General features: G+C 43.3%; 1 protein-coding gene and 1 non-coding gene across 2 annotated transcripts; both read right to left on the bottom strand.

Annotated features, from left to right (window-relative positions):
* Positions 1-31273: 31273 nt before the first annotated feature.
* CALN1 (calneuron 1) lies at positions 31274-449665 on the bottom strand. The gene is made up of 6 exons (XM_069570960.1): positions 449160-449665; positions 405636-405760; positions 271457-271600; positions 211676-211788; positions 49515-49671; positions 31274-32705 (listed from the first exon to the last, which is right to left on the bottom strand). Exons 2-6 carry the CDS (start codon positions 405751-405753, stop codon positions 32578-32580), a joined length of 660 nt encoding a protein of 219 aa, XP_069427061.1. The 5' UTR covers positions 405754-405760; positions 449160-449665; the 3' UTR covers positions 31274-32577.
* TRNAR-CCG (transfer RNA arginine (anticodon CCG)) lies at positions 56435-56506 on the bottom strand. The gene has a single exon. It is a non-coding gene; the product is annotated as a tRNA-Arg (tRNA).
* Positions 449666-515640: the final 65975 nt, after the last annotated feature.

Below are 515640 nucleotides of genomic sequence, written 5' to 3'. Positions count from 1 at the left end.
TATGAGCTGCAGGGTTGGCCCCCAGCCCCCGAAAGCTGCCTGCAGCCTTAGGGGGGAATCATGAGGGTGTGTGTGTGTGAGAGAGAGAGAGAGAGAGAGAAGAAGGAAGGGAGAAGAAAGGAGAGAGGCAGAAAGAGATACATAAAGAGAAAAAAACAGAGAAAGAACCAGGCACAGAATGACAGGGAGAAATAAGCAGAGCATTAGAAATGGCGACGAGAGAGACATTCCTACGGTAAGGTGACAAAGAGAAGAAAAAACAAAAAGATGAAAGAGAAATAGTGAGATAAGCAGAGAGTGTGATGGACAGGCAGATATTTAAAAAAAAAATATAGGAGAGAGCAGGCTGGTCACCTCCGATCTTTCAAGGCACATCTTTTCAGGGAGGGAGAGACGCAGGCGACTCTCCTCGCACCTGCACACCCAGCGCCCCCTGGTGGAAATTTGAGTTCCTTTCCTCCGCGGCAGGGACCCCGCGTCCCCAACACCTGTTGAAAGGACAGAAAATGGTGGGGTCAGAAGGGACCGAGGAACGTAAGCTGGTCCCGGTTGCCCGTGGCTCGGTCTGGTGTGGAGTGGTTGCCATGGTTGCCAAGGACGGTGGCGAGTTGTGCAGCGTGGGAGGCGGGGAGTCGGTGGGTGGATGTGTGAAAAGATGCGGTCGGGCTCGGAGGCTGTCCTGCCTCCCTGTAGGCGCTCAGGGCGATGCGGCTACACCCCCTGCCGGCGCCTGGCATTGATTTCCAGGGCTCCTTTCCTCTGAAATGAGTTAAAGGAAACCAGGGGAAGTTGTGTCCCTTGAGAGATTCCCCGGGGGGTGGGAAGGAGGAGCGAGTCAAGGAGACCAGCACCCTCTGGGACCTTTGTGTGTGTTGGCCTCTGGTCTGATAGGTGGCACCAGGCTTGGTTGACCTTGTCCCTTCTGGCATTGTAGGGCTTGCCAGGGGCGTTTAACCTTTTCCTTGCCATAGACCCTTTCGGCCGTCTGTGAAAGTTTACAGATCCCTTGTTAGAATAACATTTTAGAAATGTGTAAATAACATACATAGGATTACCAAGAAATCCACTTACATAAAAATATACAAATGTCATGATATAAAAATGTATGCCATTTTATTAATACATTAAATAAGGTACATGACATCACTATAACTTATATACTTGTAAAGTTGTATGGATATACGTATTATAAGATTTCTGCAACAACTAATTTGGCATGAAACTATCTGTGATTTCTGTTGGTGACTGAGGTACAGGTACTTTTCACTGCTGTGGTTTGTTATCTCCTTTCCTGTGGTTTGTTATCTCCTTTCGCAGTTGATTAGCAGTGTTAATTGCTCAGCAGTGTCTGACTCTTTGTGACCCCATGGTCTGTAGCCCACCAGGCTCCTCTGTCCGTGGAATTCTCCAGGCAAGAATACTGGAGTGGGTTGCCATTCCCTTCTCCAGGGGATCTTCCTGACCCAGGGATAGAACCCACGTCTCCTGCATTGCAGGTAGATTCACAATTGAAGGAAATGCTAAATTTCATTTAGAGGTTAAAAAGAAAAAAAAACAACCAAGAGCATCATTCTCTCCTCATCCGAGTTGACAGGCTCCTGAATCCTACACATGGAGCCCTTAGGAGTCCATGAACCTGAACTTAGGAAACTGCATAGACAGGGTTCCTGTCCATCTCTCATCTCACGAAGGCGTCACGTGGTATAAGACAGGTTTTTTTGGAGCCAAAACTCCCAAGTAAGTTAAAGGCATGCAGTGTTTCAGTGAATGGACTCCCTGGTCACTGATAATAAAGTAGCAGTGTACACTTGAGGGAAAAAATGACCACCAGAATGACTTATGTGCCGATACCATGCAGAAGCCTTTATCTCATTCAGTCCGCCCACCCCAAGCCCTGTCACCAGTCCAGATCCCAGCTGATTTCCGGGGTCACCATGGCCAGCCCCCAGCCCCAGGTCCCTAGAGGCCAGAAGGGGGGTCTCTCAGCCACTGCAAGAGGGTCTCAGCCTAGAGTTTGTTCTGGTAACTGACCCTCCCCTGTTATTCTCTGCTCCCAGGCTCCTGAGTCAGAAATTCCACTTTGCCACACACTGGACCAAAGAGGCTTGCACATGTCACCTGCTTCGCTGACAATTCTCAGCATGCTTCTCCGGTTCAGTCTCAGACTGAGTCTTTGTCCCCTGTGTGCCCACTTGCTCAGTCGTGTCCCACTCTGCGACCTTGTGGACTGTAGCCTGCCAGGCTCCTTTGTCCGTGGAATTCCCCAGACAAGAATACTGAAGGGAGTTGCCACTTCCTCTTCCAGGGGACCTCCCTGACCCAAGGATCGAACCGGGTCCCCTGCACTGCAGACAGATTCTTTCCCACTGAGCCCCATCGGAAGGCCCTGGATATGAGAGCCCACCTCCCAAAGATGGTGAAGCAAACACTGCAGCATTGCCATCTAGTGGACAAGAGAGGAAGTGTCACAGCTCTCGGATGAGACTCGAGTTCGTCCCTGAACTTCAGTTCAGTTCAGTTCAGTCGCTCAGTCGAGTCCAAGTCTTTGCGATCCCATGAATCGCAGCACGCCAGGCCTCCCTGTCCATCACCAACTCCTGGAGTTTACTCAAACTCATGTCCATCGAGTCGGTGATGCCATCCAGCCATCTCATCCTCTGTCGTCCCCTTCTCCTGCTCCAAATCCCTCCCAGCATCAGGGTCTTTTCCAATGAGTCAGCTCTTCGCATGAGGTGGCCAAAGTATTGGAGCATCAGTCTTTCCAGTGAACACCCAGGACTGATCTCCTTTAGAATGGACTGGTTGGATCTCCTTGCAGTCCAAGGGACTCTCAAGAGTCTCCTCCAACACCACAGTTCAAAAGCATCAATTCTTCACCACTCAGCTTTCTTCACAGTCCAATTCTCACATCCATATACGACCACTGGAAAAACCATAGCCTTGACTAGATGGACTTTTGTTGGTAAAGTAGTGTCTCTGCTTTTTAATATGCTATCTAGGTCGGTCATAACTTTCCTTCCAAGGAGTAAGCGTCTTTTAATTTCATGGCTGCAATCACCATCTGCAGTGATTTTGGAGCCCCTAGAAATAAAGTCGGCCACTGTTCCTACTGTTTCCCCATCTATTTTCCATGAAGTGATGGGACCAGATGCCGTGATCTTCATTTTCTGAATGTTGAGCTTTAAGCCAACTTTTTCACTCTCCTCTTTCACTTTCATCAAGAGGCTTTTAGTTCCTTTTCACTTTCTGCCATAGGGTGGTGTCATCTGCATATCTGAGACATATCTGCATATCTGAAATATCTTATTGATATTTCTCCCGGTTGATTCCAGCTTGTGCTTCTTCCAGCCCAGCATTTCTCATGATGTACTCTGCATATAAGTTAAATAAGCAGGGTAACAATATACAGCCTTGACGTACTCTTTTTCCTATTTGGAACTAGTCTGTTGTTCCATGTCCAGTTCTAACTGTTGCTTCCTGACCTGCATATAGGTTTCTCAAGAGGCAGGTCAGGTGGTCTGGTATTCCCATCTCTTAGAATTTTCCACACTTGATTGTGATCCACACAGTCAAAGGCTTTGGCATAGTCAATAAAGCAGAAATAGATGTTTTTCTGGAACTCTCTTGCTTTTTCCATGATCCAGCAAATGTTGGCAATTTGATCTCTGGTTCCTCTGCCTTTTCTAAAACCAGCTTGAACATCTGGAAGTTCATGGTTCATGTATTGCTGAAGCCTGGTTTCTGGTTCCAAATAGGAAAAAGAGTACATCAAGGCTGTATATTGTCACCCTGCTTATTTAACTTCTGTGCAGAGTACATCATGAGAAATGCTGGACTGGAAGAAACACAAGCTGGAATCAAGATTTCTGGGAGAAATATCAATAACCTCAGATATGCAGATGACACCACCCTTATAGCAGAAAGTGAAAAGGAACTAAAAAGCCTCTTGATGAAAGTGAAAGAGGAGAATGAAAAAGTACATTCGGAAAACTAAGATCATGGCATCTGGTCCCATCACTTCATGGAAAATAGATGGGGAAACAGTGGAAACAGTGTCAGACTTTATTTTGGGGGGCTCCAAAATCACTGCATATGGTGACTGCAGCCATGAAATTAAAAGACGCTTATTCCTTGGAAGGAAAGTTATGACCAACCTAGATAGCATATTCAAAAGCAGAGATATTATTTTGCCGACTAAGGTCCGTCTAGTCAAGGCTATGGTTTTTCCAGTAGTCATGTATGGATGTGAGAGTTGGACTGTGAAGAAGGCTGAGCGCCGAAGAATTGATGCTTTTGAACTGTGGTGTTGGAGAAGACTCTTGAGAGTCCCTTGGACTGCAAGGAGATCCAACCAGTCCATTCTGAAGGAGATCAGCCCTGGGATCTCTTTGGAAGGAATGATGCTGAAGCTGAAACTCCAGTACTTTGGCCACCTCATGGGAAGAGCTGACTCATTGGAAAAGACTGATGCTGGGAGGGACTGGGGGCAGGAGGAGAAGGGGATGACCCAGGACGAGATGGCTGGATGGCATCACTGACTCAATGGACATGAGTCTGAGTGAACTCCGGGAGTTGGTGATGGACAGAGAGGCCTGGCGTGCTGCGATTCATGGGGTCTCAAAGAGTCGGACACGACTGAGCGACTGAACTGACTGAACTAACTTACTAGCATGTGAGATGAGTGCAATTGTTCGGTAGTTTGAACATTTTTGGCATTGCCTTTCTTTGGGATTGGAATGAAAGCTAACCTTTTCCAGTCCTGTAGCCACTGCTGAGTTTTCCAAATTTGCTGGCATATTGAGTGCAGCACTTTCACAGCATCATCTTTCAGGATTTGAAATAGCTCAACTGGCATTCCATCACCTCCACTAGCTTTGTTTGTAGTGATGCTTTCTAAGGCCCACTTGATTTCACATTCCAGAATGTCTGGCTCTAGGTGAGTGATCACACCATCGTGATTATCTGGGTCATGAAGATCTTTTTTGTATAGTTCTTCTGTGTATTCTTCCCCCCTCTTCTTAATATCTTCTGCTTCTGTTAGGTCCAGACCATTTCCGTCCTTTATCGAGCCCATCTTTGCGTGAAATGTTCCCTTGGTATCTCTACTTTTCTTGAAGAGCTCTCTAGTCGTTCCCATTCTGTTCTTTTCCTCTATTTCTTTGCATTGATCCCTGAGGAAGGCTTTCTTATCTCTCCTTGCTATTCTTTGGAATTCTGCATTCAGATGTTATATCTTTCCTTTTCTCCTTTGCCTTTTACCTCTCTTCTTTTCACAGCTATTTGTAAGGCCTCCCCAGACAGCCATTTTGCTTTTTTGCATTTCTTTTCCATGGGGATGGTCTTGATCCCTGTCTCCTGTACAATGTCACGAACCTCATTCCATAGTTCATCACGCACTCTGTCTATCAGATCTAGTCCCTTAAAGCTATTTTTCACTCCCACTGTATAATCATAAGGGATTTGACTTAGGTGATACTTGGAAGGCCTAGTGGTTTTCCCTACTTTCTTCAATTTAAGTCTGAATTTGGCAATAAGGAGTTCATGATCTGAGCCACAGTCAGCTCCCAGTCTTGTTTTTGCTGACTGTATAGAGCTTCTCCATCTTTGGCTGCAAAGAATATAATCAATCTGATTTTGGTGTTGACCATCTGGTGATGTCCACGTGTAGAGTCTGCTATTGTGTTGTTGGAAGAGGGTGTTTGCTATGACCAGTGCGTTCTCTTGGCAAAACTCTATTAGCCTTTGCCCTGCTTCATTCCGTACTCGAAGGCCAAATTTGTCTGTTACACCAAGTGTTTCTTGGCTTCCTAATTTTGCATTCCAGTCCCCTATAATGAAAAGGGCATCTTTTGGGGGTGTTGGTTCTAAGAGGTCTTGTAGGTCTTCATAGAACTGTTCAACTTCCGCGTCTTCAGCGTTACTGGTTGGGGCATAGACTTGGATTACCGTGATATTGAATGGTTTGCCTTGGAAACGAACAGAGATCATGCTGTCGTTTTTGAGATTGCATCCAAGTACTGCATTTCAGACTCTTTTGTTGACCATGATGGCTGCTCCATTTCTTCTGAGAGATTCCTGCCTGCAGTAGTAGATATAATGGTCATCTGAGTTAAATTCACCCATTCCAGTCCATTTTAGTTCGCTGATTCCTAGAATGTCGACGTTCACTCTTGCCATCTCCTATTTGACCAGTGGCCAGAAAATGCTGACCGAGTCCACTTTCCCAGTCCCCTCAACTTCGCTAAATTTCAGAAGAAGTCCTTCCTGACTCTAAGCCCATGACCTCCCTTTTCTTTTTCAGCCTCAGGATCACTGCTGACCTCATGGGTGGTTTCAGCTCTGATAATCAGAGGCACCTTCTGGGCACAAAGGGGCCATCTCTGTGGCTAACTTATCCTGCCCCCAGGCTTCTTCTGTACCATTGGTCCCTTCACTGATCCAGGGTCCCCACAAAGGTGCCTGCAGAGGCTTCTGGGCTTCCTCCGGACCTCACTGAGGCCACGGGGACGAAGCCTTATCTCCCTGCCTGGCCTGGACCTGTTTCCACAGTGCTCTGGCCACACGTTGGGCTTCCCCGGTGGCTCAGGAGTAAAAAGAATTCACTTGCCAATGCAGGAGACCAAGGTTTGATCCCTGGGTGGGAAGATCCCCTAGAGAAGGGGATGGTTACCCAGTATTCTTGCCAGGACGATCCCATGGACAGAGGAGCCAGGTGGGCTACAGTTCATGAGGCCGCATAGTCAGATACAACAGAGCACATTGTCATTGGCCACGTGCTGATCCAGGGCGCCCTGTGGGTGGTCTGTTCCCCATGAAATTCCCCGCGAAATGCCAAAGCCCTGTCTTCTTGGCTTCTTCCTATTCTTCCTCCATCGCCAAATCTCCCCGGCACAACTCCATACTTGAAAGAGAAAGGGGCCTGCTGTCCCTCCTGGGAAAGAGGAGCGGACAGGACCTCCCTGTACCGGAAACCAAATGAAAGTCTAAGTTCAGACCACCCAGCTTTGCCCTTGCTCTGTAAAGGGAGGCTGTGCGATCCTAGGAATCCTCTTCTCTGTCAACAAAGCCTACAACTGTGAGCTTCCTATCGACCCAGAAAAGTGTAATTTGAAATACAGAACTAAACGAGGATGTGTCTGTCCTGGGCTGCACTAACCTTGCTTTGAAGCAATGACCCCTCTTATTTAATATGTGAGGGAGAGACCAGCACAAGCAAGAATTAGGGGTTACTGGGAATGAAAACACGGTGGTTTATTATCTGAGAAAATGCAAGCCCCGGTTAAGCACAGCTTGCATGTGCGTCCATTTGGGGGCGGTTAGGGGGACGGGGAAAGGAGTTCAAAGTGTTTATTAAATTCTCAAAATATCAAATTGCCAAAAAGTTAAGAGCTGCCGTTTTAAGGCATCTATCTGGCTGGTCTTGAAGATGTACTTTGCCCCATACATTTGTAAAGGCTGTTACAGTTTCGATTTATAAAAATTAATTATAATTACCTTCTTGCACATTGGAGCCCCCTAGCATCTCTTCGTGGTGCTCAAGGCAGTATTATCCCCTCCCTGCAGCTTTACAGGTGAGAGAGCCAAAGCGCAAATTTCCTCATTCTGGGCCAGCAAGTAGGGCCTCTGGGTGACTTCAGAAAAGGCATCAGAACCTAGAACATCAGACCGAGAAGGCCCTTGAGGGCTATCTCGGCCAATCATTTTCGTTTTCAGAGGAGGAAATGAAGCTCCATAAGAGAAAGGGATCTGTCTCCCCACCCTGTCACGATCAGTGACCAGACAGACTGGCAGCCTCGTAAATGGAAATGGGGCGCAGAGAAACAGAAACTCTAGCATCCTGGAAACAGAAGACCTTCTTGACAGTTTCTGTACCTGGAAACATTGTTGCCAGCCGTAACTGGCAAGATCAAGGTTGGAAGGGGATTAAAAATAGCATTAAATACATTAAAAAAAACACACACACAGCTAATAAAAGTTTTGTAAGAAATCTCTTCTCCAAACAAGTCAGAGTCCTTGGCATTAAAGACAGTCTTGCCGATAATCCTTTTCCTGAATCACTATCTTTAATGGCTCGGTAAATGCCAACAGCATCATAATCTGTTAAGGCAAATTTTCCTACAAGTGTTGTATAAGGCGGAGCAAACTCTTTCCTCCACCCACCCCCCCTTAAAAAAGTTTTTTTGGTAACAGTCCCTGGGGCTTCCCAGGTGGTGCTAGCGGTAAAGAATCCACCTGCCAATGCAGGAGATACAAGAGACGCGGGTTCGATTCCTGGGTTGGGAAGATCCCTTGGAGTAGAAAGTGGCAACCCGCTCTAGCATTCTTGCCTGGGAAATCCCATGGACAGAGGAGTCGTGGGGCCGAAAAGAGTGGGCACAACAGTCTGCTGGCCTGAAAGTTAGCGTTTCTTCTATGGCACTCCTCTTTCCTCTCTCTTCCTTCCTCCCTTCCTTCCTTCTCCCATCTCCTCCTTCTTATCCTTCCGGTTACTTTTTCCCTACAGACCACTGCTCAAGTAGTGATCCCCTAGGTGGCTTTTCATGACGGCAGTGTGTAGGTTCCCGTCTCTGACTTGGTCTTGTCCGGGAGCTTACAGCCTTCTTGTCGCCGATGCCTAGTCCTTCCAACGAGGTCCACAAGGTGGCGCACTGCCTTGATCTTGAATGCTTTTTTCCCATGGGACTAAACGGAGTTGTCTACAATCCTATAGGTTAAAAAAAGATTTAAAATATTTGGGGTAGGCATGAAACCGAGTTATTTCAAAATTTCCTTTGGAGAAGGCTTGTGCCTCCGGCTTGGCCTAACAGGGCCATTAGTAGATCCCATTGCTGCCCCTGGGGTGCTATTATTAATAACAATTCCTATTCCTGGGCCCTACCCCAGCCCTGCAGACGGTGATTGCAGCCATGAAATTAAAAGACGCTTACTCCTTGGAAGGAAAGTTATGACCAACCTAGACAGCATATTAAAAAGCAGAGACATTACTTTGCCAACAAAGGTCCGTCTAGTGAAGGCTATGGTTTTTCCAGTGGTCATGTATGGATGTGAGAGTTGGACCATAAAGAAAGCTGAGCGCTGAAGAATTGATGCTTTTGAACTGTGGTGTTGGAGAAGACTCTTGAGAGTCCCTTGGACTGCAAGGAGATCCAACCAGTCCATCCTAAAGGAGATCAGTCCTGGGTGTTATTGGAAGGACTGATACTGAAGCTGAAACTCCAATACTTTGGCCACCAGATGCGAAGACCCTGATGCTGGGAAAGATTGAGGGCAGGAGGAGAAGGGGACGACCGAGGATGAGATGGTTGGATAGCATCACTGACTCGATGGACTTGGGTTTGGGTAGACTCCGGGAGTTGGTGATGGATAGGGAGGCCTGGTGTGCTGCGGTTCATGGGGTCATGGGGTCGCAAAGAGTCGGACACGACGGAGCGACTGATCTGAACTACCCCAGCCCTACTGGTGAGAACCCCCTGGACAGAAGCCTGAGAAACTGCTTTTATCAAGTTCCCCAATGATTCCTAGGGACTTCCCAGGTGGTGACAGAAGTAAAGAACTCACCTGCCCACACAGGAGACGTAAGAGAGCAGTTTCTATCCCTTCGTCGGGAAGATCCCCTGGAGGGGAGCACGGCAATCCACTCCAGTATTCTTGCCTGATTCCTATACAAGGAGTCTCGAGAGCAAGCTGGTGAGAGTCGATTGGAGACACCATTGTGGGTTGCCACAGTTCTGGTGGGGCCTGAATGTGTGTGTACGGTTGGGCAGAGGGGAGGGAGGTGGGAGTGGAGACAGTGGGTGGGGTGGGGGAGACAATAGGGTGTGTGGGGGGGGTGCCAGAGCAGGCATTTCCTCCAGGCTCCATTTCAGCCCCTCTGGCAGTCGGCCTGGATACCAGGATTTGAGCCCTGTTCTCTAAATGCACCACTTGGTCCGGCCACCCAGGTGGCTTCAGAGGACATGTCCCGGACACACTTGGGGCTCCGGCTCCCATCAGTTTGATGAATGGAGTTCTGGCAGCAGGTCAGAGAGCTTATTGGAGGCCAAGTGCCCCCGTGGTTTTCCTCTTAGCTGGCTGTCTACTTACTGGGTGACCACAAGACAGCTCTTCTCTCTTCAAGTGCTTTTTATAAACCTGATTGGCCTCACCCTCACCCCATAAGGCAGTGTGTCGGGGTCCCCCAGATCACCCTTGAGTTCGATTACTCACAAGATAGGCTCTCAGAATCCAGAAGGTCGGTCCCCTCCCCCCACCTGAAAAGACACAGATGGAAATGAGCAACAGAAAGAACGCCCAGAGGGCAGAGACCCAGAGACATCTGGCCAGGGTCTGGGCTCACCTTAGCCGGGAGGCTGGCCTAAAGCAGACCTAGGCAGGTAGTGGGTCCAGGGTGGGCCCAGCCTAGGAGCAGCGGCAGAGAACACGTCCCAGGGCAGAAGCGTGCCCCAGTCTGGTGCCAGGCAGTGCGTGTGGCTGTGTACACATACAGGCATGAGGGCTCAGGGTCGCACTCTGCGAGGCTGGCGGCAGCAGAGGTGGGCCAAAGGTCCTCTTTCTTCCCTTTTGCCTGCGGGATTGTTAATTCCTGCTGTGATACCGGCTGCCTCAGTCCATCTTGTTCCTTTATTAAAATTTTCAGATTTTTTGTAAAGGATATGTGTTATTATTTAATAAAGACAAAAATGCTTCACAGCGCAGGGTCCCAGGGAGTGCAACCCCGCAACAGCAGCCAATAGGAGCAGGGCCTGCAGCAGCTCAGTGATCAGCTGGGGGTCAGGGGTGCGTGCGGGCTAAAACGCAGAGCTGCCGGCTGCGGGGCGGCAGGGAGCACCGCTGGCCGCTAGAGGGCGCCGGCGGCCTCCGCGGGAAGCTACTCGGAGTTGCCGAATCCCAGCGGGCTGCGATAAAGCCCGGCTCCCTGCAGTGTGGTCCTCACCGCCCACTGCCCCGCCCTGGCTTCCCACCAGCCCTCGCGCTATGGGCCATTCTGGCCGACCCGGCTCCGCCCGGCCTGTGGCCGCAGTAGGTGGGTGGTGGGCCCCGACTCGCTCAGGCTGGAGCATCTCCCCGGTGCAGGACCTCTCTTTTGATGTTGATCCCAGGGGCTCCTTGCCTTCCCTGGTGGCTCAGACGGTAAAGCGTCTGTCTACAATGTGAGAGACTTGGGTTCGATCCCTGGGTTGGGAAGATTCCCTGGAGAAGGAAATGGCAACCCACTGCAGTACTCTTGCCTTGAAAATCCCATGGACAGAGGAGCTTGGTGCAGGCTACTATCCATGGGGTCGCAAAGAGTAGGGCACGACTGAGCAACTTCACTTCACTTCCAGGGGCTCCTTACTAGGGCTGTCTGGCCATCTGCCTGATTCTGTGCCCAGCCATGGGTTCACACCTTTAGGGATGCCACCTGGCAGAATTGGGCACCCATGTCTCACAGGATGGCTCAGATAATTAATTGCATCCCTCGGGGACCCCCCCCCAATGCGCCCATGCTGCTGGTGTCGGCAGAAATCTGTGCCAGTAGACACGGAGGGCCCCTTCGAACCCCAGTCTGCCTTCCATCCTCCAGCTACTCAATGTCATACAAGGTGGAGCAGCCCCCTTGGGCCCATGTCCTTAACTCCCAGCTAAAAAGCCAAAGAGAGGATGGTAGCTAAGAACGCTTTCTGCCACAGAAACACCTGCAAGTCCAGCCACCAGCCCTGAGAGAGGCCTGCTGTGTCCCCATGGGCTGGTACCCCCCCTTCCCCCTCCCCACATCCCACCCCTGCAGTCATTGTCTTTGTGTATCTCAGACCCCATCTGTAAAGTCTTAATTTTAGTATATGATTTTCTAGGGCACTAGGGGAAAAAAAATCTCTGTGAGGGCAAGCTTTGAATAAAGGCTATATAGGAAGAAAGGGAAGGAAGAAAGAAGGAAACAAGGGAGAGAGAGAGGAAGCCTTGTGCCAGAGGTCCCGGCCTTGGGGACTTCATGCCAGGACCTTGGGGACAGAACGGTGAATCTGGCAGTTCACCTTGGTGCCAACAAGTGCCTCATCCACCCAGTGCCTCCCCACTGCCTTCTCGGAACTTCTAGAGGGAGTCTTGGTGGAGGAGCAAGCAGAGTGACCCCTCCCAGCCTGGTCTCTGCCACAGATTCCCCAACCGGCCCTTCTCTGGGTCTCAGTTTCCCCCACCTGCCAAAAAGGTTCTGCTGATTTCTAGAATCCCTTTCTGCTGACATTTCAGGCAGCCAAACGGTCCATGTTCTCAGCCTTCCCCGGTTCAGATGAAAACTCCCTGGGGAGCTTTAAAATCTTATGGCCTGGGTACTTCCCCCTCTTTCCACCCTCCCACCCCCCCCCCATCCCTCCCCACCGCCTTTCTGATGTAACTGGTCTGAGGTGGAGTGCAGCATCCATACATTTTCAGAGGTCCTTGGATGCTTTGAATGTGCAGCCAGGGCCGGGAAACCTCTGGCATCTAATTCCTGCTAAGAAACATCTGCATTCTCATAGGAGACTCCTCTAAAATCACTGTGGATGGTAACTGTAGTCATGAAATTAGAAGATGCTTGCTTCTTGGAAGGAAAGCTATGACAAACCTAGACAATGTATTAGAAAGCAAAGACATCACTTTGCCCACAAAGTATAGTCAAAGCTATGGTCTTTTCAGTAATCATGTACGGTTGCGAGAGTTTGACCATGAAGAAGGCAGAACGCTGAAGAATTGCTGCTTTTGAAACATGGTGCTGGAGGAGACTGTTGAAGAGTCCCTTAGACTGCAAGGAGATCAAACCAGTCAGTCCTAAAGGAAATCAAGTGCGAACACTCATTGGAAGGACTAAGGCTGAAGCCAAAGCTCCAGTATTTTGGTCACCTGATGTGAAGAGCCGACTCATTGGAAAAGATCCTGATCTGGGAAAGATTAAGGGCAGAAGGAGAAGGGGACAACGGAGGATGAGATGGTTGGATGGCATCACCAATTCGATGGACATGAACTTGGGCAAACTCCGGAGACGGAGAAGGCCTGATGCAGTCCATGGGGTTGGACATGACTCAGTGACTCAACAACAACACGGAGACTCCTGGAAACAGAAAAGTCTCCACTCCACTCAGCCATAGTGATGGGGTAACAGGCATCGTCACGGCAGGGAGTGGTATTTGGGAGCAGCCCCCTGTAAGGCTCAAGCCTGTTGACCCTCCAAAAGCTTTGGGTGGACAGCGGGCAGGATAGCAGTTTGAATATGTCATCCTATTGGCTTTGAGTTTTCAGGATCTCTGATAATAAATCAGCCATTAGGTCCTAGTTTCTGCTTCCCCTGATGGGTTCAAGGAGAGAACAGTCAGTGCCTCTAGGGTGCAGCGTTTCTGGCTCCCTGAAAAGTTGTAGGAAGTAGTGGCTGGTAGGGGACCCTTATTATGTCAGAGAGGTGCCTCTGTGCTGTAAGCTGGCTGAGGAGTCTCTACCAGTTGTAGCGTGGCAGCGTCGTCATGGCCCAGAAGGTAGAAAGTGAATTGATCTCATCCGTTGTATTTCTTCATTCAGTCTCATTGGTTCTGTGATTATTAGAAACCTCCCTTTAAACTCTTTGGTTTTCAGTGCTGTGTTTTTTCCACTTTTCCAACTTCATGATTATTTGAATGGAAATGGGGAGAAGGAAAATACAGCGTTATCTTTTAACCACGCTTATAACTTCTTGAGTGGCTTTGACACATGGGGTTGCAAAGAGTCAGACACGACTGAGCGACTAACACACTTGAGAAGTGACTCACCAGTGAAGTAAAGAAAAACAAGGAGAAAAGAACCATGATAAGGAACTGGAAGATGGTTCCCTGTGAATACCTGCCTTTCTTTGTTTGCTTCCTGGAATGGTGAACGGGAGGCTTGTCAGGCAGGGCCAGGTCCAATCTCTATGGGCGTCTATATCTCATAATTGAGCTAAAATATATTTGAAAGCTAAGGAGCAGCCACATAAAGCCAGAAGACGTTCCAGTTATCAAGTTGTGCTGTGAGGTCTCATATTTTTATATCAGCTCTTCCTAAAGGTTTCTGTCCTGATAGGTGAGGGTAGGGACTTCCCTGGTGGTCTAAGTGGTTAAGAGTCCCCCTGTTCAATGCAGGGGACATGGGTTCAATCTCTGGTCTGGGAACTAGCATCCCACGTGCCACAGGGCAATTGAGGCCATGGGCCATGACTGCTGAGCCCGTGCACCCGAGAGCCCGTGCACCCGAGAGCCCGTGCTCCGCAATGAGAATAGCCACAGCAGTGAGAAACCCATGCATCGGAACTAGAGAAAGCGTGTGAGCCACAGTGAAGACCAAGAGCAACCAAAAATAACTTGATTAGTTAATGACAGCCAGAAACGCCTTTAAAAAAAGCAGGTGCAAAATGATCTTAGGGTCTTTAATACGCAGTCGTAGTGACAATGCTTGGGAAATGGCTCAGCGCTTACACTCTCGTAAAAATTCTGAAGTCTCCCAACTGGCGGAGAGACTAAGACAGGGACAGCGGTCTTGCCAAAATGACTCAAACAAAGAACTTTCACTCTTTCATTTTTACCTCTGGGAAGGGAGTCCAAAGCATGTTTTCTTGTGAAAGCCAAGCAAGGGAAATTCACTCCCATGCGATGGAGATTCGATTTTCTACTTCTCGGGCAAGATAAACTCTTCTTCTGTGTGGGCTGATGCTCAGACTTTTTTTTTACTTGCCAACATTCTATTTGAGTTTAATAGGATAGATTACCTCGGAGCTTCCTGGAGTCAAAACAAGCAACCTGCAGTGGTTATGGAAGGCAGAGCTGCGAGACCATCCAGGAATCACAGAGGAAGCTCAAGTTAAAGAGCAAAACCGCACGAGTTCAACTTGATTTCAACCTTCCCATTTCCTGGAAATCATTTATGAAAACCCCAGGTTGGCAAGGAATCCGTTCAATAATAGAGCAAAGGTCAAGATGAGTCACGTGTGTGGCAGGACAGTGGGGTGGGGGCTCTGGGTGTGATTGACCAACCGCTTAGGTGTCTACGTTGTGAAAGGGCTTCCAGCTGTCTGTGCCCCCTGCCTGAACGGAGCAGAGCAAAGCTCTGGTCTGGACCATCTGACCCCACAACTCCACCTCTGCCTATTTGGACCCTAGGAAATCCCTGCAGAGTTTCTCCCCCATTTTTTTTTTTTTTTTTTTGCAAAGCCATCACTGATTGCAAAGGGACAATGATGAAGTCAGCAGTGGGGTTGCTTACCATGTGGGCAATTGAGACGCCAGGCTCTGTCCCCATGGCACCAGCCTGCTTACCACAGTTCAAAGATGACTGATTTTATTCCCACCTTCTAGCCGGCCACTCACATGAAGCTGTCTCATCTCCACAATCCCTGAAGAGCCAGTGTGTGCCATGTCTACATGATACCAAAGAACTGAAAGGGAAGTGGCCAATTGCTTGACGCGAGGCACGGATACAACTCAAGGTTTGGACCGTGGAAACCACCCAAGACAGGCTGCAGTTTTCTCTCTGGCCACAAGGTGGAGAAGGAAGGAAGAAATGAATGGGAAAGGTTTGAAAACAAACTTTTCTAGTTGGGTGCCTGTCTCCTCTAGAGGGACAGACAGATCAAACGGTCGCTTGTGTTTTGTTTTGTTTTGAGAGTTTCAAGTTAAATTTTATTTGGGGCAAAATGAGGACTGCAGCCCAGGAGACAGCATCTCAGATAGCTCTGAGAAACTGCTCTCTGCTTTGTTTTTGCAGCAAAAGTGATACATCCCAGGTAGATCATCTGATCATCAGTAGGATACCCTAAAGGCACCCCCCAGTGAATCATCATGGGTTAATTCGTGTCCCCCCACCCTTTTTTCAAACCAGAAAGTCGTGTCATCTTTGAGCTATTCTTCTCCATCACACCACGCACCAAATCAGTCACCGAGTCCTACGGCCTCTCTTGCCTCAATCTTCCCAGCTCCTGCCCTCTTTCTCCACTCCCACTCTCCCCTTCCGAGCTCAGGTCACCACCGTTTCTCCTCTGGATTAGCACAAAGGCTTCACAACTGGCTTCTCAGCCAAGTGTGCCAGGCCTCTGGGTCTTTGCACATGCCAACTCTCTAGCTGCAAGGTGCTGTCCCCCTCTGCTCCGCGGACTTCTTTGCCCTTCAGCTCAGTCGCACAGTTGTGTCCCACTCTTGCGACCCCATGGACTGCAGCACATCAGGCTTCCCTGTCGAGCATGAACTCCCAGAGCTTCCTCAGACTCATGCCCATCGAGTCGGTGATGCCATCCAACCATCTCATCCTTTGTCATCCCCTTCTCCCACCTTCAATCTTTCCCAGAATCAGGGTCTTTTCAGATGAGTCAGTTCTTTGCGTCAGGTGGCCAAAGTATTGGAGCTTTAGCTTCAGCATCAGTCCTTCCAATGAATATTCAGTACTGATCTCCTTTAGGATGGACTGGTTTGATCTCCTTGCAGTCCAAGGGACTCTCAAGAATCTTCTCCAACACCACAGTTCAAAAGCATCAATTCTTCATGCTCAGCTTTCTTTATGGTCCAACTCTCACATCCATACATGCCTGCTTGAAAAACCATAGCTTTGATTAGATGGACCTTTGTTGGCAAAGTAATGTCTCTGCTTTTTAATAAGCTGACCAAATTGGTCATAGCTTTTCTTACAAGGAGCAAGAGTCTTTTAATTTCATGGCTGCAATCACCATCTGCAGTGATTTTGGAGCCCCCCAAAATAAATTCTCTCACTATTTCCACTGTTCTCTATTTGCCATGAAGTGATGGGACCAGATGCCATGATCTTAGTTTTCCGAATGTTGAGTTTTAAGCCAACTTTTTCACTCTCTTCTTTCACTTTCATCAAGAGGCTCTTTAGTTCTTCTTCCCTTTCTGCCATAAGGGTGGTGTCATCTGCATATCTGAGGTTATTGATATTTCTCCCAGCAATCTTGATTTCAGCTTGTGCTTCATCCAGTCCAGCATTTTGCATAATGTACTCTGCATATAAGTTAAATACGCAGGGTGACAATATACAGCCTTGACATACTCCTTTCCTGATTTGGAACCAGTCTGTTGTTCCATGTCCAGTTCTAACTGTTGCTTCTTGACCTGCATACAGATTTCTCAGGAGGCAGGTCAGATGGTCTAGTATTCCCATCGCTTGAAGAATTTTCCAGAGTTTGTTGTGATCCACACAGTCAAAGGCTTTGGCATAGTCAATAAAGCAGAAGTAGATGTTTTTCTGAAACTCTCTTCCTTTTCAATGATCCAACAGATGTTGGCAATTTGATCTCTGGTTCCTTTGCCTTTTCTAAATCCAGCTTGAACATCTGGAAGTACATGGTTCATGTACTGTTGAAGCCTGGCTTGGAGAATTTTGAGCATTATTTTGCTAGCGTGTGAGATAAGTGCAATTGTGCAGTAGTTTGAACATTCTTTGGCATTGCCTCTCTTTGGAATTGGAATGAAAACTGCCATTTTCCAGTCCTGTGGCCACTGCTGAGTTTTCCAGATTTGCTACATATTGAGTGTAGCACTTTTCACAGCATCATCTTTCAGGATTTGAAATAGCTCAAGTGGAATTCCATCACCTCCACTAGTTTTGTTCGTAGTGATGCTTCCTAAGGCCCACTTGACTTCGCATTCCAGAGTGTCTGGCTCTAGCTGAGTGATCACCTGGGTGATTATCTTGGATGTGAAGATCTTGTTTGTATAGTTCTTCTGTGTATTCTTGCCACCTCTTCTTAATATCTTCTTCTGTTAGGTCCATACCATTTCTGTCCTTTATTGTGACCATCTTTGCATGAAAAATTCCTTTGGTATCTGTAATTTTCTTGAACAGATCTCTAGTCTTTCCCATTCTATTGTTTTCCTCTTTCTTTTCACTGATCACCGAGGAATGTTTTCTTATCTCTCCTTGCTATTCTGTGGAACTCTGCATTCAAATGGGTATATCTTTCCTTTTCTCCTTTGCCTTTAGCTTCTCTTCTTTTCATAACTGTTTGTAAGGCTTCCTCAGAGAATCGTTTTGCCTTTTTGCATTTCTTTTTCTTGAGGATGGTCTTGATCACTGCCTCCTGTACAATGTCAGGAACCTCCATCCATAGTTCTTCAGGCACTCTGTCTATCAGATTTAATCCCTTGAATCTATTTGTCACTTCCATTGTATAGTCATAAGGGATTTGATTTAGGTCATACGTGAATGGTCTAGTGGTTTTCCCTACTTTCTTCAATTTAAGTCTGAATTTGGCAATAAGGAGTTCATGATCTGAGCCTCAGTCAGCTCCCAGTCTTGTTTTTGCTGACTGTATAGAGCTTCTCCATCTTTGGCTGCAAAGAATATAATCAATCTGATTTCGGTATTGACCATCTGATGATGTCCATGTAGAGTCTTCCCTTGTGTTGTTGGAAGAGGCTGTTTGCTATGACCAGTGCTTTCTCTTGACAAAACACTGTTGCCTTTGCCTTGCTTAATTCTGTACTCCAAGGCCAAATTTGCCTGTTACTCCAGGTATTTCTTGACTTACTACTTTTGTAATTCCAGTCCCCTATAATGAAGAGGACATCTTTTGGGTGTTAGTTCTAGAAGGTCTTGTAGGTCTTCATAGAACTTTCAACTTTAGCATTACTGGTCGGGGCATAGACTTGGATTACTGTGATATTGAATGGTTTGCCTGAGATTGCATCCAAGTACTGCATTTCAGACTCTTTTGTTGACTATTATGACTACTCCATTTCTTCTAAGGGATTCTTGCCCACAGTAGTAGATATAATGGTCATCTGAGTTAAATTCACCCATTCCAGTCCATTTTAGTTTGCTGATTCCTAAAATGTCAACGTTCACTCTTGCCATCTGTTTGACCACTTCCAATTTGCCTTGATTCATAGACCCAGCATTCCAGGTTCCTTTGTCCTACCCCTCCAAAAATCCCTCTACAGGAAAATACAGATCGGAATGATCAATTTCAGGAAGGTGGTCACATCAAATGAAGGAGGAGAAGGAGAAATGATAGAACTGGGCCACAACATTAGTCTTATCTCTAAGGTTTTAGTTCTTCAAAGAGAAACAATGTCTCAGTGAAAACATTCACGGCTGATACATGTGGGTGATGAATGTACTGTTGTCTGTTATTTTGTGTGTTTGAGATATTTCATCATTAGATTTTTTTAAGTTTTAAAATGAGCAATGCTCCCTCGTTTGTATCACTATGATCTTCTGCAGTGAATTCTTCCCTAGGCCTTCTGACCCTGGGCTATCATTGCAGTCTGTCTTTTCTGCTAGACTAGAAACTTCTGGTGCTTTGTGTATGTTTCTCTTTGAATCCTATCTACCTGGTAGACATTTGCTAGTTTCTTAAAGGAGCATCAGGCAGATAGTGAAAGCTGGTGCCCCACAGTACGACTGGCAGCTGAAGGTGTGATTCTGACCCCAGAGATGAGAGAGGGTTGTATAGAGCAGTCGGCAGGACCACATTCATCCCAGCCCAGGAGGGTGGTGTGTTTGAGGCTTGAAGACCTTAAGGTCCCAGCATCAAACCAAACCAAGGGGACTGAGGCTTTGGCTTTCAGGAAAGGTGATGGGCTTGTCTTCCTGCCAGAGGAGAGTCCAGCTCTGTGGCGCCAAAGGCCAGTTGGGAGCGCTCTTAAGAAGGAACTGAAGGGGCTGAACTTGGTTCCTTTTGTAAAATATTTGTTTCTTTATTTGGTGGCATGGAGTCTCAGGTGTGGCGCGCAGGATCTGCGCTGCACTGTGTGGGTTTCTTTAGTTGCAGCCTGCAGGCTTCTCTCCAGCTGGGCGCACAGGCTGCAGGGCTTGCAGGCTTAGTGGCTGCAGCACCCAGGCTTCGTTGCCCTGAGGGATGTGGGATCTTAATTCCTCTACCAGAGACTGAACCTGGGTCCCCTGCATTGCAAGGTGGATTCCTAACCACTGGACCACCAGGAAAGTCCCTGATCTTGGTTCTTCAAAGAGGGTAAAGAATTCCTGGATTGACTGCAGAAACTAAAAGCAAATCAACCCTGTAAAGACAGGGCATACCTGATTTTGACAGAGGCATGGGAACCAGGGGCACGAGAGAACAGGAGACGGGGGAACGTGGCCGAGAGAAAGAGGGTCCGGGATCACTGAGCCACTGGCGAGTCTGAGGATCTGAACACGGTGAGCTAATCTGCTGTGTCTATTCCTCTAGCAAAGATTTGTTGAGCACCCACTATGTGATCAGTGCAATGCCAGGTGCTGGGAATGCAAAGATGAGCAAAACAAACTGTCCTGTGGCTCAATAACCTTATGTTAGTGACATGACTGAAGTCATTGTCCTTCCAGGGTCACAGATAAACTGGAGTCTCCGCATAGCCTATCCCTGCCCTGTACACACAACCCCATCTCCTCCCTTTGGGTGGCACTGCAGACACCTCCAGGCCCTCCTAAACCCCACACTCTCTTTCCAGACTGTACTCGTCATTCTTAGAGGAAATGGCTGGCAGAGGAACGGAGGGCTAGCACTGGAGTGACACAGACCAAGGAAAAAGCAGTCCACGTGGTTCCTGGACCAGAGAGACTCAAACACACGAGCCTCAGGCTGGGTCCTCTTCCTTCTGATGGGCCAGGGGAGGGCCGAGGCCGAAAGATGGGGTGTTCGTGCCTGGCTGCATTGCTTTTGAGATGCAGGACTTTCTGCCTGAGGCAATCGGGAGGCCCATGCCAGCTGTCCCAGGTGGTGACCCGAGGCTGAGGCTCCACGCCATCCCCAGCCTTTCATCTCTGGCTTCTCTTCCTCTTTCAGAGCTGCACGTGTGCTCGCTCACTTTTTATAACAGCTTTAGAGGGATGTAATTCACACCCCAGACAATTCACTCCTTCTTTGTGCTTAGTTCTATTCTGCTCTCATCCTGGTGAACCTTAAGGGAAAGTGGAAGGGTGTCACTCATCCTGCACGCTCCACCCCCACTCCTGGCCTCTTAGCGACAAGCCTGGCGGCCGTGGCTTTGTCATCAGAAAGGTGCTAAGAGCCTCGGTTTACAAGCCAACAGAGCAGAGGTCTCTGCAGTCCATCCACATGGGTCTCTGCTGCTGTCCTGAGGGGATGTGGGCTACACTGCAGGTGATGACCTGGGGACCATGCCCAGGGAGTTCCTCCTGAGACCCAGTGCTGGGAGCATTACTGTGGGGCCACCGAAGAACATGAGGGGGTTGGACGGCATCACCGATTCAATGGACATGAGTTTGAGCAAACTCCAGGAGATTGTGAAGGACAGGAAAGCCTGGCGTGCCGCAGCCTATGGGGTTGCAAAGAGTCAGACACGACTGAGTGACTGAACATCAACCCCCACCAAAGAACTGGCTCCTGACCCCAGCTTGCTGTGTCTAGTTGCTGAGAGACTCAAGCTTAAACCTCCCTTCCAGATATACCCGGAGGGTTCCTGAATGACCCCAACACACAACCCTTTCTCCTGAGGTTCTGATCCCATAGATGTGCAGTGAGAGGCCCCAGCATTTCCACATTTATAAAGCACCCAGTGAATCTGATCGTAATCATAATTATATATCGATTCTGCTGTCCATCACTGTGAAAACCAGTGTCAGTAAGAAGGAGGTGGCACTGTGGAGGGAGCATCACCCTCCAAATCACCTGTAGGGCTTGCTGTCTGTTTCACCCCCAGAATCTCAGATTCCATAGTCTGGGGTGTGTAGACCTGGAAAAATATTCACAACCTAAAACTGAGTTGTTGTTTAGTCGCTAAGTCATGCCCGACTCTATTGCAGCCCCATGGACCGTAGCCCACCAGGCTCCTCTCTCCATAGGATTTCCCAGGCAAGCATACTGGTGTCAGTCACCATTTTCTTCTCCAGGGGATCTTCCCAACCCAAGGATCGAACATGCGTCTCCTGCATTGGCAGGCAGATTCTTTACCACTGAGCAACCAGGGAAGCCGTAGTTGTGTTTACTCAGTGGGAATTTTTAGGACTTCAAGCATGGGAAACAGCATCTCAAGTAACCCTGAGAGATCTGCTTGGAGGGGGCTAGGGGAGGAGCCAGGTTATATAGACTTTTTGTGACAAAGGGCAGATAGTCTGAACATCAAAAGATGACTGTTAATTAAAGAAACTCAGATATTCCAAATTAAGGCATTTAGGACTTTTATATGTATGGGAAGATACAAGAGTTTGGGCTCATTGAAATCATTCCTTTGATAAGCTGTCTGGGGCTAGTATCCTGAGTTCCCTTAGGGCTCACCGTAGGGAGTGGCTGCAGTCTGATGGCTGTTGATGGCAGGTGTTTTTTCCTTCCCAAGTGTCTAAAGGCTCACCGGCTCACACTGGAGGGTCACAATTGCTGATGACTGTGACATCCTTGTTTACTGATAAAAAAAGTAAAAGTGAAAGTCTCTAAGTCGTGTCCAACTCTTTGCGAACCCACGGACTATTCAGCCCATGGAATTCTCCAGGCCAGAACACTGGAGTGAGTAGCCGTTCCCTTTTCCAGGGGATTTTCCCAACTCAGGGATCAAACCCAGGTCTCCCGCATTGCAGGGGGATTCTTTACCAGCTGAGCCACAGGGGAAGTCCAAGAATACTGGAGTGGGTATTCTCCAGCAGCTCTTCCCGATCCAGGAATTGAACTGGTGTCTCCTGCATTGCAGGCAGATTCTTTACCAGCTGAGCTACCAGGAAAGCCCCTTGTTCACTGACAGGGCAGGAAATGTTCCACGTAGCCTGAGAATTTGCCTTTCTAACAAGTTCCCAGGTTCTAGTGGAGGGACCACACCTTGAAGGCCATTGTGCCGACAGGTGGCCCTAGTAGCACAGAATCTGCCTCCCAGTGCAGGAGACACAAGATAGGTGGTTCCATCCCTGGCTCGGGAGATCCCCTGGAGGAGAAAATGGCAGCTCGCTCCAATTTGCTTGGGAAATCTCACACACAGAGGAGCTACAGTCCACGGGGTCGCAGAGAGTTGGACATGACTGAGTGACTGAGCATAGCACAGTGCTAAGAGGACTGACCTGTTTCTCTGGACATGACCCAAATCAGAAAGAGTAGGAACCTACTGCCCTGGTGCTTCACCCTGAAGACAATCACCTGGAGAGTGAGCATCCCTGAGCCCAGGCTGCATCCCAGAGCGATGGGATCATGGCATCTGGGGCTGGTGCCAAGACTTTGGATTTTCTCCCCAGGCAATTCCTATGTGCAACCAGGGCTGGGAATCACTGCCGTGTTTAAAGCTCAGTTAACTTCAAATTATCTTGACAGCATAGGAAAAAAAAATGGGGACAAAGGTTATGAGAGCCAGAGTGGGGCGCCAAGCCCCAAAGCGTCTACCAGCCTGTCGCCTTGGCACAGCCCTGTAGCATCAATGGTACCTTTACTTCCTCATTCTAGGAAATTCAGAAGTTGAGAGTGGGGCCTTGCCGCCTCTGAGCACTGCTATAGGGCTGGAGAGATCCCAAGTCAGAGGAGTCTTCCGGCTACACACTGGCCTGTACTTGGGGGGCTGCAGCGTGGCCCCGCATACAGCGGATGCCCCAGGACCTGGGGACGATTAGCCAGTGGGCTGGAGAATAGCTGTGTCCTCTCTTGGACCATCACCAGTGAGTGAAGCATAGGTGTACTGGGGTGAAGTCAAAGCAGGGGGGTGAGTGACAGCACCCTGGAGACAGAGCCTCGGTTCCTCCATCCTTTGTCGTTTAAGGCCAGGCAACCTGCCACAGGTAGACCTTCCAGAACTGGCAGGAGAAGTGATGGGCACGGCTTTCTAATTTTTTTTTTTTTTAAGACTTTCGACATGGACCGTTTTTAAAGTCTTTATTGACTTTGTTACAACATTGTTTCTGCTTTTTTATGTCTTGGGTTTTTTGGCCACAAGGCATGCAGGATCCTAGCTCCCTGACTGTGGATTGAACCTGCACCCCCTGCATTGGAAGATGAAGTCCCAGCTACTGAACCACCAGGGAAGTCCAGGGGCGTGGCTTTCTAATTGTGCACAGGGCTGCAGACAGAACCTTGTTTGAAAGAAAAGCCTTTGAAATTCACTTACCTTAAAAAAAAGAAAAAGACAAAGGCATTCACTTATCACCAGAAGTATGGAAAAATCCCAATGAATTCAAAGATACTTTACCTTCTAAGGGATAGCTTTGTTTTGCCCTGGATATTATCTCTGAGCCTTCAGGCTTCATGATCTCCATGGTCATGGGTCAGACTGGAGTTCTGTTCTCAGCCCTCTGGTGGATCTTTTGTCCTGCATGACACCCCCTGGTGGGGTAAGTACCCAGGAGAATGAATATTCATCACTAACTATTCCCTTATAATAAAAAATAATTCTTAAAACCCAGATCAGAGACGATAAAAACCAAGTTATTATTTCACTGGAATTTGCCAGAGGCCCCCTTTAACAGAAGCCGGGGGTGGGAGGAGGGGGGGGAAGGGGGGGGGGGAAACATGTGCTTTTTGTAGAACACTCTATATTTAGAATTTTTAAACAAAAAGCAAAGCTTAGTGATTTTACCTCGTTAAGTTTCCCCTGAGAAGGTATATAAGATGCAGGACTCAGAACAGAGGACCCTGAGACACTGGGAGATTCTACTCATAGGAAACTCAAAATTTTTGACTTAAGACATTTAGGAAGATCTCCTGGAGTAGGAAATGGCAACCCACTCCAATATTCTTGCCTGGAAGATCCTATGGACAGAGGAGCCTGGGGGGCTACAGTCCCCGGGGTTGCAAAACGTGGGACATGACTGGCCGACTAAGCATAGCACAGCACATTTCCTTACATATATTACAAGGGGGTGTGTGGTTTCTTTTTCCTATGCCCAAGAAACTTAACTAACATTAAAAATTCCACATGTTTAAGCAAAAGCTAAGCAGTGCCTGAATACTAATATTGGGAAGGGTTTGGCAAATGGAATCCCAGAGGCTGACACCATTAGCTTGGGTGTCTGCAAAGTTTTATTAATTAGACTGTCTGCTCCCCAGCCGGAAGCTGGTTCCTATTTCTCACTATATGCTCCATAGTCGGCTATTGCCCCTGCAGTCAATCATTTCCCCTCCGAAGCCCCGCCAAAGACCAGATCCCCGGCAGCTTTCTCGCAGGCTTCTTGCTTCTTGGAAGGGGGTGATGTTGCTGGCTGGTCATCAGACAGAACTGGTTGCCCTTCAGGGTCATGGGAATGAAATTTCACGACCCTTTTGCAAATCACACCCCCAGATAACAAGCTGAAGCTCTCATCAAAAGAAAAAAAAACTTTATTTTTTCTATTGCATAAATAATGGTAAATTAGACTCTTTTTTATACAGATTATATATTTACAGACAAGTTTGGTTAGAGAAAACATCTGGTAAATATGGCAGTCAGGTTTCCTTTATACACTAAGATAACATAATAATAATATGTACTTCATGAGATCAGTAAGTTGCATGCCAAGTTAATTTATATTAATATTTACATTTTATATAAAGATTTTCTTCTGACTAATCTGCTGACTCTCTCATTATTTAATAGCAGAAATCATCAATGAATACTGAATGGAAAAATAAAAGTGACAGAATATGAATGAGATAAATGGGAAGATTGTGACCCAGGATTGCAGTCTTAGTGGCGCATTCTGGATAGGAGATCTGCCAAGCTCTGGTCATTCTGCTTGAAATAATCCTAATCTGTGCTCTGATTTGCATCCCGCCATTTACCACTGTGCTTTGGCAAAAAACTCATGTCTCAATTCTAAGGACCCCTAAGATCACAACAACCCCCACCCCCAGCAGATGACAGCTTGCCAACCCATTCCCCAGCCAGATTTTGGGTCTGATTTTCCTTCAAGGGCATCGTTTTTGGTGAGTCCTTGGACAAATAGCTTCTTCCTAGACTTACAATTGGGAAAGAAAATCAAACCCCACTAAGAAGCCATTCAAAGACCCCCAAAGCCTGACTCCTAGATTAGAAAGAGCATTCTTTGATTTTCCTTGGAGAGAGCTGACAGGGACTTGTGTCAATTTCCCCCAGGAGCTGAGAGGACCCTTCCCTGGCCAACCTAGGCCTTTGCAGGAAAGAGCAGTTGGGGCTCACTAGAAAAACAATGACTGGGACCTCCATTTACTTCAGGAAAATAAAAAGAAAAAAACAGGAGAGAGACATAGGATTTTAGGTTGTCATGGGCCGAGGGCTGGAGACTTGTGTGGACCCTGCAGCTACCCTCCCTCTGCCCTTTATCCTTCATCATGGGTGGATCGCTTCTAAAGCAGGCCCCTGTGCTCAGCATCACTCATCAGCCATCTAAGGACTGTTGATGGTGCCTGTCTCCCCAGACAGTTAATCGAATTCCTAACAATCCCCAGAGATCGTGACTCTCTTCCTTCTGCAGTGGTACGAATAATTACCAGCCACTATCACACGTACGGGAACTGCTGTTCCAAGGGTCAGATAAATGAGTAAAGAAAGAAAGTAATGATCACAAGTTGTGCTCTTTATACTCAGTAACTTCTAGTCAGGCTTTTTCAGATGGGGAAACGGCATCTTTTCCCGGAATCTGGCTTTGTTTTACCTTCCTTAGTCAAGAATTCTGATCCACGTGATCTGTGGTAAGGTGACCCCATGCCTTTCATTTTGACACTGGCTCAGACAGGAAACAAAGCCCTTCTTGGATGCTCCCTAAATCAGCAAGTCCTCAGGGAACAAACAAAACCTCCTGCCTACAAGACACTGGACAGAAGTCTATTTGCATTGTTTCATCTATAGACAAAGGACACCAAAAGAGATACCTTATTACAACAGCTTCCGGGGATTTGTATTTAAAAAAAAAAAAGTTCTTAATACAATTCATTGGGGACTTAAGGACCCTATCAAGTGTGGGCATTCACTTTGTTTCAGAGAGTCACAAGAGGAGGGCTCTTCTGAGTCATCAGGTTGACCTCTCCTCTTGTTTTAGAGATGAGAAGACTGAGGCTGGGAGGGGAAATAGCTCAGACTTATCTGACCGGTGGGTGGCAGAGGCACCTAGGGGCCCTGCCTCCTGTGATATTTCTGGCTGACAGAGTTGCTTACACATCCAGAGCTAATGTCTTCTCTCCTAGCCTCAGTTCAACAGGTCTGAGCCCAGACAGAGCACTCTGGGAAAGGCATTTTGGGGGTGCAGCAAATCAGCATCCCCCAAGGAAAGGTGAGCTACCAGCCCCCTCTTGAAGTTCCCAGTGCATGTGGTTGGGTTCAGGTTGGTGGGCAGCAGCCCTATGGCACTCAAGCCCATCTAGGCTCCCAGGGTAGACCAGATGAATATGGGAAATGTTCAGAGATCAGCCACAGCCACCTTTTAAAAACTCTTTCTCTCCCAGGTACAGGGATGAAGCAACATCATGCTTGAAGTTTGCATTCCCTGGAATATTCCTTCTTAATTATCCTGCTGCTCTACTCCCCTGGAAAATTCCAGCCTCTACCTCCATTTCACTTGGACAATAATGTGTAACAATGCGAGAAGCATGGGTTTGAAAGCCAAGCCAGCTTTCTCAAGGAAAAGAGGCAGATGAGAGCTATGCCCAGTATGGGGGGCACAAAGTGGGGGTGGGAGGATGTGCTCAATGGATAAGCTGCCCGAGGCAGGGGCAGGAAGGCAGGATACTTGGCAAGTTTTTCCCAACTTCAGAGGACTATCTTTGGAGGACTGGCAGAACCTGATTCTTTGTGACTGTATTTCAACCCAACTGAATCAAATTAATTTTGCTTCCAAGGCTTTTTGAGTATTGTTATCTGGTCTCTTGAGACCTTATAAAGAGGGTCCTAAACCAATATTCACTAGAAACCATGGCTATTTCAATGCCCATGGACTTAGCATAGCGCACAGGACACTAAGAGAAGTGCCTGGCTGGGCTGCATGCCTGACCTTTTCCCTCCAAACCAAGTGTCTATGACAAGGCCACATAACGGAGGACCGTCCCCTGAGTGACTTAGTCAAAGGAAGGAAGAAGTGAAGCTGAACAGTTCTGACATTTAAATTGTCATGGAGACAGTGTCCATAAGAGGCAGCCTGAACCCTGCTCTATTTCTCCATTGCTTTAAATAATTCAAATTGAAAACCTTAGCTGTGGAATAATGTTTCTTTTCTGTTCCTGATGGATATTTTTCCCCTTCTGGGGGAGTTGAGGTGGTGGTGGAGGATGGCTAGAGCCAGATCTTTAGGTTATGAACTCTTTGCCCTGGTGTGACTGCAGAAGAGGCTAAGGAGAAATCTGAGCTCATTTCAGATAAGTGATCTCCAGGGAAGATGGCTCCACAGTCCTCCTGGCAACACAACCAGTATATTGCCCAAGTTTAGAAGCCCAAGTCCATCTCTGTCATCATGGTATTATAGAAAAAGGGGCCCCTTATTTTGCAGTTGGGTTCCAGACCTTCTGTGTATCGTAGTGGAATGGAATGAATAACACGATCACTACAGGCTTTTGGACAAATAGTCAAGTGCAGTAAAATGACCCAGTATGGTTTGAGAAGCAGAACTCAGTAGCTTCCATGGGGACAGAGCACAAAAGCACAGCAGCACAGGGCTCCAGGGCGTGCGGCCACGCAGGCCGCGCCAGCCACGCCGAGGAGCTTGGTGATCACACCCTACTTTCCTGGCCATGCCCTCATACTGTCCCAGGGAGGCTGCTAGCTATTGGTTAAGAGCAAAGGTCTCTTTGATTTAAGACCTGAGTCTGGATTTAAGCTGAGAGGAGGCATTTGGGATAAAGGATAAATTTCTCTCTCCCAGCTCTTCGATACATCACTTTGTGATTCTGTGGATGTGAGGTTGGGATGGGGGCATGATTATCAAAATAAGCGTGTGATCTTTCATTAGGTTCTTCTGGCTTAACAGCAGACAGGAGACAATTTGTCAGGTGCAAACTGAGACAGGAAGCAGGTTTCAAGACAGAAGACATGTTGTATAAATCTTTTTCTTGGCAAATCAAACACCTAGAAACTTCTGACACCACTGGACTGGCCGAGGACCACATGTAAACCTCAGTTCACTTTAGTTCACGTTTCTGGCTTGTGGGAAAGCTTCTCAACCGGCAAACAGATGCTTTTAAAGACGGGTTTAAACTATTTTTTGTTTTCCAGATGGCATTCTTGCCTTTTTGCCCAGATTCAGGGGGTCTTTGCTCTGGGCTCTGGGAGGTGGGGAGGGTACCACCTGGCTCCTGTTCTCCTGAGCAAATAGAAGGACAGGTCCAAAAAGAAGAGAAAAAGGCAGAGCTTCTTTCAGGCTAATTTCTCCCACCAGCAGGCTATGGATTCAGGGCGTCAGGATGCAAGCAGGCTGAGCCCAAGTGTTTGTTCTTTAAGGAAATGTTCCCTATTTTTGTGTGCCTTGGCACACTCAGGGTGGAATGCAAGGGTTGCTATAGCAACACCTTTTTTTTTTTTTACAGATTGGTGGTCATGTGGGACCCACGCATATGCCGGAAGCCATGGTTAATAGTTCCCGGGCTGGGTCCTGTCTGGGGGCTCTGGGAGTGATGGGAGACAGCTTCTTTGGGGATGAGGGTCTGCACCCCTTGTCTCTCAAGCAAATGACTCCTGAATCATCACTCGTGTGGTCGGAAGAGGTGGTATAGAGGGCAAGAATGAGCCAAGCTTGGTTTACCAGTCACTCAGCCACCCCATAGGAGACTCCTACGTCTACTCCCTGGCTGGACAGAGTAAGAGTTGTGTTACCCCCTCTCAGTTTCTGCAGAGGTCCCCCCCCCCCCCCCAGCCAGGGGCCACATGGCACACTGGAGGGCCGGGATTCCTAGAGTCTTCGTCCAGGCACCCAGGAACTCCCACAGTGCGGAAGGTGTTGACTGGCTCGAAGTAGCACTGTGGACAGGACTTGGGAGTGGGTCAGTGGGAAGCCAACATCTTATACCCAGTACTGTCGACAGACCAGCCACGCAAAGCTGCCAGGGTGCAAGCTCTTAGCACCCGGAGCCTGCGGGTTGCCACTGCCTCTGGGCTGTTCCCACGCACTCAGGTCCTGGCACAGTGTGTGAGGTTACCACGGTAGGAGGCTAACTTCAAGCCCATCAGAGAGAAGACTGCAGCTTCTTTCTTGCCCTCTCTCCTTAGCAATGTCCTTAGAAGTCATCCTCTCTAGGACACCTTCTCCGAGATTTTCTCCTGGGTAGGATGAACTTACTTCCTGGTCACTAGGAGAGATGAAAAGGGTCCTCTTTAGGGAGAGGATGCTGAGGACTTGTCAGTGTCTTTCTAGATTTCCTTGCTTACACAGTGGCTAATTTCTCTTCTAATTTCTCTAAGGTTTAACCCTCATATCCTTCAAGGTGCCTTCCCCTCAGGAGGAGGCAGAAGAACTTGTACTTTATAGAAGTACTCTTTTTTTTATCCTGAAGTCCAGCATCACCTGCAGCACCGCCCTCTCATAGGGCAGGGTCCTTTAAGAATCATCCCTGGGGTGATCCAATCTACCTGGTGTCTCTCATACCCCTCTCCCCAGGAGGACATGGCTGAGTCATTCATGGAGTCCCTTTTACTTAAGTCCAGTTAAAAGAGAGAGAGAAGGAGCAAACTGCTTAGGGTGGAAACTAATGGTGAACTTGTCCTGTGCATTCATATTCGGCATTTGCACCTGTTCTTGTTCTGAAGTCTGGTCCTGAGGGACGGAGGTGAGTCAGGCAAGAGGGGAGAGAGGAGAGGCAGGCAGACACGCAGTGTCTGGCAGGGCTGGGCGGGCAAGAGGGATGGGCAGGCCGCTGCCTTACTTGGCCTGGGTGTGGGGGACCCCAGGCATTTTTCACAGAGGGACTCACTCACAACCTCCCAGGCTCCAGGGAGCTGACTCCTGCTCCTCCCTCCATGCTATGGCTCAAACCCTATTTCTACTTGTGCTCATCATGGATAGTTGCAGTGGGGAAATTTTGAGAGCTGCTCCCAGGCTGTTGTCCAAAGTGCTTGCAGGGGTAATTTGGAAGAAGACCCCAAGCTGACAGCTTGGATGCTCCAAGTCTGAGAAGGCTGGAGGGAGAGGGCAGAAAGGGACGGGTGGCTTGAGGAGGGATTCCAAAACACACACCACACCCCCAAAACCACTTGGTGCAGCAAAAGAGGAGTCTGGCACCTCCATACTGAATGAAAAGGGAAAAGGGAGGGAGGAAAAGCTTGTAGCTCTAGGATGCAACGGAAAGAGGAGCAAGACAATTCCACCACAGAAATCAAGACCTGAGCTTGGAAACATACGAAGGGAAGTACTGCTATGAAAGATTACTGGCTAATCAGACTACTCGAGCTTGAGTGAGTGACCGTGGTGGATATGGCAACTAGGAAAAGTCCAGAAATCAGAGACTTGAGATGGGGTTGGCTTCGCTTCCCTTCCCCAACAGAAGCGTTTTACTTGTGGAGTCGGCTGAGCTTATTAACATCTTTTCGTTTTCTCATGAAAATGAGTCAGTTGCAGAATCCAACTGTGGGACCATGTTACATAAAATACAATGGTTGGATCCTTCCATCTTTCCCGTTGGGATGGTGTTTCTCTCTCTATCTGGGAAAGACAGACTAACAAAGCAAATCTGAAGGTGAGAGAAAGGTGAGCGGCATAAGGACCTTGACTTACAGAGGTGTCTTACACATGGTGACGTGTTCAGACTCCATCACTCTGGACAGCTGGGGCATGACTTGCAACAAACACCGCCTTCACCACCAGCCGCGGCCCCTCCCCGTCCCCAAACGACCCACCCCAAGAGGCAGGGATGTGTGTCGGAGGACAGGCTTCTATCAGCAGTAAAGCGATGAGGGACGATGGATGGATGTCACACCTGAAGAAGCCCGATAGATACGTCTGTCTGTGTGTCTAGGTTATAGAGATGCCCACGGCTACGCTTCTCTGTTGTCTAAATGGCAGCACAGGCGGCAAAGCTGGGAGAAAGGCTCTCTGCAGATTTCAAAATGCTGGTGCGCGATGTGCTCTAGGAACAGAAAGCCAAGTGCCGACGGAAACCGAGAGCTCCCCAACTCTGCCAACAAGAGTCCCGTAGAAAAGGCAGTAGACCGGAGGCGGAGGGGTGCAGCCTGCAGACCGCCGGGCGCTGCACCCCCTTCAATGGCTTTCCCCTCACGTCCGGGCGGGGAGGGGGCTCCACTGGGTGGAGGAAGGAAGCCAGGGTGGGACGGGGACGCCCACTTCTGCGGCAACCCAGAAGTCAGCCTCTTGGGACTTGAGGGTCGCCCTGGGGTGGGGGTGGAGGTGGGGGGAGTCTCCAGTTGACCCCTGGGGAGAACGAAGGGGGCGCGGTGGTGACTGCGTGGTCAGCCTCTCTCTTGCTCCCTCACACCGCCAACCTGGATGGCCGTGGGAATCCCGAGATGAACGTGAAGTTTCTCTTTTCGAGGTCCTACCGGCGCTTGAAGCGGTCGTCCGAAACTCCTGGCTATTTATTGCATTTGGAAACAAGACCATTAAAGCATTGAAGACAGCCCTTTTGTGTGCCTGCCAAGGGGATGGAGTGGGTTTGCCACGACACGGGGTTGCACTGCAACCTTGGGTTCTGCGCCGGACGGTGCCGCGTCTGCACCGTCCGCATCCGCTTGTGTGGAGGACGAGTCTGCCCGCGGGGCAAGCACATGCGCGGAGCCGGGAGCGCAGCTGCTGGGGAGGCGGCTACTCCATGCCGCTCCGGAGGATCTGGTTGGCCGCGATCAGCATGACGCTTATGATGAAGGCCATGGCGAAGGCGCAGATGAGGCTCTTCCGGACACAGGTCTGTCTGTTCTGCTTCTGGGAATGCACTGCGGGGAGGAGAGGAGGCAGGAGAGCAGAGGGTCAGGAGGCGGGGAGAGAGGGTCGGGAGGGGAGAGAGAAATGACACAGTGAGAAGGGGGTGGGGACCGGGCACCTCGTCCTCAACAAGCCCGGGGACCAGCCCCCAGCATGAAGACTGGTCACTTCCAACAAAGCATCTCCAGGTCAGCTCTGGGAGGACACTGGGCATCTCGTGTCCTGGCAGGGGGTAGGAGGTGGCAAAACTTCTAGAACAAAAATCATGACAGATGTGATGTTCAGAGGGAGCTACAGGCTTCTGGATGTGGTAATGGAGCTACAGCGATTTCAGAGCGAGGAAATAGGCAACCTTTTAGAGTGAGTCTCACTGAAAGCATCATTCAGGCCCGCCGTGCCGTCTTTTCATGGGAGTGCCAGCCTCCCATGTCTGAGGCAGGTGGTACAGACAGAACCAGGTTCCAGCGCTTCGCTGCAGACTCCTGCAGGCCTAGAAGCCACTTACCTTCCCTAGGATTGCTCCTAGGGTGGCTGCTGCTGCTGCTGCTGCTGCTAAGTCGCTTCAGTCGTGTCCAACTCTGTGCGACCCCAGAAACGGCAGCCCACCAGGCTCCCCCGTCCCTGGGATTCTCCAGGCAAGAGTACTGGAGTGGGGGGCCATCGCCTTCTCCCCTAGGGTGGCTGGTGGTTGAAATGACTCTGACTTAGGCATTATGGCGAATATGCGTGTCAGTGTCCGAGAGCAGGGTTCCTGGGTGAGCAGCGTGGCATCATCAGGAGCTTATTCAAATGCAGATTCTCAGGTCACCCCTGCGTCCCGCAGATCTCCTGAATGGGCAACTCTGGGAGTGGGCTCTTGCCACGTGGTACTAGTAGTAAAAGAACCCATCTGCCAGTGCAGGAGACATAAGGGACTTGGTTGGATCCCTGGGTCGGGAAGATCCCCTGGAGGAGGAAACGGCAGCCCACTCCAGTACTCTTGCCTGAAGAATCTCATGGACCAAGGAGCCTGGCAGGCTACAGCCTATAGGGTCGCAAAGAGTCGGATACGACTGAAGCGACTTAGCATGCATGCATGAGAGCTGGGCCAACGATCTTCCATGTTTACCCAGGTGACCCTGGTGCCTGATCTGAGACATGGGGACCAGGAGCACTGTGGACAGCACGCAGCAGGGAGGCACAAACTCTTCAGACTTTTCGGAGGCAGGGTGTCCCTGCCCCCAGATTCTGCAGCCCCAAGGGTCTAACCTTGGATCCTGGGGTGGCACTCTCTTAATCTTTTGTTGGGCGAGGTCTTGAGTCACCATTTTTATAAGACCCACAAGAAACCATTAGTTGGTCTCGATCAGGAAGCATTAACAAATACGGGTTACAAATACGGGCCAGAAATAGGGAAATGGAAATAACAAGAAAGGAAAAGCTTTCTTTTTTCTTGGCTGCTCAGCACATGGGATCCTAGTTCCCCGACTAGGGATAGAACTCATACCCCCTGCATTGGAAACATAGAGTCGCAACCACTGGACTGCCAGGGAAGTCCCAAGAAAGGAAGAGCTTTGAAAAAAAGAGGGACAGGTCTCTCCTCCAGGCATTGTTTCCCATGACAGAATTTCTTCTCCTCCTTTTTCCTCTTTTCATCTCCACCTCCTTCCCTGTCCATTCCTGGTCCTGCAGTGATGTTTATACAGTTTCCCACCTACCTTGAGGCAGAAATTCCTTCCTGGGAGGCTGGTGGAAAGGCTACCTGCCTCAGGGCTACTCACTGGATTAGCAGCATCAGCACCATCTGGGAATTTGATATCAATGCCTGTTCTCCAGCCCCTCCATAGGATGACTGGATCCAGTCTCTGCGGCTGGAGACCAGGAATGTGTGTTTTTAATAAGCTCTCCAGGCTCTAGTGGTAAAGAACCCACCTGCCAACGCAGGAGACATGAGACTGGGGTTCCATCCCTGGGTTGAACATGGGAGGGCATGGCTACCCACTCCGGTATTCTCGCCTGGAGAATCCCACGGACAGAGGAGCCTGGCAGGTGACAGTCCGTGGGGTCACAAAGAGCTGGACACACTGAAGCGATTTAGTAAACGTGCACCAGGTGACTAGGGAATCTCTGGGCCCTCCCCCACTCAGAGTTTTTGACTCAGGAGGTCTCGGTGGGGCCCCCAAACCTGATAGAGTCTGAGTGGCTGGGGACAGGAGGACTGCACATGTTTGTGTGTGTGCGTGTGAGTGTGTGTGCGCGCATGCACGCACATACGAGCGTTAGGGATATGGGGATGGGGGGTATTGTGGAAACCCAAGACCAGGACAGAAGAACATTTTCAGATTATCTTTCATTTTGCAAAGGGGTCCTTCTGCTAGACATTCTACTGTACCTTGGTTTTTCTTTAGGCCAAATTAAGCGGAGAAAAGAAATATAATTTCCCTTACAATTACTCTCTGCTAAAAAGAAGCAAAAAGAAAATGGTCAAAGTAGGATCCACATACCTTTTAAAAAGAAAAAACCTACAGAAAAGTTCAAGTTCCTCTCCTCCTTGACACTCAATGGCTCATCTAAAGCCCTAGAAATAGCAGAGAAGAAGCAGGTAGCATGTGATGTTTTTAGCTTCCCGAGACAAGGCGTCGAGGGGCCTCTAAAAATGACATCCACCAGAAAGTTCCTCTAACAAGCCGCACTCCACAGAGACCCAGCGCCCCCAGCACAGCTTCTGTCACCCAAGACCTGTTGGTTATTTCTGCCGTATCAGGCCTCCTCTTGTTACAATCTTTAATCCTTCTGGGCCCACTGGGCCTCTGCTTCCCTCGGGTGATTGAAAGTATTTTTGGCTCTCTTCTCTACCACTTGCTCATCATGCCTGGGTCTTAGAACCTCATAAGTTTTTACCTGGAGGAAGAAAATTTCCTTGGTGCGGAGATGTGCCTGCCTCCAGGAAAAGACAGCAGCCGTCAGGAAGGAAAAGGGAGGTAGCGTTCGGGAAGAAGGGACCCAAGCAGAAAATAAGATGAGGATGTGGAAGTGGCGCGTCTCACACTTTCTGAGGACTAGCTAATTTATTCTGAGCTGCTCCTCAGCACAGAAATGCTGCTGAAGGCAGACTTCTACCTTCCTGTCCTGAGGGCTGGCGAAGGCTTAAGGGAAAGAAAAACTGTGACTGGGCTGAGGGAGGGATTTTTTGCGGAAGCCCTTCTTTGTGAAGGACATCCAGAAAACAAGGTTACAGGCAATAGGATTATCCCCCAGGAGAGCAGCTGCACCTTTGATCTAAAAATCCTTCAAGGCATGGGAGGGGAGAGATAAGAAAGAGGGAAGGCCTGGGGACCTAATAGTTGGTTCGTTAGGCCATGAGTCTGGATCCAGACCTGAGCCCTGTAAGCAGAGGGAAGCCTCCAGCTCACGCCTGGGTCGCTCCGAAACCCCTCATCATTGGAGTCTGATTTTCAGACTCTGGTCAAGAAAAAGACACCTTTCACATCCAGTATTTTTTTTAATATATTTTAAAAATATATTAAATATATTATTTAAATATATTATTTAAATTATATATTAATATATATTAATATTAAAATATATATTAATATATATTATTAAATATATTATAAATTAAATATATATTTAATATATTTTCTTATATATTATAAGAGTATAATATATACTCTTTTTAAAAACATGCATTTATTTAGCTGGGTCAGGTCAGTTGCAATACGGAGGATCTTCATTGCGTCCCATAGAATCTTTCCTTGAGGCACATGGAGTCTCCAGTTGTGGCGTCCGGGCTCAGCAGTTGTGGCATGCGGGCTTCATGGCTCCACCACTTCTGAGATCTTAGTTCCCTGACCAGGGAACAAACCTGTGTCCCCTGCACTGCAAGGCAGATTCTTAAGCACTGGACCATCAGGGAAGTCACTCGCAGGGAAGTGGTGAGGCAGAGTGAAAAAGTCATGACTTCTGGAGCCAGACTCAAATCTGAATCACGATTGTATTATCCCACACAGTAGCTGTGTGACCTTGGGCAAGCCAAATTCCCTGGGCCTCGGTTTCCTCATCTGAAAAATGGGGGTTAATAAGACCTACCTTGTGGTGAGGATTAACAACATAGGAAGGTACTGGGATGTTGTCTGTGCCCAGTGAGTTTTAATTCCCCTTTGTAAACCTTGAAAAAACTCTTTAGTTAGTGAACACCCACATCAGTGGGCAAGGTACACATTAGGTGCTTTATAGACGTCCTGGAAGAATTGATAGCGATAGTCCTTAATGAGTTGAGTATGTCATCCTCATTCAGTAGGTGAGGGCTCTGAAGTTTGGAGAAGTAGAGTCCAAGATCATTTGACAAATGAAAACGGTGGGATTTGGACCCAGGTCTGATTCTAACATGCAGGTTCCAAAGTTCTGTACAAACTCTTGATCAGTTGTTTAGCAATAGAAAAGTACAGCCATAGAAAGGTACCAAGAAAATGCTTTAGTCTTCCCAAAAAGAGAATGTTAACTACATGTTGCTTTCATTTGTCTCCATTTTTAAACTTTAATTAAAAGGAAATACACTTCAAACACTTGGTGTGGTCAACAGTTTAACCCGGCACTAATTACTATGCTTGTTGATAACTGAATGCCTGTCTTTGGCTATCGCATATTTGCCTTGCACTATACTTTGGTGTATTTATTTATTCTCGATGCCTATGCTTGGATTCCCCAACAAGATGACAGGTCAGCCCAGGATGCACTGGAAGCTGGAGACTTGACTTCTCCTCACTGCACTGAGGAAGAACCCTGAGCAAGATGCTGAACTCCTTTGAGCCTCAGTTTCTCTCTCTGTAAAAGGAGCCAATGATAACTGTTGTGCTAATGTCAAGAATTAGTTCCGAGATGAACCAGCTCATAAAACAGTAAAAGCTAGGTGCAACTGTAACTTGCCAGAGAAATGCACCGTTTCCTCCCTGTATCCTCTGAGGATCAGAGAAAAGAGGTGCGGGTTTTCCTCCTGTTTCCTGCAGGAGTCCTGGGCTGAGCCTACACCAGATGCTCCCAGAACTTTGCCTTGGTCTCTTCCCTCAGTGATTCATCCTGCACTGCAGCCAGACTCACCCTCTTGGAGCCATGCTGGCTATGCATCACCACACCCTGCAATCTCCCTGCAAAGCTCCCCCACCCCCTGCCTAGCTGGGGGAAGCAGTTCTGTCCAGCTCTTGAGCTCGGCAGGTGGAACCACAGATCACCTCCTATCTCCTTCTGTTCTGACACCATGGCTCCGTCCCTCCCCCAGTCACCTCTGTCTCAGCCCAGCAGGTTTCTTCTCTACCTAAGACTCTGCAGCACTGTTCATACTTTTGTCTCTGCTAATGGTGCTTACCTACCTTCCCTCTCATTTCTTCCAGGCCTAACCCCAACTTAACTTTTCCATGAGGCTTCTACTGAACATCTATCCTGCTCTCAAAGTGCCTCATATGTAAATATTTTTAAATAATGGAGCTCTTTGTCTCTGAGTTAAGACACTACCAATGCAAGAGACACAGGAGATGCAGGTTTGATCCTTGGGTCAGGAAGATCCTCTGGAGAAGGAAATGGGACCCGCTCCAGTATCCTTGCCTGGAAAATTCCATGGACAGAGGAGGCTGGCGGGCTACAGTCCACGGGGTTGCAAAGAGTTGGACACGGTAGGCAGGAGTGTTCTTCTTTGTACCAGCTCTTACTATTTACTTACTTTTAATTGAGGTAGAATCCATGGCATAAAATTCGCCCTTTTAGAGGGTACAATCCAGTGGTATTTAGTACATTCCCACGGGTTGTGAAACCATCACCACCACCTAGTTCTAGAATGTTCTCATCACTTTAAAAAGAAACACCAAACACATTAGAAGTCACTCCTCATCGCCTAGCCTCCCCAGCCCCTGGCAATCGCTGATCCACTTTCTGTTTCTATGGATTTGCCTCTTCTGGGCACTTCATATACACCGAACCATACACTATGTGACCTTTTGTGTCTGGCTTCTGCCACTTAATATCCTTTCCAGGTACATCCACACTAGAGCACTGATGAGTACGTCATTCCTCTTTGTGGCTGAATAATACTCCATTGAATGGGTGTGCCCCATTCTGCTTACCCATTCACCGACATTTGGGTTGTTTCTATTTTCTTGGCTATTTTAAATAATGCTGCTATGAACGTTCACGTACTGATACAAGTGTTTGTGCGGACGTGTTTTCAGTTCTCTTGGGTACAGATTTAGGAGCCAAATTGCTGGGTCATATGGTAACTCTGTGTTTAACTTCTCAAGGAACCTATTCCTTCTTGGATCTTTTTGAACACTGAAAATGGCAAGAATACATCACGCTATTGGTGTATACATCTTTTCTATGTCTTTCTCCTGAGTGTGTGTGTGTAATTTTTTGGCTGTGTTGGGTCTTAATTGCAGCCTGTAGGCTTAATTGCAGCATGTAGGGGCTTCTCTTGCTGCAGAGCATGGGCTCTAGACACGTGGGCTTCAGCAGTTGTGGCCTGTGGGCTTAGTCGGCCTGCGGCATGTGGGATCGTAGCCCCTGGACTTAGTGTGGGATTGAATCTCGGCCCCTGGCACTGGAGAGTAGGTTCTTAACCACTGGATCACCAGCGAAGTCTCCCAGGTAGATTTTGATCTCTTTCTACATAGTACATAGATGTCACAGTAGGAGTCCAGAAAATACAGGGGGATGAGATGTGCACTGGAGGAGGTTGACACAGGAGGATAGAGAAGCTAGGTTTCCTGTTTTCTTGAAAGGTCATTAGTGAATCTGTGCACTTCAGCAGACTCCTGGCTGCTGTGACAGGACCTGGGTGTGTAAAGGTCTAGTGATAGACTGTTCCTTCCCCTTCTTATTTTAACAGAGATTCACACAGCTCCACTGAGCAAATGCCAGGCAGTAGCTCTTGAATTTTTTCCCAGAGACAGGAGTCTACACCAATTTTGCCACTGATCAGCTGGGTAATCCTGGATAGAATGGGTTCAAAATCTTTCTGGCTTCAATTTTCAGAGACACAGGCTCCCGAGTAAGGCAAATCAGGATCATAACAATTCTGACTAATTGCCTCAACATAGACCTATGTAAGTGATAGTCCTGGCAGGGAGTTTGGGGCCCAAGGAAACGGTAAAACAATATAAAACCCAGCTCAGGTGATTCTCACTCATAAACCAGACCCAGCAGGTCTGGGAGCTATTAGAGGTCTGTGATCCTTCCAAGTCTGACACTTTATGATTGTATGAAATTGGATAGTTCCATAGCCTAGAGTGAAACTAATTAAGAGCTCGTGAAAGAGATTTTTCTATACGTCAGTGATAACAGAAATGGCCAGGCACCCACATTTAAGACCTGAAGTTAGACGTGGAGGATGTGGCCTCTATGGAAACAGGATTGTGCATTTTATAATGCTTTCATAGGAGGACAGGCCACCTGTAATTGTGTGGGTATGAGCTGGTCTCTTCTCTACAAAATCTTCTTGGGTTTCTAGAGGTCAGACAGCTGTGTCTGGCTTTGCGGGTCCTCCAAGGATCCTTGGCGTGGTGTGGCCAGGTGTTATTGTGGCCTTTCCAGTCGTCCTTCCCCCTCATGTAGCAAAATCCATCTTTTGGTTTAGGGATCTGTGCCTTTGCACCTGGTGGAATTCTCAATCCAGGGCCTCACCTTTCCCCCATAACAAACCACACTGGCTAGTAGAGTACCCTGAGCTCTTGGCTTAGTCCAGAGGTAGGCACACAGGCCACGCAGATTTGATTGGAGTCCCTTTTCGGAATGGAACTGAATCTTAACAGAGAGAATCTTGTTGACCTTGGGGAGAGAGAGCCTGCCCAAGAATGATGCCAAGAGAGAAGATAGAACAAAGAGAGACAGAGAGAGAGCAAGACGAGGGGAGGGAGAGAATGTTGCTTGAGCTCTTTGGGTCCAAGTCAACCAAAGCTCATCCCTTTGACTTCCCCTATTATTTGAGCCAGTGTCTTTTAGTTTGACGGGGTCTGGGTTGAGTTTTTGTTACTTACAGACAAAAGAGTCTTGACCAGTATTCATGGGAACTCCAATGCTGGCAAGGACTTGACTTTACATATGAAGAGGATATGGTTCAAACCCTGTAAATTTGGTCCCTGGGCCATTTTTCAAGATGTGGCATTCCAGCATTGCATACTCTGCAATGTCTCCAGGTTGAAAAATACAAACAAAGAAGAAGAGAACTGGGGCCAGGGATTGGCCAGGTTTTTTTTTGTTGTTTGTTTTGAGTGCCTTTTTTTTGTTTGTGTTTTAAAATTGTGCTCATATTCAGTCGTGTCTGCCTGTGACTCTTTGGACTGTAGCCTGCCAGGCTCTTCTGTCCATGGGATTTTTCAGGCAAGAATACCAGAGTGGGTTGTCATTTCCTTCTCGAGGGGATCTTCCTGACCCAGTGACTGAACTCTCATCTCCTGTGTCTCCTACACTGCAGGTGGATTCTTTATTGGCTGAGCCATGTGTTAGGCATTGTACTAAATATTTTCATGTGGCAGATAGCATTGAAACATATACATTACCATATGTAAAACAGATGACCAGTGTGAGTTCGATGCGTGAAGCAGGGCACCCAAAGCCGGTGCTCTGGGACAACCTTGAGTGGTAGGGTGGGGAGGAAGGTGGGAGGGGGTTTCAGGATGGGGAGGACACACGTTTACCTATGCTGATTCATGCTGGTGTATGGCAAAAACCATCACAATATTGTAAAGGAATTGTTCTCCAATTAAAATAAATTAATTAAAAAGTTCTCACATGTTATATGCTCATAACAACCATGTGAGGTAGGACATGATATGATTCCCATTTCATAGATGAAAAAAATTCAGCTCTTAGTATTTATTTAAGTGCTTTGCTCATATAACTTGTATGTGGTGAGGCAAGATTTTAAGAAAGCCCTGTCCAGAGCTCAGAGCTGGAGTTCTTAACCATCATACTAATTTATCAAAAATAAATAGAGCATGGGGAGGGTAGAGACCTCCCCAGGTCTCTATCATGTATCTCAGAATCTCCTCACTCTTCACTCATGGCTCCAGAAAAACCTCCCTACAGGTTTGCTTTGATAGGTCCTCAAATAGTAGAAGAAAAATCCTTTTTTTAAAAAATTTTGTCCAAAGCCCTAACTTTCTTTCAAACTGTCTCCTGTCTCACTGCCTGCCAGGGACCTCACCTACCCCTTAACCTCCGATACCTACCCCAGGAGAACAGGTTTTATTTTGGTAAAGTTATCACCCCCGCTGAGCTGGGAGCAGATGGTGTGGATGACATGTCATGCCCTTTTCAGCTGGATGGGCATGTGGTACCCAAGGTGCACGGCCAGGTCTCCAAATCCAGATGTCCGTCTGACATCCAACAGAGACGCTCTGACTTCAGCAGGGACGACCTGAGGAGACACAGCTGCAAAATTCCTTCTGACCTTTCAAGGAGCCCAGACGTATTTGAATCTAGTTGTGACCATCATTGTCCAATCTTTCCATGGGGTGGATGAAAAAAAAAAAAAGACTCAGAGAGTTTTATTTTTTTCAGTCATTCAGCAAACATTTACTGAGTACCTGCTATGTGCATCATTGTGCTAAATGCAGGGCATTTAAAAAAATTTTTATTTTTAATTGGAGGATAATTACTTTACAATATTGTGTTGGTTTCTGCCATACATTAAAATGAATCAGCCATAGGTATATATATGTCCCCTTCCTCTTGAACCTCCTTCCCATCTCCCACCCCATCAACACTCTTCTAGGTTGCCACCAAGCACCAGATTTGGGTTCCCTGCATCATACAGCAAATTCCCACCAGCTTATGTTGGGCTTCCCTTGTGGCTCAGCTGGTAAAGAATCTGCCTGCAATGCAGGAGACCTGGGTTCGATCCCTGGGTTAGGAAGATCCCCTGGAGAAGGGAAAGGCTGCCCACTCCAGTATTCTGGCCTGGAGAATCCCATGGACTGTATAGTCCATGGGGTCACAAAGAGTCAGACACGACTGAGCGGCTTTCACTTTCAATGTATGTTTAATGCTACTCTCTCAAATTGTCCCACCCTTTCCTTCCCCCACTGTGTCCAAAACTCTGTTCTTTATGTCTGCACAACTCAGAGAGTTTTAAAATAAGTTCTCCGGATCACATGGCTAGTCTACACAGGGCAGAGAAGAGAACCTGAATGGCTGCATAGGAATCCTCTGGAGCTGCCTGGCCTGGGTCACCCCTCTGACAGGTGTGTCTCTTGTCCATCATACTGAATGGTATGGAAGAGCTCTGCTGTGGCTTTCAGAGAAACTATTTATTCCCTACTTGATGACTTTTGCTTGATTTCTCTTTCCCGTGCATGTTGTCAGAATGTCTACAAAACCCCAGCAGCTGGTATTCCATTTAGGGACAACACTTGGGGGATGTGTCTTGAAAGGGCTCACACACAGATCCTGCTACGTGCACTACTACTCAACTTCCAGATATGCTAATAATATGATTTCACTTGAAGCAATGGAAAAGGAGTAAGGACAGCGAAGAGCCATTCTGTAAACTGTCTTTGAAATGCCCAAGCTTGGGGAAATGACCCAGGACCCTGAATGGAGAGCCAGGGCATGGTTTGGTCAGGTGGGCCCAGATTCAAATCCTTACTCGCTGTTTGACTTTGGATAAATGACCACCTTGCTGAGTCTCGGTTTCCTCATCTGTTGCCTGGGGGCCACAGAACTGACCCCTCAGTACCTGCCTACAGGTCAGTCCAGTGTGTTAACAAATGAACAGCTCTTGGCAGGCATGCCAGACAGCTATCCCTTATCCCAATCCTCCTGGCCTGGCCAATGTGAATGAAGCAGTAAACATTCCGGAAGCAAACACTACTGGAGTAAACTTTCGGGAAGCAAACACTACTGAACTTAACATTCAACACGATCTATTGTGAGAACTCTGAAAAAGGCGTTGGTGATGGGAGAATAGATGATTCAAACACAAGGCCACTTAATTCCATATATGTCAAGTGACTGGAACCAAATAATAAAATGTGAAATTTGTCTCTTAGTGTCACCAAGCTTACGTTCTCCAGAGTCAAAATAGCCAGTGATTTTACAGGTGGTCCAACCAAAGCAAACCATCTTAAACCTCCCTTATTAGCATGAATGGGTTTCCCAGGTGGCTCAGCGGATAAAGAATCTGCCTCCAATGCAGGAGATGCAGGAGACGAGAGTTTGATCCCTGAGTCGGGAAGATCCCCTGGAGGAGGGCAGGGCGACCCACTCCAATATTCTTGCCTGGAGAATCCCGTGGACAGAGGACCCTGGCAGGCTGCAGTCTATAGGGTCACAAAGATTTGGGCACGACTGAGTGACGGAGTACGCACAATTGGGATGGATGGTGAGTGGGCGTTGTGAGTGTGAGTGGTCACAAAGTCTTATATCTGACCTGTGCTGGCAGATGCTGACCTACTTATTTCACCAAATTGGGACACAAATACTGACAAAACATTAGTACATCAGTTTATTCTATCTTAGTGCAGGAATTTTTAAAATGAGGGGCTGAGAGGGCCTGGAAGTTCAACTTTTAGTGAAATAGTCTCATTGGATTGGGGACACAGAGACTGCTAACTCTGGGTAACACCAGGGAGCCCCTGAACTTAGTGGGGTTAACGACCTGTTACCCAAAGCACCCAGGATGTGGATTGACACCTGGTCAAGTGTCTGACTCAAGTTGATGATTTTCTCCCTATTAAACCAGGTGTGAATGGTGGGAAGTCCACATCAGAATCTTTGTGCTATATTCTTCTAGAGTGTTCTAGGCTCTTCTCAGCCTTCCTGGGGTTTTCTGTAAATGACTTCTTCTGGGGCTCTAGGAAAATCTACCCATGCTGTGAGGCCCTAATTCAGGACTTCCTGAAGATGTCAGGAAAACTCTCCTTATATGTAACTCAGAATTTCATCCTATTTCCTCTTGTCCTTTCTGTGGGAAAAGATGAGAAAAGTAATGCTTACCTAATGATTGCAGAGCCCTACCTACCATGAAGATAAGGCAGATCGGATTATGCGAAGGGCTGTATGTGCATGAGGTGGGGTGGAGTGGGTGTGTGGTCTATGCTGACCTAAAAGTCCAACAAATAAAATGAAACTAAAGCAAAATGAAACCTAAAAAGTAGACACCTGCCCCCTGACATTTCTCCCATCAGAGGCACCTCGCCCTTTGGACTCCTGACCTGTTTCTTCAAATTTTTCCATTTGTGTGGAATAATCAACACTTCCTAATTTAATGATCAGAATCTGAACACATTTGTGAAAGTATCAGACCCAAGATTCATAAAAGTGAGAAAGATAGCCATTGCGGGACTTCTCTGGTGGTTCAGTGGCTAAGACCCCGGGCTCCCGATGTAGGGAGCCTGGGTTTGATCCCTGGTCAGGGAACTAGATGCCACATGCCACAACTAAAGATCCTGCATGCCTCAACTAAGACCTGGCACAGCTAAGTAAACACACAAATATATATTTTAAAAGCCTTCAGTGTTAAATGGGCTTCCCTGGTGGCTCAGATGGTAAAGAGTCTGCCTGCAATGCATGAGACCTGGGTTTGATCCCTGGGTCAGGAAAACTCTCTGGAGAAGGGAGTGGCTACCTACTCCAGTATTCTTGCCTGGAGAATCCCATGGACAGAGGAGCCTGGTGGGCTATAGTCCATGTGGCTACAAAGAGTCAGACACGACTGAGTGACTAACACATTTTCCCTGTTAAATAAATAAATAGAAGGCTAGTGACCTTTAAAAAAATACAGTCACTGACATAAAATGATGCTGACGGCCTTTGAAAACCCTCCTGTTAATTTCTAAGGGACTCACACTACAGCATTTTTCAAACTTCCTTCACACCCCAGAAGCTCCAGCATTGCTGAGCTCCAAGACATCTGATGTGGGCTTCTTCAGATTCTGACTCTGCTGCAAAATGCCTGTTTCCTTGGCTATCTCCTCCTTCTTTACTCTGAAACAGATGTGCCCTTTCACCTTTTTGAGGCAAAGACTTCCTGCATCTTTAGGTTTTTATTCCTCCTTGATTCCTTCCTCTGATACCAAATAGAGCAGAATTTCCAAGCACCATGGATCACCCAGCTTTACAGGCAAGCTCATCAGCATGGGAATATGTTGGCTTCAGCAAAGCTCTAAAAAGAGGAGGAGGAAGAGAGAGCGTCCTGGATGGGGAGCAGCAAGAGGGGAGGTGGTCTGGGAGCAGGGCTCTGGGGTCTGGGGGAATGTCCCAGCTCCCTTTCTCCTTCGGTCACTTGGGGTTGCTGGGAAGATAAAATTTGGAGAGAGAAGAGTTCCATCACAGAACTTCCCTGGTGGTCCAGTGGTTAAGAATCCACCTGCCAATGCAGGGGACAAGGGTTTGATCCCTGGTCCAGGAAGATTCCACATGCCGCGGAGCAACTAGGCCCATGTGCCTCAACTACTGCGCCTGTGCTCTAGCGATCAGGAGCTGCAACTACTGAAGCCTGTGCCACCCAGAGCCCATGCTCTGTAACGAGAGAGGCCATCGGAATGAGAAGCCCATGCACCGCAACTAGAGAGGAGCCCCACTCGCTGCAACTAGAGAGAGCCCTCGAGCAGCAACGAAGACCCAGTGCAGTCAAAAATAAATAAAGAGGTCCATCACTGAAAGAAAGAAAGGAAACCACCATGTCCCTTCAGAGTTAGATTCTGCATTTACCAACCAAGATGTGTGATGGTGGATGCTGCCAGGTTGGAGGGGGACTCTGAGATGTCAGCGAGGCTACAGGTGAAGTGACTGGACAGGCGAGCGTGCAGCCTGGATCAAGGGTGAGAGCAGACAGGAAGAGGTTGACCGCTGGCAGGATGTGTCAGCCCAAACAGCCGAAGGCCAAGAGGATTCAGGAAGCACAGGCCATGCAATTAGGCCATCAGACGGCGGTAGAAGCAGGGAGAGGCTCCAACTGCCAACAGGTCCCTGTTTGTGGGCAGCAGGTGTAGGGGAAAGATGGAAGGGAGAAGGCCAAGGTCACCGCAAGGTCTCAAACGGACTCTCTCAGTCCTAGGGCACCAGGGTGAATTCTGTGTCTGTGTGTCCGTCTCTTTCCAGACATCTTCGCCCAGAGTAAAACTGGGGAGGCTCCTTCCTGAATCTGGGGAGAGCTGCAGGCATTAAATAAATGCACTGGTGACATGGATCATACCCCAGGTTGGAAAAATCTTACCATTAAACACATGAGGTTGTGTGTGGGGCCAAAAAGCGCTGACATACTTTAAAAACCCTCTCTGCTGTGAAAATACATAAAAGGGATTGTGTAATCAAGGTCACATAGGTCACTCTAGAAAGCAAGGTGCTAATTACAAATAATATTTCTTTTATTAAATAAGACCATGAATTTTAAAGCACAGTTTCCTGGTCCTTATCAATCACCCCTAAATGGGAACTGTGGCTAATCCTATATGTAGTAATCATTAAAGCAGACCCAGGAAACCCCTAAGTCAGCCATTTATTTTATTAATAGATGAGCTTTTGGGTAATAAAAAGACAGTGCTTAGAGTTCAGATGATTTCCCAGGGCAGTCTGACCTTTCTCAAATTACTAAGACTTGTGACATTTCTCTGAATAAAACACCGATCCATAAACAAAGTCTCTTGTGGAAAAAAGCAGTGCCCAGAAATATTCTTCCTACCCGTCTCAAGAGTGTGTCTGACAGCTGGGGCCCACCCCCCAATGCTTCTACTGTGTGAGCAGCAAGTCTATCAGCTAAGAACCAGATGGAACGGAGAAGCCAGGCCTGCTGCTACGCGAAATTTTAATCCAATCCCTACCCTCCTCACCCTTGCTCATCCTCCACTTCCCCTGCCTGCCCAGCTGTAAAGGCATTGGCTGTGACCTTCCTGCCCTAGTGTGGTCCTTGTGGCTCCAACTCCAAACACAGTCATGGATGCTATGGCCCAGGTCCCAAGCAGGGTGACCATGGCCCCTTCTGAACCACAAGTGGGTTTTGTTTGCCGTGTACACTGCATGCCAAGTCCCTTCAGTCGTGTCCGACTCACAGCAACCCTCTGCGCGGGAGCCCGCCAGGCTCCTCTGTCCATGGGATTCTCCAGGCAAGAATACTGGTGTAGGTTGCCATGCCCTCCTCCAAGGGGATCTTCCTGACCCAGGGATTGAACCTGCATCTCCTGCATTGGCAGATGGGTTCTTTACCTCTGGCACCACCTGGGAAGCCAGCACTTTTGAAATCTTTAAATGTGAACACCTTTAACAAGGATGCATTGCTCTTAAGTTTACCCCAATCTCCTGCCTAGTTCCCAGACTTCGGTTAATTTTGCCATGGCAAAATGGAGTATAAGCCATTTCCCGCAGCAGTTCAGCCCAGACAGGGCCCACAGGTGCCCAGGACTAACTCAGCCCCATGCTGTCTGCCTGTTGTAGGGTTCAGCTGGTTCTAATGCAGCAACTCCAAGACCAGGGAACCAAATTGCATTCTGGTCTTTCTGTGACAGCTTACCATCTGCACATATAGGCTTGTTGCAATATGTTCAGAAAAAAAAACAAAACAAAAACAGAAGAAAGTAGTAGACCTTTTAAAAAAGTCTCAACCTTAAGTTAAAAATTGCTGGTAGCCTGCTATGCTGTTTTAAGGTAATTTTAAAAAATATCTGTACATCAGAGTTTTAACAGCTCTGACTTTCAAAGTTGGAAAGAGGGATTCAATTATTTAACTTCCCTGGAACTCTCTACTGATTAGGGAATAAGGTAGGCTTTATTTTTCTTTCATGAACCTAAGAGAAATGACCTCTCATGAGCTCATTTTTGGCCGTAGGAGAACCTATTTCTTTTGTAACTACTTGGTGGGGTTCATCAAAGTTTTTCTCATGAGCATGGCTTTTATTTTTTTGGCCAGTGTGTTCAGAGACCATAGCATAAAAGTAATCCACTTCTAAGATCTTGTGAAGTAGATGTAACTGTCCTGATGTTTACAGGTGAGGATACACACTCAGAGAAGCTACACCCCTTGCCCAAGATCACACAATTAGCCACTCGACTTGATCCAGTAGCTCAAACAGGCTCTTTGCACCATCCAAGCGGCCCCCACTAACTAAAGGCTCACATCACTGAGCCCCTCAGCAAGTCACAGACATCAGAGTCACCAAAGGAAGGAAGGGTCGACACAAGTCTTGCTAAAATTCAGAGTTTGGGGAACAGAAACCTACTGCATCTTTGCACAAAGGATCTTTCAGCTTTGGTCCTGGATTTGTGGGGTCCATCCATGGCCCCTTCACCCCAGGAGTCTATAAACACATTTTTCATCCAGAGGATATGGAGGCGTTGGCCTCTTCCAAAGCAGGCAGAGAGCAGAAGCAAAGGTACTTACCAGGAACTTCCCCAGTGGTCCAGTGGTTAGGAATCTGCCTTGCAATGTAGGGGATGTGGGTTCAATCCCTGCTCAGGGAACTAAGTTGCTCCCACATGCTGTGGAGCAACCAAGCCCAAGCACCTCAACTACTGAGCCTGTGTACCACAATAGAAGATCCTGCATGATGCAGCTAAGACCCCATGTATGTGCTCAGTCTGACTCTTTGCGACCCCATGGTCTGTAGCCCACCAGGCTTCTCTGTCCATAGGGATTCTCCAGGCAAGAATACTGGAGTGGGTTGTCATGCCCTCCTCCAGGGGATCTTCTCAACCCAGGAATTGAACCCAGGTCTTCCACATTGCGGGCATATTCTTTACCATCTGAGCTACCAGGGAAGCCCAAGACCCCATGCAGTCAAATAAATTAATAAATATTAAAAATAAAATAAACACTTACTTTTTAAACTAAGTACTGATGATTAAAAAAAGGGGGTACTTACCGCCCTCAAACTCTGTCTGGCAATTCCCCGAGGTCTCATTCAGGCTCTCCTCCTCGTTGATGATGATGTTCTCAATGTCCTTCATCGTCAAGTGGTCCCGGAAGGCATGATAGAGGATGTGCTTCAACTCTTCCAGAGTTATCCTCTGCATGTCGAACTGTGGAGATAAAAGGGGCATGAGAAGTCTGGGTGCACGGAGGTGAGAACTCAGCTTGGGACATGACTGTGTATGATGCATAGTTGCTTCAGTCTTGTCCGACTGTGACCCCATGGACTGTAGCCCACCAGGCTCCTCTGTCCATGGGATTTTCCAGGCAAGAATCCTGGAGTGGGTTGCCCTGCCCTCCTCCAGGGGGTCTTCCCCAACCTGTGTCTTACGATTTGATCTTCTACATCTTACATCTCCTGCCTTGGCAGATGGGTTTTTCATCACTAGCGCCACCTGGGACGTGACTAGCAAGTCTCAAACCTCCTCTATGAAAACTTGCCCCAGCTTTTCAAGACATCAGATGAGCAGTTTTCCGCCACACTCAGCTTCAAGCACACTTGTGAACTTGCAGGAACTTCTCAGAATTCAGGGAGTGCGACATTCCTCGCTCCGTCGAGACTCCTGGTGAAAAACACGCCACCTGCTCGTTTGGCTTCTTCCTGCTCATCCAGCCATCTGCTATCACCCCTCCACACCTCACGTACTTTGGAGTTGTGTCACACTTCAGACAATGCATGTCTCTAGAAAGTTTTAAACCTTCCAAGAAACCAGCAACTCTCATCTTGCTCTAAGTGTGTATCTTGTTCTAACAAGATAAAATGAGCGTTTGCATGTTCAAAGTCATGTTTATGAAGAACAGCTGAGAAAAAGGTGTAACGTTTCCACTTATGTTCTTCCCCTGCAAGGGAGATTAACCTTTCCACTCCATTTCTATCAGATTTGGTTCTATCACTTTTTTGGCCAGTGAAATGAGAGTAGAGCTCACATAGGGTATTATCGATTAGACACTTTAAGAGCCATCATGTGGTTCTAGTCTGTGACCTTTTCCTTCTTCGATGAGAACAGCATGCCCTAAAAAGAACAGGTCCCAGAATGAGGATAAAGTGGAGACGACAGCCATACAGGAAAAGTAATGTGAGTGAGAAATGTCCTTTGTCATTATTAGCCACAGAGCTTTGGGGCTTCTTTATTACTATGGTATAACTTGGTTTGAGTCAACAATACAGAAATTGGTACATAGAAATAAGAAGCTACCATAACAAAAATTCTAAAATATGATGTGTAGATTCCCGGGTCAGGCAGGCAGTAGAAAATAAGAAAATGGTATTGGGGGCTTCCCTGGCAGTCCAGTGGTGAAGAATCTGCCTTGCAATGCAGGGGACACCAGTCTGATCCCTGGTCCAGGAAGATCCCACATGCCTCGGGGCAACTAAGCCCATATTCCACACCTGGAGAGTAGCCCCTGCTCTCTGTAACTATAGAAAGCCTGCACACAGTGACAGAGACCCAGTGTAACCAAAATTTAAAAAAAAGAAAATGGTATTGGTGGCTGGGAAGACCCATGTTACGCAGTCGCAAAACATTTGGTAAAATTGTTGCCCGTGATAACTCAGAGGGTAGATACATGTTGAATGAGTCTGTGGCTTTAGGTAAAAAAGTTTGGGAGGCAGCAGGGTCTAGTTGCAAGTTGCAACTGGTTGCTCATCTATAAGAAATAAATGAACTCAGAGTGAAATAAATCAGATGATACCTCATTGTAGTTTTGATTTGCATTTCTCTAATAATTAGTAATGTAGAGCATCTTTTCATGTGTTTATTGGACATCTTTATGTCTTTCCTGGAGAAATGTCTGTTTAGGTCTTCTGCTCATTTTTTGATTAGGCTGTTTGTTTTCCTGATATTGAGCTGTATGAGCTCAATATCAAATGGAGATTAACCGTTTGTCATATTGTTTCATTTGCAATTATTTTCTTCCATTCTGAGGATTGTCTTTTAGTCTTGTTTCCTTTGCTGTGCAAAAGCTTTGTCACCTCACACCAGTCAGAATGGCCATCATCAAAAAATCTACAAACAATAAATGCTGGAGAGGATGTGGAGAAAAGGGAACCCTCCTACACGACTTACACAGTTGTGTCTGAGTCTTCATGACCCCATGGACTGTGGCCTGCCAGGCTCCTCTGTCCATGGAATGTTCCAGGCAAGAATACTGGATTGGGTAGCCATTCCCTTCTCCAGGGATCTTCCCAGCCCAGGGAATGAACCCAGGTCTCCTGCATTGAAGGCAGATTCTTTACCATCTGAGTCACCAGGGAAGCCCTCCAAAAAGTGAAAGTTGCTCAGTTGTGTCCGGCTCTTTGAGACCCCATGGACTGTGGGCCACCAGGCTCCTCTGTCCATGGAATTCTCCAGGGAAGAATATTGGAGTGGGTAGCCATTCCCTTCTCCAGGAGATCTTCTTGACCCAGGGATCAAAGCCGGTTTTCCTGCATTGCAGGCAGACTCTTTACCACCTGAGCCACCAGCAAGCAGAACTCGGGTCTAATCTAATCAAGTAACATTCTTCACTCAAGGTCTGTTCAACAGGATTTCAGAACTGCTGAGGCTTTGACTGTTGTGTATCTTCCATTGTTTGTTCTCTGGATGAGAACGTTCTTGGTGGTTGGCCCAACTCTGCCATTTTATACGTGTGTGTGTATGGTGGCAGGGGAGGGTAATTGGTCTCTGTAAGTTCATATGTCTCCAGATCAAGAGAAGTCATGCACATCTTGAGATTCTAGATCTTGAGTCTTCTGTTGTACTCAGGTAGGACTTCTGAGTGTCTTCCTTGGGGAGGGGATGAATACATTTTGTGGCCTAAGGGAGGGAAGTGAATATTTAGGAGCAAGAGTGTGGGCTGTAACAGGTTATACTATTTCCAATGATTTCTTCCCCTTTCCTGTCAGAGGATGTCTCCTTGCCCATTAGCACCAGGCTTTGGCCAAAAAATGAGAGTGAAATTTGTATACAAAAGTGATGGAATTCCAAGGAAAAGTTTCAAACCCATCAGTGTGTCCTCCCCTTTCTTTTTCTTCTGCCACAAAAGCACATAAATAGGGGGGTGTTCCTTCATCCTGGCTCCCAGAGTGTGTGCAGCATGGAGCTAATCCACAAGGGGCGTACAATTTGAGTAAGAAGTAAACTCGGGTTGTCAGCTACTACGCCTTTGGGATTTCTGCAGTATAACTCACCCAAGACTGAATACAGAGGTCAGTGATTGAAGTTAGACTGGACCATAATGAAAGGAAGTTTGAGACATTTTTTTGAAAATGTCTTTTAAATTGTTTTTTTAAAAAAAGACATTTTTTTTCTCCCTGATTTCTTTGTAAACCGATTGCCACCTTCCTTTCAATAATTTAATTGACAAATTAAATTGGGTTACTGGAACTTGCTGGAAACCTAAACGACTCAAGCTCAAAGTCATTTATATGAGTGAGAATAATTGGAGGAGGAGTGTGTGTGTAAGCGGATTTGTTTTCTGCATCACAGTTTAATTGACTGTGAAAGTGAATTCCGAGATACACTTAGGGTTGACCCATGACATCATCTCCCTTTAGATTTGAGAGGAGAATGTGTGGTTGTTAGCCTGGATGTTGAGAGAAGCCTGGAAAAATGTATGGTGAGGATGATGGACCTCACAGATGGGAAATTTGGGGTCCTTCTGCCACGGTTAGAGACTAAGAGTGACAACATCAAACAGGCTCTGAGAAAATGAGCAGCCAGTTCCTGGAAGACCCGACGAGGGACTGCAGTGTCTGAAAAATTGTCCCCAGCTGAAATTTGCTGAAATTCAGGTATTAGGTGAAAAGAACTTCAAGGGCTGTAAAAAGAGAAGGAAAAATGGAGATTCCAGAAATCTATAGTTTTCCTTTTATTTGGTTCTCTGGGTCAGGTTGAATGCTAGAATACTATGATTTAAGCAAAATCAGTTGAGTAGAATTCCACGTTTTCTATATTGTCATAATAGATCTTTTACACGTTTGAAAGAAGTCACTATAAAACAGTATGGGCACAGTGCCAACAAGTACTTTTTCCATCATGGGCAATCCATTTTTCTTGAGTCAATTTTGAAATTGTGTCCTTTCTCAGAAAACCAGCAGAAAGGTTTTCATTATTGTTAGCATGGAACCATGCACAAGAGCACCACAATTTTACATTTCTCTCAATACTTCTTATATCTCCTTTTGTGCTTTTAGCCCGATTTGTCTTCCTTCTAGGTGTGACTGTTGTTGTTTCTTCTGTTTATAGTGAGTCACGATTAAAGAACGTAATCAGTACATCTGCTGCTTTTAGGACTCTAAGGAGCTTCCCAATATGGTAAAGTCTCTGTAGAGTTAATTACACAAATATAGTGGCCCTTGTTAATTATATTATGTAGCCTTATATTTATAATCTGTATCTCCTGTGACCTTATTTTCTTTGACTTGAATCGTCAAAGACCACGAGTAACGCATTACAGTCCATGGAAAAGAATCGCATCTCCATATATTGTTTTCTTAGTCCTAATATTTTTTAAATGAGGCTCTTCTTTATAGCAAGACGACTGAGTTCCTCATTCAACAAATGATTATGGAGGCCAGCTCCACACCAGACACTGTGATGGAGACAGAGAGATGAGCAAGACATTGATCCCGCTCTCAAAAGGCAAGCAAATGAGCGATTTCAATTCAGTGGGATAACTAGCTGTGACAAGGGCAGCCCAGGATGGCTTGGAAACCCCTGGGAAGTGTCCATCAAACAGCCATATGCTGAGGTCGTCTAAGGACTTGGAGAAGAAGGGTTTTGGGGATGAGGTGAGAGTTGCGGTTGAGGTGCTAGTCAATGCATGCCTGTACGCCATGAGGAGGAGCATGGTTGCTGCTGTTGCTTCCATGCAAGTATAGTTGATTTACAGTGTCATGTTAGTTCCCGGTGTAGGGCAAAGTGATGTAGTTATACACACACACATACATATACATATACATATGTGTGTGAGTGTGTATATATATATATGTTCTTTTTCAGATCCTTTTCATTATAGGTTATTATAAGATATTGAATATAGTTCAATATAGTGCTATACAGGACATCCTTGTTGTTTATTTTATATATAGTAGTATGCATCTGTTAATTCCAAATCCCTAATTTATCCCTCCTTCCCTCTCCCCTTCGGTAAGTCTAAGACTGTTTTCAATGTCTGTGAGTCTGTTTCTATTTTGTAAATAAGTTCGTTTGTATCTTTTTTTGAAGATTCTATGTATAAGTGACATCATAGGATATTTGTCTTTCACTGTCTGACTCACTTCACTTAGTAGGATAATCTCTAGGTCCACCCATAGCTTGGTTGGTTGTTTGTCTTCCTGACAAACAGGGATTGAATTTGCATCTCCCAGATTCTTTACTGATGAGCCATTGGGGAAGCTGCCAGGCCCAAGAAGAAGCCACTTCTACCTGAGGCGTCACATTAGCAAATCAAAACCTACATAACTTTCATGTCCCTGTAAACACTTCTCTTGACCAGAAACCCGGGATGTCCAGTCAGCCAATTCCCAAATGCCAACCCAACTCTGGGCCTTCTCATCCCAAACAAGAGTGACCTTGTGACCCCAGCCAATCAGCTATTTCCTATGTTTCTCTTCCTTGTTCTTTATTCTCATCTTACAAAAGCTTCCTGCTTTCTGCCCCGTGGTGGTGTTCTCAGAATGGAGACTGTCTGCTCCATGAAGCGTTAAATAAAGTTTGCTGATATCACCAGAACTGTCTTCTTTAATCATTTTTTAACCATGGGCTATGGCGACAGAGAGCATTCAAGCGCTGTGTAAGAAAGAGGTGGACAAGGTGAGTCGCTGTGTGTGGAAGTTGAAGCTGAATGAACCGGTTAAGATAACACCAGGTTTTATGTTCAGCTGAATGGGAACAAAGGGAGAACAGTCTTGAAGAGAAAGGTGACATGTGAATTTGTGGATGTGGGCATTGGCAGTTCCAGAGGGACAACCCAACAGAATAGCCCAAGAGGCAGTAGGTCGCACAGATATGGGCTGATGACTTGAAAGTTATTTGCATACAGATGAAAATAAAAGTCATCAGAAAGGATGGTAACACCTGGGAACAGTGTGCTGAATTCGAAAAAGCCCAGGCATTGGGAGGATATCAAGATAAACAGATGGGCAGCCTCCATTACAGAATGGGCAAAGTGTACATGATATTAGGAATTATAATAAGTATATATTTTGGTCTTCTGTCCATTGTTCCTGACTCAGAGCTCCTCAGACCCTTGGAATTTCTTAAGTGAGGAGAGCAATGGAGTCTCTTTGTTATCATATTCTCTTGTCCTCAGTTCCTGAGAACCATAAGCGGGTTTCTGGTTATTCGTAACAAGCCCCTGTCATCCACAACAGAGTTTCAGTTACTGAGGTGACTTTTGGAAACCCTCTTCCCTGGTGCCTCAGATGGTAAAGAATCTGCCTGCAGTGTGGGAGACCCAGGTTCAATCCCTGGTTCAGGAAGATCCCCTGAAGAAGGGAATGGCAACCCACATCCATTCTTCCCTGGAGAATTCCATCGACAGAGGAGCCTGGTGGGCTACAGTCTGTGGGTTGCAGAGTTGGACATGACTGAGCAAATCTCTGACAGACAGACGAAAGATGGAGATGGTCACCAGGAGAATCAGTCATAAATAGCTGGAACTCTCAGTCTTATCTCCTGCTATGCAGGGAGTGGAGAAGGGCTGGATGTTGAATCACTCACTCATGGCCAGAGATTTAATCAATCATGTTTATGTCATGAAAAGTGAAGTTGCTCAGTCGTGTCCGACTCTTTGCGACCCCGTGGACTGTAGCCTGCCAGGCTTCTCTGTCCATGGGATTCTCCAGGCAAGAATACTGGAGTGGGTTACCATTTCCTTCTCCAGGGGATCTTCCCAACCCAGGGATCGAACCTGGGTCTCCCGCATCGGAGGCGGATGCTTTAACTTCTGAGCCACCAGGGAAGCCAAGGTTTTATGTCATGAAACCTCACAATAATTCAAAAGGAGGGGGTTCAGAGAGCTTCTCAGTTAGTAAACCAGAATGCATCCATGCTCTGCCATGCCAGGCCCCCAGCTCCATGAGGTAGATGCCTCTTTGTTCCATATATCACCCTATGAATCAGGCCATCCATTTGTATCCTTTAACACCCTGTAATAAACTGGTAATCTAGCAAGTCATGAGAATCTAGCAATCATGAGAAATGCTGGGCTGGATGAATCACAAGCTGGAATCAAGATTGCCAGGAAAAACATCAACAACCTCAGATATGCAGATGATACCACTCTAATGGCAGAAAGTGAAGGGGAACTAAAAAGCATCTTGATGAGGATGAAAAAGGAAACTGAAAAAGCTGGCTTAAAACTCGACATTCAAAAAACAATGATCATGGCATCCAGTCCCATCACTTCATGGCAAATTGAAGGGGAAAAAGTATAAACAGTGACAAATTTTATTTCCTTGGGCTCCAAAATTATTGGATGGTGGATTAGTGGATGGTGACTGAAACTATGAAATTAAAAGATGCTTGCTCTTTGGAAGGAAAGCTATGACAAACCTAGACAGTATACTAGAAAACAGAGACACCACTTTGCCAACAAAGGTCCATGTAGTCAAAACTTTCCAGTAGTCATGTACTGATGTGAGAGCTGGACCATAAAGAAGGCTGAGCACTGAAGAATTGATGCTTTCTTATTGTGGTGCTGGAGATGACTCTTGAGAGTCCCTTGGACAGCAAGGAGATCAAACCAGTCCATCCTAATGGAAATCAACCCTGAATATTCATTGGAAGGACTAATGCTAAAGCTGAAACTCCAATACTTTGGCCACCTGATACTCATTGGAAAAGCCCCTGATGCTGGTAAAGATTGAGGGCAGGAGGAGACAGAATGAGATGACTGGATGATATCACCGACTCAATGGACATGAGCTTGAGCAAACTCTAGGAGATAGTGAAGGACAGGGAAGCCTGGTGTGCTCCAGTCCACTGGGTCTCAGAGTTGGACACAACTTAGTGACTGAACTACAAGTAAGTAAACTGGTTTCCTGAGTTTTGTGAGCTGCTCTAGCAAATTAATAGAACCAAGGAGTGGGTTGTGGGAACATTTGATTTATAGCCAGTCAGTTAGAAGTACAGGTGACATCCTGGACTTGTGACCAGCATCTAAGGTAGTGGAGTGGGTGAGCAGTCTTCTGAGATTGAGCTCGTAATTTCTGGAATCTGATACTGTCTTTGGATAGATAGTGTCAGAACTGAGTTAAATGGTAGGACACCCAGCTAATGATGAATTGCTTGGTGGTGGGGAAAAAAATCCACACATTGGAAATGGGTATAGATTTGTGGTGTGCCTTGTTCTTAATATACCCAACCCATTATTAAAAAAATATTTCAGTGCTTTCTGTTTGAAAAAAGTCAATTTTTACATCAACATGGCTATGCTTGTTTTCTCTCTGTGTGCATTTTCTATTAAACGTCTCTCTTCAGTTCAGCTGCTCAATTGTGTCTGACTCTTTGCAAACCCCATGGACTGCAACACACTAGGCTTCCCTGTCCTTTACCATCTCCTGAAGCTTGCTCAAAGTCATATCTATTGAGTCAGTGATGCCATCCAACTATCTCATCCTGTTGTCCCCTTCTCCTCCTGCCTTCAATCTTTCCCAGCATTAGGGTCTTTCCCAGTGAGTTGGCTCTTTGTATCAGGAGGCCAAAGAACTGTAGCTTCAGCATCAGTCCTTCAGTGAATATTCAGAGTTGATTTCCTTTAGGATGGACTGGTTGGATCTCCTTATAGTCCAAGGGACTCTCAAGAGTCTTCTCCAACACCACAGTTCAAAAGCATCAATTCTTCAGCATTCAGCCTTCTTTATGGTCCAACTCTCACACCCATACATGACTACTGGAAAAATCATAGCTTTGACTAGGTGGACGTTTGTTGGCAAAGTAATGCCTGCTTTTTAATACACTGTCTAAGTTTGTCATAGCTTTTCTTCCAAGGAGCAAGCATCTTTTAATTTCATGGCTGTAGTAACCATCTGCAGTGATTTTGGAGCCCAAGAAAATAAAGTCTGTCACTGTTTCCATTGTTTCTCCATCTATTTGCCATGAAGTGATGGGACTGGATGCCATGATCTTAGTTTTTTGAATGTTGAGTTTCTTCACTCTCCTCTTTCACTTTCATCAAGAGGCTCTTTAATTCCTCTTTGCTTTCTGCCATAAGGGTGGTGTCATCTGCATACCTGGGGCTATTGAAAGAAATGCCTCTTGTGTTATATTAAACACATTTCTTTATAAAGGTATGATTCTTGGCATAGACAGAACAAATGCATGGATACCAAGGAGGGTGAGATGAATTAGGATATTGGAGTCGACACATGTACACTATTGATACTATGTGTAAAACAGGTAACTAATGAGAACATACTGTGTAGCACAGGGATTTCGACTGGGTGCTCTGGTGACTTAACAGGGAAGGAAATCCAAAAAAGAGGGGATACATGTAAATGCATGGATGATCCATTTTGCTGTACAGCAGAAACTTAACACAATGTTGTAAAACAACTATACGCCAATAAAATTTTTAAAAATTCATGTTCCACATATTAAATAAGAAACATGTTAATAAAAATAAAACATTTTTTATTTTCATAAAAGCCAGGAAACAATTTACAACCAATGAGGACCACATATAAGGAACACCTAACTTACTAGGTAACAGGTATTATCCTAAACATTGAAGGAAATAAAGACTCATGAGAATTAAGCTGAAAAATAAAAGGCATGACTCTTGGGAGGGATAAATTAGGAGTCTAGGATTAAAATATACACACCACTATATATAAAATAGATCACTGATAAAGACCTACTGTAGAGCACAGGGAACTATACTCAATATCTTATAATAACCTATAATGGAACAGAATCTAAAAAGGAATAAATATATAGTATATATACATATATATATAACCGAGTCATTTTCTATACACTTGAAACTGACCCAACATTGCAAATCAACTGTTTCAGGAAAAATGTTTTTAAAACTTCAAAAAAAGGCATGTTTCTTATAAAGACAATACAGTTCGATTTAAAAACAAATCTAACTTGAGATTCTTTGCCTTCAATGGTGGAGTCTAGTTACATTTTCATCTATCGTTTAGACAAGTTTGACTCTCGTTGTTGTATCTCCTGCTTTCTAGCCTTCATGTCTTCCTTATGCTTTCCTCGCCTTTTTGTCTTTAAAAAAAGAAAACCTACAGTGTTCCTCATTTTGATTATAGTGGTGGATATCTTTCCATTTATCAAATGCGTTACTTAACTCATAATTTCTTATATTATCAAATTCAAGAAATTGAATTGCATTTTCTCATCTTTCTTTACGTATGATAAGAAAACTCATAAACCTTCATGTTCCTATCTCTTACCCTAAACTTTAAAGTCTTTGTAAGTTTAATTTGAGATTTATCATGGCATGTTTTCTACTGTTTTCATCTTGTTCTAGAACAGTATTTGGCACCCACATTTAATTTTGTAACAACATTTCTAACAGCCACTGCTGCTTTGTTGTATTTTAATTGACTTCAATGCTCAGTTGCACTTTTCTATGGCTTTCTCAACCCCGAGTACCTGATTTCCATCCAATTATCTGCTACAAAACTTAAAAAAAAAGTTTGACAATGAAACATTTGTGAACATTACCTTTTCTGAGTTCTTATAATCTGAAAATACTTAGCTCCATTCTCCAGTTACCACGACAGATGACTTAGTCTTGTAGAAAATTCTAGAACTGCATAAAATTTCCCCTCAAGCTCCTTTGGAATGTCTCCAGTTCCCGTGTTATTTATTGTGGGGGAGGAGCAAAGAGATTGGCCTAACTGTTCACTTTGAAGATATATATTTTTTTTCTACCTAGATACTAGTAGGAATATTTTATTATCTGTGAAACTAAAAATAAATGTTTTCCATATTCTGCTAAATGATGTCTTTGCATTAATCTTGGCTGGAGTTTCATGAGCAGGCTTTTATTAATAATTTTTACACTCATGTCATTTTCTGCCTCCTGTTTCCTGACAACCACTTTAGATCTTGTCTTTCTCCTGTTCTATCTGATACCTTCCTTTCTCCAGAACACAAAAGCTTCTTAGATTTCTATTCTTTGTTTCCAAAGTTTTCATCTTTTCTCTAATAATTTTCATCACTTTGTTTTGAATTTCATATAACTCTTTTTTTTTTTTTTTTGCACTGTTAATTCTGTTCCTACTATCTCTAGGGGAGATTTTAATTCTGCAGTGTAATTTTGTTTCCTTCCCTAATCTTATTACTTTATATCATTTATTATATTATGTATTATATTATTATTTTATTCATCCATTCCTTTTGTGCCCCCCCCCTCCATGGTTATGGTTGCTGCTGTGAAAAAAAAAAGATCTAAAAGTCTCTTGCATGACTTTTTTTTTTTTTAATTGGGGTACAGTTGCTTTACAATGTTGTGTTAGTTTCTGTTGTACAATGTATTGAATCAGTTATGTATATACATATACCTCCTCCCACTTGAGCCTCCCTCCCACCCCAACCCTATCCCAATAGGGTCCTCTGTGATAACCCAGAGGACCAAGCTGAGATCCCTGTACTATGTACAGCAGCTCCCCACTAGCTGCCTGTTTTACACATGGCCGTGCACGTAAATTAATCCCAGTCTCCCAGTTCATCCCACCCCTCCTTGCATCACTTTTAAAGATTGGAATATTAGGGAACACGCGACAGGCCTCCTCTACAATTCTCACATGGTAACTCCTTCTCTGCGCTCTCTTCCTTAGACTTGCTGAACTGTGATTAATCCAGTGCTATGGTTATTATTGTTTCTAAATACACAAGTGAGAAACTGGTGACCCAAATGCTGGATTTGCCAATGGAGAAAGTGATGAGGATGTTTTGGGGCCCCACTGCCCAGACTGTTGTGGGGATTCTGACTGAGCATCAGGCACTGTGTGTGTGTGTCCGTGAGCTCAGTGCACAAGTTTTACAGCCATTCCTCAGCTGCAGCTTTGTGATACAGATCATCTCTTGCTCAGGAAGCCTGGTTCTCCTAAAGCAGGAAGATGGCTGTTCATCCCTGATTCATCTAGCCCAGCGATTCTCAAGTGTGTTCCCTGGACCAGCAGTCATCTGGAAACCAGGTGGAAATGCAAACTTCCAGCCCTATCCCTATTCCAGGGTTGAATGTGTTAGGTAGTTAGAAAAGGAAACAGGAGTCCAGAATGGCGGTGGCTAAAAGACAAGGAAGGGAAAAGCCCACAAAAATAGAACAAAAGAAGGTCCAAGGACCAGAGTGAGGACCTCAAGTAGAACAAACACTCCTGCCCAATTTACATAGGGCAGGCCCAGGGGGAGGAAAAAAAAAACAGATAAAAAGAGGAGCCAAAAGGCGGGGGCTCTCTCTCTCTCTCTCTCCCGTGCGCTGGTGCGCTCCTCCACTCTTTTCTCTTCACGTCTTTGGGTTGGCATGCCCTCACAATTCGAGGATGGATTCTCCTGCTATCTTCTAAATAAAATAGAGCTGTAACACTGATTTGTCTAAGAGCTATAACACGGTTTGTCCAAGACCTGAGAGCTGTGATGCACCGAGGGCTTTAATGTCCATCACTCCAAATCTTTACTGTAACGAGACAGAACCGAGGAGCATACACTCGCCTGACAAATCCTAAAGGAAATCAGTCCAGAGTATTGATTGGAAAGACTGATGCTGAAGCTCCAATACTTTGGCCACCTGATGCGAAGAGCCAACTCGTTGGAAAAGACCCTGATGCTGGGAAAGATTGAAGGCAGGAGGAGAAGGGGATGACTGAGGATGAGATGGTTGGATGGCATCACTGACTTGATGCACATGGGTTTGAGCAAGCTCCAGGAGATGGTGAAGGACAGGGAAGCCTGGTGCTGCAGTCCATGGGGTCGCGAAGAGTTGGATCCAACTGAGTGACTGAACAACAACAAAGCCCCATCCCAGACCTGCTGAATCACAGGCTCTAGGGGTGGGTCCCAGGAACCTATATCTGACAAGCTCTCCAGAGGATTCCAATGTTCACTCAAGGTATATAGGTAAATATGTTCACTCAAATATACCTATGTTTGTACAAAGGTATATAAAGTTCTAGTTCAAAAAGGAGACCCTTCTCCCAGCATGTGGCTGCCCACCGTGGTGGTGAAATATCCAAGCCTTCTGTGCTTTCCCCCTCATCGTACACTGGGAATCATCATCTCTAAATAGGTGCACTGGGTGATTGCGATGGACATATATACATAATTGATACTATGTATAAAAGAGATAACTAACGAGAACCCACTGTATAAGCACAGGGAACTCAACTCAGTGCTCTGTGGAGTCCTGAATGGGAAAGAAATCCAAAGACAAGGGATATACGTGTATGTATCGCTGATCCACTTTGCAGTAAAACCACAACATTGTACAGCAATTATGTTCCAATAAAATTAATTTAAAAAAATAAATAGATGCATGAACAGAGGAATTGATGGGTTATAGAAGACAGGCAGCTCCGTGGCTCTAACAAACATCCTTCTCTCAGAATCCCTTCTGGGGAATTGATAGAGATGGTGGGGTGAGTCAAAGGAGTCCCCTGGCCTTTTGGGGGGGTCATCTCTCCTAGTTGGACTCAGAGGAAGGAGCATGCAGTATCGGCTGCAAGCTGCACCCTCTGGACGCCCCCCTCCCTCCACCAGTTCAGAGGGTTCGAAGGCGGGCAGCCCTGGAGCCTCGGAACTCTTTATCGCTGCTCTTCACTGGGAGTTACTTTTGTCTGCTTATCAGCCTCTGCCAGTAGCTGGTGAGGCCTCCGAGAGCATGCACGGTGCCCTACACAGCATTTACACCTGGTCCTCTCACAGAGCCTGGTCCCAGCTGGATGCAGGACATGTGCTTGCTGAATGAATAACTGACTCCTCCACTGGCTCCAAAGCAGAGACTTCCCTGCGTGCCTTCACTCCCCCACCCAGTACCGCCCCCACCACATCCGTGAGAAGCCCAGGAAGAGCTCTCAGTACAATGAAAACTCCCATGAACAGATTCTTTACCTTTTCAAGGTGAAAAAGCTCAGAAATTGAATGTGGTTTCCTGCTGCGAGAGGAACCTCAGGGGGGCCCTGCGCCTCTAGGCAAGTCCTGAATCCTTGATCAGATAAAATGCCCCTGCTGAAAGGATGGCACTTCTGCTCTCTGCTGGGTGCTCTGGTCTCCACACCTTTGCCCCCAGGTCCCACCCCTGCCTCAAGCTGGAGACCTGCACAGCTGGAGGCCACATCTTCCTCGACCAGCTTTTGGATGAATCCTAACTCATCTCAAATTTCACAGAAGGTGTGAAATGAATGTGATGACACAGCCCTTTCTCCTCTGGGGAGAAGGCAGTGGGACAGGCCCACATCCATTCTTTCCTCTGCTCATCTTCAGTAGGCACCATGCCCCCGAGACAGAGGGCTGCCAGGAAGATCAGTGGGTCAGCGCTTCTTAACCAGGGGTGGAAATTGTCATGGTAGTGACCCCTGTGGTCTGGGGCATCTGGATACGTTCTGGGGCAGAGTCCCACCCACATGGCTCATCCATTTATTTCAGTGCGGCACAGAAGTATCAGTTCAGTTCAGTCACTCAGTCATGTCCAACTCTTTGCAACCCCATGGACTGCAGCATGCCAGGCTTCCCTGTTCATCACCAACTCCCAGAGTTTACTCAAACTCATGCCCATTGAGTCGATGATGCCATCTAACCATCTCATCCCTTGTTGTCCCCTTCTCCTCCTGCCTTCAATCTTTCCCAGCATCAGGGTCTTTTCAAATGAGTCAGCTCTTCACATCAGGTGGCTGAAGTTTCGGAGGTTCAGCCTTAACATCAGTCCTTCCAATGAATAATTAAGGACTGATTTCCTTTAGGATGGACCGGTTGGATCTCTTTGCAGTCCAAGGGACTCTCAACAGTCTTCTCCAACACCACACTTCAAAAACATCAATTCTTTGGTGCTCAGCCTTCTTTATAGTCCAACTCTCACATCCATACATAAAAATATAGCCATTTACTAAGTGTGCCCTAAACCTCATGTGACAGGTCATGCAAGGTCATTAGAGCTACAGAACTTCCTGCCTGCACCTTTTGTTTTGTGGTTGGCGCTATGTCATGGGCAACACAGGTTTCTCTGTCTAAGAAGGAGACCTTCCTGGGACTTCTTCATTGGTTCAGTGGTTAAGACTCCACCTTCCAATGCAGGGAATACAGGTTTGATGCCTGGCCGGGGAACTAAGATCCCGTATGCGGTAGCATATGGTCAAAAATTAAAATAATAAATATATAAAAATAATATAAATAATATAATATAAAATATAATAAAATATTTATATTTATATAAAATATAAATAATATAAATAATAAAATATAAAACTTGTTTAAAAAAATGTTTAAAATATTTATTTTTTAAAAAAGGAGACACTTCCAGGTGTGTCCCACCATCAGCCTGCCCATGGTACCCAGATGTGCAGTTTAGGCAACACCAGCATAACCAGGGAGACTTCTAAAGTCCTTCCTGCTCCAAGATTTCTTCCATATGAAGAATTAAACAGTGAGACTGAAACACAAGGCTTTAGGAGTCCCTCGCCCCAACCATGAACAAAGAGGCAGGTACACCTGAAGGCTTGAACAAGGCGTGCAGGTTGGGCAAGAAATGGGAGACTGGTAAAAGCACTGGAAACCAACCAACCAACCAACCAACCGTGGGTGTCAGGCTGGGATGGCACCACCTGGACTCAGGCAGGTGTCCCTGCACTTCGGGCAGAGCACATGAGGACACAGAGAGGAGGAGAGCACTGTGCTCTTGAGTTCCGTAAGGTATTGTTCAAATCAGCTCCTGGACTGGGTTGTAACTCACGATTCAGCCTCTGCGAACTCCCCCTGGAATGCAGCGGCGACTCAGAAGAAAGATGAAAACCCAGAGTCACACCCAAACTGAGATGGAGCACCTATTTACCACCACAGTCTGGAAGGAATTTCCCACTTCCTGCCAGCCCTGTGGGACGGACATGTGACTCTGAGTCCGTAGCTGACGCTGACACGCTTTGCCCTCTGGAAATGTCTCCATTCTGAAAGATGGCAAGAAGGGGATGACACACCCACGGCAGGGTCCCCTCCCCTGTCTCTGCTCCTGAAGCAGCTTGGACCCCAGCCCTCCTGGTGAGTGATTCTCCCTCCACTCCTCTTCAAGGGTGATGGACCACAGGGCAGCTGGAGGGGGTGCTAAAGAGGCCCGTTTCTCCCCACCGCCCGTCCAGCACCTCAAGTGGGATTTTGCTGTTCCCTCTGCTCTCATTTCCATGCCAGGTGGCTCTGCCCACTTGAGGTCGCAGTAGTGCCTCCAGCTCCAAATTGCTTATAGAGCATGGTCCTGAACACAAGACAGCCACATCAGTGATGCTCAGATGGAGAAGTGGTCTCCAAGCTCTGGAGGAAACTGTGTGTGTACTGATACGCTCTTGCCAAGAGTCCAGGGTCAGGCTGACTCTCTGTGACTGTTGCCCTGTGACAGAATCAGGCTCCACAGAGGATGTGTTTGACCACAGTGTGGGTGAGGGGAGGCTGCATTTCAACTGGCAAGTGCCCTTCCAGATGAAGATCCATAACACAGGGAACTCGCCTGGGAGCTGAGCTCTTCGATGGGTCCTCTGGCTGCAGATCTGAGAAAGGGAGTCCCCCAAGACTGGTCTGTTTAGATTCCAAGTGCTTAGCATCCAGCTGGCCTGTCTGGTAGCAGGTAGGAGGGAAGGCTGGAAGCAGGGCAAGCTTCCTCTGTGCCAGGTACATTGTTCAGGTCAGTTCAGTCGCTCAGTCGTGTCCGACTCTTTGCGACCCCATGAATCGCAGCACGCCGACCTCATTTAAGCCTCACAGGGGTTAATGTATTCAAGAGGCGGAGCCCACATCCTTTCATGACCCCCCTGGCACCTTCATCCATGGAGTCCAAGGTCTACAATGCAGCTTCCCACGTGCTTCTAGCATCTGGCCTTGCCATCCTCCCTGCCTCATCCAACCCCCTGAATCCTTCACTTGCCAACCATCCTAAGCTCCTCCAAGGCTGCCATATGCATTGGAGACTCTTTCATCTCTGGGCTTTTGTCTATTCCCTCTCTTGAGAACACACTCTCACCCCATGTCCTCCTCCAAACCAATTCCTCCTTAAGACCTCAACTTCTTTGACATTGCTATGGTTCAGCCTTTTGCTGTTGCATGAGGTTGAATGCTCCTCAACACCTGCAACAGTGTATGAAGATCACCAGTTGATGTTTCTGTTTCGACCACTAGACTACAAGATTCTTTGGAATAGACCTGTTGGCAATTTTATCTCCAGAGTACCTAGCAGAAGTTAGCCCTTAATCAGTATTTGTTAAATTAGAGAATGAATGCCTGTTTTCTTGAAAAATGGGTTGAATGCATTAATAACCAATGCATCGAGGAAGACTCCCATGCATGAAGAGAAATACATGGCAAATGAAAATATTCAACAAAAGGGGCCTTGAATGGATAGGAGCATTGAAGCAAAGAGGAATGGAACAAGATCTAGTGACAATGAAGAGAGCTAGAGTATATGGAAAATATGGGATGCAAAGTATATGAAGAAAAGAAAAGATGACCAAATAGAGGCTAAAAATATCAGAAGACCCAAGTAAAATGGGTCTAGGCTAAGCGGAGTGTAATAAACAAAAGAAGTATGTAGGAGTGAGTGAAAGCATGGCAGGGTAGGGCTGTGTGTCCCTTCCATGACATAGAAATATTACTATCAATTGTTGAAAATTAAGAGAACTAAGATACTCTGTTCTGAGATTGAGAAGTGAAACTAAGGTGGTTATTTTTTTCCTTAGACCCCATAATTAGTTAGAATATCCTTGGCCCAATTTTATCTCCCAGAGGAAACCCTGTGCAGTTCAGCGACCTCCTTCTCCCTCCAGGAAAGAGCCAGACTGGAGTTCAAGGTTAGGTCCATGGTCCTCTGTTCATCAACCAAATCACAAAGGTAGACTGCATTAAGCCATGTGTCTCTTTATTTCAGAGAAACAAATATGGAACCCAAATATGGTGTGTGGGTATGTAGGAGGCACTCTGTTTTACTAACCAGACCACAGTCATGGCACTTGGTTAAGCCCCTGGCCTTCTGTTTTAGAACAGATCACAAATGCAACAATGTGGTCAAGCTGCACAGTCATCTCTGTTCAGTAACCAGATCACCAATATGGCCCCTGGGTTAAATCCTGCTTCCTCCTGTTTTCCTCACCAGATCACAAATAAGGCATGTGGTTAGAAGTGACAACTCTGTTTTAGTAACCAGATCACAAACAGAGCATGTAGTTAACTGGTAGGACTTTCCAACTTAAGAACCAAATGACAACTTCAGACCGTGGTTAAGCAGTGGCCTTTCCCTGTTAATAAACAGATCACGCGGCTGGAGGGAAGCCTTAACTCTCAGATCACAAATTGAGTGCCGGGTTAAGCTGCCACAGAGCTGCCTTTATTGGATTCAATTATACATCCCAGTCTCATTTTTAAAAACTTTATTTGTTGCCTGTGAAACTCTAATTAGCTAAAGAAAAACAAACATTTTATAAAATGAAATAACTGAGGTCATAAAATCACTAGCTCCATAAAAGCACTAAAAAGCCAGGTGGAGATCATTCAGAGGAAGTTACGGAGTTGAGGCAAAGGATTCTGGGAGAAACACACCAACTGCACCAGATTGGGTGATGTGAGGATATCAGCAGCAACGAGATAGGCTGTGGGCAGTTCATTTGAAGCTCTTTTGAAATCATGAATCATAGCATTGGAGAAGAGAGTCATATTATAATTTGAATTATTGCAAAGCAAATATTTACCCCCTCCTCCCATTCCTACCATTGACTGGAGATATTCCTGCCCCATTGGTGTTAGACTTGGTCAGCTGATTTGCTTTGGCCAATGAGACAGTTTTAGAAAAAATTTACCACTCCTCCCATTTCTACCATTGACTGGAGAATATTCCTGTCCCATTGGTGTTACATTTGGTCAGGTGATTTGCTTTGGCCAATGAGACAGTTTTAGAAAAGGCAGAGGAACCAGAAATCAAATTGCCAACATCTGCTGGATCATGGAAAAAGCAAGAGAGTTCCAGAAAAACATCTATTTCTGCTTTATTGACTATGCCAAAGCCTTTGACTGTGTGGATCACAACAAACTCTGGAAAATTCTTCAAGAGATGGGAATACCAGACCAGACCACCTGACCTGCCTCTTGAGAAACCTGTATGCAGGTCAGGAAGCAACACTTAGAATGGGACATGGAACAAAAGACTGGTCCCAAATAGGAAAAGGAGTATGTCAAGGCTGTATATTGTCACCCTGCTCATTTAACTTATATGCAGCGTATATCATGAGAAACACTGGGCTGGATGAAGCACAAGCTGGAATCACGATTGCCAGGAGAAATATCAATAACCTCAGATATGCAGATGACACCACCCTTATGGCAGAAAGAGAAGAAGAACTAAAGAGCCTCTTGATGACAGTGAAAGAGGAGAGGGAAAAAGTTGGCTTAAAGCTCAACATTCAGAAAACTAAGATCATGGCATCCAGTCCCATCACTTCATGGGAAATAGATGGGGAAACAGTGGAAACAGTGACAGACTTAATTTTGGGGGGCTCCAAAATCACTGCAGATGGTGATTGCAGCCATGAAATTAAAAGACGTTTGCTCCTTGGAAGGAAAGTTATGAGCAACCTAGACAGCATATTAAAAAGCAGGACATTACTTTGCCACCAAAGGTCCGTCTGGTCAAGGCTATGGTTTTTCCAGTGGTCATGCATGGATGTCAGAGTTGGACTATAAAGAAAGCTGAGCGCCGAAGTATTGATGCTTTTGAACTGTGGTGTTGGAGAAGACTCTTGAGAGTCCCTTGGACTGCAAGGAGATCCAACCAGTCCATCCTAAAGGAGATCAGCCCTGGGATTTCTTTGGAAGGACTGATGCTGAGGCTGAAACTCCAATACTTTGGCCACCTGATGCAAAGAGCTGACTCATTAGAAAAGACCCTGATGCTGGGAAAGATTGAGGGCAGGAGGAGAAGGGGAAGACAGAGGATGAGATGGTTGGATGGCATCACCGACTCGATGGGCATAGGTTTGGGTGGACTCCAGGAGTTGGTGATGGACAGGGAGGCCTGGTGTGCTGCAATTCATGGGGTCGCAAAGAGTCGGACACGACTGAGTGACTGAACTGAACTGAAACAACAAGGTCCTACTGTATAGCATAAGGAACTATTTCAATATCCTGTGATAAAACATAATGGAAAAGAATAAGAAAAAGAAGGTATATATATGTGTAACTGAAAAATGTTTTAAATAGATGGGGAAACAATGGAAACAGTGACATACTTGGCTCTAAAATCACAGCATGGTGAGTGCAGCCATGAAATTGAAAGACGCTTGCTCTTTGGAAGAAAAGCTATGACAAACCTAGACAGTGGATTAAAAATCAGAGACATTACTTTGCTGACAAAGGTCCATATACCCAAAGCTATGGTTTTTCCAGTAGTCATGTATGGATGCGAGAGTTGGACCATAAAGAAGGCTGAGCGCTGAAGAATTGATGCTTTTGAGCTGTGGTGTTGGAGAAGATTCTTCAGAGTCCCTTGGACTGCAAAGAGATCAAACCAGCCAATCAAGGAAATCAATCCTGGATATTCATTAGAAGGACTGATGCTGAAGCTGAAGCTCCCATACTTTGGCCAACTGCTGCGGAGAGCTGACTCATTAGAAAAGACCTTGATGCTGGGAAAGATTGAAGGCAGGAGGAGAAGGGGACGACAGAGGATGAGATGGATGGATGGCATCACTGACTCAATGGATATGAGTTTGAGCAAGTTTTGGGAGATGGTAAAGGACAGGGAAGCCTGGCGAGCTGCAGCCTGTGGGTCACAAAGAGTGAGACATGACTGAGTGACTGAACAACCACAATAACTGAATCACTTTGCTGCACAGCAGAAACTAACACAACACATGCTTGGGGCTGATGCATGGGGATGATCCAGAGAGATGATATGGGGTGGGAGGTGGGAGGGGGATTCAGGATTGGGAGTTTGTATACACCCGTGGTGGATTCATGTCAATGTATGGCAAAACCAATACAGTATTGTAAAGTAAAATGAAGTAAAAATAAAAAAAGATTATACTTCAATAAAGTAAATTTTAAAAAGCAAAAATATATGTTGCTGCCTTAATGAGACTTGTACTATTTTATGGCAAATTCTCTTCTATTACTTATCTTTCTTTATGCCAAGGATATTTGTACTGAAGGAAATGAGAACAGACAAAATTTGCAATCTGTGAAAGGGATTCAAGACATAAAAACTGCTGAACTGAACATTATAGAGACTGAAGAAAACATACTTTTGAAAAATGTTTATAGGAAATAAAAGTAAACTTTATCTAGCAATTGTGTTATGCTTCCTGAGGTAGTCATAGGTTGGCCAAAAGTTTGAGTTTCCCAAATCATCTTCCAGAGACTCCGAATGAACTTTTTGGCCAACCCAATATATACACAAATTTATTGATTAGAAGAAAAGTGGTCACTATAAAAGAGGAAATGTTTTAAGAGGGCTTCCTTGGTAACTCAAATGGTAAAGAATCTCCCTGCAATGCAGGAGACGCGGGTTTGATGCTTGGCTTGAGAAAATCCCCTGGAGTAGGTAATGGCAGCCCACTCCAGTATCCTTGCCTGGAGAATCCCATGGACAGAGGAGGCTGGTGGGCTACAGTCCATGGGGTCACAAAGAGTCAGACATGACTGAGTGACTATCACTTTTCAGTGTTTTAAGAATCTAATAATACCAGAGCAGAAAGGACAGAGAAGCAGTAAAGAGCAAGATTTACAGAAGAGAAAATGGACTCAGTGATTCAGATGGCAAAATAAATATTATTAGCTCTGAACTACAGAGAGAAGGATTCGGGGATGAAAAAAATGTAAGAAATAATAAACATGAAGAACATAAAATAGAGATATACAGAAAATCATTGTTTCTAAAGAAGTGCCAAGAAGCAGCAGAACAAAAGCAAGAACCCAAAAAGAAAGAAAAGAAAAACCCACCCACTTTCTAAAAATTTAGTTATCTGGATCTTTAGGGCTTATTGTTAAGCAGGCAACATCATTTAAAACTGTCAACACAAATAGATGTATCTCAATGATGTGTTTGAAATGCAAGAGTAAAGAATAAAATTCTGCAAACATTTTGGCATAAAAAGTGGGTGAACAGTAGGGTAAAAGAATCATGTCCTATGCAACTCAACTCCAGGAGACAGTGGTCAGATGCAACGGAGATTAAGAGGAAAGAGCTCTTAGAATTTGACACCTGGTGGGGTTATGGTTCATCTACAAAGGCAACAGAGCATAAATCAGCTATGCAAGAGCTCAGAAAACAAAAAATTCAACACCCTTCGTAAATAGATTCCTGAAAATCCTATCAGCCTACTGAGAGATGAATCAAGAAAAGGAATTCAAGAAGGTAGAAATCATGGTATAATGGAAACTTTTCTGAGAACTGAAACCATCCAAATCTAAAATGTAGTGAAATAAATGTATAGACTTGACTACAGAACCAAATGCAAATGAGGTGGCTATCTCTTAAAAGGGAAGATATAATACAAAACCCCAACAATTTAACCATAATCCACTGGGTTTAAATCCCATACGGTGTAAACAGATTTTTTTAAAAGTGGAAACTAGAGAAATAAAGAGGAGGAAAAAAAGTTCTATGTAATTTCTTTAAATAGGGGCAGAGTTCTTACTTAATTGCCCTGGTTACTAGATGAATGTTAAGTGACAATTTTGGTAACGGGCACATTTGTCATGTTTCTGATTTTAACAGAAATACCTTTAAGGTTGTATATAATTGTACTGTTTTTTTCCAGTATTTTTTTTCTGTAGAAAATAGTTCCAGGAAGTGACATGTTCTACAACTGCACTCCACCTCAAATTTTTTTTAAAAAAAATCTTTCATGGTGAATTTGAATGAGAAATGTGGCATATGATTTCCCTTACTGGAAATTAAAACTATGATTAGTATAAATGTTTCTGAGCTGTCTTGTACTGGTAGTTAAAGAGATCGGTTTAACCTTTTTTAGTGTAGTGTTTGCCAGTAGTTAACCAGAGAAATGTTTTCTTGGGTAATATTGTAGGTGACATTGTGTTTGACAGGTAGCTGACATGTCCACTAACAATCATCCTGTTCCAGGTGGGCATGTGACCAATTGAAAAAAGAACAAAACTGTATTTATTTATTTTTGGCTGTACTGAGTCTTGGTTGCCGCGCAGGCTTTACTCTAGCTGTGGTGAGTAGGGGCTACCCTCTAGTTGCAGTGTGCGGGCTTCTCATTCCAGTGGCTTCTCTTGTTGCAGACCACAGGCTCTAGGGCTCCTGGGCTTCAGTAGTTGCAGCTCCCGGACTCTACAGGGCCCAGGCTCAATAGCTGTGGCCCATGGGCTTAGTTGATCCACTGCATGTGGGATCTTCTCGGTCCAGGGATCGAACATGTGTCTCTTGCATTGGCAGGTGGATTCTTTGCTACTGAGCCGTCAGGAAGCCCTCATGTGACCCATTTTTAAAGACACATGCTATGGTGCCTGCTGAAGGTCTTTGGGAAGCATTATGTCCTTGTGGAGAGAGACAGTCACAGGGAGAGATGGCTCCTCTTTAATCTCTGTACTGTCGTGTCTAACTGTGATGTCATCTTGTTACCAGCGTGAAAGTGACCTTGTTCTGGGATCACACTTTGTCTATGTGTTCTGAGACCGCATTTGGAAAGACTCAAAAACTGGAGCCACTTACAGTTGGCGCTAAATTATCTGAAGATTCGTTCATCCACGAGTTTGGTGGCAGGGCTAGGAGGATTCCAGATCAGGCCTGCCAACAACCTCCTCGTGGGGCTTAGCCTCCTCACATCATGGCAGCCACAAGGTGGCTGGGCCTCTTACACAGCAGCTGAGGGCTCCAAGTGCAAGTGTTCCAGGACGCAGACAAGGCAGGCCTTTGCTGACCTAGCATCAGCGGGCCTGGAAACATCACTTCCACTGCATTCTACTGGCTAAAAGAAGCCCATCCAGACACGAAGCGTTGGGAGGCGGACTCCTCTATCAGTGGGAAGTCTGCCAAGGTCACATCACAGAAGAGCAGAGCACGGAGGCCATATTTGGAGAATACAGTCTCCCCGGGTGTCACCATGGAGGAGAAGGAAGAGGAACAAACCCATTAACTCACCCAACTCTGAAGCTCATTCGACTCTCAACTTCTGTTTTCTATGATAATTCCTTACCCTTTAAGCCAATTCGAATTGCTGTTTTTGCTACTTGCAGCAAAAGCATTCTAACAGAAACAAACAGCTATTAACACCCCACAGAGCCGAGAGTGTGGAGAAAATTGCCCAGACAGTGTTTGTGTGCTTGTAAAGAATGCAGACATTTGAGGAAGACAGATGTGGAGATTTAATTGCTGGGTTTTCTTGGGCATTTACAGAACCTCTGAGGGATAAGCCTCAGTGTCCTTATCTGTAAAATGGGAGCAGAGGATTGTTATGAGGATGAAATGAACCAGCATTTGTGACATGTTTATTGCTGTGCTGGGCACAGAGGACACAATAAATGATAGCCTTCACCAGCACTGTTTTGCCATGAAATATATGACATTTGGGGAAAGAACCATGTTTAGGATATATATCCTTTCTATATTTTAGTAGGATATGTCTGTGTGTTTTAGGTATTTATTAGACTAATCTTCTTTCCCCTCTGAAAGGATGTGTTTTTGAACGTAAAAAACTGTCGCTGGATCTGTCATAAAACGATAGCCGAGGGATCTTCAATGTCTTAGTGGAGAAATTTGGCAAAACCCCAGAAATCCATCCAAACTGAGTTAAGTAACAAACAAGGGCTGTTTTGGAAGGATAAGGGGGTGGGGAGATACAGAATTACAAGGGAGGGGCTTCCCTGGTGGCCCAGTGGATAAGAATCCTCTCGCCAATGCAGGGAACACGGGTTCGAGCCTGGTCTGAGAAGATCCCACAAGCTGTGCGGCAACTAAGCCCGTGTGTTGCTGATACTGGAGCCTGTGTGTGCTAGAGCCTGTGCGCCTCGGTGAGAAGCCTGCACGCCTCAGCCAGAGAGTATCCCTGCTCGCCGCAACTGGAGGCAGCCTGCGTGCAGCAATGAAGATCCAGCACAGCCGGAAAAAAAAAAAAAAAGAATTATAAGAGAGAAGGTGAAGGATACAATTCTCAGGACCCAGGGGCAATCAAGACATCCATGATCCACAGAAAATGTGAAATCAGGGCAAGGGGACCCCAGGAAGGCTGCTCCCTGTCCACAATCTGGGATTCTAAGACCCTCAATGCTTTCTACTTCTCTGTGTCCATGGCAGGAAAGGGCCCTGCACCTTTCAGTTCATGCCAACAAAGACTAAGATCACTGAGGGTCAACTCCAAGAAGGAAAGCATCTCCCAGCCCATGTCAGTCAAAGGTCCACCCAGGTTCTGGCTGTGACAGGAGGGAGACATGCGTGGCTTTGACCTCACTTGCAGAGGCAGGGCCAGCAGGGCATATGGAGTCACATGTCTGCCTCAGAAGGACAGGGATCACTGGGAGTGACATTTGGAGAATCACAGCTTGAGCATGGAACTCAGAATGATTCAAGAAGGAAATGCCATGTTGCTTTGCTGGGGCTGTTTGTGGCTCCTCTGGGAGGAGTGGGGGTCCACCCTGAGGGCTTGGCACTGTTCTCCAGCTGACTCCGACTTGCCTGGTGTCCTTTCCAAATATCTCTTTTGATGTTGATAGCTGCTATCTTGTGTGGGTTCCCAGAGACTCAAAATCCATCTTCGGGGGATTCAACTCTTGTTTCAGAAAAATCAAAGATGATTCAGAGCTCTCAGAATTTTGCCCCTGTGGCTCAGCTGATCCTTCCTGGGATGCTGGTGGCATGGTCGGCAGCACAAGAGCAAGACATGCAAGTTTACAATCAATTCTAAGTTCAGCAAACTTGTGTGCAGCTTGGAATCCAGCCAGCGAAATGCACTGGCACATTAGCTTCTGTTTCCATTTGCAGTCTTTACAGATGCCTGGAAGCTGTGCTTTGATAACATGGTAATACATTTAGTTAAGTGAAAAAGAAACAATAGGGCCTCTTGGAGCTTTCCTGGGTTTGAATCCCAATAACTATGAGTACTTCTGTAAGGAATTATCCCAAAGAGCCTATGGGTCTTTCCCTGAATCCTAGCATTGCCCAATTCCTTGGAATTCAGTTAGACTGTATTGTAACTACTTTAGAATGAAATACTGCATTTTATCCAACCATAATCTATTTAGCATTTTTCTGCTCTCAGTGTTTCTTGGAAAATCAGTGAAGGAAAGTCCTGGACACCCAGAATTCTAGAGGGGTAAGAGGTTGTTAATTTGTTCTCTCCTAGACTTTAACAGACAGAGATACGAGGACTGGACATCCTCAGAGCAAGAAATGTGGGTAGTGACTTCGCTGGTGGTCCGGTGGTTAGGACTCTGTGTTTTCACTGCCTAGGGCACGGGTTCAATTCCTTATCAGGGAACTAAGGGCACAAAAAAGAAAGAAATGTGGGTAATAAACATACTTTATAGCCATCTGATACATGTCTTAAGCTTATTCTCCCTCAGCCTTGATTAAAAGGGGATAATCAGGTCTTCCCTGGTGGTCCAGTAGTTAAGATTCTGAGCTTCCAGTGTGGGAGAAATAGGTCTGATCCCTACTTAGGCAAATAAGATCCCTTATCCTGGACAGCATGGTCAAATAAAATAAAAATTAAAAACCAACCAACCAAACAAACAAACAAAACAGGGGGATAGTCATATTCTCCTCTTTGAATATGTCTTTTCTATAGTTCCTGAAGATCTCTTAAAAGTTGAGGCAGCTGTTAGATGCCGTGGGCCACCATCCTAACTCATGGGTATGGAAAACGGTGGCCAACCACACCAACACACCAATCACAGGTAAGAGTAAAACTGAAAAAAAATTGTTGGGTTATTTCTCCATTTTAAAAATGAATGCTTTAGAAACATAGATTGTCTTCATTTTGATCTTTCACAGTTTGAAATACACTGGGCTCTTCGAATCCTAGAATTTTGGTCCAAGCCAGCTGGAGTGTTCAAGCAGCCCATTGTTCGTTCCTACGGCTTTGGTAGTGGGCAGCAGAGACTTGGAGACTGATAATGGAATTGATGATTGCCTAGTCTTGGGCTTCTGTAGCAGGCAGCAGAGGCTTGGAGATTGATGCTGGAGTTGATGATTATCTAATCCTGGGCCAACAGGGCCTTGTTGCAGAGATTATTTGCTGCCTCATTGATCCCTACTCTCGCCTTGGTTCTATATCAGTCACTGCGATGACTAGGTGCCTAGCCTCCCTCATAGTTCAGTTCAGTTCAGGCACTCAGTCATGTCCGACTCTTTGCGACCCCATGAACCGCAGCATGCCAGGCCTCCCTGTCCATCACCAACTCCCGGAGTCCACCCAAACCCATGTCCATCGAGTCAGTGATGCCATCCAACCACCTCATCCTCTGTTGTCCCCTTCTCCTCCTGCCCTCAATCTTTCCCAGCATCAGGGTCTTCTCTAATGAGTCAGCTCTTCGCATCAGGTGGCCAAAGTATTGGAGTTTCAGCTTCAACATCAGTCCTTCCAATGAACACCCAGGACTGATCTCCTTTAGGATGGACTGGTTGGATCTCCTTGCAGTCCAAGGGACTCTCAAGAGTCTTCTCCAACACCACAGTTCAAAAGCATCAATTCTTCAGCACTCTATCATCCAACTCTCACATTCATACATGACTACTGGAAAAACCATAGCTTTGACTAGATGGACCTTTGTTGGCAAAGTAATGTCTCTGCTTTTTAATAAGCTGTCTAGGATAGTCATAACTTTTCTCCCAAGGAGCTAGCGTCTTTTAATTTCATGGCTGCAGTCACCTTCTGCAGTGATTTTGGAGCCCGAAAAATAAAGTCTGTCACTGTTTCCACTGTTTCCCGATCTATTTGCCATGAAGTGATGGGACCAGATGCCATGATCTTAGTTTTCTGAATGTTGAGTTTTTAAATTTTACTTTATTTTACTTTACGATACTGCATTGGTTTTGCCATACATCAACATGAATCCACCACGGGTGTACACGTGTTCCCAATCCTGAACCCCCCCTCCCACCTCCCTCCCCATATCATCTCTCTGGGTGATCCCAGTGCACCAGCCCCAAGCATCCTGTATCCTGCATCGAACCTAGACTGGCGATTTGTTTCTTATATGATATTATACATGTTTCAATGCCATTCTCCCAAATCATCCCACCCTCTCCCTCTCCCACAGAGTCCAAAAGGCTGTTCTATATATCTGTGTCTCTTTTGCTGTCTCGCATACAGGGTTATCGTTATCATCTTTCTAAATTCCATATATACGTGTTAGCATACTGTATTGGGATTTTTCTTTCTGGCTTACTTCACTCTGTATAATCGGAGTTTCATCCACCAGTTTCATCCACCTCATTAGAACTGATTCAAATGTATTCTTTTTAATGGCTGAGTAATACTCCATGTGTATATGTACCACATTGAGGAAACCAGAATTGAAAGAGACACATGTACCCCAATGTTCATTGCAGCACTGTTTATAATAGCCAGGACATGGAAGTAACCTAGATGTCCATCAGCAGACAAATGAATGTTGAGTTTTAAGCCAATTTTTTCACTCTCCTCATATACTTTCATCAAGAGTCTTTCATTAAGAGGCCTCCCGCACAGACAAATTCAAAAGTAGTGAGTAGAGCTTGGAGTAACAGGAGGTTACTGTCAACGGGCAACCCTTTCCCTCCCTCCTTCCACTTCCTTCCTGCCTAGCCTTGATGGCTGGAGCAGCCATCTTAAGACAATGAAGAAGAAAGCAAGCAAATTACGGAGACCTCGACCTTGACTGTAGCCCACAAGGCTCCTCTGTCCATGGGATTTCCCAGGCAAGAATCCTGGAGTGGGTTGCCATTTCCTTCTCCAGGGAATCTTCCCAACCCAGGGATCGAACCTGGGTCTCTGACACTGCAGGCAGATTCTTTACTCTCTGAGCCACCAGGTACCCTCCTGTATGAATGTTATAAGGATTAACTAAACAGTCCCTGACAACAGTATATAATAAGCAGTACAAGTTCCACATTTTTTTTGTTTACAAAGAGAGCTAAGCAAGGTTCTTCATGGTGAAGCTAAGCATTGGTGTCCTCATTTATCAACTGCAGCTGATAGATGAAACTGACCCATTATGCTCACTTCATGGGCCCCTGGGACATGAAACATGTTAAAATGCCTAGTCTTGTAGCAGCAGGCCCTCAATAAATATTCATTTCTTTCCCCTGTGAGTCCCCTTTCCTCTTGTGTGGTGACTGAAGCCACACAGCAGATGCCCTGAGCAGCTCTACACAGTGTACTTTATCTTCTGGATTCACAGATAAGCGGCAAGAAGTGGAGTCAGGGAAGCAGACCAGACACTAAACCGCAGGTGACTTGGGAATTATCTCAGCAGCTCTATAGTCAATGGGATGCCCTGGGCCTTCTGGCTTTGTAGAGATGGACCCTCAAGGTAGAAGAGTCATGTCCCATCCGTACAAGAAGCACATTGTGATGCATCTTCTATTTCTTTGGAGGGCCAGCCATTAAAAGAGGAGGCCTGATTTTCCAGGGGTGGAAAAGCTGTATTTCAGAAGCCTCAGGCTTGGGGTGGAATCCTTTTCACATGGGATCCACTTCCTTCCTGATCAGATGTCACTTTCATCACCACCACTCTTCCCAGGGAAATATGTTCAAGCAAGGCCCATTTTCTTCTAATTCAGTCTTACTTCTTTATATTGGCTTAAAAACGGGTTGCTAGAGACTTCCCTGGTGGTCCAGTGGCCAAGAATCTATGCTACCAATGCAAGGAGCCTGGGTTTGATTCCTGGTTAGGGAACTAGATCCCACATGCCACAACTAAGACCCAGCACAGCCAAATACATAAAAATAAACTTTCAATATAAAAAATTGTATTGCTGCAGGATACAATGCAGATTCTCAGTCTGTGCTCCACTTACCCTGGAAAAAGCTTGCTTACAGAGAACCAGCTTCTCAAGTATATATTTGGTATTGAGCCTTTGAATATCTATAAGCAGACAAATAACAAATGGGGGAATAATTTTGTCACTTAAATTGGAATAAATTCCCCAAATAATTTCTTGTTATCACTTTGATGAATCAGACTCCAGAGTTCCTAGGGAATATATCAAAATAGCTAATTAAAGTTTTTAAGGTGATGGAAAAGGATTAATATTGAATGGGCTGGAGGGAATTAAGGCATTTGTGGGAAGGGCAGAAGAGAAAAGGAAGAAAATCTGGATAAACTAAGAAGTGACTGCAACAGACTCAAGGCTGCTAAATATGTTGGAAGAAGGGAAGAAATAGCATTGTAGAGTAAATTCTGCCTGAACTTGAAGATCTATGACTTATTGAAAATATCACATTTTTAAAATGAATGAATTAATTAGATTGCACTGGGTCTTTAGTTGCGGCATGCAGTGTCTCCCATCTTTCCTGAGGCATTCAGGATCTTTAGTTGCAGCATGTGAACTCTTAGTTGTGGCACGTGGGATTTAGTTCCCTGACCAGGGATCAAAACCAGGCCCCCTGCATTGGGAGCATGGAGTCTTGTCCACTGGACCACCAGGGAAGTTCTGAAAATTTTACATGTTACAAACACGAGAGAACAAACTCCCCCATCTGTGCTCTCTGGTTGTGTCTTATTAGCTAAGCTTCACATGGCTTGCCTCCCATCTCCTAAGTCTGAAAATCGGTGTCAGTTGAGCATTTCATACTGGACATATATATTGACAGGAAGCATTGCTCTTTCCAACTTGACGTACACGCTGCCTGCCATGAGGACTGAGGCAGGAAGGCCTGGGTGGGTTCACACTTGTGTTGTTTAGGTGTGGTCTGCCACTGTGTGTTTCAATAACCCACCCCTTCTCCACTGTTAGAGGCCAGCATCCAATGTAAAAAATCTCTTGGTAACTTGGTGTGGTCCCTGGCCCATGTCCTGGCCTTCCTCTTGCTCACCCTCTGCTGCCTGACTTCTGTGTGAGGCTTCTGACTTCCTGCCCTTTTCCCCAGCCCTGAGCTCTAATGCAGAGGTTCATCAGTATTGCCAGGAAACTTGTTAGAAATGAACATTCTCAGGCCCCAGAGATTCTGGGGGCAGAGTGGGGTCCAGCTGAAGAATCTGGGTGATTCTGACATATCACTTCTGGTGCTGACTTGGGTTTTTCTGCTGGGTTGAGGCACTCTTTTCCCGGGTGCCCCCTGCTTCCAACCACGCATGAGGAGGGCTGGATCTCAGGCACTGAGTGGGGTATTATGGGTATGCCAACAAAGAATCTCCCTGTGAGGTTAGATACACTTCATACTGGGTATATATATATATATATTTAGGTCAAGGGCTATGGAGGTTGAACCCTCTCAGATGATATATCATTTGCAATTCTGATTCTCTTATTTTACAGAGATTAGAGGACCTTTGGCTGGAGGTAAAGGCCAGAACAAGGCCCTGTCCATGGTTACGAAAGTAACATTACTAATCCTTCATGATGAAAGAAGGGCTTTTGGTTGTCTGCTGAACAGGAAAGGCATCAAGCATTGATCTTTGGGAAGCTGTATTAGTGAGGGTTCTGGGTTCTCCAGAGAAACAGAAGAAACAGGAGACAGATATTTTATGCATTTGCCACAACTGTGTTTATCCACTCTTGCTGGTGGACAGGTAGTTGTGTCTAGTGTGTCTAGTGTGCAGCTATGATGATTAGGCTGTTCTGAACAACCTTGGGCACATTATTTCACAGACTTGTATTCTCACTTCTCTTGGGAAAATTCTGGGAGAAGGTGCTTGGGACTTAGGGTAAGTATATATTTTACTTTATTAGAAATGGCCTAGCTGTTTTCCAAAGTGATGGTACCATTTTGCATTATTACCTGTAATATATCAGAATCCCACCTACTCCACCTCCTTGCCTACATTTGGTACTGTCAGTCTTTTCATCTTCAGCTTTCTTTGTGGGCATGAAGTGGGTAATTCATGGCTGTTTTCATTTGCAATTTCTCTGAGATAGCCAGTGTTGTACATATTTCCACTTATTGTGCTTGTCGGCCATTTGTATGTCTCCCTTTGTGAAGTGTCCAAATATTGTGTACATTGTTTATTGGGTTGTTTCTCTCTGCACCTTTTGGTTGTAACTTTATACATACATATGTCTGTATATGCACTTTCTCAGATATACATATTAAAAATATCTTTTCCTAATCTGCAACTTTCCTTTTCATACCCTTTACTGGTTCTTGTTAAGGAACATAAGTTTTAAATTTTAATGAAGTTGAATGATTCAGGTTTTTCATGGTTAGAGATTTTTGTGTTCTGTCCAGAAAACTTTTGCCTATCCCCAGGTTAAAAAGATATTCTCCTATTTCCTTCTTGTCTCTTTATAGTTCTGGCCTTTTGGGTCTATGAATCACCCTAAATTAATTTATGAGTATGTGTGTAGGGTGTGAGGTAGGGGCCAAGCAGATGGTAGAGTTTTAACTTAAATCCGGATCCTAGATTTTTGCTTAAAAAATATCTCCACAAAACATAGGCTAGAAGAAAACACTCCAAACTCATGACAGTGGTTTCTCCTGAAAAGGCATGGAGTAGGGAGAGACACTTCTAGGGTAGGCTAGGGTCTATGGCCTCTGTCCAGCAGGAAGAAGATTCAGAAGAAGAGACCTTTGGCCCCTTATCCTTAAGAATAAGGATGTAGAGTCTCTCAGGGGGAATGAAACAGTCTGGGACCTGGGACCCTTTGGTGCAGTACTGCAAAACTTGTATCTGGACACACCTCTCCTCAAACAAAAAAATACAAAGAAACTCTAGGGGACTAAAAATAACCTTATGCCTATGCAGTTGGGGCAAATTCTGGACAAATGATACAAGAAGACAGAAAAAGCCCAACTGCTGCTTCTGAAGAGCCTGAAGCAAAAACAGGGTGTCCAGAGCAAAAGCAGGGTACTGAGTATGCCCCCTGAACTCAACACCACCTAAGGGGTGGGCAAACCACCTAACCACCCCTCCAGACTGACCCCTGGACATACCCCTATCCTCACCCTGTATGAGGAACAAGCTCACTTCCCTTAGGGAGTGAGCAAGCAAGGGAACCTGTTGTTTGTTCTTGCTCCCCCACTGCTGCGGCAGGGGCCCAAATAAAGCCTTGCCTGAAAGAAAAGGAAGAGCATATAAAAGATATATCAACTAGATCAGTAATGTATCATTTTTTTTTAAAAAGGAAAGAAAAGGTCAGTAGCAACTGTCGGAAGTTGGTGATGTTTTGCACAGTAACTACATTGTGTTTTTTGGAAAAGCATGCTCTTTTCCTTACTTAAAAATTTTTTTCATAATTAAAAGGAGAAAAAGTACATTATGATATAGCAATAAAGAAGTTATTTTGAACAATTAAGATTGGCAGCTTTATGTTAGACATTGCCAGATCTCTCAGGAAGGAGTACAGAAATTTTCAGACTTGGAGAAGCTGTGGTTGACTCATTCTTTATGAATGTCTGTCACTCAGGAGGTGATATCTGTCAAGATACCAAGAGAAACTATTTAATATGAAGCTAAACGTAATTCAATTAAGCAAAGCAAAGAAACTATGGCTCTTCATAAATATGAATAGCAGGAAACCTCAAAATTCTTTGATACATCTCAAACTCAAAACAATACCTAAGTTGTCATGATGAGGGATATATAACGTAAAAAGCTGGCTGGTGTTCTGAGGTTCTGTCTAAAGAAATGTTGATGGCCAAAAGTGATTTAGGATTTAGGACAGAAAGTGATTCTCCATACCAAATATGAATACAGTTAAAACATAAACTTTGTGCTAATAAAAAAGAAAGTATCACATAATGCATGCATCAATGTTGTATGTACCATGGTCAGTCAAAAATTAATATGTGTGATATTTGGTTTTCTCTTTCTGACTTACTTCACTCTGTATGACAGACTCTAGGTTCATCCACATCACTACAAATGACCCAGTTTTGTTCCTTTTTATGGCTGAATAATATTCAACTGTGTATTTATACCAAATCTTCTTTATCCACTCATCTGTTGATGGACATTTAGGTTACTTCCACATCTTAGCTATTGTAAATAGTGCTGAAATGAACATCAGGGTGCATGCGTCTTTTTGAATTATGGCTTTCTCAGGGTAGAAACCTAGCAGTGGAATTGCTGGGTCAGGTGTGTGTGTGTGCGGTCGCATGCGCTTAGTCATTTCAGTCATGTCTGACTCTTTGCAACTCTATGGACTGAAACCCACCAGGCTCTTCTGTCCATGGGATTCTTTAGGCAAGGATACTGGAGTGGGTTGCCATGCCTTCCTCTAGGGGATCTTCCCAACCCAGGGATCGAACCTGCATCTCCTGTGTCTCCTACATTGCACGTGGATTCTTCATCCACTGAACCACCTGGGAAACCCTTGCTGGGTCATATGGTGGTTCTATTTTTAGTATTTTAAGGAACCTCCTAAAATCTAGGAAGATGGTACAGATGAGCCTGTTTGCAGGGCAGGAATAGATGTGGAGACATAGAAAATGAACATGTGAACACAGGGGAGGGGAGGGGAGGGGGAGTTGAATTGGGAAAGTAAGATTAACACATATATACTCCTGATGAAAGTGAGAGAGGAGAGTGAAAAAGTTGGCTTAAAGCTCAACATTCAGAAAACTAAGATCATGGCATCTGGTCCCATCACTTCAAGGGAAATAGGTGGGGAAATAGTGGAAACAGTGTCAGACTTTATTTTGGGGGGCTCCAAAATCACTGCAGATGGTAACTGCAGCCATGAAATTAAAAGACGCTTACTCCTTGGAAGGAAAGTTATGACCAACCTAGAGAGCATATTGAAAAGCAGAGACATTACTTTGCCAACAAAGGTCCATCTAGTCAAGGCTATGGTTTTTCCAGTGGTCATGTATGGATGTGAGAGTTGGACTGTGAAGAAAGCTCAGCGCTGAAGAATTGATGTTTTTGAACTGTGGTGTTGGAGAAGACTCTTGCGAGTCCCTTGGACTGCAAGGAGATCCAACCAGTCCATTCTAAAAAAGATCAGTCCAGAGTGCTCATTGGAAGGACTGATATTGAAGCTGAAACTCCAATATTTTGGCCACCTCATGCGAAGAATTGACTCATTGGAAAATACCCTGATGCTGGGAGGGATTGGGGGCAGGAGGAGAAGGGGACAACAGAGGATGAGATGGATGGATGGCATTACCGACTCGAGTTTGGGTAAACTCCAGGAGTTGCTGATGGACAGGGAGGCCTGGCGTGCTGCAATTCATGGGGTCGCAAAGAGTCGGACACGACTGAGCGAGTGAACTGAGCTGTGTATGTAAACTAGATCGCTAGTGGGAAGCTGCTGTATAGCACTGGGAGCTCAGCTCGGTGCTCTGGGATGACCTAGGGGGTGGGATGGAGGGGAGGGAGGGGCTATATGTATACAGATAGCTGATTTGCTTTGTTGTACAGCAGAAACTAACATTGTAAAGCAATTATACTCCAATAAAAATTTTTAAAATACACCAAAAAAAAAAATAGTGTATGTTCTAGTGAAGTGTTTAAACTGAGGTGTTTGGAAGGGCAGGATAAACATCATCTGAGTGCTCTCTATGGATGCCAATCCACAGGTTTCACACCTGACCCACACAGTCTCAGCTGGTGCTGCCAAGAATCCATGATTTATGAAGCTCTCCTGGGAATTCTTTTCTGCTGGAAAATTACTGCTCTAGTGGAAATCTGACAATTTGTTTCTTGACAGAGGGTCCCTGTGATAGTTCATTTTCTGTATCAGCTTGACTGGGCTAAGGGATGCCCAGATAGCTGGCCAAAGCTTATTTCTGGGTGTGTCTGTGATGGTGTTTCTGAAAGAGATTAGCATTTCAGTTGGTAGACTGAGTAAAGAAGTTCACCCTCACCAACGTGGGCCTCATGCAACCCGCTGAGTGCCTGCATAGATCAAAAAGGTGCAGGAAGAGGGACTTGCTCTCTGCTTGAGCTGGGACATCCATCTCTTCCTCTCATCAGACAGCAGGGCTCCTAGTTGTTGGGCATTTGGATTCAGAATGAATTATATCACTGCTTTCCTGGGTCTCCAGCTTGCAGATAGCAGATCGCAGGACATCTCAGCTTTCATAATCACATGAGCCAATTTCTATAGTATCTCCTCTTATGTATGTGTATGCGTGTACATGCATACGTGTGCGCGCATGCTAACTTGCCTCAGTTGTGTCTGACTCTCTGCGACCTCATGGTCTGTAGCCCACCAGGCTCCTCTGTCCATGGGATTCTCCAGGCAAGAATACTGGAGTGGGTTGCCATGCCTCCTCCAGGGGATCTTCCCGACCCAGGGATCGAAACTGTGTCTCCTGCAACTCCTGCATTGCAGGTGGATTCTTTACCACTGAGCCACCAGGAAAGCCCACGTGTGTGCATATACACACATAAATAAGGGGAGATTTATTATATCATATAAGTCTCTTATTGGTTCTGTTTCTCTGGGGAACCCTGATACAGCACCTAAGCTTCCTTTCTGTGTTTGGAGCATCCTCCACCCTATGAGCTCTGGGAAGTATATCGCCCATCACCTGAGAAACGCCAAAGACCATAAATGTCCCCAGTTTCCCATGCAACTGCAATTCAGGTGTGTGACCCAGGCTTGGATGTACCATCCCAGCCATTGCATCTGGAGCTAGAGCTGCAGAGAAGCCCACTAGAGGTTCTGTCTGACTTTGGGCGGTGCGGCTATGGCCCCGAGTGGGACTGTGAGTCTAGGGCCAGCTGGAGCAGTTCTACAGCGGTGTCTAGACTCTGACGCCAGCTACAGTCTCACTTATTTCATTTACCTTTCCCAAAGCCTGGTCCACCAGCCTTCTTATCAATTCTATCAGATACCCAACATTATTAAAATAAAATTATTTTATTTAAATTAGCTAGAGTTGGACTTCCCTGGTGGTCCAGTGGTTAAGAATCTGCCTGCCAACGCAGAGGACACGGGTTCAATACCTGGTCCAGGAAGATTCCATATGTCATGGGGAAACTAAGCCTGTGGGCCACGACGACTGAGTCCACCCTCTACAGCTCGTGAACCACAACTAACTCCTGGAGCCTGTGCACCCTAGAGCCTGTCGCAACAAGAGAAGCCACTGCAGTGAGAGGCCCACACGCTGCATAGAGAGTAGACCCCACTCACCACAACTAGAGAAAGCCCACACACAGCAGTGTAGGTCCATGCACCCAAAAGTAAATACAGTAAATAATAACAATTGTAAATTGGCCAGGGTGCATTTCTGTAGCTGGCGCACAGCATCCTAACAACATGTGCATTTAATGCAGTGCTTAGTGATTTGTTTTACTTGTTTTTTCCCTCTGAAGGCTCTTTTTACTTTAATGGTGTATTTTGGAGACAAAGGCATTTTAGAATGTTTTCTAAAAGTCATATATAGGAAGATACCTAATCTGTATTTGGAAGCAAAAAATCCGGAAAAAAAGGAAGCATACTGCTCTGCTTTATTTTACATTTTACTGTATTTTATTATTTGTTTCCCCAGGGATATACATTAAGGTCCAAATAAAAAATTAGAAACAGTTCTTATTTTTGGACAGGATCATAATGCTTGTGTGTGTGTGGCATGTGATGTGAACTTTAAACTTATCAAGGCCTAGGTAGTGAAATCATGTTATTTAAATGGACCAGCCTTCTATCTTAAAAATATCAGAAAATCACACAAAGTTTTATGTCAGTAATATCTAGTATAGTTATTTGTAATTAGCACAAAGGAAATGAGCTAAATCACCTCACAAATGGGCAACAGCTACATAAATTTTGCTGTGTCCTTATTTAGAATCTTATATGGCTATGAGATATTAGCATTTTGAAATGGTCATTCCATGTCTTCACGCTTTCTGGCACCATCAAAGCAAATGCCATCTTTCTGAGTTAAGAATTCAATATAAGGGACTCATAAGAAATTTGCGAAATGGGAATTCAGTCTGTGTGAATCAAAGAAAGTTAAAACGCTGGCTGGGACTGCGCCTCATCCATCCTGGCTGAGAGCTGTTGCCTGGGGCATCTCACAGAGCTGATCCCCTTGGAAAGCATCAGAGGAGGTCTGCACCCATCCCTTCCTTCCTTCTGACTCCAGCCAATTGGAGGTCTCACTGACTCGTTTGCCCTCCCCTGTCCTGCTGTCTTGGCTGCCCAGTTGCCCACGCTCATTTCATCAGACCAGCAGCCCAGGCCTCTGATCGCCCCAGGCACAGAATCTGCAGTCCCTCGTGAATTCTAATGTAAAGTAAATTGTTTAATTTACTCGTTCCACTGGAGAAGGATCCAAGGACTCAGGTATCTTTAACCGAGATGATTTTTGAAAATATAAAACAATAAGTAGAAAAGGAACAGGCAGAATAAGTAATAGCTGAGTTTCTCTCGTTCAGAAGCTCCACAGATGTAACAGCGTTCATAGGAACATCGCTCATTCTATTGTCAAGGAAGGAACGGGAAAAAGTTGGACAGTAATAAAAATGTTACAGAAGATTTAAACTGATCAAGCGTCCCGAAACTCAGAGTGCCAGGGTTCCTCTCCTCAGGGGCAGTTTTCCTTTCTCAATTCCTCCCATGACACCCAGTCAGCCAATGATCTGTGTGGCTGTGTTCCTATTACTCCATGCTGTCTTTGAAAGGAAGGTTTGTGGGCTTTTTCAATCAGAGGTGCCTATGAATTTTGATTTCTCCTTCAACTTCTAACTCCCAGTTTACATCGTGACCCTTGGCTCTATGAACTGATGCTGATAACAAGAATTCATTGTGGCTAGAACTTGCTTCAATACGAGATTTATAAAGAAAAAAGAAAAACTAACTTGATGTCGTAGAAAATATACTGCCAAACAAGGGGGTCACTTATGGGAAGACTCCAGGCAAGAGTCTATCTGTGCAACTGATTGTAAGACTATGAATTATAATTTAGGAGATCGTGGCACCTGTAGCCATCTGCATTATCTAAATCTCCCCCTAGTGTTTTCATTAAGTCTCTGGAATTCACATTCCACCCCAGATAATGATTTCTCAATGTACATTTCTAGCTCTAATCTCTCCTTTGGGCTCCGTGTATGTGTATCTAGCTGTGAACTCTGTTGGATGTCTAAACAGAATAGAAATCTAAAATTTAGCATGTCCCAAATTAAGTTCTTCATTTCCACCTCCATGCTCTTTTTGGTCTCAGAAAATGTTACCATCTTGCCTCTAATGACACCCAAATCCAATGACACCCAAATCCTATTCCATTATCCACATAGCACAATCTTGAAAGACTGAGGGCAGGAGGAGAAGAGGGTGGCAGAGAATGAGATGGTTGGATGGCACCACTGACTCATGGACATGAGTTTGATCAAGCTCTGGGAGATAGTGAAGAACAGGGAAAGCTCCATGCTGCAGTCTATGGGGTCACAAAGAGTTGGACATGACTTAGTGACTGAACAATGGACAACTGATATTAGTTTTATTTAAACTTAAATCAGATCTCCAACCCTGTAACTATGATCCTTCAAATAGCTTTTCATTGCAACAGAAAAAAAGTACATTTTTCTCCATTTATGGCAAACAGAATTCTAAGATAATCCCCAATGACCCTCACTCTTCTATAATCCCCTCCTTGTTAGTGCAGGATACCACTCCTATGATTAAGTTATTAGCCAGTACACTTTGAATTCATCAAAGTCAATTACACTGGGAGACCCTGACCAAAATAGAGGATCCTTTAAAAGAAGGTGAAGTTAGAGAGCCATGCTCCAGCTGGCCTGGCAGAAAGCAAACATCCATGCTGTGAAGTGACTATGTGGTCCACACGGCAAAATTGTGGGCAGACTCCAGGAGCTGAGAGTGGTTGCTGGCCCACAGCTGGGAAAAAACAGGAACATCATTTCTGGAGCCACAAGAACAGAATTCTGACAACAAACCACAATAAGCCTGGCTGAGCCTGAATTCAAAATGAGCATCACACTGCAGCTGACACCTTGTGAAGCTCTGAGCAGAGAATCCAGCTGAGCCTTGCTCAGACTCCTGAGCAATGGGAACTGGGAGATAATAAATTTGTATTGTTTTAAGCCACTTAGTTTGGAGCAATCTTTTACGTGGCAATAAAAACTGAATGTAGTACGGTTCTCAAAGTCTTAATTTATTTGGTTCTTCCCTGCCTCTCTGGCTTTGTCTGCTATTACTCACCCTCCTCACTCATCATGCAGCTATTAAAACATAATTTCATCACATGATTAACCTTGGAGGAACACTTAGAGGGCTTCCGGTGTGTTGAAATATTCCATTTCTTGATCAGGATACTGTTTGGTCAGGTGTTTCATTAATGAAAATTCATTCAGAATTTCAGTGTGCATTAAGATTTGTGCACTTTTATTTATGTATGATAGATTCAATATAAAGCTTATTTAAAATTTCTTTTTAGATTAATATCTAATGACATGACAAATGCTGATTTTTAATATTTAAATGAAAAAAGTCCAAATAAAATTACCAATTTTGGAAAGAACAGCAAACAGAACTAAAAATATATTAATAGCAGTTTTATAAGGAATGCAAAGATTGTTTAATACTAGGAAATTTGGGGTATTAATTACATATATATTATGTAATACACACATTACATACATGTATTATATGTATACGCAATACATATATGTATTATATATAATATATGTTACTATAAAGTATATTACATTTACCCCTACTTTTGCTATTTATTTTATATTAATTAACATAAACATGTAATAGGTTGAAAAATGTGAATAACTGATAAATTCTGGAAAGAGATTTGAAAAAAGGCAATGTTCGGTTCTGATTTTTAAACCTCTTACTAAGCTAATAATGGGATGAACAGAGCCCTTAACATGACTGGGATTATCTAACTGAAACCACTGGTTAACATACTATTGGATGTGGAAGCCTAGAAGTGGTGCAATTAAAATCAAGGATAATACAGGATACCTTTCAACTTCAAAATACTCTAGAATTTCATTACTCTAGAATTTCAGACTAATATAGTGTAGGCATAAAGTAGAAAAAAAAAGATTTGTTATCGAAGTAAAGAGGAAGAATCACATTTAATTTTAAAAATAAATACATTTAATTAATATTTGCAGATATTTCATCTACTAGAAAATCTAAGAGCACTTATAGTAACACTGAACTAGCAAAGAATGATCTGAATTGAAAATAAACATACAAAATCAATAGCTATCTTACACATCAGAAGTCTATCAGAAAATATGAGGAAAAGATCCCATTGACAATAACATAAAAACTATAAAACACATCAAAATATCTTTAGAAGTATAAAAGGCACTTAAGCCCACTAGCACTAGACCACATTTGAATCTGTTTGATGGTGGGTTTTGGCAAAGATATCCTCTGGTGTTTTGCCATATGTCATATAAAACATAACAGGCATTCTGTAGGTTTTGAATGTGAATTTGAAGCCAAGAAAGAGCTATTCAAGCTACCTTGCCACCATTTTAACCCGGGAATAATTTCACTCTTGTAACATATTGCATATATTTTAAGGTTTGTATGAGTAGTCTATGCCATTCCCCATTCTTTCAGTTATTATGAAGGTAAAAATGGAATCTTATAATACAGTTGGAAAATGTCATAGAAAGGTGAGTGAGGCTGATGACTGCTCCCATAGTGTACTGAGGATGGGGAGGTGGGGTCAGCATCTCCGTGGGCTGGGCCTCAACCTTGCTGAACAGACCCCTAGGGTTTCTTCCTAGTGCCCAGGTGGCCAAACCCAGATGACCACTGGTTAATGCATTGTAGGCAATAGACAGGGGCAGTAGTTATCTCTGGTGAAGGAGGGTGGGGCAAGCGGTGGGGCATGGGCTTTACCTGGATGTATAATATGATATTTGTTAAAAAGTAAAGAGGGACTTCCCTGGTGGCCTAGTGGTGAAGACTTCCTTCCATTGCAGGGGGTGCAGGTTCCATCCCTGGTCAGGGAGCTGAGATCCCACATGCCTCCCAGCCAAAAAAAAAAAAAAACAAAAAACCAACAAATTCCCAAAACATGAAACAGAAGCAATACTGTAACAAATTCAATCAAGACTTTAAAAATGGCCCACATTAAAAAAAAAAAAAGAAAATCTTTAAAAAAAAGAGTGCTCTAAAGCACATATAGCAAAATGTTAACATCTGCTAATCCGAGTTGCTTGTTATCTTTTCATACTTGTCTGTATGTTTGAAATCATTTATAATTAGAGATTACTTTTTAAGAAAAAAGGCTGAAAAGAAAGACAAAATACTATTAGCAGCTATTTTTGAAAATGGATTTCCCCCCTTTTTAAATTTTCTGTATTTTCCAAAAATTTTATAGAGTCTTTGTTACTTTTATAATTAGGAAAACATAAATTCTGAAACAACTACTTTTATAATTAAGAAAAGCTTAAGTCAAGTAACTCATCAACTGAGATAACTAGGAATATACTGAGGACTAAAATGAATCAAGGATGATGCTGATAAAATGGCAAATGTAAAAGGCAATGACAAAGCACAAAATGTGGCTAAATCTCATGAATCTGTCCTTTACTTGTTCTGAATTAATTAGTGGACAATTGGGTTGGACCCTGCACAACTGGTGAGGAATGACTCTGCTTATCAGGAGCAGGTGGCATTCTCTACTTGATTTGTACTCTCTGTTGTAGTCCAACTACACAGTTCCTCCAGGGAGGGGATGTGTTTCCTACAAGGTTGGTTTCCCTTTCCATTCCAGAGATTTCTGGGCCTAGACTGGCTGATGTGGAGGGGGCTTCCCCGGTGGCTCAGATAGTAAAGAGTCCACCTGCAATGCACGAGACCCGGGTTCGACTCCTGGGTTGAGAAGATGCCCTGGAGAAGAAAATGGCTACCCACTCCAGTATTCTTGCCTGGAGAATCCATGGAATCCATGGACAGAGGAGCCTGGCGGGATACAGTTCATGGGGTCACAAAGAGTCAGACGTGACTGAGCAACTAACACTTAACACTGGACTGGCTGACAATCCATCCCTGGAAAGGAATGATTCAGCACAAAAGAGGAGCAAAATTGAAGGGAGATTCTCAACATACTTATAAGAACAAACTCTTAATAGCTGTTAGCTCATTAAGTGTTGAAATGTAAATATTGTAGCTAATTAAATACAGCTTTATGTATTCATTTTAGCAAGATCCAGCGGAACTTCAATTATAGAATAAATTTTTAATGAATAAAAGAGCTTTTCAAAAAACTATGTTTTTGCCAACACTGACTGACCTCTTTTTTTTTTTAATCACTGGGAATGATTATAAAGCCTCATTTCCCCGGTATGTATGGCCTGTTGGACTCTCTCAGACAAAAATGGGGCACATTCAGATTGCCCCCTACTCCCGGTCTGCACTCACACAGCTGGTTGTGGCTGGAGGAGAACACCCACTTGGGTTGCCTGGACTCACCGGAAATTCACCACCTCCATTCTCAATTCAGTCCTGGCTGATGGGCAGCCACGTTTTCCTGTCCACCCTCTCCTCATTCCCTAGACAAGCGGTCACACCTTCTCTTCCCCTGCCCTCACTCCCATTCCCCGCTCCGTCCTCTCTACTGATGACTTGCACCTTCTACTGTACGAAAAAGCTTCATACAGGCAGATTAGCACTTCCCCCAGATTCTGCCTCACCTCATTTCCCTGCACCAGAGCCAGCACACTGGCCCTCCCTTCTGTGCCCCTGCCAGGGCCCCCTTTCCTCTTGCCGGGTAGCTCAGCCCCACTCGTTTCTCCAGAAGTCTCCCTCCCCTGTGTCCCACATCATCAATTTTCCTCTCTACTGGATCTTTCCCATCAGCATACAAATGAGCTATTATTTTTCTTACAAGAACAAAAACTCAAACCAAAACCTGTTTTGACCCCATTTTCCTTCCAGCTACCTCTTTATTTCTTGTCTCAGCAACTCTTCTAAAGCTGATGCTGCTGAGCGACCTCTCGTCCTCCATTCATTCAACCTTCCATCCCACCAAGCCACTCCAATCCTCTTGTCAAGGTCACCGATGACCTCCACACTGTTAAATCCAATGACTCATTTTTTAAACTTGATCTAATCAGCAAGTTTTCAATATACACCATATCCTGTAACGTGAATGTTGAGAATGAAGAACTGTGACAGGCTAACAGGTGGACTGTAAAATGTGTCTGGTAAATCAGGAAGGAGGTATGATTATCTGACATATCACAGTTTTGGACAGCTCGGAACATTTTCTTTTGTTTTCCAGGATGCCACACTCCTGGACCCATTCCCTCTCTGCCTCCTTTTCTGGTCCCTCCCTATCATTCGGACCTCATCACACTCAAGTTCCCAGGTGGGTTCTTGGAACTTTTCTCAACCTACCATTACTTGCTGGTGACCTCATCCAGGTCTCACGGCCAAGACACAAGTGATTATCAGAGATGTGCCTCTGGCCTGGACCTTCCTTCTAGACTCCAGATCCACGAATCCCATAGTCTCCTCCTCTTCTCCACCTTGATGTCTAACTGGCATTCCCATCTTACGTGCCCTACATTAAACTTGGGATTGTTTTCACCATGTCTTCTGGCTTCACAGTCTTGCATATCTCAGTAAATGGGAAGTCCATTCTGCCAGTTGCTCATATCTCAAGCTTTAACTCCAGTTGGCTCAGTCCTGAGTCTGCTCCCTTATATCCAGAAAACCTTGTCTCTACTTTCGAAGCATATTCAGAATCTAACCATCTTCCCACCTCATTGCTACCAAGCCAGTCACCATTATCCCTCATTTAGACTGGTAATTCTCCTAACTGGTCCTTGCTTCAGCCCTTGCCCTCTTTCTGTCTGTGCATCACACAACAGCCAGATGAACAAGAAGGGACATCTTCCCCGTGGCAGTGAGATGGCACTTCCCACCTTACATCTCTGACTTCGTCCCTACTGCTCCCCACTTGGCACGGGACTCCTCTTGTTCCTGAACCACCCCAGACTTGGCTCCTCCTCTGGGCACTTGGGCTTTCTGTTCTCTCTTCCAGATTGCTCTTCCCCCTGATTTCCCTGCTTTACTCTCCTTTTTTATGTCCTTCCTCCCATGTCACCTTCTTAAGAGATATTCCCCAGATCAATTTAAATGACAACTACCCTATCCCTCACATGGCCTGTCACCCTGTCCCACTTTACTGCCCACCAGAATCTATCCCATCATATATCATAGTATAGATCAGTATCACCCAATAGAACTTTCTGCAGTTGGACAATTTTCACTGATATGTGGGATCTTAGTTCCTCAACCAGGGGTTGAACCCATGCCCCCTTCGATGGAAGCACGGAGTCTTAACCACTGGGGCACCAGAGAAATCCCTAATGGTATTTGACTTTAAATAATTTAAGTTTAGGTAGCCAGGTGTGGCTTGTGGCTACTGTACTGCACAGAGTAAGTATATAATTTATTATACTTTACTGTAGCTTACTTATCTCCCCACTAGTTTGTTCAAAGGTTGGTTACCTATAAATACGACCTTTATGACTATAACATCCATAATCTGCTCCCCTACAATGTAATCTCCACAAGGGCAGCTTTCTTCTATGCCTGCACAGAATGGGTTTTCAATAAATATTTGCCGAAAGAGCAATGGTGACCTCAAGTTTATCATTTTAAGTGCCAAAGTTTGTTTCTACTTTAAATATTTTTTAGCAATCATTCTAAGATCTAGCGAGTATGTCCTTTTCCTAACTTAGTACCAAAATATACGGTTTCCTTGCAATTTCAATGTCACTTTCTGTACAGAAATCATGGTGTTGCAATAAATTGTGTCCTTAGAGACCATTAATGTCATCCTTTCATTAACTGCACTGGAGTGCTGGGTTTTTATAGTCTTTCTACTAACTGACTGTTTATCAGTAAGCAGCCCTGCTGCTGTCTCTAATATGCAGCTTATTTATTTTTCAACGGAAATAACTGGAAAAAAGGCTTGAGGGTGCTTCTCTTATCCTACAGAGTCAAATGCATAAGATTTGTGACTTTTGCTGTGGTTACACTCATCGCCTGTTCAGAGAGGTTGGTTGCCTGCAAAAACAACCTTTGTGAAAATAATATCTATAATAACACAGAGGGTTATGGCTGGTTCCCTTTGATAGACTGGAAAACAAAAATCAAAGGATTGAAACCTAAGGCCACTGAGCTGGAATTAAGACCCAAGTGTTTTCCTCTGAGTCCAAAAATTCTCTCATTGAAGCCAGTTCTTCTCAAAAGTGCAGTTCAAAACCATCTACTAAAAATCACTTGCCCTGGACTCCCCACTAGAGCAAATGGATCCGATCTTGGAGGTGGGACTCGGAAATCAACAGATTTGATGCCTCATACATTCTGAGGTCCTCTGTGCTAAGTTTATGTTCTGATTAGAAGTGTAAGCCACCTTGAGTTTTTATTCTATAGGGGAAAGACTCATACTCTTTTTATGATCTCCCTACTGATAAACTTGTAACAGCAACTCTTTTACAAACCACACAAGCATTGATATATAGGTTCAACTAATTTGCCGGTTGACGTTGTTGTTCATTTGCTAACTCGTGTCCAACTCTTTGCAACCCCACGGACTGCAGCATATCAGGTTTCTCTGTCCTCCACAATCTCCTGGAGTTTGCTGAAGTTCATGTCCACTGAGTCGGTGATGCTATCTAACCATCTTATTCTCTGTTGTACTCTTCTCCTTTTGCTTTCAATCTTTCCCAGCATCAGGGTCTTTTCCAATGAGTCGGCTCTTCGAATCAGGCGGCCCAAATATTGGAGCTTCAGTTTCAGCATCAGTCCTTCCAGTCAATACTCAGAGTTGATTTCCTTTAGGATTGACTGATTTGATCTCCTGGCAGTCCAAAGGACTCTCAAGAGTCTTCTCCAACACCACAATTCAAAAGCATTAATTCTTTGGTGTTCAGCCTTTTAATTTGCCTGTACTGTATAGTAAATAGAGAAGTGATCAATAGAAAATGTGTTTCCATGGCAGAGTATACAGCAGGAAATATTTCTAGATTCTTTCAGCACCTTCTGGGGAATAGAGAGATCCATTTGTCAAGAATGAAGACCTAAGAGGATATCACTGCCATCAATACTAATAACAGGATTCTGAAAGGCGATTGATTCATCCTTGAGATAAACAAGGTCATGTATAGTAGAAGCAAGTGCATGAGAAGTGCAGTTAAGCTTTCATTCTCCAGGTTGGTTTACAGAGCAGGTGATAACTTTGCAATGGAAAGACCGTGGATATATGAAACGGTGGTGACTTGGGAACAGTCACCAGCCACGGTCAGCCACATCTGGAGGACAAGAGAACAATCCTTTTTCTGTGATTCCTCTGGAATATTTTTATTCTTTCATTAAAAAATTTTTTTTCTTTTCTTTTTTTTTGATGTGGACCATTTTTAAAGGCTTTGTGCAATTTATTACAACCTTGCTTCTGTTTTATGTTTTGATTTTTTTGGCCAAGAGACATGTGAGATCTTAGCATGTGGCATCTTCTTGACCAAGGATTGAACCCGCATGCCCTGCATTGGAAGGCAGAGTCTTAACCACTGGACTGCCAGGGATGTCCAACCCCTGGAACATTTCTAGCAAGAAGAGTTTCCTGGCAATGCTTTTGGCTTTTATCATGATTTCTAAGACTCTGAGTGGTGGAAGACAGGTCTGGAGGAGACCAGGCTTCAGTAAGGAGTTCAAATATATAAAGGCCCAGAGTGGGAAGCTAAGTCAAGGCACTAAGACAAACAAGGTGGCATGCATCAGGAGAGCTGTGCGTGTTTGGGGATGGGGTTGGGGGCTGGTGGGGCTTCCCTAGTGGCATTAGTAGTAAAGAACCCATCTGCCAATGCAGGAGACAAAAGAGATGTGGGTTTGATCACTGGGTCAGAAAGATCCCCTGGAGAAGGACATGGCAACCAATACAGTCTTCTTGCCTGGAGAATCCCATGGACAGAGGAGCCTGGTGGGCTACAGTCCTTAGGGTCACAGAGAGTCGGACACGACTGAAGCAACTTAGCACAAACGAGGGGTTGGTAATATGAGACGGTGGCAAGGATGTAGTCAGAGAGGTGAGGTGGGAAGTATCACCTTATCACCATGGGAGGATGACCTTGCTCATTTGGAGAGGGGCGGCAAGGCACAAGTCTTATTCATCTGACTGACTGACTTGTTAGGTATCCAGCTGTTGTGGGGTACACAGACAGAATTAGGGCAAGGGCTGAAACAGGGGCCAGTTAGATTTACCAGTCGTCTAAATAAGCGATGATGGTGACTTGGACCAGCATGGTAGCAATGAGGTGGGAAGATGGTTAAATTTCTGATGTGCTTCAAAAGTAGTGAAAAGAAGATTTTCTGGATGTAAAGGAGCAGAATCAGGGCTGAGCCAGCTGGAGTTAAGGCTTGGGTGTGAGCCACTGGTAGGACGGACCAGCCATTTACTGAGGGCACCAGCTGTGCTACTGAGGTGAAAATACAAGGAGTGATGCAGGAGTCACTCTGTTTCCATAGATACTGAGAAGAGAGGATGCAGAGTGTGCCCCAAGTCCTCTGCTCAGCCCCTGACCAAGCAGCTGCCACCAGGGCACTTGGAGAGTGATCTGGAGAGTAGGTCAGCAAGGAGCTGCCTGTCCTGCCCTGGAAGGAGAGAGAGGGGCGGGCTCACGGAGTCCGTGTAAGTTCTCCCCACACAGAAGAGGCTCAAGTTCCAGGGACCCTATACGTTTCTGTCCCCAGGAGATTCCGCAGGGAGAAAGAGGTCTGTTGGTACTTTTATCACTTCCTACTCAGTCCACTGCAGTGAGGAAAAGGACCAGGGTCAACAGGAAGGGTGTGCTTGACTGTGAGCACAGGCTCAAGGTCAACAGTCCAAAGGAAACTTTCAACCCTCACCCCCATGGGAACCTATTTATCAGAGGAGAGGTTGGGGCTGTTTGGCCAAGAAACCACACAAGTGACTTCCTCTCCTCCATGGTAGGTTAATTTTTGGCAGTTATCAAGGAAAAAGAAAAGCCTTTTAATGAGAAAGTCCACAACTGAGGGCATGAAGCTAACTTTTTGCAGTTCCTTGCAATTCTCATTCCAATAACCCTATAATGAAGTAGATACACCATTCTCTGTTTAGCAAGAGGAAACACGTGATTTAGAGAGAGGAAGCATGTAAGCAAAATGAATCCATATAAAATGGTTAGAAAAACACAGTAAAAATTCCAAAAAGGCTAGCCATTTTTACTATCCAAAGCTGTCCAGGTTGCAAGTGCAGAACTAAGAGCTGGACCCAGATCTGTCAGGCTCTGACCCTCTACACGATTACTGTTTCCAATTATTTTCTTTTTTACTTATGGTTTTTTTTTTTTTTTTAAGTTGAGCTGGTCAAAGAGAAAGAGCTCCAAGAGTCATTTGTATACCTGCATTTGTAGCTCCTGGACAACAGAGGAGCCTAGTGGGCCCCAGCCCATGGGGTTACAAAGAGTCGGACATGACTTACTGACTAAACAACAATTTGTATTTCAGCTTATCAGATTCAGGTTGCTTTCCTCCCAGCCACTTAGCTTCAGATAATTTACCCAAGTAAGTAATTAGAATCCCTTTTTTCAGTGAAACTAATGAGGCAGGAAAATTGATGGAGACAGTAACTTGTTTTATTCTTCCTACAGAAGGAAGCTCAAAAGAATGAGAAGAACACATTAAAGGAAAAAAAAAAATGTTACAACATATAATAGATGCTGAAAAGACATTTGATAGAAATCAACAGCTGCTCCTAATAAAAATCCAGATTAAAACTTGACTAGAAGGAAACCACTTAAATATAAATGTACAGGGTTCCATAAGATGTTACAGAAAAACTGGAATGAACACTTTGGCCAACTCAGTATTAATGACCACCAGAGCCCAACAATAAATATTATTCTAAGTGTTGAAACAGTAAAGCCATTTCAAATTAAATCAGGAACTAGACAGGTACATTCGCTTTTGCTATTACTTTTTCAACATTGTTCTGTAGGTCCTAGTAAACGCAGCAAACAAAATCAAGAAGGGTATACACATGGGAGAAAAAGAAATAAGATCATCATTTTGTTGACAACGTCATTGCTGGAAATGACAAACTACTGGAACTAAAGAGAGATTTTTAATAAAGTGACTATGAATAAGATAAATATTTAGCTATCTTATAGTTTTCTTTCTAGTTTAGAAATGGAATGGGAACAGTTTTTAACCCCATATAATTATCTCAAACTGTAATTATTTATAAATAAATTTGATAAGCCAGGAAACCATTATTAAAAAATTATAAAATCTAATCGATGACAAATGAAAAGACAGTTTTTTTCCTTAAATATAAACACTTAATGTCACAAAAATGCCAATTATCCTAACATTGATACTTTGGGTTGGCCAAAAAGTTCATTTGGGTTTTTCCATAAGATGTTAGGACACATCTCTGGCTGACAAAACTTTGGCCATACAGACTTTTTGACCAACTGAATACAACTGATTGAAATTTCCCATTGGAAACACAAGTGTTGTTTTTTTTTTTTTTAATTGGATGAACTTATCTTAACATTCCTCTCCCAACTTTGAACCATGCTGATGACACACCACCTTATGGCAGAAAGAAAAGAGGAAGTAAAGAGCCTCTTGCTGAAGATGAAAGAAGAGAGTGAAAAAGCTGGCTTAAAACTCAACATGCAAAAAATGAAGATCATGGCATCTGCTCCCATCACTTCACAGCAAATAGATGGGGACACAATGGAAACTGACAGACCTTATTTCCTTGGGCTCCACAATCACTGCAGAGAGTGACTGCAGCCATGAAATTAAAAGATGCTTGCTCCTTGGAAGAAAAGCTATGACCAACCTAGACAGCATATTAAAAAGCAGAGACATTACTTTGCTGACAAAGGTCCATCCAGTCAAAGCTATGGTTTTTTCCAGTAGTCATGTGTGGATGTGAAACTTGGATTATAAAGAAGGCTGAGCACCAAAGAATGGATGCTTTTGAACTGTGGTGTTGGAGAAGACTCTTGAGAGTCCCTTGGACTGCAAGGAAATCCAACCAGTTATTCCTAAAGGAAATCAGTCCTGAATATTCGTTGGAAGGACTGATGCTGAAGCTGAAGCTCCAATACCTTGGCCATCTGATGTGAAGAGTCGACTTATTACAAAAGGCCTTGAGGCTGGGAAAGATTGAAGGCGGGAGGAGAAGGGGATGACAGAGGATGAGATGGTTGGATGGCATTACCAACTCAATGGACATGAGTTTGAGCAAGCTCCAGGAGATGGTGAAGGACAGGGAAGCCTGGCATGCTGCAGTCCATGGGGTCACAAAGAGTCAGACATGCCTGAGCAACTGAACAACAACAATCTTAACATTCATTTGAAAGAACAAACACTCAAGAAGAGCCAAGAAAGTCTGAAAAAAAAGACTACATGGGAGGACTTCCCTCGTGGTTCCGCGGTTAAGAATCCACCTGTCAATGCAGGGCACATGGGTTCCATCCCTGGTAGGGGTGGATTCCACGTGCTGCGGAGCAACTAAGCCAACGAGCCATAGCTACTGAGCCCGTGTGCCTAGAGCCTGTGCTCCACAAGAGAATTCACGGCAATGAGAAGCTGGAGCACTGCAGCTGGAGAGAAGCTCCTGCTCGCAGCAACTAGAGAAAAGGCCTGCGTGCAGCAACGAAGACCCAGTGCAGCCAAAAAAAAAGACTACATGGTGGGGTTTTGCTTTAAAAGATAGTGCGACATAACAAGGTCATCTGAGAAAGCACATTTTAACGTTAGCTTGCATCAGAATCTGCTGGAGGAAAAAAAGAAGAATCTGCTGGAGGGCTTGTTAAAAGTACAGATTCCCAGGCCCTATCCAGAGCTTCTGATCCATTAGGTCTGGGGGTGGAGCCCAATTATTGGTGTTTGTAGCAAGTTCCCAGGTGATGCAGCCTCTGCTGGGGTAGGGAATGTTCTTTGAGAAGTGTTACTATAACAAATCTACATAATAATTAGCAATTAAATGAAATTTTAAAAAGAACAGTAGAATAGACTAGAGAAGCCAGAAACTAGTGCAATGTACATGAAAGTGAAAGTGAAAGTCACTCAGTCGTGTCCAACTCTTTCATGGACTATACAGACCATGGAATTCTCCAGAATACTGGAGTGGGTAGCCTATCCCTTTTCCAGCAGATCTTTCTGACCCAGGGATCAAACCAGGGTCTCCTGCACTGCAGGCAGATTCTTTACCAACTGAGCTATCAGGGAAGCCCCCATACATGAATGTTTATACATGACAAAGGATATCCATGAGGTGTGACTGAATAAAAGTATGATGCATGAAAGTTTGTATAGTGTGGTCTCAAGAAAAAGGCAATACTCTGTGTGTGTAAATGTATGCATCATGTGTATACATGGTTAGCATGGGTTGTGGGAAATGAAGATGGGAGAGAAGAGGAGTAGCAGAGGCCTAGCCGAAAGGAAAAGAAAAAAAGAGCAGTGTCAAAAAGCTACCAACATATATGATATCATCACATTGATATATTTGCATGAAATTATACATGGCCATGATTAATGGTGTGTTTATGACTATGGAGTTTGAACTGTGATCCAAAGACAACAGCAACTATGCTCCAAAGTGAGATGCCAGGCACTCCTATCCATCCTTCACTTCACAAATAAATATTGCATGGCTACGATGTATGAGGCTCTGATCCAGACAGCAAACAAAATAAAGCCCTCTTTAAAGGAGTTCACATTTTAGTGAATCTGTGCCGAAGCTTGTTACTGGGCCCACATCACAGGGGTTGGCACCATTGGGAAGACAATGCTCAGGAAGAGTCCCTCCCATTGGAAGAGGGAGGAACCTGCCCCTCCTCTCAAGCCTTGAGAAGGGTCTCCAGTGGGATTTCTGCAGCTCAGAAGCAGAGTGGACTGTGGGCTGGTTTCCGCCTGGGACTCTAGAGGCTTGCAAAGTGGCAAAGGAGGCTAGAGGGAAGGAAAGAGGGCTGTGTTGGATATCCTTCACTCCCAGAAGTTGCAGAAATAGTAGAGTGGCCACACAATTTTTTCGTCCAAAATGGGACACTTTTAAGTGTGAAAATATTATGCTCAGAAAAGAGGCATAAATAGAATGGTCCTAGGCCAACTGGGTGTACAGTCCCTGTAGACACTGGATGAGTTTCTCATGGACCAGATGGGCCATGTGAGACAGAGTTGGTATGGGGCTGTCCACAGGGCCACGGTAAAAGAATATATATGTACATAATATATTGAATATATATTGATCTCTGATCCTGGTTCCTGGCACTGAGCTCCTGGAACCCTTATAATTTCCCAAGTGATAAGAACACTAAGAGCATCTCTTATTCTAATATTTGGTCTTTGATCCTGGTTCCTGACACAGAGCTCCTAGCACCCTTGGAATGTCCTCTGTGACAGGACTTTTGTTCTGAGGCAACTCTTGGTTGGCTCCTGGTTAGCTTCAGAATTGGGGCCGGTCACCAGAAAGACCGCGCCATCAAAACTCAATGACACATCATCTCACAGTTGTTAGGATGGCTATTCTCAAAAACTTAAGAGATAACAAAGGACGACTTCCCTGGTGGTTAGACTCTGCACTCCTCATGCAGGGGGCCCAGGTTCAATCCCTGGTCAGGAAACTAGATCCTATATGCTGCAACTAAGAGTTTGCATGCTGCAACTAAAGATCCTGCAAATACATTACCACATGTGAAATATATAGCCAGTGGGATTTGCTATATGACGCAGAGAACCCAAATCTGGTGCTCTGTGACGATCTAGGGAGGTGGGGTGGAATGGGAGGCAGGAGGGAGGGTCAAGAGGGAGGGGACATATGTATACCTATGACCAATTCATGTTGAGGTGTGGCAGAAACCATTACAATATTCGAAAGTAATTTTCATCCAATTAAAAATGAAATAAAAAAATACCTCACATTCCTTAATGAAGATTGAAGATACTGCATGCTTCAACTAAGACCTAGCACAGCCAAATAAATACATGAAATAAATAAATATTGATCAAAAAAGGAGAAAACAAGTGTTGGTGAGGATGTGAAGAAAAGAACCCTGCCTGGTGCACTGCTGGTGGGAATGTTGATCAGTGCAGCCACTACAAAAATCAGTATGGAGGTTCCTCAAGAGATTAAAAACAGAACCACCACACGATTCAGCATTCTCACTTCTGGTATTCATCTAAAGAAAATAAAATCACTATCTTGAAGAGGTATCTGTACTTATGAGTTCTTGGTGGCATTATTCTCAGTAACCAAGATATGAAAACAAACTAAGTGTCCATCAGTTGATGAATGGATAAAGAATATGTGGTCTGCGTATATACTGGCATTATTATTCAGCCCATAAGCAGAAGGAAATTCTGCCACATAAGGCGTCGTGAATGAAATTCGGAGGCATTATGCTAAGTGGCCTGCCTGCCAATGCAGGAGACTAAGAAACGAGGTTTCAATAGTTGAGTCGGGAAGATCCCCTGGAGGAGGACATAGCAACCCACTCCAGTATTCTTGTCTGGAGAATCCCAAGGACAGAGAAGTCTGGGGAGCTACAGGCCATTGGGCCGCAGAGCTGGACATGACTGAAGTGACTTCACACGCACGCACATGCTATGTGAGGAGGTTTTATCCAGCTGGCAAACCTGGAGAGCTGAGATGCCAGATCACCACAATGATGCCAGTCAATAGAAACACCCCCTTCCTTCTCTGCATTCTGGCCCTGCCTGGTCCTTGACGGCTCAGAAGCCACAGCTATGGGGCTGAAGGTGCAGCAGGAGAACCAGGTGGGAAGAGAGAGACATGTCACCTGAGCCTCTTCCCTAATAGTCGATTTCCTCCCAGCAACCAGGAGACTGGTGACTTTAAATCAAATTTGCAATTTTAGTCAGACATGTTCATGACTAAATGGAGACTGTGTTATGTGACTTAAAGTGACAACAGCACAGAATGTTTTTATTGTCTGAGAGGGACTGAAAAAAATCTGCCTGAGTTTTCCCCTTATGTCAGGGGATAAAGCGGAAAGGACACTGAGAGATGAAAAGAGAATTGCTTTATTCCAAGAGTGCATTTGTTCAATCTAAGAGTTACATCAACTCACAAAATATGTAAATGAATTTCAATAGATAAAAACTGAGATGTACTTTTCTTTCCCCATTAGAAGAAGGTTACCTCTGCTCTGAGTCAGGGATACCATATCTTGGGGGTCGTGAATAGCTGAAGAGTTTCAACACCAAGAAATGGAAAGGTCTGGTGTACGGAAGATAACCTCATCCACATTCCTATCTGAATGTTCTGTGGTGGACAGGCACTTGCTTTCTAGAGGCTGAGAAATGGCGTTTCTGAGAGTTGTAGAGATCTGACCGTTCTTGAAGAGGTGAGTGCAAGATAACTGTTAGGCTGGTCAATCTTTCCTCAGGCTCAGAGAATGATGTCCGAATATTAAGGATACTCTGAGGGGCCCAAGAGATGGCAGAGAGGAAGTTCCCAAGCATCATTCCACAGCAAAGGGCAGGAGGGTAACCATGGCAAACTTCATAGAAGGGCCAGAGGATCGTCCCAGGGCTTTGGGTACCACATGGATTCTCACAGGCCTCTAGGATGAGGAGGCACTCCTAGAACATGACAGAGATTGAATTTCCTGACACTCTGGTGAAGGAAACTTAGAGCCAGATTAAATTTGATTGTGAGGTGAGTTAATAGACACTCGGGAACACAGTGGATTTTGGCTATATTCGTCTATGCCCCGAACATGCACTGTGAATGAAAGTCACAGAAAGCAGAAGAGTTTCACATTTTCCAACAGTTACTCAAGGATGATTAGTTTGATCCTTAAATTGAGCTCATCAACCTAAGGTGAAGCTGGGAAAGAAATTAACCTGACACAGCGCTAATTCTACATTGGATGGCATTCTCCTAGGGTTGATTCTATTTTCTGGAGCAGCTTGGATGCCACCACAGGAGGATTGCAATTACTTCATCACTGTCGTCGAGTGAACTTGGCTCTGCCTTTCTGTGGTTGCGTGGCTCAGTCTGGCCTCTAAATTCAGGAATGACCCCAAGCTCAGTCCACCTCTACTCAGCTCCTTTCCATCCCCTCCCTTTTCCCATCTGGTTCTCTGTGGATGACTCTTGTATTGATTTCTCTGGTACAATCTCTTCCCTGATGAGGTGGGTAAGGCACACCCTTCTTGTGTTTCTCCTTTACTCTCATGCTATTTCCACACTCGTGATACTCCTGACATTAGATGTGCAGGTCTTTCCCACATCAAACAATTCTCTGTAGGACACCAGTATCTAGGAAAGTGTGTGGCACAAAATAGGGACTCTAAAGCATTTGATGCTGAATGAATAAATGAATGAACCTCCGTTTACCTAACAATGTAGAAAGAAAACAGGAATGAGAGGCTGCCTTTAAGAGCTCTCAGAACTCAGAGGCATCAGGTTCCTAAGTTGTCAATTCCTCTTTTCCCATTCCTTCTTAGGAATATAACGAGCAAGAGGTCACAACCTAAACAGCTTCCACATCTAAAGAGATTCGAGATGCCTCCCTCCCCCTTGTAGCAAGGCGTTAGACAGGGCTGAAGAATTACCCTATCAAGCCACAGAACTCTGTGAAAATCAATGGAATGGGGAATGGGACAAAGGCTACAGGTCCTGGGGAAGGAGGAGGCGGGTAGTGGGCCATGAAGTCATCAAACTCTACTTGGGCCATGTTGGTCCATCAGTGGTAGGAGAATATGTTGGGGACACATTCTTTAAAAAAAAAAAACAACACAGTCTTTCTCTTAGAAAGTGAGTTCTGTCTGGGCAAAGTGAGTAAACTCAGAAAAGTGCTGAGCTTAGCACATTTAACTACAAATGAAACAAATAAACAAGAGTGAGAGGCACTGACCTGGAGCAAAGAGATTTGCCAAATGTTTCTGACTATCACAGATCGCTGGCTCTCCATCCCTACAATTCTATTTTCATCCTTGCCCCTCTTCGGGGAGAAATTCACAGGAGTATTGCAAAGGTTGCCATACAGCCTGAAAATCAGGAAGGAACCACAGAAGTAATAAATTCATTTCCATAGTAACAGGCTCCAAACCATCCCTTCTGCCAGAGGAATGAACCGATCTGATTCATTCCAGCAAATGTATCCACAGGAATGGTGCAAAGAAGTCAGTCTGAGAGTCCAGAGAAATAGCTTGCTCAGAAATTCAGGGTGGGTTCCAAGTCCTAACAAACAATCTGACACAATTTTAACACAAATACGAAAGGAAGTAACAAGTTTTCTCTGCTTTGAAGGGAGTGATTCATCATCTCACTGTAACCCACAAACCCTCACCCCCTGAGGCAAATGTCCCCTTTGAAAGCTTCATTATTAAATCCAGCTGGGTTCACACGACAACTCAAAGTCATGGCACCCCAAGTGGCCCGAAGCGCCCCGGGAGAGATTTCAGAGCCAGCCCTTCCTTTCAGTGTCCACCGTTTTCACCACCTCTGCTTCACTGAGCAGTCAAGTCCTTGTGTGGAAAGGGATGGAGACATAGGTTCACTTGCTCATTCATTCATTCAACAGTCCTTATATGCCTTCTATTCTATGGATGGGGTATTAAGCACTGAGGACGCCAAAGGGCTGAGAAAGGGTACTTGTTCTTAAAGAACTCATATTCTTCTGGGGCACAGGGACATGTCACAAAGCCACAACCATGTGGAAATGTCAAAATAGGATCAGGAACTTAGAGGGGAGAGTCTACCTCAATCTGAGGTGATGGAGTTGCATCTTACAGAATGGATGAGATTCTGCAAAGGGGAAATTCTTTTCTTTAAACATTTTTAATTGGATGATAATTGCTTTACAACGTTGTGTTAGTTTCTGCTGTACAACAACGTGAATAAGCTCTTAATATATGTATACATACATTCAAGGGCTTCCCAGTTGGCGCTAGTGGTAAAGAACTCAGTTGCCAGTGCAGGAGACCTAAGAAATGCAGGTTCAACCCCAGGGTCAGGAAGATCCCCTGGAGGAGGTATGGCAACCCACTCCAGTGTTCTTGCCTGGAGAATCGCACAGATAGAGGAGCCTGGTGGGCTACCGTCCGCAGGGTTGCAAACAGTTAGCCACAGCTAACGTGACTTAGCGCACACGCATGCATGCACACACCCCCTCCCTCCTGAGTTTCCCTCTCCCCTTCCAACCCATCCCTCCAGTTCATCACAGAGCAGTGAGCTGAGCTCCAAAGGGAAAATTCTTAGCAGAGGAAATTCTCAAGTTTCAAACATGAAGACATAACAAGGATGGTGCATACGGGGAGCGTTGGGGATTGTGTGTGGTGGGGTGGGGGTGCTGCAGGAGAGCTGGGTGAAGCTGGCAAGGCAGGTTAGGTTCTTATCAGGCAGGACTTTGCAACTCGACTCAAGTCTGTGGGCTTGATCCATTAGGGCAAGTGCACTGGGCAAATACTGCGGATGGTCTTTGCCCAGCAAGTTTGTGATGATGCCTGTACTTTAGGAAGAGAGCCTGGACAGCAACTGTGGAGGCAGGGAGACTAGATGGCGGGGCTGGGGGTGGGCTCTAATCTGTAGGCGTCAAAGCAAGAGGTGATAAATGTGTGAACTAGGACAGTTGCCACTGTCCAGAAAGAGAGATGGGATGCAGATAAGACATGTTTAGGAATTGAGAATCATCAGAACTAGGTGACAGGATGGAGTTGGGGGATGAGGGAGGAGAAGGAGTACAGGATGACACGGCTTACCTTCGTGACACAGTGAACAATGCTACTGAAAATGTGTGTGTCGAACAAGCTGCATCGGAGGAAGAGCACTTCTGATGGTGGAAGACGTGAGTGGGCTTGAAGGTCGAGCATCCTTCACCGCCCAGGACAGCCTCCCACTACAAAGAATTATCTGGCCTCCAAATGTCATGTTGAAGTTGAACAAACTTGTTTTAACCTGATGGCTACAATCTAGTTAAAATGAGATCAAAATTAAATTGAGATTAAAACTACAATAAGTTAAAATGAGATGTTTCTGGGATGTCTGAGGTTATGTTCACAATTTCTTTCTTTAAACATATTTCATTTCATTTTATTATTCATTGTTTAAGAAAATATTTATTTGACTGTGCTAGGTCTTAGTTGCAGCATGCTGGTGGCATGCGAGATCTTCAGCTGGAGATCTTTTTTAGTTATGGCATATGGGATCTAGTTCCCGGACTGGGGGTTGAACCTGGGCCTCCCTGCATTGAGAGCACGGAGTCTCATCCACTGGACCACAGGGAAGTCCCTATTACTCATTTTATTATTATTATTTTTGACCACACCACATGGCATGTGTGATCTTAATTCTCTGACTAGGGATCCTACTGGCACCCTCTGCAGTGCAAGTGCAGAGTCTACCACTGGACTGCTAGGGAAGTCCCAGCTTAGAATTTCAAAACCACAATACTGTGAGATGGAGCCTTAGGATTCCCTCTGAGCCTTCTTCATTCGTCTCGAGACTTGAATCTTTGTGGGAATGGAAGGAAAGACTTAAGGAGAGGCTAAGGAAATAATACTGGGTCAAAGGTCATCTTGGAGCACTCTGTGGATGTTTCCTTTGCCAGTCAGGGTAGGGTTGCCTCCCATGGTGCTGTCCAGCAAAATCTTATGAAGTTGATAAAACCTCCCAAGATTTATCAAGCTTGGAAAATTTGGTCTCTTCTATTTTGTCAAGTTGCCCAGGATTCAAAAATCCCATCGCTGCTGAAAGTGGGTCCTGGCACCTAATACCCTAACCAGATTTCCAAGTCCTACTCCTTCATCACATCCTCTGGTTGAATTTATATAGGGGTTTATTTCTGGACTAGCCCATCATTCTGTTGATTTCACTGGTTTAAATCCTGTAGCGTTATAAAATGTTTTATTATCCTGTTGAAAACGTTAATTATTCTTTCCAGTATCACTCAACCCAAAATTTCTTTTCCTCTTCATGGTCTCAAGATTTTATCCTTCTAGATAGAATTAGAATACATCTGTCATTTCGCTAAAAGTTCCATTGGTATTTTGATTCAGATTGCATTAACTTATGCATTAACTTGAAAAAATAACCTCATATCTTTACTATATTTATTTTGCTTTCTGAGAGATAGATATGTTTCTTTAATCAGATCTTATTTTAACTCTTGGTAGTTTAATTTATATCATTATTGTATATTTCTTATTAAGGTTATTATTCTGTGCGTTTTTGTTGTTCTTAGTAATGAAGTCATATTCCATATTTCTCACTGGTTTTTTTCTAAATAAGGAAAACTGACTTTGTAATATTTATGTTGTATTGTGCTATATTGATGAATTCTAATTTTATTTCTAGAATTATATCTAGTGATTCTCTTGACAGTTTTATCACATTTTAATTGTTCTGCTTGTTTTTAGTTCATTGGATTGCCTAGAACTTTTAGATGACTGTCAAGTAATTATGATGATCATGATTTTTTATTCAGTCGACTAATGATTTATTTTGTTTCTGGTTTTGGTGGGAATGTTTCCCATGCATCACCTTTGGCTGGGTTGATTTCCCCTCTTCCCTGGTGGGTGAAATTTCTGATTTGGTCTCATGGGGACTGAATTCTGTTACAAATATTGCATTCATGCCATGAGGCCACCAGAGCTGCCTGTAAGAGTTATGATGGAATAACAAACTAATAGGAAGGGGAACAAAATTACCTTGAAAAGAAAGAAACTGAAAGGAAGAATTAGGCCTTCCAGAAATGCACCCACTGGTTACATCCACCCAGACAGAGTTCACGCTTGACTCCAGCTGAGTACAAAGCAACACGTAAATAGTTTCACAACATTGTTATCTTAGATGCTGAACAAGTTGGAGGGCTGTTACAAATTTCAATTGTTAATAAGCTTGGAACCGTGCTGGCCATAAAAATATCTTGATATGCTTATTTCCTGAAAATAATGATCTCAGTAAGCCATCTAAAATAGGAGTCGAAAGCCTATATAATGCCTGCTGTGTCTCAGAAGTCAATTGAATTCTACAAAGGGCACTGGTTATAATGAAAATGACACATATAATGTCTTTCAGTTTCAGTAATATATGCTTAATTTTTTAAAACAGTCTGCTCATTTGGAGGCATCACCCAGACATGAGAAAGGGTGTGACTTGATTGGTAATGTCACATTTCTTTGCAGGACATGAAGCCTCACAGACAACACGAATACTTAAAACTCTGGGACTCATACTTGATAGTTGATGGCTGATCTGTCACAAACGATCATCTCTCTATTAAGTCAGCGTGTCCTGGGAGAATTTGGTTCTCTCTTGCAAGCTCAGCATTTTCTAATATTTAATAAAAGATTAGGTTTCCAAGAAATAGCTGAGCTGGTTAAAATGGGATCCACTTACAAGTTCTGATGCAACAGTTTCCAAACTCTCACTAAAATATGTGTGAAAGAACAAGAAACAATAAACGCTGTAATTAGACCAGAATCTTGAAGGAATCCACAGCGGAAGGCCTGTGGTGATGGATTAACAAATGGACCTCGTGTAGGTCCACGAAATTTCTTCCTCTAGTGGATGAACAGAAGGAGAAAAAGGCTTTGGAAAACCGTCAGCATCTCCTTCAGGCCCTGAGAGCCACAGACTAAATCAACAGCAAAGCTGTTGAGGGTGGAAGAGATATGGGGGTGCTGTTAGCCCCTCCCTATCTTCCCTTCCACCATAATCTCTTTCTCTGCCCATGTGGAGTCTGCAACCCTCAAATAACACTTGGCTCCAAAGTACAGGAGCCAGCTTCATGGAGAGCTTCATGGAAGAAAGGTCCTCACTTGCAAAGCCTGACCTGTGGACCAATTTGGAGACTGGAATGTGCTGAGGTAGAGGTTTTCCTGTACTTTAACTTTTCTCTGTTTCAGGAAACCAGAAAATAAGGCCATGAAAGTGAAAGTCACTCGGTCATGTCCCACTCTTTGTGACCCCATGGACTATACAGTCCACGGAATTCTCCAGGCCAGAATACTGGAGTGGGAAGCCTTTCCCTGGTCCAGGGATCGAACCCAGGTCTCCCGCATTGCAGGCAGATTCTTTACCAGCTGAGCTACCAGGCAAGCCCAAATAAGGTCACAGGAAGACCTCATCTCAGTCCAATACAAACTTGCTAGATGAACACTGGTGAGAAACAAACAAAACATGAGTCCCTGGAAACCTGCAAGCTGCTCTGGACTTAAATGCATCCTCCAGACACAGATACGTCAGGGTTTTGCTACCAGCAACCAAAAGGGCTTCCCTGGTAGCTTGGTGGTAAAGAATCTGCTAGTCAATGTAGGAGACTTGGGTTCGATCTATGGATTGGGAAGATCCCCTGGAGAAGGAAATGGCAATCCACTCCAGTATTCTTGCCTGAGAACTTCCATGAACAGAGGAGCTGGGTGGGCTATGGTCCATGGGATCACAAAGAGTCAGACATGACTTAGTGACTGAGCATGCACACACCAGCACCCAAAGTGTCAGTGAGCAGAGCCAAGGATTTGCTACAGAGGCCATGTGTTGGTAAATACTCTGCATACATTTCTTCTTGTTCAAGATCCAAAAAAATGTTTTAAACTTACAATGGACCTATGGAAAGCTACTCTAACCCAAAGTAAAGGGGCTATAACCATGAGTACTCAGGGTAAGTATGTATCTTTGATATATATTTCCTAAAGATACCGAAGGCAATAAATCGAGTATCTGTTCCATATCAACAGGATACAAGGAGACCTTGCTCTGGGAAATGAAAAGAGGAGCTAGAGAAAGTTAACATTTTTCCAGGCTTCAAAATATTTCAATACATAGTGTTCAAATCCAAGGTTCAGCAAACATTCAAAAATAGCAAATGAAGAGAACACACCATGAGCCAGGACCAATAGAAATAACAGAGAATAGAAACAGACCTGCAGGGACTTCAACACTGAGGTTATAGATACAGACTGTAAAACAATAAGGCTTACAATACTCATGATGAAATAAACCAGGCTTGACAATTTTGACAATGAATTGGAAATTGTCAGAAAGAACACAGACATTGAAAATATTAAAAAGAAACAGAGAAAAGAACTAAAAGTGATAATCACCAAATATTAAAAAGTTAATGGAAAGGGTTCAGGAGCAGATTTTACACAGCTGGTAGAAGGATTTATGAATTGAAATACAGGTCAGACGAATATTCCAGAATGAAACAGATAGAGGTAGAAGAGTATAAGAGACATAAAGGATACAGGGAGAGGATCTGACATAAGATACTTTGAGTGGCAGAAGGAGGGGAAAGAATGTGGCAGAGGTACTATGTGAGGATTTAAAGGCTCATATAGACAATCCATGGTTTGAAGAAGCCCAGTAAAGCTCAAGGAAGACACATAGAAATCTACGGGACTTCCCTGGTGGTCCAGCGGCTAAGACTCTAAGCTCCCAATGCTGGGGGCTCAGGTTCAACCCCTGGTCAGGGAACTAGATTCCACCTGCCACAGCTGAGAGTTTGAATGCTATAATGAAAACCCAACAGCCAAATAAACATTAAAAAAAAAAAAAAGAATCTGCCTTGCAATGCAGGGGACTTGGTTCAATCCCTGGTGAAGGAACTAAGATCCCACATGCTGCAGAGCAACTAAGCCCAAGCACTGCAACTACTGAGCCCAAGCACTGCAATAACTGAGCTCACGGGCCACAGCTAGAGACCATGCACCACAACAAAATATTCCACATGACCCAACGAAAGTTCCATGTGCCTCAGCTAAGACATAAGGTAGCCAGAAAATAGATACATATGTACAAGCATTTTGTTTTAAAAGAAAGAAATCCACAACTAGGGACTTCGCTGGTGGTCCAGGTTAAGACTCAGCACGCCCAATGCAAGGGGCCTCGGTTGAATCCCTGGTCAGGGAACTAGATCCCACAAGCTGCAATTAAGAGTTCACATGCTGCTACTAAAGTTCCTGCATGCCACAAATAAGATGTAAAATCCTGTGTGCTGCAACTAATATCTGGCCCAGTCAAATAAATATTTTAAAAAAATCCACAGCTAGACAAGTCATGGTAAAACTTCAAAATGCAAAGAGAGAGCAGAACCCCCAAAGCAGCCAGAAAAAATAATGACAGACAATCCTTAAAGAAGTGAAAAATAAACAGCTGACAGATTACCCTCACAGAAATAATATTCATTGTCTTTTCAGCAACAACAGAAGCAAGAAGAAGATGGAATAATACAGTCACATCAAGGATGGGGAAGGAGCTATTTATTGCCTAGAAATTTATTTCAGAAATAAGGGGCACAGCTATCAGAAAGTTGAAGGCCAAAGTATAATTGTTGCTGCTGCTGCTAAGTTGCTTTAGTTGTGTCCAACTCTGTGCGACTCCATAGATGGCAGCCTACCAGGCTCCCCTGTCCCTGGGATTCTCCAGGCAAGAACACTGGAGTGGGTTGCCATTTCCTTCTCCAATGCATGAAAATGAAAAGTGAAAGTGAAGTCGCTCAGTCATGTCCGATTCTTTGCGACCCCACGGACTGCAGCCTACCAGGCTCCTCTGTCCATGGGATTTTCCAAGCAAGAGTAGTGGAGTGGGTTGCCATTGCCTTCTCCAATAATTGTTGAACTCTATATAATCATATATCTATGAAACTAAAAAGAATCAGATTCAATAGGATTAATGAAATTCAGTAAAATCCCATAACTTCTCTAGAGCAATATGATAAAGAAAAAAATTCCACTCACCACATACAAACACACACACACACAAAACTTCCCTCTTCTATCGATACTTTCCCTCCCAAACCTCCAACCACACACATACCCTTTATAAAATGTCAAGAAATAAAGCTAACAAGAAATATATGAGACTTTCATGGGAAATAGTGAAAATCTCTACTGAAATTTATAAAGGAAAAATAAACATTTAGAGAGTCATTCCACATTCTTGAATGGCAAAAGCCTATATCTTAAAGGTGCCAGCTCTTGAAGTTATTTAATAAACATGCCAGTGATATTTACTTGGGAGTTAGAAATAGCATCCTAAAGTTGATATGAAAAATAAACATGGAATAATAATGTGAAAGTACTGAACCTCCAGGTATTAAAGCATAAAATATAGTTCAGAATAACTGACAAGCTGTGGTAATGATGGAGTAACCAACATATGTGCCCGTGGCCCAGAATATGCCTTGATGTATATAATGTATTAGGATATTTGGTTCTCTGGGGAAAAACTCAAGTGAAATACTCATCATGTAAATAAAAGTAAATTCTAGAAAGATTTAAGAATTTAATGTTTCTAAACCAAGCTATACAAAAAAGACCCTCATGACCCAAATAACCACAATGGTGTGATCACTTACCTAGAGCCAGACATCCTGGAATGTGAAATCAAGTGGGCCATAGCAAGCATCACTAACGAACAAAGCTAGTGGAAGTGATGGAATTCCAGTTGAGCTATTTCAAATCCTGAAAGATGATGCTGTACTCAATATGCCAGCAAATCTGGAAAACTCAGCAGTGGCCGCAGGACTGGAAAAGGGCAGTTTTCATTCCAAACTCAAAGAGAGGCAATGTCAAAGAATGCCAAACTACCACACAATTGCACTCATCTCACATGCTAGCAAAGTAATGCTCTAAATTCTCCAAGCCACGCTTCAACAGTATGTGAACCGAGAACTTCCAGATGTTTAAGCTGAATTTAGAAAAGGCAGAGGAACCAGAGATCAAATTGCCAACCTCTGTTGGATCATCAAAAAAGGAAGAGAACTCCAGAAAAACATCCACTTCTGCTTTATTGACTATGCCAAAGCCTTTGACTGTGTGTATCACAACAAACTATGGCAGGTTTTTCAAGAGATGGGAATACCAGACCACCTGACCTGCCTCTTCAGAAATCTGTATGCAGGTCAGAAAACAACAGTTAGAACTGGACATGGAACAACAGACTCATTCCAAATCGGGAAAGAGTACATCAAGGCTGTATATTGTTGCCCTGCTTATTTAACTTTTATGCAGAGTACATCATGCAAAATGCAAGGCTGGATGAGGCACAAGCTGGAATCAAGATTGCCGGGGGAAATATCAATAACCTCAGAAATGCAGATGATACCACCCTTACGGCAAAAAAGGAAAGAACTAAAGAGCCTCTTGATGAAAGTGAAAGAGGAGAGTGAAAAAGTTGACTTAAAGCTCAACATTCAGAAAACTAAGATCATGGTATCCAGTCCCATCACTTCATGGCAAATAGATGGGAAAACAATGGAAACAGTGAGAAATTTTATTTTCTTGGGCTCCAAAATCACTGCAGATGGTTACTGCAGCCATGAAATTAAAAGACATTTGCTCCTTGGAAGAAAAGCTCTGACCAAACTAGACAGCGTATTAAAAAGCAGAGACATTACTTTGCCAACAAAGGTCTGTCTAGTCAAAGCTATGGTTTTTCCAGTAGTCATGTATGGATGTGAGAGTTGGACTATAAAGAAAGCTGAGTGCCGAAGAATTGATGCTTTTGAACTGTGAAGACTCTTGAGAGTCCCTTGGACTGCAAGGAGATCCCACCAGTCAATCCTTGAGGAAATCAGTCTTGAATATTCATTGGAAGGACTGATGCTGAAGCTAAAACTCCAATACTTTGGCTACCTGATGCGAAGAACTAACTCATTTGAAAAGACCCTGATGCTGGGAAAGATTGAAAGTGGGAGGAGAAGGAGACGACAGAGGATGAGATGGTTGGATGGCATCACCAACTCGATGGACATGAGGTTGAGCAATCTCCAGGCGTTGGTGATGGACAGGGAAGCCTGGTGTGCTGCAGTCCATGGGGTTGCGAAGAGTCGGACACAACTGAGCAACTAAACTGAACTGAACCGAACTGCAACCAAGCTATGACAGGCTTCCCTGGTAGCTTAGCTGTAAAGAATTCACCTGCAATGTGGGTTTCATCCCTGGGTAAGGAAGATCCCTTGGAGAAGGAATGGCAGCCCACTGCAGTATTCTTGCCTGGGAAACCCCATGGATACAGGAGCCTAGTGAGCTATAATCCATAGGGCCACAAAAGAGTTGGACATGACTCGGTGACTGAAAAACAATAACAACAAACCAAGCTATAAATCATAGAAGTTAGAAGGATAGCCATCTAACTCATGACTGAATGGGCAAAGAATTTTTAGTCATAAACACGACGGAGTAAACAACAAAATTAAAAATTTCTGGTTCTGTCAAGTTCAAATTTTTAAAACTTTACCGTGACAAGAAATGAGAAACTAAACAACACCACAAAGGAAACTTGTAAAATATTCTCCATGATCGTGATAGTCATTTAACATTCTGAATCTTGGAGCTTTTGTACATTAATAAGTAAAACAGTTGCTCTTAGAGATTCATAAGGAAAACAGTTTGGGTCATAGAAATGAAAATGCAAGTAGCTCTGATTATCTTTTGAAATGGCGTATTTAAATGAGAAACTTTAAAAAATATCAAATTGCTAAAACTTAAGATACATACATATGTACACATTTATGTACTATTTTGACATATATTTAATGCTGAGAGTGTTCAGTGTTGTGAAATGGACACCTCTCAATGGCTCTTCTGGGCGCAGTGTACTTAATGTAACCTCTCCAACATGTTCCATCAGTCATTACTATAAACACTTTTTGCTGTGGAGTTTGAAGTGAAGTGAAGTCACTCAGTCGTGTCCGACTCTTTGTGACCCCATGGACTGTAGCCTATCAGGCTCCTCCGTCCATGGGATTTTCCAGGCAAGAGTGCTGGAGTGGGTTGCCATTTCCTTCTCCAGGGGATCTTCCTGACCCAGGAATCGAACCTGGGTCTCCCGTGTTGCTGGCAGACGCTTTACCGTCTGAGCCACCAGGGAAGCCCCAGGGAAGCTGTGGAGTTTGGCATCAGTTAAACATAACCATCCATCCTCCAAACTTTGGAAAGTGCAGTTCAGTTATAGACAACGTATTTCCGGGGCAAGGAGCTAGCAGGCAGTGAGCCAGAGGCTTGGAATGTGTGGGGAACTGTTTACGGGGTTCAGAATTCAGGGAGGAATACAAAGCCCAGGACAGCAGGCACAGGTCCTAATGAGGTTAAGATCAATGGGTATCAAGTTTCAGTTAAGCAAGATGAATAAGCTTTAAAGATATGCTGTCCAACAATGATCTTGCAGTCAACAGTCAAGTATCGTACACTTGAAATCTGTTAACAGGGTAAATCTCATGCTAACTCTTTTTACCACAATAAAATTAAAACCAAGAAACAATAAAATAATTTTAGTCAGGAGGCAAAAAGACAGCAAAGAAGGCAGTTCAGCTGGATGGAAGAGCTCTGACTCAGCAAATAATAGAGAACAGGGGCTTTAGACCAGGCCCTGCATCAATGCTGTGAATCCAATGGTAACAAGATGGATACATTCTAGCACCTGGGAGCTGACAGTGTAGCAAGGGAGACTGGAAACAAGATAAAAGTGCTCCATCTGCTCCTTAAAGCAGGCAGGCAGACAAAATAAGGCAAGTTTCCATCGAGTGTGATGAAGGAAATACATATGGCACTGAGACAGAGTTAGGGTGTGGGCTCTAATTACAGAGTGAACAAGGAGGGAAGGAGGTGAGACTGGCAGCAGCCCAGGTGACAGTTATTCAGGTAGTAAACAGGTGCAGTGTCTCTTTGCGGGAAAGACACGGCTGCATGTATCTTCTTTTTCTTTTCTTTTTTTTTTTAGTATAGTCAATTTACAATGTTGGGCTAGCTTCAGGTGTACAGCAAAGTGACTCAATTATACATATACATATCTTCTTTCTAGATTCTTTTCTCATATAAATTATCACAGAATGTTGAGTTGAGTTCCCTGTGCTATACAAGTAGCTCCTTGTTGGTTATCTATCTTATATACAGGAGTGTGCATGTATTCATCCCCAGCTCGTGATTTATTCCTCCCCCTCCACTCTGATAACCATAAGTTTGTTTTTGATATCTGTAAGTCTGTTTCTGTTTTGTAAATCAGCTCCTTTGCTTCTTTTCCCTCTACTTATTTCAATTAGATTTCACATACGCATGATACCCTATGATATTTGTCTTTCTCTGTCTGGCTGACTTAGTATGATCATCTTTAGGGCCATCTATGTTGCTGCAAATGACATTATTTCATCCTTTCTATGGTTGAGTAATAGACCGTTGTATATACGTGCCACGTCTTCTTTACCCGTCCCTCCATCAATGGACATTTAGGTTGCTCCCATGTGCTAGCTATCGTGAGCAGTGCTGCTGTGAACACTGGGGCGCATGTATCTTTTCAGATTACAGTTTTGTCTGGATATAGGCTGCATGGACTGTTGAGGCCCATGGCTCTGCTCCACTTACTGTCTTCATGCATTTGGATGGGGAGGTGTCCTGCCTGGTTCAGGTGGTGGGGCTGGAGGGCAGGGCCTGAGGCTTCCACCCTGGGCGGGGCCCTGCTGGCTCTGGAGCTGGAGCTGTGCTCTGGATGTGGTTTGTGGGTGTGCTTCCTCTGGCCTTTGCTGTGTAGACTAATTGAACATTTAAGTGATTGTTCCACTTCATAAAGTATGGTCCAGGGAGGCACTGTGCAAAATGCTAAATCAATTTATTTCTAAACAGAAATGAGGTTTAAAAAAACCCAGTTAAATGAAGTCTTGATGTATTTCATCACAAGGGTCCACAGAACAGTGCACTTTCCTCTCTGTAAAGTCATGTTCACACATTCTTGCATGGCCAAGCAAAATGATAAATTGGGGGAGGTGGGGTTTGAATGGTAACATTCTTTTTTCTCGCTTTCAAAGGTCAGTGATTCTCCATGCATAAACTATGAAGAACACCAGGCGGGACTTTGATATCAGCAGAATAATATAGTGGGCAGGAACCTGGTTTGGAGTCAGGAAAAAGAGACCTGAACTCTAATTTCAGTTCTTACATCATGTGATTTTGGGGGCAAAATGGTTAACTTCTGGGCCTCAGTTCCCTCATGTTTGAAAAGCAGTAACACTTACTTTACCAGGTCTTGCTGAGAATTAGACAATTCATAATAACAGTAGTAATCAACCCATATTAAGCCCTTATTATGTGAGAGGTATAAAGGTTAGCACTCTGTGGATTCTCAGATATCTGTGGATTCGCAGGTATCTCTGAAAGGTGAAAACAGTTCAATTCCCATTTTAGAGCTGGTATTTGTAATGCATAGAGTACACAAGGCTAGTTCTCCTACCAGTCTGTAAGATGACTTGTCATACTCATATTTTGTATTCAAAAGTGTTAGGTCTGATGATATCTTGTCCCCAGAGATAAAAGACTAACAAAAAAATGTATGTGCATGAGTATGTGTGTGCGCATGAATCAGAAATGTTCCCACAGCAGATTACTGTGGATTTTAGATATAGACTTCAAACTATTACTCTAATCATCTTTTGACATCTATTTTACTTATTTTGGCCACCCATGCGGCATGTGAAATCTTCAGTTCCCCTACCAGGGATCAAACCAGCACTCACTGCATTGGGAACAAGGAGTCTTAACCGCTGCACCTCCAGGGAAGTCCCTGTCCTAGTCATTTTTACTTGGTTCTGTAACCCTTAGGACACAAGATTTCTCTTGACTTCTCATTTTACATCCGCAATGAACTCATATTTAATCCTCCCTCTCATTCACTGACTCTCATTGCTCTCAACCTCCACCCCAAATTATCCCATTTTAGGCCCTTGCCTCCCACTAATTTAAGCTTCAAATGTTGCAAACTGGGACACTTCTTCTATACTTACACCCTATAATTTTTTTTAAAAAAATCACATTGTTTTATTTTGGAATTATCTTTCTTCCAATTTAGACTCAATCACAGAGTGTAAGAGAACAGCTATTTCCAATGCCAAAGGAAGACAGAACATAAATCAAAAAGTTCATATTGAAAAGATACTGAGGTTCCTGGAGAAAGACCAAACCTAAAGGTGACCTGGGAAGTAGGGAAGCTCCAAGGATGGAAGACAAAAATTACTCTGCTTTAATTTTCAACATTCTCAGATTTAGGGGAAGAGCAGACAACAGTAAAGGACACCATGAAATGCACTGAACGACGCTTAACTAGGCTGCTTTGGTCCAGAACACTACTCTCTCTCCTGTCCCTGTTTGGTGTCTTGACCACATCCTTAAGAAGAAGGGTTAGGCCATTATACCTTAAGAATAAGGTTGTAGAGTCTCTCAGTGGGGAATGAGTCCAACTGGGACTAGAACCCTGTGCTGCAAGGCTGCAGGGTTTGCACCTGGACACCCCTCTCCTCCAGAAACTCTCCTCCAGCAACAAAACACTAAGAAACTATACGGAACTAAAAATAATTGTATGCACACAGTTGGGGCAGATTTTGGACAAAAGATACAAAAAGACCAAAAAAAAGAGCTGAACTGCCACTTCTGAAGAGCCAGGAGCAAAAGCAGGGTTCTGTGCCTGCCCCCTGCACTCAACACCACCTAAGGGGTGGGCAAACCACCTAAGCCACCACTCTTGCCAGACTCCTGAACATACCCCAACCCTCCTCCCCTATAAAGAACAAGCTTGCCGCCCTCGGGGAGCAAGTGAGCAAGGGAACCTGTTGCTTGTCCTCACACCCCTCCTGCTGCAGCAGGGCCCTCATGAAGTCTTGCCTGGATTTCTTAAAAAAAAAAAAAGTGGGGTAAGACAAGCACAGAAATGTCCTCCTTATTCAGTATTCAGAAAGGAAATGGAGCCAGGGGCTCTACAAGTGGTCAACCCGGCCTGCTTGAGCTGACAATGCCAAGTCACAAGTGTTCACCACCAGTCCCTGTACCAGTGAATTAACTGGGCCTTTTGATCCAGGACACATCAGGGAAAATCCTATCTATATCATCTAGGGATGTCCATTAGGGGATCCAGCAACTTCATTTTTTCTAATTTTTATTTTACGTTGGGATATAGTTGATTAACAAAGATGTGTAGAATGGGCATCATTAAAATGTCTATAAACAATAAATGCTGGAGAGAGTTTGGAGAAAAGGGAAAACCCATCTATAGTGTTGGTAGGAATGTAAATTGGTACAGCCACTATGGAAAACAGGATGGAGGTTCCTTAAAAAACTAAGAATAGCGCTACCATATGATCCAGCAATTCTGCTCCTAGGTATGTATCTGCAGAACACCATGGTTCAAAAGGATACATGCACCCCAGTGTTCATCACAGCACTGTTTACACAGTCAAGACACGGAAGCAACCTAAATGTCCATTGACAGAGGAACGGATAACAACTTCTAGTCACACTTTTATGTATCTTCCTGTTTCCTTTCTGGACATAAAACCTTAGGATTATATAATCATAATCTTATTTTTATACAGTATTTAATTTTAAGGTTCCCATTGTGTTAAACTAGCTTTAGCTGTCAGACCTAACTTCCTTGAGATGAAGTCATGTTGTAAGGACAGACGTATGACGTATGCTTCTCATACAAACATACCGTTGATTCTTCCTTTACACAAACACTTGCTGATTAAAAAACAAAGAGCAAAACAAAAACAAACAAAAAAAACCTATGCTGGCTGCTCAAATGGGTATTTTGTGTCTGACATCTTAGGCATATTACCTTTATTGCCCCATAATAATCCTCTCTATCTGTGCATCTCAGACTGATGGGATGAAGTTGGGCAGACACTCATCAGAACAGGATTGGGATGAAATACAGGCCACCTCAACTTTATGTCTACTGATGGTACTTCAAGCTGCAAGTCAGATTTCTCCCCAGGTTACATGGTGGACCTTTGATATCACTGGGTTCCCTTTATATGAACGCTCTTTATAACTCGTAAGTGGATGCATTGTTTAGGAGAATCGGGGTCATGCTGCTGTAACATGCCAAAGACTGTCAATGACTGTCCCTCAGAGACAGAGGTTCCATTAGTTTATGATGCTGCCATGTGGACACAAGGCCCAAGAGTTTGCCGTGGTTGGGGGAACATGTGCAGAGTCATCTAACGGCTCTTAAATGTTGCTTCATCTCAGAAGCAACGCACACTGATTCTGCTAAGTTTCATTTGCTAAATCAAGCCATGTGGCCATGCCTAACTTTCAGGGGATGGAAAAGGTATTCCTCTCGTGTGTTAAAATTCAAGATCAGGAAATCTTGGTGAACACTAGCCATGTCTACATGCAGGACATTTGCTGGTGTGGGCTGTTCAGCATCCTCACCTAACAGGGCAGGTAATCCAAGCTGGACCAACTGTACCCTCCCTCCAGGGTATCCAATCCACCAAATGCTTGAGCTGGCTCATCCCAAACAATGTTTATTTAGCCTGAAATACCACTGAATGAGCTGAATCTGGAGATCAGAGTCTCTCCAGAAAACTTTGAGTGGAGTTCTTGAGTGGAATTCAAAAACAACAGGAACAAAAATGGGCTTGTTCATTCTAGCTGCATCCCTCAGCTAATACTGTCAATTATGCTCTGATATCTAGCCCGCCTTCCCCTGGAAGCTACCGTTACTTTAAGGGTAGTGTTTATTTATAGATTCGACTGTGCCAGGTCTTAGCTGTGGCATGCAGGATCTTTAGTTGAGGCCTGCAAACTTTTAGTTGTGGCATGTGGGATCTAGTTTCCTGATCAGGGATTGAACCAGGCCCCCTCCACTAGATGCATGGAGTCTTAGCCACTGGATCGCCAGGAAAGTCCCATTTTATTCCCCTTTTTGCTCAGCCTGTTTCATTAGCTTTTCTATGAATTTTGAACCCTACCAATAACCCATTCCAGAATTCTTGCCTGGAAAATTCCATGGACAGAGAAGCCTGGAGGGCTATAGTCCATGGGGTTGCAAAGAGTTGGGCACGTGAATGACTAAACAACAAAACTTTCCCAACATATTCCCTTTTTGCTAAGTAATACAGAATTTTTGTTACCTGCATCCAAAATTTTCCAAACAGAAAAAAGCTGAAAACAGAATGCCCAGTTGACGTGATCTGGGCGTGACAGGATATACTGATGGGTATATATTGGCTGGGAGATGCAGGAAAGAAAATCAGACTTGAAGCCAGGAAAATCGGGTCCCAGTCTCAGCTTTGCCATGCGTCTTGCTGAGTGAACCTGAGCAAACCCCAAAACTCATCTATATAATGAGGCTCTGCGACAAGTTGATCTTCAAAGCTCTTCCTGGCTCCAGTGAACCGTGACTGTGTCATTTGGGGACTGCAAGCACAAACTCTATATTTGGTTCCTGATTGAAACTAAAACCAGGCCCCACACTTTGATAAATAACTTGTCAACTCCACACGTTTGCCTGGAATCGCATTAGCCAAGGAATTCGTGGATTGCTTATATTTTACGTTTCAAATGCACAGAGATCCTGACATCACTCTGGGAACAAGCCATCTGCCCTGAGAATTCACCTCAGCGTCAGGGGTGACATTCAAGTGACATTCATGCTCATCACTCACCTGATTCCTACTCATCGTCAGTCACATACTTTAGGTTTTCAAGATGAGTTGGGGGTGTCCTTCATTTCTACATCACCTTAGTAGCCATCCCCAAGAGGCAGAAGAACCTGATATTTCCAGAACACTGAGATGTATTAATATCAATAAAAACAATGATTATAAAACTTTCAGCTCTCTGGCTCTGATTAGAAGAACCCCAGGCACTGGGCAGACAGAAAATCCTAAGTATTTCTCAGCAGGTGGGTGCACAGATGAAAAATGAGATGACTTTTCCTGTGAATAAGGTTCACCTCTCATTAAAATTCTGCCTAGAAGAAAAGGATGATATTACTGAGATATGAATGACTCACTAAATCAGAGGGCCTTTCTGTACACATTATCCTTCTTGCCTTTAGCCAAAGTAGACTCTTCCCTCACTCTTAGATTTATAAAAAGGGATTTTTCAAGATATTCAGCCCTGATGAAGTAAGAATGAAGTCCAGGCACTACTGGGCATTGATGATGTTTGGTCTTGCACACACATGAAGGGGCTTCACCAAATCATAGCAGACAGTGTCAGCGGAACCTCTGAGCTGTCGCTTCCGCATGCTATAGTCAGAGACAACCTCTGGTAGAGATTTTTTTGCCTCTTTGAAAAGTTACCCGAGTTGAAAGGGCTCAATCTAAAGGCTTAAGCAGTTGAGCAGAAGAAGCATTGGTTACCCATAGATTCCAGAAGGTCCTGACAAGCCAGGGCCTCTCGTGTTAAACTTGAGACTTTCCGCTGGGCGCAAAATCCTGATGGAATTTGCCCAGCAAACACTCTCAGTTCATAATTTGAACGTCTGGTTGCTTTAGGAGCTCAGGTTCTCAAGCGTTTCAAAAAAGCTGTTTTTCTTTTTAACGTGGTTACAACTGTTATACCTGCGGCCACTTATGAATAGAGAAACCACCCACGCAAAAGAGGTGCCTGTTTGCGTTTGATGTCAGAAATGTGCCTTGAGGCGTTTCCGTCTGTAATGCAGGGTAGGGGTTTTTTTAAATGATTTGCTTCCCTCTCCACCCCCCAGTTCTGGCTACTTCCCAGCTAGGACTCACCCAGCAGATTAACTGAGTTCCTGCTGACCTTGGCAGGACAGTACGAACCCAAGAATTTGGCAGAACGGAAGCTGTGTTGGTGCAACCCAAGAAGCAAGGAGTCCGGCTGGGGATGCAGTGGCTTGGGTGGGGATTACCCTCTGGGTCTGGGAATCCGGTGTCCAATGATACTGTTATGGCCTTCACTCTGGATCTGGCAGCTCTGAGGTGTGTTTTGCAGTGCTGGGTTCCAGGACACCACCTTGTAAAAACATTCCACACGTGGGATTCTCACAGACTCAGCTCTTTCGGCTCAGATGGGCCTGACGAGCTGAGCCAAGGGTGCAACCGCACCAGAAGTCCTCAGAGCGAAGGCTTGGGGTGCTAAGCTGGTGGCGAGCCAGCACCTATAAAGTGGAGGCTGGGTGCAGCGTCCAGCACAAACATTCGCAGATGAGGCTCGAAAGAGTATTTCCCATTAAAGCCTGATGCTTGGATCAGATGTGCACCCAACCCCCAGGGCTACCTGCTCACCCTGGCTGGTTGCTGCTTCCCACCAGGAGGAAGAGGTGAAGGGATGAAGAAAAAAGAGCAACAGAGGGCTTGCCTGGCTGGGCATGGAGGCTGGCTTCCATTAGCTCCTAATTCCAGCAGTAAGTCACTCGGGGTACTTCTCGCCTTGCTAGGCTAAGTCTTACAGAAACTCTTAAAGATTCTGCCATCTAGCTTCTGAAAGCTCCTCTAGCTGGGGAATTACTAAAAATATCAGAGGGTCAGGAATGACCTAGGGCCAGTGTTTCAGCTGAGGAAATAAACAAAATCCATTCCTTGGGAGCAAATGCTTTTCAGGTTAATGGTATGTGTTGCAAAAGGTTTCTCTTTGGGTCCTCCTTTGGCTCCAGAGTCTTCACTTACAAAATACGGATAATAATCTCTAACTTATCTAGAAAATAGGGTTAGCATAAGAATCAAATTGAATAATGCATAGACGAGTGCTTTGTAAAGTATAAAGACATAGGCGCCTACCATTCATCCTTACCAATAATGAAACACTAAAGATGCCCATGTGTGCTGTCTGGGTGAATCATTTTCATGAAGCTCTGTGAGAAAAAAATGTCTCTTGTCATTTCTGTCCAGCTGAAGACTCCCCAAAGTGTCAGTCTGCTCTTCACGAAATGGCATATCTGGGTGAATCAGGGGTGTGAATCAAGGCTTCTCAATATTAAGCTGATCTAAGACTGAAATTGAACAAAGATATTAACATCTATGAACCCTAAGTTGTTTCATCTGCAAAATGGGAACACGAACTCAGTCTTTTAGAATTTCTGCTGATTAAAGGAAATGGTGTGGGACTTCCATGGTGGTCTAGGGGTTGAGAATCTGCCTGCCAATGCAGGGGACACAGGTTTGATCCCTGGTCTGGGAAGAGCTCACATACCTCAGGCAACTAAGCCCACAACTAAGCCTGTGCACAAGCCTGCATGCCTAGAGCCAGTGCTGCACAACAGGAGAAGCCACCACAATGAGAAGGCCCCTGCTCACTGCAACTAGAGAAAGCCAGCGTGCAATGAAGACCCAGCGCAGCCAAGGAAAGGCAGTGGTGTATGCAGGCTGCTTTCTCACAGTAGAGTGAGGCATGCTGAGGTTTTTGCTCCTTTGTTTGCTTTTGCATACAGGCACCAGAAGGGACAGTTGGCCCTAGGCCTGAAATTCTTGAAGAAGAAGGTGTGGGGGACAAAGACACCCCTCACCTTCCCAGGCAGAACGTGCCGATCCCAGGGAAGGTGAGAACCAGCCTGGACCGTGAACACTGGCTGAGAGTCACCAGGTAGGGGCCCTTCTTGGTGTCCACCAAGTGCTCAATCCAGCCCCAATTCCTTGGAATTCCATCCACCTTTTGAGGCCATTCTCAAGTCCTCCCTTCCTTTGTTAGATATTCCCAGACTTCCTCATTTAGAATTTCCATGGTTTCTCTAATTCTCCCACCTTTCTTGGTCCTACTACCTTGAGAGCATCCTTACAGTTTTCATAGTTTATTATTTGTGTGCATCTTGGGTTATCTCCCCTACGAGACTTCTGAGAGCAAGGAGTATGTATTTTTCATCTCTATGTCCCTTACATTGCTCCATAATGATATCTGCTTTTCGAAATATATTTCAAACTCTCACCTCATCATCTGTCTCACGCCAGTCCTATAAATAAGCAATGAGAGCTATCTTTCCCTCATCACATAATGCCTGGGATATTGCAGCACTTCTTTACAGACCTCTTGTCTTCAGACTGGCCTCCCCGATTCATCTTATTTGAATGCCATTTTAATATCGTATTTAAATTTTCCACTCAAAATATTTTAAAGGCTTCGCACTGCCTACATGAAAAAGTAAAAACTTCAGAGCCTGGAGGGGAAGACTTTCCACCAGCTGGCTCTAATCCAGAGAGTAAAACTCTTCTAATGCATACATTCCCAAAGCAGTGAGGCTGGTCAGCTCGTTCACTTGCTCACGCTCCTGTCCATCCATCCATGCATCCCACATGAGTTAAGCACCTGCTCTACACCATCACTGTGTTAGGTTGCAGAGATTTATATATAAAAAGGCACCGTCCCTGACACCAGTGCAATTACTATCCAGTGGATTGGCAGAAAGTAAAGAAAATATTACAACTCTAAGGGATAAGAGATCCCAGCAGTGTAGAAAAGCCAGTGCCCAAGTTGGCCTAAGGGAGTCAGGGGAAACTCAGCAGAAAAGGGACCAAGTCAAAGTGGTTTTCCAGGAAGACCCGGTAAGGTGGGGTTAAGAGAGGGAATTCGATATAGAGAGAAACGAACATGGAAGAAAACCAAGGACATTAAGAGAACATGGTGTAATTTCATAGGTGGTTCAGGAAGACATATTTGGAGCTGAACTCAAACTAAAAGGGATCCTTGAGGTGTGTGAAGTAGTATTGATTATTTATGTTAGTATTGCTCAACTCATGTTCCTGAACTCAATTCTGAGAAGCAATCAGGAAGACTGTCATCAGGATTAAAAAAAAATTTTTTTTAACTGTCCTATGGTTAAAAATTTTGTGAAGTATTAGGTTGGTCAGAAAGTTCATTTAAATTTGTCTGTAAGAGCTTGTGGCTAAACCTGAACAAACATTTTGGCCAACCCAATAAATACATGCTGTCTTCCACTTTGGGAAGTTACAATGTTCCTAAGCATATTAAAGGTTCTGTTAAGTCTGGCAGGGCAACAAGCTGTTTAAAGTGTCTCAAATTGGTCTGTCCAAAGAAAGTGCCACCACTATGTATTCCCTGCAGAATGGGACCCAAGGATTGCCAACAGTATGGAAACACTGGTCAGTCTAAAAGAATTCCCTGAAATATTTCAATTATAAAATTGTAAAATTATAAACATTATAATAGAAAGAAGAAAAAATAACCTTAATACATGTGTGATCACAAACATACCCATCTTCTTACATAAGGTCCCATAATGTTGGAGTAACCTGATGCTCTATAGTGACTGAAAAATAAGCTATATAAAATGTAGTCATGGAAACAGAAATATTTACCATGCTTAGTTCAGTCACTCAGTCATGTCCGACTCTTTGCAACCCCATGAACTGCAGCATGCCAAGCCTCCCTGTCCATCACCAACTCCTGGAGTCCACCCAAACCCATGTCCATTGTGTTGTGTTAGGATCAAGATTATGGTATGTTAGAGTTGGAAAGAATCTTAAACAGCAGATTTTGAAAAGCAGGTGAGGCAGCACTCTTTTCCATATATGGCCTAGAACACATGCTGTATCATTGACCTTGAAAAAACCCTTTCTCACTTTGCCTCACTGGGAAACTCCCACACATCCTTGAAGATACAGCCCAAGCAGCATTTCTTTTGAACATCATCCTTGACTCCCCAGGTTGACTTATGTAAAACCCTCTGGGCTTTCTGAGCACTTCCATTAGGCAACACTTAATGCTTTCTTACTATGTTGGGTGGTGCTAGTGGTAAAAAGCTGTCTGCCAATGCAGGAGACATAAGAGACACGGGTTCAATCCCTGGGTCAGGAAGATCCCCTGGAGAAGGACATGGCAACCCATTCCTGTATTCTTGCCTGGATAACCCCATGGACACAGAAGTCTGGCAGGCTACAGTCCATAGGGTCACAAAGAGTTGGACATAACTGGAGCAGCTTAATACATATGCATACCATGTTGAAAAATTTTTTTCATAATGTGAAAGTTGCAAGTTAAGTTTTATTTGGGGCAAAATGAGGACTGCAGCCTGGGAGACAGCATTTCAGATATCTCTGAGAAACTGCTCTGAGGAGGCAAGTGGGAAGCTAGGTTATACAGAAGTTTTTTTCTTTTTCAAACTTTAAACTTCTTGTTTTGTATTGGGGTATAGTCAATTAACAATATTGTGGTAGTTTCAGGTGAACAGCTAAGGGACTCAGCCATACATAGGCATGTATCTACTCCCATCCAGGCTGGCACATAACAGTGAGCGGATTTCCATGTGCTATACAGTAGGCCCTTGTAGGTTATCCGTTTTGAATACAGCATTGTGTAGATGACCTTCCCAAACTCCCTAACTATTCCTTCCCCCTCGAGAAGTTTTGCAACAAAGAGCGGGTAGTCTGAACATCAAATGATTATTGTTAATTAAAGAAGACCAGATAACCCAAGTTAAGGAATTTAGCACTTTCCTATGTATAGGAATACGCAAGAGTCGGGTCTCCCTGAGCTCATTCCTATGATTCGCACCTCAGCAATCTGGGGTCAGTATCCTGTTTTGTATTCTGAATTCCTTCAGGGCTCACTGTAGAGAGTGGCTGCAGTCTGATGGCTGCTAAATGGCAGGTATTCTTTCCTTTCTGAGCTCCCTCAGGGCTCACCAACTCACCATGCTTGTTGGCTATAACTGTTTGTGACTATGACATACTTGTTCACTAATAGGGCAGGACGTTTTCCGTTTCTCTCCAAGGGCCTACTATGGCAGGGGATCCAAAGATGCAATTGAAGGCCAAACAGAGGTGGTCCTGCCCTCCTGGAGCTTAGAGCCTGATGGGACAATGGACACCAAACAGGTAAACAGCCAGGTAAAGTACCTTGCACATTGAGAAAGTGCTATGGAGGAATAAAAGAGATGTGAGAATCAAGGGATTTTGTTTTAATGGTTTACCTTGCTGTCTTCTCTGCTGGTTGTGAAGTATTTGAGCATAATATCTGGCTCCCATTTGTATAACCTGGCATAGTATTGTGTGCACATTTATTGAGCATGTATCACTTCTGGACTGAGTAAGTGACTGCTGAATTCAATAAGGGAAAACCATGATATGTAGGTCTTGCCTGAAGTGACAACTAATTAGTGACAATTTAGGGCATTACTCTTGTTTAAAGTGGAAGAACACTTGTAAGTTCACAGCCAACCTCAGAACAATGACTTCTGTGTTCTGTTGGTATTTAGGTTTATTTGATTGTTTGGTTCTCTCAGGCCCTGTAAAAACACAAACATAATCGATGGCTTCAAACTAGAATGGGCTCGAAGGAAGAATGCATTTTGTTTAGGACATGGTGGCTTCCCCCCTGCATTTGTGATTAAAAACAGGAAGAAAATATGTATTGTTCATCTAATTAACCTCAAAGGTGTGCCATTCAAGCGAGGTTCAGACAGTAGACCCACTCCATTATTCCAAAAGCCTTCATTAAACCACTTCTATCTGTAGCCCACACCTTCCTGCCTTCCATGTGATTCTGAGGGCCAGACAGTGTGACCACCTAATTTAAATAAAGAGCTAGCTGGTTGTTTCCTTTGGGTACCAAGAAGATTTAGAGCAACGACCTGGTTTAGGGATAATATCCTCAAATACAATTTTCGGATTCTATGAAAAATTAGAAAGTGTACATAAAGATGTTCTCATCCCTCCAGGAGAGACATAGACAGACATGCACACATTTTTTAAAGCATCACAAGAGACAACACAGCCCTCTCCCTCAAGGCCACTTGGTTTTTAAAAGCTATTGGTGTCAGGATCATCCTTGATGAGTCTGTAACCAGACGCTTGCAGCCTGAGACTCAGATTTCAGGTGTTTTTGCTTCTTGCAGTGGCTGATAGAACTAACTCCATCTTCCTCAGAATCTACTTTTCCAGATACAAATTATATTTTCTTGGTAGGAAATACGAAATTAAATAATTTCCAAAATTTTAATATAATAGTTAATATATATAAAAGAATGCAAGTATATTTCTTGTGACGCTATGAAGCACTATAGACCTAAGAGGCCATTGTCCACCTTAAGGCCCAGAACATAACCAATACTCTTGCCTTTATCTATGCAGTCTTCCTCATTCCATCCTTTTGCATACTAGCTCAGATAAAACAATATTTGAATGCTGGAGGGAGTGTGAGGAAAAGGGAACCCTCCTACACTGTTGATGGTAATGTAAACTGGTGCAGTCGCTATGGAGAACAATATGGAGGTTCCTTAAAACACTAAATAGTAGAGTTACCATATGATCCAGCAATCCTGCTCCTGGGCACATATCCAGAGAAAACTCTGATTGTAGTTTATGCACCATTATGTTCAAAGCAGCACAATTTACAAGAGCCAAGATATGGAAATAACCTAAATGACCATAGACAGATGAAGTGGAATAAGAAGATGTTGCATATTTTACAGTGGAATACTACTCAGTCATAAAAAAAGAATAAAACAATGCCATTTGCAGCAATACAGACCGACTTAGAGATTATCATGCCAAGTGAAGTAAGTTAGACAAAGACAAATACCATATGATATCACTTATATGTGGAATCTAAAATGTGACACGTGTTAATTTGCCTGTGAAACAGAAACAGACTCATAGACTGCATAAACAACAAGGTCCTACTGTAGAGTACAGGGAACTGTATTTAATACCCTGTGATAAAGCAAAATGGAAAAGAATATTAAAAAAGAATGTGTGTGTGTATATATATACATACATACATATAAACTGGGGCTTCCCTGGTGGCTAAGTAGAAAAGAATTTGTCTGCCAATGCAGGAGACTTGGATTCAATCCCTGGGTCAGCAAGATCCCCTGGAGAAGGAAATGGCAACCCACTTCAGTATTCTTGCCTGGGAAATCCCACAGACAGAGGAGCCTGGCCAGCTACAGACCATGGGGTTGCAAGAGAGTGGAACACGCTTAGCGACTAAACAGCAATATATATAACTGAGTCACTTTGCTATACACCAGAAACTAACACAACACTATAAATCAACTATACTTTAATTTTTAAAAAATCACCTGAGGGGTAGGAAACAATATTTGAAGACTGTGTTTCTAACTTTTGTTTTTAAATGGCTGTGGCTTTTTTTTTTTTCTGTATAAGATTTCCTTTTCTTTCTGTCTGTCTTCCTGATTTCTCTTTACCTTGAAATTTCAGCATTTTGACTACGATTTCCCAAATTTCCACGAATTCAGTGCAACATCGCACAGACTATAACCACCTGAAAACAGCCCTCATCCCAATTCTTCCTTCCCATCTTTTATTCTACTGTTGCTATGCATCTAACTTAAACACGCAAAACCTTACAACTATTTTTTCTGTAAAAGGCCAGTAGAGAATTCCCTGGTTGTCCAGGCATTAGGGCTTGACTCTTTCACTGCCCATTCCACAAGCTGCAGTGTGGTCATAAATCGACAAAGGTCAATAAATCAACAAATTTTTGGAGTGATTAAAAATTAAATTTATATTGCCCTACATTTCAACTATTCCTAGAAATCTTCATTTTTACACATAGGTCCACGTTTCCCTCATTATCTTATCTGTTCTGCTTTAAGAACGTCCTTTTCATTTCCTGTCATACAGTTTCGCTGGTAATGAATGTACATTCCTTTAGGCTTAGAGATTTTTTTTCTTTCTTTTTTTTTAATTTTTATTTTTCCTTTATTTTGCTTTACAATACTGTATTGGTTTTGCCATACGTTGACATGAATCCGCCACGGGTGTGCATGAGTTCCCAATCCTGAACCCCCCTCCCACCTCCCACTCCATACCATCTCTCTGGATCATCCCCGTGCACCAGCCCCAAGCATCCTGTATCCTGTATCGAACATAGACTGGTGATTCGTTTCTTACCTGATAGTATACATGTTTCAATGCCATTCTCCCAAATCATCCCACCATCTCCCTCTCCCACAGAGTCTAAAAGTCCTTTCTATACATCTGTGTCTCTTTTGCTGTCTCGCATACAGGGTTATCATTACCATCTTTCTAAATTCCATATATATGTGTTAGTATACTGTATTGGTGTTTTCCTTTCTGGCTTACTTCACTCTGTATAATAGGCTCCAGTTTCATCCACCTCATTAGACCTGATTCAAATATATTCTTTTTAATGGCTGAGTAATACTCCATTGTGTATATGTACCACAGCTTTCTTATCCATTCATCTGCTGATGGACATCTAGGTTGTTTCCATGAGAGACTTTTTAGAGTAAACATTCTAAGTCACACTGCTAGGCTCACAGAGATATTGATCATTATGAGCCTTGGAGGAGTCAATGGGTGTCAGTTCAAGGGCCAGAGTGTATTTCACAAGTGGGTGAAATATAATGGGTGCAGGACAGTCGAGGCAGCAAAAATGCAGGAAACTAGAAATGGATCTCAGTCTAAAGGTAGCAGCTATGCTCAGCTTCATTGAGACTGCTATGTGGGAATGCAGGCCTGCTCTTTCCAAAACAGTTGATCTGAGTTGTTATATGAAATTACCCTATCTTACAAAGCAAACAAATAAAATAACAGAACAGAAGCAGACTCTCAGATACACAAAACAAACTAGCGGTCATCAATGGGAAGAGGGATGGGGGAGGGGCAAGTTGGGGTAGAAGATTAAGATGTACAAAGTCCTCCTTATAAAATAAACAGGAGACAAGGACATATTGTACAGCGCAGGGAATATAGCCAATATTCTGTAATAACTTTAAATGGAGTTTAATCTATGAAAATATTGAATCACTATGCTGTACACCTGCAACTAATATAATATTATACATCAACGATACTTTGAAAACATAAAAAAGAAATCACTCTATCTTAAAATGTTGGCAACCAATGAAAAAATTTTAACTTGCATTTTCCAGACAAAATAAGGCTTCAGGTTAGGCCTGGATCACGGGTCAGCAGTTTACAACCTCTGTCTTCCACAGTTTTCACAACCACCCAAAAGAAATGAATTACCAAAGAGAGATCATATTTGATGAGAACTGTTCTTTTTTCTATCTCATATCTGAAAACATTCTATCAAGAGTGCCAAGTCCTAACCACTAGATCACCAGGAATGGTAAAAACATTCTATTGACTGGACTTGATGGATATCCCAGGGAAAGTTGTTAGTATTCATGGGATATGTAAAGCTGAGGTCACCAGTGTAAATTGAGTCATCTCTGGGTCTGTGCTCGATGCAAATGTGTGGGAGGTCCAAGACAAGGCAGTTGGGGCGGGGTGGGGGGGGGGCTTTCCCAGAGAACAACTAGACAGAGATCCACTAGCATTTATATCCACCCAGCAGAAGAGTTGTCAGCTTTTTGTAGACCAGAGAGGGTTGCAGTGAAGAAAAGAGAGCAGGGGACAGAACAGAAATTACTTACAAGACTGAAAGAAAGACAAGGCAGGGACATCTCTGGTTGTCCAGGAGTTAGGAATCTGCCTGCCAATGCAGGGGACGCAGGTTTGACCCCTGGTCTGGGGACTAATATCCCACATGCCATGGGACAACTAAGCCCATGCACCCCAACTGCTGAAGCCTGCGCCTCTAGCACTCATGTGCTGTGACTCCTGAAGCTGAGGCTTAACTCTAACCCTAACCCTAACTGAGAGGATGATCCAAATTAACAAAGATGATTACGTTGTCAGACTTAGCTGGTGGTTCAGTGGTTAGGAATCCACGAGTTCTGTATCTGGTCTGGGAAGATTCCACATGTCATGGGGCAACAAAGCCCAAGTGTTCCAACTGCTGAAGTCCACACACCCTGGAACCCATGCCCTACAATGAGAAGCCCATGCACCGCAACTTGAGTAGCTCCCACTCACTACAACTAGAGAAAGTCTGTGCACAGCAGTGAAGACCCAGCACAGCCAAAATAAAGAAATAACATTTAGGAAAGAAAGACAAGGCAGTCACGGTCCCAGCAAGGAGTGGAGAGGTCTGTCTGCTAGGAGCTAGGTTGTCTGGTCATCGCACCACCAGCTGGCAAGGAGTGAATGAAAAGGCACCCCTCCTGTCACTATACACAGCACTGCTTTCCCTTCTCCCTCCTTTAGCTATGAGTGGAATGAACAAGCTCATCTGGCCAATGGTAACAGAGGATGCTTGGCCACGAAAGGCAACCTACAGGAGAAAGGAGACTCCGGTTTTTGCTCTTCTCTGAACCCTTGCCTATAACCTCATTTTGACAACACAGGCAGAGGGGGAGTGCTGACTTGTCAGCATAGTATAGACTCCCAGGGATGTGGGGTGAAGTTGTGCAGAGGATTGCGAGATTCTTAAAATAATACCCTGGAAGTTCTTCTCTGCACGACTCGAAACCATGTCAGGCCTCTAATGGCATAGCCTGCTGAGTTAGAAAAAGGCTTCTAGAAACCACAGTTTTAATCTAACAATAAACAGTCTCCCAGGGCCTCTTAGGCATGGCTGCATAAATCTGACTACTTAAAAATAGAGGTGTAGGGAGCTCTGTTTCACTTCACTGGCATTGAACACTGAACCGGAAGAGCCACTGAGACTACCCGAGCACTCTCTGGGTCTGTGGGAACTCCTGGTGGGAGGTAAATGTTTACTCAGGGATCCAGGACACAGAACCCTCCATGTTGGATGCTGGACTGCAACAAAGGCTCCACGTGGACGTCTGGGTCTTGTCTGCAAAGCTGCTCTCATTTCGTTCGTTGACCTTCCTGAAAGTCATGCTGTTTTGTTCCCCAGTCCCAAACTCCACTAGGCAGCTCTTTAAATATTCGAAGGCTGTGTCTAAGTCTCCTTCCTACATGCTATTTTTTTAAGGAAAAAAAAAATCCAGGTCCCATCAACCACTACTCAAGTGAAGCAGAGACGATGGTTCCACCAGTCTGGTTGCCCTTTTTCAGAAGCACACTTATTTTTATCCATGTCCATATTTATTCAACACAGATCCATGCAGCACTCAGAGTGGTCCCTTGAGGGAGTCAGGGAAGGTTTGACATTGTAGGTGACATCAGACTTGAGGCTTGCAGAAGCAGGAGTTCAGCAAACAGAGTGGGCAATGAACCCAAGAGATAAAATCTGGAAGCACCATAGGGATAAGGGTTGCATGCTCTCCCGGTGCCAAGAGTTCCCAGTTACCATCCACCAAGAATGCTGGACCTTCACGCTGTACAGATAATTTTCAGACAGAGATAAGTAGTTTTCCCTACCCTGTCTAGAAAAAGAGGGTTTGTTGCTGTTCACTGTTATATCCTCAGGGCCTAGAAGACAGAAGATACTCAACAAACATTTGGTAAATAAATGAGCAAATGAACGGAGTGAGGTCAGTGATAAGAAAGGCAGGAATCAGGGGAGGGTCATTTATCAACCTTCCAAGAACTTCCTATCAGGGAATACAATAGCCGTAGAGTGTGTGTGGGTGGTGGGGGGCAGGGGAGGGTGGATGAATGAGGATGTGAGGGATGTGAGAATGAAACTGACCAGGGTCCTGTGGGGCTCCTGGCACAGAAGTCTTTCCATGTCCCTCATTCTTTGTTTGCAGGGAACTAACTCCAGCCTCTATGACCTTCCCTGAGTCCCAGTGGGCAGATTCAAACAGTTTCTAATCAGCAAAGGGAGGGGATGCAGAGACAAGGGAGGACAGCCAAGAAACAACAATGAAACCTTGGGGCAGGGTGCTGGTTCCATCTCAAGGGATACACCTAACAATATCTCTGAGCTCTTTATAGAACTACACACTCCTACAAATGGAAGATGTCAGCATTCTTCATTCCAGAGAAGACCACTTAATGCCAGGTTAAAGGAACTAGAGAAGCTCATCAAGAGATTACCTGAGACCAGATTAAAGGAGTGCAGGCCCTGCACACACCCTGAACCCTACCCTTGAACTATTACTATAAAACTCCTCGCCAAATCCTCCTGGGTTGGGACACACAATTTTTCAAGACAGGGACCTACTGTGTCCCCTTTTTCCTGGAAAAGCAATAAAGCTATTCTTTCCTACTTCACCAAAAACTCTGTCTTTGAGATTTGATTCATCACCAGTGCCCAGAGGCCAAATTTTGGCATCAAGAGGAAGAATATAGGGACTTCCTTGGCGGTCCACTGGCTAAGACGCCATGCTTCCAATGTAGGGGGCCTGGGTTTAATCCCTGGTTGGTGAACTAGCTCCCACATGCACAACTAAAGATCTTGCATGCTACCAGGCTCCTCGGTCCATGGGATTTTCCAGGCAAGAGTACTGGAGTGGGGTGCCATTGCCTTCCCAATCTGTGCTTACCACATGCTAAAGATGGTACTAGACATATAGTAGTGACCACAGTATTAATATACTTAGTGCTTGTAGATGATAGTTACAGTAGTGATGATGTGCGTGAGACAGAAGCTTCAGTTGTGTCTGACTATTTGGGACCCCATGGACTGTAGCCCACCAGGCTCCTCTGTCCATGGAATTCTCCAGGCAAGAATACTGGAGTAGATTGCCATTCCTTTCTCCAGGGGATCTTCCTAACCCAGGAATCAAACCTGGGTCTTCTGCATTGCAGGCAGATTCTTTACCATCTGAGCCATAATTCCTCCTCTTCTACAGTTGGGGAAATTGGGGCAGGAGGACGCAGTAAGATGCCCATATTACACTGTGTGGAAGCGATGGAGCTGACTCTGGGACTCACAGACAGTGGTCTGGGTCCACTGTCCACCATATCACCTAGTGGGCTGCACATCTCTAGAAAACTACCTGCTGAGATCCAAGGGTGGGGTTCTGGCTGCTGCTAAGGTGGAAATCCAACACAGGTTGCTGGCTTCCTTCTTGAACCTATCCTGGAGAGTTCCCAGGAGCAAGGATTGTATTGGCATTACACCTCTTAAGAGAAACACTGGATTTAAATTATAAATGGACATATGCTTCGACCTAGCAAATTCACCTCTACAAATGTATCCCTCTATTATGCTATCACTTATATAAATGATAATGTACAAGGTTAATTGTTTTAAAGAACGTGTAGTAGCAAAATCCTGGAAACTTTGGTCCATCAACAGAAGCTGATAATGAGATAAAAAGACTGTTGTCTCTAAAGAAATACCAAATCCACATCTCACACCATATGCTAGCATAAATTCCAAATGAACGTATATCTAAATGTAAAATATGATACTATAAGTACTAGAAAAACATGGAGTGAGGATGGATTTTTAACTATGACACCAAAGCCAAAAGCCACAAAAGAAAAATTCATAAATTTGATTATATAAAAATTTTTAATAAAAACTTTTGCTCTGTCTTTAAAAACTTAAAATCCAACTGACATACCAGAAAAATTGTTATAGCTTAAATAACACAAAAAGCCCTAATTTACTTATTATATTAAAAGCTCCTATAAATTCATAAGACTATTTTCACATAAAAGACAGGTTTATATATTTTCAATACAAAGATCCAAACTAACAGCGAACAGAAAAAGAAAGAACTGGCATTTAAATATATAGATTCCACATATTTAGATATGGCATATTTTCATTTTCAGTCAGTTCAAAATATTTCAAATTCTATTGTGTTTTCTTTTTGACCCATGGCTAATTTAGGAGTGTACTGGGGATTTTAAAATTCTTTTTTATTTATTGTTTTCTAACTTAGAGCCATTATGATCAGGGAACATACTTTATTATTTCACTTTTGAAATTTATTGAAACTTATTTTAAATGCCACCATCTGGTCTATATTGGTAAATGTTCCATATGCACTTGAAAACAATGTATAATCTGCAGTTGTTCGAAAAAATATTTTTATACATCAATTAAGTCATTAATTTGTTATTCATCATGCTGAAACCTCCTGTGTCCTCACTGATTAATTGCTTGCTTCTTTTACCAGTTACTAAAAAGTATGTGGAAGTTTAGAAATATAACTGTGGATTTGTCTATTTCTCTTTTAGTTGAGTCAGATTTTATTTTCTGAATTTTGAAACTCTGCTATTAGGATGCATATAAATTTAGAACTGTAACATCCTCTTGTTGAGTTGACCCTTTTATCTTTAGTAAGGCTTGTCTTAAAGTCTACTTTGATATTGATATAACTACACCACTTTTTTTTTGGTTCATGCTGGCTGAGTACATATGTTTCTGCCTTTATATTTGCAACATTTCTGCATCTTTATATTTAACTGTGTCCCTTGTAAGCTGCATACTGTTGGATTTTGATTATTTTTAATTTTGAAAATCTTTATCTTTTATTAGAATACTTAGTCCACTTAATACTAATGTAATTATTGACATATTTGGGCTTAAGTATACCTTAGTATTTGCATCCTTGAGTTATAAAAGATGATTTTGAATTAGTATACTCAGCACTTCTGAGAAAAATGTGAAGACCTTACAATAGTTTGACCCAATCAACTTCCTTTCCTTTTTGTACTATTGGTGCTATGCTTTTAATTATGCATATTTAAAACCCTCTGTGATAAATGTTTAGTCTTACACAAAGTTTCTCCATTATATTCAGAAGCATACGTCTAGATGAATAACAAGACTCCAAAGTTCAAATAACAAGTCAAAAAAAGCCATGGATGTACTGATATCAATACTGTAAATCTATTCAACAAAGGACACCACCGACAAAGTTAACTGATGGAGGGAAGACTGAGAGGCCATATTTGCAATCTCTAAAAGTAACCAACAGTTAGTACCGAGGACACAACAAGATAGGAGATCCAGCATTAAAAATGGGCAAAAATTATGAACAGACAATTCATGTAAAGGTAAAACAAATCACAAGTTTACAAAGAGACATTCAATTTCATGAGTGAGTAGAGAAATGCAAACAAACAATAGAGGTGTACCACTTTACAATGATCAAATTGGTAAAAATGAAAAAGTCAGATAAATATTATGACAATAAAGAAGAGAGAACCTTCTACACTGATATCACCATTGAGACCAAGTTGGTATCACCATTTCAGAAATCAATCTGACAGGCAGTACGTACTTTATAACCCAGCAATCCTGTTCCAAGGGCTTTCCAGGTGGCTCAGTGGTAAAAAATCTGACTGCAAGGAGGAGAAGGAGATGCTGGTTCAGTCCCCTGGTTGAGCAGATCCCCTGTATAAGGAAAGTGGCAACCCACTCCAGCATTCTTGCCTGAGAAATCCTATGGACAGAGGAGCCTGGAGGGCTAAAGTCCATGGGGTCACAAAAGAGACGGACATGGCTTAGCAACTAAACAACGACAATCCTGTTCCAAATGATGTTCCAGGTCTGTAAGGGGACTTTTATGGGGATATTTATGTCAACAATGTTTGAGGATTAGGGATCAGGAGACATTCTAAGTGTCTATCAATCACTAAAGAAATTAAAGAGTAAACTGGGGGGAAAGAAGAGTAAACTGGGATGGATGTGTATAAGGGAATGCTCTGTGGCAAACAATGAACCAGAGGTACATTAAATTTAGTTAATGACATATATTAACTTAATTAATGAAATTAAAAGACACTTGCTTCTTGGAAGAAAACCTATGACCAACCTAGACAGTATATTAAAAAGCAGAGACATTGCCAACAAAGGTCTGTTTAGTCAAAGCTATGGTTTTTCCAGTAGTCATATATGGATGTGAGAGTTGGACTAGAAAGAAAGCTGTGCACCAAAGAATTGATGCTTTTGAACTGTGGTGTTGGAGATGACTCTTGAGTGCCCCTTGGACTGCAAGGAGATCCAACCAGTCAATCTTAAAGGAGATCAGTCCTGAATATTCATTGGAAGGACTGATGCTGAAGTTAAAGCTCCAATACTTCGGCCACCTGATGCAAAGAACTGACTCACTGGAAAAGACCTTGATGCTGGAAAAGACTGAAGGCAGGAGGAGAAGCAGGTGACAGAGGATGAGATGGTTGGATGGCATCACCGGCTCGATGGACATGAGCTTGAGCATACTCAAGGAGTTGGTGATGGACAGCGAAGCCTGGCATGCTGTAGTCTATGGGGTCACAAAGAGTCGGACACGACTGAGTGACTGAACTGAACTGAAAGATACATTTAGCAATTGTTTAGATCTTAAAAACATAATGTAGAATGAAAAAAAGTAAGATCTAGAAGGAGATCTATAGCAGTATAATATTCAAATACACTTTAAAAACATCAATACACAAAATGACACGCTATTTTAAAATATATAGTAGATACAGTCCTGTAGAGTGCTTAGAGCTCAGGCTCCCTGCATAAACTGCCTGAGTGAATTCTCCCTCTGCGATGCACTACATAGGAAAGTTACTTAATATAGCTGTATCTCAGTTTCCTCATCTGTTAAGGGAGAACAACAAAAGAATTTATCTTGAAAGAATTTATCAAGGCTTTGCCATTGGTCCAGTGATTAAGAATTCACCTTGCAATACAGGGCTATCTGGGTTCCAACCCTGGTCGGGGAATTAAGATCCCACCTGCCTCGGGGCAATTAAACACGAGTGCCACAGCTACTGAGTCTGTGTGCGACAAGTAGAGAATCTGTGTCCTGCAACAAATGACTCCGCATGACACAACAAAGATCCTGTGTGCCCCAGCTAAGACCCAAAGCAGCCAAACAATTTAAAAAAAAAAATTTTTTTTTTCACAGTGCTGTTGAGAGGGTTAAAAGGGATAGAGTACGTAAAAGATGCTTAGAACAGGGCCCTGGTAAATTGCTTAGAGTTACCAATAATTATTGTTTTCAAAGACATTGACTAAAACTTTTAGAGTGGGTATGCAAAGGTAGGATGGAAACAAGGGAGTACAGACAAAGATGAAAAAAGTAATGAAATAAATCAATGGCAGGGGTGATAGTTTTCATGCACTGAAGGAAAAATAGTGTGTCCTGAACCAAATAATAGTAATTAACTCAGCTTTCTGAGCCTGAGATTCTCCCAAACTTGAAAGAGTTAAAACCAAATCCTGTTGCTGAGGACTAAAGTGTTTCTTCTTCAGAGAAGGTCAGTGGTCTACACTAAAATCTGACTTATATGACATGTCTGTGGGGTTGAACAAGACTGCTGAGTAAATTCATGAATAATTTTTCTACCGTGGCTGATTAAGTTATTTACAAAGTTAATTTCTGTTTAATGAGTTAATAAATAATTGTGAATTAGTCAGTTACTTAATAAAAGTCTCACACTGAGGATCTGTTATGTTTACAAACACTTGCTAGCCTCCCTCTGAACTGTGTTCGTGTAGATACTGGGTACCGATTTGGTACCTGTTGCTCAACATCTCTGGGAAAGAAGGGGGAGAAAACATACTAATGGTTTCCCTTAGAGGTGACCACACTGAAATCCAGCAAAGTGAGCCAGAAGCAAATGGCACAGCTCAGCCCTGAGACAAGGCAGAACCCAGGGAGTGCCAGCACCAGTGGCATAGATCACAAGTGCTCCAGGAGTTCAGAGTCATTAGTGGAGTGATGCCCCAGGCAGGTTTCTAAAGGATGTATCCACAAAATCGCCTTCTGCTGACGAGAGGCAGAGGGTCAAGGCCACTCTGGGGATGGCTCCTGGCAGAAGCCTGAATGCCTGCTTTGTAGATCCCTCAGGCATCAGATTCCAAAATCATTTCTGGAAATAGTAGTCTCCAGGGAAATAGTAGACTCTGGGTTCATTTTCTTTTAATTAGCTGAATCACATGACAAGAAAAAAGTTCCTCCAAAGGAGGGAAATCAGGGTGTCTTCATATATTTCTATTTCTGTCTGTTTCCAAAGACCTTGAGTAACAAAATCCAATTCACATAAATAGAGCAGTGATGATAAAGGTAGCCTGAATTTATATATTATCTTACATCCCGAGGGCTCCAAGAACTTTTAATACAAACACATAATTTTCCACACCTGTCTGACTGAGACAAGCCCTGCACAGCCTTTTTTTCCGGAGATGGAAAATAGAGTTTGTGGCCTGCGGGTGATATCTGACACACTAGAACCAGGTATCCTGATTTTGAATCCCTGGTGATGTGTGATGGCAGGGAAAACTCTAGTTTGCAGTAATCTGAAACCCGAAGGGAGTGGCTGCAGTTCCAAGTGATAACTGCCACCTATTATGCGCTAGCTCTTTGCTGGGAGTTTTCTGTTCATCTCAGCTGATGAGACCACACCATGAACCAAGGCAATTTTACTGAGAGGTTAGAATGGAAAAGCATTAAATTACAATTTACAATACAGTTACAATACTTACAATAAGAACAAGACCAGGAATTTAATCCTAAAGACTCTCTTACCACACAACTTCCCTGTGTTTGTTTTGGAATTTCTGAAAATATGATTGGACTTAAAAGTTTTTTTATTGTACTGGAGTTATTTTTTTTTCCCCTAAGAACTTCCGCATAAATCAGGTTGCTTTGTAATCCTCTTGCCACAATGCAGCTACGATTAAGAAAATTATCAATCGTAAATGGCCATTTGTTGTTGTTCGGTTGCTCTTTGCGATGCCGTGGACTGTAACACGCCAGGATTCCCTGTCCTTCACTATCTCCCGAAGCTTGCTCACTCATGTCCATTGAGTTGAAGATGTCGTCCAACCACCTCATCCTCTGTTGCCCCCTTGTCTTGCCCTCAATCTTTCCCAGCATCAGGGTCTTTTCCAATGAGTCAATTCTTTGCATCAGGTGGCCAAAGTATTGGAACTTCAGCTTCAGCATCAGTCCTTCCAATGAATATTTGGGGTTGATTTCCCTTAAGACTGACTGATTTGATCTCCTTGCAGTCCAAGGGACTCTCAAGAGTCTTCTCCAGGACTATATTTCAAAAGCATCAGTTCTTAGGTGCTCAGACTTACCTATTTAAATTCACCTCTTTGGGTGACCTTTGGTACTACCAACCTCTTGCTGTTGAAATACCCTTTGTTCTAAGGACCAATATTTAGAGATATTAAAGCTAGTGTTTCCCAGTGATTCTCAGCAGTTTCTAGAACCCACTGCTGCAGTCATAGGTCAGCCCTCTCTATTCCCTCGATACCTCAGAATCAGATCACCTTTAAGTTTGGGCTTAAGAAATCCTTCCCCCAAGAAAACGCCCATGCCACCCACGGGAGTCTTGCTTCCTCTCTATTTAGGACTGGTTTACAGGAATACAGAAAGGGGTAGATGTATGGATGACTTTAAGGCATCTAGTCCTGGGAATTCCCTGGCAGTCCAGTGGTTAGGGCCCAGGTTCAATCCCTGGCTGGGGAACTGAGATCATACCAGCCATGAAGCAGAGCCAAAACAAAGAAACAGAAGGTAATCTAGTTCCAAAGAGAGACATCTGATCCGATGAGAGGAAGGCCAACAGCATTGTAAATGATAGAGATGGAGACGCTTCCTAAGATAGCCGCCTCTCAGAGAAGCATCTGGTGTGCTTTCTTTTCCTCCTTTCCAGGGAGGAAGCTGCTGCTGCTGCTAAGTCGCTTCAGTCATGTCCAACTCTGTGTGACCCCATAGACGGCAGCCCACCAGGCTCCCCCGTCCCTGGGATTCTGCAGGCAAGAACACTGGAGTGGGCTGCCATTTCCTTCTCCAATGCATGGAAGTGAAAAGCGAAAGTGAAGTCGCTCAGTCGTGTCCGACTCTTGGCGACCTCATGGACTGCATCCTACCAGGCTCCTCCGTCCATTGGATTTTCTAGGCAAGAGTACTGGAGTGGGGTGCCATCGCCTTCTCCCCAGGGAGGAAGGGATGGAGGTAAATCCAGTGATACATTCCCTGGGAGCCTGACTCCCAGCTTTGGTTCAGACTCGCAGAGGATATGCTGGTAGAGCATGATGGGAAGGGGCTCACTGAGCAAGCAGCTGGGGAAGATGAAAGGCAATTAGGTGATTCAGCGTCAGGTCTGGGCACCGTGTGTCTGCAGAGAAGGGGTTGTTCTGCCTAGACTCTGCTCTGAGTCGGGGGAGGGGGTCCTGGTAACCCCTCCCCTGAAAAAGAAAGTGAAGGTGTTAGTCACTTAGTTGAGTCTGACTCTTTGTGACCCCTTGGACTGTTTAGCCCTAGACTGCCTAGCCTAGCCTGCCAGGCTCTTCTGTCCATGGGATATCCCAGGCAAGAATACTGGAGTGGGTTGCCATTTCCCTTCTCCAGGGGATTTTTCTAACCCAGGGTTGAACCCGGGTCTCCTGCATTGCCCACAGATTCTTTACTGTCTGAGCCCGCCAAAGATATTCCTCCCAGGGGCACATGGCCAATGAAAGGTGACTTGATGGGTCTTCAAAATGCTCCAGCTCTATGAAACTTGTATATTACCAGGGTGCTACCTGGGCAGGAGTAGCAAACACACGCTCCTCTGGACGCCATTAGATTTTGTTTTCTCTGCTGCCAGTTCATCATTATTACAGCATGACAATGATGGACATTCAGGACTGGCCATGAAGATGATGGACATTCAGGGGAATGACACTGTTCCCTGACCTCCTGGAGAGGAAGCTCTTAAGGGATACTTGCTCTCCCTGGTTTTCTCCTGCGGCTGAGACCTGGGTGAGCGATGAGAGATCCTGGATATAACCTGCTCCAACTCCATCATTTTACAGATGAGGACACTGTTGGGGGAGGGGGTCTAGTCCAGGGTCACAAATGGACAGGTGGAAGGATTGAGAGAAGGACCCACATCTCTGGCTGTCACTACGATGCCTTTTGAAACTCCAGACTATTTCTTGCTCAAAGAATCTACTCCCTGAGTCCCTCACACCCCAATCCCCTAAACCACCAGAGCCAGCCTTTGGATGGATGGATTGGAAACCATGGATCCAGTCAGGACAAACCTTTGTTTAAAGTCACAATGGCGTCCCACCAGAGGAAGAGTAAAATCCAGGCTCCATGGTGGCCTGGACATTCCCTCTGATTTGCCCTGCCCGTTTGCTGCCTCACTGTGCTCTAGCCAGATAGGATGTCTTGCTGTTCCAGGCACATGCCAAGTTCCCACCTTAGGACTTTATATTTGCTGTTCCTTCTTTGTTTTATTGGAGAAGGCAATGGCACCCCACTCCAGTACTCTTGCCTGGAAAATCCCATGGACGGAGGAACCTGGTAGGCTGCAGTCCATGGGGTCGCTGAGGGTCGGACATGACTGAGCGACTTCACTTTCACTTTTCCTTTCATGCATTGGAGAAGGAAATGGCAACCCACTCCAGTGTTCTTGCCTGGAGAATCCCAGGGACAGGGGAGCCTGGTGGGCTGCAGTCTCTGGGGTCGCACAGAGTCAGACACGATTGGAGCGACTTAGCAGCAGCAGATTTGTTTTATAATTTAATTTTATTATTTGGTCACACCCAGGATCTTTAGTTGGGGCATGTGAACTCTTAGCTGCAGCATTTGAGATCTAGTTCCCTGATCAGGGATCAAACCCAGGCCCCCTGCACGGGGAGCCCACCGTCTTAGCCACTGGACCCCAGGGAAGTCCCAGTACTTGCAGTTCCTTCTGCACAGAATGCCATTCCCACAGTCCTTCTGAAAGCTGGCTCCACCTCCTTGGAGAAGCCTGCCCTGACCAGCTAATCCCAAGGAGCCCTGCTTTATTTTCATCCTAGCACTTCTAAGTAAATTACAAGTTTATTGTTTGTTAACTGTCTCTCCCTCTGTTTCATTCACCACTGGTTCTGAAGCCTGCCTGGCACGCTGTAGGCTCTTAATAACTATGGGTTTAATGACTCTATTAAAGGATGACTACCACGGCCACCCTTAGGACACAACACACATTTTTGGATGGCATCCTGGAATTTGATCTAGTGCCCAGTGGTTTCAGGAAAACACTTCAGTGAAGAAGTAAATAAGAGGAACAAGGCTTTCCCCCTTCCAAGAGAACTCCGAGAGGAGTTTGGCTTGTTACAGTATCTCAAAATATGCTCTTTGGACTTGAAGGTGTCACATTCCATATAAGACCACACAGATAACAACCAGAAAACCAGCAGCTTTGGCTCGATGGCTTGTTCTGCTTGGTTCATCCAGCAGTTGAAATCAAAGCCCTTCACTCTGAAATGCAGTCAAGTGACCTGAACAATTGTGGATCTTCTTTCTTCTTGGGTTTTTTTCTGTGCTCTAGTTTGTCAAAACTGATGCAGCTTTCCCCTCTCCACCCCCGCCCCAGGAGGCAGCCTCAGCCATCAATCACTTGCCCAAACTAACAGACGCAGCTGCTGATTGCAAAGTGAGAACCGGGGCAGGACCACCCCAGAATGGAGTCTGCTTTCTAGGGCATCTCGAAGGGAAACAATTGCTTGATGAAGCATGAAAAATGAACAGCCTCGCCTTTGCAGCAACTTCCTTCTTGTGTCTCAATCAAGTCACTGATCTGGTGAATTAGATACGCTCAGTGCAACTGCTAAATGGAAGAAATCAAGAGGCCACTTGGCAGCGCTTTCCTGAGCCATGAGATCCTCGTGCTCACGCCCTCATATTCCTGGTTCCACCCTGATGCCTCAACTTCCTCCCAGTGGCCTCGTACATATAAATTGAAATCATTTCTTCCTCTACGACATCTGTACCTGTCCTCTGCCCTCCATCTACACGAGACCCTCTCAGTCCTTACCTGGACTTTTACAGGGGTATGAGGCCCTAGGCTCTCTGGACCAGTCTTCCTTGCACCATCTGCTAGGATCATTCTTTCTGAAACTAAGTTCTCAACCTGCTCTTGTCAGCTCAGCACTGTGGACCCCCTGCCTCCTTCTCACCTTCACATTTAAAATCCATCAGGAAGACTTGTCCAGCTCGTACTCACCCCTCAAGTCATCTCTATAAAATCTGCTTTGCTTCCCCTAGTGGTAGGAAGGGTTTCCCCCCTAAATGCTATAAATGCCTCTGCACTTGTGCAGACTCTCAGTCCTCCACACTTTCTACCTTGACTTGCTAGTGCCCAAAGATTATCTCCTCCATTCTGTTCTCTGCATTGTCCACACAGCCGTGCGCCTTGCATTGCAGATGCCATCAGCACACATTTCTGTTAAGAGAATGGGTTTATTATTTAGAGGGGTTAAATGATCACTTTAGGCAAATAAAACGGCTATATCACTGACAGATGACAGGTGCAATTACCTCTTTTTTTCTTTTACACATTATCAAGGCATTTCTGAAAGGTCTATTTCATTTTTATTATATGTGGTTTTCATAGTGCTTTTAGCTTTCTAAGATGTTTCCACATCTGTTATGGCCTTTTATTTGCATACCAATTCTTCCAAGATATGTGGGAAAGTGTTTTGAATAATTGTAAATAAAATTTCCTGAGAAAGAACTATGTACTGAGTGTCATTTAAGTGTTAGGCATTGTACTAGGTATTAGGATTCCAGGGGGTAGGAGGGCCTGCGGCTAATGACAGAGACTGACAAATGCAGGAACAAATCCCATATCATGTGGACCGTGCTCTGGTGGTGCAGATGTATGTTTCTAGGGACACACAGGAAGGATCCCCCTCCCAGTGGAATATAACGAGGGACAACCTTGAAAAAGAGGGAGAAGATGGTCTGGCAAGATGGGATTGGAGTCAACAGTGCAAAAAAAGTCACAACTCAACCACAGAGGAAAGAGAGGGCCTGGCTTTTTGGAACAACTGCAATTATGATTGTTAGAAAAGCCAAGATGAGAGGGGAATAGAGAATGACTGCTATCAATTTTAGGGCGGTTACTATTACTCTCAAATTTACAATGTGGAAACAGATTCACAAAAGGGAAGCAACTTAGAAGAATGCCTATAAAGAGCTAATGATTGTTAGGGACCAAACGACGGGCTCTAGGACCTGAGTCATGTTTACCAGAAAGAGACAGGACATGCGCTCATCCTGCCTGGCCAATCATGTAATGCCAGCTACTCCTGTAACTGAGACAAAGAACTGCCTGTATATAAGCCGCCATACTCCTTTGTTCGGGGCTCTTGTAGGATTCTGCTGTGTCGGATGAGACTTGGGCCCTAGCGCGCTAGAAATAAGCTCCCTTCTTGCCTTTGCATTACTGTGGTGGACTTGCTCTCTCTTGGTCAGTTCGGAGATACGGGCTCGGAGCATAACATTTGGGGGCTCGTCCAGGATCTCCGTCCCGCCGGGGAGGACAACTCTCCTGGTAGAAGGGAGTAACTTCGTTAGGAGATAAGAGCTCTGAGCACCGGTACTAACGTTGCAGAAGCCCAGATTAAGTCCGGGGCCCAGTATCGTACTGGGGAGGCATCTGGGTGTAAAGTGCAAAGGCAAGTCCCAGCGTAAGGCCGGGGCCGGGTATCGTGCTGGGGAGGCGGCTGGCTCTAGTTACTGGATTAAGTCCAGTGTAAGGCCGGGGCCCGGTATTGTGCCGGGGAGACAGCTGGCTCTGTGAACATCCTGCAGGTAAGATTGAGTGCATTGTTGGTGGCCACCTTGCGTTTGTTATCTGTTTGTCTATTTGTGGTGTCTGCTTTGCTCTTTGTGTGCTCTGCTGGCTCCCAGTGTACTTTTCTGTGATCATGGGACAAACAACTTCTACTCCTTTATCTCTTATGATTAACCATTTCTCTGATTTCAAGTCTAGAGCTCAGAATCTTTCATTACTGGTGAAGAAGAGCAAACTGGTGACTTTCTGTTCCGCTGAGTGGCCCACCTTTGACGTCGGATGGCCACAAGAGGAAACCGTCAATCCCCAAATTATCCAGGCAGTTAAAGAGAGGGTGCTTACTCCTAGTCCTGCTGGGCACCCAGATCAGACTCCCTACATTCTGGTCTGGCAGGATCTAGTGAGAAACCTACCAGAATGGCTTAAACCCTTTGTTCTCGCTCCTTCTAAACCTCCTAAACCTCCCCGTCCCTCTTCCCCAACTCCAACCTCGCCAAACCCACAGGTGCTAGTCATGAAGGCTCCTGAGGAAAAAGAAGGAAAAAAGGACGAAAATCGACCAAAGCCAGTCTTCCAGAAATCTTCTCTGTATCCTAATCTGATAGATCTGGAGACTGAATTGTTCCCACCCCCGTATGTGGATCCACATCCGCCCTTGCTTCCACAGGTTTCATCGGGAGAAGCCAGGAGGAGAACCGAGCCTTCAGCTCCTCCCAGAGAAGGGGGCCCCGCCCAGGGGACTCGGGGAAGAACAAGGGAAATGGCCAGCGTAGCGGAAGAAGACCCAGAAGTCCCCTCCTCCACCGTTCACGCGTTTCCGGTCCGGGCGGGGCCAGCCAGAGAGGGTGGAGAGCGGACATATCAGTATTGGCCCTTCTCCACTAGTGATTTGTACAATTGGAAAACCCAGACTCCCTCCTTCTCTGAAAAACCGCAGAGTCTTATTGATCTTTTAGAGTCTATCCTTTTTATTCACAATCCCACTTGGGATGATTGTCAGCAACTGTTACAGGTGCTTTTCACTACAGAGGACACGAGCGGATCCTGTCAGAAGCTCAGAAGAATGTGCCAGGGGTGGATGGGAGGCCCACAATACAGCCTAACCTCATTGAGGAGGGATTCCCCTTGGTGCGACCCAACTGGGACTTCGAACGCACTGAAGGTAGGGAGCATCTCCAAATGTACTGTCAGACTCTTATGGCCAGCCTTAGAGCAGCCACCAGGAAGCCAACTAATTTGGCCAAAATAAATTCAGTGAGGCAGGAACCAAATGAGAGCCCAGCAGCCTTCCTTAAAAGGATAATGGAAGCTTTTAGACAGTATACCCCTATGGACCCACAGGCAGATGAGTCACGAGCGGCAGTTATGTTAGCATTTGTAAATCAAGCAGCCCCCGATATTAGAAAAAAGTTAAAAAAGATAGAGAGGTTAAATGAACAATCCTTGCAAGGTCTAGTGAGGGCAGCCAAGAGAGTTTTTAATCATAGAGAGACCCCAGAAGAGAGAGAGGACCGCATTAGAAGAGAAGAAAGAGAATTTAGAGCTGAAGAAAACTGTAAAAATCAAAAAGAGCTGGCCCAGATATTTTTTGCTGGGGTTGAAAACAAAAACAGGTTCCAAAAAGGGAAACAATTGGACTCAAAAACTGAAGAAAAAACGACAAGGCATAAGCTTGAGAAAAACCAATGTGCATTTTGTAAAGAGTTTGGACCTTGGAAAGATAAATGCCCCAAGAAAAATCTAAAAGTGGGGCCCAAGAACCCCAATAACGAGACTCCCTCTCCAGACAGTCATATCCTCTACTCGGGTGAGGATAGCGACTAGGGGGGTCAGGGCTCGAAGCCCCTCCCCGAGTCCTGGGTAACTATAAATGTGGAGGGGAAACCGGTTGGCTTCATGGTGGACACGGGAGCCCAATACTCAGTCTTAAACCAAAAAGATGGACCCATGTCTAAGAAAAGTAGCTGGGTGCAGGCAGCAACCAGGACTAAACGATATGGATGGACTACAAAACGGCATGTGAACTTGGGGGCCCACCAGGTGACCCATTCTTTTCTGGTGATACCTGAGTGTCCAGCGCCCTTGTTGGGAAGGGATTTACTGTCTAAAGTGAATGCCCAAATTCATTTCGACCACGGACAAGTGTTGGTTTTAGATGGGACCGGGCATCCTCTTCAGGTCTTGTCTCTGGCATTAAAAGATGAATACAGACTCTACTTGCCAGAGGCCCCAGTGACACTAAGCCCCGAAGTACAACCATGGGTTCAAAGATACCCTCAGGCCTGGGCTGAAACAGCAGAAATGGGACTAGCCAAACAGAGGCCCCCTATCATTGTGGAACTGAAAGCCAGTGCTTCCCCAGTGAGGGTGCGACAATATCCCATGAGTCAAGAGGCTCGACAAGGAATTACTCCTCATATACAACGCCTCATAGACGCTGGGGTCCTGAAAAGGTGCCGGTCCCCATGGAACACTCCCCTGTTGCCTGTGAAAAAGCCTGGGGGAACTGATTTTAGACCAGTTCAAGATCTATGAGAAGTCAACAAACGGGTGAGTGATATTCATCCTACGGTTCCTAACCTTTATACATTGCTAAGCAACTTGCCTCCAAACTACATTTGGTATACTGTTTCAGATTTAAAACATGCCTTTTTCAGTTTGCCTCTTGCCCCCGCAAGCCAAGAGATCTTTGCCTTCGAATGGCAGGAAGACGGTGGTCAGACCCCTGTGCAGCTGACATGGACGCTTACCACAGGGTTTCAAAAACTCGCCCACGTTATTTAATGAGGCCCTGGACGAAGACCTCCGTGAGTATCGGGTTGAACACCCTACCATTGTTTTATTACAATATGTTGATGACCTTATGCTGGCAGCGGCTACAGAGAAAGAGTGCCAAGAGGCAACAGGTGACCTTCTCCAAACCTTGGGGACTTTAGGTTACAGGGCCAGTGCCAAAAAGGCCCAGATTGCCAAGCAAGAGGTTACATACCTCGGTTATAAGATAAAACAGGGCCAGAGGTGGCTAACACAGGCTATGAAAGAAACCATCCTCCAGATCCCTGAGCCAGCTAACCCTAGACAAGTGAGAGAATTTCTGGGAACTGTGGGATATTGCCGATTATGGATCTTGGGGTTTGCAGAAAAGGCCAGGCCCCTATACAAAGGGACCAAAGAAAACAAGGACTGGAAATGGACTGAGCCAATGAAAGAGGCCTTCCAAGAGCTCAGGCGAGCCTTGCTAGAAGCTCCTGCCCTTGCCCTCCCTGATCCATCTAAGCCTTTCCAATTATTTGTAGATGAAAAGTGGGGGATAGAAAAAGGGGTACTAACACAGAGATGGAGACCATGGAAGCGACCTGTAGCTTACCTTTCCAAGAGACTGGACCCAGTGGCAGCCGGATGGCCACCTTGCCTCCGTATCATCGCAGCTACCGCACTCTTAGTCCACGATGCTGATAAACTGACTTATGGACAGAGACTCTTGGTCTACACTCCTCATGCCATAGAGAGAGTTTTAAAGCAACCCCCAGGTAAATGGATTTCTAATGCCCGCTTGACGCACTACCAGGCCTTGCTACTTGACACCCCACGGATTCATTTCCAAATGCCCTGCACTCTAAATCCAGCCACTCTTTTGCCCAATCCGGAGGAAAATAGCCCCCTCCATGATTGTGATGAGATACTGGCCGGGGTAACAGCAATACGAAAGGACTTAACCGATACTCCACTGGATAACAGTGAGCTAAAATGGTTCACAGATGGCAGCAGTTATGTGAAAGATGGACAGAGATGGGCGGGAGCTGCAGTAGTAGATGAGTCTGGACAGACGATATGGGCAGAGGCCCTTCCCCTGGATACCTCAGCACAAAAGGCAGAGTTAATTGCCCTGATTCAAGCATTAGAGAGAGCCAAAGGAAAAAGAATAACTATTTTCACTGACAGTCGCTATGCTTTTGGCACGGTACACATCCGGGGCCCGATATATCGGGAATGAGGGTTTTTGACAGCTGAAAGAAAATAAATTAAAAATTTGCCTGAAATCCGTAGACTTTTAGAGTCTGTACAGATGCCTCGGGCTGTGTCAATAGTACATGTACCTGGACATCAGAAGGGTGACAGCCCCACAGCACGAGGGAATCGTGCCGCAGACCTGGCAGCTCGAAAAGTAGCTGATGAAGATTTCATCACCCCTGTGTTGGTGATCGGACTTCCACCTCCAGGTATGGGAACTCTGCCCCCAACCCCTGAGTATTCATCCACAGACTTTGCTTGGATCCAAGAACACACCAACCTTCAAAAAGGTGAAGATGGATGGTACCGAGACTCAGATGGCTATTTGATACTCCCTGCTCAGTTGGGACGGCAACTATGTGAGCATTTACACTTGTCTACTCATCTGGGGGAAAAAAAGACTCTGATGCTCTTTCAAACTGCATGCCTGCGATTTCCCCAGCACCAGACAACTATAAAGAACATAGTGCATGCTTGTAAGGCGTGTCAACAAATGAGGCCAGGAAAAGGACAACATGCAGGACTGCGGTATCGGGGAGAAGGACCAGGGCAACACTGGGAAATAGATTTCACCGAGGTAAGGCCAGGCAAGTATGGTTACCGGTACTTGTTAGTGTTGGTGGATACCTTCTCAGGGTGGGTAGAAGCTTTTCCTACAAAGGGAGAAACCGTGGTGATAGTGGCAAAAAAGATTTTAGAAGAAATAGTTCCCAGGTTTGGCCTGCCGGTGACCATCGGCTCTGATAATGGACTTGCTTTTGTGAGTCAAATAGTTCAGAGCCTTGCCCTAGCCCTGGGGACTAAATGGAAGTTACATTGTGAATACAGTCCACAGAGCTCAAGGCAAGTAGAAAGAATGAATTGGACCCTATAAGAAACTTTAACTAAATTGGCTATAGAGACTGGCGGGGACTGGGTGACCCTCCTTCCCCTCACCCTCTTCTGTGCGTGTAATACTCCTTATCAATTTAATCTGACCCCATTTGAAATTCTGTATGGGAGACCTCCCCCTGTATGTCCAATATTTAAAGGGAAGAAACTACCGCCTCCCATGTTGGGGCAATTCCAAGAGGCCTTGATGGCCTTAAGCAAGGTGCACTCTCATGTCTGGAAACTGCTCCGGGAAATACATGTGGGTCAAAATAAGGGAACTATTCCCTCACATGACGTTGGCCCAGGAGATTGGGTATGGGTCAAAAGGCACCAAACCAAGGCACTAGAACCCAAATGGAAGGGTCCTTATGTTGTTCTTCTTACCACCCCAACTGCCCTAAAGGTCGACGGTATCAGGCCTTGGGTGCATTGCAACCACGTACGCCCAGCTACTTCAGCAGAGCAGGAAGACGCTAAAAAAAAATGGGAAGCGTCTCTGCACCCGTCCAACCCCCTGAGGCTGAAGCTCCGGCGTCGTCGACAGGACCAAGACAACTCGTCTGGACCATCTTATGGATGACCATGTTACTCCGCTCCGAATCTGCCAGCGTGAACCTGCACCAACCCGTCAGGATCACCTGGAAACTGCAAAATGGACTAACACGTGATATGCTTAACTCCACCACCGCAATACATCCACCAAATACTTGGTGGCCAGACTTATACTTTGACCTTAAGTCGGTGGTAAATGTATCCTGGAAGAGGGGCAAGCTCCAGAATCATGCATTCTGGGCATGTCCAGGTGCGCCCAGGCATAACTGGAAGAGCTGTGGGGGGATACAGGACTCTTACTGTAAATCTTGGAACTGCGTAACTTCCAATGATGGGTCGGAGACTCCAGGGTATAGACGGTGGGATGTAGGAAATCGGGATTTGCTTAACTTCTCATTTGTAGGACCCGTATCTCTGTACTCCGATTGGAAAAAAGATCATAACTTTGCCCAGGTAAAAATAAGGTTTAACACTGATAAAGAAAAAAAAAAAAAAAGGCCTGGGTCAACGGGATATCATGGGGGCTTCAGACCAGAACTGACGGGTTCCCATACCGGGAGTATTATAATGGGATCATTGTTGTGAGTCAAGTTTTAAAACCAGTACAAATGTATAGTATCGGTCCAAACCCCGTTGAACAGGTCCATGCAACTCTCTACCCGACAACCTCCCTACCTACATTCCAGGGACCAACAAAAGACCCAGAGGCTGGCCCCCTTGCTAAACTCGGACAAACAGATCCACTATGGAAATTAGTAAAGGCAGCTTATGCTACCTTAAATCAAACCCATCCTGAGGCAACTAAATCCTGTTGGTTATGTTACAACTTAATTCCCCCTTATTACGAGGCAGTAGGCCTCAATGCCTCTTACGACCTGGCCAATGGCACCGATCCTCCTCAGTGTCAATGGGGAGACCGAAAAGTAGGCCTTACAATGAGAGAGATATGGGAAAAAGGGTTATGTATGGGCAAGGTATTATCAGAGAGGTCTCCACTGTGTGCGCATGTCATTGAGCCTACGGACTTGCCCATAGCCAGGTGGCTAATACCACGGATGGGAGGATGGTGGGTCTGTTCACACACGGGGCTGACTCCATGCTTACACAGCTCAATCTTTGATCTCAAAGAAGAATACTGTGTTATGGTAGCAGTTGTGCCAAAAATTCTGTACTGACCAGAGGAAACAATATATGATTACCGAGCCCAAAAATTGACCCTAAATCCTCAAGAAAGAACTTACAAAGTCAAGAGGGAACCTCTTACTGCCATAACCATAGCAACTATGTTTGGTCTTGGAATAGCTGGGGCCGGAACAGGAATAACAGCTTTGTCCCTGCAAAGCCAAGGATTTAACTCCCTGAGAGCGGCCATAGATGAGGACATCACCCGTATAGAGCAATCTATTAGTCATTTAGAATCGTCTTTAACTTCCCTATCTGAAGTAGTTCTGCAAAACAGAAGAGCTTTAGATCTGCTCTTTCTGCAACAGGGGGGATTCTGTGCTGCCCTAGGAAAAGAGTGTTGTTTTTATGCTGATCACACAGGAATAGTTAGAGAATCTATGGCCAAAGTAAGAGAGGGACTAGCCCAACGTAAACGAAAACATGAGGCTCAACAAGGATGGTTTGAGTCTTGGTTTCAACAATCCCCTTGGTTGACCACCCTAATCTCCACCTTGCTGGGACCCCTGCTAATACTTCTACTGATGCTTACCTTTGGCCCATGTATTATCAATAGATTTGTAGCCTTTGTAAAGGAACGCATAAATACAGTGCAGCTGTTTGTGCTTCAGCAACAATATCAAACTGTGTCTCAGAACCGAGAGGAAGATTCCTCTATATGATCTAAGGACAGGGGGGAATGTTAGGGACCAAACGACGGGCTCTAGGACCTGAGTCATGTTTACCAGAAAGAGACAGGATATGTGCTCATCCTGCCTGGCCAATCATGTAACGCCAGCTACTCCTGTAACTGAGACAAAGAACTGCCTGTATATAAGCCACCATACTCCTTTGTTCGGGGCTCTTGTCAGATTCTGCTGTGCCAGATGAGACTTGGGCCCTAGCGCGCTAGAAATAAACTCCCTTCTTGCCTTTGCATTACTGGGGTGGACTTGCTCTCTCTCGGTCAGTTCGGAGATACGGGCTCGGAGCATAACAATGATTACCCCCAAATCCCTTTGGGAAAGACCCCCCATGAAATGCAGTTTTAATCGCAGTCTGGATGCAAACCAAGCTCAGCTCACATACCCTTCCTATTATCTCTCACTTTACACCAGAGACTTCTTGAATTTTCTGATTTCTGTCACTTATTCTTTCCTAAGAGAACTATCAAAAGACATCAGAAGAATTCTCAAAGACTGAGAGTGAGGTCTTTTATATATAAATTTGACTTTGGTTATTAAACATCTCTTTAAAATGCTCTTAGTGGGTAGTTAGGATTCAATAAATGCATAAAGGAAGTCTCCTTAATCCTTTAAATCACTTTTCACTGGCCCCCAGATAAAAAGAATATACAGTAACATAAAAACAATATTTTTTTTTTGGCCTGGCACTTCATACTTTACAAATAGTAATATAATAATTATAAAGATAGGCAACATTTATTGGTATCACCAGATACTGCTGTAAGTGCTAGTGAGTTAACCACACTACAATCCTAGGAGATGGGTTCTGTTAGCATCTTGCTTTACGCTTGAAGAAACAGAGGCACAGAGGAGTAAGATAATGCACCCAAGGTCACAGGTTATATGACCAGCACATGTCCACACTAGCACTCTGTGCCTCGCCACCATCCTAGATCTTTTATATAGAGTAAGCAATTGCATAACTATTATTTTTTGAACTTATCAACTCTGAGATCTTATACGTACCTCATTTTGGAAATAAAGGTTCTGAAGCACAATGTGGCTTGTCCAGGGCCACTCATCCCATTCCTTGGCCTAGATGGCCCCCTCATCGCCAGCTGTACTGTCTGTTACAGGTGAGGAAAGATTTAGGCTGCCTCTCCAATTGCAAAAAGAAGGAAAATCTTCCCAGAAGATAGCTATCCAGGGAGGGTAGAAGCAGGAACAGCCAGGAACCTTCATTAATAATAATGATGGTAGAATTAATGCCTTACACCTAGATAGCAATTTTAATGTTACTAAACACCTCCCACAATGTCCTTGGGAGGTGGCCATGAAAACTGGGCTTTTCCTCCATTTGGTTAGATGAGAAAACTGAGGCACTGGTTTCATAACCAGTGAACGAATTTATCTTTTGGTGAAGGAAGACAGATGATACATTGAGAAAAAGCCTTCACATTTTATGAAAGAATGTGAGGCATGCTTTGGGAAAAACTAAGGCAGGACAAGGGGGATAAGCAAGGCCAAGGAAGGGACAGGAGGAAAGGAGATGCTACTGTAGATAGTGGGGTCAATGAAGACCTCTCAGCCCCTGAAGAGAACAGGGACCCTTAGGTGTCTGGGGGAAGGATTTTCCACCCAGAGGAAACAGCAAGTGCAAAGGTCCTGAGGCAGGCTTGTGTGAGGGGCAGCAAGGAAGCTGGCCCGGCTGTAGTAAGTGAAGGTGAGAACAGAAGGAAAGGCAGCGCAGGCAAACCGGGGAGGGTTTTTCCTTTTATTTTTTTAACACTTAAAACATTTTACCATGTTGTGTTAGTTTCTGCTATACCACAAAGGGAATCTGCTAGAAGCACAGATATATTCCCTCCCTCCCGAGGCTCTTCCCACCCAATCCCATCGCTCCAGGCCATCACAGAGCTCCGAGCTGAGCTCCCTGTGTTATATACTGCAGGTTCCCGCTAGCTAGCTATTCCACACATGGTGGTGTGTCAATCCTAACCTCCCAATTCATCCCACCCTCTTCGTCCCCCACTGTGTCTACATGGCCGTTCTCTACATCTGTAGCTCCGTTCCTGCCCTAGAAATAGGTTCAAACAGAGTGAACGGCGAGCAAAAGAGTGACCGAGTCTGTCTCACATTGTAACAAGGCAGCTCTGGTTGTGTTGGTCAAGTGGGGCAAGTCGGGCCAGAAGCAGGAAGATCAGTGAGGAAACTCTTGCACTAATCCAGGCAAGAGATGATGGTGTTTTGAACCAGGAGGAGAGGGGAGAAGGAACCAGATTCTGCATTTGTCTTGAGAGGATTTGCTGGCAGATTGGATGTGGGGTGTGAAGACACAGTGGCAATAACAAAGTGAGGATGGGACTTCCCTCGTGGTCCAGTGGTTAAGAATCTTCTTGCTAACGCAGGGGACACAGGTTCAATTCCTGGTCAGGGAAGATTTTACATGCCATGGGGCAACTAAGCCCGTGTGCCACTGCTACTGAATCCATGCTCTAGAGGTGCAACTACTGAGCCCCCACGCCACAAATACTGAAGCCTGTGTGCTAGAGCCTGTGTTCCACCATGAGAGAAGCCACCGCAGTGAGAAACCCTTGCATCATGACTAGAGAAAGCCCACTTGTAACAATGAAGACTGAACACAGTCAAAAATAAAAATAAACAAATAACCAAGTGAGGATGTAGAGGAATCTGGAGTTCAGGGCAGACATCTGGATGCATACTTTTGGGAGCCTTTAGTATAGAGAGGTATTTAAATCCAAGGGCATGGGTAATTCCAGCGGCAAGAAGAATCAAGGGTTTAGCAGCAGGGGTGAGGAGGGCTCAGCAAAGGAGATGGAGAAGGAGGAAACACAGAGAATGGGAGCATGTGCCATCCTGGCAGCCGAGTGAAGGGGGCATTTCAAGGACAGCATGGCTGATTGTGTTGGGGCTGCTGGAAGGCCAAGAATATACGGATCAGACTTGACCTTTGGATTTAGCAATGTGGAGGTCATCCGTGACCTTCACTAGAGCCGCTTATGGAACGGCAGGAACGGGACTCTAGTTGATCAGAGGGGATTCAGGAGTCAGTGCAAGAAGGGAACTGGTGGCAGTGAGTGGAGCTAGACTACTCTCTGGAGGGTTTTCCACGGAAAGAAGAGATAAGAGTTATAAGTCAGAGGGAGTGGGGTGTGAACAGAGTTTGTTTTGCTTGGTTTTCCTTTGTTTTTTTTTTTTGCTTTTTTCCTTCTGGAGTTCAGTTGCTTTACAGTGTTAGGCTTCTGCTGTACAGCAAAGCGAATCAGCTACACGTATACATATATCCCCTCTTCGCCATCACAGAGCATCATGTAGAGTTCCTAAGCTATACAGTAGATTCCCACTAATTATCTATTTTTGTACACAGTAGTGTAACTATTTCAATCCCAATCTCCTAATTCATCCCACGCCCCACTTTTCCTCCCCTTGGTGTCCATACATTGTTCTCTACATCTGTGTCTCTATTTCTGCTTTGCAAATAGGTTCGTCTGTATCGTTTTTCTAGATTTCACATATGTGTTAATAAACAGTATTTGTTTTTCGCTTTCTGACTTGCTTCACTCTGTATGAGTCTTGCTTGTTGCTTTTTAGGGTGAGGGTTGTCTTAAGATGTTTCTACCATCAAGCTGATGAACTTATTTGTTCTTTTCTTTAAGCCTCAAGATGCTCAGTGAGATAGGCATGCTTCCCACTTTGTGGGCTCTGAAAAGGAGTGAATTTAAAGATGACATAGTAAATGGCCCAGCTGGAGTTCAAACCCAGGTCTGGTAAGCTCCAACACGAGTGCTTTCCCACTGTTCCATGTAGGACGTGGAACAGACCAAATCGGTTTCGGTTTTCTTCAAGCCAAAAACCAACTAATCATACACTACCATGTGTAGCATAGCTAGCTAGTGGGAACCTGCTGTGTAGCGCAGGGAGCTCAGCTCAGTGCTCTTGGATGACCTAGGGGGCTGGGATGGTGGGGGAGTGGGAAGTCTAAGAGGGAGGGTGTGTATAGATGTAGCTAATTCACTTCATTACATAGCAGAAAGGAACACAAAAATGTAAGGCAATTATATCCCAAACAAAACAAACTAATCAATATCAGGTCAGGATATGGGATAGACCTAAAGGTTCAGGGGATCCAAGCTCAATGGGCCTATGATACCCTGGATCTCAGGGGAGCCACATAGCTGGAGACAGATTCTAGCAGACCTGACTAGGATGTATTTAATGAGTGGATGATTGTCCCTGGGTGGAAGATCAGAAAAATAACATATTTCAGGAGGACCTGGGTGCTTGAGACTGACGTCAGCTTGTACAGTCTGGCAGCCTGGTGGTCCTTCATGATGCTAGAGCTGGCAGTTTCACTGAAAGCCCCCAATCTGGAACGTGTAGAGTGAGCAGTCTGCATCTCTGGCTTTTCAGTAGCAGAAAACAACCCCTTTTGTGATGGCTGGGGTGACTGTGTTATGCTGAGGGGGAGGAGCAGCCAGCAAGGCAAAGCCTGCAGACACGGGTGTCTGGAAATTTTATGATTCTGTGTTATTTCAATTCAAAGTCTTGATTGAACTTAGCAATGCAGACACGGTGAGCCAGGAGCATTTATATTTTTTATTTTTTGATAGCCGGGCCCTTCATCTCCCTTTGCGGGAGCTTTATGAATCGGTGGAGAGTGGGGAAAGTTAAATGAGACACCAAGAGAGACTCTGAAATTAATCATCTTGTTTTTATCTCAGAGGAAGTCATGGTTTAAACACCCAAGCAATCTAACAGTCACTCAGGTTAGACTGACAATCCTCTTCCATTTTCTGTTAAAGGATTCTGATTTACCCTTTGGAGAAGGTTGATAGAAAGTGGGTGGGACTGTGACTCTTTGATTCATGGTTAAACCTAATACTTTTCTTGACTCCAAGACATTTATCATTATTGTTTCTGGAAAGATGAATACATCAAGAAATCTGATATCAGGGCATTAAAAAGTAAAACGAAAAGGTTTGAAGAATAAAACAAAGACAGTCTTCTGCTGTAGGAAACTCAGGAAAGAAATAGTTCAAAAACTCAAACCCCCAAAGACACTGCTCCCCAAAACTGCCTCCCTTCCTATCCCCATGTAAAGCCCTCAGCCTGCTGTCACCCATACTGATCACAGCCAACCTAGGACGCTCTGCTCAGCTTTACAAATTTTAAAGCTGATTGTAAGTTACTGATTAAGTAACTTCAGTTCTCAGCATACAGAGGCAATTTCTAGGAGGTGAGTGAGACAGAAACGAGTGATTGATACTCTGGATTTTGTTGGTGGTGGTTTTATAAACAAAGAGGGGAGAAATCGAGCATTTTTATTTAAGACTGAGAAATTCTTCTTTGAATCTACTATAGTATGTTTGGTGTTTGGGAAATTCACTGAGGTTACACTGACTGCTGTCTGTACCACTGTCCCTTGTACAGCCTGCAGTAGTCTGTCTTCTTTCTTTTAATATTTTATTTATTTATTTGGCTGTGCTGACTCAGTTGGAGCACGTGAGATCTTTGGTCTTTGTTGTGGCGTATGGAATCTTTAATTGCAGCATGTAGGATCTAGTTCTCTGACCAGGAATTAAGCTCAGACCCCTGCACTGAAAGTGCAGTCTTAGCCACTGGACCAAGGGAAGTCCCAAATCTTTTACTTTTGCTGAGACTCAGTTGGTCTTTTTACTTTCTTTCCTTGATGGGTTGTGCTTTTGTTGTCATGTCTAAGAACTCTTTGCCTAACCCAAGGTCAAGGTCATGAAGGTCTTCGCCTAACACCAAGGCCACAAATTCTGATCCACGTGTTGTATTTCCAACATCAGGTTCAGTTGACAAAGCCTCTGCAGTGCTATTTAGATCTGTGCCCTGTGTGTGTGCCATCTGCCAGCCAGTCTGGAACCCAGGTGATGGTCTACACTACGAATTAGTTCTCCAAGACTTTGGTTCAGAGTGAGACCCATGACTGTGTAACCTGGGGGTGAGCCTGGAAGTCCATACAAGTTCATCAAGTTGCTTTTCCAAGATCTCTCCTCTGCCCAGCAGCCCCCACCTTTCCTGCCCTTCTGGCTGAAAGGTAGAGCTTCAGCTTGTACACTCTACTATAATAATTCCTACAACTGGTTCTGGGGGGCATTGGCCAGTGGAGGAGAGTTGGGGTGAGGAGAGTCCATCAGGAGGACACTAGCAGGCTGGGAGTTGGGCACCTTGTCCTGTCCTCATCCTGACCCATCTGAAATGAGCTCATTGTTGGTTGGATCTGCTCCCCTCTCAGAAGAACCTTGATTCTTGGCTTCCTCAGTTCCTGTTCCTCATTATAGAGACACATCAAACTATCTCAGTGTGGCCCCTGTGGATGGTCTTCCCATTTGTTAAGGGCCTCATTGGTTGGCCCAAGACACTTGGATTATCCAGTTCTGGGAAGAAGGGAAGACCCTTTTACTTCTTCTCTAAGGGACTTGACTCTCCCTTCCATCTTAGTAAAGTTCTCTGAATTACACAAAAACAACAGAGTCTGGATTCTCCAATCCTATGTCTGTGATCCCCAAGAAAGGACAGGATAAACAGGACAACTTGCTCACACTTTATAATTGTTCACAGAGCAGCAGCCGCATTATGAAGTTCCCTCCATCAGACGTTGTGTTGCCATGTTGGTAAGACCCAGCAGAAGGGCAGCTCCTTCCCCGCCAAGGGACCTGACCCATCACTGCCCACCTTGACAGGGCTGTATCTCCCGCCCAGCCTCACAATAGACATCGCCCATAGCACTTTCCTGACTGAGAGATTAGACCCTAGGGTCACTTTCATACACATTAACTGACCTCTCCAATTGGCTTTCTCCATAAAGAGAAAGGGCCTGTGTGTCAAGCCCCACAGATGCTTCTACTTTGGGATACTTGTTAGTCACAACAGATAACCACAGACTGTTTGCTGCTAAGTCACTTCAGTTGTGTTTGACTCTGTGCGACCCCATAGACGGCAGCCCACCAGGCTCCCCCGTCCCTGGGATTCTCCAGGCAAGAACACTGGAGTGGGTTGCCATTTCCTTCCCCAATGCATGAAAGTAAAAAGTGAAAGTGAAGTCGCTCAGTCGTGTCCAACCCTCAGCGACCCCATGGACTGCAGCCTTCCAGGCTCCTCCATCCATGGGATTTTCCAGGCAAGAGTACTGGAGTGGGGTGCCACTGCCTTCTCCACATTTCTATAAACTAAGGTAAATTAAAACTGCATTTTTCAACTAAAGATAGTGTATCATATATTTTTACTGGGTCTTATTTGTGAGCTTTGCTTATTATATCAAAAAATGATATCAAAGATCTACAGCAAACCACTCTGCTGGAGGCTGTGGCATTATCAGAGGTTAGGACAAACAGTAAACTCAATGGTTCCCTTCCCTCAACTCCCTTTTAATCATGTTTAGCTGCATCCTCAGAATGTCTACCAAAATGACTAAGAATCTTTCCCCAGAACATGGAGAATTGAGGCATACAAATATTCCCAATGAGTTTGAATATTGTATGTGCAGAAGAAACTTGGAGTTTAGGACACCTCTATATATTTCAGGTATTGGGGGAGGGGATGGATACGTGCAGGGAATATTTGCAGCAAAGGTAAGAGATGATTGCCACCCCAGTCCTATCTCTACTGGCACAGGGGACCACAATCAGACTCCATGGCTTACTTATAATACCGGCATCTATTGCCACTCCTTGGCAAACTGAATATAGCATGTCTTCACAGTTATATCCCTTCACTTTATCATCAAGGTGCAAACACCTATATTTCTATCTGACCAAGATATTAAGATCATTTATTTGAGTTCTACATAATAAGCAAAGTCACTTTAATTATCTCTGTAATGGATGTGAATCCACTGAGTCCATACGAGAACATTTAAGATGCAGAAAAATCACTTCGCATTAATTCACTCACAATGGTAGGCACTGTGCTGGATGCTGGGTATACAACGGCAAAGAAGACAGACAGGGGGTTGGAAATGGAGCCTGCATTCCCTGGGGACCTCTCCTCTAAAGACAGATATTTAAACCGTAATAGAAATTTGCCTTTCAGATGTATTTATAAATAGCACCCAGTTGTGCTCAATGATAGCATATGAGAATTATCTGAGGAAAATGTTACTTATATTTCTACCTTGGGAGTCAGCCTCAGAGCCCAGCAATTCCCAATCTCTTTCCTGACATAAAATGCTTAGTAGATTATGTTCACACTTGTACCACATTCCCATGGGTACTGTTTAAAGAAATTCTCAAACTCCTTTCTCTCCATGTTAAAAAAAGTATGAAATGAAAATGAATGCTGAAAATTCTCTATCTACCATCCCTCTAATCCATTTTCTGCACCTCCCTGTCCTAGGCCCTGGGAAGTTAACCCCTATTGCTGCATCTCCTACACAGCCTTGCTTCTTGGCTTCTGGTTGGGTTAGGCCAATGGGAGACAATGATGGAACTCTCAGGGAGAAGTTGGGGTATTTCTCCTCTGCTTCCTACTAGGGCTGTGTTGGAGGAGACTCTTGAGAGTCCCCTGGACTGCAAGGAGATCAAACCAGTCAAACCTAAAGGAAATCAACCCTGAATTTTCATTGGAAAAACTGATTCTGAAGCTGAAGCTCCAATACTTTGGCCACCTGATGTGAAGAACTGACTCACTGGAAAAGACTCTGATGCTGGGAAAGATAGAAACCAGGAGGAGAAGGGGACGACAGAGGCCAAGATGGTTGGATGGCATCACTGACTCAATTGACGTGAGTTTGAGCAAGCTTCTGGAGACAGTGAAAGCCAGGGAAGCCTGGTGTGCTGCCGTCCACGGGGAAGCAAAACGTCAGACATGACTGAGCAACTGAACCAAGGAAGGAAGGGCTGTGTTACTCTGGCAGAAGCTGCGTCCCTCGATGACCCCAGTTCCCACCGGATGGCGCTCTTCCAACTCTAATGGGGTTCCAGTAACCCTTTCCCTTGGTGGGATGCGAATATCTTCCAGCTATATTAGTCTCTTAATCTCTTATTGGAAAAGACTCTGATGCTGGGAGGGATTGGGGGCAGGAGGAAAAGGGGACAACAGAGGATGAGATGGCTGGATGGCATCACCGACTCGATGGACGTGGGTTTGAGTGAACTCCGGGAGTTGGTGATGGACAGGGAGGCCTGGCGTGCTGCGATTCATGGGGTCGCAAAGAGTCGGACAGGACTGAGCGACTGAACTGAACTGAACTCATTTCTTCCAGTAACCTGCCTACACTATGTAAACAATCTCTTCATTAACACCTCCTCATTTGTATCTGGGTGTATTCTATTTCCTCATGAAATTCTGATACAAAATGCAAATGATGGAGAGGTAAATTATTCCAGGAATAACCTGAATCCACTCACATATGCACACACAAAAAATTGATGTGGTAGGAGTGAATAACTTGTAACAAACCTCACTCACGTTGAGGAATGGCTGGCCATGACCCAGCTGCATTTGGCCCCCCTGTGCTTGCTACCAACGTTTGGATGGACATTCTGCACTGTATAAAGAGTGACTATTTCCCCTCCTTTTAACCCTTTGTATTGGTGAGATCAGGGACTCAAAACGGTGAGATGGACTAGGAAGATTTTAAATTCCGCTAGAAGCCTTTGATTATTCAAAGAACCTTTGAAAATTCCATCTTGGCTGCCTTGAGGAAAAGATTTCTCTTCTAAATCTTATCTACAAATGGCTGAAAATGGAAAACCAATTTTACCTATATGATGTCACAGCAAATGTTGATCACAATGCCTGATTTGTCAGAAAAATGAAAAAACACACACCTTGAGGAGGTTAACAAAGTGACAAGGAAAAGTGAAATCAGAAGCAATTGGCAGAGATTTCATCAGTTCTACATAATGTCTAGGAACCTTGGAAGATTCAGGTACAATAAAGTCTTCCATCAGGATCTAAGTTTGGCTTTCAAGTACTGTAATGAGGGCAGACCCAGACATGGGTATTCAAGATCTGAAACTGTTATTGAAGTTTTAGGATATCTGATACCATGGAAACCTGGAAAGTGTGCTCTTACTGGCATCACAAATTAAAGTCACTTGCCCCTCATAGTAATCTCTAAGGAACTTTCTCCTTCCCTTTCTTATTTTTCCTCCTCCCTTCTTCTCCAAATCCCACTCCCTTCCCTCACCTCTTGATCATACACTCTAACGTGTTTGACACGTCTTTATTCATATTCTTTTGTAATAATAGTTATAACAGATGACACCTGTGGGTCACTTATGTTCTAGATGCTTCAGTTACATTAACTCATCTAACTGGGATGACAACACAGTCAGGTACTGACATAACTGAGGCACAAAGAAACTAAGTAATTCACCTAAGCTGAGATTCAGACCCATGAAGTCTGGCCCCAGAATCCATAATCTTAAACTGTCCCTGCAACACTGCCTCACAATGTGTGTAAAGTGCCCACAGGCTTGACACTACATGAATGTATCATGCTGTGAACCCCGCTGTGTTTTGTATACTTTTGAGATTCATCCACAAGGCTATATAAGCACACCTGAATTGTTGCAAAGTGTTTCATATTATAAACATGAACTAAACCATTCTGCTAGGTATGGACACCTACGCTACCTCCAACTCAGTATCTCAAACAGACCATGATTAGCATCCTTTTATATACCCAGTGTGAGGATGTCTGTAGGACAAATATCCAGCCTGGGATTTCTGGGCATATGCATACTTAATGCCATTAAGCTCCTACAGATTGCTCAGGCAATTTTTTAACTCGGTCCAGGAAGTACTCTTTTAATCATCCTTCTATGCATCCATTCATTGCCTACTGCGTGACAGGCATTAAGCAAGGAATGGAGGACATAAACAAGAAAATGTGGATGCTGATCACACTGAGCTCAGGATCTGCATGCTAAGTCACTTCAGTGGTGCCTGACTCTGTGTGACTCTATGGGCTTCCCAGGTGGCACTAGTGGTAAAGAACCTAGCTGCCAATGCAGGAGATGTGAGAGACGCGGGTTCAATCCCTGGGCCGAGAAGATTCCCTGGAGGAGGGCACAGCTACCCACTCCAGTATTCTTGCCTGGAGAATCCCATGGACAGAGGAGCTCAGGGTCTAGTCCTTGACAAATTAAAAGTGTTTCCATCAAAGGAAAAAAAGACAAACACTGTGTGATCTCCCTGAAATATAGAAGTATTCAACTGATTGAATATTTCATTAGTGCTTGTTTTCTTCTATATGAATCACAAGTCTGGGCTCCTCAGGCAATATTCTAAATGAGGAAGGTGGTCTTTAGGTATGACTTCTCCAGTATTGAACAATACAATATGCTATCACCCTAAGGAGAAATCTCTATAGAATAACGTGGTTTTATTGACTTGGGTTGACCTCTGAATCAGCACCCTAGCAGTGCTGCTAGAGTCTGAGTTGGTAGAAATAGTTTTTGAGAATTGAGGGAAAAAGAGAATGGATTCTGGCTCACATTTTTCTAAAAGTGAGCTGTTAATTGCTTGGATATTACTTTTGGAAAAGCTCGATCCTCTGTGCGTGCCCTTTCCTTCAACCTTCTGAAAGGAAAACTAAAAACCTTTCTGTTTGCAGACAGCATGATTTTACCATCAGGAATTAGGATTAGTTTTAACAGACACTGAATTCATTTTAGAAAGAAGGGCTTCCAAACTGCTATTAAAAAACAGTAACAACAAACAAACGTTAAGTGCTTTTAAACGGCTTATAGCTAACTTCCTATGAAGAAAATCACCTTGCCCATTTCCCAGAGACTCATTTTCAATCACGACCATAGCCAAAAGCCACGCTGCTCAAAGTTCAGAGCTGGGTGTATGGGAATGACCATTTGTAGTATTTCCCAATTTAAAATTATTTCAGCCTCGTTCTGAGACACAAAAGGGAACAACAGGATCACCCCATTGATTTCCAAATAGCTTTGCAAAGATATCTTGATATTGACAAGCCTAGAAGATCTTTTCTCTTTGAGGGAAAGGAGGATAGCTTTCAGGTCAAGATCGTGGGCTTCTTAGAGCTTTCAAATGTTACAGATACAGAGTTCTGCATATAACCATCAACAGTATGTATCTGCTCATACATCAGGGAGTGTAGCGTTGAATTCCAACAAACACAACGGTCAATAGAAACCTAGTGAGACGATGTTTATTTTTTCAGGTTATCCTGAAGGAAATGTAATCCATCCCTTCTGTTGTAAGGGTCAAGTGATAAATATTTTGTTTTGTGAGCCTCATGGGGTCTGTCCTAATGACTTAACTCTACTATTATGATGAGAAAGTATCCTTAGACAATACACACTAGTGTGGCTACATTACCCTTACTAACAAACAGGTGACAGACTGGACTTGGCCTCTGGGCTATACTTTGTGGCCTCTTGCTTTAGGAAAATTGTTCTTAACATTTCAGCAGGCGGGTGGGGCAAACGGTGGTCACTGTCTCCTTTGAGAGTCAGATGAAACTTATAGTTCTTCTCAAAACTATTCAACCGGATTAATTTTATGTGCAACTTTATAAGTTTCAAAACCTCCAAGAACCTTCCTCTAGACACTCTAATCTATCACTGAATTCTGTCAGAACAAGAGAATAGCAGAGGATATGCCCTTGGTTCAGTTTCCCCAATAGAAGTTGTTTCTGGAATATTCTTTGACACAATGTCATTGGCTTTCACTAAGAACTGTTTGGGGAAAAATATCTTTGGAATTCATTTACATGTTTACTCCGATAATATAATGAGCAAGCAATTAAAAATGGATTCAACCCAAATATTAAACCTAAAACAATTAAATGTATAGAAGAAAACATGAGATCCTGAGTTAGGCATAGATTTCTTAGCTAGAACACATATAACATGAATCATAAAATAAATAGCAAATTGGACTTCACAAAAATTGAAGGCTTCTTTTCTAAAAAGACACTGTTAAGACAATGAAAACAGAAGCCATAATCTGGCATAAAATACTTGGAAAATAATACTTTTTTTTTTTTTAAACAAACAAAAAACAGCTGGCAGAATATATAAAGAACTTCCCAAACTCGATCATAAGAAAATAGTACAGTAAAAAATGGGTACAAGATTTGAACATACTTATCACCCCACTCCAGTACTCTTGCCTGGAAAATCCCATGGATAGAGGAGCCTGGTGGACTGCAGTCCATGGGGTTGCTGGGAGTTGGACATGACTGAGCGACTTCCCTTTCACTTTTAACTTTCATGCATTGGAGAAGGAAATGGCAACCCACTCCAGTGTTCTTGCCTGGAGAATCCCAGGGACGGGGGAGCCTGATGGGCTGCTCTCTCTGGGGTCGCACAGAGTCGGACACGACTGAAGCAACTTAGCAGCAGCATCACTAAGAAGATTAAGCAACTGAAAATCATAATGAGGTGACGCTATATACCTACTAGAGTGGCTAAAATGCAAGAAAAAAATCAAAGCTGAGAGATCAAGTGCTAGCAAGGATATCAAGCAACTGAAATGTTCATATACTGCTGATGGGAATTTAAGATGGTACAGCCATTTTGGAAAATATTCTGGTGCATATCTATCAAGTGTATAAAAACAAATGATCTTACTTAATGTGGTCTATGTACTTTTCACAGACTAATTATTTTTTAATCAAGGTATATTGCACATAACAAAATAAACACATACATCCTGGAATATGTAACAAGTCATAGCAATGTCTCCTCCTGGCATAGAAGAATAAAAGTGCAGGCCAAAAAAAAATCATAATTCCATACCATCATGCAGGACCTAACATGTTTTATTCATTTCTGGATGCTCGCCTTTATGAAGATTGAGGAAACATGTTTTATTCATTTCTGGAGGCTTCTTTTCACAAGAAATGAGAATCAAAGATAGCATTATTGGAAAAAAGTAAACACTGGTACACAGGAAACAGAAGAACAGAAAAGTTTATCTTGGAGAAGAAAAAAGACAGGGCAAATAAAAAAGCAGTCTGTAAATATTTTACACATTGTCAGGCAGAAGAGAGGAGAATTAATTCTGACTTGTCCTTTTGAATTAGAAGTGAGACTGAGTATAGGCTGTACCAGGATCAATTGGGGCTTAATGTAAGAAATATGTATATTTTTAAGAAATTTTATTGGAGTATAGTTATTTAAAATATTGTGTTAGATTCTGCTGTAGATCAAAGTGAATCAGTTATATGTATACCAATATCCACTCTTAAAAATTATTTTCCCACATAGGTCATTACAGAGCATTGAGATGAGCTGCCTGCGCTATACAGTAGGTCCTTACTAATTACCTATATTACATCATATATGTGCATTCTGTGTGCTCAGTCGTGTCCAACTCTTTACAACTTCATGGACGGTAGCCCTCCAGATTCCTCTATCCGTGCGATTTTCCCAGCAAGAATACTGGAGTGGGTTGCTATCCCTCCTCCAGGGGATCTTCCCAACCCAGAGACAGAACCCATGTTTCCTGCATGGCAGGCAGATTCTTTACTGCTGAGCCACCTGGGGAATCCCATTTTATATGTAGTAGTGTGTATATTTCAATCCCAACCTCCCAATTTATCCCTTTTCTCCTCTTTTCCCTTCCGGTAAGCTTGTTTTCTACATCTGTGACTCTATTTCATAAATAAGTTTATTTGTATAACTTTTTTAGATTCCACATATAAGTGGTATCATAAGATATTTGTTTTTCTCTGACTTACTTCTCTCAGTATGACAATCTCTAGGTCTATCCGTGTTAAGAAATACATTTCTAGTGTAGAGAAAGAGTTTCTGGCAGTGGATATAACCAAACATAGGCTGGATAATCACTTGGCTAGGATCTCACATAAAGATTCATTTAGTGACGTGTTTGCTCCCTTATAATCCCAAGATTCAATATTTATTTACTTCTATGAGAAAACAATACCCTTCCAATATGAAACAAACTTATTTTGACTCAGCAAAAACCATTATTTTCTTCCTCATCAATTTGTTTTGTTCCATTAAGTTGTATCATAACCCCAATATGTCAGGACAAGTTAAAAGGTTGTAGCAAGCAGATGTTCTTCCAGGCTCTTAAAAAACGAAATACAAAATTGTAACTAGAGTTTTACTACTCATATTTGCAAAATACACCCTTTCCTTGCACGACCAGCTGCCCTTTTGTGCCCTCTGGAATCAGGCAGGCAAGACAGCACTCTCTGAATGGAAGTTAAAGTGATTTCCCACTTTGTCCTCATGCTTTAACACTTAGGCAATAAAGCTCATGACATTTTCAATAAAAACCCAAGAAAAAGAAGCACTACTTATTCATGGAAGAGCCCGAGCCAGCATCATCTGGCATTTTCCCATTTGAGAAAGCCCAGTCTTTGCCAAGCAGTCAGATAGATCTACAATTTAAAACTCATGTCCATCAGCTCAAGGGACTGGGGGTTATGAGTTCTGAAAAACTGAGAGCTAATTTCAGGCTGGCTTGAATGCTTAGGTCCCAAGGCAGCAGACGCCACTCCTCCCCATTCCCAGCAAACACAAGTAACTAGTGAGACACATCCTGAAGGCAATTTAGGTCTGATAACAAAACTAGTAACTGAGCAAAAAACCAGTAACTGAGCAAAAGAAAGAGTAAAAGCAACAGTAGGAGTGGGAATTGCAGGCGCAGCTATGAAAGAAGACACGTACGTGGGAGAATGGTATACTTTCCTAAAAGGCATAGCATAAAGCGGCTTCACAAGTGGTGCAGTGGTCAAGAGTCCTCCTGCCAATGCAGGAGATGCAGGATACACGGGTTCGATTCCTGGGCCAGGAAGATCCCCTGGAGAAGGAAATGGCAACCCACTCCAGTATTCTTGCCTGGGAAATCCCATGGACAGAGAAGTCTGGGGGGCTACAGTCAATGGTGTCGAAGAGTCTGACATGACCGACCCTGCGCGCGCACGCACACACACACACACACACACACACACAGAGTATAAAACAGGCCAAAAACAAATGACCTGGATAGACATTTTTCCAAAGAAGGCACACAGACGTATATGAAAAGGTAATCGACATCATTAATCCTCTGCTGCTGCTGCTGTTGCTAAGTCACTTCAGTCATGTCCGACTCTGTGCGACCCCATAGACGGCAGCCCACGAGGCTCTTCCGTCCCTGGGATTCTCCAGGCAAGAACACTGGAGTGGGTTGTCATGTCCTTCTCCAATGCATGAAAGTGAAAAGTGAAAGTGAAGTCACTCAGTGGTGTCTGACTCTTAGCGACCCCATGGACTGCAGCCTACCAGGCTCCTCTGTCCATGGGATTTTCCAGGCAAGAGTACTGGAGTGGGGTGCCATTGCCTTCTCCACATTAATCCTCACGGAAATGCAAATCAAAACCTCAGTGAGGTATCACCTCACACCTGTTAGTGTGGCCATTATCAAAAAGGCAAGAGATAACAACTGTTGGAGAGGCTGTGGAGAAAAGGGAACCCTGTACCCTGTTGGTGGAAATGCCAATTGGTGCAGCCACTATAGAAGACAGTAGGGAGGTTCCTCCAGAAATTAAAAATAGAATTTTCTCCAAATAAAGAGAATTGCCATTAAAGATATCGATCCCACTTGGGGGTCTATATCTCATTGTTGTTGCTATTGAGTCGCTAAGTCATGTGTGATTCTTGTGACCCCTTGGGAACCTCCAGACTCCTCTGTCCATGGGATTTCCCAGGCAAGAATACTGCAGTAAGGATGCCATTTCCTTCTCCAGGGGATCTTCCCAACCCAGGGAGGAAACTCATGTCTCCTGCATTGGCAGGTAGATTCTTTACCACTGAGCTACCAGGGAAGCCCCCATATCTTATATACATACATAATGGAATATTATTCAGCCATAAAAGAAGCAAATCTTGCCACTGGGGACAATATGGATGGATCTTGAGAGTAGGTCAGATAAAAATGAGTTAGAGAAAGACAAAGATGGTGTGACCTAACTTGTATGTGGAATCTGGAAAAGTTGAACTCTTAGAAAAGGAGAGTGGATTTGTGGCTGCCAAGGAAAGGGGGAAATAGGGAGATGTCAGTCAAAGGGTAAAAACTTCTGGTTATCAGATGACTAAGTTCTGGGGTTCTATAGTATGTTGACTAAGGTTAACAACATAGTATTGTATACTTGAACATTGTTAAGAGGGTAGATCTTAAACGTTATCACAAAAAACAATATTAAAAAAGGTAACTATGGGAGGTGATGATGGAGGTCTTATTGAACCTTACTGTGAGAATCATTTCCCAATATATATGTGCATCAAATCATTGCACTGTACACTTTAGATGTACACAACGTGAGGTGTCAGTTCCATCTCAATAAAGCACGGGGGCGGGCGTGGGGGACAAAGAAGCCAAAAGAGGAGACAATTGATGATGTCAAAATGCACCTAACTCTCCACCCCAGGATTAACATCCTCCCCAGAAACCAAAGCAAATCCTCCATAGCAAAGATTGTCAGTACTTGCACAGATCTTTTTTTTTTTTTTTTTTTTATTTCTTATTTTTAGTTTTTTATTTTTTACATTTTAAAATCTTTGATTCTTACATGCATTCCCAAACATGAACCCCCCTCCCACCTCCCTCCCCATAACAACTTTCTGGGTCATCCCCAATGCACCAGCCCCAAGCATGCTGCATCCTGCGTCAGACATAGACTGGCGATTAAATTCACATGATAGTATACATGTTAGAATGTCATTCTCCCAAATCATCCCACCCTCTCCCTCTCCCTCTGAGTCCAAAAGTCCGTTATACACATCTGTGTCTCTTTCCCTGTCTTGCATACAGGGTCGTCATTGCCATCTTCCTAAATTCCATATATATGTGTTAGTATACTGTATTGGTGTTTTTCTTTCTGGCTTACTTCACTCTGTATAATCGGCTCCAGGTTCATCCATCTCATCAGAACTGATTCAAATGAATTCTTTTTTACAGCTGAGTAATACTCCATTGTGTATATGTACCACAGCTTTCTTATCCATTCATCTGCTGATGGACATCTAGGTTGTTTCCATGTCCTGGCTATTATAAACAGTGCTGCGATGAACATTGGGGTACATGTGTCTCTTTCAATTCTGGTTTCCTCGGTGTGTATGCCCAGAAGTGGGATTGCTGGGTCATAAGGTAGTTCTATTTGCAATTTTTTAAGGAATCTCCACACTGTTCTCCATAGTGGCTGTACTAGTTTGCATTCCCACCAACAGTGTAGGAGGGTTCCCTTTTCTCCACACCCTCTCCAGCATTTATTGCTTGCAGATTTTTGGATCGCAGCCATTCTGACTGGTGTGAAGTGGTACCTCATTGTGGTTTTGATTTGCATTTCTCTAATAATGAGTGATGTTGAGCATCTTTTCATGTGTTTGTTAGCCATCCGTATGTCTTCTTTGGAGAAATGTCTATTTAGTTCTTTGGCCCATTTTTTGATAGGGTCGTTTATTTTTCTGGAGTTGAGCTGCAGAAGTTGCTTGTATATTTTTGAGATTAGTTGTTTGTCAGTTGCTTCATTAGCTATTATTTTCTCCCATTCAGAAGGCTGTCTTTTCACCTTGCTTATATTTTCCTTTGTTGTGCAGAAGCTTTTAATTTTAATTAGATCCCATTTGTTTATTTTTGCTTTTATTTCCAGCATTCTGGGAGGTGGATCATAGAGGATCCTGCTGTGATTTATGTCTGAGAGTGTTTTGCCTATGTTCTCCTCTAGGAGTTTTATAGTTTCTGATCTTACATTTAGATCTTTAATCCATTTTGAGTTTATTTTTGTGTGCGGTGTTAGAAAGTGATCTAGTTTCATTCTTTTACAAGTGGTTGACCAGTTTTCCCAGCACCACTTGTTAAAGAGATTGTCTTTACTCCATTGTATATTCTTGCCTCCTTTGTCAAAGATAAGGTGTCCATATGTGTGTGGATTTATCTCTGGGCTTTCTATTTTGTTCCATTGATCTATATGTCTGTCTTTGTGCCAGTACCATACTGTCTTGATGACTGTGGCTTTGTAGTAGAGCCTGAAGTCAGGCAAGTTGATTCCTCCAGTTCCATTCTTCTTTCTCAAGATTGCTTTGGCTATTCGAGGTTTTTTGTATTTCCATACAAATCTTGAAATTATTTGTTCTAGTTCTGTGAAAAATGTGGCTGGTAGCTTGATAGGGATTGCATTGAATTTGTAAATTGCTTTGGGTAGTATACTCATTTTCACTATATTGATTCTTCCAATCCATGAACATGGTATATTTCTCCATCTATTAGTGTCCTCTTTGATTTCTTTCATCAGTGTTTTATAGTTTTCTATATATAGGTCTTTAGTTTCTTTAGGTAGATATATTCCTAAGTATTTTATTCTTTTTGTTGCAATGGTGAATGGAATTGTTTCCTTAATTTCTTTTTCTACTTTCTCATTATTAGTGTATAGGAATGCAAGGGATTTCTGTGTGTTGATTTTATATCCTGCAACTTTACTATATTCATTGATGAGCTCTAGTAATTTTCTGGTGGAGTCTTTAGGGTTTTCCATGTAGAGGATCATGTCATCTGCAAACAGTGAGAGTTTTACTTCTTCTTTTCCAATGTGGATTCCTTTTATTTCTTTTTCTGCTCTGATTGCTGTTGCACAGATCTTAAGTTAGAAAGTTCCACAGAAGTATTAGTACATTAGAGGGGAAGTGGGAAGGACTCAAAACAAGAAACAAATATTCATTGAGCACCCACTACGCACTAAGAACCAAATTAGATATTTTATGTACCTTATTTATTTGATCTTCACAACGATTGCAAGAAACAGTATCATACTACTCTCCCCATTGTACAAGTGAAGAAACAAGAGGGAGGGAGTATTTAATCTATCTGTCCAAATTCAACTCAAATAAAAAGAGCAGAATATAAGCTCAATACCCACAAATGGATCCAGCAAATGGACACACAAGGGCCTCCAGATATCTGGACCCTAATTATTAGAATTTCTGTCCCCTCTGAAACTTTTAGCCTTCCAGGGCTACATAGGCCCAAAGGTCAACAGTGACATCCAGCTAGTTCTGAATTCCCCGTGGGATGCTTTAACAATGAGTATTTGCTTTCTGTTGCACGTGTGGGGAAAAGAAACACTGTGTATCTGACATCAAAGTTACTTTGCCCAGGGACTCCTCTGGCGGTCCAGTGGTTAAGAATCTGTCTTCCACATAGAGAACAGACTTATGGAATGGGGAGAAGAAGGAAGTGTATGGAGAGAATAACATGGAAACTTAATTACCATATGTAAAATAGATAGCCAACGGGAATTTGCTGTATGACTCAGGGAACTCAAGCAGGGTCTCTGTATCAACTTAGAGGGGTGGGATGGGTGAGAGATGGGAGGGAGGTTCAAGAGGAAGGGGACATATGTATAACTATGGCTGATTCATGTTGAGGTTTGACAGAAAACAACAAAATTCTGTAAAGCAATTACCCTTCGATTAAAAAAAAAAAAAGAAAGAATCTGTCTTCTAATGCAGGGAATGTGGGTTTGACCTCTAGTTGGGGAACTAAGATTCCACAGGCTGCAACCACTGAGCCCTCAAGCCATAATTAGAGTCCGAACGCCACAATGAAAAATCCCACGTGATGCCATGAAGATCCCATGCGCTTCAACTAGGACCTGATGCAGCCAAATTAACTGATTAAGTTTTAAAAATTACTTTGCCCAAAAGATATCAAGTTATGGGGGCCTCGCTGGAGAATCATGATATGGAAGTCCAATCCATTTTTTTTTAAAACTGCTTTAGTTCATATCTGAAAGGAGAATGCTTTAATCTTCTTTTGTTTTTGTTTGCTAGGAGAGAGTTCAGTCACCTCCCCATAAGTAGAAGAAAAAAAAAAAAAAAACAGAACCAAAGTGTGATCATTTGGCCAAAGACGTGTCCACATCTCCATTCATAGTTTGTCCCAAGTGACAAATGGTGTCAGACAAAGCTGTCAGATGAGATTTAGAAGATGTGCCGGGTAGAAGCAATCAATTTCCAGATCAGGGAAGTTAGCCAGTTTTAATGAGCTCTTTGCCGCTGATTACCATACAGCTTTTGACGTCAAGCCTCACTGGCACATGTGCTTGGCCATGATTGATAGGTGTTTTAATGCTTCTAATTTGATTCCTATAAAGCCATCAAGCATCTGCTGTTTCAGCTGCAATCAGGAGAGGCTGGGTGGAGACCTGCAATGCACGTGGTTAGAGTATGATCTCAGATTTTGCAGTTCACAAAAAGGCCAGGTGTCCAGCGCCAAGTACTAGGAGATGCCCAGCAGGTCACAACCATGCTTACCCTTTGAACCCCTCCCATCATCCGCAAACTGGGTGGTGGGTTCCTTGAGGGCAGTCTCATAGCAACCAACACAGGAAGGTACTCAACACAATTCAGAAAAAATTATCCTCTGCTGCTTAACAGACACATTCCCTAAAATCTGAATTCTCCTTCAAGGGTCTGTTTCTGATGTACACACCACAGGAAAAAAATGAATAAACTGGTAGATATGGGCCTGTGAGCCAACAGACAGCACACTCGTGTCGTCAGAACAGAAATGTGTCTTCTCTTTCTTTGCTCATGACATAAGCTTTTAAAAACAAGGACACACTTATACACTGTAAACCTCAGTTAAGAATTTTAGACTTGGCAAATTTAGAATTTATGATAATTTGGTGCAAGTGTGGCTAAGTCTTCCCCTTCATTATCACTGGAAAAAAAAAAAAAGAGCTGCCTGGGCAAACAAATTGGGTAAACAAAATTACAGAGTTATGTTTAAGTAACTTGAGAAAAAAGAAAACTGCTAGAGACTTTGGCAGTTTAATTGAGGGGATAAGATGATGCTAATTACCAATGTCTCTCAGAGCTTCCACTTAAAAACACTTTTTAAAAAGTCACAGTTAATTCCAATTACCTTCAATATTCCAAAATGTGGAGAAATGCCATGATAAAACTCCATTTCTTAAAAATGCCTAAGTAATGAGATATCGCTAATGAGTGCAGGACAACCTTCCCTATACAGTGTGAAATGATGCAGTTCAACCAAATATGTAGTCAACAACATAATCATCTCTTAAAAAAATATTTACTTATTTATTTGGCTGCACTGAGTCTTCATTGCTGCATGCGGGCTTTCTCTAGTTGCGGCAAGCAGGCTTCTCATTGCTGTGGCTTCTCTTATGGAGCATGGGCCCTAGGGCGGGGGCTCAGTAGTTGTGGCACACCAACTTAGTTGCCTTGTGGCATATGGAATCTTCCCAGAGCAGGGATTGAACTCGTATCCCCTATGTTGGCAGGTGGATTCTTAAGCATTGGACCACCAGGGAAGTCCAACAGCATAATCATGTTTATTAATTTGAATCATCCTTGCAGTTGTTGTTGTTCAGTCGCTCAGTTGTGTTCGACTCTGTGACCCCATGGACTGCAGCATGCCAGGCTTCCCTGTCCTTCACTACCTCCCTGAGTTTGCTCAAACTCATGTCCATTGAGTCAGTGATGCCATCCAACCATCTCATCCTCTGTTGCCCCCTTCTCCTCTTGCCCTCAATCTTTCCCAGCATCAGGGTCTTTTCCAGTGAGTTGGCTCTTCACATCAGGTGGCCAAAGTACTGGAGTTTCAGCTTCAGCATCAGTCCTTCCAATGAATATTCAGGGCTGATTTCCTTTAAGACTGACTGGTTTGATCTCCTTGCTGTCCAAGGGTCTCTCAAGAGTCTTCTCCAGCCGGTTAGGGTTAAGGTTAAGGTTAAGGCAGAACTAGAGCTCGACTCCTGGGAAGGAATAAATGATCAGGTTCTGCCTGACTTTCAGGCCCTTGCTCCACTGATCCCTTGGATGTTTTTTCCTGCTACTCTACTGACTGATCATTCCATCCCTAAGGGTTCTTGGACTGAATCTGTGGACAATAGTCACAGCTGTGATCCTCGGTGACCTGGATGAGTTGGCAAGAATAAGTGGGCAGATTCTGGCAAGTTCTAAGAAATGAGCCAGCAGCAGAGACAGCTGTGACTCAGAAAATGTAGGAGCAGATGTTGTATTCTCCAGTTCTGCTGTCAATGAGAAGCAACTTCCCCAGCCCAGGGGGAGAAGAGCTGGTCACAACCTGGTCCTGGCTCTGCTCACAGCCCTGTGGCCCCCACCAGGACCAGGCAGAGATGATCAGATTAGCAATTTGGTTGGAGGCCAGCACAGGGTCCAACTGGGCAGCAGTTGTGGGAGCTGGGACGAAGGCTCCTGATATATTTTGTTCTGTGTTCTCATTAACCTTTGGTCTGGGGGAAGAAGGTCCTGTCCTCCAGCCAGGAGCCACAGTCAGGCTTCACATCTGCAGAGCCTTCCTCTTAACCCAGTCAGTGCCTGGCTCAATGCCTCTCTTCAGGAAGGAGGTGCTGTGCATATATAGACGTGTTTCTCTGTGCAGACGCACCCCAGATAGACAGGCCCAGGAGAGGTGCTGCGGCTGGGATACATGTTTATGAGAGGAACTGAGGATCTTTTAGCTTCTTTCCTGCTTGGGCCCTGACTTTCATACCCTCTTATTCCTTCATCTTCTGATCCTATCAGTTCCAGTATGAAACACAGTATTATCAGCTGTATTAAGGTGTTTCTATTGGAGATCTCAAGTACACTCTATGCCAGACTTAGGGTTCCATGAGAGACAATTTCCAGCTACATACAACTGATTTAGAGGGTTCTTGAGATAAATATCTTTTTTTCCTTTTTGGTACTTGGACTTAAGTCATCTCTCGACTTTGGACAGTGATTTCAGTCAAGAATAAAAAAGTGTCATGGGACAGAGGGATGTGAAACATATGAGGGTAAAGAAAAAGCTGCCCAGCTGGTCATGCCAGTGACTAAAGGGTCATGGACAAATAGTGTCCCCAGGTGGGGTAGATTAAGAAACCAGAGGAAAAGGCAGATTTGGCGGCTGGACTGGACACCCTAGGCAGTCCTTCCTTTACAGAGATGAGTGGTAAGCATGGTCTGGAACCACAAGCTCCCAGTGCTGAGCTCTGCTCATTCTCCCAGAGCAGTCCCCTCCCCAAACAGAAATACCAGGGGACTTTGTCTTCAAGCAACAGTATCCTCTACAGATTTCTTCATGGAACCTAGCCCAGGTTCATATCAGCTGGAAAAAGAGAGCCAGGTGAGGAATGACTGCGATGTCCCCAGAGGTGGGAGGTGAACTGGGAAACTTATCCTATTTGACAGTACTTGTGCTTGGTGTTGAGGGCTTAAAACTGCAAAGAGGTTTATCTGCTTCCTCCCACCAGATTTTACAGTCAGAGGGATGGGTGTATGATACTTAGCTGACAGGCCTGTCCCATGGGTGATGGAACCTTCAGGGGTTTACCTGATACATATTTATACCATGGTGCTTACAGAAAGCAATACAAAGAAAACACCACCCGTCTTCATGTCTACCAGCTCCTGACTCAAAGCCAAGCAGACTAATACACACAGTGGCTGCTACACACACACATGCACTAAAGCAAACAGGCTTAAGATCTGAATTTCCTTCTTTAAGTCTGGAAACTTCCCTACCATGAGTGTCTTGGTGGGAATCTGAACTCACTTCTCAGAATAAACCCTCAAAAACCAGCTTCTGTGGCTAAGCCTCATTCAACCAGATGTGGTCATACATCTCTGACCCATGTTAAATCTTGAGACCTTGCTGCACAACATCAGGGACTCTTGAGAGTTCTTTACAGAGCTGGTGGAGGAGAAGCAGAGGACAATACTGAGGATGGAGGGAGCACCAGCTATGAGACTCCTACTCAGGAGAGGAGGCCACAAGCTTCCAACCACCCCTGGGGCTGAGAGAGCACTAATTCTAGGGAGGACAGAGAATGCAGGCACACCAGAGTATGGGCCAAGGTGCCCTTGGTGATGAGCAGCATCACCTAAATTCTAGACAACAATTGTCAAGGATAGGAAAGAGGTGGCTAGGAAAGAGGATAGGATCCTACAGATGCTAAGTAATTCTGAATTCGTTGAAAATTCTTAAGCATATATTTTATATGTGAAATAACACAAATACAATTTATACAGATGGCTCAGTGATAAAGAATCTGCCTGCAATGCTGGAGACCTGGGCTTGATCCCTGGGTTGGGAAGATCCCCTGGAGGAGGGCATGGCAACCCACTCCAGTATTTTTACCTGGAGAATCCCATGGACAGAGGAGCCTGACAGGCTACAGTCCATGGGGTTGCACAGAGCTGGATATGACTAAGCGCCTAAACAGTAGCATTGCACAATGTATAGCTTTCAAGCAGGAAAGAAAAAAGGGAGTAACCTGTTGAATGGGTGACAATGTCACTGATCCAGTGGTAAACAGGAAACACAAGATAAGGGTTGTACAAGCAAGTCCAAAATCATCTACAGTCCTTAAACATACACAAGGACACATACCACACACACAGAGGAAGTAGGCTAAACTTATCTATTTAAACACAGACAAACTGGCAGGGTTTTTAAAAATCTAGCTATATGCTACTTATAAAAACAAGTCCAAGAAAAAATTCACAGAAATGTTAAAAATACATAGACAGGAACTATGTTAAAAGAGCAGACATTAATACATAAGAATCTAAACATTTGGAGAGATAATAAACCAAATCAAAAGATAACAATAGCTAATCTTCTCCAAAAAAGTCTATAAACTATTAAGCATCAAAAATGAAACAAAAGAAACTCTGTTGTGATGAGGTCAAGAAAAACATTATGTGAAGTCAGTGAAGTTATTAGGCTCAGGGAAAAGAGAAAAAAACAGGTCCTCCAGGCCTTGCAGAAAAGTCATAGCTCATTGGAGGATGCTGGGAAGAGCAAGAAAGAATAGGCAGAAGTGTGAAATGGTGGGATTCTTCTGAGCACATAAATAAGGAGGCTGAGAAAATAGTAGGAGTCCAACCACACAGGTTTAAATGCTCGATTAAGGCTGCAAGGTGTGTAATCCATGCTGGGTTACCACAGCTTTGGGAACACTCACCCCATGAAATAAACAGTAATTTGAAGAGAGATTTAGTGAGTCCCCCTTAAAGAATCACAATAGCAAAAATGGCAAAAGATAGTATTATGAAGGTAAACACTTTGAATTATATATAGAAGGGTTAATTTGTCCCCCCAGATTCAGAAAAGCATCTGGGCAATGCAGACCAGTTCCAACATACAGTGACACTGGCTATACCCGTGTAAGAAATAAACCATGGAGTTATCCATCCAGCAGTTACCAAGCCATGCTATCTTGACTGCTTTACTCATTTCATCTAGATTCTGCTACCGAGGGAAAAATGGAAATTCTCTCTTTGGGGGAAGTGGTGATTTGGTTTGAGTTTTTTATAATACATGCTGAAATTATTCTCTCTACCTTTACTAGTACTCAGGAGAACTGAGTCACCCAGAAGTGGGAGTAGAAGAATGAGTCAAACAAATCAATAAGAAAAAAGACACACCATCAAATTGAAAATTTGGCAAAGAATATGAACAGGCAAAATGAAGGAACAAACTAGAAACACAGAAGTCCAAATAAATGAAGAGGAAATAGGCAAACTAACTGAAAAAGAATTCAGAATAATGATAGTAAAGATGACCAAAAACCTTGAAAACAAAATGGAGAAAATGCAAGAATCAATTAACAAAGACCTAGAAGAATTAAAGAATAAACATGCAGAGACAAACAACACAATTACTGAAATTAAAAATACTCTAGAAGGAATCAATAGCAGAATATCTGAAGCAGAAGAACGAATCAGTTAATCAGTTCAGAAATAACTTCTGAAGAGCAGAATAAAGCAAAAATAATGAAAAGAAATGAGGATAGTCTCAGAGACCTCTGGGACAAACCAGAGGTCAAACACACCAACATTTGAAAAATAGGGGTCCCAGAAGAAGAAGAGAGAAAGAACGGGTATGAGAAAATTTTTGAAGAGATTCTAGTTGAAAATTTCCCCAACATGGAAAAGGAAATAGTCAATCAAGTCCAAGAGGCACAAAGAGTCCCATACAGGATAAACCCAAGGAGAAACACACCAAGATGCATACTAATCAAACTAACAAAGACTAAACACAAAGAATATTAAAAGCAGCAAGGGAGAAGCAACAAGTAACATACCTCATATGCTTAACAGCTGATCTTCCAGCAGAAACTCTGCAGGCCAGAAGGAAATGGCAGAATATATTTAAAGTACTGAAAGGGAAAAATCTACAACCAAGATTACTGTACCTGGCGAGGATCTCATTCAAAATTGATGGAGAAATCAAAAGCTTTTCAGACAAGCAAAAGTTAGGAGAATTCAGTACCACCAAACTAACTTTACATCAAATGTTAAAGGGACTTAAATAGTCAAGAAATACAAGAGAAGAAAAAAGATCTACAAAATCAACCCCAAACAATTAAGAAAACAGCAATAGGAACATATATTACTTTAAATGTAAATGGATTAAGTGCTCCAACCAAAAGACACAGACTGGCTGAATGGATACAAAACCAAGACCCATATATATGCTGGCTACAAGAAACCCACTTTAAACCTCAAGACACATATAGACTGAAAATGAGAGGATGGAAAAATATATTCCATGCAAATGGGAAGCAAAGAAAGCTGGAGTAGCAATCCTCATATCAGACAAAATAGACCTTAAAATAAAGAAGATTACAAGAGATAAGGAAGGCCACTACATAATGATCAAGGGATCAATCCAAGAGGAAGACATAACAATTGTAAATATCTATGCACCCAACACAGGAGCACCTCAATACATAAGACAAACACTAACAGACATAAAAGGAGAAATTGACAGTAACACAATAATAGAAGGAGACTTTAATGCCCCACTCACACCAAAGGACAGATCATCAAAACAGAAAATGAATAAGGAAACACAAGTCTTAAAGGATACATTAGATGAGATGGATCTCATTGATATCTTCAGGACATTTCATCCAAATGCAGAAGAATACACCTTCTTCTCAAGTGTATATGGAACATTCTCCAAGACAGACTACATCTTGGGTCACAAATCAAACCTCAGTAAATTTGAGAAAACTGAAATCATATCAAGCATGTTCTCTGACCGCAATGCTATGAGACTAGATATCAATTAAAGAAAAAAAAACTGTAAGAAACAAAAACACATGCAGATTAAACAACATGTTTCTAAATAACCAGCAGGTTACTAAAGAAATTAAAAGGGAAATAAAAAAATTTCTAGAAACAAATGACAATGAAAACACAATTCAAAACCTCTTGGGATGCAGAAAAAGCAGTTCTAAGAGGTAAGCTTATAACAATACAATCCTACCTCACAAAACAAGGAAAACATCGAATAGACAGCCTAACTTTACACCTAAAACAACTGGAAAAAGAAGAACAAAAACCCTGAAAATTAGTAGAAGGAAATAAATTATAAATATCTGAACAGAAATAAATGAAAAAGAAATGAAAGAAAAAATAGTAAAGATTAATAAAACTAAAACCTGGTTCTTTGAGATGATAAAGAAAATTGACAAACATTTAGCCAGACTCATCAAGAAAAAAAGAGAGAAGAATCAAATCAACAAAATTAGAAATGAAAAAGGAGAGGTTACAACAGACAATGAAGAAATACAAAGGATTATGAGACTATTATGAACAACTCTATCGCAATAAAATGGATAACTTGGAAGAAATGGACAGATTCCTAGAAAAGTTGAATCTTCCAAGACAGAACCAGGAAGAGATAGAAATTATAACAACCCAATTACAAGCACTGAAATTGAAGCTGTGATCAAAAATCTCCCCAAAAACAAAAGCCCAGGACCAGATGGCTTCACAGGAGAATTCTATCAAACAGTTAGAGAAGAGCTGATGCCTATCCTTCTAAAACTCTTTCAAAAAATTGCAGAGGAAGGAACACTTCCAAACTCATTCTACAAGGCCACCATCACCCTGATACCAAAACCAGACAAAGACAACACAAAAAATGAAAACTACAAGCCAATATCACTGATGAACATAGATGTAAAAATCCTCAACAAAATTTTAGCAAACAGAATTCAGCAACACATAAAAAAAAAACTCATTACCATAATCAAGTTGGGTTTATTCCAGGGATGCAAGGATTCCTCAATATATGCAATCAATCAATATTAACAAAGTGAAAGATAAAAACCATATGATTATCTCAATAGAAGCAGAAAAAGCCTTTGACAAAATTCAGCACCCATTTATGATTAAAACTCTTCAAAAGATGGGCATAGAAGGAACCTACCTCAGCATAGTAAAGGCCATATATGATAAGCCTACAGCAAACATTGTTCTCAATGGTAAGAAACTGAAAGCATTCCCCCTAAGATTAGGAACAAGATGAGAGTGTTCACTTTCACCACTATTATTCAACAGAGTTCTGGAAGTCCAAGCTACAGCGATCAGAGGAGAAAAAGAAATAAAAGGAATCCAGATCAGAAAAGAAGTAAAACTCTCACTGCTTGTGGATGACATGATACTGTACATAGAAAACCCTGAAGAGAGTATCAGAAAATTACTGGAGCTAATCAGAAAACTTAGCAAAATTGCAGGATACAAAATCAACACATAGAAATCACTTCCATCTCTATACATTAACAATGAAAAATCATAAAGAGAAATTAAGGAATCAATCCCCTTCACCATTGTAACAAAAAGAATTAAATACCTAGGAGTAAACTTAACTAAGGAGACAAAAGAACTATACACAGAAAATTATAAGGCACTGATGAAAGAAATCAAAGATGACATAAACAGATGGAGAGATATTCCATATTCCTGGGTAGGAAGAGTCAATATTGTGAAAATGGTTATACTACCAAATGTAAGCTACAGATTCAGTGCAATCACCTATCAAATTACCAACGGCATTTTTCACAGAACGAGAACAAAGACTTTCACAATTCAAATGGAAACACAAGAGACCCCGAATAGCCAAAGCAGTCTTGAGAAAGAAGAATGGAGCTGGAGGAATCAACCTTCCTGCCTTCAGATTATACTACAAAGCTACAGTCATCAAGACAGTATGGCACTGACACAAAAACAGAAATATAGACCAATGGAACAAGATAGAAAGCCCAGAAATAAACCCATGCACCTATGGGTACCTTATTTTTGACAAAGGAGGCAAGAATATACAATGGGGCAAAGACAGCCTCTTTAATAAATGCTGCTGGGAAAACTGGATAGCTACATGTAAAAGAATGAAATTAGAATACTTCCTAACACCATACACAAAGATAAACTCAAAATGGATTAAAGACCTAAATGTAAGACCAGAAACTATAAAACTCTTAGACGAAAACATAGGCAGAACACTCGATGACATAAATCAAAGCAAGATCCTCTATGACCCACTTCCTAGAGTAATGGAAATAAAAACAAAAGTAAACAAGTGGGACCCGACTAAACTTAAAAACTTTTGCACAGCAAAGGAAACTATAAGCAAGGTGAAAAGACAACCCCTGGAATGGGAGAAAATAATAGCAAATGAAACAACTGACAAAGGATTAATTTCCAAAATATACAAGCAGATCATACAATTCAATACCAGGAAAACAAACAACCCAATCAAAAAGTGGGGAAAAGACCTAAACAGACATTTCTCCAAAGAAGACATACAGATGGCTAACAAACACATGAAAAGATTCTCAACATCATTCATTATTAGAGAAATGCAAGTTAAAACCACAATGAGATATTACCTCACATCGGTCAGAATGGCCATCATCAAAAAGTCTACAAACAATAAATGCTGGAGAGGATGTGAAGAAAAGGGAATGCTCTTGTACTATTGGTGGGAATGTTAATTGATACAGCTACTATGTAAGATGGTATGGAGATGTCTTTAAAAAACTAGGAATAAAACCACCAAATGACCCAGCAATCCCACTCCTAGGCATATACCCTGAGGAAACCAGGGTTGAAAAAGACACATGTATCCCATTGTTCACTGCAGCACTATTTACAATAGCTAGAACATGGAAGCAACCTAGATGCCCATCGACAGATGAATGGATAAAGAAGTTGTGGTACACAATAAAATATTACTCAGTCATAAAAAGAACACATTTGAGTCAGTTCTGACGAGGTGGATGAACCCAGAACCTATTATACAGAGTGAAGTGAGTCAGAAAGAGAAAGATAAATATCATATTCTAACACACATATACAGAATCTAGAAAATGGTTCTGAAGAATTTATTTACAGGGCAGCAGTGGAGAAACAGATATAGAGAATAGACTTATGGACCTGGGGAGAGAGGAGGAGAGGGTGAGATGTATGGAAAGAACAACATGGAAACTTACATTACCGTATGTAAAATAGATAACCAATGGGAATTTGCTGTATGGCTCAGGAAACTCAAGAATGGGCTCTATATCAACCTAGAGGGGTGGGATGGGGAGGGAGGTGTGATGAAAGTTCAAAAGGAAGGGGATATATGTATATCTATGGCCGATTCATGTTGAGGTTTGACAGAAAACAACAAAATTCTGTAAAGCAATTATCCTTCAATCAAAAAAAAAAAAAAAGAATATGAACGGGAAAATCACAAAAAAAGAAAACCCAAATGACCAATATTCATAGGGGGAAAGTGGTCATTCTTTCCAGTGTTACAGGCAGAACAAACTAAGACAACTATGAAATTACCATCTCACATGCTGCATGTTGGCAAAGATTGTTTCCAAGGACGCAGGTAAGCAGGGCCTAATGAAATATGGATGGAGTTGTGAATTGAAATGAGGTCTTAGAAAACAGTTGGACAATTCTTAACGGAGCTGACAATTTGTACCCCCAGAACACAGCAATTCTAATCCCAGGTATATGTCCTGGAGAAACTCACGCACAGGTACTTAAGGAGATTTTAATAGCAGCACTACCTTATAATAACAAAAACCTGGAAATAATCTAAGTGAGGAGGGTATGAGATGGACGACCTCACTGATGGTAAAATGAACTACTTTGCAGCATTTAAAAGCATCTAGGTCTATACACATCAGCATGGGTAAACACTGAAAAGCATCTTGCATGAAAACAAAATCCTAGCTAGTTACAATACTACACCGTTTAGAGGAAACATTAAGATGAGATCTTGTTCTAGACACACACAGAGTGTGTAGGAAACTGGCTGAACAGAGATGAAAGTCTGTCTTTGTGGGCTTCACCTCCATTTGATACCTTTTATGTAAAGCTGTAAAATAAATGATTGTTTACAGAACATACATACATAGTAAAAACCTAAAAATATGAATAGAAAAGATAAAAACCAACTTTGGCATAATGGGCAAAAGGAAGGAACATGAGCCTGCATCTATATTTAATTTCTTAAGAAATTCTGGAGCAAATATTGTATCAGTTACCATTTCTTCAGTATGGGTAATGTATTATGTAATATCATGCTTGTTCTATTTGCTCTGTGCTATACATATCAGCAAAATATTGAATTCTTAAGACTTAAGAGTCTTGTGAACAAAAAGTCATGCGCTATCAGGGTTTTCATCTAGGGGCGGTGAATGGGACCACTCTGAACGTTGTAAAGGAGCAACAGAGAACAAAAAGCTGTGCTTTGGTGATGTCACAAGTGATGCTTACTCAGCATCCTGTTACCACAAGAAACCACTGATTTAAGCAGATGGCCCACATGGTGCCACATAAGCAGAGGCTGTGGGAACTGGGGAGCAGGTCCCCAGGCTCGGTGGGCCATTTGTTTCCCCAGTGGGGGCTGAAGGACATGCAGGCTATACCCCTGGCTGGGGGGCCCAAGGGATTCCCTAAGCTTAGGGAGGCAGGCGGGAAGGGAGGGGCTGTATGGGCCAAGGGGAGCCCCAGTGGGAAGGCATAGAGGCACAAGGAAGTGGTGTGTGGTCGGGACTCAGTAGTTTTGGAGTCTCACTGGTAGCTTGAACCCAGCCAGGGATACCAGGTTCAAGGGGTGAGCAGGGCAGATCAGAAGAAGCTTTGGAATCTGGACTCTGTCCTGAGGGAGAAGTGGAGCCTTTGGAAGATTTTGAGCACAGGCATGACCTTGAAGGATTGCCTGTTCAGTTTTTTGCCTTTAGGCAGATAAATGTCTAAGTCTTTCCACATGGCGGGCTTGTCTTTTTTGCAACGTCTCCAAAGACAGACATTCTGCAGTCTCCATCCTTCATCTCTCACAGAGTTGGGGCAAATATAGCTGGGAATGGAGAAGGTGACTGCTGGAGGGCAAGGCAGACAGGGAAGGGAATCAGGAGCAATTCCAGGAGCCAACAGGAACAGGGGTGGGGGAGGGGGAGGAGTGATTCAGCCATGAGGACTGCACTGGGCTAGACAGAAAGGGGTGTGCCCAGATGCAGAAGTCTGTGGCAGGAGGGTCTGATGTGGCGACGGTGGCAGCTACCATCAGTATCATCATCATAAACATCATCATTGTCACAGCAGCAAGCACTGATACCTTGCTTGTCCTGTGTCAGGAAGTGATCTAAGAGCATCACACAATTCAGTGAACCCTATGAGGCAGGTATATCACTATCCACATTTTAAATACAAGGAAGATGAAGCAGAGAGGAGGACATGAAATCTGATTTTGGTCCCACAGGTCATCAGAGGCAGATTTAGAATTCACAAGCAGCCTGTGACCCTAACCATTACAATACACTGCCTCTCAAAAAGGAACACTGAGAAAGTCCTGGAGGACAGAGAAAAGTTGGCAGAGGGTGTATCTCAGTAGGATATTCAGTATCTCAAGCCCATTGTCCATGTGGAAAGGGTCTCTCAAGATGAAGAAGAGAATGGGGTCCAGGTACAGGACAGTGTCTGGGCCATGAGAGAAGGGATGACTGCAAGAAGCTTGTATGGATGCTTGCTGTTTCACTGTGGAGTATCAGAAACAGGAGGGAGGGGATTTAACTTACAAGCTCCTCAGAGGTGGTTTCCATTTTATTCTCAATATCCCTGACGAACTGTGGTGCTGGAGAAGACTCTTGAGAGTCCCTTGGACTGCAAAGAGATCAAACCAGTCAATCCTAAAGGAAATCTACCCTGAATATTCATTGGAATGACTGATGCTGAGGTGGAAGCTCTAATACTTTGGCCACTTGATGCGAAGAGCAGACTCATCGGAATAGGCACTGATGCTGGGGAAGACAGAAAGCAGGAGGAGAATGGGACAACAGAGGATGAGATGGTTGGATGACATCACCAACTCAACGGAAATAAGTTTGAGCAAACTCTGGGAGATGGTGAAGGACAGGGAAGCCTGGCATACTGCAGTCCATGGCGTGGCAAAGAGTGGGACAGACTGAGAAACTGAACAACAACATCCCTGTTGTATGGATATTCCTATTATAGTTAAGGAAGCAGAGGTTCTGAGGGGTAGAGTAATGGGCTTACCATCACACAGCAAGTAAGAGGCAGATCTGCAGGAAGACAGATTGTTCAAAAGTCCTGGGCTTTTTTCTATTACTGCCTACTGCCTCCCTGGGAATTTCCCAAGTCTCCACCAACTGAATATAAGTGCTGGCCCAGAGTCAAACTACATTTGCTTGCTAATTTCCCCAAAGAATACACATAGGAGTAAATAAAAAGGAAAGCCAGCCCAGTACCAACTGTGAACTGAAGATAAGAGAAGACCACAGGCCAAAATCTGGGAGGAATTTCCCCTAATTGCCATGGTCCTGGATATGAATGTGGAAAGAAACCACCAGCTATATATTCCACAAGAGGAAAACACAGTCCTAAAGAAGTTGGGAAACCATGCTAAATAGCCCCTGTGCCCTGTGACCAATACCAGGACACTGGGGAAAATGGATTAGAAAAAAAGTTAGCACAGTACTTTTGAAAAGATAATGAAGATCAAGGGAAAATAAACATTATTCTGACTGGGGCGGCAAGGCAGGGGTGTCAATAACTGAAAAAAAAATCATTGTTCAAAAAATGATACCTTAAAATATCCAAGAGGATATGCTCGCTATGAAATAGAAATAGGAAGCTAGAGGAGAAAAAAGTTGAAATAAAGAAACAGAAAAGAAAAAAAATGTTAAGAAACTCAAGAACTAATTGCAAAATTAAAATTACATTGAAGGTCACACAGGATTAATATGCAGAGGACCAACTTTAGATTTTCTCAGAGTTAGGATGGAAAAGGAATGAAATAGGAAGGGAGAAAGTGACAAATAAGAAGAGAACAGAAGTTCATCTTAAGAATTTTATGTTGCACAGGCAGGAAAACAAAACAATAAGAGAAGATGCAATAATTAAAAAGATAATAATAGAAAACAGTACTGGGTGGAAAAAAGGCCCAAGTTCACATATTAGAAGAGCTCCCTGAAAGCCAAGCAAAGTAATAAAAAGACTCATTCTGCACAACATAAGATTTTACATAAATAAGAAAGATTATAAGCACTGGGCAAAACAAAACAGGTTCTCTGCGAGGGATATAATCAAGCCATCCTCCAAATTCTTCCCTACAAAGTACAAAACACAATGGACAGACAGCTAAAAGTATATCCAGTGATGCATTCTGCCCACCATTTTACTTAGAGGAAGATTGTGGTGGGCACCATTTATAGTGTACCCAACAGCCACTTAACCTGCCATCTTCCTTTCTTAAAGAAACCTGATTTAATTCAGGAGAACAATAAGTTGAGCCCTGAGGGTAGATCATTACAGATTTAAGCTATTATATTCATCTCTGCCAGGTAGGTACCCATCTTCTCAGCCTCCTTTGCAGCTAGCAGGGATTTTTGTTTGGTTGATGAAATTTAAAGGGAAAACCTTCCAGAGCCTTCTGAGAAAGTCTTTTCTTTGTAAGAAAGAGAATCATTCTCAGAAAAAAAGAGCTTTTGCTGCCATCTCCACCCCATTCCTCATACAGTTCTGGTGTCCAAAGCTGTAGCAGCCATCTTACAACCAGCAAGCAACATGGATGAAGATGTGCTTTCAACAGCCTGAGGATGACGGAAAGGAAGATTGAGACTCAGAGACCTGGGCTGACATTACTGAGCCTCTGTCCCATTCTGACAGCTCACTCCAGACTTCTTACTTCTTACCATTGTCTACTATTTAATCTAGGGTTAGGTTTCCTACTCCTTATAACTGAAAACATTATGAATATGTGTTAATAGGAAAAGCACAGAATGGAAGTACACCATCATCAGTACATCAATAGGCTAAACAAAATTAAACAAGTTTCTCAAATGAAGGCAATAACAGAGTTTTTACTAAACTAATGGACATTCAGAAAACGAAGATCATGGCATCCAGTCCCATCACTTCATGGGAAATAGATGGGGAAACAGTGGAAACAGTGTCAGACTTCATTTTTGGGGGCTCCAAAATCACTGCAGATGGTGACTGAAGCCGTGAAATTAAAACTGCTTACTCCTTGGAAGAAAAGTTATGACCAGCCTAGACAGCATATTAAAAAGCAGAGACATTACTTTGCCAACAAAGGTGTGCCTAGTCAAGTCTATGGTTTTTCCAGTAGTCATGTATGGATGTGAGAGTTGGACTGTGAAGAAAGCTGTGTGCTGAAGAATTGATGCTTTTGAACAGTGGGGTTGGAGAAGACTCTTGAGAGTCCCTTGGACTGCAAGAAGATCCAACCAGTCCATCCTAAAGGAAATCAGTCCTGAATATTCACCGGAAGGACTGATGTTGAAGCTGAAACTCCAATAATTTGGTCACCTGATGCAAAGAACTGACTCATTTGAAAAGACCCTGATGCTGGGAAAGATTGAAGGCGGGAGAAGGGGATGACAGAGGATGAGATGGTTGGATGGCATCACCGACTCAATGGACATGAGTTTGAGTAAACTTCGAGAGTTGGTGATGGACAGGGAGGCCTCATGTGCTGCAGTCCATGGGGTCAAAAGGAGTCGGATATGACTGAGCGACTGAACTGAACTGAATAGACATTATGAATCTCCTAGAGGTGACCTGCTTGAAATAGGAAGCATTTCTATAATTTATTTGACAAAGGAACTTTCATTTTCCTTGTAGGAAACATCTGGAAAAGTAGAGTTCTATGTAAAATACTATGAAAAACATTAATAGGATATTGAGGTTAACATTTTATCACCCAAGAATTATATATTCAACCATTTTTCTTTCATGGCAAAGTTAACAAAAGGATATCTTTAAGTTTGCGGAGAGCTTGGAAAACATTTTTCTTGAGTAACTCTCTGATCCTTAGTATGAAAAATTACAGTTCTCCAGTCAACTGAGAAATGAATTACAATTAACAATTCAAATATAAGAATTTTAAAGGATAAAGAAATGACAATGTAAATAAAACCATTTAGAAAAATTAACTGTTATAAATGTAGTTACAAAAGTAAACACCAAGACCAAAAAAATATTCTGGGACAAGAAAATTTAATGATTAAAGGATCTATTTAATAATAATGGGATTTTAGCCTAGGCAGCGTTTTGTAGATTTGTTTTTCCCTGCTATTCCCTGCCAGGTACAACTATAACCTGTGGAAATAATGTAAGATATAACCAAAGGAGAATTCCCGAAGGTGCTAAGAGGAAGGTAAACAAGTCTGGGAACCAGCACTGGAGGAACAACATGGGGCAGGACATTTTAACCTTCACCCAATGGAAGAAAGAAACCCATATCTGACATTTCCTGTCCCTAAATCTAGCAATAGAAGGTAGGCTCATTCCTCCCACAGACTGAACAGGAGTCCCTTAGACCACACCAAGAAAGCCCACAAAGGGCCACGGGGATCTACTGGGGGGCCCACTAGATAAACAGCCATGGGAAGTGCTTTCCTTCTCTGTCAGGCTTGAAATTCCCCTCAGTCATGGTGATTAACAAGGGAGCCGAAGCAAGAAGGATCTCCACCCAAATAAAGGCGGGACCCAGAAAACCTCTGTCTTCATGGGTTGGAGACTCTTTACTTCTGCCCAGAGATTGAGGGCAACAGCAAAATGGATCTCATTGTAGATTCACTGGATCAAATGGATCACAACAAGCACCTGGCCTGGGGAACACCGTTTGGTCCCCAGAGGCAGAGGAGAATCCCACCACAAGACATACTTAGCTAATGAAGCCTCTCCTTTCCTGCCTGAACATCTCTTTCCCCAAGAAAAGACACTTGTCAACCTGGCCTAAGGACATTTCCTTTCCACTTCTTGAGCAACACAAGGAGGGCCCAACTGGGGGCTCCTATAGCATCAGATAAACTAAGTTGACCAAAGTATCATCCCAAATGCTCTGAAATGAAGGTGTCATCGGAGCCATGGCCCCCCAAAAATGTAAGACAGGATCTACATGTTAAGCCTAAAGAGGATGTTGTTGTTTTTGTTTAGTTGCTAAATTGTGTCCAATCCTTTTGTGATCCCACGGACTGAAGCGGCCAGGCTCCTCTGTCCGTGGGATTTCCCAGGCCAGAGTGCTGGAGTGGGTTGCATTTCCTTCTCCAGGGGATCTTCCCGACCCAGGGATCAAACGCACATCTCCTGCACTGGCAATTGTATTATCTACCACTGAGCCACCAGGGAAGCCTAGAGAGTATGATTATCTACTAAATAAATCTTTAAAGGCTAAAATATATTAACATATAGGGCAAAAATTCTAGCTTATAAGAGGAAACTCCCTATCATATCAAAAACCAAGAAAATCACAACCTAAATGAGAAAAGACACTCAACAGACACAAACACTGAGATGAATCAGATGTTGGAATTACCTGACAAGGATTTTAAAGGAGACATCATAAAAATCCTTCAACGATCAATATCAAGCTTTCTTAAAACAAACTAAAAATGAGGAAATCTCAACAAGGAAATAGAAGTTATAAAAAAAGAACCCAATGAAAATTATAGAACTGAAAAATATAACTGCAGAAATAAAAAAGTTGCTGAACAGGAGAGTAAAGTAGAGAAGGCAGAGGTTAGAATCAATGAACTTGAGGACAGGTCAATAGAGTTCACACAATATGAACAGTAGGGAAAAATAAGACTAAATGAAAAAAATGAAAGAAACTCGGGGACCTGTGCAACAATAAAAAAGTTACAACACTCATCTGAGTCTCAGAAGAGGGATCACAGAATGATAAGCAAAGAATGATCAAAGAAGTGGCTAAAATTTTCCAAATTTGGTAAATAAATAAATAAATAAATAAACCTACAAATTGAAATCATACCTCAAACTGGATGAGCCCAAATAAATCCATTCTAAGACATTTCAGAAATAAAGTCTAAAAAATTAAAAAACTCAGAAAAATTCTGGAAAGCAGCCAGAGAAAGATGATGCATTACCTACAGTGAGAAAACAATTCAGATGACAACAGATTGCTTCTCTGAAATCACGGCAACCAGAAGGAAGTGGCGTAACATTTTTCAAGTTCTGAGAAAGAAAGAAAAACAACTATCATCTGCAGGACACAACTGGCAAAGTTATCCTCTCTAGGAATGAGGGCAAATCAAGAGAGTCTCAGATGAATAAAAAGTAAAAGAACTTGCTGCTATCAAATTTATCTTTGAAGATTGCCTAAAAGAAGCTCTTCAGACAAGAAAAGAAATGATGAAATAAAGAATCTTGAAGAATCAAAAAGGAAGATGGGATGTTAAAAAGAATAAAAATATCTTAGGTCAATACAATAAACTGTTCTTTTATTCATGAATTTTATAAGCCATATTTAATGATTGGGACAAAATTATAATACCATCTGATATTGATATTTCAAAGTAGAAAGGCAAAAGAAGTTAAATGTAAGTACCATCTTCCCAGTCCACTCAAAGAGGCAAAATGTTGATAGCAGTAGATTGTGAAGACACAAATATGTACTGTAATACCCAAATCAACCACTATGAAAACTATACAAAGAGATACACTCAAAAGTACTACAAATAAATCAAGATGGGATTCTCATAAGTGTTCAGGAAACCTGCAGAAAGATAAGAAAAGCAGAGGAATAAGGACTAGAACAAATAAAAAGAAAACAAATAATAAAATGGCTAACATATACTTCAATAATTAAATAGGAATGGTCAAATTACAGCAATCAAGAAACAGAGATTGACAGAATAGGTAAAAATACAGCCCAATTGTATACTGTTTACTATGCAAATATTAATTTTAAGAAGCAGGAGTGGCTATATTAATATCCAATGGTGTAGATGTGAGAGCAAGAAAGTTACTAGAGGGAAAGAGAACATTACATAATGGTAAAAGGATCAACTCAGCAAGAGGATCAGTAAAAGTACATATGATCTTAAATATGGACACAACAAAACAAAACAAAAAGAGCCTCAAAATACATGAAACAAAATGGACAGAGCCTAAAGGAGAAATAAATCTACAATCATAGCTGGGGACTTCAGTACTACCCCTCTTAGCAAATTACAGAACCGCTAGAGAGAAAACTGGCAAGGATACAGAGACCTAAACAGCACAAACAACCAACTTAGGATCCAATTTACATATATAGGACACTTGACCCAACAACAACAGAAAATAAATTTTTAAAGTGCTCATGGAAATTTCACCAAGACATACCATATCTGAGACTATTCAACAAACCTCCAAAATTTATACAATTGAAATCACAGAGTTTGTTCTCTGATCATAATGGAATAAAACTAAAAACCAGTAACAGAAAGATACTAGGAAAATCTCTAAATACAAGGAAATTTAACAATACATTTCTAAATGATTTATGATTTTAAAAGACTATAAATAAGAATATGGAGAATTGAATGAAAGTGAAAAGATAACATGAATCAACAATCAAAGTTCCTAGAAAAAGAAGAGAAAAACAAAACAAATAAAATAAACAATCCAGAACAGTCAGAAAGAAGGAAACAATAAAAATAAGAGTAAAAGCCAATGAAACTGGAAATGAGAAACTGATACAGAATATCAATGAAACAAAAAGGAAAGCGTTGAAAAAATGCAAAAAAATTTGCAAAACTCTAGCAAGAGTGCCAACAAGTAGAGATTTAAATAAATGGAAACGCATATGTTCATGATGGGGAGACTCAATATAATAAAGATGTCAGATCGCCCCAATTTCATCTATAGGTTTAATGTAATTCTATCAAAATCTTAGCAAAGTTTAGTAGATATATACAAACTTATTCTTGAGTTTATATGGAAAAACTCAGACTCTTAGAATAGCATAAACAATCTTGATAGCAAGACTAAAGTAGAAGGAATCATGTACTTGGTTAAGGCTTATGATATAGTTAACAGTAATCAGAATGGTGTTACATTGGCGGAAGGATAGACACATATACCAGTGGAACAGAATAGATGCCCAGAAACAGAACAAACGGAAGAGGATATATGGATGGCATATTAGTCTTGGCTCAGGGGCTGCTTGCCCCGAGCTGGGGCTGTGGGCGGGAGCCCAGACACGCAGGGGCAGGCCGGAAAAGCTTAGCCATCAGGGAAATGCTTAGCCGGAAAAGCTTAGCCATCAGGGAAATGCTTAGCCGGAAAAGCTTAGCCATCAGGGAAATGCAAACTGAACTATCACTACATTCCTAACAGAATGGCTAAAATGAAAACACTGACACCACCAGAGCTAGTGAACATTCGGAGGAACTGGATCATTTCACATAGTGTTGGTAAGAAGGTAAAACCTCCCTGTCACTCACAATTTGGCAGTTTCTTATAAAACTAAATATGCTATTATTTTATGATGCAGCAACTGCACTCAAGGGCATTTATCGTCAGCTCAGTTCAGTTCAGTCACTCAGTGGGGTCTGATTCTTTGAGACCCCACGGACTGCAGCACGCCAGGTTTCCCTATCCTGGAGGGTACTCAAACTCATGTCCATTGAGTCGGTGATGCCATACAACCATCCCATCCTCTGTCACCCGCTAGCATGTATCCTAGAGAAATGAAAATGTATGTTTACACAAAAACCTGTACACAAATGCTAAGAGCAGATTTATTCATTCATAATAGTCCAAAACTTTAAACAGCACAGATGTCCCTCACAGGTGAATGGTTAAATTAAATGTGGTACATCCACACCATGATATATTCACCAAAAGAAAAGAGCAAACTACTGATACACACAACAACTTGAATGAATCTCAAAGATATTATGCTGAGTTAAAAAAAAGCCAATTCCAAAAGGTTACATGATTCTACTTATAAAAATATCTTAAAGTGACAAAATCTTATGAGCTAAAAACTGAATAGTGGTTAGCTACAGTTAGGGATGGGGGGTAGACGTATGAGAGTATGATAACACTGTTCACTGTCTTGAATGTGGTGTCAGATACACGAAACCTCCACATCTGAAAAAACTGTCGAGTAGCGAACCTACACATACACGAACATGAGTGCACATAAAATAAGGGAAATAGGAGGAATATGGTGAATTTTATGAATGTCAAAATCCCATTTATGATAATGTACTATGACCTTGCAAAACATTGCCACTGGGGGAAATTGGGTGGATCTTTCTGAATTATTTTTTAACACCACATGTGAATCTACAACCATTTCAATAAAAATGTTACAAAATCAGAATATATAATACCAAGCTATATTAACAGAAATTGAGAAGAGAAATGAGAGAATAAATATAAGCCAATTTTTTCTTTAAGGGAATGTCAGAAGTTCTTTATTCCTTTCACTTTACTATTCAGAAAATGTAATTTAAAATACATGTTTCATAAAGGTAAAAAATCAGGAATAGGAATTTAACAAAAAGAGCTATCTTTATGTTTAATTTAGAGGATAAAGCATACAAAACAGTATAGCAAAAGACAGAAAACAAAGGACACAGATAAAAAAGCAAAACTACATGACAACTGAACTGTGAATACACATCAGTTATAAACCGGGGGATTAAACCACTTTATTTAAAGACAAATTCTCTCAGATCAGCTTATAAAGACAAGTCTGACATGATTCTCACAAAGAGAAGGACACCTGAAAAAGTAGAATTTTTTAAAGGAAAGAGGATGGCTAAGGAAATAACCAGTAAAACCAACAACAACAATAACAAAAAAAAAGAAAATGAATTGAGGTTAGTGTTAATATCAGAAAAGGAATATTCAAGATAAAAATAGTGGATGGGCCAAGAAGGTTATTTGTAGATATGAATGGTAATAATAGATACATTATGGAAATAACACTATTCTATTTAGTGACCAGCTCTGCCTCCAGAATAAAGCCTGTGCCTGTGCCCTTCTCACTACCTTAGTTGCTCCCACCCTAGTGCAAGCCATTGACATGGCTCTCCTACTTTTGAATAACTTCCTGAGTCCCCATCTGCATTCTAAGCCCCTATATTCCATCCATAGTGGATGGAATTATCACCACAGCCGTGGTCATGTTATTTGCATGCAAATCAAAATATACCCCTCCATTGCTTAAAATACTCCAAGGAGTACTGCTTCTACATAAAATCATATCCATACTCCTTGTCTTGATGGGACCTGAGACAAAGAGTGCTCCCATAAGTGTCAATTCACTCCCTCTCCTTTTTTAAAATTTTCAAAAAATGTTTTAGCCGCACTGCTCAGTATGCGAGATCCTAGTTCCCCGATCAGGGATCAATCCAGTGCCACCTGCAGTGGAAACGTGGAATCTTAATCACTCCATCACCAGGGAAGTCCCCCATAAACTCTTTCTTAAAGAACAACAAAAAGGAAGTGAAAGTCGCTCAGTAATGTCTGACTCTTTGCAACCCCATGGACTATACAGTCCCTGGAATTCTCCAGGATAGAATACCAGAGCGGGTAGCCTCTCCCTTCTCCAGGGGATCTTTCCAACTCAGGGATCAAACCCAGGTCTCCTGCAGTACAGGTGGATTATTTACCAGCTAAACCATAAGGGAAGCCCAAGCATACTGGAGTGGGTAGCCTATCCCTTCTCCACTAGATTTTTCTGACCTGGGAATCAAACCGGGGTCTTCTGCATTGCAGGCAGATGCTTTACCAACTGAGCTATCAGGGAAGCCCAATGGCAAAAAAAAAAACAAAAAACAAAAAAACACACACACCTTAATTTAAAAATCTGGGACCATGGCTGTCCAAAAGAAAGACTACTATTTCCAGTCATGCCTTGCTGCTGGGTGTGGCAACATGACCAACTTCTGGTCAACCACATGACTAGCTTCTGGCCAACTGGACATAAATAGAAGCCACATATGAAGCTTCTTCAAAGATTTGTGCTCTGTTTCCCTTCATTGGCTTTCTGATAGGTGCATGCAGATGTGGACGTAAGCCACATGGTTAGGGTGATATTGGAGGATTTCAGAGTAATGAATCAGATGGGCAGCAGAGAATTGAGGAAGGGTGATTTCTATTTGCTTCTATTCTGTTTGTACCACTGTTAGATTGGTTTCAATCACATTCTGCTGAATGTGTATCCCAACATAGGACCTACAGTGTCCCACAAAAGCTAATCTTTACACAGACATCCCCAACCTCATCTCCGACCACTTGCCCACCAAGCTCTAATCAAGCTTGTCCCTCCTCAGGGTCCTAGAATTTCCTGTTGCCTCCCCGTGGTGAACGTTTACCCCAGAGGTTGCAGGCTGGTACTTCCTCATGATTTAAGTGTAAGTTCAAACATCATCTCCTCAGAGAAGTCTTTTTTCAACGCTCTATTTAAAGTTGTGTAGTACCTAACCTGGGGATTCCCTGGTGGAAAAAAAAAGTCCCCCTATTAATGCAGGAGATTGGGGTTTGATCCCTGGGTCAGGAAGACCCCCTGGAGAAGGAAATGGCAACTTACTCCAGTATTGCCTTGAGAACCCGATGAAAAGTATGAAAAGGCAGAAAGATAGGACACTGAAAGATGAACTCCCCAGGTCGGTAGGTGCGCAATATGCTACTGGAGATCAGTGGAGAAATAACTCCAGAAAGAATGAAGACACTGAGCCAAAGCAAAAACAACACTCAGCTGTGGATGTGACTCATGATGGACTAAAGTTCGATGCTGTAAAGAGCAAGATTGTATAGGAGCCTGGGATGTTGGGTCCCTGAAACAAGGCAAATTGGAAGTGCTCAAATAGGAGATGGCAAGAGTGAACATCGACATTTAGGAATCAGCAAACTAAAATGGACTGGGTGAATTTAACTGAGATGACCATGATATCTACTACTGTGGGCAAGAAGCCCTTAGAAGAAATGGAGTAGGCACCAATAGTCAACAAAAGAGTCCAAAATGCAGTACTTGGGTGAGGTCTCAAAAATGACAGCATGATCTCTGTTTGTTTCATGGTAAACCATTCAATGTCACAGTAATCTAAGTCTATGCACTGACCAGTAATGCTGAAGAAGCTGAAGTTGAACAGTTCTATGAGGACTTACAAGACCTTCAAGAACTAACACCCCCAAGAAATGTCCTTTTCATTATAGGGGACTGGAATGCAAAAGTATGGAGTCAAGAGATACCTGGAATAACAAGCAAATTTGGCCTTGGAGTACAGAATGAAGCAGGGCAAGGGTTAATAGAGTTTCACCAAGAGAATGCACTGGTCATAGCAAATACCCTCTTCCAATAACACAAGAGAAGACTCTACACATGGACATCACCAGATGGTCAATACCGAAATCAGACTGATCATATTTTTTGCAGCTGAAGATGGAGAAGCTCTATAAGTCAGTAAAAACAAGAGAGGAAGCGGACTGTGGCTCAGATTATGAACTCCTTATTGCCCAATTCAGACTTAAACTGAAGAAAGTAGGGAAAACAACTAGACCATTCAGGTATGACCTAAATCAAATCCCTTACGATTATGGAGTGGAAATGACAAATAGGTTGAAGGGATTAGATCTGATAGACAGAGTGCCTGAAGAACTATGGACAGAGGTTCTTCACATTGTACAGGAGGCAGTGATCAAGACCATCCCCAAGAAAAAGAAATGCAAAAAGGCAAAATGGTTCTCTGAGGAGGCCTTACAAATAGCTGGGGAAAGAAGAGAAGCAAAAGGCAAAGGAGAAAAGGAAAGATAGAACCATTTGAATGCAGAAATCCAAAGAATAGCAAGGGGAGATAAGAAAGCCTTCCTCAGAGATCAATGCAAAGAAATAGGGGAAAACAATAGAATGGGAAAGACTAGAGATCTCTTCAAGAAAACTAGAGATACGAGGGGAATATTTTATGCAAAGATGGGCACTATAAAGGACAGAAATAGTATGGACCTAACAGAAGCAGAAGATATTAAGTAGAGGTGGCAAGAATACCCAGAAGAACTATACAAAGATCTTCATGACCCAGGTAATCATCCAGGTGATCACTCACCTAGAGCCAGACATCCTGGAATGTGAAGTAAAGTGGGCTTTAGGAAGCATCACTATGAAGAGAGCTAGTGGAGGAGATGGAATTCCAGTTGAGCTATTTCAAATCCTAAAAGATGATGCTGTGAAAGTGCTGCACTCAATATGCCAGCAGATTTGGAAAACTGCAGTGGCCACAGGACTGGAAAAGGTCAGTTTTCACTCCAGTCCCAAAGAGAGGCAATGCCAAAGGATGTTCAAACAAAGAATGTTCAAATATACTGCACAACTGCACTCATCTCACACGCTAGCAAAATAATGCTCAAGATTCTCCAAGCCAGGCTTCAACAGTACATGAACCGTGAACCTCCAGATGTTCAAGCTGTTTTTAGAAAAGGCAGAGGAACCAGAGATCAAATTTCCAACATCCGCTGGATCATCGAAAAAGCAAGAGAGTTTCAGAAAAACATCTACTTCTGCTTTATTGACTATGCCAAAGCCTTTGACTGTGTGGATCACAACAAACTGTGGAAAATTATTTAAGAGATGGGAATACCAGACCACCTGACCTGCCTCCTGAGAAATCTGTATGCAGGTCAGGAAGCAACAGTCAGAACTGGACATGGAACAACAGATTGGTTCCAAATAGGAAAAGGAGTACATCAAGGCTGTATATTGTCACCCTGCTTATTTAACTTATATGCAGAGTACATCATGAGAAACACTGGGCTGGAGGAAGCACAAGCTGGAATCAAGATTGCCGGGAGGACTATCAATAATCTCAGATGTGCAGGTGACACCACCCTTATGGCAGAAAGCAAAGAAGAACAAAAGAGCCTCTTGATGAAAGTGAAAGAGGAGAGGGAAAAAGTTGGCTTAAAACTCAACATTCAGAAAACTAAGATCATGGCATCTGGTCCCATCACTTCATGGCAAATAGATGGGGAAACAATGGAAACAGTGACAGACTTTATTTTCTTGGGCTCCAAAATCACTGCAGATGGTGACTGAAGCCATGAAATTAAAGGCTCCTTTGAAGAAAAGTTATGACCAACCTAGACAGCAATATAACAGCATATATTAAAAAGCAGAGACATTACTTTGCTGACAATGGTCCGTCTAGTCAAAGTTTTGGGTTTTCCAGTGGTCATGTATGGATGTGAGAATTGGAATATAAAGAAGGCTGAGCGCCGAAGAATTGATGCTTTTGAACTGTGGTGTTGGAGAAGACTCTTGAGAGTCCCTTGGACAGCAAGGAGATTCAACCAGTCCATCCTAAAGGAAATCAGTCCTGAACATTCATTGGAAGGACTGATGCTGAAGCTGAAACTCCAGTATTTTGATCACCTGATATAAAGAAATGACTCATTTGAAAAGACCCCGATGCTGGGAAACATTGAAGGTGGGAGAAGGGGATGGTAGAGGATGAGATGGTTGGATGGCATCACTGACTCAATGAACATGAGTTTGAGTAAGCTCTGGGAGTTGGTGATGGACAGGGAAGCCTGACATGCTGTAGTTCATGAGGTTGCAGAGAGTCGGACATGACTGAGCAACTGAACTGAACTGAATTGGCATTGTCTTTCTTTGGGATGGGAATGAACACTGACCTTTTCCAGTCCTGTGGGCACTGTGGAGTTTTCCAAATTTGCTGGCATATTGAGTGCAGCACTTTCACAGCATCATCTTTTAGGCTTTGAAATAATTCACCTGGAGTTCTATCACCTCCACTAGCTCTGTTCATAATGATGCTTCCTAAGGCCCACTTGACTTCGCATTCCAGGATGTCTCACTCTAGGTGAGTGATCACACCATCATGGTTATCTAGGTCATGAAGATCTCTTTTGTATAGTTCTTCTGTGTATTTTTGCCATCTCTTCTTAATATCTTCTGCTTCTGTTAGGTAGGTCCATTCTGTCCTTTATTGAACCCATCTTTGCATGAAATGTTCCCTCGGTATCTCTAATTTTCTTGAAGAGATCTCTAGTCTTTCCCATTTTGTTGTTTTCCTCTATTTCTTTGTATTGATAACTGAGGAAGGCTTTCTTATCTCTCCTTGCTGTTCTTTGGAACTCTGCATTCAAATGGGTATTCCTTTCTTTTTCCCCTTTGCCTTTTGCGTCTCTTCTTTTCCCAGCTATTTGTAAGGCCTCCTCAGAGAACCATTTTGCCTTTTTGCATTTCTTTTTCTTGGGGATGGTCTTGATCATTGCCTCCTGTACAATGTCACGAACCTCCATCCATAGTTCTTCAGGCACTCCTTCAGGTCTAATCCCTTGAATCTATTTGTCCCTTCCACTGGATAATCATAAGGGATTTGATTTAGGTCATACCTGAATGGTCTAGTGATTTTCCCTAGATGGTTGGATGGCATCACTGACACGAGGGACATGAGTTTGAGTAGACTCCAGGAGTTGGTGATAGAAAAGGAAGCCTAGGGTGCTGTAGTCCATGGGGTCACAGAGAGTTGGACATGAGTGAGTGACTGAATTGATCTGAATTGTGGATTTTAGAGGATTCATCAGCCAGACCCCAAGAAGTCTCCACTGGCTCCACACCTGCCTTGTTTCTTTCTCTCTTCCCTCTGAACGTGAATGCAAGATATTACCCTTACTAGACCCAGTCCTCTTTTAGATAACTTTGAATGAAAATTCTATGCTTTCCTGAGGTCGACAGTATATTCATATTACATACAGACCCTGTGTGTTAGACTTAAAGAAAACAACTTTACCTGTAACATGGGAAGATTCCACTGGACATAAGTATTAAGTCACTGGTGCCAGGAGTTTCCTGGATATGACCAGTGACTTTTTCCTCTTTTTGCCTGAAGTCACCTATCAGCCCTACCCAGTCACAAAGCTGAGAACCCATCATGAATTTATTTAGAAGGGATATTTAAAATTAGTTTCAACTTATTATTTTTCTTCTGATTATGAAATCAATGCAGACATTCTTGTAAAAGGTGAGTTTTCGATATACTAACTGGATATAAGGTGACTGATACATTGCGGAACTGCAGCTGGCCTCAGGTCTCCTGTGGCTTCTGGAACAAGTAGCCACCCAGCTGCTTGGGGTGACCATTGCTTCTTCAGAGGCTTTGCCTGAATTCTTTTCCTCCAGGCAGATGACAGTCACCATTTTGATTATAAACTTTTAAACGCTCATGTAAATTTTGTGTACTTTATTTACCATAGCAATGAATACCTGTACTAGAAAGTCTAACACTTTTTTTTTTTGGCCACTGAAAACAGCTGTTTTACAGTGTGATTTTGTTAATTTCATTGAATAATAACAGAGTAGATCCTATGGCCTAATTGTAGAAATTTCAGAAACTACATACAAGGATAAAGAAAATTTACATTCACCTCTATTCCAAGTCATAATAATTAGTATTGTCAGAATTACTACATTTTCCCCAGTTTTAGTCTCTGTATGAATATAAATGGATATACAATAGTTGTAGGACAAGGATGTAATTATACTGTAAATTAAAATCTCTAGATCGTAGAGTGAAAATATTATTTTTTTAAAATTGCACAATATTCCATCTTTTTAAGCGCATTTTTCTACACCTCTAACTAATTTCATATGACATAGTCTTAGACGTAGAATTATTTTTAATTATAGCGTTTAACGTTGGAAAAGTTGTAGAAAACCATCACCAAATAGTTTTCAAAAAAGTTTTAAAATTTACATTTCTACTGGTAGTTTATGAGTTTGCCCATTTTCTCTCACTCTTGACAGCACTATTATATGTTTTATTCTTTTCCAACTTGATAGATGAAAACTTACCCAATTACTATTTTAGTAGATATCCCTTAGATTTCTAGTGAGGTGGAGAACTGTTTTAATGTTTTTTTAAAGTAAAGTATCCATCAATTGTTATTTCTTATCCCACTCATCTATTATCATATCTAGAGGTTTCCATATTGTTTTAGAAATGCTCTCCACATATACCTTAGTCTATTGCTGTATTTTTTCCTATTACTTTTTAAACTATTTCTTTCTTTATTTATTTGGCTGTGCTGGGTCTTAGTTGCAGCATGCAGGATCTTTAGTTGTGGCATCTGGGATCTAGTTCCCTGACCAGTGAGAGAACCCAGTGCCCCTGCATTGGCAGCAGGGGGTCTTAACAAACCCTGGACTGCCAGAGAAGTCTCCCAATTACTTTCTGAAACATGCTTTCAATAGTTTAATAGTTTTTATTTATGATTCTTCTGTTGCTTCAATGCTTAGAAAGGCAATTCCTACTTAGAAAATTAGTTACATATTGACATGTAATTCCTCCATCTTTTAAAACAGTTAAAACGTATACTGTTATACGGACTAAAGACCAATGGTACTTATAAATATGGGAAATGAGGGAAAAACCCAAATGACCAAGGTTTGAAACAGACCAGTAAGCCTTACTGGATGCCTGCCCCATGTGCCAGGATCACTGAAATCTCAGTGGCTCTCAATCTTGGGCGAGCATCAGAGCCACCCGGAGGGCGGATTGAACCCAGATACCAGCTCCACCCTGGAGTTTTTGATACAGTGCTTCTGGGGTGGGGTCCAGGTGTCTGCATATCTAACATGTCCCAGGTGATGCTGATGCTGCTGGTTCAGGAAGCAGACTCTGAGAACCTCTGCTGAGTTTTCCATGCTCCATATTTCACAGGCAGTAAAATCGCTTTGGGGATTCAAGCATTCGCTGTCAATCTAACAGGCCTCGTGACAGGCATGGCTGCTGAAAGCTATTTGGTTCCTAAGATGATTAAGAACAGCAGCTTTGGATCCCAAACTCTGATAGAGTGGCACGTTGACAAAATATTGAGGAGAGAACCATTCTGTTGGTGCCAGATTTGATGTAAGAAGCGACTCTGCCTGCTGGAATGCAAGTTATCCATAAAAGAACAAAAGTCAAAATCCTGGTATTTTCTAGGTCTTTGTCACATGCAACAAACACCTCATGTGAATGAACATAATTTCTTCTGTCTCACTTGCTTTCCCTGCAAGTTTTATCCAAGGTCGACCTCACAGGGCAGATAATTTAGTTTCACAGATGAAAAATTGTAGATACTTCATAGTTATTTGACTAGCTGGGGACTATATTTACTTTCCTTTCATCTTCCTTTTCTGATTATACAAGTAATGCATGCCCACTGTCAAGCTTTTGAAAAATACAGAAAGATATGATCACTCATCATGCTATCACATATGGAATGTCACTGTCAATACTCTGACATATTTTCCCCAGTTCTTTTATGCATAAAAGATTTGGCATCATATTGTACCTGGAGCTTTCTGGAGTGTTTCTTTCCTGTGCACACAGCTGTGAGATAAACTAGACCTATTTGTAAACAGGCAAGTAAAAACTCACTCTGGAGCATGCACAAAGAGCAGGAGGCTCTGTGAGTTTCTTTGTTCTTAACCTCCAGCCCCAAACCTGTTCCCACACATCCAATGCCATCCACTGAACAGATCCATTTGCTTAAATATTGATGTATTTCATTTCTTAAATCAGAAACTGTAAATTAGGGACTTCCCTGGTGATCCAGTAGTAAGGGTCCACCTTGCAAATGCAGGGAACTCAGGTCTGATCCCTGATCAGGGGCCCAGGATCCCACATGCCTCAGGGCAATTAAGGCCCATATGCTTGCAACTACTGAGTCCACGTGATTTAGAACTTGTGCTCTTCAACCAATGCGCTGCAATAAGACCCAGCACAGCCCCCCCCCCCCAAAAAAAACCTGTAAATTAGTCAAGTCTTAGTGAAGTTTGATTATATGTAAGATAAAAATGTGAGCCAAGGCGCCAAGGTGTTCTACCTGTACCTTCTACAGGTACAGGTAAGTCCCGATGGTAAGACACCACTGGCTCCTCTCCTAGCTAAGGGTGGGACTCATCTCTCTCTCTTTAAAGGGAGAAGAGTTTAACAGAAGTGGTGGTTGGACCTAGATCGCCAGAGCTGCACGATCTCCCGTGATGCTGGCCATTACCTCTGCCATTTGGTCATTACCACAGTCTGCGAGCTCATGGCAGAACACAGCTGTGCACAGCGCTGGAGGTCATGGAGGAGGAAAGATGAGGGGCTGTTGTGGGGACTCAGGTGAACCCGAGATGCAGATGCTTCACAGCATGGGAGCATCTGTTGCATTAGACACCTTCTTGGGTACAAGTGGCCTCGTGGTGTGTGGTGCGGGTGACTGGCAGAATAAAGTGACTTTGAGGATGCTGCTGCTCTGCAGTTGCAATGGAGTTGAAGTGTTGAGGATGAAAGCCCCCCCCCGCCCCCACCCTGCATCTGGCCCTCTCAGCTCCTCTCTCCCCTCCTCTCCTCTCCACCACTAACATACACCAAGTTCTGCTCAACTACATCACAGCAGTAACAGCCAACGCACACGACTTTGATGAATAAAGGAGAAGACAATAAGAATTCCACAGGTTACTATTTGCTACATAAGAGAGAGGTTCTGAACTGGCAGCCAAGAAATCTGTGAGCCTCACACCCAGACTAAGTACCCAGGGAGGACAGACACTCTGGGGCACGGCCCTCGTGTTAGTAGCCAATCAATTCCATCTTCACTGATACCAGTTTCCCGCAAAGAGCCAGGGGCTCAAAACTTTGGGGATGAGCACTAACTGATAAATAGCCCTTTTTGCAGAATCCCATTTGATTTTCTTCTCCCCTTGGCCCTGTAGGCTAGAATGCCAGGAATGAGTGAGCCCTGGAGAGCGGACTTCATTTGCAAGGTGAGCCTAGGGCCTGGTGGGCTCACTTCTCAGAACACAGAGAACATCATGGTCAGTTTTCCTCTAAGATAGGGAGAAACCAAAACCTGAAGAAAATGAAAGGCCGTGACAGCAGTGTCAGGCCAGGAAGCTGAAGCCAAATTACAGCCCCACTCCCCGTTGTGGTCGCCGGTCTCCAAGGCGGTCCTCAATGACCCCTCCTCTGGGGATTCACTGGGAGGGGTCCTCTCCCTCCACTGAATGCAGACGTGCTTTGTAACCAATAGGATTGAGGTATAGTTGAATTACAGTGTTGTGTCAATTTCTGCTGTAGAGCAAAGTGACTCAGTTATACATATATATACACATTCTTTTTCATATTCTTTTCTATTGTGGTTTATCATAGAGTATTGAATATAGTTCCCTGTGCTACACAGTAGGACCTTGTTGTTTATCCATTCTCCCCTTACCAGTTTGCATCTGCTAATCCCAAACTTCCAATCCAACTCTCTCCCACCCTCCTTCCCCTTAGCAACCACCACTCTATTCTCTGTGAAGGACTGTCTTAAACATCTTTTGTAAAGCCCATAGTGACTGTTAGACTACAGGGTAAGTAACAAGTTCTTACTAAGTACTTGTTGGTTGTATGCAAGATGATAGCAGATTCAGACTAGAGGTACACTGCCAACTGCAATCCTTAACTAGATGAGAGAAGTTTCGTTGGTTAAGGGAAAAAACACATCAAGAAATTAAAGAAACCACCCTGTGTTGGAATGGTATTTTACATGTCTAAACTATAATTCAATTTAACTTGACAAATTATACTCACATTTTAAAAGTAATTATTGATGAGCCATTCCCCAAATTCCATAATCACAAAATAATATTCACATTTTAAAATTAAAGAATATAAAGAAATGACTTATAGCACATCAAAATAGTTCAAAGGTCATTGTTACTTGGAATTTCTAAGACAGCTTGTAGATAGAAACAGAAGCAAATTGAGAAGTATCAAATACAAATTTTGAGATAAAACCATTCTGTCCTCTTGAGAGATAGGATCCAAACACACAAGGCAATCATATCATCCTTTCAGCCAGGACCTCCTGAACCGGGAATGGCAGTGAGCACAGGTAATACCAATATGTCCTTCCTAAGTGTCTCCACGGAGAAGGCACTGGCACCCCACTCCAGTCCTCTTGCCTGGAAAATCCCATGGATGGAGGAGACTGGTAGGCTGCAGTCCATGGGGTCTCTAAGAGTCGGACACGACTGAGCGACTTCCCTTTCACTTTTCACTTTCATGCATCGGAGAAGGAAATGGCAACCCACTCCAGTGTTCTTGCCTGGAGAATCCCAGGGACGGGGGAACCTGGTGGGCTTCTGTCTATGGGGTCCCACGGACGACTTCAGATGACTGAAGTGACTTAGCAGCTTAGCAAGTGTCTCCAGGAAAAAAGCTTTTGTGAACCAGAAGAGGAGGAATCTCATTTCTCCAAAATGTAAAACTATTTTTGAAATAAGGAATAAATAGGGAGATATTTCACTCTTCCAAGACTTAAATGAGTATAGTTTTGATACCTGTTTTCAGGGGACCTAGTATGATCTCAACTTAGTTGTCCAGTTCAAGAAATGTATGTCAGTCGAGCCCAGAAGAGAGCTTCACATGCTGAACAGAAGCTCAAGAATTCACAGTCAAATGTGAGTCCCAAACCCATGTTTACTATCAAATCTAATCTTTAAACAAAATCTTAACTCACCTGCCAGAATATGCTGTCTATTGTGTTTCCAAGAAAACCATCGCGACCTTCTGAAGACACCAGTTTGGGGCCAAGAATGGTCATGAATTCATCAAAATCCACCTGGCCATCCCCTGGAAGGAGAAGATATAAGTATGAGTTGAGAAGTAGCTGAAATTGACCTACCCAATGTTTATTTCATTATTTCACTGGAAATATGAAATAAACATCTCTGTGAAATAAAATCATGGAATAATTTGAAATAATGAAATAAACATCTGGGAGTAGATGAATAAAATAAACATGAAATAAACATCTACATCCTTTTCTCCACAGCATGACCTTGATCAATGAAGAGCTGGAACCATTTCTGAAAACTGTGCAACACTCTTAAAATACCAAAGACAGCCGAGAAACTGGCAACAATTAGTACCTCCAATACCACCTATCCCTAATCGTTTGTTAGTATTTATGTCTAAATCTCAACCAACACCTCCCACAACCTCACAGGTACTGTAATTGCTGGACCCCAAGTTGCCTAGCTGTACAGGAGAGAAATCACACCTTTATCCCAATCTCTTCCTTCATACTGGTCAGTCACACATAAATTTAGTCATCAAGTCTTACTGATTTCACTTGTTAAATATCTGTAGCTGCTCTACCTTCTTCATCAATTCAATTGCTAGTCCAGTTCCAAAAACATTGTGGTAGGAAAATGCTTCCAAGAATGAATGTTCTAATAATAATTACAGTATTACTAGTAAAATGATTTTGTCCTCACATTCTCACCTCCACACTCTCTTCCACACAGTTGAGTTTACTTCTCCCAAAGCCTATCTGATCCTGCTTTTAAAACTTCAATGGCATCTTTGACCAAAAATAAGGAAACCACCTCAGAACCCACCTGCCTCAAGTCCCACTATGCCTTTTGATACCTTTTGCTCCCCACCTCTGCACAAGATGCCATGCTATTTCAGAGCTCCAGACACAGCTCTGTCCACACTGTTCCCTCCATTTGTCTACCGGGTGATCTCTAACTTGTTTCATAAGATGAAGCTGAAATATCATGTTCTCTTTTGATATTTTTCCTGACCCTTTCTCATCTCACTAGACAGAGTTGGGCAAACTTCTGTTTCTCCTACTAACTTAATGTGCATCTGTTTAGAACTGATTACCCTCTATCTCAGCACTAATGTGCATGCCTTTCTCTCACCTAGATTGTAAGCTCTGCAAGGCCAAGGACCCAGCCTGAAATGTCTCTATATTTGACACCATGGTGGGCATTCAAAGTGCCCTTAGAGAATGAATGATATCCCTTGTTTGCACTTTCTTTGCTCAGTTCAACATGTATTGGAACTTCCATGCTAGAGCTGACACTGGCCAAGTGAACTTAGGCCAACTTAGACAAAAGCAGACCTTCAGGGTCTGAGCCCCCAGGATTCATCAGTGTGGCATTCTGCACGGACTGCTTGGGAGGGTGTCTCCACCAAGAGTCACCACACCTTGGCCCCAGGTGAAAAAGACAGCCCGGGTGGCTGCATACAAGCTTGCCAAAGTGCAGACATATCAGTCCACTCCCAGAGTGTAATAGCCTTCCATGAGCCTTTGCTGAAAACCTACTTCCAAAATTCAAGCAGATGTCATCATCAAGATGTCAATAATTTGGAAAGAGACAGTCCAGGAACAGATCCCAGTGTAGATAAAACTTCCAAGAGGATAGGAGAAGCATGACAAGTCAGTGGGAAAGGGAAGACTGAGCCACCAAACGGGGTGGGGCAGTCCAAGGACTACTGAGAAAGGGATGTACTTCTTACCAGTCAACAGGATGAAAGGATCCAAAATTTCGCCCTGGCTGGTCATCATCAGCTGACAACAAGTTGGCATCTTGCCTTTCAAACTAGCAAATACTGCTTAAAAGAATACTGTTCAATGCTGGCAGAGATGTGGAGAAGACAGGAGCTCTCTTATGCATCCCTGTGTGCTCATCCTCAATACTGACTAGCAGGACTCAAGATGCTGTGTCCTGCTGGTTCCTTTTCACTTAATAACTTCACTTTTAAAGAAAAAAACAAAGCGAGGAAACTACCTTACATGCAGTCCAGGATGTTTACCCAAAGATATATCATCCAGTATTTGTGAAAGTAGAAAGCTGGAGGAAGCTGAGACTGGCCCAGCCTTGCTGGTATTCACACTGAGTTAGCACCACATGGCTCCCAGGCTAGGACAGTCACACTTGTTATATTCATGCACTAACCCGCTGCTCACCCCAAGTTGCTCCTGTTAGTCAAACCTGGCACTGGGGACTTCCCTGGCAGTCCAGTGGTTAAGAATCAGCCTGCCAGTGCAGGGGACATGGGATCCTAGCTCTGGGGACTAACATTCTACAAGCCACAGGGCAGCTAAGCCCCTGAGCCAACTACTGAAGCCGGAGTGCCCTAGAATCCATGCTCTGCAACAAGAGAAGCTACCATAATGAGAAGCCTGCATGCTGCAACCAGAGTGTAGCCTCTGCTCACCACAACTAGAGAAAGCCTGCATGCATCAGTGAAGAGCCTGTGTGCTGCAACGAAGGGCTGCTGCTGCTGCTAAGTCGCTTCAGTCATGTCCAACTCTGTGCGACCCCATAGACGGCAGCCCACCAGGCTCCCCCGTCCCTGGGATTCTCCAGGCAAGAACACTGGAGTGGGTTGCCATTTCCTTCTCCAATGCATGAAAGTGAAAAGTGAAAGTGAAGTCGCTCAGTCGTGTCCAACTCTTAGCAACCGCATGGACTGTAGCCCACCAGGCTCTTCCATCCATGGGATTTTCCAGGCAAGAGTACTGGAGTGGGGTGCCACTGCCTTCTCCGAATGAAGACCTAGTGCAGCCATAAATAAATAAACATAAAGCTGGTGCTGGATGGCCAAAAAGTCTCAGACCAGAAGATGCTTTCTCAAGAGAGAAAAAGTGTCACCTTCAGTAAGATGGAAAGTGATTCTTAGGGGACAAAAAATATCTTAGGCCTCACAATCATTAGTGGCCTCCTAAGGTCACAGTCCATAAAGAGACATATGCACACTGTATCTGTGCTATTAAAATGCCATGGGGTCGGGGCAACTAGAGAAACAAGTGTCTTAAAAGGCACCTGAGCAGGTGAGTGGCAGAACAAGAAGGAGGAGCAGGACAAGAGGAAGAAGCAGAGAAGGAAGAGGAAGTAGTTTGAAAAACACTAGACTAGATAATGTCTCAAGTACAGGAAGTCCCCTCCATGCCAATCGTCAAGTCGTGACCTTTCAAAGATGCAAACGTGCATCTAGTTCCAGCAAGGAGCCAGAACCTGTTCCATCAATGTCAGGCATGAGTGAAATTGCAGCTTGCCCTCCGTCTCCTATTGCTGACAATCCTTCAGTTCCACCATCTCCCACCTCCTGTCCCTCCTCCAGTTGGTAACCCTTGATGCCAGCCCCTGGATGCCAGCTGTTGTGCTGTACTAGTATAAGATGAGAAATGTTTTCTTTATTTTTTTGTGTTTGTTTTTTATGTATTAGTTGTGTGGAAAGTATTATAAACCTATTACAGTATAGTAATGATATAGCTGATTGTGTTGGTTGGGTACCCGTGAACAAATTAGACTTAAGAATAAACTGGACTTACTAACGAAACCTGTTCATATGTAGGGGACTTACTGTACTATGGTTCTCCTTCCAGGGACCTCCTTCTGAGGTGCTGGTCTAGTAACAGTGGGCATCATCCCAACCTTCTGTCACCCAGGGCAACGGTTCATAAAGGTTTAGAAGCTCGAGGGTGTAGATCATTCTTTTACAAAGACCTCATAAGACCCTATCTAAAATACATCCACTGGGCTGGGTCATACAAGCTTCTGGCCAGGGTGTAGTAGGCACCACTCTCACTTGGGAGCTGAATGGAATGGGGGTGGGGGTGTCCAGAGTATGTGCAATATATATTTCTCCAGGAGGATGAGGCTGTTTCTAAACAATCTATCTTTCAGGTAAGAGGAGAGTGATCACCCACCTCTCTGAAACCTCCCCCCAACCCAGGTGATGGGAGAGCAGCATGTGGAACTGGAGTCCACACAGAACCCTGGTCAAAGTCATCAGGGAGCACTCACAGATGGTGCCCTTGGCTGAGAACGTCAGCCTCAAAGTTGACAAATGGGAGTGATGCTTCCAACCATATCCTGACCTCGGTGAAGGGAGCAGCTTTTTTGCTACCGAAATCCTTGACCAGAAGGGAAGAGCTTGGGCCATGGTGGGCAACCCCAGGGTGGTGCCAGCTACAGTGCAGGGGCACAGGGGACTTGGCAGAGCCTTTCTGCTAGTTGGAGGAGAGGTCTGGTTCATGGAAGAATTTGTTTCTAGCTACTAAGCAGAAGACATTTGGAACCTCAGATTTTTTTATTGGTCAAAATGTGATTCTCCACGGCCTCCCTCCATTTTTTTTCCCCCATTATCAATGAGCCAAGGGAGATTTCTGTGGGCCCATAGTTGGAGAAATAAGAGGGATGCCTCTTTGACTTTCTCTACGTCTCTCGGGATCTTTTCAGCTCTGGCTCCTGAGCATGCGCATATTGCACGTTTTCTGCAGACGCGCAGTACACAGAGGCTCCTCCCTCACATGCACAGCTCAGCACTGGTCTTGCCAGGAGTATAAGATTCTATTCAGATGCAGACTGAATAAAAGTCCCCTTCAGCAGATCTTAGTTTAAAGGACAGACAGGACTGGGAACACCCCATAAGCTATCAAAGCTGCTCCTAGCAATCCGGCCACACGTCCCCCTCACCCCACCCTACCCTGCATCTATCTCAGGAGTATTGAGAAGAGTACAATTTCAGAGATACCTCCCTAAGTTCCTTATACAAAAACTAGCCACTGGCAGAGGCGAAGTCTGGGAAGTCTGGTGATGATCTTAACATCGAACATACTGAGCATTCACAATGCCATGGCATCACTGGAAGACATTGCACAGCCTACCTCACTGAAGTCTGTCAGTAGCCCATTTTACAGATGAGAAAACTGATGCACAGAGGGGTTCAGTAACTTGCAGAAGCTCACACAGAGGAGCAGAGCAGTGATTCCCAACCCAGCCGCTTGCCTATGCTTTTGCTCCCTCTCAGGAGGCCAGGTGACGTATCACTGTCAGGAACGCTCATTCATCTGACCCCAGCGTTCGCTGGCTGGGGAGTGCTGTGGCTCCTGGCCCAAAGAGGCAAATTGAAATCTAAGTTGTCTTTTTGTCTAGTTATCAAGTCTCAGGTCAGCTGCTGGAGGCCTTTATTAAGCATTTAAAAGAGTCATAATAAGTAATAGGAAATATTGATTTAACATTTGCTATATGCCAGACTCTGAACTCAAGGTCCGACATATATTATTGTGTTTGATTCCATCCCAACACTGTGAATAGGTTCTGCCCTTCCACATTCTACCCTTGAGAAAACTTCAGCAAGAAGAGGTTAAAAGGAGCTAGGTCAAGGCTGGGCAGCTAGTATATGCCTGCCGAGGGATCAGCTTGGAACTCTTGATATTAACCCCCACGTTGCAAAGCCTCACTCTATGTCAGAGGCCCCAGTATAATTTCTGTTTCAGGTTCACACCTCTCTGCAAAGTCTGAGAGTATAATATGTTTTCCTACTGAGCTTTTAGGAAGGAATTTAGTGGGAACTGGGAAAATGGCCTTTAGAGGCTTTAACACAAATGACCACTGTCTGAAAGCTCTTTGTTCCCCAAATTGCCATTCTGCCTGCAATGAGGGTCTCAGTAATTCTCCTTGGAGGGTCAGTTCTCAGAGGATCTAGGTCTCTCCCATACAAACCTATAGGCACCCTCTTCCACCAGGCCTGCCAGGGTGACATCAGGCAGGGGACATTCATGTGTCCCCTAAAGACATCAGGCTGGCATTCACGTGTCCCCTAAAGACAAACTGGGCATCTTCCCAGACAGCCCTCCCCGACCCTTCACAGAATGCAGCGACCTCCAAATGCAAAAACTTCATTTGGTTAAATCATTTTACAAATCTTTAACTGTCAAGTAAGTGCAGAGTGAAACAATGAAACTCACTCCAATAAGGACTCATTCCTAACCTCTCCCATGCTTCCAATATTATGATCCACTTAGCAAGACAGGCAGGAAGCTAACCTGCCCAGGACCGCATCTGATTGCTTCCCACTGCTATGTAAGTCAGAGTAATGAACTTGAACGAGGGCAAGAAGCTGCGGGAGGGCCAGGACTGCACGACATTCGTTAAGACCAACCAGCTGAAACTTTCACCAAGAGGTAAAATAACAATAAAAATCCCTGCGAAATAAAAGGAAGGAAAGGCATATTCAGAAAAAATGATGGGTAAAGAAGGGTAATGAGGAGATAGCTTGGGAGGAAGAAGAAATGTCTGCTTGAGACTCTGTTCCAATCAACTGACTCAGTTTCAAAAGCGGAGATGTGAGGTGTACGGTGGGGCAAGAGAGGGATGAACAGACACAGGCTTACCCTCCAGGAGGCTGCAATCCATCACCCAGGGCAGAATCAAGTAGGGGCTGGGACTGACCTAAAAGCATTGAGCTAGGGCAGCACCACGGTAGGAGCAGAGGCTCTAATTTGGAAATTCTCGATGGCTCAGGAGTGAGCTGAGAAAAAGAATATTTCCTGCCATATCAATAAACAAGGATATCACAGTCAATGGCAATTGCAGCCCTCCAACAGGAGCCAGTGAGCCCTGAGGAAATTCGGAGCTGAAAAGAACACCTGCCATCGAGCAGCCATTAGACTGCAGGCCCTCCCTATGGTGAGCCCTGAGGGAACACAGGATGTGAGAACACAGGATACTGCCCCAGATAGCTCCGGCGCATACCTGAGGAATGAGTTCAGTGGGCTTAGACTCGCATTTTCCCATACTTGGAAAAGTGCTAAATGCCTTAACTCGAGATATCTGGTTTTCTTCAATTAATAATAATCTTTTGATGTTCCTGATAACCTGCCCTTTATTGAAATATTCCTGTTGTTGTTTAGATGCTAAGTCGAGTCAGACTCTTTGTGACCCCATGGATTGTAGCACACCAGGCCCCTCTTTCCATGGGATTTCCCAGGCAAGAATACTGGAGTGGGTTGCCATTTCTTTCTCCAGGGGATCTTCCCGCCCTGGAATCAAACCCATCTCCTGCATTGGCAGGCAGATTCTTTACTGCTGAGCCACCAGGGAAGCCCCTTCTTGCAATATATCCTAGCTATATAGCCTATGTATTTAGTTCTTCCCCTGGTCTCCTCAGAGTGGTTTCTCGGGGCTCTCTTTAATGCTGTCTCCTGAGCTACAGTCCTCATTTTGCCCCAAATAAAACTTGACTTGCAGCTCTCATGGTGTGCACTTTCTTAAAAGTCAACAGAACCCTTAACCCATAAGGGAGGGGAGGTTCTAGCAAGCTGAAAGAGGAGATAAGCACCCTGAATACCTCATGGACCCCAGGAAGGATGTCATGTGACTGGAGCAGTAACCACCCTCCCTTCATGCTGGAACAAGGACTCCTATGGGAAGGGAACAGAACAAGATAAGCCCTGCTTGTTCCTGATGCAGAGTCAGTGGGAAGTGTCCAAGTGGGGAGAGAGAGCATCACCCCATCCACCAACTCCACCCAGTGAAATTTTTATACCTAATGCTTCCAAATCAACCTCTTATAATGTGTTAGGGACTGAATTGTGTCCCTCTAGAATTCACTGGTTGAAGCCCTAACTCCCAGTGTGACTATATTTGGAAACAGAGACTTGAAGGAAGTGATTAAGGTTAAGTGAGGTCATAAGGGTGGGGCCCTAAACCAATAGGACTGGTGTCCTTTTAAGAAGAGAAACAGGGACTTCCCTGGCAGTCCAGCGGTTGGGACTCAGTGTGTCCACTATAGGGATCATGGGTTTGATCCCTGGTTAGGGAGCTAACATAGACTTCAATGCGGCTGGTGACACAAGCAAGGTTCTTCCTTGTGAAGGCTTAACTGTGGGCGGCAGGCCGGCTCAGCCACTGTTCTGAAAGGACTAGCATATTCTCTCTGTTCTCTGCCTCTGCACTCAGAATTTTACATACTTAAGTCCTCCTACTTCCCAAACTGCCCCATCCTCAACCTGCCTGTCAAAGCAGCTCCAAGGCCCAGACAACCCCAAGCAGTGCACCTGCCTCCAGCAACCTAGCATCCCAGGAAGCCTGTTTCTCATGGGAGCTGGACATTAAGCAGAGCTTTTACATCTCTTATGTATCCTAGAATAATAGAAAAGATGCTTTTACTTCCGCTTTATATCCAAATGGGAAATTGCAATTGACCACAGTAGAAAGTGGGCTTCCCAGGTAGCACAAGTGGTAAAGAACCCACCTGCCAATGCAGGAGATGTAAGAGACATGGGTCTGATCCGTGGGTGGGGAAGATCCCCTGGAGGAAGGCATGGCAGCCCACTCCAGTATTCTTGCCTGAAGAATCCCACGGACTGAGAAGCCCTGCAGGTGGGTCCATAGGGTCCAAAGAGTCGGACACAAGTGAAGCAACTTAGCACGCACACATCACAGTAGAAAGCTGAGGACAAAGAAAGGAGTTGGTGGAGGGTGGAGGCATGTCCTAGCCTTGGCACTGCTCACTCTCACTTCCCTTCTAAATAGGACTAGGAAGTAATCAATAAGGCTGGCTCTCAGGAGGTGTGCAAAGTCCGAGTTCACAGCTGGGGCCCACACTCCCCTGGTGTTTCTCATCTATGCTATGGGTCCATCCAAGCCTGATCTGCTTAGAGTTAGACCAGCCATCCTACCTCCTCTCTTATTTGCTACATAGGGATACAGCCCATGGGCAAGGCTGAATATACACAGGCACTTTATTCCTTATTCCTACTGCTCTTATGTGCACATCTTCCTTGGGGATCCATGCGGAAGAGAAACTGTCAAGACAAGACAGACCATGCATCTTACTAGCACCAAACTCGCCTTCTACTCCAATAGCTGCAAGGCCATTTCTAACCTTCAGAGAACAGTGTTGACTAGAAAGTTTCGGATCTGAAATACATTAGGGAGTAAGTTATGAGAAAATGGATGCAGTGACTTCAGAATAATCTTGACTTGAGGATCACAAAGAACAGATATTGAGCACAGTTTTATGGACTTGTTGGTCCTTTGGATAAATGTCTGTTTAGTTCCTCTGCCTATTTAAAAAAAAATATTTTTTCTATTTTATTTTGTACAGATGTTTTGGTGTGGACCATTTTAAACATCTTTATTTAATTTATTACAATAGTGCTTCTACTTTATGTTTTATGCTTTTGGTTGCAAGACACGTAAGGGATTTTAAGCTCCCTGACCAGAGAGATAAGTCAGCCTCTCCCATCAGGAAGCTTCCATAAACCTCTTATCCTTATCCATCAGAGGGTGAACAGAATGAAAACCACAATCACAGAAAACTAATCAAACTGATCACATGGACCACAGTCTTGTCTAACTCAATGAAACTAAGAGCCATGCCATGTAGGATCACCCAAGATGGATGGGTCATGGTGGAGAGTTCTGACAAAAAGTGATCCACAGGAGAATGGAAGGCAAACCACTTCAGTATTCTTGCCTTGAAAACCACATGAACAGTATGAAAAGGCAAAAAGATAGGACACTGAAAGATGAACTCCCCAGGTCAGTAGGTGCCCAATATGCTACTGGAGATCAGTGGAGAAATAACTCCAGAAAGAATGAAGAGGTGGAGACAAAGCGAAAACAACGCCAAATTGTGGATGTGACTGGTGATGGAAGTAAAGTCCTCTGCTATAAAGAACAATATTGCATACGAACCTGGAATGTTAGGTCCATGAATCAAGACAAATTGGAAGTGCTCAAACAGGAGATGGCAAGAGTGAACACTGATATTTTAGGAATCAGTGAACTAAAATGGACTGGAATGGGTGGCTGTAATTGAGATGACCATTATATAGACCGTTGTATATACTACTGTGGGCAAGAACCCCTTAGAAGAAATGGAGTAGCCATCATAGTCAACAAAAGAGTCTGAAATGCAGTACTTGAGTGCAATCTCAAAAATGACAGAATGATCTCTGTTTCAAAGGCAAACTATTCAATATCACAGTAATCCAAGTCTATGCCCTGAACAATAGTACTGAAAAAACTGAAATTGAATGGTTCTATAAAGACCTACAAGACCTTCTAGAACTAACCCCCCAAAAGATGTTCTTTTCATTATAGGGGACTGGAATGCAAAAGTAGGAAGTCAAGAGATACCTGGAGTAACAGGCTTGGCTTTGGAATACAAAATGAAGCAGGGCAAAGGCTAATTAGAGTTTTGCCAAGAGAACGCACTGGTCATAGCATACACCCTCTTCCAACAAACAAGACTCTACACATGGACATCACCAGATGGTCAACACCGAAATCAGACTGATTATATTCTTTGCAGCCAAAGATGGAGAAGCTCTATAAAGTCAGCAAAAACAAGACCAGGAGCAGACTGTGGCTCAGACCATGAACTCCCTATTGCCAAATTCAGACTTAAATTGAAGAAAGTAGGGAAAACAACTAGACCATTCAGGTATGACCTAAATCAAATCCCTTACAATTATACAGTGGAAGGGACAAACAGATTCAAGGGATTAGCTGTGATAGAGTGCCTGAAGAACTGTGGACGGAGGTTCGTGACATTGTACAGGAGGCAGTGATCAAGACCATCCACAAGAAAAAGAAATGCAAAAAGGCAAAATGGTTCCTGAGGAGGCCTTACAAATAGCTCAGAAAAGAAGAGAAGGAAAAGGCAAAGCAGAAAAGGAAAGATATACCCATTTGAATGCAGAATTCCAAAGAATAGCAGGGGGAGATAAGAAAGCCTTCCTCAGTGATCAATGCAAAGAAATAGAGGAAAACAATAGAATGGGAAAGACTAGAGATGTCTTCAAGAAAATTAGAGATACCAAGGAAACATTTCATGCAAAGATGGGTTTGACAAAGGACAGAAATGATATGGACCTAACAGAAGCAGAAGATATTAAGTAGAGGTGGCAAGAATACACAGAACTATACAAAAAAGATCTTCACAACTCAGATAATCACCCAAGTGATAACTCACCTAGAGCCAGACATCCTGGAATGCAAAGTCAAGTGGGCTTTAAGAAGCATCACTATGAACAAAGCTAGTGGAGGTGATGGAACGCCAGTTGAGCTATTTCAAACCCTAAAAGATGATGCTGTGAAAGTGCTGCACTCAATATGCCAGCAGATTTGGAAAACTCTGCAGTGGCCACAGGACTGGAAAACGGCAGTTTTCATTCCAATCCCAAAGAGAGGCAATGCCAAAGAATGTTCAAACTACTGCACAATTGGCACTCATTTCACATGCTAACAAAGTAATGCTCAAAATTCTCTAAACCAGGCTTCAACAGTATGTGATCCATGAACTTCCAGATGTTCAAGCTGGATTTAGAAAAGGCAGAGAAACCAGAGATCAAATTTGCCAACATCTGCTGGATCATTGAAAAAGCAAGAGAGTTCCAGAAAAGCATCTATTTCTGCTTTATTGACTATGCCAAAGCCTTTGACTCTGTGGATCACAATAAACTGTGGAAAATTCTGAAAGAGATGGGAATACCAGACCACCTGACCTGCCTCCTGAGAAATCTGTATGCAGGTCAAGAAGCAACAGTTAGAAATGAACATGGAACAACAGACTGGTTCCAAATTGGGAAAGGACTATGTCAAGGCTATATATTGTCACCCTGCTTATTTAACTTATATGCAGAGTACATCATGCAAAATGCTGGGCTGGATAAAGCACAAGCTTGAATCAAGATTGCTGGGAGAAATATCAATAACCTCAGATATGCAGATGACACCACCCTTATGGCAGAAAGCAAAGAGGAAATAAAGAGCCTCCTGATGAAAGGGAAAGAGGAGAGTGAAAAAGTTGGCTTAAATCTCAACATTCAAAAACTAAGATCATGGCATCTGGTCCCATCACTCCATTGCAAATAGATGGAGAAACAATGGAAACAGTGACAGACTTTATTTTCTTGGGCTCCGAAATCACTGCAGATGGTGACTGCAGCCATGAAATTAAAAGACGCTTGCTCCTTAGAAGAAAAGTTATTACCACTCTAGACAGCATATTAAGAAGCAGAAACATTCCTTTGCCAACAAAAGTCCATCTAGTCAAAGCTATGGTTTTTCCAGTAGTCATGTATGGATGTGAGAGTTGGATCATAAAGAATGCTGAGCACCGAAGAATTGATGCTTTTAAACTGTGGTGTTGGAGAAGATTCTTTAGAGTCTCTTGGACTGCAAGGAAATCAAACCAGTCAGTCCTAAAGGAAATCAGTCCTGAATATTTATTGGAAGGACTGGTGCTGAAGCTGAAACCACTTTGGCCACCTGATGCGAAGAACTGACTCATCTGAAAAGACCCTGATACTGGGAAAGATTGAAGGTGGGAGGAGAAAGGGACAACGGAGGATGGGATGGTTGGATGGCATCACCAACTCAATGGATACGAGTTTGAGCAAGCTCTGGGAGTTGGTGATGGACAGGGAGGCCTGGTGTGCTGCAGTCCACGGAGTGGCAAAGAGTCAGACACAACTGAGCGACTGAACTGAACTGAAGTGACCAGGGATTGAACTTGCATTCCCTTCACTGGAAGGTGATGTCTTTACTTCTCGACTCCCAAGGAAGTCCCCATTTTTCAATCCGATTATTTGGGTGTTTTGGTTAATGTGTTGGGCGATGTTGTTTAAGGATACAGACTTGCAACTAGTGGAGAAATAAGTCCCAGAGGTCTTATACACACTACAGTGATGGTAGCCAACAAAACTGTATTATAAACATTAAACTTGCTAAGAGATTAGATCTTAATTGCTCCCCAAACTGGACAAAAATAATTGCATGGCATGACAGAGGTGTCAGCTAATGCTAGTCTAGCATATTCCATACTCCACTATAAGTGAATGTTGCTCAGTCGTGTCTGACTCTTTGCGACTCCATGAACTACACAGTCCATGGAATTCTCCAGGCCAGAATACTGGAGTGGGTAGCCTTTCCCTTCTCCATGGGATCTTCCCAACCCAGGGGTCAAACCCAGGTCTCCCACATTACCAGTATAAATGTATCAAATAAAAAAGAATGAGGATAATCTCTAATGTGTCTTCATTCAACTTTCTGTAAAAAAGTCCATGAAACTAGAAAAAGACCATTAAAAAAAAAAAATCACAGAAGTTCTAAAAGCTGAGGCTACCCATCAACCACTTGAAAAAAATCTAAGGAAATGTTTGCCAGCCACAGCGCGAGTGAAGCAGATGGAGAAATAAAACGGGTCGTCTGTGCAGGCTGCGCTCTTGGAAAGGGAGCTGCAGCACCTGCCAAGAAGTGACGGGAAGAGGCATGAGCATCATTCTTGGTCCTCGCCAAGCTCAGAGACCTAGACTCTGCAAAACCTAGAGACCCAGGCAACCAGCTCCCAAGTGTGTGTGCCCGGGCTGCTAGGAAGTCTGGCACCTTGTTCATGTTTCTTGTCATCCTTTTCTCTCCTTCTCTGGTACCTCCATTTGTAGGTACAACCCCAGCATATCACACGAGAAGTTCCAGCACTGGCCAGCATCGTGCTACAGGCTGCAGTCTCCACGCCCTAAGCAGGGGAGAGACTGTGGAAACCCAGAGTGTAATAAGTGTTGGGAATTGTTATCATTGTTTAATATGCTGCTCCTTGATCATGATTCTTATCTTTTAACTTTTGGGGGGCTGCATCCCAAAGCATGTGGGATCTTAGTTCCATGCCCCTTGCATTGGAAGAGCAGAGTCTTAACCACTGGATCAAGGGAAGCCCTTTGATCATGATTCTTTTTTTTAAATATAAATTTATTTATTTTAATTGGAGGCTAATTACTTTACAAAATTGTATTGGTTTTGCCATACATCAACACGAATCCGCCATGGGTGTACACGTGTTCCCCATCCCGAACCCCCCTCCCACTGATCATGATTCTTTAACCATAAACGTTTCTCAGACTTAAAGAAGTGGTGAGTGTAAGCACGAAAACAAACTCTGTCCAGTATTCTTTTACTGAATACTTACTAGTCACCAAAAACTACACGAGGTATGGCACACTTCCTCCCCATAAGTGGATATTCTGAAACTCAAGTGGGAAAAGAAGGTGGTCAGTGACACCCACACAAATGATAGTTGGTTAATTCCAGGAACCAGGTCTCCACAGTAAGAACGGAAAATGAAGGGAAAAAATATGGGTGAGTCCAAAAAGAGAGGAGAAACATTATCCTGAATACCCAAAGAAAAATTTACTCCTGAAACTCATTCACCATTAGAGAAGAAGGCTTAAGGAACACCTGCTTGTATTCCCAGTGTGATAGATGAAAACAGCCCTGTGCAGGAGTTCCCTGGTGGTCCAGGGGTTAAGACTCCTCGCTCCCAATGCAGGGGGCCCACGCTTGATCCCTGGTCAAGGAACAAGACCCACATGCTGTGACCAGAGATGAGGCATGCCACAACAAAGATCCTGCATGCAGCAGTGACGATCCCGCGTGCCACAACTCAGCACAGCCAAAGGGGAAAAGGCAAAAAAGAGAAAGCAAACAGTCCTATGCAATTAAGAGATTGTACAAACATATGAAGATGAGGTGAAAGACATGAATGGAAGGAAGAGGGACCCAGCTTCAGTGAGGAGAAAAGGAGAGGACACCATCATTGCTCTAGCAAAGTCAAGGTCTACTGGGATCCATTGGTAGAAAACTATGACTTCTAACTCAAGTAAACAAATAGGTTCCCAGACCCATTACATAGACTCATTGCACTAGACCTGGGGATGCTAAATGAACATAGAGGACGTCAGCACTGTGGTCTAGGAAATTCAAGTTCAGCTGGGAAGAGAGACAAACAAGGCATCACAAGTGTGTGCTGACTATAAAAGAAGTGCTACAGAGGCAAAAACCAGAGAAACTGGATATGATCTAGCACAGTTCTCCAAGGCAGGAGGAAGGGGAAAGGATGCTCAAGAACACTCAGTGTGGTGCCAGAAGAGAATATCACTCCATCCTTATCTTTTTAATTTTTGCTATGTGTTAGAAGGTCCTTGTGGCTCAGCTGGTAGAGAATCTGTCTGCAATGCAGGAGACCTGGGTTCGACCCCTGGGTTGGGAAGATCCCCTGGAGAAGGGAAAGCCTACCCACTCCAGTGGGTATCCACTGGGTTCCCACAGTCTCCCCACTGCTCAGGGCGTGGAGACTGGAGCCTGTAGCACGATGCTGGCCAGTGCTGGAACTTCTCCTCATGTGATATGCTGGGGTTGTACCTACAAATGGAGGTACCAGAGAAGGAGAGAAAAGGGATGACAAGAAACAAGGCTAGCTACTCCAGAATTCATGGACTGTATAATCCATGGGGTTGCAAAGAGTCAGACACGAATGAGCGACTTTCTCTTCACTTCACGTCACTTCAGAAGGTCCAAAATTTATTTGTAGAGTAGTGCCTGGATATAATATGATAAACAGGAAGGGGACAAGGATGCAAGAACTGAAAAGGGCAGAAAAGAGAGGTCATTGTGTCCTGGGAAAGCCAAAACCTGTACATATCAACTTGCTATTTATATGCTTCTTCTTGGTAAGTCTGTTACTTAAAGTAGTGTATTAGTATATTAATTTTTTATAGGCAAACATAAGTGTTACTTGGAAAATATCATATTATGTTGGAGGGGAGAAGAACAATTGCAGTAGCAGTAAGAAAGGTAGGTGCGGCAGCAGCAGCAGAAATATTTGTAGGAATAACCTACAACCCTAAGTTACTCTAAATAAAGACAGAGGAAAATAAGAGAGAAAAGAAATGATGAAAGAGAAGATGATGGGGACTTCCCTGGTGGTCCAGTGCCTAAGACTCCATACTCCTAATGCAGGGGGTCCAGGTTCAATCCCTAGGCAGGCAACTAGATCCTGCATGCTGCAATGAAGATCCCGCACACAGCAACTAAGACCTGATGCAGTCAAGTAAGTAAAGAAATAAATTCTTTTAAGTGGTGATCTCTATGGATATCACAAAGAAGCTGAGTTAAATATAATATATCATCAGGACTTTTTAAAACTGGGAAAAGAAAGTGTGTTAGTTGCTCAGTCGTGTCTGACTCTTTGCAACTCCATGGACTAGAGCCTGCCAGGATCCTCTGTCCATGGAACTCTCCAAGTAAGAATACTGGAGTGGGTTGCCATTTCCTTCTCCATGGAAAAAGTAAGAGTGATCTCCTTAAAAAAGTTAAGAGTGATCAACTTTAAGACCAGAACAGATATCCTTATACAGGGAGGAATCCCCATTCAGATAAGCAAGACCTAGGATACTTGCCATCATTTTCACTCAATATTATTCTCAACGTGCTGGTCAATATTATGATGTGAAATGGAAGGGAGAAATAATCACCTCAGAAATGGAGAAGACAAGATTATCACTATTCAGAGGGCAGTATGATTGTTTAGAAAGAACAACAGTCATTCTGGGAAATTTAGTAACAGTGGCTATGCACCGGACACACATTGAAAAATCAATAGTTTTCTTGTGTGGCAGCAATAACCATTTCGAAAACTTAACGGAAAAGAGCCCAGAGACTTCTGAGCCTGCAGCTATATCCCAGCTGGCTCTCCCTCCCATCCTCCTGGCAAGTCCCCTCTGCTGTGGGCACAGACCCAGGTGGGCAGGGCTCCCAGAGATGATGGAGCACAGGTGGAGGGATGGTACAGAGAAAGGGTGCCCAGGGGCCAGCAGAAAGGGGGCCTGCCTCACCTGGGAGTCTCCTGGAAAAAGGACTTCCCCTGTGTACACGAGCTGGATGGGTGGCATGGGGGGTCCTGATCCACTGACTCCTAAAATTTGGAGAAAAATTTGCTCTGTGGGCTGGAGTCTCCATGCTTCTGAGCAGGGAAGCCCCCAGAGGGAGAGCTTCCCCCTGCATCCTCAGAAAACAGGCATTTCTTCTCTGCTCAGCTACAAGATGGAAACTGAGATTCCTCTCTTCCTGTAGCATTTTTTTAAATTTTATTTTTATTTTATACTGCAGTATAGTTGATCTACAGTGTTGTTAGTTTCAGGTGGACAGCTAGGTGACTCAGTTATACAAATACATGGGTCTATTCTTTTTAGATTCTTTGCCCAAATAGGTTATTACAAAATACTGAGTACCTTTCCGTGTGCTATACAGTAGGTCTTTGTTGGTTATTTATCTTATATATGTGTGTGTGTGTTCATCCCAAGTTCCTGATTAACCCTTCCCCTACCGTGTTTACTCTTTCGTAACCATAAATTTATTTTTAATATCTGTAAGTCTGTTTCTCTTTTGTGAATAAATTCATTTGTTTCTTTTCTTTCTTATTTTTTCTAAATTAGATTCTACATATGAGTGATATCATATGGTATTTATCTTTCTCTGTCTGACTTACTTCACTTAGTATGAAATCTCTAGGTTCATCCATATTGCTGCAAATGGCATTATTTCAATCTTTCGTATGGATGAGTAGGATTTCACTGTAGGGCTTCCCAGGTGCCTCAGTGGTAGAGAATCTGTCTACCAATGCAAGAGTCATGGGTTCGATCCCTAGGTCTGGAAGATCCCCCACAGAAGGAAATGGCAACCCACTCTAGTATTCCTGCCTAGAAAATCCCATGGACAGAGGAGCCCGAAGGGCTACAGTCCAGGGGGTCACTAAGAGTCGGACATGACTGAGCTCGCACACACACACATGTGGTTTCCGAAGTGGTGAGCGGTAAAGAATCTGCTTGCTAACGCAGGAGATATGGGTTTGATCCCTGGGCCAAGAAGACCCTTGGAGTAGGAAATGGCAACCCACTCCAGTATTCGTGGTTGGAAAACTTCATGGACAGTGGAACTTGGTGGGCTACAGTCCATGGGGTCCCAAAGAGTTGGACTACTACACACATATATACATATGAGTAAAATGATTTCCTCACATGGATCCTAAATGCCATTTTCAAGTTTGCATGCACGATCAGTTGTGTCCAACTCTTTGTGACCCCATGGACTGTAGCACTCTGTCCATGGGATTATCCTGGCAAGAATTGTGGAGTGGGTTGTCATTTCCTCCTCCAGGAGATCTTCCTGAGCCAGGAATGAAAATACATATGTCCAGGCTCCTCCATCCATGGGATTTTCTAGGCAAGAGTACTGGAGTGGGGTGCCATTGCCTTCTCTGATATATATATATATATATTTATGTATACACATGTACAATTTTAGTGAAATATTTTAAAAGTCTTTAAAGACAATGGCAAATAATAACATGACTCTTGGTGGAAAGATTATTGTAAGGATATTAATTTTTTCCAAATTAATTTATATGTTTGAAGCAATTCCAATAAAAGTCCCTATGGAATTTTTTTTAAGCTTTCCCAGTGACTCTTAAGGTCATTTGGAAGAATAAGCAGGCAAGAAAATCTTTAAAAGTAATTAAGAGCCGTAATGCGGTATCAAATAATAAAATGTATCACAAGACTACAGTAATGAAAAAAGGACTAATGTAAGAATGAATAGGAGATACAGGGTTACTGAGAAATAAGCTACATGAAATATAGATAATAAACAAAAATAATTTAATAGAAAATAGGTTTATTTGACAAAAGGTGTTGGGAAGATAACTTAAGAATTCAGAAAGAAAAATAAATTTTTGCTCCTCACTTTCTATTTTACTCTAAAACCCTAAAGATATGTAGAGGAAATATATATGTGAAATAGGGAAAAACTTTTCTAAGCTTCAAATCAATACAAGAAAAGCAGAAAAGATTCACAGACTTGATAATATACTTCTTATGTTAAAAAATTCAGAGATGAAATTAATTATTCAGCAATAAACGAGAAAAATTCTATGTTATGAACTTGACAAAAGGGTAATACTGCTCAAATACAAAGAAATTCATTAAAAAGACATAAATGCTAAAGGATGTGAATAGATAATTCACAAAAGAAAATATGATTGTTAAACATGTGGGAATGTTCAACTTCAATAGTATGAAAATAAATGCAAATTAAAGCAATAATAAGATGGCATTTCCCACATCCCCAGTGCGTGAAGATTTTATTTTTAAGCAAGAAGACAGTGTGCAGTCTGCCGAGACTCCTCATCCCCCGTGATGGGAACAGGTCTTGGCAGAGCCTTTCTGGATATTAATTTGGCAATGCCATTTAGATAAAAAGTTCCTCTTTAATGTTTTTCTCTTTCATTCCATAATTTGTTTTCTGGAACCTGTCCTAAGGAATTAATCAGAAATTTGGATAACTATCTCTGCACTATGTCGTTTTTCATGGCATTATTTATACTAATGAAAAATAGAAAAGAATAAAGAATACAAACAGGAAATGAAAATCAACACACCACTCAGAAACAACATATGAGTCTTTTCTTCTAAGCAAATAAATAAAATAATTGAAATAATATTTTCCTATCCTTTCTACTTGACATTCAATTGTGAACATTTATCGTGTTATTAAAAATCTTTGTAATAAACAAATGCGATCTAATTAAAATTAAAAGCTTCTGCACAACAAAGCAAACTATAAGCAAGGTGAAAAGACAGCCTTTGGAATGAGAGAAAATAACAGAAAATGAAGCAACAGACAAACAGCTAATCTCAAAAATATATGAGTAACTTATGCAGCTCAATTCCAGAAAAATAAACGACCCAATCAAAAAATGGGCCAAAGAACTAAATAGACATTTCTCCAAAGAAGACATACAGATGGCTAACAAACACATGAAAAGATGTTCAACATCACTCATTATCAGAGAAATGCAAATCAAAACCACAATGAGGTACCGTTTCACACCAGGCAGAATGGCTGAGATCCCAAAGTCTACAAGCAATAAATGCTGGAGAGGGTGTGGAGAAAAGGGAACCCTCTTACACTGTTGGTGGGAACGCAAACTAGTACAGCCACTATGGAGAACAGTGTGGAGATTCCTTAAAAAACTAGAAATAGAACTGCCGTATGACCCAGCAATCCCACTGCTGGGCATGCACACCGAGGAAACCAGAATTGAAAGAGACACGTGTACCCCAATGTTCATCGAAGCACTGTTTATAATAGCCAGGACATGGAAGCAACCTAGATGTCCATCAGCAGACGAATGGATAAGAAAGCTGTGGTACATATACACAATGGAGTATTACTCAGCCATTAAAAAGAATACATTTGAATCAGTTCTAACGAGGTGGATGAAACTGGAGCCGATTATACAGAGTGTAGTAAGCCAGAAAGAAAAACACCAATACAGTATACTAACACATATATATGGAATTTAGAAAGATGGTAATGATAACCCTGTGTGCGAGACAGCAAAAGAGACACAGATGTATAGAACAGACTTTTGGACTCTGTGGGAGAGGGAGAGAGTGGGATGATTTGGGAGAATGGCATTGAAACATGTATAATATCATGTAAGAAACGAATCGCCAGTCTAGGTTCGATGCAGGATACAGGATGCTTGGGGCTGGTGCCCTGGGATGACCCAGAGAGATGGTATGGGGAGGGAGGTGGGAGAGGGGTTCAGGATTGGGAACATGTGTACACCTGTGGCGGATTCATGTTGATGCAGGGCAAAACCAATACGGTATTGTAAAGTAAAATAAAGTAAAATTTAAAAAAATCTTTGTAATATAATATTGGTCATGTAACACCTTACAGGGATCCATAGTTTTTTCAGTAAGTCTCGCATTTTTGGAAAGTCTGAAAGTTTCTATATGAGCCTGTAATTGGGTTATAATAAAACAGGAAGCTATTTCTCTTGTTTAAAGCTTTTAAAAGGCCCATACAAAATAGTTCTTTTTTAATTTTTACTTTATATTGGGGGTGTAGTTGATTTACAATGTTGTATTAGTTTCAGGTGTATAGCAAAGTGGTTCAGTTAGTTATACATATACATATATCCATTCTTTTTCAGATTCTTTTCCCATAAAGGTTGTTACAGAATATTGAGTAGAGTCTCCTGGGCTATACGGTAGGTCCTTGTTGATTATCTACTTTATATATGTTGTTGTTTACTCACTAAGTTGTGTCCAACTCTTTCAGACCCCATGGTCTGTAGCCCGCCAGGCTCCTCTGTCCATGGGATTTCCTAGGCAAGAATACTGGAGTGGGTTGCCATTTCCTTCTCCAGGGGATCTTCCCATCTCCTGCATGGCAAGTGGATTCTTTACCACTGAGCCACCTGGGAAGCCCATTTTATATACAGTAATGTATATATGTTAATCCTAAACTCCTATGTTAGGAACTATCTTATATATGTAGTGTACATAGGCTAGTTCTAAAGAGTTACTGGTTCTCCTGGAACAAGCACGCAGCTGAATCTTGAGGACTTCCTTTGTGGATCATGCACCACAGCTTTCTAAGTTGTACAGAAGTAAGGTGCCCCTTGGTACCAACCTATCTTATACACAATGTTACACAGCCACCACCCAGATCATTACATGCAAAATTAGAATTGTATAGAAAACTGTTCTTCTGGGGCCCCACTGTTACACGACATATAAAAAAAATCATAGCACATTAAATATCTCTATATGCTGCACATCTCATTGCAGTGAGTCCCTTGATGATAATAAGTTCGATTTTCTACCTCCAGAAGTTATTAGCTTGACTGAGTACAAAGCAGGAGTAAATACTATGGGGTGGCTGCTGGAGCTGATAAAGGCTGCAACCACCTGGACGCTTTAGCCCACAGCCAGGGGTGTCTCCATAGAACGTGTCCACACACTGACCAGAAGGCCAAGCGAGGGTCCAGGACTTTGGAAGATGGTGACTTCTGAACAGAAATAGTTGAGGAAAAGAACTTTACCAAATTCCCTATGAAAACTATGCCTTTGCCCCATGTAGATCGCAGGCATTGGTCACAGTGAGAGACGAGGTAACACCAAAGGAGAGTAATATGCAAAAGAAACTAAGACAGACTGTACTAAACAAAGAGTTAAAAATAATCAATGACTGGAATCGTCTGACTTTAAAATATGGTCACCAACAAGGAGACATATAATCATTTTGACATGTTTCCATTTCATTGAAGATTCAAGGTTTTAAATTCGGACTTAAACCTGGATGTTATGGTTCCTGGATTGGGAACATCCAATTTCACATATATTTTTAAATGGAAACTTCAGAAGTATATGAAACAGTTCAGAAAATTCCAGGATATATAAGAGATATGCAGAACTTATTTCTTTTAAATGAACTCTTAAAAAATATTTATCAAGGAAAATTAACAAACCACTCTTCAGAATGTCACCCAATCTATGGATTTCAGAGTCTTTCTTTGTTCCTGTATTTCCAAGATTTGATCTCCTAACCTAAGTCAGCAGGGATTACTTCCTCCCAACACCAACCCTTTCTCTTCTTTAGCAACACTACTGCAGGAATGCAGTATGAGAGCAACACTCAAGTGAAAATAGTAGAGATGAAGGTTTCTTCAAAAACACATGCCAAGGAAAGATGGACAGACTGAACCAAAAACCCTGACACTCCTCATACTTAGAGTGCTCTCTTAAGCATTCTGCACTGACAGAAGCTTCCTGAAAGAAAAATCCAGTACGTCAGTACGTAAACTAAATTTAATAGAAACTACATATTTGGGAATGAGTTTGCTTTGAAATCTTATTATAAGCACAAAATTTACTCCAGAAAGAAATTGAATTATAATAGATTTCAGACAATGGCTGTCAATCAGACCCAGGTGTTCACAGTATACCAACAGGGAAAGATCCATGAGAGCTGATATTTCTGTTTCTGATGGTCCTGGGGCATCACTCAGCATTTTACAGATCCTTGATATAGTGACTTCATTTGCGGTAGAACACTCAATTCACCATGTAGGCTGAAGAAAACGTTTGTGAAAATTTTCCAAGGGTTTCTGGCTATATGGGTAGATAGAGCCCACCCCGTATCTTGCACTGAATGCAGCTATAAAATCTGGACAGAATGCCTGCAGCAGCAATTTGAAGATTCTGAGAAGTAAGCAGTAGTAGAGGAATTAGGGAAGAAGATCTGAATTTGAACCAAACCAGCAAAGAGTTTACTGTCTTTCTCCTGTGATATGTCCAGGCAAGAGGCACTATGGTGTGAAGCCTGGAAGCGGACCTTGGTGTGGACAGTGAGAGCCCCAGGAGGCTCTCCAATGTTGGCTTTGGGTGTGGAAAGGGGGTCTGTCAGTGCTCAGAAAGGGTGGGGGAAATACTGAATGTTTTTTCACTTCCCCATTTCCTCATGCCCCAATCTGTAGGATCCTAAAATCTCTGAGGGGGAAAGAAAAAAAAAAAACAAAACCTGCTTTGATCAAAGGAGTCATTGTTTCAAGGAGGGAATAATCCCTGATGATTTTCTCTTTCTGTTTTTCCACTGTTTGAATCAAGTTGCATGGAAAGTGTACAATAAAATGGGACAAATAAATATCCCATTTTCTGACTGTAGGAATAAAAAAACAAAAGAATTGAAAAGTGTCAGGAAGGTCTGGGACAGTGAAGAGCTTGGCAAAGCTCCTCCATAGTATTCGTTATGAAATCCCAGGCTTACTCACACATGCTTATGCAGCAGACCCTAAACAGCTTACCACAAACTGAACTGGAAAACTGACCACTACTCAGATCCCAGAAGGGCCAGTGGGGCGTGCACAAGCAGAACAGATCTGAATAGCTATGCAAAGGCTTTGGAAGCTGGACAGTGGAACCATAATCCCAAGAAAATTGGTCAGAATTAGTGGCCTAAACCCAACCAAATCAACTCCCTTCTTAAACAAAAGTATCAACATTCTCCATAGGATGTAAATAAGGCCCAGAGTCTCATAGGTAATATTCTAAATGTCTAGAAAATAATACAAACTTACTCAACATATGAAGAACAAGGAAACTTTCTATCTGCATAAGAAAATACAAATAGCAGATGCCAATGACACATGTATTGGAATCATCTGAAAGAAGCTTGAACCAAACCATTATAGAAATACTGCAACAAGTGAGAGCAAATATCCTAGAGAGAAAAAAAGACATAAAATTTCAACAAATAAACAGATGATATAAATAAGAACCTAAATGATATTTTAGAGCTGAACAAAAAGCGCCAATAACAAAACACCTCTATAGATAAGCTCAATTACAAAATGGAAATGACAGAAGAAAGAGTCAATGAACTTAATTAGTATCAGTAAAAATGATGGATCCTTCTCCTCTCCTGTGATTAATGTCCATTCTATCTGAGTCATACAAGGAGATGAGAAAAGCTACAGAGAAAAAAAAAATTAAGGAAATAATGATTGAGAATTTTCCAAATTGGTTAGCCAAAATAATCCACTAGAGTTAAGAAACTCCATGAATCACAAATAGGGTAAACCTAAAGAAATACAAGCCCAGGGACATCATAATCAAATCGCTGATGAATAAAGACAAAAAAGTCTAAAAATCAGCCAGAGTGAAAGGATGCATTACCAACAGGGAAAAGTGAAAGTTGCTCAGTCCTGTCCAACTCTTCGAGATCCCATGGACTATAGTCCATGATCCAGACAAGAATACTGGAGTGGGTAACGGTTCCCTTCTCCAGGGGATCTTCCCAACCCAGGGATTGAACCCAGGTCTCCCACATTGCAGGCAGATTCTTTACCAGCTGAGCCACAGGGAAGCAACAAGTCAAATTATGGCAAACTTCTCATCATGAAACATGGAGGTCTGCAGAAGAGAAACAATATTTGAAGTGCTAAGAGACAGACTTTCCAGTGATCCAGTGGTTAAGACTTCAAGCTCCCAATCAGGAGGGGCAGGTTCCATCCCTCACTGGGGAACTAAGATCTCACATAGCACATGGCCAAAAATTTAAAAAGAAATCAATGTGCTAAGAGAAAAGAATTGTCAATTCAGAATTCTACATCCAGTGAAAATATCTTTCAGGGATGGAGGCAAAACAAAGACGTTTCATGCGAAGAAAAACAGAGAAATTCATTGTCAGCAGACAAAGAAACTTCCTCAGAGAGAAAGAAAATGATACCAGAGGAGAACTTAGAATATCCAAAGTAAAGGAAAGGTAATATCTGGGTAAAGGTGATAGACTATCCTTATCCTATTCTATTATTTTAAAAAACGCTTGCAGATTGAAAACCAAAAATTACAACATGTCTGGTGGAGTTTTCAATGTCAGTAGATACAATATATAAGCTCCAAGCAAGTTAGGACAAAGAAATGGATTGATGCCTTAGATAATACAGAACTCACCAAAAATGAATATAATGACATAAGCTGAATAGTCCTATTGAGGTAATTGCATTCATAATTTGAAACTTTCTGAAAAAGAAATCTAGAGGCCCAGATGGCTGCATTGGCAAATATTACCAAGCATTTATGGAGAATAGTATCAATTCTACACAATCTCTTCCAGAAAAATAAAAGAGGAAGGAACATTTCTCAGCTTATTTTATGAGGCTAACATTACCCTGAAACCCAAACCAGCCAAAGACATTACAAGGAAAACACACAAAAAACCAACAAACAATCTGCAGTCCAGTATCTCTCAGGAACTTCAATACAAAGGATTTGGGGGGCATGATCAAGCAGTTCTATACTTTGAATGTGTTCATGGTTCGAAGAGCTGACTCATTTGAAAAGACCCTGATGTTGGGAAAGACTGAAGGCAGGAGGACAAGGGGAAGACAGAGGATGAGATGGTTGGGTGCATCACTGACTCAATGGACATGAGTCTGGGTAAACTGCAGGAGTTGGTGATGGACAGGGAGGCCTGGTGTGCTGTGGTTCATGGGGTTGCAAAGAGTCAGACATGACTGAGCGAGTGAACTGAACCGATAGTTATGTGAATCTACACGTTAAAATTCACAGAACTGTACATCCAAAAGAAGTCGGTCATACTGTATGTTAATTTAAAAATCAAAATTAAAAAGACGAAATCTTCTAAGGCTGTAACTCTCAGACTGCATGACTTAGCAGGCTTTAACATTTGCAAAATCATGTAAAATCTTTCAAAATGGTACGAGGTGATGCAATGTAAAAGGGAGTTGGGGGTCTCGTGGGAAAGGCCCCGTCTGGAAAACGTTTGGAGAGAGGAGCCTGGTGGGCTACGGTCCATGCAGTCACAAAGAATCAGACGCAACTGAGCACGCACACATACCAGCCTTGAGTGGCTAAACTAAACCAGCCGAATACTCTTATTATCTCCAGACTTATCGTGAGTGCTAATAAAAAGTTATATTATTCCATGTTCTGGCAGCTGAAAATGTCTAACTTGAAGAGTAAGCCTGGATGTATATTTGAACTACTCTGAACAGCTTTTATCAATAAATTGGATACACACGTTGTTAACAGAAAATCAGGGAAAACCATGTTTTTCTCTATAAAGATTCTATAAACCATCAAGGTGTAATTGAACCTTTAACTGAGAAAACTATTCAAAGCCAATTAAGGTAACATAAAACGAACTACTTTTGGCAGACACTTTTGTTGTCCAGATGGACAATTCTAAACAATCCAATTAGATTGGGAAACTCATTGAATTAGGTGGGGAAGGGTTTGGGAGCCAGCTCATTTGGCTATGCTGGACGGTATAATCCTACTGAAAACTATATTTTGCAATAAATGTATTATTTTAATGTAGGAAAAGGTGTTTGTAAATCCTGGCATCAAATCTTCAGACTCAAGGTCATTTCCTTCATGCTCCTTGATGCAGGACCCCTACATGTCCAGTGAGTGTTTGCTCAGGCATTTAGCTGACTTCAAATTCATCTTAGAAAAAAAATTCTGACCTTGGTTTTAGGTGGTTCTAGGGCTACTATTATATGTGTGGGCATGAACAGACATCAGGCTATTACATCTCAATGACCTTGGTCACTTATACGTCTAGAATCTTAAAAAAAAAAAAATCCACGAGCTACCTTTAAATCAACAACACAACCTATCCTCAAATCTTGGCCAACAATTTCAACTCCTAATTCTAAAAAAAGTGTAGTGTGACTCACTCAGTCATGTCTGACTCTTTGTGATCCCATGGATTGTAGCCTGCCAGGCTTCTCTGTCCATGGAATTCTCCAGGCAAAAACACTAGAGTGGGTAGCCCTTCCATTCTCCAGGGGATCTTCCCAACCCAGGGATAGAACCTCGTCTCCTTCATTGCAGACAGATCCTTTATTGGCTGAGCCATTGAGAGGTGACTCTGAGGCACTGTTCTAAAGTGTGTTCCCACTATAATCCAATTGTCCATGGACTGCTGGAAATGTTAGTATTGAAGAGTTATGGCACTTCTTCCTCTGTGTCAAACTTTGCTTTCCCAGAAGCGGCTTTCATCCATTGACTTTTATTCTGGTCCTGAGGAGTCCCCCAGAAATCATTTAATTCTTCAAGTATGGCAGCCCTTTGACTATCAAATGGCAACCTAAAATATTTGAAGACAACTCTCATGACCTCCTGGAATCTTCTCTACAAAGCAAGCATTCCCAATTCCATCTGATGCATCAGAGAACATGATCTGGAGTCCAGCTAGCATCCTGGCCACATGTGCTGTATGGGATCTGAAAATTTGCAGGCCAGAACTGAAACCCATACTTCATCTGTGGTCCAAACAGTCAGGGGAGAGGCAGATAATGACTTCTCTTGTTGTGACACAATACCTCTAATTACACAGCCTGGAAGTACCATTCCATCGTTCTATGGATCCACGTCTAAGCCAGTGCCAAGCATCTGCACCTGTGCTGAGAGCTGTCCCTCTCTTGTCATGCTTTTCGCTTCCTATTCTTGTATTGCTGGTTGTTAGGAGGCAAGGGCAAGGCCTTACGATTGTTTCTGCTCAGTCTCAGCTTGTTGGGTTCAGCCTAATTATTCCAGCCTGTCAAGACCTTTTTGGATCCTAATCCCATCGTGCACTGGCTTCAGCAAATCACTGCAAAGATTTTTGAACAAAATAAAGTTGGTGGCAAAGCCCCACGGCATGTTGCTCAGAACCTTCCCTTGAGCACAATTATTCATCCAGTTACAAATTTACCTAATTTTAGTTTAGCATTCAGCCTATCCTTTTATAGCTTGTCCATTAGTACTTTTCCATATAAAAATTAACTTGCTGAATTTGGTGAAACTCAAATACACTCTTTCTAAGGCAGTCATTTCTCATACTATTCAGGACATATAATTTTTTCAATAAAAGCAAATGCTTCCGAGATCAAGCATCATTCTCTGTTTATTGATGTTTGACCAAATTCAACCATACGTGAACTGATCTGCCTTTGGAGACAATCACGCTGTGAATATTAAAAAGGTTTCAAACCTTCACCAACAACAATAATAAAATCATGATGGAATTCTGTGTGATGTGACTTCTACAAAGGCCAGTGGAAGTGTCAGAAGTCAGTAAGGACCAACCTTTGAGAACTCCCCACTCTAGGACACCTGTCTGTCCTGGGGTATCTGATGATACATGGAAACTATCTAAGGACTCCTGAGGGTCATTATGGACATTGCACACCAGTAGTGGAAAGAGATGAGCTCCCAGTGTAAGAGGAGCTCAGGTTCAGTATGATCCAGGCACATGTTCCAGAAGAGGGCACCCCGCCAGACCGAAGGAGTTAGGAAGCATTAGATCCATACCTTTACTGGGCACTTTGACAACAGCAATGATAAAATGAGCTTATTATGTGGCAGACACATAAGAAATTGAAACATCCAATTAATTTAATCCTCACAACAACCCTAGGAGGTTATAGACAAGAAAGTGAGGCACAGAGCAGTCAAGAGTCACTGAAGAGGACTTACTCATATGTACTTACTCCTTCAAGTAGGCTGAGCTGAAATAGTGATTTGGCCAAAAGGTTTGTTCAGGTTTTTTTGCAACATCCTAAGGAAAAACCTGAACAGACCTTTTGGCCAACCTAATAGAAAGACAGGCTACTTTGATGTTTTCGTCCAGTGATGGGAAAATGAGAAAATAGAGACAGAAACTCAAGCTGTCTGAGGTCTACAGAGCCAAAATGGGTCCTTCACATCTTCCAAGCTTCCAAAACACTTTAGAGAGCAATATTTTGTAGGGAAAAATTTATCTGTATCAGGTATCTCTCTCAAAAAAAAAAGTATAGAGAATTGGTCAATAAGCCGCTTTGCTAAGGAGGAGTGGGTATGGGCTGCCCAGTGACGTACTGAACAGCCCACCCTGTAACGTATCCATGCATCACATGGTGTGGGCAGTGGTCCATCAAGGGCTGGCCTCAGCCCACCTCTGCCGTCTCTCTCATTTTCATAAAGTGGTAGATACAAATCAGAGGTCAAGGGAGAGGAAACTCAGCCAGTTCCATTCCACCTCCCAAACTTTGTGGAGTGTCTTAATTTTTCAAAATGTAATCCCTCCATCTCTCTTTATGTCTAAGTCTGTTGTCTATTAGTCATGTTTACACGTCTGGCTCCCCTACTAGACGATGAGTTAACTAGACTAATTCAGCCATCTCATGAGCACCTACTAATTTGTGTCCACACGTTCACGCATAAATATCATCCTGAATCAAACCTCAAATCATCTTTTGGAAAAAAAATTCAGTGGAAATTTTAAAAAACAACAACATGTTTTGGCTAAAAAGGACAAGGATGGTGGAGAATAGCAATCTCTCTACTTTTTAAAAAGTATGCACTTCCATCAGTAGAGGATTTGAAAACACATGGGACATTCAGCTATTCATAAATTAGATGCATGGACTGTTGTCAAATATTAACAGAGTTCAACGTTCTTCTTGATTTTAGATTGAAAATACATATGAGGATGTCCTAGTACTTTCTTCCCACAACACAGTAGATTTTTTTCCACACCCCCTGGACTGCCTTCACACCGCCTGGATTCCAGTGGTACAGATCGTGATGAACTTGAAGGGATCCTGGATGATAATCATGGCTTTCCATTAGTTACCTGTTGACCTGGGCCCAGTCATTCCTCCTCTTTTCACATCATTTTCCATATTTTTCTATTGGACTAATGCTCACTTAGCTACCTTACTCAAGATAGTTAAAAAAAAAAAATTCTGAAAAGGTTAAACCATAACAATGATGCAAAATAATGCTATTTTTTAAAAAAAAATTTTAATGTGGACTATTTTTTAAAGTCTTTATTGAATTTGTTACAATATTACTTCTGTTTTATGTTTTGGTTTTTTGGCCTCAATGCATATGGGATCCTAGTTCCCCACCAGGGATGGAACCCACACTTCCTGCACCGGAAATTCAGTCTTAACCACTGGTCCAGGGAAGTTCCAAACAACATTATTTTTATTATCGTAATTTTTATATTGATAATTGCAGGAAAACTGCGGGTAGTGGGGAGAAGGCACATGCAGAACTCTCAGAAGTAGAAGTAGACTTATTCTAAGCTGCAGCAGAGTTCAGAACAATTTTTGAGAACAGTGAAAATCACTTTCCCATTAAGGACAATTTGACTTGTCAACCAGAATATCGGGTGTCAAAGCACATGGGGAGCACAGGTGACACTGAGTGGCTGAGGACCCATGGGGTGAGTTAGACTTCACTGGGACCAGCCTGATCACCCTATCAGAACTCTCTGACAGTGGAACGGGTGGCCGTAGAAGGTACTAGGTTCAAGCAGCTGCTGCTCGGGCAGACATCAATCAAGGACAAGTGGGACGTTTGCCTGTAGTGAGTAGCATCCTGTATAAGCTTCCTGAGGAGGTTATAACAAATCATCACACACTACGGGGCCTACAACAAAAACTTCTCTGACAGTTCTGAAGACCAGACACCCAAAGTCAGCATCATTGAGTCAAAATCAAGATCCCTTCCTCCAGAAACACTTCCAGGTTCTGGTGTCTGCCCGAGTTCCTTGGTTTGTGGCTCCATCACTCTCATCTCTGTCTCTGTCTCCACATGGCTTTCTACTCTGTACGTGCTGAATCTGTCCTCTGCTTCCCTCTTATAACACTGTGCCCTGTGACAACCTAGAGGGGTGGGACAGGGTGGGAGGTGGGAGGGAGGCTCAAGAATAAATTTATTTAAAAAAGAAAACTTCCCCCACACACAAAAATATAAGAATAGATGTGGGACTTCCCTGCCGGCCCAGTGGTTGAGAATCTGCCTGTCAATGCAGGGGACATGGGTTTCATCCCTGGTCCGGGAAGATCCCATATACTGCAGAGCAACTAAACCCATTCCTCACGTGCTCTAGGGCCGGTAATCTCAACAAAAGAAGTCATCGCAATGAGAAGCCTGAGCACCCCAAGGAAGAGTAATGCCTACTTGCCACAACTGGAGAAAGTCTGAATGCAGCAACAAAGAGCCAGCACAGACAAAAATAAATAAATAAAAATTTGAAATAGAAGTTGATCTTTAGAAAAAAGAATAGGTGTGAAAGCACTTAGGGTCCAACCTGATCATATAGGATTATCTCCTCAGCTCAAGATTCTTCACTTAATCACATCTTTGAAGATCCCTTTCCCAAATAAGGTAACATTTTTCAAGTTTCAAGGCTTAGAACCTACTGTCTTTGGAGGACCACTTTTCTGTGTGCATTCTGCTCTCCAGTTCTCCTTACCCTTTGTTGCTGCTGCTGCTGCTGCTAAGCCGCTTCAGTCGTGTCCGATTCTGTGCGACCCCATAGACGGCAGCCCACCAGGCTCCCCCGTCCCTGGGATTCTCCAGGCAAGAACACTGGAGTGGGTTGCCGTTTCCTTCTCCAATGCATGAAAGTGAAAAGTGAAAGTGAAGTCACTCAGTCATGCCCGACTCTTAGCGACCCCATGGACTGCAGCCCACCAGGCTCCTCCATCTATGGGATTTTCCAGGCAAGAGTGCCAGAGTGGGGTGCCATTAAATAAATAGTCTTGTTTAGGCTTCAGAGACAAAGCACAGCAGCCTCTGACCTTGCTTCTAACCTGCCTGGACATTGCCCTGACTGGGAGTGACTGGGAGTGACTGCCTCCTGTGAGTGCAAGACTGGCAGCACCATAGATAAGATGGGGGAGGAATCTTAAGATTGTTGAGACCCTGGAGAGGGCCTAGCCAATCAAGCCCCAGGCTTAGCAACATTCCAAGTTTTACACAACAAAACAAACAGCATTAACATGAAACCAGGCTTGCAGTTGTTTGCTCACAGATTGAGGACGATATGAATTTGCTTCTGTCCTGGGGTTATAAACGGAACCGAACTGCAATCTGAAGTCTCATCCACAAAGCGGATGTGCTGCCTGGGACCCTTTTCCCGAATGAGACTCCAAGTGTGCTGTGACACAGGACTTCTCAGCACTGATTAGGTCTGGATGTTGGTTAAAACCCAATTTGGTGAGGTATTCTCTGCTCTATTTCACTTTTCTTTTAAAGTTAGTGTGAAAAGAAGCTACATAATTCTCTAATAAATATCTGTATTATTTATTTGTATATAATGAGTGGCTTATTTTGTTAACAGTTCCTTTGAACCTGAGACGAAAGTGAAAACTTTCGGCAAAACATCCTGAGATCCTATGATCGTATGGCTAATGCATATGCAACAGCACAAAAGAGCAGGGTGTTACATAAACGGCATAATGAGTTTAAAGCTGTCAGAGATGGAGGCAGAGCCGGACCATGGCCTCCTGGGGGTGTACAGAGGTCCCCATAGAGAACGCCCTTCCCATGAACAGAGCATCTGTCCCTAAACCCCGTGGGGCACAGAGGACAGTTTTGGTACCTGGCCGTCCTCAAGCATCTCCCTCCAGCCCTGAGCTGTCCCAACCTCTTCTCCCTTCCACCTGATCTTTACTAATTGCTTGAGGAAAAACTCTTGTCACTTACAAAGCAAAAGGCCTCTCTGTCAAGACCAGTTTGGTCAGCCGACCACAAGGACACATATGAAGGGAGAGGACAGACGAAGGTGAAATGCTGTCAGAAATGCCAGATACTCATTACATTCTCCATCTCTTTTCTTTCCAGAAAGATAGAAGAAGACTTGCACTAGGTCATCATTTTCACACTGCTTCCTGAGGACTCCAGGCCTCAGGTGAGGTCTGCTCTGGGCCAGAGAATTTGTCCAACTTTTCCAGGCCCCCTAGGAGGCTCACCCTGGTCTGGCCTTCTCTCTGCACGGAGGCCTCTGGGACCCAGATGGATTCCTCTCCATGACAGGGAACCTCAAACATGGACTATATCCCTCCCGCTCTGGATCACTGTTTGTGATTCATGAATCTTCTTCACCACTTTTGAATCCACTTACATCTCTCCCTTCTCTCTTCTTCAAGAGGGAGGAGTTTCCTGAACATATTATGGGTCTATGGAGCAGGACTTTCTTTTTGTATACGAAACTTCTCATTCGAGATCAAAGGGACCCCAAAGCACCAGTTTCAAAATCTGATGTATAATCCTGGGTTATAGATTTTAACTGTGTCCCCTCTTAGCTTTTGCAGCTTCTTTCTGAGGGGACCACACTGTGTCATGTGTTTTTGTAAAAGACACCCCCGCCCCACCCTGATGACTGTTTCTTAAGTCTGACTGGAGGTTTGGTTCAATAAACCTTGTGATATTAAGCAGAAGTGCTTCCAATCCCAAGGCCTGATTGAACTCACCTGGAAAGTCAAAACAGAAGCAGTGGAGAGCCTCCCATCAGTCCTGATTTCTTTCTAGTTCCCCATGGCTCCAAGAACCTATAATTCCAGGCTACAAGTGTGGGTGTTAAACTTTAGCCTGGGGGGGGATGGGTATCATAAGATCATAAGAATGTTTCTCTGAGAACAGAAGAAGTAGGATTAGAGTTTCATTTAGTCCCTCTTCCAAAAGTTTTTGTGGAGCACCTACCATGTATAAAGGGTCAGGTAACCAAGGGAATCAAAGTCAGTATGCCAGGTGCATGCAAGCACACTAAGTCGCTTCACTCGTGTTTCACTCTTTGCGACCCCATGGAGTGCAGGCCACCAGGCTCTTCTGTCCATGGGATTCTCCAGGCAAGAATACTGGAGTGAGTTGCCATGCCCTCCTCCTGGGGTTCTTCCTGACCCAGGGATCGAACCCATGTCTTTTATGTCTCCTGCATTGATAGATAGGTTCTTTACCACTACACCCACCTGTTACTGCTACTGCTACTGCTGCTGCTACGTTGCATCAGTCGTATCCGACTCATAGCGACCCCATGGACTGCAGCCCACCAGGCTCCTCCATCCATGGGATTCTCTAGGCAAGAGTACTGGAGTCGTGTGCCATTGCCTTCTCTGACACCCACCTGGGAAGCCGTAATACACCAGAAGTGAAAGTGAAGTCACTCAGTTGTGTCCAACTCTTTGTGACCCCATGGATTGCAGCCTAAGAGGCTCCTCCATCCGTGGGATTCTCCAGGCAAGAGTACTGGAGTGGGGTGCCATTGCCTTCTCCAGGAGATCTTCCCGACCCGGGGATCAAACCTGGGTCTCCCGCATTGTAGGCAGACATTTTGCCATCTGAGCCACCAGGGAAGTCATAATATGCCAGAACCCTATGCTTAAGATGCTGACCATACCAAATGTATAGAGAAAACACGCATACATATAAATACAGAAGATGATTCAGCCTTAAAAAGGGTGCCACTTGTGACAATATAAATGCTATTATGCTAAGTGAAATAAATCAGACAGTCGAATACTATACAATCTCTTTATAAGCAGAATCTAAAAGAAATCAAATGCATAGATCCAGAGAAAAGATTGGTGGTTACCAGAAGTGTGGGGTGGGGGGAGGTGGGGGGAGGTGGGTAAAATGGGTGAAGGTAATCAAAAGAAAGGTACAAACTTCCTAAAAATAAATAGGTCCTGGGGCTCTAACAGACAGCATGGTGACTCTATAGTTAACAATACTGTATTGTATATTTGAAAGCTGCTAAGAGAGTAAATCTTTAAAGTTCTCATCACAAGAAAAAAATGTAACTCCATATGGCGATGGATGATAACTAAACTTATTGTGATAATCACATCACACTACATATCAAATCAGTACACTGTACACCAGAAACTCAACAATGTTATGTGCCAATTACAGCTTCATAAAAATTAATATATAAGAAAAGAAGCTGACTATCCCACAGTGGGCAATAAACACGAGTCCAACTTCCACATCAGTGTTTCTTAATGAGACAGGTTAAGACCAGTCTTTGGTCAGTTAACTGAGAAGGTAAACCAGAGAGGTCACATCAAGTCATGCTAAGAGTTCAGAGAAAGCAAATATCACATTTGGCTGCTGCTGCTGCTGAGCCGCTTTAGTCGTGTGCGACTCTTCGCGACCCCATAGACGGCAGCCCACCAGGCTCCCCTGTCCCTGGGATTCTCCAGGCAAGAACACTGGAGTGGGTTGCCGTTTCCTTCTCCAATGCAGGAAAGTGAAAAGTGAAAGTGAAGTCGCTCAGTCGTGTCCGACCCTCAGCGACCCCATGGACTGCAGCCCTCCAGGCTCCGCCATCTATGGGATTTTCCAGGCAAGAGGACTGGAGTGGGGTGTCATTGCCTTCTCCGTATCACATTTGGACTCATGACTAAAACCACTTCCAGAGAGAAGATACAGTCCAAGCTGGGCTGCAGAGGTGAGGCAGTGACAGTAATACATGCAGGACACCACAGGGCCCACCTTGATGAGTCTGTGTGGCCAGCTCCCTACCATAAAATGAATTGCACAGCTGCCCATTTTATGGAAACCCGGCATCAGATACGGTTTCTTCACACCCTGCTTGCCAAGTGCACAGACATTCATTTATTCTACTAATCAACAAATATTTACAGAGTATCTATTACATGTCAGGCACCATGCTAGGAGCCAGGGGTGCCAAATGTAAATCTGAGTAGAACATGCTTGGGAGAAGGTTAAAGTTTCATGAGACAAGATCTATTTTAAAAAAGATTTATTGCAGGGAGAAGGGACACAGGTATACGGCTGAGTCTCTTTGCCATCCACCTGAAACTGTCACAACACTTTTAATTGGCTATTGTTTAGTCGCTAAGTTGTGTCCAAATCTTTTAGACTGTAGCCCAGCAGGCTCCTCTGTGGGATTTCCAAGGCAAGAATACTAGAATGGGTTGCCATTCCCTTCCTCAGGGGATCTTCCCAACCCAGGAATCAAACCTGTGTCTCCTGCATTGGCAGGCGGATTCTTCACCACTGAGCCACCAGGGAATCCATAATTGGCTATGCTCTGATATAAAATAAAGAGTTTAAAGAAAGATACAATGGTTACAGTTAGGTGCTATAAAAATTAAAGGAAGCAGACATTACTTCTAGCCAGGCAGGAAGGAATTAAGAGAAGACTCTGTGGAGGAGAAAGCTTCTGAAGATGTGAACTCACAGACATGGGAAAGAAAGATGCTTCAGGCAGAGATAACAGTGATGTATTAGTCAAGGTTCTCCAGACAAGAAGGACACTCCAGGACTGGAGATGTGCTGGAACAGGGAGGCACTGGGCATGGCGTGTGTCCTGATTTGGACAGAGAATAGGGCAAGGGTACCTGAAGGAAGAAAGATGCCCACTCAACTCTAGATGAGTTCTGACCAGTCCTAGGATTAAAGGAGGATTGTGCTCAGCATATCTGCGACATCAGGAAGGCAGCTGTGAGCCACTTGCTATGCTGCAGAAAGGTCCCATTGGCAAAGCTGGAAAACCACTTCCACAATGACTGAAAGAGGCTTCGAGGTCACTGGACTGGACCAGGATCCTGGACCAGCCAGAGGCAGGGAAAAGTTTAGAACCCACCTCAAAAAGTCTCCAGCACTCTCTCTTTTGCACAAACCCTCAATTCCCAAATCCTCTTTCCTCAACAGGGATCTTGACTTCCTTGTAAAAAAGTCAATAGGGATGAATATGTGTGTGTGTGTTTATATCCCAGGATCTCAAATAGACAGGCATGTGTCCAAGGGGACAAATGACACGGGTGAAATAAGAGCTCATTCACTGTGTTTGTATTTGACTGTCTTGCACCCAGTGACTGGCAGGCAGAGAACACCCAGAGCATTGTAGACTGTTTACCAGTAAAATGCTGCTCTTCCTATGTCCCTGGTGGCCCAGATGGTAAAGAATCTGCCTGCAATTTGGGAGACCCAGGTTCAATCCTTGGATCAAGAAGATCCCCTGAGAAGGGAAAGGCTACCCACTCTAGTACTCTTGCCTAGAGAATTTCTTGGATAGGGGTTACAGTCCATGCGGTTACAAAGAGTTGGACACGACTTAGCAACTAACACTTTCACTTTCCTATGTCTACTTACCTGGTAATTATAACCTGCAGAGGACTGGAAACCTCTAGGCCCCTTCTTGCCTAAAACCACCCTCCCCTGTCAAGCTCCAGGAGGATTGTACAGGCTTCCAGACAGTTTCCAAAATGAAGTTGTGCGGGGCCCACAGGTCTGTGTCTGGAAGGCACCGTTACCATGGCAACCCTAGCTAATGAATAGTTATGTAAATGAGAGGAAAATTTATTCATCTTTTGCCAGTTGTGCTAAGTGCCTGCCCTTTTTGAGGCTTGGGGGAGTTAGGGGTGGAATGTTAGAAAAGCATATGTTTCCTAAAATTTTGGTGAAATGTTTGCATTCAGAGCGTCCCATGAGAAATGATTATTTTTGGTGGTGCCCTCATCAAGCAATTTATCTACAGCTACCTACTCTGAGAAGGGAACCAGGATTAAATAAAAAACACATGGAACAGGCCACCTGTTAGGGGCCCCTCAGAAAAAATGGCAGCAAGCATTTAAATCACAAGCAGTGAGCCCAAATTTTGATCCACGCGGGTGACTTGTGTCATAAGTAAGGCTTAAGAGACTTCAAGCTATCCCGGCAGCCAGACTAACAGGGCCTGCCTTCCTTCCCCTGATTCCTAATTAAAATGCCCTGAAAATCCACAAACACACAAAAACTGGCAACAGCAACTTATCCGAGTGAAATCCAGAGGCCAAATCTGCAGACTATCAAGTAAGCACGCTGCCTGGAGGTGGGTCTGCTGGGTAAGAATAGTCCAAGCCTTGCGACAACTGGGAAGGAAACAGCCCCTCCTGCCCTGCCAATAAATTATCTTCCTGCAGGAATCTTTACCCGTATCATTTTGGGAGACCCTGGGGAATTTACTTAGTATCTCTGTGCTTCTACTTTCTCGCCTGGAAAATGACATCAGTGAAAGAACCCACTTCATAAGGTTGTGGGGACTGAAGAAGTACTGGATGGAAGCTCCATACAGGCGGGGATGCGGCTTGTTCAGTATCCCCACAGTTCAATGCCAAGTGCCTAGAATGTTGTGTGACACGTAGAGGAGGTCTGGACAAAGAAGCTCACCTGTTGCATCAGCAAACAAGCCACCACTGTAGCTGCCCTGACTGCGAGACCTGAGGGGATTCAGGATGGAGAAAAACAAGATACTGGCCCTAGATAGGTAAGGTGCATGCCAAAGGAATGATTTCAATGAGCCCAGACTCCTGTATCTTTCCACCCATAGAAAAGCACTAAGTTCATTAACTTGAGATGTCTGGTTTTCTTTAACAGAAATCTTTCAATGTTCTGTTTTTGTTTTTTTAAACTCCTATTAATATATAACCTGGCTCCTCCCTTACCTCTTCAGAAGAGCCCCTCAGAGCTATCTAAGAGGTTGTCTCCTGGCTTAAGTCCTCAGCAAGTCCACTGAATAAAACACAATTCTCAACTTTTAGGTTGTGCTTTTTTTTGGTCAACAGGGGTTTCTTAAGTGTCTAGGGAATGAATGAGTTGACTGTTTACTAACATTGAATGCAACGGGGAAAGGGTGTGAGGCAGGTACCAGGGGGAGTCCCCTGGGGTACTATGCCCTTGGGCCTTTGGCACAGGAGGAGAGATGTCTGCACAGGGGTGAGGAAGTACCCACAGAGCAGGGCACACTGGATGGAGATGTGTCGGAACAGGGAGACACTTGGCAGGGTATTTGCTCTGATTTGACAGAGAACAGAGCAGGGGTACCTGGAGCAGGAATGAGGCCCACTCAATCCAGTGGGACACTCGATGAGCTCTGGCTAGTCTGGGGACAGGGCTGTGCTCAGTAGATCTGAGACACTGTCAGTGTGGGCCACGGGCAATCCATGGAGCCTGTCTTTTGGCAAATGTACAGCTGAGGCCTTCTTAATTTGTTGCTCATTCAAGAACCAGTAAATGGCAACTATAGTGTTCTATCTGTAGGGGTGGCTGAAAGGATTTTGCTTTAGGGTGGAAAAAGCAAATTTTACTGCAGAAACCACAGGAAATGTTTTTTAAAAGTATCTACTTGTTCTCAGAGAATCCTAGAAATCATGGACTCAAAGTAAAAGAAACTAGAAGGATTGCATTTATGGTTGGAATGTGGAAAGTCACAGAGACCACCCTCCTCACTTGTAATAAGAACAAGCAGGATAAATGAGAAAGTCATAGTTTCTTTCTTTTTTTTAATTTCATCAGAGAGCTGAGGGATCAAAGAAACTTAAACAAACTAAATTCCAAGAAGTGATGAGGCCTTCCAAGCAGAGAAGCACCACTGTCTGCTTTCATTCATGGTGCATACTGGGTTGAGGAGGAATCAGCCTGACTTCTAACAAACTTGCAGGGGCTGTGTGTGGGCTGCTGTGACAGATTCAAATCCCAAGGAGCCCAGATGCAGAGCGCTTATTCTCTGCCACTTACCATCTGCATCCTCGGGACCTTCACTGAGTGACTGAAGAAAATGAGGTGAAGGCTGGGGGCAGGGGGCAGGAGAGCTGAGAGAAATCCTTCTGAGGCCCCCCGGCTTCACAGAGTGTCTGCACTTGTTCTCCAAGGACCAGGAACAGGCAGCAGCACGACGACAGAGCTCCTGCACAACTCAGAAAACCAGGCGAGTGAAGATAACTCCCCTTAAGCTGCAGAAAACCTGGCAGCTCAGCTCTGAAGCAAAAAGAGATCCATGGGGTTCCATCAGGGCTGTCAGGACCGGAAAGTCCTGACACTCACCTCAGAACTTTGAGACACCAGACTGGGAGGTTCCAGGGGTGGCAGTAATGGAATAATGGCGAGTGAAAAGTTATGACCAACCTAGATAGCATATTCAAAAGCAGGGACATTACTTTGCCAACTAAGGTCCGTCTAGTCAAGGCTATGGTTTCTCCAGTAGTCATGTATGGATGTGAGAGTTGGACTGTGAAGAAGGCTAAGTGCCGAAGAATTGATGCTTTTGAACTGTGGTGCTGGAGAAGACTCTTGAGAGTCCCTTGGACTGCAAGGAGATCCAACCAGTCCATTCTGAAGGAGATCAGTCCTGGGTGTTCATTGGAAGGACTGATGCTAAAGCTGAAACTCCAATACTTTGGCCACCTCATGCGAAGAGTCGACTCATTGGAAAAGACCCTGATGCTGGGAGGGATTGGGGGCAGGAGGAGAAGGGGACAACAGAGGATGAGATGGCTGGATGGCATCACCAACTTGATGCACATGAGTTTGAGTAGACTCCGGAAGTTGGTGATGGACAGGGAGGCCTGGCATGCTGCGATTCATGGGGTCGCAAAGAGTCAGACACGACTGAGTGACTGAACTGAACTAAACTGACTGATGGCTGTACCACATGGTGGATGTACTTAATGCTGCTGAATTGTACACTTAAAATGTCTAAAAAGGCAAATTGTATATTATATTTAATCACAATTTAAAAATTTAAAAATAAAGGACATTTCCTGTCAGTCAAAACCTAAGATTATTCTTCTCTTGTAGGTGTACAGTCAAAGACATGCTAAAAGACTTTTAGGTTGAAAGGAAATGAAACCAGAAGAAAGCTCAGATACACAAGAAATGGTGATAAATACAATATAAAATATGGAGGCATAACATACATGACGACATTCAATGTTGCAAGATTCTTAGATTGTTCAGGAAGTAGAATAAGATTATTCAAAGAAAGATATGATTAGTTTAAATGCATTTGTAATCTCTAAAGCAACCACTAGAAACATATATACAAAATAATATGGCTAATAAGGGAGTAAGAGGGATGAAATAAAATACTGAAACACTCTCACTTAACCCAAAGATGGCAGAAAAGGAGGAAGAGAAGAAAACAGAATATATGATTCTAACAGAAAATATAAATCCAGTCTTATCAACAAGTACATAAATTGTAAATAGACATGAATTTTTTTTTAATGGCTAGCTGGATAAAAAGGAAACTTAATTATTTGAAGCTCCTAATAAACAGGTTTTAAATATAAAGGTGGTAATAACTGAGAAGTAAAGCAGTTGAAAAAGCCTGCCAGACACACGCTAAAGCAATAGAGCTAGTATGGCAATATTTATATCATACAAAGTTGACTTCAAGACAAAGAGTATTATCAGACACTTCATAACAACAAAAATGTCAGTTTATAAAGAAAACATAATTTTAAATGCATGTGCCTCAAAATATACACACAAAAAAAATTATAGAACTAAAGGGAAAAACAAACAAGCCCACATAGAGAATTTAACACCTCTTGATAGTAAGGATAGAAGAAAAAAAGTTTCAAGGAAATTATAGAAGATCTGAACTACTAAGTGTAAGGCAAGTGCAGAGAGAAAGAGAGCAAGCCAGGCAGTCAGGCAAGAAAAGGGAAATTTATTAGAGGGAAAAGAGAGGGTGAAAGCCTTAGCAAAATAGAGCAAATCAAATCCAGCAATATCTGAAAAGGAAAATATATCATGAATCGTTCTGGTATATTCTAGGAATATAGAGTTGGCTTAATGTGAAAATATATCAGTGTAATTCCATATATTAGCAGAATACAAGAAAAAATATGATTGTTTTGATAGATGCCTAAAAAGAACTGAAAAAATTCAATGCCTGTTCGAGATGAAAACTCAGCAATCTGGATAGAGAAAAGAAAATCTGATAAAAGCATCAACAAAAAGCTTAATGGTGAAAGATTTTCCCTAAGATCAAGAAAGAAATAAAAATGTCTCCTCTTATCACTTTAATCAATCCTAGCTGGTGTGGCAAGGCAAGAAAAGAAATACAGAAGACATAAAACTTAGATGGGAAGAATTAAAACTACTAGTCACAAACAACACCTTTGTGAATGTAAAAAAGCCCATGGAAGCTATTAAAAATTACTAGAACTAGCAAGACAACAGAATACAAATTCAATTTTAAAAGCCACTCTGTATCTACATAGCAGAAGCAAACAAACTGAAAGTGAAATTTTGAAACAATACAATTTACAATGACATCAAAAATCATCAGTAGTGAGAAATAAATCTAGGGGCTTCCCTGATAGCTCAGTCAGTAAAGAAACTGCTTGCAAAGCAAGACCCAGGTTTGACCCCTGGGTCAGGAAGATCCCCTGAAGAAGGGAATGGCAACCAACTCCAGTATTCTTGCCTGGAGAATCCCTGGGACAGAAGAGCCAGGTGAACTACCGTAGTCCATGGGGTGGCAAAGAGTTGGACATGACTGAGCGACTAACAGGAATAAATCTAACGAAAGATATGCAAGTCATTCAAAGCAAAACATATAAAATACCATCGAGAGAAGTTCAATATGATCTAAGGATATGGAGAGACAGCTCCTTCTTACAGACTTACTGTTGTTAGTATATCTATTCTATTAAAATTCATCTACAGATTTAATGCAATCAGCATCAAATCCCAGATAGTTCTGTTGACAAAACTGACAAGCCGATTCTAAAATCTGTGTGAAATGAAAAGGATCTAGAATAACTGCAACAATTTTGGAAAAGATGAACAGTTTTTCAAGACTTGACATAAGGGATGTCCCTGGTGGTCCAGTGCTTAAGACTCCAATCTTCCAATGCAGGGGGTGCAGATCTGATCCCTGATAGGGCAACCAAGATACCACGTACCCTATGGCATGGCAAAAAATAAATAAAGAAGGAAAACTATAGAAATCAGGATAGTATGTTACTGCACGAAACAGAGCAAATAGATAAACAGAGCAGAAGACAGAATCCAGAAATAGGCTGTCGCATTTATTGTCAATCAATACCAAACCAAGGTTCCAAGTCAATTCAATGACTTGGACAGAAAATATATTTTTTAAACAAATTGTGTTTAAAATAACCAAAAATTAGTACAGGGCAAACTGAACCGCAACTTCTACCACACTCCATACACAAAAACAAATTTCACATGGATTGCAGACCTAAATTTAAAAGCTAGAATCATAAATCTTCTAGAAGAACATGTAATAAAAGATTTTATAACATTATTGATGTAAGTAAAATCTTTAGACAGGAATGAAAAAGCACTGGACATGAAAAAAGTGATAAACTGTATTTAATCAAAACAAAGTATCTGCTAAATAAAAGCCTCTATCAAGAAATCAATATATAAGCCACAGAGTAGGAAAATGTATTTCTCAAGAAACTAAAGACATTTTCTATATTTTATATTACAGTATGAGTTATAGAGCTGTCTAAACCCCTTAACCCGAACACTCAAGAAATATGCATTTTAGATTATTTGAATTATGAATCAATTAAAAATTAGAAATCAGTTAGCAAAGGCGAAGTTGAAAAAGAAGCCAGAGAAAATAAGGAAAGAATACAGCAAAAGTAAAAAACTACCAGCAGAAGTAAAATGCAACATATAAAAGCCTCCCTCCAGAAGCTAAACAAATACCACTAAACAGTGATTCAGTTCTCTGAGAAAAATATATATATATTTATAAGGAAAATTATCCAGGTGTCAAATTAAGAAAAAGAAGATACAATAAGGACTTACAAAACCAGAAATCACAAAGATGATGTATTTATAGACTAAAGGACATCAAAATATAAAGAATGACAAGTACACATTTACATTAACATTTCAAAACAAAAAGAAATGTGTGATTTCTGGGAACAAATAATCAAATTCACTGAAGAAAATGATCAATTGAACAATTAGTAAACATAATATAAACTAAATACTGATATAGAATACTCTCAAACTTTTATGTTTATACATTTCACAGGAATATGTGTTAGAATATTGAGAAATAGTTATTTTATAATCACTTCCAGTGCGTAAAAAGATGGAAAAGTCTCCAATACCTTTATAAGTTCAGCAAAACCCTGATACAAAAACCTGCCAAATGGAAAGAAAAGGTAACATTTCAACTACTTTTCATGGGTATACATACAAAATCCTAAATAAAAACCCAAAACAATAGCTAGTCAAACACAACAGAATGTTGTGACAGAAACTCATCCTGAAGAATCATGCCTGAACCATAGGAGATTTTTTAATGTTAGTAAATTCAATTAAATAATACATAGGATCAACAGGTGAAATAATAAAAGCTATATAATTATCTCAATAGATGTAAAAAAGTTACCTAATAGCCACGGTTGCTTTAAAAGAGAAAAAGGTAAACCAAGAATAGGATATATTAGCTTAACATTATAACTAACATTCATATCAAACAGCAAGCAATTCCATTTGCAAGTTTAAGTTCAAACTCTGAGGCTTTTCCATTAAAGTAAAAAACAAGAAAAATGTCTGAAATCATCTTTATTATTTGATCTAAAATTTCTACCCACAGAAATTAGGCAAAAAGGAAAAATGAGATGGACCCACATAGCACAGACTCAGAAACTTCAGCGAGCATTTTTTTTTAAACAGGGATTCTAGGTATACTGGGACAATAAAAGACACCTGTTTGGACTCCTCTTCTATTTTCCTAGGTTGCTGACTAAGTACTGCCTATAATTCCCTTACACTACTCATTCTTCGCATAGGGCTAGAAGTGGATTTGCCTACTAGCCTGCTCATCTCTGCTGAAGCCTAGTCCGACCTGATCCTGAGTCAGAATTAGGCGCTGGGTCTGCCTCTGCTGTGAGGAGATGCTGGGGCTCAAAAGCCACAACCAGTTACTCAGAACTCAACAACTACCTCACTCTCAAATAGACTCGCCAAAGAATGCTTGAAAAGTATTCACTGTATTTCCTCAACAACATTGAGAAGATGTCTTATCAATCAAATCAGAAAATTGACAAGAAAATAATCACAGAGATGAGAAGGCAATGTCATAGGAATAAAATCCAGTATAATTTTCAGCAGAAAACCTGAGTAGAAAAGAAAAAGAAAACAACAACATATGTATATAAGAAATGCAGCAGACTGAAGAGAAAGAAGGAGAAACAAAATTTGTGGGGGGAGAAATGCAGAGATCACAGTCCAGGATCTAAACTACTTAAGGCTAGAAAATTGAAAGTCGCTCAGTCATGTCCAACTCTTTGTGACCCCATGGACTATACAGTCCATGGAATTCTCCAGGCCAGAATATTGGAGTGGGTAGCCATTTCCTTCTCCAAGGGATCTTCCCAACCCAGGGACTGAACCCAGGTCTCCCACATTGCAGGTGGATTCTTTACCAGCTAAGCCACAAGGGAAGTCCAAGAATGCTGGAATGGGTAGCATATCCCTTCTCCAGCGGATCTTCCCAACCCAGGAATCGAACCGGGGACTCCTGCATTGCAGGTGGATTCTTTACCAACTGAGCTATCACGGAAGGCTAGAAAAAGGGACTGAAATCTGCAGAGTGAAAAGGGCGTAAAACAAAAAGGAGGGGGAAAAGTATTGTCTAGGAAAAAACTTGAGGAAATTGAAAGAGTGACTCATACCGCAGGGAACCCTAACAGCAACAAAGCACCCACCTCCGTTAGCAGCTGTAACAGAGGGAGGTAAACAGACGGCCGAGGTGTTCATACTTCACGGATAATAATCACATCCAAAGAAAATTAGATTGTTCACAACAAATAAACAGCAGGTTGGTCACGAGCCTCTTGACAATATGAAAAACCAAAAATAATGGCGTACCAATTGCAGAACTTTAAAAGCAAAAGGCTGAAATCCAAGAATTCTATACCTAAAGCAACTTGTCATCTGTGCAAGTATCAAGAGAAAGATATTCTCAGATTTTAAATACTCAGCAGATTTAGAATTGAGGTAAACTTCCTCAAAAAATATAACAATGAAATTGTAGAAAGTTTATGCAGGAACAAACGTATATCAATTAAAATAAGAAGCACAAAATGAGTTAAATATGGCTGTCTCTAAGCAATCAAACCAGTTAAATGTACAGGCAAAATAAGTGTTTCAAATTTGATTATAAAATTGATAATATTCTTTAAATTGAAAATAATCAAAATTGGTTTTAAAAAAGAAGGAGGCATATTTGTAATGGCCATATATTGAAATTAACAAAGAATAGAAAAAGTGAAAACAGTTAATTTCTCATCTTCCACATGAGCAAATATTATTAATTTGTAACTGATGTTAGGAGTTAAATTCACAAAAACTTTATGGCCAGTACTAGAAAAATTGAAAGCAAGACATCTAACTTTCAAACAACTGAGAGGGTACTATTTTTAAAAAAGCAAAACAAAAGCACCCTTTCTATATGAAAAGTCAACCTACTGAATGACAAAAAATACTTGGAAATCATATATTTGATAAGGGATTAATTTCCCAAAATATATAGAGAGCTCATAAAAGTCAATAGCAAAAAAGAAAAAAGAAGAAGTCTTATTTAAAAATGGACAGAGGATCTGCATAGACATTTTTCCAAAGAAGACATGCAAACGGCAGACAGGGTCATGAAAAGATGCTCAACATCACTAATACCAGGGAAATACAAATAAATACCACAATGAGATATTACTTTACACCTGTTATAATGGCTAACATTAAAGACAAGAAATAACAAGTGTTAGTGAGGGCTTCCCTTGTGGCTCAGATGGTAAAAGAATCTGCCTGCAGTGAGGGAGACCTGGGTTCAATGCCTGTGTTGGGAAGATCCCCTGGAGGAGGGCATGGCAACCACCCCAGTATTCTTGCCTGGAGAATCCCGTAGCAGAGGAGCCTGGCGGGCTACAGTCCCTAGGGTTGCAAAGAGTTGGACACGACTGAGTGACTAAGCACACAGCACAGAGGGTGGAGAAAAGGAAACGCTTGTGCACTGCTAGTGGTAATGTAAAACTGGTGCAGCCACCAGGGAAGACAGTACAGAAGCTCCTCAAAAAATAAAAATAGAAATATCATATGATCCATCTGGATCCACTTCTGAGTATTTATCTGCAGAAAATGAAAACACAAACTCAAAAAGATACCTGCAATCCCTTTGTTCACTGCAGCATTGTTTAGAAGAGCCAAGATATGGAAACAAACTGTCCATCGACAGATGAATGGATAAAGAAAATGCAGTGTGTGTGTACACACAGAGAGAGAGAGAGAGGAATATTATTTAGCCATGAAAAAGAAAACCTTGCTATTTGTGGCATCATGGATGGAACTTGAGGGCATCAGTGAAATAAGTCAGTCAAATACTGCATGATCTCATTCATATATGGAATCTTTAAAAAAAAAAAAGCCAAGCTCATGAATACAGAGAACAGAGGTTCTCTGGCTGGTGGTTGCCAGAGGCAGGGGATAGGGAGGTGAAATGGGGGAAGGCAGTAAAAAGTTACAAACTTCCAATTATAAATAAACAAATCATTGGAATGTACTGTACAGCATGGTGACTACGTGTGTGTGTGCTAAGTCGCCTGAATAGTGTCCAACTCTTTGTGACCCTATGAACTGTAGTCTGCCAGGCTTCTCTGTCCAAGGGATTCTCTAGGCAAGAATAGTGGAGTGGGTTGCTGTTTCCTCCTCCAGGGATCTTCCTGACCCAGGAATCAAACCCACCTCTCTTTATGTCTCCTGCATTGGCAGGTGGGTTCTTCACTGCTAGCGCCACTGGGGAAGCCCCCATGGTGACTACAGTTAATAATAATTCTGTATTGCATAATTGAAAGTTGCTAAATTTCTAAGAGAATAGATCTTAAAAGTTCTCATCAGGAGAAAAAATTCACGATGTACACTGAATGGATATTAACTAGACTTACTGTGGTGATCATTATGCAAAATAAAGAAATATCAAATCATTACATTGTATAGCCAAAGCTCAGTTGTATGTCAAATATCTTTCAATCTTAAAAAATCCACTGTAGTCAAAAAAAAGAAGACAAATTAAATACATTAAGTGCACATCAGTTCAGTTCAGTCGCTCAGTCATGTCCAACTCTTTGCGACCCCATGAACTGCAGCACGCCAGGCCTTCCTGTCCATCACCAACTCCCAGAGTCCACCCAAACCCATGTCCATTGAGTCGGTGATGCCATCCAACCATCTCATCCTCTGTCCGTCCCCTTCTTCTCCTGCCCTCAATCCTTCCCAACATTAGGGTCTTTTCAAATGAGTCAGCACTTCGCATCAGGTGGCCAAAGTATTAGAGTTTCAGCTTCAACATCAGTCCTTCCAACAAACACCCAGTACTGATTTCCTTTAGGATGGACTGGTTGGATCTCCTTGCAGTCCAAGGGACTCTCAAGAGTCTTCCCCAGCACCACAGTTCAAAAGCATCAATTCTTTGGCGCTCAGCTTTCTTTATGGTCCAACTCTCACATCCATACATGACTACTGGAAAAACCATACCCTTGACTAGATGGTACTTTGTTGGCAAAGTAATGTCTCTGCTTTTTAATATGCTGTCTAGGTTGGTCACATGGTAACCAGCATAAAACAAAATGATAGAATTAAGACCCAACTGAAAAGTTTGGAAATAAATGATAGGTTAAGCTTTCTCATAAGAAGGCTCTCAGAATAATCAAAAATTAAAACATAGTGGCACATATTGCTTTATACCCCTAACAAAATCACACAGAAAGGGCATGAGTGCAGTATACCATGTTCCTGGAAGAAGCTGAATAATTGTGAGTGTTCCCCAATGACCACACATAACAATAAATGTTATGCAAACACAAGTGGAAAGGTTACATAGCAAAAATCAACAGAAAGCAAAAGCATAATTCAAAAATGTTTCAAGAATATATACATTGATAAGAGGAAAAATCCACTGTGAAGACAGACAGAGCATTGAAAATTAAAATAAATGCTGTTATAAGTAAACTGAGAAAGCCAGGTAACAGCAGTGGGAGATTTCAATACATCATAGTAATTTACCTTGGATAAAGTAAGTAAAATCACAGGTGGAAGGGATATAGGTAATATGAGGATAACTTCTATGCATATATAAAAGTCTTATACCATAGAGGCAACATCTTCATAAAAGTTCATCTTATTCTCACTTATAAGGAAAATCCTAGCAAAGAGCAGGCCATATTATTTTTCCAATGTACAAAAAATAGAAAATTTAAATGTAAACTAGAAATTAAAAACCCTACTGACTTGGAAATTATAAAATACTTCTCTCAAAAAATTGTCGAAGAGCAGAGGAAATTAAAAACTACAATAAAATATTATAAAGAAAACAATAGAACAATTAAAACTATCTATCAAAATTCTGAGATATTACTAGTGTCTTCTCAGTGGCAAATTTATTGTCTTGGTTGCCTCAATTATTAAATAATGAGGAATTAAAATAAGTCATCTACCAAAGTTGCTATAAATGACGACAAATAAGTGGAACAGAAATAAAAACAGAAAATCAAAACATCCTATGATGAAAACTAAAGGCAGTGAAGAATTGATTGTCACAGCAGGGAACGATGCCCTCATCATGCACTGGTCCATTTAGGTAGAGCTGTGAACTCCCAAGTTGATAGGGACCACGTTTGTCCATCAAGAGAGCAGGCAGGTGTAAGACAGTAAGGATGGTGGAGACTGTGGCATTTGCCCTGCCTAAAAGGACAGCTACTCAACTTCACCAAATTATTGCAATGAAAGAATGCAAGTCCAGACTTGCCAAATTCTCTGATATTTTTACGAGGGAGAAATGCAGATTTTTAATATGATATTTTTTCTGCTTTATAAAATGATATGTGAGCCAAATAAAACATGGCTAAGAGCTGAATTTGGCTGGTAGGCTGTAAGTATGTAACTTCTGATTTAGACTACTTACTTCAGCTTGAATCAGTTTCAACAAGTTATATTTTTCCAGAAATCTCCATTTCATGTAGACGTTCAAATGTATTTGCACAAAACTGCATCGTGTATTCTTTTATAAAAACTTACATATTTTTTTCTCTTCTAGTTTAGTGCTAACTCTCTTAATTCTTAATTAAATATGCTGTATTTGTCAATGTATTACATTTTTTCCCCCAAAAAATCAGCTCTTGGATCTGCTTATTGAAAAATTTTTGGTTTCTCATTTTAAAATTTTCAAGTGGGTGGGATTCTTATTCAAACATTTGTTATTACTTTTTGGTTTATTGCACTATAGTCAAAGAATGTGCCTATAATATTTGTCCTTTGGAATTTAATTAGGTTGTCTTTGTGGCCTAATACACAGCCATGTCTGTTAACATTCCAGAATCATTTCAAAAGCAGAGTATTCTCTTTTCAAGGGAACAAAATTTATTAATATATTACATGCATACACAGGCACATACTCACATTCAGCGTCATTCAAATTCTGTTCCTTAGTTTTATCTATAGAATCAAACTGAAAGGAATGTGTTCAATCTCTCATAATCACTTTTGCCCCTATTCATAGTATTTCTAAATTTTTTCCTGAGATAAAATTTTTGCAATAAATGTTACATCCTAATGAAAAAAGAAAAGCCTAAAATCCTTAAGTCATCATGAACATTGTTCACCAAACATTTCTAGTTCATTCCATTCTAGTCATGGAGTCAGATTCAGCTTCCTAATAGCCCTTGATATGCGGCATGGCCACGCGACTTGCTGTAGCCAATGTGAAGGGAATAGAAGTGACAGAAACTTTAAGAGTCACCATGAGATTCACTCAGTCTCTTTCCCTCACCACAGCTGTCATGGAAGCACCGACAGAAGCCTCCCTCTGCCAGGACTCCCGAGTGAGGGTGGCCAAGGGGAAACACCCAGCCAGTCTACGATGGACATACCGCATGAGGGAGATGTTTTGCTTTGTGGTATTGAGCCACTGCTATTCGAGGAGGATTATTTATTACTGCAGCCTAACTTAGCCTGTCCTTACTGAAACAGACAAACAACAACAACGACAAAAATAGACAAGCTGGCAAAGGAAAAAACAGACAACTAATCAACATATTGAAAATACATCATCTCACTTATGAGTGAAAACTAAGTCTCCATTTTTTACCAATCACATTAGTAAAACTTTGTTAAATAATACTCAATACTGGTCAGGGTGTTCTGAGACGGGCATTTTCTTATATTCCTTTTAGTAAATTCTGCCTGAGTGAAATATTATTTACGTATAAGGAATTTCAGCAGGTTCTTATCTTTCACATAATACTCTCTCTCCTAGGAATTCAGCACAATCTCTTGTTTTCACGATGACACAGTACATGGTACCAGGAGGAAACAAACTTTCCAACTGGGATTCCGAGATTGTCTTGCTTATCTGTGATCTTAAATGAAGTAATGACCTTCTTCCTAATGAAAAATGGTATACTGTTATCTATGGCATGACCAGCATCAGAATTAATTAAATGCCATCTGTGGTTTCTTAGGATAAAATAATCATTGAAAGCAAGGCTTTCAAAGACCCATGTAGTTACTATGCTTGACCTTTATAGTAGCAATGATGACTACAAGGGCTGTAGGGTGGAATGGCTGTTCTAACAAGCTCAGGCCTTGAAACTCTCAGCTAGGTTACGGTCAGAGAACTAGAGTGCTTCTAGGGTAACCCCCCAATCATCACTTATTTCTTACAACCTCCAGGGAAGACCTCAAACTTAATTGGGTGGCCCACAGAATGATAACAAAATCACAGAGTCAAAATCATCAAGTCACTCATGTGAAATTTAGGATACTGGTTGGAAAGAAGTGGGACCTGAGCCTTAGAATAGGGACTTCTGTGTGGATTCAGAAAATTGAATGATCAAGTCTCTCCGATGTCCACTCTGATATTTCTCTGAGGTCAGATAAGATCAGTTTGAAGAACTTGTGGATCATGAAAACTGGAAATGAACACAACTTTTGTGTTTGCCTCGAACAGAGATGCCCACTTTTAAGATCTATTCCTACCAAGTTTCACTGACTCTAAATCCATGACTCCAATCAAATCAGCACATTCCAGGAGAAGTCCCACGTCTGCTATGGGAGACGAACACAGAGTCTCAAGATATTGCTTATTTGTATTGTTGTAAACCAGGGGGACCAGTGTAGCCATGAGTTCTAAGGTATTAAAAACAGAGAGTCAGAATATAATACTGGGTACTCTTAATGAAATGGGTGCATGAACCAGAAATTCTGTTTTCATTATGTTGGATACAGTGGCAGGAAATGGGTTGAACAGTTTAATCTTTAGCAGAAACTTGGGTTCAGTGTGGGCAACTGTCAATACAATTGAGATGGCCAAGTCTTCTTAGGAAAATGCAGAGGGAGGAGCTGCTTCGGGAGATAGGGATGTTGGAGTGGATTTGTCACAAACATCTACCATCACTACTTACCCCGAGAGGCCCGAAAGGACGCCCCTTTGCTAAAGCAACAGGAAACCCAAAGACACCATCTTTAGTTCATAAACTCTGCTCTAGAATCAGGCTCGACTCATTCAAGAAGAACCTAGGGAGTGGCTGGAATTTATCATCCAGCCAAAGCTGACGGCAGGAGACTATCTGGATTGGCAACTGGTAACCAAATCACTCATGTAGGTTTGAAACAGCCTCATGACATCATGACAGGAGTGTGTATGCATGTGCGTCTGTGTCCTGTTAAGTCACTGCTTCAATGCCTTGTTGTCAGCCTAAGTGACCTATATCCACTAAGTCACACAAAGAATAACAACATATTGGCAAGATATGTTGTTAAACAGTCAGACGTGACTGAGCGACTAAGCATACTCACGCAGAGTCTAAGGCATACCATCAGACACAGGAAGCAACCCAATCATGTTTCCTCATCTGACAATTTCTCCCATGGAGTTCAGGCTAAATTCATGGAGCTCTTACTAGCAGTGTGACCTGGGCAAGTGACTTGAAACCTCTGTACTTCATTTTTCTCATCTATAAAATGAGAATCATATGAGTCCCTATGGCTGTTATGAAAACTAAGTTAATAAGTAAAGTCCCAGAATAGCAGTCTACAATGAAGACTCCACGGTGTTAGCTACTGCTATCATCACTCTGAGTCATTATTGGAAGCATGGTGAGCACTACATAAGTATTAGTTATCACTGTCATTACCTAGCTAAGATTTACCATAATGAAGTCAAAATAAATTCAGCAGTAATTCCCTAACAGAATGAAATATGAAATAGTTTGATGCCAATCATGCTTATTCTCAAATGCAAACATATAAAGAGAGATTTTCCTGTGACTGACCTTCACCAGGACTTTGTGAATGACTTCCAGCTTTTATTTTTTTTTATATGGAATTTATTTTTTATTTTTTTTTCTTTAATTCTTACATGCGTTCCCAAACATGAATCCCCCTCCCACCTCCCTCCCCATAACATCTCTCTGGGTCATCCCCATGCACCAGCCCCAAGCATGCTGTATCCTGCGTCAGACATAGACTGGCGATTCAATTCTTACATGATAGTATACATGTTAGACTTCCAGCTTTTAAAGTTACACATCTTCCCCCAGGGTTACTGGCAGGAGATTAAGGAAGGACTGCACTCCATGGAAAAGACTGTCGAACAAGAACTCATGGTTGGATTGCTTCCTGTTTCTGATGGTATGCCTTAGACTGTGTGTGTGTGTGTGTGTGTGTGTGTGTGTGTGCGCGCGCGCGCGTTCAGTCATGTCGGACTCTTTCCAACTCCACAGACTGTAGCCCGACAGACTTCTCTGTCCATGGGATTTCCCGGGCAAGAATACTGGAGTGGGTTTCCATCTCCTTCTCCAGGCAATCTTCCCGACCCAGGGATTGAGCCTTCATCTCCTGTGCCTCCTGCATTGCAGGTGGATTCTTTACCTGCTGAGCCATCAGGAAAGCCCTTAGACTAGCACCTCTCAAACTCAACCACGCACATAAGTTCTTGTTAAAACTCAAGCTCTGAATCAGCAGGTCTCAGGTGGGCCTGAGGGTCAGCACTGCAAGTAAGCTCCCAGGATATGGTGATTCTGTGGGTCCCTGGACCACAGCTGGAGAAAGGAGGAAGCCAAGGCCCCAGCATACGCAAGCATTGGGAAGGCCCCCACTTTCAGGCAGGACTGACTGACCAGGCCTGCTTCGTCATATCCCCAGAGGAAATATATCCTTATTTTTGCTTTTCAGGCATTTACTCCTCCTCAGACCTTCTTGTTCATACAAATACACAGGCCTGAAGATTTCTCGTCAGCCAAACGTTTTCTTTCAACCAAAACTCACCCAGTGATGTTGATGGACACACTGCTGTCCATAACCTGGCTAGATTGTTAAAGGATAAAGGTTCTTGTGCCTCACCCTGGGGATTCTGACTTGTTGCGTCTGTTTAGCATGCTTCCTTTTTTTCTTTTTTTCATGTGTACTGAAGTTAATGCACCTCTGCTTAATGCTAAAACCCCAGCTACTTCCACCAGATCATCCCCCTGCATGAAGTCTGTGGGTGAGCATCTTCCCTCACATACAGAAAGAAGTGTGTATATAGACAATGGAATATGACTCAGCCATAAAGTAATGCCATTTGCGGCAGCATGGATGGACCCAGAGATCGTCATACTAAGTGAAGTAAGTCAGATAGAGAAAGACAAGTATTACATGATATCACTCAGATGTGGAATCTAAAGAAATGACACAAATGAACTTATTTACAAAACGGAAACACACTCACAGCCATCGAAAGCAAACTTAATAGCTATGGAAGGGGAAAGGGTAGGGGAAGGATAAATTAGGAGCCTGGGATTAACATACATACACTGCTGTGTATAAAATAGGTAAACAACAGGGTCTTGCTGTTTAGCACAGGAAAATATATCAATATCTTGTTATAACCTATAATGGAAAAGAATTCTAAAAGGAATAGCTGTATATGAATGTATAACTGAATCACTTTGCTGTGCTCTTGAAACTAAACACAACTTTGCAAATCAACTATACTTCAACACAAAGAAAGGGAGAAGAAAGAAAGAAAAACTAGAGACAGAAAAAAAGGAAGGAAGGAAGGACGCATATATTTGAAATCACAAAATAGACCTAGGCCCGTTCCAGAGCATCCACGTGAGTACACTGACATGTTTGAACGTGAAGTGGAAATGAGCTGTACTGGGAATTAAGCATAGACTTTTCTGTCTTCTAGAAGATCACAAATGAAAATAGGAAAATCATAATCATATGACTGATCAGCAAAGTGTCAACACATGTAATGAATGGCTAGGAAAAGAGGGAAGATACAGATACACAGGCTAACAACGGGGACACTGCCAACTCTTTCATGTGACTCTGGCCATAATTTCATTCTTTGCAGCTCAGTGGTTTGCCTCAAAATGAAGCAAAAGGGCATCTCGCCAACCATAAAGTTAAGCAAATTCACACATAATGGACACCAGAAAAATCTTTTCTAAATGGAACAAAGCTGAATCATACTCACCATCCAGACAGTGGTGAACCTAAAAAAAAAAGCAAAACAAACACAAAAAACCCTACAAACCTGTTGACGGGTAAGAATTCATTTCAAAACCCCAAATTTGTTGGAATTTCAAAAGATTCTGCATCTTTGAGGCACAGAAGGAAAATTAAGAATGCGGAGGGCAAGGGCTACACATCTTTTGTTCCTTGAGTGCAGGAGAGGTGGAGACAGCTGGGAACGGAAGATTGCATTAAGAAATATGAGCGGGGACCCAGGCAGAAACCATGGGCTTCTGAAAGCATCTCCTGGTTTGATGGTTTCAGGAAACTACTTACAAAGCTGGCTGGGTTTACTCCAGATGCCCACAGTGGTGTAGTTGGTGAAACCATTACGATGAGGAAAAGAGTCAAAAATGTCCCTTTGGTCTTAAAGATGGCAAGCCCCTTTTCCCCAGTGGACAACACAGGAGGCTCCAAGGGGCCCCAGGAACTGCTGTGGGAACCGCAGAGCCAATGAGAGCAGCAGGGGCATGGCAGAGCCCACAGTCACTTTCTCAACTTGGTTCTATAAAAGGTTTAAGCTTTGGAGATGCTTTTGTAAGGTGACTATTTTATCATTTCTAAGGACGGTACATAACTGGTACTGCAAGGCACTGGAGAGAAATGGATTTCCCGATGCAAGGAGTGCCTTAGGTCACTTAGCTTAAATGCTTCTAGGAGCCTGAGGAAGAGAACTTCAGACTTCCAGAATCTGGGCTGAAGGTGGGATGCTGGCAAAAGCATCTGGGAAACATGAGTCCTAGTCCCCAGCTGATGTCAGGTCAGAAGTCACCTCAGCTGCAGAGGCTGAAAGAACCTTTGCAGCCATAAAGGAAGCACTGGGCAACTGGGGGTTTGGGTTTTCTGTTTATTTAACTCGGGGCAGTTCAGTCTATGCGGGGTATACACACACACAGGGTCAGTCCGAGCTCTGAAGTCAAATGGGCTGTGGTCAGGAGAGCAATTCCAGACCCTACTACTGCCTGTCTTCCATTCTGCCCTCTGGAAAACCGGCTCCCCCCGCCACACACACACACTGGAACCGTCTGCCTCCCACAGGCTCTGTGTCCAGGAAACCAGCGAGCTCCCTAATCCAGGGAGATTACTGCTACACACAGAGTCGGCAAAGCACCCCACTCCCCAGGAACCACCTAATGAAAGCCTCATGGAGAGACTAAGGTTGTACAGACTCAGTCTAATTCCATCTGGGCCTCGTGCCGAAGGTATGACCTCACCAGCAGGCAAACCGGCAGGGTCCCCAGAGAGAATGGATCGGTGTGTGGGCCAGACTTGCCTCAAATCACGGCCAGCTGGGATGCACGGAGGCAATGCCATCTCTCCTGATGCCCCTGGATCCCAGGACCAGGGTCTGTCAGGAGGCACAGTCATCTTACAGTGAAGAATCCTAGGTTCTGGCCCAAAACCCTTGTGTGAGTGTGTGTGTGTGTGTGTGTGCATGTGGCATTATCCTCATAAAAATCTCTGCCATTCCACAAGTTTCACACCAAAGAGAAGCTTAATTAGGTAGGGCCAAATGTCTGCAGAGAATCTCCAGTTACAGAAGCTGGGAGGAAGGATATAATTAGAACCTGACTTAAAAAAAAAAAAATCTGAATAGCTCAAAAGACCCCACTAACAGAAGAACACTGAAAAATAGTCAATCCATGCATATCCAGAACTCAGAACCCAGAAATTTCACTTAACCAGTGTCACTGACAAATCACAGAAAGACGTTTCCACCTCAGCCTGGGTATGTCTCCCTCAGCTCTTTTCATACTTAAGCATTTACCGCGTTCAAAAGGCAACTCGCTTTGCCTGCACTGCGGCATTGCCTTCGTTTGTTGCGTATCGATTCTTTTGTAGGCAACAAAACAAAGGTTTGAGGAAGCTGCACTTCAGATATATATGATTGTGGCTGATTTGCATTGTTGTATGGCAGAAATTTGTTTTAAAAAATTAATATATTTAAATAAAAGAAGAAAAGTAAATAACTGTGCTTTCACCTGATGGGGTCACCATGAAAAAGCAGATGATTTAAGCTTCTGTTAAAGGAACTAAAAGAAATTCTCTATATGCTTTGCTTGGAAGTCCCGCCCTCAGCATTGGTCACTAAGGATGATGTTGCAAATGAATGGGTGAAACCTGGCATCTCTTAAGCTGCATCCTGTTGGCTGCTTGAGTCCTGATGGGCTCCTGGAACAGCACCATCACCCGAGGCCCCCAGGGGACTCCAAGCCCTTCTGCAATCAGAGAGGATTTGCAATAATGTAAAAATTCCCCATGAGCTGGGGTCTGATGAAAGAATAGACAGAGAGCAAGGATGTACTTGGATGAAGACCCATAATACTTCCATGGAAGTAACTCTCCCATGATAGCCCCCAGCTCATTTTGACTAAATGTTGCTAAGTCCATTTGCTTTTAGTCTATTTGACCATGTTTTATTTTGCTAAGTTATGAGAGAAGACTCAAAGGCACAAAAAGCTTCTTAATTCTACAAAAAGGATAGGTTAAGATTTCTCTTATTTTAAGGAAGAAACTCTTTTTTTTTCTGGAAGTGTTTCTCTGAAATGATGATGGGAATCCAGGGAAGAGATTTTGCTATATAACATGTGCTTTGCTCCAGCTTTTCAGAAAGGTTGGGTTAGCCAAAAGTTCATCTGGGTTTTCCCATAGGATGGTGCAGAAAAACCCAAAAGGATTTTTTGGCCAACCCAGTACCTCTAACTATAAAGCAAAGTCGAATCAGGCCTGCAAAGACCCAGAGAGTCACAATCAATTAGAGATGTAAGGACAGGGCCAGCACCCCACGTACAACTGAACATCCCTGATAGAACATCTCTTTCCTGAACCAGAAAATAAATGCCCACAGCTGCACTTGGTGGTTGGGACTGGGGTCCATTCATCATACAGTCACCATTAAATTATCATCTTTCCAACAAGACCAGCAAGATAACAGGACACAGCTGTGTTCAATTAGTCTTCAGGCCAAGCAAACCTCTCACTACCAGGGTCTTCATCTGTCTCTCCCAAAAGACACCCTGCCCCCATCCTCTGTTTCCTTTTAGTTGGTCTTTACTTCATGTTCTGCACAAGAATCCCCAAAGTCTACCACTCCGGACCCCTTACACCTGGGATCAAGCTGCTTTCCAGAGGGGGAGAGTGTGTGTTGAAAAAACAAAATTAGAGGACTTTCCTGGCAGTCCAGCGGTTAAGACTTCACCTTCCAATGCAAGGGATGCAGGTTCAATCTCTGGCTAGGGAGCTAAGATCCCACATGCCTCATGGCCAAAAACCCAAAACATAAAACAGAAGCGATAATATAACAAATTCAATAACTTTTAAGACTTTTAAAAAATGGTCCACATCCAAAAAAAAAAAAAAAAACCAAACCTAGAATAAGAAAGCTTCTTTCCAGACCTTCGACCAAGGCAGGAAGGTCACAGCCAGTTTGGGATAAATTCCTAGGGTTTTAGAGCAGGAAAGAATCTTAAGGATCATCAAATACAGTCATTTTCCAGAACTGTTTAAGGATAGTGAAACACTTTCCCCCAATGAGACTGTATGTAGAAACCAGTATGTAAAAGAGAGAAAAGAAGCTGTTATAGCCAAAAAATGGAATGTGATTTGGCAATAAAATGCAACGAAATAGTGATACATGCTACACTATGGATGAACCTTTCAAATATTACGGTAAGTGAAGGAAGTCAGTCCCAAAGGACCGTGTATCCCATGATCCAGAAGAGCTAAGTCCATAGAGACAGAAAGCCAATTAGTGGTGTCTTGGACTAATTGGAGCCGATTAGTCCATGACTTGGTGGGGGATAGAGGGATAGCACAGAGAATCCCATGGACAGAGGAGCCTGGTGGGCTACCGTCCATGGGGTCAAGAGTTGGACACGACTGAGCAACTAACAGTTTCACTTTCAGAGGGAATAGAGGTGATAATTCAGAGGTACAGGGTTTCTTTTAGGGTGATGAAAATGTTCTAAAATTGATAATGCTATTGGTTGCACACATCTGTGATACACTCAAAGCCACTGAATCACACAGGTTGCACAGGCAAATCAGGGTGTGTGAATTCTGTTTCAACAAAGCTGTTTTGAAAATGAAACAGAATCATTTTCACTGCTCCACCAGTCAGGGCCTCCCCCCTCACCCAGTTCCTTCTAGTGGCCCCAGAGCCACCTCTGCAGACCCCTGGAGGTCTGTGGAATGTGGTTTGAAAAACCCAGATCTGGTTCAAGTTTCCACGCCTGAAATGTAAGCCAGGACATGAATCCAAGTCTTTTGACTCCAAGTCTTTTGACTATTTTGCAAGGCCCTTCAAACCCAAGATCTCTGATGAGTTCTGGCTCATCCCAGGGGATGGGGATGGGGGTGGGGAGGTGGCGATGCTGTGGGCCCCAGTCTCACCGTCCATGTCCAGGCGCTGCATGATGATGGCCAGCTCCACCTCACTTGGCATGTACCCCAAAGAGCGCATGGCCATGCCCAGCTCCTGCTTGGAGATGAAGCCATTCCCGTCTCGGTCCAGAACCCGGAAGGCCTCTCGGATCTCTACAACAGGAAAGCAGAGAAAGTCCAATGGTCACAAGGCATGGTTGACTGCAGGGGTCTCCAGCCCCCATTAGGAACTGAGCTACACAACTGGATATGAGTAGTGGGCCAGCAAGTAAAGTTCTATCTGTTGCTCCCCATTGCTCACATTATCACCTGAACCCCACCTTCCCCCTACCCCACCATCCATGGAAAAATTGTCTTCTGTTGTCAAAAAGGTTGGGGACCACTGCTCTACTGCATTGAAATGATAGGCAACTGTCTGCAGAAAACTCCTAATTACTTTACAAAGAGTGATGTGTCAAAACCCTTTAACCAAATTTAAAAAAAGGGGTGGCCAAAAGAGGAAAAAAAGAGAGAAAAGAGGGGGAGGGAAGGGGGTAAAAAACAAACAAACAAACAAACAAAAAACAGAAAAACAGCTTTGGAAGGAGGAGATTAACTAGCCCTGAGCAGCTAACATAATGTAGTGTTGTGTTAGTCGCTCGGTTGTGTCTGACTCTTTGCGACCCCATGGACTGTAGCCCTCCAGGCTCCTCTGTCCATGGAATTCTCCAGACAAGAATACTGGAGTGGGTTGCCATTCCCTTCTCCAAGGGATCTTCCCAACTCAGGGATCAAACCTGGGTCTACTGAATTGCAGGCAGATTCTTTACCATCTGAGTCACCAGGGACACCCAATACAAAGTAGGGGGTGCACAATTAGACAGGCGCCCCAGCTGGGAATAGCATTAGCCATGGACACTCCTCAGCAAGGCTGAGGCTTCTCTTTCAGTGGGGATAAGACGGGAAGACAGTGACCTCCCAGCTTGGGCTAGGCAGGAAAGGAGAATGAGTGTCCCCGTTGCGGACTTACATTCAGCTCCTTGCTGCCACAGAGCTGTGCAGAAAGCTTTCTCAACCTCCTAGGAGGACAGGAGTTAAGTATCCTGCTGTTTTTATTTCATTCCTGTAATTTACAGCTGTTTTATGGCTATAAACAACCTCAGATCAATAAGAGTGTCATAAAAGCCCCAGAGGCATCTTTAATCACATTCTCTGGGGCTGGCAGAGAACTTGACTCTACCATCAAGAAGGTCATTTCCCCTAGCACGGGGACGCCCATCCTCTTACCCCCCATCAGAGCTGCTCTGCTTTCCAAACCCAGAGTCCCTCCCTCCAGAGCCCTGATGTCTCTTCGCCTTCTGTTCATCCTGGGTTGGCTAAGCATTTCCTAACACCTCACACTCCTGTGAGGCATGGGAATTCAATTTGAGATCACAGTCTGGAGATGAGAGGTACGTCAATTGTATCTGAGCACCAGACATGGATAGCTTTGATTTTTCATCAATAAATTCAGTGTGAGCTCAGCTGCGGCAGCTGCCAGCACTCATCGGAGCCATTCAATAAGCTGCCTTTACCTGAGGAACACGGGAGTTAGGACTGCGGAGAATAAAGACAGTGATCTGCCCAGCATCGTGGTTCCCCTCCAGAGACCCACACTCCAGGTAGGAAGATAAGATCCAGTCAGAAACTTGCAGGATCTCTGAACTAATGCAAGACATCGGCCCTAGCCATTTACAGTTGTCCCTTGGTATTGGCAGGGGATTGGTTCCAGGACCCTGTAGATACCAAAATCCACAGATGCTCAAGTCCCCTAATATAAAATGTATAAAATGGAATTGGGTAGCTAGACCTTGAATCCATGGGTTCAGCATCCACGAAGGGCCAACTGTAGTTACCACTCCTCTAAATATCTAACTATCCTTCCAGCAAGCACATTGAACCCTGACCCAGGCAGGCTTTTCCTTTCCTCTTTGCATTAATTTCCTGTGGTTGCTTTAATCAATCACACAAACGCAGTAGCTTAAAACAATAGAAATTTATTCGCTCACAATCTGGAGGCTAGAAATCTGAAATAAGGTGGTAAAGAACCCTCCTGCCAAAGCAGGAAACGTAAAAGACACAGGTTCAATTCCTGGCTCAGGAAGATCCCTTGGAGGAGGGCGTGACAACCCATTCCAGTATTCTTGCCTGGAGAATCCTATGGACAGAGGAGCCTGGCAAGCTACAGTCCAAAAGGTAGCAAAGAGTCGGACACGACCGAGTGATTTAATAGGCACGCTTGGACCAAAATCAAGATGAGGACAGACTGCCCTCCCCCAGAGTCCCACTTTTTCCTACAAGTCTACTTTTCTTGGCTTGTGGCCGCAAGGCTCCAATCTCTGCCGTGTGGTTACCTTCTCTTCGTTGGTCTGTGATCTCCCTTTGTCTGCCTCTTACAAGGACACTTGTGCTTGCATTTAGAGACCACCATATAATCCAGGATAAACTCAACTCAAGATCCTTAATTTATTGGCAGCTGCAAAGACATTTTTTCCAAAGTAACATTTATAAGTTCTAGGCTTGGGGATCTGATTCCTTTGGGGATTGTTTTTCAGACCTCTGCACTCTCCCAGCCAGTGCTTCCATCTGAAACACCTTGACATCCTCTTTACCTGCCCAAATCACATTGGTCCTTCAAGGCCAAGTCAGAGGTTGTGTGTTTCACAGCAATGCCCTCACTCACCACAGCCGAGTTACCTCCCTCACTACTGATTGGTCAGCAGGACATTTACTAGTGCCTCACGACACCTAGCCCATACCACCTAGAAATATGAAGAAATCAAGGTGCTGAAATCATGGCTTCTGTGAGCCACAAGTGCCTTGGACATTTCATTCAAGGCTGTACGTTCCCACCTATGCTGAAGGAGGAGCTAGACAGACAGCTGTTCAATGGATGATGATTCTGAACAAGTAAACACCAGATATCAGCTGCAGATTCATTATCGATACTAATTCAACATGCTGGATGCGTTCCATGAATAAATGTGTGCTCCAGCAGAAGGAAGACTAGTCTGCGAGTCAGGACCTTGGGCTCCCAGCCAGGCCTATTAGCAAATTAGGTCTGCAGCCAAACCCTGAGGCCTTGGTTTGTTCATGTGTAAAATGAGCCAGATTGGCCAAGAGAATCCGCGAGGTCCTTTGAGCCCCTTTCTAAGGATCCGTGGACATCGTTACAGTATTTCAAAGAAGAATAGGAAGACTGTGTTCTTTTTCATACCCTATTAATCTGCTGTTCAAACACCTCTCTTTTTCCCACTGATGATACAGAAAACATTTTAGCCCTTTCCAAATTTTGAATTAAAGGGTTTGTCGGCATGTTTAGATTTTCTCATCAATGAAACATGCCCAAGATTATCTAAAGCAGCCATATGTTTTCCAACCACGTGTCGGGTGGAGCTAAAACAGCTTACAGACAGTGCTCAGCTTGAGATCATGGCACACAGCACTCGAGGACACCAGGGCAGAGGTCATGCCTCATTCGGCCTAAGTCCAGACACTGAGGGTAGGGGGATGCAGATGGAGGGTCTCCTGAGATGGGAATCAGCTCACAAAGAAGTCCATCCAGTCCCCATGATCAGGGCAGCCCTGTCCCTCAGCCTCAATGTCCCCATCTGAAAACTGGGTTGGGCTGGATCTCCTTCCAGCCTCTGTGACGGGGTTTTACAACAGGTCTGACAAAAATTGCACAACAGTAGAAAACGTCAGATGATGACAGGGTCCCTGCTGGGGTCCCAGGTGGGCCAGCCTGATGGCCAGCTGCAGGCTGAGCCCTGCCCCTGCTCTCTGGACCACTTCCTTCCCAAGGCACCATCTCCTTTTCCCATCCCTCTGACTCCATCCTCAACTCTGGGCTAATACTGTCGCACTGAAGGATGATCCCCTTCTGTTGACAGGGCCTGGCCTCAGCCCTGTGGTCCCTCTGCATGCCCTAGATCTTACCAGGGAAAGAGCCTGCATCCTGACATTAGCTACTCCAGAGGGCTTAGTTAAGGATGTTTGAGAATTTGACCTGTAAATGAGGGCCTCGGTGGCTACGCCCTAAGTTGCCTCACCTCTGGACTGCTGGATTTGGTAACTCGGACCTCAGACAGGGATCCCTCCAGAACTGCCCTGCTTGAAGGAACATGCTCCTTCGAGGCCCCAAATCCCCCACGGTTTTCCTGTTTGCAATATGCATCCAGGCTGGCCCTGCGTCAGCCCAGGACAGGATGCAGAAGAAACAGCTCAGCTCAGAGTTCTGTTTTCCTCGGCCCCAGGTCAGTGGGACAAAGTCATCCTTCTCTCTTTGCTCCCAAGGGGACTTTCCCGGCAGTTCAGTGGTTAGGACTCCAAGCTTCCACTGCAGGGGATGCAGGTTCGATCTCTGACTGGGGAACTAAGATCCCACATGCCATGTGGTGCTACTAAAAAAAGAAAAAGAAAAAAAGCTGGAGCTTTGGGGAAAAATCAACAAAATTGATAACTCTTAAGAAATAAGCAACAAATTATTTTTTTAAAAAAGAATATCTACTTCTGTTGTGTGTGTGTGTGTGTGTGTGTGTGTGTGTGTCTGTGCACGTGCACACGTGCACAGAGGCAGACAAAGCTCACTAACTTCTTTTTCTTTCAAAATAACAGAAGGGGTGAGGGGAAAAGGACAAAACTGGAAATCCATAATGGGAGCCTCTGGACATTTAATCTTTCCAGTGAAGGGAAAGCCCAGGAAACGAGAAGCTTATTAGAAGGAAATGGGTCTTGCAGTCTGAGACATGTGATGTGTGCCTCATTTTGTTTTTAATAGCAGAACAGGGTGTGAGAAATATTCCCATAAAACAGCGGAGACACGGGAGCAGGCCGGATCTTTCTGCCTCCGGCTGCAGACAGCCAGGGTGCAGCTCTGGCCACCTTCCACATCCGCGGGAAGTGGAGACCACGGGTCAAGTTTTCAGGAACAACTCAGGCACGTGGTGTGCTTTCCACTGGAATGTATCCCCTCTTTAGGCTAAAGTCCCTTGTGCTCCAGAGTCATATAACCATGCTGTGCTTTTGGTCTTTGATTTCACTGCAGTCTCACGCAACACATGCACACCAGGCACCAGCATGGCCAATTCTACCCCCTCTAAGATGCCTTTGCGGACCACAGGAGGGACATCTATGATGGTCACGGCAGCCTGTCCAACTGTCATTGTGGGGAGTACAAAAGGTAACATGTTAAGACACATCTCTGAGAGAAGGAATCCACTCTCTGCCTGTGGAATCTTCTAGAATTAAAGTCTGCACTCCCACAAGGATCTGAGCCTCTCCTCCCTGGAATGAGGCTTATGTTCTGAAGTCAAGCAAGACCTGGGATAGAAATGGTTCTGCTCTAGAGACCGAGAGATGTACAGCACATTATGCCAGCAAATCTATTTTCTTGAAAATATCTGGAGCCACCACTGGTACCTGCTACATTCTGACCCAATGCCCTCTGAGAACCATGCTTTGGTCCCATGATGCTCTCTAGGGTCATAGCCAATTCAGGCAGAAACAATGGTGGAGGCACATCAGTCAAGCTACCTAAACAGAGTGTGTATCAGATCAAATCCAGATACCAGGCAGAGTCAGTATTTATCTGCTAATGGTCTAGCTCTGAAGAATCAGCTGAAATTCATTGTACTAACTGGCAAATTCAAATCAGTAATGAAGAACAATGTTTCCTATCTCAGTTCTCATTAGCTTGAAATCTGATTATTATCCACAGAAAGGTATGTTTGGGAAGCACTGGGGTTTTAACCACAAAATGTGAGGGCTTTACAAATGAACAAGATGCCTTCTTTTGATTCTCATCATTGAGAAACTGCAAAACTGGAGAGATACAGCTCAGTAAGGCTAGGCAAGCAATTATGAACTAGTAACCCAAATGCCAAAGAACTGACACTTTTGAACTGTGGTGTTGGAGAAGACTCGTGAGAGTCCCTTGGACTGCAAGGAGATCAAACCAGTCAATACTAAAGGAAATCAGTCCTGAATATTAATTGGAAGCACTGATGCTGAAGCTGAAGCTCCAATACTCTGGCCACCTGATGCAAAGAACTGACTCATTGGAAAAGACCCTGATGCTGGGAAAGATTGAAGGCAGGAGAAGGGGATGACTGACAGGATGAGTTGGTTGGATGGCATCACCAACTCGATGGACATGAGTTTGAGCAAGTTCTAGGAGTTGGTGATGGACAGGGAGGCCTGGCATGATGCAGTCTACGGGGTGACAAAGAGTCAGACATGACTGAGTGACTGAACTGAACTGACTGAGCTGAACACAAACGCACCAGAAAATATAAGATACAAGTCTGGAGCTCTTTTTTTGGGAGAAATAATAGGACAGAGGCTGAGCCAATGACAAAAGAGATTTAGAAAAGTTTCCCCCTTTTTGATGAAAAACAACAAATGCATATGTAGAAATTATTAATGCAACCATTCATTCACTGAATAGTTGCTGCATAATTATTACATGCCAGATGCAATCCTAAGATATACAAGGAGCCAAAGAAACTTTCCAAGCTCTGAAAAGCTTACATGCTAGTTGGAGAGACAGAGGGTGACCAGATACTCATAACAGAGAATGAACAGCCCAATAATACAAGTCTACATAAATCTCATGGAAGTCCTTCCTTCGGACAGAGACAGCTCTGTGAAATCTTTTGAATCTTAAAACCACAGAGAGAAGGGAAAGGAGGCTGAGTGAGGAAAACGTACCAAGATGGGTATGTTGAACATCCTGGCCGCACAGTAGTTATAGAAACATTGAGAGACAAAGGGGAAGAACTCTTATGCTAAGACAAGACTGAAAGAGCCCTAGAAGCCACCCAAGCTTTACCTTGTAGGCCAGGGGTTGGCAAATCTGTCTGTGGCCAAATCTGGTCTACCACCCTGTTAGTCAATAAAATTTTATTGGAACACAGTCATGGCCATTTTCTGACATGCAGTTGTCCATTGTCGACTGCTTTGGGACCACACAAACAGAACTGAGTCATTGGGATGGGGAAGGTTTGGCTCACAAAGCCTAAAATGTTGACTTTGGCTTTTTAAAGTTTGTTGACACCTGTTGAATGTCACAGAGAGTTCTCAGCAGTTCTAAATTGAAAAAAAAAAAAAAGGAAAGAGAGAGAGAGAGAAAGGATCAGATTGGTTTGTAAACCGAGGGCTGGCAAAGACTATGGTGACAAGGAATGAGAAGCAGAGCCCTGACCTGAAGCTGTCACAGGGACCAAGAGTGGATAAGAACCTAGAGCTGTCCCTAGAGCTGCTGGGAGGGGCAAAGAGACTTCTGAGTGGTCAGGCCAGGTCACCCGAGTGTCCCCAGGTTATGAGAGGGATGAGTTGAGGATGATGCTGAGGATTCTGGTATGCCTCATGGAGTGAGCAGTGACGATATTAACTGAGAGAATTCCGGAGGAAGCACAGGGTTTCAGAGAGGGCAGGAACATGGTATTTGGCCACCTGGAGTCCAGGGCCCTGAGAGATACCCAAGCAGTCAGGTCTGGTGAATACACAGAAATAAAGGACTAGCCTTTGGAGATGGTGATACTGAAAATATGATGAAGATGGAAAATAGGAATAGAATGACCATAATTGCATAAAAAATGCTAGTTCAGTCCTGGTGTGGGTTTTAGTGCGCATGAGTTCCAATTTAATCATAATCAATCAATCTGCAAATACAACTAATTGGTTTCAGTAATTAGGCAACGACAGAGGTGAGAGCTGAGACAGCAAGGCGGCGGGGCTCTGAAGGAGGAGGGAAACATGCCGGGAGGAGGCAGGCTTGCAATGAGGAGAGTCCTGCATTGAACAGTGCTGATGCCAACAGATGGGGGCAAGATGAGGGTTCACTTTTTAACCTGGTTTTCTTGGTACATTTTAAAGGGGGTTAAAGGAGCCTCCTGGTGGCTCAGAAGGAAAAGAATCCACCTGCACTGCAGGAGACCAGGGTTTGATTCCTGGGTCGGGAAGATCCCTGGGTCAGGAAGATCCCCTGGAGAAGGAAATGGCAAACCTATTCCAGTATTCTTGTCTGGGAAATCCCATGGACAGAAAAGCCTGGAGGGCTACAGTGCATGGGTTGCAAAGAGTTGGACACAACTTAGCGATTAAACAACAAAGGACCCTCACTCCTAGTTATTTGCTATTTGAGATGTGATTGCATTCATTTCAATAAATGCTCATTTATTGACTGTTCCTCCCTGAGACTATAACAGTATCTGGGATCTACAGTTAGAATTCAGGGTTGAGCACAGCTCCTGTAAGTTCCCTGGCCACCCCCCACCCCACTCTGGCTCATCAGGAATCACTGTTAACCCTGGGGGCAGGCAAGAGGCAGTGCTGGGGGAAAAAAAAACCAAACAACAGTTCAAAGGCGCAGTGCTCGAAGCTGGTGGGACAATGGTTCAAGGTCCATACTGTGGATCCCTGGTGTCATCACACTCCTGGCCTTTCTCCTTACCTCAGGGCTCAAATGATACCTTGAATTCAAAAATCAAGCCAACTCCCTCCCTAGCTAGCATTTGGAAAGAAAAGCTTATCAGTAATTTACTAGGTGGAGAAATTACAGACCGAATAGGTCACGAAAAGTAATCATTCTTTCCTAACATAGGGCAGCAGAAAGCCAGGGGCATTTCTAAGGGTTTAGGAGCTAGATCAGAGTTTATTTGTCCCCAAAGTTTACATCTCCATAGATTAAGCTGAATTGATTTTAGCACGCCAGGTCCGTTGAAGCTAATGGAAAATTCCCCAACAGCAAAAGAAGAAAGCAAATGAGAACTGAAAGTAACAATGAAAGCCCATCTGGACCATGGGCTCCCAGTGATGGACTGACTGCCCAGCATGGATGAAAGGAGAGCCATTAAACTGATTTGAATATGGATGAGAGTGAGCATTGTCAGAAGGTCTCTGTACTGAAAAACAGGGTGATGAGTGCAGAAGAAAGGAAGAGGACATCAAGCAAGGCAGCAGATTTCTTTGTCTTGAGAGGTTCTGGACTTGACCTCTGGGATGGGGACAACCCCCATCAAAAGACTAGAGCTAGACCTGCAGAGGAATGCTACATTTTCTAGTTCCCAGGTGGCTCAGTGGTACAGAAACTACCTGCCGATGCAGAAGACACAAGCAATGCAGGTTCGATGCCTGGGTTGGGAAGACCCCCGGAAGTAGGAAATGGCAACCCACTCCAGTATTTTTGCCTGGAAAATTCCATGGACAGAGGAACTTGGCAGGCTACAGTCCTTGAGGTCACAAAAGAATCGGACATGACTGAGTGCAACACATTAATTGATGCTTTTTATAAAAAAAAAGCCTCCAAAATGTATAAAGGAAAAAAATCTATAATTCACTGGCAAGCAATAACCATTGTTAATATATATTAGAGTGCTTTATTCCAAACTTTTTAATGTACAAATATTCTTAATTAAATTGGGATCAAGCTCTCTCTAGAGTTTTTTTTTTTCATTTAACACACTATCATTTCAATCTTCCATATTGTTAAGTAGTCTTTAAAACATCATTTTTGATGGCTGTGTAGTATTCCATTAAATTATGATAGCCAAACTGATATCACCAAACTCCTAGTGTGGGTCATTTAGATCATTTCTGATTTTAAATAATGCTGCAATGGAAATCTTTGTACATAAATTTTCATGCATTTTGATGATTATCTCCTTCAGATGATATCCTAGGAACAGAACTACTAGGTCAAAGGCAAAAACTCTTTTAAGGTATTTAATAGATATTGCCAAATTGCCCTCTACGATTCATTTCTACTCATACCACTTCTGACATCAAAAGTGTCAGAGTTTTACCCACACCAAATCATTCCCCAGTTCTCTGGATACTAATCTGTTGTCCAGTGATTTAATCCAATTCTGAAACTAACTACTTAGAGTCAGTGCAGACCCTGAAGTTTAAGTCCCCCCAAACTGTCCTCACTTTAAATGCCAGTCACAAGTCTAGGTCATCTAGACTTATGACCAGCTGGCTATAATGTCAAGGGTTCCCACAAGTCCTCTTTGGATTTAATAATTTGCTAGAATAGCTCACAGAATTCAGAAAAGCTCTTTATTTACATTGACTGGTTTATTATAAAAGGTAGAACTCAGGAACAGCCAAATGGAAGACACACGTAGGACCAGGGGAGGGAGGGAAGGCGGGGGCAGTGGTTGCAGAGCTTCCACATCCTTTCTGGGCTCACCACCCTCCCAGCACCTCGATGCACTCACAAATCTGAAGGCTCTCCAAACCCCATCATCTAGGGTTTTATTGTAGGTTCCATTATGTAAGCATAGTTGATTGAATCTTTGGCCATTGGCAACAGAAGTCAGTCTCCAGACCCTTTTCTCTCCCTGGAGGTCACTGAGTGAGTGAAAGATGCTCAGTCATGTCCAACTCTTTGCAACCCCATGGACTGTTGCCTGCCAGGCTCTTCTGTCCATGGAATTCTCCAGGCAAGAATACTGGAGTGAGTTGCCATTCCTTTCCCCAGGGGACTGTCACTTGATGGGTTTAAAAGTTCCAACCTTCCAATCATGCCTTGGTCTTTCTGGCCACCAGCCCCCATCCTAAAGCTATCTAGGGACCCCAGCCACCAGTCATTTCCTTAGCATACAAATGACACTTTCATCACTTCAGAGGTTCCAAGGGTTTCAGGAGTTTGGGGCCAGGAACTAGGGAGGAAGACCAAATACATATTTCTTATTATATCATCATACTCTCCCAAAAAGGCAGTATCAGTCCTTACCATCCTCCATTTTCATCATTTCTCTGCATAGAAACCCAATCTCCTATGAGATATACCTTTCATCCTGCCATTCTGAAGTTCAATATCCAGATGATTATAATGGGAGGCCTCAGGAAAAGGGAGACAATTCAGATATTGTCTCAAAAAGACCTGCAGGGTAACTAACTGCAGGACCCTGAGTGGACCCCACACTCAGCACAGAGCCTGGCCCAAAGGATGTGACCAGAAAACACCCACACTCATGGCTGAGATGAGGAAACTGAGGCTCAGAGAGGAAGAAAGGGGCTCCCCTAATGTGAGAGGAGCAGGGATAAGAGGGGAGAGAGCTGCCCTCCTGGCTTCAGGTCAGGACTGTTACCAGGGCAGGATGCTGGGTCATTCCTCTATGAGGAGATAGACCAACTCCCACTGCCCAGCAGACTAGCTGCATCCTGGGAACAAGCCTGGTGCTTCTCCCCAGAAGGAGTTATTTCTCACAGAGACCCATTTCTCCCACAGCAACAAGCACCTGCTCAGGGAAATAGCCCACGGCAGAAAATAGCCGTCGTACCATTTGGCACATAAGGCAGTACTGCATGGATCTTCGAGCAGCAAATTGAGTGGAATTTATCTGTGAGCAACATGGTAATAATCAATATAATTAATTTTTCATTAAGTCACACTGTTCCTAAGCTGAATGTCCTGAGATCAGAGACTAATCAGCATCCGAGAAAACAAGATCACTCTGTGGATTCAGCACCCACATGGAAGCCAGAAGAGCAAGATCCAAGCTCCAGAAATAACCCTGAAGCAAACTGAATGGGGAGGAGAAGGCCTCTCAGGCACGGCTCAACCCTCCCCTCCCTGGGGTCTTGAAAATCCTCTGGAAAAACTAAGTTTACCTTCGTATTGTTCAATTCAACTCAACCCAACAAATATTTCTTGGGCGCCGACTGTGTCAGGCACCCTTCTGAGCACTGCTGGAGACCAGCCCCCAGGAGACCAAGGTATAATAGCAAACAGCGGACTTCCCTGGTGGCCCAGTGCTTGAGAATCCATCTGGCAATGCGGAGGACACAGGTTCAATCCTTGGTCAGGGAGCTAGGATCCCACATACTGCAGGGCAGCTAAGCTCGGGCGCCACAACTACTGAGCCCGAATGCCCTAGAGCTCGTGCTCTGTAAGAGAAGCCACCGCAGTGAGAAGCCTGAGCACTGAGGGCTGCAGCTAGAGAAAGCCCACACACGGCAACAAACACTCAACACAACCAAGTAAATAAATCCTTTAAAAAATAATAATAGGAAACAGGACATCGGTCAGGCAGAGGTGGGGCCCTGACTGAGGCCCCCAGTGGGAAGGAACTGTGGAGGATAGCTTAGTGGCTGGAACTCTGATTATTTTTCTGGCTCTCACAAAGCATTATTCTAGAAATCAAGTGTTTTTCCTGACCTCTGGAATCTCTCCTAGGCTGAAGACAGAAAACACTTTCTAACAGAAAACTAACCACTAAACCCAAGAAGCTGAAGCACCAATCCCTTGGCCACCTGATGCAAGGAGCCAACTAATTGGAAAAGACCCTGATGTTGGGAAAGACTGAGGTCAGAAGGAGAAGGGGAGACAGAGGATGAGATGGTTGGATGGCATCACCACCACAATGGACATGAGTTTGCGCAAACTCCAGAAGATGGTGAAGGACAGGGAAGCCTGACATGCTGCAGTCCATGGGGTCACAAAGAGTCAGACACGACTTAGCAACTGAACAACAACAAAATCCAAAAAAACAAGACGGGCTCTTTTATGGTTTTGTTTTTTAATGAGGCAAAAATTATTTTTAAAGGCTGAACTGAACTGAATACAGCTTTGAATTTTTTTGTGTTTTATTTTTGTTTTTTAAATTTTGTTGGAGTATAGATGACTTACAATTTTGTATTAGTTTCAGGTGTAAAGTGATTCAGTTATACATATGCATATATCCACTCTTTTTTAGATTCTTTTTCCATATAGGCCACTACAGAGTATTGAGTATCATTCCCTGTGCTATACAGCAGGTCCTTGTTGGTTATCTATCTTAGAGGAATATATAGCAGTGTGTACATGTATGTTAATACATTATTGATTGGACATGTACTATGTCCTGTCAATAAATGCCACAGGTATTAGTTTCTGCAAAACCCCCTGGTCAATAATGTGCTAACTGTAGGCTCCTGATTTATCCCTCCCTCCTTTTGTTTCCCCTTTGGGAACCATAAGTTTGTTTTCAATATAAGTTCTGTTTCTGTTTTGTAAATAAGCTAATCTGTATCATTTCTAATTAGATTCCACATATGAGTGATATTATATGATATTTGGCTTCCCTTAGTATGATAATCTCTAGGTCCACCCATGTTGTAATACAGCTTTGTTTTGATTCTAACAGTCCAGGCTTAATGAAAAGACTTGCAGCAGGCAGTGCTCAGACTCAGGGAGCAAAGAAGGAGGCCTGGGGTGGCTCATGAAGTGGACTCAGGACCTCCATTGTGACTCAGATGCTTCTGTTCACCACTAGGTATGGGCGACCTCTAGGAAGCCCAGCACCCAGTCCTCCCTTCAATGACACATGGAAGTGGGCTACAAAAAGACAGTCAAAGAGCATGTCATGGACCTTCAGAGCAAAAGGTCCCTCCTCATGCTCCCTCCTTCAGCTCCCTCCTCATGCATGGCAATATCACACTTGGTTATTAAAATTGATGCCTCATAGCCACTCCCTAGCCAGGGAAAGCCAAGACAGCACATAGCCTTTTTAATTCCAATTCACAGTAACAAATGCATTGTACATCATGACAGATGTGTAATATAGTTGTAATATACACAGGGGAGGTGTATGAGTATATTAGGTTGAACCATACAAAATTGCCTTTATATAGGAAAGAAAAAAAAAAAAAGTCAAACAGCAGCATTTTATTCTGGCTCCAACTACTATGTAAAAGCTAAATCTACTATGTGTTTACTAGTACCAGGCACTGCTCTGAATGATCCTTGTCTATCAAGCTCATTTATTCCTGGCAACAACCCACGGATGATTGCCCTTCATCTCAGGTGATGTGGTTCTAAGTTTCAGGGCAGTGATTTGAGTGCACTCCTAAACTTTTATTGTTGTTGCTCAGTTGTGTCCGACCCTTCGCAACTGTTGCTGACTCTCTGCAGCCCCATGGACTGCAGCACGTCAGCTTCCCTAAACTTCATAGTCTACCTCTTTAAACACACACTTCCTGAAAAGGACACACCCTTCCCACCTGTGACATATTTTAGTTTCTAGTCTATTTATTTCTTATTTTTTTCATGCATACCCCAATCAGCAAGTTTGATCTCCCTCCTCATGCATGGTTCAGGCCCCACACTTTGAGAAGCTCTGCCCTTGCCCTTATCTGGGTTCCCCAAAGCAGTCTCTATGACTGTCTGGTACGATTTCATACTCTCCCTAGCAGCCTCCCAAGCTCCTCCTAGGATGCTCCGGGCATCTCTCTGTCTCCCCTAAATCAATGCCCTCCTCCCTCATGGCTGCTGTCTTGGGACCATATCATTTCCCACTTCTGCACTGACCAGTCAGCTCTCATTCACGGCCACAAAGCAGCACAGCTACTCAGCTTTGTACCCCCGTCTACTTAACAAACATCTTTCTTGGGTCCCAGAGGGATGTTACATTCTCGAGAGTTAGAGGAAACTGTTTTTAGAAGCCCCAGAGGCCTACCAATCTTAAGACTCAAGACTTCCCCAGTGACAGGTTTAGTTTTAAGTCTAAAACCTCCCAATTGTGCCTCCAGCTCCAGTCTACTGCCTGCCCCCACCCTCTGCCCCACCTGTAACAACCAGGGTATGAGCAGCTTTTGGCAGGAAAAGGCTCTTTGCAGGAGGCTTCTTTGTCTTGTCTCCAACCTCAAACCAGGCTCTTGTCATCTCCAGGCTCTAGCACTCCTTTCAAATCTCACTTTGCTTTTTTTTCTTTTGGCCAAATCTATTGACATATGGGATCTTAGTTCCCCAACCAGTTCCCCAAACCCGAAGCTCTTGCAGTAGAAGCTTGGAGTCTTAACCACTGGACTACTGGGAAAATTCCTCAGATCTTTTGATCACACAATACCTTGCCTAACTCACAGGTTCTTTCCATAGATCAAAGAAGTAGAAATGAAGAATAAGTAATAAACATGATCAGAGAGTTTCCCCTCCAATAATCTCATGAACAAATTATGTGACCAGGATAGGATCTAAAGAATACTCACAAGAAATCAACAGGCCTGCACACAGTGGGGGTGACAATGACTCTGACCTCCCCCACCCCAATGATTGCCTGAGATTACTTCCCTTTTTCCTCTTAAAAGCTTTCATGGCAGAGCAGACTCTACGGAGATGGTTTTGGGGGACACTGAGTCCACCATCTCCCCAGATTGCCAGCATTCTGATTAAAAGCAACTTTCCTTTATACCAACATTTATCTCTCTCACAAGTATTGATTTTTTGAGAATCGAGCAGCCGGACCTGAGTTCAATACCAACATTAGGGATGAGGCAGAAGCAGGCAGATTCTGCCAGCCATGGGGATTTACCAGTTTTACAGACCAAGCCTGACAAAACAAGAGGACAGTGACGGTCACACGTGTGTAGCCTGACTTGCTTGCTCCTAATTATCCATATTCAGTGTCTTGGGCCAGAGCATCTCCAACACCTAAAACATGGCCCCAAAGACAGGCTCAGCCCATGAAATAAAAATCCTCTTACAGTCATCTTCCAAACAATTCGTGGCACTGAGACTCAGGGAAAAATGACAAATGGTGGGAGTTGTAGGAATTGACTCAAATTCAGGAAAGAACTCCTCTTCTATTGTGAGCTTTTTCAGTTTTAACTCTTGTCAAACCTGTCCTTCCTTTGCTCACTGGCAAGGGTGCGCGCAAACACAGCCCAGTCTTGTTTCTCAAATGAAAACTACAGCTGCCCCAAACTTGTTGCTTAGAGAGAGGCTGTTGTTGTCATTCAGTTGCTAAGTCATGTCCAACTCTGTGACACCATGGACTGTAGCCCGCCTGGCTCCTCTGTCCATGGCATTTCCCAGGCAAGAATACTGGAGTGGGTTGCTATTTACTTCTTCAGGGGATCTTCCTAGAGCAGGGATCGATTCCGAATCTCTGGAATTCAAGGCAACATGAGGGACTTCCCATGTGGTCCAGTGGTTAATATCCTTCTTCCAATGCAAAGGACACTGTTCAATCCCTAGTTGGGGAAGTAAGATCCCACATGCCACAGGATGAATAAGATGGAGGGCCACAGCTAGGGAGCCCACGCACTCTAGAGCCAGCACACTACAACTGCTGGACCCACGCATGTACCACTATCAGAGAGTCCGTGCGACACAATGAAAGATCCTGCATGACGCAACGAAGATCCTGATGCAGCCACTTAAATAAATAAATATGAAAAGAAAGCAAAAAGATAATGTGAGTTCAAGCTCCGCATTGAACTGTGCAAAGAAAAAGACAGGTTTGGACTGACTCAGACACTTGTGAGAAGTCCGAGGAGCAACCCCCTCCCATTAGCTCACCAAAATCCTGCACACCTGTCCATCCCATTGCTTCCTATTCCACTGTGCCTTCCTGAGCATGGATAAAGGACCTGGATATGAAACGAATTGTTCTCCATTGCAGGTGACCCACTATCAATAGGAAGCAATTTATTTGCTTAAAATGTCCAACTTGCTCATTTTGTTTTAATGTGCTGGTTCTCTATCAAATTAAGTCTGCACCTCTGAAAAGACTATTTGCAAAGCCTGGCACTGGCTCCAGCTCAGGAAATAAAACTGAAATCCGCTGAGGCAGACTGATCCTGCGCCAACCTTCCAATATTACAAGGGCAGCTCAGGAAAGGGGAGAAATTGCTTTAGGAATTCTACCCAGACGCTAAATCCTAAGGGAGTCACAAAAGAATAAGCCAACCATTCCAGAACACACAAGTACACACACAGGCACACACAGATCGTTTCAGATTTCTCTTAAAGAAAGAGGTGACCTGGCTGTCAGTCAAGGTGGAAGCTGAGGGCCACATCTGGCCATGTGGCTATTCAGATCATGGAAGCGAACAGTGTGATAAAGGAAACATTTCAATCCATGGTGGAAAAGAAATGTGACTTCATACCGAGTGCTGTAACAATCAGCTGAGAACTTGGAAAATACTAAGTTATAGATAAACTTCACACTATCTACCCAAACCTACTTTTGAGAAATTAAAATATAGAGGGAATGAAAACTGTAATAACTAAACAGCAAAAGAAGTTCTTTCTAAAGAACTGAAGGTTGGGAATTCCTAGTGGTCTGGTGGTTAGGACACTATGCTTTTACTACTGAGGGCCTGGGTTCTAATCCCTGGTTGAAGAACTAAGATCCCACGAGTTATACAGCACAGCCAGAAAAATAAAAACAAGGGAGGCAGATTGATACATTAAAAAACCGATAACTCAAATAAACACCTAGAAAATAAACCAAGATGAATCAACGTATGGCAAACAAAGGGATCATCGTGGATATGTAAAAGGCTTTACTGGAAGGCTCCAACAGAACAATGGAAAAACACAAATGACTTGTTTCCAAGGGGAAAAATACAGACAGCCCCAAATCATATAAAATCAAGTTCCATCTCATTATTAATTTTTTCAATTGTGGTATATTTTACTATTAATTTTTTAGCAGGAGTAGAACCATAATACATCATGCTTTGTCTGTTGAATTTACACTCAGCCAGTAAGGATTTGTTGATGTCCACCATGTTCCAGCTATATTCTAGAAGCTAGGCTTTGATAGGAGCACGTGAAGATCCTTGATACCATGTACTTGTATTCCAAGTGGGTGGGGAGGAGACAAACAGTAAAAAACAGGCCTTTTGTAAAATGAATAACACCAGGTGTAAGAAGGTGATAAGTGGTAAAAGGTAGAGGGAACAGCACTGCAGAACTGAGCAGGGATGAGGGGAGGGGGTTGCAAGGAACAGGCCCCTGAGTAAACACAGAGGGAGAGTAACTGAGGTGCAACAAGAACACATTTGAGCCAAGGAGTCAAAGCAAGGGGTGTAGCCATGCGCTTTCTGGGCAGGAGTGTTTCAGACAGAGGGAACAGTCAGGACTAAATCCCTAGATGCCTGGAATACTGGGAAGCTAGCCAGGGGGTCAAGTGACAGAGGTGGGATGGAGTGTCGAGGGGCATGGGATGCAGGGAGAAGCAGCAGGGAATACTGGAGAGAGAAGGGTGGGAAGGCAGATCATCAGGCCCTTGCAGGCCATTGTCAACACTTTGGATTTTACTTTGAGTGAGGAGGGAGCCATAGAGGTTGTTGAGCTGAGGTGTGATGTGGCCTCACTTGTGTGTTAAAGGGACGCCTCTGTCCAAAGAAGACATACAGGTGGCCAACAGCTACACAAAAGGGGCTAAAAACATCACTAATCTTTGGGGACATGCAAATCTAAACCACAGTGAAGCATCACTTTGTACCTGTTAGGCTGGCTCTTATCAAAAAGACAAGGGATAACAAGTGTTGGCAAGGATGTGGGGAAAAGGGACCCTTGTGCACTGCCGGCAGGAATGTAAACTGGTACAATTACTATGGAAGACAGAATGGAAGTTCCTCAAAAACCTAAAAAGAATAGGAGTTTGGGGTTTGTAGATGCAATCTATTACCTTTAGAATGGGCAAACAACAAGGGCCTACTGTATAGCACAGGGGACTATACTTAATATGCTATGATAAACCATAATGGAAAAGAATATGAAAAAAATGCATAAACGTGTATCACTGAGTCACTATGTTGTACAGCAGAGACTGGAACAACATTATCAATCAACTGAACTTCAAAAAATTATGTGTGTGTGTATATATATAAAAATAATTATATTATATATATAATGTTTAAGTCTTTTTATTTTTTTTTAATTTTTATTTTTACTTTATTTTACTTTACAATACTGTATAGGTTTTGCCATACATTGACATGAACCCAGCACGGGTGTATATGCATTCCCAAACACGAACCCCCCTCCCACCTCCCTCCCCATAACATCTCTCTGGGTCATCATCATGTACCAGCCCCAAGCATGCTGTATCCTGCGTCGGACATAGACTGGCGATTCGATTCATGTTTAAGTCTTTTAAAAAAAAAGACCCTTAAAAATAGAATCACTGTGTGATACAGCAATTCCACTTCTAGGTATATAACCAAAGGAAATAAAATCACTTTCTTGAAAAGATATCTGCAAGTCCATGTTCACTATAGCATTAGGCACAAAAGTCAAGATATGAAAATAACCTAAGTGTCCATCGATGAAAGGATAGATAAAGACAATGTGGCATATATATACACAATAGACTATTATTCAGCCATAAAAAAAAGAAGTCTTGCCAACTGTGACAACATAGATGGACCCTAAGGGCATCATGCTGAGTGAAATGTCAGAGGGAGAAAGGCAAATAGGATATGATCTCACTTAGATGTGTAATCTAAAAAAAAAAAAAAGCAATCAACTTGAATTCATAGATACAGAGAACAAATTGGTGGTTGCCAGAGTCAGGCAGGGTGGGGGCAAAATGTGTAAAGGTGGTCAAAGGGGAAATTTTTCCAGTTATTAAGAAAATAACTCATAGGGATAAAACATATAGCATGGTGGCTATAGTCAGTAATGCTGAATTGCATATTTGGAAGTTGCTAAGAGCATACATCTTAAAAGTGCTCATCACAAGGAAGAAACTTCTGTAATGATGGTGACAGATGTTTTCTAGACTTATTGTGGTGATCATTTTGCAATATATACAAATATCAAATCATTATGGTGTGTATCTGAAACAAATATAATGCTATATGCCAATTATATCTCAGTTTTTATAAAGGATGCCTCTGGCTGCTGGGTTGATAACAGATGGGGATAACACGGGAGCAGAGGGAGGATGTTGCAGGGATCCAGCAGGGAGAGCAAGCCAGGAGGGAGAAGAGGTTCTGGATGGATCTGAAGGTTGAGTCTGCACCAGGATGCCCTGAAAGATGAACACAGTATGGGATGGGAAAGGAGAGGAGTGGGAGAATCCAAGGTTTCTGGCTTCAGCAACTGGAAGATCAGCTAGACCCCTTTGATGACGTGGCCAGAATTAGCAAGAAGAGATGATGAAAGCAACTCCGCACCCTGCTGGTGGGAGTGCAATCTGGCTGCCTCTGTCTGCAGGGCAACCAGGCAGCATGTGACAGAGATGCAGACGTAGGGAACGGACTTGAGGACACAGTGTGGGAAGGAGAGGGTGGAATGAACTGAGACAGTAGCGTTGACATATATACAGTGTGCATGTGTGTGCAGTCACACCAGTCATGTCTGACTCTGCGCAACACATATATACACACTGCTGCCATTTAGTCGCTTCAGTCGTGCCGACTCTATGCGACCCTATGGACTGCAGCCCACCAGGCTCCTGTGTCCATGGGATTCTCTAGGCAAGAGTACTGGAGTGTATTGCCATGCCCTCCTCTAGGGGATCTTCTCGACCAAGAGAGCGAACCCTCTTCTCTTATGCCTCTTGCATTGGTAGGTGGATTCTTTACTGCTGAGCCACCAGGGAAGCCCCATACATGCGCTAGAGAAGTGAAGTGAAGTCGCTCAGTCTTATCCGACTCTTTGCGACTCCATGGACTGTAGCCCAGCAGGCTCCTCCATCCACGGAATTTTCTACTCAAGAGTACTGGAGTGGGTTGCCATTTCCTTCTCCAGGGGATCTTCCCGACCCAGGGAATGAACCCAGGTCTACCACATTGCAGGTAGAGGCTTTACCATCTGAGCCACGTGGGAAGTTGCTGTATAATACCTGGAACTCAGCCCTGGTGCTCTGTGATGACCTAAAGGATGGGATGAGGGGAATGGGAGGGAGATTCAACAGGGAGGGGATATATATACACACACCTATGGCTGATTTGCATTGTTGTATAGAAGAAACCAACCCAACATTGTAAAGCAATTATCCTCCAATTATAAAATTTAAACATGGATCTTGCTTGGATCCTAAATAGAGCAATCTTAAATGGCCATAGCTTCCCTGGTGGCTCAGATGGTAAAGCATCTGCCTGCAATGCGGGAGACCCAGGTTTGATCCCTGGTTTGGGAAGATCTCCTGGAGAAGGAAATGGCAACCCACTCCAGTACCCTTGCCTGGAGAATCCCACGGGCGGAGGAGCCTGGTAGGCTACAGTCCATGGGGTCCCAAAGAGTCGGACACGACTGAGCAACTTCACTTTCACTTTCAATATAGAAGTAAATGGATTTAAGTTAGAGAGCTATACTGATGGGATTATGGATGAAATGATTATGGATGTTCCTCTAAAATACTCCAGGAAAAGATGCAGGGGCCAAGGGTGACAGAATAAATGCAACTGGTAAAATGCTGAAAATTCACTGAAGCCTAGTGGGAGCTATTTCAGGGTTCACACTCTCCTCTCTGTATTTCACTAAGATTGACAATTTCCATAATAGAACTATCTTAAAGGCATACATATCTTTAGACCCAGCAATTCCTTTTGTGGAAATTTATATTTGTTTATACAAAGATTTATTTACAGTTACTTATCACAGCCTTATTTTTAATAATAAAGTGGGAAATGACAAAAAATAGAGGCAATCTATTTAAATAAAGGATAATAAATCATTCAATTGGAAGCAGCAGAAGGATCAGAAATTTGTCTGGATATGGGCAGAAATTTAGTATATAATAAGAGTGACATTTCAGACAAAGGGAAAAGATGGATTTAATAAGTAATTTTAGGACCAGTAAGTAGATATCTGGAAAAAATTAACAATGAAACTATACTCCACACTTTATACTGAAATATAGTTCCAAAGAACCAAAGACTAAATATGTTAAGATGAAGCCATAATTATAAGAGGAAACAAAACATGGGAAATTTTTTTATAATCTGAGTGAATAACACTATACTTAGTAGGACACAAACACCAAAAGCCATTGAATAAAAGACTGACAAATTCTAAGTAAAAATTTAAAACTTCCACATGGCAAAAATCACTGTAAACTAAGTCAAAAATCAGAAACAAAATAAAAATATTTGCAATTTTTATTACAAATGAGGAGTCGATTCCTTCACATTTAAAAAAGCTGGTATATATCAATTTAGAGGGCTGTGATTCCATACACAAGGAGGTACCTGGTGGCTCAGACATAAAGAATCTGCCTGTAGTACAGCAGACCTGGGTTTGATCCCTGGGTCGGGAAGATCCCCTGGAGAAGGAAATGGTAACCCACTCCAGCATTCTTGCCTATGAAATTTTGTGGACAGAAGAACCTGGTGGGCTATAGTCCATGGGGTCTCAAAAGAGCTGGACAAGACTGAGCGACTAACACTTTCACTTATATATCAATAAGAAAAAGAGCCAACCAAAAGAAAAATGTTCAAAGAATCTAGGCAGACAGTTAGTCCCCAGGAAAGAATTACAAATGGCTCTTAAACATATAAAACAATGTTCAACCCAACTCAGAAAAAGAGGAATGCAAATTAAAATCACATTTGTATATTTTCACCAGTGAGGCAACTAAATATCAAGAAATGTGATAACATCCTGTATAGATAAAGCCAAGAGGAAGCAGATCCTCTGAATCTTTGGTGGTAGAAGCGTAAATTAGTACAATCTCTGTGAAGCGCAAAATGGCAATGTCTATTATATTAAAAAGGCACACTTTAGCTCAACAAACCTCTAGAAATATATGTTACAGCTTCATTCATACATGTGGAATGGAGCATGAATCAGGCTGTTGGTTGCCACAGGGATTATATATACATTTTCTTTTTTAATTTGAGTATAGCTGCTTTACAATGTTGTGTTAGTTTCTGATGTAGAGCAAAGTGAATCAGTTGTATGCATACATACATCCCCTCCCTCCTGGACCTCTCTCCCATCCCATCTCCCATCCCACCTACCTAGGTCACCAGAGAGCACAGAGTGGAGCTCCCTGTGCCAATCAGTAGGTTCCCGCTACCTACCTGTTTTACACGTGGCAGTGCACAAAAGATAGATTTAATGACATTGTGGAATTATTGTTAATTGTGTTAGGTGTGATGCTGGTATTACTTTTAATTCTCTTTGTGTGTTGTGTGCTGTGTGTAGTTGCTCAGTTGTGTCCCACTCTTTGGAACCCCATGGGCTGTAGCCTGCCAGGCTCCTCTATCCATGCGGATTCTCCAGGTCATCTATACTAAAACAATTCCAGGTGAAATGATAAAATGTCCTGGATTTGCTCTAAAATAATACAAGGAAGAGAAGGGTTGGCAGAAGGGGTACAGTCAAAACAAGCTTGGTCCGAAATTATAGCTGGGCCAGGAAACAACAGTTAGAACTGGACATGGAACAACAGGCTGGTTCCAAATAGGAAAAGGAGTACGTCCAGGCTGTATATTGTCACCCTGCTTATTTAACTTCTATGCAGAGTACATCATGAGAAACGCTGGACTGGAAGAAACACAAGCTGGAATCAAAATCGCCAGGGGAAATATCAATAACCTCAGATATGCAGATGACACCACCCTTATGGCAGAAAGTGAAAAGGAACTAAAAAGCCTCTTGATGACAGTGAAAGAGGAGAGTGAAAAAGTTGGCTTAAAGCTCAACATTCAGAAAATGAAGATCATGGCATCCGGTCCCATCACTTCATGGGAAATAGATGGGGAAACAGTGGAAACAGTGGCAGACTTTATTTTTTGAGCTCCAAAATCACTGCAGATGGTGACTGCAGCCATGAAATTAAAAGACGCTTACTCCTCGGAAGAAAAGTTATGACCAATCTAGATAGTATATTCAAAAGCAGAGACATTACTTTGCCGACTAAGGTCCGTCTAGTCAAGGCCATGGTTTTTCCAGTAGTCATGTATGGATGTGAGAGTTGGACTGTGAAGAAGGCTGAGTGCTGAGAATTGATGCTTTTGAACTGTGGTGTTGGAGAAGACTCTTGAGAGTCCCCTGGACTGCAAGGAGATCCAACCAGTCCATTCTGAAGGAGATCAGCCCTGGGATTTATTTGAAAGGAATGATGCTAAAGCTGAAACCCCAGTACTTTGGCCACCTCATGCGAAGAGTTGACTCATTGGAAAAGACTCTGATGCTGGGAGGGTTTGGGGGCAGGAGGAGAAGGGGACGACAGATATGTTTGGATGGCATCACTGACTCGATGGACACGAGTCTGAGTGAACTCCGGGAGTTGGTGATGGACAGGGAGGCCTGGCGTGCTGCAATTCATGGGGTCGCAAAGAGTCGGACATGACTGAGCGACTGAACTGAACTGATCAGCCCACAGGGGTTCATTACACTTGAATTTTCCATAATAAAACATCACAACTTTAAAAGATCAGAATCAACTCAAATGCCCATAAAAAGAAAAGAAGTTCAAAAAACCAGAGTATACCCAAGCAATGGAAGAGTATGCAGATGTAAAAAGAGTAAGAATGTTCTTTATATCCTAATGTGGAATGATAGGCAAGATGAATTATTAAATGAGAAAAGCAAGATGCAGAAAGGTGTGGGTCACATGCTATCATTTGTGTAAAAAGAAGCAAGAAGAAAAAAAAAAAAGAGGACACAAACTTCCTTGTAAACATCCAGGATCTCACTGGATGAACATGTAGGATTCAAGAAAGCCTGGTTCCCCTGGGAAAGAGAACTAGATAGGTGCAGAGGAAGGACAGGACAGACACTTCCACTATATACACTCTTCTTCCTTTGGAAATGTGTTGCAAGACAGCATCAGAGGGCAGACACACTGAAATCATATTCACAGAAAACTAGTCAATCTAATCACACTAGGACCACAGCCTCGTCTAACTCAATGAAACCAAGCCATGCCCGCAGGGCTACCCTAGATGGGTGGGTCATGGTGGAGAGGTCTGACAGAATGTGGTCCACTGGAGAAGGGAATGGCAAACCACTTTAGTATTCTTGCCCTGAGAACCCCATGAACAGTATGAAAAGGCAAAATGATAGGATACTGAAAGAGGAACTCCCCAGGTCATTAGGTGCCCAATACGCTACTGGAGATCAGTGGAGAAATAACTCCAGAAAGAATGAAAGGATGGAGCCAAAGCAAAAACAATACCCAGCTGTGGACATGACCGGTGATAGAAGCAAGGTCTGGTGCGTAAAGAGCAATGTTGCAAAGGAACCTGGAATGTCAGGTCCATGAATCAAGGCAAATTGGAAGTGGTCAAACAGGAGATGGCAAGAGTCAACGTCAACATTCTAGGAATCAGCGAACTAAAATGGACTGGAATGGGTGAATTTAACTCAGATGACCATTATATCTACTACTGAGGGCAGGAATCCCTCAGAAGAAATGAAGTAGCCATCATGGTCAACAAAACAGTCTGAAATGCAGTACTTGGATGCAATCTCAAAAATGACAGAATGATCTCTGTTCGTTTCCAAGGCAAACCATTCAATATCACGGTAATCCAAGTCTATGCCCCAACCAGCAACACTGAGGAAGCTGAGGTTGAACGGTTTTATGAAGACCTACAAGACCTTTTAGAACTAACACCCAAAAAAGATGTCCTTTTCATTATAGGGGACTAGAATGCAAAAGTAGGAAGTCAAGAAACACCTGGAGTAACAGGTGAATTTGGCCTTGGAATGCAGAATGAAGCAGGGCAAAGACTAATGCAGTTTTGCCAAGAAAATGCACTGGTCATAGCAAACACCCTCTTCCAAAAAACACAAGAGAAAACTCTACACATGGACATCACCAGATGGTCAACACCAAAATCAGATTGATTATATTCTTTGCAGCCAAAGATGGAGAAGCTCCATACAGTCAACAAAAACAAGACCAGGAGCTGACTGTGGCTCAGATCATGAACTCCTTATTACCAAATTCAGACACAAATTGAAGAAAGTAGGGAAAACCGCTAGACCATTCAGGTATGACCTAAATCAAATCCCTTATGATTATACAGTGAAAGTGAGAAACAGATTTAAGGGCCTAGATCTGATAGACAGAGTGCCTGATGAACTATGGAATGAGGTTCGTGACCTTGTACAGGAGACAGGGATCAAGACCATCCCCAAGAAAAAGAAATGCAAAAAAGCAAAACGGCTATCTGGGGAGGCCTTACAAATAGCTGTGAAAAGAAGAGAAGCAAAAAGCCAAGGAGAAAAGGAAAGATATAAGCATCTGAATGCAGAGTTCCAGAGAATAGCAAGAAGAGATAAGAAAGCCTTCTTCAGCAATCAATGCAAAGAAATAGAGGAAAACAACAGAATAGGAAAGACTAGAGATCTCTTCAAGAAAAGTAGAGATACCAAAGGAACATTTCATGCAAAGATGGGATCGATAAAGGACAGAAATCGTATGGGCCTAACAGAAGCAGAAGATATTAAGAAGAGGTGGCAAGAATACACAGAAGAACTGTACAAAAAATATCTTCACGACCCAGATAATCATGATGGTGTGATCACTCATCTAGAGTCAGACACCCTGGAATGTGAAGTCAAGCGGGCCTTAGAAAGCATCACTACGAACAAAGCTAGTGGAGGTGATGGAATTCCAGTAGAGCTGTTTCAAATCCTGAAAGATGATGCTGTGAAAGTGGTGCACTCAATATGCCAGCAAATTTGGAAAACTCAGCAGTGGCCACAGGACTGGAAAAGGTCAGTTTTCATTCCAATCCCTAAGAAAGACAATGCCAAAGAATGCTCAAACTACTGCATAATTGTACTCATCTCACATGCTAGTAAAGTAATGCTCAAAATTCTCCAAGCCAGGCTTCAGCAATATGTGAACCGTGAACTTCCTGATGTTCAAGCTGGTTTTAGAAAAGGCAGAGGAACCAGAGATCAAATTGCCAACATCTCCTGGATCATGGAAAAAGCAAGAGAGTTCCAGAAAAACATCTATTTCTGCTTTATTGACTATGCCAAAGCCTCTGACTGTGTGGATCACAATAAACTGTGAAAAATTCTGAAAGAGATGGGAATACCAGACCACCTGACTTGCCTCTTGAGAAATCTGTATGCAGGTCAGGAAGCAACAGTTAGAACTGGACATGGAACAACAGACTGGTTCCAAATAGGAAAAGGAGTACATCAAGGCTATATTGTCACCCTGCTTATTTAAATTCTATGCAGAGTACATCATGAGAAACGCTGGACTGGAAGAAACACAAGCTGGAATCAAGATCGCCGGGAGAAATATCAATAACCTCAGATATGCAGATGACACCACCCTTATGGCAGAAAGTGAAGAGGAACTAAAAAGCCTCTTGATGACAGTGAAAGAGGAGAGTGAAAAAGTTGGCTTAAAGCTCAACATTCAGAAAATGAAGATCATGGCATCCGGTCCCATCACTTCATGGGAAATAGATGGGGAAATAGTGCAAACATGTCAGACTTTATTTTGGGGGGCTCCAAAATCACTGCAGATGGTGACTGCAGCCATGAAATTAAAAGATGCTTACTCCTTGGAAGAAAAGTTATGACCAATCTAGATAGTATATTCAAAAGCAGAGACATTACTTTGCCGACTGAGATCCATCTAGTCAAAGCTATGGTTTTTCTAGTAGTCATGTATGGATGTGAGAGTTGGACTGTGAAGAAGGCTGAGCGCTGAAGAATTGATGCTTTTGAACTGTGGTGTTGGAGAAGACTCTTGAGAGTCCCTTGGACTGCAAGGAGATCCAACCAGTCCATTCTGCAGGAGATCAACCCTGGGATTTCTTTGGAAGGAATGATGCTAAAGCTGAAACTCCAGTACTTTAGCCACCTCATACGAAGAGTTGACTCATTGGAAAAGACTCTGATGCTGGGAGGGATTGGGGGCAGGAGGAGAAGGGGACGACAGAGGATGAGATGTTTGGTGGCATCACCGACTTGATGGAGTCTGAGTGAACTCCGGGAGTTGGTGATGGACAGGGAGGCCTGGTGTGCTGCGATTCATGGGGTCGCAAAGAGTCAGACACAACTGAGCGACGAACTGAACTGAATGTATTATATATTCAAATAAAAAATAAAAGGTATGATTGTTAAAATATTCAGTAAATCATTAATGGTAGCTGTTGTTGCAGGTTACTGTTGTAGGTGATTATTTTTCTTTTCCAAATATTCTATGTATCTCTGAAGTAATTTCGGGGAGAGATGGAGGTTATATTTGAAAGGGCAAAACCAGGAAACGATTTAATCAAAGAGCTTGACTCAACCATCAGACGGGAGGTGACCCACAGACTCCCCATGCCTGATGTTGCCCTCTTTCTTCCCCCACCATCCGGGGCCGTGCACTGAGCATCCACAGGTCAGCAGGGACCAGGCTGGGTGAGGACCTAATGCTGATGAGATCTGGCTCTGCCCTTTAAGCTCTCATGGTGGGGCAGCTGAGGAAAGTGGCAGAAGCACAAACAGGCAATCACAGCGCTATGAGATAAGTGCTATGCTGTTGTTGTTCAGCCGGTAAATTGTGTCTGACTCTTTATGACCCAATGGACTGCATGCAACATGCCAAGTGCTATAACAATCACAGCTTAAGAAAGCTGGGGTCAGGGCGGGGGAGTTTCCCAGTGTCACAGGAGGAAACTGATTCTTCAGTGGGGAAAAGGGATAAGATTTTTTAAGATGGATGGTAATTGGATTCAGGATTATATGGTGATGAGTCAGTCCAGGGTCAAGGATGCAATGGCTGACCCTATTTGTTATTATAATTGGCCTCCCTTGGTGACTCAGCACTGAAACAGTTCCTAATCATCTACTTAGGTTCTCCAATGCAGAGCTGAGCTGAATCTACTCACTCATCCCTCTTCTTCAAGCTTCTTCACCTTGACCAGGTTAAAGGACAAGAATCTCTCTACATTCCCAGACTCTGGCTCTTCTAAGTGAACTCACTATCCTTAGCCACTGCTTCTTGAATGGCTTTTACTTCTAGTCCACTCAAGAAACCCAACACCTGGCCACATTCTGGTCCTCAGCCTTAGCCAACATTGTCCAACTCTGAAACATGAAGCACTAACATTTCTTTCTCATACCACAGCCTCATATTTTTCCAAACAGTCACTGCCACAAGCATGCTCTTTTACCTTTTTAAGACCTTAATTCCTCAGCATTTCTCCAGACTGTCAGCGCGCCCTTGTCCTTCTTTCCTGTTCAGCCCCACTAGACAAGTTACCTAGAGCCCAATTAATTCATCCACTCTCTTCCCAATACTCTTACCATCACCTCCTAATTTCCTGTGAGGCCTGTTCTGTGCACCTCAAGCAGCTTCCCCATCTCCACAGTCAGACACAATCCTTTCCCCATCATTCTATTCAATCATCATTCTCTTCCAAATCCCATCCCATTTCCTAAAACCATTCCCAAAGTTGCTCTTCATAAAAGAAAGGAGTTATCAGTCCAGAATGGTTCCAGTTTTTCACCATTTTCCCCCTATAAACTTACCTACCACAAAGTACATTCTCATTCCCTCTCTTGCTTTAGATAAGAGGTATCCCATTCCATTCTACTGGACTATATTCACTCCAGTAGTCATGTACGGATGTGAGAGTTGGACCACAAAATAGGCTTAAAGCTGAAGAACTGATGCTTTCAAATTGTGGTGAAGAAGATTCTTGAGAGTCCCTTGGACTGCAAGGAGATCAAACCAGTCAATCCTAAAGGAAAGCAACCCTGAATATTCATTAGAAGGACTGATGCTGAAGCTGAAGCTCCAATACTTTGGCCACCTGATACAGAGAGCCAACTCATTGGAAAAGACCCTGATGCTGGGAAAGACTGAAGGCAAAAGGAGAAGAGGGCAGCAGAGGTTGAGATGGTTAGATAGCAACACCAACTCAATGGACAGGAACTTCAGCAAACTCAGGGAGATAGTGGAGGACAGGGAAGCCTGGCGTGCTGCAGTCCATGGGATTGCAAAGAGTCAGACATGACTTGGCAGCCTAACAGCAATCCCGTCCCATCTGTGTCGGCCTCATATAATGGGACTCCCAAGAGTCTCGTGACCTCATCCCTCCTCCAAACTCTTGGCCACTTGCTTTGCTGTAGCTATTGCCAGAATGGTGACTCAAATCAGAGTCCTTTAGGGCCCTGGGACCCCAGGCCTAAAGCCATGGCCATGGTCTCTCACTCCACTACGGATTCTACATTTGGAGGAAGCAACACAGAGGGTGTGCAATCTGTCCTCCAAGTGGTGGCCAAATGGGTCTGATGACATTCCAGAAGCACAAGAGTATTCACCTCCTGAAAATTCAATTTTGACCAATTCGAAAAAGAAGAAAGCAAAGAGCTAGGAAATAAACTTCTCCATTCCTCTCTCTACTGGACTGTTTCCACAGTATTTCTCTACACTATCTGGAGACATACTGCAAAACCGAGACCTCATGACACGGCGGTCAGCCTAGCAATGCATCCCTTGGTGGGTGTTAACTTTCCATTCTTCTTTCTTTCACTTCTCTTTTCCTACTCTTGCTACCCTATGTTTGCACCTCCCCGAAGACCTTAGTACTTAACCCTCGCCTCAGGCTCTGCCTTTTGGAGCTAACGTGCCATGCATCTTATGAGTTCCATTACTTTCTTCTTATCAATGATGTAATGACTAACCCCATTACTTCCTTCTTGTCCAGAAACTTTGAACCTTAGTTACCCCCTTATTTCTGCAGCATATCTTTTTGTAAATACAGAAGAGCCCAGGGAATGATATAAGCAAATCCTTAAAATCCCACAACCAAACTCTATCAAATCTTAACACTTTGCCATCTGGTTTAATTTTTCTAGAAAAACCAATGAAATTAGACATCACAGATACAAATGAAGTTCTCCATATCTCTCTCCTTGTTTTCCCATTTCTCTCATACTCCAGATATAATCAGTGTCTTGGTTTTGGTATTTATCATTCCCATTCCTGGTTTTCTAAAAATCTTTATTTCTTATAAAATGTTTCAAATGTAAGTCCAAAAAAGGAAAATAAAATAACAAATGTTTACCTAATCCAGGCTAATCAGGTTTATATATTATAAGATGTTTATTTCAGAGCTTGCTTTTTTAAAAAATGGTTTCATGGAAGTATAATTTACATTCAGTAGCTTGAAACCCCTTCCCTATAGACCACCTCCTAATTTTATTCTTTTCCTTTCAACCCAATAGTAACAGCCATAATGATTTCAGTAATTACTGTTGCTCAGATAGCTCAGTGGTAAAAGAATTTGCCTTCAAATGCAGGAGACGCAGGTTCAATTCATGGGTCAGGAAGATCCCCTGAAGTAGGAAATGGCAACCTACTCCAGTATTCTTACCTGGAAAATTTCATGGACAGAGGAGCCTGGCAGGCTACAGTCCATGGGGTCACAAAGAGTCAGACATGACTGAGCACACAGCACACAGGATTCTTCACCTTTATTCTGAATATACATGCATTCATGAGTGTGTGCATGTGTATGGGGGGGGGGGTGGGCATGCATATCTAATATAAAGGGTACACACACACATATATACACATGTCGATTCATATGACGCTACTTTAATGATTATGTAGTATTCCATCTCCAGTTGATTGGTAGATATTAATAGGTTGCTAAAATGTTTTTATATGAAAGGTATCATTACAATGAATATTCTTGCATCCTGTGTAGACACTACCTCTACTCTTAGCAGCTGCACAGAAAGTTTCAGGCTGGGGGCCAGGAAATGATTATGTCCAAATAATGCTGGGCTTGCTTCCACTTTTTGTACCAGCTCTATTTCTGATAATATTCTCTGTCCCTGCCTAATGAAATAAAGGCATTAGCATATGGGAGGGGTCTCTCCCAGACCACATCAGCCACCAGGAAGGCTGAAGCATCAAGTACATTTGATGGACACTGTGCAATTACTAAAAACAATGTTGTAGATTCTTAGTTACATAAAAAATGTTCATAATGTATTGTCAAGTAGAAAAAATTTCTAAACTTCATGTGTTATGTGCTCATCATATTGAATGATGAGATTATACCAAGAAGATCCACGAATTAGTCTGAAGGGGGACTATTGGTAGCAAAATAAATACAGAAAGAGACTGATGATCTATTACATAAAACATTCTGATATAAAAGAGTGATATAAATGAAAGAATGAATGTGGATAAGAAAAGGCTCTTGCTTACAGCGTAATGACCACAAATCTAGAAGCAATGATGGACTTGGAAAAACCATCATTTGATAACCAGCACAATAATAATTGACTCAGGCAAGAATCAGTAATGGATAGTGGGTGAAACTAGTGGTGAAACTAGTTTCACCCAAACTAGTGGGTGAAAGTTTAATGAGGATCAGATATCTGAAGGGAAAGTCACTTTACAGTGAGAAGCCTGGCAGACTCTAGCTTAATTCAGTGATCAAAGTTAATATCCTCAGTAATGGGACAAACCATCATTACGTGTCACCTGATCAGATGCCATGAGAAAGACCCATCATCATCAGCTCCGTGACATTTCTGCCAAAGCCGCACAACTTAAATCTAACCACAGGGAAACATCAGACAAACCCAACATGAAGGGCATGCTACAAAGTGATATCTTCAAAGATGTTCAGGTAGTCAAAGTGAAATAACAACACAAAACCTGAGGGGCCTATTGAGACTGCAGAAAACGGAAGAGACATCCTAGAGAAGTGCTAAACATGGTCCTAGGTGGCAGGATTTAGCTATAAACAGCAGCACTTGAATAAACTGGGAACACCTGAATGGAGACTATAGATTAGATGATGGTATTACACTATGTTTCCTGATTCTGATGATTATGTCATGGTTATGCAGGAAAGCGTGAAAAATATGCACAGAGAATGCAAGACTCATTGGAACATCATATCTGCTGCTCACTCTAAAAACTGTATAGATTTGAAAGGGAGCAAGACTGATACAATAAATGTATTCAAACGTCATTAATCAGGGAACCTGGGTGAAGGACATACAGCAGTTCATTGTTCTATTCTTGAAATTTTCCTCTCAATTTGAAGTTATGGTTTTTCCTGTGGTCATGTATGGATGTGAGAGTTGGACTGTGAAGAAGGCTGAGCGCTGAAGAATTGATGCTTTTGAACTGTGGTGTTGGAGAAGACTCTTGAGAGTCCCTTGGACTGCAAGGAGATCCAACCAGCCCATTCTGCAGGAGATCAACCCTGGGATTTCTTTGGAAGGAATGATGCTAAAGCTGAAACTCCAGTACTTTAGCCACCTCATGCGAAGAGTTGACTCATTGGAAAAGATTTTGATGCTGGGAGGGATTGGGGGCAGGAGGAGAAGGGGACAACAGAGGATGAGATGGCTGGATAGCATCACTGACTCGATGGATGTGTCTGAGTGAACTCCGGGAGATGGTGATGGACAGGGAGGCGTGGCATGCTGCGATTCATGGGGTCGCAAAGAGTCGGACACGACTGAGCGACTGAACTGAACTGACTGAAAATAAAACAGTAAAAACAGAAAAGACTATGCAACATCAATTTCATTTCTATCACATTCATCCCTGTGATAGAATTTACACACAATCAAGAAACACATTTAATAAGTGACACAAGAAAGCCTTTTTTCTTAAAACAGCATTTGGATAAGAACTTACAAAAGCAACATGATTTTTAAATTATTTTTATTAATTTTTATTGGAGCATAGTTGCTTTACCATGTTGTGTAGCTTCTACTGCACAGCAAAGTGAATCAGCTATACATATACATATATCCCCTCTTTTCTGCGTTTCCTTCCCATTTAGGTCACCACACAGCACTGAGTAGAGTTCCCTGTGCTACACAGTAGGTTCTCATTAGCTTTCTATTTTATACATAGGGTCAACAGTGTATATATGGCGATCCCAATCCCATAATTCATCCCACCCTCCCTTCTCCCTTGGTATCCATATGTTTGATCTCTACATCTGTGTCTCTATTTCTGATTTGCAAATAAGATCATCTATACCATTTTTCTACAGTCCACTATGATTTTAACTATTAAAACATTCCAAAGGATAAAAAGACAGAAAGGAAATACAACTGAATGTACAGGTAAATGATCGTGGAATGGCAGTATTCCAGATGATTGCAGGCAGTTGGGAGTGGCCGTTAAATTTTCCTTTACGTGCCCATGTGTCTGATTTTTATAAGCACCATATGCGATTTTTAAAAACAAACCAAAGCCATGAATGAAGTGAGGGCTGGACTCCCTTCGGGGGTCCGCTTTTCCTGGGACTCTATGAAATCCCAAACAGGAAACCATAAAACTCAAGGCATCTGCTTTATACCTGATTCCTTTAGAAACTCCTTTTTTCCTTCCAATTCATATTCATCAATTCAGCTGTGAGGAGCAAACTGGTCACAGACTCTGCCCTTTGAGGGGCTTCCAAGGTGCGTATTTTAGCACAGGCTGACAACTGAGTTAGCTAATCTCCAAAGAGGGTGCCTGCCATCCCATTCAACAACATAAAAAGCAATTTGTATGTGGGGAGAAAAGCCATTTCAACATGAAAATTGGTTCACAACAATATACCTGATTTAAAAAAAATGACACGGAGGGGAACTGTTGGCAGACCCGCCCTCCCCGCCCGCATCCTCCATGTTTAACTCATCATCTTTTCTCTCGGCTGTGTCACCTCGAATGGAAAATGAAGGTCTCTCAGTGGAGAAACAAGTTGGGACAATTTTTTAAATTCTAGAGCAGTGAACCAGGACTGTTCACACATTCTATGAGAGAAAAAAAGAAATACAAAAACATTTTATTACTCTGCTCTTTCCCCCGAACACATTCTAAAAGTTTCAATGTCATTATCCACAATTCAACCTCAAAAATACTCCCTTGACCCCTCCCTGCTTGGTGACTGTACCTCCACCATCCAGGGTAGTGGTTGTAAAACAAACAGCACAACCCAACCACAGCTTGCTCGCATAGACTCCTCACTGCCTCCCACCCACTCACTCACTTAACAAGCACTGCTCTTTAGTCCCTCAGTCGTGCCCCACTCTTCTGCGACCCCATGGACTGTAGCCTGCCAGGCTCCTCTGTTCACGGGATTTCCCAGGCAAGAATACTCGAGTGGGTTGCCATTCCCTTCTCCAATCCAGGGATCAAACCCACGTTGCCTTCATGGGCAGGCAGATTCTTTACCACTGTAGCAAGTACTGGGTTGGCGAAAAAGTTCTTTGGGGTTTTTCTGGAACATCTTATGGAAAAACCCAAATGCATCTTTTGGCCAACCTGGTATTTATGGGGCTGCTGTCCAATGTCAGGCCAGAGCCCACTGTGATGGGGAAAGGCAGACCGCTCCCCACCCCCCAGCTTCTATGCGCCAGGCTCTTGCCAAACTGGGTCTCTTCCCACATCTCAGGATCCCTCACCCACTCCACACCAGATACTGCTTTTTGCTGTATCAGAACCAGATCTTTCCTTCCTAAACTACAGACTATTTTGCTACTCAGAATACTCTTTTCCGTTTGTCTTCTGCAAATGACAAATACCTACTGAATCTTTAGGATTTATAACCAAAGTCGGGTTTTTTTACCAAGCTTTCCTTGGGAAGGGAGAGGCGAGCTCTGATTCTCTCTGGAATTCTGTGGACTATTCCACGAGGGCAGCTAGGAAGGGTGCTCAGAAGTGCCCTGGGCTCAGCCCTGCCCCCCTCACTCCTGAACTTCCTGCTGGAGCTGTCCCAGTGCTTCTGTACAAGGGGCAGTACAGGGGGCCCTGCTCAGAGGAAACCCTGAGGAAGGCATTTCCCCTGGCCATTTTTCAAAGGATGGTAGACATAGCAAGAAGCCTCCTCGGGGATGAAACCCCAGCCCTGCGGGTGGGATGCCGTTAGTCTGGGACCAGTCAGTTCTGCCCAGCGAAGGAGGTTGGGGCACCCAAAGCCAACCACCTGCCAGACGGCGCCTCATGAACATGTCCCCATGAAATATTGTCTCTTGTAACTGCTCCTGTGGCTACTGGCCCTCCATCTGTTCCCCCACACAGAGGAGCTCAATAACTGTCTGTCAAGTGGCAGAATAAATGAATGACCAGGACAGCACTGGGTAGATCTCAAGTGTGAGCTGACCCCATGTAGGAATAGTAGAGTAGCCTCAGCAGGGCCCGGAAGCTGCATGCGGTGTCCCAGGAGGCAGGCTGTTGGAGCTCATGGACTCACCGAATAGGCTCGACTGTGGCTCTAACTCTGCACACACAGTGCTGGCAGCCCTGACTCCTGGGATCGGAAAGGGACAATGTGTTGAGGCCAGCTACTGCTGCCCATCTCGGGGCACTGGGGCCTCGCCTGACAACCCTATGGCAGCTGGTGTTCGGGTGAGAGGAGGCAGGTGGCACCCTTCTGAATCTCCCTCTAACGGAGGGTAGAGGACACCCACCTCCCAGTGGGGAACATGGCAGACTCCGGCTACAGCAGCCCTGGGGAGTAAGCCTAATCTGGCACAGTATTATTTGACTGACCCAAGGCCACAGTCACTGACTCCAGCCTCTCTGCTTCCTGGGAAGAGTGACAACAATCACGTAGTGGGAAGGTCAATTTCCCTGCCTCTCTTTTCCACTTAGAGGCCCACAGCAGGGAAGGCCTTGTGTTACAGCTTCCTCCAGTTCCTTGACACTGCAAAAGGGTTATAAGGACAGACAGTAGCTACTTTTTCTTTAGCAGAATATCTTCCCAAATCTGTTACCTATTCAAGATGGGGCCCAAGCTTCAATCAGGTTGTCAAAGTGAAAGTGTTAGTCGCTTAGTCATATACAACTCTTTGCTACCCCATGGACTATGCCCCACCAGGCTCCTCAGTCCATGGAATTCTCCAGGCAAGAACACTGGAGTGGGTAGCTATTCCCTTCTCCAGGGGATCTTCCCAACCCAGGGATCGAAACCAGGTCTCCTGCATTGCAGGCAGATTCTTTACCATCTGAGCCACTAGGGAAGCACCCAGTCAGGTTGAGAAGGCCCCGATTATTTGACTCATTAAGTAAAGGGAACTGAGTTATTGAACATTGGGATAGAGGATTGAAAAAGTCAGGCAAGGTCCCTGTTCTCATAAAACTTACATTCCAGTGGGTTAAGACAGATGACTCATGAGTAAGCAAGAAGGAAGTTTCAGACAGTGGCAAGGGCTATAAAAAAATAAAATAAAACATGCAGTGTGTGGAGATGACTAGGAGGAGAGTGAGAGGCCCTCCCCAAAGACAAAACATCAGGGCTGAGACCCAAAGAGATAAAGGAGCCCATCATTTGGGAAGCTGGTGGGACAGCAACCCAGGCAGGCGAGCAGCCAAGGCCAAGATCCTAAGAGGGTGAGCCTGATACTGAGAGAAGAGAAGGAAGGTGCGTGGACTGGGGACACTGAGTGGCGCTGACAGTGGCTATGTTAAGGAAACACTCAGGAACCACTGTTGCAAGAGTCCAGGGGCCCAGTCATAGGAATAACTCAGAGAAATCCATAGTTATGTTCCTGGAAGCAGAAATCTGAGATGCTGCCAAGGCAAGCACAGGATTCCCTGGAGGAAGACTGGTCCTCAGACTTAACTGCCCGCCACCAGCCAAGGGAGAGGGGCCCAGACAGGACTGGAGACTTTGCAAGTTCTCCTTAAGGCTCTGAATGTGATGGAAGCTTCCCCCAAGCTATGGACAAGGTCCCCTTAGGCTGCACATAAGATGACCCAGGTCTTCCCCAGCTGGGGAAGGCTAGCCAAGGTCATCCCATAGGGGAGAGGTATAGGAAGCATAAACAACTCCAAACAAGGCACCGTTTGTTCCCAAACTGTCCCTGGTCACTTGGACAAATAAACCCAAATACACAGCTGTTTTCTCAGTGCCTGAAGCTATGTCCCTTCAGAACTGAGTATAAATCAAAATTCTCATTGGAGGAAGATAAAAGCTCAGGGCTTACACTGGGCTCTCCGGGCAAGCAAATTGAGTCCTTTTGCCTACACATCAGTCTAAGATGGTGACTGTTAAGACCGACACTTTTAGCTTGCAGATCCGAATTCACTTCCAAGCAGTGTATTTAAGGATCTGCCTCTAACACCTCCGGGCTGCAGCGGACCCACCAGCCAGTGTGACATCTCCCTGTGGGCTCCTATACCAGGAAGCATGTCCACTGTGCTAACACGAGAGGCCCTTCTACACCCTGCTCTTTGGGAACATCTGGCGTGGGCGTAGGGGTGGCTGAGACTTTCATCAGAACTGTCTGCCTGCTGTCAGCACTGGATTTCCAGACAAGAGACTCCCTCAGGGTAGGAAGGTCTCCACTGTTCCCTGGGCCTGTGGCTTCCATCACAGGACATCATCTTCAGAGTACTCTGAAGGCTTTGGTGTCCACAAACCACTTTCACAGTGTCTGTATGGCTCTCTGGAGATGAGGCTCCCCTGTTTCCTGGATAGCCTAAACCACTAACAATTCACATTCCAGCATAGGGGAGTGGTCTTGGCCAGAAGTCAATTTTTCGAGATTTAGACCTTAGGATGGAAGTCCCTAGGACTGGGTGCTATGATGAGATGCCCTGGAATGGAGTTAGAAGCATCCTTTGAACAGTAGAGCATCAGGATGGATCGGAGAAAGCTGGCATGGGAAGATATAAAATGATTTCAACTTCTAGAAAGATGAAATCATGGCCAGGGACCTAACAAACTGCTTCCTTTACTAAAGACAGCAGTGGAGGGCACGGAGTAAGGGGATGGGGGAAGAGGCAGGCTACCAGATTGCCTTAACCAAATGGAACTTCACCTAAGAACTTTGTGCTTTTAACTCCCAATGCTCTCATTATACTTTTCTGATGATCCCAGAGGGGTTACACTTGCCAACAGCAGACTGCCCAAACAAGTTCAGTGAAAAAACCCTCAAAGACCTCTGGTTAGTCTACGAAGACCTGAATGACAGAAGCACGAGGTGAGTTCACACAGGGATTGACTTAAGGACACTGTCATAAGGGCACCCATATTGCACTCTGTTATTTGCAAAGGTCACTGAGATCCCAGGCAGCAAATGGCCTGAGGAACCTTTGCTCCTTCTGTTGATATAGGTAATTGCAGAGGGCCTGTATTATAGACTGAACTGCGTCTCCACAAAATTCATATGTTAAATCCTTAGCCTCCGACGTGACTGAGAGATAACACTTTTAAAGAGGTAATTAGGGTTAACTGAGTTCATAAGGGTGCCTAATACCACAGGACTGGTGTCCTTATAAGAAGAAGAGACATCAGCACACTCTCTCTTTCTATGCACACAGAGAGGAAAGGCCAGGACACAGCAAGAAGGTGGCCATCAGCAAGCTAAGAAGAGAGCCCTCACCAAAAACCAACCTTGCTGGCACCCTGAACTTGACCTTTCAGCCTCCAGAACGGTAAGAAAACACATTTCTGTTCTTTAAGACACTCAGTCTGTGGTCTTCTGTTCTGGTAGCCCAAGGTGACTAACAGCCTCATTTTGGGTTCAAAAACTGAGTATCTCCCATTTGGCCAGACACAAACCCTTTGTACTAGGGCTGCTGCAACACCATAGTAGGGACAATATATTCATTTTGTATTTCTGCTGTAACAGATGACCATAAGCTTTGTAGCTTAAAGCAACACAAATTTATTCTCATACAGTTCTGGAGGTCAGAGGTTTGGTATCTTTCAGGGCTAAACAGAAGGCGTTGGGAGGGATGGCTGCTTCTGGAAACTCTGAGAAGAAGCGTTGCTTTTTCCAGCTTCTAGAGGACGTTCAGGTCCCTTCTCTCCACCCTCAAAGCTGGTTGTGTGGCATCTTTTTTCTATGAGCTCCTGCCTCCCTCTTCTAAGGGCCCTTGTGATTACATTGGACCCACCCAGATTATCCAGGAAAACCTCTTAATCACAACAGCAAAGTCCCTTTGCCATATAAGGTAACATGTTTACAGGTCCCAGGGTCAAGATGTGAGTACTCTCGTGAGGCTGTCATTCAGCCTACCACAGGCAACAGCTGATCTATAAGCATTTTGGGGGGATTCCCAGAAGAAGCCGAAGTCCAGAGGAGCAGAGTCCTGTGAGGCCACCCGTGTTCAGCAATGGCCTCTAAGTTTATATGCAGGGCAGTTACGGGTTAGCAGCCAGTGGCTGGCCATTCCCCAGGGGAACCAGGGGCAGAGGCACTGAAGACGAAACTGCGCACAGGCCAGGACTGGCTGCTCCTCTCGAGAGGAGCCCTGTGGGCAGCATGCCGGGAAGAGCCCGTTTGTCCTCAGGCTGTGCTGCAGGAGATGCGCCCTAGCAGCAGCATGGGCAGCTGGACACACAGAGCCAAGACCCAGGCCACCAGGCTTGGCTATAGCCTGACAGGCCGGGAGATCTGGCTCTGAAAGGGAAGAGGAACTAAAGAGCCTCTTGATGAAGGTGAAAGAGGAGAGTGAAAAAGCTGGCTTAAATCTCAACATTCAAAAAACTAAGATCATGGCATCCAGTCCCATCACTTCATGGCAAATAGATTGGGAAAAGTGGAAACAGTGACAGACTTTCTTTTCTTGAGCTCCAAAATCACTGTGGATGGTGACTGTAGTCATGAAATTTAAAGATGCTTGCTCCTTGGAATAAAAGCTATGACCAACCTAGACAGTATATTAAAAAGCAGAGACATCACTTTGCCAACAAAAGTCAAAGTTATGGCTTTTCCAGTAGTCATGTATGGATGTGAGAGTTGAGCCATAAAGAAGGCTGAGCACTGAAGAATTGATGCTTCTGAACTGTGATGCTGGAGAAGACTCTTGAGAGGCCCTTGGGCTCCAAAGAGATCAAACCAGTCAATTCTAAAGGAAATCAACCCTGAATATTCCTTGGAAAGACTGATGCTGAAGCTGAAGTCCTTTGGCCACCTGATATGAAGAGCCAACTCATTGGAAAAGATCCTGATGCCGGGAAAGATTGAAGACAAAAGGAGAAGGGGACAACAGAGGACAAACTGGTTGGATGGCATCACTGACTCAATGGACATGAGTTTGAGAAAGCTCTGTGAGATGGTGAAGGACAGGGAAGCCTAGTGTGATATAGTCCATGGAGTCACAAAAAGTCAGATATGATTTAGCAACTGAATAACATCACCACCAACAGCAAAGAACCAGCCTGTAGAAATAGGCCCTCTGTTTCTCTTGTTGCCACACCAATGACTTTCTGGAAAAGGTTTTGGTACAATTCAAGCCAGGTAAACCAACATATGGAGACATTCTCTACACACCCTGCAGACACAGATGCCTCACCAAGCAGAGTGTTCTCTCTGTGACATGACCCCTCACTCTGACCACTCCTGCTGAATCCTCTAGGCAGCAGTACCTACTAATGTACCTGAGGATGAGGGAATTAAACATCATGACCCTGTCTGACACAGTGACCCTGCCCTTGATGTCCAGAGACTCAGAGACTCTCAAACCACAGCAGGGGATTTCCCTGGTGGTCCAGTAGTTAAGCGTTTGGCATTTCAAGGCAGGAGGCGTGGGTTCAATTACTGGTTGGAAGCTATGATCAAACATGACTTGAGGCCAAAAAACCAAGACACAAATCAGAAGCGATACTGTAACAAATTCAGTAAAAGACTTGAAAGCAAATAAATTAAATTTTATTAAAAAAAATAAATAAATAAACCATACAGTGGGACTTCCCTGGCAATCCAATGGTTAAGACTCACTGCTTCCACTGCAGTGGGCATTGGTTCAATTCCTGGTAGGGAAACTAAGATCCCACATGCCGAACAGTGCAGCCAAAAGAAAACAAAACCATGCATCATTTGATGAACTCCTAAATTTGTGTGTTGGGGGATGGTGGCTGTGCAGGGCTGGAGGGGACACCAGGATTACACACAGAGGGAGTGATCACCAAGGAAGAGGCAAACATTCATGGAATGCTGATGGGAAAGATAAATAACACCCTAAGTTGCTAATAAACACTGGCAGGACGAGCAAACAAATGCACTGAGCCCACCTGTCCAGTGGGAGAGCTTGACTGCCAATCTGGGGAAGTAGGGGGTCAGAACTAACTCATCCATTCATTTACCCACTGGGCAAATATTTGTCTAATGTGTGGTGTGCCAAGTAACACACTCAGCAAAGATATACAAAGATGAATCAGGCATGGCTCTTGTCCTCATGAAACTCCTAATCGGAGATAAACAAGTACATTAAGAATGTCAATGTGAATGATAAAAACAGCAATAAATACATGTAGGAATGTAGCAGATATACAGAAAAGGGAGTGACTGACTTTGAAAATTTACATTTTTAACTATTGGATCTGCCAGTCATACAACAAATATTTCTTGAGTGCCAACCATATACCAGGCTTTCTGTGGGATCTGGACATACAGGGGTGACAGGACACACAATCACTGACAACACAGAGGGTAATTTTCACCTGTGAAATACCCAGAATTGGCACATTCATAGCAATAGCAAGAAGACTGGTAGTTGCCTAGGACTGGGCTGACAGGAAAAAAAAAAAGTGGGAAATAGCTGCTAATGGGTATGCATATTTGGAGGGAATGATTTAAAAATGCTCTGAAATTGATTGTAATGATGACTGCACAACTCTATGAAAATATTAGAAACAATTGAATTGTACTTTTAAATAGGTGAATGTTTTGAATGTGAATACTATCTCAATAAAGCTGATTTTTTTAAATGATGGTGGTAGAGAAACATAATTAAGTGGTCACAATAGCTTGTAAAGACTTCCAGGATGGAGAAGTCCAGGGGCTTCCAACAACGTCTGGAAAATTTTCCAGCAAAGGTGACATTGAAATTGAAATTTATTTCTAGGGAAGGGCTTAGGCAAAGTTAAAAGCTAAAACAGTTATAGAGGGAAGAAAACGCATGGTGCATTTGAAAAACTGAAGAACATTCTAGAAAGCTTGAGAAGAGGACAGATGTGAGGAGGAGTAGGGAGACGTACAAATGCAGGTACAGACCATTTCATGAAAAGCCTTACAGTTTCCACAGGGCATGACCTCATCTCAGAGGCAAAGGGAATCTATTTGAAGGTTTTAAGAGGACACTGATGGAACCAGGTATGCATCTTAGTCATCTAGCCAACGAATGTCTGATGATAGCACCTTTGATGTGGGAGGCCTGGTCTCAGGCATAATGTTGGGAACAGAACATACTGCCTCAGGCAGTATACATAATTATGAGAGATCCTGACAATAAACAAGCAAAGAGATGAACCAGGTATTTATACACTTGTGGAAAGACTCCTCTGGTAGCAGGAATGGGGGAGAACGGATTGAAGGAGAGTAAGACTAGAAACACAGAGAGAGAATAGGAAGCTCTGGACATGGTCCAGGAGAGAGATGAATGTGTATGTGTTAAATCCTATTACATGCCTCTCTAAAATAACAGCCCCTCTATCTACATCACCCATCCCAATCTTCCTTCTGGCCAGAAGAAGCTGCCTTCCATTGTACCCACTGAACACACCAAAAACTTACTTTTCCAGCCTTCTTTAGCTAGAGCATGGACAAGTGACTCAGTGATGACCACTGGGACCCAAGAGTAAGTCTGCAGAGGGACATCTTAGAAAGGACTTCCTCATGCATAAAAAATGACATGCAAGCAGGACGTGTCCATCTTCTTTGCTTCATGTGATTGTGTCTACAAGTGAGCCGAGAACTGTCACAACCATCTTGTGACCCCAGAGGAATAACATTACTTAAGGATAGTGGAGTGGAAAGTTTGAAACCACTTGTGTCTTAAATTAGCCCTGGAACTGCCCTAACTCTTACTTCTTACCATGTGAGATTTACAGAGAGACAAACAAAAAAATCTCATCGAGATTAAGTTGTTTTTTGCCGGGTATTTTATTTACTGCAGTCCAAAACAGTGCAATGTTAGGATGCTGGCAGTGGAAGTTTAAAGAAGTGGGCAGATGCAAAATTATTTAGGAGGAAGAAACAACAGGGCTTGGTGATTAATTATCAGTGGAGAAACAGATGTCCCTGAAGTCTGCGACTTTGACAGCTCACAAATAGACTGTCATTGGCAATGTCAGGGAACACAGGAAGAGTATCTGATGCGGACAATGTGGAGGTTCCTTTGATATGTCCAAGTGAAGGCTGATTGAGAATGGACAGAGAGGCAAGGGCAACCAACCCAAATAAATCCAACAGACCTATATAATATTACATAGTATATGTAGCATTATATAGTGTGGTATTATAGTGCACATAGCAGAGTCTGTAGTACAGTAAATACATAGTATTATAGTACTATAATGGGCTTCCCAGGTGGTGCTAGTGGTAAAGAATCTGCCTGCCAGTTCAGGAGACAAGGGTTTGATTCCTGGGTCTGGAAGAATCCCCTGGAGTAGGAAATAGCAACTGGCTCCAGTATTCTTGCCTAGAAAATTCCATGGACAGAGGAGCCTGGTGGGCTACAGTTCATGGGGCTGCGAAGAGTTGGACATGACTGAGCACATCTGTAGTACTATAATAGTATATACATATGAATATACTATAATAGTGTGTTATAATAGTAATACTATATAATGTGACATAATATATAGCATACATCATATGCTAAAATATTTTACATCTATATAACTAATATATATTTAGTTATTAACATATAATATATATGTACATATACTATATATAGATACAAATCTAAGAGCTAAACTTGTGCCAACTAATTATATATCAGTCAACACAGGTTCAGCTTCTAGATTTGTAGCTGGCTCATTATAAGGACTGGATGTCATTTATTTTACATATATATACATATATGAGCTTCTCTGGTGGCTCAGATAGTAAAGAATCTGCCTGTAATGCAGGAGACCCAGGTTTGATCCCTGGGTTAGGAAGATCCCCTGGAGAAGGGAATGGTTACCCACGCCAGTATTCTTTTTTTTTTCACCTTTATACCTTTATTTATTTTTTAAATTTTACTTTATTTTACTTTACAATACTGTATTGGTTTTGCCATACATTGACATGAATCCACCACGGGTGTACATGAGTTCCCAATTCTGAACCCCTCTCCCACCTCCCTCCTCGTACCATCTCTCTGGGTCATCCCAGTGCACCAGCCCCAAACATCCTGTATCCTGCATTGAACCTAGACTGGCGATTCGTTTCTTACATGATATTATACATGTTTCAATGCCATTCTCCCAAATCATCCCACCCTCGCCCTCTCCCACAGAGTCCAAAAGACTGTTCTATACATCTGTGTCTCTTTTGCTGTCTCGCATACAGGGTTATCATTGCCATCTTTCTAAATTCCATATATGTGTGTTAATATACTGTATTGGTATTTTTCTTTCTGGCTTACTTCACTCTGTATAATCGGCTCCGGTTTCATCCACCTCATTAGAACTGATTCAAATGTGTTCTTTTTAATGGCTGAGTAATACTCCATTGTGTATATGTACCACAGCTTTCTTATCCATTCATCTGCTGATGGACATCTAGGTTGCTTCCATGTCCTGGCTATTATAAACAGTGCTGCGATGAATGGGGTACACGTATCTCTTTCAATTCTGGTTTCCTCAGTGTGTATGCCCAGCAGTGGGATTGCTGGGTCATAAGGCAGCTCTATTTCCAGTTTTTAAAGGAATCTGCACACTGTTCTCCATAGTGGCTGTACTAGTTTGCATTCCCACCGACAGTGTAAGAGGGTTCCCTTTTCTCCACACTCTCTTCAGCAAATGGAAATGGAGGAATCAACTTGCCTGACTTCAGGCTCTACTACAAAGCCACAGTCATCAGGACAGTATGGTACTGGCACAAAGACAGAAATATAGATCAATGGAACAAAATAGAAAGTCCAGAGATAAATCCACACACCTATGGATACCTTATCTTTGACAAAGGAGGCAAGAATATACAATGGATTAAAGACAATCTCTTTAACAAGTGGTGCTGGGAAAACTGGTCAACCACTTGTAAAAGAATGAAACTAGAACACTTTCTAACACCACACACAAAAATAAACTCCAAACGGATTAAAGATCTAAACGTAAGACCAGAAACTATAAAACTCCTAGAGGAGAACATAGGTAAAACACTCTCCGACATAAATCACAGCAGGATCCTCTATGACCCACCTCCCAGAATACTGGAAATAGAAGCAAAAATAAACAAATGGGATCTAATTAAAATTAAAAGCTTCTGCACAACAAAGGAAACTATAAGCAAGGTGAAAAGACAGCTTTTGGAATGGGAGAAAATAATAGCAAATGAAGCAACTGACAAACAACTAATCTCAAAAATATATAAGCAACTCATGCAGCTCAATTCCAGAAAAATAAACGACCCAATCAAAAATGGGCCAAAGAACTAAATAGACATTTCTCCAAAGAAGACATACAGATGGCTAACAAACACATGAAAAGATGCTCAACATCACTCATTATCAGAGAAATGCAAATCAAGACCACAATGAGGTACCATTTCACACCAGTCAGAATGGCTGTGATCCAAAAGTCATCAAGACCACAATGAGGTACCATTTCACACCAGTCAGAATGGCTGTGATCCAAAAGTCCACTCCAGTATTCTTGCCTGAAGAATTCCACGGACTGAGGGGCCTGGTAGGCTATAATCAGTGGGGTTGCAAAGAGTCAGACGTGACTGAGCAACTAACACACTTTCATACATATATGGAATATAATACATATATATGGAAATGGTAGAAAAATCTCATATGTTGGTATGTGTTAGCTCCTTTTTGAAGTTTTCACTGAAATTCTATAGGGAAGGGACAAACGTCCACTAAAGACAGCTGACCTTCAAGCAAAGAGAGAATAAAATACAGCTTTGCTATTACTCTGTACCTTCAGCTTGGAATCAAATTTTACTGAGAGCCACATAATCCATTGCCTTGGATTTTAAAAGTCAATTTCTGTGCCCTAAGCTAAATAGATTAAAAATTGTGGCAGAAACTATTTGTTCCAGTAATGGCAGACTAGCCTTTATCAATCTAACCCTCTCACAGGTAACAATAACTTCTAAATAAAATATAGAAAGTAAATATTTGAAGGCCCAGGCTGGTGATCAAGAGCAGACAAAAACCAAATGGGATTGGACTCTTGAGGGGGTTAAAAAGACCATAAGGAGAAATCCATGTTTATATTGCTTTTCTTCTGAGGCCACTCCTGAGTCTGTATGAGTCATGAAGTGACTAAAACTTAAGGTGGAGAACCTTTCAAGTTTTAGAGGCTTGAAAGACTAGAGACAGAGTTTGGGGTCACCAGAAGAGTTGAAAATAGGAGATCATCCCAGAAAAAAAAAAGAAACTACAAAGGGAAAAACACTTCAAATCCATGGCTGACCTGCAAACTGGTCAGGCACAGGAAAGAATTTAAGGATCCCAACAGAACACAATTGCTATAGGCTGAAAGAGCTGAACAGAGACCTCAGCTTCTCCCCTCCAAAGCATGGGCAGAGTTTGGGTCCAAGTCACATCTAGCTGGAAGAATTGGTATAAAGCTTGGAATTTCCACTGAAACAGATATTCCTCTTAATAAAGACTATATTCTGAGACTAATGGATTCATCCTAAGACTCAGGGAAAAGTTTAAATGAAAATGCCATAAAAAAGTATAAAAGAAAGCCTTAAAGTTCCAGGTGATTGGCCAACAGTTTGACTACCTGCTAGAATAAAAACACCATTCAAAAAAAAATTAGCTAAAAGTTTCTACAAGGCATTATCCAAAATGTACGGTATACAACAAATATTTATTAGAGATGCAAAAAAAAAAAAAAAGGTGTCCCATAGCTAATGGAAAAAACAGTCAACAGAAACCAAAGATAATCCAGATATTGAAGCCCTTAGAACAGCAATTATAAATAATTTCAAAGACTCCAAGGAAAATGTGTCCTAAGGAGTGAACAGATGGGTAAAGTTCAGAAGACAAACACTATTAAACGAACCAAATAAAAATTCTAGACTCAACAGTATAATGTCAGTAATAAAAAATTCACTGGATGGGCTTAACAAAAAAATAGATGGGCAGAAGAGTCAGTGAACTGAAGACAGATCAATAGAAATCATTGAATCTGAAGAAGAAAAAGATACAGAAAAATATTGCTAGAACCTCAGTGTCCTGTGAGATGTGGAGATATCTACAAAAATGTAATTGAAACCTAAAAGAGAAAGGGTAGAGATAAAAGGAAAGAAAAAATATTTGAACATATAATGAATGAAAACTTCTGAAATTTAATGAAAAAAAAATCAACTTACAGATCCAAAATCAGAATACCCCTAGCAATTAGCAGATGAGAACTATTATATATAGAATGGATATCAACAAGGTCCTGCTGTATAGCAGAGGGAACTATATTCAATATCCTGTGATAAACCATCATGGAAAAAAATATGAAAAAGAATATGTGTATATGTGTGTGTGTGTGTAACTAAATCACTTTGCTGACAGCAGAAATTAACACAACATTGTAAATCAATGACACTTCAATAAAATAAATTTTGTAAAAAAAAAAAAAAGAAAGAAAGAAAGAAAAAATCTCAACATCCAGAGAGAAAAATCAACCTAACATTATTAGTCATAACGGTAATGTAAACCAAAATCATAGTGGGGTATCAATATACACCCATTACACTGTCTAAAATCAAAAAGACCGACAATACCAAACGTTGATGAGGATATGAAAGAACTGGATCCTTCACAATAGTCTGTGAGGGTATCAAATGATGCAACAACAGGTCCTTACAAAAACCAACTTTATACCAATCCAGAAATTTGACCCCTAGGAAAAACAGAATATATAACCACCAAAATAAATATCCACAAAAATGATCAAAAAAGTTTTCTTCATAAGAGAACCAGATGGAAAACAACCTAACTGTTCATCCTCAGGATACAGGATAAACAAATGAGATGCAATAGAATAATAGGTATCCATTTGAAAAAGATGCACCCAACATCAAAGCGCCTAAGCATACAAAGCAAATGGGAACAGATCTGAAGGGAGAAAGAGAAAGCAATATAGTAACAGCTGAGGACTTCAAAACTCCATGTTCAACAATAGATAGATCACCCAGACAGAAAATCAATATGGAAACATAGTACTTGAACTGTATTGGGCTAAAGAGACTTAACAGATAAACACAGAATATTCTATCCATCAGCAGCAAAATATACATTCCTCCCAAGGGCACATAGAACATTCTCCAGGGCAGATCATACATTAGGCCACAAAACAAGTCTTAACAACTTTAAGACTGAAATCATATCAGGTACCTTTTCTAACCACAATGGTATGAAACTATAAATCAATAAAAGCAGGAACACCGGAAAACTCACAGACATGTGAAGATTATAAAACACACTCCTGCACAACCAATAGGTTAAAGAACAAATCAAATGAGAAATGAAAAAAATTTCTTGAGACAAGTGAAGGAAACACAATATACCAAAATGTATGAGATACAGCAAAGATAGTACTAGACGAGATTACTGTGATAAGTGCCTACATTAAGAAAAAAAATGATCTCGTATAAACAACCTAACTTTATATCTCAACGAACTAGTAAAAGAAGAACAAAAACAACAAGCCCAGAGTTAGTAGAAGTGGGGAAATATAAAGACCACAGCAGAAATAAATGAAATAGACTAGAAAGACAAAAAAAGATCAACAAAACTGAGACTTCGTGTTTTGAAAAGATGAAATTAAGAAAAAAAGAGAATATGTCAACAAATAAAATTAGATATGAAAGAGGAAACATTACAACTGACACCACAGAAATACAAAGGATCATAAGAGACTATACTATGAACAATTACACACCAACAAATTGTATAGCCTAGAAAAAAAAAAAAAGGATAAATGCCTAGATACAAATGCTCTACCAAAACTGAATGATGAAGAAATAGAAAATCTGAACATAGTGATAACATGTATGTGACTGCATCATTAATTTAAAATTTTCCACAAAAGAAAAGTCCAGGAGTAGCTTTACTGGTGAATTATCAATCCTTTTCAAACCCTTCCAAAAAACTGAAGGAAGCACTTCCAAACTCATTTTACAAGTCCAGTATTAACCTTGATAACAAAACAAGACAAGTATACTACAGGAAAAGAAAACTACACACTCATATCCCTGATGAACACAGATGAAAAAAGCCTCAATATCGGCAAAAACAGTGTCAGACTTTATTTTGGGGGGCTCCAAAATCACTACAGATGGTGACTGCAGCCATGAAATTAAAAGATGCTTACTCCTTGGAAGGGAAGTTATGACCAACCTAGAGAGCATATTGAAAAGCAGAGACATTACTTTGCCAACAAAGGTCCGTCTAGTCAAGGCTATGGTTTTTCCAGTGGTCATGTATGGATGCGAGAGTTGGACTGTGACGAAAGCTGGGCGCCGAAGAATTAATGCTTTTGAACTGTGGAGTTGGAGAAGACTCTTGAGAGTCCCTTGGACTGCAAGGAGATCCAACCAGTCTATTCTAAAGGAGATCAGTCCCGGGTGTTCTTTGGAAGGAATGATGCTAAAGCTGAAACTCCAGTACTTTGGCCACCTCATGCGAAGAGTTGACCCATCGGAAAAGACTCTGATGCCGGGAGGGATTGGGGGCAGGAGGAAAAAGGGACAACAGAGGATGAGATGGCTGGATGGCATCACTGATTCGATGGACGTGGGTTTGGGTGAACTCTGGCAGTTGGTGATGGACAGGGAGGCCTGGCATGCTGCGATACATGGGGTCGCAAAGAGTTGGACACGACTGAGTGACTGAACTGAACTGAACTGAAGTTCAAAAATACACTAAAAGTCTCATACTCCATAATCAAGTAAGATTTTCTCCTGGGATGCAAGGATGCTTCAATATAAATAAACCAATAAATGTAATAACATTAACAGAATGAAAAATAAAAACCATGTAACCTTCTTGACAGGTGCAGAAAAAGAATTTCACAAAATTCAACATCTTTTCATGGTACTAAAAAAATACTCTGAATGAATTATATACAGAAGGAGTATGCCTCAACATAACAGAGGCCACAAATAACTAGGTCACAACTAATGTCATACTCAGTGGTGAAAAGCTGAAAGCTTTTCCTCTAAGATCGTGACCAAGACAAGAGTGCCCACTCTTACTACTTCTATTCAACAAAGTATTGGAACCCCAAAGTAGAGCAATTATGCAAGAAGAATAAATAAAAGACATCCAAATTGGAAACGAAGAAATAAAATCACATCTGCAGATAATATGATCTTATTGACAACACAAAAGATTACACATACACAAACATACACAATGAAAATGTAATCTAGGAATGTGAGAAAATATTTGCAAACTGTATTTGTGATAAAGGGTTAATATCCAAAATATATAAAGAACACATACATCTTAATAGCAAAAAAAAAAAAAGGACATTTGTCCACAGACATACAGATGGCCAGTAGGTATATGAAAAGATGCTCACGTCAGTAATTATCAGAGAAATGCAAACCAAAACGATAGTAAGATATCACCTCACACCTGTTTAAATGGTTATTAACAAAAACACACAAGATAACAGTTGTTGATGAAGATACAGGGAAAAGAACTTTTGAACATTTTTTATGAGAATGTAAATTGGTAAAGCCATTATGGAAAACAGTATGCAGATTCCTCAGTAAATTAAAACTACCATGTGACCCAGCAATCTCCCTTCTAGGCATGTATCAGAAGGAAACAAAATCATTATCTCAAGGAGCTATCTGCACTCCCACGGTTCACTGCAGCATTGTTCACAATAGCCAAGATATGGAAGCAGCTTAAGTGTCCATCAACAGTGGAATAAAGAAAAGAATATTATTCGGCCATAAAAAGGAAATTCTGCCATATTCGACAACATGAATGAAACCGGAAGGCATTATATAAGTGAAACAAGCCAGGAAGAGAAAGAGAAAGGGAAACACAGTATGGTATCACTTTCATGGGAAATCTTAAAAAGCTGAACTCATACAAACAGAGAGTAAAACGCCAGTTGCCCACGGCTGGGTATGGGGGAAACAGGGTGATATTAGTCAAAAGGTACAAACTTTCAGTTATAAGAGGATTACGTTCTGAAAATTCAATGTGTAGTTAATAATACTGCACTGTATACTTGAAATCTGCTAAGAGAGCAGATCATTGTCTACAGTATTTCTTTTTTAAAAAAAGGGGAATTATGTGAGATGAAGCATGTGTAAATTGATTGTGGTAATCATCTCACAATGTGTATTCATATCAAATCACTATGTTACACACTTTAAATGTGTTGCAATTTTGTCAATTATACCTCAATAAATCTGGGGAGAAGAAGAATACGATCCTGGTTGCATCCCACAGACATTATGTTGTACGAATTAAGACAGACACAAAAAAACACATACTGTAAGATTCCATCTATACGAAGTCCAAACACAGACAAAACGAACCTACAGCGATAGAAAGCCAGAGTGTTTGCCTATGGGAGGTGAGGACTGAACAGGAAGGGAGACTGATGGAACTTTCTGGGGTGTGGAAACGTCTTCAGCAAACTATGATTCATTAGCCAAATCTAGCCTAGGTCCTACTGTATAAATAAAGTTTTATTGTAACACAGTCATACTCACTTGTTTACAAATGGTCTATGGCTGCTTTTAGACGACAGAGGCGGAGTTGAGTAGGTGAAATAGAGTATGGCCCACAAACCATAACATATTTGCATCTGGTCCTTTACAGAAAAAAAAAAAAAGGTGGGGGCGGGCGCTGCTGACCTCTGTTCCAGTGTGTACATATTCTGTGGGATAACACAGTTACATGGGTGTAAACACTTACATGCAGGGTTGGGTTGAATTATGTCCATGCCAGAATATATATAATATAGTGAAGTCTTAACGCCTACAACGTGAAAGTATTTGGAAACAGGTTCACTAACAATATGCCTGGCATCCTTATGAGAAGACAGCCATGGGACAGAGAAAGGCAGAGGCCGTGTGATAACGAATGCAGTGATTAGAGTTATGCAGCTACAGGATAAAGAATGCCGAAGATGACTGGAAACCCCCAGAAGCTAGGAATAAGCAAGGGAGGACCCTTGCCTACAGACTTCAGACTTTGAGCCTCCAGAACTGTGAGACAATAAACTTCTAAGGCTACCAGCCATCCAGTGTGTGGCACTTTGTTACAGCAGCCCTGAGGAACTAATACGCGTGGTTCCATAGATTACATGTATTTACTAGGTTACATGAACAAACACATTTACCGAAATCCATCAAATTGTGCACTGAAGACCTGTGTGTTTCACTGTTTCTAAATTGGTAGTAAAAAGGGGGAAAAATTTTTTTTTTAATATTTAAGCAAGGGAGCAGATGCCTTACCAAGATACATGATCAGAGACCTTTATAGCAAGGAACAGACTCAGCATGATTTCTACTGATCGGAATCTACTGTTTCCAATTTCTTCAAGATAATTGCCCATAAATTTAGGTCTAAGAAGGCAGAACCCAGAAACTTACAGGAACAGATAAGAATAATCAGATTTTTTAAATTATATCTAAGTAAGTTCTTTTGTTACTGTTGTTCAGTCACTCAGTCATGTCCGACCATTTGCCACCCCATGGACTGCAGTATGCCAGGCTTCCCTGTCCTTCACTGTCTCCCAGAGTTTGCTCAAATGCAAATCTACTGAATCGATGATGCTATTCAACCATCTCATTGCCTGTCATCCCCTTCTCCACCTGCCCTCAACTTTTCCCAGCATCAGGTTCTTTTCCAGTGAGTCAGCTCTTCGCACCAGGTGGCCAACATATTGAAGCTTCAGCTTCAGCATTAATCCTTCCAATGAGTATTCAGGGTTGATTTCCTTTAGGACTGACTGGTTTGATCTACTTGCAGTCCAAGGGACTCTCAAGAGTCTTCTCTAGCACCACAGCTCGAAAGCAACAATTCTTCAGTGCTCAGTCTTCTTTATGGTCCAACTCTCAAAAGCCATATATGACTACTGGAAAAACCATAGCTTTGACTGTGCAGACCTTTATCAGCAAAGTGATGTCTCTGCTTTTTAATACACTGTCTAGGTTTGTCATAGCTTTTCTTCCCGGTGGCAAATGAATTATAAATATACCAAGTATTCTTCGAAGGCTATGAGTGGATATAAGTCTACTTGTTGGCATCTTGTAGCATGAAAACACCAAAGTAAAAGCAGTTGGGACTTCCTTGGCAGTTCAGTGGTTAAGACTCTGCCCTCCAATGCAGGGGACATTGGTTCAATCCCTGGTCGGGGAATTACTATTCCACATGCCATGAGGCAACTAAGCCCACGTGCTGCAACTACTGAGCCCATGTGCTCTAGAGCCCACATGCCACAACCAGAGAGACGCCCATGTGCTGCAGCTAATATCCAACACAGTCAAATAAATAGATTTTTAAAAAATAAAGCAGTTTCTAATAAAAGCAGCAAGAAGAGAAGACCAATGAGAACTGTTAACATTTACTGATGGCTTCAGTTCAGTTCAGCTCAGTTCAGTCATTCAGTCGTGTCCGACTCTTTGCAACCCCATGAATCGCAGCACACCAGGCCTCCCTGTCCATCACCAACTCCCGGAGTTCACTCACACTCACGTCCATCGAGTCAGTGATGCCATCCAGCCATCTCATCCTCGGTTGTCCCCTTCTCCTCCTGCTCCCAATCCCTCCCAGCATCAGAGTCTTTTCCAATGAGTCAACCCTTCACATGAGGTGGCCAAAGCATTGGAGTTTCAGCTTCAGCATCATTCCTTCCAAAGAAATCCCAGGGTTGATCTCCTGCAGAATGGACTGGTTGGATCTCCTTGCAGTCCAAGGGACTCTCAAGAGTCTTCTCCAACACCACAGTTCAAAAGCATCAATTCTTCGGCGCTCAGCCTTCTTCACAGTCCAACTCTCACATCCATACATGACTACTGGAAAAATCATAGCCTTGACTAGACGGACCTTTGTTGGCAAAGTAATGTCTCTGCTTTTCAATATGCTAACTTTTCTTCCAAGGAGTGAGCGTCTTTTAATTTCACGGCTGCAGTAATCATCTGCAGTGATTTTGGAGCCCAAAAAAATAAAGTCTGACACTGTTTCCACTGTTTCCCCATCTATTTCCCATGAAGTGATGGGACCAGATGCCATGATCTTAGTTTTCTGAATGCTGAGCTTTAAGCCAACTTTTTCATTCTCCTCTTTCACTTTCATCAAGAGGCTTTTTGGTTCCTCTTCACTTTCTGCCATAAGGGTGGTGTCATCTGCATATCTGAGGTTATTGATATTTCTTCCAGCAATCTTGATTCCAGCTGTGCTTCTTCCAGTCCAGCGTTTCTTGCCAGAGGCCAGCGTGAGGAATCCCACCTGTGACAAGGTCATGCGGAAGGAAGCCTGACAAAACGCAAGGACGTGATCAGGCTTCAGGGGTTCCCCCTGGAATTTCCTGAGCATCCACCCCCCAAGACCAGAGTCTGCCTGCTTTACTGTGTTATGCTTTCCACCTACTCTTCTGTCATTAACAGGGGGCTGTCCCCCCACCACCTTTTTCTGGAAAAAATTAGAGCTTTTAGATAATAAATCTCCTGGGCATAATATGAGTGTTTCAATCCAAAAACCCCTCTGATGGCTTTCTAGCCTGCCTGCAGGACTCGTACACCTGCGCATGTGGTTGTTTGAGGCCTCTCGACTGCGGGAGGCACAGGAAGCTTAAAACATCCTAGGAATGTAGGGGCTTCTGAGGAGTCAAAATCATCAGAATAGGAATGATTAAAGGTTTCATTTGTTGAGCCAATACTTGCTGCCAAATTTTCATATCTTTTATTTGTAGAGATAGTTGGTATATAGAAAAACAGGTAGTAGACCTGGTATTACCAACATTAGATCTTTAAGTACTTTCTTTGTTATAACCCACTGCACCTTTGTTCTACAGGAATGTAACTTTATTTAGTAACTTGAGGATGATGCAGAGTAAAGAAAAAACACTTCTAGGGAAAAGGAGTTTTCTGGACAATTATCCAGGAAGAGAGCCATAAAAATGTTAACAGGCCTCTTGGCCAGAAGATAATGTAAACCACCTGAGACCTTTTGTATATGGGAGGGTATGCTAAAAGAAAGCCTTGCTTGTCTCAATGAGGGTCAGGACTGCTGCCCCTGCATAACTCTGCATATTCCACTATTTCTTTATGTACAAATTGGGGTATATAAGCTGATTTTGAAAAATAAAGTTTTTGGAGTCTTGCACCAGTGCTGGGCTTCCCCATGTCGTTCTTTTCTTCCCTTTTTCGGCTGAATTCCCATCTGGAGCAGGGAGGCTCACCACGTCTACTTACTTGCCCTGGCTGCTAAGACCCACACGAAAGGGAGCCTAAGGCGGGGCACCCTTCGATATTCAAGTGGGCGCCGGTGGCCTAACGTAGATGGTGCACCAAGCAGAATTCCAAGGATTACAAGAAATGTTTTATTTATAATGTTTGTATGAAACTAGACACTGTGCCCATCTGTCTCTTCCAATATATTTTTGAAACCTTGTCTCGAGGTTTTATTGGTTTTCCCCATAAACCAAGTTATTCAGCCTCTTTTTCACCACCTAAATTTCCTACTATACTGTTTCTTCCTAATCTAATCTTATATCTCTAAATAAATAAGTTTTCCTTGCCTATCCGTCTCCCCTTCGAATCACCCTGGATCCACCGGGGCTGGACCCCAGCAGTTTCTCATGATGTACTCTGCATATAAGTTAAATAAGCAGGGTGACAATATACAGCCTTGACGTACTCCTTTTCCTATTTGGAACCAGTCTGTTGTTCCATGTCCAGTTCTAACTGTTGCTCCCTGACCTGCTAGGTTCTAAGTGATTTATATGCGTCGCATTATCAGTTCAGGTAGGAACTCTTGTACCATGATAATGCTGAGAAACATGACCATAAGGATTCTAGAGTCAACCAGCTATCTGGGACTGCTACCAAAATTATGTAGAAAAGAGCACCAGACTGAGAATCAGTAGACAAGCAGCAATCAAGTTTTAACACTACTACTTATGTGCTCTGTGAATTTGGAGAATTACTTAATATCTCTGGGATAGCTTTTCTTTTCTTTAAGGCAATTATCCACAGGGTCCACTTAAGATTTAACATTCTAATTTCCAACCTATTTAGTCTGGCTTAAGTAACTTGGCTCAAGTAATTTGGCTAGATTTATAATAATTCATAAAACATTTATGAAACAGCATAGCCCTGTCAAGGGAGCTATAGCAATTGATTATCCCAAGCTCCAAACACTTGGCATAAATGGTTAGGGCAGGATATAGACAACAGAATTCTGTCAATAAAGATAATAACTTCCTGAGAGCTCTCAACATTCTAATACAGCAGCCGTGAGCTTAAGGAGGAATTGCTGTCCAGGTAAGATGTGACTTTGTTGTCACAGCTATAACAATCTACAGCCAAAAGTCATTTTTATTTGATCTGGAGATACAGTAATGATTTTTTTAGATAGTAAAATGACTTCTCCCCTGAAGTCAGCATCAAGTTAATTGACATTTTGTCAGGACACACATTCTTTTGCAAAAAACAGACAAACAAAGAGTGACTTGGATCATGAATTGGAAAGGAGGCCCAGGATGAAACTGTCATGTAGACAATTCACAAAATTGATAATCTTCAGGGTGAAGAAGCAAAAGTTGATTTTTTGTGAAGTATACAGTGAATACGTTGGAATAAAAAGTTATTCAAGCTGTAGAAAATTACATGGATTTGTATTTATGTTTAGCATCAGTAGTAAAGTTACATTTTCTAGTGAATCTGCAGCTCAGGGCTTTAAAACATAGATCGTTTAAGATGCACCAAGCAGAATTCCAAGGATTACAAGTAATGTTTTATTTATAATGTTTGCATGAAATTAGACACTGTGCCCATCTGTCTCTTCCAATATATTTTTGAAACCAGATTTATGGACTATAACTAGAAAAGTAAAAAGGGACCATGTTCTGACTTCCTCTCAGTGTAATTCAGTCTATTATTATATTTTTTCTTTGCTATAAACCTGCCAATACGATTTACCATAGTACCCTTTATTTGTCAGTTTCATAGTAGTAAGCTTTGTGTCTTGTTTATGATAACTTCTTCAAGGATGCAGACGGTGATGCCAATGTGTGATTTACCAGCCCCTCCTCCACATCTCCACATACTTGATGCAGTGGGAGAGAAATAACTATTGAATGAAGGGCCAGAACTCTGACACTGCATCTCCTTACTATGAAAAGGACTTAAAAGAGAAAAATGCTCCCACCAAAAGAGAATTTCATTCTCTATGTCTCCTCCTGGCCTTTTGCTTACACCCTCACTCTCTCTCTCTCACTTATTCTTTTGCTGCCATTTAGTTCCACTCTCTTGTCTACTTATGGCCTGGGTTACTCTGAAGCTAGTCTAAAAAGCACCTCATATTCTTCTAGCAAACATCATCCAGGCTTTGACCACAAAGAACTCCACTTGAGCCAAGCAGATGAGCAGCAGTCAGCAACCACTTGCAAGACAATGTTTAAAAGGATTTTTAACCACAATGCAAAAGAATATTAAAAAAGAATGTATACATATATACATATATGTATAAATATATAAATCACTTTGAGGTACAGCAAAAATTAACACAATGTTGTAAATCAACTGTACTTCAATAAAAAAATATTAAAACTGAAAAAATTGAGCAAAAAGAATTTTTAAAAGTTCATGGCCATTTTTAAGTAACTCAGTCGAAGTCTCAGGAATGCCAGGATGAATGTTAGTCCCAGAGGCACTGACTCTCTTACTCCCCCAGAGAACAGTAAGCTTCAAGAATGAGGAAGAACCCCAGACACAAGAGTGTATACTGTATGATTCCATTTGTATAAAACTCTAGAAAATGAAAACTGATCTGTGCCTAAGAATGCAGATCAGTTAGGGACAAGGAAGAAGGTGTGTGGAGGAAGGGATGAATTACAAGGGGAATAGGATGTTCTGGGATGAGATAGAAATCTTTGATGTCTTGATCATGGTGGTAGTTTCATAGGTGTGTATTTTATCAAAATGCATCAAATTGCACACTTTAGGTGCATTTATTCTCTGCAAACTATATCTCAATACCTTTTCAAAATGATAATAAACTAAAGCCAATTCAGAATAGGGTGAGGGAGCAAGAAAGCATTCCATCTAAGAAAAAAAGTGAAGATTTTTGGGGAACGTAATCACTGCCATTAGGGGTCTGGTGGGCAATCTAATTCAAGACCAAGATGACCTGGTGGAATCTGAAGGCAACAAACTTCACCTGAAAAGAAACAATTTCCTAACACAGAAGAATTATCTAAAAGCAAAACTGGCCACCATGTTGAAGAGGGAGTTTCTTGGTACTGGAGATATTCTTGGAGAAGCAGGGCTGACTAAGACTTTGTAGAAACATTTTTGGAAAGGTCGAGATGAATTTTAAGGCTTCTTTCAACTTGAAGATTCTAGAATTCTGCAAGACTGGACATTCCCTGTTGTTTACTGTTAGTACAGAAAAGTCCAAAGATGGGCTTCCCTGGTGGTCCTGTGGATAAGATTCCTCCTGCCAATGCAGGGGACATGGGTTCAATCCCTGGTGATTCCACATGCCTTGGAGCAACTAAGCTTGTGCACCAGGACTACTGAGCCTGTACTCTAGAGACCCTGCTTCACAACAAAAGAAGCCACTGCAATGAGAAGCCCATGCACTGAAATAAAGAGTAGCCCCTGCTCACTGCAACCAGAGAAAGCCTGCGCATAGCAACGAAGACCCAGTGAAATCAAAGATGATAAAAAGAAATTATAAAAAAGGAAAAGAAGCCCAAAGTCAACATCATCTCTTTTTACTGGATGATTTTCCCCAAAGACAATTAAAATGTCAGGATGGGATTAAGTAGGAATTTTCTGCCCTCTTCGTTTGGTATCCAGCCTCGGTCTTTCTTTGGTCCAGGAACACGTTCACTGAAAATAGATGACATTTTAAAATAATAATTTTATTTATTTATTTATTGGCTGTGCTGTGTCTTCGTTGCTGCACGGGTTTTTCTCCAGTTGGGGAGAGTGGGGGCTATTCTCTAGCAGCGATACGCCAGGTTTCTCACTGTGGTGGCTTCTCTTGTTGCGGAGCTCAAGGACTCAAGAGCTCTAGGGCACTTGGGTTTCAGCAGTTGCAGCGCGTGGGCTCAGAAACTGCAGCTCCCAAACTCTAGAGCACAGGCTCAGTAGTTGCAGCGCATGGGCTTTGCAGCTCCATGACAACTAAGGATGTGGGATCCTCCTGGATCAGGGATCAAACCTGTGTCCCCTGCATTGGCAGGTGGATTCTTCACCACTGAGCCACCAGGGAAGCCCCCAGAGATGACTTTCTCTTTTACTCCTTTCCAAAAGCCCATATTATCATATATAACTTGCCTGAAGTGAGCACACCCACCGGTGGAAACACTGAGTGTAATTTGTGGGAGTATATTCTCAACATCACACTCATGTGACATTCACTCACATCTTCTGCTGAAGCAGTGTGTTGCAGAGATGCATGCGTGTCAGCCTTAGGCACCATGATAAACTACAGAAACTGCAAGAACTCATTCATTCTGTCTGTCAGTCAGCCAATGAACACGTGGGCACTCTAATGCATCAAGAGGCTCTCCTCCCTGCTTTGACAGTGAGCTCTTCTCATTGCAATTTCAAGTAATGAACCTGAGTTTGGGAGGAGGAGACACGTTTAAGGATGTTACATAGAAACAGACCTCCTGGGAGTTCAAGTAACTTAGGTCAATGGCACCCCACTCCAGTACTCTTGCCTGGAAAATCCCATGGACCGAGGAGCTGCAGTCCATGGGGTCGCTAAGAGTCGGACACGACTGAGCGACTTTCCTTTCACTTTTCACTTTCATGCATTGGAGAAGGAAATGGCAGCCCACTCCAATGTTCTTGCCTGGAGAATCCCAGGGACAGGGGAGCTTGGTGGGCTTCCATCTATGGGGTCGCACAGAGTTGGACACGACTGAAGCGACTTAGCAGCAGCAGCAGCAGCAGGCCTGGCTGGAGGGTCAGTGTTAGACAGATAAATAGTTCAGGATTTCTGTTGTTAATTTCTGATTATGCTCGAGAAGTTTGGGATTCATATCCTCTAAGCCAATCTTTCTATTGAAATGGGACAACTTCTGGAGATCTGATTCTAACATAGGATCAAGAGTCATTTCCCAGGACTCCAGCCACCCAGGCAACCAAGCTCTGGTTCCTTCTTACCCCTGCTCTAGCTCTCTCTTCTGTGGACAGGTCAGTGTTCATTCACAGCTTCACCAGGGGCTGAGCAAGGGTGAAAAAAAGAACCCACTCTGACCCAACCATTTATCTTTCCCACCAACTGCTCTCACTCATACAGGGAAGGCAGCAGCTCATTTGGTCAGTAGGCTTGATCTGAGTATTTTTAATTTCATTGATTTCACTGGCCCTAACTTAAGAGGATGATAGGAAGATGTGTTTGCATTTAGCTCTTCCAAATAACACTGGGAAAGTGCAATGGAAAAATCCATAAGCTGTTCAGAGGGAGAATAAGGTCCAGTGTGCACTGGGAAAAGGAAACTGAATCCAGGAAGAATAAACAAAGGATTGGAAACAAAGATAGAGTCAGGCCCAGGAGGAAAGACCCTCCCCCCTTTCCCAGAAAATCCAGATCATGCTCTGGACAGCACTGAGAATTATTTTATCTTGATATTAAAGCTCTACATTAACAACGGGAAGTGTGAGCTCTATAGAAGGCTGTGCGCAAGAGATTAAATTGAGTAACGTCCACATATAATCACTAAGATTACTACTTTGAAAATGAATTCTTTTTTTAATTTAGGGAGATGACAAATCTACCTAAAGCATCTTTTAGTATTAATAAACTTACATATGAATAAACTTTGAAAATGGGTTCTTTGACATATTTTGTTTTTCACATGGTTAGTGCTTTTTATTATATCATCAATGTCTATTTCAATTAGACTACAAAATTCATTTTGTCAAATTTAGAGTTCATTAAAACCAGGAAATTCTGAAATACTTTAACCCTGTATTTACATGTGCTTGATAAAATCTGAAGTCTGAGCTTTCCCGTATTTTAATGGTTTTTTTGGTCTTCAGGCATCATGACTTAAAGACTAATTCTGAAACAATGATGGTTTTCTTTGAAACACACAACATGTTAAAGGAAAATTGGTAATTTTTTGGACTAAAATAAACAAAGAGTAAAATGTAGATATTTTATCAAGTGCAAGTAAGTTCTTAGTTGGACTCAGACTTCAGTTGGACTGTTAGGCTGAAAGTCGATCTGAATTAGAAATTCTTAAAAATAAATTCCTCATTATGACTTTCAAGGGCATTCAATAACATTAGGAAGTAGATAAGAAAAATGTTCTATTTATATATCTAACCAGGACAGCTCTGAAGACTAAATAAATTTCATGGGTAATTAATATCATTTGCATGAAAACTAACATGCCTGAAATTTAAAATCCTTTTTTATAGAAGATAGAATTTTCTTGAATGTCCCTACTCTGACTCAGAGTGATGACTGGCCCTGGTGAACACAGGGGCAGCAGAACCTCTTTTGTGACTCTTAGTTCTCATGATGACCCATTAGTCTTTGGACTTAACACACCATGTATCTCATAAGTTTTATGACTTTAATCTATGATTATATGAAAGCTAAACTTACTTCCACTTAAAAATGATCAATAAGAACACAACTCTTCAGCTTATTCAATATATCTATATCATGAGAATTTACTGGATTCCAACCCTGTCTCAGGCACCGTGTAAGGTGGCTGGATGACAAAGACAGATAAAGCGCAAGCCCTGTTGTTAAGAGGGATGGATTAGAGCTGCTGCTATGAGCACAGCATGCCGCCCATCAGCTCTTCAGAATCAGGTGGGCAGCTTGTCGTAAACCATTTATTGCTTGCCGCAGATAAGAGTAGAGATGTTTGCAAATGGCTTGCTTCTTTGAACAGTAAACGAGAAGAAGTCCGGTGTCAGCCTTAGAGTGCCGCCTATCTCAATGCATCTCAATATTCAGAAGGCCAGGAGGAGCACACAGTTGGAGCTCCGCACACGGCAGGGAGCCCCATACATCTGCATCATTGATCAAGCGTGTCATCGTCTAAAGAAATGCACCTAGTAACAGAAATGTATCATCAGACAAATATTAATATAATACAATGTGATATGTTCTCACAACGCTACAGGAATGTAGGCAAGTCTGTGATTCAAAACATCTCAGTGAGAAAAGAAACAGGAGTCAGGCTTTGAACAATGACACAAAACCAGTGTTGATGAAAAGCAGGACAGGGCATTCTAGCAGGTATGAGCTTCTGCAAAGGCACAGACTTGTGACAGCCATATGGACACAGCTGTAGGTTGTGAGTGGCCAGAAGGCAGTGTGTGCTTGCAAAGCAGCAGAGAAAGGTGGGGTGAGGTCAGGTGGTGAAAGTGCTGACTGCCAGGACAGGGCATCTGGATATTACCAATGAACCATCAAGGTTGTGCACGCAGAATAATACGGTCACATCTCCACTTTAAAAGGGTAACTCAAAGGAAGCAGGGCAGGGAACGTGAATAAGAAGGGAGAAAAAATGCAGAAAAAAGATGAGCTGGAAGCTTACTATAGTCCTGATGAAAAAGCATGAGGCCTAGAAGTATTACTGAATTTGCCAGGTAGAGAAAAGGAGGTTGAAATTGAATAAAAAAGCTTTTCAAAAGTGAACCTTAAAAAAACTGGGTGACTGAGGACATGTGAGAAGTCAGGGAGAAAGAGACTAGAGGATGACTGAGGTCTCTGAGGGTCAAGAAGCAGTAGTGGAATGACAATTCCATTTACTAATGAGCCAAGTCAGAGTGCAAACGGATTAAGAATTCACATGGAGTGTGTTTGCCAATAGCAGGTTGCAAAAAACATCTCAGAGAAATAAACTCTTCAGGATTTCCATCTTGAAAATACATGCAGAGCCACTAACATTTATAGCCTGTCTATGTTAAAAATTTAATGTTCTCCTTGTAGTAAATTATGAATGTCCACTTATACCAGGATGCTGTCCCTAGAGTCAGAGAAGAGTCCCAAATTTGAGGTCGAGGTTGCTTAGCAACCAGAGTACCCTTGAGCAGAGAAAAATGGACATTTTTTCCCCCAGTAAGACTTCACAGATCTCAAACAGGAGGAGAGAGAAATGATCATTAAAAACTGACCTTAGGACTTAGGTACAAAGAAAACAGAAGTTGTTACACCAGCAGGGGGCATCGCACCTTCTCCAAAGCGTTAGTGGCTCCGTGGTGTGTGACTCTTTGTAACCTGGTTGGACTGTAGCCAACCAGGTTTCTCTGCCGATGAGATTTTCCAGGCAAGAATACTGGACTGGGTTGCTATTTCCTCTTCTAAGGGATCTGCCCCACCCAGGGATTGAACCTGGGTCTCCCGCATTAAAAAATAATGATAAAATATTGATAAATAATCAGGCAGATTATTTACCATCCGAGCCACCAGGATTACCAACCTTCCCTAAAAAGCTTTCTAAAATCCTCAATATATATTAGTGTCCATTTCCCATCCTTGACTATCCCTGGCACACAATAATCTCTTCTCACTGGTACCACCCTGGAGGCACAGCCCTGCACAGTGGTTAACTTTTCAGTGGCCTTCTCCAAAAAGACTTGACATGTCTGAGGCCTTAATCTTACAGGTCACGTTCTCACTGAAGAGCCTGGTATTGAATCCTGGCTCTGGCCCTTACTCTCTGTCTGGCCATGAGCAATTCTTCAATGCCTCTGTTCCTCAGTTTCCTCATCTGTAAAATGGAGCTAGTAATAGTGCCCTCCCCCATCGTGAACATTAAATAAGTTAAAATATTTAAAGTGTTTGACACAGGCCTGCACATAGTAAGCATTCAATAATTCTCAGCTAGGACTGGTGTTCTTATTATACGTGTCCTCTGCCGTAACTGGAGAGAGCAGGGTGAGAATTCTGCAGGTGTGTAGGGGACAAAGCAGTCAGGATGGACACCGAGGCATCTCTTCATGGGTGTGAGGATTTTGCATCCTTTGGACAACAGGCCCAAAGAATCTTTTGTAACTGAGCAGCACCCTGTGGGTACCTCTGTCAAGTTTATGATTAACCTCCTGAACCTTTATTCCTTTTCTTGTTCAAAACTTGTTATCCTCAAGATTGAGGAATACCAAAGGAAAGAGGGGAATTGTAACCAAACAGGACTATGGGGCACTGGGGAGGAGGACAGGGCTTCCCCTATACCCGCTGCTTTAGCTCCTCTCTGAAGTAGCTAGTAATAGTATCTGAGGCACATTTCCTGAGTTGTTTTACAGATGTAAACCCTCCCCACGAACAATTGGAAGAAGCTAACTAACTACTTGATGACCAGAAGTACAAAGCCACAGGCGGCCTGGAGCAGGCACGCCCTGCTCTCTCACCATCAGTCAATCAGAGAATCGTGCATAAGCTGATCACATACCCTGCAGCCGGCCTCCCTCACCTAGCCCTTAAAAGTGCTTTGCAGAAACCCTTCAGGGAGCTCAAGGCTTTTAAGAGCATGAGCCACCTCTCTCCTTGCATGGCCCTGCAATAGACCTTTCTCTGCTCCAAACTCCCATGTTTCAGTTCGTCTGGCTTCACTGTGCATCGGACACAGGAACTTGCATTAACACTTTCTCTGGGTCAGCACCTCACCCAAAGAGTCCAAGCATACAGTTTCCTCTTTGGAAAAATGTACACCAACCCGTAAATGGAATATGTTCTGGAAATGCTGAAGACTGCCTTAAAGAAAAAGGAAAGACAAAAAAGAGGGTGAGCCTGTGACAAATGGCCGCTCATGCTCAATCGTATCCCACTCTTTGCAACCCCATGGACAGTAGCCCGCCAGGCTCCGCTGTCCATGGGATTCTCCAGGCAAGAATACTGGAGTGGGTTGCATTTCCTTCTCCAGGGGATCTTCCCAACCCAGGGACTGAACCCTTGTCTCCTGTGTCTCCTGCATTGGCAGGCAGATTCTTTAGCACCATACCACGGGGGTAGCTTTGACAAAAGTAGGTGGGGGAAATTAGAGATTTTTCAGGATTGTTTAAAAAGCTTTCCTGGAAAGACCCTGAGATGAGCAGAGGCAGGCACAGAACTCACCCTCTCAAGGCTAGCAAACCAGGGTGTGGTGAGCAGAATTATGGCACTCCAAAGTTGTCCACATCCTCTGACGATGTCACCTTCCACACAAAAGGGATTTTGTGGGTGTGGTTTCAGGATTGTGAGATGAGGGCAATCCTCCTGGATTATCTGGTCAGGTCCAGTATAATCACAGGGTTCTTACTAAGAGGAAGACGAGGAGAGTCTGAGGAGAGGTGGGCAGAGAAGCAGAGTCACAGTGATGCGGGCCAGGAACCGAGGAACACAGGCAGCCTCGAGAGGCTGGAAAAGGCCAGGGCTTCTCCACTAGACCCTCTAGACAAGCACCGCTCTGCTGACACAGTTTAGACTTCTGACTTTCAGAAGCAGAGGACAACAACTCTGTGTTGTAGTAAACCACCAAGATTGTGATCGTTCTTAAAACAGTGACAGGAAACAAATGCCCAACAGAAAATGGGAGGTCTGTGAATATGTCAGGAGAAGACAGGAAACAGCAAGAGACAAGTTACGGGCAGAGCAAAGAGCGTGCCATTGGCTAAAAAGTGATGGGATGGGAACGCTGTTTAGGAAAAGAGGAACGTGAAACCTATTTGAGCCTAATGGAGTTTGGTCAAAGAATGTGATTGCTGCAGTCAGGAGTTGTGAGAGAGTACTATTATTATTATTATTATTATTATTATCCTGTTTTCTGTGGGGGAAACTGTGAGACTCTGAAATGGATGAAAAGGATTCCTGGGTGTCTTGTCTAACATACTTTGCCAGGTTCTCTCAGTCTTTCATCAACTTTGAACTACTGTATAATCTGTAAGTTTGGGAAAATTAATAATAACGCAAGCAATTCTTGCCCATAGAGATGCCAATTAGTAGTACTGAGTGCCCAGTGGATGGACCATTTTGCATCCATTTGTAAATCCACATCAGCATTTCCTATTTGCCTATATATTGTCCTTGGACCGTTCCTTAGAACAAGGTGTATCATCTTACTGGCTCTCTCAACTGATGACTTAAATACAGTCTTTGATGCATGTTCATTTTATATCTGTTCCTTGGTGGCTCAGATGCTAAAGAATCCGCCTGCAATGTGGGAGACCAGGGTTCAATCCCCAGGTTGGCAGCCCACTCCAGTATTCTTACCTGAAGAATCCCCATGGACAGAGGAGCCTGGCAGGCTACAGTCCACGGGGTCGCCGAGTCAGACACGACTGAGCGACTAAGCACAAGCGTACAGCATGACAGTCATGAGTTCACATTCTCAAAAACATACCCTGTAACATAGGGTTGTCTTATGTCTGCAATCCTCCTTCCCAGGCGCTGACTTTATGATACCAAACAGTACTGCCACAGGGCCAGGTGCCACGAGGGCCCAAACCACGGTACTTTGGCAAAGGATAAGGCTGACACCCGGCTTCCCCCCGGGCAGGGGACCTGAGACAGTGGATAACTGCTGCCTCTGGGACTATCACCGAAGGAAAGCTTGATACAGGAACTAGGTGGGTAAGCAGTGAAGGTCCCCAGTAGGAACCATCACTCACAAATCTTTCATCTTCACTGCTCGCACACACACAGAGGATGTTCCCCCATCTTGGTCCAGAAGAGGCAAAGAGCATGTTCCCAACAAGACTCTCCTCGCCTTCAGGACTATGGGTCTGGCAGTGAAAACAATGAACAGAAGCAGGAAGAACAAAAGAGTGGTCCTTAGACGCTGTTGTATATAATCAGGGCTAAAAGAAAGAAAACTTTAATATAAATTATCTTCAGAAATGGTGTAGACATAATCATGGGTGAGAATCCTCAGCGATTATTACCTTCAGGAAATTAGCCAGCTTATTAATATCCCAACCTGGGGAGTCGATGTCAAGGAGCCAAGAAGTTATATTGTTTCTTCTGTGTTCAAATTTCCAAAATAATATTCACATACTATGAAGAAAATGGACATTTTTGCTTTACCCCTAGCTTTATGGAAAATTATTTTGTTTCTCTAGCAACTAAAATTTGGCTCCTGGGTTCAAATAGGATTTTTTTTAATATTAGAATGATAAAGCTTTAGTTGGGAGTAAATATTGTGCCTTATTAAATCATTTCAATAGGTATTGAGATTCTTTTTCTTCTCTTTCTTAAACTATTAATAAGATGTACTGTGTTAATTATTTCATATTGAATTATCCTTGCATTTCTAAAATGAGCCTTCCTATCTTAGAGTGCCATACATTGAATACACATAGCCATATTCTGTGCCCTAGTAAATTTTTTTGGACTTTTGTGCCTACATAGCATTTTCTAAACTCTTCAGCAGGATGCTATTAAATGTGTAATGATTTTTTTAAAAGGGCCTATTCTCAGGCTTGAGAGATGTTAGGTTAAAACAACATTAGTGGGTCTCTCCTGCATGAATACTCAGAGGCTCTAAAGTGCTGCCTGCACTATGAATCTCCAAAAGGGGGAAGATCGTGCTGTAGTTCCCAAACTTATTTGACAAGGGAACTTTATCTCAGCACATCTATTTACATTTCCCAGAATGGTGCTCTATAGAACACCCATTTTCAAATCACAGGTTAATCAAAGAACAAGACTTGTTTATTTGTTTCTGAAATTCCTTTACCAAGATTTGGATTCAGGATCATGTTTGTGTAATAGAACAACTTTTCTAAATGAGTCTATGAATCAGAAGGGCTTTTTAAATAGAGGAATCACCTATACCTTGAAAATTTGAAAGAATACATTTGAATCAGGTCTAATGAGGTGGATGAAACTGGAGCCTATTATACAGAGTGAAGTAAGCCAGAAGGAAAAACACCAATATAGTATACTAACGCATATATATGGAATTTAGAAAGATGGTAATGATAACCCTGTATGCGAAACAACAAAAGAGACAGAGATGTATCGAACAGTCTTTTGGACTCTGTGGGAGAGGGAGAGGGTGGGATGATTTGGGAGAATGGCATTGAAACATGTATAATATCATATAAGAAACGAATTGCCAGTCCAGGTTCCATGCATGATACTGGATGCTTGAGGCTGGTGCACTGAGACGACCCGGAGGGATGGTACGGGGAGGGAGGAGGGAGGGGGGTTCAGGATGGGGAACACGTGTATACCTGTGGCGGATTCATATTGATGTATGGCAAAACCAATACAATACTGTAAAGTAATTAACCTCCAATTAAAATAAATAAATTTATATTAAAAAAATAAAGAATTCCCTGTAATTCCACAAAATGTCTCATGAGAAAGGGACTGTTTTTTTTGAGAAGTTTTATAAACTCTTTCCAATATTCATTGGAAGGACTGATGCAGAAGCTGAAACTCCAATACTTTGGCCACCTGGTGTGAAGAACTGACTCACTGGAAAAGACCCTGATGCTGGAAAAGACTGAAGACAGGAGAAGGGGATGAGAGAGGATGAAATGGGTGGATGGCATTACCGACTCAATGGACATGAGTTTGAGCAAGCTCTGGGAGATAGCGAAGGACAGGGATTCTTGCCATGCTGCCGTCCATGGGGTCGCAAAGAGTCAGACATGACTAAGAGACTGAACTGAACTCAATGAAGTCCACTCAGTACTTTTTCTACCCTGCCCTAATTGAGTCTCCTACTTTTAGCAGGTTACTTGTTTTTCAGTTAAAAAATGCGTTCTCTTGTTTAAAGATTAAAGCCCAATCAGCATTCAGCGGTATGTTCTCATGTGTAAATGCGCCTCCTCACTGCTGTCTTATACACATTTTCATTTCTAACTTTGTTCAATCTTTTGCATGTGTTCCTTGAACAAAGACTTTGAAGTGAGGACTACAGAGTAGAAGCCAGGCATGAAAATGGCTAAGTTATTATTTGGGGAAAACTCATGATCAGTGTGAGGGACAGACACATAAACAAATAATTACGATGCCTTGTAATAAGGGATGCAACTGGAATAAGGCAAACAGGCTGCGAAGACAACCTTTAATGACTAACAGACTGAAGGAATTGATGCCATCTTCAAAAAGATTCTAAAAAGCCAATAGAGAATCACACAGAAGTTAGGAAGAGGCTACAGATCATGAGAAGAGAAGAGAGGGCAAGAGAAGAGAGAAAAATGGTGTGTGAATTATTAATTGCTACATAGCACGGGGAACTCTACTCAATACCCTGTAATGAACAATATGGAGAAAGACTAATACATTTATATATAATGACAAAAGGTAGATGAGTTGCTTAGGGTTTGGGACAGGGGCCATGAGGAGTTGAGGGGAGGGAAGTCTAAGGGGTACAGGGTTTTTTTATCAAGCAATCAAAACATTGTAAAATTGATCATGCTGATGGACACACAACTATGTGTGACACTATGGGCAGTAAGGGGCCCTGGGAGATATTTTAAGCAGGAAAGCGACATGATAAGGCTAAGATGATTTCTGACGGCAATACAAAAAGACAGCCTGGAGCAGCCGCAGACTGGAGGCATGGAGGCCTGCTAAGATACCATACAGAGCGGGGAAAGTAAGTGGTTCCTGATAACCGAAACAAGTATAACTGACAGGACTTGACTGATTGAATGAGGAGGGTGATGCTATTAACCAAGATAGAAACTTGTTCCAAAGTGGAGCAGATTTGGACCAACGGATTTTCTTACCTGATCCCTTCCCTTCTCTTCCTCCCTCCCCTCATTTTATACTTGTTTACATTAAAATCAACTCCTCGATCTACAAGATAAGACATTTCCTGGTCTGGCCTCTCCGCATGCCTCCAGCTGTATGTCTCACCATTCATCCCATTTCAACCCTCAGCGTCAGCCAAGTCAAATCACTTTACGGTTCCTATTACCCAGTATAGCTCATTGTTAGCTGTCTTCACACATCCATTCACCCCACCACCACTGCCCTGATTGTCCAGCTGTGACTGTGCGCACATACTCAGCTGTTGAGACTGTTCCTCTGTTCATTCCCTTATGGCCTTTCCAGGTAGAATGACCACGGCCCTCCCCCCATCAGTGAATCAGGTATGGGCTTCCCTTATTTAAAAACAGGCACATTCTTAGATCCCTAAGTGTCCTGCTGTTGGAAAATAAGCACTCCAAAATCAAGAGCATATCTTATCACCCAATTCTTGGTGGCTAACATAGCATAGCACCTCAAAATAAATGTTCAATGAATGAATCAGTGAAAAAAGATGAACAATAAAATAAAGTCATTGCAAGTTGCAAGATGTCATATGTGGCCCATCAATGGATGAATGAATAACCCAAACTTGGGATATCCATACAATAGAATATCATTCAATTATCAAAAGGAATGGAGTACCAACACATGCTACCACGTGGATAAATCTCAAAAATGTTAGGCTGAGAGAAAGATGCCAGTCACAAAGACCACATACTGTATGATTCCATTCATGTGAAATGTCCATAACAGTCAAATCCATAGAGACAGAAGGTAGATTAGCTGCTTAAGGTTGAGGGGTGGAGGCCATGAGGAGTTGAGGGGAGGGAAGTCTAAGGGGCACAGAGTTTCTTTATGAAGCAGTAAAAATCTTGTAAAGATGATCATGCTGAGGGACATACAACTATGTACTAAATGCCCTTGAACTGTACACTTTAAGTGGGTGAGCTGCGAATTTGTGAATTATATATCAATAAAGCTGCTACAAAAAAAATGTCAAATTTGGAAACAAATATAATTCATTAATGAGGAAAATTTTGTAAACGGTCAGAGAAGCACTGGGAGATAGATCTCACTGATGGTGGATGAAAATAGGGGAGTGAGTAAGAGCACATATTAAACTCCCACGGTGTCACTTATTATGCTATAGGGACTTTATCTGCATTTTCTCCTTTAATTCCCATGAGCTAGATATTTTTATTCCTATTTAGAGGTGAGAAAAAACTGAAGCAGGGTCTTCCCTGGAAGTCCAGTGGTTAAGACTTCTCCTTGCATTGAAGGGGTACAGGTTCCCTTAGCTCCCTGGTTGAGGAACTAAGATCCCATGTGCCTCCTGGCCAAAACAAAACAAAACAACAACAACAAAAACAAGCAAAGACTTTAAAAATGGTCCATGTCAAAACATCTTGAACGAAAAAAACTGAGGCAAAGATAATTCCAGTCACTTGCCTAACAGCACTCAGCAGTGGGCAAAAGCCAGGATTTAAACACAAGCAGACTAGCTCTAAAATCCACATGCTTTGACCATTTTGCTTTGTTTATGGAATTGGTGGGTATGTTGGAGTTTTTCCTTTTCATTTCTTGCAGAGAAGTTTAACTTTTAAAGTTCTTTGGTTGACTCATGTGTTGCTTTAATAATGGAAGTACTTAAATCTCTGAAATTACCTCTGTGTAATTTTTCTTTCTTTTTTTTTTTTTTGTAATTTTTCAGTGAACTTCTGCTATATGTCTTTTGCACTGACCTCATTTTTTATTGTCCAAATAATTTGTTTTTTTCAATACCTGATTTTCTCCTGTTGTTTTTTTATCATCAAATGGTAGCTTTGCTTCTTCAGACTGGGTTACCTTATTCCCAGAGAATGTGGCTGGCGCAGTTTCTGCATTGAGGGATTTAATACATTTTCTTTGTGATCTAACATTATCAAGTTTTGTAAAAACCCCATGGACTCTAGAAAAGAAGGTCCATTCTCCCTTTTGCAGAGGCTGTGCCAAATGTTCCCCTGTTATAGTTAATATATTTTATCATTTACAGACCTTCAAAAGAGAAAATTCCGGTTTCCTCTTAAATTATTTTCAAAATAGCAATGGCCTTCACAATAATACATTCTTAATGCAAGCAACACACTTAGAAGTTAAAAGGGGAAGAATACGTCTGAGTAATTCAAAAGGCCAGGAAGAACCTAGCCATTTGTAATCAGATATTTCGATACTGGCAAAGCTTTTAACTTCAGCACTATGAATGGCCATAAAAAGATATAAACCTTCTTGTAAAAGACTTGGCTTCCTCTGCTTTTTACATAATCAATTTGACATTTGAATTTTGGCAAAGGATCGCAAGTACCTTGGTTTATTTATTACCTGAGATTAGATAAAAACATCACTGTTATCAAACCCTACCAGGCTTTTTCCTAAAATAATGTGCAATTTTTCAAGCAAGGATCACTTTGTCCTGACATCAAAGCCTACAGAACAGGATTTCCAAGTATATTATACATAGAAACCACTCTCCTCCCACCCCTCCTACCCTCTCTTCCCTGCCTGCTACACATCCCTCCCCTTAAAATAACCCACTCCCACCAATTCTGCCTTTCACAAATTCTGCCTTCCATCAACCACTACATTTATAGTAAGACACCAACCTAAAAAAGAACAAGGAAGTACACAAAGAATCAATCATCAAAATGGTGCCAGAGAAGAGCGGAAGGGTCCTCAGGCACTATATTTGTCATTCCGCACACTGTACAGACCATACCGAAAGGCACATAGATGCCCAGGGACCACATACTTGCTGATATCCACACCGAGAAGATTTTTATCCCTGGGGACAGTCTAAGAGGTGTTACCATCAGGGAAGGGTGTCATTAAGCCCTCACCAATCCCTATGGTGACCTCTGTGCTCTCAAAGGCACCCCATGGAAGGAAGGGTCTTTCTAGAACCATCTGAAGAATAAGAACTAGTGGCTTAAATGGTAGTGTCTAATGCCCATTCTCCTAGCTTCCCACGAAAGCCAAAACCCCAAAAGATGGGAGCTCAGCTCATCCTCAAAAACAAAGCTGATGGTTAAACTACAGCCCAACTCCAGATACAATCTCCCCACCTCATCCCCAACTGGAGGACTGATTTGACAAAGAGTACTCAGGTCTGGGTGGGTATCCCCAGCTCTGCTCATGAAATAAAGACAGTCATCTGGGAAAGTCAGCAGGATGCTTCAGCTGACCTCTACTTACTATCCACCCTCCTGCCTCAGTCTTCCCAGAACAGAAAACTGTGCTGCAAAGAAATGAATTTCCTAGGACTTCTCTGGCAATCCATGGTTAAGACTTCACCTTCCAGTGCAGGGGGGGCAGGTTCAATCCCTGGTCAGGGAGCTAAGACCCCACATGACTTGCAGCCAAGAAACCAAAACATAGAATGGAAGCAATATTGTAGCAAATTTAATAAAGACTTTAAAAATGGTCCACATCCCAAAAAGTCTTTTAGGAAAGAAATTGTTTTGTTTTGTTTTTTTAAAGAAAAGAAATGAATTTCCCACCATCCAGGACACTCTGCATCCTGGGCTCTCCTTCCCTCCCTCACTATATCCCATCATCCTTCTTTATACATTCTGATCAATTAACTCAAAAAGAGCCAAATGAATATGAAATGTAGGGAGTGGAGAGGATGGCAGTGACACAGTGACGCATTTCTGAGGCAGTCTGCATGGGGACATAATAGTGAGGAGTCCCGGTTTTGGAGCTGACTGCCTGGGGTGAGTCCTGGAGTCATACCTATGAGCTGTGCAACCGCTGTTAAATATCTAGACCTCTCAGGGCCTCCTTCCTGTCTGTGCATCAGAAATCTTGAATGCCTCCCTCATATTTTAAAACATGGGAAGTACACAGAACAAAACTTGGCCATAGTAAGCACTCAGGTTCCTAGCACTGGATAACGAGTCTCTCATACTATCTCATTTAATCACCACAAAAATGTTTGGTGTCCCATTATACAGGTGAACCAAGGCTCAGAAAAGCTATGAAACTAGCCCAAGGCAATGGAGTGAGCAGAGAAAGAGCTGGGACTTGAATTGAGGGCTGACATCAAACTTGGTAGCTCTTGATCCACACACCATGCTCCTGCCCTCCATGGATGAAGTTCAGCATATGAGGACAAAGGAAATACCAAGCTGGGTAGCAGTATGTGGTGATGACGGTTGTTTAGCAAATGCAAACTGTAGGTTTAAAATAAAACAGAGCCAGACACTGGGGACATGACAAGATGTCACCATGTCAAATCAGTAGCTTTATCGGGAGAAAGTTGACTAGATTCGAGACCTAAATTCAGAATCTCTTGAATCACAGTTGACTGTAGCTTTAGAAAGAGATCTGACTGCCCATCACCCAGGTGGACAGAAGGTGCAGCCCAGAACATTCCACATACCCTGTCAGTTGTCAGGAAATCATTCAGACAGACCTTGTTTCAAAACAAAGAGTAAAATCTGACAGGGAGGTCTGTAAAACTACTTCAGAACAGTATCCTAGAGTCCCAGGAGAAGAGCATGGCTTCAAAGAATTCAAGGACACACGAATTTCATGAAACAGGAGCAGATATCTATAGCAAGAGAATAGCCCAAGAGAAAAAGAAAACAAGAAGAAATGAAATGGGTTGTAATACAAGAATTATAAGAAGTCAAAATGTACTTAAATATCCACACGGAGGTGAGGAAAGACAGACAACTGCAGAAAAATCAAATCAGGGATGTGAAGAATACACTTGAGAGGTTCCCCATGAATGCAGAGGAAAAGGATCAAGAAATTCAAGTAATGAAAACGATAGACAAGGGAAAACCAATTTTAAAACTCCAATATAAAAATAATTGATTTTTTCAGAAGAATAGAATAGAAAGGAAAAAAAGCAATAGAAAACACTTTCTCTTGACCTTTAGAAAAATCATATCCTATGAAAAGAGATCCTCACATGGACATATCTTAGCAAAATATTTATTAAAATGTTGGAAAAATCAAAACCATTCAAAGAGCTGAGGGGAAAAAATACTTAGAAAAAAAAAGATCAGAGCAATCCTAGATTCTCTGTAATAAAAGTTCTAGAAAACATGGAAACACCATCTAACAGCTGAGGGGAAGGATTAGAGACCAAGATTTTGAAAATGCACTTGTGCAGTCTGACATCTGTGAAGACAATGCTTGGCTTTTCCTCCTTTGAGAATGTATACCACCAATTACCATCTTTTAAAAAAAAATCAATTTAAACTTATGCCCCAAAATGAGCAGGTCATGCTAGAATGGAATTGGGGCTTTTCCCTAATTAATTTGGGCTTCTCGGGTGGTGCTAATGGTAAAGAACCCGCATGCCAATGCAGGAGACAAAAGAGACATGGATTTGATCCCTGGGTCGGGAAAATCCCCTGGAGGAGGACATGGCAACCCACTCCAGTGTTCTTGCCTGGAGAATCCCATGAACAGAGGCGCCTGGAGGGTTACAGTCCAGAGGGCTGCAAAGACTAGGACAGGATTGAAGCAATTTAGCACACACATATGCCTAATTAAATTAGTCCCCAGACTGCAGCATCCAAGTGGGTTAAGGACTGTGGGGATGTTTCTGGATACCCTCGGTCAAGTATTCTGTGGAACTGCCTTTCTCTGTTCACTTCCCAGGACCAAGAACACATCCTACAACTGACAGTTCAAACCACAGGTTTCCCCCCCACTTCAAACAATAGCAGGTGCTTCTCTGCTCCATTCTAATTAGCAAAGGCTAAAGTATTGGTGGCTCAGAGGTTAAAGCGTCTGCCTGCAATGAGGGAGACCTGGGTTCGATGTCTGGGTCGGGAAGATCCCCTGGAGAAGGAAATGGCAACCCACTCCAGTATTCTTGCCTGGAGAATCCCATGGATGGAGGAGCCTGGTGGGCAACAGTCATGGGGTCCCAGAGAGTCGGACACGACTGAGTGACTTCACTATCCCTATCACTAAAGTATTCATACTGCTGCACACCACAGACGAATAATACAAAGAGTTTGCTTCTCCTTCCCCCAAACAGGGCAACATAAACAGTTTAAAAGGTATTTTCATCACCAAACAACTTAGTTCTGATTTTCAGTTTATGACTTAATAACATTTTTTAATAAAATAGATAATTAATGAGAACTGACTGTACAGCACAGGAATTCTATCCAATGCTCTATGGTAACCTAAATGGGAAGGAAACCTAAAAAAGACGGGGTATAAAGTGTCACTGGTTCACTTTGTTGTAAAGCAGAAACTAACACAATGTTGTAAAGCAACTATATTCCAATTTAAAAACAAACATTTTTTTGAAATGCAGAAGGCAAGCCACATGCAATGCCAAAAATACAGACAAGCATCCATAATCCTGATGCTCAGAGAGGAACACTGCTAAGCTATATGATATTCATGCATTTCCATGCACATCCCTCTTGAGTACTATTTTTCATATGAATGTATTTAACTATACACAGTTCATAGTTTGCTTACAATGTATCATACAATTTTCAAAATTCCCAATCAAAAAATATTTTGAAGGGTCGTACAGCATTCCATGCCATGAATAATGGTGTTCACTTAATGAATTCCTGATTATTGAACAGTATAGGAATTATACTGTACAGTACATATTACAGCATGCAATGAAACAACCATAGTTTAGATTCAGAAGCAAAATTTCCTGAGATCAAGTCCTATTCCAGCACTTACAAGCCACGCAACATTCGATCAAGAGTCTGTGCCTGTTTCCTCATAAGCGTAATGGGGATTATACTAATAACTACGGGGATTACATTAACAACTGTACTCAGAGTTGTGTGGATGAAAAGAATGAATAAATGTAAAGGCTTTAGAACACCCTCTGCAGCATGGTAAACAATATGTGCTGTGCTTAGTCACTCAGTCATGCCCAACTTTGTGACCCCATGAACTGTAGCCCTCCAGGCTCCTCTGTCCTTGGAGATTCCCCAGGCAAGAATACTGGTGTGGGCGCCCATGCACTCCTCCAGGGGATCTTCCCAACTCAGGGATTGAACCCAGGTCTCCCATATTGCAGGCAGATTCTTTACCAGTCAAGCTACTAGGGAAGCCTGGTAAACAGTGTGCGTTTAGATTATTCTTTTTCCAGTTATTTGGTACAGTGTGGAATGAACATCCTTCGGTATATACCTTAAAAGCAAAAAAACTCATACAATTATTTTTTTGGATAAATTTCTAAATGGAATTGTTGGGTCTAGAGGCAATTCACTTTTAAACTTATGTACACATTATTTAATTTCATATCAAGAAGCTGTACAATTTTATAATCCCAACCACAAATAAATGAAAATGCCTATTTTCACACAGCCTGACCAATACTGGATATCTATTTTTTCCTCCCCCAACTCTACTAACCTAATGGATAAAACTGACATTTTGTTTCTTTATTTTGCATTTCAATTACAAATAAAGCTGATCATTTTTTCTGAAGGCTTATATGTGATTTTGATTTTATTCTGTTTACACAAAACCTGTTCAGGTGCTTTGTCCACTTTTTGTTAAGAAGTATTTTTCTACTGATTGCCAAAAAATTTCATGTATTAGGAATAAACATTTACCTTACACATTAGAAATATTTTACCTCAGTTTGTCATTAGCATTAGCTATTACAAAAATTCGTTTATAATATTTGTTTTTTTAATGCTTTATATTTTATAATATCAAATCTACCAAACTTTTCTTTTATAATTAAAACTTTGATGTTACAGTTGGAAAGGCACTCCCAAACCCAAGTTTAGATATATTTCACCTACACTATCATCTCTGACAGGTCTATGGTTTCACATTTCATACTTTATCCAAATTCAATTTATTTATGAATTAACTTAAGGAAAGAAACTAACAATTTTCTCCCCATATATTAACACACTTTCCCACCCATATTCACTAAATCTTTTTCTTACTGATTTCAGCTCCTCCCCATGTATTAAACATGTAAACTCAATTATACCGCTGGCTTCTCCTTTCCATTTTCATGTCTGTCTTGTTCTGACAAGAGCCCCACTCTTCATTATAATAGTTTTCAAGTGAATTCTAATGCCTGGAAGAGCAAGTGCTCATTCACCATTTTGTTTTTGTTTTTTAAACGACTTAATTGGCTCTTCACAGCAATTTGTTCCCCAGATGAAAGAATAATTCTGCCACATTGCCCCCAAAAAGGCCCTGTGGGGCTTTTGTTGTTGTTGTTGTTATATTTGAAACACAACAGCTGTTATTCTATTTGTTTTGGATTCTTCAGAAGTATAAATTATCCACATGTTGGATCTTCGCTGTCTGGCTTCTGTGTTCATAACTTTTTAGATAACTTCTAACTTCTTATCCTTGTCCTATTCATTCTCAGGTTTTTCTCAACCCCATCTTCCTTATCACCAAATAGACTCATTGTAATATTAATTCTGCTCACTGGTGCTTATAACACTGCCTGCAGCTTTGGTCCCAAATGACTTGCTTCCTTGCATTCACTTCTAAAGTTTTCATCTTGGTCTGCTGCCTTATCATCTAAGCTTATCTTTCTTATATTTGATCTCTTATTTAGAGTCTATAGTTTCTTAAGATTCCTTATGACTAAAACAGATGCTGACTAAAATGTGCTTAACTTTTTAAAAATATGCCCTTTCTTTGCTTTGAGCAGGATATGTTTACCTCCATTCATGCTGCAGATTTATTTATAGATCCCATATTGAAGGCTTTTATTCCTCTTACTCAGTCTTCACTGAGAATAGACTTAACTCAGCCTTTGATGATATTTTTCTCATCTGGCACCTGGAAGCTGGGAATCATATTGAATGACTGAGATCCCTATGTTTTTATAAGAAATAAAGACTAATCATCTACCCGAATGCAGACGTTATCTGTTATTAACCTCTCCTTAAGTTTTTTTTTTTTTTTTTGGCCAAGACACGCAGCATGTGGGATCTTAGTTCCCTGATCAGGGATTTAACACGTACCCCTTGCCACAGAAGCACAGTGTTCTAACCACTAGACCGCTGGAAGTCCTAACCCCTCCTTATATCACTGTCTAGACTGGAAAGTTTTCTGAACAGTTCCGCTATCATCTCTATATCGACATATTTGATAAGATACAAATATCAAATCATTATAAAAACAAAGAGACTCTAAGTAACTACTCAAAACATGGGTAAGATCTGAACTTTGAACCACGGCTAACAAGGACTTCCAGGATCTGGCCCCTCTCCTGCTTTTTCTTCTCCACTCTCTCCCCCCACCCCCAGCCACCCTGGCCTCTGTTTTTCAATCAAGCACAAACGTATTCCCATCTTTGAGTTATGAGTTGAAAAGAAGACTTTGCCTTTGGGTATTCCCACGGCAGACAACTTCTTCCTCTTCAGGTCTCTTTTCAAGTGTCCCTCCCTGGCCATCATAACTGCCCGCCTTCCCACGTCATTCCTATCTCACCAGCCTGTTGTATTTTCTTGCTAGCATCTGCCAGTACCTAAGACTATCTGCTTATCCGTTTTCTTATATGTATATGTCCCCTGTCAAAGAAATATGTAAAACTGGTCCATAGCAGTTTTGCCAATTGCCATCACTCCATGGGAACTAGATGGAGAAACAGTGGAAACAGTGTCAGACTTTATTTTTTGGGGCTCCAAAATCACTGCAGATGGTGATTGCAGCCATGAAATTAAAAGATGCTTACTCCTTGGAAGAAAAGTTATGACCAACCTAGATAGCATATTCAAGAGCAGAGACATTACTCTGCCGACTAAGGTCTGTCTAGTCAAGGCTATGGTTTTTCCAGTGGTCATGTATGGACGTGAGAGTTGGACTGTGAAGAAGGCTGAGTGCCGAAGAATTGATGCTTTTGAACTGTGGTGCTGGAGAAGACTCTCGAGAGTCCCTTGGACTGCAAGGAGATCCAACCAGTCCATTCTGAAGGAGATCAACCCTGGGATTTCTTTGGAAGGAATGACACTAAAGCTGAAACTCCAGTACTTTGGCCACCTCATGCGAAGAGTTGACTCATTGGAAAAGACTCTGATGCTGGGAGGGATTGGAGGCAGGAGAGGAAGGGGACGACCGAAGACGAGATGGCTGGATGACATCACGGACTCGATGGACGTGAGTCTGAGTGAACTCCGGGAGATGGTGATGGACAGGGAGGCCTGGCGTGCTGCGATTCATGAGGTCACAAAGAGTCGGACACGACTGAGTGATTGAACTGAACTGAACTGAACTGAAGGTATGGAAGGAGCCTAAGTGTCAGATGAATGAATAAAGAAGATATTGTATATAATATAAACAAAGGAATACTACTCTGCCATAAAAAATGAAATTTTGCCCTTTGCAACAGCATGGATGGACTTGGAGGGCATCATGCTAAGTGAAATAAATAAGTCAGAGAGAAAAAGGCAAATACTGCATTATATCATTTATGTGTGGGGAGTCTAAAAATTACAACAAATGAGTGAATAGAACAAATAAATAAAAGAAGCAGACTCATGGATATAGAAAACAAATCAGTGGGTACCAGTTGGGAGAGAAGCAATATAAGGCAGGGGAAAAAAGAGATATTATATATATATATATATATACACACACACACACACATATATATATGTATGTATCTGTAAGAGCATGGATTTTCTCTGTCTTTTCATCATTGCAACTCCAGAATCTAGAACAATTTTGTGTTAACAGCAGACATGTAATGTCTGTTGAGTGAATAATGATTATATGATAGGTGGGACTCTCAGTTTATTTTTCTCTTATTTGTCTTTACTTTTCATATTTTATAATAAATTACATTTATATTACTTTTATAGTTTTAAATGTGTATTTTAAAGCAAGAAAGTCTATGTAATTTTTAAATATACAACTGGACTTTGAAGTTGTCAGCAGCAAATCGTTTTACAAAATCTGTGTGGATTTTTCCAATACAGAAAAGAGACAAAAGAAGTATTTTATTATTATCAGTGAGTTTTAAGGGCTTCCCTGGTGGCTCAGTGGCAAAGAACCCACTGGCCAATGCAGGAGATGCAGGTTCCATCCCTGGGTCGGGAAGATCCTCTGGAGAAGGGAATGACAACCCACTCCAGTATTCGTGCCTGAAGAATTCCATGGACAAAGGAGCCTGGTGGCAGATGGCAAAGAGTCAGACATGACTTAGTGACTAAACAACAATGAGTTTTAAAGTTCAGACTATAATACCTGCTTCTTATAAAATCAACCAATAAAACAATGAGGCTATTTCAATGAAAACTTGAATTTTAAATTGAAGAGTATGAATGAAAGTTTCTCTTATGACAATCTCAGCTCACATTCGCTTATTTTAATTAAGTCGTTTGGTATGGGGAAAAATTCTGATTCATGTAGATAGGTAGTTGCAATGGTAACAGTTTTTAGTAAGTCACTTGTTCTTATGACATTCTTAAATTTAAAAGGATATCTAAAAGTTATTCTCAAGTTTATACCATCACAAATGAACCAAGCTACACAAATTTTCACACTAGTAGTTTCTAATAAATTTGGTTTATTATGCATTTGATTGTGTGTTATTTTTGCTACAGCTCTAAATAAACTGGAATGTATTTAAAATACTAAATGTGGATATGACATTTACACAAACCACGGAAGCTTGTCCATGGAAGATGGCAGTTTCATGGAAAATATTTTAAAAACTAGAGGGGGATACCTCCTACTGGCAATTGTGTAGAAGTTAATATGCAGAGTCAAAATACTTGAAAAAAATCACTAATATTAACAGTGGTTCTATCTGGGTTGTGAAATGTTTGGAGCTCTTGACTCCTTCTTCTTGCTTTTCTGTAATTTCCAGAGACTTTTTGGATGTATGTGTATTAATTTGTAATGAGGAAAAAAAACTATTCTTAAAAAAGTTAAGGGCATATGCAATATGTATGAATCTCACACAGTGTTGAGCTAAAGAAGCCAGACACAATAGACCATTTAGTTCCTTTTACATAAAATGCAAAGACAGGAGAAGCAAATACACTGTGTTAGAAAAGAGGACTGTTGCTACCCTCTGGGAAGGCTTGGGACCTGGGAAGCACCACCACCTTAGCTCTGAAGTCGTCGTCCTCTACCCGCACACCCTTCCATCCTTCCCTTCTTCTTCCTTTTTACTCTATATATCAATGGTGTTTTTAGTGTGTTCACAGGTATGTGCATATCCAGTCATCACCACAGTCGACTTTAGAACATTTTCATCACTTGGAAAAGAAACCTCATGCCCTTTGGCTATCACCTCATCCATAGCCTTAAGCAACCATCAATATATCTTCTATCTCTATAGTGAAAGTGAAGTCGCTCAGTCGTGTCCGACTCTTTGCGACCCCATGGACTAGTAGCCTACCAGGCTCCTCCCTCCATGGGATTCTCCAGGCAAGAGTACTGGAGTGGGTTGCCATTTCCTTCTCCAGGGGATCTTCCCAATCCAGGGATCGAACCCGGGTCTCCTGCATTCCAGGCAGACACTTTAACCTCTGAGCCACCGGGGAAGCCCATTCTGGACATTTTATATACATGGACTCATATACCATGGGGCCTTTTATGTCTGGATTCTCTTGGTGAGCATCAGGTTTTCCAGGCTCATGTTGTGCTCCCTGAAACAGGTGCTGTTTACCCAACTTTGTGAAAATTGTCTGAGCTGTACACTACATTTTACATATTTCCTATGCATATAGGATACTTCGATAACAAATCCCAAACAATAAAACTCAAACACAAAATCCAAACAGCATGTTCCAGCAGTGTCCACTGGAGGCTGTTATTTCTGAAGATGCCTGTCCTCCTCATTCTCCTCCATGTTGCAGGGTTGGGGGAGGTCCCTTCTCAGTCCCCCTCCCCTACTGAGGACAATGGTAGGTGGTGAGGTTTGCTCATAGCCTTTTGGCCTCTTCCCCTTTTGACCCCACCTCCCACCTCCTGCCATGCTCAACTCTGAACAAGCCCTCTGTTAGAACATTTTCATCACTTGGAAAACAAACCCCATGTTCTTTGGCTATCACCCCATCCATAGCCCTAAGCAACCACCAATATATGTTCTAACAGGCATGCTGGTAGTTCCTTGCTTTCCTACCCCCACCCTAATAAGACTCCTCTTGTGCTTATTCTATCCCTGACAGTCTTGATGCAAAATTATAAATTATTTTGTGTTAAGATATTTTGTACTGTCAGGGTAGTCATTCTAAAAGGAAAATTTGATTGCTACACCTCTAATGAAATCTTTCCAAAGGCTCTCCATTGCCAACAAGATTAACTCAGGCTCTCAGCAGCCTGACCCTGCAGGCTGTCCTGATCTGCCCCTTTCCCAGCTTCACAGACCTCAGTCTTTGCACCTCTTTTCCTAACCTATCCCTGCTCCAAAGGGCACCCTTGTTTCCCAAATCGAAGCTTCTGACAAGGGGAGCCTTGGAGGGTTCCCCAAATCCATACACTCTTCCACACACCTTGGCTTTGACTGAAGCTGCTTCTTTTGCCTCAAGTGCCCTTCTCTTCTATTCCCTTCCCTGCCTGCCAGGTAAACAATCGTCTGCCTATGTGTCTTTGGTGCCTTTCGTAAAACACCTCCTCCTGACTCCTCATAGCAGGGATGACCAGCTCATCAGCAAAGTTCCATTTTGCCTATTTCATCACCTAAAAGGCCATGGGCAATAGCGTGTCTCTTGTCTCCTGACTCTGGGCAGGTTGACTAAATCCCCCCTGAACCTTAGTGTGTTCATCAATAAAATGACATTAATAACAGGAACAGCTCTTTGGGGGTTTTCCCTGGTCCATTGGTTAAGAATCTGCCTGCCAGTGCAGAGGATACGGCTCGATCCCTGGTCGGGGAGGATCCCACGTGCTGCAAGACAACTAAGCCCCTGCGCCACGATCACTGAGCGCCCCCTCGAGAGGCTGTGCTCCGTGACAGGAGAGGCCACCGTAAGGACAAGCCCAAGTGCTGTAACTAGACAGCAACCTCTGCTCACTGCAGCTAGAGAAAGCCCGTGCACAGCAATGAAGACCCGGAGAAGTCAAAAATACATAAATAAAAAAATGTTTAAAGGAAACAACTCTTGGGGTCCTTTTGAGAATTAACTTAGAGAACACACTTAAAAGCAAGTGTCTGGCACATCATATGTGTTCAATGAATGCCAGCTATTATCACAAAACTTCACAGAATGCACCTGTTCTATTTCCGTTCCATGTTTCTAAAATATGAGCCCCTGAGCACCACCTTATTCATCTACACTGCCGCCAACGATGATACATCCTGCAATGGCATCAGGCCTGGGTTTGAGTTTATACCCGGCCACCCATTCGCTAGGCAGTTTCCACGTCTCTGAAGTGGAAACGTGTTGGTGTTGTTAAGAGGATTTAAAGGAGACGAGGATAACACACACTTGGCACACACTCAAGCCCACATTAAAGGCACAACAAATTGCTTTATATATCATTTAAGACCTGACTCATAATAGATGCTTGAGAATAACCTTTGTCCTGGCTCCCAGACAGCAAATTGTTTTATACTTCAGAACCATTTTTTTAAAACATCATAAAGGGGCTCAGCCTGCCTGATATGAAAGCAACAAGGGAAACCAAGTACTCTGGTGAAGGAATGCCCGCCCCCAGGCCTCCACCAAAGCTGTTCTGAATCAGCAGCCTACCACCAATGATGCTGTGGGGTTAGTGTCAAAGCCCTGACTTAATAAGAACACATTTCTAAAGAGGGTAGCACATTACCCTGTAAAGAGTGACAGCGAAGAACATCTTTCATTGAGGGAAATTTTTGATTGGGGGGCCCCCAAATTGAAAAGAGACTCAACAGAATCACCAGAAAAAGCTCCCCTGCTCAGGACCTAAGGGCCCTACTGACTCCCAGGCTCTCATTTAGCATGTGATCAGATGAGGAATTTCTGGTCAGAATAAAAATCACTCTCAGGAAACGGGGCCATTTCGGTAGAAACTGTTCAAGTACTAAGACACGTTCTATCCTGCCTCATCATGATCGTTGTTAATGCATCTCATGTCCTAATTAAAAATAATTCAAATCTGTTCCCACATCCTCTATCTTCACTCCTAGCAAGTTGCCCAGGATGGTGGCTCTTGCCTCCGAGTCAGAGGAGGCCAAGTGGCAATCCTTCAAGAGGAAGGACTTTTCTGCATCATTTGCTTTGGGTCTTAATATGGGTTCCTGAAACAACAAAGCCCGAGGCAAAATCTTATGGGGCAGAAAAGGCAAATCGAGAGAAGCAGAAAGCAGCTTAGTGGTTGCCGGGGGCTGGAACGGGTACAGGCAAGACGGGAAACAGCCCTGGGGATGTTTGGGGGAAGATGGAAATGTTTTAAAATTAGATTTTGGTGATGGTTGAGCAATGCTGTGAATTTTATGGTATATAAATGATACTTCAGTAAAGCTATTTAAAAAAAAAAAAACAAAACAAAACCTGGAATTCCCTGGCAGTCCAGTGGCTAGGACTCAGCCCTTTCAATACTGTGGGTGTGGGTTCGATTCATGGTCAGGAAACCAAGATCCAGCAAGCTGGGCAGCACCGCCAAAAAAAATAGCTGAAGGGCTAACACTTTATTGGGAGACAGAGTCCCAGAGAAGCAAGAGAAAAGGGATGGGCAATGAGGCAGGGAGGGGAGTACAGATGCTCAGGAGGATGGCATGGCCACACTTCCTCGATGACACCTTTGTGAAGGTAGTCTGTCCCTGAACTGTGGGTCCCAGGTAGGGAGGAAGAGGAGTGCACCCCCAGGCCCAGTCTATACCGCCCACCCCATACTACTAGGTTGCATATGAGCCCAAAGAAGGTCTAGCAGCTTCGAGCACCTCAGGAGCCACACAGACTAAGGGGAGAGACTAGGGTGCCAGGCACAGGCACTGTTGGGACGTGTGTTGAGCCAGCAGAGGGTCTAGGAGCAGCTGCCATGGGTAGTCTGTGGTCTGGAGTGGCAGGGAAGGTAGAGGCGTGGCTGTTACCTGTTCTCAGAGGAGAAGCCGGGGTGGCACTAGGGTGGCCCGGCCTCACATGGCAAAGATCTGGGTGCACAGATCTAGGTGGTGCCTAAGGTGAATCTGGTCCATTCTGCAAAGCCTATACCACCAGATGACGTCATATTTACAGAAACCTGGCCCAAACTGAAATGGCACCTGTCTCAAACATTCAAGTCAGAGGAGAGCAAAGGCAGTGAAGACCCAATGGGAATCACTGTTGTCCCATAATACTCTGAAAGACTTAAAACCAAGAGATAACTCCCAAAGTAGCTACTGCCTTCATATAGTGGTCATGGATGCACCACCAGGATCTCCCTTCAAGAAAGAATCTAGACTTCCTTGACGGTCCAGTGGCTAAGGCTCCATGCTTGCAATGCACTGAGGCCTGGGTTCAAACCCTGGTCAGGGAATTAGATCCTGCTTGCTACAACTAAGACCCAGCACAGCCAAGTAAAAAAAGATAATAATAATTTTTAAAAAAGAAAGATCTTTCTGACCCAGGGGTCAAACCCAAGTCTTCTGCATTGCAGGCAGATTCATCCTCTGGAGAAGGAAATGGCAACCTACTCCAGTATTCCTGCCTGGGAAATCTCATGGACAGAGGAGCCTGGCAGATTATAGTTCATGGGATTGCAAGGGTCAGACACAATTAAGCAACTAAACCACCACTACCACTCACTAAGCATAGTCAAGGACCTTTAGTTCCTCCTCAAGGGCTATGAATAGCATAGCCTGTGAGCTATCTTATGGATACTGAATTCCCCACCAGGTGGAAGAAGTTAACTACGTGGTGACCAGACTGTACCCACAAAATAAGCTGCCACAGTTCCAGAATCGGCCTCAAAGAAGTGGAAACAAACTGACCCTGGAACTGAAGATTAACTGCACCTAAAGCAACCAAGATGACGCTAGTCAGACCACTGATGACCAATTTCACGATGACTGTCAGAGCCGACAGTGCTATTTCTGCATGGAGTCCCCTCTCTGTCTTTAAAAGCTGTTGCCATTGATTGTCAGTGCGGGGGAGCCAGCCTTTGGACAGACATATTTCCCTCACCCACCCCTCCTCTGGTTGCCAACATCTAAAATAAAGCAAACTTTCCTTTCCACCAAAAAAATAAAAAAGAAAGAAAGATCCTGCCTCAGCTCTGGGACCATGGCCACACTCTTCCCAGGAAGCCCCAACCAAGCGGACTTGGGCCATTCCAATCAACACAGGACTCTGATGGGCAGGCTTTGCTGTAGAGTTGCCCACTGGTATGGCCAAGGCTTGGTCAGATCTTCATCGCAGTCTGCAGCTCTCCCGGCCCAGTCCTGCTCTGGCCCCTTACGTTTGACAGGCATTATTATCTCCACGCACACCACCCCACCCCACCCCCCACCCCCGCCAATAAGCCCTGCACCCTCCATCTCAGCCTCTGCTCCCAGGAAGACCCAGCTGACACGCTTGATGACCTTAAAAGTCAGGGTGATGCCCTCTTTCTACGTACAAACCTAACTCTACAATCAGTCACAATCTTACTTCTAAGGCAAAGGGTTCTTGTCCTAAGGGTCATGAACCCTCAAAGAGATTCAGTTCATGGGGGATACAGTCTAAGGCGCTGGAGTCTCTTTAGTAGATGGCCAAATATTTGGAAGGGACCTAGAGGTGTGAATCAGGTTTCTATGGCTGCTGTAATAAACTGCTATAAACTTAGTGGCTTCTAACAACAGAAAAAAGTACTATCTTAGAGTTCTAGAGGTCAGAAGTCTGAAACAGGTCTCAGAGAAAATCAAGGTGTTGGCAAGGCTGAGTTCCTTCTGAGCCTGTAGTCTATTTCTTGATTATCCCAATGGCCAGGGGTTGCTCACATCTCTTGGCTCTGGGGTCCCTCCTATCTTCAAAACCAGCAACACTGGATGAGTCTTTCTCCTTCTGTATCACCGGTCCTGACTGTTCTACTTTCATTTCTCAGGACCCTTTGATTATATTGGGCCCACTTGGATAATCCAACATGGTCTCTTTATATGGGGGTGAGTTGCCTAGCAACCTCAGTTCTATCTGTGATCTTAATTCCCCCGTGCCATGTATAATAACTCTCAGGTGTTGGGGATTAGGACGTGGGCGTCTCTGGAGGTGCCATTACTCTGCCTACCACTGAGCACAGCCCGATGGATGATGCCTTGACCTTGGGAGGTAGAGAAGCATCACCCTGGAGAAGAGAAGCCTGAGGTGAGTGGTTCTAACCTTCTCATCACTTTCTTTCCCTCTCACCTGTCTTCTCACTCCTGAGGTCTGACATAAACTGGGGCTGGGGAGATCTTCTTGCTGGTGGACACTGGACACAAAAGTCAGGTAGGTCTGGTGCCCCTCAGATGCCCAGATAAAGCAAAGGACAGTGTACCTGTGTGGTTCCTCTCCCCCAAGCTCTTTCTTCAAGAGGCATATTTTCAGCATTTTAAAAGCAATGTGTGAATGTGACAAGATGTTACAGGAAATAGTGAGAACGCCAGTGAGGACTCAGAGAGGTGGCAGTAAATGTCTTTTTGAAGGGTTTGCTTCCCTGCTGATGAAGATGAAGGCCTGTCCCACCCCCAGGTTCCCTCTAAGACTGCACCCTCCGAAGGATGTGGCTAAACAGACAGGAGGGTTCCAGAAAAGCAAGCATAGTAGAGCAGAGTCCCCAGGTGGGTAGTAGGACTCAGGAGCCTCGGCATAGCAGCAGGTCTGCAGCTGAGCATCCTGCTGCTCATAGTATGACTAACACCAGCTCCAAACATTATTTGAGAAAACAACTCTATAAAGCACTCGTCCACGCCAATAAAGCTCTCTGCCTGGCCCTGACATCACCGCTTCTATGGCAACCAGTGCACTTCAAAGAGCAAAATGTGGGAGACTGAAACACAGAATCAAAAACTGAAGCCACTAAGTCGTGCCAAATAAGTGAATTGGCCAGAAAGTCATGAAGCGAAGTTGAGAGGCTGTCATCAAGGGAGGTCTGAGGAGATGTCACAGGCATCGTCAAGTCTGAACCAGAGTGTCCCAAGCAATGATGACATGGTCTGTTTTGTGATTGCTTGGTTTTCTGTTCTACGGGGTTGGGAATGGGGTGGGGGAAATCTCTACCCTCACCACACAGAAAATAGCATGTTCAATGAATAAGTTTCCAAAAAATAAACATTATTTTGCTTTAGTATACAAGGTCTAAGTAAATGTTAATTGTCCTTCAAAGAACAAAAGGCCACTCACAGCAACACTGGGACATGTAGGTGCAATGTGGTCACTGAGTCCTTCTTAGCCACGTTAGTGGATGTGATCCAACAAACAGTAACAGTAGGAGTCTGCTCGGGCTGCTTTAACAAAATACCAGACTGGGTGGCTTAAACATCAGATGTTTACTTCTCATGGTTCTGGATCGTGGAAGTGCGAGATCAAGGTGACAGACCCGGCTTGCAGACTGCGCCTTCTTGCTGTGTCCTCACGTGGTAGAGAGAGGAAGTTTTTGGTATTTCTTCTTTTCAGGGCACTAATCCCATCATGGGGACCTCATCTGAACTTAATCACCTCCCGAAGGCCTCATCTCCTATTACCATCGCCTTGGGTGGTTAGGACAACAACCTATGAATTCTGGGAGGACACAACCTTCAGTCCAGAGCAGGTATCATGTCCGCTGTTGGAATCTCCTCCATGGGGGGACAAGGCCTCAAGATCCACTCCATGATATTGATACTTTGGTTCAACTCACCTTGCGTGTTCTAGCTGGAAAAGTCAAAGGAGATGAGCCACTCCTCTGAAGGCAGCCTCTAAGCAAAGGAGCTGGGGGTGTGGACTGGTGACCAACCCTTCTCCACCCACTCCGTCAGGGTGCTTCCTGCCAACACTCAGCTCCTACCATCAGCCCCATCCAGAGCCCACTGCCCTACACTGTCCAGCCCAGCTAGACCCTGCTCTGCCCCATCTGGGGTGCTCTGCTCAGGGATGGGCCAGCAGGGCTGCCCCGACCCCTGTGATAGACAGAGACTCTGGAAACCTCTGGGGTCCTGTTCTTGGCCACTTGACCCTAGAGGTGCACATGGGCCCCTGGGTATCTGAATGGAAGAGCGTGGGAGGTAGGGAGGGCTGCACCCCTGCAGTCCTGCTCTGCTGGTCAGCGGGCAGCTGCCCACCCTACACCACTCCTCACTGCAGGCTCCTGAGTCAGCCAATTAAGCATTTTATAAATTATATTTTAGATGCATGTTTCAAACTTGAAAAAAAATCAAGGGTGGGGAGAAGAGGTGCAGATCTGACTGTTCTAAGAGCAGCTAGATGCAGAGAATTGCAGAAACCCCGGGCAGCACACAAGTGAAATAGGAAACATCCCCACCTGGGGTTCCCCACCCTGACTCTGAGTGTGCCAACATGCACTTTTACTGGATACACACTGTGTAAATGAGATCACAGCCATTCTACTTCCTAACTACCTCTAGTCATTCTAAGATCTGACCATGAGCACAGATCATACAAAATCCCTCTGGAGTGGCCACCACACAGCCATTCTTCATTGAATCAAATGCCTTCTATTGAAGAGTCAACTCAACTTTTGAGTCAACATGGAAAGCAGAGATGCACACCGCTCAGTAAACCCCGACCCAACTTTCCATCAAAATCCACAAAGACACACATACACACACCTATACACATACACACTTACACACATGCATACTTAAATACATACACTCATAAACATGCACACATATCTATACACATACATGTGCCTGCATACACATACACACAGACAACAGAATAAGAAAATAATGTATATAAGAGAATGTCACATGTGAACAGAAGAAATTTCCATGGCTAAATTATGAGTAGGGTCAATTTGAGAAACAAAATTCTGGACCAGGCAAGAACTACCTTCTAAAACAGAACAGTATAGATATCAACGAATGCAAAGGTCTGATTAGTCAAGGCTATGGTTTTTCCAGCGGTCATGTATGGATGCAAGAGTTGGACTGTGAAGAAAGCTGGGCACTGAAGAATTAATGCTTTTGAACTGTGGTGTTGGAGAAGACTCTTGAGAGTCCCTTGGACTGCGAGGAGATCCAACCAGTCCATTCTAAAGGAGATCAGCCCTGGGTGTTCTTTGGAAGGAATGATGCTAAAGCTGAAACTCCAGTACTTTGGCCACCTCATGTGAAGAGTTGACTCATTGGAAAAGACTCTGATGCTGGGAGGGATTGGGGGCAGGAGGAAAAGGGGACGACAGAGGATGAGATGGCTGGATGGCATCACTGACTCGATGGACATGAGTTTGAGTGAACTCCGGGGGATGGTGATGGAGAGGGAGGCCTGGCGTGCTGCAATTCATGGGTTCGCAAAGAGTCGGACACGACTGAGCAACTGAACTGAACTGAACTGAACCCCCTATAGAAAATAAAAAAAATTCAACCTCACTTCTAATCAAAGTAAAACCAAAAGACAGTATTAATTAAAACTACCAAACAGGCACCAACTTTTAAAACTCTAAAGATAATGTTAGTAAGAGAGAATGAAATGGAATTTTCATACATGGTTGGGGAAAGTAGAAATTGAGACTTTTTAAAGGCAGCAATCTGCCCATACATCACAAGAGCCCACAACATTTTACACACAGGGAACCACTATTTTCACTGGTCCAAGTCTGGATTTTAAAAAATGATCACAAGGAATTCCCTGGTAGAGCAGTGGTTAGGTCTCCAGGCTTTCACTGCCGAGGGCATGGGCTCAATCCCTGGTTGGGGAACTAAGATCCTGTGAGGCGTGGCTAAATAAATAAAATATAAAATTAAAAATTTTTAAACAATCACAAATACAGGCAAAGATTTCTTCTACAGTAGCTCATCATGGCAGTACACGTGATCAGGGAAAACTGGAAATATGGCTGACAACAGGGGGAGGACTATATAAATGATGTTAAAGGTGTCTCTCCATTAGCTGTGTTTTTCCAGGAAGCACTTCCTTTTAAGACCTGCCATTAACCCGTTCTGCCCCCTTAGGCAGATTCTGCCCCAAATCAGCTGCTGGCCTCCTGCTCAGGGCTGCAGTGAGTCTCACCAAGATAGGGAGCTGACTTTCTGAATCTGAGATGAATTACGGTAAGCTGAAGCAAAACATCTGTGGGCGGGGGGCGGGGAATGAATAGAGGAAGGAACACAAGGGTGCAGGATGGTCAATCAATCTTACATATTTGAGATTTCTACCCTCAGGTTCTTCCCAAAGGCTCAAGCGACTTGATTTCCCTAGGAAACTAAACCCACCAAAAAAAAAAAGAACAATTAACAATAAGAATGAAAGGGATGGAAGAGAGATAAAAGGGGCAGACATCTAGTTGCCACCAGACACTAGGGTGTGATTATTACAATAAGGTACCGAATTTAGCACTGTGGCTCCTGACAGCTTCAGTACAATAGGAAACCTTTTGGGTAATAGAGTTCTTACTGTCTGAAATAAAAACAGAGAGAGAGAAAGAATGGCTCCACTGGAGAGATGCTTTATTACCACATACTGAAATTAAATGGAGGTATTCATACTTTCTTCATACATGGCTTTATACAACAAGGATGAGAATTCATGGGGAAAGCTCCCTCTGGCCTCCTTGGATGTCAGCTCTCACACCTTTACACCTTCTCAGTGGTCCTGTGTCTCCTCCACTAGACAGTAAGGCTCAGAGGGCAAAAAGGGTCTAGTTCCTTCCCGAACCTTCTCATTTGTACCCTAAACCACCTTTGGAGAAGCATGACTGAGGCAGGGCTGCCGGGGATGCACTATGCTCTCAATCAGTGAAAGCTGGCTCAGGTTCAAGTGGCATCTGACTGCTGCCTCTGAGACAGCGTCCATTTCCCACTAGATGCCAATGAAGAAACAAACAAACAAAAAAACAAAGAACAACACAGAAGCATTTCTACAACCTACAAGTCAGAGGAATAGATCGGAAAACAGAGCTGGTGGCACACCCATGCCGGCCAAGATAAACAGAACCCCAGCTAAGGCTGACCCACTCCAGAAACTCTCCCCAACGCCCCACTCCATCATCAACCCAGCCCACCACCAAAATGCCAGCAAACCTTTCTGAATCATGATGCTTCACTACCAAGGTGCAGAATGGAACAATCATAGAAGGACTTTTGGTTGGGTGGCTATCTGTGTGTGGGCTTTATGCCAACCCCGTGCCCATGCTTTCCCAGAGATGCTCTGTGTCAGAATCTGGGGCATGCCACCAGCCCACGTATGAGGAGCTGCTCCCTGGAAATTCTGGGGTGCACAGGGCTCCCACACAGGCACTTAAGAATGTCAGTGCCACCACACGCATGGCTCGGATGGGCCAGCGCTATTGCCCACCCACCCCTCGGGACCTTTCTTTACACCACTTTATGAGCAAGGGGACAGGTTGCCAGGATGAGCAATGGGCTCCCAGGGAAGCCGTCAACGCTGGGGCAGGGGCAGTCAACCAGAAGGAGGACGGCTTGTTTCCTCACTGCTGGGTGCTTGGTGGGCTCTCAAGTGGAGGGGAGAAGAGACGATCTGGTTCTTGAGGGCCAGAGAGCTGAACTTGATCTGAAATTGAGGCTGGAGCTGGGCACAGCATTCAACTACCAGGAGAACTACAGTCCCAAGAAATGACTTCCAAAGACCAGGTGGAGGGCAGGCACAAAGAGACATTACTTATACACCGAAAAGCTGGAAACGAGCCCACACAGAGAAACTGCTCCTTCTGATCACAGTAAGATGGAAGGTGATGGCTCTTTTTTTTAAGTATAGCTGATTACAATCTGTTAGTTTCAGGTGTACAGCAAAGTGATTATATATACCATACTATATGGTATAATATATGGTCCAATATCAGTTACACATAGTATATAACTGATATTGCATATATGTATGTGTGTGCATATATATTATATATATATATATATATATATCTTGCCAAGGCAAGAGACATGAGAGAAGTGGGTTTGATTCCTCAGTCGAGAAGATCTCCTGGAGCAGGGTATGGCGACCCACTCCAGAATTCTTGCCTGGAGAATCCCGTGGACAGAGGAGCCTGGCAACCGACAGCCACAGAGTTGCACAGAGTCGGACACAACTGAAGCGACTTAGCACACATGCACATGTATAAATTCTTTCTCAGATGGTTTTCAACTATAGGTCATTACAAGATATTCAGTACAATTTCCTGTGCTATACAGTAGGTCCTTGTTGTTTACCTGTTTTATATACAGTATGTATATGTTAATCCTAAACTAATTTATCCAACCCCCACCCTTTCCCCTTTGGTAACAATAAGTGTGTTTTCTATGTCTGAGACTCTATTTGTTTTGAAAATAAGCTCATTTGGAAACTGATTCCTTGATAGACATGATAGGGGGGTAAAGAAAACAGCTGTTTTCGCCCACGGCTGCTACACTTGCTTAGAAATAGAACCTACTGAACTGAAGGAAGACAGTTCTGATGCTTAGAAAGAGCAGGATAGTCTCAGTACTTTCCCTGAACCTGGTTGTTCATGGACCCTTGGTGGTTCCAAGCAGACCCTCACCTGACGAGCTCAGACAGACCCTGATGTCTCCTCATCTCGGGGAGGCTCCATCACTTGGATCAGCTGCAGGGGTGCTTTCTGGGCCAGCAGGGCAAACCTCGGGCAGAGCCATCCTCTGGCGCATCCCTGCATGCCCCTGCCTACCCCCTATTCCTCTTCCGTGCGTGAGTGCTAAGTCACTCAGTCGTGTCCAGCTCTGTTCGTCTCCACAGACTGTAGCCCACCAGGCTTCTCTGTCCATGGGATTCTCCAGGTAAGAACACTGAGGTGGGTTGACATTTCCTCCTCCAGAGGATCTTCCCAACCCAGGGATCAAACCTGAGTCTCTTATGTCGCCTGCATTGGCAGGTGGGTTCTTTACCACTAGCACCACCTGGGAAGCCCCTGCAAGTGACTTAGTATTCTAAGTGCTCATTCCCAGTCAGATGGGGTAAGAAATGACACCCCAAAGGGGTCCTTTTCAAAAAGTGACCAAGGGATTTCAGCCATGTTTATGGATCTTCAAAAGGAGCAGACAGACAGTTCAAAGGGATCATTTTCCATTTTCAGAACCCAAGACCAGTGACTTGACAGGAAGATCAGACATAGCTCAGTTTCTGAAGGCAGATAACTCAGTGTGCATTCCATTTTAAAGCCAAGCCCTCCGTGATACCTTGATGATTTTGTAGAATTTACACTGAAAGGGCAGAAAATGTCACACCGTCTTGTGCATTCCCCACTTCCCTGTGCTCTTTGCAAGAAAATCAGACTCGGCTGCTTCTGAACCTGTGACAAGCACCCACATGCCTAAGGCGTGCAGTTTCAATTACGCATATTTTCTGTGAGCAAAAGGGTACCGGGAGAGAAATAGCAGTGGGGATACCATTTCTGAATGGTATCCAGACTCTTCTGAACCACAGTTTCTTCACCTGCAAAAGGAAGATGATTCCATCTACCTCTCAGGGGCGACATGATAGCATAAGGCACAGACGCACCTTGAACAGAGCACAGCACATTAGTAGGTCCTGTCCCCCCCGGGGCCTCGGTTTCCTCACTGCATAAACTGCAAGAAAGGGTAGAGAAAAGAGACAGCGATAGTAGATGACCCAACTTCAACCCCCTCCATTATTAGCATTCCCCCTCAGACATGTCATCCAAAGTCAAACTCTACCAACTATGTTTTCCTCCAGGCTTACATGGACAGGATGTATGTTATCATCACCAGCTGCATCTTCCCTGGAGATGAGAGGGAGAGAAGGAGGTCTCTGGACCATTATGAAGACAAGACGGGGAGGCACCAGAACGGGGAGGAGCTGTGGGGGCAGCTCCTCCTGGGTCACAGCGTGGACGCCAGGTTGCTCATAGATGCCCTGACCCCTGATCTCATTTCAGCAGAGCCCTTCTAATGCCAGATTTCAGGTTCACAGCAAACAGGAACAGTTCAGACCAGGCCTTGGAATACTGAATGTCTGCAGTGCCCATCAGTGCAGCTTTGCTCTTCCTTGTGGTGGGAACTTCCATCAATGCAACAGCCTAACCAGGGCTGAGCTCAAGTCAGGGAGCCCCAGTCATGGACCCAGTGGCTATTTGTCTCATCTATTTAAATAGGCCAAAGAGACAAAGTAGTCTTTCTGAGTGCTAGAAAGCTTTCCTTCTTCCCACCCCCACATTCCAGCCTCTGTGTTTCTGTAGCACACATCGGTAAGTATTCCTGAGCTGAGTGAATCAGAATAACTACTTTAGAAATCATGCTTCCCCTCTGGATTGAGATCTTCTCTAATGAAATTTTAGGAGTGGTAGATATGTTCTGAAACTGGACCGTGGTGATGTATGCACAACTCAGTAAATTTACAAAAAGTCATGGATTCATAAATCTAAAACAGGGGAATTTTACAGTATGTAAATTATACATCATTCAAGCTATTAAAAAAAAAAAACTTCCCCGGTAGTCCGGTGACTAAGACTCCACACCCCCAGTGCAGGGGGCCCAGGTTCAGTCCCTGGTCAGGGAACTAGATCCTACACGCTGCAGCTAAAGAGTGTTCATGCCACAACAAAGATGGAAGATCCCGTGTGCAGCAATTAAGACCTGGCACAGCCAAATTAATTGCTAATCAACTTTAAAAACCACTCTACCATCTATTAGTGCATGGTCTTGGGCAAATTACTTCTCTGGGCCTCAGTTTCCTCATCTGTAACCTGAGACAACAACAACTGAGGTTATACAATAGTTGTGAGGTTTTGATGAGATTATGCCCGGCAAGCACTGAGCACAGGGCAAGCACGCCATGAGTGCTGGCTGCTATTTTTATTGTCTTTTATTATGATGATCATTAGTCAACAACAAAAGATACGACTGAGAAAAAGGGGGAAATAACATGGAAGAAAACTTCAGGGCTATCCTAGGCAGAAAAATGACTCCCCAGAGATTCCTAACCCCCAGAACCCACGTATATTTTATCTTACATAGCAAAGGGACTTTTGCAGACATGACTGAATTAGGGAACTTGAGATGGGGATGTTCTGGATTATATCAATGGGCACAATGTAATCACAGGGGTTCTTAAAAGATGGAAAAGGAAGGTAGGAGAGTCAGAGGAGAGACTGGAAGATGTTGCGCCGATGGCTTTGAAGTTGGAGGAAGAGGTCAAGAGCCAAGGAGTGTGGGCAGTCTCTGAAAGCTAGAAAAGGCAAGGAAACAGATTCTCTCCCAGCATCCCCAGAAGGAACACAACCCCACTGACATCTTGATTTTAGCCCAGCAAGACCCATTTCAAACTTCTGATTTCCAGAATTGTATGATAATAACTCTGTAATATTTTTAGCCACTAAGTTTGTGGTAATGGTTTACAAGCAGTCATAGGAAACTAGCACAGGGACCACATTGCAGAAATCCTTGATATTCAGGGTGAGAGCAGATTTAAGGGGAAGAGGGATAAACTAGAGCTATGTTTTGTGAGATTAATTTTTGGCAACATGTAAGGTCCCCTAGAGCAACAGGAGGGAGGGAACGGGGTGGCCAGGCAAGACATTGTTCTTGTGAAATGGTGAGGAATGGAGCTGCTGGAGAATGAGGGGCGAGGGTAGATAAAATACACATGATCTGGTAACTTCCTGAATGCCAGGGCCAAAAGAGACTCCAAGAGATCCACAAGGCTGGCACAGTGATGCCATCCACTGGGTTGGGAGAGCTGGCTGCCGCAGGAGGGCAGAAGTACCAAGAGGAGGTGGAGACATGGATAAACCAATGGAGGCATCAAGCAAGGAATTTACAGCTTGGGTCAAAAGCCTGGGAGTTGCAAGTGCCAAGATGAAAGCCAAAAGTAACTGGGGTGGTGGAAGCAGACACCAGCACAGCAAAGCAGAGCCTGGAAGAGACAGCTTAGGTCATGGGCACATTTAGGCATTAGAAAAAAGCTGAAGTAGCAAATCAGGTGGCAGAGTACGAGCCTGAGGAGGACAGGGTTTTGAGGTCATCTGGGACCCTCCCAGGGCTAATTCAATGCTGGTGTAATAGCGGGAACTGGATTTACGGGGATAACTAGAGTAAAAGATTGAAGGAAGAAGAGATATTACCTTTTTCTTTAATTTTTAAATGTTATTCTTTTTAAAATTTTTTAAAATTATTATTATCTTTAAAATTTTTATTGGAGCAGAGTTGCTCTGCAATGTCATGTTAGTTTCTGCCATACAGCGAACTGAATCAGCTATATATATATATCCCCTCTTTTTTGGATTTCCTTCCCATCTAGGCCACCACAGACCATTGAGTAGAGTTCCCTGTGCTATACAATTGGTTCCCTTAATTATCTGTTTTATGCATAGTAGTGTATACACGTCAGTCCCAATCTTCCAATTCATCCCATCTCCCCTTCCCCACTTGGTATTCATAGGTTTGTTTTCTGCACCTGGGTCTCTCTTTCTGCTTTGCAAATAAGTCCATCTATACCATTTTTCTGGGCTTCCCTGGTGGCTCAGTGGTAAAGAACCCACCTGGCAATGCAGAAGATGGGGATTCCATCCCTGGGTCAGGAAGACCCCCTAAGAAGGAAATGGCAACCCACTCCAGTATTCTTGCCTGGAAAATCCCATGGACAGAGGAGCTCGGTGGGCTACAGCTCATGGAGTCGCAAAAGAGTCAGACATGATTTAGTGACAAAAAAACCAAACCAAAACAAAACAAAAAACCCTTTTTCTAGATTCACATGAAGCAAGATTGAGAAAAGGAGGGGATTAAATGGTAGCCAGTCAGGGAGCTAAATGGAAGAAGAGTGTTTCTTACTATCAAAGTCTCCTGAACACACTTGAATTCCTGGGGGAAAGTAGGAGGGTGGATGATAGATTAGGACTGGGGCACAGGGAGATGGGGCATTAAGAGTTTGAGGAGAGAGAAGGAGGTGGTGTAGGTGGTGCTAGTGGTAAAGATACTGCCTGCCAATTCTGGAGACTTAAGAGCCGCAGGTTCAATCCCCGGGTGGGGAAGATCCCCTGGAGGAGGGGATGGCAACTCACTCAGTATTTTTGCCTAGGAAATCCCAAGGACAGAGAAGCCTGATGGGCTATTGTCCATAGGATACAAAGAGTCAGACATGACTGAAGTGACTTAGCATGCACACACAAGGAGATGGTGTAAACAAAGAGACTTAAGAGAGAGAACATGACTAAAAAGGGATCAAATGATATTTTACTAGGCAAAAAGTAAAGTTGAGAAGAACTTGCCTTGGGCAGCCTCAATCTTTTCTGGCAAATAGAGAGGCTGTCAGAGCATTATGGAGAGCAGAGAAGAGCTAAGAGCTCAGTTTTGGATGTCAATAAGAGAAGAAAAGAAACATCCATCAGAGCCTGGCCAAGATTAGACTCTATCTTGTTGCCTCCAGCCACCAGGTATCACCCCCCCAAAAGTCTGACACAGCTGAGGCTGATCCATCACAAATCCTGAATTGTCGCTTCAACTGTTATCTGCAGCTGGTTTGTCTAATCTTCCCAACTTCTTGAGGACAGAGACCATTTCTAACTTAAGCTTGCATTCACCTTAGATCCTAGATCTCAGAAATGGTCAAGGAGGACTCAGCGATGAGTGGCAAGGCATGGAAGAGAAGCAATATTTAGAGAACAATATTCGTGCCCAACATATTGTTTAAAACTTGTTTTAAAGAAACATAACTAAAAAAAAAGAGAAACACAGTAGATTAAAACCTATAAAACAGACAAATTAAGATGACCCTGCCATACAGAATGTCTTTAAATACTGAGCTCCATTAGGGCATTTTTAAAAGAATCTGCTTTATTGAAATCCATAAACTCCTAAAGAAGTATCATCATGGTGTAAAAATTATTGAACACCAGGACAGACAGGCTTGCAAGTGAAACCCTTCACAGACTCACCAGAAAGAGTCCCACACACCATGCTGTGCAACAGAAGGATGCTAAAGCAGCCTTCAAGGACTCCACTATGAACGGGCTCGCTTGGGACTCCACTCAGGGGACCTGGCACACTTCTAAAAGTACAAGAAAGCTCTCCATTTCCCCTGATGCTGGACTCTGCCATGATCTCTCTTGCACAGTTGTCTTATGTTGTGATTAAATCTGTCAATCAGATCTCTGCCTCCTGTCCTCAACTTGGCCAGACAATCCTAGAAGGTCAAGTCAGGACCAGATTTCTCTCTAAGCCCTGCCCAGTCTTTGCCCCATTCTCACATACCTGCACCATCCCCACCTATAATATGAATTACTAGCACCTGGAAGGATCGTGTCCTAATTAAGACCAAGCTGCCAGAGTCCAGAAGGCCTGATTTCACATCCTAGTTCAGCCCTCACTAGCTGCAAAATCTCAGAAAAATCACCTAATCTGTAAAAGTGAAATAGTGGTCATCTAAGTTTAAGGCCTATTATGTACACAAGACAATCCCTGTCACAGAATCAGGACTCATTAAGGTTCAGTATTACTATTAAGTCTTTAATGAATAATTGATTGGCTTATAGGGTTGAAAGCAAACACACAAAATACCCAGAGACAAAGTACTCAACAGCATCAGATTTACTTATGTAGTTCACCCACCGTCCAGATCCACCAGAAAAGAAATCAACAAAAAGGGGTGATCTCTCCCCAAGGAAATTCTGCTGAAGACACACAAAACAGAGGCTCAAATATATATTTTGAATAAAATAGGCAAGCAGTACTTCTGTCTATAAAGACACAGCAAAGACACAATGAGAAACCCAGTTCGTGCTATTCATCTGCAAGCAATGGAAGTTCAGGGTTGCAGGTTTTTTTTGTTTCTTTTTTTTTTTTTGCTTTTGTATGATGGCAGATAATACCAAGCCCTCCCCAAATCAGATTATCCCTATAATTTTTCTGAACGAAATACCCCAGAGCAAACTGTGCTATGGAGGAAGGTGAATAAGGGAGGTCATTAATTTTCAACCTAAACAATATAATACAAGTACTTGTGAGTCAGTTGCTATTATTTCATATATAACATTCATGGTCTGTATCCAAAGGGCAGGTTTATGTCCTATGGCACCCCTCAGGACCTGGAGTTCTGCCCAAATTAGTGGACATGCAGAGACGATGGAGTCTGACTAGTTGGAGGAATTCTTACTATGCTGATAGGAGTAAGCGGAATGGATCTGAGGTATCATGACATGCAGTCTTGCAAACATCTGGCAAACATCTGGAGGTCTGAATCCTCCACCCCTGGCCGGAAGCTGCGGTCAGGGGTCCTCATTCCAGATGAGGGGGGTGAAGCGGAGAGCACAGGCCCAGAGAGGCAGCCACAGCAAGAAGACTGAGAACCAGAAAGAGAGGCAGACCAGGAGGGGCAGAGGCCAGAACAAGATCACAGGGAGATCAGCACACAGAGCAGGGGGCGGAGACGCCAGACGAGGCCCGAGCATCAGAACAAGGAGAAGTCCTGAAGGCCCATCTGCAGGCAGTTGGGCCATGGAGGGGGCCTTTTTAAGGTGCTTGGGGCTGATCTGTGGGTGGTTTGACTTCACTCAAGAGCCCTGAGCTGATGGAGTGCTTCAAACTGCCGAACACAAAGGCAAAGAAGAAAGGGATCCAGGACTTCCCTGGCAGTCCAGTCTACTTCCAATGCAGTGGGTACAGATTCGCTCCCTGGTAGGGGAACTAAGTTCTCACACGTAGTGTGCCACGGCCAAAATAAAGTTACAATTTTTTAAGAGAGTTAGAGATCCTTCTCTCGACCCTCCACCAACCTAAGTTCTGTGGCTACTCGTGTGGAAATCTATAAGAAAGACAAGACGGCAGACACCAGGGGAATGGAACTGTTCCACCCAGAGTGCCCAAGAAACATTACCACGAAAAATGGAAGTGCCTGCAACATCACGGCCCTCTCTGCCTGGCACTGTTGGCCACGAATGCATAGAAGAAGAGACTTTTGCCTGAATAATGCATGTGCGTAATCTAGCATCTTAAAGCATTCGAAGAACAGAGGTGGTTTCCAGAAGCTTGTCAGGGAAATGACCCCCAAAAGAAGGAGATCTGTGAAAGACAGGTGGGTTCAGCAAGCTCCAGGTGAGGCCTGGCTGTCCAGGGATGGTGCGGTTTGATTGTGGGAAGAACTGAAACTGCTCAGCGATAATCCAAGTTGATTCTAAGGGTACATTGAAATGGAGTCTTGATACTTGAACTGTTTTTCTTGGCCTTTTTCATTTTATGTAGAGCCTGCTTTAGCAGCGAAATAAATTGCTTGCAGGACAGGTAGCAAGGGGCCTGAGCTGCCAGCACTTATTTCAGGAGAGTTCATGGAATAAGGGGTATAGTAGAAGAAAAAGATTATAATGAGGCAGACATGTCCCACCACGGTCAGACACCTCCCACTGAAATAGACTAGGCTAATCCACCTGCCGGAGAAGGCAACGGCACCCCACTCCAGCACTCTTGCCTGGGAAATCTCATGGACGGAGGAGCCTGGTAGGCTACAGTCCATGGGGCCACTAAAAGTCGGCCACGACTGAGTGATTTCACTTTCACTTTTCACTTTCATGCATTGAAGAAGGAAATGGCAACCCACTCCAGTGTTCTTGCCTGGAGAATCCCAGGGACGAGGAGCCTGGTGGGCTTCCGTCTATGGCGGTCGCACAGAGTCGGACACGACTGATGCGACTTAGCAGCAGCAGCAGCAATCTGCCTGCAATGTGAGAGACCTGGGTTCAATCCTTGGGTTGGGAAGATCCCCTGGAGGAGGGAAAGGCTATCCACTCCAGTATTCTGGCCTGGAGAATTCCATGGACTGTATAGACCATGGGGTCACAGAGAGTCAGACACAACTGAGCGACCTTCACTTTCACTTTCACAAGGAGCAAGAGGGAGGGGCCTCAGATACCCATGTCCCCCCAGCTGACTTAAATCATGGGTGTGTCTAAACCCATCTGTGCCTACACTTCCTCATCTGTCAGCTAAGATAGGGCAGGTCATAATTTCTTTCTTTTCTTTCTTAAATTCATTTTATTTTTGGCTGTGTTCTGTCCTAGTTGTGGCTCCAGGTCTTATCTCCAGTTGTGGCCTGGAGGCTCAGTTGCTCTATGGCACGTGGGATCTTATTTTCCTGACCAGGGATTGAACCTGTGTCCCCTGAATTGCAACCACTGGACCACCAGGGAAGTCCCATGCCATGACTTCTAGAGCATCACGCATTTAAATGTTCCATGGTGTTCTGCCAGCTCAGCTCCTCCTCCAAGTGCAGGGACAATGTGTTTCACTCCTGCTATACCCTGCGTGAAATAATTCTGCACACGAGTAGTGTCAACATACAACAAAATGCAGTGCACTACTGTCCCAGACGGCTCAGTGGTAAAGACCCTGCCTGCCAATGCAGGAGATGCAAGAGGTGCTGAATCCCTGGGTTCAGAAGATCCCCTGGGGGAGGAAATGGCAACCCACTCCAGTATTCTTGCCTGGAAAATTCCATGGACAGAGAAGCCTGACAGACTATAGTCCAAGGGGTTGCAAAGAGTAAGACACTATTGAGCACACACGTATACATACTGTATTTTATATGAAAATAGCAAAACCTTTCTAAACTCTGAGAATCACATTTCTAAGGTGTTCATTTTCTAAATCCCCAAGGTCAGTGGGCTGGTAGGTCAGCTGGCTCAGCAGGCTAATGTAATTCTACAGAAAAACCAAAGCGTGGCTTGTCTAATGGTTCAGCTTGCCCAGCCCCTGCTGGTTGGCACTGAATGTGTCCTCAATGCCAGCAAGTTCAGAACAGACAGCAGATACAGCTTAGATCAGCACCATCCCCTTTATGAAACCAGTAGAACAAGCCTCAAAGCGCCTGTCCTGCTGAAAGCAGGCGAGCTTTGGACAATCACAGATAGGAAAGGTAGGGACATGCAAAGTCAAGCCAAGGGTTACACAACTTGGTGGTTTCCAGTCCACGTCTGAACTGTGCCTGAGTCTCACTGCAATGCTGAAATCAAGTTTCAAGTTTAAATATGAGTGAATCTTTCTTACAACCAGCTCATTGCTCACCCTAAAGTTCTGTCTTGACATGTGATGTCTTTAACACTCTCCAGTGAACTTGGGGGTCCTTTAAGGGGAGGGTCACAGGATCTCGGCTGCTGCCATGGCTCAAAACACTCAAGGAACCTTCTTCTAAATGTCCCTTAAAGCCAGTGTCCAAGGAAGACAAATCAAGCTGGTTCCAGGGCCATCATGCCAGCAGTACTACCAGTTCAGTTGGTCAACTGGTCCACACAGTTTGAACAGCTATCAGTTAACACTAAATCTCTCTCAAAAAGAGAGAATTTGTTACTGGTCAGTATATTTCTGAAGGGCCTCCTCAATGGCTCAGATAGGAAAGAATCTGCCTGCAATGAAGGAGACCCAGGTTCAATCCCTGGGTCAGGAAGATCCTCTGGAGAAGGGAATGGCAACCCACTCCAGTATTCTTGTCTGGAGAATTCCATGGACAGAGGAGCCTGGTGGGCAACGGTCCAGGGAGTCACAAAGGGTCGGATGTGACTGAGCGACTAAGCACGGCACAACACCCTCCAGGTTATGATCTGGTATCTCTTCTGGAGAAACTAAGAGACACCATTAAAGACCCAAACAAACTCTACGATTTAGAACACAGAATAAATTCTGTCTAGGTGGGATAACGTTTTGGGGGTTTCATAGACAAGGTAGCAACTGAAAGAGAAGGGGGTTGGGAAGGATCCCAGCAGATAAAGAAACAGGCAGAGGGACTTCCCTGGTGGTCCAGTGGCTAAGCCTCCATGCTCCCAATGCAGGGGACCCAGAGCCAATCCCTGGTTGGGGAACTAGATCTCACATGCTGCGACTAAGAATTTGCATCCTGCAGGGAACATCCTGAGTGCTGCAACAAAGACCCCGTGCAGCCAAAGAGATAAAAAATAAATTTAAAATTAATAAATAAATTAATTAAATTTTAAAAATTCAAGGATGGGTAGAAAGGGCTGCCCAGACAAAAGAAAAATATTTATAAACACTTTGGAGATCAGAAATGTACTTTTTCTGTATTACTAATTTACAAATTAGTAATTTGGCTGCTCGGGCACAGGAGGGCCTAGAGGAGCTATCCCACGTTGAAGGTCAGGAAGGGCGGTGGTGAGGAGATACCCCTCATCCGAGGTAAGGAGCAGCAGCTGCACTTTGCTGGAGCAGCTGTGAAGAGATACCCCATGCCCAAGGTAAGAGAAACCCAAGTAAGATGGTAGGTGTTGCAAGAGGGCATCAGAGGGCAGACACACTGAAATCAAACTCACAGAAAACTCTTCAATCTAATCACACTAGGACCACAGCCTTGTCTAACTCAATGAAACTAAGCCATGTCCATGGAGCAACCCAAGACGGGCAGGTCATGGTGGAGAGGTCTGACAGAATGTGGTTCACTAGAGAAGGGAATGGCAAACTACTTCAGTATTCTTGCTTTGAGAACCCCATGATCAGTATGAAAAGGCAAAATGATAGGATACTGAATGAGGGTCTCCCCAGGTCAGTAGGTACCCAATGTGCTACTGGAGATCACTGGAGAAATAACTCCAGAAAGAATGAAGGGATGGAGCCAAAGCAAAAACAATACCCAGCTGTGGATATGACTGGTGATAGAAGCAAGGTCCGATGCTGTAAAGAGCAATATTGCATAGGAACCTGGAATGTCAGGTCCATGAATCAAGGCAAATTGGAAGTGGTCAAACAGGAGAAGGCAAGAGTGAACGTCGACATTCTAGGAATCAGTGAACTAAAATGGACTGGAATGGGTGAATTTAACTCAGATGACCATTATATCTACTACTGCGGGCAGGAATCCCTCAGAAGAAATGGAGTAGCCATCATGGTCGACAAAAGAGTCCAAAATGCAGTACTTGGATGCAATCTCAAAAACGACAGAATGATCTCTGTTCGTTTCCAAGGCAAACCATTCAATATCAAAGTTATCCAAGTCTATGCCCCAACCAGTAATGCTGAAGAAGCTGAAGTTGAACAGTTCTGTGAAGACCTACAAGACCTTGTAGAACTAACACCCAAAAAAGATGTCCTTTTCATTATAGGGGACTGGAATGCAAAAGTAGGAAGTCAAGAAACACCTGGAGTAATAGGCAAATTTGGCCTTGGAATGTGGAATGAAGCAGGGCAAAGACGAATAGAGTTTTGCCAAGAAAATGCACTGGTCATAGCAAACACCCTCTTCCAACAACACAAGAGAAAACTCTACACATGGACATCACCAGATGGTCAACACCAAAATCAGATTGATTACATTCTTTGCAGCCAAAGATGGAGAAGCTCTATACAGTCAGCAAAAACAAGACCGGGAGTAGACTGTGGCTCAGATCATGAACTCCTTATTACCAAATTCACACTCAAATTGAAGAAAGTAGGGAAAACTGCTAGACCATTCCGGTATGACCTAAATCAAATCCCTTATGATTATACAGTAGAAGTGAGAAATAGATTTAAAGGCCTAGATCTGATAGATAGAGTGCCTGATGAACTATGGAATGAGGTTCGTGACATTGTACAGGAGACAGGGATCAAGACCATCCCCAAGAAAAAGAAATGCAAAAAAGCAAAATGGCTGTCTGGGGAGGCCTTACAAATAGCTGTGAAAGAAGAGAAGTGAAAAGCAAAGGAGAAAAGGAAAGATATAAGCATCTGAATGCAGAGTTCCAAAGAATAGCAAGGAGAGATAAGAAAGCCTTCCTCAGCCGTCAATGCAAAGAAATAGAGGAAAACAACAGAATGGGAAAGACTAGAGATCTCTTCAAGAAAATTAGAGATACCAAGGGAATATTTCATGCAAAGATGGGCTCAATAAAGGACAGAAATGGTATGGACCTAACAGAAGCAGAAGATATTAAGAAGAGGTGGAAAGAATACACAGAAGAACAGTACAAAAAAGATCTTCATGACCCGGATAATCACGATGGTGTGATCACTCATCTATAGCCAGACATCCTGGAATGTGAAGTCAAGTGGGCCTTAGAAAGCATCACTACGAATAAAGCTAGTGGAGGTGATGGAATTCCAGTTGAGCTATTTCAAATCCTGAAAGATGATGCTGTGAAAGTGCTGCACTCAATATGCCAGCACATTTGGAAAACTCAGCAGTGGCCACAGGATGGAAAAGGTCAGTTTTCATTCCAATCCCTAAGAAATGCAATGCCAAAGAATGCTCAAACTATAGCACAATTGCACTCATCTCACATGCTAGTAAAGTAATGCTCAAAATTCTCCAAGCCAGGCTTCAGCAATACGTGAACCATGAACTTCCTGATGTTCAAGCTGGTTTTAGAAAAGGCAGAGGAACCAGAGATCAAATTGCCAACATCTGCTGGATCATTGAAAAAACAAGAGAGTTCCAGAAAAACATCTATTTCTGCTTTATTGACTATGCCAAAGCCTTTGACTGTGTGGATCACAATAAACTGTGGAGAATTCTTCAAGAGATGGGAATACCAGACCACCTGACCTGTCTCTTGAGAAATCTGTATGCAGGTCAGGAAGCAACATTTAGAACTGGACATGGAACAACAGACTGGTTCCAAATAGGAAAAGGAGTACGTCAAGGCTGTATATTGTCACCCTGCTTATTTAACTTCTATGCAGAGTACATCATGAGAAACGCTGGACTGGAAGAAACACAAGCTGGAATCAAGATTGCCGGGAGAAATATCAATGACCTCAGATATGCAGATGACACCATCCTTACGGCAGAAAGGGAAGAGCTAAAAAGCCTCTTGATGAAAGTGAAAGAGGAGAGTGAAAAAGTTGGTTTAAAGCTCAACATTCAGAAAACGAAGATCATGGCATCGGGTCCCATCACTTCATGGGAAATAGATGGGGAAATAGTGCAAACATGTCAGACTTTATTTTGGGGGGCTCCAAAATCACTGCAGATGGTGACTGCAGCCATGAAATTAAAAGATGCTTACTCCTTGGAAGAAAAGTTATGACCAACCTAGATAGCATATTCAAAAGCAGAGACATTACTTTGCCGACTAAGGTCCGTCTAGTCAAGGCTATGGTTTTTCCAGTAGTCATGTATGGACGTGAGAGTTGGACTGTGAAGAAGACTGAGCGCCGAAGAATTGATGCATTTGAACTGTGGTGTTAGAGAAGACTCTTGAGAGTCCCTTGGACTGTAAGGAGATCCAACCAGTCTGTTCTGAAGGAGATCAACCCTGGGATTTCTTTGGAAGGAATGATGCTAAAGCTGAAACTCCAGTACTTTGGCCACCTCATGCGAAGAGTTGACTCATTGGAAAAGACTGATGCGGGGAGGGACTGTGGGCAGGAGGAGAAGGGGACGACAGAGGATGAGATGGCTGGATGGCATCACTGACTCGATGGACGTGAGTCTGAGTGAACTCTGGGAGTTGGTGATGGACAGGGAGGCCTGGTGTGCTGGGATTCATAGGGTCGCAAACAGTCAGACACGACTGAGTGACCGAACTGAACTGAATTGACAAAGAGGTGATCACTGCCTTTGTCAACTGTATCTAGCAATAACTTCTGTAACCTAGCACTTACATGGAAGAGAAAAAAAAAAACTCAAATTACAATTAATTTAATTACACCCAACCATTTTTGCCTCTTACCCCAACTCCCCATGGCTTTATCCTTGTCGTGGGCTCGGGCTTCTGCCAGAAGGGAAATCAATCAGGACAACAGTCAGCAGCAACATCACCTTTCCCCATCCCCAAACATCATCTGCAACATGTTCTCTCAGAGGAAGGTGTTTGAGTGAGGTGAGGCAGAGAAATCACTTCCCTCCAGAGGTGCTGGCAGGCTGATTATTTTCCCCACTCCCTCCAATTTGTTCAAGTTGTCCTGCATGCCCTGTGTCAGGCAACTGGGTCCAACTGTGGAAAGAACCATCATCACCCTAGCCATCCGTTACTAGGTGCTAGCGATGTGCCAGGCTTCACCCACAACACTACCTGGTGTACTGGAATGTGAGCCATCTTAAAGTTGAGTAAACTGGGACTTCTCTGGTGGTTCAGTGGCTAAGACTCCTCACGGATTCAATCCCTGGTCAGGGAGCTAAATCCCACATGCTGCAAGGTGGGATCAAAGACTCACCCAGTGCAGTCAAATAATTAAACATGTTTTAAAAATAAATAAATAAAGGTGAGTATACTGAGAACCTGTCTGCCAACACCAGAGATGTAAGAGACCTGGGTTCGATCCCTGGGTCAGGAAGATCCCCTGGAGGAGGGCATGGCAATCTACTCCAGTATTCTTACCTGGAGAATCCATCCCATGGACAGAACAGCCTGGTAGGCCATATAGTCCATGGGGTCACAAAGAGTCAAACAAGACTAAAGGGACTTAGCACACACACAAGCACACACAAACCAAGATCAGAGAGTCAAAGTAACTTCCCAGATGCTAGTCAGCTAGAGGCAAAGCTGGGCTTCTCACCCAGGTATATGTGATTCCAAAGCCAGGTCTTTGCTGTGCTGGAGCCTCAGACAATTCAAAAGCTCAATTCTTTTCTCCACAGGAAGCATGCACAAGTGTTCTGCTAGTCACTGTATCTACATTTGTTTTTCTCTTCCACCAGCAACAAACTGCCAAGAAATGCAGCTGCCCACAAAGTCTCCTGGTCTTTGGGACAATGCTTATATCATTATGCCTCCTCCACCTTTTTTAACTGAAAAAAAAAAGTCACTATAAAACACAACTCAAACATCAGATGTACCTAGACTCTATTTCTTTTCTCCACATAGGGTCCCTTCTCCCACCCCTAGAGCCACCGTTTCATGTTATTGACAAAAGTCATTCCAGGTATCTTCTTGGGGGGAGGTCTTCCTAAATCCACTCATGTTGCGTCTTGGGGTGAATAAGCAAGTCCTTAGGCAGTGAGACCTCTGGACCATAGGAAGCTCTACCTCAAAAATGCGATCTCCCTCACTCTCTCCTTCCTTCCCTCAAATACACCTGAAGTTCCTATCTATGGCAGAGGATAGAAAGTATCATTTCAAACTTAAGAACTGGCCTGAAAATGTTGACACCTTCGAGAAGCAAACTACTCTGGACTGACTCCGAGTATGAAGACTTGGCTCTGGGGTAAGTAACCAACTGTGTCAGGGCTTCTCGGGTGGTGCTAGTGGTAAAGAACCTGCCTGCCAATGCAGGAGACTCAAGAGACAGGGGTTCAATCCCTGGGTCGGAAAGATCCCCCAGAAGAGGGCATGACAACCCACTCCAGTATTCTTGCCTGGAGAATCTCACGGATAGCAGAACCTGGTGGGCTGCAGTCCATGGCATTGCAAAGAGTCGGACACAACTACGCGATGGAGCACACACACACAGCAAATTACCACAAATCAATTTACTCTTGTAGAGTCCTGGAGGTCAGAAGTCCTAAGTCAGGGTTTGAGGAGGGCTGCGTTTCTTCCAGAGGCTAGAGGGACTAATCTACCTCTTTGCATTTTCCGGCTTCTAAAGACTGGCTGCATTCCTCAGTTTGTGTCCCCTTCCTCCATCTTCACAGTCAGCAGCGTAGCATCTTCCAGTCTTTCTCTCTGCTTGGTTTAACCCTCATATCCTTTCTGACTCTGAGCCTCCTGGGTATGCGTGCTAAGTCGCTTCAGTTGTGTCAGGTTCTTTGTGACACTATGGACTGCAGCCCAGCAGGCTCCTCTGTCCATGGCAGTCTCCAAGTAAAGAATACTGGAATGGGTTGTCATTTCCTCCTCCAGGGGGTCTTCCCAACCCAGAGATGGAACCCAGGTTCTCTCATGTCTCCTTCACTGGGAGGCCGGTTCTTTACCACTAGCGCCACCTGAGCCTCCTGCCTCCCACTTACAGGAACTCTTATGATTACACAAGCTCCCACTCAGATAATCCAGGGTAACAGTCTTATCTCAAGATCATAATGTAATTTCATTTTGCAATGGTACCCCACTCCAGTACTCTTGCCTGGAAAATCCCATGGACAGAGGAGCCTGGTGGGCTGCAGTCCATGGGGTCGCTGAGGGTTGGACACAACTGAGCGACTTCACTTTCACTTCACTTTCATGCATTGGAGAAGGAAATGGCAACCCACTCCAGTGTTCTTGCCTGGAGAATCCCAGGGACGGGGGAGCCTGGTGGGCTGCCGTCTATGGGGTCGCAAAGTCGGACACGACTGAAGTGACTTAGCAGCTAGCATTCTCGATGTAAAGTGACATATTCATAGGAACCAGGAATAAGGACATGGGCATACTTGGTGGTGGGGGAAGGGTGTGTTATTCAGCCTACCAGAAGACCTGATGAATTTCGATCTGAATTTTTTTTTTCAAAAATATCATTTCAATCACATTTTGAGGATCAGAACAGTCCACAATAGATTACATTTCTGGTGCTTTGAGAGGCATTTTCCAAAGGGTATTTTAAATTTGATGGTATTCCAAGATACAAAAGAAAAGTAAAAATTAAAAAATTTTAATCAAGAATATGGAAGAAAAGCTAGGTAAAATAAAGAAAAATAACATAAGCAGTGGTAGATCACACATTCCTTCATTAAAAAAAAGATTGGAAAATCACATAGCTTATGCTAAGAAGCAACTAGAAATCCTATAGCTCCAAGTGACCTGATTAAACACAGGACATGCCGATTCATCATTCTACCCAGTGCCTTCTCCTGAGTGGGGACAGACTCAGGCCACCACTGCCTAGCTCAGTGTCGCTGCAGCCGAAACTCCAATGGACTCGCCAGGCCCGTGTTGCAAGCTGCGAACCACAGAGACACCATCTTCCTGTACAAAGCACCAGCCACAAGCCAGTGCACATCCCAGAAAGCCATCACCCTAAACGTGCAGAGAAGCCACTAGAGAGGCCACCTAACTACATCCACCCCCTCTGTCAGGTCTAGAAGTCAAGAGCTTGACCAAAGTCACAGGCTTAATTACTGGAATAGCTAGAATCAGCCCAGGGAGTACAGCTTTTCCCAGGTAGCCAGCAACACATCCACGGAATCTTCAACAATAAATAAACCTTCAGTGAACCTTGCTGGGGCCTGGGAAGATCCTTCTTTAATTCAGCCTCTTCGCCACAATTTCCACAGTCCCCACTCCAAATCTTTCCTCTTCCCCTCCAACTCCATCATACTCTCTCTGACACTCCCTCCTCAGATTCAACTACAAAATTCTATCCAAAGGCACTCAGATTTCTTTTTTCCTCTCTACTGACTCCTCCCCTTTAAAAAACTGAGCTTATTGGAAAGAGAAAGACAAATACCATACGATAGCACGTATATGAGGCATCTAAACTAGGACACAGATGAACCTATCTATGAAACAGACACAGACCCACAGACACAGAGAACAGGCTCATGGTTGCCAAGGGGGAGGGGAAGCAGGGAAGAGACGGCAATCTGGGATTAACACATGCATACCGCATATATAGAGAATGGAGAAACCACAAAGTCCTACTGTATAGTGCAGGGAACTATATTTATATCCTGTTACAAACCATAATGGAAAAGAATGTGAAAAAGAATAGAGAGGTAATTGAATCACTTTGCCATATAGCAGAAATTTACACAACACTGTAAACAACTGTATTTCAATAAACTATTTTTAAATGAGCTTATCCTCTGAATTAGAATTATGAGACGCGCGTTGGAGAAGGAAATGGCAACCCACTCCAGTGTTCTTGCCTGGAGAATCTCGGGGATGGGGCAGCCTCGTGGGCTGCCATCTCTGGGGTCGCACAGAGTTGGACACGACTGAAGCGACTTAGCAGCAGCAGCAGCAAACCACCATTAAAGGTTAACACTGGGGGGGGATGGGAGTCAGACAGCCTAAGTCTTTGACCTGGCTTGTCCTCACAAGCTGTGTGACCCTGAAGCAGTGACTTAACCTCTCTGTGCTTCAGTGGCCTCACCGGGAAATGAGAATCCTAACAGCAAGGGCCTGGCAGAGCAGATGTGAGAACTGAATGAGAGGGGTGCAGGATGCACAGTGGGCTCCAGAGCCTCTGCTCTTAATCACTCAACACACTGGATTCACAACTTAAGCTTTTATTTCTCCAGTAGGTATTAGCTCTACATAACTGGTGCATTGGTTCTCATAACTTTCTTGTGTGAGGCAAGATTAATTCTGAGATACTGCCCATTTTACTGAGAGATAAACTGAGACTCAAGAAGCCTCTGTGCTATCTGCCCAGTGCACTGCAGAGTCTCGCTTTTGCACAGCTGTCTTCTCTACAAATCTCTGGGTTTGCGGGAAGGGGGGTTGTTTGGGTTTTTTTCGTTTGTTTGTTTAGCATTTCCCCAGGACTGGATCAAATCTGGGAAGAACGTAAAGAAGATGATTGTGAGAGTGGAGTGGGTTTGTCTCCGCCTGGCAATTTGTTAGGGCCATGAAGGTGCGACGTGATGTGTGAGCACCCTGCCCTGGATCTACTGTCTGCTCTCCCCACTCATCAGCCTCCCAAGCGACTTGTAACCATGCCGAGCACACACACACTGCACCGCTTTCTCTATGAAGACGAATGTGTTTTGCCGTGAGTAGGCAATGCTTCTGAGCCAAAAAACATGTTATAATAAAAAACTATCATCAGAGGCTTGGAGGAAAACACGATCCCTCTACAGTTGTGTGTGTGTGTGTGTGTGTGTGTGTGTGTGTGTGTGTGTACAGTTGTATGTGTGTCTGTGTCTGTGTCTGTGCATGCCTGCACATGGAGGGGACAGTCTATTTCTGAGAGCACAGTGGTGACAGGGCCACAAGTCAACCTGAAGCCATTAGCACCTAGCTTAATGTCTTATCTCCCTTAAATAAGCATTCTTTAAATACAGAATATACTGAACAGATCGATAAGTTTTAAGACGTAACAACCTGTGGGGACATTATTACTGTTGTATTCAATGGCAGGCTTTATTACCTCTATGCTCCAAGAAAGACATTCCATCTTGAAAAGTTCTTGCCTTAATCATTGGCAAATGAGCCCTGGTCACATCCAGATGATGCGGAAATGCACCGTAGGCCCTTTACCCCTGGGTATTACCCACATCTCAGGACCCCTACCTGGTTCTCCTGCAGTAGAACCAGTGTACGGCTGAGGGTCAAAGAAACAGAAGGAGGAAATGCGAGCTGGATAAATGAGGAGATTGAGCCTTTGGATGTGATGGTGACAAAGAATGACAGAGAAATAGCCTACTGTGTGTGTGAAATAAATATGAGTATAAATGTGGATTCCTCTGCCCTGCTTGCCCAGTACAACTACATCAGCAAAATGTTTTTGGATTGTAATTCCACATAACTGTGATGGCATGTAAGGGGTGGAAGGGTTACTGTGGTCTGGGGAGTTCCAGATGTTCTATGGAGAAGGTTCAGGGTCAAGTCCAGAAAGTACCCCTGAGCCCTACATACTCACACACACACCTGAAAAAGATGTAAAGATGACACCAAATTTCATATTCACAGATGAGACTTAGTTTTGTTCATTCACTTTGAAACACCCTTCACCCTTCCTAATTTGCTTCAATTCACTTTGGAAGAATTGGCTGGGGAGAAGAAAAAGAAAATAAATTTAGACTTTCTCTCATCTTATTCCTTCCCCATAGCCTGCCAAGCAAGGATACTAACAGCCCCTGTTAGAGCATGCTGCCACGCCCATCATGTTACAGGCTCTTCCCAACAAGGTGGGAACTGTATGACCCCATCTTATAGATGAGGACATGGAGATGTGTTTTTAAAACTTGCCAAAGGGCACAGAGATAATAAATGACAGGTTGAAGGTTTGAATCAAGTTCAAGCTAATCCTAGAATCCCTGGAATTCGCCACTGCAGGCAAGAGGTCGAGTTCTCTTTTTTGGGGGGTGAGGGGTGTGCTGCATGGCATGCGGGCTCTTAGTTCTCCAGCCAGGGATTGAACCTATGCCCCTGCAGTAGAAGCACAGAGTCTTAATCACTGTACTGCCAAGGAAGTCCCAAGAAGTCAAGCTCTTTACCCTTGGCCTGAGAGTGGCCTAGGGCAGTTCTCATTTTAGGTGAGTGACATTCAGAGTAACACAGTCTATATGTAGGTCTATTTAGTGGAGAAAACTAGAGAGTATTTCTATGGTACCCTGAAAAAGAGATTTCTGTGGTCAGGAGCCAGTGTGTGAACTTCTTTTAAAATCTAAGACAGCTAGTGAGTTTTAGGCAAGTTTCTCACTTGAAGAGTTTGAAAAAGAGGGCATTATCAATCAATCAATAAAGCAAATTAATTGAGCACAAATAGGTGACCTATTTTTTTAACCCAAAGAGTACCTCCTCCTGATATGGGATTTTGGCTTTTGAGAATATGAAAGATGCCATATCCTTCACTGGAGAAGGCAACGGCACCCCACTCCAGCACTCTTGCCTGGAAAATCCCATGGACGGAGGAGCCTGGTGGGCTGCAGTCCATGGGGTTGCTAAGAGTCGGACACAAGTGAGTGACTTCACTTTCACTTTTCACTTTCATGCATTGGAGAAGGAAATGGCAACCCACTCCAGTGTTCTTGCCTGGAGAATCCCAGGGATGGGGGAGCCTGGTGGGCTGCCATCTACGGGGTCGCACAGAGTCGGACACGACTGAAGCGACTTAGCAGCAGCAGCAGCAGCATATCCTTCATAGTCCTACAAGACTAACCATGACATATAAAGCACGATTCAAGGACATGAAGGAGCTTAACTGGAGATGTGGTCCCTCCCAAACACCCAGTCACTAGTGACCGCCTGTGGTCTGAGGAATGAATGGCTTTTGGGCCTTGGGTACTTGTCTTTGGCTCTCTTTCCTTCAATCCATCACTTCAAAACAATGAAGATTCCAAAATCTTTATCTTCAAGCTAATGAGTGCCAGAATTTAATATTGAAGGGCCCGTTGACTGTCTCCAGTGGGATGATCTTCAGTTCTTATCAGCTTCTTCCAACTCTGTTCAACCTCCCATGTCCCTGTTCTGTGACTGGCATCACTGTACCTAGTTACTTCATTAGTTAACCATACACCTGACTCTTCTTGTCCTCACCTGCTTCACACTCACACATCAAGGCCTACAATGTGGAGACAGGATAGCATGGGAGCTAGTGCACAGTGGGGGCCTTGGCATTGTTACTGTTGTTTAGTTGCTAAGTCATGTCTGACTCTTTGCAACTCCATGGACTGTAACCTACCAGGCTCCTCTGTCCATGGGATTCTCTGGGCAAGAATACTGGAGTGGGTTGCCATTTTCTTCTTCAGGTGATCTTCCCCATCCAGGGATTGAACCCACATTTCCTGCATTGCCAGGTGGATTCTTTACCACTGAGCCACCTGGGAAGCATGGGCTTTGGCATTAGAGGAAGTTAAATACAGATCCTAGTCCACTGACTATTATTTGTGTGACCTTGGGCCAGTAACTGCATCACTTTCACACCAATCTCCCTCATCTATATAATGAGGACAATGATGTCTGCAAGAGGTATTACAAACATTAAACTGGATAAAATAAACCCTGCTGTGAGTGTGTGCTAAGTCACTTCAGTCGTGTCCAGCTTTATGTGACCCTTTGGACTGTAGCCCACCAGTCTCCTCTGTCCATGGGATTCTCCAGGTAAGATTTACTGAAGTGGGTTTCTATGCCCTTTTCCAGGGGATCTTCCCGACCCAGGGATCAAACCCACATATATTATGTCTCCTGGACTTGCAGTCGGGTTCTTTACCACGAACGCCACCTGGGAAGCCCAAACACTGCCGAGTGTCTGTATTTTTAACATCCCAAGCCCACTTCTCTCTGATTCACTGTCATCTGCTAAGCTTAACCCCTCACCACTTCTCTCCCCTGACTATGAGAGGCTGGTGATGCTCCAGCCTCTAGAGCCACAACCCTCATACCCCTTCTCCACATCTCAAGTGGAATCTTCATAAAGAACCTCCCCAGCATGCATGGATGCACCTTGTCCAGTCTCCCAAAGGAAAGCAAAGCAAAACCTTTATGGAGTAATGGATATGAAATGTCCAGTTCAAGAGGTGTAGATAAGCAACTTGTGTTACCCTTTGTTGAATCCCTTTAAGAAAATGACAAGGGACTTCCCTGGTGGTCCAGTCATTAAGAAACCGCCTTGCAATGCAGGGGATACGGGTTCAATCCCTGGTCAGGGCACTAAGATCCACGTGGCAACTAAGCCCATGTACCACAACTACTGCAGCCCTCGAGCGCTAGAGCCTGTGCTCCACCACAAGAGAAGCCACTGCAAGAAGCCTGCGTACTGCGACTGGAGTAGCCCCTGACTGCGGCATCTAGGGAAAGCCCATTAACAGCAACAAAGACTCAGGACAGCCAAAAATAAAATGGAAAAAAAATACCTCATTAAATAAAAAAAGAATATGACAAAAGATATAGAGCTTCTCCCCAGAAAAAAGCACTAAGTATAAACACACAAAATAGTCAGAAGCTATAGGAGAGTCGGACACGACTGAAGAGACTTAGCAGCAGCAGCAGCATAGGAGATAGACCCCAGCTTTAAAAACCCTGACTTAGAACATTCTTCAGCCTGGCTTTTGGTAATTTCATTGTTCATCCTAACCTGTCCTCCAGGTAGATTAACCTCAGTCACTGAGGCTTCAAAATCTGAAACAGCACATTTTTTCATGTGCATATTCAGGGTCCCCCAAATCCAGCAAGAAAATCTAGCAAGCAGCTGAAGACACGTTTCCCAGAAATCGATGGCACCTTGGAAGGGGTCTTAAAGAAAGTAGCATCAAATTATGATCAATCACACACTCAAAACTCAGTTTTGCAGCCTCAGTAGGTGCGACTAAAAAACTGCACTTGCAGGTCTGGGAAGAAGCACCAGGGAGGGGCAGGCAACACTCACCTCTCAGGTGTGTCCCCGTGACTCCCCTTTCCCCAGCGCTCCCCACCTGAGTACCAGATGGCAGAGAGACTACACTCTGTAAACCTCCTACAAGATGCTTAGGGGCATCAGACCAAGAACTGTAGAATCCATCCTTCCTATAACGCTTCTAGACAGAGATATTAAATTGCTGCCCAGATGGTTGAGGTGAGCTATGTATCCTGAGGCTCGTTTTACTGGATACCAGCAGAGTAATAACCAGCAAAGCCAACTGGCACCAGCCTAAGAACCAGCCCTATGCCTGAGCATGAAAATGGTAGCACGTTCCTCAAGCCAGCATGACTTAGGTCCTGGGGCCATTTGTTTTAGCAGCTTTACAGGGAGGGAAAAAAAACTACACGTTTTTTCACTATCACCATAAAATTTTAGTGTTACAAACAAACCATTAATACTGAAGTTGATGTTTCTAGTCTGGGAGAAACATTAAAACAAAAATAGCCTTGAATTTTAATCAGATGAGGTTAGGGAAACTTAGAAGAATGAGAAAAAGCCAGCAAAGGAAACTCAATAGGAAATGGATAGAAAGTTACACCCAGCAAAACCAATGGCTAGACTCCTCCATTTCCAGAAACTATCACTGCTCCAACAGAGAGGAAAGAATGGAAGGCTTCTTTTCAACGTGTTGAATTCAAAGAGCTGACAATGTCCCCTCCCAAGAGGGAGTGGGTTCTGGTTATCTGGCCATGACTTCAGCCTTCCTGTCTCCCATTACCATCTCTCCTCCAACCCAAGGAATAAGTCTTGTGAGAGATTTTTAAAACGGAAATTTATGAGCATGTTCATTCCTGATCCTTGGAAGCGACAATGAGGAGTTGGAAGGCCTGAATTGTCAGCCACTCTCAAAATTTTCCCATGTCTAATTCTATTTCTCAGGACAACCTAAGGTTTGAAAGCTGGTGTCACTAGCTCAAACTCTTAACCTTTATTCCAGTGAGGACAGGGTCTTTGAAAGGTAAAGTGCTGAGGTTAAAGCCAGAGGAGTAGGAAAGGAATCTTTATGGGCTTAAACACTGAGAATTGTGATGGGGTGTCCAGATTCTTCCACACTGAAAGGTCTTTCCAATTAGGGGCATTCACCTCCTGAAGTGAGCCTGTCTTGACAAGACAACTGCATAGGATACTAGTTAGTGTTTTATTCTCTCCTCCGAGGAGCCAGTCTGCCCCAAGGTGGAAGTAATAATCCTGTCTGGATGTGTCTTGTCATTCTTGTAATGACCATCACCATCATTATTATCATAACAGCAATAATAACAATAATTACTATTATTGATACTATTGAATCGTGAAGTCACTCAGTCGTGTCCGACTCTTTGTGACCCCATGGACTGTAGCCCACCAGGCTCCTCCATCCATTGAATTTTCTAGGCAAGAGTACTGGAGTAGATTGCCATTTCCTTCTCCAGGGGATCTTCCCAACCCAGGGATTGAACCCGGGTCTCCTGCATTGTGGGCAGACGCTTTACCATCTGAGCCACCAGGGAATTGATACTATTACTGTTACTATTTATTGGGTACTTACTACATACTAAATACAATAATAACTCACTCTGCATATATTATCTCATAGTATCCCTTTAAACTACATACTGTTATCCACACTGTACAGGCGAGAACATCCTACCTGGTGGCTCAGACATGAAAGAGTCTGTGTGCAATGAGGGAGACCCAGGTTCAATCCCTGGGTCAGGAAGATCCCCTGGAGCAGGAAATGGCAACACACTCCAGGATTCTTGCCTGGAGAATCCCATGGATGGAGGAGTCTGGCAGGCTATAGTCCATGGGGTTGCAAAGAGTCAGACACAACTGAGCAACTGACACATACAGCGAGAAAAGCAAAACTCATGGAGTGTTGAAGTAGATCATTTGACTCTAAATGCCGTGTATAATCAACCATATTTCACCACCAGATATATCATCCCAATTCTACTCTCACTATAGAATGAATCAGTTCAGTTCAGTCACTCAGTCGTGTCCAATTCCTTGTGATCCCATGGACTGCAGCATGCCAGGCCTCCCTGTCCATCACCAAATCCTGGAGTTTACTCAAATCATGTCCATTGAGTTTGTGATGCCATCCAACCATCTCATCCTCTGTTGTCCCCTTCTCCTCCCACCTTCAATCTTTCCCAGCATCAGAGTCTTTTCAAATGAGTCAGTTCTTTGCATCAGGTGGCCAAAGTATTGGAGTTTCAGCTTCAACATCAGTCCTTCTAATGAATATTCAGGATTGATTTCCTTTAGGATGGACTGGTTGGATCTCCTTGCAGTCCAAGGGACTCTCAAGAGTCTTCTCCAACACCACAGTTCAAACCCATCAATTCTTCAGCAGTCAGCTTTCTTTATAGTCCAGCTCTCACATCCATATATGACTACTGCTGCTGCTGCTGCTGAAAAAACCATATCCTTGACTAGACGGACCTTTGTTGGCAAAGTAATGTCTCTGCTTTTTAATATGCTATTTAGGTTGATCATAATTCTCCTTCCAAGAAGTAAGCATCTTTTAATTTCATAGAATAATTAATCAGGAGCAACTAGCTCACTTTGGGACAAATTTCATGGCATTCATTTATTTAGCAAGTATTTCTGGGGAACTTCCCCAGTGGTCTAGTGGTCAAGACTCTGCAATTCTGCTGCAAGGGGCATGGGTTTGATTCCTGCTTTGGGAACTAAAGCAAAAATGGATCCCATATGCCCCATGGTGCCACCAAAAAAGAAAGAGAGAGAGAAATCTAAATTTTTAAAAACAAATATTTCCAAGAACTCACTGTTTGTCTAAACATTCAGTACATTTGCTCACAGGGATGAACAGGGTATATTTGGGCCCTGACATCATAATGAAACACACCCAGCAAAAGTTAACATTCTCCTGGAGGCATTTTGGGTCTCTGCCATCCAGCCTTCCCTGTTGGTTCCACTCTTTCTGCCCTGCTAAACCTCTTCCTTTCACATTTCAACAAATGAACTTGAAATACAGTCTATATATGTTAGGAAAGGAAAAATTCCCATGCTTTGAGACTGTAGATCCATTATCTCTAATCTTATTCAATAATACTTCCTCAAAAATAGTAAGCAGAAGATTCTTCAAAGTAGCATTACATGTAAGACACTAATTTTAAAATGAGAAAATAGGTTTAGAGGTTGGATTAATTATCTGTGGTCATATGGTTGCTGATTTGGTGGGTGTAGGTTTGGCTGTGAGTGAGAAAAACAAATCAGAAGCCAATTTCTGTCTGTTCCACTATCCTCAGGCACCCAGGGTCATTCCAGCTTACCACTCTGCCACCTTTGTCTTCATGGTGCCAAGTGATGACATTCCCCACTCCAATAATAAGAAGGAGGAAAGGATATAGAAAGGGCAAAGTGCAGAAAGTTGCCCAATGTCACTTCAGCTTAGGTGTCATTGGCCAGAACTTACTAATATGGCCATACCCAGTTCTTAAGGGGAGAAGACAATGGCAACCCACACCACTACTCTTGCCTGGAAAATCCCATGGACGGAGGAGCCTGGTGGGCTGCAGTTCACGGGGTCGCTAGGAATCGGACACGACTGAGCAACTTCACTTTCTCTTTTCACCTTCATGCATTGGAGAAGGAAATGGCAACCCACTCCAGTGTTCTTGCCTGGAGAATCCCAGGGATGGAGGAGCCTGGTGGGCTGCCGTCTATGGGGTCACACAGAGTCAGACACGACTGAAGCGACTTAGCAGCAGCAGCAGCAGTTCTTAAGCAGACTGGGAAATGTAGTCTGTATCTGAGCACACATTTGTCCAGCTAAAATTTCTTCTACTGAAGAACAAATGATATTGGGGAAGAGCTAACCCACTCTATTGTAGCTGCTAAGTAGGAAAATTCAGACAGTCCACATCTGGGGGACTGCTGAGACCCTACTCCGTCAGGTAGGCTTTAATTCTATTTTTGTAGCAAAGATTGTTGGTCCTCTCTTCCTCACTGCATGAAGAAATTGCTAAGTACAACTTTGGAACACTCTTTTAACATTTCATTAGCTTTCAATTCAATAGCTAGAAACCATCTCCAAGCTAATGTGTATGTGTTTTGGTGGTTTTAAAATATACCTCTTATGCTTTGATAATCATCTCTCCAAAAATAAAGCTTAATTCCACTTACCTTAAGTGGGGGCTCTATTTAGTGACTCAGTTTTAGCAAGTATATGGGGCAGAAATGACAATATGTGACATCTGAGGCAAGATCATGAAAGGATCATCCATTTTAGGAACAAGTCAGATCCCATGTCATGAAGTCACTCAAGCAGTCCTATGGGGAGGCCCTCATGGAAGGTCCTGAGACCTCCAGTCAACAGCCTTGGAAGTGGGTTTGGATGGATTTCCCAGTCACAGTCAAACCTTCAGATGACTGCACTCCCAGCAAGTGTCTTGACTACAACCTTTTGAAAGACATGGGGCCAGACCAGCCATCTGTGCCACTCCTGAATTCCTGATCCACAGAAACTGTGAGATAAAAATATTTGTTGTTCTAAACCAGCAACTTTAGGAGTACTTTGTCGCACAGCAATAAAGGTCTTCCCAGTGGCTCAGCGGTAAAGAATTTGCCTGCAATGCAGGAGATGCAGGTTCAATCCCTGGATTGGGAAGATCCCCTGGAAAAGCAAATGGCAACCCACTACAGTATTCTTGCCTGGAGAATCCCAGGGACAAAGAAGCGTGATGGGCTACAGTCCAGGGGGTCACAAAAGTCAGACTTGACTTAGCGACTAAACCAGCACCACCACCACCACAACACAGGTCTCAATGCCAATTCAGTGCTTTTCCGACTTGAGAATTAGAGAAAGTAGAAAAGACCACCTTGATAGACAAAATCTGCATTTCAAATGGCTGTGCCCTAGCTCATGACCTGCTTTTAAATGTTCTGTAGATGTGTTTGGATAGGATGCTCTGGATACTGCTGTGAGGAGGAAAAACCAGTAAGTCATTCCTGCTAGAACATATTGCTAATATCACATCCCAGGAAATAGCTGAACCTACTGTTGGCCAATTACCACCAAGAGAAACAGCTCAGTAACAATGAAGCCAACATCAGAATGATGAGTTTTGGCAAACTCTCTTCAGTATCCAGATGGATAACGCTGAATAATTCTACTCAACAGGTTAACTTATTCAGTTATCTGGGGAAGCACTGTGGAACTTAATTACCTTAGCAGATCTATTAGGATGCATTTCTGTTGAAAGTAGAAGCTTCCATGGAAGAATATCAAGGGTATTTTATGATAGAGATGAATTGTTAGATCTTGTTACACAAATATCCCAAGTCAAAGGTCATGCTTCACAATGCAGGTCCTTGAACTTTTATACCAAGATATCACCTCTGCCTACTATCTCAAGCAGGGGGAGAAGGAAACCAGAGAAACATGTCCCAACATGGGTACTTGGCATCATCTGGTGGAAAGACTTTTTAAACTACCATCTGCCCTCCTCTCTCTGCATCTGGAGTCTAAGATTAGCACCTAGTCCTTCACTGAGAATCACCATCATCAAAAGTCACCATTACTAGGGAAAACAGGTTTCAAAAAACCTTCAGAAATTAGAGTTGAGAAAAAGTTGAAACCTACCAACACCTTTGACATAACAATACAAAGTGCTTGTATGTTGGGTGTTTTTATTATGGACTTCCCTGGTGGCTCAGGTGGTAAAGAATCTGCCTGCAATGTGGGAGATCTGGGTTTGATCCCTGGGTTGGGAAGATCCCCTGGAGAAGGGAAAGGCTACCCACTCTAGTATTCTGGCCTGGAGAATTCCATGGACTATACAGTCCATGGGGTTGCAAAGAGTCGGACACAACTGAGTGGCTATCATTTTCACTTTCAGGGAGCTCTTATTTAAAATACAGATGAGAAGATGATTCTTCCAATAGGATCCTTGAAGGCTGTTATTGGAATAAGGTATGTTACCTTTTTGCCCCAATCAACTGGAAGTTTGGAGCTAAATTTAATGCTCACAGCAAATGTATTAGTGTTAGGGGCTGTCATGCTTTTTTCTTCCTCTTGGTATGTGAATTTTTATTTCCTATTTCTCTTCTGACAGCCTTTGCAGTTCATGTTTTTTATTTTATCATATGATGTCTCTATCATTTGGGAGGCATGCAGCATATAAATTACCAGTGAAGAAAATGAAAGCGGCAGGGATAGTACTCAGGTTTTTCTCTTGGCCACAGCTATCAAAAAGCACTTTCAGAACCAGGTGCAAGGAACTCCAAGAAGACTTAGGCAAATGTCCCTTTAAGGAGTGGGCCCTCAGAAGCAGCTAGCATCAGAGAAATCCCTCCTTGGCACTGCTAACAAAGCTCCACAACTCTCCACAAAAGACTTACCCTCTCAAGGCTCCAAGGCAAGTCAAGCCTCCGGGAGAAAGTAGCCAGGTAGATAAAAGGCCCAGGTTGTAAGGCTAATTCCCAGCTCAAAAGCACAGCTGTCTATCTGGCACTCCCACTCCAGTTGGATGATGTGGCTCATTGTGTAGGTTTTATTGCCTCCTCTGGAGGGGAGAACTTTGAGCCATCAGCCTTCTCAGATAAGAGTTGAGAGCTTCTGTTCTTATGACAGTAATGTTTCTGCCTTCTTAAAACCCCACTTGAAAAGCCTGGAGAGGGAAGGATCTCAAAAAACGCAAGTAGGGTGTGCCTCTGGGATTTCTAAATCAACCATCAAAAGTAGAGGAGGAAAAAAAGGGGGGTGGGAGGAGTCTTCTTTACAAGAAAATATATGACGGACCAGACAAACGAGGGTGGAAAGGGGCTCTTCAGAGCTCACAGAACAGGAGGTAGACCCCTTCCAACGTGAACTCAAGCCCACCACCAGCCTTTTCCTGGACTGCAGTGCACCTCTGCTCTTCATGAGAAACACACTGGGCTCACACAGAGCTTTAAAAATATCTCTCCACCCACTGAAAGTCTGATTAATCAGCCAAGTTCTCACCCAGGTGTCACAGCGGTGGCAGTGATATATATGATAGTGACATGAAGGTGCAGGGAAGGCACAAAGGGTCTTACTTAGCAGGCAGGAGGATTCAGAGCATAGAACTTGAAAAGCATGAGCTCTGAAGCCAGGTGGCAGTCTGCATCCCAGTTTCAACACGTGCAAGTTATGCGACCTTGGAGAAGGTTATTATTGAACATATCCCTTTTCTACCTCTGCAAGAATGAGGTTCATAATAGCACCTGTATCATAGAATTACTGAGAGTTAAATGGATTAAATCATCTCCTGCATGTTGAACAGTTCCTGGCACATAGTAAGCACTCAGTAAACTCCAGTTGTAATGATAGGATGAGGATAACAATGGACAATGTTGAAAGTTACAAGACAATTAGGTATTTCCCAGGTGCATAGAACATTCTTGAAAGAGGCAACTAAAATAAAGGCAGAGAAGCGAGAGGGATTGTGAGGCAGCAGGAAGCCATCTGGAAGGCAAGGTGGGAGTGAAGCGACAAAAAGGAAGGGTCCAAGCCACATAGGGCTTCATACACTTTGTCACAGTGATGCGCCATAGCTAACACAGCTGTAGGCTGCAGAGAGCCATTTCGGAATTATCAGCAGAAGTGAAATATTAAAGGGTAAAATGCTAGAATGGTTGAAAATTACTTTTAACTGGTTCAGGTTAAAAAAAAATACTGATAATAAGCTTTTACTGTGACAAAGTAACCAGTATGAGACTAACCCTCCCACTGGTGTACAAGCATAAACCTGGACAAAATAGATAAAGCAACTGTTTCAGGTCATAAACAACAAGCAGCACAAGACTGCAACTGCAGGGTGAGAGGAAATTCATATGGGGAGCCCCACGTCCTCCCCGGCTCACTGCCCGGGGACAACTTCCCAACCATAGTTCTTATGTTGGGGTAGCAGAAGGGGCTGGAATTTGTAGGGTCAGGCCACAGAGAGAAGAAAGCTTGGCAGAGAGGGGACCTCAGAAGCTTGTGTGTGGGTTCCCTACGAGTGACTGCCTGAAGGCTGGGCAGCCCAGTGCAAGCTGAGATTAAACCAGACTTACCAGGAAGCAGCCACTATGAGATTGAAAACGGAAGACAGATATGAAAATTTAAGCATCTGTAGGGGATGTCTGAAAAATCTCATTAATACCCCAGGCATCCAGACACTAGAAAGACCACAACTTAACGGTAAAACATTCTGAAGGTCTCCATAAGATCCACCTAAACCTAAAACCAAGCCCTGACAAGATCCACAAGGAAGACAAGAGTTTGGAAGCTGAGTCCCTGTCAAGTTAGAGGGGCTTGGGAGCCAGCCACCTTGGGATTTCCAGAGATCTACCCTAACATAAAAACAAAACAAATCAAACCAACAGAAATGTAAAGAGGTCGGTTAGTAATTGAACTACCTATTAGAACGAAAAAATCAGCCCTCTTCAAAGAAAGCTAACAGAACGCAGTTGTTATAACATAGCACTTACAAAGTTTAGCATATAGTCAAATATTAACAGGCACACAAAGAAACAAGAAAGCTTGATCATAATCTAAAAAAGACAACAGAAATCAATCTTCACGTGGCCTAGAGCCTAGATGATAGATTTAGCACTAAAGACTTTTAAGAGATATTATAAATTTAAGAAGATATGTCCAAAGAATTGAAGAAAATATTGTTTAAATGAGTAAACAGAATATCTCAGCAAAGAAATGGAAACTATACAAAAGAATCAAATTAAAATTCTAGAGCTGAAAAAAACTGTGTGTGTGTCTGTGTGTGTGTGTTAAGAGAAATGGAAAGAAAGCAAATGCTGCAATGTTAGCAATTGACAAAGGCTACACAGCTATTCACTGTACTTTCCAGAATCTCTATAGACTAAAAAATTTTTAGAAATGATTAAAGAAATATTAAAGACATTGTTGTTTTATGTATATATCTTTCTGTGTGTTTTTGTGGGACAAGAAGGGAAATGTGATAACTTAATCAAGTATGTATTTGAGATGCTCTCTTCCAGTGAAGTGGAACTGAACTGATATAGGGCTGGTATCCTGGATTAGGCACAAGATCACCTCTTGGTAACTGCAACTGTCTAGGAGGTGGGGGACCTGACCCAAGAAAACAGCAATATGGCTGGAGAAGAAGAAAGTCGATCTGCAAGGCTTTGCCAATGCTATGTGTAGAGTAAGACAAAAGCGAAGGTGGGGGTCCAGGATGATCCCCAAATTATCATCATGGCTTACTGGGTATAGTAGGATATAATTTTCTGGGAAAAAATCCAGAGGAGGGGCAATGTAAGAGAAAAAAAAGAAAATCTGTTCATCTTTGGACGTTGGAATTTAAGGCACTGTATATAGGGCTATAAGTAGCAGGTCTAAAACTCAGGTGGGAGGCATGGATCGAATATATCCATCTTGAGGTGACTGGTACACAGCTGCTCCTAGGGATGATGACAAAAACCAATCCCAGGAGACAGCAGTGCATCAGGGGTGGGCAGAAGATGAGGGAAACGACAAAGAAGTAGAAGAGAGGGAGGAGGAGAGCCAGCTGGCGGCAAGCATGGAAGACAGTAACAAACCAAAACCCAGGGCGTGAGCAGTGTTGCCAGATGCCGCAGAGAGTCCGGGATAAACACTGAGTGTCCACTGCATTAGGCAAACAGGAGGCCCTTGAGGAAACTGGGCTGTGCTGATGCAGCGGGTCTAGCAGAGTCCAAATGGAGGTAGCCAACTACTAAAGTGGTACTTCATGTTACAAAGTTGGATTGATACATCCGCTCTAAAATTCAAATTAAAATACTCTCCAAAAAGGTAGGATAATGTATGCACATCCCCAGAAACATTTATTGTGAGATGTACACACATGTTAGAGGCTGAGGAGACATTTTCACTAGTTGCCACACTAACTAAACTAGTGTAACATAATTTCCACCCACCACAGAGGCACGTACAGGAGGCACTGGCTCATCACCATTATCTGCCCTGCTAGGGACCCAGAGGCTACACGGACCAGCAAATCAAGCAATCCATTTCTATTTCACAGCATGTGTTCTCCACAGTGATCTACTCCTCAACCCAAACCCACCTCAGCAACCTCTTTCTTTTTTTAATTTTTATTTTATATTGTAGCACAGTTGACTAACAATGCTGTGTTAATTTCAGGTGGACAACAAAGGGATTCCATGATGCATACACTTGTATCTATTCCTTTTCAAATTCTTCTCCCATTTAGGTTATTGTAGGATATTGAAGAGCTCCCCATGCTATGCAGTAGGTCCTTGTTGGTTATCTGTGTAGCAGCACCTCTTTTCTAAGCTCCTTTGGGGAACACACTCTCTAAGGGTAACAGGAGCCATGGGTGAGTGTGTCTCAACCCCCATTATTTGTGGAGGAGTGATGAGAACCCAGATGTACCAGAATGTTGAATACTAGCTTGGGAACAGGAAAGAGACCAAAAGCAGGGAAGAATAAAGGAACTGATAGAATTCTGTGGCATAAGAGAGCCAACTTAATAGGAGGGGCCAGCAAGAACCCACTTCCGCTCAGCAGCCATGGACTAGAGGAATGTCTTCTAGAAACTGGACTCTCTAGTTGGGGCTGAAAAGGGGGACGTTACCCCAGGTCTGGAATAAAGTGAAGATAGAATGAAGAAGGCTAAAGGCTCTTTATAAGCCTTGTTTGCTGACAGATCCTGGGTCTTCCAAAAACTTCCATTGCTGAGTCACAAAACAGAACAGAAAAAGCAAAAGGGATCATACAAAACCATCTTCTAATGGAAAACAAAGGTAGCATCAGCTGGGGGACTTGGAGAAAAACAGATTTTTATTATACAAAGATCTCTCTATATAATTTATGACAAGAAACAGAGGAGCGCTGGATAAACGGTGTACAAGTTTAACCAATAAGACAAAGAGTTGGGAGGGAATAAAACAATATGACTCCAGTAAAAGACGAAGAAGTCGCCATGAGAAGAGCACAGTCTAAGACGACAGCAGCAACATCAGCGACTACAGCCTAAGAGCACACACTGGAAACAAACTGAATACCTGCCAAGATAGAATGGACAGAAAAACAGCACAGGGTAGATAAACAAACTGAGGTATTTACCTATCGAGAAACACCATATATCGGTGAAAATGAATGGACTTCATCTACTCTCAAAAACATGGTTGAGTCTCACAAGTATAACGGTGAAGAAAAGAGGCTGGACAGAAAACCATAAATATAATGTGATCCCCTCCAGATGAAGGTAAATCACGAACACAATGATAGGTGACTGAGGAAGAGATAATAGGAAAAACTTCAAAGGTACTTCCGGGTGCTGGTAACACCTTATTCCTTAAGCTGGGGGGTTGTTGCATGAGTGTTCATATTTGATAGTAATCAAACTGTACTCTCAAACTTTTCTGTATCACACTTTGACCAAAAGGATAGCTACTTTAAAGGATAGCTACTGAAATAAAATCAAGCTACAGTGAAACTGAAACTTTCAACCATAATGAAAATAAGTTCTAAAGGCAACAGTAAAAATTGTTTTAAATGACTGCAAACAACTAAATCCATGAAGTGGTAGACAGACTCAAGAATGAACAGAGCAGTGCAAAAAAAAAAAAAGAGAAAAATGATGTGAGAAGAGACCTGTTTTGTGGAAAATATCAAATGAAGATCTAGTGTTCGAATGGGAGGCACTCCTGAAGGAAAAAAAAAAAAAAAGAAATAACAACCATTCAAGATGTGAGAGCAAACTAACCTAGGCGAGAAGGGAGACCCTAGACATTAATTCAAGAAGCCGACACTGTTACTGGCAAGAATAACGTGAAACACCCACACTCGGACATTTCACAATGGTCACGGGGAACCATGAGGAGAGCATTTCCAACATCACAGCTGCAACAGAAGGGGAGGCTCAACTACATCCTAACAACCCCAAAATGAAAGCAACCCCAAAATACATCCTGAATGGAACAGATACAGAAACGGAGATATATTTATGTACAATGGAACACCATACTTTCATGAAAATGAGTAAAGCTCAGAAAGAAGCAAGTTTAGTTTAAGATAGCCTCACAAGATTATTCAATAAATAGCACTGAGAAAACTGCTTTTAAAATATTATAATTCATGTGTCTAATAAAATTCCACATGACACTCTAAAAATACAAGATACTACTAATAAATTCTGTATGTACATAAACTCTCTGGGTAGACTGTAAACTCCTTGGACCAGGCAACAAATATTATACTTCTTTGTATATTCCTCCACCTAGAAAACATCTGGGTAAACATTCCTGTAATGAATGAGTGACTAGGAATGAACAGATGAGTGAACACAAATGAATGAATAAATGAGCGTTAAGATCTCAACCAGATCATCACTGCTGAGTTTGTTGGGTGATTTCCAACTCCAGTCTGACCAACCTGATGCAGCTTTGCATTATTCCGTCCTGAACTTTGTTTATTGAGAAGAAATAGAAACTTCTCAGAGTGAATGGCAGAGGGAGGTAGCCTGCATGGCAAATGGCCCTGTCTTTGCTCCTTACACTGAAGGAGAGGGACACTCTATCCCCAGTGACAGTCACTGACCAGGTGAGGGAACCTGCCCTTGGTGATCCATAAGCCCGAGGCTGTAGCTATGGCGGGGTGGGGATGGTACCCAACTAGCATCTGTGCCCAACGTGGCTGGACCACAGAGGATGCTTCAGTAGCCACCAGTGGCCAACACATCAACCCCTGTGCAATGCCCTGTGTCCTGCAGGGATAAATGAATGACTCCCAAACAGTAGGATGTTAGGGCTCGGCTGACACAAGGCAGTCCCAAGAGAACAGCAAACAGACACCGTCTCAGAAACGGCAGTTTCCCTAAAAACCAACCTGCAGTCCTCTGAACTGATGCAAGCCAACGTAGAGCGCCTGCTCTACACGCAGAACACATCTTCACAGCCCTGCCACAGCCCCAAGATGCTTGTAACAAAGCGTGAGCAGTCATAACTCAGGGTTCACCTTGGCAAAAATAAATAAATAAGTAGAAGGAATCTTCCATCAGAAAATAAATGGCCTTTCTCCAGGCTCAGAGTATGGATTACCCTCCTAAAGGACAAATATAGTATTTTCCCCAGCCGACATCACACCATAAAGTCCAGCTTTACTCAACTAGGGACCCTTGACCCCCACCCCCTTGACATATATCCAGAGAAAACTGTAATTCAAAAAGATACATGGCACTCCACTGTTCACTGCAGCATTATTTACAATAGCCAAGATGACATGGAAATCAGCTAATGAACACCAGCAGATGAATGGATAAAGAGGTAGTGGTACATATACAATGGCGTATATTAGTCATAGAAAAGAAGGAATAGGCCACTTGAAGCAACATGGATGCTAAGCAGAGTAAGCCAAAGACAAGTATCATATGATATCACCTACATGTGAAATAAAACCATGATACAAATGAACTTATATATAAAACAGAGACAGACCACAGACATAGAAAACAGACTATGGTTACCAAAAGGGAAAGGTAGGGGAGGGGTAAATTAAGAGTTTGAGATTAACACACATACACACTACAAATGGCAACCCACTCCAGTATTCTCGCCTGGGAAATCCCACAGACAGAGGAGCCTGGTGGGCTGCAGTCCATGGGGGTCACAAAAGTCAGACACGACTTGAGAGACTAAACAACAATATATAAAACAGACAGACAACAAGGACCTACTCTATAGCACAGGGAACTATAGTCGATATTTCATAAGAACTTATAAGGAAAAGAATATTTAAAAATAGATACATATGTATGTATAACTGAATCACTTTACTGTATACCTGAAACTAACACAACATTGTAAATCAACTATACTTTAAAAAGAGAGGGAGAGAGAGTTGCTTGAAACACACAGACTTTTGGCCCAGGTCCCATGGCTTCAGCTCCATGGGGCTAAATACACAGGAGGCTCTTGGTCCCTCCTGCAAACTGGTGACTGAAACTGGGGGAACCTGCTCAAACAAACACCAGCACCCCGGCCCCCGAATCAATGCACCACTGCCCAGCTCACCACTGGAGCAGACCCCTGCTCAGGACACAAGGAAGACTGGGCCTCACCTCACCTGCCAAACACCCACAGCTCAGCCTCAGTCTTCTCTGTGGCCATCAGGATGGGCTCATTTTAGAGGCAGTCAGGGCTCTGTTTTTTGCTTCCAAGCCCTTGTCTGAATATCCTCTAGCCAACTAAAGGCCAGGAGATATGCAGGCACAGCTTTCCTCTCTGGCCCTCAGTCTTTCTGGACCACAGTGAGCAGCTGCTGGGCCTGAGGAGCCTGGCTCTGGCCACATCACTCCCCTTCATCTGACCCCCTCTGGCCTCTCCCCTAAACCCAGCCCACTGGGCCCTGAGCTTCACTGCTTCATCATGGAAATAAGCAAGCCTCTATAGGGAGGCCTGGGAGATACCACGAGTTCAGTTCCAGGCCATTGCAATAAAGCTTATATTAATATCACGATGAAGGGAATCAGTGAATCACTTAGTTTCCCTGTGCATGTAAAAGTGATGTTTATGGAATTCTCTGGCGGTCCAGTGGTTAAGACTCCACGCTCCCACTGCAGGAGGCATGGAGTCAATCTCTGGCTGGGGAACTCAGATCTCACAGGCTACATGGAGCGGCCAAATAAATAAAATAAAATATCCTTTTTTAAAAAGTTGTGTTTACACTACATTGTGTAGTCTATTAAGTGTGCAATAGTATTATGTCCAGTGTACGTACCTTAATTAAAAAACATTTTAGCAATAAAAAAAGTTAACCAGCATCTGACAATGTAGGGTTGCCACAAACCTTAGATTTGTTTAAAAAAAACACAAAAACACTGCAGTATCTGAGAAGCGCAATAAGGCAAAGTGTAATAAAACAGTATGACTGTCAAGAAGTAAGCAAACAACATGGGCGAGAGCAAGAAAGCTATCCGATGCCCCTGTCTTTACTTGTTGCATCTCCTGCTGATCAATTGTGAAGCAAGTTCGGCTTCCCTGGCCCAGAACTGAAACTCCCCACCTTTCCCTTGGAAGAAACGTGCTAAGAGAAAGCACACTGGTTCAGACTATTACACTTAAAAGCAAAGATACAGGCCATCTGAGGTAATTTTAACTTCCCTATTTCAGAAAGTAAATTTCAACTTCTTGTTTTAAAACAGTGTGTTACCAGGAACACAGCATTCCAAAACAAGACGGGAAACCGATCTGGCTTGGCTTCAGCAGATGTAGTACCTAGGCAAACATCTGGCTGAATTAATCTAATTCTCTATCCTAAAAAAAAGAATTCTTTCTTCCTCATTTTAATTTTTTAATTAAAGAGTTGATTCCCCCAGGCTACAGAGGGGGCACTGTCCCAGGATGAATTCAGTCACCATGTTCTCTGGTTCGTTCCCAACCCTAAGGCAGGGTTATACTGTTACAGAGGCAATCAAAATAATTGCTGGCTATTTCCACCTGGACACAGATTTCAAATGATTCTGATCTGGACAGGATTCAAAGCACCATTCAAAGGCCTCAAGTCAAGAGACGGCCATTAACAGAGCTACAATCTCCCCCACAGCTGGGCCCCATCGTGGACAAGAGGGAAACAGGACCACACTATTGGTGATCAAGATTCCATCAACTGGAAAATAACATGTGGAGAGCTGAAGGCTATCTCCCCAGTTGGTATCCAAAGGAACCAAAACATTCACCATAGATTTTTCAGGCCACCAGGTCCATCTCACACAAAGGGGTCGTCTGGGCAAAAGTGATCTCTGAACTCTTTCCTTCCGCATCATGGTTAGACCTGGCCACAACTGATGGCCAGGGTCTTAGATGCACGACAGCCCCAGATGGCTCCCTTGGGTGGCTAACCTCCCAGGCTGGGCGGGCTCCTTACCGTCCAACTCCTCCACAGAGATGTTAGCCAGCTGCTCGCTGTCACTGCCAGCAGAGAGAGATCGGTTGAGGTAATTCCCCTTGTACAACAGGCCAGCGGTCACATGGTGAAAAGGCATCTTCTCCCTGCTCACGACAGACGGGAGGTAGAGGGGGAGAGAAAGACATCATCATCCATTCCTCTTTTCCTTCCTGAAGGACCATCCCAGTGTTCGGATGGCCAGGGGTATTTTTTTAAATAACAGTAACATTGGTAGAGGGAAAGTCAGAGAGTACCAGGGTTCCCCTGGCCAGAACGATTCCCAAATGCCCCCAAATTCTATCTTTTCCTTCACTGTACATCTTACTTCATTTTCCCCATTTAATAATGAACTTAAGCCATGGGGTTCTGGCAGACTGTGGGATACCCTGGCATCAACCAGCTTTCCATGCAAACAAGGATGCACCACTCCTTTCTCTGGCCTGATAAACCCTTTCTCTGTCCTCATAAGGAAGAATTGAACACCCTAGAAATGTGAGTGTATCCAGGGACCAGATGTCTTAGCTGTGACTGTATAGAAATCCAAGTGTTTCATTTTCCCCAAGTAAAGCAGGCATTGCACTTATACTGCACTCAAAGCAGGTCAGACATGCCAGGCTCTGAGAGAACACAGACAACAGCCTGCACCCCTGAGAAGCGGCCCTGCGCCTATTAGCACGAGTGGCTCATGAGCACAGCCCTCTGAGATGCCAGTCACACCTGACCTGCTGGAAAGGTGGCGAGCATCTCAAGGTGTCTCAGAATGAAGCAGCTTCCAGGACTCCCACAGGAAATGAGAGCATCCACTTAGACCAGACTAACAAACTCTCCGGGATCCTCGGCCCAGAGCGCTACCCCCGAGGGTGTGAAATTCCCACCAGTGCAAGGGGGCCAGAGACTAAGGTGAAAGGGAGGGACGAGAGATACAGTTAGGAAGTTGGGTCTCTCACAGCATGGAGGTTCCTCAAACAACTAAAAACAGAGTTGCCAAATGATCCAGCAATCCCACTCCTGGGCATATATGCAAATGAAACTCTAATTCAAGAAGATCCACGCACCCGTATGTTTACAGTGGCACTATTCGCAACAGCTGAGACATGGAGACGACCTAAACAGCCACCAACAGATGAACGGGTAAAGATGTGAGAGACACACACACACACACACACACACACACACACACACACACACACACACACACACACGCACACAGTGGAGTACTACTCAGCCATTAAAAAGAATGGAATAATGCTATTTGCAACATGGATGGATGTAGTGATTATCAAAGTAAGTGAAGACAGAGAACGACAAACATCAAACAATATCACATATGTGGATCAAAAATACGACACAGATGAACTTTACAAAACAGACTCACAGACACAAGAACAGATTTGTGGTTGCCAAGGGGTAGGGGAAGCAGGGAAGAGTTTTCCTGGGAGTTTGGGGTGGTAGATGCAAGCTACTACATTTAGAATACATAAAAAGTCCTACTGTGTAACACAGGGAATTATGTTCAATACCCTGTAATAAACCATAATGGATAAGAATATGAAAAAAAGAGAGAGAGAGAAAGTTGGGTTTCCCCATAGCGGAAAGAGCAAATTCTGTCATAGTGAGTGAGTCGTGGGGCATATCTGGTTCTGCTTCCCCATCTGCAAAGGGGGCTAAGAGGATAGCGAAGCCTCTGGGTGGAATTGGGGAACAGGCAGGAGGGAGCAGGAGTCAATTCTAGGGTGCAGGTAGAGGACACCCTTTTAACAGAGCTCCAGGAAGGTGAACAGGGGCACAGGAAGGGGTGATCTCCCCACCATTGGGGGCATGCAAGCAGAGGTTGAGGCCTCCCTTGCCAGGGGCTCTGTGGGAGAGAAATGGTCCCTGTGCTGTCTCCCACACACCAATCATTCTCCCTGTGAGTCCCTTGTAGAGTCCCTCTGGGCATTAAAATTTGCATCTGTGTGTTAAGCCAGAGTGGTCCTAGCAGCCCCTTAAGGCACTGCTGAGCAACAAGGTGTAAATTACAGAAAGAGACAGCTGACAGAAGGCCAGTCTCTGGGGATGACTGTTCAGGGCTTCCGGGCTCCCAAACCTTGTGTCCCTCAAGTCACACTCATGACAATCAACTGTCCCTGGTGATGGATGCTGTAGGGGGAGGGTGCTGTCTTCTTTTCCCTGTGACACTACAGGCCTGAGTGACAGGCCGGCAGGATGCCCCTTCCTCTCTCTCCCTCCTGACTAGAGCCCACTCCAGCATACTCCTGGATGGTCTGAGAGCTACTGACTTAGAGATCAACCCATGAGACTCCCAAGAGCTCCAGGGCTTGACCAAGAGCAGGAAGCCGGTGAGTGGAAGAATCCATTCTAGAACACAAGCCTCCTAAGCTCTTTTTCAACTAAGCAACCTCAGCTCTCCACCAGACATTTCCACCCAGATGTCAAACCCTCATTTCAAACTTAAGATGTCGAAAAATGAATTAATTATCTTCCTAAAAACTAGGCCACAATTCCTGATTTCTATATTTCTATCAAAGGTACTTTTCTCTCATCATAACAACTGGGATGATTCTCACAAATGTTCTGGGCCCTGAAAAGTAAAACAGACACATGGCTGAGGCTGGAGCCAGCCACCAGCCTCCATGGCACCCTTAACTCTTTCCACGGCTAACATCCCTCCATCCACGGGCCGATCGCAAGTGACAGGAGGGAATCACAGAGTATGCAAGCCTTCGACAACTGTAAGGGGCACATCTCCAGCTAATTATAAGCCAGACATTCCCCCTTCCAGCCAAATCTATCCTTATACATAAACGGGCAAGAATCTTTCTTTGGGTGACTTCCCTGGTGGTCCAGTGGCTAAGACACCAAGCTCCCAATGCAGGGGATCTGGGTTCCATCCCTGGTCAGGGAACTAGATCCCACATGCCACAACAAAAGATCCTGCGTGCCACAGTGAAGACCCAGTGCAACCAAATAAATAAAATCAAATTTAAAATAACAAAAAAAATATTTTTTTTAAGAATCTTTCTTTGGAAGACAACTTCAATTACCAACACCTCTTTTCTCAAAGTTACATTCCAGATCAAACAGGTTTAAAGATGAGAATCAGACGCACAAGGTAGGACCACTCTCCCTTTCCTATGGCTAGCCCTGATTTGGGGCACCATGTGCCACTGTGGTCATTTCAGCCTAGACTGAGTCCCATGGTCCTGGGAGTGATACATCCATACTGGCTAACATTTCCTGTGTGGTTTCAGCGTCCCTCTCAGCACTGGCCCCAGGACCCAGTTAATCTGTTGTTTTAACCATCATTGAAATCCTTCATAAACATGGGAAAGCACCCACACTGATCTCTAATTTTGCCACCTGGAAGGAGGCCCCACTGAGGTCAGTAAGGCACAGAAAGCATCTCTTCCCACGCCACCGCTCATGACTCCAGTGTCTCAGCATTTTGTAAACCTCTTCCCATAATCACCTTCTACTTGGTTGTCCGAAGCTCTAGCCCCACCACACACATTTTTACAGCTGCCATAACAAGGTTATACTCAAACACACGTGTCCAAGCCACATTCAGCTGCGGAAGAAATGCTGAGCATTCTGCAGAGAAAACTGGTCGCAACTGAGTCCCACTCGATAGACCAGCATAATTTGCTTCTGGAAAAAGCAGTCTACAAAATTAGGTCCATATTCAGTTCATTCACCCGAAACACTCAAAGTCTAGTGGGAAAGGAAACACGTGCAATTGAGCCATCCGTAGAGATAAATAAAGTCATGTTCAAGAAAGGGAAGAACATTATCCCAAGTAAGCTAAAAACAGCCACTGCAATTAAAGACTAAATTTCACCCCAAGCCACCTGGGGAAATCCAGGCTTTTAAGGTTCTCTGTTTGGCTATGGAAGGGAAACATATCAGTTCATCAGCAAAGACAGACGTGGTCCTGAACTAAATCTTCGAGATGGTCCTTATATATATATATATTTTTTTTTTAATAGTTATTTTACTCATTGAGAACTATTAAGTGACTGTTTATCATGTGAACATTTTTTTCTGTATTTTCTGTGAATTCATATGGTTTCCTGGCTACGAAACATGACTATCTGGTCAAAAGCAGTGTTAGATTTAAATACTAGCTCTGCACTGATTAGCCATGTAGGTAAATAAATTAACCTCTGTAAGCCTCAGCCTTCTCCTCTGTAAAAGTGGGGGTTTGACACATACTGCATAGGATTTTGTAAACCATGAAATAAGATAAGATACACAAAGCACTTGACTTAGCATCAGAAATGTTCTCAATAAATATCATCAGTAATTATTTGCTAAGGATTACATGAAGTGGGATGTGGGGCAGAAGAAGGTCACGGTATGTCAGATGGAAGATAAAACACGCTAGCTTTTGAAGGAGGATCAGGAAGAACCTGGCCAAGGGTGAGTTTCAGAGAGAAGCTGGCTGGCATTGCAAGCCATGTATGTGCCAAGCAATTCAGTGTGTATACAACAGAGCACCAGGGGGCCCGAGCGCTGAGCGGTTTCAGCAAGCAGCTGACTGTATCAGGCTCTGCTCCTGCCTAGTCGCTCAGTCGTGTCCTCATCGACTGCAGCCCACCAGGCTCCTCTGTCCACGTGGTTCCCCAGGCAAGAATACTGGAGTGGGTTGCCATTCTCTTCTCCAGAGTATCTTCCTGACCCAGAGAGTGAACCCAGGTCTCCCACATTGCAGGCAGATTTTTTACCATCTGAGCCTCCAGGGAAGCCTGACTGTATCAGGAGGAGGGGGCTATTTGAATGAAAAGCACCAGCAATGAAAAAGAGTCTATTGCCTGGGTACCACTACGCTCCATGGTCATATCAAAGATGACTCGTCAGGAGGCTAAAAACAAAAGAAGTTGCTGTTTTCAGGATTGAGGAACTGGTATACTTCTTGGCAAAGTAACAAACCAAAGAGGCTCACTCCCCTTGCCTTGAGATGATGCTCTTCAGCGACAGTTACTTTTCTGTCACCGTGACTGGATCACAGCGTGCCCAGGTATTTGGTTAAACGTTATTCTGGGTATGTCTGTGAGAGTGTTTTGGGGTGAGATTAACATTTAAATTGGCAGTCTGAGTAAAGAAGACTGCCCTCCCCAAGGTAGTTGGGCCTGATCCAATCTGTTAGAGGTCTGAATAGAACAGAAAGGAAAACTTGTTCTTTCTGTCTGAACTGTTTGAGCTAAGATACTGGTCTTCTCCTGCCTTTGGACTTGGGCTTAGGCTGGAGCTTACACCAACAGCTCTCCTGGCTCTCTGGCTCACCAGAGTAATTCCTTATAATAAACTTCTTTCTATGTGTATATATATATATACATATATATATTCTATTGGTTATATTTCTCTGAAAAAACGTAGAGTAATATAACTTCCTTTTTTTTTCCCTCTGCAGTACCAAAGACCCAGGCACATTGCTGTAGGCTGACATTATTATTCTGGATAAAGAGTATTCCAGGACATAATTCTGTAGGGCCTCTGAAGCAGCACTACTCAAAGTGTAGTGTGTGGACCACTGCCAACTGAATATTATTTGCTGCTTGTCTGCAATGAGATAAGGACAAGAATTGAATGAAAGCATTGAAATTTTTATACCAATTTGGAGCATTGTCCAAATACCTAAGCATGTGAACAGTGGACTTGATTTTTTTTTATATCTCTGTTTTTTACTTTATTTTTCCACTAATTCATGCTTTCTGCATTTTATGGAAACCAGTCTGCCAAGGATGGAGGTGTTAAACAAAAAATGGAAAAAGCAAAAAAAAGACAAAACACTAGTCCCTCCCCACAAATAGTTTAGTTTGAGAAGTAATTCTCTCTAAACTACTTTGTTTCATCCATTACTGGTAATGGGCTACAGAGAGAGAAGAAGAAAACATCTAGAGTGCATCTAGAGAAATGCACTTGAACTTCTTTCTGAAATTTTCTCAAAGTGCAACTTAAAGTAGTTTAGAGAGAAGTGCTTCTCAAACTGACCATGCTGGACCTGCTGTTTTAAAGGAGTCTGGATCCAGTTCCTTCGGTCCTTAGCACCCCTGAGAAGCAACAATCCCCGCCCTATGGCTAGGCAGGGATCATCCCTCCCAGTCTGCAACATGCCTAGGAACAGAAGGGTCTGAGGCATGGGCCCTGAACATGAAGATGTGAAATTTGCTGTAGGCTTTTCCCGTATTGCTTCTGATTAAGGAAGAACTGCAGAAGATCCCAGATACCCTAGAAACGCATGTCTCCTCCTCAGAGTCCAAGAGTTAAGTTACAGGGACAAGAAGATCCCTTCTTACTCCAGCAAAGATGCACTAGATGGATGCCAGCAGAGAGTCTGGCTAAGTACTTAAAAAACAATTGTGTTCTCTTATAAAGATCCTGCAGGGGCAGGCCAATTGGCAAGGAGAGTTTGGACAGAGCTCAAATCAGATAGGAATGAGTAAGCAGAAAACACCAACGTGAAGGGCTAAATAAAAGTTCTGCATCATTAGAGGAGGAAGCACTTTCAAGAAGATGTACAGCCAAAAGCAGATTGTCAACAACACTATGATATAAGAAAGAAGACAATAAGTTTCTGGTTACATACTTAAAAAAAAGTAAGAAAGCAGGGTGCCTGTGAAGTAAGAATAAGAACGCAAATTCATGAGGAAATCTCAGAGTACAGTGAGGAGATATCAAGTCAAAAAGAGAAGACAGCTTGCTAAGAGGCAAGCTCATTTGGAAAAGGTGCAGGTCTTTGCAAAGCAAAGGAGTAATCCAAAAATAGTAGGAGAAAATCTACATTAATGGCAACAAAGAATATATCAAAAAACAGAATGTGTAGCAAATAATATAATGAGCCATGGCCCCACCACCCAGACTGAATATGAGCTAATATTTATCCTCATTTGCTTTAGATTTCTTTTTAGAAATATCTTATATTGAAGCCCTGCCCACCTATTGTATTTCTCCACTTCCTATTGTTGCTGCAACAACCCTATTCAGGAGGCAGAATGTATCCTTCTGGTTCATGGTTTTAAATTTTCCTACATTTGGGTGTAATTATATAGAATATATTATATTATATTATTGCTCTGGGCTTTCCCAGTGGCTCAGACGGTAAAGAATCTGCCTGCAATGCAGGAGACCCAGGTTCGATCCCTGGAAAGATCCTTTGGAGAAGGAAATGACAACCCACTCTAGTATTCTTGCCTGGAGAATTCCACAGACAGAGGAGCCTGGGCAGGCTACAGGCCATGGGGCTGTACAGTGTTGAACACGACTGAGCAACACACACACACACACACAGTATTGCTGTGTATATCTTTCAATTTACATAAATAATATCACAGTATACATATGCTCTTGCAACGCACACATTTCAATCTGTCTTAGAGCTTAGGGACTTAGTCAAATCCATATACGGATACCTAACTTACTTTTAACTGTGCCATAGCTTTCCATATTGCAATTTATTTATCTACTATCCAACTGAAAGAAAAGCATTCTGCAGTGAACATCCTCACATGTGTCTCTTTGCATATACTTGGGGAACTTTCTCCAGCCTGCACATCTAGATCAAATATTACAGCATTTTTCTAAGGTGCTCTCCAAAGTGGTCGGCTTAGTTGTCTATCGCTATATAACAACTTACCCTTGAACTTAGTGGCTTAAAACAGCAAATATCTATTATCTCACAGGTTCCATGGGTCAGGAATCAGGAATTGCTTCTCTGGGTGGTTCTGGCTCAGATGGTCTTATGAGGGTGCAGTTAAGACACTGACCAGGGTTACCACCATCAGAAGGCATGCCTGGAGCTATGGGATCCACTCCCAAGACGGCACTCACGTGGCTGTTAACAACATCCTCAGGAGACTCTCCAGAGGGCTGCTTGGGTGTTCTTTTAACAGGACAGCTGGCTTCCCCGAGCAGGTGTTCCAAGATGCAGGAGGAGGGTGCTTTTATGAACTGGTCTCAGAAACCACACAGTCACTTTCAACATATTCTGTTCATTAGAAGCAAGATGCTAAGCGAAGCCCACACTCAATGGGGAAGGAAATCGGGCTCTATCTTTTGAAAGATGGAGTATCAGAGAATTTGTAGACATCTTTTAAAAACATCATCATAGTTGTGACAATTTACAGACCCACCATTAACCTATCAGCATGTCTATTTCCCCCAGAGCCTTGCTGACACTGAGTATAAGCAGATGGTTTCATTTTTCTTAACTAGATTTCCTTGACTGCTATTTCAGGCATCCTTTTATACGGTTTTTGGCCATTTCATTTCTTTATTTCATTGTAAGTCTATACGTCATCTGAGAATTTAAGTTTATATTTCTCTTATCATGCCTTTAAGCATAGCCATGTTTAATAACTGGCTCATAAAATTCCTGAACATTTAACAAGATCCACACCCCTGGCACCAGTGCCACCAGTTGGGGCTTTCATGGGCTGGTATGAGCTGACTCCAGCACACCACTGGATGAAGGTCTTTTTCCTGACCATTTCTGGCTGTTTCTACAGGCAAGAAAAGTCATGCAAACATCACGCTTCCTTGCAACAGTGTTCCGCTGTCCACTGTCTAGTTTCCTGGCTGTGAAGGAGTGGTCAAGGGGTTGGCAGAAGAGCAATGGTTTCTGAATCCTCAGATGAACTTCAAGTTCATCCTCCAGCTTTTGAGGGGTCAAGAGGAAGTTTTAGGAACAAGAAGCATATGCCAGTGGGGTCTCAGTGGCAGTAAGCCCCCTAGAGTGTTGATCTGAATTATTCTGGGAGTTTTTCTGGAGACTCATCCAAAATCCAGTCCTTGAGCCCTTCAACAATTTTGTAAGCATCAAATTCCCTGTATTAAATCCCTTCCTTCTTAAAATACCCAGTCCTTGAACTATACTGGTCCTTGAACTAAACCTTAACTGATACTGCATCTTCCAAGTTTCTTTAAAAAATTTTTTTTTAATTTTCATTTTTTAAAATCTGTGTATCTATGTTATAAACAATTTCTTCAAAATTATTTTTACATTCACATTCTTTTATTCAGTTGTAACTTAACTCACAGTTTAACCTGTCTGCTCGGTTTTCATGTAAATTATGATGTTTTCCATTTCTAGAAGTGTAATGTTTCTTTTATAAATCCATCTTTATCACTGAGCATAAATCTTTCATTATAATCTTTATTCTCTGTCCTTTTCATATTTTCTTTCGGAATGTCACTCTGTTCCCTCAGTTTCTTAAGGCACTAATCTTCTTTTTGGTGCTTCTCTGTCACTAGCAGTGAACAGTTTCCCGGTGTGATTTCACTTTGTGAGCAGGAGCATCTTCAGTAGGTGTCGTTTTCTCCCTCTGGAGCTGCACATGCGCAGCGATCCACACCCATGGCACTGGTCCCCCAGGCTTCACCAGTAGAGGACCAGTTTGTCCATTCATCCTTAGCTTGGAAGGCCTGCACCACATGGGCTGTTTAGATGCTGACTACGCACCACCCCCCACCCCGACCCCAAGCACAGGTTTGGAGTTATGAATTGTCGTGTGCACCTCTTCCTTTGGCAGCCATAGTTCCTAGTAGACAAGCTTCTTGGCCACTTTGCTGAGCGGCGGGCTGACTGACTCTAATCCCCACTTACAAGAGGGGCGGCCATCAGTAGAAGCAGGGTCTCAGTTCCTGTTTCCTGCCTGCTACAGATTTAAGCCCACGCCTTTCCTCCCTGCATGGACATCAACACTCCCAATTGCCAGGGTCTTATGGGGTGTTTTTACTCTGCAGCAGCACCCTCCCCTACACTTTCATCTCTAGGCTCTGAATCTCCTCTTCCTTTCTTTCACACTAGGTTATTTTAGTGTGAAAATAACAGGAAGAGTGTAGTCAGGAAAACAGAGCCTCAGCTAATTCATTAAAAGGATTTGAAACAGTGAGCTACCTACTATGCAGGCAGAAAGGCTGCAAAGCCCCCCAGAGCCTGGTTAGCAGAGATCAGCAATAGCAGAAAGTTATTCCCACCCCTAGTCTGGAGGCACAAACGGAAAGGGCGGTATTACCCAGACCTCAAAGTTGGGGTGCTCAGAGGAACTAGAACTGGTAGAGGATGCCCAATAAGATCTGAGACAGTGCAAGGGAAAGCTCTGCTCTGCAAAGATCAAGGACAGGAACTGTTAAGAGACAGAGGCACCATGGAGACATTTGTCAAAGGCAAATCCATCTTCACCTTCTCACCTCCTGCTGGCACCTGCCTCTGGTCAGGGAATCTGGAAATGTACTTTGCTTGAATGGACCTTACTATACAGAGTGAATTAGAAGGAAGGAGAGGGATAAATTTGTAAGCAAGCAGGCACACAACTAGTTGAGCTACAGAGTTAACTTTTTTGTTATATTTTTATCCTGCATCTCTGTATTTATGGCAAGAAAATAATCCACGTGAGCTTAATGACCACACTGACAGAACCAGAAATCCTTATAACATTTTTGAATTTCAAAGATAAGGAAAATTCTTCTGAGCATCCAGGTTAGAAAAAACAGGTTAGCCACAAAGGATCAAGACGCAATTCAGCTCGCTTCACAATAGCAAGCAGCCACCAACAGAGAAACTATCCCCAGCTGCCTTTAAGGGTCGCTTAAAATAAAATGAGCAGAGAAATTTACCAAACAAATTATGGGAAAAGATTTAAAGGCAAAGGTCAAAGAAAAGAAAGTTCTAACTGCAAAACAATTCAAAATAAAAAGCACTGAAAATATAGTGAAGGTCGGTGTACGTTTCAAAAGAGTAAAATCCAAAATAATCATATATTAGTCACAAACCTCTGTATCACGTATCATATCATTAAGTAAAAAGAATTTAAATACATTTTTGATATATTAAATTGGTGAATATTTTAAAGATACTCTCTAAGCCTTGGCAAATCACCAAGACAAAAAATAAAATAAAAACAAAGAGGATATGAATGAGGTAGACATTTTTCTATGGAGGCTTTGTGTGTGTGTGTGTGTGTGTGTGTGTGTGTGTGTGTTCCCATTGCCCACCCAGAGGTCACTTTTTCAGATATCTGCAAAACGTACAAAAATTTATCAAATATAAGACCACAAAGCAAGCTTCAATAAAGATCTTCAAAAGCAGGTCTGACACAATTGAATATAAATAGAAACAATAACAAGTCAATATTTTAAATGCTAAAACGGATATTTTCCCTAGCTTTATTGAGCTATAACTGACATACAGCATTGTGTAAGTCTAAGCCATGCAAAGTGTTGATACCCTTATATGTTGCAAAATGATGACCACCACAGCTTTCCCTAACACCTCCAAGATGTCACATAATTACCCATTTCTTGTGGTGAGAACATTTAAGATCTACTCTCTCAGCAGCTCTCAAGTATATGACACAGTGTTACTAACTATAATCACCACGCTGGACCTTTGACCTCTAGAAATTATCCATTAAAATTGAAAATTTTAACATACTCCTATATCAAAGCTTAAATTAAAATTTAAATTATACACTATATTTAAAATTTAAAAAGGGAAATAATTCTTATTAAAAAGCATATTAGGCATAACAAAGTAGCATTCAGATAAACTTTGAGGTCTTTTTAGTATTCTTAACAGAAAAATGTTAAATAAGTCTTCAACACAAACTTTTTAGAAAAAGAACAACAAAATAAATTAAGAAAACAGAGAAAAGAAATAATGAAAGAGATAAATTAGAAAACAGATAAATTAAAAGAGCTGGTTCTCTGAAACAAAAGCAATTAACCAGACAAATCTCTGACAAGTTTATTAAAACAAATAGAGAAAGCACGAATAGAGCACAGTCTGAAATATGAGAATTCTACGTGCAACTCTAGACTAATAAATTTAAAACACTGCTTAAATGAACACTTTTTCTCTCAAAACACAGAAATTGGATTTTTATGGAAAGCTGGGATTTAACATTATTCATGCTTGTTGAAAATTTTGACATAGCATTTTGTTATATAGTAACCTGAAGATATGGTTTTAGGTTGTGTGTATGTCCATACTTAACTTCTGCCACAACCAAAAATACACCTCAGAAAAATTTACAGTTCCAAATGGAAGAAAAATGTCATTGTCAGTACTTACTAAATCATAATATTTGCTCTTCAATCCATCCCACAAACATGCCAAGATTTTTGCTGATATTTGGCTAGTAAAGTTTCATCTCCCTTCATGTCAACAGATGATTTTGCAAACTGATTTTGAAAGCAGTTGCATTTTCTTATTTTTAACCAAAAATATTGATCTCTTCACTTAGAAGAGTCTTAAGAAATTAACAAAATTCTGTCTCCACTTTTTTTTACTTCACAGATTTGAGCTTATAGATAGCACACTCACAATACTTTTCTAATCATAAAATCACGTAATGGTTGAAACATTTCCAGAAACATCCATTCTCAGAACTGTTCTTTCGGTAGCATGAATTTCTTTAAAAAGCATTATTTCCTCAGTCTTTGTTAAAATCTCATCTTTAAGTCTGTGCAGCAGACAACACCCTGCCGTCTCAGGAGGCATCGCAAATGCAGACCCTTTGCCTGTTGATGACAGGAAGTGCGTGACTCCGAGTTTTGTTTGACAGCTCTTGGAAGCAATTTGCCCTGATAAAAGCTGCACACTTTATCGTGGTACGAAAGCCATCTAGAATCATTTTCCATCTCATTTCAAAGATCAGGCCAGGTTTCATTATTCACAAAAGTGAATACAGATCAACATTTTAGACAGTATTTTAGAAGTTTTTTACTTGTTTCAGTCAACTTTTGCCCAGTCTGATGGCTTATCACTTTAACCCATAAAGTGGTTAATGCAAGTCTCCCTGGGAAGCACAGGAAATGCCAGCTCAGCCACTGCCTTGTGGTCCACTTGGGCCTGCATAATCAGGATGATCCAAAAGCTGGGGCTCACTGGGATATATCTTTTTTATTTTCTGGATATTAGTCTAGTTAAAATTGATTAATATAATCTCTAAATCTCGCTAGTCAGGCATTTGTGTCACAAGTAACTGGTAACAAGTGCACAGGGAAGGTCCTATGGCAATGCCCCCCTTTATGGAACATCCCACCTTTCTGAACATATCACACCTGTCACACCAGACTGGCACACATACGGCCAATTGAGGGTATAAGTGCCATTCTTTACAGTCGATATTAGCAAAGCTTAATTCCCTTCTTCGTCTTTTTTTCTCCCTGCACCCCAAAAGAACACTTCATACACCTCACTTTGAAAATCACTGCAGACACACTGCCATTAAAATGAGAAAAAAAGACAAGATGCCCATTAGTTCTGCTATTAAATAACACTTCCCTAGAAATTTTATTTAATGCAGTCAGACATAAACAAAACCACCAGACTATTTAAAAGGAACAGACCAAGAAAAAATCAAATAATCAAAAACTTAGAGTGAAATACATGTAAATGTTTAACTCGTCTTTTATAGTTAAAGGACATTCATTCACAGTTTAAATATGGCTCAAGAAATTACAAGGGAAAAGACTGAGAACCTTACCAATACAAAAACATAAACTTCTAATCATTATAAACACCAAAAATAAAATGAGGTAAATGGGGAGTACAAAAAGAACAGAAGCAAACAATTCACTAAACTGGAAAGACAATAACTAAATAAAACACATAAGAGGTTTCCCTGGTGGTCTGTGGTTACGACTCTGCACTCCCAGTTCAGGGTGCCCTGGTTAGATCTCTGGGAGGGGAACTCCCATATTGTAGCATCCCATATGCCACAGCTAAAATATCTTGCATGTCGCAATAGATCAAAGATCCCAACTGCAACTAAGATCAAAGATCCCAACTGCTGCAACTAAGACCTGGAGCAGCCAAAATAAATAAATAAAAATAAACATTAAAAAAAATGAAAACAATAGTTGAACTCCTAAGTAATCAAGAAGTGTAATTTGTATGCTGTTATCTGCTTTTTCAAGATGGGGTGGAGAAGGAAATGGCAACCCACTCCAGTGTTCTTGCCTGGAGAATCCCAGGGACAGGGGAGCCTGGTGGGCTGCCGTCTATGGGGTCGCACAGAGTCGAACACTACTGAAGCGACACAGCAGCAGCAGCAGCAGCAGCAGCAGCAGCAGGGGTTACTTTTAACATGCTAGTTACACTGTAATGGGACTAGTACTTTGCAGCAGTTAAAACAACAGCTTGGAGAAAACAATTTGGTCATTAGGTATCCATTTAAAAAATGGTTCTCACCCTTTAACCCCAAAATTCTATTGTTTGAAATCTATCCAGATATAAGGACAAAGACTTGTACACCAAAAAAAAAGCACTGTGTTGTATTTAAATCAGAAAAACAAAGATAATAAATGAAAAGAAAGGAAGAAAGAAGAAAACAAAACAGAAATCTAAAAACCTAGAAATCAATAAGCAAAATACATTTATATCAGAGTATGCTGTGTATCAATGCTGTTTCCTAAATGTTTAATGATGTAGAAATCTTCATAACATGTTCTCAACTCTACAAAGTATTTCAAGTAGGAAAATGGAACATATTTTTCTCTCCTAAAATCCCATTAAAATTATGGTATAAAGGGACAAACTGGAATAAAATCATAAAAGCTTTGAACATGGAGAGGAGGGAGAACATAACTCCAAAACATCAGCAACTCTCTGGAAAGTAGAATTACTTGGCTCATTTGATGGACAAGATTGAGCAGAGTAATTATATATATGTGAAGTTGCTCAGTCATGTCCTACTCTTTGCAACCCCATGGACTGTCGCCTGCCAGGCTCCTCTGTCCATGGAATTTTCCAGGCAAGAATAATGGCGTGGGTAGCCTTTCCCTTCTCCAAGGGAGCTTCCCTGGAAATTAAAAGATGCTTGCTCCTTGGAAGAAAAGCTATGACCAACCTAGACAGAATATTAAAAAGCAGAGACATTACTTTGCCAACAAAGGTCCACCTAGTCAAGTCTATGGTTTTTCCAGTAGTCATGTATGGATGCGAGAGCTGGACTAGAAAGAAAGCTGACCACCAAAAAATTGATGCTTTTGAACTGTGGTGTTGGAGAAGACTCTTGAGAGTCCCTTGGACTGCAAGGAGATCCAACCAGTCCATCCTAAAGGAAATCAGTCCTGAATATTCATTGGAAGGACTGATGCTGAAACTCCAATACTTTGGCTACCTGATATGAAGAACTGACTTTTAGAAAAGACCTTGATGCTGGGAATGATTGAAGGCAGGAGGAGAAGGGGACGACAGAGGATGAGACGGTTGGATGGCATCACCAACTCAATGGACATGAGTTTGAGCAAGCTTCAAGTTGGTGATGGACAGTGAAGCCTGGCGTGCTGCAATCCATGGGTTCACAAAGAGTCAGACACGACTGCGTGACTGAACTGAATTGAACTGAGGGGACCTTCCTGACCCAGTGACCGAGCCCTGGTCTCCCACACTGCAGGCAGACTCTTTACCATCTGAGCCACCAGGGAAGCCAAATGAGCAGAGTAAGGAAGGGCTGAAAGTGTGACAAGGGAAGACCGTTCCCAGCGGAGAGAGGAGTGGTGGGGAGCTACAGAGCACTCCCAAGTTCACTGGTCCAAAGAACTAAATGGAGATGGGGTGGACCCCGGGGGTACCGATTAAAGCCCTTTACTTGGAGCACCAAGCTGAGTCTCCCGTTCAGAGAACAAGGTTTTTCAAAAGGAGAGATGTGCCTGAGGGCTGGTGGGGTGCCCTGGGGTGAGACTCTCTTCCTCTGGCATTTGCATGGGGGCATCCTGTTCATCCCCTCCTGGTACTGAATCTTAAGATGGCTCTTGTTTATCAACATGGCCCATGCTCTGAAGGTTTGCTGCCATCTCTCATTTAAGGGAAAGAAGGTTTTCAGAGGAAACCTGACTCTTGCTGGCATATTTCATTCAGACAAGTCAGGAATGCCGAGGGCCAAACAAGAATTGTCAGACACTTCAGGAAAATCAGCATTACCAAAAGAGGTGACCCTGGAAATAACAAGGATGCTTCTAGAAAGAGTAGGCAATTATTAATAGAAAGAATGTTAACACAATACTTCAGGTAGATCTGAAAGGCTGCCACGAAAAATTTGCAGGCTGAGATTAGGAAGTCAGGGAAGTGAAAATTGTGGTTGGAGAAAAAAACAGAAGAACTAGAGGAACAAGTCACGGAAAACACAGACAATAGAGCAAAATAGAAGTAGAAATTTTAATCAATAAACGGTAAAGATTAACAAAGAAGGGACACGCCCACCTAAGAAGCATCTCAGAAGGAGAGAACACAGAGGAAAGGAAGTAACAGAAGAAAAAACTTCAAGAGCCGATGATATGAACCTTCAGACTGAAAAGGCCTGTCATAGAGCCAAAACTTCATCAATCATCCAAAACTGCATGTTTCAGAACACAAGCATAAAGAAAGCACTGTCAAGCTACTAACAGAGACGAGACAACTTGCTAATGAATGACAATCATATAGGCATCAGGTGCATATCAGCATCATCAGATACTAGGTGACAGTGAAACAAGTCCTTTAGCCTCACAGTAAAAATTTACACCCAATCAACATCCAATCAAGAGAGAGGCTTAGAAGGCTTTACATGCATGGACACTTGCAAACACGATTACTCAATAAATTATTTCAGGAAAATACAAAGAAATCCAAGAGATCAGAATGTGGGATGAATATCAAGGGTGAAATCTAAGGATGAGGTGTGACCCTGGAGGATCACCATGGGGGCAAATTGGATTAAGAGTCTGGAGGGCAGGAAGGAAAGGGACTCACAGCAGCCTACAGTGGCTGAAGCTGAATCATCTGTCCAAGAAGAAGGAGAGGCCAAATATCCATAACAAATGTCAAATATAAAGAGATACATGTACCTCAATGCTCATTGCAGCATTTTTTACAATAGCCAAGACATGGAAGCAACCCAAGCATCAACAGGTAAAGGAATAAAGATGTGTTACACAATGCAATACTGCTCCACCATAAAAAAGAATGAAATTCTACCATTTACAACAGTGGAGATGGGCCTAAAGACTATTAAGCTTAGTGAAATAAGTCAGACAGAGAAAGATAAATACTATATATTATCACTTATATGAGGAACCTAAAAAATAAACAAACCAATGTATAGAATTAAAAAAAAAAACAGACTTACAGATACAGAGAACAAATGAGTGCTTATCAGTGGAAAGAAGGAAGGGAGAGAGACAAAAACAGGGATAGGGAATTAAGAGATATAAACTGCTACATACAAAATATAGAAGCAAAGGAGACTTCCCTGCCAGTCCAATGGTTAAGCCTCCGTGCTTCCAATGCAGGGAGCATGGGTTCAATTCCTGGTGCAGGGACTAAGATCCCACATGCATCATGGTATGGCCAAAAGTTTTTTTTAAAAAATTAAAACAAAGAAACCAAAAAACAGATAAGCAAAAAGGATATATTGTACAACACAAGGAAATACAGTCATTGTTTTGTAATAATTTTAAATGGAGTATAATGTACAAAAATATTCAATCACCATGTTGTGCACCTGTCTGAAACTAACACTGTAAATCAATTACACTTCAAACAGAAATACTATTTATGTTATCAGTTCAAAACAAAACTTCTAAAACACTTCTAAAAAATGTCAAATATAAACAGAGTGGACATCCCCCTCCCTCCTTCACTCTTGCTTCCAAGTTATGATTTGTTTGGATCTTTTTTATACATTTCCCCTACAAATGGCACAGGGTTAACGATGCAGTATTTGTTTCTGCAGGGGAAAATATTTACATAATCAGAGTATTAGAAGCACTATTTTATTTTTGAAACTGAAATCGATAGACAAATCATGGAAGTTTCAATTCTAGACAAAGAACAGAGTGTAAATGCTTGACCCTCTGATGGTCCAGTGACTGTTATTGCTTAGTCGCTAAGTTGTGTCTGACTCTTTGCAACCCCATGGACTGCAGCACACCAGCCCTCCCTGTCCTTCATCATCTCTCAGAGTTTTCCCAAGTTCATGTCCATTGTGATAAAAGTGATTTAAAAAAAGGAAAAAGGATTGCAGCGTGTGAAGTACCTCGTCTTTCATGATGGGAGGTCAAACGGTACTGTTTAAAGTGAACAAAGCAATAAAGATTTAAGTAGGTGAGCTGAAGCAATAAAGCTATTTAAAGATTTAAAAATAAAAATCACTGTTGACACTTCCTGGGGGTCCAGAGGCTAAGACTCCCTACTCCCAATGCAAGGGGCCCAGGTTCCATCCCTGATCAAGGAACTAGATCCCATAAGCCACAACTAAGAATTCAAATGTCATAACTAATTTTTAAAAAGATCCCATGTGCCTCAACTAAGACCTGGCATGGCCAAATAAATAGTAAATATTTTAAAAATACACTAAAAATTGGTAAAAATAAAATAAAAATAAAAATCAGTGTAAGGTGAAAGGGAAGTGAGTGAAAGTGTCTCAGTTGTGTCTGACTTTTGCGACCCCATGTACTATATAGTCCGTGGAATTCTCCAGGCCAGAATACTGGAGTGGGTAGCCTTTCCCTTCTCCAGGAGATCTTCCCAACCCAGGGAATGAACCCAGGTCTCCTGCATTGCAGGCAGATTTTTTACCAGCTGAGCCACAAGGGAAGCCCAAGAATACTGGAGTGGGTAGCCTACCTTTTCTCCAGGGGATCTTCCCAATCCAGGAATCAAACCAAGGTCTCCTGCATTGCAGGCAGATTCTTTACCAACTGAGCTATCACAGAAGCCCCAGATAAAAGGGAGGGGTTCTGTAAAGCAACAGGGATCTATCGTTCATAAGACAGGATGGAGATATTCCATTTAAAGTGGAGAAGCAAAAACACAGAAGCACTTATCTGGAGCGATTTCATCCACCACAGGCACTCACAATGAAAATAATTAAAAATAGTCACCTCTGACATGTAAATAAAGTTTAGCTGGTAAGAACTCTTACATTTCATGTATACCCATTTCTATTGTTTTTTTATTATCTTATTCTTGTATTACTTTTATACGGTCAGGCCATAAAGTTATATGAAAAATGTAATTGTAAGCATATAAATATAATTACCTAGTCACACATATATAGATACATTAATACATACATAGTCATTGGAAAAGTTATTAGAAGGAAATCAACTAAAATGTAAATACCAGTCACTGATGAGTGATGGATTTACAGTTATTGTATTCTTATTTATTTAAACTTTTCACACTTAGTCCACGAATGCATGCTAGTTGCTTCAGTTGTGTCCAGCTCTTTGCAATCCTATGGACCATAGCCCACCAGGCTCCTCTGTCCATGGGATTCTCCAGGCAAGAATACTGGAGTGGGTTGCCATGACCTCCTCCATAGGATCTTCCAGATCCAGGGATTGACTCCGAGGCACTTACATCTCCTGAATTGGCAGGCAGGTTCTTTACCACTAGCACCACTTGGCAAGCCCTCCACACTTAGTACCATGGGTCTATTTCATTTTTAGAGCTAGAGCTAGAAAGAAGCTAACAGGATTTTACAAACTAAAGAGACTGCCTGGAACTCCTTCCACGTGAGGGGAGGGTACTAGAGAATCTGAAGGCAAGATCAAGGCTGCTTAGAGGTCAGGACTCAATTGACCCACAGCCATCAAGTATGAGCACATGATGTGGCTACAGCACAGGCCCTCCAAGAGAAAGCACTGACCGGAGGACGTTAAGGGCTAGTGTCAGCAACAGGCTGTGTCAACAAGAACGGATGCGCATCTCCTAAACCAATCTTGATTTTGAGTGGCACTGTCTCTCCGAGAATTTCCAAGGATCGAGAGCCTACGGCTAATTAGATGAGTGCACCTGCTGGAAGAAGCTGTACGCCAGCATCACAGGGATGCTGAAGCGATCCTGCCCACAGAGATGCTTCTGGCAGATGATTTTGAGTTGTTCTTTCTGAAGGTAATTACACAAAAAGTTCAACTGCTTTTTAAGGCTCCTCCTGAAGGCTATTATAATCTTTTTTAATTAATAAGTTGAATATGAAAGGACTTGATTTTAACATATTTTTATGTCTCTTCCCCTGCAATCCTCATATATATATATATATATATATATATCTGTCCTGCTACCTCTTCTAGACATTTCTGGCTGCTGGGGCATCTGTATCTTCACAGACACCTTTCTGCAAAGATGGGGGCTCCTGTAGGCTGATTTGGGACCCCTCCACCTGAGACAGTGTGAAGCAAGAAACTATTGGATCTGTGGGAAGTATAGCTGGACATGGTCCCCAATGTTGATTGTAAAGAGGTCTCCAGAATGGCCCTTCCAGTTCTTTACTAGCTGCCAAAGCAAAATATCTTAGACTGGGTGGCTTAAATAACAGAAATATGTTTTCTCACAGTTACAGAAGCTAGAAGTTCAAGGTCAAGGCAGCTGCTTTCTCACTGTGTCCACACATGGTGGAAGGAGAGAGAGAGCAAGCAAACTGTGGGGGCTCTTCTTATAAGGGCACTAATGCCATCACTAATCTCATGACCTCATCTAAACATAATGATCTTCCAAAGTCCCCACCTCCAATGACCACCCCACTAGGGAATAGGGCTTCAACATACGAATTTGGAAGGGACACGATTCCTTCCATAGCACTAACCAAGTTGAGAGTAAATATATTTGAAGATGGACAAGACTAAGTAGGGGTTTCCCACGGCTTCCCAGGTGGATTGGGGGTAAAGAATCTGCCTGCCAATGCAGGAGGCACAAGAGCCTCGGGTTCAATCCAGGGGTCGGCAAGATCCCTTGGAGGAGGGCCCGGCAACCCCTCCAGTATTCTCACCTGGGAAACCCCATGGTTAGAGGAGCCTGGCAGGCTACAGTCTGTGGGACTGCAAGAGCGCTGGACATGACTTAGCAACTAAACAACAAGACCAAGCAAACGTCTAAAGATCTGCTGCTTCCCATTATTTTTTCAAACTTGAATTAGCCCTAACATATGCAGAAGAGGCTATAAGAGACAGACAAGGGTACAGGACCCCAAGAGATTGAACGTCATTTGGGCCAATTTACATGAAAAGCATGTAAATTAGATTGATTCAATCCACCATTTGAATGGAAAGTGGTTTGAAATTTAACTATTATTTTGGAGTTGAGAGCATAAGAATATTTGGAAATAAGGCAATAGCACTGAGGACAAGAACTTCATTTTTTTCTAAGATTTCTTTTCATTCTGCTATAAAACTGACGATATGCCCAGGGATGGCATTTGGGGTAGGGGGCTCAAGCAGATCTAGCTGCAAAGAAGGTCAGTTCATTCAGCTGTTGGGGCAGTATGGACTTAGATCACCTAGAATGCTATGATCCAGGACAGTGTTACAGAGAAAGGCACAGTCCATGTCCTCAAGATTAAGGACTATATGAGCCATGCAACTGCTTGAGAATTGTCAACTTAAAAAATATTCACAACCTAAAAGTTGAGAGTTATGTTTTATTTGGTGGAAATGTTTAGGACTTCAAGCCAGGGAGACAGCAACTCAAGTAACCCTAAGAGAACTGCTCAGAGTAGACGAGGGGAGAAGCCAGGTAATATAGAAGTTTTGCAACAAAGGACAGGTAGTCTGAACATCAAAAGATTATTGCTAATTAAAGAAAACCAGACATCCCAAGTAAAGGAATTCAGTGCTTTTCTATATATGGGAAGATGCAAGAGTCTGGGCTCACTGAAATTATTCCTTTGATATGCGTCTCAGCTATCTGGGGCCAGTATCCTGTGCTTTTCACATCCTGAGCTTCCGTGAGGCTCACAAAAGGAGTGGCTGCAGTCTGATGGCTGCTAGAAGGCAGGTATTCTTTTCCTTCTGTGTTCCCTCAAGACTCACCAGCTCACATTGGAGGGCGGTAATTGCTGATGACTGTGACATCCTTGTTTACTGATATGGCAGGAAATATTATATTTTTCAGAACCATTCACTTAGAAAGAACAAGGCTCAGAAGCAAGCATCCTGACTGAGCCTGTGGTCCAGGTGGTATCTGGAAGCTGACACTGGGCATAGGCCTCTCACCTGCAGGCTCAACACTGAAGCCCTGCAGGCAGCCATGCCCAAGATAGCATGTGACCCCAGGAATGTCACAAACAGGACAAAAAGGTCACCCTGGCAGCAGAGCAGAGGACAGCAGGCAGGAAGGCAGTCACCTCAGGAATATCTGCTGGCAAGAGGAGAGTACTAGCTGATGGGAAAAGTCACACGCAGAGACCAAAAATGAACATAACCCAAGATGCTGAGTTCACCGGGAGGACACCCCACAAGGTCTCTCCATCAAAATCAAACCTTCACAAACATTCTGCGGTGGAGAGGAGTCTTTGTGAATGTTTGATCTTTAATATAATCTACTAAAAGAAATGAGAAGCTAGTCTATGCTCAAGAGACAAGAAAAACCAGACAGCATCAGCAACAACAAAAATCCATAAAGGAGGGAGTTCCCAAGCAGCTCAGTGACTGGGACTCTACACTTCCACCACGGGGGGAACTAAGATCCCTCATGCCACACAGCCAAAAAAAGCAAAAGAAAATTTCCTCAACTGAATAAAAATGAAAACACAACATATCAACTTGTTAAAAAGTTATATTTAAAAATACCCAGAAAGTACAACCAGACACTGAGCTCTTCAAACACAGTGTTGCCCCAGCATTGAGCCCAGCATCAGCCATCGAAGGAGCACTCAAAACGTATGTTGGATGAGTGCATAAATGAATGAATGCCATGGAGAAGTTATCCTCCAGAGAACCAACATGGCAGAGAGGAAACAAAATGATTCTCCTGGAGTTACTATCCTTTCACTGTAAACCTAGGATGAAACACATCCCTGGGGCCATTAGAGGCAGAAAAGGAAAACTCAGGAATGAGAATTCTCATGTAGCCATAAGGATGCTAGAAGTTTCTCTGGGGACCATGCCCATCTGGCCTGAACATACCAAAGGAAAATTTCTGAGAATAGGTCAGGCATAAACAGAGTGACTATTTTTAGAGTGCTTACTGTGTGATAGGCAATTCTAATTAAGCAATGTTAAGTCATGTCTCAGTTACACTTTGCTAGGCAGGATTAATATTATCCCCATTTTACAGATGAGGAAAATGAAGTCATAAAATTTACAACTGTTCCAAAAAGTGCAGAGTGCATCAATGGTAGAGCAGGAACTCAAACCCAAGTGGCCTGGCTCCAGAGGTCACACCTTAAGACAACCTCCCCAGCTGCCTCCTAAGACAGGGACCTAGAGACAGGATCCTGTGAGAGAATGTTCAGAACTCATCCTGGGACAGACAAGGAACAACAATGAAGGCATTCATTTATTCTAGAAATGTGTATTTGCCTTTGTGATGCCATAATATGAGAGAGGACCTCTGTTCTGTGAGAGGTACCTATTAGTCTGTCTACAAAGAAATACGCTGGAGGACTTACTCCCTCATGGTCCAATGGTTAAGAATCTGCCTGCCAATGCAGAGGACACAGGTTTGACCTCTGGTCTGGGAAGACTCCACCTGCTGTGGGGCAACTAAGCCCACGCTCTAGAGCCCAGGCTCTACAGCAAGAGAAGCCCCCTCATTAAGAAGTCCATGCACTGCAACTAGAGAGTAGCCCCTGCTCGCTGCAACTGGAAAAAGACTGTGCACAGCAGTGAAGACCCAGCACAGTCAAAAATAAATAAATACAATAATGTTTTAAAATAGAAATACATTGGAGGCCAGTGTGAGACTCAAGAGGTCCAAGAAATTCAGGAATGGAACATTCTCTGACAAAGGGTCCCAGCCAAGGTCACGTGGGTTGGAAACACAAACCTATCAGGTGTACAAGGCGGTACCAAAAACAGGGTGGAGGGAAGCATTAACATCAGTTAACAAATGGGCACTCCTGGAATGCGGGGAAGTGACCACAATGGAGGAAAGGAAGCACCTTCAAGAGCCCTTGGCTGCAGGCGTCAAAGGGAAGCTGATGGATCAGGAGTGGCAGGCAGGGAAGGGCACCAAGAGGCAAACAAACCCGAGTACAAGGCCCCCCACTGTTTGCTGTCTTCTTCTGTCCTCCAGTCAGCCAGGAAAAGCAACACTGGATCACTTCCCACACTGCACTCCCAGCCAAAGAGGTACAAAAGCCAACCTAATTTAGTCATCTTCGCCTCACTCTCCCCTAAAACGACCTTACTCACCAGGGCCAGGGAGATGGTCCAAATCTGAATGAGGGTGTGCTTTGCCTGGGCTTCCTGCTTCAAGGATGCCCAGGGGTAGGGAGGTTTTCAGACCCAGAGGGTGAGGTGCCGACACCTCCAAAAGGACTTCTGCCAGCCCTCTCCCACCTCAGTGCCCTACCAGAGCTTCCTATCATGCCCCACATACCGCCCCTTCAGGTCATCTGCCTCTGACTGCTGTTGGTGGCTCTTCTCTATGTCCACCTTAAGGACCTGCTAGGGGAGGAGGCCTTTGCCTTCAACCTCTAAGCACTCACATAGAGGCAGCATAGCTGACAGGCATTCAAGCCAAACAGACCCCTGATCCAGTCCTAGGTCTACCACATTCTAGTGGTAAGGCCCTACCAACACCACCTTTTTGAGTCTTAGTTTCCCCAGTCCATGAAATGGGAATCAAAGGTATTGGGCAGTGATGGGTGCTGCCTGGGATTCTCCAGAAAATGCTTAGTGCAGAGCCTGGTGCATGGAACACATCTGCTCCTGGTTCTCAGGATCCTATCACCCACAGCAATGACCTCATTCACTAACTTCAGTGGGTCAGGAAGGTCCAAGGTGGGAGAGGAAAGAGCAAAAAGAATGTGACCTCAGTGGCTACGATGCTGATACCCCCCTGGTGCCATCTTAGACAAGACCTTGGAGAGCTCCAGACCTCAATCAGCAACTGGGATGGAGGTGGGGAAATCTGATGACATTGGCATTGAAACACACCAGGAAGAGTGTGACATTTTAGAAGTGGCCAACAAGGAACATGCAGACAGTCTACTAAGAAAGGGTCAAAAAACATGCAATATGTATGCTGTTATTCAGTCACCCAGTCGTGTCCAACTCTTGGTGATCCCACAGACTGCAGCATTCCAGGCCTCTCTGTCCCTCATCATCTCCCAAAGTTTGCCCAAGTTCACATCCATTGCATTGGCGATGCCATCCGATCATCTCACCCTCTGTTGTCCACTTCTCCTTCTGCCTGCAATCTTTCCCAGAATCAGGGAGTTTTCCAATGACTCAGCTGTTCACATCAGATGACCAAAGTACTGGAGCCTCAGCATCAGCATCAGTCCTTCCAATGAGTATTCAGAGTTGACTTCCCTTCAGATTGACTGGCTTGATCTCCTTGCAGTCCAAGGAATTCTCAAGAGTCTTTTACAGTCCCACAGTTCGAAAGCACCAATTCTTTGGCACCCAGCGGTCTAAACATCTTTTGGGGTTGGCCAAAAGTTTGTGTGGATTTTTCCATAAGATGTTACAGAGAAATTGAACGAAAATTTTGCCCAACCAAATACGTGTGTGTGTGTGTGTGTGTGTGTGTGTGTGTGTATTTTAAAGAGGATTAAGCTGACCTGTAAAGGTTCTGATGCTCTGCAGGCATGCATGCTCAGTCACTTCAGTCGTGTCCAACTCATTGTGCCCCTATGGACTGTAGCCTGCCTAGTTCCTCTGTCCATGGGATTCTCCAGGCAAGAATACTGGAGTGGGATACCATACCCTCCTCCAGCAGATCTTCCCGACCCAGGGATCTAATCCCCATCTCCTGTGTCTCGTGCATTGCAGGCAGATTCTTGACTGCTAAGCCACCGAGGAAGCCCTTGGATGCCATGGCCAAGCCCAGACTTTAAAGAAAAATACGGATGACCCAAAGGAATAGGAAAGACGCACAGAAAAGTAGGTAATAAAACAGGGGAAGAGCAAACCAAAGATGACAGGAGGCACCTGCCACAAGGCAGCCGTTTCCAACCACGTAAGACCCACTCATGCCTGGAACATTCCGCTGACTTCTCCCAGCACTGCCAAGGGCCACCTGCCCAGACTGCAAGGAGAAGTCTGGTTCCAATGAGTCACTCCTTTATGGTGTGCTGATTTTTGCTTTGAAACGCAGGTTGTACCCACTAGCTGTGTTCCGCTTGACAGACTGCACTCTGAACCTAAGGGGATAGAAGACTGGATTACAGGTAAAGCCATGCATAGTTTACCTGCACACCAAGAAATCCCATTCCAGGGGAATTTTTGTTTTTGCAATATAATTTTAAAAAATATAACTTCATTAAAGATGCCTCAGGTTTAGAACTTCAGGAAGGACAAGTAAGTCAAAGAGACAAATGACAACTGCACCCTTTAAAAACTAGGATGCAGCGCCCACAGGCTGTAGGCACCAGTCTGTACAAAGGCCTGGAGGGACGATGGGAGCTGACAGCATAATTCCTGTACCCAAGCTCCTTGGCCCCTGGCACACAGAGCAACTCCCAAGGACATCAGGGGACTTCTAAGACCACTTGGTCTTAGAAGCCACTGAATACCACTCAACTTTTAGCTCTGTGTAATATACTATATTAATGACTTTTTTTTTTAATTTAGAAGGAAAATGTTAAATTTAGAAGTAAATATTTATGCAGTCTTAGTTGTGAGGAAACATTTTCTATGCATGACTTTCAAACTTAAATATTTAAAGGGGGAGGGTAAAAATTTGATTAAAACATCATCAAAAACCCAGTAAGTTAAAAATAATATAAAAGAAATAAAAAGGTAAACAACAAACTTGGAAATTTTGCAACATAGAATAAACAAAGGGTGCTATTCTTTCTATTATAGTTCTTAATAGTTCTAAATTCATTCAAAATATAGTTCTAAATTATTTTTAGAGACAGATATATCAATACATAAATCACAAAAGGAAAAATCAAACATTCAATAAGCACATGAAAAAATGTGCATGTTTGCTTATGGTTCCAGAAATCCAGAATAAAACAATAATGTAAAACCACCTGGCTACCAAATTTCAAAAATGAGTTAATGCCTATAACGGATGGTGAGGATATATAGAAATTAGTCATTGGAATGAGCCATCCCACATTATCAGAAGTGGGAATGGAAAAAAAAATCTTTAATAAACGTTCCCAAATCCTTGACCTGTTCATTCCATGTCTAAGAATTTATCCTTAGAAAAATAACACGTATCAAAAACAACACACAGCACAGCCATTTGTGGAATAGAATGCATTCATTAAAAATGATGAGGTGGGAACACATATAACCACCTGGAGAGACATCCACAATATATTCATATATTAAAAAAAACACACAGCTTATACAAAAGTATTCACATCATGACCCCTTCAAATAAATAGAGGAATATTTCATAAATACACATAAAACACCCACACTTACAAACACAAATTCTGAGAGCTTTTATCCTCAAGCTGTGATCCTTGAGTTATCCCTGGGTCCACACGATTAACAGTAAATTTTATTGTCTTCTCTTCACTTGTTCTCCAAAGCTTGATGCACAAAGTTTTTCACTTTCGTACTTAAAGCAACATTGTAATACAAGACAGCCAAGACCAGATGGCAGGAGTTTACCCCTTCAGAGGGCCCGTGGGGTTGGGGAGTCTGCGTGCTCATCATTCCACAGGGGAGTTTACTCCCGAGTGTTTCTAAACCAAGATTGAATGCATCTAAACTGGGTGGCTTGGTGCTCCGACTGTTCCCACGACTCTGCTCACTCCGCCTGGCTGGCTCCACCAGGGGACTGATGGCAGCCAGCATCTGGCAGGGCAGGATGACAGGACAGCAAATGATGGGGACACAGCTCCTGACCCCCAGACAGTCTTGGTCTAGGAAGTGCCCCCCAGATACAGCCAGGAGCTCTGAGTCAGAGGAGAGAAGGGGGCGAGGGGTGTGCGCATTTCTTCCAGCTCCTCCAGGGGAAAGGACTCAAGGACCTTCCAAGAGGTACCACTGACCGCCAGCCCTGGTGAATGCAGAGACCTAAAGGTTTTTCTTTCCAGCCACGCCATGCAGCATGTGTGATCTTAGTTCCCCGAATAGGAATCCAATTCGTGCCCCCTACATTGGAAGTGCAGAGGCTTAACCACTGGACCACCAGGGGAAGTCCCCCAAAGACTTTCTTGATAACAGTGAAATGCAGAGATTCATGCATGCATTGGAAAGGTAGAAAGAAGAATGTTAAACCACCACACCCTTTCTTGCCTGGAGAATCCCACGGACAGAGGAGCCTGGCAGGCTACAGTCCATGGGGTCACAAGAGTCGGACACGACTTAGTGACTAAACCACCACCACCACCACTGGAAAGGTGGAAAGAAGAATGCTAAACCACCACACCCTTTCAAAAAAATATTTGTGCAATAAATCAAACCCTAATTTCCAGTAATCTGCATTGGAGAAGGAAATGGCAACCCACTCCAGTATTCTTGCCTGGGAAATCCCATGGACAGAGGAGCCTGGCAGGCTATAGTCTATGTGATTGCAAAAGAGTCAGACATGACTTAGCAACTAAGCAACAATAGGTTAAACTGTATTTCCCAATGATCTGCACTGTAATATCTGACCTGTGCCATTATTTCTGATTGGGCTTCCTCTTGCTGTTCATGGGGATGGTTTCCCCTGCCCTCAACTCCCTCTGTCAATTACCTAATGATCTAGAAACCTCACTCAAATTCAGGAGGGGAGTTCATTTTCAAGAGGACCCTACAGTGAATTATTTGATTTCAGTGCAATAATGACTCCCTTATTCATCTGTACAGATTCAAAAGTCCCTTTAAGAAGCACCTTAATTTTCCTTGTTTCCTTTCCTGCCTCTTCTCTGGGAAATTCAAGGACCAGAAAGAAGTGGTTTCTTAAATTCATTTCCATTCTTCCTCTGCTAGCCCCCATCATCTCCGTCTTCAACGACAGCAAATAATCACCAAGCAAGTGATGGAGACAAAGGTTACTTGCAGTGAGAACCATCTTGCCAACCAACACAGGTCTGTTCTTCCAACATTAATATCCATGTCTTAAGGCCACAGAGGGTCAAAAGCACAGCTAGTTCCCCACAGCACTTCAATTAAAATTAAGAAACATCTCCTAACATCTTACAGGCAAAGCACTGTGCCCTAAAAAGTGGAGGAAACATACAAACACACACACACATGCATCTACATACACACACCACCAACCCTCTCCATCAGAGACGGAACTGCAGGTTAATTTGTTGAGGGTCTATTTCCTCCTTGGAAGAAAGCAGATACCTTCTAAAATCCCTTTATTTTTTACTTTTCCAGGACTCTGAAATTCTAAATTTGTCTAGACCAATCCAATAAGAATTAGAATAAATGTCGAGGTAACAAACATATTTGTATAATAAAAACTACACAAACACAGAGGAAGGAGAAATTAAATCCATTATGGGGATCAAGGAACACTCCACCGGGAAAGTCAGATTTAACTGTCCTGAAATGTCAAGGGGCTTCCAGGCTGCAGAAGCAGCTGGCGCAGACACACACATGGACCATGAAAGCGACGGTGGTCAACCGCCAAGGAGACCAAACGAAAGGCACTAAGGAGCTGGAAATTCAACCTCAGTGGGATGCAGCTGGAAGGTTCTAGAAGTCCTGAGCGGCATGACTCCCATCGTGTTTCCAGTGGATGGACCTAGAGGAACAGACTCAAGTCCAGGCCAAAATAACAGCAGTGCCAGTGGGGGTGGGATGTCGGTGCCCGTGACTCACCCATCAGGCACAGGTGGGTGGGGCCAGAGGGCCAGAGATGACGACCAGCATCTTATCCTGATCCTCCTTGGGGCTCGGGGCTGAGGGCCAGGCAGGAGAATGTGCTGTGTGTTGTGGAGAAAATGGTCCATTGTGCTTGGGACATGCTGAGTCTGGAGTGCCTATGAGAGTATTTACATCTCATGTCTGATAAGAGGTGATGTTACAAGAGCTAATTAAAGTGTGGAGGGAAAGAAGATTGTTCCAAGAGGGAAACTAGAGACAGCGTGAAAAGAAAGGGGCCAAGGCTCAAGAGGGAGGGGACGTACGTATATCTATGGCTGATTCATGCTGATGTATGGCAGAAACCGTCACACTATTGTAAAGCAACTATCCTCCAATTAAAAATAAATAAATTTTAAAAAAGAAAGGGGCCAAAGCATGGAGTTTGGGAACAGCTACATTTGAGGGGTAGAAAAGGAAAACATAGGGCTTCCCAAGTGGTTCAGTGGTAAAGAATCTGCCTGCAATGCAGGAGACACAAAAGGTGTGGGTTCAATCCCTGGATCAGGAAGATCCCTTGGAGAAGGAAATGGCAACCCACTCCAGTATTCTTGCCTGGAAGATTCCATGGACAGAGGAGCCTGGTGGGCTGCAGTCCATCTGGTGGGTTGCAAAAGAGTTGGACACAACTGACTGACTGAGCACATAAACACACACAAAGGGAAATATGGAATAGAAAAGTGTTACAGGCTCAATGGTGTCTTTCCCCAAAATTCATATGTTGGAGTCCTAACCTCAGAATGTAGCTTAGAATGTGACCATGTCTGGAGATAGGTTTTAAAGAGGTAATTAAGTGAAAATGAGATCATCTGAGTGGGTCTTCATCCCATATGACTGGTATCCTTATGAGAACACTGGACACAGACACAGACAAGGGAAGGCCGTCGGAAGCCAGAGAGAAGGCGCTGTCTGCAAACCAAGGAAAGAGACCTGGAGCGGACCCTTCCCTCAACCTCTGAAACTAACCCTGCTGATACCTTGACCTTGGACTTCAGCCTCCAGAACTATGAGAAAATAAGTCTCTGTTGTTCAATCCACTCAGCCTGTGGTGCTTTGTTACAGCAGCCCTAGCGGACTCATATAAAAAGCTAAGAGGTGAGAATAAAACCATGAGAGTTCACTCAGGGGGAGTTACCTGAGGAAAGGGTGACTGATGGTATCATATACTGCCAAGCATGAGAAGTGAGTCCACATCATTAGATTTTAAAATGAGGATGTCAATGACCTTTCAAAAAGCAAGTTTACGGTATATTACGTATTTAAGACTTACTCTCATAGGGGCCCAATAGTAGGGTCAGCCAGCAGCCAAGGGTTAATAGAAAAGACAAGAATAAGGTCAAAGAGAGAGAGTGACGGGGCAGAGCCTTCCCTTCAGAAGCTTCCCTTTAAAGAGAGGGAGTGAAACAGGATGGCAGCCTAGGGAGGTGGCAGGGTCAAGCGAAGTTTCAGAGAGACTTACGACGATGAGATAAAAGGAAGGAAAATTTGAGATCTGACAAAGGAGAAACGGAAACACACGACATTCATGGCACAGTCAAGTTTTCCTTGTAAAAGAGTAAGGCTACACCTTCCTTTGAAAGGGGAAGAAAGGAGAAATTCTGAAGCAGAAATGATGGAGAATGTTGAGGTCAAGGGAAGAGGCAATGGGGTACAGGCCCCAATCTCTCAAAGCAGGAAGCAAGGATATCTGCCAAGAATACACGTGGGAGAGGAGAGGAGGACACTGAGAGAAGAGGAGACTCAGAGATACAACCATTGCATTTCTGGTCAAGAAACCAGCCAGAATTCAATAAGGATATCTGCCAAGAATACACATGGGAGAGGAGAGGAGGACACTGAGAGAAGAGGAGACTCAGAGATACAACCATTGCATGTCTGGTAAAGAAACCAGCCAGAATTCAATACAAGGATTCGCAGAATGAATTTAAGACCTACCTGTTGTTGAACAATCTACATGTTCAGTAGAATCTATTTAGCTGACTGAGAACTTGAAAAAGTGAATGGTTGGTTTCATTCAAGGTCAAGGTTGCAAAGTGAATATAGCAATAGGTCAGGAAGGTCAACATGTATAGGGAATTCAGAATAGAAATCATGGTGCAGGGTTCTAGGCTACCCATGCCAAGGACCTCTAAGAGACGGAATTGAAGGCTGAAGTCAGAAAGAGGCAGCCAACAGGCATTCTGCAGCAGGGGTCAGAAAACTACAACCATGGGCCAAAACCCAGCCCACCCTCTGCTTTTGTAAATAAAGTTTCATCATAACACACCTACTGATCAGTTCAGTTCACTCAGTCGTGTCTGACTCTTTGCGACCCCATGACTGCAGCACCCCAGGCTTCCCTGTCCATCACCAACTCCTGGAGCTTGGTCAGACTCATGTCCATTGAGTCGGTGATGCCATCCAACCATCTCATCCTCTGTCATCCCCTTCTCCTCCTGCCTTCAATCTTTCCCAGCATCAGGGTCTTTTCCAATGTCAGTTCTTTGCATCATTTACACCTTGTCCATAGTTACTTTCCAGCTACAACAGAACTGAGTCACTGCAACAGGGATCATAGGACCTGTAAAGCCCAAAATACTTACTGTATACCTCTTGACAGAGAAAGTTTGCCAACCCCTAAGGAATGGACATGAAAATCAGACAGCAACACCAGACAGGCAGAAAGAGAGGGAGAGCCAAAATCAGGCTAATCATAACCCAAGGCAATGGGTATGGGCTGAAGAGAATGAAGCATGAGGGCCCCCAAGCCCACAGCCAAGGGCAGAGCAATCATGGCATAACTTAGGCAAGGACTGGACCCAGGAGATCCAGGCCCGAGAGCAGGTCTGAAGAAAGGGAGAACTCGGGGTGTCCCGTCAGTCTGCACAGAACCCCCACTGGAAGCTCATATTTGGGGGATAATATCAACCAATATGAACAGTTCAGCAAGGATGAGGCAGAGACTAAGGCAGAGTTCTCACCCCTGAGTTTAATGGGAAGATGAACCAGGACTGAGTATGTGCGTGGCCAACATGGGAAAGTAGAAGTCTGAAAATTAAGGAGGACACAAGTATCTGATGCTTCCATATACACAGTTGCCCCACAAAGCATCCCAAATCTACATATTGAATTCTCCTCATTGTTTATGAACTAGGGTTTGCCCAGAGGTGTGCCCATCATGGACACAGCTACAGAGAGCTAGAAAAGCAAAGAAGGGGGAAACAGGAGAGGGCCAACGTCATCAGCACCCACTCCAGCAGTATGAGGGAGCAGGCCTCCACTCAAAGGTCAAAGGGTGCTCCAGGAGGGGAATGGCAGACTTGGGGTCTGGGTGACAATGTCCTGTGGAAGTCCTCTGCAGCCCCTGGCATGTCTTGGGCAATCAAAGTTACCGAGGTAATATAGCCTGGTGACTTAAGGACATGAGTTTTAGAGTCATGAGTCAAGCTTCAGTACTCATTATCTGAGGGACCTTCAACAAAATACTTAACCTCTCTGTGGTTTGGGGTCCTCATCCACACAAATGGAGACAGTTGCAGTCTGCACTTCATCAAAGCTTCACTGAAAGGCTTGAAGGAGTTAACACACACCAAGTACTCAGAAAGGAGACTTATATAACCATTAGCTATAATTATACTGCCTCATCTTTCTACTAACGTTCATGTGCCCCTAAGTCTTCTCCCACTCTGTTTAAAGACTTGACCTTCTAGGGCAAAATACACACATCCTGAGAAAGCAGTGTCCGTTTCAGTCCTTGAGCTTCACACCCACTGGTCTTCATCTCAAGTTAGTTTCTGAAGCATAACAGTGACAAGGAGGAAAACGTCCCTGCCAACACTGACATGCTGAAACAGGTGTCTGGAGTTGAAAACAAACTGGGGGAAAAAAAGGATCCAACAAAATGTAATTTATTAGTCATCACCCGCTGAACATGTCATGGCTGGGTGATAAATGCCAAGAACATCAATTGTGAACTATTCTTACATCAGGTTTACCATTATCCACCAAGACATCAGAAACCTGTATGTTGAGAATGTTCTGTATTTGTTTGGACCACAGGAGGAAAATATTTGGAGTAGAAGTGGTAAATGTAATTATTTTGCACGATGTAGGGCAGCCTGCGTCAGCATCCTGCCTGGGACCAGGTTGTTGAACATCTGTCAACGTGTCGACTCTAACTGCAGAAGCAAAGCACTTAATCCTGCTTCTGCATCCTTACCTGAAGCTGCAGGGAGAGGATGGAGAAACACAGATATTATTGACAGTAATATTTCTGGATTTTCAGACGTTTTGATGGAAAAACACAGGTATCATTGGCAGCAATGGTTCTGGATTGTGAAACAGGTGTTTGAACATGACTACAGCCATCTTTCTGGATGCCTGTGGCGTGTGATTCCCCTGCTTCAGGAGCAGCATGGGGTGTGGGGTGGGGAGGGGGATATTTTCCCCAGGATTCATCCTGCCATGCCCCTCCTCCTGGTCTTGCATCCACAGCAGCCCTGGCCTGATGATCTGTGACTCTGGACAAACCTCTCTGAGTCTTAGCAGCTTCCTCTCCATAACTGAGTGGTTTAGATAAAATAATTCCTGTGGTCCTTTCCAGCCGTCAGAGCCTCTGATTCTGACTCTATAAATGCTGACCAGGGACAGGACAATGTTCTGGATCCAGAAAGACAAAAATAATGCAAGTGATTTGTAATCATGATGCTAACTTTTGGGCTCTAATACCTGGGCAATAACATTTCAATATTCAGAGATGAACTTTTAATGAATATTCAATTGCTCTATTCTTTATAAGAATACAAAGTGGAAAAGGCAGGATCCGGTCCCCTTGTTCTCCAAACTCGGATGAACTAAGGAGCCCATACTCTCATGAAAAAGCGATGATCCCAGAAGCCCTCCTTGTGAGGCTAAGTAAGTCTGGAACATGTTTCTTCTAGCTGTGGCCTGCCCTCTGGCAGCACCTCAGTTCAGTTCAGTTCAGTCGCTCAGTCGTGTCCGACTCTCTGCGACCCCATGGCAGCACCTGGAGCTGGTTAAAAATGCAGGCTCCCAGCCTGCTCCAGATCCGGCATCAGAACTTGCACTTGAACAAGATCCTCAGGCGACTGGCAGGCACTCTCCTTAGAGGAAAGCAAGTTGGCTGTACAGTGGAATCACCTGGAGTGGGGATGGGGAGAGAACCTTGTCCCATTTCCCTCCCTCCCTCACCCCTACAGCAATGATTCAGATTTCACTGGCCTGGGATGTGATGGGGGCACTGGGACATTTTTAAGGTTTCCCAGGGAACTCTAACATGCAGCAAAGTCTGAGAAGTACTGAACTAAACTCTCAAGTTCAGGTTCTAAAATTCAAATCCAGAGCCAGCCAAAGAAAGAGTGAAAGTTGCTCAGTCATGTCTGACTCTTTGCAACCCCATGGACTAAACAGTTCATGGAATTCTCCAGGCCAGAATACTGGAGGGAGTAGCCTTTCCCTTCATCGAGGGGATCTTCTCAACCCAGGGATCCAACCCAGGTCTCCCGCATTGCAGGTGGATTCTTTACCAGCTGAGCCACAAAGGAAGCCCAGAGCCAGCCAACCTCCCCTAGAAGGATACCCATCACCTTTCCCAAGACCACAGCGGGGTCACCCACTCCCTGGAGTTCTACCTGATGAAGGGTCACCGTCCCAAGTCAGTCCCTGCCTCTGGAATGCACCTTTATATCTAAGATCACGGCCCTGGAGCCCCCAAGGCTCTGCAGGACATGGCCACTCCCAGGGAAAGCTACCTGGCAGCACTGACTCGCTTTCTTTCTTTCTTTCTCTCTGTCTCTCAGGACAACCACAACACTCCAAATCAGACCAAAGAACTCACTTCTCTAGCAACACCTCTCATGCAAGGCTCTCCACGCACACGGAATCCTCCGGCCAGGAGCTAGAACTCAGGCAGCCAGGAGAATCCAGGGCGCGTCCTCCCTGGCTTCAGTCCCTTCCAGTGTGCCAGATTCTGAGTCAGCCTGCGTCAGAACGGACGACTTAAGCCTAAGGTCTCTGCGTGAGGACCCACTGACAGTACCCACCAGTATGTCTGTTTCCCTCCTTTTCAGTTATATGATTCCTCCCTGTTGCCCCCTGCCCTTAAAAGGCTCCATGGATTCTGTGCTTCTGGGGTTTTGAAAGACACGTCTGCCTCCTTGGATGTGAGAAGTTGAGAGCTTTGGTGTTTACGTAAACACCAAAGGTGCCTTGTAGGAGCCTACATGTAAACACCCTGTAGGAGCCAAGCCGGGAGCCAGAAGTTCTTGAGTATACCAGGGCTCACGGGTTGGTTAGTGCTGGTACAACTAACTTGAGAGTTGAGTCTCCAGATGAAAGGAGAACCACCAGCCTCAGCTGAGGGCAGATGATATGTGTGGTCTAGCTACCGCCAAGTGACTCGGGAACGAAAGGGATTGGGACAACTCACCAAACAGACTTGAAAACGCCATCCCTTCAGAGGACTCTTGGCAGCTCTATGTTCATGAGTCTGGCCTAAAGAAAAGTGATTTGACTAAAGTGATTTCACAAAGTCACACCTGATCTTTGTGGTAGAAAGCCTGCTTCTCTTTGGGAGAAAAGGGAAGGTGGAGATTTAACTAGTGAGTTACACATCTCTAGAGGGGAGTCTACGGTCTAGTGGTTCCGATCGATCACTGGTGAACCTGGGACCCTGAGTTGTCTGTTCATTTCTTCATCTGTAAAATGGGGGAAATGCTCATAATCAGAGAGTGGATGACACGTAGTAAGTACGATGCAAGTTTCCTAATATTACTTGTCACTTCCCGCTGGATCCAGAGGGTGTGTTTATGTGTCTGTGCATCAAATGAATCACCTACCATAGACCAGATGAAATAACAGAGCAACTGGTTTTAAGAATGAGCAGTGGGATGCTGGAGGCTGAATGGCTCCATCAATGTGCAGTACAGATGTTTTGAGGTTTTCTTACCAGGCTATAAAAATGTTTACACAGTAATTAGGCCTGTTATCAGTACACAAACAGATTACACTTTACAGAATGAATGAACAGCACAAAAACCCTCCCATTTTTCATCAGGTTCAGCATGCTTTCCTAATTCTTGGGTTTACCAAAATAAATTCATTTTTCTGACAACACGGAGCGGGTGCCGAGGGTAGGGAAGAGGCGCTGGGGTGGGGAAATTGACTCTGTTTAACAGAACGCATGCCAAGTGCTCTCTCCGGCCCTTCTCTCTCCCCATCTGTAAAATGAGATAACCAAGGTCCCTGCTCACTCATCAACTCCATGGTTCTATTACTTTTCAAGCATTCTCTTCTAAGAACGTCTTTGCTCTTCTCTTCCCCAAGAAAGGATGTGTTTAATTAAAGAACTGATGGGAAAGGTAGTAATTCTGCTGAATCACATGAGTCTCCCATCCAACACAGGAGCACAGAGTTGATGGCAGTTCAATCCTGACACTTCAGCCCCTAAGGCCAGTCTGCACAGTGAGACCACGAAGCACTTGCCAAACACATCCATGGCTCTGAGTAACACTCCATGGAATGCTTTGCTTTTTCTGTTTCCAAAGGACAATATTCCAAGGTAATAAACCAAAATAATGAACCAAGCTCCCTGACTTGCACTTTCAAGTTTTCATAGGAGCAAACTTGTGTTAATGAAACAAAAGAAGTGATTTGTAATCATAAACCCAACTTTGGGGCTCTAACACTAAAGCAATATTGTTTAAATGCTCAGAGATGAACTTTTAATGAATATTTAATTGCTCCATTTTTTATGAGTATAAAGTATGCTTTCAGTGAACACTCTGAATACTGAAAAGACAAGAGGCCGTTTCTCCTAGCTAAGTGATGTGTTCAAGTTTCCTAATGATTTTGTTTCAAGGGGGTAAAGGTCATCAAGGTTTCAAGCCCTAGAGGAAGGAGTCTGGGAGAGTCATTTGGAGAAAGAGTGACTTGTTACAGCAATACTCCAAAATCCTTCAACAAAATATAGATGGAGGTATTCGAAATGCTGAGGAAGAAAATCTAATGATACATGTACAAAAATATGAATGATCTGGGGAAGGAGAATGAAGAAAGGTGCTTTCATTTTTTAATGTAACATTTCCATATGGCTTTAATTTCTTCTTTTTTAAAAAAAGAATGTTTGCTTTCATAACAAAAATATTTTTTAAGCATAAAACAAAGAGCCACCCACTGGACAGCTTGTACAAGCTTAAGCACCCTAATTTCTGCCCCAACCAGGATCCATGGGTTTTTCACAGTAAAATTTCCAGAAATAAAATGGTAGGAAAAGAGTGTTTAGTTGATACAGTCTCAAAACACCCCATCCACGACATTGGTGGTCATCAGTGCATACATTAAAAAAAAAAAAAAAAATTGGTTCTGATTATAAGAGAAATTTGAGCTCGTTTAAAAAAAATCATTCATAATGCCAATTCCTTTGGACAAGCACTGTTGACATTTTTAGTCCACTTCTTTCTATTATTCTTCCATACCACATTTTTAAACAAAACTGAAATCATACTAGAAATGTGGTTTTGTCCATACCCACATTTAATTGGTACATGAGAAACCACTAAATTAAGGTCACTAAAGCATTTTCTCTCCATCTGTTACTCTCAAATACTACAGTTCATTTCAGACTCTGATGAATAGAGATTCACATTCTTGCACAAAGGTAGTACACACAGAAGGCACAGCTGCCAGGGTGATCTTTTGAAAACAGAAATTGGATCATGTCAGTTTGCTGTTTAAAACCCCTCCTGGTCCTCCTAACTAATTCAGTATCAAATCCAAACTCTGCAGGGTGACCCCATGAACTAGGCCCTACTTCTCAGTACACATTTCCTGCCATGCTAGCCTCCTTCCTGTTCCTCAACACACCCAGCAGTTTCTACCTCAGGACCTTTGCACTGGCAGATGCCACTGCCTTGAAGTTCTTGCCTAGACCTTCCCCCAACTTACCCAGCTTAACTAGGACTCCTCAGTGAGAACTTTCTTGACCACCCAATCTGAAGAAATCCCTGCCTTTGCCTCCATAATACCACCTAATTTTATTTTCCATTTTTATTTTTTCATTATCTTACACCACTAGAATATGAGACTACCACCTCTATCTAATTGGCCATTGTCCCTGGTACCTGGTACAGAGATGCTCAAGAAACATAGGATGAATGAACGAAAATACATTCAAACTACCCAGATTTGTGGGGCATGAGCTAAAGTAACCTATTTAAACAGGCCTTATTTTCAGCAGCACTGCCCCTTAATGAGACTTTTTAAAATAGGCCGTTACCTTCTCCCCCGGCCTGGTCACGGAGTGCTGCCCACAGCTCTGCCAGTGGGGAAACAAGTGAGTTATTTAGTCTGGGCCAGACTTTCATTCTGCTTATCCACCTCATTACCTATGCTGGAAACTCTGTGGTCATGCTACACCCTTCCCTTCTCCTACTAATACTCCTACTCAGTCAATCAGTGAGTCCCACCAACTACCCCTCCTGTGGAGGACGTGCCCAAGTCTTCTAGCAGATTCATTCCAGCTTTCTTTCAGAAAAACTACCTCTCCCCATTCCAATGAAATTTCAGAAAGCTATTCCTGATATGAAGACCCAAACCTTTGCCAGTTAGAGATTTCCTCTGAGCATTTTGAATATAGCAGAATAATAATAACGATAATAAGATGATGATGATGATGGAGAGAAAGGATAGAGATCATTTACTTTCATAGCATCACCTGAGAGAAACCATAAGACTACTCCAGCCACCAAGATCCCCTTGACTACCTAATTCCCATCTGCTCCAAGCCTGGCTCTTCAGGCGTGTCCCCAGCCCTGTGAATTTCCATTAGTGCTGTACAACATTCTCCTTGTGGACTTTAGTTGCTAGCTGGAGCTGGTTTCTGTTGCCTGCAACCCACAAACGCTAACTGAGAATTCTCCTAAATGTTTGCTCAATCCATCTCTTCTCCATAGTCCCCACCATAGCCTCAGCTCCAGCCACCTCACTGGTATCTACGCCTCTGGTCTTCTCACTGCCAAATCCATTCTCCATAAGGTCTCCAACTAGACTGACCTGAAACTCCAATCTGACCTTGCCACTCGCCCCCTAGTCCTGACCACGAGCATCCTGCTACCATTCCAGCCTCTTCTCTCATCCTTCCCTGCCTCACTCTTGAAGCTCCAGGGGGTCCAAATTACCAGTTGCTTTGTCATATCTTCTATGTGCTTTCTTGCCTCTCCCATACCATCCTCTGCCTGGAATGCCCATGGAGGCCTGGCTACTTCATAGCCATCCTTCAAGCTCAGCTCAGACATCAGTGCCACACTAGACGGACTGTCTCCCATCTCTGCTCACAAATGTGTATCCCTCACACGTGGTCTGCCTTCCCCATTAATGTGTGAATTTTCTGATGGCAGCCGCTGTGTCATATTCATCTCATATTCATTTCTATATCCGTACCACATAATAGGCACTGAATACATTTTTGTTCAACGTTAAATGATTTAAAACATCATTCACTCGGAAAGCCCCAGGTTGGATGCCACAACTGTGCTTAAACCATACAGAACTAGCCTCCAAGGGAGCCACTGAGGGGTCAGCCAGTGCCTTGCCCATCTTGAAGGACGGTTTCATTGCTTGCGAGTTGAGATGCACACTGTCTTAACAAGGACTAGAGGCTGCGGCTCGTTGTGCTGCCTAATGGTTCTCCATCATGAAAAGACATTTCAGACACTCCGACTACATCATGTTAAGCTTCAAGGGAAGGGCAAAGATGTCACCCAATCCCATACCACTGTGGGCTCAGAGAGGGAACATGCAACCAAAGGCGCCGCTGTCTATAACTAAGCCAGGGTGGACTTGAGCCCCACGTGGCTCCAGTGTGGGCACACGTGGAGGGCAAGGCCTCCTTCCCTGACCCACTGCACAAGACAGAGCTCCTTCCATGCCTGAGTTTCCTTGTCAGGAATAAGGAATGAGATGCTGCCCTGGATTCACTCAGCACAAAAGGGTCACCCGCCTTGGGTCTGACCCTCAACAAGGCACTGAAGGTCAAAGGTTACTAAAACACTCTTCAGATCATAAGCAGCAGTGTGCAAAGAGCCCTGCACCTACAATCAGGAACACCAGCCTCTTAGAATCAAACTCTGACCCTGCCTCTTACCCACAAACTACCTGCTCACATGAAAGTTACTCACCTTCAGCATCAGTTTCCAAATATGAAACATGAAGGTTACGTGAGCTCCAATGTGTACAAGTGTCTGACATCAAGAAGGGTCCCAGAAATCTGAATTAAGAGGGTGTGCAAAGGCCTTAAACGTCCAAGCTATCTTTGAGCCACCAGAATTCCTCTCTATGTAAGAACTAGCGCCCCCTTCTGCCATCTACTGGGCACTGCAGAGGCTGTCGGAGCCGGAGTGGGCTGCCAAATCTAGCTAGCAGAGCGTGCCAGGACCTAAGACCAGCCCTCAGATACGTCTCTCCCACCGTTGACCCAGGAGCACGCCGTCCCTCCCAAAGCCACTTGCAATGGAAAAGAAATCTCTAGACGGCCGCCTAACCTTGCCCAATGCTTGGGCACCAATCAGAGGCCTCCCACTGCGGAGATAAGTGTTAACCAAGGAGCCTTCACACCTGCACCCTCACCTCACCCCAATCCCCACCACCCCTTCGCGAGGAAAGGGAGTCATGGGTCTCCATTACGTCCGGCCCATCGTGTTCTCCATGGAACCAACTGAATGAAATGATTTTCTTTCTGCAAAGCCCTTTGCAGCACCCTCACTGAAGGCCTGATTACTGGCAATAGTTACAGTCCGAGTTCAGAGAAAGGTGATCTCAATGAACAATTCTAAGAGGATTTAGCGCTCCTCCAATAAAATATCCGAGGGATTGGGTTTCCAGAGAGTTTTGTTTTCATTACTCCACTTGGATACAGTCAGTAACCAGCATCAGTGTTGTAGACCAGCTTCTTGGTAAACATAGCTGTTTTTCAGGCAGCTACTGCCATGAAAAACCCACATGTCAGCAGTGAGCTCAGAAAGTGGGGGGGGGGGGGGGGGGGCTCAGCTGGGCCTCCATTAGAACAGGCCACGGGGGACACTGCCCAGGGGCATCCATCGGGCATGTGTGGGGACCAACTGCCTAAGGAGCTAGCAAAGTTTTGCAGCTCCTGGAGCCCAGGAATCCATCCTTAGCTGGAGGTGTCCCAAGAGAGCAGCCACACAGGAGCGGTCTGAGCTGCCTCCAGACTTCACAGCCTCAAAGAACCAAGTAACAAAGACAATGGAGATTCCATCAACACCTCCTTCTACCTGCAACACTTTTTTCCCCCCAAAAAAATAGATGAAATGAAAACCACCAACAAACCAAGGAGGAGAGCTGTGGTCAGGGTTGGATGAAAGCCTGTCCTCCTCTGGCCCCAAGACAATTTCACACCAAATGGCTTTAAAACCCTTTCCAAGGCTCAGAGGCCTGAACTGAAAGAGAGTGTATCTTTTGGACTGCGAGTCAGCAGTTAAGGAAGCAGAACGTGGAAATCCTAAGAGTTATGAGTTTTCACTTTTGCACGAATACTCTGTGTGTCTGGACACACGAAGGGAAGAAATCTACCCATTCCTCCTAGAGAAGGTCACCCCAACCCCAACCCTGAGGCTGTTCTTATTTAGTTATTATAGTTAGCACTAATCAGACTTCAGTGAGCACGACCCAACACAGCCACATACACCGGCACTGAGCTGCTCTCCTCCGAGCCCAGCAAAATATGGAGCTCAAGGCCTGGGGATGGCGCCCCAGTCTTGGGACCTCAGGAACTGCAGGCATCATTTCACCAGGGCAAAGGACTTCATCAATACAAGCAAGGCGCTTTCCCCACACACACACTGGTCCTCAAAGAAAAAATGCAGAGGAAATTCGATGCTGGGGATGGGGGCAGAGGGCGTACGCGGCTGGCGCCTAGATAGCAAAAAGTAGCCCTCGCTCCACGTTCAGCACCCCATCCCGTCGGGGTGAGGCGTCCTCCGCTCTCCCTGGCCCCGAGGCCGTCCCCAGAACTACCTGCTGCTGCCTAGGCGCCCTCAGGCCAAGTCTGAAGAAGTTCACTCCCCGTCGCGCCAGTCCGGGGACGCTGGGGCATCCGGTAAACCCAGACTGCCCGGCGGAGTCGGCGCCTGCCTCTGCCGGGGCGCGGGACTCCGGAAGGTGCCGGGGACCCAGAGGCCAGCTGAGTGGCAGCCAGGTCCCAGGCTGGGCTGCCGGAGGCCTCCGGGTGATCCCGCGCTCCCCAGGGCAGGCGGACACCGGGCGGTGGCGGCGAGGAGCGTGCGCCCCGGAGGGCGAGTAGCCCTCGCCGGGTCTGGAGGGTGGAGGGAATCCTCCCCCGAATGCCAGGACTCCCGGCTTCCCGGTACCTGGAAGCCGCCCGGCTCTCCACCTGGGCTGCGGTGCAGTTCCTCTCCCTTCCACCGCCCAGGCGCCCGCGGCCGGGGGCGCGCAGACAAGCGGCTACCGGCGCCGGGGACTCTGCGAACGGCGCCCAGCCTGCAGCCCGCACAGTTCTGGGACACCCTGGTGGGACACCCGTCGCCCTGCCCGGACCCCACGCCCCCAGGCGGGCGGACACCAGCCACCCCCAGGGAGAGCAAGGAGGCTCAGGCAACCCCCAGCCGCCCGGTGCCCTCTCCTAGCGCCAACAGGTATGGGAGGCGTAGTCGCCAGCCCGCCCACTCCGGGGCTAGGGCCCGCCACAGCCCCGGGCTTTGGGCACGGTGCAGAGGGGCGGACGGAGGGAAGAGGCGAGGGCGGGAGCAAGCGGGCGGCTGCACTCACCTCTGGCTGGGCCGGGGCCGGCCGCGCGGGCCCGCCGCCCCGAAGCCCGGGTTCCGAGGCGCCTCCGCGCGCGCCGGGGGCTTCCTCCGAGGCCCGCAGGGAGGAGGTGGCGCGGGGGGAGGCGCCGGCGGGCAGCGCTCAGCCTCACACTCACACCCCCGGCCGGCCGCCGCGGCCCCGCGCCGGCATCCTCGCTGCAGCCGGCTCCCACGGCGCCCCGGGCTGCTCCCCAAGCGCGCGCCGGGGTCGGCGCGAGCCCCTCGTCGGCTCGGAGCACGATGTGGGCGCGCTCCTCTTGTCCTTGTCCTCGGCTCCCGTCTGGGGACGCTGCCCCGCACCCCGGCTCGGCGCGCGGCTCTACCCCTCCCGCTCCCGCTGGCCGTGCAGAGCCCCGGCGCGCGGGCTCAGCCCATGTGCGCGGCTGCCTCGCTGCGCCCCGAAGCCTAGTGGCCGAGGCCCCGCCGGAGTTGCGCGCCCTAGAAACTCCATGCAGCTCCGGCCTCCTCCCCGGCTCCTCCCCGGCGGGCCCCCCGGGGCCTTGAGGCAGCCCGCGGCGCTGTCCCCGCCCTGCCTTCGCCCGCGTCGGGAGCCGGGTTTCTGGGCGCGCCTCGCCTCGGAGGGTCGGGGAGCCCCCACCCCCACCCCTCCGCCTCGCCAATGGCTCCCTCGGTTTCCAGGCAGCGCAACCTGAGGAACGCCTCGGCGCGCGCGCACTCACACTCGCTCACACACACACACACACACACACGCACTGCACACACAGGCACACGCGCGCGGGGGGCGAACTGGAGCTTGGCAGACGGTCCTCCTTCCTTCCTCCCCAAAGAAGCTGCCCACGTTAACTCCGGCAAACTGCTGTTCCCCGTATTGGACAGCTCACCGAAGCGCCCCCCACCTTAACTACTTCATCCCCGGCGCCAGGATCACACCTGCATCCGCGCCCAGGGCTAGGGCGGGCGCCGAGTCAAGGTACTGGCGGCCAGAACTGGGGGAGGGTTCGGGGTGCCCACCGCAGCACCACCTAGGGAAGCACTTCTGCAGCGACCGCCTGCTGACCTCTGATCCCGCTCCCCGGGCTTGAGACCACGTGGTTTGGCCCCCTCCCTCCCTCCCCAAGGTCACAGAATGGATTCGATGAGGGGGTTGAGGGTGCCTGGACACAGGTGTGAGCTTGACGTCTCGAAGACTGTCTGCAACCTGCCCTCACACTGCCCTCTGCCAAGTCCATACCGAGACAGGCCCCTTTCCTCCCCTGCCCCATGCCTCAAGGGCAACTCTTTAACTGAGTCTCCAGTCACCTTTCCTGGTCCCCCACCTATCTACCTGGCATGTGCCCAGAAGCTGACAAAATACACAGTGCTACCGAGTTTGTGTTGCAAAAAGAAAAAATCAAAAATACCAAGAGGCATCTCAGTCTGTCCCATAGACAAGCACCTACCAGTCTCCTTCTGCCCCTCCCAAGGGTGTGCCACAGGAGAAGGAACCCACCTGGCTGGAGCAGACTAGTCTTTCCTGACAGCACCCTCTTTTCCAAGGTCCCCAGTTTCTTGCCCCCCTCTAGGTGGCAGAAAGACTATGCCACCAGCTCAGATTCTTCCAATTCCCAGAATCAAAGAAAAGAGATACATAAAAATTCTCACACCAATCAGAAGCAAAGCAGGCAATACTGCCCTAAGCCTCTGGTCCAAACAGCTCAGCAATCACCTCTCTTCTGGCTGGTGCAGCTGCCAAGAGAATGTGGGCATCGGTGCTGCCAGCCAGGGGCACAAGTTCATCAGGGTCCCCTCCTTGCCTGCACCTCCTGGTGTGCACCCTGGGTGTGGTTCCTCTGAGCACTAGTAACACACTCATTGCTGATACTATACCTTTGGCATTCAGCCTTTGCTACCCTGTATTCTCCTATCTTTTCTTGTACCTGCCCTACTTCCCAAATTATCTTCTTAAGCCACTGGCTGAATCTTATGTACATAGTTCAACGATGTACTTAGAAGTCATTTCCAGAAGTTTCTCTGAAGGGTCACAGGCACATGAACTAACAGAGTTGGTAGAATCTCAGAAGCATCTTTCCCTCTGAAAGTTTGGAGGAAAGCTGCATCTTCTAGCGATGTTCCCTCCCCTAGCAATCAGTTGTTTGGGCATTTTCTGGATGGCAACCAGGTCATCAAAGTGCCTTAAGCGAGTCTATAAACACACATGGAGTTCCTGGTACAAAGTAGATTTAACCCTTTAACCAGAGGAGGACACGCCTATCAGATCTCTGCCCTCACTGCTTGTGTGAATGTGGATAAGTTGTTTACTCTAAATCTTGCTGCCCTCCATAAAGAACGGACTATGGGCACAGAGAGGGAGGAGAGGGTGAGATGGACTGAGAGCAGCACCGACATACATACCTGGCCGGGCGACATGCATACCTGGCCGGGCGACATGCATACCTGGCCGGGCGACATGCATACCTGGCCAGGCGTGAAGCAGCTGGTGGGAGCCGCTCCGCAGCACAGGGAGCTCAGCTCTGAGCTCTGTGCCGAACAAGAAGGGCAAGATGGGGATGGGAGGCTCCTGAGGGAGCGGATATATGTATACAGATAGCTGATTCATATGGTTGTACTGCAGAAACTAACACAACATTGTAAAGCAAATACACTCCAATTAAATAAGTAAATAAAAACCTCACCGTCCCCAGTGAGGTAAAAATGGGGATTTTATCACTTCTGCCTCAGCCCTTCCCCTGTCCTTCCTTCCTTTATTTTACCTTCAATAAATATCTTTACTTCAAGTGCCCAAGACAGTCAAGGATAGGGGGTGATGAAGGGTCTGTTGCATTCTGAAAAGAAATGAGCAGAAAAAGAAAAAATCATCTGGGTACATGTTGGAGGATAACGTTTTCCATGTCTCTTATCAAAGTCCAGACTATGGACTGCGTTGGCTTCTTTACAACACACGTTGTTTACTTTGTGGCAAAAGGTTAGAGTGGTTTGTTAGGCAGCAACAGATAATCAAAATGAAATTTGGTATCTGGAAGCAGACTGCTGCTGTAACACACACTTAAAACATTGGCTGTGGGACTGGACAATGAACAGAAGCTAGATGTGCCCCATAAGACTGATCGTGAAAGCTGCAAGGGCCTCAGGAAGACTCGGAGAGGACTTGAAAGACACTGAGAACACTGCTCCTGGAAAAAAGAGCACCCAAGCCACGGACTGGTGGGTCAGTTAGCAAGACACGACAGATGAGAAGGCAACCTACTGAATGCATGGACCTGGCTAGAAGAGTTCCAAGTAGAGCACAGAAGAAGCCAACTGGGCTTTTTGAGATGCCTTTAATGAAAGACAAGCGGAGATGAATTAAGCAGAAATTATTCCCCCTTTTGTGGTAGAATTTAGAGGAAATAGAGCCAGGACTTGCTGGATTAGAGAGGAGAACTGTTCCTTCTGGTTCTGACATCTCCTGGCAAAAACTTCCAAATCCCGGGGCAGTAAAATGTGGTCTGCAGATAAAGATAAAGCTAGGGATGAGGCAGTCAGAACTTCTGTTAAGACCTCACACAGGGAGTCCCCTGGTGGTCCAGTGGTTGAGAATCTGCCTGCTAATGCAGGTGACACAGGTTTGATCCCTGGTCCATGAACTAAGATCCCACACGCCACAAGGCAACTGAAGCCCATGTGCCTCATTAGAGAGCAGCCCTCACACAGCAGCGAGGAGCCCAGTGTGCTGCAGCAAAGAGCCAGCGCAATTAAAAAACAAAGAGCTCACACATATTCCAGTGCAGGCCTAAACAAGCTTCCAAGAATCTTAGAGATATGGTGCCTCAGCCACCTCACCAATAGCTTGAATCACAAGAAAACATATCAGATATGCAGATGACACCACCCTTATGGCAGAGAGCGAAGAACTAAAGAGCCTCTTGATGAAAGTGAAAGAGAAGAGTGAAAAAGTTGGCTTAAAGCTCAACATTCAGAAAACTAAGCTCATGGCATCTGGTCCCATCACTTCATGGCAAATAGATGGGGAAACAGTGGAAACAGTGGCTGACTTTATTTTTCTGGGCTCCAAAATCACTGCAGATGGTGACTGCAGCAATGAAATTAAAAGACACTTACTCCTTGGAAGAAAAGTTATGACCAACCTAGATATCATATTCAAAAGCAGAGACATTACTTTGCCAACAAAGGTCTGTCTAGTCAAGGCTATGGTTTTTCCACTAGTCATGTATGGATGTGAGAGTTTGACTATAAAGAATTGGACTATAAAGAGCATCGAAGAATTGATGGTTTTGAACTGTGGTGCTGGAGAAGACTCTTGAGAGTCACTTGGACGGCAAGGAGATCCGACCAGTCCATCTTAAAGGAGATCAGTCCTGGGTGTTCATTGAAAAGACTGATGTTGAAGCTGAAACTCCAGTACTTTGGAAACCTGATGTGAAGAGCTGACTCATTTGAAAAGACCCTGATGCTGGGAAAGATTGAAGGTGAGAGGAGAAGGGGACGAAAGAGGGTGAGATGGTTGGATGGCATCACCGACTCAATGGACATGGGTTTGGGTGGACTCCAGGAGTTGGTGATGGACAGGGAGGCCTGGCGTGCTGCGGTTCATGGGGTCGCTAAGAGTCGGGCACAACTGAGCAACTGAACTGGAACTGGATCAGTTTGGGACTAAAAGGGACAGAGGTGGTACAAAAGGAAAGAAGGCCTCTAGATCCCCAACCCTTAATGGCTGCACACAGAAGCCATTTCTTCTGAGAGAGGGAGGAGGACCCTTGGAGGAACCAAGAGCCCAAAAGATAAAGCCAAGAGCCGTGAAGAATCATTCCCAAGAAGCAGGACTGGGTCTTAATTAGAGAACCGATGACACGTTCCCAGCTGGATTTCAGAACTGCTGTGAACTGGAGTGACTGCTGTGGGAAACACTACCTACATCCTCCCTTACTGAATGGGTGTCCACTGCAGTTGGGCTTCCCCCAGGGCTCACTGGGTAAAGAATTCATCTGCAGTGCAGGAGACACAGAAGACAGGTTAGATTCCTGGGTTGGGAAGATCCCCTGGAAGAAGAAATAGCAACCCACTCCAGTATTCTTACCCGAAAAAATCCCATGGACAGAAGGAGACTGGTGGACTAGATTCCATGGGGTTGCAAAGAGTCACTCAGTCATGACAGCGACTGGCAGTCACACTCAGTAAACTCTATCAAAACTACTATATCTCTGCCTCACTACTGTATGTGGGGTGTTTAGAAGAGAGGCGAAAGGAGCTTACAGATCTTCAGGTTGAGAAAACCTGCCCTGAACCTACTTTAGATAAACAGATCCAGGACCTGAGCATGATGCCCACAAGGAGATGAGGCTTTTTGGAGCTTGTGTCCGGATATGTTTTATGTTACAAGAATATAAATAATGCTTGGCTGAAGGTGAATTTTTGACTGTGTTGAATTAAAGATGGCTCTAAATTCTTTAACATTCCTGTCATCAAGTTGGAATCTACGGGACTTCTCTGGTGGCTAAGACTCCATGCTCCCAAGGCAGGGGGCCTGGGTTCATCCCCTGGTCAGAGGGCTAAGAGTTCACATGCCACAACCAACAATCCTGCATACCACAACTAAAAACCCTGCACACTGCAAGGGAAGAGCCATGTGCTGCAACTAAGACCCAGCCCAGGCAAATTAATTAACTTAAAAAACATTGGAATCTACATCACTCTTCCCTTGAATCTGGACTATCTGGATTCCCTTGATATCCTGCTCTATCTAGGATATGTTACTTCTTTAATCAAATAAAGAATTAAAGTTATTTTTGTGCCAGGTTCCAGGTTTAGGACTTAAACCAGAAGCTCTTGTTTTCTGTCTCTTGGAACACTCTCTTAGGGTTCTAAGCCACCAAGTCACCATGTGAGAAGTCTGATTACCCACAGTCCACCGTGCTGCAAGGCAGCTCAAGCTAGCTTGAGCTGGAGGAAAGGAAGTTGGGAGGTAAGGAAGGAGACATAGAGAGGGGGGCTGTTGAAGGAGGGAGAGAAATCCGGTCAGTCCTCAGCTATTCTAGCCCCTGCTGTAAGAGTCCTCCCAGCTGAGGACCCATATTATAGGGCAGACAGAAGCCATCCCCACTGGACCCTGTATGAATTCCTGACCTACAGACTAAAAGAGGTAGTAATACATTGATGTTTTAAACCATTTAATTTTGGGGTGATTTGTTACGCAGCAGTAGATAACCAGAAAGAATGTGCTAAGTCGGAAAGATTTCCAAACTATATTGTAGAGTGAATTGCAAAATAACACATGTGATGACATTCTTGAAAAAGAAACCTTTGTACATAGTGTCCATATATATATACATAATATAACTAAAATGCTATATGTTACCTAACTTACTCTGGAGAATCAGTACTAAGAAGATTTCTACTTTTAGATATACATTCTGTGAACATTCTGTAACAAAGGTTTTTCATATTGGCTTAATTTTTAAATGAGAAAATATCCCATATTTATCTTATATCAAAGCAATAAACACGTTGTATACAACCATAAGGGCTTCCCTGGTGGCTCAGAGGTTAAAGCGTCTGCCTGCAATGTGGGAGACCTGGGTTCGATCCCTGGGTCAGAAAGATCCCCTGGAGAAGGAAAAGGCAACCCACTCCAGTATTCTTGCTTGGAGAATCCCATAGAAGAAGGAGCCTGGTAGGCTGCAGTCCGTGGGGTCGCAAAGAGTCAGACATGACTGAGCGACTTCACTTTCTTTTCTTTCTTTCTTTCTGTACAACCATAAAAAGAATAACACACTCTCTGCTTTTTAAAAAAACAATGGGTTTACTCTGTGACTGGATTATTAATGAAAAGAAATTATATTGATACATGTGCTGATAATTCTTTTGATCTCTAGGATAAAGAAAATTTAAGTTCTCAACAAAGCAAAAACAAGTTATCAACAAAGAGGGGAAAAAGACTGGCTTTAGGAGTGTATGTAACACTAGATCACAGAATTAAAATGAGCCAATAAACAGAGGATAACTGGTCTCATGTAGGACTTATACATATATTTAGGTTGTTATTGTGTGTGAAACTAAGAAGAAAATAGTTTCCAAGTGAAACAAATGAGAAAATAAATGGCCTTTTTTTTTTTTTTTTACATATTCTGGAAAAATACTCAAAGACTTGCATTAGCCAATTCAAAAAAAAAAAAGGAATCAAAGTGAAGAACTCAAGAATGGGACCAGGAATCCAGAAAGAAGGAAAGGGCATTGGTGTGAACCTGAAATTCTCTACTGCCTTTGATTTGGAAACATTACCTGATTTCCAAGTTGCATTGGACCAAAAGGCCAAAAAGAAAGTACTATCTCAGAAATTTTGAGACTATCACAGACTTAGAGAGAAAATAATAAGCTTGCAGTCAGAACCTGAGGGACAGTCAGAACCTGAGGGACTAAAATCCAAGGAAAGAAAACCTCAGAAAAGTGAATGTATTATTCTGCTCCACTTTCCCCCTAAAGGCACTTGCCTCATTTTAAGAAGCACAAAGTGAGAAACAAAGAAAAGAAACCAAGCAGAGGCTAAGGGGCTACACAGTGAAGGAGAATACTTAGGAATCTCACAATGCCAGCAGAATGAAAAACTGGAGCTTAGAACCTGACAAGGAGGAAAGCACAAATAAAGACCCTGGGGTTTCATCTGAAGCTCTTGAAAGACAATATGTATTAAGATGAATAGCAAACCAGAAGTTTTAAGAGAATCAAATTCATCTTCAAATTATCTCAATTATTGATTAGTAAAAGTTGATCTATATCTCTCCTGCCTGCTAGATGAAAACTGGTATCTCTCTGAGGAGACAGAACAACATGTACAACCACAAAGCATTTCGAATATAATATCTGGCATTTAATTCTTTAATTGCCAAACATGTCAGGTAATGAAGCCAAAATAAGAAAAACCAACAGAAAAACCAACAGACAGTAAAAACATAGGTGATCCAGATACTTGAGTTATGTAAAATGAACATTAAAATAACTGTGATACATGTTCAAGAAAATGAATGATAAGACAAAGAAATTTACCAGGGAAGAACTAGAATTTATTTTGAAAACAGAATAAAATGGTAATTCTGGAACACGCACACAAAATAATCATTCAATAGATGTTCTTAAAGCAGCACCAACACAACAAAAGAGATCAGTGAACTGTTAATTAAGTCAGGAGAAAATACCTTATTGAAGTATGAAAAGAGGAAAGAAAGAAAAATAGAGAAAAGAGCTTAAGAGATACATAGAATATCATGAATGGTCAGACATGTAATTGAAGTCTGAAAAAAAAAGAGGGGTTGGTGGACAGAATGCGGACAGATAAAATCTTGGCTGAGAATTTTCCAAAGACTGATTAAGCCACAATTTCAGGAAGTCCTAATAACTCAAAGCAGGATATGTGCAAAGAAAGACACACATGGGCAATCATAATTACATTTCTAAAAACCAATGACAAAATATTAATATTAAAAGAAGCCAGTCCCTCCTCTTTACACACACACAAACATACTACTTTCAAAGGAACAACAGATGACTTCTCAATCAAAATGACAAAAGTTAGTATAACTTACAAACATTGGTATAATCTTTGGTGTGTTAAAAGAAAACAACTGTCCATCTAAAATTCTGAATGCAGTGAAAATATCCATTAGAAATAATGCTGAGGAATTTTTGCTTCTGAGCTAGCGCTAGACTTTCCCCCAACCCACCGCTCCCCCCGCACTGTTACCACTAGAAAACTTCATATAAAAACGTATAAATTAACTGTTTTCAATAATTGGGCAATAGCCAGTGAAGGACTGTAATCCACATGAGAACAGAAAGAAGTAAGAGGAGCCCTACAATTGCTCGGTCTCTGCCTGGAGTCATTTTCTGTACACTGTGGAGGAAAAAGAAACCAAAACACTGCACAGTGGCCTCACTGAGCTGAGCAAACAGAGACCACTCTTCATGGAGGCTTAGGGAGCTGGAATTTGTCAGGCAGAACACTGGAGAGAAAAACTGCAGCAAAGAGCTGAGAAAATCTTTATAGGGATTCCTGCGAGTTCTGGGTTGGTAACTAAGATGTACATTCACAGGATAAAACTCCACATGGTCAGGCAAAGAAGAGCTGGTAGAGGGCTGTAAGTTGAACAATTCCTAGAGCTAAGAAAGAACTGGAAGACATTTAAGTTCCGATGAGCCTGAGTGGACAAAACACCTGTGATTCTAGCAGAGACCCCAGGTAGATTGTACCTTAGAAGTAGGACTGAACTAGCCTTAGGATAGAAGTTATTCTACTGCCATAACCGAGCTTTAAAAATCATCAGATAAATCAATTCTCAAATAAACTCACCTGGGTAACAAACAAACTCCAAAACTCTCTAAGGACAGCAACAAAATCCAGATATTTGAAAAATAATTAACACTAAAGAAGGCATAAAAGAGGAAAGAGGAAAAAACAGACAGGACAATAGAAAATAAACATCAGGCTAGTAGATTGAAAACTAAATATACTGTGAATTACATTTAATTTAAAGAGTTTAATGCTATAATTAAATGGCAGAAAACATCAGGCTGGATAAAAATACAATATAGACTGTTTACAAAATGCACTCTTTAAATATATAAACACAGATATGTTAAAAGTACAAGGATAGAAAAATGTACAAGAATGAAAATGTACAAGAAAAAAGTACAGAGATGAAAATATTAATCATAAGAAATATGGAACAATTATATTAAATATTGGACAAAATGTATTGCCAGACATAGAGTTAATTAATAAAGATAAAAGCCAATTCATTAAGAAAATATAATAATCCAAAATGTACCCATAATAAAGCTTTTAAAATATGTGAAGCACAATACATGAAGTAAAAAACAAATCCACACATGTAGTGAACACACCTCCCTCAGCATGGATAAAACATGTAAAGATGCAGAAGATTTGTGAAACACTAGGAAATAACTTGACCAACCTGAATTTATAAAGCACTGCATTAGCCACTGCCAGATACAGTCTTTTCAGGTATACATGGAATGTCCATAAAAGACCATATGTTGGGCCTCAGAATGATTCTCAATAAATTCAAAAACATTGAGATCACACGGAAAGCATTCTCTGCCCACAATGGAAATGTATTAGAAATAAATAACAATAAGGCATTTAGAACATTCTCAAATATTTTATAAGTAAAACACAGTTTATACAATGCACAAGCCGGAGAATAAAACACAAAGGATAAAAAGTCAAAGAAAAAAAATAAAAATTAAAAAAATTTTTAAAATTTTAGAGCAAATGAAATGAAAATGCAATGTGTTAAACTTTGTAGAATGCAGCTAGAACAGTGCTTAGAGAGAAAATTATAACAAAATATTTATTTTAAAAAGAAAGATTTAAAAGTAATATTCTAAGATTTCACTCTAAGAAGCTAGAACAAAAACAAGTTAAATCCAAAGAAGAGAGAAGGAAGGAAATAATAAAGATAAGAGAAGAAATCGATGAAATAGAAAATGTATAAATAATAGAGAAAATCAAAGAAAATATAAGTAAAATTGGTAAATCTCTAACCTGATTTTAAAATCTGGGGAATATACAAATTACCAAGATCAGGCCTAATGGAAGGGACTTCAGTATAAATCCAAAGACATTAAAAATAACAAAGAAATATTATAAATAACTTTATTCCAAAAAACTTGACAACTTAGACAAAATAAAAAAAAAAACTCCTTGAAAAAGAGACACAAGAAGAGATAGAAAATATGAATAGTTTCATACCTTTTAAAGAAATTTAATTCATAATTAATAACCTCCTCCTTCCAAACACAACAAATCCCTTTATGCTCAGATGACTTCTCTGTTGAATCCTAACACACATTTAACAAAGAACAAACATCAGTCTTATAAAAATCTTTCATGAAATAGAGAGTAACACATATCAAGTCATTTTATGAGGCCAGTGTTACCCCATTACCAAAATCAGATAAAGGCTTTACAGGAAAATAAAACAAATATAAACGCAAAAGTTTTAACAGTGTCTTAGCAAATGGAACCCAACAATGTGTAAAAAGAATGATAGCATCTTGGCAAAATGGGATCTTTCCCAGGCATACAAAGTTGGTTTAATTTTTTTTAATTAATCAGTGTAATTTTTCATATTCAGAGGAGAAAAAATCATGATCATCTTAATGCATGCATATAGAACATTTGACAAAGTTAACACTCATGCACAATTAAAAATTCTCAGAAAAGTAGGAATAGAGGGGAAATTTCCTCAGTCTGAAAAAAGACATTACAAAAAATGGACAGCTACCATTATACCAAATGGTCAAATATTGAATGCTGTCTCTAGGAAACCAGAAAGAAGGCTTCTATGGAATATTTGCTGGGGGCTCCAGCCAGTGAAGTAAAGCATTTAAGATAAATAAAATGCAAACAAATTAGTAAGAAAAAAATAAAACCATCTTTATTCAAAGTCAACATGATTGTATATGTAGAAAATCTTAAAGAATCTACCAATAATAACAACAACAAAAAAAAACAAGCTTTTAGAAATAATCAGTAACTTTAACATGGTCACGTTCTGTGAGATTAGTACTACAAATAAGCAACTGGAAAATGAAATTGGAAAAATAGCACCATTCACAATAATATCAAAACCATGAAATATTATGGATAAGTTTAACAAATAAGTCCAAGGTCTGTATACTAAAAATACAAAACACTGGTGAGAGAAATTTTAAAAGATTGAAACTAAATGGAAAGATATAACATGTTCATGATTTGTTGGAGTTTTGATATGTTTAAGATGTTAATTCCTCCCCAAATTGATCTATAGGTTCAGTGTAATCCAAATCCAAATGCCAGAAAGTTTTTCTTCAGAATCTAAAATTTATATATAAATGCAAAACTGTATTGATATATATACATACAGTAGCCAAAACAATTTTTAAAAAGAAGAAAGTTGGAAAGGACTATCTGATTTTAAGACTTACTATAAAACTAATTAAGAGAGTGTGGTTTTGGCAAAAGAATAGACATACAGACCCAAGGAAATAATAGGTCAGGAACAGATCAACATGTATGTGATCAACTGACCTCTGACAAAAGTGCCAAATTAACTCTTACTTATCCCATACACAAAAGTAACTAAAATTAGATCATAAACCACAGAACTTTTGAAAGAAAATATAGGAGAAAATCTTTGCAACTTTGAGCAAGTAGTGTAGATATTTTAGAAATAGGACATAAATAGCACAAATTATCAAAGGAAAACACTGATACTTTTACTACCTCAAAATAAAAACCTTGTACTCCAGAGGACACCCTTGAAAAAAATGGAAACAGCCACAGATAGGGAAAAATTGGGAATTCCCTGAAAGTCCAGCGGTTAGGACTCAGCACTTTCACTATCGTGGCCTGGTTTCAATCAATTCCTGGTCTGGGAACTAAGATCCACAAGCTACACAGCAGGACCAAAAAAAAAAAAAAAAAAGGCCACAGATAGTGAAAAGTTCTGTACATATATTTTATATTCCTATATTATATATTATTTGTATGTATATAATGTGACATTTCTGGCAAATAATTTGAATTAAGACTATATCAAGAAATTTTGAGGGCTTCCCTGGTGGCTCAGTGGTGAAGAGTCCACCTGCCAATGAAGAGTCATGGGTTCACTCCCTGATCCAGAAGGGTTCCACGTTGGGAGGAGCAGCTAGGCCAGTGTGTCACAGCTGTTGAGCCCATGCTTGAGAGACCAGGAGCTGCAACTACTGAGCCATGTGCAGCAATTACTGGAGCTCCTGCACCCTGGAACCCCCTGCTCCACAACAAGAGAAGCCACCGCAATGAGAAGGCCACTCACTGCAACGAAGAGTGGCCCTCACTCGTCTCAACTGGAGAGAACCCTGTGCAGGAACAAAGACCCAGCATGGCCAAAAGTAAACAAATAAATTTTTAAGAGAAATCTGTAACTCAATAAAATGAAAATAATTCAATTTTTAAATGGGCAAGTGATAGGTCATTACTTCACAAGAAAGAGAAATGGCCAACTGTATATGAAAAATCGTCAATTATGTTAGTCATCAGGGAATGCAAAGGGAAGCCACAATGGAATACTGCTACACAATCAGTAGGACAGATAAATTTTAAACACCTGACAGCACCAAGTTCTGGTAAAAATGTGGAGCCACTGGAATTCTCATACATGTTGTTGGGAATATAAATAGTTCACTCATTTTGAAAAACTGTCCATTCTTTATAAAGCTGAACACACAGTTACACTATGATTCAGCAATTTCAGTTGTAGGTGATTTTCTGAAAGAAATGAAGTCCACACTGTGACTTTCACATGAATGTTCATAGCAGCCTTATTCATAACTGTCCCAAACTGAAAATAATCCAAATGTTCATCACTAAAATGAATGGGTAAACAATTGATGCCATATGCATACACTGACATACTGCTCAGCAATTAAAAGGAACAAAACTAGATACCTCCCATATCATGGCTGAATCTCAAAAATGTTATCCTGAGTGAAAGAAGCCAGACACAAAAGAGTATATATTCCATTATTTCATTCTTACAAAATTCCAAAACAGGAAAAATAAGTCTAGAGTGACAGAAAGTAAAGCAATGGATGCTGAGGGTAGAGACTGGGGCGGGAGGGTAGTGTTAACTGCCAAGGGGCACCAAGGAATTTTTTAGGGTTGACGGAAATGCTTATGTCCTGACTGATGGTTATACAAATGTATATACATTTGTCAAAACTCATCTAACTGTACACATAAAATGATTACATGTTATTGTATGTAAATTGTCCTCGACGAACTTAGTTTTAAAAGAAAAAAAGTGAAGCCTTAAAAATATTATGTTTAAAAAATTTGTGAAATAAATACACCTTAAACACACAGATGGAAAATTTTTCACCAACAACCATCCTAAAAGAAATGGCAGACTGAACTGTTCAGGCAGAAGAAATAAGATTCCAGATAGAAGAACGTAGACAGTCGAACAGAGAGCTTGGAAATAATAAATAGGTGGTAGATTTAAATAGCAATTATTATATTTTAATCTTCTAATGATACATCTTAATAACAATGTTTGGTAAGTTGTTAAATATATAAAGAAATAAAACCCACGATAACAATTGTACAAAAGATGGGAGTGAATATAGTTAACAGTATTCTCAGGTCCTTACATCATATTGAAGTGATAAATGTACTCATTTAAGATCTATACCAGTGGGTCAAGGATATACATTGCAATTTCTAGGGTAATCGCTAAAAGAAAAATAAAATGATGTATAATTAGTATCAGGGAGTGTAATGATAAAAACACTTGGTTGAATTTCAAAAAAAGGGAAGAAGAGAGAAAAAGGGGAACACAGGACAGATGAGATGAGCAGAAAGTAAATCATTGATTGAAAGCCAAATAAATCAGCAGTTGCAGTCAATATTACCAGACTATATATATTCCAACCTCCAGACAAAGACTGTTAGATTATTTACAAATAGATTAGATATAGATTTTGCTCCTAATAAACACACATTAAATAGGAGGCTGCAGGATTTTCTGACATGAAAGGGTGGCACATGGCAATCACTGTCTGAAAGAAAGTTGGAACATGTGTGCTAATATCAAACAGAATGAATTTTAAGGCAAGAGGAGACTTGGGGCTATTCTGTGGGTAAGAAGGAAGCTAGGATGCAGAATGCATGCCATGGAGGGGGCAGGTATGTTTAGTAGGTAGCAGTCAATGTTATTTTTACATAAATCGTCGTTGACTTTGCCACTGATGACAGATGGAGAGGAATCAATAAATTGCACTTTTTTCTCTCTCTGGTTGACTTTTTTTTTTAATATGCTGGGGCCAGGAAGACAGAGATCAAAATGTCAGCTTCCGTATGCTGCACGCAGAATTAGGTAATTTACCACCTGGCCAGTCACAGGAGGTGATGGGCCAACGAAAGCTCAAGGCCAGCAGTGCTTTTTGAAGATAAGAATAGCCCATGAGAAAAAGAAGGAAAGGCTGAGCTATCAGCATTTTTCTTCCTCCAAACTTACCAGTTGGAGATGTGAGCAAGAAGACAGCAATTCTAGTAGTAGTAGCAATACTAATTGATATCACTCCGTGTGGAAACATGAAATCCAAGAAAAGATTTCCTACCACTCACTTTTCCCTCAGTATTCCTATAAACATATTTCTCCACACTTCTGCCAATATTGAGTCCTATGAATACTTAAAATTTTACCTATTGATTGGGCTAAAAATGTTATCTTGTTACAGAGAAATTTTCCAACTTCAGTTATTGCCTGGACCTCATTTTTATAAGATTCAGATTCGGTTGGTTTAGCATGACAGATTTAAAATATTTTAAAACATTTAAAAATCTCATCCCTGACAATCATGTTATACAGCTAAGATGGAGAAAGCACTGACATTTTATTGGGGGGAAGGATGAACTGGTGACAGCAAATGTCTCTCTCTGCCTCGGATGTTCTGCTTTGATTAGAAATTTGCTTTATTTCCAGTTAAATTCTTCCCTTTCCCAATCAGAAAGACAGGATATGTGAAAATTGGTGATGCCTGGACACAGAGCCCCCCCACCCCCTCTTCCGTAGCCTCTCTGTTGTAGCTGATCTGAGGTAAAGGGAGGCCTGGCTCCTTCTGAGCCCACCCACCTCTCCAGATCTCTGCTTTTGTCCAGGGTGGGGGACACTATCAGGATGTTCTCTGGCTGACAGCTCTGTGCTGGTTCTCAAGCTCGAGAAACTTGGTCAACCCCCAGCATCCTATTTCATTTTGGTTCCAGTTGTGCTGTGTCTGGCAACGATTCTTCAGCATTTGTAGAGAAAGGATAAGGTTGTCCCCAAGTTTCGGCTTAGTTTTCGTTTTAGTTGGTAACGCCTCTGTTGATTTTGTAAGTTTCAAGGAAGAGGCTTTAAAAATGTCTTCTTATGCTGCCCTATTTCCTGGAAGTCCCTCCTTCCTGCCCTGAATTTAAAAAATAAGCTCTGAAGTATTTACGTTGAAAAGCAATAAATTCTTGCTCCAGGCTTTCTCACCCACCCTGAGGCAACTATGTTTAAACAGATCTTTTTCAACATGTACAGACTAAATAAGAGGCTCAGACTTTCTCCCTTAACTTACAGATATTATATATTTTGATTTATGGGTATTTTTACATCTTTGATTATTTACTGTATCGCTTGGGTTGGACTAGGCTATGTGTCCAATTCTATCAATTTTGCTTTATGTATTGGGTTGACCAAAAAGTTCACTCAGGTTTATCACTAACATCTTACAGAAAAACACAATGAGCTTTTTGGCCAACCCAATATCTTGAGCATATTTTATTAGGTATTTCCAATCCATCTCTAAGTCCCCTCACGTGGTTCAAAATTCCAAAGTAAAGAACAATATTCAAGAAAAAGCTCCCTACTACCTGTCTACCGGACACTGCTCTCCTCCAATCAAGCATTATTACTACCTTCCTATGTGTCCTTCCAGGTACGTTGTACAGGTATATGCTGCTTTTTTCTATAAAAGGTACCACACTGCATAGACTGTTTTGCACCATCCTTTTTCACTTAGCAGGATACTGTTTTTAGGTAAAATTTACATCTAGCAAGGTGCCTGTATCTTACGTGTGCCCCTTGGATGACTTTTGTTAAATGATAAGCCAATGTGGCTTCGCTGGCGGCTCAGCAGTAAAGGATCTGCCTGCCAGTGCAGGAGATGCAGGTTCGATCCCTGGGTCGGAAAGATCCCCTGGAGAAGGAAATGACAACCCACTCCAGTATTCTTGTCGGGTAAATCCCAGGGGCAGAGGAGCCTGGTGGCTACAGTCCATGGGATCACAAAGAGTTGGACACAACTTAGGGACTAAACAACAATGGCAACATCTACGTGACCACCTCAAAATCAAGATTCAAATATTTTCATTAGTTTCCAGAGTTGCATTAGTTTTTAGTTTCACACCATACATAGTTCTCAGTTTGTTACCTTGTCTCCATAGCCAATAGAATGCTCTGTTCAAGGTGCTATCCTTTCTCTACCAGCTTATCCCATGGCCCAGTGACGGGGCTCCCAGCGTGGAACTCCAGCAGAGTGGTTTTCTCAAAGGCTCATCTGGTCTGGGCACTACCCTATCTATAAAATACACTTCTGTGACTTTTCTTCACTCTCTGGAAGAAAACGTAAATTCTTCCATGGACAATGCCCACCGCCTCCCCTGCAATGGCCTGGTTCCATGACCTCTTTGTGCTTCTCTGATGCTATTTTTTACTGTGTATTTGTTCTGCCTTTCCACACTCCTGGCCATCACTGAGTTCTGCCTGTGTGCCTGGCTCCTACCCATCCCTCGGGTATTCCCCTGGGTTCCTTTGACTTCAGGACTGTGCTCTTCCAGCCCCATCATCACGAAAGTCATGGTACTTATTCTCTGAACCTCAGCCATCACTTCTTCAGGGCAGCATTCATTTCCTGCTGACCTTCCTGACCAGTTCATATTGCTCTGTTAAATGCTCCCCCTTTACAGAACTAATTGTAACTGAAAGTTTACATTAAGTTATGTGATCATTTGATCAATGTCTGTTTCCCCCATGAGAAAGTGAATTCCATGGGGACATGGGCTATATCTACTTATGTTCAACATTGCATCCCCAGGGATTAGCACAGTCTGCACTTTATACCTTCTAATTGAAAAATAAATTAACACATTCAGCATTTTTTGCAGCCATTAAAAAATGGAAACAGATCCATAACTTGATAATACCTTCATATTGATTCCAAAGACATTTTCTAAAAGGGAGGAAAAGAGGGACAGCTCTTTTTACAGAGAAATGCCAACTAATAAACATAAAAGGAATAACAGAAATTTAAGTCATCACTTCACAACCACTGCAGTCATGATTGGTATAGCAAGAACTGTCAGTCTATCTGTTTATGTATAGCTCTTCAGCCAAGAATGGTTTCACGTTTCACATTTTTTAATGGTTGGAGGAGAAAGGAATATGTGATGGAGATCTTATGCAGTCTGCAAAAACCTAAAATATGTACGATCTAACCCTTTACAGAAAAGTTTGCCTACCTCTGCATTAGATGAAAGATAATTGGAGAACAGAATATGGAGAAATCTGGCAGGCATGACTTTAACTAATGATTAAATGTAACATAACAAATAATGGGGCATGCTGGCATGTAGGTCCGAACACGATACACTGATAGAATAACATCACATATTGAGTACTCCTGCCAAAAATAACCTGATTCCAAACACAAGGAAACATCATACAAACTCAAACTGAGGGGCCTTTTGCTCAACAACTGACCTCAACTCTGCAAAAATGTCAGTGCCATAAAATACATGAAAAGAGGCTAGGAAACTGTTCTGTATGAAAGACCTGACAACTTACATGTAATGTGTAATTATGATTGCATCTTGGATTTAAAACAAACAAGCAAACTGTAAAGGATACGATGGCAATTATGGCAACAATCAGGGAAATTTTATGTTGGTCTGTATTTACTTTACCATATCAATGTTAAATTACTTGAGTATGATAATTACATTGTGGTCATATAAAGGAATGCAATTGTTCTTAAGAAATATATGCTGAATATTTAGGGGTGAAGTCTATTGTGATGTCTTCAATTTATTTTCATCTAATAAAGGTTCAGGAGAGAGAGAGAAACAGACAGAATGGAGGGGGTGATGTGAAGGGGTAGGGTTTGTTTTGGTTTTTAAATTTTTTGCAATTTTTCTCTAGGTTTAACCTTTTTTAATTAAAAAATTAGATAAAGAATGCAAACATCATACATGCTTATATAAGCATTTTAAAATGAGTTTAATAAAAACCAAGCTGATAACATTGGCTGTCAGTCATCTCTGGGGGCAGGGTAGAATGGGGTGGCATTTGACAGAAAGGTAACTACCACGACATTTCTTATTCTTTTTTCCCCCTATTTTTTTGTTATGCCGCATGCATGTGGGATCTTAGGTCCCAGACTAGCAATCTAACCTGTGCCCCCTGCAGTGGAATTGTGGTATTTTAACCACTGGACCAGGATGAGATGGTTGGATGGCATCATCGACTTGATGGACATGGGTTTGGGTGGACTCCGGGAGTTGGTGATAGACAGGGAGGTCTGGTGTGCTACAGTTCATGGGGTCGCAAAGAGTCGGACACGACTCAGCAACTGAACTGAACTGAACTGAACCACTGGACCACCAGGGAAGTCCCAACATCCTTCATTCTATTTACTGCTGCATTGCTGGCATTTGTTACAGTAAGAATGTATTTTTTAAAAAATATTTTGTATTTTAAAAAGCTTAGTTTTCATAACTTAAAAAAAGGTCTCCATTGTTTATTCATGTTTAAATTAGGAGCGAAAGTGTTAGTCATTCAGTCATGTCCGATTCTTTGTGACCCCATGTACTGTACCCACCAGGCTCCTCCGCCCATGGAATTCTCCAGGTAAGAATACTGGAGTGGGTTACCATTCCCTTCTCCATGGGATCTTCCCAACCCAGGGATGGAACCCTGGTCTCCCGAATTGCAGGCAGATTCTTTATTGTTTGAGCTACCAGGAAAGCCCAAATCAGTATTAAACATCAATGATTAAGCGTGTTTAATCATGATTAACACTCAATCTCTCTCGCTCCACTTCTGGAGCCCATGGGTTCCCCTGACCTGGCAACCAGGGCTCAGCAAGAAGCTTCTAGAATCCCAGTCCCTAGGGCTGGATGCTAAGTATCCACTGGGGCTTCCCAGGTGGCACAGTTGTTAAAGAATGCACCTGCCAATGCAGGAGACACAAGAGGTGTGAGTTTGATCCCTGGATTGGGAAGATCCCCTCGAGTAGGAAACGGCAAACCACTTCAGTATTCTTGCCTGGAAGATTCCATGGACAGAGGAGCCAGGGGTGGGCTAGACCCCAGGAGTCTCAAAGACTCAGACACAACTGAGTGCATACAGACAGACAGACAGAGAAGACTAATGTTAGAGGTTCCGCCTATCCAGAGGTTAGTTTATAGATGTTTTTTAAAATGTTTACCCTGATAACATACCCTGTATGTTCTACACTTACATGATAGACTATGTTATCATAGTTTACCAGGTTACCATACACTGGACTCAGAAAGAGGGGGAGGAGAAGGAGGAGAAATAAGAACAGTTGGAAGAATATAATCTGTTTCCTTATCTTTCAGAGGAAAGTTTCAAATAGGACTTGTTTTATTTCAAGCTGTTTAATTGAAAAACATGCTTCAGCATGTAAATTAAAGTTATAAATTAGTGGAACTAAATATCCATATATACATATACATTCCAAATCACCAACGAGAAAAAAATTTTTTAATTATATGACATATTATTTTTTAGAAGACAAATGCACATAAAACTCACCTTTTAAAGGAAAAAAAAGTATCAGGCTAGGTTTTATATTTTAAGATACAAAGAGTTGAAAGTAAAGGGACTGATAGCAGGCATTGGTGGGAATATACATGAGTTAAATGTTTTAAAGAGCTATTTACAATATATATGGGCTTATAAATATTTATTTACAATATACGGGCTTCCCCAGTGACCCAGACAGTAAAGAATTCACCAGCAATTCAGGAGACTCAAGTTCAATCCCTGGGCTGGGAAGATCCCCTGGAAAAGGGAATGGCTTACCCACTCCAGTAGTCTTGCCTGGAGAATTCCATAGACAGAGGAGCCTGATGGGCTACAGTCCATGGGATTGCAAACAGTCGGACATGACTGAGCGACTAGCACTTTACAATATATCTTAACAATTAACATGCATGTATCCTTTCATTCATATGTTTCTCTTATAGGAATTCCTTTCTGTATTCCTTTGTATGTGTTTGTGTATTTGAGCAAGTGCATAACTATGTTCATGGAAACGTGGTAATTTCCAAAAGAAGGAAAGGAAACCTTGAAACAACCCTAATTAGCCACTAAGTCATTTTGGGGGTATTTTCTTTTTGTTTTTAATTTTAGAAAATAAGCAGTAGTACATTTAATACACCAGTTTAAAATACTGAGGTCAAGATTGGTTTATATATAGTGATATAGAGAGAGGTCCAAAATAAATGATTAACTGAAAAAAGCAAGTTGCAAGACAGTACATTAAATTTAGTGGCATTGGCCTAATAAGCGATTTTGTTTATATGCTGATATGTGCACAGAAAACAACTCTAGAAGAACTTTCCCTCAACTTAAGCAGTGGTCAGCTCTGCACTGGGGGATTAAGGGTAACTTTTGCTTTCTATACATTTTCTGTGTTTTACATAAGTGTTGTATCAATATAATAAGGAAGTTGTCTGAACTTTGTCCCCTAGTTCCTGGCACAGAGCTCCTAAAACTCTTGGAATTTCCCGAATGATAAGAATGTCTTTGCCATTCCTGAGCCCCTGGATCACCTTTGAGTTTATGCTAATTAGGTGAGTCATGGTGAGCCCCATCATAGCTTCACAACAGAGGCTGAGCAATCTCATGAGCCAGCCTGACCTCAGGGAAGAAGCTGGAGGTTGAGTTAAAGCATGTAGTCAATGACTTAAACAACCGTGCCTATGGAAAGAAACTCCAATAAAAACTCTGGAACCAAGGCTTGGTGGAGCTCCTGGTTGGTGGACACATCAGTGTTGCCTGGGAGGGTGAAATGCCGTGATTTCATGGGGAAAGAGCACAGAAGCTATACATTCTAAACTCCCCCTACATGTCTGTTTCTGAGTTATATAGTTTGTAACCATCTGTATGAGCACTTCCTAAATTCTATGAGTCATTCTAGCAAATTATTGAACCTGCATTCAGATTTAAATGGAAGAAAGTAGGGAAAACCACTAGACCATTTCAGGTATGACCTAAATCAAATCCCTTATGATTATACAGTGGAAATGACAAATAGATTCAAGGGATTAGATCTGATAGACAGAGTGCCTGATGAACTATGGACTGAGGTTTGTGACATTATACAGGAGTCAGTGATCAAGACCATCCCCAAGAAAAAGAAATGCAAAAAGGCAAAATGGTTGTCTGAGGAGGCCTTACAAATAGCTATGAAAAGAAGAGAAGTGAAAGGCAAAGGAGAAAAGGAAAGATATACTCATTTGAATGCAGAGTTTCAAAGAATAGCAAGGAGAGATAAGAAAGCCTTCCTCAGTGATCAATGCAAAGTAGAGGAAAACAATAGAATGGGAAAGACTAGAGATTTCTTCAAGAAAATTAGAGATACCAAGGGAACATTTCATGCAAAGACAGGCACATAAAGGACAGAAACAGTATGGACCTAACAGAAGCAGAAGATACTAAGAAGAGGTGGCAAGAATACACAGAACTATACAAAAAAGATCTTCATGACCCAGATAATCATGATGGTGTGATCACTCACCTAGAGCCAGACATCCTGGAATGCAAAGTCAAGTGGGCCTTAGGAAGCATCACTATGAACAAAGCTAGTGAAGGTGATGGAGTTCCAGTTGAGCTATTTCAAATCCTAAAAGATGATGCTTTGAAAGTGCTGCACTCAATATGCCAGCAAATTTGAAAAACTCAGCAGTGGCCACAGGACTGGAAAAAGGTCAGTTTTCGTTCCAATCCCAAAGAAAGGCAATGCCAAAGAATGCCCAAACTACGGCACAATTGCACTCATTTCTATTAAAGTAATGCTAGTAAATTAATGCTCAAAATTCTCCAAGCCAGGCTTCAACAGTACATGAACTGTGAACTTCCAGATGTTCAAGCTGGATTTAGAAAAGGCAGAGGAACTAGAGATCAAATTGCCAACATATGCTGGATCATGGAAAAAGCAAGAGAGTTCCAGAAAAACATCTATTTCTGCTTTATTGACTATGCCAAAGCCTTTGACTGTGTGGATCACAACAAACTGTGGAAAATTCTGAAAGAGATGGGAATACCAGACCACCTGACCTGCCTCTTGAGAAATCTGTATGCAGGTCAAGAAGCAACAGTTAGAACTGGACACAGAACAACAGACTGGTTCCAAATTGGGAAAGGAGTACATCAAGGCTGCATATTGTCACCCTGCTTATTTAACTCACATGCAGAGTACATCATGAGAAATGCTGGACTGGATGAAGCACAAGCTGGAATCAAGATTGCTGGGAGAAATATCAATAACCTCAGATATGCAGATGACACCACCCTTATGGCAGAAAGTGAAGAAGAACTAAAAAGCCTCTTGATGAAAGTGACAGAGGAGAGTGAAAAAGTTGGCTTAAAACTCAACTTTCAGAAAACTAAGATCATGGCATCCAGTCCCATCACTTCATGGCAAACAGATGGGGAAACAATGGAAACAGTGACAGACTTTATTTTGGGGGACTCCAAAATCCCTGCAGATGGTGATTACAGTCATGACATTAAAAGATGCTTACTCCTTGGAAGAAAAGTTATGACCAACCTAGACAGCATATTAAAAAGCAGAGACATTACTTTGCCAACAAAGGTTCATCTAGTCAAAGCTATGGTTTTTCTAGGAGTCATGTATGGATGTGAGAGCTGGACTATAAAGAAAGCTGAGCAATGAACAACTGATGCTTTTGAACTGTGGTGTTAGAGAAGACTCTTGAGAGTCCCTTGGCCTGCAAGGAGATCCACAGTCCATCCTAAAGAAAATCAGTCCTGAATATTCACTGGAAGGACTGATGCTGAAATTAAAACTCTAATACTTTGGCCACCTGATGTGAAGAACTGACTCATTTGAAAAGACCCTGATCCTGGGAAAGATCGAAGGTGAGAGGAGAAGGGGACAGAGGATGAGACAGTTGGATGGCATCACTGACTTGATAAGTTTGAGTAAAGTTTGACATAAGTTTGAGTAAACTCTGGGAGCTGGTGATGGACAGGGAGGCCTGGTGTGCGGCAGTTCATGGGGTTGCAAAGAGTCGGACATGACTGAATGACTGAACTGAAATGAACTGAACTGAAGCATCCTGGGAATCCATGAACTTCAAACTGATGTCTGAAGTGGGGACAGTCTTAAATAGGACTGAGCCCTTAGTCGGTGGGGTCTGCACTAACTCCAGGGGGTTAGAATCAGAACTGAACTTCAGCAATCAACTGGAATTAGAGCAGGACAGTTGGTGTTTAAATAACAAGCGTATACTATTTTATAATAGAAATTAAAAGTTTTAAGTGAAAGTATGGATAATGTTGGCCAGTTCAAATAAGAAAATGAAATTCACAGTTTAAATATCAGATAAAATTGAATTTGAGATGAAAATAGTTAAACAGGATAAAGAGAGTCACTTAGTAAGGATAAAGTGTACAATCCACAGTGGAAATATTTCTAAAGTACAAATATAATGTACAAATGCAACAAATAACCTAAGGAAAAATCAACTGAAAAACTATTATGAACAATATTCACTTAGGGGAGACGTTATAGAAGTATGTGCCATAATCAATAGCTTTCTTATATACAACAATAACAAGGTATGAAACATGATGAAAGCAAAATAAAATTCCATTCACAACAGAAACCAAAAAAAATCTATATGGAGAAAATGTTTAAATTCTACTAAGGGATCTATAGGATACAGATGAATAAAGAAAATTTAAGTAAAGAAACCCACATTACCATTAGAAAAAAAATGAAAAACACTGTAAAAAGGTCAAATCTCTCCAAATTAATTTCAAAATTCAGGCACTCACAATCCAGATCCCAGTGGGATTGACATTGGAATTTGATCGAATGATTCAAAAGTTCATCTGTAAGATTCAATGTTTCCAAATATTACAAAATGACAAATGTGAAGAATTAGCTATGAAGTGAAGTCGAGCAGTTGTGTCCGACTCTTTGCGACCCTTGGATTAGCTATAGCTGGTGTTAAAATATACCCTAAATCTATAGTAGTAAAAACTTCATCAACTAATTCAGGAGATAAAATAAAACTAATGTATATGGTTTATTATCTGTCTTTATATCTCCCTCTGAAAGTTAAGCTCCATGAGGAGAGGAGTTCACCTCTTTTTTTCTTTTTCACTGATGTAGCTCCAGTGTTTAGAAAGTGGATGAGTGGATGAACAAAGCACTAGAATGGAGTTCTCAGTACAGAAACAGATTTACAGAGATACTCAGGGATTGTGGATACTGATAAACTGATATCTCATATTAGAACAGAACAATTAACGTGTTGGATCAACTGGTTAGCTGTTTGGAAAGGAATTAAACTAAATTCTTTATTCTATATAGTAAAAAAGATTCCAGGTAGATCAAAGATGTAAATATAAAAAAATACAATGATAATACACTACAAGGAAAATACAGTAGTTCTATTATAATCCTAAGGGGCAAGAATCCTTCTAAAATATGAAATGAAAACTGCAAAAGCAAAGATTTTAAAGGTTGATCCCATTTAAAGAAAAAGCAAAACAGTAACAACAACACGTGCCCCCAAAACACCCAAACCAGCAGCCACAAAACATGCACCCAAATTAAAAGGTAAACAAAAGCCTGAAATAATTGTTTGCAACACAGATGAGTCAAAGAATTATTTTCCTCAGCATATAAAGACTGCATATAAATTAACGATTAAAAGGTAACAATAAGATAATGAGCAAAGTATATAAAATGAGGAATACATTTATAACAAGATATTTAACTTCACTAATAAATATAGCAATGCAAAATTTGAAGTTATTCTTCTCATCAGATTGACAGAAGTTGAAAATATAGATAAAATATAGATAAAATTCACAGTGAGTGAAGAGAAAGGAAAATGTTGCCTTTAGTTAGTGAGACTGTACCCCTTTTCAGGAAGGAAATTGGACAACGTGCATCAAAATTTAAATGTGCATGGCTAAAAAAATAAATAAATAAAATAATAAATGTGCATGGCCATACCCTTGGATGCAGAATTTCAGTTCTAAGCATTTATCCTGAAGTGACAACCAGTGAATTGCAAAAAGAAATGTTTATAAGGATATGAAACAGAACTTATTATTGAAAAACTGAAAGCAAAGTAGAAGTCCATCAATAACAAGTAAATGATTAAAGCCTGGTACACACATATAATGAATAATATTAATTGACATGGAAAGATGCCTATAAGTTATTGTTCAGTGATTAACACAAGTTCCAAAACAGTTTGTCTAATATGATATCATTTATTCAGTTATATACATTTAAGTTGCATGTATAAGACCCAGCAATTTCTTTCATAAGTATATAACTAATAAAAAAAAGATGTACATAAGCTCATGAAAGACATGCACTCAAATATTTATAGCAGCATTATTCATAATAGCCCCAAACTGGAAACCACCCAGATGCCTACCAACAATAAAATGGATAAATAAGTTATGCTATATTCACCCAAGGGAGAAAGAATGAACCTCCGCTGTGAATGAACTGCAACACTAAAGCCTTATAGATGAACCTCACAAATGTAATGTTGAATGAAAATAGACAAATAAAGCAGAATACACGCTTCATCATTTCAGTTCAGTTCAGTCGCTCAGTCATGTCCAACTCTTTGTGACCCCATGAATCGCAGCATGCCAGGCCTCCCTGTCCATCACCAACTCCTGGAGTTCACTCAGACTCACGTCCATTGAGTCAGTGATGCCATCCAGCCATCTCATCCTCTGTCGTCCCCTTCTCCTCCTGCCCCCAATCCCTCCCAGCATCAGAATCTTTTCCAATGAGTCAACTCTTCGCATGAGGTGGCCAAAGTACTGGAGTTTCAGCTTTAGCATCATTCCTTCCAAAGAAATCCCAGGGTTGATCTCCTTCAGAATGGACTGGTTGGATCTCCTTGCAGTCCAAGGGACTCTCAAGAGTCTTCTCCAACACCACAGTTCAAAAGCATCAGTTCTTCGGCGCTCTGCCTTCTTCACAGTCCAACTCTCATATCCATACATGACCACAGGAAAAACCATAGCCTTGACTAGACGGACCTTAGTCGGCAAAGCAATGTCTCTGCTTTTGAATATGCTATCTAGGTTGAGCATAGCTTTCCTTCCAAGGAGTAAGCGTCTTTTAATTTCATGGCTGCAGTCACCATCTTCAGTGATTTTGGAGCCCCCCAAAATAAAGTCTGACACTTTCCACTGTTTCCCCATCTATTTCCCGTGAAGTGATGGGACCAGATGCCATGATCTTCGTTTTCTGAATGTTGAGCTTTAAGCCAACTTTTTCACTGTCCTCTTTCACTTTCATCAAGAGGCTTTTTAGTTCCTCGTCACTTTCTGCCCTAAGGGTGGTGTCATCTGCATATCTGAGGTTATTGATATTTCTCCCGGCAATCTTGATTCCAGCTTGTGTTTCTTCCAGTCCAGCATTTCTCATGAGGTACTCTGCATATAAGTTAAATAAGCAGGGTGACAATATACAGCCTTGACATACTCCTTTTCCTATTTGGAACCAGTCTGTTGTTCCATGCCCAGTTCTAACTGTTGCTTCCTGACCTGCATACAGATTTCTCAAGAGGCAGGTCAGGTGGTCTGGTATTCCCATCTCTCTCAGAACTTTCCACAGTTGATTGTGATCCACACAGTCAAAGGCTTTGGCATAGTCAATAAAGCAGAAATAGATGTTTTTCTACATGCTTCATAATTACATTTAAATAAAATTTTGAATCTGGCAAAAGTAATCTTTTTCATTAGAAGTCAAGCCAGTAGTTGAATTGGGAGATTGAGACTGACATATAAACCATGTGTATAATAGACAGCTAGTGAGAAACTGCCGTATAGCCCAGGGAGCTCAGTCTGGTGCTCTGTGAGGACCTAGAGGGGTGGAACGGGGCTGTAGGAGGGAAGTACAAGAGGGAGGGGATGTATGTATACATATAGCTGATTCACTTCCTTGTACAGCAGAAATCCACATTGTAACATTGTAAAGTAACTATATCCCAATAAAAAATAAATAAATTTTTTCAAAAACCATCTAAGGAAAGAAAAAAAGGCAGTAGTTATCTTTGATTTGGTGAAGAATAGGCTATGACCAGGAGTGGATCTCAAGATGCCTTCTGGAAGGCGGCAAGATTTTGTTAACCCATTGAATCCTAGTTACCTGGGTATGTTCAGTTTGTGGTCATCTGTACATTTACGATTTGTGTACTTTTCTGGACACACACAAACACACTTAAAGTATATACGTGCACAGAAAGATGTCAGGAAGGATTCTGGCAGAAATGTTAATAGTGGTTTTATCTGATGAAGGAGTTCAGCATGATTTGGCTTCTTTCTGTGTAATTTGTGTCACTAGACTTATATACAGAAAAACACAATCTAACTGAAGGAATGAAAATAAATTTACTGAACATTCACCTCAAGAAGTTAGAAAAATAAATAATCAAAATGGGGACAGGGTTGAATGAAGCAATCAAGATAAGAGCTAGGTAACAACCAGATACTATGCAGGTAGCCTGAAAGGATTTGGTACCCTTGTTTTCAGATGACCACTAACGAACTTACATTTATGGAAAAAGACACAGTTGAAAATAGCATTTTAACCATAGACCAAAGAACTAGAGGGGTTTCTCCTGATTTCACCATCACAGAGAATGATTTGAAAACTCATTTTAAAAACAGGCTTATTGAGGTATAATTTACATAAAATAAACTGCATAGAAAGTGTACAATTTGATCTGTTTAATGCATGTGTATACGTGTGAAACAATTGCCACAATCAAGATGAAAAATATACTCACTGCCCTCAAGTTTCCTCATATCTCTTTGCAATTCTTCTTCCTTCATCTTCACCCTTCATCCATAAGAATCATTACAGCTTCTATTTTCTGGAATTTTACAGAAATTATAGCATTGTACTATATATGCTTTTGTTGTCTGATTTCTTTATTAAAGCATGATGATTGTTAAAATCATCCATAATTTTGTATGTGACAATAGTTTGCTGAGTAACATTAAATTGTATGAATAGGTAGCAATTGGTCCATCACTAACCTAATTCCAGTTTTCACTATTACAAATTAAGCTGCAATGAGCAGTCATGTTAAGTCTTTGTACGAACATGTGCTTTCATTTATATAGGTTAAATATCTAGAAGTGGAACGGCAGATCATATGGCCATGTATTCATATGGCATGTATAAATAACGTAAAAAGTAATGTATTAAGATGTATGTTTAACTGTTTAAAAAAAAAAAGCCAGATTGTTACACAGTGACTGTACCATTTTACATTCCCACCAGCAGTGTATGAGCATTCCAGCGCTTTGCTTTCTCATAATCACTTGGTATAGACAGTCACTATAATTTCATATGTTTTAATAGATGTATAATAGCATCTCATTGTATTGTTGTTTTGCATTTCCCTAAGGAGGCACAGTGGTAAAGAATCCACATAACAATGCAGGATATGCAAGAGACATGGGTTTGATCCCTGGATCAGGAAGATCCCCTGGAGTAGGAAATGGCAACCCACTCCCGTATTCTTGTCTGAAAAACCTCATGAACAGAGAAGGGTGGCGGGTTGCAGTCCACGGGGTTGCAAAGAGTTGGATGCAACTGAGTGACTGTGCATAAGCACAAGCGCAATGACTGATGATGAATATCTTCTCAGGTGCTCATCTCATTTGCTATCTGTATATCTTCTTTGGTGAATTATCTGTTTATATCTTTTACTAATTTTTATACTGGGGTTTTTTAATTGAACTTGGCAAGCTCTTACATGTTTTGGATACAAATGTTTTATAAGATAGGGCTTCCCTAGTGGCTCAATCTACCTGCAATGCAGGAGACCTGGATTCGATCCCTGGGTTGGGAAGATCCCCTGGAGAAGGGAATGGCTACTTACTCATGATTTACAAATATTTTCACTCAGTCTGTGGCTTGTCTTTTCATCCTCTTTGTTGTTTTCAGTCACTCAGTCATGCCCTACTCTTTGTGACCCCATGGACTGCAGCACTCCAGGCTTCCCTGTCCTTCACCATCTCCTGGAGCTTGCTCAGACTCAGGTCCATCGAGTTGGTGATGCCATCCAACCATCTCATCCTCTGTCATCTCCTCCTCCTGCCTTCAATCTTTTCCAGCATCAGGGTCTTTTCCAGTGAGTCAGCTCTTTGCCTCATGTGACCAAAGTATTGGCGCTTCAGCCTCAGCATCAGTCCTTCCAATGAATATTCAGGATTGATTTCCTTTAGGATTGACTGGTTTGATCTCCTCGCAGTCCAAGGAACTCTCAAGAGTCTTCTCCAACACCACAGTTTAAAAGCATCAGTTCTCCAGTGCTCAGCCTTCTTTATGGCCCAATTCTCAAATCCATACACGACTACTGGAAAAACCCATAACTTTGACTATACAGACATTTGTTGGCAAAGTAATGTTTGCTTTTTAATATGATGTCTAGGTTTGTCATAGCTTTTCATCCAAGGAGCAAGCGTCTTTTAATTTCATGGCTATAGTCACCATCTGCAGTGATTTTACAGCCCAAGAAAATAGTCTTAGTGTCTTCCCTAAAGAAAGTCCTTAACTTTGATGGAGTCTAGTTTATCAATTTGTGCTTTTATGGATCATTCATTTGGGGTCATATTTTTAAAATGTTCAGCTAATCCAAGGTCACAAAGGTTTTCTCTTATGTTTTCTTCTAAAAGTTCTATATTTTTTTTCTTTAAATGTAGGTCTATGATTCATCATGAGTTGAGTTGTATATGTAAGTGAGATGTAGAGACTGAAGAATATATGTATGTATGCAAGAATCACATATGGGCATCCAGGTGTTTCAACAAGCTTTTTTTGACAAAACTATGCTTTCTCCATTGAACTGCCTTTTCACTTTTCTTGAAATAATCAATTTACCAGGCTTCCACTTCTGGGTAAGATGAAGTTAAGTATACTCCACCTATATTTCCCACTGGATGCAGCCTACGATCAGAGCAGAATACATGGAGCAGCTAACTGAAGACTCTGAGAATAACTCCTAACAGGCAAATTGGGGAAGAACATGAAAACTCAAAGGAGTTTTGAGTTGAACTCAACTGGTGGTGAGTTTAATCCTTTCTTTTTTTCTGGTACTTACAGGTTTGAATTCAAGGCAACCTGAAACCTGAAAATGAGCATTAGCACAACAGAGGAGGTTCTAGAAGATACCTCAGGTTCTCGGTTGGTGAATAGGAAAGTTGTTTCCTAACACGCAGAAGAAGAATGGAAATTCCCCATGGTTCTTTCTTTTCTCTCTGTGCTCTTGTGCCTCAGCCCCTGACAGGAAACTTGGAAGCAGAAATGGTAGTGGCAATGAGAGCCAGCATAGGTGTAGTCATGCACGATCAGTCGTCTCCGACTCTTTGTAACCCTAGGGACTGTAGCCCGCCAGGCTCCTCTGTTCATGGAATTTTCCAGGCAAGAATACTAGAGTGGGTTACCATTTCCTACTCCAGGGGATCTGCCCAACCCAGGGATCAAACCCAGGTCTCTTGCGTTGCAGGAGGATTCTTTACCATAAAGCCACCTGGGAAGCCCATGAGAGCTGGTGTTGTTGTTCAGTCACCAAATCGTGCCTGACTCTTTGCGACCCCATGGACTGCAGCACACCAGGTTTCCCTGCCCCTCACCATCTCCCAGAGTTTGACCAAGTTCATGTCCCTTGAATCAGTGATGCCATCCAACCATCTCATCCTCTGACACCCTCTTCTCCTGCTTTCAATCTTTCCCAGCATCGGGGTTTTTTCCAATGAGTCAGCTGTTCGCATCTGACCAAAGGTGGCCAAAGTATTGGAGCTTCAGCTTCAGCGTCAGTCCTTCCAAAAGCATTTAGGATTTATTTCCTTTAAGATTGACTGAAAGCCAGTAGCAACATAAAATTCTGAGGAAGGCGAACCGTACTCTCTGATGAGATAATATGTTGTCCCTGAAGGGTGGGAAGGATCTCCATTTCTTTGTGTCTCCCTCTGTCCTCCCTTGGCTTGTCCTGGACACAACTGCAGTTGCACAAAGGGTACAGTAAATTGGGGTAAAGTTTCAGCTTTCTAACTAGAGGATCAAGTTAGAGAGTAACAAGGAAATATTAATAAAAGGATAGTGTTGTTCAACTCAAGTCTGAAACAGTGTTAAGCTCTCCAATGTGATTGTAGATATGTCTATTTATCCTGAAAGTCCTATAAGTTTTTACTCCGTGTATTTCATTTTATTTCTCTTTTAGCCTTTGTTTCATTTTGTTTTGGCTGTGCTAGTTCTTATGGCAGCACTCAGGATCTTCTATCTTTGTTGAGGCACGCAGGATCTTTAGTTACCCCAAGCGAACTCTTAGTTGCAGCTTGTGGGATCTAGTTCCCTGACCAGGAACTGAATCCAGACCCCCTGCATTGGGAGCACAGAGTCTTAGCCACTGGACCTCCAGGGAAGTCCCCTACTCTATGCCTTTTAAACCTCCGCTATTCCCAAGTTCCTCCTTCCTGCGGTGAGGCCTGGAAATTCTTCAGGCAGTAACTTGGGACAGTCACAGCACTCATTCCTCATGTCTCCCTAGCCTTCATTGCACTGTTATAATACCTTGAAAACCACTGTTTCGTATACTTTTCAGTTTTCTGTTGTTGTTGTTACTGTCTCAGGAGAAGCCAATCAGATGATGCTGTAACGTAGGAAGGGAAACATCCCTAAGGTTTCAGAAAAGAGCCTGTTCTTGAAGATACCATCTTAAGAGACAGAAGTAAATTTTAGAAACCATGTCCTCAGGGTCATCACAAGGATAAAGAAGGCATGAACTTTGTGAGACAGGGACACAGAAAGAACAAACCAAGGTGAAGACAAAGAGGCAAATGGGGAAAGGGGAAAAAAGGAAGGAAACATCTCACAGAATGAAAGCCCTCATCAGAAGCAATAATGACCCAGGTTCATTCCTTTTCATGGCTGAGTAATATTCCATTGAATATATGCACCACCTCTTCTTTATCCACTCCTCTGTTGATGGACATTTGGGTTGCTTCCAAGACCTGGCTGTTGCATAAATAACTAATGAGAACCTACTGTATAGCACAGGGAACTCTACTCAGTGCTCTGTGGTGACTTGAATGGGAAGGACGTCCAAAAGGGAAGGGGTATATGTATACGTATAACTCATCCATTTTGCGGGACAGTAGAAACACAACGTTGTAAAGCAACTATACTCTAATAAAAGCAAACTTTAAAAAAGAAGCAAGAAAAAGTAGATGTTTCATTGGAAAATAAATCAAAGCTTTGATACGAGAGAAAAATTAGAAGCACTCTCTCAGTATGCAGAAGGAAAGAACAAGGATATAAATATGTTGAGAGAAAAAATATATACACAGGGCAAAGAAATGGAGATGCAACCTGAGAATTATAGGTGTTCCCAAGAAATAAATCAATACTATAGAAAAGCCATCATAGCAAAAAAAAGAATAAAGAAACTTTTTTGAACTAGTTAAAGAATAAGAATGAAGATTATAGTGGATCACATATTCTTGGCAAAATTAATAAGAAGAGACTCACACATAGAGATGTACTGATAAATTTTTTTAAATTCAAGGATAAGGGGGGAATAAATCATTAGACTGTACAGGCAATACACAACACAATACACACACAAACACACACAAAAACTCCAAGCCTCTTTGAAGGACTGTAAGATGAATCAAAACTGTACATGTTGGTGACAAGCCCTCTGGCTGATTGAACTTCATGGGCACAGTCCAGCCATGGCCCAGCACCAGCCATACCAGGAACAGAAACTTCCCTGTCAGGCACCAGAGGTTCACAAGAGAGGAGGTATCACCTTGATGATGAAGAATGATAAGAAGAGAATTATGTCAACTGTCAGGCGGCAGTCAAGACAACCTGTGTGCACAGACATGTGAGAAACACCTCTAGAGACATTGGGGAGCTTAAGTTCCCCAAGAACAAGTGGCAGGCGGTCAGAAAAATGCTACTTGATGACTATTCTCATCACTGTATTTAAATATCAGGTCTGTTAGAATCAGGTCTGCCTCTGGAGAGCAGAACCTATATGATACTATCTTCACTTTTGTGCCTCATGGCTGGCACAGAAGGTCCTTGCGTAGCTCCAAATACACAAACTTGTTCATACCTCTTGGAGGTTGTTCTGGGAAGGTGCGGGGATAGTTTTTATACCAAAGAGGAGAAAAGTTCTATAAAAACTTTGAGTCCTTCCCATCTAGAGAAACAGCAGGGATTTCATAGCTAATTTCCAATCCAGTGTAGCTAGAGGTGGGGATATAAAGCAGGTTGATCCTGTTGTAACATGATCATCACAACAATCCTCATTTCTTGTGCATAACTGCATCCCTGAGAATGACCCAGAGAGAGAAGGAGACAAAAAGCTTTCTCCACTATGGGTAGGGGACATTTTGCAGATTATGTTGCCCTTAATAAAACAGTTCTCTTCTTTTATAAAGACCTATACTAAACTATCTCTGGGAATTACTGTTTGTCCTTGGGAGGGGACTGCTCACAAATGTGAGCATGCATGTAGATTCTCTCCAAAATTCCCCCCTAGGAGACCAGAAGACCGCAGGGAGAATGAAAGCATATGTAAATTTCAACTAACAGAGCTAGAAAAATTGGATGTCCATATGCAAAAAAAAAAAAAAAGATACAGAAATTACACCTTTCATAAAAATTCAAAATGAATCATAGACATGAATGTAAAATGCAAAACTATAAAATCTTTAGAAGAAAATATAGGAGAAAATCTAGATGATCTTGCATTTGGTAATGATCTTTCTAGTAAAAGCATGATCCCTGAAAGAAAAACTTGGTATGTTGAATTTTATTAAGATTAAAATCTGCTCTACAAAAGATACTGTCAAGAGAATGAAAAGAGAAAACCACAGACTAGAAGAAAGTATCTGAAAAGCATGTATCTGATAAAGGAGTTATAGTCAAAATATACAAAGAAATCTTGATATTCAGTGATGAGAAAACAAACAACCCAGTGAAATAGATGGGACAATTCCTGAATAGACACCTCACCAAAGGAAATATACAGATGGTAAACAAGCATATGAAAAGATACCCCACATCATATGTCATCAGGAAATGCAAATTAAAATGAGATACCACTGCACACCTATCAGAATGGCTAAAACCAAAACCCAAAATGACAATACCAATTGCTATAAAAAAAAATATAAAGCAAAGGGAACTTCCGTCCTGCTGGTGTAATACAATTATGGTACAGCCACCTTGGAAGAAAGTTGGGAAGTTTCTTAGAAAGCTACAGATAGTCTTAGCATACTCCTAGGTTTTAGCCAACTAATTTGAAATCTAATGTTCACAAAAAACCTGCATGCAGATTTATATCAGCTCAGTTCAGTTGCTCAGTTGTGTCTGACTCTTTGTAACCCCATGGACTTCAGCACACCAGGTTTCCCTGTCCATCACCAACTCCCAGAGCTTATTCAAACTCATGTCCATTGAGTCAGTGATGCCATCCAACCATCTTATCCTCTGTCATCCCCTTCTCCTCCTGCCTTCAGTCTTTCCCAGCATCAGGGTCTTTTCCAATGAGTCAGTTCTTCGCATCAGGTGGCCAAAGTATATAGCATATTTACTTGTAAATATATTTATATATACATATGCAAATCTAAAATATATAGATTTATAGCACCTTTATTCATAATCACCAAAACATCGGATGCAACAAAGGTGTCCTTTAATAGGTGAATAAACTATGGTGCATCTATGAAATGAAACATTATTCAGCAATAAAAAGAAATGAGATACCAACCCATAAAAAGACACCAATGGATCTTGAATGGATATATGTAAATGAAAGGAGCCAATATAAAAAGGCTACATACTGTATGTCTCCAATTATTTGACACTCTGGAAAAGGCAAAAATATTGAGATTGAAAAGGTCTGTGGTTGCCAGAAGTTCAGAAATCAAAGAGAAAGGTTGAAAAGGTGAAGTTCAGGATATTTTTGGGGCAGCAAAACTTAATATTCCATATGATATTATAATTGTGGATACATGACAATATACACTTATCAAAATCCATTTAACTTCAGCACAACGATTGAACCTTACTGTATGCAAATTTAAAAAAAATCATTTAGGATATCAATAGATTTTCAGGATGGAATCCAGAATGTGGCAAATCAATCTATATCATACATGCATATGAAACAACCTCACAGAAGAGACAGGGAAAGTGCGGACATAGGTAACTCTGGAAATGAGCAGACTCTGAAGAATTTTAGTTGGTAAAACTGTTTCCCACAGGTGTCAGTCAGTCAGTTCAGTCACTCAGTCGTGTCCGACTCTGTGACCCCATGAATCGCAGCACGCCAGGGCTCCCTGTCCATCACCAACTCCTGGAGTTCACTCAGACTCACGTCCATTGAGTCAGTGATGCCATCCAGCCATCTCATCCTCTGTTGTCCCCTTCTCCTCCTGCCTTCAATCCCTCCCAGCATCAGAGTCTTTTCCAATGAGTCAACTCTTCACATGAGGTGGCCAAAGTACTGGAGTTTCAGCTTTAGCATCATTCCTTCCAAAGAAATCCCAGGGTTGATCTCCTTCAGAATGGACTGCTTGGATCTCCTTGTAGCCCAAGGGACTCTCAAGAGTCTTCTCCAACACCACAGTTCAAAAGCATCAATTCTTCGGCGCTCAGCCTTCTTCACCGTCCAACTCTCACATCGATACATGACCACAGGAAAAACCATAGCCTTGACTAGACGGAGCTTTGTTGGCAAAGTAATGTCTCTGCTTTTGAATATGCTATCTAGGTTGGTCATAACTTTTCTTCCAAGGAGTAAGCGTCCCACAGGTGTATGTGTTAACAATTCTGATACTGCTCTACATGTTAACACAGTTAAACAAGTAGGGACTTCCCTGATGGTCCAGTGGTTAAGAACCTGCCTTCCCATGCAGGGGACACAAGTTCAATCCCTGGGGAACTAAGATCCCACATGCCACAGGGCAGCTAAGCCTGGGCATCACGACTAGAGAAGCCTAAGCGCTTCAACGAAGACCCAGCACAGCCAAAAACAAACAAAAAACCCACAAGTAAATGGATGGTGGATGGTAGGAGCCAGACTTCTCTCTGTTGGAGTGGGAGTTTACAGGTAAGAAAGGGGAGGATGCTAGAAGGATCTGTGTTAATGGAGTTGAGTTGGAAACATCAGTATAATGCTATATTTAGCTTGATACAAGTACAGATGCTACATATAGAAATATACATAGATATATGTGTGTATATATATATAGGTTAATATTTACATAAATATTTTCTTGTTCTGTCAAGTGACAGGACCTGGAAGCAACAATGCTTCAACGGCAACAAGCACGCCTAGGGCTCAGATCTTGGTTTCTAACACCATTCTCTAAGAAAAGAAACCAGGCCAGGAAACTGGGTCAGGAAGTACACAAGATGAGCTTGGAGCATTCTGTCATGACAGGAAATAAGAAAGTGTTCAAAGGCAAGAGCCAAGAGCTCCCAATGACCAAGGCTGCAACCATTTGAGCCACAAAACTAAGTCGTAAGGCACATCACCTACATATAAATATCCATAAGTCCATACTATGAAAATACATGGTTGCAAAACTAAATAGGGAAAAAAATAAAATCTGCTGCACAAAATAATTCCAGATAATCTATGTAGATGCTCTGCCTTCATGGAGATGGGGCACGACTCCTCATCTCTTGTGTAGCCAGTGCAGTAACTTCCTTCCAAAGAATACAGTATGGAAAAAAGAGAAAAATTAGTAACTTTTCAGTGGAGAATTCTGACAAACACATCTCTCTTCTGGGGATTCCTTGGCGTTGCCCCTGTGACAGACCAGCTGCCTCCTCATTCAGTGTCTCTGCCCACCGCGACTCAGTGAGACCCGGGGGATCTGCCTCCATCTACTCTCCACACATTGAACCAGACCAGAGATGACATCCTGGGGCAGGGGCCATGTCTGGCGGGCTCCCAAGGCCCCCCAAGGAGGAGTGAGGTTGGAGCCTCCGTCCTCAGTGCTGACCTCAGGCAGCCCTGGGCGCCAAGCGAGATGGAAGCAGCGCATGCCTTCCCTCTCCTGCCTCTTTCTCGTTTCTAGAGAAATGAAAAGAAGCCAGGAGAAGAGGCTGAGAAAGGCACCAGACAGGAGTTCTGGGGGACTCTCGCTCTCGGAGGCTCGAGGACAGAGTCAAGGGGCCCATGAATTTGGGTGGGAAAGAGTATACCTCTATTTTCATCAGTCTCTAAATGGAATCTAGCATTTCCTTCCATTATGAACTCAAGTCTCATAGCTCAGTGGAATTAGCTGTACTGTGGCTTTGCCACTAATATTTTCCTACCAGGTTACAGTTGTCAGAATTATCTCCCCATGTTGTTTACACTTATGGCCACAGTATTTCAAAATTATTGTTGTTATTACACCCACTGCCAGATCTTACTATTTAACACATCAACAAGGAAGCACATGTATTATTATATCACCCATTTGTTTTGTTTAATATTGCCACACTGTACTTAAAAATAATTGATTTCCTTTATTGGTCCCTTGAATATTCTATTTCATGCATTTAAAAACACAATTCACAGGCTTCACCAGACTGCCAAAGGGATGCAAGCATGAAAAGTCTCTCTAAAAATATTTTTATTTTTTCTAAGATTTCTTTGTAGATGGTAGTTTTTCCCTACCTTAAAATTATTTTTTCTGACTCTAAGAAGATTTCTTTGAAGATGGTAAATTTTCCCTATGTCAGTTATTCCTAAACTTTCAGTAAAATCTGTGATTTATATCCATCTGCTGTGTGACAATGGCTGGGTGGTAAATTGAGAGGAGGCAAAATAAAAAATCGCACCCGTACGCCAGCACTGCCCCTCCAGGGGTCGGTGACTGCAGCTGCTGCTTATCGGGAGAATATGGTGGCCCCCCATGTGACTGGGAGCGAAACTGCACTAAGCTGAGATGGTGCTAAGCTCTTATATGGGGGCAGGAACCAGAATCAGCTGTAGGCGGACTGACTTACATACAGACCCAAGGCCTAATCTGTTTCCCTGAAGTATAATATGAGGAGATAGCCCGGGTAAGGGAATGAGACAGACCTTTGACCAACAACAACACAGTGGTACCAACTACTGCTTTTCTTTAAGTATGTTCCATCAAAGCTCTGTGTCACCAGGGCCCAATTAATTATACTCTGAGTGCCCCCTAGAGTTGTGGAATGGACCACTTTTTAAATTGATTAATTAATCCATTTTGGTCACACTGCACACATGTGGGATCTTAGTTCCCCAACCAGGGGTCGAACCCATGTCCCCTGCATTGGGAACACATAGATTCTTAACCAGTGAACCACCAGGGAAGTCCCTGCATCATGATATAGGTGGCCTGGCCACTCTCTCTCCTGGAACATACTTTATCAATTTTCCTGAAACCCTGTCCTGGTCAATGTCTCTGCCCAGGTGGCAAAACTTCCTCTACTTGCCAATGTGGATCTTTCCTCCCAGTTCCTTTTTTCTCCTGGAGTCTGGCACACACCAGGTGAGGGTAATTAAAAGGCAGACAAACACTTTCCTGACATAATCATGTTCTGAGTTATGCACAGGATTCTCTGATCATTGGGAAGACCCTTTATCTTGACTCTCCCCACCCCAACCAGCATCCTATTCTTCCATGCTGCTTGGGAAGAATCCAGAAGATGCTAAAAGAAGTGCAACACTGGGATGACCTAACAGAAGGGTCCAGGATCTATGAAGGCAGAGTGTGGGAGTTTTGAAATGTGGTTCCCAAATTCTTTGAATCTCCTCACCACTGATATGTGCTCTCTATGCCTCCACCCCCCGAATCCAGGAGGATTTGGACTACTTTGATTGCCATGATATGCCAGAGGCCAAGTCATAAAAGGCCAACCAGCTCCCAGCTGGTGCTCTTGGAAGGTTCATTTCTAGATGCTTGTCTTAGAAGCCAGATGCCATGCTGGGAAAAGCACAAGCCATGTGGAGATGTCATATGTAGATACTCCCAGCTGAGCTGGTCCTTCAGCCAGCCCAGGCACCAAACATATGAGTCACCAAATGAGCCATCTGAGTCTTTCCAATAGAGGCACCAGACATCCCAGAGCAGAGATAAACCCCCACTGAGTTTCTGACCCAGAGTCTCCATGAGCATAAGATGTTTGTTGGTTTACACCACCGAGTTTGGGGTGGTTTATTGCAAAGATGTAGTAGACGGACTAAGAAGAGACAGAGGTCCAGGAAGAAAAGATTCCTGCAATGGCCACATATGGACCATGGACAGAGAGCTGGACGTGGCTCCAAGGGGAGAGTCTGGGGAAGCAGCACCTGGCAGGACAGGCCTGAGGGTCCTTTGTGCCCCTCCAGTCCCCTTTGAACTCTGTGATGGGCAGGACTGCCTTAACCTTAAGGGAAAGTGCTGTTTTCTACAGTCTTCTGCTGATGACAGCAAGTCTGTTAGGGCATAGATTCCACTGCCTCTCCCTCCCCCTGCCCCACTTTCCCAATAGGAGTAAAATGCTCAAATTAAAATTTGATACAAACACAGGGAGCATGCTTGATGATTTAGATCGGGTCCGGGAATCCTCTATTTTTTCATAAAAGAGCTTCTGATAATAAAAGAATGATGAGGTGATACCCCAAACGATCCCCTGCAATCAAGAATCTGCTTTTGAAGCCCAAGATTTTTGTCTTAAAACCTGGTGTCCTGCACAAGAACATATCAAGCATGGTTTTAATATTAAACCATCTTCAATTACCTGCCATAAGGTGAAGTGGACATTGCATGAATGGGTACCCTGTTTATCCAATCATGCTAGACATCCTCTGATCCACTGCTGCATCCCCCATGCAAATGCCAGGAGGACAAGCATATAGCGTCCTAATACCCAAAGCTCTGTCAAAGAAGTCAGATTCCTAGGGGCCAACTGTGTTACTGAGCATGGGGCACTTCTTGAGGAACGCTTATTAATGTCAATATTAAACATCAATTTGTGGAATGTTTCATAAAAAAAAGAGTGAAACAATGCCATTTGCAGCAACATGAATGGACCTAGAGACGATCGCATGAAGTAGGCCAGACAAAGACAAACATTACATAATATTACTTAGATGTGGAGTCTAAAGAAAGGATGCAAATGAACTTAGGTACAAAGCAGAAATAGACTCACAGACTTTGAAAACAAGTTTATGCTTACTAAAGAGGAAAAGTAGGGGATGGATAAATTAGGAATTTGAGATTAACATATACATATTACTACATATAAACTATTTAATAGATAATGAACAAGGACCTACTGGTATAACACAGAGAACTCGACTCAATACTCTGCGGACTTACATGGGAAAAGAATCTGAAATAGAATGGATATATGTATATGTATAACTGAACCACTTAGTTGTACACCTGAAACTAACTCAACATTGTAAATCAATGATACTCCAATATAAAATAAAATTTAAAAAATTTTGAAGCATTTTTTTCTTAGAAAAATCATGCAGGAAATAGTGGATCCTGAATGAAAGAAGATTTCCAAGAGACTGAGTTAGAGAATCTCCGGGAGAGTGCAAGAGTGATCAAAAATTCTCAGCTAAGATCATTTGTAATATTCTCTGTAGAGTCCAGAATTTACACTTTGGCTGTGCATGTAGAAATTTTTTCTTCATGAAAACTATGTTCTTGATCCCATGCCCCCTCACTCCCTAAGAGACGTACTCCATTAATTATCACCTTCAAGCCCTTCTCTCTTGCCTCCTTCCCCTCCATTCCAGTGTCCCCTGTCCTCAGAAGCCCTTCCCTTAGGTAAATTGGTACCTACTTCTGGAGAGCAATTTGGCAAATCTAGCAAAAGGAAAAAAAAATGTATATACTTTCTGACCCAGAAATTTCACTTCTAGAAAATTTATATTTAGATATACTTGCACAAGTTCATAAGGATAAATAGAGCTGCTCACTACAGCACTGCCTGTGAGAGCAAAAACGGCAGCCTAAACAGCCAGTGAACTGGTGAAATCAATCACAGTACAACAGAAAGGATGTTGGCAATAAACTGTTGAATGAAAAAAAGCTTGTGGGGTAATGTGACCACATCAGTGAGAACAAACTGCGTATTTAGATGGATATAGGTTTATTTTTTCTAGGAATATTACACAACTCCAGGGGATGGCATTCACATTGTATTCTTGTTTTATAAGGGAATGGCGTACCCTGGAGCTGTACAACTGCCTGGGTTGTGTGTGTGTGTGTGTGGGGGGGGGGTGGGGGCGGGGGGGGGTAGTGCTTCAAGGCACGCCCTGTGCATGAATTTATCCTAACACATAAACACTATGGTGAATATCAATCCATCTTTTCCATGAGCCTATAACCTATAAGAGGAAAGGAATCATTCATTTCAATTCCCAACACCCAGCACAAAGCCTGACACATCAATTATTGGTGTTTTTGTGAATATATGGGTGTTAGCATTCTTTGGACCCAGGAATATCAGTTATGTATCATTTCTATAGAACTAGGTATGCCCTAGGAAGAGGAAATAAACACTTAGTAGGCGATTTCTTCACCTTTACACACACCTATACACACATATTTACTCATATCCAGTGTTCCAGGCGCAAACTGTGTTTGGAAAACTTGATTTAAGCCAAGATAAACCATTTTCTTTGCAGTAGGATATCTCTAGGATTTTAATATGCACTGATATTCTCTAACAAGTAGATATGGTGAGGAGCATCATCCGAATTTTACTGACCATGAAGCACTTTTAGAGGAATATTTATTAACATTGATGTCTGAGGATCATCAATTTGGAACATGCTGTATTAGAAGAATCACAAAGGAAGTAAATAGGTCCTGAGTGAAAGGAAGATTTCCACGAGATAGGGTCAGATACTCTCCAGAAGAATGAAAGAGTGATTAAAAGTTTCTTAACCTAGACTGGCGATTCATTTCAGGGTGCAGGATGCTTGGGGCTGGTGCACTGGGATGACCTGGAGGGACAGTGTCAGGGTGGAAAGTGGGAGGGGGGTTCGGGATTGGGAACGCGTGTACACCCGTGGCGGGTTCATGTTGATGTGTGGCAAAACCAATACGATATTGTAAAGTTAAAAAAAAAATAAAAAAATTTTTTTCTTAACCAAGATCATTTGAAATTCAGACTGGATGGCTGGACCTACTAAAGGAAAAAGGAAAAGATCTGACCATCCTAATAAGAGTGCATGAAGCATGCTTGCTGATGTGAAATTGTGTCAGCGGAGGAGAGAGGAGATGTGTGTTGAGTTGTGTCTGACTCTTTGCGACCCCATGGACTGTAGCCCACCAATCTCCTCAGTCCATGAGACCCTCCCAATTCTTCTGGGGACCTGGGTAAGCTGTTAGTGAGAGTCTCAGGGAGAAGGGAATTGGGGTAGCAGATTCCTGGGTCCTACTTGAAAATTTTCTGATTTAGTAACACGTACATAGATTTTGTACACTGACCAGATTAATTTTGACCACACCTTGGCATTGGTCCGTCTGCTTTAACACTACCCCTTGTTCCAGTCAGAGCAGGATCAGTGGCCTGATGGGGGAGAGACCAGATCACAGCAAGGGAAGGCTGAGTAGTGAATGAAAAACGGAGAAATGGAGCAAGTGTAGGCAGTTTTTCCAAGAAGTTCGAAGAACTTTTTAAAAGTTCATATCAGGGCTTCTCTGATGGTCCATCTAGTGGTTAAGAATTTCCCTTGCAATGCAGGGGACACAGGTTCGATCCCTGGTCCAGGAAGATCCCACATCTAAGCACACAGCTAAGCCCCTGCACCACAGCTACTGAGCCCGTGCTCTGGAGTCCGTAAGCCCGACTACTGAGCCCACGTGGAGCAACTAGTGAAGCCCACGTGCCCTAGAGCCCGTGTTCCACGACAAGAGAAGGCAGTGTAATGAGAAACCGCACACCCTGCGACTAGAGAATGGCCTTCACTCTCCACAACTAGAGCCACAAAGACCCAGTATAGCCAAAAATAAGTAAACAAATAAAATGTTGTTTTTTAAAAAAGTTCGTATCAGCCCTTTATTTTTTTCCAAGATAAGCTGCATCAGAACAAATGTTTATGCTTAGGGAAAGATGAAAGAACGTGAAGAATATCCAAGGAGGAACAATTGCTGAAATAAGGTCCCTGAAGAGAGGGTAACAGGGAACAGATGTCTTGGCTCATGCGGCAGGTGGTCCTCACCCTGGTGAAAGGCATCCTCCTCTACTCTAACAGGCAGGGAGTGGCAACGATGAACTTGGATCAGAAAATGTGACAGAGGTGCTCAGGAAGTTGAGAAGTTTCCTCCTGGGGCCTTTGTTTTATTTGTGAATGAGGAAGTGGCATCATTCTTAGATGAGTGGGTAAGGGGTGAAACAGTCACGCTGGAGAATGAGGAAGAGACCTGGCTGCTAGAAGAATCTCTTAGCCCCAGTGAGGACCCATTGGGATTGAAAGCTATGAGTTTTGAGGGCCACCTACCCAAGTCTTGTATCCATGTAAGGTTTTCTCTACATCCTGAAATAGGAATAACAGTGTCAAACACCATCAGGGAGGTTGTCAAAGAGGAGAGCATTGCAATGTGAGTTCTCTGCAGTTGAATTTGAAGTAACGTGAGGTAGAATTGTTGCCTGGTCATCCACATGGTTTTAGCTTCCTCCTATCAGGACTCTGGGCAGATGAAAGACAGAAGCACTAAGATATTCAAGGAGGACAGGGGTGAGAGCTGACGTGCTATGAAGGTTGAGCAACAGGCCCCACAAGTGAAAAGTCTCACTGTTCATTTCAAGGGTCCTGAGGGACCTCCCCACCCTCCCAAACACATGCAAACCTTGATCCAACCAGAATGGGTCATCTCTTTTTTGCTCTACATACTGGGATTTCCTCAGAAGACTTATCTAGAGAGGTTTTGTTAGCAAAAAAAACCTAAAAACCCTGAACACCACTGATGAGACCTAACCTTTCCATTCAACCCAATAATGAGCCAGAGGCCCCCAGTGAGTTGCCCACGGCAGCATCCTTCCACAGAACTATCCAGTGTGTGCTCTCTCAAGGATGTAGGCCCAGAGCTGATGCTCGGTGATGAGACATCCTTATTGGGCTGGTGACGTGAGTGCTGCTGAGGTCCAGCAGAGCTCTGCATTGTGGGGAGGGAAGAGCAGTGGCCATAGTAGGGCCGCGGAATTCCCTGGGCACCTGTTAGGGACCTAAGGAGGAGAAATGAGGATGTGCGGGCCATGGGCAGGGGGGAACTCGGGTTGATGATTCCAACCTAACTAGGGAAGCCAGCTTAGTAATCAGGCAATAAAACTTTGAGTTCCATCTGCCTCTCACTGCACAGGACCTTAAATCATGGAGGAGTTTATGGGTCCTGTTTATGAAGAGACTCTTTTTATAAGCTATTCAGAGAAGGGGTGGGAGGGAAAAATAGGGAGAGAAAGATTCCCTTTGAATTCTCGTTGCTTTCAGAGTCAGCAATTTAATGAGTCATACATTCTAAATACTTGCTTTCTCTACACATTTTCATTTCAAAATACTAAAAAACAATTTGTTTGGAACATGGGCTATTTTTAGCTCATATATCAAGAGTGCACATCCATTTCTCCCTATATTAGAAAAGCTCCCTTCAGGTTGGGTTGGAGGAGCACAGTAGTGGGGCTGTTTATTAGCGATAGATTGTTGAAGCTACCTGGGCATCTCTCTGTTCCCTGGGACTCTCTTCCAGTTGATCTCCTAGACCTGCTGACCACTCATGAGTCAGCTCCAGACTCAGAAGAGTTTCAGATCTCAGAATCTGGACAAAGGGGAAGAGCATCTTTTCAAGCCTCCAGCCTAAAACGTTAGTACCTAGGTGGGCCAGAGACGAGCAGGGATCCACTGCTGCGGGTCCCTGTGAGACTATTCAGAGTAGAAGAGAAGGAACACTCCCATCTACAGGTCATCTCCTCCAGATCCATCAGGAGAAAGCCTGGCCAAGACCTAGGAATAGACTGTCTGGGGAATCTGGTAAGCTGCCAGGCTGACAAGCAGGAGAATAGGCGGGGAGGAGGCTACTGGGTCCTACCTATCCGGTTCCTGCCTCTGTATGAGGTCTCTCTCCACAGGTCACTGTGGTGCCCCCAGCCAGCTCCAGCTACCCCACTGTTTTTGTCCCACCAGTGATCATTCACTCCTCTGGGTCTCCTGGGGACCACCTTCTTTTAAAGGCTCCAAGGACTTCCTTGGTGGTGCAGTGGTTAAGACGCCATACTTCCACTGCAGGGGGGCCAGGGTTCCATCTCTGATCAGGGCATGCCTTGTGGCATAGACAAAAAAAAAAAAAAAAAAAAGCATTCAAAACTGCCTATTCCTAGTTTCCATTTAAATTGATATCATTTACAATTCAAAATGTCTACAGATTATCCTCAAATTAATACACAAATACAAATTAATGTTGGACTACCCTGGCAGTCCAGTGGTTAAGACTTTGTGCTTCCAATTAAGGGAATGCAAGTTCAGTCCCTGGTCAGGGAATTAATAGTCCATGTACCATGCAGAGCAGCAAAAAACAAAAATAAAAAAATTAAAATAAAGGCAAATATATATAAATAAAGTCACTAACTTAGAGCATGACTAGCAAGTATCTTACCAGCACTTCATGGATAGCTGACCAACTTCAATAATGGGATGCAAAACCATTATGTGAAGGACCTGGGGTGAGGAGCTGCTCGACTGCTCTGGTTGTCGTCTGGCCACCATTTCCATCCGTGTATTTATAGTGGAAGCAGCCATGCTCATACCCACTGACCCTCCTCCCCTAGATAGTGTCGGCTTCATCAGGAGAGGGCAGCTATGAGGCTTTTCCAGGTGGCGCTGGTGGTAAACAATCTGCCTGCTACTGTGGGAGATGGGAGAGATGTACGTTCGAACCCAGGGTCAGGAAGATACCCTAGAGGAAGAAACAACATCCCACTCCAATATTCTTGCCTGGAAAATTCCATGGACAGAAGGGCCTGGCAGGCTATAGTTCCTGGCGTCATGAAGAGTCAGACACAATGGAGTGCTCATGGATGGGCAGCTATGAGCCTGTTCCCCCAGGGAATTTTGAATTGAGACCATACAAGTTCCCAGTTGAGGCTGACTGCCAAACTGGTAGCTATTTGAAAGAACTAATTTTCACATGGACAGAGAAACCAGAGAGATGAAGACCGGCAGAAAACTTCCATGGATTTTCTACATCCCTGAGGCTTTGGATTCTCTGAGACATGTTCCCCCACCATCCACCCTTGCCTGGATCCTCTTTTGGAACGTTAGGTGTTTCTCTTTCCACTGAAGTAAGTTTACTGGATTTCCATGACTAGCAACCAAAATCGTACTAGGAGTTGGGAAAATGATCCAGGGCAGGAAAATGGGGTGTATGGAGGAGACTCCTTCTGACTTTCTAATTTGCTGACCCTGCCCACATCAACCACAGCCACGTAGGCCCAGACAGTTTTACAGGTCTGAGGCCCCCAATGCCCTGTAAGCAAAACCCAATCTCATACTTTATCTGAAGGAGGCTCCTAGCAAAGGAACTGGAGAACAAGGAGACACTGTACTCTGCAAGAACTCATTGCTGGAAAGTGATATGAAAACGTGTTCCAGGTGAGCTGTGTTCCCTCTCCCCTCCACGTCCAAGCCCTGGTGCAGAGACTGTGACCACCATCCTTCTCTTGGTCCTGTCTCACCCCTCTTCCTTTTAGCTGTCACTAAAGCTCTCTCTGCCCACTGCATAAAGAAATCTTTGAGAAATGTGTGCATTTGCCCCCAGAGAAGGAGTAAACAAAAGTGTCACGTGTACTGTGTATGAGTGGGGGTATGAATGTGTGATGAGAACAAGGCAGAGACTCTCAGCCCTGGGGTCCAGGTAGATTTCTTACTCTCCCTGCAAGGAGAAGTTGATGGCTTGGGAGGAGCAGATTCATTCCTCTTGGGCTACTGCTGTCCCCAAGAGACAAGAGAAACTAACCTGCCTAATTCAAGACCGTCACAATTCTGGCTCCAAAACTCGAAAACCCAAAGTCACCGGAACAAATAGGGAAATATTTTTAATGTGGATGTGTGTTGAGTAAAAAGGGTTTCTGACTACATCTGACTTCTCTGTCTGTCTGTGGCATCATACCTCCACATTCACGAAGGTGGGCAACTCTCTGTATCCTCTGTAGCATCAGCCTCACCTGTCATTTGCCACAGACCCTGTGGGACATACAGAACCATTTCTCTGTCTCAATTCTTACCCTCCTTCCCTCAACACCACCCATCTCCCAGGGCAAGTGCCCAGGATGGGACCGCTTATCCCAGCCTGAGAATAAACCAACCAGGAATTTAATCTTGGACTGGACTTTGTCTCCTGCTGGGGCTCCTCTTTGGCTGGGGAGGCCCAGGCCAGGTTGTCCTCTGACTCCTGACCAGCCTTCTGAAGCAGACCTGAGCCTGCCTTCAGTGTATGGCATTCCAGTTTCATGTTGCCCTGCTCCAGACCTGTCCTCAGAGTTGATGAGAAGGGCACACCTGCAGGCCAGCATGCCCTTGGCCAAGGGTTCTGTCAGCTCCCACGCTGATTCCCAAATAGTGAGCTGTAATGGAAAAGGTTCCGCATAGATTCTTACAGTATCCTGTGCTGGGCCCTGCAGTCCAGCTCCCAGTTATGGAGAGAAAGTGCTGAAGTTCGGGAGCTCTACTCATCAGAAATGTGTTCACTTCCTTTGGGCTTCCCTGGTGGCTCAGATGGTAAAGAATGTGCCTGTAATGCAGGAGACCTGAGTTTGATCCCCAGGGTCAGGAAGATCCTATGAAGAAGGGAATGGCAACCCACTCCAGTATTCTTGCCTGAAAAATCCCAAGGACAAAGGAGCCTGGCAGGCTACAGTCCATGGGGTCACAGAGACTCAGACTTCCTTTAGTTCACCATAACCCTAATCATGAACTCATGGCCCCCATCATGAACACTCGTGGCCTCCACTAGGAGCTAGTGGCAGAGAGGGCTGGAGATCCCATTCCAAACAACCTTGGGGAGACCACAGCAGAACATACGCATTTCAAGGACTCACCCAGACCAACTCCTCGATGTCAGCATCACATAGATCAACATTTCCTTCTACACAAAATCACCCAGAGTTAAAATTCCTCTTGAGCCATGAAAAACCAAGAAAAAGAAAGAGCTCAAAACTTGGAAGCCTGTGGCTCAGCACACACACAACCCCTCCCCCTGAGCTGACCTCCTCACCCATAAGCAAGGGAGTGGCAGGGTGATCTAATGGTTAGGAACAAGGTTTTGTATTCAGAGATGTGGGTAGGAGTCCTGGATTGACCTTTGCCTTTGTGATATGGCCTATGTGATGCCGTACCAACTGTCTTACTTTTCCCCTGCAAAAATGGGGTTAATAACACCCATATGGGGTTGTTGTGCAGGTTAACTGAAATTATCTATGCAGAGCTCCCACTTCTATGCTGCCATGGAATATGCACTCAATAACATGTATCTGTTGCTTTTTTTGCTAATAAGCACCCCCTCCAACTTGATCAGTCCCTGATAGCATCAGCTTTCAAACCCATCCCCTCACCCATCCACACAACTCAGATTTAATTAATGAACAGCCGTCAGGCTCAAGATAGATCATCAAATATCTGGCCCCGCTGGGACATGCATCCCCTTGGGACCCCTCCCGGGTGTCCTGTCCCTGGACACTCAGCACAAAGGCTCCCAGCCCCCACACCACCCCCTACCTGCGGGCTGAACACAATCAACTCCTGAGCAAACATTCGAGAAAGCTCGTTTCTCCGGGGGGTTGGGGGTAGAAGACTTGCCAAGTGGGGAAGTCGGGGGCCTGGGTCCTCGGCGGCTCCTCTCCCCCTCCAGGGGCTCCTCTGCCCCCTTTTTCCTCATTCTCAGGCTTCCCCTCTCCGGGTTGCTCAGGCAGCCGCATCGGGGGTCCAGGGCGATGTTTTCAGAGAGATTTGTGAGCACATCAAGGGAACGTCAGCGGAGACACTGAGACTCTGCAAGGAGTTGACAGAAACTTACTGCCTGCGCAGCGCTGGTGGGTTATTTACTCAAAGTCAGTTGCCTAAATAATTCACACCCTCCCTTCCGTGTTTAAACAGGACAATGATTAGAAACACAATCCTGGCACAAGAAATATAATTACAGTTGTGACAGATGTTTAGTTATTAATAAGGCCTCAATGTCACCAGAGGGTATTATTGCACAAGAAACCAATACTGTGCCTTTGGAACCGACCTTCATATTTACAGGTTCTTTTCCACTCCCACTCCCATGGGCTTTGCTGTGGTGTCAGCTATGCAGAGGGAGCCTGAATAGCCAATGTGATTGCAACTTGCAAGAAAGCCCAGCACCTTGCCAGCAGAATTTGTTTCCTGGCAGTTGACATCGACGGAGCCACAGAAACAAAGTGTATATGTGTGGGGAGGGGTGCAGTGGAGTTTGCGGAGCCATCTAATGGAGTGGACTCTTGCCAGAGCTCTTAAGCATGTGATGCTGCTCGCCAACCCAACACAACATCATCCTATCTTCCTTAGACAAAGCAAAGAGCATCCCAGACTAAGTGGCCCTTTACCAACTCTGGTCTAAAGTCGCTTCTCATATGTATAGAGCCTCTGGGTTGGTTTGATGTCATCAAGTGGTGACTTCCTCTCAGTCCTCCCCTGACCCCAGACGTCTGGTCAACCCCTTCCTTTACAACCCTGCTTTAGGTTAAGGCACCTAGCTAGGTTAAGGCACCCCTCCCCTGTGTCTATATCTGCTGTCATCCACAGCCTCCCTCTCCCCCTCCATCCCCACAACACTGCACTGGGAAGAGCTCCAGGTAGGGAATCATCCAGATGCACGCTGTGTCACCTGGGCCCAGGCTGAGACAATCTGAGAATAACTGGTGATCAATAAAACACTTATTGAACTATTTAATCGATACTAGTTCTCTTTGGTTTCATACTGGAGTTTAAAAACATGATAATAAAACAAAGAATCTCCAGAGTTGTGAAGTACAGGGAAGTTAACTGGAAGAATCTTGGTGATGGAAAGAAAGAGCCCTGACACCATGGATGGAGCCCCTGCCTGAGAAAGCTGGCCTCCGAGGGGGCGTTGCACATGGCAGCGGGTGGCAGCCTCTTCCAGAGACAGGCAGATGAGTCTCCAGCCCTCAAGGCTCGGCCCCAGCACCTCGCCTCCTGGGAAGAGGCTCCCTACTCTACTTGCAGCCTTTTGATTCTGACCAGAGGCATATTTCCAAGCTTGGGAAGTGTTCTCCTGGAGAAGCCAGCCCATAGAAGTGGCTCAGAAAACAGTCTTAGGAAGCATGAGGCCTTGGATGTGTGCAAACGTGATCAGTGTCATAAATTATGGATGCAAATCTGTACATGTGGTAGGCACTCCCAGCCCTACCCCAGGTCAAATAGGACAGGCTCATCCCTAAGCCTAAGGTGTGTCAGTTACTAGAATGAATGACACACAGACCATCTGCCTGCTTTGTACCTTCCATTTTGAGCAGAAACCCTCATCATCTAGTTCTGGGCTGTGCCAGAGTAAGTCTGGTTGCTCATGATCTATAGTATCTCTGATTCTCTGAAGTTTGTGGCAAGGAGTTGGGTCCTTCCAAAACAAGGCGCTGGATCTCCTATGACTGGGCTGTGTGTGTCAAGTCACTTCAGTCATGTCCAACTCTTTGTGACCCTATGGACTGTAGCCTGCCAGGTTCCTCTGTCCATGGATTCTCCAGGCAAGAATTCTGGAATGGGTTGCTATTTCCTTCTTCCCAGAGGATCCTCCCAACCCAGGTATTGAACCTGTGTCTCCTGCATTGGCAGGTGGGTTCTCTACCATGAGCGCCACCTGGGAAGCCATGACTTGGCTGGAACCTCCCCAAAGTTGGGAAAACAAGAGATATGCTATAGTGAAAAAGCTTCCCGAAGGCTTGTGTCACCAAATGAGAGCATAACACATCCAGGCAAGAGCATTTGTCTGCAGACTCACCTCCCCCAACACTGCTTGTCTTCAGGCTCACGTGCACATGCACACACACACACACACACACACACAGAGTCACAGATCAGCCTTCAAATAATCACAGCCCATGTGTGATCTCAACCCCAAAGTCATCCCCTAACCTTGGACAGACACACAAAGAGGACTCAGCGACAGCCACACACCTGCACATACACGACCCCCATCAACATGAGCACCTGTACACACCCTCACACACAGACACGCAACTCTCATGTTCACACACACTACAACACCCACTTGCCCACATGTGCTGCACTCACACCTATACTCTTTGAGTCTCCAGTTATGTTAAGTTAAAAATGAAAAACAAGTTTCCTGTGTCATTATACTAGAAATGCAAAAGAAAAGTGACATTTTATTTTCAGATATGCTTTTAGTTGCCATGACAGTGCCAGCACCATGAAAGCTGTGATTGGTGGCAAATGCAGATTTCTAAAGAGAGTAATTAGCTCCCCATACACAAGAATATCCAAAGGGTGCCCTCCCTCATCAGTTGCCTCCAGGCCCAGCGGACACCAGGGCAGGGGCAGCCCCCAGTGCTATTCTGGCTTCCAGAATGGCAGGTGACGGGACCTGCCAGGAGTACTTAGCAAGGATGTCCAAGCTGACGGTCACAGTGGCTTCAGAACCCCATCCACTTAATTACTTGGAACTTGCTCGCAGCTCAACAGGAGCGTGGCACTGGAGGTGGCAGTTCCCCACAAGGAACAACTGCTCCTGCTGCTCGACTGGCCTCTGGTGCCCTTCACTGCAGCACCTGGGATGTGCCAGAGAAACACAAAGCCAGGGACTGGTCCCTCAGCCAAAAAGGGAGCTGGCTTCTCCAGCCAGAAGCCATCTCACCAGAATGCTCCTCTCTAGGTCACGACTAGCCTGACACACAATGATGGAAGCCAAGCCACCTTCCACAGGATAGGACTGACTGCCCACTGCCAACTAATGAACCACCCTAAGTCAGAATCTGGATAGAAGATGGACCTGCATCTCCCCATGTCGCCAGGAGCTTCTCAAAGACAGCCATGGTACATGCACTTCCAAGTCACCAATGGCCTTATGCACCTTGGGACCCACAGTACATACCTACAGGAATTACTCTTTGTCCCCAAATTAACTGGTTACCTCATTTCCTCATGAGACACCTAAGGGCAATAAATTTCCAGAATTTCTCCTCTGAGTCCATTTGCCAGTTATCTTTATTGTCATCATCTGAAAGATTGGCCAGGAGCTGGTTTTTGGGCCCAAGCCTTGAAGTCAGAACTTTGGAATAATTCCTGGACCCACATGAGTGTTGTCTTCAGCATTTCATTTCAGCAAATGACCCACCTACATCCTTCAGCACCTAAAATGTTCCCTGAGCACTGGCCACTCAGCGTGAGTCACTCTGGGCTCCCCAACATGTGATGCTATCTTCATCCTACCCTCAAGGTACTCTACTGACCCCACTGCAACCTATAATATGCAGAGACTAAGGTAGTGGCATAGTTAAGAACACGGCTAATTGAATTAGACCATGCAGTTCAAATCCTGGTTCTGCCACATATGGGCTGTGTGATCTTAGACAACTTGCTTTACCTCTCTGTGCTTCAGTTTCCTCACCTGCAAAATAGGCTCGGTAATAATAATACCTACTTTGTAGGTTAATATAAAGTGTTTAGCACAGAGTAAGCACCATATGCACCAGCTATCATTATTCATTCCTTCCTTTTGCACTTAATAGACAGTGGCTAAGCACCTACTCTGCTCAGATGGTGCTAGACTGACCCCGTAGAGTCAGGCAGGGAGAGGCAGAAGTGAATCCACTATAGGTACAGCCCCCCAGAGCTCAGAATCAAGCTGAGGGCACAGACACAAACACGGACCAGAGAAGGAAGCTGCTCCTACTCCTTCAGTTAGAAGAGTCGGTCTGTCCCTGAGGGTACTTGGGTGGGGAGGTTTTGAGTTTCCTCTTCAGTGCCACCAAGTATGTGGCTAAATGGATCCCATGCCTGCCTCTGAGCAAGGGGTCATATGGATACAGTCTGGGAGAAATGGTCAACCTCATCGTTCTAGCATCTGTGGCTCTGAGCATCCAGTTGGGGGCACAGGTCACAGGCAAACTCAGTCCTCCACAGATTTTTGTCCCTGTTGGAATATCTAAACCTACAATCACTGTGGGAGCAGGGGATGGATGAAAATCTAATGTGTGTGAACGGAGTGTATGAGCCAGCACTGTTTATTGGCATGAATAATTCATAAATATGGGGTAGCTGGTGCTATTCAGTTTCTGGAAAACCCAATAAACAATGCTTCTCAAGCTGATACTCTAAGACCCAGTTCAAATATCCACCAAAAATCACTCCGTTCTGTTGTGATCATACTGGGCATCAGGTTAGGAACTCTTGTGTCTTGTGTTCCTTAATATAGTTGGCAGCTTGCGATGGCCACATTATCCTGAATAATTATAACTGTGTCCTGTGTTCCTGTTTGACATGGGTTTTGCATGTGGGTCTTTTCTATCAAAACCCTCTATATAGGTGTCATCAGATTTGATTCACAAGTAAAATTAATTTCTGTTACAACTGAATATAATCCTGTTTTTTGTTCACCACTTTTAATAAATTTGTTGTTGGGTTTTTTAGAGTACTTCAAGTATACATTATTATTAACTGGTCATCGAACTGTACATTAGGTCTCCAGAACTTAGCCATCTTGTAACTGAAAGTTTGTACCCTAAGGTCAATATTTTCCCTTTGTCCCTACCCCTTAAAGCCTGATAACTACCATTCTACTCTGTTACCATGAGCTTAATTTTTTTTTATTTTTAAGATTCCATATGGAAGTGATATCATGAAGTATTTACTATTCTGAATCTGTCTTAATTCACTTAACATAATGTCTTCCTGGTTCACCCATGTTGTTGCAAATGACAAGATTTCCTTCTTTTTTATGGCCAACTGATATTCCACTGTATGTAAACACCACATTTTCTATATCTGCTCATCTGTTGATGGACACTTGGGTTATTTCCATATCTTGGTTACTGTGTATAATGTTGCAGTGAATACCGGAGAGAAACTATCTCTTCAAGACAATGATTTTATTTCCTTCGGTTATATACCCAGAAGTGGAATTGCTGGATCTTATAGTTCTATTTTAATTGTTTTAGAAGTCTCCATACCATTTTTAGTAGTGGCTATACCAATTTACGCTCTTACCAACAGTGCACAAATGTTTCTGTTAATATAGTTCTGTTTTGAAGGTACCTTCTGGACAGTGTGGAATGGAGAGTCATGCCACTTGGGATTTGGTGAGGAACAACTTGCCAAGAATAAGGAGTCAGAGACATAGTGTGAGGTCCAGTCAGCCCCCAAGCTAAGTCCTGCCTTCACTGGAACATGTGAACACTGGAGCTCCTCTATAGAGGAGAGATGCTTAAAGAGATGATAAGTGAAAAAGTCTGTGCTGGTGTTTACTGACTCTGAGATGCCATCATTCTGGGAGGCAGTTGTTCACCAGCCTCTTAAATATTTTAATACTAAAGAGCATTTGTTGTTGTTTTTTTAATTAATTTATTTTTTTAACTTAATACTGTATTGGTTTTGCCATACATCAACATGAATCCACCACGGGTGTACATGAGTTCCCAATCCTGAACCCCTATCCCACCTCCCTCCCCATACCATCTCTCTGGGTCATCCCAGTGCACTAGCCCCAAGCATCCTGTATCCTGCACTGAACCTAGACTGGCAATTTGTTTCTTACATGATATTGTACATGTTTCAATGCCATTTTCCCAAATCATCCCACCCTCTCCCTCTCCCACAGAGTCCAAAAGTCTGTTCTATAAATTTGTGTCTCTTTTGCTATCTCACATACAGGGTTATCATTACCATCTTTCTAAATTCCATATATATGTGTTAGTATACTGTATTGGTGTTTTTCTTTCTGGCTTACTTCACTCTGTATAATTGGCTCTGGTTTCATCCACCTCATTAGAACTGATTCAAATGTATTCTTTTTAATGGCTGAGTAATACTCCATTGTGTATATGTACCACAGCTTTCTTATCCACTCATCTGCTGATGGACATCTAGGTTGCTTCCATGTCCTGGCTATTATAAACAATGTTGCGATGAACATTGGGGTACACATGTCTCTTTCAATTCTGGTTTCCTTGGTGTGTATGCCCAGCAGTGGGACTGAAAAGCACAAATAAAAATATAAAATAACCTGCTTGCTTACACATAGGAAATCTCCAATGAGATCCTGAAAAATGCAAAAGCACATGCTAAGTGCTCCTTTCATTGTGACATAAAAATGAAAGTTCCTTTTCTCTCAGTCTTGTCCAAAACCAATTCAGTATCAAGAAAATAAAATGTATACCCAGGTAAAGCCAAGATTCTAAGCCCAATCAGAAAACTATTAATGAAACTAGTTTTATAAACTGCAACACAATTCTGCAAGTGCTACATCTCGGGAGCCCCAGTGTCCCCTCACATTGCTGGCTCAGGCTCACATAAGCAAAACATTCCAAATCCTAGATCCTCAAAATGAAAACGAGGAACTGTAAACAGATCAGAGCAATTTAAGTTGAAAACCACAATAAAATAGGAAACAATGAATATTTCTTTAATATAAATACATCCACAACAGTTCAAAAGCCAGCATCCAGTTTCTTACTTCTGAAGAAATATTAGAGACTCAATTGCTAAAATTAGGAAAAAGTCACTGTCACCACCACTATCCACTGTTTTGTTCACTGTCTCCTCTACTATAAACACTGCATTGTGGGCATTAACCAACATGACTAGACAAGCAATTAGAGGCATAAGATTGGACAGGAAGAAACAAAATAAAATTAATCTCTTCTTGAAGATGATATGATTATATATCTGGAAAACCCAAAAGAATTCATGAAAAAAACCTATTATAAACAATTTACTGGCACTTAAATAGACACACAGATCAATGGAACAGAATAGAGAGCCCAGAAATAAACCCACATTTATATGGGCAATTAATCTACAAAAAGGATGCAAGAATATATAATGGAGAACAAACAGCCTCTTCAAAAAATGGTGCTGGGGAAACTGGACAGCTCCATGCAAATGAAACAAATTGAACTACTCCTTCACACCATGTACAAAAATAAATTCAAAATGGATTAAAGACTTAAATGTGTGACCTTAAATCATAAAACTTCTAGACAAAAACATGGGTTATAAGCCCTTTAACATTGCTCTTAGTAATATTTTTTTTTGTTTCCCTCTTCAAGCAAGGGAACCAAAGCAAAAATAAACAAATGGGGCCACATCAATTTAAAAAGCTTTTGCACACTGAAATAAACTATCAGCAAAATGAAAAGACTACCTACTGAATGGGAGAGTATATTTGCAAATGATATATCTGGTGAGGGATTAATATCAAAAATATACTAAAAAATAAAAAATATACAAAAACATGCATTCAAATCAGCATCAAACACACACACATACACACATCATACAGATGGCCAACAGGCACAAGAAAAGACACTCAACATCACTAATTATCAGAGGAATGCAAATCAAAATCACAATGAGATTATCAATTCACACCTGTCAGAAAGGTTATTATCAAAAAGACAACAAATAACAATTGCTAGTGAGGATGTGGAAAAAAGGGAACCCTTGTGCACTATTGGTAGGAATGTAAATTGGTGTAACCACTATGGAAAACAGTAGGGAAATTATCCAAAAAATAAAAACTAGAACTACCATATGGTCCAGCAATTACACTCCTGGGTATTTATTTGAAGAAAATAAAAACAGCAGTGTAGAAAGATATGTGCACCTCTATGTTCATTGCCTCATTATTTATAGTAGCCAAGATATGGAAGCACCTAAATGCCCATCAACAGCTTAATAGATAAAGAGTGATATATACAATGGATTACTACTCAGCTGCAAAAAAAGAATGAAATCTCGCCATTTATGGCAACATGGTGAACCTAGAGGGTACTGAAAGCGAAAAGTGAAAGTGTTAGTTGTTCAGTCATGTTCAACTCTTTGCAACCCCATGGACTGTGCCTGCCAGGCTCCTCTGTCCATGGGATTTCTCAGGCAAGAATACTGGAGTGGATTGTCATTCCTTTCTCCAGGGGATCTTCCTAACCCAAGGATCAACCCCAGGTCTCCTGCATTGCAGGTGGATTTGTTACCATCTGAGCCGCAAGGGATTCCCATCATGTTAAGTAAAATAAGTCCAACAAAGACAAGTGTATGATTTCACATATAAGTGGAATCTAAAAACCAAAACAAAAGAACAAACCTAACAAAACAAAAATGGAGTCATAGATACAGAGAACAAACAGGTGGTCGCCAGAGGACTGAGGGGCAAGGAGAGAAAACAAGCAGGTGAGAGAGATTAAGAGATATAAACTTCCAGTTGCAAATTAAATGCGTTATAGGTATTGAATGTACACTGTGGGACATACAGTCAATAAGCATGTAATATTTTTTATGGTGACAGATAACACTTAGAGTTACCAGAGTAACCATATTGAAATGTATAGAAATATCAAGTCACTACCTTGTATAACAGGAACTAAAATACTGCTGTAGATCAATTATACTTCAAAAACAAATAAACACAAAACTCATAGAAAGAGAGAGAGATTTTTGGTTACCAGAGGCAGGGCTTTAGGGAGACTGGGAATTAGATGAAGGCAGTCAAAAGGTAGAAACTTCCAGTTGTAAGATACAGTACTAGGGATGAGATGGAAAAATTGATAAATAAAATTAACACTGCTATATGTTATATAGATTCCCAGGTGGCCCAGTGGTAAAGAATCCACCTGCCAATGCAGGAGACTCGGGTTCAATCCCTTGGTCTGGAAGCTGTCCTGGAGAAGGAAATGGCTACCCATGCGAGTATTCTTGCCTAGAGAATCCCATGGACAAAGGAGATTCGCAGGCTACAATCCATGGGGGTGACAACGAGTTGGACACGACTGAGTGACCACACACATATATATGAGTTATTAAAAGAATAAATCCTAGGAATTCTCATTACAGGAGAATATGTTATCTATTTCTTTAATTTTGTATCTATATAAGATGATAGATGTTCAGTAAACTTATCATGACAATGATCTCATAATGCGTGTAAGCCAAATCATTATGCTGTACAGCTTATATTTATACAATGCTGTAAATCAACTATAGGGTTTCCCAAATGGCTCAGTGGTAAACAACCCATTTGCCAAAGCAGAAGACATGGGTTCAATCCTTGGGTTGGGAAGATCCCCTGGAGAAGGAAATGGCAACCCACCCCAGTATTCTTGCCTGGAAAATTCCATGGACAGAGGAGCCTGCTAGGCTACAGTCCATAGGGGTGCAAAGAGTTGGACATGACTTAATGACTAAACAACAGCAACAATGTCATCAATAGCTCAATAAAACTGGAAGAAAAAAAATGTTAAGAAAAACCAATTACAAATAATAAGAGAAGTTAGTAAACTTGTAGGGTGTAAAATTAACATGTATTAATAGAATTTATTATACATCATATAAAGAAATAATACTTGGTTAAAAGAAGCACTATATGAGCAGAACCTATTTACAAAGGCAAAGTAAATAAATTAAAATTGCTACATATTTTAAAATTACATCAAAAGGAGAAGTAAAGCAATTTCTAAAAACAGAAAATAAACTAAAACATGCAAACACAACTTATTTCAGGTTAATGGTACAGAAAGAAGAAATTTTTCAAATTATTTTAACACATAATTTTTTGACTCTAAATGACTCTAAATGACTCTAAATTCCAGCTGGGACATATTCTAAGGACAAAAACAAACAAACAAACAAAAAAAACCCTAGAGAAAGTATATGTAACTAATGTCATTAGGAATCAAGATTTTCAGTGTTAGAGAAAAGAAACATAAATATAAAATTGTAAAGCAAAATAAAACCCTGAAATGTAATTTGAATAAGAGTATTAGTGTGAATGCAGGATTTTTTTCTTTTTCAAGATAATGTAGGTCCCAGTTTTGTCTCTATAAAAGCTTTAATGAACATCATTAGCAGGACCGTGGTCTCTAAATACCATTCCTAGCTGTTAAGTAATCAGCTCCAGGGAATGAAATGTAAAAACTCAGCCTGGGACTTCTTATCTAGGCTGAATACAGGTAAACTCCCAGTGATGCCAACTGACAGTGGAACAAATTTGAAGAAATGTCCAATGGCCAGATGTGGGGAAATTTGTTATCTTGAAAATTGTTATGAATTAAACTGCTGAGGCACCAACTAATTATTACTTTTAAAAAATGATAAATGAAAGAAGCAATGACTCTACCTTTTCCATATAGACTGTATTATAAGACAAAGTTCTTTAATGAGGAATCACAGCTAAGAAATTAAGAAGGAACGATAGAATGAGAACATCTCATTTTATCACCTCAAATGAAGTAATAACTCTAGGGAATCATCATCAATGGCTACTAAATCATTCAGTGTAAGACTGATCATGAACTTGATCATGGATGAATCAGGCTGACAGAAACTTAACCTTAATTAACATCAACAAAGCGGGACAACCAGACATGAAGCGTCTTCTCATGTGAGGCAAGAAAAAGTGCATGGCATGACCTAAAAGTGTTCTTCATTTAAAGAATAGAATATGAATCTAATCAAGCCCTCAGTTATAAATAGAAGGTCACAAGAGCGTAGAGAAATAATGTTCAACAACACGTGAGGATAGAGGAAGCCAAAACCAGAATGTGGGAAGTTTATGGGAAAATTATACCATTTCTGTAACAAATTCATGGTATGGAAAGAAAAGAAGGGCAATGATGATGGATTAAAAGATACTGAACAGAACTATCAACCAACTGTAACATGCAGACTCAGTTTGAATCTGGATGTGTATAAAGTACATAACTAAGGCAGGCTTCCCAGGTGGTGCCTGCCAGAGCATGGAGGGCGTGGAGAGCATGGCAACACAGTCCAGTATTCCTGCCTGGAGAACACCCAGGGACAGAGGAGCCTGGCGGGCTACAGTCCACAGGGTCCCACAGAGTTGGACACAACTGAAGCAACTCAGCACGAATGCACACACATAACTGAGGCAACAGGGAAAACAGAACACAGAGATGATATGAAGAATTGTTACTTCTGTTGGGACTGACAATAGTGTTTTAGTTGTAGTAAGTAAAAGGCATCTTTATCTGTTAGAGATACATAATGAAGTATTTACATGTAAATTATATGTTATAAGAAGAAAAATAAAACAAGATTGAAAGAACATCAGTAATTACTGAAGTCTGTGTTTGGACACATTAGTTTCATTATACTAGTCTCTCTTAATTTGGTGTATATTTGAAACTTTCCATAGTTTTCAAATGGTTGGAAACAGAGCCTGGTGGATCTGGATCTTAGCATGGTATCTTGTGTGTCTTAAAGGAAAAGAAATACACTCTGGACACATAAGGTCAGTTCTACATTCAAGTGGGACTGACACTTAACAGCATCTGCTAAAATGAGTAGTTATGGGGGTGGGGAAGCCAGGTTAGAAACTAGGGCTCAAGGACTTCTCTGGTGGTCCAATGCTTCAGAATCTGCCTTGCAAAGAGGTCGTGGTTTCAATCCCTGGTCAGGGGACCAAGATCCCACAAACCACAGAGCAGCTGAGTCTGCGCACCACAACTACTGAGCCCCAGCACCATCACTAGAGAGTCCATGCACCACAACGAAAGTTCCCACATGCGGCAACTAAGACCTGATGCACCCAAATAACTAAACAGGTAAATATTTAGAAACCAGGGCACGAGACAGGGGTGTCTTCTTAGCTTTCTTGGGCTGGGTAGGGTATCATTGCTCGGCCTTGTCCCTACAAGTGTGCTCAGAGCTTGGCATCAGCAGACATCTAGTAAACGTTTGTTGAATGAATGCCAGACATTATCAAGTCAGCCATTTATAGGATGTGCTGTAATGAGTCTTAAACAATCCACCCCTGCTCACACTAGCCATGACAACGGCTCTAACTTCTGTAATCACAGTTGCCAATCACAGTTGCTCCCTCGGTCCCTGGCATTGTTACAGCAATTGTTCTCACACGTGGGATCTCTACACAATAAAGTGTCATGATTGGTTCTAAGGTAAATGGCAAATAAGTTGTTACTAAAATAGTAAAAACTAATAATAATAAGAGAAGTAAATTGTGAGTCTTACTTCATAGTACCAGGATATTAACATAACCAAAGAGTCTTGCATGGAACAGCACAATAGGGGGCAACATCTATCTACTGCCTCTTCAAAGGCCCTAGGAGGCTCAGTCCTGCTCAAGGTCCAAGGACAACAGGCAGAATGACTCTTCCCCCAGGCCAGTAGCCTCAGCAAGACTTGGATTTCACCAGCCCCAGCCTCTTGGGCCTAGTTATTCTGCTGGGACCCCATGCTGTTCCCTCGCCACCTTACTCTCATTCCAGCCCTGGATGACTTGGCCCCGCATCCATCCTCTGACCCTAGGACATGGGACCTGAAGCGTCTCGAAGTCAGATGGTGTCCTGCTGGCTGTGTGGTCTCGGGCTTCCCTGTAGGCATGCCCCCTTTGACCTGATCCCATCATCAACACCAGCAGGTTCCGTCTATCATCAGTTCCAAGACTAATTATTTCATGTTTTAACAGCTCTGAAATCAAGGTACAATCACTGTCATCTTGAATTGGATGAAACAGCTAATAATCATTACACAAATTGAACACTTATTCTGTGCCAGGCATACTTTGAGGAGCTTTACATGAATTTACTCATTTAATCCCCATAATATCCTGATGAGGCAGGTGCTAAGATTAATACCGTCCCCATTTTAGAGATGAAAAAACTGAGGCCCAGAGGTGGGCAGAACGGCAAGCTGTACTCCACACACTGCTCCTCACCCAAGCTGCCCACTTAGCAGTGCTCCCCCAGCCCCCAGCAGGGCCCCCAGAGCATCCTGGCAGGGTCGCTCTGGTCACCAGCAGCTCCTCTCTTTACCTAGCGCTCTGTACATATGTTGTCACTTCTTACACGTGCCGTAGCCTGAACATGGTCGGCAAACACTGCACATCCTGCCCCTCAAGCACGTCAAGAACATCAGGGGCCAGTGGCGTGTTCTCTGCTTTCAGGTTCTCGGCATCCTGTCGTGAATGCTGGGGTGGGCCATGGTGCCTTCACTGCTCCACCCTGGTCCACTCACAGGGATGAGGCTCAGGGAACCCAAGCTCCCAGTTGGGATCAGGGCACTGTGGAGTTTCATTGTCTAAGGACAATGGAAGGTACTGAGATGAATCCCAAATCCGTGTTCAACGTGCTGCCTGCCTCCTGGACCCCACCCTGGCACAAAGGGGCCCCAGCTGTCACCTGCAGCACCACTGAGCCTGCCATGCCCTTTGCTTTCAGTGCCCCTCCCTCAGGGCCAGACACTGGATGAGGTGACCCCCAGCCCCTCTCCCCCAACCCTGCCCCAACTGAACCTGCACTAGAATAAACAAACTGGAATAGCAAACATATCCCACATTCTGCATCAAACCCCTGGCCTTTGTCAAAGTCCTTTCTCCCCATCACCAAGAAAATTTTCCAGAGCCAGTCAACCATGGGACAGAGGAAAACCCAGTGTCCTCAGCTCTCCCTGGAGGATCCCTCTTCCCACCTCTCCCCACCACACACACAAAAAAACCCTCCCAGATCATAGAGGCTACAGTCCAGGCCTGGCTTTCCCTATAGGACAATGTTTATCCACTTGTCTCCTGCACACAGCTGGTCCTACTCCTGCCAGCTTCCTGAGAATGTTCCATGAAGGCCATGCAGGCTGGCACCCAGACCCCAAAGCAGAGCAGTCCCACCTTCAGATCTGGGGGCTGCCTCATGCATGGACAGTTGTCAGCGTCTGCTTCTTCACTGCTGGGCATACTGGCAGAGGTTACAGAGCCAGATTCTACTACACGTCTGTGTCCACACACACACACACACTGCTTCCAGCATGTCTTTGCTGTCTCTAAGGCTTTTTATTTTTAAGAGTCCCCTGTTAAAATTAAAATACTCCTGACAGCAATGAAGCTTTGGCAGCTAATAACTTAATTATCAGCTAATACATCTTCTCATCACCCTCACCAGGTGGGGAGCAGTGAGGTAGGAAGCTGACTCATGGGCTGGAGTCAGACTGTAGAAGGATGAGCGATCAGGGAGTTTAGCAGAAGGCCCAGGACAGCCTGTGGTGGGACTGGGGCCAGACCATCCATTCTGTGTGTCCACTCAGAACTGGGTCCTTAACGAGGGCTTAAAATTATGTGCTAAAGGGACTTCCCTGGTGGTCCAGTGGTTAAAAACCCACCTGCCAATGCCAGGAACATGGGTTAGATCCTTGATCCAGGATGATCCCACATGCTGCAGGGCAACTAAGCCTGTGCGCCACAGCTACTGAGCCTGCACCATGCAGTCGGTGCTCTGCAACAAGAGAAGCCACCAGAGTGAGAAGCCCGTGCACCGCAACCAGAGGAAGCCTGTGCACAGCAGCAAAGACCAAGCGCAGTCAAAACTAAATAAATTTTCTTTAGAAATGATGTGCTAAAATCAAACTTGCAACCAGAGAAAGGGACCAATCTGGTCCCTCCACCCCCAAGTCCACAACTGGGGAGACTGAAACTCAGAGAGGTCAATCCATTTCTAAAAGTCATACAGCTTCTCTCTCAGGCCAGAGGCCTTCCTGATGCAAGCCCAGGAGCTCTTGCACTGGGTGGTAGAAGGACCCTCAGACCACCTTCCCAGAACCCCCCACTGCAATCACCCTCATCCCAATATGGGAGCTTAAAACTTTCCAGAGATATGAAAGAAGAGCAGAATTTGGAAACATCCAAGGATCATGGCATCAGGTCCCACCACTTCATGGGAAATAGATGGGGAAATAGTGGAAACAGTGTCAGACTTTATTTTTGGGGGGCTCCAAAATCACTGCAGATGGTGACTGCAGCCATGAAATTAAAAGACACTTACTCCTTGGAAGAAAGTTATGACCAACCTAGATAGCATATTCAAAAGCAAAGACATTACTTTGCCGACTAAGGTCCGTCTAGTCAAGGCTATGGTTTTTCCTGTGGTTATGCATGGATGTGAGAGTTGGACTGTGAAGAAGGCTGAGTGCCGAAGAATTGATGCTTTTGAACTGTGGTGTTGGAGAAGACTCTTGAGAGTCCCTTGGACTGCAAGGAGATCCAACCAGTCCATTCTGAAGGAGATCAACCCTGGGATTTCTCTGGAAGGAATGATGCTAAAGCTGAAACTCCAGTACTTTGGCCACCTCATGAGAAGAGTTGACTCATTGGAAAAGACTCTGATGCTGGAAGGGATTGGGGGCAGGAGGAGAAGGGGACGACCGAGGATGAGATGGCTGGATGGCATCACAGACTTGATGGATGTGAGTCTGAGTGAACTCTGGGAGTTGGTGATGGACAGGGAGGCCTGGCGTGCTGTGATTCATGGGGTTGCAAAGAGTCAGACATGACTGAGTGACTGAACTGAACTGAACTGAGGGTAAACTGCCAACACGTGGCTGAGTGTGCTCCCTGCCCTCAGACTTCCTGGCTGCTGAGTACCTTTCACAAGCAGCTCTTTCCATTTTTGTGACATGCCTGGATGGCCTGAGACTCCATTCGTTATTTAATTTCCCATCCCTGTGACTGTTCTCTTGCCTCCAAATGTGTATCCTGAATTCCAGGTGTGCTGTAGACTGTAACTGTGTCCTCCTCAAATTCATGCACTGCAGCCCTAACCCTCAACATGACCATATATGAGACAGGCCTTTAAAAAAGTAATCAAGGTTAAATGAGGTCATAAGGGAAAGGTCCTAATGCAACAGAACTGTGGTTTTAAGAGAAGAGGAAGGGAGGATGTCCCTGGTGGTCCAGTGGTTAAGACTTCACCTTCCAGGTCAGGGGGTAAGGGTTCAATCCCTGATCAGGGAGCTAAGATCCAACATGCCTCACAGCCAAAACACCAAAACATAAAACAAAAAATAAAACAGAAACATTATTGTAACAGATTCAGTGAGGACTTTAAAGATGGTCCTCTCCAAAATAAAAAAGAAAGAAAGAAGAGGAAGTGATCTCTCTCTTTCTCTTTCCGTCTCTCTCTGCCATGTGAGAAGGTAGACATCTCCAAGTCGGGAAGAGAGCCATCACCAGAAGCTGACCATACTGGCACCCTGATCTCAGACTTCCAGCCTCCAGAACTGTGAGAAAATAAATGTTGTTTAGGCCACCCAGTCGGCGGTACTTCGTTATGGAGCCCAAGCTGACTAATACAGAAGGTTAGCGTCCTTCTCCTTGCTAGGGCACTAGAATCTAGTTCATACTAGTGTGTGACCCACCGCTGATTCATCAATATTGTTTCCTTCTTACTACGAGATGGGGGATGGTGACTTCAAAGTCTTCAGGGACTGGGCAGTAACAGAGAGGCAAAGCAGCCAGTGTCAAGCAAGTGGGTGACCACAGCGGAATGGTTCACCTTGTCCAAAGGGGTGGCCACAACTCCTGGCC

Source organism: Ovis canadensis, chromosome 24, assembly GCF_042477335.2.
Source record: "Ovis canadensis isolate MfBH-ARS-UI-01 breed Bighorn chromosome 24, ARS-UI_OviCan_v2, whole genome shotgun sequence".
NCBI lineage: Eukaryota > Metazoa > Chordata > Mammalia > Artiodactyla > Bovidae > Ovis > Ovis canadensis.
Note: the sequence above shows the minus strand (reverse complement) of the source record. Positions and strands in the feature narration are given on the sequence as shown.

Bases quoted from the DNA above. Each gene is read 5' to 3' on its own strand.
- CALN1 (XM_069570960.1), bottom strand. From the start codon at position 405,753: ATGCCTTTTCACCATGTGACCGCTGGCCTGTTGTACAAGGGGAATTAC. The intron at 49,672-211,675 runs GTGAGTTAAGAT...TTATCTCCACAG, and splicing joins TAGACAGCATATTCTGGCAG to TTCGACATGCAGAGGATAAC. The intron at 32,706-49,514 runs GTAAGTACCCCC...TCCTCCCCGCAG, and splicing joins CCAGACAGAGTTTGAGGGCG to TGCATTCCCAGAAGCAGAAC.